The sequence below is a fragment of the Lepidochelys kempii genome, chromosome 1 (genome assembly GCF_965140265.1).
Source record: "Lepidochelys kempii isolate rLepKem1 chromosome 1, rLepKem1.hap2, whole genome shotgun sequence".
In the NCBI taxonomy this organism is placed as follows: Eukaryota; Metazoa; Chordata; order Testudines; family Cheloniidae; genus Lepidochelys; species Lepidochelys kempii.
In genome coordinates this window covers 165,743,033-166,319,748 of record NC_133256.1, presented here as the reverse complement: position 1 = coordinate 166,319,748, position 576,716 = coordinate 165,743,033, and the positions used below count along the sequence as shown (strand labels likewise).

Here is a 576,716-nt window from a genome sequence, read left to right as displayed (position 1 = left end):
CTCAGCATCCTCTTGGTACCAAACATGTAAATATATCAAAAGAAGCTCTCTTCTTACAGTGAAATACTCTTCTCAGTCCGCACAGCAGTATTACATTTTAATACTCCTCTCCCCTTAAATAGACAGACCTCCAATTAACTTCTTGTAGGAAGAGCAGAATATAGCGATTGAATGCTACCATGGGGATCTGAACGGAGGACTCTGGCCTTTATTTGAATTGCTTTAACTTATATTTGGGCAGAACTCACAGTGTGCTCCTGCTGGATAAACACAATAGAAAGCGCAATCCATTCTTACCACCTAGGCAAGTGGTAATACTGAACTAACTGCTCCTTTTTGCAATGCTGTATATCGGATTAAAAGTCCCTCTTGACCCCATGACATGCAACACCCCATCCCCTTTAAAAATGCAGAACTGAAGTCAAAACAGAAAGAAAACGTACAAAGCTGATTCCTCTTCTTCATCACCATAAGATTTGAGATCCTCATCATCAAATTTAGGCAACTCGGGCATTAACCTGTGGAGTTGAGAGAACCAGTTTTCATTTTTACTGCCTACAATATTTATGTCGTATATCAAGAAAAGCATTAAACTGTTGGCAATGTATTTATTAAAAATAGTGCAATGTCTATAAGACACACATCCAAAACTGGTTGCTTAAATTACAGGTGCCAGAAGGCACACAGTCTTGCTCAGTTTTTCCCTTTATTCATCTTTATTTTAGGAGGACTCAGAAGTCCTAACATCTATACTTCTGAACAAGCCTATCATCAGCCTTTACAGACCTTTGAGGGCACTCTAAATGAGAGGCATAAGCTGCTATGGAGCCTATGTTTCAGGTCATATGTACCTTATAAATTGCATGAAAGGTAGTCAAGTATATGTACCAAATTTCAGGCACTAGGGCTGTCCAAAGAAAGTTCAGAAGAATCTTGAGAATAAGGAAGAATTATTCCCCACTTTCCTCATACACAAATGTCTGAAGAGTTTTGGCTCAAACGCTTGAGTAAAATTTACCTTCAGGCAGAGACCAACCCAGGAAAATTTCAGCTCAACAGACAAAAGTTTTGGAAAGCTATGAATATCTCAAAACACAGGGCTAGACTGAAAACACTTAGGCAACCCTGGATTGTAGTAATATTGATACTATACTTAAAGCACATACACAATTCTGTCAGAAAATCAAATTACATTTGCATGTTCCTTAAAAACGAAAGTTTTTCCTTTATGTTAATACATTAGGCTAAAATTAAAACAGTTCTAAAATTACTCAGTATTTACACTGAATATATGTATATCAAAGTTCACTACATGTGCATAAATTACCACTTAGTGGTTTTTCCAAATGGAAAACTATTTCACTAGTCTCCTCACATTTCAAAATGCAAAATTCTACAGAGTTTAAAAACAGAGAGGAAAAGATCGCTGGTTGATTCCTTACTTATATAGCATGTGGTAGACAGTGATTTGTACAGGTCTAGCTCTGAATAGCAGCAATGGAGATAATGTGTTTAACAAAGTCTGTAGGTTATCTGGGAGGTTTGTTTTCTGGCCAGCAACAAACTTGGCTGGCAGTTTGTGGTTCAACAATTGGTCCTTTGAAATGTATGTTAGAACTTCACCTAAGGACTTCAGGATAGAGTTCTGAAAGGATTTTTCAGATGCATCTTTGCTTTCCCCTGTTCGTAATGGAGAAAAACAGAAAATTACATTTGTAGCTCAGTTTGTTATGGTTACAACTGAGTTCAATCACAGACAACCACTTATCTAAATTATCCAAGACTAAATATTTTTAAAAATCCACATGCAATTTTATATCCCTTAAATATTTTTCACCGATTGTTGCTCGTCCATTATGAGTTAGTTAAATACTGTCTAACAACTATATGAATAGAGCACTCAATATAATAAAGTCAAACCTAGTCTGTCAGCTATTCTACTTAAAAATACCTCTACTCAGGTCACTTGTCCTATCAAGCTACTACCCTGCTTGTCATTGCCATATACTTGCCTGTGACTTTTACCAACAACGTTAACAGCAAGTTGTGAATGCCTTCACAAAAGAATTCCTTCCATTCACTGATCAGGTTCATAGGAAGATTTTTGATAGCCTCAGGAGTTGCTGCCTGGAAGTAAGCACTAAGGGCGGAAGCCAAGTCACAGCTGACACAGGCAAAAATTTGCACAAGTGGAACATGATAAAGCGAATGGTTTTCCCTTGTTGTCTGGAAAAAAAATGGCAGTAATTTCTTAGTCCTCACTCTGCTTTAAGACAGTCGTGTTATACTATATTTATACAGAGTTATATATCACTGCAGAATTTGTAGTTCATCAAGTGCTTTGAGATGTTTGATGGAAAAGCAAGTATTAGTTACCGCTACATATACTATATGAGAATCAGTAAATAAGACAAATCTGCGCTCACGCCACTTCAGAGCTCCTTGTATTTGACCTCACAAGGTTATTAAAAAACTTCTGCTGGATCCCAATGAAAGTAAATAAAATACAGTACAGGTGAGTCGCATCATACACGCATTTAACTTACGCGAATTCAACTATACGCGCTCAGCAAAAAAAAAAAGAAAAACACCAAGATACCTGTAAATAGCGCGGACAATTCCGCCCACCTTTCCACTCAATGAGCGTATGCCTTGGAGTCAGCGAGAGATGGGAGACGTGAATCTGCTGTTTCCACAGTCGGTCTCAGTTCCCGTGTGCCTCTCATAGTGTGAGCATCTCACCACGCTGAGTGTGATTCTAGTGTTTAAAGATACATATTTTTCGTACAACATGGCCCCTAAATGCAAGCCAACTACTTCATCTGGTGCTCAGCCGAAGAAACAGCAATCTGTTCCAACGCGGGAGGGAAAACTGGCTACGTTGGACTTATTGAGAGACAGTAAGTCGGTTTCCAATGTGGCACGTAAATATGGCCACAACGAATCTAGCATCCGTGCCATCAAGATTCGGGAGAGAGAAATTCGTCAAGCCGTGGCATCAAGTGCTCCAATAACTGCTAAGGTGACGAGCCAGGTGCATGATAAGACTTTAGTGAAGCCTGAAAAGGCATTAAACTTATGGCTGGAAGACATGAACCGTTAACATGTGCCTATCGATGGCAACACGTTGCAAGAAAAGGCTCTTAGCCTCTACGTGCTGTTCAAACCTCCTGCCAAAGAGGGACAGCCTTCTGATGAGAAGGAATTCAAAGCCAGCCAAGGTTGGCTTAACAGTTTTAGGAACTGCTTCAACCTCAAAAATGTGCAGACTACTAGTGAAGCTGCATCTGCCAATGAAGAGGCAGCAAAAGCCTACCCCGAACAATTAAAGAAAATCATAGAAGAAAAGGGCTATCTCCCGGAACAAGTTTTTAATGCTGACGAGACTGGGCTCTTCTGGAAAAAAATGCCCAACCACACTTGCATTTCGAAATCAGAAAGACAAGCCGCTGGTTTCAAAGCAGCTAAAGACTGTGTGACTGTGTTGTTTTGTGACAATGCGGCCGGGCATTTAGTAAAGCCGGGCTTGCTCTACAGGGCTGCAAATCCCCGTGCCCTAAAAGGCAAGAACAAAAATCTCCTGCCTGTGTTCTGGCAATCAAATAAAAAGGCTTGGGTGACGGCAGCATTATTTCTGGATTGGTTCCACAAGTGTTTCATTCCGGAGGTCAAGCGGTGCCTCAAAGAGAAAGGACTTGACTTTAAAGTGTTGCTGATCGTAGACAATGCTCCTGGCCACCCTGCAGCACTCCGGTTTGCGCATAACGACGCTGAAGTTGTCTTTCTCCCCCCCAATACCACCTCCAACCTCTTGACCAAGGCGTGATTCGCTGTTTCAAGGCCACGTACACAAGGCTTACGTTCTCACGGATACGTAGCGCTATGGATGCTGATCCCAATCTTAATGTGATGGAGTGTTGGAAGTCCTTCAACATTGCCGATTGCATCGCTTATATTAAACAGGCAATGGGTGCAATCAAGCCTGAAACAGTCAACGCATGTTGGCGAAATCTATGGAAAGAATGTGTGAATGATTTTAAGGGTTTCCCGACCATTGACAAAGAAGTGAAACGCGTTGTTCAGGTGGCCAGGCAAGTGAGTGGTGATGGCTTTGTCGACATCCTTGAGGAAGAAATTGAAGAATTAATTGAGAGCCACAGAGAAACATTGACTGACGAAGAGTTAGAGGAACTGATAAAATCGTCTACAGAAGACGAAGATGACGACGACGAACAGGAAGAGCCAGCAAGTTGGAATCTTCATAAATTTGCTAAAGTGTTCCAAGCAGCGAAACACTTGAATGATTTAATTTCTGAATACAATCCCTCTATGGAACTAAGCCTTAAAATAACATGTAGTATTACGGACGATTTGAGACCGTATCAAGAAATGTTTGAGCAGCTCAAGAGACAACAGTGACAGTTGCCGATCACCATGTTTTTCAAGGAAAAACAACCAGCAGCAGATGAGCCTACGCAAACTTCTTGAGCTGAACCAGAGCCCACCACTTCGTCTACGACTCGCTCTCCGTAACCCTAGCTCTCCGTCACCTCCATCTCCTGGATCGACATCAAGCCCTGATGACCCCCTGTAATTATAATTTTACACTACTGTATATTTTCCATATGTACTCTTTATTATATACTGTATATTACTGTATACATTATACATATTACTGTACAGGGTTGTATGCACAGTATACTGCATGGGCAATTTAAGGAATTTTCAAGGGTAATTTTGACTATACACGATTTTTGCCTTACGCGCTGACTTTAGAACCTAACCACCGCGTAAGATGCGACTCCACTGTAACTTTCCCCAGCTCTTATCAAGGTTTAGAATAATGGATTGTTTCCATTTTTACAGAACCCTTTTACATAATGATAGGCAGAAACTGCCACCAAGTGGATTCAAATAGTAATGTGTGTATTTGCAACACTAAACCTTACATGGCCAAGCAGGCCAGAACCATAGTTTGAAAAGCACCCCCGTTCCCTCCCTAATATAAAAACTTCATAAGCTTCATTCATTAAATCATTTCCACATTGTGGAAAACTTACGTTCAACCAGAAATTACTAAAATGGTGCTCATTCCCTTGGACAAAAATCAATCCCTTTCCTCAAATTGGGCTCCTGCTTTTATTTTAGTGTCAAGATCCACAAAAAGTACTATAACTAACTATAGAAAATCCTCTAAAATGACACGTCTATATAGGAAGTCCACAAATGTAGCTGCTACTATGTTTTGGGCTACTGTCTTTAAATTAACATCCATCCTTCCATTTTGTAATGATACTGGTGAAAAACGAATGTGTTTCTAGCCAAGGTAGATGATGCAACTACCTGTATAATATTATGTAAAGCACTTCCACACCCTTCAGATGAAAGCTGCTATAAGAACATACAGAGAAAGGTATTAAGGCTTAAATATCTGTTCGTTTGCCTCCTTATTTTAAATACAGAAAAAAACTAGTCGAGTGTCAAATTAATAGGTCTTGAATGTCATCTATTCTGAGAGTCCTATTTCAGGGTGCAATATACTGTTTAGCGATGATGCTTATCATTTTACCTCTAACCAAGCCAGCATGGAGCACATTACGAAGTCCCACTCATCGTCCATCAGTGGAAACGTGGAATATTTTAGCAACAGAGGAAAGTAACGGATCATCTCTATATTGAAACCAAGCAACTGAGGCGTTGCTTCTTTAAGATTGCTGCAACAGAAGTACAGAAGTTAAAACCCATACTCATTAATGCAGAGGAATAAAATATTTCTGTTCTAGCCTTAGTGTTTCCTCTTAGGCCAAATTCATATTCTATACTGGAATCTGCATAAGTGCTTAAAATACCCTTGCTTTCTTTGAAGTTAGTTCCTATGTAAACTAATAAGTCTATATGACAGGAACAAGATAAACCAACATGCAAACAAACAAGAAGTTCTGTGATTCTAGAAAGGCCACCAACTGCACATTATACTATCTATTTGCTCAAATAATAACCTAAAGTAAATCAGTAAATTTAGTAATTAAAACTACAGTTTGCCTTATACTCCAGGTCACAATTCAACATGGGTATACAAGATTTAATGATTTCCTGTAGCCAATAAAATATATGAATGAATCACACAGAGTTTAGTTTCAAGTGTGAGCACCTGGGTGTGCAAATCTCACAAGTTAATGCACAAATTGATACACAAACACCTACAACGACTGCCTACTTTAAATGCATAATGCAGGCACAATGAAATTCTCTTGCCAGTTTGTCCCCATTTCATTACATCATTACACAGATCTCTTCAGTAAACCCAAGATGGATGAACTTCAGACAAATGAAAGTATTTCTTCTCTGCATGTTAAGTCTTTGCTCAGATTTTCAGGCCCAGATTTCTAAAATACAGGTGCCTGAAATTCACCTCCCAAGTCTTTAGGTGTCTAAATAAGTGATCTGATCTTCAAAGTGCACGGTATTCAGAAACTGCTGGATGCGTAACACCTTTTGAAAATCCATCTATTTATTTAGGTTCTTCATCAAGGATGTAACCCCCAATCCTGAAAAGACATATGCATGTCCTTAACTTCAAGTATCCTAGTACTCTTACTGAACGGGAACTTTCAAAAATAGATTTTTATTTTTAAACTCTTTGTCCCTCTAAATAGGCTGTTTTAAAATACATAGTAAGAATTGGCTATGTTAAGTTATAGCAGAGTTACCCACCAGCTGAAAAGGAAGCTGTCCTCATTATCATTTCTCCATGACATGATTATTTTTAGTATTCCAGGCAGTAGCTCTCGACAATCAATGCTTCCACTATGTAAGCAGGAGTTTAAAATGGCAAGATATCCAAAAGCTCCTACAATACATGTAAAAAAGCACATAGAACACATTGAATGCTCTTGAATATATTCATGTATTTATTAACAAGACAACACCACCATAGGAAAGGAAAAATGCATATCCAATTACTACTTTACTTACATATACAAACATACAAAAATTTATTCTGGACAATATTTAGATCTCTCTTATTCTTTCAGGAGCTAATCCACTGTTATTACAACTAAATGCTCTGGTAAGTTTACACAGTTAATAATAAAAGTGATTCAAAAATGCAAACTCAGGTTCTAACACCACATTTATCCTTTGCAGCACAAAACAAAAAGAGTAATAGGTTAAACTATACATTTAATGAGATAATTAGGAAAAGAAAATATTACAATATGCAGAGTTAGCATAGCTCAAGGAAACTTGACACTCATGTTAACTGTGAACCCTTATTACTGCATTAATGTATTTTTTTAAATTTCCATTTTAAAAGAAAGAAGAAAATATGCATTTATACCTCCTGGAGAGCAGATACATTTTTTACAAACACCATACCAATGACGTGAGCATTCCATTAACTGCACCCTTTATATGTGCATGTCACCTCACACAAGATCTGGTGCTGTATTTACAAGAACTTTACCAGCTCTTTCATGAAGTAAGTAGAGTACAGAGTCAATGGGGAACTCATTCCTTGACTAAAGTTTAGAACACTGGGCACACATTCCTTGGCCAGGACCCACTGGCGAAATAGGATGGGGGAGAATGGGTCATGTGGACCAGAGGAGCTGACTGGGAATCTATTCTCCTCAATCACAGAGGACTGTGCCGAAGAGATACATGGGGATCTCCTATACAACCAGGGAATAGTCTGAGGACCCACTCCATTGTTATCTACGTAAAATTTCCCAGGTCAGGCCCTGGTGGCCAAAATACAGTCTCAGAAGCAAAGACAGAGAGCCCAGAAAATTTTAACTGAATGTATAACCCAAGGATAATATAGTCAAATACACACTAGTTGTGGGGAAAATAAAGAATCTGATGGGGCAGGAAAATTCAAGATTTTGATCAACTGTTCCCCCTTAACCAGTGTTTAAAAATTCATACTTACAAAGCCTTTACAATATGTCTATTTGCAAGTGCTCACCTGAAGATACAACACAGTTTTGCCCAAATGGTCATGAATTTGTTTTAACAATGCTAAGATTTTCAAATTCAGCAAGAGATATACTCCTCACTGAGGAATAGTGACATGACAAGTTTTTATGTAGCTTCGTCAATAAGAGCATGGCCAAAAATGAATGAAAACAAGGAAGAAGAGGGAGGAAGAGTGTTTTGTTTTTTATTTTAACTACACCATATTCAAACACCTGAAAGGATTTTGCTTATACTTTCCCACACAATTCTACTTTGGGCAGAAATCCAACTATAAAAAGTTTAGGCTCAAAAGCAGTGGTTCTCAAAATAGGGCCGCCACAGGTTCGGCTGATCACTGCTCCCACTGGCCGCGGTTCGCCACTCTAGGCCAATGAGGGCTGCAGGAAGGGTGGCCAGCACATCCCTCGGCCCCCGCCGCTTCCCGCAGCCCCCATTAGCCTGGAGCAGCGAACCGCGGCTAGTGGGAGCCACGATCGGCCGAACCAGTGGACGCGGAAGGTAAACTTAGCGGCCCGGCCCGCTAGGGGCTTTCCCTGAACAAGCGGCAGCCCTAGTTTGAGAACCACTGCTCAAAAGGGTAATTTTTCAGGAAGTTACACATTTTCAAAAGTGACATAGGGCACTTAGGAGTCTAAGTCACATTAATTCCCACTGCAACACTGAGCAGTGCTATGCCTAAATACCATAAAAATCTGGACCTGGGTCATTTGCCTCCCATTCTGGATGGGCCACGTGGGTAATAGTTATATATATGAGAACAGTCCTTAATAGTTTATAAAACCGTTGGTACAACATGTAATCAGAAGACATAATAAGCTGACAACTGAAGATAATGCATTTTCATTCCACTAACAACACTTTGTTTGTAGTAAACAGTTGCCTTATCAAATAGTCTATGAAGCATTACTACGAAGAAATTAATTACGTCATCCCACCTTAAATTAATAAACCAAACTGGCTGAAGAGTGTATAGTTATATTACTGACCATCAGTACCGACGAGGTCGGTTTGCATACATGCCATAAGTTTAGCAGTACACTGGATAACTAGTTCTTCCTTTTCTTCTTCAGGTAAAAATGGAGACAGGCTCTGAACTGTATGCAAGTTGCCTTCTGATAATGGGAAAAACCTGTTCATGTAAATGAGATGCCAAGAATGAAACGGGGAAACAAAAATCATTTTTATTATATGAAAATGTAAATTGGCTCCTGGGAATCATGGATCAAAGAAAGATTATTTCATATTCTGCTTCTTTCAGGCCATTTATATAAGTAAATTGCATTTCTTTTACACTGCATATATAAATGATAAATAGTACCCATTCTACATATTTCATTCATCAGAACCAGTAGCAACACAGTATCATCAACAACATTAACTCACAACTACAAGGAATTATGAATTGTAGTATTAGAATACCCTTCTGTCATCATATAAAGTTGTTTTATTTCACTGGATGCAATATTCTTTGTATGGATCAATCTAACCATGGCTAAGGCCCAAAGTCTTCCACACTCTTTTGATCTACAGAAGAAAAAGGAAAAAAAGAACTATTTAATTTACATGTAGATTGTATACACGCACCCTACATATGTGACCATATCAAGGAAAAGACCTTAACGAAAGAAGTCAGAATGAAATCACATCAGTAAAAGCGATCTCTGTAATAGATCACATCAATAAAAGTAATAATCTCTGTAGTGCAAATGCCAAAGCCAGAATAAATCAGGAATGTTATATTTCATCAAGTATTTTCTAAATCTGTACCTACCTGTTAAATAATATCTGCAGAAGGTTGGTGGTATTACCAAATGCACTTAAGTCCTCATATGTAATACTGATTACTTGAAGCATGTTGAGAAATTCAAGGAGGAGACAAGGAGGATCATCAAGTTCTTCAATCCACTGCAATGAGTACAGCAGTTCTGCAACTAATCAAACCAACAAAAGTATCGGTTTTAAAATAAGCCTGGTGTATGCGGGGAGCCTCCACTTACATTTCCATGTATCTTGGTAACTCAACACAAAACAGCTTACATTCACACATAACTTCAGGTGCTCAGAGGAATGAGCTGGCACCAAGACTTATGTACTTTGGGGTTAACAATAGGTAATAATACATGATTAATTTAAGCTATTCTAGATGCTTAGGCACTATTAAAATGAAGAAAAAAAAAAAAAGCATGGAAAGGACTCTAGTTAGTGACTCCTCTTCTACACCTTCGTATTATCTTACTCTTCTTGGCTCTAATTTTCCTGGCTGCTGCTCCTAAAGTAGGCAGTCAAGACCGAATTTCAGATAGTAACCCCAGTCTGAAGTTAAAACCAGTTCTTGAATTAGTGTGTTTGTTTCTTCTTCGTCCTCTTATAAAGGACCATACTGAGAAGTTACATGTCTCTTCAATAGCAGCAGCAGAACAACATGGAGTGGCATCACTACTTCATAAAATGCACAACATCCATGGTCAGATCTGATTTAAGAACATGAAAATAATTAAGCCACTTCACAAGTAAAAGTGACTGAACAAGAGGGAGGTACGGATAGAGTGATGAGGAAAAGAAAAATGATTGCAATAACGTCTCCAATCTCATGCCTAACACTCAAAACGTACCAATACGCTATCATGGATACATTGCATGTATGCTCACCATGCAACAGGCAGTGTTTTGGGATAGCCGGTATTTTGACAAAGAACTATTTTTACCTCAGTGTATGCTAAGAGGTTAGTTGAGAGAGTATGAATACAAGAAAAAAATGTAAAACAAGAAGGGTTCTAGATATATAAACACCACACTAAAAGATACTTGTGGACTTAAAGCAGGATCAGAGCAACAACTGTAAAAGATACAGGATAAAGAAATAATGTCAGTTAGCTATATTCCAAACCTTTCATTAATAACTGCTTCCACCAATTGATACAATCTGGTTTACAACTACTATATAAAATCAACTGCTCTTTAGTTTTACCATTCTTACTTACTTATCTTCTCAATTTTCTTCCTTTCTGCATCGTGGTTTTCAAACACCACCCCGTGTTCCTGTATAAGTAGTGCCATTTTACTTAACAACGCTGCAGTGCACAGATGGTTTGGAAGTTTAGTTGTTTTGCATAGCTTAACCTCTGTTCCTGAATGCTCACAGTTCACGCTCAGTCTTCCTTCCAAAAGAGGCTTGTGTAACCACTGTAACGAACACAAGAAAGGAGCTGTCCACAATTACTTGCAACTTTTACAGAATAATATAAAGACTTAGGCATTTGTAAAAAAGAAAAGGAGGACTTGTGGCACCTTAGAGAATAATCAATTTATTTGAGCATAAGCTTTTGTGAGCTACAGCTCACTTCATCGGATGCATTTATGTAACTTTTCAGATTCAAAATTACTTACAATGTCACTTAAAGTTCCCACACTGAGATTCCCACGTGTTCATAACAATAGCCCGTAAAGGTACCCTAACTGGAGAACTATTCCCAACACAGGTCTAACTGCTGTAGCAAGGTTATTGGTAAGGGATTTCTAATTTAAATTTAAAGTCCTTTTCTGTCTAATTTCAATCATATTGCCAACCAAATTAAAAAGACACTTGTAACTTCAAAATTGCATTTATGTCTGAAAATTGTATACACAGTATAGTTGCAAGTAATACTATGAGTATTATACCCAGACAGTAGTTAAGGAAAAATAGATTTATGTTTTTTTCAGTTTACTCTGCCTATTTGACAGCACTTTGAGGACAGTAAGTTTCACTGTTTTCTCTCTATAGCCACTAAATCAGTTGAAAAGACTATAAACAGCAGCAGAGGAACAACACAAGTCTTATAAAAGGATTATTTTTACACAGGATTTACTTTTAAGAGGTCACTATCAGAAACTGCATTTTTTAACCCAGTAAATTGCAAAGTAAAGCAAGTTGACAATGTCCTTTAAACAGTATTTTATGTAGAATCCAAAAGCAGGGGAGTTTTTATATTTGCAAATTTTGTATAGCATCATTAGGGATACAACAGCCTAAATGTTCTGTGCATATATGGCCCTCATACGCATGCACATACCCCTACCTTCCCCTCCAATATGGAAAGGGACTCATCCACCTCTGCTGCTTTCTCATCTGGACCTTGAACTACAAGCTTCTGAGCACTTTGGCCTTGTTCCAGCTCAGCACTTAAACATGTGCTTAATTGTAAATATTCACTGACTTCGATGGGACTATTCCTATATGTACAGATAAGCATGTGCGTAAGTGTTGTGCTGGATCATGGCCAGAGTAGCACAGCACCACGCAGCATTTTGCCCCTGGACCTCACAAAGTTGAGGAGGTAGAAACTAGACAGGCAACAGAAAGAGAGGCATACTTCACATCATTTCCAACCACACTGCTCCAGAGATTAAGCAGGAAAGATTACAGAGAAAGCAGCCCAGGTTGTACATATAGCAGCTATTTCACTGTGCAGTAGCTTTCAGACTGCAGTCGTTTTCATACCTCAGTGGGTAGAGATTCTCGCAACTTTTCCCATTCAGAGCTGTTTGGAGTAATACATCCAAAATAAGCTTCTAGAAGACAACCAGACAGTTCACCAGCTTCCAGTAGCTTAGTCAACAAATCATTAACTGCAGAGATCAAAACCTGAAGGCTGAAAAAGTGGAAAAAAAATTCTTCCTGAGAAATTAAGCACAATCATGTGACAACAAGATAAGACATTTCACATCAGTACCAGGCCACATCAATGGCTTTTCACTTTGCATTTTAGGTCATGCTCTTACCTCACAGACAGAATAATAAACATTTTCATTATTTAGGACTTACGTATAGGCAGATGCTGTAAAAGCATTAGTTTTGAATTGATTATTTCATATTTTAATATCCCAAAACCAACAGATATGCAGTAAACATAGTTACCTTTTAACATCCAAAGAGGAAAACTGAATTTGATTCCTGACCCACAATGCAGATTTATGCAAGAAGGTGCTCTGTTTCTGCATATAGCCAACCTCATGCACAAGTGAATTGAGGCCAGACAACCAAGTGTGCTTTAGTTTATTGACAAGTAAATCTAAACACAAAAAATAAAGTAATTAAAACATGAACTGCAGAATTACAAACTGCATAATGGTGGGCACATTCACTACATCACTGCTCTGTTAACATGTGAAGTAGTGTTTCTCAAACTTTTTAGGTTGGTAACCAATTATTTGAAGTCAAAAATGTGCAGGACCCTCTTACATTTACTATAAAAGTAAGTAAAACATGTATATAATTATCACACACACACCTTGAAAAGTCAAGCATACAAAAGTTGTTAGGAAATGTCAGAATTAAGGATGCCTGAGCAACCTTAATTTGGCCATCTTGTGCATATGTATTATGATATCGTTTTTAATTACATGGAATCATAGAAATGTAGGCCTGGAAGAGACTTGAAGAGGCCATCAAGTCCAGCCCCCTGCACTGAGGCAGGGCCAAGTAAACATGGACTATCCCTGTTGGTGTTTGCTCCCAGTGTATTTGAAGAACCTCTTCTTATTGCCTCTTATGTCCCTTGCTAGGTATAACTCACTTTGTGCTTTAGCCTTTCCTATTTTGTCCCTACATGTTTATGCTACTCTTCTGTATTCCTTCTTAGCAATTTGTCCAGATTTCTACTTTTTGTAAAATTCTTTTTTGATTTTCAGGTCATTAAAGAGCTCCTGATGCAGCCATACTGGCCACTTCCTAGTCTTCCTATTGGGATAGTTGGCAGTTTGTGTGTTTAATATGGTCTCCTTGAGAAACTGCCAGCTCTCCTGAACTCCTTTATCTCTTAGATTTTCTTCCCATGGGATGTTACCTACCAGTTCTTTGACTTTGTTAAAGTCTGCTTTTTTAAAGTCCATTATTCTTATTCTGCAGCTCTCACTCCTTCCTTTCCCTAGGATCGTTTTCATGATCACTTTCACCCAAACTGCCATCCAACCAGGGGCGCTGGAACAATCTGTATAGTGGGGGTGCTGAGAGCCACTGAACCAAACTGTAACACCCTGTATATGATGGAAACCACTTCAAGACAGGGGGTGCGGCAGCACCCCCCACACGCTAGTTCCAGTACTACGCATCCAACAGTTTCATAACCAATTCAGAATTAAGTATAAAACAGCTGTCCACCTGGTTACTTCCTCCACTTTCTGAAACAAAAAGTTGTCCCCAAATCACTCAAAGAACTTATTGGACATTTTGTGTTTTGCCATTTTATTTTTCCAACAGATGTCTGGTAGTTCAAGTCCCTCATGACCACATACTATTTTTCCCCACAGGACCCCAGCCTTAGTCAGTGCACAGAATGGATGGTGCTCACTTAATGAGCAGCCACTCACTATTTTATTTTCTCCTCATTGTTCACTTGTGATCCCCGGCCTTATTTACTGCACATATGGTGCTCTTTACTATATCATCAGAGTGTTTCACAAATACTAATGCATTTATTTTTACAACACCCCAGTGAGATAAGGGTGTAGCATTATATTCATTTTACAGACGGGGAACTAAAGCACAGAGAGATTAAGGTAAAAAGTATTCATTAAATTTGAGATGCACAAAATCTGATTTTTCAGAGTACAAAGAATTATACAGCAATGTTCAAAGCACAGCTCTCATTGACTTCAGTTGCAACTGTGAATGTTTAGCAAATCAGACCCTAGTTCTCGGCGAATCAGACACTGGAGTCTCAAACCAAGCATACAGGGAAAAAAAAACACACTGCTACACCAAACTTTAAAAAACAAACAAAAAAACCCCAAAAAACACAGGTGGTCATGATGCGACTTGATTAGCATCACATAGGAACTCTGTTGCAGATGCAGGGACAGACTCCAATTCTCCAGGACAACATTCAACTGCCTTAACCATGAGACCCCTCCTTCTTCTTCCTGCAATCCCTTCCTTCATTTATTCCACACCTTCCAACTTCTTCAACAAATAAAGCAGGGGTCCCACAGGCAACATCTCCTTCAATACGCAACCATTGTCATTCTCAGTAACAATTCATAGTCATTCTATGACTATCTGTTGTCATCATGGACCAGGAAAAGAAAGCAAAAATGAGTCTATAGCCTGGGGATTAGGGCACTCACCAGAGAGGAAGGAGATCCAAGTTCAAAGTCCTGGCTCTAATGACTAATTATTTATTAAAAAGTAGAACAGCTTCATGAGAAGAGAATGAGAAAGCCCCATATCAAAATATCCTATAGACCAGTAGCTAGGGCACTCCCCTGCAATGTGGGAGACCCAAATCCCGCCTTCTCATCAGGCAGAAGGGAGAACTGAATTCAGGTTTCCCATATCCTAAGTGATTGCCTTGACCAATGGGCCACAGTGTAAAAGGGAAGTACCACCACCAGCACCTGTTCTTGAATCCTTTCCTTTTGTCAAAATGTCTGAAAGTCTAAATAAAGTTTTTCAGGTCAAAACAAAATGTTTCAACATTACCAAAATGTTATGACTTCTTCAGTTTGGTCAAAACTATTTGGCAAATTAGAGAATAGTTTTGGTCAACCAGAAACTGCAAGTATTCATCTGAAAAATGTTGCACAGCTCTAGCTATCACTGAACAATTGAGAAACATTGATCCTGCTTTATGTGAATATTACTTGGAGTTATGGGGGGTTTTTTGCATAAAATCTTAAATTTCTGGAGGTGGCTTTTCTCTACTACTGCCATGAAGATCAATCTTTAATACAAACCAACACTAAACACACATGCAAATATAATCAGAAAAATAAATGTTCCAAAGTCAGATTTTTAGTTTGCAAAGTAATTCTTGCATTGGGTTACCTGGCAAGTGCGTAGCGTCCTGGCTCTGAGCACACAGTTGGAAAATAGTGAACAACAAGTCTTCGGAAGATGTCATCAGTAAGCACCCTTTAACTGAGCTGAAAAAGTTAGATGCTACATCACATATGAACGATACTGATGGTTCAGTATTTCCAGCTTCAGAAAGATCCTTAGCTTTTGAAAGAGCTGCTTGAAGTTTATCAATAATTCTTTCAACATAAATTTCACCAATCAAGGACTCTATTAAAAAAAAAAAAGAGAGACTTTATGATTACTCTGTGACAAGTAAGATCCTACGGAAGCCATCAGATGCTATAAACAGTGTCTGCCTGCTTTTCCAGATTCACTAATCTTGAAAGCAAGATCAAGGGGAGAGCCTGCTTTAATTTGTGCTAAAGCTTGATTCATTTCACTCTGGTCAAAGATGTCCTCGCTCTTCAACACCTGATGGAACACACCCAACATATTCTTGGTAGTTTGTTACACAGGCACTCTGCACAAAATCATAGAGTATCAGGGTTGGAAGGGACCTCAGGATGGTATACGTCCAGTAATACCTCCAGTCCCATAGCCATCCACTGAAATGCCTGACCCTGACTCATGATAAGGCAAACATTCAATCCTGGAGCACCGCATTAGGTCATTTAAACCGACAAATCTGTCTGACTACTTTTCTGGAGTGGCGAGCAAGTTTCCCGCACCTTCCTCTGGGACCCAACAGCAAAACACAATAGTATTATGAAGATCTATCTATTCTACAGTATGCATTCATCTTACTGGTGCATCTCTTAGGAAATTATGAACCACTTCTTGGGCACCAAAAAGAATTCAGCCTTCAAATAAACTAGGAAACATTACTGCAAGCATTTTAATAAATACCAGCAAGCTAAACAAAATGATAGCATTATAAATACATTGACTTTAAAATTGGGTAACACAGCAGAATATGAAACTCATTAATACCGAGGTGTATGTGACACTTGCCACACAAGAGAAGCAAAAGGTGGAACAGGTAGTTACTCACAAAGGTGTACCCTACATCTCTCAGTGTATGTGCCCCAAATAAGTAGATTTAGGACTTATAAATTGTTTCTGTTGTCTGAGGTCAGAGGGCTCTGATGTGGATCCATAACCCTTCTGATTTGACACTACTTTTTGAACAGTAAACTTCAGATTGTATGGTCTATTCCGCAGTTGATCATTTAGTAAAACCAATCTTTGCACTGAAGAATTATACAATTAGAGAACAGGAAAATCTAAAAAGAAAGAAGATTAACACTAATCCTGTCAACAGGTGCATGGAAATGGAAGGATATCCAGTCACTATTCCAGGTTAGTTTTAATGAAATTAAAAGGACATAGTATACTAGCTCAGGTAAATATAAACAGAGAAGCAGCTAGAGGTTACAAAATGTGATAGGGTGAAAAACCTCAAGAAGTTCTTTTTCTTTTTTTCCGAGTAGCAATTCACCTACCATTTTTAACATGCTGTGATAATACCAAGCTCAGGAGGGTCCACCTTTCTGAACAGTACAATTCCGATGAGGCTGTTGTGGCTTTCAAACCCTTATAGCACAGATCATCTGCTAGTATTACGAGCTTCTCCCCTAGTACATCGCCTTTCAGCCACCCAGAGACTAATGAATGTTTCACTGAGTCCGAGCATGCCTGAATTACAAGACAATAACTATTTTTGCAAGGTTAATAACTTTAAGGGTATAGGATTAGTATGTATTAGCCTTTATACATTAATGCCAAGTTATAATGTCAGTGTTTTTTCAGAAACTAATGCCAAGTTATATACTGGGGGAAAATTCTGCTAGGTGATGAGCCAATTATTATTATAAATAATAAAAAAGAAAAAATAGGAAGGAATTTTGAAGTGTGAGGCATCCATAAGTGAGGAGGGATGACATTGATACTGGGCATCACAAGATCTGGGTTCAGTTCCCAGCTCTGCTACCAACTTCACATATCACTTCAGGCAAGACACAAATTCCTCTGTGCTTCTGTTCCCTATCTGTAAAAATGGGGATAATAATACTTTACTTCACAGGCATGTTGCAAGAATAAATGTATTAATGTTTGTGAGTTGCTCAGATAATATGGCAATAAACACTATACAAATGCCTATAAAGTAAAATAACTTGGTCCTAATTAGTCAGTATTTCTGGGGTTTCCAAATAGTGGTTGAATTTACACATCATTCTTTCTAAAGTATATATGCACAGTGTTATCCTGTTTTGTAGAGACTAAATGGTTCAGGGGAATGGAAATCTGTATAACATCATGCCACACAACTGACCACATTAGAGATTCTTATCTATGAATGAAAAAGGAGCCCGTCTATATCAGAGATGAGATATACTGAAGATGGAAGTTTACAATACAGGCAATGCAGTGCCTCTATCAGTGGTTTTCAAACTTTTTGTATTGATGACCCTTTTCACACAGCAAGCCTCTGAGTGTGACCCCCCCCACGCCCATATAAATTAAAAACAGGAAGAAGGGGGTAATTTAATTTTATGGGGGCTCAGGGCCGTCAGCAACCCCAGTTTGAGAACCCCTGAAGGAAGTGCTTCAGTTTCTAATGCTATCTACCATGGGCTTGTGAGAGAGGTGCTATATTTAAGTTATAAAAAAACAGCACTGTTTCAAATTTAATTATTACTAGATTTTCAAACTACGAAAATCAGACTAGTTTGTAGTCTACTCCAGTTTACCTATCACTTAAAGATTGGAAAGTATCCAAAAGTATGCATGCAAAATAAGAATAAAATTCCCAAAGAAGATACCTTTTGAATTACTTGTAGGAAAATACTCCATTTCAGATCCATCTAGTGGAAAAACAAATAAATAAAAATATAGTTAATAAAACATATTCCATTAGGAAAACAAAGCTTAATGCAATCTCTATTTATTGTCTAATTTTAATTTCTGAAAAGGATGTGTAGAAGTTGTCAAGCCTTAGTAGCGAGCAAAGATTAACCCATAATTATGACTATTTAGCAGCCAATAATCAATGAAAGAAATTATAATTGCCCAATTCCACAGCAACCTAAGTTTTCCCCATCAACTAGATCAAAATGGGTAGAAGTCACTGTGGTTAAGAGAAAAGGAGTACTTGTGGCACCTTAGAGACTAACCAATTTATTTGAGCATGAGCTTTTGTGAGCTACAGCTCACTTCATCGGATGCATGCCGATGAAGTGAGCTGTAGCTCACGAAAGCTCATGCTCAAATAAATTGGTTAGTCTCTAAGGTGCCACAAGTACTCCTTTTCTTTTTGCGAATACAGACTAACACGGCGGTTACTCTGAAACCTGTGGTTAAGAGAAAAGCTACAGGTTAATACTATAAATCATATTGTATGAAGAAAAAAGGTGGTAATTTAGGAACAAAAATCTAAAGATGTATTCATTATTTTCAGTACAGTATATTTATATCAAGTGAGAGGGATAAGCATATCAATGTCATAACACCTTTCCTAGTATTCGAATTCCAAACTCTCTTAATTCCATCTTCCCTTTGTCAGATTTATCCAAAACAAATATGTTACTCTGAGTCAGAATACATTTTCCAGATCCAAAATCACTATTATTCTCATTCTCTGTTGTAGCCCACAGGATAGTCATTATATAAATTCTTCTATTTGCAAAGTAAAAAAGGAAGTCTTACCTTAGTTAAGTCATCAAGAATATTTTTTCTTTCTGTATTATTGTTACAACACCTAAGGACACTATACAAAATATCAACCAGAAAATCTGTCTCTTTCCTCCAGTCTTCTTTCAACCAAGCTATTAAATTCTGATGCAGAAACTGTACTGATGGATTTTCATGCTGAAGTTTTACATCTTCCTGGGATTCAGTCTGAGCAGCATTCACACCATTTTCCTGCTCTAGCAGCACTTGAAAAACTCTGCTAGAAGGGAAGGAGTTGAGCAGAGCAGAGAGAAACTTTAAGTGCCGATCAGACTTTTGTTCACTGATATACACAATACTCAGTTCAGCGAGGATACAGACTAAATCTTCTAAAGGTTCTTTCCTTAGAAACAAAATATGTGGTGGATCAGTCAGTATTTCAGATTCACCATTATTTGTCACTTCAGCAGACTTCCCATTCTCTGTGTTTCTTTCAGATTCATTCTCATCTGTAAATCTGATCTTTATGGTTCTTCTTTTGCTTGGTTTCACAGAGCTCTCTGGGCTCTGCAGAATTTGTAGCATACAGGATATAGCAACCAAAGATTTCTCATCAGCATCTGCTGCATCAACATGGAGTACGTACATTTTTGAGAGACTGTCCCAGAAATTAGACAAGAGTCTCCGGAAAGTTACAGCTGTGCCATCATCATTTAAGATTTCTGTCTTTGTTTCCCAGGAGCTCAATATTTCTGCTATTTGGTAAAACAATGGACCAATTTGTAACCTGGTCTCTTTAAGCACAGCTTCAATGAGAGGAACTAGCTACAAACAGAAATGCAAGAAAGTTTTAGTAACTAAATATTTACACAACTGGACAACAGTTTTAATATTAACAATCTCAGGAAGCTCTGCAAAATAAAGTGTTTAACATCTATTAAATATCAATTTAACAGCAATCCTGAAAACAGAATTGGCAAAACGTCTAACCCACCCAACCTACCCTGATATTCTATGATTCTATTAAACATTTACAGACCCCTATCCATTACATTTATACTTTATTGTTAAAGACATTGGGGTTTCAGTCAAAAATTCTGCACTCTGTCAGGTTTGGTTTTATGGGAAGGAGGATATAGAAACACAGCTAAAAGTTATTTTTTCTTAACTTCTCTGGGATTTTTTTTTTATTGGTGAATACATTTGCATTGACGTGTTTCACAATTTTGTTCAAGTTAAAATTGTGAAATTGCAAAACCAAGAACAAGAACTTTTAAAATATTTACATAATATATACCTGATCACATATAAGCATCTGCTGAATTTGTTTTTGTTCATCTTCTTCACCTAAATTCTGTAGCATGGCAAATCGTAAACATTCCATAAATGCAGATATGATTGCAGAACACTCTGAATGGCTAGCTATGGTTCGCTCACTTGACAACCTAAATACATGTAAATCAGGAGACATAAAAAGAAATAGTCATTGTTCTTTGATTACAATCTGATTACCATGCTTTAATGTAATACCGTAGGTGCTGTTCATTTGAGGAAAAAGGGATAAGAAAATCTATAAGTGACCTCAAAATAAAAATTCAGGAAAACAAGTTCTACATAAATCAGAACTAGAAACGTTGGCATTTAAGCATGGCTTTTTAGCCTAGTTTACTTATTCATAAAAATACAATTAAGGATTAAACACATTTGTGGCTTAACAGAAAAATGCAGCCTCTACAATTTAAACTGAATCTAAAGTTTTAAATGCACCCAATATAGTGCCACTTTTTAAACTTATGCTTTGTGTGTGCAGTCTTGAAGAGAGAAAGGGACAAGGGATCACAGCAGGAAGAAGAAGACAGGCAGACAGCGTACAGAATTCAGTTTCTGATATTTACATATTTTAAAATGCTTTAAGTAACGTAACCTTCTTTCCATTTGGTTCCAAACATAAATAATTTATTATAATAAATATTTAATCTAATGTCATGAATTTGTGGCTCATACCCTTGAATTATTGAGCTGAAAAAAGTTCTGTAAAAGTCCAGCTTTGGTTCTGTAATGCCATGAGGTACCTTGCTAATCAATGGCAAGAGATTAGGATATATAACAGTAGCGAGACCTCGTCCGCCCTCTCGAAGTACTATCCATAGCTTTGGCAGAACTCCTTTTTTGGCATTTACATGACTCCAACAGTCCTATAGAAAGAAATAATTATAGGAATAAATTAAACCAGACTCAGTTGGTTTGGAAGACCTCTCAGGTGGGTCATCTAGTCTAGTTCCCTACGCTGCAGTAAGAGCAAGCTATCACCAAATCTAAATTGCCATGAGTATTTTTAAAACTCATTTTCTCTCTAAACATTTCCATTTAAATTAGTGAATTTTAAGGTTTAGGAGACTTCAGAACAAAATCTTGTTTTACCACAGCAGAGATCTTCTGGGTAATAAACTTAAATCAAGAAGGTTTTGTCTTCAGTTATCTTTTGACCCATTATACTGCTTTGTAAAATAGCTTTCTATAATATATTGCTACTTTTATGACAGTCCCAGGTTTAACCCATCACCCCCAAAAAACAGGTGTTAGGTTTCATAAAGAGTCACTACAGTTATAAATATTAGTATTTTGCATTGAGTTTTAAATTATGAACTGTGACAAATCAACTATAAGTATATTTTTTTATTAAACCAACTTCCTATCGGTAACAAAGACAAGTTTTCAAGTTAAACAGAGCTCTTCTTCAGGTCTGGGAAACTTATTCAGGGCTAGACTTCATGTACAGTGCTGCATCTGCACTGCTGTGGTGCTTCAGTGAAGACGTTCCTATGCCAATGGAAGAGCATCTCCTGATGGCATAGTTAATCCACCTTCCCAAGAAGCAGTAACTACTTTGACGGGAGAAGCTGTCCTACTGACATATCGCTGTCTACACAAGGGGTTATGTCTACCCCTGAGTGATGTAGTTATACCGATACAGGTCTGTAGTGTAGACCTGGCCTCAGAGTGTCACAGCTAAATACAAGGTGGAAAAGACTGTTTAGCATTAGTTAATGCACATTTCAATGGACATTCAAGGTGAAGTGGCCCATAACACCCTTCCAGTCATAGGGAGGAAAGGGAGGGAGGGAGTGGGAGGTAGCTGAGGGGGAAGGTGGGTTGTTAGTTGGTTATAGATTGTTTAATAAGGCCTAAATCCAGTGTCTCTATTCAGACCATACTTGCGATGATGAGTTTGGAGAGGTTGGAAGGTTGTTTGAAGGCCAGAAGAAGTAGATCACATCATGGAATGAGCCACTCAGATACCCTGAGAGAACCTGTTTCAGTACAGAAATAAAACCCCCTCCAACTGCACACACCTAGTTATCACCTACCACCCTCATTGAAACCCATAGAGGGTATCATCAAACAACTACAACCCATACTTTCCTGAATCCCCTCTTCTGGCTTTCAAACAAGCCCCCAACCTCTCCAAGCTCGTTATCAGAAGCAAGCTCCCCACAGACCAGGACACACCAACTCAAAGCGGCACTAGAACCTGCCAGAACAACAGATGCAAAATCTGCAGACATATCTCCATTCTTACAATGATCAACACCCCACACAACACAACTTTAAAGATACATGGGTCCTACATATGGCTATCACAATATCGGTGTACCTCATCCAGTTCACTAAATGCTCCAATAGCAAATATGTGGGTGAAACCAGACAGTCACTACACTCTCAAATGAGCTCACACAGGAAAATGATAAAAGACAAAAAAAACCCACATCATCCGTGGGTGAACACTTTTCACAAAGCGATCACTCTAAATCTGACCTCTCAGTCCTCATCCTCACAAGAAACCTACACTACACTTTCAAAAGACAAGCCTGGGATCTTAAATTCATAATTTTGCTAGACACCAAAAATCATGGACTGAATAAACTGTATGTATGGCTTATTAAAGCAATCTATAACCCACTAACAATTACCCGCAGTTGCTTCCCCCCCACCTTCCTTCTCCCATCGGTGTAGTAGTATCTTCACTGAAGTGTAGACCTGCCCTGAGTAAGTTTCCCAAACCTGAAGAAGAGCTCTGTGTAAGCTCAAAAGCTTGTCTCTCTCACCAACAGAAGTTGGTCCAATAAAAGATATTACCTCGCCCACCTTGACTCTCGAATAACTTGGGACCAAAACAGTTACAACAACACTGCTTATAAGTTAAATTTTGTATGAAAGCCAAAAGGCACAAAAAAATATTCTAGGGGGAAAAAAACATTGTCAAAGTTACATTTATTATATGAACTGATAATGTATGAAGTAAACAGAAGGCTGATTTTCATACATGATTATAGGTCATGCCAACAATTACAAGATACATCCAACACCAGTTACAAAAAGGACACTATGGAATCACTAAACGAAATTCTGGCCCCACTGAAGTCAATGAAAAATTTCCACTGACTTCAGCGAAACCAGGATTTTATCTGAAGAGTTGAGTGGCTACAGTATCAGGCTCTAACTAAACAGTGACTAGAGACCAACTTGGACATCATTTTTTATAAATTCTAATAAATAATTCAATAGAGAAATATTTGTATTTTTAAAAGCTATTTTATGTACTTGTGAAGTTCTTAAATGTCACAACTTCAGTTTAATTACATGCTAAATTCCTGTCTGCTTTTCAGAGATAATGGACATACACAATTTTTATTTACTTTTAGTGGAGCTGTGAGTGCGGAGTACCTCTGAAAATCAGGCCCTTATAGTGGAGGGAGGGGAGGAGGAAGGGTTGTTTGCAGTAGTAAGGGGTTCACAATGGTTACTTTATGTTAAACTGATATCTTCTGCTTAACCCCAAACCGAGGGCACTGGTATGATGTGAAAGATTAAGTCTGACATATTTGAACAGACCACTAGCCTCTGACTTTTAAAGAAAAGAAGTTCTCATTTAGTTTCCTGCATTACCTCAATGGTAACAAGGACGTAAAGCACAGATTCCCAAAGAGCTGGACACACCACTGCATCACTGTCATCAATACTGAGAAGAACTGCGGGACAAACTCTTGGTCCTTCAACTTTCATTGATTCAGGAAGGAGCTGACAGAAAGTAGAAACTAACTCAAAAAAAGCGGAGCGAACCTAAAGTAAGCCACAAAAACAAAATATTTCAGTAAACCATGGATTACAATATTTATTCACTACTACAAATCAAAAGTCTAATTTCCCCATGCTTGTTAATTACATACTTTGATTTACTTTAAAAAGAAATGGTATATGAACACAAGCATGTCTGAAATACATTTGATTTAGCACACACAAAAATCAAAACAACAGATTTTCAGTTAGTGCACAGAGCTGTAACAGATTTTTAAAAACAGGGAAATTATGTGACAAAAGTTTTTTAAGAGATCATATACTGGAAGAGAAGATTATATATTTTTTAAAAGTACAACATTATGCAGAATGCTTATCTTCGTTTTATGGAGTACCTTTTATCCACAAGCATCCCAAAATGCTTTGACAGACTAAACGAATATTTTATGCAACACTGAAATGTAATGCTGTAGTTGTTCTGCACTGATAAACACAAACAACAATTCTTGGCAGAATGAAGGTCAATCCAATAATTTAGAAAATTACCTGCCTAAATGTATCCATAAGTTTATGGAGCTTGCTTCTTTAACAAGAATTTTAAAGGGCTGTATTTCAGCCACAAATTCCAAATAAGCAGATGCCTACCTCAAAGGAACAAATTGGAGGAGATTACTCAGACGCTTGTTTGCCTATAGCAGGGTCAATATGTCTTGTGATTGGAAGACTCTTTTAAACACAGCTGGACAAGGCACCCGGTTCTTTCTTTCTTCCACAATATTTGGGATGGCTTAGTGCCCTAAGTTTTCAAGTGTTGCTTTTGTAGAAAAAGCCTATAAAAATAAAGATAGTATAAAAAGGTTCAGATACCTGAGGTATGCTGTGCTTGCCATATTTCCAAAATTTGTTCTGAGATTGAAGGGGTATTAGCTTTTCTTCCAGGGAATGAGTCTCATTCTTTGGCAACATGCAAAGCAACTTCTTTAAGGCTAACAAGGAACATGTCAGAATTCGAAAGTATTTGGCTTCCCTTTCTTCCTCCGGTACAGTTCTCAGGTAAAAAACAAAAACAAGTTTAACGCATTAATTGAAAACTAGTAGAATGTGTATATTCTTTAATGAGCTTCTCATACGATTTTGAAAAGAAAATCCTAGGATTCATCCTAGAGATTGTAGCTATGTGTATTTAACTACACTGAACTTTCCATAAGGCGTGCGTGTGTTAAACAATAAAAACGTTTACACTGCAAAATTCTAGCTAAAACAGTATTTTCAGAAGTTCATTTTCCCCCTCTTTTGTTGTCTCCTCCAGTTCCTAATGCCCTGTGTCAAGCAATTCTGCCCTCCAGCTACTCAATGATACACATAAATCAGACAGAAAGAATTACTAGACAATGGGTACAATTTTCAGAAATGAATTAGGAATTTTGATGCCTAAGTCTCATTGTAAGTCAACAGAATTTAGATTCTTAAGTTTGTAGGTGCTTCTGAAAATTTTAGCCAACACTATCATCATTGCTGCTGCCTGGCTTTGTTCCCCACCACAACACAGGGTTAAGCGTGCTGCTAGCCCAAAAGCACAGTTCCAGCAAGATTCCCAAGCACAGTTGCCACCCATGGTAGCATACTGAAATACAGGCTGTTGTGGCAGCTAGCTGTACAGGCTTGATGTGAAGAATAGAAAAAGGCACTTCCCTAGAAAAAATAGTATTTTCTATAGAACTGCATAAGGCATAATATGTCGTCAATAAAATTTACTTTTTATTTTCTGCAAAAATCTACTGTTTGTTCCCTTGTGAAATACATTTTACATTTACTGAAATTAACAAAATACAATTTTTGAAAGAAAAAACTTTTAAACTATAAATTTTGAAGTAGAAAAACATACTGTGGGTCACTGAGTGTATCAGGTGTTTCTTTCAGAAGGTGGTCTTGCAGCATCTAGACAAAATACAGAAAAACTTATTTTTTCATATGTGAAAGTTAACCACGAGCTGTAAGTTAGTCACATGAGAGTAAGCACTAAATAATGAAGCTTCAACACCCCTCTGATGCAGGCAGGTAGTTATTAGGCACATTTTACAAATGAGGAAACAAAAGTAAAGACAGTTGAATTGACCAATCCAGGTCATAGGAGACAATGGCAGAGCCAGGGTCAGAACTTTGGTTTCCTGACTCCTGGTCCCATGATCCGATCACTGCTAGACCATACAGCCACTGTTCTGACAGAGAGTAGTCTCATATAAAAAAACATTAAAAAATTCCATATCAGGGCTTTATAATAACAACCATCAATCTTGTAATCTAATTCTTCCCTACTTCAAATGGCTCTGCTCCAGACATAGATTTCCTAACGTAGATACATCTTGCACAGCACAAGGTTCAACCATGCTTTCAGAAATTGGTCGAGTCTACTACTGCAGTTAAACCAGTTCAACTGAATATTTTGCCAGCATCTGTTATCAGTGACAGGTAAGTGCTGTTTGGAACCTACATGGTGACTGAGCATCATCTGCTGTGCATATGGAAATGCAAAGCAAAGAAATTAGTTCCTATACATCCACATAGCTCTACAGACCCATGCAGCCTTAGTGTGTATGAAAAATTAAGGGAGATATTGGGGAATGTATCCTCATCTCAATCTCCATTAGCGTTAATAGGAGTTTCAGTTGGAAGAGACTATACCTTTCTGAATGCAAATGCAAAGAATGCATGAGTTAACATTTGCAAGAAAAAAAACCTTCTCTCTTCATTAACAGATGACAACAACTTGCATAAAGCTTTAAAGACATAGTATTTATTCTCTAAACTCACGTTCAGAATTTCTTCTTTACAAAATGCTAAGGCTTCAGGTTGTTTACTTGAAGGGAAAGCTGTCTCAAATGCCACTTTAGCTGCCGATGCTGCAGGGGAGTAAGTATCACACTGAGCAATAAGCCAGTATCCCATGATACTTTTTAAATAAGGAGCCAAGTGTTTCTTTACTTTAAGAATAAGTTGCTCAAAAGCTTGCTGTGTTGCTTCTCGAACACGGCGGTCATGATCCTGTTTTAAAATAAAGATTTTTTAAAAGAAACACATTTTCTGATACCAAGAATACCAAAGCACAAATTCTTTTGCTCTGCTATCAAGTCCCAACTTCCCCCACTCAAAACAATAAGTTGTCTGTATTCAATTGTATGGTTTCAAATTAAGTCATTATACCCCAAACCTAAAGGCTTATATTCACTAATCCCCCATCCTTGTCATCAATGAAACAATATTAGTCATAAACAATGCAAAACATTTCAGTTAATAATGTCTAGAAGTAAAGTCTTAAGAACTAATAATTGATTTGGGGTGTATATCTTCTAACTTTTAGGATTAATTGTTAATCGTGCAAGTAATCCTGTTGATTCAGTGACTTTAATGGGACCAGTAGCTTGAATACAGATTGCAGAATCCAATCTTCATCACAGGAATGCCCTTCAATTTCTTAAATAACCTTTCTATATTAACAGTATTGTCATCAAAGAGAGTGGGGATGGAAAATAGAGGAATCATATCTTAAAGCAACCTTGAATCATATATGACAGGATAAGTTAGTTTGAGTATTTCTGTGATTTTTTTAGATGCTGGAATACAGACAAGAGACACAAACTACTTTTAGTATAGTTTTGTTCAGAGCGTATTTGTCTTTTTAGTTTAACCACCAACGCTATATTACACTTTGCTTAGAACAGTTATATTGATTAAAGATGTTAGAGGTGTTAGTTACACCTCCATAAGTGTACAGGGCTACACACCTTCCCAAAGGTTGAAGAGTATCCTAAAGATTACAAATATTTTGATGTAATATGAATACCTTGGAACCCCTAAATGCAGACTATAGACCAATTATTTATCCTATCTCATAGAACTGTGGATGTTCTCATTGACTACATAGGCATGTATGTGGACAAAGAGCTTTCTTATGCTGAAACCTGAAGCTGAAAAACCTGGATAATGCTCATTAAATGTGCTAGTGATTGAAAGCTTCTATCCATAGGGCAGGCACAGCACAGGCAAGAGCAATGAAAGCTTCCCCACATTGCCCTGATGATACATCCCAAGTGCACTTAGGACCAAGTGCTTTTCTCCAAGTTCTAACAGTTTTTTTTTTTCTTTAAACTAGCCAACCCACAAAAATATACAATTAGGTGTATCGATCTAATTGCCTTGTGGATTACCACAGAAACTGCCCAGAGCAATTTTATTTGTTGTTTTACTTCTGTCATAACCTAAGTCCTTTAATACTTACAAGTGAGATTTTACAGTAAATTCTTGGCCAGTAAGGAAGAACACCTTTAACAACTTCTGATTCTCTTTCCTTACACATCGCCCCAAACTCCTGCATAGCCTAAAATCAAAATACCAACAGTGTGGGATTAGAAAAATTGCAGGTGAAAGTATATCTTGAAATTTACTAAATTTACCAACTACTGCCTGGTACTGTAATTCTCATGAAACTAGAAATTGGTTCACTTCTTGCAATTGGGTCGAAACACACTAGTTAAGTGGAGTTACTCTTGTAAATTCCCAGTAGGATCAGAACCAGGTGACAGACATTTCTAAAGGTCTTCCAATACATCTTAAAACTGCATACAATCAAAATCAAGCTTTTGAGGCATACAAAAAGTATTTCAAAGATGCTAAACAAATTACAGTATATGCTATGGAATTTGCTAGTGTGAAAGTAAAATTGACTATTTTGGTAGATTCCTTTCTAGCACTTTACACAAAAATATTCCTCTTCCCAAGAAAAATATCAAAAGAACCCTTGCACAAGTGAATATTAGAAATGTCTCATACATACTTTTGTTACATCTAATTTTGTCACCATTTTTTTTTTTTAGATTCTATGGCTTAAACCATGATCTCATTGAAGTCAATGGGAGTTTTACCAATAATTTCTGTGGAAGCAGGATTTCACCCTATAAACCTTCAAGTTATATTTCTCTTAAAGGATATTTAAAAAGTAAACTAAGGGAAATAGGATACACATACTTTTAATTTTGTTATGACATCTCTTTTGGAGAGTTTTCGCAGCACCATTCGAAAATCAGCATCTACAAGGCTGTCTATTTCTTCTGCTCCTTGGACTGCCGGTACATATCCTAGATCACTCTGAGATGTTCCAAAGCCAATAAACCCAGGCACTGTTCCACGTTCCTTGGCAAGGAGCTCTGCAGCTCTGCCACTGCTGGAGGGCTGATATAAACAAGAGAGAGAAGTCAATTAATTATTCATATCCTTTTAAACCATTGTATTTCTTACTGAAATGCTGGTTTTTGAAACGATTTTCATGCACAACCTAAATCATCACACTTGAAGAAATGAGCCTGCAGGTTTGCGTCTTATAATTGATCTGCTGCTCCAAGGGAAAAATTTCACATTATATGCCTTATCATTAAGAAATTGAACCAGGACTTTAAGTAGAGAAATCTGAAATGGTAACTTTATTTTTCAACCTTAGGATCAATATTTTCATTAATTTTCACAATATAAAATTAATCCAAAGAGCAAAAAACCCCAAATATTAAGACCATTCCAAAAGGAAAATAACTGAGCGTACTTTACCCATTAAACTTTGTTCATTAAGATGTTTACTTACAGTAGGACTGCAACAGTACAGCAAACTTGATAAGAGAACATTTACTCCCCCCCACAAAAAACATTTGGTTTGCAGTTTGCTAACTTCCCTTTCTCCTTGCTACTGGGTATTATTTATACAGCTCCCAAAAAAAGTGTTAAATCTTTTAGAGAAAAAATAAAATAAAATACCACAGTCTCTGCCCTGAAGATTTTATCAGCAACAAACACAAAGGTGACCAGAGAAGATTTAAGGGAATGGAGCAGACAGGGTACATAACAACGTCACATGACTTGTTGCATTATTATTGAAAATTATTGCTTTTCTTTTGTTTAGCTTCTCCTCTAACTTGTTCCAGTGAAGTTAATCCTGTGCTTATTTTAATCAATGCCTCACACTTCTTTAAGGCCCGGAGAACAGATGTTCCAAAAAGATTGATGCTTTGAGGTGTTCCATAGCAGATCTATGAGTTCCAAAGTAGGACTGCCCAACGATTAAAAAAATTAATTGCGGTTAATCACGAGATTAAAAAATATAATTGTGATCAATTGCAGTTTTAGTTGCTCTGTTAAACAATAACAGAATACCATTTATTTAAATATTTTAGACGTTTTCTACATTTTCAGATATATTGATTTTACTTAAAACACAGAATACAAAATGTACAGTACTCACTTTATAGTATTATTTTTTATTATAAATATTTGTACTGTAAAAAAATAAAAGAAATAGTATTTTTCAATCACCTGATATAAGTACTGTAGTGCAATCTATCATGAAAGAGCACCTTAAAAATGTAGATTTTTTTTGTTGTTACATAACTGCACTTCAAAACAATGTAAAACTTTGGGGCCTACAAGTCCACTCAGTCCTACTTTTTGTTCAGCCAACCACTAAGACAAACAAGTTTGTTTACATTTACAGGAGATAATGCTGCCCGCTTCTTATGTACAATGTCACCTGTAAGTGAGAATAGGTGTTTGCATAGCACGGTTGTAGCCGATATTGCAAGGTATTTACATGCCATATATGCTACACATTCATATGTCCCTTCATGCTTCAGCCACCATTCCAGAAGACACGCTCCCACACTGACGATGGGTTCTGCTCGATAACGATCCAAAACAGTGTGGACTGACGCATGTTATTTTCATCATCTGAGTCAGATGCCACTAGCAGAAGGTTGATTTTCTTTTTCGGTGATTCCAGTTCTGTACTTTCTGCATCAAAGCGTTGCTCTTTTAAGACTTCTGACAGCATGGTCCACACCTCATCCCTGTCAGATTTTGGAAGCACTTCAGATTCTTAAACCTTGCGCTGAGTGCTGTAATTATCTTTAGAAATCTCACATTGGTACCTTCTTTGCGTTTTGTCATATCTACAGTGAAAGTGTTCTTAAATCAAACAATGTGCGCTGGGTTGTCATCGAAAACTGCTAGAACACGAAATATAAGGCAGAATGTGGTAAAACCACAGAGCAGGAGACATATAATTCTCCCCCAAGGAGGGCAGTCACAAATTTAATTAATGCTTTTTTTTTTTTTTTAACAAGGGTCTTCAGTGTGCACTGTACACTTTGTATTCTGTGTTGTAACTGAAATCAATATATTTTAAAATGTAGAAAAACATCCAAAAATATTTATAATAAATTTCAGTTGGTATTCTATTATTAACAGTGCAATTAAAACTGTGATGAATCACAATTTTTTTAATCGAGTTAGTTTATTTTGAGTTAATTGCTTGAGTTAACTGCAAATAATTAACAGCCCAAGTTCCAAAGTTTTAACAAAAGTGTAACTAATATCAGTTAACTTTCACAAGTTGTTGGTGTTTTCTTTAAAAAAAATAAAAATAAAAATAAAACAACAATAGAAATTTTGTGATCATTAGGCATAAAATTACTACAAACTTGGGGGCTAAGCTACACTTGATGTGGCCACCATAACTTTGAATTAAGTAATTTCTGTGAATTTAAAATCTGCCATAATGATGCGTTTCCCAGCATTCCTTTGCCTTCCCTAATATAAACACATAGCAATGTGTACATATTAAAAAAAAAAACAACCCTACCCAAACTAAACACTACACTGCACACACAATTCTTACCCTGGGAAGAGAATGAACAAACCACACATGACAGATGTCACATCACTTCTGGATTGCACTCAGGTTCAGATCCACAGAGGTATTTAGGTAAAGCCCAGTGCGGATACAAAATTTGTATCTGCATCCGATCCGTAAATACAGTATGTGGATATCCGCAGATTTGCAGTGCTCTAGATATAAAATTTGGATCTGCATCCATGCACGATCCACAGACATGGTTCATGGATATCTGCAGATTCGTGGGGCTCTATATCTAGGCTCCACCCTACCTTCCACTGAAATCAGTGAAGGTGAAATCACTGAAATCACTGAATCACAGTGAAATCACTGAAATCAGTGGAAGGTAGGAAACTAAATACCTCTGTTGATCTTGGCCTCAGATACCATGCTGATGTGGCAATAGAAGAGCCTATACAAAACAGAAGCTGAAAACTAGTACATTTAAAATAAATTAAGTGTAATTACAGGTACTACATTCGTTCAAGACCCATGCCAATTTGTCATCACATCTTTCTATTCTTAAAAGACGTCTCTTCCCCACAGCTGTCTGAAAGGCCTACACAAGCAACAGAGGAAATGAGGTCATGAGCCTACAGATGTTTATGCACATACTTAACTAAGCATGTGACTAACCCCAATGAAAAGTCACTATGCTATACCAGGCAATCATGCTAGTCCTGCCAATTCTACTAGCAGACAAGAATCCGCCTATGGAGATGATAGACGCCTGAAGGCAGTGCTGTATTTCAGGATGGTCACATTGCCTTCTGAGTCTCTGCAAGCTGCATCCCCAATTTAAATATAAAAGGGTTTTCAACCTGCTCCATTTTACACCAGCTGGCTGCAGGTCATAGTCCCCAAGTGAATCAACAACAAAGTGAGAACAGGCATACAAATTTGGTTAGCCAATTATTTCCTTGTGGATGATAAACAGACTTTTGAACAGTGATTCTCAACAGAAGGCCCCTGGGTCACTTGCGGCCCAATCAGCAACCAGATGTGGCCCATGTGACATCCTCAGGGCCATACAGGTAGTATATATATTGTGTGGAGACAGGGCCCATATAACAGAGAGAGAGAGAGCTGCATATCCAGCCCAAAATGGTAACCAAGCTGAGAACCACCACTTTAGAGTATGGCCTGTGAACCCCTGTGTTAAATTTCAGATTAGGGCCATAAGGGCCCCCTGATCTCCGGGCCCCCTGATCTCCCGGCCCCCTACCACAGTCCACAGAATGCCACCCACCGACTCCTGCAGGGGAGGGAATTATTCCCTTCCGCACGGAAGCAAGTACTACTGCTCTTTAGCCCGGCCTACACGAGGCATTTGTGCGGCTGCAGCCACGCCGGCTAAGGAGATGGGTTTTGTTTTTTTTTTGCAACACTGGCCTCTGACCAAAAAGATGCGGCTGCCCCAGCACAGAAGTGTTGTTGTCAGTCCGGTTTATTTCACTGGGGGTAAGGGATACGACCGACACCCAGAACGGCACTTCTTTGCCCACAACACGGTGCATCGCCACCGGCCGGGTTTGCCACTGGCGAACCTTCCCTAGCGCAGCCCTGACCCTGGCAGCTCCGACTGGGCTCGCTACACCGGTTAGGAAGGTCTCCGGCCTCAGGCGAGCCCCCTGCTCTTCTCTGCCCAAGGCCGATCCCCCCCGTCGGGCAGACCCCGGGCCCAGCGTCACCCCCAGGCACGCATCCCCCACGGCTGTGGGGCCGGGACCCCAGCGGGAGGGCACCGCCGCTTTCCCCCCAGGCCTCCCCCGCCGCACAGGCCGGGGACGGGGCCAGTCACCCCGCTGCTGCTGGGGGCTGGGAGCGGCCTGGACCCCCGCCCCCGCCCAAAGGGGAGCAGCGGCCTCCCCCTGCGCGCTCCTGGAGAAGCCGCCGCCCGGCCCGGGCGGACTCACCCGCACGTTGCCCTTGGTTCGCTGCTTGTTCTTCCCCCCCATGGCGGCGGCGGCGGCGGCGGCGCAGCAAGACGCGGCCGGAGACGGACCCGCAGAGAGCCGGCCCAGGCGGGGGCGGCGCTTGCAGGCCGGGGAGCCTCCCCCAGCGCGGAGCAGGGTGGGGACCGTGCCATGGGGGGGGAGGAGTCCCCTGCCCGCACCGCCCCCCCTCACCCCCATAGCCCGTGAGACACCCCCTGCTTTCCCGGCCACAACAACGCCCCCCCATCATCATCATCAACTGGCTTAAAAATCATATGAGTTTTTTTAAACGAATAATAAATGTGAGGTTTTTATGTTCCCTCTGGATTTCATGCCTCGGGTACACTGGGTGCACGTTTTTGCTTTTGTCCTTAATAATGGGACCAGGGATAGAAATATTTTCTTATTTATTGTAAAGAAAGTTGAGATTCTCATGAAATCACTTGATTCCAGGAGCCGGGTCTTGAAGAAAAAACAACACATGCCCCAAGATTTGGTAATATTGCTTTTCACAGATCTAGGATTTCCTTCACCAACATTGCACCTTCCCCAGCTGGCATGCAAGGTCCAGGATGCTGGCTGGTTTCCACTAAGCCAGAGATGGCAGCTTGTCCATGATGCTGCTGTGTGTGGACAGACACAGCAGACTCCCATATCCCTCACACTTCATTAAACTGCATACTTTACAATCGACTATTTGACCTTCAATACCTTTAAGCCTTCATATTTTGGCTTGATCCAAAACCCACTGAAATTAATGAAAGTTATTCAATTTACTTAAATGGCCCAATTATTACACTTTCATTTAAATGGCAACCAGAGAGAAATCTGAAAGTACATACAGTAAAGCTTCCTAAAGAGTCATGACTTAGCCTTTCAGATGATAAATGCATGAAAGTACTTAAAACAGGAGTATGCACAAACATGTACATTTTGATGTACTTGGAATGCTTTTTTTCAAAAACAAGACAGCTTGATATGATGTTCCTTAAAAATAGTTACAAACATCTATATTAGAATGATTGTAGCCGTCAGATAAATGGGAAATGAACATTTTTAGTAATTGCTGCTGTATCTTTGTGATAATTACATTAACACAGTTCCAAACTGAAATATCTTTTTAAATCATAGCTTCTACTAATATTTTTGAAAATACTGTAATTCCCTAGTACACTTTGGATAACTTTACTAATCTTAAGTAAATCCATTCTAGTACAATTAAAGACGAACACTTTAGCAGGGTTTGAAAGAGGAAACAGAATTGTGTTGTGAGCTGAAATCAAATATGCACCACAAAAGCTCTCTCACCACTTTTTGCCTACGTAAGAGATTTGAATGTCAAGATTATTACTGAATTCAGCCGCTAATATATTAATCGCCACCATCCATGACACTCAGTGTGTGCTACTTATTAAATGTACACAACTTTCAAAGTCCTTTACAATGTAGAATACTTGCTTTAAGGAAAATAATAAAGAGTTCAATCTTTTCTTATGAATTCATGTATATAAATTTATTGAAATCTGACATAAAATTATACAGTCTGATCCTGCAAATTCTCTCTCATGTGAGTACTTCTTAATCATAAGATTTCTATTTAAGTCGGTGGGAGTAATTATATAAAAAAGGGTTTGCAAACTGTAAACTTTTGGGGGGGGGGGGGTGACATGAATATAAAGGGAAGGGTAAACACCTTTAAATCCCTCCTGGCCAGAGGAAAAACCCTTTCACCTGTAAAAGGTTAAGAAGCTAAGATAACCTCGCTGGCACCTGACCAAAATGACCAATGAGGAAACAAGATACTTTCAAAGCTGGAGGGGGGCGGAAACAAAGGGTTCTCTCTGTCTGTGTGTTGCTTTTGCTGGGACTAGAGCAGGAATGCAGGTCAGATCTCCTGTAAAGAGTTAATAAGCAATCTAGTTAGATATGCATTAGATTCTGTTTTGTTTAAATGGCTGATAAAATAAGTTGTGCTGAAAGGAATGTATATTCCTGTTTTTGTGTCTTTTTGTAACTTAATGTTTTGCCTAAAGGGATTCTCTGTGTTTTGAATCTGATTACCCTGTAAGGTATTTACCATCCTGATTTTACAGGGGTGATTCTTTTACTTTTTCTTTAATTAAAATTCTTCTTTTAAGAACCTGATTGCATTTTCATTGTTCTTAAGATCCAAGTGTTTGGGTCTGTGTTCACCTACGCAAATTGGTGAGGATTTTTATCAAGCCTTCGCCAGGAAAGGGGGTGTAGGGTTTGGGGGGGATTTTGGAGGGAAAGACGTTTCCAAGTGGACTCTTTCCCTGTTATATTTGTTAGACTCTTGGTGGTGGCAGCCATAAGGTAAAATAATTTGTACCTTGGGAAAGTTTAACCTAAGCTGGTAAAAATAAGCTTAAGAGGTTTTTCATGCAGGTCCCCACATCTGTACCCTAGAGTTCAGAGTGGGGGAAGGAACCTTGACAGGGGGCAAGGACCATCTTTTTGTTATGTGTTTGTATGTGGCTAGCTCAATGGGGCACCAATCCTGATCAAAGCTTTTAAACACTACTAAAATAGAAATAATAATAGAATTCAACTAATCAATTATAAACTTGTTAGAGCAACCAGTGTGTCTTACCTGTGGGCCCCACATTGCAAATCTTTTTTTCCTTATGTGAGAAGTCCTTATTCATGTGACTAGTCCCACTGGCGTCAATAAAACTACTTGACGTATGAGTAAGGCTTTGGAGGATCTACCCCTATCTTTATAAAGCACCATGTTCAACTGAAAGTATTATAAGCAGAAAATATTAAAAAAATGTTTTGGAATCAAAACATCTGCTGGTAGTGTTTGTAAACACAATGTTCAATTATGTAAAAGACAACATTTCTTTCCAGAGATGCCTGCTTAAAATAACTGTAATCACTGGAAAATCACACACCCATGTTTGGATCTTTTTTTACTATATTACATAGATATAATCAACTTCTCCAAAGTGAAGTTTTAATCATTCAGATTATAAATAGTATACAGCATCTCTCAAAAAGTTGTCTTTGTAATTAGCATAATTATATATCTTTCCCTTTAAAATATGTTAAAGCATTTGTCATAAATATAAAGGGAAGGGTAAACCCCTTTGAAATCCCTCCTGGCCAGGGGAAAGCTCCTCTCACCTGTAAAGAGTTAAGAAGCTAAAGGTAACCTTGCTGGCACCTGACCAAAATGACCAATGAGGAGACAAGATACTTTCAAAAGCTGGGAGGAGGGAGAGAAACAAAGGGTCTGTGTCTGTCTGTAGTCCTCTTGGCCGGGGATAGACCAGGAATGGAGCCTTAGAACTTTTAGTAAGTAATCTAGCTAGGTATGTGTTAGATTATGATTTCTTTAAATGGCTGAGAAAAGAATTGTGCTGAATAGAATAACTATTTCTGTCTATGTATCTTTTTTGTAACTTAAGGTTTTGCCTAGAGGGGTTCTCTATGTTTTTGAATCTAATTACCCTGTAAGATATCTCCCATCCTGATTTTACAGGGGGGATTTCTTTATTTCTATTTACTTCTATTTTTTATTAAAAGTCGTCTTGTAAAACACTGAATGCTTTTTCATTGTTCTCAGATCCAAGGGTTTGGGTCTGTGGTCACCTATGCAAATTGGTGAGGCTTTTTATCCAACATTTCCCAGGAAAGGGGGGGTGCAAGTGTTGGGAGGATTGTTCATTGTTCTTAAGATCCAAGGGTCTGGGTCTGTAGTCACCTAGGCAAATTGGTGAGGCTTTTTACCAAACCTTGTCCAGGAAGTGGGGTGCAAGGTTTTGGGAAGTATTTTGGGGGGAAGGACGCGTCCAAACAGCTCTTCCCCAGTAACCAGTATTAGTTTGGTGGTGGTAGCAGCCAGTCCAAGGATAACGGGTGTAATATTTTGTACCTTGGGGAAGTTTTGACCTAAGCTGGTAAAGATAAGCTTAGGAGGTTTTTCATGCAGGTCCCCACATCTGTACCCTAGAGTTCAGAGTGGGGGAGGAACCTTGACAGCATTGATGTAGTCATTTTCACGAGCATTATTTAAAAATATTCGTTTTCATGGAAAACTGAATTCATCTTATAAAGCAGAAGTATCCATTTCTCTCCCTGATCAACTATTTCAGAGGGGAAAAGAATAATTTACCCAAGACTGTCACATAATTTTTCAAGTACATAGATTGGATCCTTGCTGATCTAACATCCTTCAACTCCAAAGTACATCTGAAAAACATCAGCACACCCCTTTTCATCTAAAAAATGATACAGCTGCCCCAGATCCATATGCTTTCCTCTGATACCAGGCGCATCAAATACTTTTTCTTCAAAAGATGAGAATTTTCTTTGTTTCTGCATCTCAGCATGTGACCCATCCAGAGAAATATCCTCTCTGTGGCGAATTAAAATTCTCCGCCATGTTAATCTTCTGATTCTGAAAACAATGAGGGAAATATGCATCGATAAAATGTAGCATGTTTTTTTGAAGCAGGTATTATGAAAGAAGGAAAATCGACAAATTTCAATTGTGTAGATATCTGGTATACACATTACAGTTCATTAGCCAATCAGTCAAACATACCTGCAAACATTCCTAGAACCAGAGCATTGTTTCTTTACACCCATATCTGCCAGATGATCAAAGGCACTTAGTCTTATACCTCACAGAGCAGTCAATAAAGTTGGGATTTAAATATAACTGCACACTTCCACCTTGTCTGTGCTAGAAATTTTCTTACCCTTTTTCTTTATTACTAAATGGGCAGAGCTGAACCAGGTCTATGCTACACAAGAATACAAATAATAAAAGCAATATAAAAAATTGGCAAAGAGAACCCCTTGCTGGCTAATTTATGGCCCTGATGTCCATAAGAAGTGGCAGAAGGTGGGAGGTGTAAATGTATTGTGATAAAATATTTACTTTTCATAGACAAGATGTTGATTTTACCAGTACTATGAGTTGCCCATCTTCTGCCAAATGTACAGAACCACAACATAACAAGCACAATATTCTAACTACCAATGTTACTTAAAAACAGAATATAGTACATAAAAAGCAAACCTTGACCAGAATTCTTCACAAGCACTCTGTGGGCCTTCTACACAAACAACACCTGGTTTCCCAGGCATGCTAAACCCCGACAGAGCGAGCTCCTTAGACCAATCAACAATATTCTTTCTTTTATGCTTGTTGTAGATGTGATGACTATAGATCCATAATCTAGTGAAAATGACATCTTCTGACTGCATAGTCCTTAATGTCGTCTCTGAGGAAGATGAAAGCTCCTTATCGACATAAGCAGCTGCATGATCTTTAACCCATTCTCTTGCATTTAATATACAGACCTCACCACTGCAGTTTCTCTTCAAGTATGTTTTTAGATCTGTGTTCAGATTAATCTGCTGTGATCGGCTTAATGATGGTGACCTAAGGAAAAAATATTAACACGTTTTGTTAGCATATCTTTTTCAAAAGGTAGGAAAATCAAAATTTCTAAAAACTCTATTATGTTGTTAGTTTAGAATTGGTGTATAATATTGCTCTACAAAAGCATTTTGTTTGGCTAAAACATTTAAGTTAATATTTCCTAAGAAAATCCCATTTTAGTCTTTAAGGACTAACTGCAGATTTAATATATAGCACTATAGATCTGTAAATTTCAAACAGGGAAAGCCCAGATGAGAATTTATGATGGTCACTGCAGTAGTGTTCTGAGATATACAATGTAACAGAAACAAACAAAAATACTAAAAGAGAAATAATGCAGGTCAGTGAGTAACAATATTCTGCCACACAGAAGGATGAGATTTATTAAACAACCTTTCACTTCTTAGGTTAGAACCGACTGGAAGCATTGTCACGATGGACTATGGCCCAGATCCTCAAAGGTAATTAGGCACCTAACTTCCACTGAAATATCTTTGGGACTCTGAGCCTATGTTCCTTACTTGGGCAATGGTCCTGTAAAATGATCCACACAGGAAGACCACCACTGTGTCCACATGGAGCCACACTAATTTCACTGTACTGGGAGCTAGCACTCCTATGTTCTATTCTCAGCTCTGTCACTCACCTGCTGCATGACCCTGAGCAAGCCACTTCACCACTTTGCACCTCTGTTTCCCTTTCCACCCTTTGTCTGTTTTGTTTATTTAGACTGTGTGCTCTTTGGGGCTGTCTCTTGCTATTATGTTTGTACTGATCTAGTGAATTTTAGCTTTTAGTTCCCTGTCTAGTAATTTCTGACAGTACCTGACAGTAATTTCTGGTAGAACAGCTGGGTAGTTAAACGGTAAAGCACAGAATAAAGAAAGCATTACCTAAAAAGAAAAAAAAAAAAAAAAAGCATTAAAATCTGATCTGAAATGTCTTTTTTTTTTCTTTTCTTTCAAAAATATGGCTACATTACCATAGTGGCATCAGCAACCTCTTGCTTTACATTCAGTGTAAACTGAACTTTTGAAGATGGGATCTCTGAAGTCTTATTATCAATATACTGTTTTAGTTCTGCTACAGCCAGCTGGTCAGTCACAACAAACTCATCTTCATCAGGAAACATACTAGAAAGTAGGTCTAACTCAGAAAGTTGTACTTCAGCTTCTTCCAAGTTAGTCATTTTGGCCATGTTTTAGCTGTTTCCTAAATAAAGAAATTAGGAAAAAATGAAAAGACACAATTCTAATAGATGTAAGCACAAGTGTAAGGCCCAATCGTGCAACTCTTACGTAATATTAATTCATATAATTCCACCAAAATCAATGGGATTGCTCATAAGAGCTGGTCAGCTAAGGGTTTGCAGGATGGGGCCAATATAGAAATGATGGCTGAAATCTTGGCCCTATTTAAATCAATGGGAACACTCACGACATCCCATTGATTTCAATAGGGCCAGGATTTCACCCTGTGTTTCAAACTCAAATGTTTTTAGATTACACAGTGTGATATGTTTTGAATTCCATCATTTGTGTTGTTTTGGTATTTGCAGTGCTGGATAAGGCTGTTGGGGACACTGGGGCATGGCCACTAGGTAACTCGAGGGGATGGAAGACCACGAGTGTCGATGAAGCCCCCTCGCACTAGGCCCAGGTGTCCTTGGCCCCCCCTCCTGCCTGGAGGCACTCGCAGCAGCTCTGCGTACTAGGCCCAAGTGTCCTTGGCCCCCCCGCCTGGAGGCACACACAGCAGTTATACTGAGAATCTGCAACAATCTGTTGCAGAGTCAGACTGCCTGAAACTAAGCAAGGCCAAACAGGGCAGATATGGAAGAACAATGCTGAATAAAGCAGCTTTATGTATAGTTTAACAAATGATACAGAGAACCAGGGAACAGCTGGGAACTGGATTGGCTGGTATATGGATACTTGGGGCAGCTTGCTATTGGATAAGTATGCTGGGAAAAAGGATGTATAAAAGCCTGTGTAATTTCCTGCTCTGTGTACAGGATTTGAGATTCAAATCTCCCTGTACCTTTTTGAAGCTTCAAATAAACTTTTCTGCTTCTCCACCCCGTTGTGATTATTGGGTGTAGCACACCGGGTAACGAACCACCCAAGCTGTTGTTCAGCCTCTTGGCACTGGGTGCCGGCAACAAGGCTATGCTTACAGGTCTGTCCTTCCAACAACATGTGGAGAAACTAGGCATATAGTGCCAATTTAAGCATCAAAGTGCAATTATGGTCAGAAAAGTGATGGTAGAAATGGTACATTCTTGCTCATTGGAACTGCTCACTGTGCATTCAAAGACATATTTACTGTAGTGACAAACTCTTCTACATTTTGCTAATATTAGCCTGCAGAGCCAATATAGACGTGGGAAACTGTGATGAATTTTACTAAGCCTTACATCTCAACCAAATGGTTAACTAAATTCTAATTAGAGAAATTTTTACAAGTGATGATACATGAGCCAAAAGAATCTCTCTGGCCCTTCAGACCCCACAGTGGGGTTTCCAGCACTGACAGTTGTTACAATAAGCACTCCTATCCTTAGGGGAGGACCCATTCTAGAAAGAGGAACAAATTACATTTTTTAATTTCAAAACACACAAAGTCTAAAAAGTAGAGCTAGTCTATGCTAAATCCACAGCAAATTTCCCACTAATAATAGAGATTTGCACAAAGATCAAGGTTTGAGTATGGTACTAATAACTTTTTAGGCCTCTGTCCTGCAAATACACACGCAAAGGCTTAACTTTGTGCACTCTTGAGTAGTCCTGTTGACTTCAGGGGCACTACCAACAGTGTGTAAAGTTAAGCATGTCCATAAGATTTTTGTAGGGCCTGAGCCTGAGTAAACAAGTGTTGAATCAGCAGTGTTAGCTGTGTCAGTCCCCGGCTATTAAAGAGACAAGGTGGGCAAGATCATATCTTTTATCGGCCCAAACGTCTGTTGGTGAAAGAAACAAGCTTTCTGAGCGACACAGAGCTCTGCTTCAGGTCTGGTAAAGGTTTCAGAGTCGCGGCCGTGTTAGTCTGTATCCGCAAAAAGAAAAGGAGGACTTGTGGCACCTTAGAGACTAACCAATTTATTTGAGCATAAGCGTTGGTGAGCTACAGCTCCTTTCATCGGATACGCCCAGCCTCACACAAGGGGGAACCGATTGCTGAGCATAAGTCGTCGGAGCGTCTTGCAGGTGCCAATGGGCCACGCTCCCGCGAATGGTCCCTTCGCTTTAGCAAGACGCTCTCACAACTCCGCTTGCTGAGCCGCCGGTCCCACCGCGCGTGGAGCGGCCAGGGGCTGCCGGGCGCCCCTGCCCCAGACCGGAAGAAGGGGCCGGTGTAAGCTCAGCTCCCACCGACCGCAGCCGCGGGCCCAGGGAGAGGCGTTACCTCCCCGCACCGCTGCGGGGGCCTGGGCGCAGGCGCTTTGGCCGGCGGGGGGGGGGGACGGGGGACGACACAGGGGCAGAAACGGTTCCCCTGAATGATTTGAAAATCTGAGCTTTAAATCACCACGCTGGGCCCGGGATCGGCCCGGCCCGGCCCGGCCCCGCTTGGGCAGCTCGCAGCGCTACAGCGCCCCACGCAGCCGCTCCCTGCCCAGCACGGGCCCGCAACTTACCGCCCCGGCCGTGGGCTGGGAGGGAACACAGCCACTGCGCCATCGCGCCTGCGCTGCGACTCTTGCCCTTCCTGATTCGCGGTCTCTCGCCGACCGACCGACCGACCTCAACTCCCCTCCAGTTTCCCACTATGCAACGCACCGGAAGTGATAAAGAGCCGTTGCCTCTCGTCCTGGGCCAAGTCACGCTCACAGCTCAGCTGCTGGAAGAGGGCGGAAGCCGTAAAACTACGCCGAGCCGGAAATAGGTGCCGTAAAACATCGCGCTTCACGACACTGGCAGGTGAGGGGCTTAGGCTCAGCGAGTTTCCCTGGATTCCACCACGTTATTTACCCTCCCTTATTCCCCCCCACCTGTCTCCGAGTCACTTACTCTCCTAGCCTGAGGCGCCTCGTGTCCGCTCCCGGCCCAGCTCTTGCGCGGCTGGGACGGGGCTGTGGGGCTTTCCCACTGGTTCTGGTGCCCGTCCGTAACGTGTCGGAGGCGGGCTCAGGAGAGGCTGACTAGCCAATCGGAGCCAGCGGGCTGCCCCCCAGTTGCCGGGCGAGCTAGGGTGCGCGGCACTCCAGGCTTGGGTTAGTGTGAGAGGAGGGGCCGGCTGCCGTGGCTGCCTCGCTGGGGGCAGCAGCTGGAAGACTCGGTGCTCGTCGCTCCACGTGGGCGGGTAAGTAGCCCTGTGCGCCCGCTCCCTGGGGCGGGGCGGGGAAGGGGGGCAGCTGCAGCAGCCTTATCCCGGGGCCCTTGGGGCTGGGAGCTGGAATGGCAGGGGGCGCTGGAACAATTTGAATAGTGGGGGTGCTGAGGGCCATTGAACCAAACTGTGAACCCTGTATATGAGGGAAACCACGTCAAGCCAGGGGGTGCAGCAGCTCCAGCACCTATGGCAGCGAGGTCTCCTTGTGCTGAGAGCGCGCCTGGGGGAGGCTCAGGGTCCCTGGGCAGATGTGGACCAAATAACACGTGTTGTGCTGTGTGACGCTCACTCTGCATGGAGGGGGGAGGGGGGAGGGGGGGTGTAGCCCAAGGGGCTACATCTCCTGTGGCGGCATGGCGGTGGTGGTGGGAGAAGTGGCTCGAGATAGAGAGGTTGCATACCTGGTACGGTGGGCACCACTGACGCTGGACATCTGCCACTTGCTGGTACCCAAGTCTGCGTAGGGTAGAAATGCAGTACTTTGGTTTAGCTAAAGGTTGACAATTGCAACTTTATTTTTGAGTGTGCAACTAATTCCTTTTCCAGATCTATAATTTATTTAGTCTGAACTTTCAGTGTGTTAAATTTGCCACACCCTCTAAAGTGCTACTTTATATTTCACATACATGAATGTAGTATATCTTTACATTCGTTACCTCCTGGGTAAACTTGTCCTTTTAAGAATGTGGTGGGAATTCGTTTTTGTGTCAAAGGTCGGATATCTGACCTTTCTTTGGGGGATCCCCTCTGAATTCAGCTACTCTTGTCCTTTTTCTGTTTATATACGTCCAACCATACATACAGTACCTGATTTTTGTTGTTGTTATTTAAGACAAGCATAAATGCAGAGTTTGCTTAAGGCTCTGTCATGAAGTTAGAGACTGATGCCTCTCTAGGTCCTTTTCTAAGGGTATACTCAAACAGTTGTTCCAAATTGCATTATTTACTAGATAGTTGTATGAATACAAAAACTGAAATCTCCCAGAATTGAAGAGACATTGATGCCAGAAGAAATCTGAATCTCCAGTATATTGTCAAATGCTGTTAGAATAACAATTTATTTAATGTTGCTGAGCAAGTCATTTAAAAAAAAGAAGGCATTTCCAATAAATCAAAAGTAGAGAGTTCATTAAATAAGTAACTTCAGTATTTAAATGTGATAAAGCTGCTAATATGACAGTTGCCTCCTAAAACTTTTGTGGCCTAAAACATTAAGGTGAGCCATAAAAGGTGTAGGGGAATTTTGCTGACATTTGAGACCCCACTCTTACGAATTGAAGACCTCTGTGCCCTTGTGGAGTCCCATACATCTCAGGGTCAGATCAGGTTGCAGAAGTGGGGTCAAAATGTGCATTAGCTGTAATGTACAGAAATATTATGAATTCATGTGCCCTTGAAATTCAGTTAATTTAAAACTAGTTAATTTGTTAGATTGCTGCTACCTTTTGTATAACCTCCTACAAGCAGAATCAAAATCTAGTTTTGAATTTAATGTTTTGGTTTTTTTCCCCCCATTAGGTGATTGTTCTGTGTAAGGAAAACTACAAAGCAGTAATATGGGAAAGAGGCGAACAAAGGGAAAAAATACACAGGCTGATGATGAGTCTCAGGATATTTTGGGTATGTTTCATAACAAAAAATTTTTCAGAGAAGTCTGAAGTACTGTGGAAGAAATGTTTCATTGTCTTCAAAGTGAGGAGCATTGAAAACCCATTAATAATCAGAAGGCATTTACAGTAGTCACTTTTACTACTTTGAATGTTTAATTGTAAAGAATGAGTTTATCCAGCTGAAACTTAGTCCTTCAGAAAGCCTCAGTATTGCTTCTCAAACTTGGTAGGAAATCTACAAAATATCAAAGATTCAATATTTACTGTCATATAGGTCCAATCCTGAAAACCTCTTCTCAGTAGTCATTTCAATTCACATGGAAATGCCCCGGAATCCCATGAGACATTCATGGTATAAAAGGCCTGCAGAGCCAGGCCCTGTATGTGTAATGGCAAGTACACATTCTTTTTCCTTTTTTTTTTTCTTTTCTGGGTGGATCGGTATGTTAACAGGAAAAGGGTATGAATTAAAATGCACAATTATAAACACGTATGACAATTATAAATGCGTTTCAGAAAAATTATTATTCCTTGTAATAGCAGCATCTTACTCCATCTGGCTTTGAAGGTCAATGCTGCCTCAGTTTCCTCACTGCCATCTGTCTTCCATGAACTTACAGGCTACCATAACACTTTTTGACCTTTGGTCAAAAGTCTGCCCCTCTTTCAGAGTAAAATGAAGTTCTGAACAAAATGAGCATAATCCTTCCTTTCAGCTTCATTACAGGATCCCAGCCCTGCTTCAAAGGTCTGTTTTCTCCAAGCTGTAGCTTTTCTTTTTGTATACTCTTCCACCAGCCTCCAAACCTGTTTCTATTTGGCTCTTAGGAAAATCTTAAAATGCATTGCTTCAGTTTACTGACTCACAGGTTATGCATAAACAGTGAATTGTAACCTCTTTGTACATAAATTAAACCTCTTGACATGTAAAAGGCAAAACCAACAGCTTCTCTTCACTCAAAGCCTAGAAATAACCAAGTCTAGAAATAAAAAAATCAAAATCAAACTCAAACAATATCCCTCTCACTAGCAAATACTAGCACTCAGCATATACGTATACAGCACTTAAGTATATTAAATCCTGCATCACTGTGGTGGGATGAAGTAGATCGGGGTAGTCAGTTGGATCGCAGGCCAAATCTGGGTTGCTAGATGCTTTTGAACTGACCCCAAAATCTTTTTATTTACTTATTATAATTACTGTTGTTTGATTATACCTGGACCAAGAAATTTGGACCTTGACAAAAAATAATTGACTACCTCTGGATTAGATGACCTCTTTTGTTCCCCTCCAGTGCTGCATTTCTATGGTTCTATGACAATATCGATTCTTCCTATTAAAGCCTGGGTAAATAGATGGACTTCAGACTGTGCCCAAAAAGCCAAGAGATGCAAGTTATTTCAGGCAAACATGGAAAGTGGCCCCTCATGAAGAATAAACTGCAGGCAACTCCCTCTTTTAAACTGAAAGACCCATCATCTCATGCCACTGACTGTAGCTCTGGCAATATGGCATAGGCAGTCTGTCAAGTCGTTACGAATTTATAGATCAAAACCAATACCTTATACTTCATTTGGAATCTAACGGACAAACAGTGAAGATCCTGTTGCCTTATGCTTCTGCTGAGAGAAGCCTCTAAGGTTACATCTACACTTAAAACACTGCAGCAGTCATACTCACTACAGCAACAGGATCGGTTCTTCCACTGCTGTAAGTAATCTACCTCCCCAAGAGGCAGTACCTAGGTCAAAGGAAGAATTCTTCTGTCGACCAAGTGCTGTCTACACTGGAGATTAGGTTGGCATAGCTGTCTCTCAACTGTGTGGATTTTTCTTCACTCCCCTGAGAAACATAGCTGTGCCAATGTAAATTTCCAGTGTAGACCAGTCCATAGTGGCTAACATTCTGCATCGGCTTCAGTTTCTGGGTGGATTTAAGATGTAACTCTACGTAGATAATGTGGCAAAAATAATAATATCCTGCACAACTCTTACTTAATTGAATTTACTGACTTTAGGATCCATTGTATTAAAAATCAAATTTTGTCATTGTGAGATTGAGTGCAACTTCATATGTGCTAATGTAATTCCTCCAGTTATTAGCCCTTTGACACAACCCCCCTGGAGAGGCGCGCATATATTAGCTCAAACTGGATTTTCCAGGGACCAACAGACAAAGAAAGGATTTTTGGGTAAATAGCCTGGTTTTAAACTGGCTCAGTGCTTTCTTCCTGATGCAGCAAACAGACAGGACCCCTGGTCCCTGGAAGGCCCCAACCCTTAGGGTAGGATTGGAAGGACTTGGACTATTGAGAGCCCATGAGACTGGGTGCTAGTTTTGAACTGGGGCTGTTACGAACTTGTGATCCCTTTGTGGGGGTTTGAAGGACTGCTTCTGCCAGATCACATGTTAGTTGTCATGATCTCTGGAAAGTTTATTAGCATGCATGCACATTCTTTTATTGTTTTAATATGCTTTCTCTGTAATGCTTTCACCCAAAGAACAAATAAGCTTGCGTAGAAAGAGTTGTGTGGAAAATTATAATTGTAGCAATTACACTCTGTATCGTCTCTGAGAAGAGAAGCTAAGCAGGTCTGCTTAGGCAGCCTGACTTTGCTGGTGAATTCACAGTATAATCAGGAAACTGTGCAGCCTGGAAATATCTTGGTCAGGAGGCAGAGAGACACATGTCTCCACCCAAGAGAGGTGATGGCCAGGGGAGCGGGAAGCCTGAGAGTGGGTACCTTTGTTGAACCACTGAGGGGAAATACAGATGCAGCTGCCTTGAATTGTGACAGAGCACAATTCAGTTATCTAGTCTTGAAATGACAAAGGCATAGATTATGGTGGCTAGGTCTGTATCCAGAAGAAGTTTGACAGTCTTATTCAGTAATGCTATTTGGTCATATTTGAGCAAGAGCTGACAGTCCAACAATATCTCCAGATTGCGAACTCTTGTAATGAAGGATGGACATGCACTCTTTGTCAAATCTTTGCCACAGCTTCCAGTTACTTCCCCTAACCTGCCATTGTCTTCTTAACTATGAAAAGGCCACTTGAGCTCGTGGGCCTGTCACCTTTTTTATGACATCTAGAAGTCTGTGTCCATACTGACTACTTGGCAAAAATGTGACTGTTCCTCATTTTATCTCTGTACTTTCTGTTTCATAGAACCTGCTTGCAAGCACATTCGCAAGGGATTGGAACAAGGCCATTTGAAAAAGGCATTGCTGAATGTGGAGTGGAACATTTGTCAGGACTGCAAGACGGACAATAAGAGACAAGATAAATCTGAAGAGGAAGCTGATGAAAGCCCTTCAATATGGTTATGTCTAAAATGTGGCCATAGGGTATTTCTCTTTTTTTTTAAATACCCTTCAATGTTGCATAATGCAGTTAAGAAAGAGAGCGTCCAATTAACCCTCTAAATTTTCATTTACTGTTAAACTTGTAGCCAGATGTGGTGCTACACAAATGATTTAATATAGTTCAATCTGGCAAAAAGTGTCTGCTCTGAATTGCTACTAAAAGTATCTAGAAGCTTGGCACAAAGGCATTTAGCAGACTTACGGACCAGACTCCATCATGATGACTTCCACTTCTTGAAAATACAGACTATTTTGCTTGTAATAATATTTAATATTTCTATTAATATTTCTATTGCAGGAGCTTATATGTAGTAGTAATATGGGTTACTTCATTTAGAATCATGTACGCCTAATAGTTTTTTTCATTTTTTAGGACTTAAAGTTGGGATTTTCAAAAGCACCTAAGGAAATTATGTGTCCAAATCCCTTACTATTTGATAATTATCCTTTATTCAACTAGTACCTTTTGTCTGTAGACATAAACTTAAGGACGTATTCATACTAATTATTTTATTTGCTTAGCTAATTGTTAGCTATTTATTAAAAATTTGTTTATAGTCTGAATTTTTTTTTTTTTTTCCACTTGATAGTCCATTGGGTTTTGTGACACTTCTGGTTATCAATGTTATAGGGCTGTGGCAGAAATTCTCAAGAGCAACATGCTTTAAAGCATTATACAACACCAAGATCAGAACCCCATTGTTTGGTTCTCAGTTTGGACAACTGGAGTGTGTGGTGAGTTTGTCAGGCAACAGTTATAAGTCATAACTGGAAGAAAATAAAAACTGGGGTGTGATTTATTTGTGTTTTGTTTGTAGACTTCTCAAAATAATACACTGAAACTTTCAGGATATTTCCATACAAAAAAACTTTTTACTTAGAGTTATGGTTGCTGAAATAATTAATAAAATCTTTTACTACAGTGTTACCGTAAGACTGACCCTGACCAGTTAGTTAATATTGTTAACATTTAATACATTCACTTAATAATAATATTGAAATGTGAACAGGTTCATGTTAACATCCCACATCAACCTTAATGCTGTCACTCAAGAAATGCACTCTTTCAGTCTGAACATTACTAATATACATATATCTTAGGCTACGTAACATAATTAGTGATAAATGTTAAATCTTTCAGTCTTGTTAGAAATTAAGGTTTTAGTGGTCATACTGTAATTGTGCTTTTTAGATAAAGTTGCTGTGGTGATTTATACAATGACTAACTCTTAAGTGAAATATTTAGTGTGTAAATTTCCTTCTTTTAAAAGATATTCTAAATTGTGTGACACAAATATTGCACCTAGTTTATAAAAAAAAGAATTATTACATCAGGCTTTCTGGTGTAAAAACAACTGACTTCATGAAGAATTTAAAACTGATTGGTGTGATACAGTATTTCACTGGAAAGTGGATGTTTAAAACTAAAAGCCAAACATAGTTCTTCAAATCTCTTGGTGTGATTAATATACAAAGGAGATGCTAAAATCTTAGATTAATCTCTTGTACAGTATAAAAAGAACTTTGCAATCGCTCTCCTCCATTCAAAACTTTTTAGCTGATATAGAGACAGTGAAGAGGATGGTACCTGTTTAAGTTTTTGTCATGTGTTGCCCATTAAAATGGTGATTGTGAGCCTTTTTAAAAATTTACCAAGTTTCCAAAACAGTTGACAAAAAAATAGATTCCTAAGTAGGTTAGATGAAAGATTGGTTATATATAGATGTTCTTTCCGTGCTTTGTATTGAGGATCCTAGTGGGTTAGAAAAAAAAGCTTCATTATAAACGTCCTCTGCTCCCAAAAACGGGAGTCAATCCATACTTCCTTGTAATCCTGAAATCTGCTAAATGCATTTGTGCCTAACACTTTAAAAATAAGTGTACTTTATATATCCTCATTTATATGATGTTTCAGTATGTCAAAGCAGGTCTGTTTGGTTACATATGTTAGTGCAAGTCTATACCATGTAACAGGACAGGTGGTTCCTCAAAGTCAGAGTTGAGGTAGATTGACAGGACAGTATGGGGAAGGTTGCATTGTTCTCCCAATGCTGTATCTGCTCTGTGGATAAATAGAATATTTCCATCTAACAGTGTGGCTATTCTCAGCAAAATTACATGAAACACAGTGCAGTGATCTAGTGGTATACTTATTTGGTTTTTGTTCTCATAGAAATAAACACACAACTGTATCAGCAATAAAAAAAGGCAAATAAAACTAAACATTAACGGGATAAGCAGAATACACTTGTTCATGTCTTATTCAGACTAAATATAACAAAATAAATGTTTGGATAGAATAAACTTCAACTTTTATACTTGTATCCACTAATATTTGTAATCATTTCCTTTGGGGCCTGATCCTTTATTTTCTTTATTCAGGCAGAACTCCCACTGAATTTGAGTTTTGCATGAGTAAGGACTGCAGGATGGCCTAAAGTCAACATAGAATCATAGAATATCAGTGTTGGAAGGGACCTCAGGAGGTCATCTAGTCCAACCCCCTGCTCAAAGCAGGACCAATCCCCAGTTTTTGCCCCAGATCCCTAAATGGCCCCCTCAAGGATTGAACTCACAATTTAGCAGGCCAATGCTCAAACCACTGAGTTATCCCTCCCCCAGTTAGGGTTTATATGATCCCCACCTCCCATATCCCTGCACTCTTTTTCTTTAATGAAGGTAAATTGGTATAAAAAATTGTTATAAAATTATAGCATTTACAGATGTGTATAATGGAGTAGTTCAGAAATGACCTAGATGTTGTGATTTGATGTCATATAAATATAATTTATTTTTTTTTATTGCACTCCTTTGGCTTCTTTTTGGGAGAAAGGTGCTACTTGTGTGATAATGAAGTCCCATATAATAGTTCAAATCGATTGGGCCAATTCGTGGATTGTGTTAGAAAACAAGCTTGTGTTGACACACCAAGTACAGGTAAGTATGTGTAAGCTATATAGTACACTGAAAGCGCCTTGAGTCCAGCAGACATGGCTGTAAATCAAGACAATACAATATTAATTGTGGGGTTTAGATGTTAGGAAATGGGGTCATGATTTCACCTAATGTTTCTAAACCTTTTCAAAAGGAAAATATGGGAACAGAAAAAATTCTTTATGGAATCAGAATCTTGTTCTTAGAGTATGTGTTATGTAGATTCCACTCTAGGGGCACAAGATGCATATGAGATGAGATTGTGAAAAGTAGCATCCGTGCCTGTGTTGTGCATGTCCCCATGGGGGACCTCTCTGAGGCCATAAAGGGCAAGGTGGCTGCAACTATATCTCAGTTCTCTTTTATTTCCCATAGCAGCAAGGAATGTCTGCACCCTGTCCCTTAGTGGAATTTTCCCCTCCTTGCAATTTTTCTCTAGGTAGAGCAATTTCCCAGCAAATTCTCCCTCTTTTTTATATTTAGTTTTATTATTTTTTAAAACTTAACTTCTCAGCACTTTGCACCACTACCTTAATCTAAATAGACAGATTCAAAGCTGACCCTCCTTATGCAGTATTCTACAGAGAGAAGGTGATGTTGAGATCTCATCCCAAGTTTACTCCCAAAGTTATCAGATTTCCATTTTAAGTGGAAATCTATTAATGTCCCTGTTTTCTTTCCAAAACCCCATTCTCCTTCAGGGGATAAGAATCTTTACACCTTGGATGTTCTAGGTTCTTGCTATATTATCTTGATAGGCCAAAGCCCTTTGGACAGTCTCCCTGTCTTTGTTGCCATAAGCAGCACTTCTAAGGGGCAAGCCATTTCTTCCCAGCCAGTATCTCAATAGGTTGATATGCACTAGGTAATCTATCACATGCTGCTACACCCCTTCCACCAAATATCAAAGCTCATTCTACTAGAGCACAGGCTACCTCCTCTGCATGCTTTACATGGATCCCCACTGAAGTCTGCAAGGAAGCTACGCCGAGTAATCTCACTGCTGTATTAAATACTATACCTTTGACCTGGCCACGAGATCAGACACCAAATTTGGAAGGCCACTGTTTAGTTATTGGCAATTAGGACTCCAGAATGGGGCACTGCTTATTGGCCACCTAGAGTGGAATCCGCAAAGAGTCCTACTCAAAGAAGAAAAAGCCATTAATTGCCTTATAGTAACTGGTTCTTCTAGATGTCATCCTTCTATTCATATTTGTTCAGAGTCCTCTTTACCTGAGATTTTGAATTAGCGGGGGAACTGAGAGATGGTTGTGGCTGCTCTGCCCTTTATGTCCATGGCTGGGGGATGGGGAGGCACAAAGACATTGCTATTCTAATTTCATGCAAGGAGCATGCACATCTAAAATGGGATGACAGCATCTCTAAGAACCAAGTACTATAAGGTAAATAACCATTTTTTCTAGGTGAGTATGACTGAATACAACTTTCTCTGAATTAGTAATGCTAATCCATTTCTTAGCAGACAAGTTATCGTCACAAGTGGCAGTTTTAGCAGAAAAACTGAGGATTCAGTGAGATTCGCTGAACTCCACTTTCACCTCTAAAAGTGGTTCCTACAGATCAGAAATGAAGTATGTTGCCTGGGCCATATTTTATCTGTCCTGTGAACTATGTGGCTAAAACCATAACTGAAGTGTTCCTATTAATGTAGTTGCTTTGTTTCAAATTACATTTGTAGCCCTAGTCCACACTAGTTAAGATTTAAATTCCACCTCTCTTCACTTTGCTGGGCAGACAGATGAGACAAATAACCTTTCCAATAGGTGAGGAACAGACAGGTAGCTCCACTGACTTCTGGGACAGACATCCTTAATGGTGATTATTGATGTATAAAAATTATTGCTAAGAAACAAGGCTAACATTTGTGCAGCATGATCTCAGATGCTGTAGTGGTGGGTACTGTAGAAAATGCTACGGTAGAATGACTTTTGACTCCACAGATATGGAATTTCCAAGAACACATTAAATTTCAAGGTGCATGTCTGTTAAATGACAGTATTCAACAGATGATTATATTAAACACCACAGTTAGTCTTGTTAAATTATGTTAGGTTTTGAAGTCACTTCTTGCACAGCATTGAAATGTAATATTTGAAATGTGATTCTTGAATGGCATGGGTTTAAAATTTAACCCTTGTAGTTTTCTACTGCTGTCTTTAAAGGTGGAGCATTTTTCCAGGTCCACAAAATATTTGAATGTTTCCAACTCACCCCAAGTATCTAACATTTTTCTTTTTTGTATTTCAGTGTCAAAAGATCAAGAAAACAAAGAATTTGAAAATAAAAAAGTAGAAAAAGAAAACCAAAATGAGCAGGAGAAGGAAAACAACGAGGGCGTGATCAAAGAAGACAATTCTTCAAATATCAGTGCAGCAGTGACTGTGAAAGGACTTAGTAACTTGGGGAATACATGTTTCTTTAATGCTGTTATGCAGGTACACTAAATATTGTTACAACCACTTCAGATTCAGATTTTTAATGTTGTATTGTAGTAGCCCCAAAAGGACCTAAAATAGGTCAGGGCCTAATGTAGTAGATGCTGTACAGGCATGCAGACATGATCCCTTCCCGAAAGAACTTGCAGTCTAATTGGAGACCAAACAGAACAAGTCAGTTGTAGAGGAGAAAAAATGAAGGGTTTGGGGAGGGGAAACAGAGGATGATGGTTAATGAAAGCAAGATCACATAGGTACTTAGGTTGATGAAAGAAGATCACATAGGTACTGTGGACATCAGGTATAGGAGATTTAAGAATTTAAGAATTTTCAAATTATAAGTCTACTTTTCTCTTAAATCTCCGATACCTGATGTCTACAGTACCTAGCCATCATTTATAGGCAGCGCAGCAGAAATGGGTCTTGAGGGAAAGGTGATATTCCTGTTCCACATGGAAGCAAGTGGTCATTTGTGGGAGAAGCAGACAAATTGACATTCAAGGCTGGTCATGTGTAGTGGTTGGGAGAGAAGAACAACACAATAAGAGCAAATAACTGAAGGGGAACAGCTGCAGAGTTGTGAATGGTCCTCATGGTGAGTATTAGAAGCCTGAATTTGATAATGGTGAATAGGAAGCCAAAATAAGGGCACAGAAAGGTGGGTATGTGACCAGAACAACCTCTTGAATGGACTGGGGGGAGGGTCGGGGGGGTGTAATGTGTGTCAGTGAGGTCAGAAAGGAGGTAGCAGTAGTAATGAAAGATGAGGGCCTGAACTAGGGTTCTAGAAGTGTAACAATAACTTAGCTGCTCTGATATAGTGGTTTTTATTAGCATATCTCAAAGTGCCTTTCAAAGGGAAGTAAGCATTACTATCCCCATTTTATAACTGGGCCACAGATGCAAAGAGACTTACCCAAGGTCATTCAGCGGGCCAGTGACAGCGAGGACTAAAACCCAGGTTCTCTTGTGTCCCAGTCCAGTGCTCTAGCCACTAAGCTATAGTGCCTTGTTCACTAGCCCACATTTGGAACTGTTATGAAGTGGCAGGATTTAGATACTGTCTGGATGTGGGAGGCAAGAGAGGCAGGAGTCAAATATGCCCCCCAGTTTACACACCTCGGTGACAAACAGAACGATGGTGGTGGTAGGACGAGGAGAGCTGGGCAGGAAGTTTTAGCCATATGAAGTTAAAATGATTGATGATAAATCTTGGAGGAGATATGCAGAAACACGTTGGGAGTGGAAAGGCAGACTTGTGAGTGACCGGTACAAACTGTTTGCTGTGTTATATTTATTACACTATAATGACTCATCTGTTTTGCCTATAATATGAACTATAGACTAAGTCAGGGTATAGAGATTAAGGAAATAACTGAAAATGGTTAGTGCTAACTCTTTCAAATGTTAAATGTTTTAAACAAAAAGTTATTAATTAATATTCTTTAACTTTAGAGTTCAGTGAAAATAACCCCACTTTCTCAAACTTCCTACAGTTGTATCTAATGTGGTAGTTTGCACTCAACTTCTAGGTGTTGAAAAATAATGTTGTAACCACTACATTACTCACTTTTTTTAATTGCATGAGTAGTTGACTTTTCCTAATTACCAGACGTTAAGTTGATTTTTTTTGATCTCTTATAGAATTTATCACAGACACCACTTCTGAGAGACCTGTTGAAGGAGGTTAAAATGCCTGGAACAACAGTTAACATTGAGCCATTGGAATTTTCAACAGTATGTATGCTGCAATTTATAAAGTAATTTTTTAGGTGCATTAAAAAAACAGTCAGTTGTTTTTTGGGGTTTTGAAGAAATTTTAGGGAAAAACCTAAGTCCTGGCTCCATTAAAGTCAGTGGGAGTTTTGCAATTGAATTCAGTGGAGTCAGGAGTTCACCCAAGATGTACAGTTAAGTAGCAGATTTAATATGCTGAATATTGTAAATTCATAGAAGTATTCCCATTACATTAAAAAAATTATTCATGTAACTTTGGCATCAGTGAGGTCTGGTCAGATGCCACTTTCAATGAAATTTTAAAATTTGGAAAGGAAGGATAACCGCTGCCCTTTGATGTGATCCTGCTATTCCTTCAGCCTGGGGACTCGGGAGCTTACACATTTTTGAAAATTTAAATGAAAGCTAAGGAAATCTCCGGACACTTAACATTGAGGGTATTTTGGGGTTATTTTGTGCATTGTAAAACAAGAACAAACACAAAAATGTTGTTGTTTAAAAATAAATCAAAGAAACCCAGAACATTCACAGTTGAAATTAAACAATACATTATCCTTAGTGAGCTGAGTCTAAGACTACTGTGTAATGAGGAAATTCTGCCTTATGTTTCAACCATTTCTGCCTTATGTTAACTTATTCCCTGTAGTTTCATTTAGAAAATCAGAGAATTAGGCTTTTTCTAAATGTTTTATAATGGATCATATTTCAGGAAGTTAAAACAAGTGTTCAATTTTTATAATATTGAACTAATTTCAAATGACTCCATAACTCTGACTGAATTAAGAATGCAAAACAAAACTTGATTTTTGTTTTTGTTTAAAAAGGAACCTATGGTGATAAAGCTTGAGCAGCCTGGGCCCCTTACATTAGCTATGTGTCAGTTCCTTTCAGAGATGCAAGAGACTAAAAAGGGAACTGTCACTCCTAAAGAACTCTTTGCTCAGATTTGTAAAAAGTGAGTATCTGCACATAATGCATTATAATAATGACTGAAAGAATTAATGGAAACATTGGATTATGTAGTAGTAGGGCAGTTTTTACTATTAACAAAAAACGTTTTCATTTACTTCTCACCGTGCATGTCTCAGCAGAGGTTCAGATGGTATTTATAAACTTTTCAAAGACATTGGTGTAGACTAAAATAGAAATGAGTTAAAGTGAAATGAAAAATCATATAAAATGAGACTTTCTACCCTCTCAGCTTCATATTTTTCAGAAGTTTCCATATACATACAGGTATCTGTTTCATCAGCTCTTGAGACTTGTTTCTGTCTTCTGTGGACAAGTTGAAAATAATTCACATTTTAATTTTATATATATTATATCATTCTCATTCTGTTTAAACAGAGCAATACGGTTTAAAGGTTACCAGGAGCAAGACAGTCAGGAATTGCTTCGTTATTTACTGGATGGGATGAGAGCAGAAGAGATCCAAGTAAGTACTTATTTCATTGTAGTATATAACAGTGTGGGTGTTCAACAAAGTGCTAAAATCAGTATACTTAAACAAAGTAAGCTTTTTCTTAATGTCTTTTATTATTGTTAGGTGTATTGTAAACAGAGCTAACTGTTTTAAGTTTTAGCCCTTTTCGTTAGGTCTGCAAGGAATTTTTAGAGTACATCCCAGCTAATACTGAACTGATTTGTCCACATTGTCATTTGCATGATTGTGGGATCAACATTAGGATTATTGAGGAGGGCTAGTTAGAGGATTTCTTTATCCTCTCTCTTCCCAAACAATCATCCATAAAAGGAAGCTATTTAGGGAGTCCAGCTGCTTGTACTTGGGTCTGGCCACAGAGGGGAAAACAAGTCGATAAATATTGTTCTCTAGATAAAACTGTGGTCTTGAAGGAGTGCATTCTGGTGAATCTTGGGTTATTTTCTATCTTTTGATGATGATGTACTAATAGAATCAAGAGTACTAAACAGTGGGCCCAGTTCTGCCCATGTTGAAAGCAATGGGCTAATATTAACGTAACAAGAAGTTGAAATAGGTGTCTGAAGTCCCTCATAAATGTACATATTAATAAATTGCTGGCCTCATATTACTGTAAAAGCACCTTTAAAAGCAATTGGTTTGGAAGGTGGGTGGTTGTCTACAAGAGTTTTATAAAACAAATATTTTGTTTTAGTAGGGTGAGGGATCCTTCTGGAGGTTTTATGGTTTGTTTGCGTCAGGGCTTAGTTGGGAGACTGTTTCTTCCTTGGACTTCCTACTAAATACATTAACTGAAACACCTGGCAATGGCTTTAAAAAAAGCCCAAATGTGGGACATATTTCATGTTTCTGCAGAGTGCAGTCTTGTTACTTTCCTAGTATGGTTATAGTTTATTAATCTGAATTATTTTTAATTGGTGAATATGGAATTCTGTCCAACTGAAATGCTTAACTGAACACACATTTAGGAAACAATGTTTAATAAAGTCTTATGATGGAATATTTATTTACTCTAACTTTCAGCGAGTAAGTGTTGGAATATTTAAGGCATTGAATGACTCTGACCAAAAAAATGAAGAGCTAAAAAAGAAAATTAAAGGTAAAAGAACAATTAAAAATTATTTTCGATAACTGAAACCTGGACAGTGCATTCATTACTCATGCATTTTTAAAATATTTTCAAATGCAATTTAGTTGCATGATTTAGAATACATTTTCTAAATTAATATATTTTCTAGAGTATCAGGTCTAAAAATTTTATGCTCATCCTCCTCATTCAAAGATGCAGCTGAGAAATGTTATAAAGATGCTGATTTAAATTAAACAATTTAAAACTATTTTTCTAATAGCCTCGATCCTCCTCTCTTTCTCCATACCTTCGTGCCACCGCGTTTCCCCCCCCCCCCCCCAAAATCTGTGAAGCTTATTTTTTTCTCTAGGAAAACAAACACAAAGCACAACAAATGCAAACCATAGACTTTACACTGCATCCTCCCTGTTTAGACACAGCTTAACATCAAACCAAAGCGGTCAGTAATGTACAGGTGAAGTTATTGTATATGACTTATATATTTGAATGAATTCTCTGATTTTCAGAGTATGAAAAGAAAAAGGCAATACCAACCTTTGTGGACAGACTCTTTGGTGGAGAATTAACTAGTACAATCATGTGTGAGGAGTGCAGAACGGTATGTAGATGGTCTGCTTGGTATAGTCTAAAACACTGTGTATAAGACTTGTGCACAGAAGAAACAAGTAGTAATATATATAGAAATAAGATGTATTAGATGGGAATTTCTGAAATGAAGAAAACTTGGCAGCAGGAGCTGCAGGTTTCTCAAAAGGTAAAAATTTGATAGAAATAACTGTTCACCTGTACTGCAAATCTCATCTGTACTCTCAGGACTTGATGGGGGGGATGAGAACTGAATGCTTGGAGAGGATTGTGTGGAATTTTCTCTTCTGAAAAACTGCAGGGATCTTGAGTTACGAGATTTAGTAGGGATGCTGGTTTTGGTTCATGGTTTTCCTGTTTTGTAAATGTAAATTTTATGACTGTTTATATTTGTATGTGCAAGTAAGAGCATGCATTGGGTGCAATCCCAGAAACAGGCAAAAGAGAAGGGAAATAAATGGCAAAGATGCTACATTCAAAAAAATCTAAGCCAGGACATTTTTTTTTTGTTTTTTGAGTGCCTAAAGTTAAGAGCTTAAGTCCATAGATAGGCATATAAATAAATGACCACACTTCAAGAAATGATGAACCCTTCTCTCCTGCCCCCATTACATCAATAGGGGAGTGCTAGCTTCTAATTTATGTTTAGACTTGTAAGAAAAACAAAGTTTCTCTAATGATATTAAGTAAAATCTGTTTGCTTAAGGTGTCCTTGGTCCACGAGTCTTTCCTTGATTTGTCACTGCCTGTGTTAGATGATCAGGTAAGAATAAGAGGTTTGGGTTTTTTTATATTCTGTTTTGGTGTGCAGTTCTGTTCGTTGGATCTTAGAGAGGACATTTTTAAAAATAAATAATCGCAAAAGGTGATTATCTTCAATAATCTTACCTAATAAAGTTGCACAATAAAATGATAGAGAATGACAATGCATTTCCTTAAGGTAAGCCCTATAGGTTCTGGATACACAAGCCCTCTTTGAAGATTATCTGATGGTTGGAAATGCTACTGTAGACAGGGCATTAGTGATTTTACTGCCTTGTCAGCTAATCTTCCTATCATTAGTTAGTGTCTTGGTCAGAGAAAAGATCTGCTACACTGAAAGGTTTGCTGACTTGTAAAGAACGTTACCTCAGGTAAGCATTTAGGTATTCTTCAGCGTCATGAGTCTAAAATTTAAATAGATCTCATGAAATATATCTCTGATATAGCTCAGATGACTCTTCAGATATTAAGTTCCTGTCTATTTACTGCATTGGGAACAGTAATGGAGGCTTCCTATCTAATGCTGATATTCAGAGCCTTTTCAAATATTCTCAAGGTGAAGAGACATATGGTTCGAGCAGCTAATGTGTAAATGCATTTATTTAACTGATCAATCTAAAAAATATTTGAACTGTTTTAGATTTATATCTGTTTCATTTTTGCCATCAGCACACACATTATCTCCTTTCATCTTTAATATTTGTATTTAATACATGTAAGTAGTACTACAGGAAAAAAAACAAAATTACTAAGGGAAGAAACTTAAAATATATATATATTTCATCCAAAGGGTGCTTGGATAAAATGCTCCTGCATTGAACTGGCCTTTTTTCATATTAATAAAAGCAACTAGAGGGCCTGATCCTGCAAACACTTACTACCTATTTATTGAAGTCATTCTAAACTATCTAAAATATTTCTTTTGTGGATTCAGTGAGATTCATATCAGTAAACCTGAACGTTAAGTTCCATCTTTAACTGTTTATGGCTTGGTTCTGGCACCCTGACTCTCAGTGAGTAGTATTGTACTCAGCAAGCATAGATTTCGGTGGGATTGCTTGTGGAGTAAGGTACTACTCAGTAAGCGTAAGAGCAGCGGAATCAGGCTCTTAGAGTGTGTGTGTGTGTGTGTGTGTAAATGTTTTGTTACAATACCTAAAAAGTCATCAGCTTAATTTGAAAATTCTCAATAATATGCCAATTTCTTTGCAATTTTATTTTGGGATGTTGTTTTTTTTTTCTTTTCAAAATAACATAATTGATATTAAATTAAATCTTTAATCTGAAGTCTTTGTCTTTGAAACTATGATGGTGGCACCATGTTTGTTTGTTTGGTGGTTTTGATTTTTAGAGTGTTAAGAAAAGTTCAAATGAGAAAAATGTTAAAAAGATGAAGGAAAAGGAGGATGAAGATGGTGAAGAGGATAAAGACAGTGACAGTTATATGAAGGAAAGGGGTGATAATCCTGGTGTAAGTAAGCACCTGCAGAAGAAAGCAAAGAAACAGGCCAAAAAGCAAGCCAAGGTTGGTTATGATGCAAAAATAAATATTAGGCACTTTCACACTAGGCTTAAGATAAAATGCTAGACATTTTGTTTAGTCCACTTTTATGTGTAGGATGATCATTTTCAAGGGAACAACTAACAATTTCTCCCCACTCAAGTGCAAATATCTTATTTTACCTGTTGTGAAGTTGTATATATTTTCTGTTGCCTGCTTTCCTAATACAACACTAGTTAATATTCCCAGAACTGCTGAACTAGTTAGTCATATGTTGCCTGACTAAAACAGCATTAACATACATCAGAAGGCTTTTCACTGATCAGTAACAGCACTTAGATGGTTCTGAAGGAATATAGGCAAGAAAAACATTTTGGGGACATAAAAGAAATTCAGATTTACCCAGGAAGGGTATTCTAATTGGAAGTGTGGGGGGGGACTGCATCTGATTAGTTGAGTGAGAGTGATACTGGCCATAATCCTTTTGAGTTGATGCTTTCTAATTTTTATGATTGCTAAATTAGATCATTCCCTCTTTAAATGGCAATTCCTGTTGCTTAAAGTATTGAGGTATTTCCTAAATAAATGGTGCATAGCAGATAAAAATACTGCAACTTTTTCTCTGCTTTTATACAATATTGTACAGTACACTGCATATTTTTATTTGTAGAACCAGCGTCGGCAGCAAAAAATTCAAGGAAAGGTGCTTCAGATAACCAATGTATGTTCTGTGGAACAGCCTGAAGAAAATGTGAAGGAAGATAAAGAAACAAAGGAAGAAATAAACTCTGATGTCACTGACCTGAAGAAAGAGGAAGAATCTTCCAGTCAGTGTGAAGAACTTTGCATAAATCAGAAAGATTTAAATAATCAAGAGACCACTACAGATGTACATAGTGCCCATGAAAGTATAGAAAATCCAGAACAAGAATATGAAGATAATGAAACCAATATGGATGTTGCTATGAAAGGCTTAGTTTCTACTACTGAATGTATTAGTGAACTTGACAATCTATCTGTTAAAGAAGATGATCATGGGGAAGAGGAAGAACTTGCTACTAATTTAGAAAAATTACACTTAGATGTTGTTACTGACTCTGATATGGATATCTTGGATGACCTTCATATGGCTGAGTTAAAGACATATGAGGTGGTGAATGAGGACCCAGAAACTGCATTTTGTACTCTTGCAAACAGGGAAGACCTAAACATAGAAGAAGGTTCAATCCTTCATTGTTTATATCAGTTCACTCGTAATGAGAAACTCAGTGAGATCAATAAATTGCTCTGTGATGTATGTACACAAAGACGTTATGGACCAAAGACTAGTGGAAAAAGTATGCCAATTAAGTTTTACTTACGAACTAGAAAACCAACTCTGAATCTGTCCATATCTGCTATCTTCATTCTCTTTGTTTTTAAACAGGTTTGCATGGGTAGTTTCTCTTGGATCTATTGATACCCAGTATTTACGGGCCAGACTGAACCCCTTTCTCCTATTAGTGAGCGCTTACTCATGAGTAGCCCCATGGTCTTCAATGGAACTACTTGTAAGTTACCACCAGTGTAGAGCAAGGGGGCTCACAGTCTGGCTCTATAGTAGGATGGAACATGAAACAATTTTTTTAACTCTTTAAATGTAAACTTTTAGTTACTGTAGCACATAAGCCATAGGAGGAAAACATGCAGAAATTTGCCCAACAGATTAACAAAAGCACCATTCAGCATGTAATTCTGTAGAAGTCCTAGAAATTAGTGTTAAAACTCACCCTATTCAAGCTGCTGATGTGGTGATTTGATATACACTAGTTAATTTCTTGAACTAGGACCATCATGAAGATGGCAGCTTATAAACCTTTATAATTTTGAAGGGAAATCATCAGTGTCTTAAACATATTATAATGATGGATGACATAAATTGTTTCCAGTCCTAGTACGTGATTTCACTCACTTTCATATTAGAAAAATTTTAGATGTTAAGTTATTGCATTATTCTTGACTATCTAACCAATGGTGCTTTCTCTTTCCTTTAGGTGAGAAGAAGCACGTTTACACTAATGCCAAAAAGCAAATGTTAATTTCTCTTGCTCCTCCAATTTTAACACTTCACTTAAAGAGATTTCAACAGGTATTGTTAACTGGTTAACTCTTGTATTTTAAAATTGTATATAGTAATAACCCATGGAAGTTAAAGGATCTTGACTTCCCTATAAATTTGTTCCATTAACTACTATTCTTTCTATAACTTTAGAAGTAATTTGAGAAATCTTCCTGATGCATTCATTCCTGCTACTCTTGCTGACTGTAATAGTTCTTAGAACTCTTGAGTTCTTTTAGCAAAAAGACATTTATTAAAACAACTTACCTACCAGGAATGCAAAATTAAGAAATACAGACAAAAATAAATTGACTCACGCTGAAAAACAAACTCACTAAATATGGAGAAGGATGATCTGCAACAGAGATTCACTCCAAGAAATACATAAATAGAAAGCAGTACAGCTAAAAGACATCTAAGTGCTGGTTGCGGGCAGTAAATTAGATACAAGCTTGCAATTTTTGAAGGGTGAGAATATACAGAGCTTTCAGTTTAGGGCTCTTCAGTATCAGAAAAACAGCAATAAACTAGAGAGAAATAAGGGGGAAATGAATATCAGAAAGGATTGACTGAAAAGTTTAAAATTATTAATTACATAATGCACCCTGGCCAAACAATCAAGAAGGGATATAACTGTCTAAGTAGCTGAAACTCCAGGGAGTGAGGAATTGTGTAAGATGATCCAGTGGGATACATTTGTGATTAAATTAAAGGAAGGAAGCTGGGGAAGCTTTTCTTTATATTCAACAATAGTACCTATTGAGCTGTAGAATAGCATTTGAATGGAAGTGATTGAAGGCTCATCACTTGAGACTTTTAAAACCAGGCTGGAGAATATAGTATAAACAACCATTCTGCATTGTCTTTAGCAATGGATCAGAGGGGTCCTCCAACCAGAACTTTGAAAAGTATACTTTTCTTATAACTGTACTGCTATTGTCATTGATGCCAAGACATGCTAAATCTGTAAATTAAACAGCCATGTAGCCCTATGCTCCAGAGAAATGTGTAGAGAAACCATAAACAGAAGGAAATTTGGAACATGGCCATAAAGAACTGAAAAGCATTACTGTCGGATGTAATAGTTTGTCTTTCCTCTTCCCTACCCCCCAACTTTGTTTTCCATCCAAAGGTTGGTTGTGCTCTAAAATGAATCTTTTAAGTCTTTTTGGAATTTTTTTAAATAACTAAACTTGTAACCTTTTAAGAACAAACATGTATCACCTGTTTATATATGTGAAGATTTAAAGCCCTGTTTGTGTTTCTTCATTTCTATCTTATTTCTAGGCGGGATTTAATCTACGAAAAGTTAACAAACACATAAAGTTTCCAGAAGTGATAGACTTGGCTCCTTTCTGTGCAACTAAATGCAAGGCAAGTAAAAAAATCCTTTAATTCTTTTTCAGATAGTTGGACCAGTCAACCCATAGGCGCCGACTCTGTGGATGCTCCAGGGGGAAATATTAGAGGGTGCTTCACACCCACCAACAGCCAAGTTCCTCCCACCTCCACCCCCTCCTTGCCGCCTCTTCCTCCCCTGAGTGTGCTGAGTCCCCGCTCCTCCCCCTCTCCCTCCCTCCCAGTACTTCCTGCTCGCCGCCAAGCAGCTGTTTGACGGTGCCTAGGACTTTCCAGGAGGGAGGGGGAAGAGTGGGAACGTGGTGCGCTCACGGGAGGAGGTGGAGAAGAGGCAGGGCATGGGTGGGGACTTGGGGGAATGGGGGCGGGAAGGCAGCGGGGCTGGGGTGGGAAAAGGCAGGGTGGGGCAGGGACTTTAGGGAACGGGTGGAATGGGGTGGGGTGAGGGCGGTGCAGGGACAGGGCCAGAGGTGGTGCACGGGTGGGGGAGTACCCACTGGGCAGAGGGGAAGTCGGTGCCTATGGGTCAACCCTTACAGCAAGAGATGTTTGTTTTTTGAAAACTGTTTTGGTATGTTCTCAAAACAGTCAGCCATTAATCAGAATCTCCACATACCATATCTCAGAACTTCACTGACCACATCATATGGCAATATATGATAGACTATATGTAAGTACAATTAAGCTCTGCTGTAGCATACTTCAAATTTTAAACATTGGTCATATCCATTGTCATTAACACATTGCTTCTATACTGACAAGCAGAATCAGAACTGACTTAGTACAGAACAATGGAATCAGAGCAGACTGGTGTGAAAGGCTGACATTTCAGCTAGCTTAGCTCTCATTATCTTACTACACTGATACTATAACAAAATTGTCACTTCACAGAACATTGCTGAAGGGAATACAAGAGTATTGTACTCTCTCTATGGGGTGGTTGAACATAGTGGCACAATGAGGTCTGGACACTATACTGCCTATGCCAAGATGAGAACTGTGAGAAACCATCTTTCTGATCTTGTCCTCTGTGGAGAAATTCCCCAAGGTAAGCGTCACCGGTATTTTTACAACAGTCCAATCTTAAATGGAATTTCTCTAACTGGTGGTAACCTGTGACATTTCTGCTTCAGCACTACTTTTAAGATTTTTTTTTTTTTTTTTTAACAGCTTTAGAAGCTGAATCAGCGGGACAGTGGTTTCACATCAGTGATACCCATGTGCAACCCGTGGCTGTATCTAAAGTGCTGAAGTCACAAGCTTATCTCCTGTTCTACGAACGACTGCTATAACTAACCTGGGATGCATTCCTCACACAATACTTTATGGTTTTTAAATATCTTAAAATAAAGAAATGTTAAATCAGAGAAAAATAACGTCTAAATCATGTTCAATTAGACTTAAAACTGTCTACCACAGAAATCTCATGTTTCCTAGAAATACTGGCAGATGAAATATTAATTTATACTTTTCTAATAGTTCCATTGCTTTTAAATAAAAAGCTATTTTGTCTTTTTCCATAACATAACTTCAGGTCTGAACCATTTATTTGACTGCTATGAACAATTACTTCTGGCAATGAACACATTTCTCATATTAATTGTTTTGAGTGGTGTTTGACTCTCCAGAAACTTTCCTGCATTTAATTCTTTAAGACACTGCTAGAATTTTTTAAAAGGGCCTCATTAACTAACTGCATGTAGCTATTTATATTCTAGAATGTTGGGGTATAGAACAAAACTCCTCTTTGTAGGGACAAGTTGGGTTAGGTAATAGGTTATTGGACCAACTTCTGTTGGTGAAAGGCAAGCTTTCAAGCCACACAGAACTCTTCTTCAGAGCATATGGTACCCTACCTTGCCAGGTCTCTTACAGTGTGTGCCAACTACTCATGCTGAACTATTTCTTCCACCTTGCATTTTGCTGTGACTCTGGGACAAAGGTGGGCAAACTTTTTTGGCCTGAGGGCCACACTAGAGTTGCGAAACTGTCTGGAGGGCCAGATAGGGAAGGCTGTGCCTCCCCAAACAGCCTGGCCCCTGCCCCATCTGCCCCCTCCCACTTCCTACCGCCTGACTGCCCCCCTCAGAACCCTCGACCCATCCAACCCCCCCTGCTACTTGTCCCCTGAGCGACCCCCCCCCCCCGTGCCTATCCAACCCCACCCTGTTCCACATCCCCTGACCCACCCGCACCTCCGCCCCCTGACAGACCCCTTTGGGACTCCCACACCTACCATGCAGCTTAAAGCAGCAAGAACTTGCAGCCCCTCCGCCACAGCGCGGGCGGCACAGCGAGTTGAGGCTGTGGGGAAGAGGGGACAGGGAGGAGCTGGGGACTCGAGAGCCAGGCATGATGGTCCCATGGGCCATAGTTTGCCCACCTCTGCTCTGGGAGTACTTTTCCCAGACCTGAAGAAGAGCTCTGGGTGGCTCAGAAGCTTGTCTCCCTCACCAACAGAAGTTGGTCCAATAAAAGATATTGCCTGACTCACCTTGTTTCTCTAATGTGTTGGGTCTGAGATGGGTACAAGTACGCTGCATAATCTTCATAAAGGCAGTTTGCATGGTCAAGCTGTACCTTAAAACTCAGACTTTTTTTTATTAGGATAGAATCTACTGCTTATAGAATATCACTTCTCACTTCGACTGTGGATCGTATACTGTTCAGAAAAACTGGTCAAGCTAATTTAGTAATAATGCAATGGATAAACTTTAATCTCAGCTCAGGTTTGAATGAACAAAAATTTTTGTCATCTATTCACTCTATAGTGGATTCTGTAAAATGTGTTCACTTGACTTTTATCTGATGTCAGTTACTATTGATAGCAGTCTGAGCCTGAAGATGGAATGGACATAGAACTGAACTTTGCAATGTTCAGCAGAGCACAGCATCAAAGGAGCTAAGGAGCAGAAAAGGATTAAATATCTACTGTAAATGTTCTGAGATCAGCATCCTAGTGTGCCAGGTGTGGTACAAATATATTGTAAGTAGATAGTACCTATGCCGAGAATCTAGACAGGGTGTGAGGGGAAATACAGGCACAGAAAAGTGAAGGTCACACAACAGGCTTGTAATTGGGCAGGGAATATAATAAAGGGTTAACTCCCAAGCCAATGCCCTACACGTTTAACTAGGATACCTTATTGACTACAGCAGTGTGGGCCAAAAGCTTGTACGCTTCCTTGACACTTGAGTATATAGATGCTCTTTTGGATAGATCACAGAATAGGGGCTATGGCCCTATTGTTTGACCTATTCACCCCTCAAGTTTTTCAAACAAAGAGCAATGTGTGGAAAAAGTGTTGTTGAGATTTTATGTACCACAACCATGTACCTTAATTTCTTAATAGATTTGTATACAGAGCAAGTAGGGTTAGGGTCTGCCTTCTTCAGTAGAGAATGCAGAAAGACTACTAGGCCTGTACCACAGAAATACTTAACATGAAGCCTTGATTGTGTCTTTCTAGGGAAGAGAGCCTTTTCATTTTAAGAGGAAGGTTCTTGGCCAGCTACCTCATATAATATCTCCACCCCTGTATATGTTCAGTTTCATAGCAAAATTAATGTGAAAGTTAAAGGTAGTCAGCCCATATCTAAAATTAACAGCAAGTAAAACAACCAGCACAAAAACACATTGCTTGTCTGGCTATGCTGAAAGGAGGACAGGAGCCATTTGATTGGGTTTAATTAGGCTGCAACTTTATTATTAGAGGACTGGGACTACCTGGCAGATAACAATGTACAGTGCAGGTAACCCCATGTTTATTCCATAATTACCCAGGAGGCTTTCACCAGCTCCCTCCAGCAAATCCATTACTGGGCCCTTGCCATACCTGGGGTTGGAGGGCTTCCACCAGGTCCTGCCACCCAGGGCTGGATTACAATTATGAGGGGGCCTAAGGCTAATGGGAGAGAGGGGAAGGGTCTAAGTACAAATTACATATTGCAAAAAATCATGAAGTCAAACATTTATCTACATACATATTTAATTTTATATAAAATTCACTATTTATATAAAATTAAATATGTAACAAGTTTGTTCTACTCTGGCTGCACTCAATTCTTTAAACAGATACTTCTGAGTCAGAGGTAGCATGAGGGATGCTACGCTGTCCTTCTCTTAGGCCTCCTTCCTCCTAGGTAGTGGAGTGCTCATCTGTATGGGGATGAACACTGCAACATTCCCCATCCTGCTCACCTCTTTCAGGCTTGTGCTTCTACCCCAGCTCTCTGGATGGCACAGTACAAAGCTGAGCCCTACAGCGGTTTCCCCTAAGCTGTGGCCTCTACACCATCTCACTCTGCCTGCAGTCTGGGAGGCAGCCAACCAGCTAGCTTTTATGTAAAAAAAAAAAAAAAACCACTCGGGTGTAAAATCCACTGCAGTAGAGGAAGTAGTAGTGGGAAAATTACATTGGGTGGCATTGTAGTTTAGGCTGTCTTGCTCTGAAAAGTGTCTCCCAGTGTTGCACTGGCTGAGGACAATGAATTACTGTTTTCAAATTGAAAACAAGTATTACTTGGGGGATAATACCCAGTTTGTGTAGTTAATCTCTGGTGATTCACCACATCAGGCCATTCTGTCACCAAGCTCTTCCACAATTAGAATCACAGAATTGGAAGGGACCTTGAGAGGTCATCTAATCTGGTCCCCTGTACTCATGGCAGGACTAAGTATTATCTGTTCTGGAATGTGTGATCAGTAGCTCTGACATGAGATTTTTTTTTTAAGCATGAGTTCTGTATGCACCAGCCCCCCAGGGTGTGCATTTGTTTGTTTTAAGCTTTCTGTAAGAAATAGGTAACTGCTAGAAGTGACCGATCTTTAGCTGGTTGCCCAGTCATAATATTTAGCACTTCTGTATGAGGTTGACTCTTCAAAATTGCTATACAAACATTGAACAAACTTAATTTAAAGCCTTTCAGCTTTTGAATGACCAGGAGCTAACAAAACAGATCTATTCCCTGTTGTGTTCTGTGCCCCACACACACACAAAAAGGCTTCATTGAACATCAGCATCTTTAAAAGAATCATTAAGGATCTTTCAAAAGAACAGTCCAACCAAAGCTGCTATAGTGACACCCTTGTTATGTCTGTTGTTTAAGGCTGGGGTAGAATGAAGGGAGAGCTTCCTGTTTTGTTTGCATGTGTAAATCAAGCAGACCTTTGTTTTCCTTAAAGTGCTCAGAGTTTAGGGGAAGAAAGTGAATAAGATTCTGCTTATACCAAGTGTGAAAAAGCAGAAGGAACCAAAATCTATTCTTGTGCAAAAATGTTCTCCCTGAAGTCTATAAGGCTACACAGGTGTAACTCTCAGCAGGAATTGGCCTGTGTTCTCATTCCCTTCTTAAATCACTCACATTACACACTTACCCAACATTTTCCACTTGGGAAAGAAGTTAGTGTGAGTTGGGGCAGAAAAATGAGGACTAACTTCAGGTTTATTTAGCTTTAAGTTTCTGGAATGAAACCAGATGCAAGGTACTTTTATGATGGATTGAACTGCTAGAGAATCAGCAAATGGATAGAACCTGCCTTTAGCCTATTCAGCCAGTCTATCACAGCCTGCTAAGAAGTGAATTTAAAATCCTTGAGGGAGAGAGGATAGAGAAACCAACAACACTGTGTTGTGCATCATAAATCTGAAGCCCCTCAGTGGCAGGTACTATAAAAGTTGAAATACTGGTATCCAGAATGGGATGTTGGTTTTTCCTACAAATGTGTGAGAATTCATTCCTTATACATGGGAGGGGCAATACTTCTGGCTGGAGCTGGATAGTGTGGGTGCAGGTTCAGTGTAAGTTTCCCACCCTGCCACTCTGGTACTGCCTCTTTCCCCCATCGGCACTCACTAGTTGTCCAGAAACAGGACTCAGCACACATAGACAACTGGGACAGGCACTAGGACCCAGGAGGCAGCATCCTGGAGCTGCCTGCCAGCCTCAGCCCAGGAGGGGGAGCTTCTTCCCTAACAGCTAAGCAGAGCTCTGGAGAAATGGGGCAGGGTAATGCCTGCTCACACCATGCCTGCAGCTGGCACAGGTTCCTGTGATAACTAGATTTTTAGTGTCCAGTCATGAGTTTTAACTGCAAAAAGGAGTACTTGTGGCACCTTAGACACTAACCAATTTATTTGAGCATAAGCTTTCGTGAGCTACAGCTCACTTCATCGGATGCATTCAGTGGAAAATACACTGAATGCATCTGATGAAGTGAGCTGTAGCTCACAAAAGCTTATGCTCAAATAAATTGGTTAGTCTCTAAGGTACCACAAGTACTCCTTTTTGTGAATACAGACTAACACGGCTGCTACTCTGAAACCTGAGTTTTAACCAGATACCTGGCAGTGTGTCCCTGCAGCGTAGGGAGAGGCAGACAGGAGGGAGCAGAAGCAGCAGGCTGCCAACTGCGCTCCAAGTCCCAGGGAGCTGCTTTGACTTTCCTGCTGGCAGGAGCACTCCTGCCAGGCTGCAGGAGCAAGCTCATTCCCCCTCACCTGGTTGCAGCCCCTGCCTGACCAGTAGGGCCTGGGAGTTACAGTTCACAAGCTGTGGTATTTTTTTGACAGAAAAGATGTAGAACACATTTTGCAAAAGTGTATTTATCTCCCCCCTACCCCCAGAATTGGTCTAAAGAAGTCTGGGAAAAGGGGCTATAAGAACACTTCCCTTGTGTTTTGCTTCAACTGTTCAGCCTCCTAATTTTTATAAGCAAAAACAGCCAACCTTGTGAAAAGTTGCAAATACAGTCCATCATAGAGTCAATTTCATGTTGACCAGCAAATGTCTATATAGTATTCTGTATTATGGCAGAGTCATGTTGCAAAAGATCATTCCTACATACTAAGAAATGTAAAGGTTTTCACTGAAAAAACAGGTGGCCTCAAGTGAAGCTGTGGCTCTTAAGACTGTAGTGAAGGAGACTTTCACAAGACCTGAGACCAACCAATGTTTCCATTAAATATTTTTACAGTTTTCATAGAAGTAATAAAATTCCACCATATTTGCATCCTAAACACAGAAGGATGGAAGCCACCTTGAGCAAAATTATTTTTAATCTCTAAAATGAAATGTAAAAGTGAAATGAAAGTACTAATTTTTAAAGCTTAGTTTTAAGAATCAATGTTACTTGTAACAATCTATTAAAAAAAGATAAGTGACAACCTGGGGAATTACAGACCAGTCAGCTTCAGTACCTGGAAAGATAATGGAGCAAATAACCAGTTTGTAAACACCTAGAAGATAATTAGTTGTTAAGTAACAGTTAATATGAATTTGTCAAGAACAAATCGTATCACACCAACCTAACAGCTGTCTTTGACAGGGTTACAAGCCTTGTGGTTTGTGGGGGCAGGAGAAGGAAGAGAGCAGTAGATGTGATATTTTGACTTTAGTAAGGCTTTTGATACTGTCCCAATGATCTCAAACTAGGGAAATAACCTAGTTAGAGCTACTATAACTGTTGGAAAACCATTCTCAGGAGTAATCATCAGTGGCTCACAGTTAATCTGGAAGGGATATGGCATAGGGTCCTGTAGGGATCAGTCCTAGGTCCAGTTCTGTTCAGTATCTTCATAAATTATTTAGATTATCACATAGAGAGTACACTTAAAGTTTGCAGATGATACCAACCTAGGAGAGGATGCAAGTGTTTTAGAGGATAGAATTACAATTCAAAATGATCTGGACAGAATGAAGTAAACAGAATGAAATTTGATGAGGACAAATGCAAAGTATTCCATTTAGGAAGGAACAATCAACTGCACACATACAAAATGGGAAATGAATACCTATGAAGAAATACAGCAGAAAAGGATATCTAGGGGTTATAGTGGATCACAAGCTCAATATGAGTCAACTGTAACACTACTGCTAAAAAAATCAAACATCATTCTGGGATGTATTAGTGTTGTGAGCAAGACACGAGAAGTAATTCTTCCACTCTACGCAGATAAGGCCTCAGCTGGAATCCAGTTCTGGGTGCCACAGTTCAGGAAAGATGTGGACAAATTGGAAAAAGTGCAGAGGAGAGCAACAAAAATTATTAAAGGTCTAGAAAATATGACCTATGAGGAAAGACTGAAAAACTGGGGTTGTTTAGTCTGGAGACAAGAAGACTGAGGGGGGACATAAGTTTCGAGTACATAAAAGGTTGTTACAGGGAGGAAGATGAAAAATTGTTCAACCTAAGGATAGGGCAATGGGCTTAAATTGCAGCAAGGGAGGTTTAAATTGGACATTAGGAAAAAGTTCCTGTCAGGGCGTTAAGAGCTGGAACAAATTATCTAGGGAGGTGGTGGGTTTTTATCATTGGAGATTTTTAAGAACCGGTGTGACAAACACCTGTCAGAAATGGTCTAGTTATTACTTAGTCCTGCCCTGAGTGCAGGTGACTGGACTAGAAAACCTAGGGAGGCCCCTTCTAGTTCTACACTTATGATTCTATGACATGGGTAAAGTGGTACACGTTTAACTATAATTTCCCCAAACTGTGATTAGAGAATCATTGTTAATCATGTTTAGGGTTTTTTTCATATAAAGGGAAACAGACACTATAGAGAAATTCAAAACAACTTGTTCCTTTAATCAATATAGATAATTAACACTCAAAAGTCTAACAGGACAAGTTAACAAATTGAGTCTTTTTATATTGCAAGTTCATTTATTGAAATAGTAGCGGTACTGTACTCTTTACTGGATACAGTTTCATAACTTAAGGTGAGGGAGAAAACGTGTCAGGCCCCAACAGGAGTATTACAAGATGCATACAATCCTAGTTCACTCAAAGTACAGTGAAGGTGTTCATTCGCTTTGGTCATCATCCCAATCTTTCTTTCCTGATGGAGGTTTGGGCCCACCAGCTGGTTTTGCCATGATGATCTTGAGGAAAAAATAATTAGGTTAGATAACACTCACTTTGGATTTTTCCCTTCTATAGCTTGAGACATGCAGTTTGAGCAGCAACCACTAAACTCATGCAGATCTGTTACTTTTGTACATTTTAACAGACAAGCTTTTGCCATTGGGTGTGTCCCGTATTTCTGCAAATATACTGAAAGTTGGCACATTAAAAGATGCTGTTTTCCCCAATACCATTTCAGTATTCCCTCAGAAACCTTTTTTAAAAGGGAGAGGGGGATTCAAGATGTACACTTTCACATCAAAAAAGATATGTTTAATATCTAGCTAGTTTGTGAGATAGTGACTGGGTTACTGAACACATGCAATATATTACAGGAAGTTTTTAAAGATAATCTGTAATGCACAAAATCTGAATAAACTGAAAATCTATTTTAAATCCCTGACATCAGGATTTCCAAGCACAAGCAGACTTCCAAAAATGCCGGCTACACTTCTCTAAAGTAGCACCGCACAATTTAGTTTCAGTAAATAAGATGAATTAACTACAGCACAGCAATCTGCCACAAATTGTATTTCAAACAGGTTGTTAAAAAGGTGAAACTGCTCACACACATGCCCTTGAAAGCCAACAATACATATTAGTTCTGTGTTGAGTGTGGATACATTCATGCAACAGATGTCTCTCTCAACTCAATATAACAAGCGCCACCAGATCTTACAGCTTGCTATTTTTCAGGTTCATCTTTCTACAGAAGTTTTACATACATCATACACATTTCTGCTAAAGTTCCATAAAATACCAAGTCATTAAACTATCCAGAAAAGCCTTCAGCGCATTCCTTCCATTTTATTGTACAAGATGGATTTAAAATATAGATGTGGAAGCTTTTCTTTTTTGAAATACATACATTTTCTTTGAGACAGTTACACACTCATACCTGTGAAATTAAGAGCTACCAACTGTGGGTCAGGTTGTAAATCCAACATGTATGGATCTCAGTGATACAGCACCTTGCCTCACCTTTCCAAGATTTGAATCTAGCAATATGGTCAGCAATAATGTATCTTGGTTTCACAAAAATAAACGGACTTAAGGTTATCAGTTTACTTTTTATAACATGTATTCCTGACATGTACAAAGATGTCTCAAGTTAACTCCGAAGTTTGAAATCACTATCTCCCAAAGTCATTTCTTCAACTCACCTGATCTACTCTGAGCACAGTCACTGCAGCATTTGTAGCCAGCTTAATACCCCAGTGTTTTCCAAGATATGTGTCTAATACACCAGTTTCCAACATATCCTTCACAGCTGCAGCTTCAGCCTGTCAGAAAAAAATATGAACATTTTCAAAGTTTTATAGCACCAGATTTTCCTACCTTATTTCAAACTGTTCTACCTTTGTAATCCTGAACACCAACAGCCACACCCACCAAATGGTAACAAATGACACTTCCCTGATTTTATCCCCTTTCCTCCAAATAAAACATTCATTTGAGCAATGTGAACTGAATCCTAAGTGGTATTATCCGAGGTTTCTTCCCCAAAACAGAGCTCTTGTTCAAGAACATATTCTCGCTTCTCACCTATACTACTACATGCACAATGGTTGTAACTAGTTTGCTGAAGAACAAAACATCCATTCTCATGGTAGACTAAACTGTTCATCTAGCTTACTGATTAATATACTGCTCCAATTACTTTAAAGCTGAAGACCTAAAATCTAGAACATAATTTATATCCCTAGGCATTTTATGTGGAGTATTCTGTTGCACAGAACGAAGTATTTTGGCAGGCATAATGTATGATGCCATTTACCTCAATATCAAATCCAACATTTTTGTTGCCTTCTTGGTGCACTGCATAAAGTTTGGAGAGAACTTCATTGGCCTTTACTCCAGAATTTTCTGCTAGTGCTCGAGGAATGGCTTCAAATGCCTCAGCAAATTTCTTGATAGCATACTGGTCAAGCCCAGGACATGTCTAAAGCAAAGTTTGAAAACTGTTTAATATTTTAAAGGAAAAGAAATGGATGAAGTAAGAGGAAAACACATTATTTACCTCTCCATAAGATGCGATCTGCTTGGCCAACTCAATCTCTGTTGCACCACCACCAGGAACAAGACGTTTATCCTGTGAACAAAACCCCAAAAGATACATAATTATAAACGCAAAGTGGTTTGAGGTAGTTTTATTTTAAAGTAACCGGATTAGATTTTTAGTTTCTAGAACTAATTTCTGCCTTCATAAACAGATATTTTTCTTGGTAAAATATTACACAAGTGCAGAAATGGCACCAACTTCAAAAAGTGAGGCATTTTATTAGTATGGTTAAAGGTAAATATCTAGCATCTATTATTTCCAAATGTCTTTGGGAAAAGTTCATTACTTTACTAACAATGAAATGGAAGTGGTAAGAGTAAATTTGTTTCTATCTCAACTGACAACATGACTTGTTGGGAAAAATAGGAAAGACACTGTATATTAATACTGCTCCTCAGCTGATCATCTGTTCTGGGAAGTCATTATGGAAGAGGCAGAATAAGAACTGCAAGGGACTCAGACTTGGACTCAAACTGTGGCAAAGTTGAAAGCTTAACATCTGACAGATTGTTTCCAAAAGCTTCATGTTTTCTACATAGTTCTTCAGCCCGTATTCACACTGAGGATTCTCCATCTTATTTTAAAATCAGTATCTTAATTGCAGTTTAAAGACAAAACTTTTGTAACAGACTAAGTTGTCCTAATTTATTAACTAAATATTTTTGTATGGTATTTAAGCATATTTAACATCCTCATCACCAATGATAGATACCAAGATCCAGATTTGCTGCTGCTCTCAGTTTCCAATGAGGATGGCAGGAGGTTGGGGAAACGGTCCACAGAGTGCCACCTATGAGTCACTGATTCTCTGGCCAGGGTGGAGTTTAGCTCTGCCAGCTTGTATTGGTCTCAGACAGATCATCTCGTCACTGAAGATAGACTAAGCACAGTACATTCTGGCCACAACCCATCTCCTAACTCCAGGGCTGAACAAGTGGCATAGGAATCAGTTACACACCCGCTCTTTGCCCACTGGAGATTTCCCCCATGCTAAGAAGATGCAAGTAGTTTCCGCATTCCAAGCAACAGAAGGGAGCAAAGCATGCCAAAAAGTCTTCGCACAAATATCTTGGTCTACAGCTCTGTTTTAACAGAGAAGTATATTCATTTTACTCACCCTAGTGAGTACTTTGAAAGTATTAACACCATCATCTATAGCTCTCTCAATGTCATCCATTAGATTGTCTGTAGATCCACGGATTACTATGGTAGAAATGGCACCATCTTCCTTTTCTGTTAAGAAAAGACAGACTTAATTCTCTAGAAGAAAAGGAGGACTTGTGGCACCTTAGAGACTAACCAATTTATTAGAGCATAAGCTTTCGTGAGCTACAGCTCACTTCCTCAGATGCATATCGTGGAAACTGCAGCAGGCTTTATATATACACAGAGAATATGAAACAATACCTATTCCCACCCCACTGTCCTGCTGGTAATAGCTTATCTAAAGTGATTTCCAGCACAAATCCAGGTTTTCTCACCCTCCACCCCCCCACACAAATTCACTCTCCTGCTGGTGATAGCCCATCCAAAGTGACAACTCTTTACACAATGTGCATGACAATCAAGCTGGGCTATTTCCTGCATAATGAAGAGCATTATGAACAGCAGGACAGTGGGGTGGGAATAGGTATTGTTTCATATTCTCTGTGTATATATAAAGCCTGCTGCAGTTTCCACGATATGCATCTGAGGAAGTGAGCTGTAGCTCACGAAAGCTTATGCTCTAATAAATTGGTTAGTCTTTAAGGTGCCACAAGTCCTCCTTTTCTTTTTGCGAATACAGACTAACACGGCTGTTACTCTGAAACCTTAATTCTCTAGAAAACTTATTAAGATGTAGAACATTTATAAATAAGGTTCTAGTTGTGACATAGAACCATGATCTCCTATAAATAGAAACATACCATGCTTAAACACAACTACTTGTGTATCCCCAACCTCCGACAAATAAACACTGTCACAATGACCCATTTCTTCTAGTGTAGGTGGAATCTGGAAAAAGAAGCACAAGTCAGAAAAAGATTCTGTTCATACAAAATAAATAGCTCCACTGATTATACTCATTTGTAAATGGCATACCAATTTGGGAAGAGCGGTAGCGCCAAGAGTTTTACACAGTCTCCTAAGATCCCATTTTGAGTTCAATCTTTAAAAAAAAGAAAAAAAAAGAGTTCCTTTTAGTACCATGTTTCCAAGAACAATCTGAAGTTTACATTAGTTTGCATGGAAAAATAAAGGTTTCCTCCATAATTTGGCAGTTTTATGTAATATTATCAGAATTAGTTTAGTGGTATCCACTACAACACTACCATGGCATCAACCCCTCCAGTGCATTTCTGCAGTTGCTACTCTATGGTTCAGGAATCAGTGCTAATATTAGAGAAATTGAAGAAGTAATGCTTTATTTTTAAGCACTGTTCACTTGGAATCATTTTTTCTTTTTAACTAACACTTTGAAAGTTTAGCTATTAATCCTCAACATCTTTGTGATAGAAGAATAGCTATTATCTCTATTTTACTAATGGGGAAAATGAAGTTTAATAAGTTTAATGCTCAAGGCTACTAGGCCAACATCTGGTCTGCTGTACTGGACCATGTTTCATCACGAATAACCTCATGGGATCAAAATGCTGTTTCTCTGAACACGTTACAACTCTTTAGTTAGTTTCAGTTTGAAGTGTCACTGATTCTGTTTTGTAAACAGAAGAGTACCTTTTACATGCACAAGACTTTTCTGAGAGGATCAAAATATGAAAATTTAACACTAGCTGTTAGGTCTTTTTCATGGGGCTGTCCTGTACTTAATAATTATACCTATATTCAAAAATGTTCACTCATTTTTATACAGTGAAATTTAGTGCCCATGGAAGATGCTAATCAACAGTCCTGGGGCAGAGTTCTTCCATTTATGCACTATCTGTATTGTTTATACTTCCACACACCACTGCGCCATCATGTCTCTACTATGACTTGGGGAACCACCATTGTGATAGCCCTACCTCTATGCCCATTTCACCACTTTACTAAAATCACTAATGTGTCTTTTTAGAATATCTGATTTTGTTGACTGGAAAATTATTTTCAAATAATGAATAACTACAATATACAGACAATGCAACCATTATACCAAAACTCCAGATTTTGCAAGGAGCAATCCATTGTCAGGAAACCCCAAGCTATGTTTGGTAACAGACACACCCTAATTGTAACTAACTTAACGGACACTCAATTTCACCCTCTATTGGAGGAAAAATAATCATCCACATTAGGTAAGAATGTTTACATTACATATACCTTTGTATTCTGAGGACTTTGAGGAGAAAACAGCAAGTATGGTATGTATGGGTATTGACATTTAAAATACTTGTACCATGTTAATCCTTACCTGACTAACATAAGATTGTATTTATTGGCATAATGAAGTGCCATGTCTGCCACTTTGCCACCTGTTACTACAACATTTGCACCAGCATCAGCAATTGCCTTGACTTGCAGATCCATTAGATTTTCTTCTCCCTTGCTGAACTTCTTAAGTTCTTCAGCATTTTTTATCAGTACAGTGCCCTATCAAAAGGAAACATTTTTCAGTTTACAAAACACATGCATATTGTGCCTAGAGCTTTTACATGAGACTTTGACAAACCAAAATGAACTTGTCCTCCTCCTATTCACCACTTCAACTCATGCTACTTTATCACTATTCATCAAGTAAAAGATTAAGTGAAACATGTCAGATACTAAATTGCAGGTCAGCAAGGTTCAGCTCTGGACCACCAGGAGAGAAATTTCACAGCTGAAGATCCTATCTCAGGAATGCCTTAGTTTCTCATCCAGAGTAAAGATACAGCAACTGTTCATCTCTGTCCCTGTAGCTGCTCAAGTGTCAAGACAGTGCTTCCAAAAATAGAATACTAATCATACAGAATTTTACATACACACAAACCATCCTGGCTGCCAGTTTACTGTTAAGAGTTCATTGTGATTTATGGAGAATAAGGTGTAATATCCACCACATGGCTAGCACCAAGTGAGCAGCCACATTCTGTACCAGCAGAAGCTTCTAGATGGTCTTCCAGGGTAGCTCCAGAACACATCATACTAGTTTACTCTAGATGTCAAGTAGACTTGTATCACTCTGGCAAGAGGAAAGTCACAACCATCCTACCCAGACACAGGTGGAAAGATGTTTCCAGCTACCACTGTTATCTTTAAAATCTAAGGAAGGCTTTATGGAGGCAAAGAAATAGTAATGTCCCATTCTGAACAAAAAGATAGATTGCCGTCATCCACATGCTCATGTCAGTGCAGTCTAAACCATTTACTTTTTCTGACAGCCTTACATTGGACAGAAGGGTGTGATGAATAACACCACTTTGCACACCTGACATGAGTCCCCAGGGAAGCTATAACTTTGCCCAACACTATCCTCTAGGACTTTTCAAAAGAAAAGAATTGTGTCACTGCAATGCAGCTCCACTCACCCCTACCAGAGTTTATAACTTTTCAAGTAATTTTGTCAACCACCACGATGTAATATAGATATCTGCAATTAAGTCAGTTAATTAATTTGCAATTAAATCAAAGGTCATATTAAACAACCGAGTAGAGCAAAACTACTGTGTGTTGGGTACACAAGAATATCTTGAGCCTTAAACTCCATTTGGACTCAAATTATATTTGTATGCTAACATTTTGTGTTTTACGTTATCTGTCAGTGGTCTCAGGAAAAGTTTGAAAATGCATCTGCTCAAAGAAACACTTCATATTAAAGTTAGAGAAAAATATGGTTTAGACAGCTACGATAGAAAACCCTGAACTTCATTTTAACATAGAAGCTCAAGTCCCTTATTAAACAAAGTTGTCACCATCATCAATTGTCAAGGATATTTAAAGTTAACATTAATCTGAGAATAATACAGAGCAAGTACTAGACATGTACATAAATTGCTATGGGACTTCTTTAGGGCACCTACATACCTTAGTTTCAGTTATCATACCATCAAAAGGACAGGAATACACAGCTATTTTGGCATCTTTGACAGAAGTAACATCTCCTTCAGTTTCTTTTTTAAAAACCATACCATGAAGGACTGAAGAGGCAGACACACCAGAGCCCTAAAGAGAATAAAGGGGACAGATAAAGATCACATTTTAGTACACCAATCCACCACAATCAAGCTACACTTGCTCTTTCAAAAAAAGAAAGTCTCACGCCTGAACATGCTTAGACATGTTTCTATTCCAGGATAAGGAAAAACACTATGCTAATTTAGGAATACTAAATATTCTTCTCTAGAAATACACAGTTGAAGCTTTATTCCATGGCAGTAACAATTAGAAATGTATAGTGATCCGTTTTTCTGCTCCCAGTCAGGGAGAAGGATTAGCAAGAAAGAAGTTGATGGGAAGCACAAGTTTAGCCCATCCTGTCATCCTTACTGAGGTCTAATATCCCACTGACCAAGTAAGAGCAACAGGATCAGGCCCGTAACATTCTGCATCCTCCCCCACCCCAGTTTGAACATCTGGGTTGCATTTTAATTGAAGGTACGATTACTGAAAAACATATTGGTTGAGCTTTTAGCTCATGAAGCTGATTTGTTTAACAGCCAAATACTTAAAGAGTTCTGCCCCTCAAGTCTACAGGCGATTCAGCTCTAAGCCAAGTACTGCACAGAAAATATCTTGAAACTAGGAATACCAGAGTTTAGTAAAAATAATGTAATTGAATGTGCGATAACAATGTATCTACATTACTGAAGCCATGTCTCAATCTATCAAAAATAAAGACAATCTTAAAGGCAAGGCTAGGCTAGGGTGAAGGACAACAGAAATGTAACATTTTATGATCCAAATGTTAGCTATTTTCATGAGAGTTATCTAATACAGTAACAGGAATACCAGAACTTATTCCTCGGGGCATGCTTCACAAGCACAGAATTAATGTCTCCTACAGATATTTCTCCGCCCCCACAAAATATTTGATTCTGACAGGGAGGCAAAGGGAAGCCATGAGAGGGGTCATGCTGCAATTATACCTTTTGCCCACCAGGGGCTGATGTGGTGCCAGAAGAGAGGGCAGCCAGCTACAGAGAGGTTGGAGGCAGTGGCTGCCTTCCTCAAACTGCCATGTCTGGAGGACCAGGTTAGGAGGCACACGATATGGGGGGAACGAACATAGTGGGGCACATGGGGCTGCTGGGGAGTCACAAACTGGGGTTCAGAAGGGCTAGTGAGGGTACAGGAGTTAGTGGGGTAACAACATTAAGCCAAGGGCTGAATGGGAGTGAGGACAGGGCCACATGGGGACATGTGCAGATATGCCTGGCTGAATGAGGAGTGGGCATGCAGGGACAGATGTGCCTGACTGAAAGGGAGAGTCAGTGTCTGCATGGGGGATGCTCCTCAACACCCCACCCCCCAAAAACAAACAAAAAAACCCAACCTGTTCCATACTTCTCCCACCCACGCCCAACAACCTTCCAGGTTCACTCCCAAGTCTCCTTCCCAGCAATTACTTCCCTCCTGCTCAGCTCCTCCTTTGTCCGACTCCCCCAAGCTTTTGCACTGCTTTTGAGTGTGCAGCAAATGTGTTTCTGAACTGTAGTTTAAATGAATTATTACTCAGAGTTCCATACTTAATAGGCCTAGAAATATCTGTCAAAAAACATTTCCGGAATCTTTTTTGTTGTCTGTATTGTTACAGACATAATTGCTGACAAGTATTGTGAAATAAATTACCAAAATAATTGAAACTGGCATGATTATATTGTGTTATTTTGATTAATAAAATATGTAGAATTTTGAAGAATTTTAAAATATTGCGCACAGAATTTAATTTTTTCTCGCAGAATTCCCTCAGGAGTAAGAATTACTCATGCTTTAGTGAAAAAAATTCATAGCTTACCAAAATTTTGCATACTCTGATGCTGTCAACATTGAAATGACCAGAATTAGGAAGAATAGATACTGTTTGAGAAAAGAAACATGTATTATATAATTTAAGTGCAAAGTACAAATGTGACACTAGAAAATCATATGCATCGTATATATAGAAAATACTGTATTAATAAGATGTTTAGTTTCAAAAGCCTTTAAACAAATAAAGAGATCAAGAAATGAACTGCCAAATTTTACATTAGCAGGAAACAGTTACCCTCCTCGATGATCAGTTACAGATAAGCATAGGTAGTGTAACGCTGAGAAAGCGGAACTCTTCACTATGAAGTAGCAGTATTTGGCACAGCAAGAGAACACAAATCAGTGAAGCCAGCAGGCCAAGTTTAGCCTGTGCCCACTTACTCCGAGGCTGAATTTGGCTCAAAGTATTTTGAGGAAAAATTCGCACTATTGATGAGAGTTGTATTCTTAAGCTCTAAAAGATGGGGAGCTCTATATAACAAAACACACCAACATCACATTAGATTAAGTCATGCATTTACGAGCATGAGTGCAACTGCAAAGATGAAAACAGATTTTCATCCTGAAAATGTATGGCTTACTAGAAAGTCATATGGACTAATCATAGCTCAGCCACAATGAGCATGAAAAGAATTCAGTGGGTAAGAGGAAAAGAAATACCATCTCCCTCTCTCCCTTTCCCCCAAAGGCATGAGACCTAATATATTCAGCTCATTTAGCCTGATACATGAATAGCTAGCAGTGCCTTTCACCTATGATGTGAGCACTTGAATAACAGAACAAAGATTAAAAACAAGCCTGCATTCAGTTTAGATACATACAAGATGCAAACTTGTTTACTTACCACATGCCTGAGCAATAAGCTTTGCTAGAAAGATTTCATTGCCATATTGTTTACTCATTACTGAGGTGTGCAGCAAAGACGCCACTTCTTCAACATCATGCAGATTCTTTGCAGAACAGCATACTAAGTCAGGAAGAATTTCTAGGGCTTTCTTGCAGGCTTTTTCATAACCTTCTATCACCTGTAATGCAAATGACAAAGTTCACTGACATTCTAACCTCCTCCACCTAACTGTACATTCATGTTCACTATGTTGCCTCCTGAAAGAGTCTGAAAGTATCATGTGCCAGCAATGCCAATGTACATTGGCCAAACTGGACAGTCTCTATGCAAAAGAATAAATGGACACACATCTGACATCAGGAATCATAACCAGTAGGAGAACACTTCAACCTCTCTGGCGACTCAGTAAAAGATTTAAGGGTGGCAATTTTGCAACAAAAAAGCTTCAAAAACAGACTCTAATGAGAAACTGCGGAGCTTGAATTAATATGCAAACTAGATACCATTACCTTGGGTTTGAACAGAGACTGCGAATGGCTGGGTCATTACACATATGGAATCTATTTCCCTATGTTAAGTATCCTCACACCTTCTTGTTAACTGTCTAAATGGGCCATCTTGATTATCACTACAAAAGTTTTTTTCTCCTGCTGATAATAGCTCATCTTAATTAGTCTCTTACAGTTTGTATGGCAACTTCCACCTTTTCTCTGTATGTGTATATACATATCTTCTTACTATATGTTCCATTCTATGCATCCAATGAAGTGGGCTGTAGCCCACGAAAGCTTATGCTCTAATAAATGTGTTAGTCTCTAAGGTGCCACAAGTACTCCTTTTCTTTTTAAGGTATCAATGCATACATTATGTATATACTGTCATTTGCAAGTTGACTAAAGGGAGCAGCCAAAAGGGATGGAGATCAGCACGCAATACATTGCAAATATTCAAGATTACAGATGTGATTAAGTAATACATAACCCAAGATCACTGATTAATCCATATTAGTTATCATCTACCAATGTTCATGCAGCATGAATATTAAATTAACTACATGCCTCTGAAATGGAAAGTCCCATCCTCAAAAGTTCCTCTGCTAGCTCAAGAAGGGTGCCAGCAAAAACAAGGACAAAGTTTGTTCCATCTCCAACTTCTTGCTCTTGCATATGGGAAGCCATTACAATCATTTTTGCAGCAGGGTGTTGGACCTGTTAAAGGAGTTAGACATATTAATTTAACTGTTAATATCCCAGTTAGTCAAATTTAAAAGTATATAGCCCTAAAGTTCTTTGTATGTATCAAATATAAGCTTCTTTTTGGTTAAAAATCTGATCTAAAGTTAATCAGGATTATAAACTAGATGGGGAAAAAGCAAGCTAAACAGTAATATTTTACTACGTTTGGCAAATTACACAATAAGCAGGAGTGTAACATATGAAAATTGCAAGACTCTGGAATACTGCTGTAGGGTTAAGACACTTAATAGAAAAAAGGCACTTCCTTTCTTCCCCACTTCTAATGGACAACTGCATTATTTTTATGGGATACCAGTGTAGCACATGTAGATTACCTTATCTTGACAACGTCAGTTGAACATCTAAACTTCAAGCAATACTGAGTTTTGTTTATGCATATATAAACAGTTGATCAGCTCTAAGCTATACTTTGCAATCTGCACAAAAATGGCAGCTCTTCCCCCTTCAAATAAACAATTTAATAGCAAAGTGCTTTATCTATTCTTGGATACTTTTATAGCTACAATTATGGTGTCTAAGCCATGATGACATGCAAGATTGATTATAATAAGCAATTAAGACTCCTGTATTTTAGCACTCTACTGAAATTTTACAGTACTGAAAATATTGGAAAAACAAAGAAATCTAACCATGCATGTAAATATAGATTAAGAAATATCAAATTAAAAAAGTAGTAAATACTTTTTCTTAAACATTTTTGCTTTGTGTTCACTTGCTAATTTTAGAATTCAATCATTTATAATGGTCCCTTATTTAAAGTAAATTAGGAAAGTTCTATAGCAGTGATACTCAGACTTCAGTGGTTCAGGAGCTAAATTAGCAATCAACATCACCCAAAAGAGCCATAGTAGTGTGAATTCATTGTTTCATTTACTATTTCTATATATTATTCTCACAGCAAAATGACTGATCAAGTATTATTATTTTATCAACTACAATTGGTTAATAACATAGTAAAATATCCTGATTGGTTAATAATTAAACCAGTGTTTTAATATCACGTGCTGCAAAGAGCCACGGGAGACACACTGAAGAGCCACTTGCGGCTCAGGAACCTCAGTGTGAGTATTACTATTCAATAGTATACACACAACATTATTCATTGGTTGACAGAGGCATCACACAATTGAGTTTCTATTTAACTGATGCAGTAAATGACATGTCATGTCAGCTTCTGCACAATTCTATCAACTTTCTCATTGCAGGGTAATGTCACATATCCCCAACATCCCTAAAACCAAAAGTGAGAATTCTAGCAGGTAGAGAAACATGTGAAAGTTGGCAGCAACAAGAAATTAACGTTGCACTTATTTCTTTTGAACAAGAGTCTTCCACACAAGATATCAGCAATTATAGTCCATGTCTCTAATTCCTAAACTCTACTCCTATTTTGAGGAGGAAGAGAAGCAAATACCAATAATGATATTCAATAATCCAAGTGTCTTTGTAGCAGGGCCTGTCACTACTGGAGCTCTGAAAAGCCCTTCTATTTTTTTTTCTGTTGTGTGTATATTTGCTACACTCCTCTCAGGGTCCAATTATGAATTAGATTATTTAGAAACTGTAGCCCTGATCCTACGAACTTACTCTTATTAATAAAATTGAGTAAAAGTCTTAGATGTTGAAATAAACTTTAGCTAGTTGGGTGCAAGTAAAAATCTTTTAACACGAAAAAGCACTTACCTCCAACTCCCTTAAGATAGTTGCAGCATCGTTTGTCATGAAAAGCTTCTCAAGATGATTGATAACCATTTTGTTCATTCCTAAATGATAAAGAACTTATCAATTCTTATTTTACACAACTGTAAATACTTTACAGTTTGAATTGGTGTTATTTGGTTAATTCCTCTAATCTCATGCAATCGATGGACTATTTTTGCTATAAATATTTATAACAAAGCAGTTTACCATAATCAGTTTCCTCTGTAAAGAAGTGGTCTGGGATATTCTGACCTTCACAATTTTTAGCCCTATAAACATTTGTAAATTTGGATTGAGGAACCTGTAAGACCTCTTCTGAAAAGTTCTGGAGTTACATTAAGGGGATACTATTAAACAAAATTAGTTTTTTGTAATCCTATTCTTACATAATTTAAGATAACTAACAAAAATGTACCAGCACAATATATTTTTCTTTAGTTTTCCAATTTACTTTGTGCATTTGATAGTGCAGTGTGTAGTCAGTTTAATCATATCCCCTACACAATGTTTCTTCACCTTCTGTGGATCTTACACATAACAGAAAATGGGACCAAAAAAAAATTAAATTAGAACAATGATGATAATTCCACAAAAACAGACTTGAGGACTCAGAGGCAGATATGGTACATTAAACTTTTTTAAAAAAATTGACCAGACTGAAAATGTTCCTTTATTGAAATCATGTGACTAAAGACATTTATGACCGAAGTTTTACCATAAACAATGGAATGGTCATTCTTCAAGAAAAACAAATATAGCTTCTTTGTACATAAATATTACAATAAACAGTATAAAATTAGAGAAGGTTACCATTTGGTCCAAGAGCTGTACGGGTGGTTTGGGCAAGCTCCTTACATGCCTGTATGTTCCTAAATACAGCTTCTTCTAATCCTGAAAAATGCTACCCAAAAAAAAAAAAAAAAAAGTTTATTGCTTAGAATCAGAGGTTCTAACAAAAAATTCTGGAAGAATTACAGTCACTTGTCATTTGACAGCCTGGATGGCTTCACTAAAGTCAATACCAAAACTTCCAATGAGTTATTTTGGAGGGAAATCCTGTTTACACAAAAGTTTAAACAAAAATCCAATCCTACTATTTCAAAAACAGTGACAAAGAAGCTAACATACACTGGCTCTCAACTGCAGAGTTTAGCAATTAAAGCGAATTTATGAATATGAAAGAGGAAAGTTCGGTCAACACACAACAGATTGAACCCCATAAGCCTGTCCAAGTAAATCAGGGACTTCTGGTGAGGTTATTGGCTTATGGGGAGCCTGACAAATGTCCTCCACACCTACTTTCCTGCGAAAAATGTATGCACCGTCATTCCCATCAAGAGCATACCCCCAAAGTTATACCATTTTCACCGCTCCCACATTAGTAAGTCAACTATGCTCCACAAAATAAAAACAATTTCAAACTCCTTCCCACATACATTCGTTTGTAAATTCAGAGCTCCTTCTATCAGTTAATAAATCAGGTCTCCTCTCACACACACCTCTGCAAAGCTCATCTGGGTGCCCTCTAAAAGTCCCAGAGAAAGGTCTGCTTACCAAGCTCTCTCACAACTTCAGGAAAGGTAGAAGCAGCTCCAGCTGTTCTGTTCCTCTGTCCCTTCTTGTTAAAGGAGAACCAGCATCTGTGCCATTTTGCTTCCCCTGTTCTCCTCTCTACAAGAGTTCAGCAGCTCCTGCAACTATTCCCTACCTCCAACTACTCTCTTGTGAATAAAGAAAAGCAGAAAGTTCCCTAAGCAGTTTGTGTCTCCCATTCTCCATCCCATTAAGTAGCAGTGCTTAGAAACCTCTGTTGCTTTCTTCTCCCTTCCAGAGAAGGAGTCAGCAATTACCTAGTCCCTCTCTGTCCATTTGTTTGAGCAAAGTTTCCATTCTCCTAGGCAGGTTTGTCAACTCCTGCCAAAATACATGTTAAAAATATTAATTCAATGTTGAGTGTAGCACTGTACTAAGTACTTTGCTTCTCTGGAATCTTTTTTATACGGTATAGTAAGAATAGACTAACATAAGGGCATTCATTGGTACCAAGAGTGAGTTATTTATTAGTATTTGCATTCCACAGCTGTAGCTTGTTTGTGCTAAACACTGTGTGGATATATATCAAAACAATTCCTTGCCCAAACAGCTTGCAATATAGAAAGCCAAGCAACCTACACAAGGGGAGGGATCAGAATCAATAAAAATAAGAGTTGTGGTTGAAGGGCCTAACAGCTGCTCAAATTACCCACTGTCAGTTGCCTAGTGCTTTGGGGGACATTATTGTTAATACTTCCATAGATTCCAAGGCCAGGAAGGACTGCTGTGATCTAGTCTGACCCGTATATTACAGGCCATTGAATTTCCCCACAATAATTCCAAAATCATATCTTTTAGAAAAACATCCAAACTTGATTTAAAAATGGCCAGTGATGGAAAAGTAAGGATTGGAACAATTATTCTCACCACTAAAAATGTACATCTTTCAATCTGAATTTGCTTAGTTTCAATTTCCAGCCATTGGATCATTTTATATCTTTCACTGCTAACGTGAGGAGCCCATTATTAAATATTTGTTCTCCATGTAAGTGCTTTTAGACTGTAATCAAGTCAGTCCCTCACGTTCCCTTTGTTATGCGAAAGAAATGAAACTCTTTGAACCTATCACGATAAGGCGTATTTTTCTAATCCTTAAATCCTTCTTGGCTCTTCTGTGAATCCTCTCCAATTTGTCAACATCCTTCTTGATTTATGGGCACCAGGACGGGGCACAGGATTCCAGCAGCAGTCCCGCCGGGGCCCAATGCAGAGAGCTACAGTAACCGCACCGCTCCTACTCAAGCCTCCCCTGTTGGCGCATCCCAAGATTGCGGCGGCTCTTTTGCTCACAGCATCGCCCTGGGAGCTCCCATTCACCTGCTTAGCCACCACCAGGCACAACTGTTTCCAGTCACTGCTCTCCACAGTTCTTTCCAGTGGGACTCAAGGAGGGCGGGGGCGGGACGGGACGAGGAGGGGGTGACGCCATTAGGGACCAGGGGGAAGAAGAGGCCAGGGCACCTATAGGTCCAGATCGGCGCCTATAGGTCCAGACCCCCCCAAGCAACGGGGGCCTCGAGCCCAGACCAGGGTAAAACCGGCAGGTGTAAAGGGGAGATTCGCTGCAGCCTGGACCCCGCAGCCGGCTCGGCCCCGCCCAACCCCTTCCCGGGTTGCAGCTGCGGACCCCGCCGGCGGCCAGGCGCGAACCCGCCGTGGAGCGGGACACGCGGGGGCGGGGGGGGGGGGGCGGAAGAGCTGCCCCGAGTCCGCTTCTCGCGGCCGGAGCCCCCCGCTCCCCACCAGGCCGAGGGGGAGGGGCGACGCGACAGTCGCAGGCCCCGCCCCCCTCAGCGCGTGGAGCCGCAGGGTCCAGCCCGGGCTGCGCTTCTGGAAGCTTCTCCGGCCCGGCCCCGGCGGCGCGCGGGAACCCCAGGCCCAGTCCCGCTCTCACCTTCACGCCTTCCTTCAGCATCTGGGCGAAGCCCGGGGCCTTGGGCACGTGGAGCGCCATGTCCGCTCAGAGCAGCGAGGCCGGCCGCGCGCTGCGTTGCACGAGCTGAACCACGGGAGAATGGAGGGAGCCTGCGCGCGCAACACACAAGCTCCTCCCCTGGCACGCAGGCGCAGAGGGGAACCGCCGCGCCAGGCTGGGGCGGGCTCCCTGCTCCCTCCCAGGGAGAAGCGAATGATTCCTAGAGCACATCGATCGATCGGAGGGCGGGCGGTGGCTGGTTCGTGGACGCGGGGGAGGAGGTGGCGTCCCTGGGGCAGTGGAGGGGGGCGAGTTGCGCGCGCCCTCAGCTGCCGCCCTGCGCCTTCCCCCAACGGCCGGACTGCGCTGCCTCGCCTCGCTCTGCCGGCGCGAGACCGGGCTTCGCCCCTCTGCCTGCGCCGCCCGCCTGTGCGGCGTCTCAAACCGGGTCCCTCTACGCGCCCTGGTGAGCCCCCGTGTGTCCGCACACACGCTAGGCTGAGTGCGGGCAGCAGGCCCTCAGGGCCCAGAGCCTGGCACCCTGCTGGGCGGGGCGAGGATAGGTCAGCAGACCCTGAGTCCCGATGTGACTCAGGCCCCAAGCCCTGTCAGTTTGCAGTGTGGACACGGGTCAAGCCGCAGCTCCCGGGCGGAAGCTCTGTGGCGGGCACTTCGCTGCCATAGCACGGCTGTGGGTGCCGGGCCAGCAACTGTAAACCCAGGTCTGCAGTGTAGTGTGGATCCTCAAGTGGGGGGGAGGGATCGCTCAGTGGTTTGAGCATTGGCCTGCTAAACCCAGGGTGGTGAGTTCAATCCTTGAGGGGGCCATTGGGGATTGGTCCTGCTTTGAGCAGGGGGTTGGACTAGATGACCTCTTGATGTCTCTTCCAACCCTGATATTCTAGGATTCTAAGTGTGGGTTTGGAAACTCCACGACCACAAGTCCAGGTCCTGCAGACCCAGGTTTGCAACACAGGCAGTGTAGGCATGCGTGCTGTGCCCAGGGATTCAGTTACTTGGCTCAGTGTTCCCAGAGAAGAGGCCCTTCTCCCGTTTAGTGATGTGGGAGGAAGAGCAGGGTGTTTGCATCCCAGCTGTTTGTGACACCCTTTCCCCCAGGCTGAAACCCCAGAGTATGCACTGTGAGTGTCGACTGTGGTGCATCATCAGTAAGACTAAGTTTTAGTCACGGGTATTAGGAAAATTCATGGACAGGTCACAGGCAGTAAACAAAAATTCATGGCCTGTGACCTGTCTATGACTTTTACTAAAAATACCAGTGAATAAAGCTTGGGGTAGGGAGGGCTGCCCGGGACCCCCACTGGCGGGGCCAGCAGGCTCTCTACCTGGCTTTGCACCTTCCCCCCATCAGCAGTAGAGTTTGGGTGTGGCATGGGGTTGGGGGACGGGACGGGGTGAGGCAGGTTCTGGGCAGCGCTTACCTGGGGGGGGCTCCCTGTAAGCAGCAAGATCCCCCTCGCTCAGCTGTTAGGTGAAGGGATGGCCAGGCAGCTCTGCACACTGGCTCTGCGTGCAGGCACCACCCCCCAATGGAAGCTGCGAAGTCAGCACTCTGGGCAGAGGCAGTGCACAGAACTGCCTAGCCACACCTCCACCTAGCAGCTTAGAAGGGGGATGTCACTGCTTCTGGGGAGCCCCCAGGTAAGCGCTGCCCAGAGCTTGCCTTACCTCAACTTGTGCCCCAACCCGCTGCCCCCTCCCACACCCAAACTCTGCTGCGAGGGATGGGCATGGTGACCCGGGACTGCCCCAGCAGCAGCTGGTGCGCCTGGCTAAGGGGCTGCCTGAGCTGCCCATGAGTCAGGCGCACCGGCCGCTGCAGAAATCACGGAAAGTCATGGAATCCGTGATCTCCATGACAAACCTGCAGCCTTAATCATCACCATCAAGGCAAATCCAAAAGGGACCTAGCTTGCTTGCAAATCCAGCACCACCCAGATCAATGTTGAAGATGTATGGCTTACTAGAATGCCATTTGGACTTGATGATCTGGCAGGGTGTTCAGTCTGTGCTCTGGTCTATACTTCAGATGTAGGTGGACGTGGTGTTATGGTGCTCAGTGGTGTGAAAAAGACACAACCCTCAGCAATTTAGTTATGTTGACCTAATCCCCAGTGTCGACTCAGCTAGGTCAGTAGAAGAATGCTTCCATTGACCTAGCCAGTGTCACTCAGGTTCCTACAGAGACTGAAAAGCATCTTCTGTCACCGTAAACTGCAGCTAACGATGGGGCTATGCCATTATAGCTATGGCGCTATACTGCTCTTAGCATAGACTTTGCCTATATCTGTGATCTCACCACTGAAGCTTTTGGTGACCATGTGATCGCCAACTGTGTAGAGGCCTTCCATGATAAATGTCCTTCATAATACACAAAAGTTGTGCAGAGAAAAAGGAGGATGCATTCAAATAATAACAATAATCAGTCTAGATTCAGGGGTTAGGATAGGATGACCAGACAGTAAGTGTGAAAAATCGAGATGGGGGTGGGGGATAATAGGAGCCTATATAAGAAAAAGACCCCAAAATCGGGACTGTCCCTATAAAATCAGGACATCAGGACCCTAGGTTAGGAAGCCTTTACAGATTGTAAGCCTTAACTTCTTAGTCCTTTGCTTCTCTAAATTAATTTGTTAGTGGTTATATAAATGAGTTTAGCTTCATTCTGTAACCAAATTCTTTCTGCACAGCTTTTGTAAATTTGTTATTTTAATAACTGAATTAAACTAAATGGTTTACGCCTCACTTCATGATGGTGCAGCATGTGTACTTTAGGGTTTCCACTGGTGTGTAACTAAATCTGTTTATTCTAATCTTACATCTATTTAGTTACGCCAGTGCAAATTTTCTTAACATAGACAAGCTCTAAGTAAGGGTTGTACAATCTAGTTCTCTGTTAGCAAATTTTTAATGTTACAGTTCACTTTCTCAAAATTGTACTTGTCTCCTCTATTTCCCATTTTCTTTTAAAAAGTGTCATTTCTAATCCCCCACCCCATGTACAGAGATTGCATGTGGCCATGAAATTAGGAATTGATTCTTCTTCAGTGCACATGCATAACTTCCAGCAGCACTAAGAAAAGTAGTCTGGTGCTGTGCGTAGTACCTGTAACATGAGTTGTGAGAACTAAGTTCTGTTACTGGTTCTAACTGCTTTAAATTAATTTTGTAAAACTGATTGGATTTCAAGTCAAAGTGTTGGTCCCTTCAAAATCTTCAGTCTCATTAACTGAGAGGCATATTGTTTAGTACTTACTGGTTCACACCTCATTTGTTCTACTGGCAGAAAAAAATACCCTAATAGGAAGAGCAAATAAACTGCTTTTAATACAGTCACTTAAACAACCTCAAGAGGGTGCACTTACCTTAATTTTATGTCTTTCATAATTTAACGGACTTGTGTGTTTTTACACCACCATGTAATACAATAGAAAAGAGAAGTAAGAACTATGCTACAAAGCGAAACTGGCAACAAACCACTTCAATTAATGTTTTTTAAAAATGCCTTTCCTCCATAAGTCTACAAATCAGTTAGGAAAATTTGCCAGCGGGCAAGCTTTGTTATGTTATATAGTCAAGGTCTCCAGGAGTATGAAGCCTCATGAACAATTATGTATTCTTTGTATTCAGTGCCAATTCTAATAACACAATGCATGAACTAGCTTCATGTTAGAGGAGAAGGACGAGCGAGTGTTGGGTGCTAGCTTGGTAATTGGAAGAAGTGGGCTCAGTTACCTGCCCTATCACAGATTTCCTGTGTGAGCTACAGCAAGTCATTAGTATACACTGAAAAGTTTTGCAGCTTTAACTACACATATAATTAAAATGGCCAACTCCCCCTTCTCTCTCCCTCCAGCATGATTGCAGTTATACCAGTATAAAAGTGCTTATGCCAGTATAGCTTATTCTAAAGAGGCATGTGAGTTTCCATTATATAAAGCTCTTTGTAGCATATTTGTAGCTTGCTTTATTGGATGTCAAATAATTTAATAATAGTTAATTAATTATATGTAGGGCTGCTTGTCTATCACGGAGGTGACAGATTCCATGACTTTCTGCGACCTCCGTGACTTCTGCAGAGGACAGTGTGGCTGGCTGCAGGGCAGCCCAAGCAGCTGGCTCTGGGCCAGCCCCACCACCCGCTGCTAGAGCGGCCTTGGGGACAGCCACACCAGCCGCTGGTCTGGCGGCCCCCAGTAGTGGTCCCGGGTGGTCAGAGCAGATGTGCCCTAGGCAGTGCTCCCCAGGTGGCTGGCCAGAGTAGCCGCAGTCCGCGGCCCTGGTCAGTGGTCCCTGTACAGACGGAGCAGCTGCGGCCCTGGGTAGTGGTCCCTGTCTGGCCGGAGCAGCTGCAGTCCACAGTCCCGGGCAGTGGTTCACAGCCGGCCGGAGCAGCCGTGGTCCGCAGCCCTCCTCAGTGGTTCCTGGCCAGAGCAGCTGCAGTCCACAGCCCTGGGCAGCGGTCCCCGGCCGACCGGAGCAGCCGCAGCCCCTGGCAGCGGTCCCTGGCCAGCTGGAGCTGCCGCAGTCCACTGGCCCCTGGCAGCTGTTGTCGCTGGCCCCGGGCCTCCTCCCCAGTAGCACCTCCTCCCCAGTTCCCTCCAGCAGCACCCTCCCCCACCCCGGGATGCCACCACAGGTCACGGCAGTGAATTTTTGTTTATTGCCCATAACCTGTTCATGACTTTTACTAAAAATACCCGTGACTAAATCGTCGCCTTAATTATATGAGCTTCAGTGATGTTATCTGCAGCCCTTCTCTTTCTGAGTTCCCATTTCATAGCTGCGCTGGGTACTTATGTTTATTGGTAGCACCTGAATTCAGACATAATGTAGCCAATGTGTTTTTGTATTACAAAATAAAGACCCTGAGCCTGATCTCAGTTATACTGGTTTTTGCTCTGTTTTAATTCCCGTCACTTCAGTAGATTCATTCCTGATTTTCACTGAGATGAATGAGAACAGAATCAGGCCTATTTAAGAAAAGAAACCTTTAACTTTCCATTAAAAGTACAAAAAACACTCTGTCTCAATGGAGGACTTCTACTCACTCCTCCCTCAAGCTGTCTCTGAAGCACGCACAGTGCCTGTAACAAGCAAAAATCTTTGCTGAGGAACTGAATCAAGGATTTTTGCATGGCATTATGGAATGGTAGCCTTGCAAGCATTGAGCCAGTCAGAAAGCGACATTCCCTAATTAAATCTACAGTAATTAAAATGTCATTAGTTAATTAATTAGGCAAATGATTACAAATACTGAATGTAATTTGTGGAATGTTGAAACTGGACTAAGAATCAAACTCAAGTCATGTAGGCCACCAATAACCATCAGATGGTAACAACTTTAGATCATCACTGACTTGAATCAGCAACCTAGGCGTGAAAGGCTGTGTATCCTCTACCTAACCCCTTGAACAATCTGATTTGTCCCAATTCAGATGTCTTATTAAATGCAGGTTTTATTTGGAGAGGAAAAATTAGCAAGTGTTTGTATCCATTCACAATGCTTTAGATAAATAAATAATGTGGGTGGTTTTTTATTAGAGTATTAGTCAAATGCATCCAATAAATTTGTTCTAAGCACAAATTAAAAAAAAAAAGATTTAAAATGGCTTTGATGCTAGACCACTTTAAAATCATATAAAATATTAGTAAAAAGACCTTTGGTCCTGTTCAGTCAAGAATGGGTATTAAATATTTGTTCAGGGCTGGATGTCTAGTCTTGACTTTGACTTGGCCTTGATCTTTATTTAGCTAATCAGCTACTCAGTTTATATTCTGCAGGGACATTGGCCATACTAGAGGACCATCCAAAGGTCAGAGAGTTGTCTCTTGGCAGTTGACTGCTCCTTCACCAGCCAAAATCTATTACTGCACAAATGGAAATCCCCAGTTCATCTGCAAACACATGTTTCATCAAATTTCGGGATGGCAAAATTTTAACAAAGATGCAAAGAATAGTGTGTAAAAAAGTAGCTTCATTTCCAGTTGCCTATCCAGTACCAGGAGTCTTCAGCTGGAAAATGGAAAGTTAAAAAAAAATTTTGATGAAATTATAAATATAAAATTGAAACTATACTTTGCCAAGGGGCTTCCGACTTTGGCCAATGAAGGGCTCCAGTGGCAATTTGCCAGGGGCCTGAGGGCTATACCTCATTTTTATAAAGCTATGCAGAGTTCATCCTCCCTCATGTGAAACACAGTGGTGTTGGACCACAAAGAGTATGGGGCTGAGTATGGAATGAGAACTATAATCTCAATTAGTAGTAGTAGTAGTATTTACATTAAAGTAGTTTCTAGAGGTACCAGCCAGGTTCAGGACACATTTTGCGAGATTCCACATATACACATAGTAAGACAGTCCCAGACCTAAAAAAGTTACACAGACTAGACAAGACAGACAAAGGATGGAAGGGGAAACAGGCACAGAGAGGAAGTGACTCTCTATGTGGCATTTTCATCTTATAGATCAAGCCACAAGATAACTCTGTGATCCCCACTTTAGCCTTCCACTTCTTCGTAGCAAATGAAATGTTTACTACAGTTTTTGTAATTTTCTAGCGCCATGAGTAGGAAGATTCACCTGGAAAGGAATGACTACATCTCCTCCAGGTCTTGCAAACTGGTGGGCTCCATTTTGCCTGTGAAAGAGTTCCAGAACCAGATGAGACCCAGAGAACCAACATGAGACATGGTACGAGGAGCCACGGTAAGTGCATTCTCTGGTGAAGAGAACACTGGTGTAGAAACTAAAGCTTCCAGGCTGCTGTTTTGACATATCACTCCTTTTTGGAGATAGAAAGGCTTTTTAAGGATCTGTGAGATGTCTTGATAACCAGAGGGTCAAAACTGTGAAAAGAGTTCAATGAGCTTCAGGCTGTATTTAATACAGAACTGAAGTGCTAGAACAGGACAATAGTCTGGGAAATGAATGACTGAGACTACTGCAGCTAACTGTACTAGATCCCAGTTATGGAGATCAAAATAATAAAAATAATTGCAATCCACAATTTCCGGAAAGAAGCTACTACTGCTGACATGAGTTTCTCTTGGTGGTGATGATGCTGAAGGAAAGAACTTTAGTGGAGGTGCAAGATCCTGAGAGAAGACCACCGATTCTGTTGGTGGGCAGCTGGGACATGCAGGTATGTAATCTTGTAAATCTAGATAGTTCCCCAGCATGTTGGCCAGGATGCCCATGCAGCCTGATGCAATCTGGAACCTCCAAGGAAGACATAAGTCTTATAATTTCAGGGTGCGGATAGAAGAGTTTCCTAGTGTTATATATTCTTTTTTTTTTTTTTTTTGCCACCCCTTAACTTGAAAGAGTTTGGCCAAGCATCTCCCTACCGGTCGTCTTCTTGTATTGTCCTCTTTCCTATTGTGTGATAGTTGGGAGAGTTAACTTTGGAATTCTTAATTATGTGTGATCTGAACCTGTGGTATGAAGATTCCACAGAGGTCCTGATCCAAAGCCCACTGAATGGGAATCTATTGACTTCAGTAGTCTTTGGATTAGGCCCAAAGTCTGTAAAGTCTTCACCTCCCTGGTGCCAGCATGGTTGAGGAACATTGGTGTGGCCATGGGAATTTCCCTGTATTTCACTGATCCCTGGTTGCCATATCAGCCCCTTAGGGCTGCCAGCAGCTAGCAGACTGGCCCAACAGTTGGCGGTGGATCAGAGAAATGTAAAGGCCACCTTTTCACCTCCCATTTCTTAACTATTGTACACTCCTTGGCTGGAACTGAGGATCTTGACCTTTGAATTTATATAGTGTCTTTCATACAAGATTCTCAAAACATTTAAAAAATGTTAATGAATGGAGTCTCACAACACTTCAGTACAGTGGGAAGAATTCTTATTCCATTTTACAATGGGAAAATTGAGGCACATATATCTGAAGTGGCTCACTGAAAGTCACAGAGTGAACCTGTGGCAAAGCCAGAAATAGAACCCAAGGTTTAGTCCTAGTGCTGTGTTCTGTGCACGAGACTATGCTCCCTCCCTCAACCTGGTTCACAGAGCACATTACTTACTATACTCTCTCAAAAAAGCTCAGTATCTAAAACTGTAGTGTTGTTACATATTGTTTTCTTAGTGGCTTCATTTTAATCACTCGTGTGTACATATTCCTTTAAACATAAAATAGTAGGCTGAGAAAAATAATGTACTGTTGTATATATTTATATAGAAAGACAACTGCTATGGAAAGCTGCTGAAGTTACACTTAAGCAAGGCAAAAACAATACATGCGCATATACAAAAGGAACAGGCAGAAATCATTTTATAAAAAAAAAATTTTTAAACAGTAAAATGTCACATTACTGTTTAAAGCCAATAAGACAGTAATAGATTAGGAAATCAGTGATCTAATATATACTTAACAGTAACAGATTCTTTTCATAATGCCCATAGAATCAGTATTCATTCATTAATGTTTGTACTGTGCTGTGAATATGCAAAGAGCTATATAAGTACTGCATTATATTTATTACACTCAGATGTGAAATAATGAACTATGTCTTTTCTTAGTAATGGTTTTACATTCAGCAGAATGAAAGGGTTAAATGAAAATTAACCAGATTAGTAAAGAAAAATGTACTGTATGCAGAATTTCCAAGGTACCATTTCACTTGCAATAGACAGGATCTGAAGGTGACAGCCTTGTTTCAGAAAACAAGTAGTCAGCACCAACTCAGCAATGTTAGCAGTTCTCCATGTTGGATATGAGCCAGATTTAATTTGGGCCCTGTGTATAAACGTTTGGGTGCCTGAAACAGCGTCCAACCAGGGAAGATGTCCCTGTCTTTTTGCTTATAAAGGGATATTAGGCACAGCTTCTGCTTGTCATCAATATTATTTATCTTATCAACTCTGAGTACCAGCTGCTTCTCATCTTTTATGGAAGAATAGATTTCAGATATGGCCACACTGAGTCACCTCTCTTCTGCTTTGTTTTGAAACCACAGTAAGAAACAATACATGTCTGAATACTGATTGCATACTTAATTATCCTGATCCTGAGTCATCCTGTTGACTATATTTGGAACAGGATTAGGCCCTGAATAGTATTCACAACAGATTTTCCATTAGTAAGCTTCCAGTGTGTGGAAATTGTCAGTGTGATCATATCAAAACTGAATATGGTTTACTTCTGATAGCCTAAGCACTGTTACTGTACCTGTTATGTCTGCTAACTTGTCACCAGACAATGGAATGGGTTTGACCAATTAGCAGATTTGGTGTTTAGACTTGTTTTGTGCTAAGACCCAAACAGCAATTGTAAAACCAAACACTAGTACTTTTGAGGTCAATTGACTTCATCAGGACTTGTGTTTGATCCATTGTGCACAGGCAGGAAGTCTGTCAGGTGAGCCAAATGAAAGACCTTCTCTGACCAAGTCAGTAGGAGCTATGTGGGCTCTGTCACAGCTGGAAGTTGCTATTTGTGTATTGTACAGAACTTTAATATTCTTTGCAACTGTTGAAGCTCCCATGCTGTCAGGTGATGGGGTCAAGGTACACAGTGGACGGCATAGTTTCTCAACTAGGGGGTGATGACCATACAGCTAGATGGAAGAGGGGGTTCCGAAACCATGGGATGGGAATTAGAAGCTGTTTTTGTATTATAACATGGAGTCATGATTAAGGCTAAGATTTTGTCACCGATATTTTTAGTAAAAGTCAGGGACAGGTAATGGGCAATAAAGAAAAATTCACGGAAGCTGTGACCTGTCCCTGACTTTTACTAAAAATATCGGTGACAAAATGGGAATCTGTGGGTCCACACACTGCCTGTAGCTGCACAGCAGCTAGGAGCTCCGGGGACCTCTACCGCGAGTTGTGTGTTGGGGCTCCAGGGTCCTCTGCTGCCTGCAGCAGATGGGGGCTCCGGGGACCCCTGCTGCCCGCAGCTCTGGGGGTCCCTCTGTTGGTTGGGAGCTCGGGGGTTCCCTTGCTGCCTGTGGTGGCTGGGAGCTGCAGGGTACCCTCACCACCTGCGGCGGCTTGGAGCTCCAGGAGCCACCAGAGGTGGCGGGGATACCCCTCAGGTCTCTGCCCCCACAGACGGCGGGGGAGCCTGCAGCTCCCGACCGCCACAGGCTGAAATTATGGAGGTCACTGGAAGTCATGGATTTCGTGACTTCCATGACCTCCGTGACTACATTGTAGCCTTAGTCATGATATGGAAAAATTTTAGAACCACTGATATAGGGCTTTATAGGAAAATAAGTTTCAATAACCAAAAGGAAGAACTACAGAAAGTCAGCTGAATACTACTAACCAGATCCTGGGTTCAGCTGAACTGCAGGGTGAATGTATGGGCTAAACTAGCATAAAGCTCATGTTTTTACTGCTCAGATTCAGGGCTGCTGCATGGCCTTAATGCTAGAACAGTTTGAGTTCAGTGGGGTTGCACAAGTTTAACTGATTGATTCTGTAAATGAAACATAGTAATGAAGTCTGTGGATAACGCACAAGAGTAGTAGACTCCAGTGCACTATTTTCATAGTTGTTTTTGCTCTGCAGTGCTAACAGGAGTAAAAAGCAGTAAAATCTTATTTCAGTTATATCAGCAGGTTTGACTAAATCCAAGTACAGATCAGATCTGTTGCCATTATTGTAGTCACTTTTCAAAATAGAACTTCACTTTAAGGAAACATCGTTATATACAAGCTCACTTTTTATGCTAGATTTCTTCAATACAGAGACACATTCTGCACACTTTTCAGAAACTTTAAACCAGAAATAGTAATTAGAAAAACATCAGTAAATGATTTCAGAAGCTTTGCATTGAGATAATAGTCAAACACATAATTTGTTAAAAGAGCTTGGGAGAAAGAACCTCATTGGGAAATGTTGCCAGAGACACGGCAGAGAATATGTCAAAGGACACAAACTATATCATATAACACCAGGCATAAACTGCTACAGCTCTAATTTATGCTGTGAACATTTTATACATCTCTACAATTTACAAAGTCAGCAGATGTCTCAGTAAATACACTATAAGCCCAAAACAGGCAATTTAAGAAATAAAATTTCAGTAGAGGCACTGTCTTCAGGTACAGAGTTGAGAGATATGGCTACATATGAGGTTTGGAGGAGGACAACTGACCTTATTTCTCTCTCTGATCTGTTAACCTGGGAAAGGTCATCAAGGATGGTTACAGTGTACCATAGGGCCAGGCCCCAAGTAGTTTGGTGGTAGCACAATGTGCTACTATGTGAGGGATCAAAGTTCAGAACGTAGACTTATCCCTTGCTTCCAATGACAGAAGAGGCTGGGAGTGTTCTAGACGCAACACAGCTGAGCCCTCAAGGGAAGGAAAAGGTGTTTAATGTTGTTCCTGAGCAGCACTTTTATATTAATCCAGGAGAACTATTCACAGGCTACCTCTTTCCTGGTTCACTGTGATGTGACGCCTTTATGAGGGATGAATTAAGAGGGGAAAAATGGAAGTGAGCATAGAGGACCCATCTTCCTCAAATTAATGTATTTTAGGACCACTATTCACAAGATGACGACTGCAGTAAGGATCTGTTGCATTTCCGTTATAGACTATTTTCAGTGTGGTAATTTCTTAACAATTGTGTCTGGGCTGAAATCTTTGCAAAAAAACAAGATCTAAGCCAAGGAAGAGTAACAACAATTATTTTTTATCAATCAGAAAAAAGTGGCTTGGCAGTTCTTCGGTTGTAAATAAATAAATAGGAATCTATATATTATACTGTTGCTTTTGAACACTGTCAACCAAATTCCCCCTTTTCCACTCTCCGCCATATACATTACACAATTTTAGGCTATCCTAGACTTACCAAGTGTCATTTATACCTTCTTATACCTAAATTTTACTCTCTGTACTAGGTGGGGCAGGTCAAAAATGGAAGTTCTTTTCCATTTAAAAATTTTAAAAAATTTCTTTTAAAAAAAAATTTCCTGAAATTTTCTGACTTTTCCCAATAACATTATTCAAAACCAATAATTTTGGATTTTTCCACTGGAAAAAAGGGAGGGGGAGAAGAGAAGCTGTGAGAAAAAACAAAAGCCAAGAAGTTTTCATTTTAATTTGAATCCATCTATGTTATTTTGTTTAATTGAAAATTGGAAAATTTCAAATGATACAAAAAATTTGCCAAAAAAAATGTATAATTTGAAAAGACATTTTTGTCAAAAATGTCAACTATCCATAGTAATGAGACTGAATTTAGAGGTTATGGGGCTAGAATAGTGTTTGCAGCAGAAAGAGCAGCTGATGGGAGGTTGTACTTTAAAACAGGCGATGGCCTATTTTTCCTGCTTTTGGATACTTGTGTAATTTACATCTTACTCCCTTATACCTACTTACACCCAATTACCAACATGTAATTTACTACACTTTACATATTACCTCAGAATTTTCCCCTTTGTTTTAAAAATTCACTTTTTTAAGCATGAAACTTTGCAGTTGAATAGTCTGCATTGTGGCTTAATCCCAGCAGTGAGGGGATTTTGCATCATGCATGTATTTTAATAACACAATGGTGTGGAGTTAGAGTTCAGGCTGCAACACTATCCCTATCTTTCCCTGTATGTATACTTCCGTCACACATTTCTTAGAATTTCAGGGTTTATGTGCATGTGAGAATTATGTTCAGATTGGTTTAGGAGCTCAGGTTGTGGTCAAGTTTGGCTCAGTCAGGGCACGATTAAAGATGAATGAGTGAGGGTCTGTGACTCTGCTGGAAACTGAGGTCAATACTGAAACAGAGACCTGAATTTTTCTGGGAGAATAAAAAGAGTCATAGGAATCTAAGAGGAAATTCACTGAGGGGAGATTTTGAAAAGAAAGCTTTTTTATTTTCATTTTTTGTTTCCTAGGTTTGTTTATTGAGCATCATCAGTGTGCTTGGCACTGTATGGAGCAAAGAGGGGACATAGGTTGTAAGGTCTTTGAGTGCAGACCCTAAGTAGACAAACAAGCAATATAAAACAATACATACATACAGTGACCCACGTCCTGAGGGGATAGAGGCATCACAGCATGGTTCAAGGTGCTGATATATTTTACCATAGAGGGCAAGACCATCATGATATGCTGCCAAGTATCTTAAAAGTTTTTCAGCCTATGAGATTTCACTATACAACATGACTAGTTTGAATTAAGTATATAGGTTGTGAAGTGTTTAATATGATGGGTCAAATTCATCCCTGCTGTAATTCCTGTTGACTTTGGTGGAGTTATACAAGAGAGTAATCCAACCCAAGATGTCAAGGGAAAAACCCTCAAAAATAGGGCTAAAATTTCTGGAAGTAATAGCTACTTTGGTGTGCTTGAGATGTTTCCATATAAATCCAAAAGCAGGAACTGAAAGTATATTCACAGATAGGGAACGTCAGCATGGGATCTTGATTGAAACATGGTAGAAAAGTGAGTATTAGTAAATAATAAATAATTATTGACGATTATATAATATTTTTCATGCAAAATTTCCCAAAGCACACCTGTGATTATTGAAAATCTGCAATTGGGGAGAAAAGTAGGGACATGCTTTTTAATTCCACTGAAATACCTTGGATACGGAGAACTTTTTGAGGGGACAGCTTGGAAAAATAGCAAATTTATTGCTTAAAAATAAATACTGTGACTGTACATTTTAAGTAGGGACAGTAGGCATGAAGCGTTCTGACAGTCTGATCCATAAATTACATACGTAGCAGTCATTTTCACCCATTCATGACACTTACATTTGGGATGGAAAATGGCAGCCATTTATTAGTGCAGAGCTATAACTTAGAACAGCGTCATTTAGGACAGGAAGTGAAGAGTATTTTAATCAACTGAAATGCAAGGGACATTTTGGAAGGCAGAATGTATCTGCCTGATTGGAATTTAGCCAAGTCATGATGATAACCGGCCATTTTGAGGAACTGAAGTGTAAAAAGAGGAACAGATATTCATGTGCTTTATGATACAAAAGGAGCAATCATAATAAAGGAAGAAAGCAATACAATTCAGAATAAACTAGATAGTTTAGGAACCTGCAGTTCAGTATAGAGAAAATATGAAATAAAAATGAAGGATTGGGGAATGTTATCTGTGGAAAATACTGTCAAACAGTACATGGTGCTTAAGAGCAATAAGACCAAAGACCTATTCAGGGATACATAAATGAAGTTATTGAATTGGAGGTAATTTGGAAGATTATAACATGGATGCTAGAAAGCTGTTAAGCCATTGTGAAATCATAGAATCATAGAATATCAGGATTGGAAGGGACCCCAGAAGGTCATCTAGTCCAACCCCCTGCTCGAAGCAGGACCAATTCCCAGTTAAATCATCCCAGCCAGGGCTTTGTCAAGCCTGACCTTAAAAACCTCTAAGGAAGGAGATTCTACCACCTCCCTAGGTAACGCATTCCAGTGTTTCACCACCCTCTTAGTGAAAAAGTTTTTCCTAATATCCAATCTAAACCTCCCCCACTGCAACTTGAGACCATTACTCCTCGTTCTGTCATCTGCTACCATTGAGAACAGTCTAGAGCCATCCTCTTTGGAACCCCCTTTCACGTAGTTGAAAGCAGCTATCAAATCCCCCCTCATTCTTCTCTTCTGCAGGCTAAACAATCCCAGCTCCCTCAGCCTCTCCTCATAAGTCATGTGTTTTAGACCCCTAATCATTTTTGTTGCCCTTCGCTGGACTCTTTCCAATTTATCCACATCCTTCTTGTAGTGTGGGGCCCAAAACTGGACACAGTACTCCAGATGAGGCCTCACCAATGTCGAATAGAGGGGAACGATCACATCCCTCGATCTGCTCGCTATGCCCCTACTTATACATCCCAAAATGCCATTGTCCTTCTTGGCAACAAGGGCACACTGCTGACTCATATCCAGCTTCTCGTCCACTGTCACCCCTAGGTCCTTTTCCGCAGAACTGCTGCCTAGCCATTCGGTCCCTAGTCTGTAGCGGTGCATTGGATTCTTCCATCCTAAGTGCAGGACCCTGCATTTATCCTTATCCTTATTGAACCTCATCAGATTTCTTTTGGCCCAATCCTCCAATTTGTCTAGGTCCTTCTGTATCCTATCCCTCCCCTCCAGCGTATCTACCACTCCTCCCAGTTTAGTATCATCCGCAAATTTGCTGAGAGTGCAATCCACACCATCCTCCAGATCACTTATGAAGATATTGAACAAAACCAGCCCCAGGACCGACCCTTGTAAATGTAAGGACAAGCAGAAATACCTACAAACTGGAGAAGGGCTCTGCATATGGGAAACGATATCCAGACTTCTTGCTACGGAGAGAAGTTACTATACTGGATAAACAAAACAGATTAGCCATGAGAATAATTGGTGTAAGTAGGGTTTGTTTGTTTGTTTGTTTGTTTGTTTGTTTGTTAAAGAAATACTTTATTGGAAGCAAAACTGCTAACTGAGGCGGGCTGGCTTTCTTCTGTTTTGCATTTTTCTTATGTTATTGTGTTGAAGAACGAAAGGCATGTCTTCACTAGCAACGTTAAAGTGTTGGCTGTGGCAGCACTGCCGTGGCAACACTTTAATGTGGCTGTTTAGTCGCGGCATAGCGCTGCGAGAGAGAGCGCTCCCAGTGCTATAAAAAACCCCACCTCCATGGGGGGAATAGCTACCAGCGCTGGTGCACTGTCTGCACTGCCACTTTAGTGCACTGAAACTTGCAGCGCTCGGGGAGGGGGGGTTTCCCACACCCCGGAGCCAGAAAGTTGCAGTGCTGTAAAGTGCCAGCGTAGACAAGCCCTAAATGAGCTCTCTATTCTGCTGATCCTGGTAGTTCTAAGATAATACAGGATAATGATGATGCATAATTGGAATCACAGCCAATTCTGAAACAATGAAACTGGAGCACATGTTTTAAGTGTGTCATAAATGTTCTTTTATTGCAAAAAACCCTTAGAGAGTATACAAAATTATTGGTAAGGTTTATTTAGCCGTTCTACAACCGTGCCAGTTAGAACAAGGACCATCACCAAAGTGAAAACAAAGGTACTCTTAGGACACCCAAGTTTGAAGTTTTTGGTCATTTTACAGACATTCTGAGTGACATTTGTGTATTTTAAAGGTGTAGGATTTGTGTAAAGAAAGTGTAACAATGTTTTTGGGCATTAGGTCAACTTTACTCCACTTTGCTGACTCATACATTCAAGCTTTGTAAACAATTTTTGTTTGCAAATTACGACCTGCAAAGTTTAATTTTTAGCAAATGAATATTTAAAATAGATCATTTACCCCATTTTATAACTCAGAAACAGCGTAACATGTATTTGTAAAAAGGCTGGGATTTTGTGCACCACATTGTGTTAGTTTGTAACTACTGAAAATTGTGATTTATAATTGAAATGCCAATACTTAGCCATGATGACACAAGCAATCTTAATATAATAAGCAGCACTATATTATGAAGTTCACAGATTCGGGAAATGATGGGCCTTATTCACTGCTGCATTACTCTATTTTTATGCAGGTATCACTCCACTGATTGGTGTAAAACTGGAATGATGCAATGAGGAGTCAATCCCATGTGTGTAGCTTAATGGTTACTTTCTATATTTCTATATTTAGCTGAGTTTGAAGAATTTTAGTGCTGCATAACAGAGAAGTTGATAATATAAGCTGTAACTGGGCACAGTGTGGATACTCTTCCCTGCTCCCTCCCTGGCAGATCTGGTAGTGAACCTCATCCCTCACTTACAATGCAACCCTCTTTTAATGCAGTCCTGCATCTCTCCTGAGTACAAACTTACGCTTTATTGCATAGTGCTTCTTCTGAAATGGACAAACGTGCAGACAGTGAGGACTAAGTAAAGGGTATTTGCACTTGAAATAATGGAACACAAATGCAATTTCATAGCAAAAGCAGTATTATCCCTAATTACACTGCTTATAGTGTCAGAAAGCATGAATTTTGTCTTTAATATACAGGAAGTTCATTTGGGGACATAAGGTTTTCTTCTTTCCAGAATTTTGAACCTTTGTACAAAATTAAGGCTTCAAGAATTGAAAGCTGTTTCATCATAAGTGTATCAGGATCTGCTCCCCTGTCAGTGCTTGCATGCAAATGTAAGCCCTGATGCTCCAAAAGAGCCCGACTGCGCAGAGTTCTGTTGAGTTCAGTGGGGCTCTGCACAGGCATGGAGATCCACCTACACAGAGCTCCTTGCAGAATCAGGGCATTACACATTATTAATGGGTACTTTCCTACCCATTTCAGGTACTTAGAGGCAAATCTTACTTTCCATCTCCATGCAGACACAGAAGACCCCAGTTGCACCAGCACTGCTGTGATACCATTATAATCCCCCACCCAAGAGAGGCAGGATTTGGGGAGCATACACAGAGGCTGTACAACACCGGCACACTACAGAACATGGTTTATAACCAAGTTTATTTTGAAAGATTTAGCAACTCTTAAAAAATTACTACACAGGTTTAGCTCAGAGATTTTATTGTGTTGCTATAATACTTGCTTAATGAGCACAGGAACAAAATCACTTGTAAGTCAAAAACTGGACATTCATTTAAACGTTTAAGTCAAAAGTGGGAAGGGAAATCAAGTTGATGAACCAACCCCTAGGCAGAAATTAAACAAAGGGAACTTTCTGAAAAAAAAAAAAAAAAGAAGTGATGACTACATGACTACCTGCCATATTTGTGAACTGTTTCTTTCAAAATGGTCCCAAACCTACATTGTGCTGAGAAACTTCAACTCTTGTGGTCTTCAAGGGTTTTGGTTTGCATCTTTGATATAATGAACTTCTAAAATGTGTCCTCTAAGGGGCAGCATTGGGGAGCAGATATATTTCGATAAACATTATTTATATACGTGGTTCAGTGCGGTGTGTTTAAAGAACCTATTGTAAGTAATGGAATATGAGTGCTCAAAAGATGGACGTTTTGTGTCAAATCATGAGTTTTCTAAGTGTAACTGTATGTATATTTGAGGATCATAATTGCTGAGCTGTAGTCAACGTTATTAGAAATTGTTCAGCTAAAACTCTAAAAGCATGGAAACCTGTGAATGTGGGATGTCTGAAAGCACATAGGAAACCTGCTTTTTGTTGGCCTACCTAACTGGCACTGCCACCTTGGGTTACTTTTCTCCAAGAAGCATCAAGATAAGTCATTTTCAGGAATAACATTACATTTTGCACCAACACTAATTAACTAATGCTGAGAGGTCATTCCTGAAAATACCTTTTTAGGGATTTAGGGATCCCTACACTTTTTAGGCCATGTCTACACTAGCAATCTCACAGTGCCACAGCTGTACCGATGCAGCTGTGCCGCTGTAAAATCGTTTGTGTAGCCACTCTATGCCGATGAAAGAGAGCTTTCCTGTTAGCATAATTAAACCACTTCCAATGAGCGGTGGTAGCTATGTTGGCAGAAGAGCCTCTCCCGCTTACATAGTGCTGTCCACACTGGCGCTTCTGTTGGTGTAACTTATGTTGCTTAGAGGGATGTTTTTTTCATACCTCTGAGCGACATTAGCACTTTTGTCAGTATAACTTATGTAGACATAGCCTAGAAACATTGCTGCCTATCATGACATAATATGGCATCACTCTGGGGTTCTGTGTACCTGCCGGTTAGTCTTGTGTATTTATTTTTTTATATATATAGCTATGTACTTTCTAGTATTTTATTAATGCTGCTCTGTTACCTATTGACTTCACAACTTTTATAATGTTCTTTTAATATTTTTTAAATGTTACAAATATGTACCTATCTCTAATGTACCAATCGCTTTGTGGTATCTAGGTGCCAAATACAAGAACTTTAAGCTGCTGTATTCTTGGGCTGTCTTTTCTGTTCTGCCCTTGATGGGTTATATAGTCCATAAGTTGTTTTTTGCTGGGGGTAGGGAGAGTGCGGATATTTATAGAAAAGGGAAAAGGATGGCTGGACTGATATCATAGAATATCAGGGTTGGAAGGGACCTCAGGAGGTCATCTAGTCCAAACCCCTGCTCAAAGCAGGACCGATCCCCGACTAAATCATCCCAGTCAGGGTTTTGTCGAGCCTGACCTTAAAAACTTCTAGGGAAGGAGATTCATCACCTCCCTAGGTAACGCATTCCAGTGTTTCACCACCCTCGTAGTGAAAAAGTTTTTCCAATATCCAACCTAAATCTCCCCCACCGTAACTTGAGACCATTACTCCTTGTTCTGTCATCTGCTACCACTGAGAACAGTCTAGAGCCATCCTCTTTGGAACCCCCTTTCACGTAGTTGAAAGCAGCTATCAAATCCCCCCTCATTCTTCTCTTCTGAAGACTAAACATCCCCAGTTCCCTCAGCCTCGCCTCATAAGTCATGTGTTCCAGTCCCCTAATCATTTTTGTTGCCCTCTGCTGGACTCTTTCCAATTTTTCCACATCCTTCTTGTAGTGTGGGGCCCAAAACTGGACATACTACTCCAGATGAGGCCTCACCAATGTCGAATAGAGGGGAACGATCACGTCCCTCGATCTGCTGGCAGTGCCCCTACTTATACATCCCAAAATGCCATTGTCCTTCTTGGCAACAAGGGCACACTGCTGACTCATATTCGACTTCTCGTCCACTGTAACCCCTAGGACCTTTTCTGCAGAACTGCTGCCGAGCCATTTGGTCCCTAATCTGTAGCGGTGCATTGGATTCTTCCATCCTAAGTGCAGGACTCTGCACTTGTCCTTGTTGAACCTCATCAGATTTCTTTTGGCCCAATCCTCCAATTTGTCTAGGTCCCTCTGTATCCTATCCCTACCCTCCAGCGTATCTACCACTCCTTCCAGTTTAGTGTCATCTGCAAACTTGCTGAGGGTGCAATCTACACCATCCTCCAGATCATTTATGAAGATATTGAACAAAACCGGCCCCAGGACTGACCCCTGGGGCACGCCACTTGATACCGGCTGCCAACTAGACATGGAGCCATTGATCACTACCCGTTGAGCCCGACAATCTAGCCAGCTTTCTATCCACCTTATAGTCCATTCATCCAGCCCATATTTCTTTAACTTGCTGGCAAGAATACTGTGGGAGACCGTGTCAAAAGCTTTGCTAAAGTCAAGGAACAACATGTCCACTGCTTTCCCTTCATCCACAGAGCCAGTTATCTCGTCATAGAAGGCAATTAGATTAGGCAGGCATGACTTGCCCGTGGTGAATCCATGCTGACTGTTCCTGATCACTTTCCTCTCCTCTAAGTGCTTCAGAATTGATTCCTTGAGGACCTGCTCCATGATTTTTCCAGGGACTGAGGTGAGGCTGACTGGCCTGTAGTTCCCAGGATCTTCCTCCTTCCCTTTTTTAAAGATGGGCACTACATTATCCTTTTTCCAGTCATCTGGGACCTCCCCCAATCGCCATGAGTTTTCAAAGATAATAGCCAATGGCTCTGCAATCACATCCGCCAACTCCTTTAGTACTCTCGGATGCAACGCATCCGGCCCCATGGACTTGTGCTCGTCCAGCTTTTCTAAATAGTCCCGAACCACTTCTTTCTCCACAGAGGGCTGGGTCACCTTCTCCCCATGTTGTGCTGCCCAGTGCAGCAGTCTGTGAGCTGACCTTGTTAGTGAAGACAGAGGCAAAAAAAGCATTGAGTACATTAGCTTTTTCCACATCCTCTGTCACTAGGTTGCCTCCCTCATTCAGTAAGGGGCCCACACTTTCCTTGACTTTCTTCTTGTTGCTAACATACCTGAAGAAACCCTTCTTGTTACTCTTAACATCTCTTGCTAGCTGCAAATCCAGGTGTGATTTGGCCTTCCTGATTTCACTCCTGCAAGCCCGAGCAGTATTTTTATACTCATCCCTGGTCATTTGTCCAATCTTCCACTTCTTGTAAGCTTCTTTTTTGTATTTAAGAGCAGCAAGGATTTCACTGTTAAGCCAAGCTGGTCGCCTGCCATATTTACTATTCTTTCTACACATCGGGATGGTTTGTCCCTGTAACCTCAATAAGGATTCTTTAAAATACAGCCAGCTCTCCTGGACTCCTTTCCCCCTCATGTTATTCTCCCAGGGAATCTTGCCCATCAGTTCCCTGAGGGAGTCAAAGTCTGCTTTTCTGAAGTCCAGGGTCTGTATTCTGCTGCTCTCCTTTCTTCCTTGTGTTAGGATCCTGAACTCGACCGTTTCATGGTCACTGCCTCCCAGGTTCCCATCCACTTTTGCTTCCCCTACTAATTCTTCCCGGTTTGTGAGCAGCAGGTCAAGAAGAGCTCTGCCCCTAGTTGGTTCCTCCAGCACTTGCACCAGGAAATTGTCCCCTACATTTTCCAAAAACTTCCTGGATTGCCTGTGCACCGCTGTATTGCTCTCCCAGCAGATATCAGGGTGATTGAAGTCTCCCATGAGAACCAGGGCCTGCGATCTAGTAACTTCTGCGAGTTGCCGGAAGAAAGCCTCGTCCACCTCATCCCCCTGGTCTGGTGGTCTATAGTAGACTCCCACCACGACACCACAACATTGCTCACACTTCTAAACTTAATCCAGAGACTCTCAGGTTTTTCTGCAGTTTCATACTTGAGCTCTGAGCAGTTGTACTGCTCCCTTACATACAGTGCAACTCCCCCACCTTTTCTGCCCTTAATGTCCTTCCTGAATAGTTTATATCCATCCATGACAGTACTCCAGTCATGTGAGTTATCCCACCAAGTCTCTGTTATTTCAATCACATCATAATTCCTTGACTGTGCCAGGACTTCCAGTTTTCCCTGCTTGTTTCCCAGGCTTCGTGCATTTGTATATAGGCACTTGAGGTAATCTGCTGATCGTTCCTCTTTCTCAGTATGAGGCAGGGGCCCTCCCCTCTCATGCACTCCTGCTCGTGCCTCCTCCTGGTATCCCACTTCCCCACTTACCTCAGGGTTTTGGTCTTCTATAAACTGTGTTTTTTGAAAACAAACTTCTGCAAATAGATTAGTCTTGCATTTGCCTACCGTACACTTTCCCCTCTACAGTTCTGACTGGTGCCACTGCAGATGCAGCTGCAGTAGTGGTAACAACAGTGGCAGTTCTTATGAAAAGTAGGACACTGGCTGCTGCTGCTCGGCTTTTTACCTTTGTGTCCTAGGAATGCTTATTTCTTCCTGACAGCAGGGAAGCTTAGTGACAGCATTTTCTGTTTAAGATTTTGAGTGTTTATTTGTAAGTACACACTTGCTTGTTATCAGCATAATGCTGATAATTGAGTCTGTAATATCCAATTAAATCAGTGCAGTTACTCGACGTGTCACCTGAGAACAGAAATTATTTCTCTGAGTTTGTTTAGATGACTACCAAGATTTATTGACCCAATGCTGAGAGTTAAATATGGTGAAGCTCAGATCCATATTTAGCTAAGGGACACCAGAGCATGCCGTAAGGGACCTTTGGGCCGAGCTTCCTTTGTGATCCAGGGACCTCTTGATCCCAGTTGGCAGAGGACACAGGGGCGCATAGGATTACAGGGGTCTGCTGGGTCTGATCTCGACATAATAGTTGTCAAAGGGTATCATGTAACATCTCCAATGAAAGCCTGTGTCACACTAGTCAGCATAATCACTGTGAAATGTGTGAACAGATAGTATGTAAGGAGTTATGTATCTATACTGAAAATTATGCTCTTAAAGTCTATGAGTTGGGGTTGGAAGATGATAAAATTTCTTTTGGACAGTTGACACTTATTTATCTATCTGGCTGTATGTAAATTGAGTATTCTGTACTTCACTATGAATTCCTATTTACACTCTGAGCAAAATGCTAATCAAGTGATTGCAAAGTCTCCAGGGGAGAATCTAGATAGGAAAAAACAAGCAGCGGGAGTTACTCTGTTTACAAGTGAATGATTGGAACTACATCTGGGGTTCATAGGTACATGCAGGTATCCTTCCCTGAGGGGACAAGCTGCCAGGTGGCTTGTCTTATGAATGGAGGCTCACAGGCGATCTGGCAGTTTGATGCTGGGAGAGAAATTCTGGGGGCGCTAATCTTTATGAGACAGGGGAATGTCTTGTTAGTTAAGTTTAGGCTCTAGAAAGCATGTTATGATTTTATTTTACATGTAACCCTTTGTTTCCATTAATTCTACTTGCATCTTCTCAAAACTCTGTTCTTTATTCAGTAAACTTTTACTTGTTTTCACTGTAAACAACTCCGACTGCTGTGTGTTCAAGAGAGTGGTGATCCTGAGACGAAACTGGTAAGCCAGAGTGTACTGGTCCTTTGGGAGCAGTGATCTGTGAATTCTATGATAGTCCAGTGGAACTGGGGCTGGATACTGCAGGGGGATACTCAGAGTCCTTAGGGATAGAGTGTGCCTAATGCTTGCCTGCAAAGGGTCAGTGGAGCCTGCGGAGGCTGAGAGGGGAGTGCTTGTGTTGCCTGTGGCTGGTGGAGTCAAGGAGCTGACTCCTGACAGGTACAGACAAGGCTTCCTCATGCCAAGGGCAGGTGGTAGTGAGATGCCTCACAACTCTGGTATACCTGAGAAGCATCAAACTTTCCCCCTGCTACCATCTCTATACTAGGCTCCCAAGGGAATCTCTATTGATATCCCAGGGGGCTTCCAGGGGAAACAAAGGCCCATGTGGGTCACATGCCATAGAGAGAAATAGAGCTTCTGGAGAGCCCATCCTGGAGCCCCAGGCCAGCTCCTTCTTTGACAGGCCCCGAAAGGGCCCGTGAGGGAGAGGGGAGACAATAAACCCAGGCTCTTTGAGGAAACGGAGGTCACCATCAATTCAATATTTTCAGAGCCATCTCTGAGCCCAGTTTGGCTCCCTGTCCTGAAGCAGGATTATTAGGGAAAAGTTCCCAAAGGGGACATAAACAGAGCTGATTTTATTTATTTATTTCCTGCGCCCACCTTCATGGAGTGCAACACAGTGGATAATCCTTAGCACCTCATTCCCCTGCTCACCTTCAGAGTATATAGCATGGCAGATCAATGCAGAAAAGACCAGGCCAACAGATGTGTGCTTCAGTGAACCAGAGTTTTTGTGAGACCTATCCAGTAATTCCTGTTCTCCCCTCCACATCTCACCATGTCACATCCATCGGCAGAGATCGAGATCCCATTGTATATTGTCTGCTTCTTCAACTAGTGAGTGCAGAGAATGGTGGTAGTGGAGGGGAGTGGGTGGCATAAAGCCAGCTACGCTGATGATATGCCAGCTGATGATTTTCCTGCGATAGGGAAATTCTCCACAGCTCCTTCATGTTGGTTTACGGTCCCTTTGCACAACTCCAGGTTGAAGATCTGTACCTAAATCTTTAGTCACCCGAACATGGCTTTTATATAAACGTAATTTTACTGATCTATACGTATATTCATTTCACATTGAGCACTGACAGCATGTGCAACACCTTAAAAGTCAATGACGTTGTACAGGTTGTAAACAGAAAACTTAGTTCTGAATGTTTTTATCAGAGGGATCTGGGACACCTTTTGTTATAGCCATAAATTTCTTAAAGTTAAATTGCAAAGCTAAAATAAAAAATGATGTAAGCACCAAGGTATGTGCTAAATGCCCAGCTAAGGTGCTAAGGGCATACAGCACAGAAATAATTAGTTTAACTTGCTTATAATGGATTGCATGGGACTAACTGTATCAGTGAGATCACAGAATGATGCATTCTGGAATTTCTTCAGTGAACTAGAAAAGGATTAACTGATGGCAAAACAATGGATTTCTAAAATAGCAAGCTTAAATTTATTCAGTGTTTGTCCCCACATCTTGGGAAATGGGGGGATCTTGGAAGAGGGGAAGGAGATTTGCCAAAATTTCTGGGTATATCTCAGTTTTCCTGTAAATTTGGTTGGTATTTTTCTTCTGTAGAAATGTCCACTGAATTTTTTTCCCCTACAAATGCAACTACAATTTTTTTAAATCTGAAAGAGAAAAATATCAACTCAAAAAGGTTTTACATGCTCAAACCACCACCTCCTACTGCACATTCCCTGCAGTGCAATGTTTTAGACCTTGTATTTTATATATTCAGAGGAACTCCCAATAGAACATTTGCCTGAGAATGGAGTGCAGGATCAGGCAAAAAATGCATTCATGAAATATTTTTATTTGGCCAAATTCTGTGCCAACTCACACCCTGGGCAATTCCATTGGCTTCAGTGATTCAGCCATGTGATGTGTAGTTAAAGAATCTGTCTTGTTGCCATTTGCTCCTCCTTCAGAACTCAGTCATGTGGGGTATAGAGCATCCTTAACTTCCATCAACCTCCGTGAGAGTCAAGGGTGCTCTGCACTTTCCAGGATTGGACCCTTAAACAGTTTTTGCTGTAAAAAAAAACAAGTTAACTTCTGTGTGTATTCTGTGTTGTGTTCTTTTCAGATGAAACAGTGAAATGAAAATTTCACTTCATTCACTGTTAGGAAAAGCATGTTTTTCAACATCTCCTTTGAACATCATCCATGCGTTAGAATATTTTAAAGTGTATTTTTAAATAGTGACTGGCAACCTCTGAAACACCATTTCAGCTTGAATGAGGTCATATGCTACCAAAATACTGTTCATATTAGGAAACTCACATGAATTGAAAGTAGCACAGCTATAAAAGGGAAGGCAACAGGTGTTTTGTTAGATAGCAAATACTGATCATTCTACTGCTCTTTATACATGTGTAAAATAATTGATACTTCATATTTTAAAAAATTACAAACTTGTACCAGATATCAATAAGCTGCAGTGTTTCTAATTTAAGGTATGATTACTTTAAAATCTTTTGATGACTAAAACATGATATCCTGTGTGTCACTCTTCTAGAGGAGTTCAGGTTTCATAATGTGATATGGGATCAAAAGAATTTTGCTTGGGTACCAAACATCTGATGACTAAGAGCAGGCTGGCAGGAAAACAGGGTACAGCACCACTACTGTGCTTCTACAGGAAAAACCGGAGGGATTATCAGCATTCTGAACTTTTCATAGAGATTAGTGTAAAGTGTATATTCAGCCTGTTATGAATAAGTATTTACTGTGCTGCACCAGATCGTGGAGTAGTTTTCCTGAGTGCAGTGGGACTGCTCACAGGAATAAGAGCTATAGGATTGGGCCACTAGAGTCTGTTCCCAAGTTTTACAGTGCCTTAATAGGAATTTGAGCATGTAACCTAATTTCACTAAGACTCAGTTTTCCTTTTTTGTAAAGTGATTTTGAGAACTTCATATGAAAGGTGCTATATGAGTGCATGTTATTGCTTGATTTCAGTTTTAACTGAATTTTTTATAATATTACATCCCCAAAAGTAAACAGGTTAAAAATAATTACAGAATGATAGTAATTATTCAACCTAATATTTCAGATACAGTGCTGTATATGTAAAATGTCTTAATGTTAAAGTTTGAAGGATAGGGTCTCAGAGGAATCAGGGAAAACTCCTCTTAAAATGTGAACTCAAACATTTGAAAATATATCTAAAAATCTAGTTTGTTTATGAGTTCTTTAGATGGACAGTCACATGACCACCAAGTCAGGATCAATGCAGTCACAGAAGTCCATGTCATTGTGTGCTTGGTTTTAGTGGGACTACTCACATGAGTAAGGGACTGCAAGATAAAGCCCTGGATTCTTGACTCCCAGTGTTGTACTGTCAGACTACACTGTCATCCGCATAGTACATACAGCAGTAGTTCCAGAGGACTACTTATATATAAAGCACTGAAATTTAAATGTGATACAAGGTTTTTTGGTTTGTATAGTTTCTGTGTCCCAAAGGGTGACTTGCTGCCCTGCATGGTACTAAACTGACTGAAAGCGATGGGCGAGAATTGTTTTACGTTTTGGGAGTTAAGCACTGTTAAGACTGTCTTCTTTTGAAATGTGTGAAGAGTAATATGGGATTTCATCAGAAACACTGATATATAATAAATGGAGAATATGATATAACATGCTTATAATAGATAGAAAATACCAAAATATTATGTATTGAATTTGGAAATACATGTACTATTTACACTGTGATCTGGTAGTTGTGCACTGTCAGTCAACAGTTTTGAAAAGTCATCCATGTGTCATTCATGTGTCAGTGTTTCTGCCTCATCTTGGGCATGCCAGATAGATTGCATGTGTATGACCTATGTTAGTGAGTGATTAAGAATCTTGCTGTCTTGGTTAGTGAAGGTAAGTCTTGTTGGTGCTTAAATACCAAGGTTTTGTGCATCTTAGAGATACCTTACATAGGGCCTGTTCTTCACTGCATTGCACCTTGTGAGTTCATTCAGACCTCTGCCAACTAGGTGTAAATACTATCTATCTGATTTATTTTACATTCACTTTCAATGGGTGCAAGTAACTACACACAATACAAAGCAGGAGAGAATCAGGCCCTATGAAAGAAATCCTGGCATTGAAGTCCATGGGAGTTTCACAATAGATTTCAGTGGGGCCAGGATTTCATCCTATGTCTGTAAACCAAGTACATCCTTTAAAAATAATTAGTCCTCTAGTTGGAGAAAGAATCCCTCATTGAGATCAATATTACGTGGTGGTGCTATTTTATAGCGAAATTTCAGTAGCAATAGTGGTTGTGAATAAAGCTAAATCTTCCTCCAAAATGAGATAAATAGAGATTATTATAAATATCTTTTCAGAAGTATATTTACAGCTAAGAAAGAAAGATGAGCTCACGGATGAGTGTAGAAGTCAGGGGCATGTTCATGCTTTGAAATCATTGACTGGATTCCCCTGGCCAGATTCTTGTTCCTGCTGTGGTGGCACAGTGAATCTAGGAAGAAGGCTTAATCAGCTATCAGGGGAATCCCTAGGTAATGTAGAGCCTGCGTGGTGCTTCCACACCACCTCCTCCAGCCCGCAGCACAGGTGCCTTTCCTGGAGGAAGGGAAGTGTAAGCAGAGTGTCTCTGTGCTCCAGTTATCTCCAGGTATGGACCAGCCCCTTGGGTCACAGGCAGCTAGATTGGAGCAGCCAAAGGGTAGCTTTGATTTATGCTGGGACTGGATCAGTTCCTGGCCAATACTAGGTTGTGGGGGGAGACAGAAAGTTGATTTAATGCTATCTTTGCAGCTCCCCCTGCTTCTGCATCTAGTACCCCTCAGATGAACCAGAGAATCTGGCCCCACATGTGCTGTACTTGAGACATTCCAGAATACAGGCATTTGGGATAACCTGTCAAATTAAATTTATTGTTTTTTTTAAATATTTTGAAGGTAGGGAAACTAACTTTTTTTTTAAGTGTTGTTGTAGCTATGTTGGTCCGTGGTCCCAGGATATCAGAGAGACAAGGTGAGGTAATATCTTTTATTGGACCAACTGCTGTTTGTGAAAGAGACAAGCTTTTCTTAATTAAAAAAAACGCAGTATAATGATAGGCTCAGCGGATATATTGTCAGTCAATCTCCTGTCCTATAGTATCCTTTGCACTTTCAAGGATCCTGATTATCCAGACGAATACATACAACCAGTAGGGTGTTTAAGCTTTGCTTGTTGTAATTGCATCAGTCTGGACAACTGCTTCTTTTTTTCATGGCATTTCCAGATTCAGTTACTAATTACCCTGCTTGTAGTTACAAAACTGACAGGCAGTGTCAGAAATAGCAGCAGAATCTACAAGCTGTTAGTTTTAAGTCAGTTGCAATTTCAATTCCTGTCCAAAATATTTGTAAATAAATCTGTCTTTAGAATGTACTTATAATGAAGACTATACAAGACCCTAACATACTACTAAAATTAATCCATTGTCTCTTTAATATAATAATTCTATCATCTGTTGTTAGACAGTCTGTTATTAGACACTTTACCAAAGCCATTACAAACCTAGCCTAAAACACCAAGCCTCATCCTCATTGTTAGCTTTGATAGTTGCCTCTATCATATAATAGTTTGCATGTGGCCTGTCCAAGTTGGCAATGTCACCCCAAGCTGATTCGAGCCACAGACATTTTTGCTGACTGGAGTCATGCTATCTTTGCCAGTTTGCTGGAATAGACACAGACACTGATTGGGTCATGCTGAAAACATTCCTGTCCTGTGAAGCAAGTCTGTTTGTATTTTAGGTTTGCCAGGACTAATGAATTAAAAATCTTGAACTCTCCAGTTTGCTGCTTAATAATGCCTCTGTCAGAAAGATTTTTTTCCCTCTGAAGCATGACAACATCATAAATCTCGTTGTTGGAAAGGAAAGGAAGGGAGAGTGGAATTGCGAAAAAAAAGCGGAAAAGGGTGGTCTTGTGGGACAGCAAAGCCTATGGGAAGTGCAGGTAGCAGCATGTTGCCTTAACAGCTGTCTCAGCTTCTCAGACTCTGTCAGTTTGTTGCGATGTAGCAGGTGCAGCCTTTTCTTTTATTGAATCTTTACTCCATAAAGGCAACGACAAGCCAAGGCAGTGGCTGGCCCTGGATTATACAAGTGCAGACTCTCCACTAAGTGAGGTAAGGCAACAGGTGTGAAAACTGAACTAAACTGATAGAGCTGTAACACACTTAATCTGAGTTCTGCTACAGATTTTTATAAAGAAACAACAGCCTGTTCCATAGACAGTCCTCATGAATATGGAACTGCTTTCTGGGATCCTTTTAAACACCTCATTATACTCAAAGTTGCCCACTCCCATATCCTTCTATCTACAGAATGATCATCCTTTTTTTTTGTGTGAGGAAAATAAGTGGGAAGTTTGTACGCAGTTGATCTGTTTCATTTCCCTCAGCCGAGGGGACGTGCATCATCCTATTTACAAACAGAGAACTGAAATGAGAGTTTCCCTGCCTTCTTGTTTTCTTTATTTTCTTTTTGATGATGGAGACCATTGAGGAGTCTGCTGAAGATCTGGTGAAGAAATAATCTTTAATTCATAAAACGAGATAACTGGCTCATGTACAGTGTGTATATAGATAGGATTTTCTTTTCGTAAATTAGAACAAAATGAAAAAGTCTCTTGTGTAATATTAAAAACATTAGTTATTGAAGGGAGTATTTATTTTTGCCCTCAGATCGGTGGCTAAATACTGGTAATTTGTAAACATTGTAGACCACACAGTGTGTGAATGGGGCAAGACCACTGATTTACTTCAGACAATGCTCAGTTATGGTAAGCTTAAGGATTCCAACAAAAGACATCCTATCATATTTGTTGTTAAAATGGTATTAACTTCCATGAATGTTTTTTCTCATTTCTTAGTCTGTGATATTAAACATGAAGCATCTTATTGTGTAGAAAACCTGTCTGATGATGGTTAACAGATGTGGTGCATGTGTGATACAATATGTAATTATGAACAGTCTTGTTTTCAAAGCTGTGCGAATTTGTCTCTCTCTTTTGTTCTAGGTTTGTTTGAGAGTGGTGGGGGGGGGTATGTTATGATAAATAATTTTGGTTTTGCAATTTTTTTTTTTTAAAAAACAACAACAACAAAAAACCATGCAAGGTCTCAAATACTTTTCACAAAGAGACCATGGAAGAGGGCAATCATTACTCTAGAAAAAGTTACTACATAAACAGACCCCCCCAGACATTTTGTCTGTTTAAATGACTTTTGTGGTCTCTCTTCCAATTGATGCTGGTTGGGTGTGTGTGTGCTCTTTTGATTAGTAATAATAGGGGAAGATGTGGTTATTCATGAGAATCCTCCAAATATTAATATGAAAAGAGGCTGCCAGCTCCAAAATAAGGACTTTAGAATAATTGTTCTTTTTTTAAAAGAAAATCTAAGCACTGTAAAACATCCACTATTTGATCAGAGTTCACGTCAATGGATTATTGTGTAACATTGCCATAGAGTAACAGTATCCCTCTGCCGGCTAAATGCTCAGACAGACAAAACAAATAAAAAATAAATGTTGAAGTCAGTGGGCCAAACTTATGCTTGGTGCTACTCTACTGCCTGCGAAGGATTAATGCTAGGGATGAATTTGCCTCGTTTTGTGCATCATCAAGCAAGACCTTTATCTTGTAATGATGTTCTCTTGTACTGATTTTATGTGATGCGCTAATAATTAAACATAACATCAAATGGGGTAATGCAATTTTAGTGCAGAAAAATGAACATTGCTTTCTCAAGTGTAACAGAAAAGCTGCAATGTGATTGGCTAAGAGAACTGTTGTTTCCCTTTCCATCAATTAAACCCCACATTGTCTACAGAAGTATAGCACAGCTTTTAGCAATTTTGCTATAGTTTACTGAATAATTTGATTTCCAATTTTCTATGCATGTTTTACACTTGTGTTTATTTTTTTAAATGTTATTCTTGTAGTAATCCGCCAAGGTTATATAGGTGCAATGCACTGCTGGGTAATGTTTGAAGTTTGCTTAGTTCTCTTACCTCCTCCTTCCCCCCCGCCCCCCCCCCATGCTACAATGATTTGTGCCTGGGCAGATCTTTCACCATGTAAGATCCATTAACTTCATTTAGGCTCCATACAAAGACTTGGCTCATTGCAGGATTGGGGTCTTAGTGTATAGTTTGTGAATGTAATTACAGCAGCTTTATATGATATATATGAGTTTAAGTTGGACTTCAAATATTTAATAGACTCTGGGAAAAAAACTTTTACTGGAAAGTCTAAATATACATAATGTAACTATAAGTGTCATAAGCCTAGACATGCTTTAAGCTTATCCTGTCTAAGTTGATAGCAACTGAAGACCTTAATATTTGATGGCTGTTTGGTGTTCTATGTGAAATGAATTGGGAGTTTTGGGCTGTTTCATAGTGAAGAGGGATCCACCCCATTAAAACCGCCATTTGGAGTTGGCAGACTCAGAAGAAAGGCCACAGGCTGAATTAGACCCTGATCCTGCAACTGACTTCCTCTAGGCAGACCCTTAACATCTGCAAGGAATCCCACTGAAGGGTCAGTACCAAGCTTTGGAGAATTAACAATCTTCTGACTCTTAAATGTGTGACTGTCTAGGTCAAGGCTGAAATATGCTGACAGGACAATGTGGGGAAATTTGCTTTGTCATTGCCTTTACCTGGACTGTGGATAAATCAAGGAATTTAGTCTCTATCACTGAATTTCACTTTAAAAAATTTGTAAAAGAAAAATCAAATGTAGCCCTGTGCATGTCACCTTAAATTTGCTTTATTAGAGTAAAAAATGCAAAAAGTGCAGCTATAAATGTGTGCAAATCACTAAGTGAGGATATAATGGCTTCATATGATCTGTAATGTATGCAATATTTATATAATTGCAGCTGGAACACGCAGATAAACGCGTAGGCTCAAGTGCCCACATGATCACCACAGCAAGAGTACCTGCTGATAAGCCAGTCCGAATTGCCTTCAGTCTAAATGACTCCCCAGGTACAGTTCAATTTTATGGAATAAATCAAAATGAAACATTTCTAGATTTTTTATGTTCTTGATAGTATTTATATTACCAAATGAAGTTCAATGTCATGGATGGACTTTTTCCACATATGTGAATGATTAGTTTTCCTGTCTGGTAACTACAATATTGTTAGTGGAAACTAACAGTTGATTAAAATCACTTGTCCAACAGCCTAGATACTGTAAAACTAAGATTTATTTCAAGATAATGTGTAATAAACACAAAACTGTGACTGAATTACTAATATATTTGCATATAAACTGAAAAAGTGTGCTAAAACTCCTAGGCAACATTTTTAAAATTTTGTTATTTTATTTTGATGGGGGGGGGCAAAGCTGGCATCTAAGCAAAGGACAGAACAAAAATACACTTTCCATAGGCAGAAAGGTTGAAAAATACCAACAGAGTGCCCAGCTTGAGGAAAGGATTCAGGAAACAGGCACTCAGTTCCCCAATAAAGTAGTACAAATTCCATTACCGTTTGTCCTGTAAGCTAATGTTGACTGAGCGTTAACGTCCCCAACGTAACCTGTGCATATGTGAACCCTTGGATTAGGTTCACATTATTGACTGTACCTTAATTTTTGAAAATGCCCAGAGAGCTATTGATAGTCACTTTCTGAAAGTCAGAATGAAATAAAGTAAACCAGCAACAGTGACGCAAATGGCAGCATCACAAAGAAGGAAGCTAGCTCTGCTGCCAGTACTAGGGGAGAGCCTGGAGGCAAGGCAGAGGTGTATACAGAGCCTGAAACGCACAGGGTTTCAGTTATCGTTACTTGTGAACCCACTTCCCATGCATGTTTGTAGATTACCCATGCTACAGTACTATCTGTCTCCCTTTCACGATATGGATGGTGTAGCTCAGCTTCTGCTCTCAGAAGTCACAGATCTTTTCAGGTAAGTTATTCTATTCTGTGCATTCTTACACAAGAGAGTAATATATATATATTCACACAGCATTCAGGAAACGGAGCATTAGTATTCCTACAACAGCCTTAACTCTGCTCAGCGATTTTGTTTTTCATTCTTTGTATTCTTATTTTCTCTGTAGACTCTTTAGTGTCAAACTGCTTTTGTGTATGCTTTTACACACAGGACCACATTCAGACCTGGTATAAGTAGATATAAGACCACAGACTTAAGTGGAATGGCATCCACTTATGCCGCATTTGAATTGTATCACGGAGCAGAGTATAGGCTGTTATAGGAATAATAATGCTCTGTTTCCTGAATGCTGTGTGAATACAATCTCAACTTCAATGTTACATTCATGAAATTTTTGTCATCTTTCTTTTTTCTTTCATAATATTTTAAAAAATATATTAAAATAATCTTCCTGTATTTATTACTACTTAATATTACAGTAGCCCACAAAGCCCAATCCACATCACAGCCCTGAAGGGACGTATAATTATGAATGGTAACATAGTTCATATACTAAAAACTTTATGAAGAGAAGTGACATATAAAAGTTGGGAGAAGAAGGATACAATCGGGGGGGGGGTACATGCTTATATATGCCTTATTTTGTAAATTATAATTACCGGTATATTATAATATATAAAGAAAGTACCAACTATCCCCATCTGCCCATTAAGCTATCTTTAACAATCTGATTTCTTGTAAGCATCACTGCAAAGGTAGGTCCTGAAGAGAGAGATTTTAAGGAGGGGAGGGGAGTGTACTTATGAATCATGGAAGAATCAGTTGCTTGTATGAGGAGCTGAAAATTAGGCAAAGAAGGCTTGTACAATGGGCAGAGCAGAGGAGATAGAAGGGCAATGTGATAAGGGATAAGAGAAGGCAGTAGCGAGGGACAAGGTTGTGAAGGGCATGGAAGGTCAAAATTCAGTAATGTCACAAGTTGTTCCCTTCTCTCACCCTGTCTCCTCTGGCCTGCCAATAATTCCAGCCTCTCTGTTAAAATTTGTAGGAAGGTTCAGAACTATGGAAAGGTGATCATTCTCTATTAAATTCTATGGGACTTCCTCATTGCCCATATTATCTGGCTCTCAGCATACATGTGTTATTGCAGCAAGTGATCCAGACCGTCTGTGAAGATAGGAGAGAGTAAATAGAAACCAGTAGATTAAGGACAATATTTCACACTGAATTGCAACCCCCCTGGGCTACTCAGAGGTATAAATCGGCATCGTATTTGACCACATCAGGAGAATTCAGCACCTGATGTTAATGGAAAGCCTTAATGGAGATATCAATGTCAAATGTATTCAAACAAGGCAAAGGAAAAATCACTCCAAGTCTCAGGTTTTACAGAAAGCCACATTGAAATGATCCTAGTTCAATCAAGCAACTGAAATGTCTTTTTTTAAAGACACTGCAAAAAAACACCCAAATAAATCTGCTGATACAATGTGTCTCTATCACCTTTATCCATTTTAAATTCAGAATCTTTTTTCTTCTTTTCACCTTTTTATATTCCTCTTATCCTTTTTTCGTTTGAGGAGAGTTGCTTTTCTCAATTCAGGAAGGAGTTCTGTGTTTCAGCTCTGACAGCATCTTGAGAGATTTAGTATTGTGATGGTATGTAAAAACCTCACCCGGAGCGAGATGGTGAGGGAATTAAACTCATTTAATTTTTCTTCTTAGTTGTTGTCTTATTTGCCAATCATGGTGGCTGGTGTGATACCCCGCAAGGCTGAATTATCCTACCACAATAGTGCAGTGAGGAATTTACAACATAACCAGATATAAAAGGGGAAAAGGAGTGTTTTTCTCCTGGATGATGATTATCTCACTGGTTAAAACTGCAACAAAGTACTGGGTCTGAAAACAAAGACTGTTAACAACTCAAGAAAAGGAAGTTATTTAGTGTTATTGATCTACAAGAAGGGATATGGCTTATGTTATCCATACCAAAAATTGTTTTACTATGTTCAAAGGTTGGCTCTTTTAGTGTCTGACAATGACCACAAAAACAATTAAAACCGGGCCAGTCTTGTGCTGTATTTTTATTGTGATTGTGGGGTGACCAGGTCCTTAAAAGTCTTGAGGGCAGTCTGACCAACTGCTAACAGTGATGCTATATAAAAATACAATTTTATTGTATATCACTTAATCCTGTATATATAGGTATCTATATTTGACACTTTTACTCAAGTTCATTAAGCTGGCACTAGACATAAATTCTCTCAGGGCTTGTCAGAGTTGTAGCAGTTTAGCTTAAGGTGTGATTTAAAACATTGAATTAAATCAGCACAGAAGGCTGAGTGGACAAGCTTATTTCAATTTTGCTTAAATTGATGTCGGAATAGATTTAAATTAAACCAAATAAACTGCCCTTAAGCCAAAATAAGGGCACATCAACATTTAAAACAATACAGCGGCACAACTGCACTGATGCAACTACGCAACTATAGCGCTTTAATGAAGACACTCTATGCTGATGGGAGAGAGCTATCCCATCAATTTAGTTACTCCACCTCCCTGAGAGGTGGTAGCTATGTTGGCAGGAGCTTTCCTGCTGACATAGCACTGTCTAAAAGGCGGGGATGTTAGGTCGGCCTAACTATGTTGCTCAGGGGTGTGGATTTTTCATGTTAGACCGATATAGGTCTGTAGTGTAGACCAGACCCAAGAGTGTCTACACAGGTCTTTGCACCAGTTTAACTAAACCAATTTAATTAAACTAACTAAAGTTTGTGTATAGACAAGGTCTCAATCAAAACCAGAATGAGAGTCCAAGGTTAATCTTGGTTTTTTTTAGGTGTTAGGGCTAAGTGGTTAGAAGTAGGGGCTTTATCCTAATAGGACATGATGGGCATGCCTGTCATTTGTAGGTGTACCTTATCTCGTTTTGTAGGTAAAATACACAGCTTCACATGCCTAAGGAGAGTTTGAATCCAGCTATAAAATACTGGCAGTGGAATTGGGTGTTACCTAATTGTTGAATACATGCATTTTTTTCTAATTGTCAGTCATTTATTTCACTTGAAGTCAGTCTGCTGCTAATAACCACCTCCCCTGAAAATTTACTGGTAAAAATGTATGTGCTTTCTTTTAATGACATTGTTGGGGGAGGGGAATAATACAATATTTGGATGTACATGAAATTACTTCTTTTGACAACTTTCTTTACATCCCCAACCATTTTAATCCAGTCCTCCTAATGTGGTCATGGGGATCCCTTGCTTTTTGTTTTATGTGGCCACATAAACCAATAACTGTGTTTTACAGTAGATGCTTCCTCAGCAGCTCCTTCAAATCCCTCCTCCATCTCACTTTTATCATAATGCCTGCAGCTGAAAATGGATAGGTAAAGGACCAGTGGGGATTGCTAATATATAAAATATATGCCCAAAGTTTACAAAAAAGGGTACCTAAAAGTTAGGCTTGAAAACCACACTTAGGGTTATCTACACTTAAAACTCTATAGCCCCACAACCACAGCTGTTACAGCTGTGCCACTGTAGAACTTCAGTGTGGACACCCAAGAGGTGGTAGCTAGGTCAATGGAAGATTTTTTCTGTTGAGCTAGTGCTGTCTACATGGGGAATTAGATCAACTTAACTATGCTGCTCAGGGGTATGCATTTTTCACAGCGTTGACCAACAAAGTTAAACCTAATTTTCTAGTGTAGATCACGCCTTACGCTCAACGGAAGTGGCCTGGTTTTTCAGAGATAATGAGCATCTTTAGCACCCAATTAGTTCAGTGACAACTGTGGTGCTCTATCCCTCTGAAAATCAGGACTCCCTTATCTTGGGGCCTAGGTACGGATCTATGAGCCTAATCATGGGCTCTCATACTTAAAAATGTTGGCCTATACCTTAAAATAATTTGGAACCATCAAGTTGTGCAATCAGCTAGTTTAACCATGTAAAATCATAGTAAATGGCTCCTGCACTATGCTTTTCATCCCTTGGTTTTAAAGTGCATTGTAATCTTATTTTCACAGTGTTATTATTATTATTTATTTGTATTGTGGTAGCACGTAGGAGCCATAGTCATTGACAGGACCCCTTTGTGGTAGGCGCTGTACAAACACAGAACAAAAAGACAGTCCCTGCCCTAAAGAGCTTATAACTGAAGAATGAGACAACAGACTACGTGTGGATACAGCAAATAGGAAGGAATAAGGAAAGAATAACACAATACTGATTATTATTTGTACCCTCACCTCTGTCCTTCCTAGTGTTTACCATGCTCACTTGTTGAGTTTTGTCTTAAGTTAGAATATGTCTACACAGCAACTAGACTCTGCATATACGATTACAGCATCCCTGCCGCAAGGAGCTAACAATCTAAAGCAGAAGAGGGCAAACTACTGCCCGCGGGCCACATCCGGCCCACGGGACTGTCCTGCCTGGCCTCTGAGCTCCTGGTCCAGGAGGCTAGCCCCCGGCCCCTTCCCCCCCACCCCCCTGCAAGTATGCCGCCGCACGGGCAGTGCTCTAGGCAGCGGGGCTGCCTGCTCATGTAGGACAGCGCGGCAGTGTGTCTGGCTCCAGCTGGGCGGCGTGGCAGCCAGACATGCTGCTCTGAGCGGCATGGTAAGGGGCCGGGGCCTGGGAGTTGGATAAGAGGCAGGGGTAGACAGGGGGCGGTTGGATGGGGTGGAGGTTGAGGGGTGCAGTCGGGACAGGGAGCAGGGGGTTAGATAAGGAGTGGGGTCCCGGGAGGGGGCGGTCAGGAGACAAGAAGCAGGGGGGGTTGGATAGGGGGTGGAGTTCTGGGGGCGGTTACGGGAGGGGGCGGTCAGGGGACAAGGAGCAGGGAGGGTTGGATGGGTCAGGGGCTTTGAGGGGGGCAGTCAGGGGGTGGAAAGTGGGAGGGGGCAGATAGGGGGCAGAGGCCAGGTTGTTTGGGGAGGCACAGTCTCCCCTACCTGGCCCTCCATACAGTTTCACGCCCCAATGTGGCCCTCAGGCCAAAAAGTTTGCCCACCCCAATCTAAAGATATATCTACACAGCAAAGAAAAACCCATGGCTGGCCCACTCGGACTTGAGGGGGTCAAGCTGCAGGGGTGTTACATTATTGAGTAGGCCTCTGGGCTCAGGCTGGCGCCTGGGCTTTAGGACCCTATGAGGTGGGAGGGTCCTAGAGCTCTAGTGCCAGGCCGAGCCTGGAAGTCTACACAGCAGTGAAACAGCCCTGAAGCCTGAGCCCCAGGAGCCTGAGTCAGCTGGCACGTGCCAGCTGTGGATTCTTCTTTGCTGTGTAGACATATCCTTAGACTCTTAGCTCCTTGGGGCAGGGGTGCTGTAATCCTGTATGTTTGTACAGTGCCTACCAGAATGGGTCCCTGATCCTAATTGGGAACTTTAGTACAAATAATAAATTCATGATTTTAACATGTGTGGGTTTCAAAGTGCATACATTTTCTATTTAGAGGCTCATATAAAAATAATAATAATAATATCCCTGATTAATCCTTAAAACCATGTTCTGTTATTGGTAGACAGTAATGTCATTTTTCTGAGGATTTCACAGGAATTTATGAGAAAGGCCCTTAAGGGGCATGAGAGTGAGAGTCCCCCACGGAACATCCTTTAGCTTAGGAGAAAGTATGCTGAGCAGGAAGCTCATGGGTGCTGTTAATATTTTTGTGAAGTCCATAACACTTATTATTAAACAAGCCCCTCATATTCCTATCCTCAGGGCAGGCAATCATTTTCCCCCTATCCTTTTACAAGTAAGGTAACTGAGAGGCTGCACAAGGTCATTTCAGGCATAACTGGGAATAGAACCCACGGCTCTCATATGATAGAGCCAAGACTCATTCATTTAGCCACAGTGCCTTTTAGCAAGCAGTGTCTGTACTTGTCTGCCTGTAAACACTGCTCTGGCCTCTAGAGACTGCCCTCTCAGAGCCAGGATTAGAAACCAGGAATCCTGAGACATAACATTCCACTGCTGTCTTACAAATAGTTGTGTAGCGCACTGGCAAAGTGTGTGTTGTATCCTTCTTTAAAGGCTGATCCACATACAGGAAAGATGTCTGCTTATGTCACCTATATGTGGATCAGCCCTTAAAGAAAGATACAACACACACTTTGCCAGTGTGCTGCGCAACTATTTGTAAGACAGCAGTGGAACGTTGTGTATTCTACTCCCAGACAATGGTAAAAAGACTGCCATCAACTTTAGTGGGAGTTGGACTGGGAACTTAAACTGCGATTTTCAAAGGAATCTAATGGAGTTAGGCTTCAATTGAAATTCACTAGGAGTTGGGTGCCTAGCTCCCTTTAGGCTCCTTTGAAAATCCCAGTCTTAAACTGGGTCAGTGGGTGGGGGGTGGTGCTGGTTTTTTTTATCTTGCTTTAGTCTATAAGTATGTGTATGAATTTCTGAATTCAAGAAAATTCCTGCCACTTAAATTCTTAGTTTATCTAGTGTATAACACTAGATAAAGAAATTGATTTAAAGATGTTTTAAACTAATGTGACTAAAAAAAACCCTTGCAGCTGTTGAGTAGATGCTAAGGCAGGCCCATTATAAAATGTACTATGGTATGCTATAATGGTTAAGATACCAATAAGTTCTATTTTTAGTACCATTGACTCAGTCACCTTGTGTTCAGAAAATAAGCAGTGAACATCTGCTTATTGAAAGGATTTCCTCTGAAATTATTTCTTTTTAAAGTTCATCCTTTTAAAATTTATTTAGGGAATTTGTTTTATTTTTTTATTTGCTGCTTCTATTGACTACACTGCAGTTCGTAGTGTAACATTTCTAATCATTTGAAACAGTCAAAAATTCAAAAAGAAGATATATTTAAAATCTTGTGCACGTGAAAAATAACAGCAATTCCTGCTTTACATGTTCTTGATTTCTTTTGAAAATTAAAATCATGAGGGGTGTTTCTTACTGCTACTGGTACAGTATGTTGTACTGCTGGAATTGTCAAATGTCAGTTTAACTGCTCTCCACAACTCTGATCCAATATTGCTGTCAAAATGTTTTACAACTACTAGTCCAAATGTTGTAGAGCAGTTGTACTACTGGTCTGGCTGAGTCATATTTCTTCTTTCAGTTTGGCTATGCAGCATGATTTGTCTTTCTTCTTTTAGAATATTTGTCTATTTTTAAAATTTGCACAAAAAGGCAACAGCAACTTAAACGTAAACACTGGCACATTGATGTGAAGTAACTTTATGCAATTAAAAAATTTAAATGTCTTGCAGGAGAAACCTTGTGGGTAGGTGGTGGGAAGATGTTTTTAATAATATTGCAAACTGAGCCTCAGAATATTAATACTAGATTTTGGTATCTATGGACTCTCTATTTGGTTTACTTGTGTTGTTGCCCTCTTCTCCACTTCATTTTTCCTTGGTATAGCCCTCACTTTTGTTTGTTTGTTTGCACCATGTCCAGTGTGCAATACAGTATGATTCATGGCAAGGCCAGCTCATTGCCCTGGACACCAACTCTATATTAGTTAAAGCAAGGCTTTGACTGTATATTAGCCAATATATACTCTGTATACTTGGCCTGGAACAAGGTTGTTTATTTTCCCTATTCCCCGCCACAGTCACTGCACTCCATGACCACTGATAGTACGATACAGAGGTGCAGAATATCTGGCAAGATACTCTGTGTGAGCAGACCTCTGCATCTCCACAAAGCCCTATTGATTCAGTGAGGCTGTGTGGGCACACAGAGGTCTGACAGCAAAAAGCAGCTTACAAGATCCTGCCTCAGCAGTTTTCTACTGCGTAAACAACCGTGGTTTAATTGTGACATTGCATACAACAGACTCTGAAAGCTAGCTAATAATAAAGATCTGTAACCTGCAGCAAGATACAGAAACAACAGTGAAATCCAATGCAAAACTGTTCGTGTGACAGTGACTATGAGTAATTAATATTCCCACAGGAGTATGATTCACATTTCTATTCTCAGTCCAGTTCCTAGTGAGCACCACAAAATGGGCATGACTGGCACTCAGTCACACCTGGTTGGCAGCCTATGTTAAAGAGCCCTTGATTTGAATGAGCATAATGAATAAATTAACTTCATCCCTGCAGGTGGATCCTTCCAGGTCAGAGTAAAGACACATAAGTAATGTGATATGGAGAAGCTTGCACTGCTGCTGTCTGTGCTGTATCATTCCTCTCTAGCTACACAAAGAATCTGTGGTGTGTTCCATGGGCATTACACTTACTACAGGGGGGAAACTGTTTCTCATATTGTTATTTTAGCCCTAGTAAACCACAGCAGAAAAGTCATTTTCAAGACTGTTTAGAAGTCATACTTACAATTGGGCCCAACCCTGCAATGTTCTGAGTACCCCCTAGCAGGTGATGAACTCTCTTTAGGATATGTCTAAACTGGCAGAGTTACATCACCGGCAGTTACATCACCGCTCAGAGAGCGCTGAAGGGAAACCGCTGTTGTGTGTTCACACTATCAGCTGCCTGCGCAATAGCTTGTTCACACTTGTGGCACTTTCAGCGGTATTTGGAGCGATGCATTCTGGGCAGCTATCCCACACAGCATCTTTTCCTTTTCTGCCGCTAAGAGCTTCGTGAAAAGGCGAAGGGGGTCGCAGGGCATCCTGGGTCCTGTCCCAGTGCCCCGTGATGCCTTGCTTCGCATCCCAGCAATCCCTGTGCTTCCGTCCTCATTTGATGCCATGTTTTAATGGTTTGTATACTGCACGCTCTGCCTCTTTGGTCTTCAGGAATGGATCCCGCACTGTTGACCAATATGCCTCTCGCTCTCACTAACACGTCACGAGTGGCAGTGGAGTTATTCCTTAAACTACAAAGGCAAGAGGAGTTTGAGATTGATCTCGCCACATGTAGTAGCTATGACACGAGATTTCTTGTGGCATTCACGGAGGTGCTCACCACAGTGGAACGCCGCTTTTGGGCTCAGGAAACAAGTATTGAGTTGTGGGATCATATCATCATCTACATCTGGGATGATGAGCAGTGGCTGCAGAAATTTCGCATGAGGAAAGCCACATTTATGGGACTGTGTGATGAGCTTGCCCCAGCTCTGTGGCGCAAGGACACGAGAATGAGAGCTGCCCTGTCACTGAAGAAGCACGTGGCGATTGCACTGTGGAAGCTGGCTACTCCAGACTGCCACCGATCGGTCGCTAACCAGTTCAGAGTGGGAAAGTCAACCATTGGACTCGTGTTGATGGAAGTGTGCAGAGCCATTAATCGCATCCTGCTGTGAAAGACCGCGACTCTGAGCAATGTGCATGATATTGTAGATGACTTTGCACAAATGGGCTTCCCTAACTGCAGAGGGGCGATAGATGGCATGCATATTCCAATTCTGGCACCAGACCACCTAGCCACTGAGTACATTAATTGGAAGGGGTATTTCTCTATAGTTCTCCAGGCATTTGTGGCTCACCGTGGGCGTTTCACAGACATTAACACAGGCTGGTCTGGAAAGGTGCATGACACACACATCTTTTGGAACACTGGCCTGTTCAGGAAGCTGCAAGCAGGGACTTTCTTCCCGGACCAGAAGATCACCTTAGGGGAAGTTGAAATGTCCATTGTGATCCTGGGAGAACCTCCCTACCCTTAATGCCGTGGCTTATGAAGCCATACATGGGGAACCTTGACAGCAGCAAGGAGCAGCTCAACAACAGGCTGAGCAAGTGCAGAATGACTGTTGAGCGTGCTTTTGGCCATTTAAAGGCCCGCTAGCTCTGCCTATATGGGAGGCTGGACCTGGCTGATGACACTATTCCTATGCTTATAGCTGCATGCTGTACGCTCCATAATATTTGTGAAGGGAAAGGTGAAAGCTTCACTCAGGGCTGGACCACTGAGGCTCAGCGCCTGGAGGCTGAATTTGAACAACCAGGGACAGGGGCCATAAGGATCAGGGATGCCTTGAGGCAGCAATTTGAAGCTGAAAGCCACTAATATTTGTTGCCATGCTCAGGAGTGCAGTGCTTGTAATGCTAGGAGGTGATTGTGATTGGTGCAGACGATGCACTATGAAGGTTTAAGAAAATTGCCTGTTGCTTTGCAGGCTCTCTTTGCTTTCAATTAATGGAATAAAGATTTCTTTCAAACCAAAACAATTCTTTTATTAAAAAACAACAACCGGAGGAGAGAGACAAACAAAAAAACACATCAGCCCTGTGGGGGGTGGAGGATAGGGGAAGGAAGGGTCCCATGAGGAGGTGGGGTCCCAGGGACGTTAAAGATTTGTGTATGTCCAGGTATCATATGCAGCCTTGTCCTTTGGAGTACAGTGCAGCGGGTACTGTACTTCAGGAGGGCTAAACTGCAGAGGGATGGGTGTTGAGTGCAGTGGGTACTGGGAGTCCGCCATGCTGGACTGTGACGGGGGGGAGGGGGGGAGTGGAATGCTGTGGGTACAGACTGGGGCCAGGAGGTTGATAAGAGTGTGGTGGTGTCTAGGGGGCGCATGGGAAAGAGTTTTGTGACAGCGGCTGCAGGGGAGGGCGGGCACGGAGCTGCTTGGTTTGCAGAGCTAGTAGCGCCTGGAGCATGTCCACTTGGCGCTCCATAACGTTTAAGGGCCACTCCGTGGCTTCATTCTGGCGCGCTGCATTCTCCTTTCGGTGCCTCTTCTTGCTGTCCCGCCACTCCTTCAATTCCTGTTTCTCGGCCGCGGAGTGCATCATGACATCACGCAGAAAGTCCTCTTTAGTTCTTCGTGGCCACTTACTAATTCTGCGCAGCAGTTCAGCCAGTGATAACGAAGAGGGAGGCTGGGCTCCCAAGGTCGTATCTGGGAAGCCAAAATGCAACATTTTACAGAAGCAGTATTGTTTGCAACACACAGACCACTGATGTAAAACCACTATTCACATACCTGTCATTAACTGGCTGACCCCAGGAAAGCACACATGAGCCACAAGACCCCCAAAATGGTGAGTAACCGCAGGGGCAGTGGAAATCAGTGTTCCGGGACCATACTTTACACTGGGCATTTGACTTTTGGGGAGAGCCAGCACTATGGGGGGGCCCTATAATCATTACTGTCCCCACATTTTCCACAGGCTGTGTTCATTATGGAAGATAACTCGCTGTAGAGGGTGAGCAGGGAATCAAGGGAGGGTCTTCTCCAATACTGCGGCTTCCGCCCTGGCCCTTCTGTGGCTCACCTGTTTGCAGCAATGGTTCCTGGCCCCACAGTGATGGCAGAGTGGCATGGGAAAGTTACTCTTAATGGGACAAGAAACAAAGCAGCTCTGCCAAAGAACCTGGGGCAGTGGATTGCCCAGTATCTCCACGAGAGTTTCCTGGAGATCTCTGAGGCAGATTCCTGTGAAGTGAGGGAGTCAATCAACACTCTGTTCCGCTGTTCAGGCTAGACGTGCAGTGGTATGCGCATCATGCAGACCCAAGACTGCTTTCTGCAACCCTCCTGCCCCCAACAACTTGCTTCAGCGATTCCCAAAATCGAAGCCACTTACCAGGGGGCTCCTCTCCTGTTTGTGCTTTGCCAAACTCCAACAGCTGTGACTGGCTAGCCTCCTCCAAGGTAAAGAAGAGCTCCTGACTACATGGCCTTCTGACCTCTGAGTCGTCCTCTGCCTCCCCCTCCACATCTTCGTCCAAGATTTCCTCCTCCTGTCTCCGTCCATTCTCGACTAGCCCGCGAGCAACCGAAGTATCCACAGGGGCCTTCGCAATGGAGGTGGCGTCACCACCGATTATCACATCCAGCTCTTTGTAGAACCAGCAGCTTGTGGGCGCAGCACCGGGGCGGCGGTTTGCCTCCCGTGCCTTGTGGTAAGCGTTTCACAGCTCCTTCACTTTGACCCTGCACTGCAGTGTGTCCCGGTCATGGCCCCTTTCTGTCATGCATCGTGAACTGTCTGTAGGTATCATAATTCCTACTGCTGGAGTGCAGCTAGGACTGGACAGCCTCCCCTCCCCAAATCTGATGAGGTCCAGCAGCTCGGCATTGCTCCAAGTGGGGGATCGCCTAGTGCGTGGAGCAGGCATGGCCACCTGGAAAGATGTGCTGAGACCACTTCACATGTCAGCGAGCAAACAGGAAGGGGACTTTCATAATTTCCAAGAAATTTAAGGGGCGGGGCTCACGGTTGGTCACCTGAGGGCAGGGCAGTAGAGTTGAACCCCATGACCAGAGAGGCGAGAACAGGCATTGTGGGACACCTCCCGGAGGCCAATTGCAGGGCTGTAAGCAACGAGGGTGTCTACACCGGCACCGTGGCGCTGTAGCCCCAGCACAGAAAGCTCTGCGCCTCTCGTCAGGGTAGGTTTTTTAAGTGCTGCAACTGCGCAGTTTCTGCGCGCTAAGTGGCTTGGCAGTGTCTACACTTTGGGAGTTATACCGCAGAAAGCTGCTTTCCTGCGCAGAAACTTGCCAGTGTAGACAAGGCCTCACTCTTTACTGAAGTCACGAGCTCATTGAAGGCATGGGTGTGTATGGCAGACACCTGAATTATTTGTTCTGTAATTGGGAAGCGGGGGATAGAAATTGTCTTGATGTTTTGATTGATTGATTAATTTACTGTGCTATAATACATTCTATAAGTGTGACTCTGTTTCAGGATTATTGTAACACAAAGTAAGGCTCCAGTCCTGCAGAGACTTAACTTTACACCCATGAGTAGTTCCACTAAGTTCAGTAGGACTACGCATTTGTATCAAGTTAAGTATGTGTGTAAGTCTTCGCAGGATCAGGACAGAAGGGACAACATACATGCCATACTATGTCAACTGAGCATGTGAAATGCCTTTATAGTAAGTGTTATCTTTCAAAATGTCTGTTTACATTTTAGATGATACTCCTCCTGAAAACACCTTTCCTTTGGCTTTTCCAGAACTAGAACAGCAACTTCAGGTAAACTTTGATTTTTATTTTTAACTGATTCTATACCATGTAGATTAGATTTTTAAAAAAACCCAACCGTGAAACAATATATTTGTGGTGCCATTGTTACCCGGGGTTCTTTCAACCCAAAGCTCTTGGTAACTTTTACTCTGTGCAAAGTGGTGTCAGGAAATAAATCAGGGGAGACACGGCTGTCCAACCGATAGATGGCTGGCACAAACAGGACAACACAAGAGTGCTTTCACTTAAAGCTAAACTTTACTTAGTCTCAAGCACTTGTACACATGTCTGCAACAGGTTAGTAAAACACCCCCAACCCTTGATAATTACCAAAGCTGAGTGTGGCTCTCGAGTGGCACAGCAACAGCCCGTCTGCTAGTGGGGAACACAAGATGCATCCAGTGGGAGAATCCAGTCCTGAAGAGTCCCCCTACCTCAAACTTTTCCCCTTTATTTATACATTAGTAATAGAATGACATGTCCCTTAAAGCAAACTTGTTAAGTAAGCAGTTTCAATGGTCAAGTGAGAGGTTCCTTCTGATTATCGATTAACCAGGTGTGGGTTTTTCCAATGTTTGCAGCCTTGAGGCCCCAAGAGACATTCCTGGGGCACATCCTGCTCTTCTAAGATGCATATATCAGCAACTTCAACACAATTCTTATCAGGAAGAACATGGGCTCAAGCTGCCCTTTCTGTGGCACCCTTCCCCTCCTGCCTTGGTTAAGCTAAGCCTGCTGACATGGCTAATTTACAGCCTACTGACTTGGCTGCTTTTAGCAATAAGCCGTAGTGGTTTCAGGCACTTTACTGGTTTGCCAAAGTCTCCCCGTACACCATAGTTAAGTTACTGTGAGTGTTTCAGTGGTGTACATCTGAGCTCTAAAAATTTAATGGGACTTCACATCTGCACAGAGAGAGAAACCATAGCAACAAGGAGATTGGTTTGAATTTTCAACCCAGTGCAGGGAAATTTAGCCATTGTGGCTGTTCCGATGGTTTTTTTTATTTATTTACAAATTATTTGTGTGCAAACCGTAGCAGGGCCCATCCTGCTGCCATTGGAGTGAATAGGAATGTCGCTACTTATTTCAATGGGAGAGGGATTGCGCAGATACTTTGTAAAATGGTTTAAAGCCTATATCCAGTCCAAGATAGGCTCCAGGCAAGATATTTCACTGAGGCTACAAAGCATTCAGTGAAGCTGTGGCAAGATAGGGCTGGTATACAAAGGTTTTTCTTACATTTCTCCCCTAAGCTTAATCTTAGGCCATTCTGGACCCAGGTCAGTCTCCAGCATAAATTAGAGCAGGGGTTCTTTCTTTTTCTTTCTGAGGTCCCTCCCAATATGCTATTGAAAACTCCATGTCCCACCAGTGCCACAACAACTGTTTTTCTGCATATAAAAGCCAGGGCCAGCGTTAGTAGGTAGCAAGCAGGGCAATTGCCTGGGTCCGATGCTACAGGGGGCCTCGCAAAGCTAAATTGCTCAGACTTTGGCTTCCACCCTGGGTGGCGGGGCTCTGGGCTTCCGCCTTCAGCCCCATGCAGTGGGGCTTCGGCTGTCTGCCCTGGGCCCCAGCAAGTCTAATGCTGGTCCTGCTTGGCAGACCCCCCTGAAACCTGCTTGTGGCCCTGCCCTGGACTCCTGCTTGAGAACCACTGAATTAGAGTATCCTGAAGGTTACTCTAATTTATGCTGTTTGGTCAACAGCCCTGTCATAAATATAAAGGGAAGGGTAACCACCTTTCTGTATACTATATATATAGTGCTATATATATAGTGCTATACTATATACTATAGTGCTATAAAATCCCTCCTGGCCAGCTGCAAAACCCTTTCACCTGTAAAGGGTTAAGAAGCTAAGGTAGCCTCGCTGGCACCTGACCCAAAATGACCAATGAGGGGACAAAATACTTTCAAATCTGGAGGGCGGGGGGGAACAAAGGGTTCTGTCTGTCTGTGTGATGCTTTTACTGGGAACAGATCAGGAATGTAAGCCTTGCAACTCCTGTAAAGTTAGTAAGTAATCTAGCTAGAAAATGCGTTAGATTTTCTTTTGTTTAATGGCTTGTAAAATAAGCTGTGCTGGAGGGAATGTATATTCCTGTTTTTGTGTCTTTTGGTAACTTAAGGTTTTGCCTAGAGGGATTCTCTATGTTTTGAATCTGATTACCCTGTAAGGTATTTACTATCCTGATTTTACAAAGGTGATTCTTTTACCTCTTCTTTAATGAAAATTCTTCTTTTAAGAACCTGATTGATTTTTCATTGTTCTTAAGATCCAAGGGTTTGGGTCTGTGTTCACCTGTACCAATTGGAAAGGATTATTATCAAGCCTTCCCCAGGAAAGGGGGTGTAGGGCTTGGGGGGATATTTTGCGGGAAGACGTCTCCAAGTGGTCTCTTTCCCTGTTCTTTGTTTAAAACGCTCGGTGGTGGCAGCATACTGTTCAAGGACAAGGCAAAGTTTGTATCTTGGGAAAGTTTTTAACCTAAGCTGGTAAGAATAAGCTTAGGGGGTCTTTCATGCAGGTCCCCACATCTGTACCTTAGAATTCAGAGTGGGGAAGGAACCTTGACAAGCCCCCACTATGTCAGTGATCACAAGGATGTTAACACCTCTGCCATGTTCCCTTTGTCTCAGCCACACTTTCGACATATGAGCTGCTACACTGTTGGGGGAATCCTCCTGTCGCCTGCTAAGATGCCTTTAGGGCCGTAGTTTGTGATGCAAGCATAACAGAAAGTAGCCCAACTCACCACAGAATCGGACCATTTCTGTTGGTCCATGGAAACTTGGAGGTTTAGCAGGCAAAGAGCTGGCTCCCTATTCCTGGGGTCAGTGCCCCTCCACAGTAGCTGCAGAATGATGACAGTTTCACTTTTGATGGCTGCTTCAGATCATATCTTTCCCAGGAACACTCAAGCTCATGTAAATGACAGCAGGTATCCTCTGACATTTAAATGCAAAGGCGGGTGCTTTCCTCATGTAAACTGGGAAATATTTTCAAAGGAGCTATGTGGTCCAATGATGTTTCTTTATCTGTCTTCTGTCAGCTAAGGAGATGATGCCGGGGGCCACTGGTCTGGAGAAACCTCATTTTCTGTCCTTCCCACTACTCACCAAAAAGATGACAGGGGAAGGGATGGAGGATAATGGTGGCTGTCCAGAATACAGAGAACAGGGGTGGGCCTGTGGGATTTGTAGGAAAGGTAAAATGAATGGGCCCAGAATACAGAATTCTGGTGTAAAGTTTTGTGGGGTGTATGATGGTATGTTAGCCTTTCTTCAGTCTGCTGATCTTCCTGCTGTCTCAGAAGGCTGTGGATATTTTCTGCAGCAAATAGCCCTAATTTGAGTGAGCCAGTAGTTTTGAATGTCTAGGGCACTGAATGATAGTCAGGAAACCTGGGTGCTATTCCCAGTTCTGCAGTGACTTCCTATGTGACCCTGGACAAGTCACTTCACCTCTCTGTGCATCTGTTTATCCTTTGTAAAATGGAAATAGTGATGTTTACTTTTCTATGTAAAACACACTGAGATCTCTGGATGAAGAGTGCTATGTATGACTATCTTTGCTGCTTGTGATATTTATAAACAAAGTTACCCAGATAATCTGTTATTGCTACTTTACATCCAAAGTGACTATTTTTTTAATTTAAAAAAAAATTGTTTGCGGTGTTGTAGTACCTGTGTTGGTCCCAGGATGTGAGAGAGAAAGAGAGAGAGAGAGAGAGGGTGGATGAGGTCATATTTTTTTATTGGATCAAATTCTGCAGGTGAAAGAGACAAAAACACGCTATGTCCCATGGGTGAACAGTTTTCACAAAACGATCATATCTGACCTCTCAGTCCTCATCTGCAAAGAAAACCTGCACAACACCTTCAAAAGATGAGCTTGGAAACTTAAATTCATAAATTCACCAGGTCCCCTCACCACAGGTGACACCTCGTCCTGGCCACTCTGGGAATTACCTCTTTCCCAGTCCAGAGTCCCCTTCTGCTACTCGCTGCACACCTTGCTGCACTCTCTCGTGCTTTCTGCGACTCAAGATGCTCCTTCTTCGTGACTTGGCCCTCCAGCCAGGTCCCTATGCATGCTTCCCCCTTCCGAGGTATCAAAGTCAGTTCCTTACTAGCAGTCTTAGTCAGCCTTCTCATTCACTGCCCCGATGGTGCTACTTCCACAGTGGCTGGCAGGGGAACCTGGGGCCACCCTCTAGTCTGGATTCCAGCTCAGGACCCTCTAGTCAGCAGCCCAGGTTTGCACCATCCTGAACCTTGCTGCCTTTTTGCCTGAGCCTTTCGTACTCTTTCTGGCTCTGATGCCCCCTCCCCTCCCCCAGGTTTGCCAGCCCAATCTCTTTCCTCTCAGATAGTAACTGCAAGCTAATTTCTATAGCCCCAAACACACACCCCTTCTCCCAGGGAGTGACTACAGACTACTTCCCTGCAGCCTCTCTCTGCTATCAGCTCTCTGGCTTTGTAGAGCCCCATTCCTGTTCCTACACAGATGATCTTCCCTTAATTAGGGCTTTCCCCTTGGCCTTAGTTCCCCCCAGTTTGCAGAGTAATTAATTGGCCCCTCTGGTCTACATTAACCCTTTCAGGGCAAGTGTGGAGAACACACCTTATCACACTCTGCTAGACACTAAAAATCATGGACTCAGTGAAGACACTGGATTTATGGCTGATTACAAGGATCTGTAACCCACTAACCTTCCTTTGTCATATGACTGCAGAGGTGTTAACTGCCCATTTCACCTTGCAACATGTTAACTGTTTATACTTAACAGTAGGTTCCACCTTGTATTTACCTAAGACATTTTGAGTACCTCTCCTAGATCTGAAGAACAGCTCTGTGTAAGCTCAAAAACTTGTCTCTTTCACCAACAGAAGTTGGTCCAATAAAAGATATTACCTCACCCACCTTGTGTCTCTTTTTTTTTTATTAAGACTTTTACTACCCACTTTTAGTACATATAATACACTCTAAATGTATACTTTCACAATAGACTGAAACTGCTCCTCTAGAAGCATTTAAGTCTTTTGGATAAATAATAGCCTTTTACAAAATATTCTAAATACACTGTGGAAAAACTCTACAGGGAGCCCTCTTGGTCTGTTGAGTCCATAACTTTTTTTTTTTTTAAAGAACTGCCTAAGTTTTCCTTCTCCCTCAAGATCTCAGGATGCCATAGCCAGTCCAAAGCAACCATCAAAGGCTTTGGGTCAGATAGTGTTCTTTTTATTATCTTTCAGGGACATTTTTGTAATATCAGGGAAGTATACATTATGATGAGTGTCTGGCTGATTCTATCAGATTAATTAATGTTGGTACTTCATTCTTAGGCCACAATCCTTCAAACACTTACACACATGCTGAAATTTATACACGTAAGTAATCATGTTGAGTTAATGGGCAAGTGCTCAAGTGACTGCCAGATTGGGCCCTAAACTCAGACTTTTGTGCTGTGTTTAAATTTAACAGTGAATTCAGCCTTGAGTTTCCTTGCTATTGTCAGTTCGTTTCACAACTGTAGTGTAAATGAAATGTTTTTTATATTTAATATCTTAAACTTTATTTGTATCTACTGTAAACTAGCTAGGCAATTTGATTTTGATTTTTCTCTGAATCCAAAATGCTAAGTCAATTGTAGCACAACAGTGAGAAATCCTTTTACTTAAGTATGCTTGTGTGTATCTTCACAGTAAAAATACCAATATTTCAGGCTACAAGGCTTTCCTCATGGTGTCAGGTTTAAAGGCAGACACTGATATTTTATTAAGAGAAACAAAGTATACATGTAAGTGCAAGGTAAATGGATATACAATGGTTGATACTCAGTTTTTCTTAAAACGTAACTTGCCAATTGTGAGCTCTCAAACTCCTAGAGGAGGAATTTGAAACTTGTAATATCAAAGAGCACAAATGACTGGAATCCTTGGGGTGGGATTTTCAAAGCCACAGAAATAATTTGGGTATTCAGTAAGTGACTGAAAATCTCAGCCTTATAGTTTAGTGCTTTTAATCCAGAATCCTGGACAGCAGCCTACAGACCAAATATCAAGCAGTGTGCTACTCTCTTCTCTGTGGGATGAGTGGTCTTTCTCTCTAGATGTAAGAGCCCCAAAGAGATACTGGCAACCTTGAAATGGATCATTCCACCTCCACTCATCACTACCCAGATCCCACCGCCACCCACCCTCTGTGCACTTGTTTGTGGGAGGACCCTGCAGAACTGATCTTGGTACTCCACAGAAGGTGTGCACGTCCCATTGAGCTGTGGAGCTTTGTCAGTCCATTCTAAGCAGAGATTCTGCAGAGGTGAAGCTCCAGATCCAGAATAGATATTTCTAGATGACTAACTGCAAATATTTAGTGCTTTATAGCCATTCTTACAACAGAGCACTTTTGATAATTGAAAGTTAAGTGCTTTTTCTGAAAAATGGAAATCTTCATTCCAGTATTCTGATCTACTTAGTGAAGTCACAGCAAGAACTTTGTTCTAAAAATACATTTCTGAAAGTTCCATTTTCCATTATTCTGCAATGGAAAAATTCCAAGGAGTATTATTTGCTTTGTATTAAACAAAACAAACTGCTACACAGCTCTGATGGGCTGCATCAAGAAGACATTATAGGTAGGCCACTAGGGCCCACTTGCCTCAGAAAGTTCAGTGTGTGCTGACTACACAGCAAGCTAAACCATCTAAGTAGAAAAGTTGAATCATTCTGACATATTACAATTAATGAAATAAATAAATCTGTATGCAGAAATTACCAGGCTGCTCAACTAAAGCAGAGTTGATGTAAATAAAGCTCCCTATTCTTCCACTTTCTTCAGCTTGCTGTCCTTGGCCCCAATTCAGCAAAACACTTAAGCATGTGCTAAGTACCATTGAAGTCAGGTGCTTCCTGAATAAGGATTGACTTAAGTACATGCTTAAGTGTTTATCTGAATCCGAGTCCTGGGTCCAGTCCTGTTTCCCTCACACTGGACTCATAGGAGAGAGGACATGCTTTCTGCATTTGGGAGTTTGCTGTGAAGAAGTAAAAACCTCTGTCCCTCCCCACAAAAACTGGTTCTTCTGAGGGGGCTTTCTTGATTAATAGTGCAATGAGAGGTGACTCCACTGCCTGAGATCCTATTTTTTGAACCAAAAGATATACACCATGTTTAGACATCTACTCAACACCTAATGCCTGAAATGGATATTTAGATTGCTAACTACAGATGAACGTGTCCAACTTTCGACACCCAAGTTATTGGGCCCTGTACTATGTTTCTCCAGTCTCTGCTCCTGATATGTTTTGCTCCATCTGTCTCCTCCTCTCTCAGTTATGCACTCCTGTTAGGTGTTCCTATTTTCCCCTGAATAGAGAAGAATGTAGTCATGGAAAATTGTTCTTATAAAAATAATGAAACTCCCTTCTACGGCCTTACATGAAATCATGAACTTGATTCTCAGCAGCACTGGTTTTATGCAGTATAACTCTGTTGAAATCAATAGAGTTAGATTAGCATAAAATTGATGTAACAGAAAGACTTGCCTCATTTATAAAGTCACAGGTAAATTTAAGTCAGATTTTATTGGGAAAGTAATGAGAATGTTCAATGCTATAAAAAGAGAAGTTAGTTATGTAAGAACAGAAGAATGGCCATACTAGGTCAGACCTGTGGTCCATTTAGCCTAGTATACTGTCTTCTGACAGTGGCCAGTGCCAGAGGCATCAGAGGGAACAAACAGAACAGCATAATTATCAAATGATCCATCCCCTGTTGTCCATTCCCAGTTTCTGGCACTTAGAGGTATAGGGATACCCAGAGCCTGGCGTTGCATCCTGACCATCTTGGCTAGTAACCATTGATGGACCTATCCTCCAGGAACTTACCTAATTCTTTTTTGAACTCAGTTATACTGTTGACCTTCACAACATCCCCTGGCAACAAGTTCCACGGGTTGACTGTGTGTTGTGTGAAGAAATACTTCCTTATGTTTGTTTTAAACCTGCTACCTATTAATATCATATGTTATGTGAAAGGGTAAATAACAGTTCCCTGTTCACTTTCTCCACACCATTCATGATTTTATAGACCTGTATCATATCCCCCATTAGTTGTCTCTTTTCTAAGGTGAACAATCACAGTCTTTTTAAATTCTCCTCATATGGAAGCTGTTCCATACCCCTAATCATTTTTGTTACCCTTCTCTGTACGTTTTTCATTTCTAATATATATTTTTGAGATAAGGTAACCAGAAATGCATGGCAGTATTTGAGGTGGGGATGTGCCACGGATTTATATAGTGGCATTATGATATTTTCTGTCTTGTTATCCATCCCTTTCCTAATGGTTCCTAATATTGTTAGCTGTTTTAACCGCTGAGGCACATTAAGCAGATGTTTTCAGAGAATTGTCCACAATTACTCCAATATCTCTCTTTACAGCTAATTTAGAACCCATCATTTTGTATATATACTTAGGATTATGTTTTCCACTGTGCATTACTTTGCACTTATCAACATTGAATTTCATGTGTCATTTTGTTGCCCAGTCATCCAGGTTTTGTGAGATTCCTTGGTATGTAACAGACAAAGTTAGTAGCCAATCCTGTCTGCTCTCAGCCTTTATAATGACACTTAAAATTGTAGTGACCATGAGTAGAGATGTACAAATTATTTTGCAAAGGTGTAAAAAGTACATTATAATTTTAAATATTCACTTAATTCTAAAAGTACCTTACTATCTTATATTTGCACTGAACAGTCCATGAACTTATCTATTTGTTCTGTAGTAATAACATTATAACTGTTATGTTGTTGTTCACATTTATAAGACATCCATACCAACAGTGTTGGGGCACCGTACTAGGACTAGAAAATAACCAACTCTCTCCAGAGGAGACCCAAAGTCTCTCCACTTCCTCCTGAGCTGCTTGCTTTGGAGGAATCAGAGCTTGGTAGTACAGTTTCTAGACCAATCATCTGACCCATCCTGTTACTTTAGAAGAAAATTAATTGATGGATTGGGTTGCACAGTGGAAGCTAGTTACTGCTTACCTGAGCATCAGTTTGGTACATAGTGGTTGCTGTTGTTACGGAGGTATGTTGCAGGGCATTGTGATCAACATGGCAAATGCACAAGAGGTCATTACTGGGCTTCCCAAACTATGCAGGATGTGTAGAGGGAACCCAAATATCTGTTCTGTCCTTCCACATCAAGCCCAGAGGTATATCTGACAAAAAGGGTTATCATGGTGATGCCAGCTTAATGGATCATAGAGTCTTTCCAGCAGAGGTAGACATACTTGCACTAGCTCTGATTGAGCTAGTGCAGGGGTAGGCAACCTATGGCACGCGTGCCAAAGGCGGCACGCAAGCTGATTTTTCAATGCCTCTCACACTGCCCAGGTCCTGGCCACCGGTCCAGGGGGCTCTGCATTTTAATTTAATTTTAAATGAAGCTTCTTAAACATTTTTAAAACCTTATTTACTTTACATGCAACAATAGTTTAGTTATATATTAAAGACTTATAGAAAGAGACCTTCTAAAAATGTTAAAATATATTACTGGCATGCAAAACCTTAAATTAGAGTGAATAAATGAAGACTAGGCACCCCACTTCTGAAAGGTTGCCGACCCCTGAGCTAGTGCACTAAATATAGTAGACGCTACAGTGGCGAGGGCGGCAGTACAGCTAGCCACCGCAAGTACGATCCCATTCAAGACCCTAGGTACTTAGCCCATCCTGCTGCAGCTACACTTCTATTTTTAGCATACTAGCTTGAACAGAGGTATATCTATCCAACCTGGAAACTACACCTCCAGCTCCAGTGTAGTCATATCCAGGGTAGCTGATCTCTATATGTGTACACAGGCAGGCCAGACACAGTGTATGATGCAAACATTTTTTATAAACTCCAGGCTTTTCAGGAGCGGACACGTCTGTGCTGCTGCTATCCAACAACATTTATATTAATGGAATCTTCATCCCCACATGTATTCTCGGTGAGCCTGTATATCCACTGCTGCCCTGAATTAAGAAGCTATATCTCAACTCACTGTTGTCAACTCTCGTGATTTTATCATGAGTCTCACAATATTTGGTGTTTTTCTTTAAGACCCAGCTCCTGGAGTTATGAGAAGCTCAGCTTTTTTTTTTTTTTATGCAAGTTTCTAGCCCTCATGGTTGCAGAGAAAAGCTTGAAAACATGACCTGAGTGCACCCTAAAGGCCCTCAAACAGAAGGTAAATAAAAAGAATCCAAAGTGTTTTCTTTATTATTATTATTAATCTCATGTTTTTCAGCCAACCTCATGATTTTTTAACACTTGGGTTTGGCAGTGCTACCAACTACCCAAACTAGGACAATTCAACTACAAACTTGGTGGGTGTATTATGGTGATGTATTATGGATTTGGCAGGTTAAGTGCAAAGGGGCAGGTGACAATGGCAAAGAATCACGGAAAGTTGCTTTCTTCAAACACTGAACAAGAATCTTCATTAGAATAAGAAAAACAGCATAATCCCAAAAGATTCTCTCTTCTTTGCTATGTAGCTTCTTCCTAGACTCTTCCTCCAGGCTATCCTGCCTGGCTTCCTGCTACACAGAAAGAAACAGTGCACATATCCTCACATAGAGGGACTGCTGACATGCAGTTACAGTACAGGGTCTCTGAATGTCTGCCTGTTGCGTTCTGTACAATGTTTGTGGGAGCCTGACCAAGTGTTCAATAAACTATGGAGGTTTTAGGCCTTGCCACAAATTAGGCACAGCTGGACAGACAAACATCATCACCTGAACCTGTGACTTTAGTCAGTGCTGCTAGTATTAGCTCGGTGAACCAAATGAGAGTTGCTGTGGGCACATATTTTGCCAGTGCAGGGGAATGAGGTTGGATGATGCTGAAATAAGAAGGATTAAATGTTGGCAACTGCTGCTATTAAATATAACCATGTTTCCTTTGGTGGTGGCTTTTTTGTTGTTTGCTTTTTTATCTTTTGTTGCAGATATGCTTTTATACATTAACTGTATGGCACAGTGAAATGATACTGTATTGAGAATAACCTAAAGTATGCCTGTTGGACTCAACACAAATCCTGTAAATCAAATTGATTAAGCATTCTAATATGCAGGCCAGACACAACCGGTGGCCAGTGCAACCTAACAAAACATTACCAAAAAAATGCACAGACTTTAAGGACAAGAAATGCATGTTCTGGGAATTCCCGTTCTCTTTTTCCCTGCTCTTTAGTAAGGTGGATTGCTGTGGAAATGCATTGCTGGGAGCCAACAGGACACTAATAATTATGTGTCATTGTTCTTTGAAGGTGAGATGGTATATGCTGAACCACTGCAGTAGCTTCTTTGAGATAATGGTGCTTGTGGCACTTTGCCCTTGCATTTGTTCTTTCAGGACTTGCCTCTGCAGACTCCTAGCTTGGTGGTGACGGATTTATTCCCTCATTAATTCTCTGTCCTCTTGCCTAAATCAAAAATACTTTCTCCTTTCTGCATGTAAACATTCTAGCAGAATCCCCTTGCCACACCCCTCTGCAGGTCAAGAAAGAGAATTTCTCTTGGTTTCCCATTTCCTTCCCCAGAGATAGCACTTGTGATACCAGATGCCCAGCACCTCTCCTGCCCTGTGATGGATTTGGTGCAGTAGTTGTCGGTCAGCTAGTGGGCTAACTAATCAGCCTGTGCACTAAAGTACACTCTCCAGCTACAGGATTCCAATCCTCCTTTCTTCAGAGGTTCTCTTTTATTTCTTCAAAATAACACAAGTTCTGTATATCAAACTATCCTTCCCTCCTCTTGACTCAGGTTCCTCCAGAAGATTCTGTTTACTCCCTCTGCAGGATCACACTCCACAGGCCATCTGTCTGGGAGTTAAGGCGAGTCTCCCTGCTTCTGCAGGCTATCTGCCTGAGCATCATACATAAACCAGGTTCTTTCCCCTGCCCCAGGGTCTCCTGCAAGAGCCTCTCCACTCTGTGTAGCTCTCTGGTTCAACTGAACTACTTGTAGGTTTTTTGTGAGGTCCAGGTGATCTTCAAGCTTTCACCTCATCCGTAGCCTCACAGCATCAGCTGGGAGGCAGCTGATTTATCACAGGAGGCTGGACCTAACTCTCTTTAAGGAGCCAGCCAGCCTACGACATGATCACTGAAATGAGAAAGTTAGCACATTAAGTAGTGGCACATCCAATCCTCAAAATACCAAGAAATATGATACAGTGTTGGTTTCAAATTCCAATTTCTTCTTATAAAGCACTTTGTTTGGGCGATTCTAAATTGTAAAGACACAAGACAACACTATCCCAAAAAGAAAGTGGGGAACAAAGTTTGGGGTGGGGGACAAATGGTGGAGTGTCATTCAAGGAGACTAACAAAAATTACTTATTGCAGACAAACAGGAGCCTTGACAGACCCTGAGGGCCCAGTAAGGGAAAGGAACGCCCCGTTCAAGAAAGTTTTAGACAAAACTGATGTTTGCTAATTCTTAGTCATGGATGATAGCTGAGAACACACTCTGAAGCTAGAGAGGCATAGTGAACATCTATGGGGATACCAGAAATTACCATTTTCACCAAATTTGATTGCCAAGTTAGAGCACTTAGAGATTATTCCAGAGGTCAGGGGGAAATTATGGCTCATATAAACTCTCTCTGCTAAATTGAACATTCTGGTTGGCAGCCAGGGAGTTGGACACAGCACTATACCTCCCGTTTTACCTGTGTTTGATAGAGATTAGTTTGCTAGCAAATAATGAGTCTGCCTGTACTTCATATAGAGCTAGTAGAATTATTTTTCATGAACTATGGAGAAACTTTTTGCAAATACCTTTCCCTGAAATTTCAAGTTCTCAAAAAATTTCAGTTATTCAGTAAGCTTGTAAAAAATAGAAAAAAGAAAAAGGTTTTGATGGAATTTCAGAAATTCTCAATCCACTTTAGTTGCATGCCAATTTAGTTTCATTAAATAAAAAAGGCAAAATGAAACGTGACTGCCCCTGGATAAAAGAAGATTGCTAAATAGTTCCCCTAGCCCAGCATGTGTATCAGCAAATACAATGTTGTGTACATGCTGCCCAATGTGTAGCTTATTGCAATAAAATTCTCTTGGTTTGACGTTGTCCATATTTCAGGGCACAGTGGCTAGATGCAAAGTATGGAAAACAAATAAAATAAAAAGTCAAACAGAAAAGGTACTCTTGGGAATAATGTTGTGTTGGGAGGGAGATGGAGGTGACAACAAGCCTTCTCTATCTTCTATGGAATCTCAGTTTCAGAAATTGTATATTTTCTCTCAAATGCAGCTTTAAAAATAAATCAAGCATTATTACTAACGGCTTTTCTAACTTAAGTCCTCAGATGGTCACAAAACGAGACCAAACTAGCTAGAGACATAAAGGGTAGCAAGAAAACATTCTACAAATACATTAGAAACAAGAGGAAGACCATGGACACGATAGGCCCGTTACTCAATGAGATGGGGAAAATAATAACAGAAAATGTGGAAATGTCAGAGGTGCCTAATGACTTTTGTTTCGGTTTTCACCAAGAAGGTTGGTGGTGATTGGACGTCTAACATAGTGAATGCCAGTGAAAATGAGGTAGGATCAGAAGAGGCTAAAATAGGGAAAGAACAAGTTAAAAATTACTTGGACAAATTAGATGTCTTCAAGTCACCAGGGCCTGATGAAATGCATCCTAGAATACTCAAGGAGCTGACTGAGGAGATATCTGAGCCATCAGCGATTAGACTGGAGAGATTCCAGAAGACTGGAAAAGGGCAGATATAGTGCCCATCTATAAAAAGGGAAATAAGAACGTAAGGAAATATGGACAACCCAGGGAATTACAGACCAGTCCTCTTAACTTCTGTACCTGGAAAGATAATGGAACAAATAAGTAAGCAATCAATTTGCAAACATCTAGACGATAAGGGGATAAGTAACAGTCAGCATGGATTTGTTAAAAACAAATCGTGTCAAACCAACCTGATAGCTTTCTTTGACAGGGTAACAAGCCTTGTGGATGCGGGGAAATGGTAGACGTGGCTTTAGTAAAGCTTCTGATACTGTCTTCCCTGACCTTCTCATAAACAAACTAGGGAAATGCAGCCTAGATGGAGCTACTATAAGGTGAGTGAAAAAAATGTTTGGAAAATCGTTCCCAGAGAGTAGTTATCAGTGATTCACAGTCATGCTGGAAGGGTATAATGAGTGGGGTCCCACATGGATCAGTTCTGGGTCTGGTTCTGTTCAATATCTTCATTGATGATTAAGGGCTTGTCTACACTGGCACTTTACAGCACTGCAACTTTCTCGCTCAGGGGTGTGAAAAAACACCCCCTGAGCGCTGCAAGTTTCAGAGCTGTAAAGTGCCAGTGTAGACAGTTCACCAGCACTGGGAGCCACACTCCCACTGGTGGCAGCTACCCCTCGTGGAGGTGGGTTTTTTTAGAGTGCTGGGAGAGCTCTCTCCCAGTGCTCTGCCGCGACTACACAAGCCATGTTAAAGCGCTGCTAAGCACTTTAACGTTTCCAGTGAAGACGTGCCATTAGATAACAGCATAGAGAGTACATTTATAAAGTTTGCGGATGATACCAAACTGGGAGGGGTAGCAAGTGCTTTGGAGGATAGAATTAAAATTCAAAATGATCTGGACAAACTGGAGAAATGGTCTGAAGCAAATAGGATGAAATTCGATATGGACAAATGCGAAGTACTCCGCTTAGGAAGAAACAATCAGTTGCCCACATACAAAATGGGAAGTGACTGCCTAGGAAGGAGTACTGCGGAAAGGGAGGTGGGGGTCATCGTGGACCACAAGCTAAATATGAGTCATAAAACTGTTGCAAAAAAAGCAAATATCCTTCTGGGATGTATTAGCAGGAGTGTTGTAAGCAAGACACGAGAAGTAAATCTTCCGCTCTACTCCGCGCTGATTAGGCCTCAACTGCAGTATTGTGTCCAGTGCTGGGCACTACATTTCAAGAAGGATGTGGACAAGTTGGAGAGAATGTAGAGAAGAGTGACAAAAATGATTAAAGGTCTAGAAAACATGACCTATGAGGGAAGATTGAAAAAAAAATGGGTTTGTTTAGTCTGGAAAAGAGAAGACTGAGAGGGGACACAATAACAGTTTTCAAGTATTGAAAAGGTGGTTACAAGGAGGAGGAAGAAAAAATGTTTTTCTTAATCTCTGAGGATAGGACAAGAAGCAATGCGCTTAAATTGCCGCAAGGGCGGTTTAGGTTGGACATTAGGAAAAACTTCCAAACTGTCAGGGTGGTTAAGCACTGGAATAAATTGCCTAGGGAGTTTGTGGAATCTCCATCATTGGAGATTTTAAGAGCAGGTTAGACAAATATCTGTCAAGAATGGTTTAGATAATACTTAGTCTTGCTACAAGTGCGGGGGACTGGACTAGATGACCTCTCGAGGTCCCTTCCAGTTCTATGATTCTATGGTGGACTCAGAGCTGCGCTGGCCCTAAATCATATTAGGCTTTCTGCAAACGTCAAAACATGAGCCTTCACACCTGGAACAAGAGACTCCACGGAAGGAGGGAATGGGCCCAAAGTCACAGGATCCAGAGCTTGCCACTTGGTTCTGAAGACTGAAAAAAAGTGTTACTTTTGTATTCTATTTTATTGTATCATAGACTGAGCATGGTTTTTGAAATGCTACAAGCTTAGGAAAGCTTGTTTACCGGGGGGGGAAGGTTTATACAGTTATTGTTCTTTTTAATTTCCATAGTGAAGAGTTCCTAGATGTTTGAGTTGGAAGGGACCTCTTGTGGTTGAGATGTGTGAACAATATGTTGTCTGATGAATTGTTTAGGATTTTTGCTAGGTTTTGTCTGTTAATGTATTTTGAGGGGGTTAACTTGTCATTTTAAGAAAAAAGCAACACTCTGGAGAGGAAACAATGAGGGAAGTAGGTATGAGAGTCAGCAACTGGTTCTAAGTGAGAAAGAGCTATGAATTCTCAAAATGACTAGATAATTTTTAGCTTTCTAAATGTGCGTTTTGAGTGGAAAGCTGTAATGTGGAAACTGAATGCTGCTTTAGTTTTTAAATTGGTGTAAACTGGGTAGATTTGAAGAAGCTAAACATTTTCCTTTAAGGATCATAGTTAACGGGCTTTCTCACTGAGTACTTTTAAAAGATTTTGTTGTGATAAACTTGTGTGCTGGTTACTCTGGTGACAGCAGAGATTGTGCTTTGGCTCACCCTTGCGCTCCTGGAATAGAACACTGCAACTTCTATATTTTTGTCTTGTTAAATTTACACTGATTATTTGGATGCCATTATTTGGCTCACCCACAGTAAAATATGATTAAAACCCCTTTCCCAGGAAACATCATCACTGCCACCCACCAATTTAAAAAATAGGAAACCTGATTGGATCCACTAAGTGCCAGATGGCTTTAAAGAAAATGGGGTGTATATACATGGGGTAGGCCCTTCCTCCACTGGATGCTCCGTTGCCTGTTGACCAGCTAGAGAGATGTGAGCTGACTGGCTCTTGCTTCCTACAATAATTTATTTAAACCCTGGCCTGGGATTTATCAGGCCTCTGATCCAATTTGTAGTTGAACTCAACCTGTCTCCCTATATTTATATAATTTAGGAATTGGGTTTTTTTAAGTTGCTGAGGGTCTGACTGATCACCTGTTTAAGGGGTCAGGAAGGAATGTTTCCAACTGGGGCCAAATTAGCTGAGACTAGTGGGTTTTTACACCTTCCTTATAGATGATGGAGAGACAGTTGGATTAAACAGGTATAAAATGTAGGAATTTAATGTGAGGAATTCTAAGAGTGTTAGTTCATCCCAATTTGCAGCAGGTGTGTCCAGATTAGAGATACAGGATTTCACTGGTGGACCCCAGGTCTATGGAATGAGGAATACTTGAAGTCATTGCAGACCGGGGTACCTCTTTGGTACCTTCTGTCCCCTTCATACTGGAGAAGTGTAGGGGATTCAGCAGAGCAAGATGAATCCTTGGGGCAGGCAGTGGAGAGTCTACCCTGAGTTATGAGCTTTATGATAGATGCCCTGTAAACCCAGCAATGGACCCTCCTGAAATGCCTGATATGAGATAGGGCAGATAGTGCCCCTCTCCTATGTTAAATTTTCATATAAATTGTGGCCTGCCATTTAAAATTGATCCCTGTTTCTGTCCTCTTGAGGCATGAAAAACTCCCTCTCTGGGGCTCTGACCTCACCTGAACTCAAAGCTGTTTTTTGAAAACAACTTGTTCACAACAGTATTATTATAAATGTCTTAATTTAAACCCTCAGAACTCATTTTGTATTGAAAATGAATGTTTGTACATCCAAATTTCTTAAAAACTACATACCACTTACAGTTAATTCAGATGGCCTGCATCACATCAACCATTTTTCGTCATTAAGGCACGTCTGAAAGAGACTCATTATTAGGTAAAAACACTTTTGTTCTTTCTCTGTAAGTAGATTTAATCAAAACTATGCTTTGTAACTTTAGCTACAGCAAAACATTTCCGAGTCAGAAAAAGAAATAACCCATGTACCAGTGCGCTGCCATTCCTGCCATAGTCACTGAAAGCATACTCCTCCCTAAATAGAAGAGTCCAAATAGAGCTATGAGGGGTAGAAATAGATTCACTTTTATTCCAGAGGGCAATTGGATGCTCCTTAGCAGGACGGTAGAAGAATTATTTTTAAGTGTTTCCTTTTGATTTAAACAGGTGGCTTGATCATGCTATGTGGAGTTCATGTGCAGTTGACTGATTCATGGCTACCAATTTAAAAATATTAAATTTCCTACAAGTATTATGGACAAAGTGTGAAGCTCATCTCTGATGTCTGAATTAAGTTGCATTTTTTAGAAGGAGCAATACCCATCAACCTCCACTTCCTCCAAATTATACTTTCAACACATTAGTTTTAATTCATGAGAGGAGTCCCAGGGTGGGGTATTTTTATTTGCTGTATGTACAATAGTGGATTTCCAAAGTTTACATTCTTCTTTTAAAAACAACTTGCTGTACTAATATAGCACTGCATAGAGTGAAGTCAGTGGCAAAACGCCCATTACTTTCAATGGTGGACGATTGGGTCCCTATTATCTGAATACTCTTAAAGAAGCATTTTCATTGTCCTCATAGTTTTGCACTTCTACAGCACCTTCCATCACAGGAACTCAAAACGCTTTACAAATATTAGTGAATTGAGCCTCATCTCACCCCTTAGGTAAGTACTGTCTGTTTCCTTTTTTGCAGTTCTGAAAACTGAGGGTATGTCTACACTACGGAATTAGGTTGAATTTATAGAAGTCGGTTTTATATATTCGAGTGTGTGTGTCCCCACAGAAAATGCTCTAAGTGCATTAAGTGCATTAACTCGGCGGAGTGCTTCCACAGTACCAAGGCTAGAGTCGACTTCCAGAGCGTTGCACTGTGGGTAGCTATTCCACAGTTCCCACAGTCTCCACTGCCCATTGGAATTCTGGGTTGAGATCCCAGTGCCTGATGGGGCTAAAACATTGTCGTGGGTGGTTCTGGGTACATATCGTCAGGCCCCCGTTCCCTCCCTCCCTCCGTGAAAGCAAGGGCAGACAATTGTTTCGCACCTTTTTTCCTGAGTTACCTGTGCGGACACCATACCACGGCAAGCATGGAGCCCGCTCAGGTAACCGTTACCATATGTCTCCTGGGTGCTGACAGACATAGTACTGCATTGCTACACAGTAGCAGCAACCCATTGCCTTCTGGCAGCAGACGGTGCAATATGACTGGTAGCCGTCATCGTCATGTCCGAGGCGCTCCTGGCCACGTTGGCCAGGAGCGCCTGGGCAAACGTGAGTGCAGGGACTAAATTTGGAGTGACTTGACCAGGTCATTCTCTTTAGTCCTGCAGTCAGTCCTATTGAACCATCTTATGGTGAGCAGGCAGGCGATACGGATTGCTAGCAGTCGTACTGTACCATCTTCTGCTGGGCAGCCATGAGATGTGGATGGCATGCAGTCCTTCTGCACAGTCTGCTGCCGCCCAGACACGTAAAAGATAGATGGAGTGAATCAAGAAATAGACCAGATTTGTTTTGTACTCATTTGCTTCCACCCCCCTCCCCCATCTAGGGGACTCATTCCTCTAGGTCACACTGCAGTCACTCACAGAGAAGGTGCAGTGAGGTAAATCTAGCCATGTATCAATCAGAGGACGGACTAACCTCCTTGTTCCAATAAGAACAATAACTTAGGTGCACCATTTCTTATTGGAACCCTCCGTGAAGTCCTGCCTGAAATACTCCTTGATGTAAAGCCACGCCCTTTGTTGATTTTAGCTCCCGAAGCCAACCCTGTAAGCCATGTCGTCAGTCTCCCCTCCCTCCGTCAGAGCAACGACAGACAATCGTTCCGCGCCTTTTTTCTGTGCGGACGTCATACCAAGGCAAGCATGGAGGCCGCTCAGCTCACTTTGGCAATTAGGAGCACATTAAACACCGCACGCATTATCCAGTAGTATATGCAGCACCAGAACCTGGCAAAGCGATACCAGGCAAGGAGGCGACGTCAGCGCGGTCACGTGAGTGATCAGGACATGGACACAGATTTCTCTGAAAGCATGGGCCCTGCCAATGCATGCATCATGGTGCTAATGGGGCAGGTTCATGCTGTGGAACGCCGATTCTGGGCTCGGGAAACAAGCACAGACTGGTGGGACCGCATAGTGTTGCAGGTCTGGGACGATTCCCAGTGGCTGCGAAACTTTCGCATTATTAAGGGCACTTTCATGGAACTTTGTGACTTGCTTTCCCCTGCCCTGAAGCGCATGAATACCAAAATGAGAGCAGCCCTCACAGCTGAGAAGCGAGTGACAATAGCCCTGTGGAAGCTTGCAACGCTAGACAGCTACCGGTCAGTCGGGAATCAATTTGGAGTGGGCAAATCTACTGGGGGGGCTGCTGTGATGCAAGTAGCCCACGCAATCAAAGATCTGCTGATTCAAGGGTAGTGACCCTGGGAAATGTGCAGGTCATAGTGGATGGCTTTGCTGCAATGGGATTCCCTAACTGTGGTGGGGCCATAGACGGAACCCATATCTCTATCTTGGCACCAGAGCACCAAGCCGGCGAGTACATAAACAGCAAGGGGTACTTTTCAATAGTGCTGCAAGCTCTGGTGGATCACAAGGGACGTCTCACCAACATCAACGTGGGATGGCCGGGAAAGATACATGATGCTCGCATCTTCAGGAACTCTGGTCTGTTTCAAAAGCTGCAGGAAGGGACTTTATTCCCAGACCAGAAAATAACTGTTGGGGACGTTGAAATGCCTATATGTATCCTTGGGGACCCAGCCTACCCCTTAATGCCATGGCTCATGAAGCCGTACACAGGCAGCCTGGACAGTAGTCAGGAGCTGTTCGACTATAGGCTGAGCAAGTGCAGAATGGTGGTAGAATGTGCATTTGGACGTTTAAAGGCGCGCTGGCGCAGTTTACTGACTCGCTTAGACCTCAGCGAAACCAATGTTCCCACTGTTATTACTGCTTGCTGTGTGCTCCACAATATCTGTGAGAGTAAGGGGGAGACGTTTATGGCGGGGTGGGAGGTTGAGGCAAATCGCCTGGCTGCTGGTTACGCGCAGCCAGACACCAGGGCGGTTAGAAGAGCACAGGAGGGCGCGGTACGCATCAGAGAAGTTTGAAAACCAGTTTCATGACTGGCCAGGCTACGGTGTGAAAGTTCTCTTTGTTTCTCCTTGATAAAACCCCCCGCCCTTTGGTTCACTCTACTTCCCTGCAAGCTAACCACCCTCCTCTCCTCCCTTTAATCATTGTTTGCAGAGGCAATAAAGTCATTGTTGCTTCACATTCATGCATTCTTTATTCATTCATCACACAAATAGGGGGACGACTACCAAGGTAGCCCAGGAGGGGTGGTGGAGGAGGGAAGGAAAATGCCACACAGCACTTTAAGCACAGCACTTTAAAAGTTTACAACTTTAAAATTTATTGAATGCCAGCCTTCTTTTTTTGGGGCAATCCTCTGTGGCGGAGTGGCTAGTTGGCCGGTGGCCCCCCCACCGCATTCTTGGGCGTCTGGGTGTGGAGGCTATGGAACTTGGGGAGAAGGGCGGTTGGTTACACAGGGGCTGTAGTGGCAGTCTGTGCTCCAGCTGCTTTTGCTGCAGCTCAACCATACACTGGAGCATACTGGTTTGGTCCTCCAGCAGCCTCAGCATTGAATCCTGCCGCCACATTTGAGCTTCAGCCCTGTCTTCAGCCCGCCACTTACTCTCTTCAGCCCGCCACCTCTCCTCCCGGTCGTTTTGTGCTTTCCTGCACTCTGACATTATTTGCCTCCACGCATTCGTCTGTGCTCTGTCAGTGTGGGAGGACAGCATGAGCTCGGAGAACATTTCATCGCGAGTGCGTTTTTTTTTTCTTTCTAAGCTTCACTAGCCTCTGGGAAGGAGAAGATCCTGTGATCATTGAAACACATGAGCTGGTGGAGAAAAAAAAAGGGACGGCGGTATTTAAAAAGACACGTTTTATAAAACAGTGGCAACAGTCTTTCAGGGTAAACCTTGCTGTTAACATTACATACATAGCACATGTGCTTTCGTTACAAGGTCACATTTTGCCTCCCCCCACCGCGTGGCTACCCCCTCAACCTTCCCCCCTCCCTGTGGCTAACAGCGGGGAACATTTCTGTTCAGCCGCAGGCAAACAGCTCAGCAGGAACGGGCTCCTCTGAATGTCCCCTGAAGAAAAGCACCCTATTTCAACCAGGAGACCATGAATGATATCTCACTCTCCTGAGGATAACACAGAGAGATAAAGAACGGATGTTGTTTGAACGCCAGCAAACATACACTGCAATGCTTTGTTGTACAATGATTCCCGAGTACGTGTTACTGGCCTGGAGTGGTAAAGTGTCCTACCATGAAGGACGCAATAAGGCTGCCCTCCCCAGAAACCTTTTGCAAAGGCTTTGGGAGTACATCCAGGAGAGCCGCAAATGCCAGGGCAAATTCATCCTTTCACATGCTTGCTTTTAAACCATGTATAGTATTTTAAAAGGTACACTCACCGGAGGTCCCTTCTCCGCCTGCCGGGTCCAGGAGGCAGCTTTGGGTGGGTTGGGGGAGTACTGGCTCCAGGGTCCATGGTGAGAAACAGTTCCTGGCTGTCGGGAAAACCGGTTTCTCCGCTTGCTTGCTGTGAGCTATCTACAACCTCATCATCATCATCATCATCTTCTTCGTCCCCAAAACCTGCTTCCGTGTTGCCTCCATCTCCATTGAAGGAGTCAAACAACACGGCTGGGGTAGTGGTGGCTGAACCCCCTAAAATGGCATGCAGCTCATCATAGAAGCGGCATGTTTGGGGCTCTGACCCGGAGCGGCCATTCGCCTCTCTGGTTTTCTGGTAGGCTTGCCTCAGCTCCTTAAGTTTCACGCGGCACTGCTTCGGATCCTTGTTATGGCCTCTGTCCTTCATGCCCTGGGAGATTTTCACAAAGGTTTTGGCATTTCGAAAACTGAAACGGAGTTCTGATAGCACGAATTCCTCTCCCCATACAGCGATCAGATCCCGTACCTCCCATTCGTCCATGCTGGAGCTCTTTTGCGATTCTGGGACTCCATCATGGTCACCTGTGCTGATGAGCTCTGCATGGTCACCTGCAGCTTGCCAAGCTGGCCAAACAGGAAATGAGATTCAAAAGTTCGCAGTTCTTTTCCTGTGTACATGGCCAATGCATCTGAGTTGAGAGTGCTGTCCAGATCGATCACAATGGAGCACTCTGGGATAGCTCCCGGAGGCCAATACCGTCGAATTGTGTCCACAGTACCCCAAATTCGACCCGGCAAGGCCAATTTAAGCGCTAATCCACTTGTCGGGGTGGAGTACAGAAATCGATTTTAAGAGGCCTTTAAGTCGAAATAAAGGGCTTCATCGTGTGGACGGGTGCAGGTTTACATCGATTTAACGCTGCTAAATTCGACCTAAAGTCCTAGTGTAGACCAGGGCTGAGACACAGAGAGATAGATTTGCCTAAGGTCACATCAAAGGCTGTGGCAGAGCTGGGATAGAGGCTGCTAGGTTTGAAATTCTGGCTTCCTGGAAGTAAATTGCAAAACTCGGCCCCAGATCTTCTGACTGACAGTCCTGTTCTTTAACTATAAGACCATGTTCCATAAAGTGGCATGCTGGGGCGGGGGGCGTTGAAGCATGTCTATGAAAACAAAACTATTTAGCCAATGGTTCCTCTGTGTACCTTTTCTAATCTTAGAGATGTTTGAATTAGAGCTCTTCCCACCCTCAAGTCAAATTAATTTTCTGCTTGGTTCTTCAGTGAAATTATAAATACTATGTTTTATATTGTGGTGTGGATATAACTGGTGCCCCAAATTTAGCATTATTACTTCACTGTATCTGACGAAAATGTTGTATAAGGGAGAATATCCTTCTTCTAATCCAGATTTCACTGATGGCTTGCAAAGGTGGCAAGGAAAATTATGAAAATACTTGAAAGGTTAAAAGGTTTATGTTTACATGTGACAGATGGGAAATAACAGTAATAACATTTGGTCTGGTCCTGCAGTCCTTGTAGTAAATAGATGTTTTCCCTAAATAAGGACTACAGGATTGGACCCACATCATAACTCAAATACTTCACTCAAATACTCAAATACTTAACTTAAATAGACAAGATTTTATTTCTAATGTTTCAGTCACATGCAGAAGCATTACATTATTTTTTTTCTTCTGTTTATGAAGCCTCTGCCTCCTTGCCATGACTCTACGGAATCTATGGAGGTGTTCAAACAGCACTGCCAAATAGCAGAAGAATATCATGAGGTCAAAAAGGAAATTGCACTGCTGGAAGAAAGAAAGTAAGTAACTTTTCTCCAAAGAAACCTAAATATTTACTTATACATTCAAAGGAAAAGAAGTGTAATTTACATAAAGAAAAACTTTCATAATTATTTTAAAATTACTACAGAACCACTCACATGGAATATGATTTCCAAGCTAGTGAAGGAAAAGTGGAAAATGCTGCCAGAAGTAGGTATTAAAGAAAAATGGTATTTTTGTTTGAGTAAACAATCTAAAAGCATAAAAGTTCGAGTGAGGAAGCTAACATTCAAGATCTTGATCCATAGAAACCCTTCATAATCTAGGCCAGAAGGTCTTTGTGACCCTATTCCCTTGCCTGGGAAAACTGCAATTGGACAGAGCAAGCCGTGTCTCTGCCCTAAGGTTTGGCCATGACCAGGATGAGAGCAGAACTTTAACTGTTCAGGGCTCTCAATTATGCAACTGTCCATTGAAGGACATCAACCAGAATCCCTTTATTGGCTGCTTTCAGGACACTGTATGGCCTTATTCACACAGGCTTGCACCAGTTTAAACTGGTGCAATCCCCTGCATAGACACCCTTATTTCAGTGTTAGGACTGATTTAGTTCTGTGTAGCTTAAATTTGTTTTTAATGAACTTTAGTTAAACCTCTGCAAAGACGGTGGGGACCCTCTGATTTGTAATTTAAAATCATACCTTAAATTAAACTATTGCAACCTTGCATGTAGACAAGCCTTCTGGAAGACCCATTTATTATGGCAGATCTACCTTTGATCATTTTTTTGGTCCCTCTCTGTCCAGTTGTTTTGTGTTGCGTTTCCTGACTCCTCTTCTTTTTCTGTTTTCTTTAGCCTGGTGAGGTGGTTTGCCTCAGTTACATTACGTTTATTCTCTTGCCTGGCCTTTCTGATCCAGTTGATGGTTTGTTCTCATTGGCTCCATCTTTTTTATAGTAATGGTTTGCATTGACTTTATGGCATGGTGCTCAGTTGTTGATCACCACAATTATATAAACAGATTAAACAAAACATTTTTATGCTAATTGGATTCTTCCAAGGTGTAGTTAATGTTGACAACCAGAATGATTCATCATTTTCAGTGAAGAGTGAAAGAGTGAGAATAATTCAGTTGAAAAGAATACTCTAATAGATCCTAAATCTACTATACTTTCCATTTCTGTTCTATGGTATTTGGGTTTTATTTTAACAAAAGGCCAGCCATCCCACAGAAAAAGCCCTTTTTGTTGTAGCTGTGTTTCACTAAGCCTTAGATTGGGGTGGAGTGACAGATAAAAAGCTAATTCAAGAGATACATCCTTCAACAAACCATTAATTGTGACGCTATGGGACTTTGGATTTTTCTCAGTGCAACAAAAGCATAATTTTCTGCCTCAGATATCCCAACTCAGGATATTCCTTTTGAGGTTATGTAAGAAGGTGATGTCTGAGCAGAGATCCAACTGTAAAAAATGTTAAGATTTTAAGCCCCAGACCTGCAAGTGGGTCCAGATGGGTGAACACACCTGTCCTTCAGGCAGAATCCCACTGAAGTCAGTTAGAGCCTGTAAGGATGCAGGTATCTGCCAGCAAAGGGGCAATCACAGGTCTGGCGCCTCAGTTATTACCTGAACAAACTTCCTACTAGCAGGGATTTTTCTATTAATTCCAATGATTTTTGCAGCGATTTCTTATTTTTTCCTCCTGCATTAAGCCATACAGATATTTTATTGTGTGACAGATATGACTGCTAGCTGAGGCCAGCTGAGAGAGCTATGATATTAAGGATACATTCCAGAATGTGGTTTTTAATGTACTGTTAGAGCCCATAGTTTGATCTTTAAGAATTGTTTTCAGAACAAATTATAATTTCTGTTTTGAGACAAATTGGTTTTTGTGCCTGGCTGAGGTAGGGACTGTTTGGCATTAGTAGTTGGTCAGGATGTACCACCAATGTCAGTATATTGAAAGTATATGTTGGGTAGGAAAAGCCATATTCTTTGTACTAAAGGTGGAGAATGGACCAAATGGCATGGAAAATCCAACAAATCTTGCCATGATTTAAAAGATTATTGAATTTGGGATCCTAAAACTGTAACAGACAGATTTTTAAAACTGACCACCTAAGTTGCACAAGCATAACCTGCCAAATACAAATATGCGTGTGTAAAATAAATGTCTGCATGTCCAAATGTATGGTTGTGTGTGCAAATTTGGATATATGCATTTACTGGGATTTGGGCCACCAGTTGTGAAGGTTTGGTCCAGAAGTTGAATGGAACCGATTTATTGTGAGTAGATCTAAAACAAGGAAAAGAATTCAAAATTAAAATTAATAACATAATATGTAACTGCTAACAATGTATTTTTGTAACTTTAGCTGGGAAGAAATTGAGACTATTTATCTGTTCCACCTCAGATATTAGTCAGTCCAAAATTTTCAAACTTGTCTAAACTTAGTTGTTCACACTTGTCTAAACTTAGTTGTCTAAAGTCAGTTACATAAATCCATATTTAGCACCCAAATTATTTCAGTGGGAGCCATTGATGCTTGGCACCTCTGAAAATCCAAGTCAAATATTTTTATATCAAATTATGGATTTAAGTGCCTAACTTTAGGTACCCAGGTTTAAAAAGGCAGCCTTATTTTTTTAACTTTTTTTTTTTTTTTTTACAGAAAGCTGAGATTAATGTTTTATTACAAGTGATACATACCTGAATGAGCTACACACATTTTCAAGCAAAACACACTTGAGACTTTTAGATTTTTCCTTAATAAAAATCTTTTAAAAATAGTTTACTGCATATGATAGAATGAAATTTGTCTTTTGGGTGCAGAGTTATGTATATACAGATACTATGACAATAGGCACATAAAATATGTTTAGTTCTGGAGAATGCCAAATGCATACACAAAAGTATATCCAAGCAAGAGTGTCTATGTAATTTCTTTCTGGACTATTGTTATAAGCCTTCTAATGATATACATGATACCTAGATACCATGGTGGCGGGTGCCTGGACAGATAAGGATGGTGCCTGGACAGATAAGGATGGTGCCTGGACAGATAAGGATGTCAGTCCAGCACCTTTTACCAGCTCTCAATTCATTTAATCTAAAAAAGAAGAAGGAGAAAAAGATTTTTGACCTGTTGACTAATTTTTTGGATAGTACAATACTGTTCTAGACAGAAACAGTTTGAAAGTTACAGGGAACAAGATATAAGTGGGGGTATTTGCTGAAATTTAATAGACAAGAGTGGATCACACAGGCTGGGATGAAATGGGATATTAAATATTCCATAAATTAGAAGAAAGGGATGTTTTGTCTCTTCTAAAAAGAAGTGGGCTGGAGTGAAAAATCTGTCCGAATGACAGAAGTTCAAAAATGGAGTCTTTTCTGAGCTTTCTGAAACTTCACCAATGTAGGGACTACTGCAGATGTCCCAAGTTTACTACAAAATATTATCAAATTTTAACCTACATTTATGGAAATGTAGATTCATAATAGTGTAATATGCCAGGCAAATACAATCCTTGCTTATAAATATTGAATACAGTGAACTGATAAATACATAAATGATTTCTCCCTTTTATTTTGAACAAATAGTAACTTGTGCAATATTCTTCTTCCACTCAGTTCACATTTTCACTGAAAGTAAAGAGATCTTATGTTAGATGGCTACCCTGCCAACATTCTTAACTTCCTCTCCACAGATTAGCTTACCTGTGGAATGCAGAGGTCAAACACTACCTGGCAACACATACTGCCAGGAAGCCTGATGATACAAAACTCTGTGTTCAAAATATTGAACAAGATGATATCTGCTCTAAACAGAATACTCCGCATTGTTACTTCTAAGAAAATATCCGCAGACCAGTAAAGATCATATGGTAAATTAGCGCCATTGCACAGATCAGAATTTATCAAGGAGGGAATTTAATCACAATCATAAGCATAAATAGATGTCAGTTTGAATAACTACAGCTGAAAAGGGTTATTTTATAAAATGCTTTCTTCATAACTTTGTTTACATACCAAAGTGACTGATGCCTTACAAATATGGAAGATAAATAATGTGTAATTTGTCTCTCTTGTCTTCTCCTCTTTCCAAGTACCTAGAGCAAATGCAGGGCAGTTAACAATCTTGGTTTTCACTTTTGTCCTGCATGCTAGCCTACCAGCCAGTGCTAAGAAGTTAGCACCAGCTGGTGTGTCTCTTTTGGCCTCCTCTGTTGCTTTAGGGGCCCTCTCCTGGCGGCCTTCTCTTCCTGCCATCAGAGCCTCTGCCTTTGCAATGTGCTGTTCACTACAGAATGCAGAGGGAGGCAGGAACACAAAGCTATAAAGGGAAGTGGTGAATTGGATTAAAACTAACTGCTGTACTCCACAGCAGGAGCCTTTTAGACCCCATTTTCTTTGTGGGTGGGGCAGATAGTAAGAGCACAAACCATGGTACGTGTGGGAGCAATCAACGCAGTTACCTCATGAGGAAGAGGGAATGAGAGAGATGGATAGGATGAGGGGAATCAAAAAATGAGAATTATGGGGTAAAGCAAAGGACAAGACTGGGACGAGACATTCTGTAAATGGGCACAATTCTGACTTCATTTGAATTCTGCCCATTTACACCAGCAGAGAATTTGTTCTGATATGTAGGACAAGGGACAAATTCAACCTGAAATGGAAGAAGAGATAGAAAAGGAAGAAAGAGGTGTGGAGGCAAGAATATACCACACTTAGATCAGTGAATGTAATTTAATTTATGTTCCTGTAACTTATTATATTTCCACGACAGATGTGTTAGATCTCTAATTTTGTGTGAAAGGGATAGGATGGCTGGTTATTTTGGGCACTTACTATATTACTATTACTAGCTAATGACCGTGGATTATGCAGTTAAATATTAGAGTTGTCTTGGTTGCTAGCTACATTTTGTATTATTAGCTCTGGCCAGTTTTATCTTTTTCCTCCCCCAAACAATTCTAACATATGTCTGGAGTAAATGTGGTCTAGGATTGTTCCTTTTCTATGCCATGGATACCTTTTCACTTCCTTTCCTCTATGTGTATTGTAGTAGACCCCTAGTTGAGGGTATGTTTATGCCCTGACTTACACGTTAGTTCACTCTCTCTTTTTCTACCACCCCACTGCACCCCTGTCCCCACCAAAGAAAAAGAAAAAAGGCTCCCTGGTTACACAAACCTTTCATGTGGTACAAGCATTCAGATGAACCAGAGATGGGGGATTTCCATGCTTCTATTAGTGTTCATCCTCATCGCTGCTAAACCACCCTTGACATAGATGGCTTATTACCGGCACATTAAGAGACTTCAGAGAAGCAATACTTAACAACTATTTCAAAAACAGTTTGCCTGGGGAACATAGGAATTCCCATATTGGATCAGTTTAGTAGTCCATGTAATCCAGTTTTCTGGCCAGGACCGGCTGCTTCAGAGGAAGAAACTCTGCAAGCAGGTATTTATGGGATAATCTGTCCTTAGGGAAAGTTTCCTTCTAATTTCCCATAGTTAGAGGAGGGTGTATGTGCCAAAGTATCCAGGTTTATATCCCTCCCACAGATCTTGATTATTTTTTTTAAAAAATTGCTATTATAAATTCTGGATATTCTTAGTAGCCATGTGAGGATTTGCCTACACTGCAATAAAACACCTGCACCTGGCCCGTGTCAGCTGACTCAGGCTCGGGCTGCAGGGCTCTGAAATTGCAGTGTAGTCATTTGGGCTGGATTCCAAGTTCTGGGACCCACCCCCTGATGTGGGGTCCTGGAGTTCGGGCTCCAGCCCCAACCTTAATATCTACACTGCAATTTTATAGTCCCGCAGCCCAAGCCTGAGGCAGCTGACACAGGTCAGCTGCAGGTGGTATATTGTAGTGTGGACATACTCTAAATGTCTGCTCCTCTTAGTCTCAGTGATGACAGTGTGTTGCACAGGCTAACTTTGTGTTGTGTGTTACTGTTTTTTTTTTTTAAGTCTGTTTTCTTTGATTAGTTTTGCATGTCACCTTTCAATTTCGTTTAACGTTTTCTTATCCTTGTAATACAAGAGGGGGAGAATAGAAGCCCTTGAATTATCTTCTCTATGCTGTTCTTTAATTTGTATGCTTTTATCATGGCCCCACTTATTCATCCCCTTTAAGATAGAGTCCCAAACTTTTCACTCTTTCCTCATAAGAGAGTTTTCCTGCCCCTAATCATCTCTGAACACCTTCGTACTTCAGTCTCCTTTTTAAAATGGGGTGACCAGTACTGCAGTGTTTCAGATGAGGCCACACTATTGATTTATAGAATGGCAATATAATTTTCATATTAATTTCCATCCTGTTCCTTATGCATCCTAACATCTTGTTTGCTTTCTTTGACAGCTGTTGCACATTGAGCAGAGGACTTCATTGATACCTGTGAAAGTTCCTAAAAATGCTGTGTAACACAAACCCACCAACCTCTTATTCTGCAGATTGCTCAGTTTACCCACTGTAGGCCTTATTCTCCCCTGACTTGTACCTTGTGTAGTTATTTGCACTTGTGCAAAAAGGTTGTAAAACACTACCATATCAGAGTGGTACACTGGCTTCATTTAATCCCAAAAGACATTTCAACTTGTCCTGCCACGCTGGTCAGTGCTCAGATGTGCTAGGACTACACAGCTGAAGCATGCTGTAAGTGGCACGACCACAGGCTCTGTCTTTATATCTTAAAAACCAGATGGTTACTGGTCCTTGTTCGAATATTCTCCCCAAGCAGGAGCCAGCTCATTACAATCCCTGCACTCTCCTAGTTCCACCTGAGATGAGAACATGGGCAGTGTCCCCACCTTCCCCCCCAAACTGCAAGCCTCAGGCTGGTGCAGAATTTGCCCCTCATGTGTGACCCTGTTGGCCTGACTGGAGCTGCCCCCTTCTGGCCCCCCCTCCCCAAAATATAGAAATCAAACTACGCCTATGGGTCAGAGCAGCCCCAAAATGTTGAATGAGGAGGGGTAGGGCTGCGGCCCAGCCAGCAGACATGCATGCTACATCTTCTTAAGGGGTGGCACATGCCCCTGTAAATCACATATCCAGAGGCATCATCCTTCCTCATTCTCACACAGGAGTGGGGGGCAAGGAGCGGCTATGCACCGCTCCCATGAAGGGGCAATGCCTACAAGGTACATTCCACTCTAGTATATGTTGGTTTTTTATTTGTTCTAAATGAGCTAGCAGAATTTGCTTATATTTATTATTTATTCAGAATGAGTGAAATAAAAAGGCACCTCTGCTCGCCACAAAAAGAGCCTGTACTGTGCAACAGCAGGGGTGGTGAAAATCATTTCATTGAGGCTCTGCCAGTTTCTTTAATTTGTCTTTTTGCTACTGTAAGACTTGCATTTCATTACATTTTTACCATGTAAACCATGCTTTTCACAGAAAAAACAAAGTGAATATCGAAAAAGGACATTACAGATTCCCTCATAGCCTCAAGTGTCTTAGTAACTTGTTAGAAAATGCTTTATCAATTATGTTAATTTTTAACCACAGTGTAGCTGCTAAAAGAAAACACAGATTACAGAATGCTAGCACTGTTTATTAAGCATCCATAACTAAGGCTAGATGGTGCAAGAGCTTATTGTGGTATCCTTCAAACTCTGAAAGCTTAGTTCAAATCCAGGGTTAGGTCATAAGCAAAAATTAGTAAGTGGTCTCAGCCTTTTGTGGGCATTGTAAACCACACCATTCATAACATTTAGCAGTTCCCTGGTATTCTAATCTTAGGCCTTTGTAACAGGCTGATAGTGTTTGCCTGAAACATTACCCCACTCTGTTAACAGGTGTTGATACTGACAATAAAAGAATAAGTAAGTTCTGCTGACTCAGAGGCAGGCGATACTTAATACTACCTGAATATAAGAGAGGTGCAATTGGCTTTCTAGGAAAGAGGATCTAAGGTGTGGGCTGAGCAGTGAGGGAAGGAGCATTAGACACAAACTGTTTGTGGAGAATTTTTGAGGTGATCTTGATTATCTGGGTTTTTTTATTACTTATTATTTAATAAAGCCAAACCCAGGAAGGGGTTATACTCTATGGGCTCTGTCTGTATAGCAAGTTGGGAAAAGTACTTGCTCAAAGTCTCTTTTGATCCAGGTTTTGCAAGTCAGGATTGATATTCATTTACAGATTTGTACAAGTTTCTATAGTGTCCGCCTACACTGCCCCTGGCTTGAGTCCAGCTAAGTATTGTTGGTGTCTGACTTTCATGAGTACTAATATTTTTCTCCTAAAATTTGTCATGGATTTAAAAGCCTTTACCTTTAAAAGCTGTGCTGAAAAGCAGTGATTTAAGATTCTGGTTACTGATTGCTTACTTTATTCTATCTCTGTTTCATGTAACTGCATAAGTATAAGAAAAGTAATTAAGAATAAATCTGAAGTAATTTACCTGCAACATTCATAAGTTAGGAAGTGGTAGCCTGAAAAAGCTCAAGCCTTCAGTCCAGCATTGCACCCAATGGAATAAGAGGGAAGACATTCTGAGGAAGACCTCAGCTGGCCCCAATGATGAAAATCCTGGAAAGGAAGTTTCATGTAACTAAATTATTAATACAGTTAAATTAATACAAACTGATTCCTCTTCAATGGATTGCATAACCCATACAATTTTTTAGCTACTACTCATTTGCACTTGATCTTGCAGTCCTTAGGCAGGCAAAATTCCTGTTGATAGCAGCCTAGTAAGAAATGTTCTCTTCAACTTAATAGGATAAGAAAAGAGGAAAGAATCAATCAGTAGCATTCTGCTTTTTAACAAAGAATATGATCTGGTTAGCAAGGAGAAGTTATTCCATATTAGGCTATAAGATTTTCCTGTATGAATAAATTGAGGTACCTTAAAAGGATGCTGAGGGCGTAGAACAAAGAGAAAGAAGACAGTGGCCCCAGATAAGGGCATGGAGTACAGATTTGAAAGACAGTGGGCAAAGTTGTCAGCTTTGATGATCCTACAAGTTGCAGGCATTGTTTTGCCCAGACTGGGAGCTAATTGCTCACAGGGCTATAAATGCTTAAAAAGTTACTTAATCTGTGGGAAGCAGGATGATGAAAAGGACAAGGCAACTTTTAAAGTAAACTCTTCCTGAAGCCAGGGGTTGAACTGGTTGGTGAGTTAAGGGAACGGACTATGCCAGCCAGCCCCTAGTTGGACTTGGAATGTGTCTTAGACCATGTCTGCACTACAGAGTTAAGTCGATTTAAGTTACATCAACGATCATAAACTGCTGTAATTACATCACTTGTGCATGTTCACACAACGCTCTTTCTGTCAGCGGAGCATGTCCACAGTTGGTGCTCTAGCACAGAGAGAGAGCAGTGCACTGTGGATAGCTATCTCACTGTGCAAATTGCCAACTTCTCCCATTCCCAGGAAGTTCTGGGAATGGATCACAGTGCATCATAGGGGCAGGATTACCGCCCCATGATGCAGTTTTCTCTGTTCCATGATTCCAAGGACTTCTCACTGCATTTCACGCCATTTTTCAACTTCACCTGCCTGAAAGCATGGATCCTTGATTGATCACCTGGCTTGTGATAAGCTTTATGAACAAAAAGAGGCTGATCCTGCAGTATTTCATGAGCTGCAACTCTGAACAGGAATCTGTGGTGCCTGCCCTGTTGTGTACCATGGAAAGAAACAATTCAAAATTGACGTGTGTGGGTTTTTTTTAATCTATTTCCTTTGGTTAGTTTTGAATGTCACCTTTCAATTTCACCTCTCCATGCCACAGGACAAGCCTGTTGCCTGTTCCACATCATCCTCCAACTTGACCTCCTCGTCCACCACTTAGTCCTTGGGAATGACTCCACTGGCTGCAGCCTCTAGTCCCCCCAGAATATCCATGGGGTTCTTGGTGGTGGAGGTGGGGTTGCCACCAAGTATGGCGTGCAGCTCCTTGTTGAAGTGGCATGTTTTTGGTGCCGCACCAGGGTGACGGTTGGCCTCCCTTGATTTCTGGTACATCTGCCTCAGCTCCTTGATCTTAGCATGGCACTGCTGTGTACCCCTTCTCATCCATGCCACAAGCAATCTGCTCATAGGTGTCAAAGTTCCTATGTCTGGATTGGAGCTGCAACTGCACAGCCTCCTCTTCCCACAGACCCAACCAATCCAGCAACTCTTGTGTGCTCCAGATGGGAGCATGTTTGCTGCGGAAAGCCAGCATGATCAGCTGGGAAGATGTAATGTGAGCTGTCCATGCCGAGCAAACAGGAAGTGGAATTTCAAAAATTTCCAGGGCTTTAAAGGGGGAGGGGTGCATGCCTGTGTACCTGGCTGCAGGGCAGCACAGTGGAAACTGCTTATCAAAGTGGTCATGATGGGCATTGTGGGACACCACCTGGAGTCCCCTTAGGGCAACATAAGCAAGCACAGTGTCTACACTGACACTGTGTCACTCTAACTTTGTCTCAAAAAGCTGTGCCACTCATCAAGGTGGTTTTATTATGTCTGTGTAGCAGTAGAAGAATTAAATCGGCAGGGGGAGAATTGTTGTGTGTACACGCCCACTGTTTTGTCAATGAAACTTGCCTTTTGTCAACACAACTGTGTAGTGTAGACAAGGCCTTAGTAATGTCATACAGTAGAATCTTATAACTTTACATACAATGTTTCCATACATATTTTACCAGGACAATAATGATCAGCAAATTATGAGTTTTCAAATGATACTTCACAGGATATACTGTGTACAAAATTTATCATAGCCCTGTGAGCTATAAAAGGGATGAACATTGGGGTACAGCCCATCACACCTCCCCCTTACAAAGCTGAAGGAGGGTTAGCCACTGGCTAACCCAGAGGCAGTTGGTCAGGGCCCTCTTTCCTGGACAGGGCACCTGCTGCCATGTTGTCTTTTCCTTTTATGTGCTCAATTTCCATATCAAATTCCTGAAGTAAGAGGCTCCAGTGTAGAAGCGTGGAATTTGAGCCTTTAGGTTTGTTTAGCCTAATCAATGGCTAATGATCTGTTAAGACCCTGAATTTTCAATTGAACAGAGTAGTTGATTAATTGCCCACGCTATAGCATAGCATTCCTCTTCTGTGACAGACTAATTCTATTCAGTTGGTGTAAATTTTTTGCTTAAGAAAGCAATTGCATGGTTCATGTTATTCTCCCCTGTTTGCATCATCACAGAACCCAGACCAATGTCTGATGCATCTGTACACAGTTTAAACATTTTGTCAAAATCAGGGCTAGCCAGAAAGAGACTTTTCAGACCAAATGTTCTTTACCTTATCAAATCCTTCCTGGCATGCTTTCATGCAAACGACTTTGTTTAGCTTGGTCTTTTTACATAAATCTGTAATGGCAGAGACAATGTCACTGGACCCCCACACAAACCGTCTGTAGTAGTTTACCAGACCTACGAAAGATCGGACTTATTTTTTGGTTTGGGATACATGCCAATTTACAATAGCTTCAACTTTCAAAGCATAGGGATGTTTGACCTCCCCCTGCCCAGTGTCCCAAATAAGGAACTCTGGCAACTTCAGTTTTACAGAGGCTTTTATAGTTAGGCCTGCCTCTTTGACTTTTGACAGCACAGTTCCAAGTGTTCTTCGTGATCAGCCCAAGTGTTGCTAAATACTGCAACGTCATCCACGCATGCTCTTGCAAAGTTCTGTAAACCATTTAACACTTGGTTTAACAGCCTCTGGAAGGTGGCTCCAGCATTAATTAAACCAACTGGTAACATTATAGAGTCTTATATCAGTGATGAAAGCAGATTTTTTTCTGTGCATCCTCATCCAAAGGGTTCTGCCAATAACTTTGAGTTAAATCAAAAGAATTGAGATATTTATCATTGCTTAAAATGTCCAGTATATCATCAATTCTAGGTATGGGATATACATCTGGTACTGCAACAGCATTAAAAGTTTTCTGTAATCAATACAAAACCTTACAGTGTTGTCTTTCCTAGGGACCAAGACCACAGGTGATGCTCAAAAGCGTACCCTGGGTAATGGCACATACATACTTCAACTTTTATCTTCCTGTTTTCTTAATCCTCAGAAAGGAGCTGATTGCCAGGCTGGAACAGGCAGAAAAGGAGAGCATGGATGCTGCTCAGCTGGCTAAGGAGTATGCAGAACTGACAGAGGAGAATCGGACATTGAAACTGGCTCAGATGCAGTGTGCAGAGCAACTGGAAAAGCTTAGAATACAATACCAAAAGAGACAGGGCTCTTCATAACTCTCAACTAACCAATAAGAGGCAGTCAAATCCAGTATTTGTTCTGTGCTGGCCAAGAGGTTTTAAAAAAAGGTTCTGTTGTAACACTTCACTAGAAATACAGAATATATAAAAGTCTATATTTGATTTAATGCTTGCCAGCCGGTAGCTTAATATAATGGATATTTTATCCATTATATAATGGATATTTTATTTCAAGTAAGATAATTGAAGCTAATCTAGCCCCATTATATGTTCTAGTAGATCAGGTTTCTTTTCTAAAGATATTTCTTCCAATTTAAGAAGTTATGGACACACTACAAACTGATATAAATAGTCTCTATGTTGGGAGTTGGACCATACTAAGACATACAGCAGGGGCAGTGTTAATATATGGAACACTGGAACACACTCATGTGCTTCTATTTTAGTTTAGTTTTCTTTTTTGTTTTTATTTTTTTCATGCCTAAAATGTTTGGAAATTGTCCTAAATCTAATCTGGCTCTGGCTCAAGATTATGCTCCAGGTATCTGGCATGTTGATAATGTCAATTTTAGGTTGTTTTATAAAGTCTAAAAGATTGTACTTTTTTTAAAAAAAGTACTTTCATTAAAATAGCACTAACCAATCATTTTCATCAAAGAATTATATTGCTAGCAATCATTTTCAAGTTATTAAATTGTGAAGAAATAGATAAAGTTTTCTTTCCACTGCCGTATACTTGGCTAGAAATTCTTTTCTTTTTAAAATTCATTTGTACTTTTCGGCATGCAAGAAATGGAAAAGTAATGTATGGACACTACAGTGGTGAATAAATAAGACTTTATGGTTGTTAATGGAGAATACTTCAGTAAAAGTACCATATATTTTGTTTTTATTTTGTAGACTGTTTTGGAACAGAAATGACTGTGGGTAGGTACTAAACAGTTCAGTGATATATGAATAACTGAGAGTTAAAATGTCTGTTTTTCCTTGTTCTACTTATCACTGTATTTTCCTAAATCAATTGAAAATCCTTTGTTATACTTCCATTTCTATTCATACAGTATTTTTTTCATTAAAAGTGGATATACAAAAAAGCTATTTTGTGCCCGTCATTTCCTTAATCTTCCCCATATTTTAAACTCCGCTCAACTGGAAGTATGTTACATTTTTGTGAGGTTAGAATTAAATACACAAAAATTAAGGTTACACTTTTAAAATTAAAAATGTTAGGAATTGCAAAAGGTAAGATATTCACAGTAACTTTAACTTTGACCCCATTGTTCTTGTAGGACCCAACATTTATACTAAATTAACCTAGGCAACTCTCACTGAAGTTATTTAGCACCAAATTTTACCCCAGCTGGTGCAGCACAGAGGCCTAAAGGAGCCCAAGGTGCCTCCTTACATCTCTCTGCTGGAAAAACAACATCAGGTAGCAGCACAGACATGAAAGTAGGTTCCATAGGGCTGCTGCTTACTTCCTCATGGAATATAGGGACAGGACGGGGTGAGGAACAGGCAGAATCTCAGCTCCAATCTCCCCAGCACATGGGGCAGCATGTCTTGTACTGGTCTACACCTGGGGCAGTTTACTCTCTACCCAGAGCAGCAGGAAAACAAGAAGGGGAACTGTGTCTGAGTCACAATCTTTTTTCCTGGGATGCTTAAAGGGCATGTAATAATGTGCTGCCCTTATTTAGGGAAGATCATTATCTCACAGTGTAGTCCTTGTGTGTACAAATTTGAAAGCAAAACTGGATCCATAAATTAAACAGCATAATGAATAATACAAAATACTTAAGATATGGCATTGCGGGCAAGGTAAGAACTTTGAGACCAATTCTGTGCTGACATACACTGTGTGCAATCTTGTTGTCTTCAGTGGGTTTGCACTGAATGCATGACAAATACTGTAAATTCTCTGTATCCTCCCTATGGTACTAGAGTACTGTGGTCTCGCCACCTGAGATAAATCTGGAATTCTTTGGATAAGGTTTTTATTCAAAGCCCATTGACATCAATGGAAACTCCCTTTGACTTCAGTTAATTTGGGATTTTTGATTCCACTGATCCAGTCTTTTTCCATTTAGCCAAATTTCTTTCCTTTATATTCTTAATTATAATGCACAATCAAAAATAGCTCACTTTTAATTTACATATATGTACTAACATGAACACACATGTTTTTGAGAATAGCAGCTCAAAGACATTTCATCACCCACAAAGTGAGTAAAACCAAAATGGAGGTAGCTGAAAAAGAAAAAAATAAGAAAATACCAAATAAGAAAAAGAGAAGAAAAACTAAATGATCTGACAAGTGAACAAAATTAGATCCACTGAACTTTGCAAATCCATTTGTAGGAAAATGAAGCTGTAGAAAACTGAGGATAACCAAGAGGCTACTCACAGTGTGTAAAGTATGATTCAGTCAGATTAGCCTTCTGAAAAGAAACTTTGTTTGTTTTTCTACCAATGGGTATTTTTTTAAAATATTAAAGCATGAAATAATAAACTTTTACATATTCAGAGTAACTATGTAGTCTTCTCACCTTGGGTTTTTCTTAAAGCAAAACACTGCTAAATGATTTAATACCAATTACATTTTTTATGAAAAGATTTGCTCATGATTTGTGCTCTTTTCCTCTACAGTTTAGAGGTTTATGACTGAACTATTCTGCTAAAAAAAACTCCATTCTAAATGTAATACTATATAGAAAAGAAGATTTTAGGCAATTATATTAAAGGTGATTTTATATTGTATTTCATCTCAGAAATTTTGAATGCCAGGTTCTGTCTTTCTGAGTGTACATACCCAGCTGCCACTGAGACCTTAAACTTTATGAACTTTGCCTACCTCTAACAATTGCAGTTTTCATATGGAAATAGGGTAGAGTGATCTAATTTTGGCACCAATGCAGCAGGGGTCTTTTTTAGTGGATCCCAATAGGTTATTCAGTCTAAAGATATCAAACATATCAGTGCAGTGACATAAATGCAGTTATTTCAGGTCAGGTCACTAGGGAATGGTGGGAGAAGAAAAATGTTTTTAAAAAATCTATGTTTTTCTTTTCCAATTACTATTTACTCACTTCTTTACAAACATACCTAATGCTGAACAAGCTTACTTAAGTATTCCAGTTAGCAAGGATATGACTCATGCAGTCCTGAAACTGCCAAATGCTTGGGTGATTTTATATATTGAAAAAAAAAAAAAAAAAAGCTGGAAAAGAAGAAGCTGCAATCTTTCAGAATTGTTTCCTTTTCCTGGCATGTTACTGTTCCAGCTCTCTTGTGAGTTTATGATCTTCGGAAAATTCTTAGAATTGATGCTTTTAAAAATTTGGCTTATTACAGGCTATTTCTTAATGAAAGATGAAGATTGTTCATGGTAGTTACAAACAGGCATAGGTAAGACAGATATGTTCTTTCCCATACAGTTGTGCTGTGGTGCCGTGGCATAAACCTTTATGTTAATATCACATCAGCCATGGAACCCAGTTTGAGCATGGAGCTGACCTATCTGAGGTATTGGTGTAAGGTAAGTGCATTTTTTAAAAATCATATATACTACATGTTTTTCAAGTAGTAAAACAGTTTTATACATTAACAAGATGTCAATGTTGTTTGTTGCTGAAGCTGTGCAAATAGTTAAAATAGCATAATTACTAGATCCTACATATTAGAGAGACAAAGTGGGTGAGCACAGGTGCCGACTTTCGAATGTGCTGGGGGTGCCGATTTTCGAATGTGCTCAACCCCTGGCCCTGCCCCAGGCCCAGGCCCTGCCCCCGCTCCACCCCTTCCTCCAAGGCCCTGCCCCCATTCCAGCCCCAAAGCACCCACGGAGTTGACGCCTATGTGGGTGAGGTAATATCTTTTATTGGACCAACTTCTGTTGGTGAGAGTGACAAGCTTTCACTCTGCACAGAGCTCGAAACCTTGTCTCTCTCACTAACAGAAGTTGGTCCAATAAAAAGATATGACCTCGCCCACCTTGTCTCTTTAATATCCTGGGACAGACATGGCTACAACAACACTGCATACAGATCCTACCTATGGCACTTTGGTTTCACACTCCAGTGGGGCTCTCATTGATTTTATGTTATCAGAGTAGTGGAGTTAGGGAAATCATGGCAGAGTGGGAGCCGATTGTCAAAGTGGGACTGGACATTGTGCTTGTTCTCTGAGAAGTGACTATTTAAATGGCATTGTGAGATTTCACATTTGTTTCAGTGGCTCCTGCTCAATGTTGTTCACTTTGCTACTAAAAAGTTGAGGGTGCGGGTTTCTAACTGTCCACTCTGCAACTTATTTAAGGCAAGCTGGTTTTTGGTTGTTTGTTTATTTCCTGGTTTGCATTTCATCACCAGTAATAAAGCTTCTATGGTGCAAATTCTGCCCTGTTATACTTGGGTAAGTCTGTTGTAACTGCAGTAGCCAAACCTAACCAGACTTGTATGAAGTCTTCAAATTCCTCTGCTCCATCCACCATAGAATCACATCCACAGAGTGGGATTTGACCCATAGAAATGCAAAATTATACATTTGACACCATATGTAGCCTTCTTCTCACTAACAAATGATCATCACTTGGGATATGCTTTTCAAAGACTTCAGTTAAAAAGTCCTAGAAGAGTCTTGTATCCTAACCCCTTTAGAGCAATGGTACAGGAAATCTTGAGAGCATTTTGTATGTAACATTTATCTGGAGAACATACTATTAAAAAAATTTAAATGTGGATACTCCTCTGCAGCATGCAATGATAGAAACATTTGCTGAAAGAGTGTATTCTTCCCTAAAGAAAATTAGCCAGAATCAGCCAGATGCAAAACAGAATTCTTTTAATCAAATTCTAGACCGTGTTGCTAGCATTGTTTATTATTAAGGTTGTCCAACACTTCCCAATATAAGAGCCAGTTATCAGTTGCTTCTAACTTTGCCAAACTTTCTGTTTGGGCTGGAACTTTCCATCCCAGGTGTCAGCCTCAGGTTGATATTTAGTTTTGAAATTTTCAGCCAAAATAGTTCAGTTGTTTTTGAGACTGAGGGTAGGCAAAAACACGTTTTTTGCCTGTGTTAGATAACCTTTGATAACCTTTGAACAGCTCTAGCACCCCCATGCTTTGGCACAGAGCCATTGAAATTTGGTGTGGAGGGCAGTGGTTATGGATGTACCTTTTGCTGCCTCCATGAAAATCCACCCCAATTTGGCCAAGTTATAAGCCTCTGAAAAATCAGTTTGCACATGCTCAGTAGAAGCTTTTTAGATTTTAACAGCTAAAATCTCCTTAGATTCCATGCAAAGAACATGCTGCTAGGGATGACCAGACTGTGCGTGCACCATCCCCACAGCGTGACTGAGCCTGTTGCTTCCACTACAGGTTTACAATATGTTATATATTAAAATATATATTATCCCCTGCTATTGTGTCCTGCAAAACCCCAACATCTTCAGCTCATCACCTGTCATGTACTTCTGTATCAGACATGGACTGGTCACAGAGTTTCCTTCTGTTCTGAGCAAGATAAACACCAGATGTGTTTATCATAAGATCCTTTAATACTCCGACAGGTATGGCTGATGCTTGTTTAAATAAGGTATTTTACACACAGTGCTTCTTAGTGGCTGAACAGTATAATACAGGTTAGCATTCCATTCCATTTTCCCCATTAAGTACTACATTCGTACCATTTACACTATCACACTGGCTTTGAAGTTCTGTACCTATCAGTCTAAGTATCTCTGAATCATACTGGTTTTCTAAGTACACAACCTAAATGTGTAACAACTTGGTCATCTGGCTGTCCATTAGTTTCAACGAGTGGCTGTGGTTGGTTTGGAATCCTTGAGTCATCATCTTCTTGTTCTGCATCTGCCTTCTGTAGAGTTTGCTCATTTGATTGTTCTTCCTGAGGAACAAACTGTACATGTCAATGGTTTCTGTTGAACTCTCCACTGTCAGTCTCAATCACATATGATTTGGGTGCTTAATTCTTTTTTCTTTATGACAACTGGAGTTGTCCATCCTTTTCCTCCATCCAATTTGACACATAATCACCAGGTTCTGGACCTGGCAGTTCTCTGCCTGAGTGAAATACGTTGTAAAAGTGTTCATCAGCTCCTTTAGCCTTTTTATCCGATTTGGCTACTCTCTTCATGTCTCGCCACTTTGGAAATAGGTTATTTTCCTAAGATGGAACAGTGGTTTGACATTGTCTTCTCATGAGGAGTTGTGCTGGACTATATCTAGTAGTTGCTATTGGTGTCTATCTTAACTCAGAAGAGCAAGGAATAGATCTTCCTGCTGTAGGATTTTCTTGGCTGGCTGTACAGCTCTCTCAGCCTCTTCATTCACTTGTGGGTATGTGGGCTGCTAGTAATATTATCAAAATGATATTTTGTTCAGAAGGATTTAAATTCTGCTGCAGCGAATTGTGGTCCATTGTACATCCCTAGCTGTTCTGGAATACTGAAGTGAGCAAAAGTGCACTTCAGTTTTTCAATAATATTGCGACATGTTATGTCTTTCAAGTACTTTATTTCTATATACCTGGAAAAATAGTCTACAAAGATCAGATAAGGATGTCCTCTGAATTCACATATATCTGAAACTAGTCTCTGTCAAGGTCTGTGCGGTAGAGGTATTGTTATTAAATGTGTTGTATTGGTCCGTTAGTTCTGCAATGTTCACTTGCAGATACTTTATTCTTTATGTCCCTTGCTGATGCCCGGCCACCATACTGGTTGGCCCATTCTTAGTGTTTAGTTAATCCTCTATGTCCTTCATGGATGAGGTTTAGGATTTCTCCTCTCCTTTCGTTTGGAATTACAATGCCATTGCCTTTAATTGTGAGTCTATTTGACTCATTTAATTGTCCATTCACTGCAAAGTAGTCTCTTGTCACTTCCTTAGTGTCCTTTAGATACTTGGGTCAGCCACCTCTAATGTAGTTGAATTCTTCCCTGCCTCCAACTGTGTTTACTGTAACTGCTGCTATGATCCAGTTTTGACTTTTATGGATGCGCATCAGGAAGAAGATACTGAATCCCCCTTCAATGTTTATTTAATTGTAAATATTTGCTTATAACAGAAGGGAAGTAAACAAGTGGTATAATTCCCAAGGCGTTATAATTGCAAATTGGTGGGGAAGTAGTCTATACAATGGTGAATGGGAGGGAGATGTCCATTAGGCAGTCTCTCTATTAAGATATGGAAGAATCTAGTAACTCTTGTGGTATGTTTCAGAGTGGTAGCCGTGTTAGTCTGTATCAGCAAAAACAACGAGGAATCCTTGTGACTCCTTAAAGACTAACAAATTTATTTGGGTATAAGCTTTCATGGGCTAGAACCTACTTCATCAGATGCATGGAGTGTAAAATACAGTAGCAGGTATAAATACACAGCACGTGAACAGATGGGAGTTGCCTTTACCAAGTAGGTCAGTCTAACGAGACAATTCAATTAGCAGTAGGTTACCAAGGGAGGAAAAATTACTTTTGAAGTGGTAATGAGAGTGGCCCATTTCAAACAGTTGACAAGAAGATGTGAGTAACAGGAGGGGGAAATTAGGTTTTGTAACGACCCAACCACTCCCAGTCTTTATTCAGACCTAATTTGATGTTGTCCAGTTTGCAAATTAATTCCAGTTCTGCAGTTTCACGTTGTAGTCTGTTTTCTGAAGCTTTTTGTTGAAGATTTGCTACTTTTAGGTCTGTTATTGAGTGACCGGGGAGACTGAAGTGTTCTTCTACCAGTTTTTGAATGTTATAATTCCTGATGTCAGATGTGTGTCCATTTATTCTTTTGCGTAGAGACTGTCCGGTTTGGCCAATGTACATGGCAGAGGGGCATTGAAAGCATATATCGCATTAGTAGATGTGCAGGTGAATGAGCCCCTGATGGTGTGGCTGATGGGGACTGGAACTCTATAAATATGCATATAGGTGCAGCAGTGGATTTAACACTGAAGCCTTATGTACTAGTTTTTGGTCAGATTTGCTAGACAATTTTCTTCAGCTGTTTCTTCTTGTCTGGTACAAAGGCAGGAAACGTAGAATAAAGCAAGGCAATAAACATCACTTATTCTACGAATCAAGACAGGGTGATGCCGTTGTCTCTATAGGGAAATGTCTGTGACACAACAGTTGCATCATTGTAGACTAGGAACTGTAATCTTGTGCAGTGAAATTGCTGAAAATACATTATTGATTATATACTATAATCAATGATTATCTAAATGTACTGAATGGACACTTCACCAATGTTGCTTTAAAGCATGTACATATTAAATAAGAATTATGCCCATAGGTTGAAGTGAGGCTTTTAATTTTTTACATTTATACTAAATGCTTTTCTAGTGAAATAAAATTTGACAAATAACCAGGAGAAAGTAATAAGTTGAGTTTAAAACTAACATTTTTCCCAAGAATCTGTAGACTTTCTTCTTTTAAAAAAATCCATAGTTTAGAATTAGGATTGGAATCCAAATAAAGTCATAATGATACAGATTAAACAAAACACACACCTCTATGGGCCAGTCCTGCACATCTTCAGTGGAAGAAAGTCCCTTGTATTTAATGGTTCCATGGGCAGGGAGGGGGATGACAGAATCAGATCCTTTACTTACAACTGAATTAAGGTGTGATACAAACTATAGCTATGAACTGCACAGAGACACAGCTCCTTTAACTAGAACTGTGAATATCACAAATACACACTGTAGGGCAGAGGTGGGCAAACTACAGCCCGTGGGACCCTCCTGCGTGTCCCCTGAGCTCCCAGCCAGGGAGGCTAGTCCCCGTCCTGTCCCCTGCTTTCCCCCATCCCGCGCAGCCTCAGCGTGCCACACCACCAGCGCTCTGGCCCACCGCTCCTGCTGGACAGCGCAGTGGCGTGGCTGCAAGTTCCTGCTGCTCTGAGCAGCATGGTAAGGGGCGGGGCACAGGGGTGTTGGATAAGGGGCAGGGGGCAGGGAGCAGGGGGCGGTAGGATGGGGCGAAGGTTATGGGGGGGCAGTCAGGGGACGGGGGGCGGTTGAATAGGCATGGGAGTCCCGGGCGGCCTGTCAAGGGGCGGGGGTGTGGATGGGGTCAGGGCAGTCAGGGGACAGGGAGTGGGGCAGGCTTGGATAGGGGGTGGGATCCCGGGGAGGTGGTTAGGGGCGGGGGGTCCCAGGAGGGAGCATTCAGAGGACAAGAAGCAGGGTGGGTGTTGGATGGGGCAGGGGTTTTTAGGGGGGCAGTCAGGGGCCGGGAAGTGGGAGGGAGCGGATGGGGAGGCAGGGAGGGATAGGCTGTTTGGGGAGGCACAGCCTTCCCTACCGAGCCCTCCATACAATTTCACAACCCCGATGTGGCCCTCGGGCCAAAAAGTTTGCCCACCCCTGCTCTATCCATTCTGAAGGTTTGTCAAAGCTGAAGTTCTCTGGGGCATTGAAGAGTGGCATGTTGATGGGATCCTGCAACCTTTATTGCTTTTTCGTTCTGTTTGCAACCTTTGTTGCTTTTCCTTCTGTGTCTGATCTTAGTTTACACCTGACACCATGTCACATACTTCTGTACCAGATATGGACTGGCCACAGAGCTTCCTTTTGAGCAAGATATGCACCAGATACATTCATCATAAGATCCTTTAATGCTCTGCCAGGTGTGGCTAAGGTTCATTTAAATAAGGTATTAGGTTTGGCTGAGGTTGGTTTAAATAAGGTATTTAGCACACAGTGCCACGTAGTGGCTGAACAGGATAATACAGTTTAGCATTCCATTACACTGCCCACATGCCCATTTGAGTTTTATGCCATCCCTCTATTTGGAACCCAGATAGCCCTCCTGTTCCCCCACCTCGCAGACTTGCTGCCCCGCAGCTCCATTTTGCAATGCCCCAGTCCTACCCACTATCCATTCCATTTATTCTTATTCTTACACAGTTGGCAATGGGCTTTGTTGCAAGGATAGTAGTGAAGAAACAGATTGACAGAGCCAGAAGAGTACCCAGAAGTCACCTACTACAGGACAGGCCCAACAAAGAAAAGAACAGCACGCCACTAGCCATCACCTTCAGCCCCCAAGTAAAACCTCTCCAGTGATCATCAAGGATCTACAACCTATCCTGAAAGACGACCCATCACTCTCACAGATCTTGGGAGACAGGCCAGTTCTTGCTTACAGACAGCCCCCCAATCTGAAGCAAATACTCACCGGCAACCACACACCACACAACAAAAACACTAACCCAGGAACATATCCTTTCAACAAAGCCCGTTGCCAACTTTGTCCACATATGTACTCAGGGGACACCATCATAGAGCCTAATCACATCAGCCACACTATCAGAGGCTCGTTCACCTGCACATCTACCAATGTGATATATGCGATCATATTCCAGCAATGCCCCTCTGCCATGTACATTGGCCAAACCAGACAGTCTCTATGTAAAAGAATAAATGGACACAAATCAGACGTCAGAAATTATAACATTCAAAAACCAGTCGGAGAACACTTCAATCTCTCTGGTCACTCTATTACAGACCTAAAAGTCGCAATTCTTCAACAAAAAAACTTCAAAAACAGACTTCTAAGAGACTGCTGAATTGGAATTAATTTGCAAACTGGATACCATTAAATTAGACTTGAATAAAGACAGGGAGTGGATGTGTCATTATACAAAGTAAAACTATTTCCCCATGTTTATTCCCCCCCCCCAACTGTTCCTCACACGTTCTTGTAAACTGCTGAAAATGGCCCACCTTGATTATCACTACAAAAGGTTTTTTTTCTCTCCTGCTGGTAATAGCTCACCTTACCCGATCACTCTGGTTACAGTGTGTATGGTAACACCCATTGTTTCATGTTCTCTATGTATATAAAATCTCCCCACTGTATTTTCCACTACATGAATCCGATGAAGTGAGCTGTGTTAGGGGGCTTATTCCTTCACCCGCTTCCTTCCCTGGTCCTTCTCGCATGAACAGAGAGCAACAATACCCGAAGTCCAAAGGTGCAAACAATTCGATGTTTATTGGGGTGAACTTCCAGCAAGCATGATTCCAATTTCCTTCCTTAGTGTCCTCCTTCCCAGCTCTGACACCACAGAGCCTTACACCTGTGTCCTTGTTCCCATTCCTGCCCTTAGCCAAACATGATTCCAGTTTTCTTCCTTACCCCCATTCCCTGTTCCCATTTCCCCCTTTAGCAAAACATGATTCCAATTTCCTTACCCACTTTCCCTGTTCCCGTCTCCCCCTTTAGAAAAACATGATTCCAATTTCCTTACCCACATTCCCTGTTCCCATTTTCCCCACACACACCCACCCACACACCCACCCACTCACTTCCTGATTGACTGCAGGCTATATAGTAAAACTTGAGTTCTGCTTTGCTATACCTTAACCAATCATTTTCCTGAAATTTAACTAACCAATCTTAACATATTGTAACATGATTATGTAACCAATTATATCCCACCACCTTAATTAGTTTACACCCAGCAAAATTAATTATACAGCAGACAGGAACAATCACAGAACCAGACAGAGATTATACAGACAAACAATAGCAAAGTGGGAACTATAATGACAAGACAATACAGAAGTGAGGATTTCACATCCCAGCTATTGATAAGTGAGTTCTTGCCAGACAGGATGCTATCAAACTTAGTTTCCTTTTACATTTTCTAGGCACTTCTCTTTCTCTGGAGGCGATAGGCATTATCAGGACAGGATTGTATTCCTAACAGCCCAATAGCACCTTCTTTCAATGTGACTAGTTTGGAATGTGAGGATGTGACTGTTCGCTTCCTAGCTTATGGCTGTCTGCTGCTTAGCCAAAGGCCTAAGCCTAAGCACAGGGCCTCAGACTGTCACAGTAAGAGAAGACCCTTACACCGGCAGACAGTGATTTTGATTCTTTCTTTTGTACCTCTATAACTAGCCAAGTGATAAGAATACACCTAAATTCTTAGAGTATAGGCCTTTACAGACAGGCCTGAATATCTATATCCTAACAAACTGTAGCTCACGAAAGCTTATGCTCAAATAAATGTGTTAGTCTCTAAGGTGCCACAAGTACTCCTTTTCTTTTTGCGGATAACACGGCTGCTACTCTGAAACCTGTAGATATAAAAAGCACCCAAGAGAAGCTACAAAGAATTAATAATATGTACTGGCCTCTGATACCCTTACTCATGATGAGTAGTCCCTTCCCCCATGAGTAGTTTTATTGACTTTAGTGGGATTATTTGTGGAATTCAACTGAGTAAATGTATCAAAATCTGGGCTATAGTGGTTTACATTTTCAAAGTATTGTACAAACATTAACTAAGAAGTGATTGTCACCCCCAGAAATTTTAACTAAATTTGACATTTAATATAATGCTGTAAGAACTAAAAATCATTGATAGTCTGTTGTACACAACAGCAGAGCCTGGATTCTGGTATATTATTTTTGCTAGCACATTTCAGTCCACATCATGACTCAGTGTTTTCATTCTTATATTTATAAAAAGAAAAGAAATGAGGTCTTTCTACTTTTCTCTCTGCACATGCTATCCTATGCTTAATGTTAAGTAATTACAGACTCTAAAGTACTAGAATTCAAGAGCACTCTAAAATATAGACAACATTCCAGCTACAGTACAAGTTTTCAAATTTTCAAGCTATCCAAAATGTTGATGCTTAGTTAGAACCTTTCTTAAACCAAACGAATTGTGTAGATTTTGTACATGCACATGATCTGAAATCCTTGTGTAAAGTTAATTTACACAGGATTATCCTTGCAAAATTCTGAAATACTTTTCAGTTGTATGACTAGAACACTGTTGCAAGAACAAGTGTGGGGGTGGGAAGTGCCTATAAATTCTTTCTTCAGCTTTTGTTTCAGTCTGGAATTCCCCTCTAAATGGTTTTTGTTTGCTCTCCACAATTGAAACCTGGATAATAGCCAGAACATTATATTCATAGTACTTAAATGAGAAGTCTGAAAAGGAAGAAGACATGACTAGGATTTTACTAAACGCAACGAGATGTTTTTATTAACTAGTAGTGACACTTGTAGGTCTGCTGAATTGTACTCTGCATTCATTAACTGTTTTAAAATGTGTGTGGTGTTCTTATCATCCTTCAATTTATATTGCAGAGACCTTTCATTTGACGCTTGATTGCCAGTGCTATGAAGTAAGGCCCATCCAAAGCAGAATTGTCACTGACATTTTTATCACAACAGGATGATATTTAAATCTGTCTAAAATGTATTCTGAAATCTGTATCACTATCAAAGTTAGTCAGGTTTGCCTGGTCTGCAAGGGCAAGAATTGCAAACCCTAGTGAAACTGATTTAGGCCCTGAATCAACACAGCATTTAAGGATTCAATCCTGAAATGTGATGAGCCCTCTGTTCCCAATATAACAAAGTACTTAAACACATGCTTAACTTTAAACCTGTGAGTGGTCCCAGTAAATTCCCAATAGGACTACTCAGAGCCTTAGGAGAACACTTCAATCTTCCTGGACATTCTATAACAGATTTAAAAGTAGCCCTACTTGAACAAAAAAACTTCAGAAACAGACTTCAAAGAGAAACTGCAGAACTAAAATTCATTTTCAAATTTAGCACCATTAATTTGGGCTTGAATAGGGACTGGGAGTGGCTGGTTCTCCACTTGTGAGGTAACTCCCTTCTCTTCATGTCAGTATATAATGCCTGCATCTCTAATTTTCACTACATGCATCTGATGAAGTGGTTTTTTACCCACAAAAGCTTATGCCCAAATAAATCTGTTAGTCTTTAAGGTGCCACCGGACTCCTTGTTGATTTTGTGGATACAGACTAACAGGGCTACCCCCCCAATACTCAGAGCCTTAGAGTGATATCCATGTGCTTGTTGGATCAAGGCTAGAATGCTCAACGTCTTAACTTTGAAAAATGGAAGAAGGAGAATCCGGGGAACTACAAACCGGTCAGCCTCACTTCAGTCCCTGTAAAAATCATGGAGTTAGGTCCTCAAGGAATCCATTTTGAAGCACTTGGAGGAGAGGAAGGTGATCAGGAACAGTCAAATGGACTCTCCAAGGGCAAGTCATGCCTGACCAACCTGATTGCCTTCTACGATGAGATAACTGGCTCTATGGATATGGGAAAAGCGGTGGATGTGATATATCTTGATTTTAGCAAAGCTTTTGATACAGTCTCCCACAGTATCCTTGCTAGCAAGTTAAAAAAGTATAGATTGGATGAATGGACTATAAGGTGGCTAGAAGCTGGCTAGATCATCTGGCTGAATGGGTAGTGATTAACGGCTCGATGTCTAGTTGGCAGCTGGTATCAAGCGGAGTGCCCCAGGGGTCTGTCCTGGGGCCAGTTTTGTTCAACATCTTAATTAATGATCTGGATGATGGGATGGATTGCACCCTCAGCAAGTTCGCAGATGACACTAAGCTGGGGGGAGAGGTAGATACGCTGGAGGGTAGGGATAGGGTCCAGAGTGACCTAGACAAATTGGAGGATTGGGCTGAAAGAAATCTGATGAGGTTCATCAAGGACAAGTGCAGAGTCCTGCACTTAGGACGGAAGAATCCCATGCACTGCTACAAGCTGGGGACCAACTGGCTAAGAGGCAGTTCTGCAGAAAAGGACCTGGGGATTAGAGTGGATGAGAAGCTGGATATGAGTCAATAGTGTGCTCTTGTTGTCAAGAAGGCTAACGGCATATTGGGCTGCATTAGTAGGAGCATTGCCAGCAGATCAAGGGAAGTGATTATTCCCCTCTGTTCGGCACTGGTGAGGCCAGTTTTGGGCCCCCCACTACAGAAGGGATGTGGACAAATTGGAGAGAGTCCAGCAGAGGGCAACAAAAATTATTAGGGGGCTGGAGCACATGACTTATGAGGAGAGGCTGAGGAAACTGGACTTATTTAGTCTGCAGAAGAGAAGAGTGAGGGGGGATTTGATAGCAGCCTTCAACTACCTGAAGAGGGGTTCCAAAGAGGATGAAGCTAGGCTGTTTAAAGTGGTGGCAGATGACAGGACAAGGAGCAATGGTCTCAAGTTGCAGTGGGGGAGGTCTAGGTTGGCTATTAGGAAAAACTATTTCACTAGGAGGGTGGTGAAGCACCGGAATGAGTTACCTAGGGAGGTGGTGGAATCTCCATCCTTAGAGCTTTTTAAGGCCCAGCTTGACAAAGCCCTGGGTGGGATGATTTAGTTGGGGTTAGTCTTGCTTTGAGCAGGGGGTTGGACTAGATGACCTCCTGAGTTCTCTTCCAACCCTAATCTTCTATGATTCTTCTATGATTCTATGAAGTCAGTTTGATTTAAGCATGTGCTTGGAATGCCTTCCATCTGAATTATCAGTAAATCAACAAAGTAGATAACAAACTATCTTGGTATGAGTGGCACTGTGGTTTTGGGAAGGCTCTTCATATTATAAAGGACATTGAGGTGTTTTAGCCTGAGCTGGGCCCAAACAACAAAATTCAATGATCTGACTCTGGTGTTGAGCCCTGTTCCAGTTTTAACTGCAAAAGAGCTCATGAAGATGATAGGTCTCTTTTTCCCCACTCTAAATAACTAAGAAAACATTCTCTCTGCTTGTTCTTCCAACAGTCATGTTGACTTTCCTATTAACTGTACTTGTCCATACCCACATGACCTATAGTCTATCAGCTTTTAGCACAGTGACTCTGAAAAGTTAGGATTGTTCTGGAAATTGGGGTTAAAATAGTAAGTAAACAGAGAAAAAATGTCAAAACCCTTAAAATGTATCTTTAAATTGATCTTGGAGTGTTAACTAAAGGATCAGCAGCAAAATACCTTGCAAGTAGTTTATAAATACTGGGCTTGATTCCCTTTTCCACAGAAAAAGGTAATGGAGGTGGCTGGGTGGAGGGGGAGGAAAATTCCATGAGTGGTTTCCTTGCCGAATTTCCTTCCAGTTCATCCAGTGAGGGCAGGGTTTGTTTCTTTTGAATCCCAAAATAAGAAGTAGGGACATCCCCAAGATCCATGTGAATCTTGGAGTGTCTGCTGAAGGCGCAGGACCACTTGTGTGGAAGCCCTGTTTGTCTCCTGCACTGGCTGCACATGCCCTATTGTTGTTCCAGCTCTCTGCAAGTGCTTTACTGCTTGGGCTTTCTGCACCCATGGCTGCCCAAATCCCCCACAACAGAGGGTTCCCTGGAACCAAAGGCTTATGCTAAGGAACTAATACAGTTTCAGGCTTTTTCAATTGAAACTTTAGAAGAAAGATTTGTAAAGGGATGTCAGGAAGGCCCAGGATCTCTCATAATAAATGCTGTTTAAGGACTTCATCCTCTAAGATACTAAACAGAAGGAAGAAGAGGAAGAGGGAAGAATCCTTTTGCAGAGGACATGCTGGTTATCTATCACTGCTTTCCTCTAGAGCACGAGCCAGCCAGACTAGGACACTCAGTGAGACACAGGATTTATACATTCTAATTACTAAACAAGGTAAGTGTGGAACATTTTTGGTATGAAAGTTGTCTCCCATACTTACTAATTCCAAGGTCCCTTGACACCAGTCAAGACATGATGGAATATAACCTCATGCCGCATGGCAATCGTATTAAAAATAACAATACTTAGGGTAATGTTTTCAAAAGAGCCTAAGCAATTTAGAAGCCTAAATCCCATTTTCAAGTCTGACTTAGGCCTGGTTTGCACATAAAATTTAGCTATGTTGGCTATGAGTGTGGGGAAAAAAATCACACCCCGAGCCAACATAGGTATGCTGGCAAACCCCCCAGCTTAGACACAACTATGATGACAAAAAAGTGCTTCTGTCAGTTTAGTTATTGTTGTTTGGGAGTCGGTGTAATGCTGGCAAAACTGCTTCTGCTGGCGTACACTGCAACTACACTAGGGGGCTCTCTGCTGAGACAACTATACTGGCCAAGGCTCCATAGCACAGACAAGCGCTTAGATATCTAAGCCCTGGTCTACACTAGGACGTTAGGTCGAATTTAGCAGCGTTAAATCGATGTAAACCTGCACCCGTCCACACAATGAAGCCCTTTATTTCGACTTAAAGGGCTCTTAAAATCGATTTCTTTACTCCACCCCTGACAAGTGGATTAGCGCTTAAATCGACTTTGCCAGCTCGAATTTGGGGTACTGTGGACACAATTCGATGGTATTGGCCTCCGGGAGCTATCCCAGAGTGCTCCATTATGACCGCTCTGGACAGCACTCTCAACTCAGATGCACTGGCCAGGTAGACAGGAAAAGAACCGCGAACTTTTGAATCTCATTTCCTGTTTGGCCAGCGTGGCAAGCTGCAGGTGACCATGCAGAGCTCATCAGCACAGGTGACCATGATGGAGTCCCAGAATCGCAAAAGAGCTCCAGCATGGACCGAACGGGAGGTATGGGATCTGATCGCTGTTTGGGGAGAGGAATCCGTGCTATCAGAACTCCGTTCCAGTTTTCGAAATGCCAAAACCTTTGTGAAAATCTCCCAGGGCATGAAGGACAGAGGCCATAACAGGGACCCGAAGCAGTGCCGCGTGAAACTGAAGGAGCTGAGGCAAGCCTACCAGAAAACCAGAGAGGCGAACAGCCGCTCTGGGTCAGAGCCCCAAACATGCCGCTTCTATGATGAGCTGCATTACATTTTAGGGGGTTCAGCCACCACTACCCCAGCCGTGTTGTTTGACTCCTTCAATGGAGATGGAGGCAATATGGAAGCAGGTTTTGGGGACGAAGAAGATGATGAGGAGGAGGAGGTTGTAGATAGCTCACAGCAAGCAAGCGGAGAAACCGGTTTTCCCGACAGCCAGGAACTGTTTCTCACCCTAGACCTGGAGCCAGTACTCCCCGAACCCACCCAAGGCTGCCTCCTGGACCCAGCAGGCGGAGAAGGGACCTCTGGTGAGTGTACCTTTTAAAATACTATACATGGTTTAAAAGCAAGCATGTGAAAGGATTACTTTGCCCTGGCATTTGCGGTTCTCCTAGATGTAGTCCTAAAGCCTTTGCAAAAGGTTTCTGGGGAGGGCAGCCTTATTGCGTCCTTCATGGTAGGACACTTTACCACTCCAGGCCAGTAACACGTACTCGGGAATCATTGTACAACAAAGCATTGCAGTGTATGTTTGCTGGCATTCAAACAACATCCGTTCTTTATCTCTCTGTGTTATCCTCAGGAGAGTGAGATATAATTCATGGTCACCTGGTTGAAATAGAGTGCTTTTCTTCAGGGGACACTCAGAGGAGCCCATTCCTGCTGGGCTGTTTGCCTGTGGCTAAACAGAAATGTTCCCCGCTGTTAGCCACAGGGAGGGGGGAAGGTTGAGGGGGTAGTCACGCGGTGGGAGGAGGCAAAATGCGACCTTGTAACGAAAGCACATGTGCTATGTATGTAATGTTAACAGCAAGGTTTACCCTGAAAGAGTGTAGCCACTGTTTTATAAAATTGTGTCTTTTTAAATACCGCTGTCCCTTTTTTTTTCTCCACCAGCTGCATGTGTTTCAATGATCACAGGATCTTCTCCTTCCCAGAGGCTAGTGAAGCTTAGAAAGAAAAAAAAATGCACTCGCGATGAAATGTTCTCCAAGCTCATGCTGTCCTCCCACACTGACAGAGCACAGACGAATGCGTGGAGGCAAATAATGTCAGAGTGCAGGAAAGCACAAAATGACCGGGAGGAGAGGTGGCGGGCTGAAGAGAGTAAGTGGCGGGCTGAAGACAGGGCTGAAGCTCAAATGTGGCGGCAGCGTGATGAGAGGAGGCAGGATTCAATGCTGAGTCTGCTGCAGGACCAAACCAGTATGCTCCAGTGTATGGTTGAGCTGCAGCAAAGGCAGCTGGAGCACAGACTGCCACTGCTGCCCCTCTGTAACCAACCGCCCTCCTCCCCAAGTTCCATAGCCTCCACACCCAGACGCCCAAGAACGCGGTGGGGGGGCCTCCGGCCAACCAGCCACTCCACCACAGAGGATTGCCCAAAAAAAAGAAGGCTGTCATTCAATAAATTTTAAAGTTGTAAACTTTTAAAGTGCTGTGCTTAAAGTGTTGTGTGGCATTTTCCTTCCCTCCTCCACCACTCCTCCTGGGCTACCTTGGTAGTCATCCCCCTATTTGTGTGATGAATGAATAAAGAATGCATGAATGTGAAGCAACAATGACTTTATTGCCTCTGCAAGCGGTGATTGAAGGGAGGAGAGGCGGGTGGTTAGCTTACAGGGAAGTAGAGTGAACCAAGGGGCGGGGGTTTCATCAAGGAGAAACAAACAGAACTTTCACACCGTAGCCTGGCCAGTCATGAAACTGGTTTTCAAAGCTTCTCTGATGCGTACCGCGCCCTCCTGTGTTCTTCTAACCGCCCTGGTGTCTGGCTGCGTGTAACCAGCAGCAAGGCGATTTGCCTCAACCTCCCACCCCGCCATAAACGTCTCCCCCTTACTCTCACAGATATTGTGGAGCACACAGCAAGCAGTAATAACTGTGGGAATATTGGTTTCGCTGAGGTTTAAGCGAGTCAGTAAACTGCGCCAGCGCGCCTTTAAACGTCCAAATGCACATTCTACCACCATTCTGCACTTGCTCAGCCTGTAGTCGAACAGCTCCTGACTACTGTCCAGGCTGCCTGTGTACGGCTTCATGAGCCATGGCATTAAGGGGTAGGCTGGGTCCCCAAGGATACATATAGGCATTTCAACATCCCCAACAGTTATTTTCTGGTCTGGGAATAAAGTCCCTTCCTGCAGCTTTTGAAACAGACCAGAGTTCCTGAAGATGCGAGCATCATGCACCTTTCCCGGCCATCCCACGTTGATGTTGGTGAAACGTCCCTTGTGATCCACCAGAGCTTGCAGCACTATCGAAAAGTACCCCTTGCCGTTTATGTACTCGGCGGCTTGGTGCTCCGGTGCCAAGATAGGGATATGGGTTCCGTCTATAGCCCCACCACAGTTAGGGAATCCCATTGCAGCAAAGCCATCCACTATGACCTGCACATTTCCCAGGGTCACTACCCTTGATATCAGCAGATCTTTGATTGTGTGAGCTACTTGCATAACAGCAGCCCCCACAGTAGATTTGCCCACTCCAAATTGATTCCCAACTGACCGGTAGCTGTCTGGCGTTGCAAGCTTCCACAGGGCTATCGCCACTCGCTTCTCAACTGTGAGGGCTGCTCTCATCTTGGTATTCATGTGCTTCAGGGCAGGGGAAAGCAAGTCACAAAGTTCCATGAAAGTGCCCTTACGCATGCGAAAGTTTCGCAGCCACTGGGAATCGTCCCAGACCTGCAACACTATGCGGTCCCACCAGTCTGTGCTTGTTTCCCGAGCCCAGAATCGGCGTTCCACAGCATGAACCTGCCCCATTAGCACCATCATGCATGCATTGGCAGGCCCATGCTTTCAGAGAAATCTGTGTCCATGTCCTGATCACTCACGTGACCGCGCTGACGTCGCCTCCTCGCCCGGTATCGCTTTGCCAGGTTCTGGTGCTGCATATACTGCTGGATAATGCGTGTGGTGTTTAATGTGCTCCTAATTGCCAAAGTGAGCTGAGCGGCCTCCATGCTTGCCTTGGTATGGCGTCCGCACAGAAAAAAGGCACGGAACGATTGTCTGCTGTTGCTCTGACGGAGGGAGGGGCGACTGACGACACGGCTTACAGGGTTGGCTTCAGGGAGCTAAAATCAACAAAGGGGGTGCCTGTACATCAAGGAGTATTTCAGGCAGGACTGCACGGAGGGTTCCAATAAGAAATGGTGCACCTAAGTTATCGTTCTTATTGGAACAAGGAGGTTAGCCTGGCCTCTGATTGATACATGGCTAGATTTACCTCGCTGCACCTTCTCTGTGAGTGACTGCAGTGTGATCTAGAGGAATGAGTCCCCTAGACAGGGGAGGGGGGGAAGCAAATGAGTACAAAACAAATCTGGTTTATTTCTTGTTCTGACCCACTCCATCTATCTTTTACATCTTTGGCTGGCAGCAGACGGTGCAGAAGGACTGCATGCCATCCACATCTCATGGCTGCTCGGCAGAAGATGGTACAGTACGACTGCTAGCCATCTTCATCTCTTGCCTGCCTGGCAGAAGATGGTACAATACGACTGCTAGCAATCCTCATCTCTTGCCTGCCTGGCAGAAGATGGTACAGTACGACTGCTAGCAGTCCGTATCGCCTGCCCGCTCACCATAAGACGGTTCAATAGGACTGACTGCAGGACTAAAGAGAATGACCTGGTCAGGTCACTCCAAATTTAGTCCCTGCGCCCATGTCTGCCCAGGCGCTCCCAGCAGACGTGGCCAGGAGCACCTCGGACACGACGAGGACGACTACCAGTCGTATTGCACCGTCTGCTGCCAGAAGGCAATGGGTTGCTGCTACTGTGCAGCAAAGCCGTACCGCGTCTGCCAGCACCCAGGAGACATAGGGTGACGGTTACCTGAGCGGGCTCCATGCTTGCCGTGGTATGGCGTCTGCACAGGTAACTCAGGAAAAAAGGCGCGAAATGATTGTCTGCCCTTGCTTTCACGGAGGGAGGGAGGGAACGGGGGCCTGACGATACGTACCCAGAACCACCCGCGACAATGTTTTAGCCCCATCAGAGTGCTCCATTGTGACTGCTCTGGACAGCACTCTCAGATGCCCGATTGTTTGCCGTTGCTCTGACGCCGGGACCGGCGCTTACAGGGTTGGCTTCAGGGAGCTAAAATCAACAAAGCGGGTGGCTTTACATCAAGGAGTATTTCAGGCAGGACTGCACGGAGGGTTCCAATAAGAAATGGTGCACCTAAGTTTTTGTCCTTATTGGAACAAGAAGGTTAGCCTGGCCTCTGATTGATACATGGCTAGATTTACCTCGCTGCACCTTCTCTGTGAGTGACTGCAGTGTGATCTAGAAGAATGAGTCCCCTAGACAGGAGAGGGGGGGGAAGCAAATGAGTACAAAACAAATCTGGTCTATTTCTTGTTTTGACCCACTCCATCTATCTTTTACATCTTTGGCTGGCAGCAGACGGTGCAGAAGGACTGCATGCCATCCACATCTCATGGCTGCTCGGCAGAAGACGGTACAGTACGACTGCTAGCAGTCTATATCGCCTGCCCACTCACCATAAGACGGTTCAATAGGACTGACTGCAGGACTAAAGAGAATGACCTGGTCAAGTCACTCCAAATTTAGTCCCTGCGCCCATGTCTGCCCAGGCGCTCCTGATCGACCTCACAGAGGTGACCAGGAGCACCTCGGACATGACGATGACGGCTACCAGTCGTACTGTACCGTCTGCTGCCACAAGGCAAGGGGTTGCTGCTACTGTGTAGCAATGCCGTACCGCGTCTGCCAGCACCCAGGAGACATAGGGTGACGGTTACCTGAGCGGGCTCCATGCTTGCAGTGGTATGGCGTCTGCACAGGTAACTCAGGAAAAAAGGCGCGAAACGATTGTCTGCCCTTGCTTTCACGGAGGGAGGGAGGGAACGGGGGCCTGACGATATGTACCCAGAACCACCCGCGACAATGTTTTAGCCCCATCAGGCATTGGGATCTCAACCCAGAATTCCAATGGGCAGTGGAGACTGCGGGAACTGTGGGATAGCTACCCACAGTGCAACGCTCTGGAAGTCGACTCTAGCCTTGGTACTGTGGAAGCACTCCGCCGAGTTAATGCACTTAATGCACTTAGAGCATTTTCTGTGGGGACACACACACTCGAATATATAAAACCGATTTCTAAAAAAACAACTTCTATAAATTCGACCTTATTCCATAGTGTAGACATACCCTAAGGGCCTAAGTCCCATTGACTTTGAATGAGACTTGCAATAAGTGCTATGTCACTTTTGAAAATGGGACTTAGGCTTCTAAGTAATTTAAGCACTTTTGAAAATTTTACTGTTGATTCTCACATAGTGCTTTTTATCCATAGATCTCAATGCACTTTACAAAGGAAGGTATGTATCATTATCCCCATTTACAGATGGGAAACTGAGGTATAAAGCAGTGATGTGACCTGCCCAAGCACACGCAGCAGGTCAGCGGCAGAGGCATGAATAGAATATAGGTCTCCTGGCACCCCAACAAGTGCCCATCGACTTGATTCCCTGCATACTATTTCTCTTTTTATTATAGGTGAGATTGGTAACACCACATGTTATTAAGGTTGTCTGACAATTCCGATTATAAGACCCTTTCTCAGTTGCTTATAACTTTGTCAAACTTGAACTTTTGGGGTAAAATGTTCCATCCTGGTTGTCTGCCTCAAGCTGAATTTATAAGGATACGTTCTGTTAAATCTGTTCTGCAGTTTCTCAGAGTGAGGCTACAGAAAAATATATATTGTTTGGCAATGTTAAAAAAAAATCTATGGCAACCTTTTCTTTGAGAAGCTGTAGCACTCCTAGTTTGGAGTAGGGACTTGAAATTTGGCAGTGATGTGGACTATGTATCAGGGATGTGCTTTTTGCCATCCTCATGAAAATCTGACCAACTTCGGCCAAGTTACAAGCCTTTGAAAAATCTCACTTGACACATACTCAGTAAAGACTTCTTAGAGTTTAGCAGCTAAAATCTCTGAAGATTCCATCCTCACTGAGCATGCACCATTGCCTCGCAGCTCCTGCATGTGATCTGCTATTCCCACACAGCAGTTGAACATGCTCCATCCCCTCATAGCTCCTACACGTGACTGGCCTGCATGTGTGCCATCCCTCTCAGAGTGACTGAGCACACTGCATTCCTGGGTTAGAGTGGCAAAGCTGGCTCTTCCCATAATTTGCAGCTCCCAGCTGCTCAGGGCCAGGTGCTGGAACTGGGAGTAGGGAGCCTCCATCTTCTGGGCTCTCAGTGCCTCCCTGATGGCACACAAGCAGAGTGGAGGAGGAAGCCGTCCAATTCCAATGCAAAGGGCACAAGAGCCATACTGAGGGGAGAGAAAGAAGTAGATTGGGACAGAAAGTCTGGTGAGACAAGGACTTTGGTAGGGGGCAGGAAAAGAGAAACTGTGACTGGAAGTTGTGGGGAGACAGACTGGGACTGATTGGACAAGGAGACTGGGACTGAGATCTGAGGTGGGGAAAAGAGAGCCTGTGACTGAGTGGACAAGGAGACTGGGAGTTGGGGAAGGGGAAGGAGGTTGGTACTGGTTCAGCAAGGAGACTGGGAGCTGGTGACGGGAAATGGGAGCCAGTTTGTAGGGGGAGGAGGGGAAGACAACATTTAAATTGGACAAGGAGCTGGAGGAAGAAGGGGAGATTGGGACTGGAAACCAGTGGCAAGGAAATAGGCCTAGCGGGAGAGAGGAGATGGATCTAATGAGGAGCTGGGATGAAAGGGGAGAATTGTGAATGACTGGAAAAAGAGACTGCAACAGGGAGCCGGGGGTGGACAGGGCAGGAAATAGGAGCATGAGCATGGGCGCCAGGTGAACCGCAGGCTTGGGGAGGCTACTCCGCAGCTGACCCATCCCTTCTGCCCCAGGCCCCACTCCTCCCCTCCCACCCTCCTTCCCCCTCAGAGCTCAGAGACCCCCACCCCACCAGTCCCAGGCTGCCTGAGCACCCATCCCCCCAACCCCAGAGCGCCAGGTGGGCAGGCAGCACGAGCACCGGCTCCGACCTCCCAGAGTCCCTGGTTGTAGGCCAGCCCCCAGTAGCCCCAGGTGCCGGATCCTTTCCAAAAGGGTAGGGGGCGGGGAATGCCTGAGGTGAAAGAAGACCTCTCGCAGAAGCAGCTCTCCCCAACCCAGCTCTAGCTGGTGGAGGGGAGCGGGAGCCTCAGAGCCGCAGCTGGGCGGGCAGCTGTAGGGAGCCACGGCAGACCCTCTACCTGCCCTGGGCGGTGGGCCCAAGCAGCCCCCAGCCTGTGTCCCCACCTCTCAGGCTCCCCGCCCAGCTGCGGAAGGAGGAGGGTCTGCAACTCCGTGGCTCCTCAGAGCTGCCCACGCGGCTCTTACCATGGCTGGGCTGTGGCTCTGAGCCCCTCCCCCTGGCCAGAGCCAGAGCCAGAGCCAGGTCGGGGAGAGCTGCAGAGGCAGCTGTGGGGAGCTGGCATGGAGTTGCAGACCCTCCTCTTGCCCCAGGTGGCCGGGGAGCCCAGGGGGCAGGGACACGGGCCAGAGGCTGCTCTCAGCTCCCCCGCACCATGGGCAGGTGGAGGGTCCACCGCAGCTCCCCACAGCTGCCTGGGCTCCACGCTGGCCCAGCCGGAGGTGGGGCCGCTTGGGGAAGAGGAGGGGAAGGGGGCGGGATCCGCCCTGGTGAAAAGTGGTTGGGCCAGGCTCTGGTTCTGGCGCCACTGGCCTGGGGCCCCGGCCACATGGGAAGGAAGAGCCACACCCACAGAAGAGTGCGGTGGGAAGCAGGAGGGAGGTTGGGGTGCATTGTGGGTGGGGACACGCTGGCAGTTTGTGTAGGCTTAGCCTTCCCCTGCCTTTGATACCTGCCGCCCATGAGCATGAGGGGAAACAACAGGAAGCTGGAGAGAGGGTAGAGACAGATCAGATGAGGACCTGGGAGGGGAAAACTGACCGGGGGCATGGAGCAGGGACGACAGGGACTGGCTGAGCAAGGAGACTGGTGGGGAGAGACGGGGAGAGTGGGGAGAGACGGGGCCTCAGACGGAGAGCCTGGAAGGGTTGACAAGGACTGATTGGGCACGTAAACTAGGACTGTCTAGTAAAAATAGTGTACCATCATGTAATTAAAAACAGTATCATAATGCAAATGCACAAGGGAATTGAATTAAGGTTGCACTAACCTTTGAGTGCTTGACGATGAAATCTTAATGTGGTCTCAAGTAGGTTTTTTTGAGTGTATTTGTTTCTAACTATGAATAGAAATTACCATAAAAACCGAAATATGGCCCTGATCCTATCTGGTGCAGAGTGATCTCAACTCCCAGTGACTTTAATAGGAGATAGGAACAACTGACCTAAATTCTTTATCTGTGAACAGATAGTTTTTTACCCATGTACAGACAAATTTTGAAAATATTGAAATAATCAACACTTAGTCCATCAAATCGCTAATAGAAATTCTTATGATATGAAATTGTTCTTTTTAAAAGCAAATAAATAAACACAAAAACCTGCCTTTAAACCTTAGAAGAACATGCAGAACTTTCCCCTGACTTGCTTTATCGTCCCCTCACTAGTCATTGAATGCTGACCAAAACTGAACTATTTTTAGCTTTAAAAGAATGTTCTTTATTCAGGAGTATTAAAACACGTGCTAAGGAAAGAGAAGCAATTTAAGTGGAGTGGTTTTATAAATACACTAAATATGCAGTGAGCTTAGACCTACAGTGATATGTGCTGCTGAACAAACAAAATGCCTATTTTAGTATGATCTTAAGCATTTGGAGCTTTTTGTCTAATGACATGCTTTCCTCTTTAAAGAATAGGTATTACTTAATATATGTCTGAAGTAAGAAAAGGTTTAATGAAATTGTTAAGTCTTAAAATAGTGCTCAAGTACAGCTGCAATTGTGAGACACTTTTTTAAAATTTATTTTTTTAATGGAAGCTTCCGGTAAATACCACATTAATTGAAGTAGCAAAGCCAACCAAAGGGAAGGGAGAAAAGAAGAGAGAAACACTCTCTGTATTATGTAAGCATTGTGGCTATGATTCATTGAAGTAGAATTTTCAAAAGCACCTAGAGATTTTGGGTGCCCAGCTTGAGGGAGCTTAATGGGGCCTGATAATCGAGGCTGGGTGCTCAACACTTTATAAAGTTAGTACAAATTAGTACTCAGTAGGGTTGCCAACTTTCTGATTGCAGAAAACGGAACATCCTGAAGGCCCCGCCCCTGCCCCACCTCTTCTCTGAGGCCCCACCCCTGATCACTCCATCACTTGCTTATTTTCACCGGGCTGGGGCAGGGGGTTGGGGTGCAGGAAGGGGTGAGGGCTCCGGCTGGGGGTGCGGACTCTGGGGTGGGGCCAAGGATGAGGGTTTTGGAGTGCAGGAGGGGGCTCTGGGCTGGGGCAGGGGGCTGAGGTGTGGAAGGGGGCTCTGGGCTGGGAGTGCAGTTTCCAGGCTGGGGCCAGAAATGAGGGGTTCAGGATTTGGGAGGAAGCTCTGGGCTGGGGCAGGCGGTTGGGATGGGGGGAGGGGGGGGTCCAGCTGGGGTTGTGGGCTCTGGGCTGGGGCTGGGGATGAGGGGTTTGGGGTACAGGAGGGGGCACTGGGCTGGGGTGTGGGGTTGAGGGCTTCAGAGTGTGGGAGGGAGCTCTGGGCTTGGTCAGGGGGTTTGGGAGTGGGAGGGAGTTTGGGTGCTGGAGGGAACTCCGGGCTGGAGCCGAGGGGTTCACAGTGAGGCTCAGGACTGGGGCAGGGAGTTTGGATGTGGGAGGGAGCTCAGGGCAGGGGAAAGGGGTTGGGGTAAGGGAGGAGCGGGCTCTGGGGGGTGCTTACCTCAGGCAGCTCCCAGGAAGCGGCAACATGTCCCTCTGTCTCCTCGGTGCAGGGACAAACAGGGCCGGGGGCTCTGCCAGTTCCTGGCCAATGGGAGCTGCAGAGCCAAAGGTCAGGGAGGCACCTGCACCATGGGCAGAAGCAGCATGCAGAGCCCCCCTGGCCACACCTATGCCTAGAAGGAAGAAGGACATACCAGCCGCTTCTGAGAGCCGTGAGGAACCAGCCGCTGCAGCTAACCGGACTTTTAGCAGTCCATCAGCTGTGCTGACTGGAGCTGCCAGGGTCCCTTTTCGACCAGAACGCCCAGTCAAAAACCGGACGCCTGGCAACCCTAGTACTCAGTTTTGAAAACCTAGGCCTTAGAATTTATATTGAAGTAGGCCCCAAAGACCCCGGTGTTGCTCCATTGGACTAAGTGTTGTACAAACACATAGTCATAGACCTTTCGCTGAAGAACTTGGAACCTTGAAATACAAAACCTAGACAAAGTCTGGGGAAAGGGATGAAACAAAGGGATCAGAGAGATTATGCACACAGCTTGTATATCCATTTCTTTTTCTACTTCTTATGAAGGCAAGGGGGTGGTTGAGAGGTAATGGCAGCAGAAGTGAATATACAGGAGCAAGGGAGTGGTGGAAAAGGAAGGAGGGGAATGGAAGGAAGTGGGATGGTGATAAGGGGAGATAAGAAGAGGAGGGAGGAAACGAAGGATGGAAAAGTGAGGCTGCCAGCAGAAGAATTGTAAACGACAGAGGTGGGAGGAGACTAAGGCAACAAACCAGTCAGCAGACAGAAAACGTCCAGAGTTCAAACTGTAAAAAGTAGTCTGCTGCTGACCCTGCCATCCAGCAATATCCTCTGGATGAGCTTGCGGCCGCCCTGCTGCTGCTCAGGCAGTCCTTGTTCTTCCCAAAGGCTGGCTTCACCCAAGAGGAGGTCCTGCTTTGTGTTGTCCCTCCCTTGTGGCTGAAGGGCAGGGAAGTGATTTACTGCCCTGGAGTGGGTGGGTGTCTTTAGAGGAATTTCCCCTCACTGGAATCTAGGTCCAGGAGAGCAGGGAACTCTGTTTGTCTTCCCTGCCCCAGAGCGGCTGCTCTCAGCTGTTGCTAAGGAAAGTTACTAGTGCTCAGAGGGTCTGGCTTACACCCAGTGGTGAGCTGGAGCCGGTTCGCACCGGTTCACTAGAACGGTTGTTAAATTTAGAAGCCCTTTTAGAACCGGTTGTTCCGTGAGGGACAACCGGTTCTAAAAGGGCTTCTAAATTTAACTGGCCAAAAGTTAGGCGCTGACTCCATGGGTGTTCCAGCCCTGAAGCTCCCAAGGGGAAAATTTGGTGTGTGCAGAGCACACACCCCCGGCCCCAGCTCACCTCACCTCCTCTCCGCCTCCTCCCCTGAATGCGCTGCCCCGCTCTGCTTCTCCGCCCCCCCAGGCTTCCCGCGAATCAGCTGTCCACGTGGGAAGCCAGGGCAGGCTGAGATGCAAGCTGCAGCTTTCCGCTCAGGCCCAGGGAGGCAGAGCGGAAGTGAGCTCGGGGGAGGGGCGGGGGGCAAAGGAGGGCCGCCCGCACCACAGCAGGTAACCCATGTGGGGGGGAGTGCGCAGGGGAACCGCTCCCCGCCCCAGGTCACCTCCGCCTCCCTGGGCCTGCACCCACCAGTTTTTCCTGTGGGTACTCCAGCCCCAAAGCACCCAGGGAGTCAGCACCTAAGGCACCACTTTTGATGTAATCAGTGGGGGAGCAGCTGCTCCCCCTGCTCCCCCCCTAGCTACGCTCCCCCGCCCCTAGGAGCCAGAGGGATCTGCCGGATGCTTCCTGGGAGCTGCCCCAGGTAAGAACCGCCAGGACTCCCCACCTCGCCCCCCAGCAGGTGCCTCTGCCTCTTAGGGGTGGGATGGGCACCCACTACGGTGGCCCACGGACCCTCCTGCCCGGTTCTGGGGGCAGTCAGGGGACAGGGAAGGGGGGTGGATGGGGCAGGGGTCCTGGGGGGGCATCAAGGAACACGGGGGGGTTGGATGGGGCAGGAGTCCCGGGGGCAGGAGTCCCAGGGGGCTGGGATGGGCAATGACCCCCTCATGGGGTGAGGAGGGAACCCGTTGTTAAGATTTTTGCAGCTCATCACTGCTTACACCCCAGAGGTCCTGCTCTGTTTCCTTTATTCCATGTGGTTGGGGAGAGGTAGCAAGGGCACCGGGGTGCAGTCTTCTAGCTAGTCACAGAAGGAAATGAGCACAGCTTGTCATCATGGCTTTTGAGCATCAACAAAATGAGGAGTCCAAAAGAAATCCAAGTCTACAAACCAACCTAACATTCTGAGGGATCAACAGTGGGAGGTCCTAGAGCAGGCAAATTCTTTGACATGCTTCTCTCTTCTTGCTGATATTGCCTTTCTTGCCTTAGGTTTAGCTTTAGCCAATTGTTTTTCATGCAGGTGCTGATCTCAGCTAGGCAAGCAGAAAGCTGTTAGATGGTGCTATTTACATTCAGTGTAGAGGAGTTGCAGAACTGGGTATTATCTGTATATTATCTGTATATGGTTGGCATTTCAGTCTGTGTTGTCTCACTAACTCTCCTGATGGTTTCATGTAGATGTTGAATGAGGAAAGAGGATTGAGATTTGTAGGATTCTGCTGGTGAAGATTTAAGAGATAGAACAGTTGCTCATAACATCCTCTGGGTTTGGTCTGGACATGAGCCATTTCAGGGTGTTTCTGTTCACCCTGCAGCTTCTCAGAGGCAGGATGGGAGTATTTGGTGAACAGCAGTATCAAATGCCAGAGATAGGTCCAAAGGAATGCATAAGTATTTACTTAGTCTGTAGACAGTAGGGAGATCATCCACCAATGCAACAACTGCTGTCCTTGTACTGCTCCCTGGCCAGAAGTCTGACAGATAGGACTCCAGGACTCTGGCAGCTAACAGGTGGTTGAGACTGTTTTGTGCTTGCTTGGAAGGACTTGGATATTATTGAGTATTTCCTATCTAACAATTCTTACACATATAATATGGCCCAATCCTTCAAACAAGTCATGTTTAGTCATTCATAGGTCCCTACTGACTTTCAGGTGTGGGCCCTTAACTTAGACAGAAGATAGTTTACATTTTACAAGATTTTGGGAAGAACTTATATAAAAAAACCAACTAAATATTAATTCCCTGTGACAGTCCTTGTGGGCTCCAGTGGGGAACCTCTTGGGCCAGTTCTACCGGGATAGGGAGGGTGTATGCGTGGGTGGGTAAATAATCTCTGTTGTCATAGAAGAATTGTTCAGTTGTGTGGAGCCATTATAGTAACTCCCAAACACACACAGAGCCCTCCCACCATGTAGGGTATGTGGCCAGGGCCCCTCTGTTTCTGGTTGATCACAGCTTCTGAAATAATTCCTGAGGTCTATTGGAAGTCTGTGCCCCCCGCACTTTGGACTTTCCCTCAGATCACTTCAGCTGGCCTGGATAATCTAGCCAGTTTACTATTAGTTACCACATAGTTTACTGACTCCATCTGACTTTTTCCTGATGCTGTTGCTCATTTTTATTGGCATTATATTAAATATTCTGTGGATTTATTTCCAATTTTATCTGTCTTTATGCTTAATTGTTTCTTGAAGGTTTGTGTTTGTTTCATCTGTTCATGTAATTGCTGTATGAACTGGTGATCCATTTTGGAAAATGCAGATACATTAAAATGCAGTATTGCTTATGAAATCTCTTATGATGGAGTCACTGAGAAATCAAGAACAATTTGATCTAACTGTGGCTATTTTGCTCTTTTCACTGTTTTCTTAATTAATTGAACCATTTAATCTGACTTTTTCTAGTAGCGCTTCAACCTTCAACTTGGTTTCCAGATTTCTTTTTGGTCTATTGATTTTTCTGATTTATTCCATTAAAGGCCAGATTTCCTCCTTCACTGTAATATTTGCCCCAAGGTCTTGCCTGCCTATACATAGTTATCTCGTTTCAGATAAATCTCAGTTCCCTAATGTCTATAGTCTGTTATACTTGCTCATCTAAGGACAACCTTTTAGTCAATAGGTCTGTAGTACTATCCTGGATTCGATAAAGTAAATAGTTTTATATTGTTCTTGAGGGCTGTATATTTTTGTTTGAAATATTATGTACAGCATGTGAGTAGGCTCAATTTGATCCAGCCCAGTTCTAAAATTGGTAATTGACTGTTGTAGATGGTTTTTGCACAGTGAATTAAACCATCAGTTAAAGATTTGAGTTCTAGAAAGTATGCACATTGGTAAAAATAGAATCCTTGTATCTGCTGTATTCATACTGACTAGAAATGTGTGGGGTAAGCTCTGGATCTAGAAAAAAATTGCTACTCTGCTGACAGCTGATGAAAAGAGGAACTTCTGGATATGGGTGAGTACTGTTTTGATATCTATTGTACCTCGGAAACTTCTGCAATAAACGCCTTTTATTAAGGAAATCCAACTAAGTGCTTTGTGACACTTCAATACGTAAAAGGCTCTTTGATTAGGCTTTATGCTGTCAGATTGTAATAATACTTTATTAGTCAGCTGAATTTTTGTGTGCTCTCAAATGACATAATTTGTATCTCTTCTCCTGTGTGAATGAAAAGCACTTCTAAGAGTCCAGTATAAGCTAATAAGAGTAATACAACAATACCTTTTGTCGTTATTGTATCTTTCAGAGAACAGCTTCCTTAGATCAATGGTTAGAGCACTCTTCTGAGATGTGGGAGACCCTTGTTCAAATCCTTTCTCTCACCTGTGGCAGAGAAGGAGAGAACTGAACCTGGGTCTCCCACATCCAGGCAAGTGCGCTAATCACTGGGCTAAAAGTTTTAAGGTGGGTAGCAACAGCACCAACACTTCCTCATCTGGCTGTTTTCCATGGAGTGAGGCAGCCACCTAAGCCATTCTCACAAGGTACGTCTACACTACAAAATTATGTTCACCTAAATTACGTCGACATACAGTCATTGCAGTAATTCAATCGCTTTTGCATGTCCATGCTATGCTCCTTTTATTGGCGGTGTGCACCAATTGCACCAATTTAATTGTCAGAGTGGGGCATTTGGGACGGCTTTGGGAAGCCACCAACAGTTGATGAAAGCAATACAGCGTCTACACTGACACTGCGTCGACCTAGCTATGTCGACCTAAATACTAGCCCTGGTGACTTAATGCAGTTTACATCGACCTAATTCTGTAAGTGTCTACACTAAAATGTCACTCCTATTGACGTAACTATGCCGACTTAATAACTCCACCTCCGCGAGAGGCATAGCACTTAGGTGGACATAGTTAGGTCGATACACTGTCAGTGTAGACACTGCGTTGCTTACAGCGACAGTGGCTGGCTTTCAGAAGCTGTCCCACAATACCCCATACTGACAGTTAAATTGGTGCAAGTGCTCCTGGTGAGGACGCACACTGCCGACACAAGGAGTGTAGTGTGGATGTGCAAAAGCGATTGGCTTTCTGCAGTGGCTGCATGTTGATGTAACTTAGGTCGACATAATTTTGTAGTATAGACATTGTTGAAGCTGATTGTGGTGTCCAGGCAGTTGATGCTAGTGTGGGAGAGTTCCAGAGAGATTTTAGTGGATGGGTGGTGGTTGTTGAAGTTGTGGCAGAAATCTATGAGGGAGTTTAAGCCGTCTGTCCAGAGGATGAAAATATCATTGATGTATCTCAGGTATATTATTGGTTTCATGGTATATTTGACCAGAAATTCTTCTTCAAGGTGGCCCAAGAAGAGGTTGGAATACTGGGGAGCCATCCCAATACCCATGGCTGTTCCCATGGTTTGGGGAAAGTGTTTGTTGCTGAATGTAAAATTGCTATGGGTGAGGATGAAATATTTGAGTTTAGTGATGTGTTTGGGGTGGATATCTGAGAGTTGTCCATTGCCTTATAAATATTTGAGGCAGGCAGATATACCATCTTTGTGAGGGATGTTGGTGAATAGGGAAGTGACATCCATCATGGCAAACATGTTGTTCTGAGGGAGGTTATGAATATTGCAGAGTCTGTGGAGGAAGTCAGTTGTGTCCTGGAGGAAGCTGGCCCTTTGTGTGGTGAGTGATTTGAGGATGGTTTGTATGAGTATTCCTTCAGGAAGAATGATGTGGCCAGATATGCTGGGACTGTCTGGGTCTTGTGTGCCGGGAGCAGCAGCACTGGTCTCTTCATAGCTTAGTCCTCCAAATAAGTCACATTAAAGTTCTCCTTCCCACCCCACCCTTCTGGGGTATCACAAGTCCTTTGAGGTAAACTGTCCCAGGCAGTCCACTGCTCACTGCCTGGTCTGTGCCACTCCCCCAGTGGCTGGTAGTGGAACCTGGGCCCGCCCTCTACACCGAGTTCCCGTCCAGAGACCCTCAACCCAGCAGCTCTGGGCTTTTATTCTCCCGGCCCTCACTGCTCCTTCCATGGACTGCTTCCCGCTCTGTCCTTGCAGGTTCCTGCTCTTCCCCCTTTGTATCAGGGAGTGAAACTGCCGGTTTTCCTCCTCCAACCTGCCAACTTCCTCTCTTTGTAGATCCTGCCAAGCTCCTTCCCCTAACTGGATTTCATCTGTAATTAGACCCTAGCACTCCCTAGGTTTCCTCCAGGTGCAGCCTAAGGTTAATTGGCCTCATTTACCTCTTCAGGCATTTTGTGGAGTGGACACCCCACCACAGCCTTGTTAACATAGTCATCACAGTTGAGGACTACGATGGCATGCACTTTATCTGCTGGTTTGATCACTATCTGGTGGTTAGATTTCAGGGACTGTATGGCTGTCCTCCAGGTGGTGGAGAGATTCTGGTGGATGAGATGTTTGTTAAGGATTTTGCAGACAGACAATCTTTTTTCCTGAAGTAATCAGTGTAGTGATCAAGAGTGTGGTTTCGTCTGCTCTGTGGTATCCAGACAGATGATTCTTTTTTCTTATGATTGTTGGTGGGGATGTGGTAATTGTGAGTAGTGTTGTCACTGTTGTGAAAGGATTCTTTAAGGCAGAGATGGTGGAAGAATTTTTCTAGTTCTCCATGTTAGGATGGGATCCGGTTCTGTGGTGGGGCAGAATATCAGTCCCTTAGAGAATAAAGATAATTCAGTTCCAGTGCGAGGCAGTCTTGATAAACTGGTGATGATTGGGTGTCATGTAGCATCCATGTGGTGGATACTGGAGATGGTGTTCTGTGGGTCATTGAGTAGTTGTAGTTGATTCCACTTTTTATTTTTGTGTTGGATCCCTGTCATCAGTTTTTTTTATAGTTGTTTTGGATTTCTTGCATGATTTCCAGGTAACTTTCCTTGTTTTTTTCCTTCAATGTGTGAGAGCATGTGATGATTTCTTGTCTGAGATGGTCTCTTCTGGAGTATATGAGGTGCAGTAAGTGGTCCTCAGTTTCTTTGAAGTCCATCTGCAATTGTTCGACATATTTGGAGTATACTGGAAGCACTTAAACTGCCTGACTCTATGTGGCTGGTTCGTGTTCATGGATTACTAAGCAGAGATAGGTGCCTCCCTACAGCCAGATTTAGGCACCTATCTCCATGACAGGGGAAGGGCTTAACACCTCTTCCCCCCAATCATCAGCATCTCCCATTGTCTAGCTTAAGCATCTCCCTGCCTAGCATGTCTTTTGTTCTCATTCTGCCCTGGTCTACACTAGGACTTTAGGTCGAATTTAGCAGCGTTAAATCGATGTAAACCTGCACCCGTCCACACAATGAAGCCCTTTATTTCGACTTAAAGGGCTCTTAAAATCGATTTCCTTACTCCACCCCTGACAAGTGGATTAGCGCTTAAATCGACGTTGCCGGCTCGAATTTGGGGTACTGTGGGCACAATTCGATGGTATTGGCCTCCAGGAGCTATCCCAGAGTGCTCCATTCTCACCGCTCTGGACAGCACTCTCAACTCAGATGCACTGGCCAGGTAGACAGGAAAAGAACCGCGAACTTTTGAATCTCATTTCCTGTTTGGCCAGCGTGGCAAGCTGCAGGTGACCATGCAGAGCTCATCAGCACAGGTGACCATGATGGAGTCCCAGAATTGCAAAAGAGCTCCAGCATGGACCGAACGGGAGGTACGGGATCTGATCGCTGTTTGGGGAGAGGAATCCGTGCTATCAGAACTCCGTTCCAGTTTTCGAAATGCCAAAACCTTTGTGAAAATCTCCCAGGGCATGAAGGACAGAGGCCATAACAGGGACCCGAAGCAGTGCCGCGTGAAACTGAAGGAGCTGAGGCAAGCCTACCAGAAAACCAGAGAGGCGAACAGCCACTCTGGGTCAGAGCCCCAAACATGCCGCTTCTATGATGAGCTGCATGCCGTTTTAGGGGGTTCAGCCACCACTACCCCAGCCGTGTTGTTTGACTCCTTCAATGGAGATGGAGGCAATATGGAAGCAGGTTTTGGGGACGAAGAAGATGATGATGAGGAGGAGGTTGTAGATAGCTCACAGCAAGCAAGCGGAGAAACCGGTTTTCCCGACAGCCAGGAACTGTTTCTCACCCTAGACCTGGAGCCAGTACTCCCCGAACCCACCCAAGGCTGCCTCCTGGACCCAGCAGGCGGAGAAGGGACCTCTGGTGAGTGTACCTTTTAAAATACTATACATGGTTTAAAAGCAAGCACGTGAAAGGATTACTTTGCCCTGGCATTTGCGGTTCTCCTAGATGTAGTCCTAAAGCCTTTGCAAAAGGTTTCTGGGGAGGGCAGCCTTATTGTGTCCTTCATGGTAGGACACTTTACCACTCCAGGCCAGTAACACGTACTCGGGAATCATTGTAGAACAAAGCATTGCAGTGTATGTTTGCTGGCGTTCAAACAACATCCGTTCTTTATCTCTCTGTGTTATCCTCAGGAGAGTGAGATATAATTCATGGTCACCTGGTTGAAACAGAGTGCTTTTCTTCAGGGGACACTCAGAGGAGCCCATTCCTGCTGGGCTGTTTGCCTGTGGCTAAACAGAAATGTTCCCCGCTGTTAGCCACAGGGAGGGGGGAAGGTTGAGGGGGTAGTCACGCGGTGGGAGGAGGCAAAATGCGACCTTGTAACGAAAGCACATGTGCTATGTATGTAATGTTAACAGCAAGGTTTACCCTGAAAGAGTGTAGCCACTGTTTTATAAAATGTGTCTTTTTAAATACCGCTGTCCCTTTTTTTTTCTCCACCAGCTGCATGTGTTTCAATGATCACAGGATCTTCTCCTTCCCAGAGGCTAGTGAAGCTTAGAAAGAAAAAAAAACGCACTCGCGATGAAATGTTCTCCGAGCTCATGCTGTCCTCCCACACTGACAGAGCACAGACGAATGTGTGGAGGCAAATAATGTCAGAGTGCAGGAAAGCACAAAATGACCGGGAGGAGAGGTGCAGGGCTGAAGAGAGTAAGTGGCAGGCTGAAGACGGGGCTGAAGCTCAAATGTGGCGGCAGCGTGATGAGAGGAGGCAGGATTCAATGCTGAGTCTGCTGCAGGACCAAACCAGTATGCTCCAGTGTATGGTTGAGCTGCAGCAAAGGCAGCTGGAGCACAGACTGCCACTGCTGCCCCTCTGTAACCAACCGCCCTCCTCCCCAAGTTCCATAGCCTCCACACCCAGACGCCCAAGAACGCGGTGGGGGAGCCTCCGGCCAACCAGCCACTCCACCAGAGGATTGCCCGAAAAAAGAAGGCTGTCATTCAATAAATTTTAAAGTTGTAAACTTTTAAAGTGCTGTGCTTAAAGTGCTGTGTGGCATTTTCCTTCCCTCCTCCCTCCTGGGCTACCTTGGTAGTCATCCCCCTATTTGTGTGATGAATGAATAAAGAATGCATGAATGTGAAGCAACAATGACTTTATTGCCTCTGCAAGCGGTGATTGAAGGGAGGAGGGGCGGGTAGTTAGCTTACAGGGAAGTAGAGTGAACCAAGGGGTGGGGGGTTTCATCAAGGAGAAACAAACAGAACTTTCACACCGTAGCCTGGCCAGTCGTGAAACTGGTTTTCAAAGCTTCTCTGATGCGTACCGCGCCCTCCTGTGCTCTTCTAACTGCCCTGGTGTCTGGCTGCGCCATGGCATTAAGGGGTAGGCTGGGTCCCCAAGGATACATATAGGCATTTCAACATCCCCAACAGTTATTTTCTGGTCTGGGAATAAAGTCCCTTCCTGCAGCTTTTGAAACAGACCAGAGTTCCTGAAGATGCGAGCATCATGCACCTTTCCCGGCCATCCCACGTTGATGTTGGTGAAACGTCCCTTGTGATCCACCAGAGCTTGCAGCACTATCGAAAAGTACCCCTTGCGGTTTATGTACTCGGCGGCTTGGTGCTCCGGTGCCAAGATAGGGATATGGGTTCCGTCTATAGCCCCACCACAGTTAGGGAATCCCATTGTAGCAAAGCCATCCACTATGACCTGCACATTTCCCAGGGTCACTACCCTTGATATCAGCAGATCTTTGATTGCGTGGGCTACTTGCATCACAGCAGCCCCCACAGTAGATTTGCCCACTCCAAATTGATTCCCAACTGACCGGTAGCTGTCTGGCGTTGCAAGCTTCCACAGGGCTATCGCCACTCGCTTCTCAACTGTATGGGCTGCTCTCATCTTGGTATTCATGCGCCTCAGGGCAGGGGAAAGCAAGTCACAAAGTTCCATGAAAGTGCCCTTACGCATGCGAAAGTTTCGCAGCCACTGGGAATCGTCCCAGACCTGCAACACTATGCGGTCCCACCAGTCTGTGCTTGTTTCCCGAGCCCAGAATCGGCATTCCACAGCATGAACCTGCCCCATTAGCACCATCATGCATGCATTGGCAGGGCCATGCTTTCAGAGAAATCTGTGTCCGTGTCCTGATCACTCACGTGACCGTGCTGACGTCGCCTCCTCGCCCGGTATCGCTTTGCCAGGTTCTGGTGCTGCATATACTGCTGGATAATGCGTGTGGTGTTTAATGTGCTCCTAATTGCCAAAGTGAGCTGAGCGGCCTCCATGCTTGCCTTGGTATGGCGTCCGCACAGAAAAAAGGCGCGGAACGATTGTCTGCCGTTGCTCTGACGGAGGGAGGGGCGACTGACGACACGGCTTACAGGGTTGGCTTCAGGGAGCTAAAATCAACAAAGGGGGTGCCTGTACATCAAGGAGTATTTCAGGCAGGACTGCACGGAGGGTTCCAATAAGAAATGGTGCACCTAAGTTATCGTTCTTATTGGAACAAGGAGGTTAGCCTGGCCTCTGATTGATACATGGCTAGATTTACCTCGCTGCACCTTCTCTGTGAGTGACTGCAGTGTGACCTAGAGAAATGAGTCCCCTAGACAGGGGAGGAGGCAAATGAGTACAAAACAAATCTGGTCTATTTCTTGTTTTGACCCACTCCATCTATCTTTTACATCTTTGGCTGGCAGCAGACGGTGCAGAAGGACTGCATGCCATCCACATCTCATGGCTGCTCGGCAGAAGATGGTACAGTACGACTGCTAGCAGTCCGTATCGCCTGCCCGCTCACCATAAGACGGTTCAATAGGACTGACTGCAGGACTAAAGAGAATGACCTGGTCAAGTCACTCCAAATTTAGTCCCTGCGCCCATGTCTGCCCAGGCGCTCCTAGCCGACGTGGCCAGGAGCACCTCGGACGTGACGATGACGGCTACCAGTCGTACTGTACCGTCTGTTGCCACAAGGCAAGGAGTTGCTGCTACTGTGTAGCAATGCCGTACCACGTCTGCCAGCACCCAGGAGACATAGGGTGACGGTTACCTGAGTGGGCTCCATGCTTGCCGTGGTATGGCGTCTGCACAGGTAACTCAGGAAAAAAAGCGCGAAATGATTGTCTGCCATTGCCTTCACGGAGGGAGGGAGGGAGGGAGGGAACGGGGGCCTGACGATATGTACCCAGAACCACCCGCAACAATGTTTTAGCCCCATCAGGCATTGGGATCTCAACCCAGAATTCCAATGGGCAGCGGAGACTGCGGGAACTGTGGGATAGCTACCCACAGTGCAACGCTCTGGAAGTCGACTCTAGCCTCGGTACTGTGGAAGCGCTCCGCCGAGTTAATGCACTTAATGCACTTAGAGCATTTTCTGTGGGGACACACACACTTGAATATATAAAACCGATTTCTAAAAAACCGACTTCTATAAATTCGACCTTATTCCGTAGTGTAGACATACCCTCTGAGTTGTTTGTCTATCCCCATTCATTGTTTAGGAACCTAGGTGCCTAACTCAGCCTTTGTGGATTGTAGTATTGTTTCTATGATTTTCTAGGTGCCTAAAAGTTAGGTGCCAGGATGCTTAAAGTTGCAATGCCTAAGTCCCACTCCTATTGTACACACCGTTTGACATCTTTACAATCATGTTACCTGATCATCAGCTCACACAGTTGTAAAGCTGTTAAACCGTGTCCATGCTAGGTGCTAACTGGTGTTTCAAAGCATATTAGTTACCTTGACTTTTAAAAAACACATTTTTCATAATCTACACAAGGTTTAAGTGTCTATTTTTATGAAGACAAAAGTTAAAGAACAATGCATGCAAACAAAATTTAAGTTTTGATTAATTTGCCAGACTACTTGGGAATAGGGCACATAGGGCATTTGGAGTTTAACTCCTGTCATGAAGTTAATCAGAAACAACTCCATGTGTAGACAAGCCCTTAATACTGGATATGATTAAATTAAAATTGATGCTTTAACTTTTCAAAATTAAAAATTAGTGACTGTCTTTGGTGTTAGGTTAGAAAGGGCATAGGCATCATTTCCATACTTAGGATGAAATTCATGTCACTGAATAAAACACAGATAAAATAGTGGCATCCTACTCCTCTGTACCACTTGTTTAGATAGTTAAGACTACTGAATTCACATGGGGACAATAAGCTATTCCACAATATTAGTTGCTCTTTAAACACACTGTATCTTATTTCAGAATAATTTTCAGACATTCTTTGGCCGCTACCTAGGTTTATTCTTGGTCCACCCCAATGTCATTCTTCACATCAGCCTCTGCAGAGCCTCCTACGGTGCACAGAGGATGTGAAGGGCCCATAGGATAGCTGGCTTGCTTGCAGGTTTCTCTGTGGAGACCTAGCACAGGCCTTAAGTAATGAAAAAATGCTCTTCTGGCCCACTGGATTGTGAATTTAACCATAATTATTATTTTTTATTAGAGTCAACAGGGCACAAGCAGATCCCCACTGTACATTGTGCTGTACCAGCACATTGAGGTTGAGTCCCTTCGTCAGAGTTCATAATTAAAATCATTGACTTTAATGGAACTGTGTCAATTTACTACACCTGTGAAGTTGTTCCAGTTTGCACCAGCAAATAATGCAACCCAATATTTAGATTCTCTGCATAGATCCTTTTGGTCATTTCCCCTACTTTAGCTCACTGAATCTTATCTGTCCTCATCAGGAGATGGTGGTATGGCAATATACAAATCCTTATTCTTTATTTAGGTTAAAATATACATCTATGGAGTGTGATTATGAACATGAATGAAACATTGAAATTAAATGTCGTTTTCCATTTAGTATTTATAGATGTCTTAGTTTATTCAAAGAAAATATTTGACTTCATAAATGTGCTATTGCTTTTAACAAAAAATGTTAGATTTAAGGTGAATTTCTCTATTCTTAAATGTATTAATAGTGTAAAATCTAGTCTAGAGTTGAACTGCACCAACTGCACCACTCACAGTAATTGGACAAAGCTGATGTTTCAAAACCAGAAAGTACCTGGAAAACACAACTGACTCTCCAGTCAGCATTTTTTTTGTGCTGCATCATTTCCACGGAATTGGCAAATAATGAAAAACCACATGCAAGTCTTTTGTGTCCTTACACAAATAAGTTTTAGTTGGTACTGGTTTAACTAAATCAGAAGCTTCCTTTTCTTGTAAAAGAAATTCTATAAAAGTTTATCCTGGTTCAAAAGTTTTAATCGGATCTGGCAGCATTTCCCACTGCATGTAATAGTAAATCTCTCTGTCAAAATGGTAAAAACTTTCAGAGCAATAGAAACATTGTAAGCAGGACCACCATACATTTTATTTATAACCTTATTTGTTTGTGAGCACCATAAAAGTTGCTGCTAGTTTCTTGTCAGTGCAAACGTAGGACTCAATCCAGTAAACGCTCATATGCTTGACTTGAGTAGTCTCAACAGAGCTGCAGGCTTTAGGTCTGGGGCCAGAGCTGAATATAATTGATTGACATTTCAAACTACATTTACATGAAAGTTTATAGTTTGGTTGATAAGGTGAATCAAATCTGAATGATTGTTGAATATCTCATGTATGTGGCTAGAAGGAAAAAATTAATTTCTCAAAGATAATTACTCAGAGCAGCCATAATGAAACTGATACATTTCCATCGTACTTTTAACAGGATTTTCCTCTGAAAACTGATTGCAGTTTTTTGGTTTGAAAGATCAGTGTTTTTTAAACTTTTCATATGACACATTTTGCTGTATCACTTTAGACTTCTTAGTCATACTGCGTTACTGATGAATCCACAAAGCAGTATTAAAATAACTTAAGATGGCTACAATCCACTATATATTTTACAATATTTAAACATAGTGGGACACATTATTAAACAGGTTTTTAAGAGTTTGCTCATTCCGAGTTTACGTAGTCCCATTAAAATCAATTTAAATGGACTAGTCATGTTCTCAAAGTTAGGAGCATGCTTTGCTGGATCAGGGCCACATACAAATACCCATCTTACTCTTTCTATTGGGGGCATTCAGCACAACACCCCATCGTTAGTTGTTATTTTAAATTTATCAGATCATCTTTAACTTTTTAAATTAATATTTAAATTCCTGCTAAGAATCCCATGTAGTCAACTGAATTGTTTGCTCATTTTCATTGTTGAATCTTCTTTCATGTATTACTTTGCTCCAGCAAACTTTTTCAAAGTTGTTTCTGTGTTGTCCATTTTTTACGTATGCCTTACTATTTATTATGTTGGTCTCCACAGTAATTACTGTCCATTTGCATGTAATTTCTTATATGTTGTTAATATCTGGTTTACTGAGAATCCTGATTCACTAGCAAAAACATACATGTTGCAGTTTGTTGTGATTACTTGATCTAATATTGTATTAATTCTTTTTTAGTACAGTTCACTGTCAGACTTTAGTAGCTGTGCACTTTTTGCTTCTTTTTTACTTGTCTAAAAAGGACTTCTAATGTAATATATGGTCTCATCATGCCATATAATCCCTTGTAGAATATTGTCATGAATTACCCCATATGCTACAATATGTTCATGCACAAATTTTCTAAAGAGTTATGTGACAAGTGTTAACAGTGAATGTTGTTTTTCTTTGCAGTTATTATCAGCAGGAGAAAAAAACTTTTGTAGTGATAATCAAGATGGCCCATTTAGACAGTTGACAAGAAGGTGTTAGGATACTTAACATAGGGAAATAGATTCAATATGTGTAATGATCCAGCCACTCCCAGTCTCTATTCAAATCCAAGTTAATGGTATCTAGTTTGCATATTATCCTGCTGATAATAGCTCATCTTAATTAATTAGCCTTTTACAGTTTGTATGGCAACGTCCACCTTCTCTGTATGTGTATATATCTATCTATCTTCTTACTATATGTTCCATTCTGTGCATCTGATGAAGTGGGCTGTAGCCCACGAAAGCTTATGCTCTAATAAATTTGTTAGTCTCTCTAAGGTGCCACAAGTACTCCTGTTCTTTTTACTTTGTATAGTTTGACATGTGATGTTGACAATTTGTGTTTTAATAGTTATAAAGCTTTAACTTTTTGAATCTCAACATCGGCTGTCATTAAATAATTATTCTCACCCCGTATAATTTCTTGCAGCTGTAAAAATTTAAATTGATAAAAATAGAAAAAAGCTGAAAAATAAACATCAATATTATCTGTCAAAATTATAAAAAAATAAAAATCAAATTCTGCGAAGCCTGGTTCTAAGGGAGGTCCACCTCCCCACTAGCTGTTTTGTTTCCAGCCCTGCACACAACTTAGGTAGCCATATGCCTATTTTCCCTGGCTCAACAATCACAAGCAGAGCTAGGCACCTACCTGCAGCCTGGACTTAAGCATCCATCTCCATTAGAGAGGCAGGGCTTGGAACACTTACCTGACCTAAGCCCCTGCCAAGCGTACAGGCTTTTCTCTGGATCAAAGTCTAACGGCCTGTCTATCTCCATTCATTGTATAGGGAGCCTAGGCACCCAGGTCTGGCTTTGTGGACTCAGTTTTGTTCCTGTGATTTTCTAGGTGTCTAAAAGTTGCCATGACACTTAATGTTCCAATGCCTAAATTCCTTTGTGAGTCACCCCCACAGTTGAGAATTTGATTGGGTTAATTAGTGCCTGGACCTGAGTAGCCTCATTTATGGGGCATGCAATTCTACATTTTGGAGAAGAGACAGACACAGAATTAATTTTTGCTGCACAAAGAAAACTAGGTACTTGTGGTTTGTGTTACTGGGTTAGAGCAACAAAGAGGGGGAGAATCAAGGACTCCCTCTTTTATAAAGTAAATGAGTAATCTCAGAAAAGGATTATAGATACTGAAAAAAGGAAATAAAATAGAGTTAAGGTGAGGAATAATCCAATTCTCTTTTTGGCAATTTACCTTGTGACCAATAGAGAAAAAGTAAGTTATAATAAGAACCACTGGTCGTTAAAATTGGAGCTATGCCAAAATATTTGAAAATAAGTCCTACTTGTTTACATTGTTTATTTTGTGTTAGCTCTACAACAAAAGTAGACTGGATATCAATTGATGGTAGCTTATCCACTACAAACAAAAAAGTTGGGTTTATTTTTATTGAAATGTTGATGTTATGCCACATGGTATAGAATCGTATCTTGTTTTTTGTCATCAGGTCCACCAGAAGCGAAGTCTCCAAATGTAAAAGCAACTTGACTCTTTACCTGTTGCACTGATATATTTAAAATGATCTTCAAAATGAGCTGTGTGTGTAAATCTTGCAAATAGTTTACTACCCAACACCTTTAAAATTAATCCTCTCCTCAGGCATTAGACTTCAAAGCAGCACAAGCTCAAAAAGCTAGTGTTGTATTTCTTAAGTGCGAGTCAAACAGTTCAGATGTGCTAGAATGTAGATTCATTTCCATGGTTTCTTTCAAAGTGCCATAAGTGTTTGTCCTCAAATGCCAGACAACTTTATTAGTCTCTTGCATCATTTGATGAATATTTTTGTTGTTCATATGTCTGTCTCAGTTGCATCTGACATCTGTAATGGTTATGATCAGAACACATTCCATTCCTTTTTCCTTTCTTCATGATGACTCAACAGCCTCCTCCTTTCTTGAGAGTATGACTACAATTCTTAAGGAATCATTTAAATCTATTGTATATGCTGTAAGGTTTTATTAATCTATCTCTGTGTGTATCTGAGAAACTATTCTTATACCATTTTCAATGCCTTTTCCCAGGGCTTTTATTTTTAATTTTATATATATAAACCATATATATAAACTATAATTTTGACCGCTGAACTGGTTAGTTCATGTCAATAGTGGACACTAATTGTTTTATAACATTTTTTTAAGTCTTGTCCAGCAAACACAATATTGTTTTTGTTTATTTAACTGTTTCTTTTGGTTTTATAAATGTAAAGTATTTATCTTGTGATTAATACTACACTTTTTGAGTGTGAACTAAAGACTTTTATAATAACAAACCATAAAAAATACATGTAGTTATGGAGGCAAATGGTACCACACATGTCCCCACTGAAGGACAGCTACAGAGTAGAATTCTTTCTTTCTTTCTTTCTTTCTTTCTTTCTTTCTTTCTTTCTTTCTTTCTTTCTTTCACAAAGTATGTGACATAAGAGAGTCCACCTGAGATTTTAAAAAAAACTTCTTTTTAAGAGTTTATCACACTAAAAGACAAGAAACCAGATCCTCATCCTGTACATATTGGCATAGTGCCATTGACTTTAGTGGAACTATACAAATTTACAGAGGTTGAGAAACTGGCCCTTTAAATATACAAAATATAGTAGTAGCTACTTGGTAGCAAGATTGAAAGGTAGAAAATGTAAACGAAGTGGGTTTTTTTTCCAAGTTTAATCATTTGTATATTTATATGCTGTCCATTAAATGAACTAGTGGTTGGGAATATTGGTAAACAGCATGCCTCACCAATAGATATTCCAATTTCAACTAGAGCTCAGGCAAGTTAAATATGTTAGAATCTGACTACTCTTACTTACATCTTTTATACCACTGTAGCTTAAATGTTATTGGAATTACTCCAGATTTACACTGATGTAAGAAAGAAGAGACTCAGGTCTTTAGAGATTTTACTGTGGTTATTCTGAGCCTGGCTCCATGTAGGAGCACACAGTTAGAATCTGGATCTGTTGTAACTTTCCTCTGGAGAATTTATTAACTAAATTTCTGTGGTTTGTTGTTCCTGTGTACAACAAAGGAAACAGGAGCAGGCAAAGATACGTTTTAAGCCATCTTTGCAACACCCTTATTTTGGGCTATGCCAGAAGCATAGAACAACTAAGATCAGTCAAAGGGCTGTAAATTGTGCTGAGTTGCAAAGGCCCTCTGTGAGCCATTACACCAGCACAGACTAAGCAGAGCACAGTGCAATCCAGCCACATCTCCTCTCTCCCCAGCCTAGTCTGGCACATCTGCTGCACTGGAGGCAGGAAATGGAGCTCTATATCAGTTGTCAGCTCTATATAAGTTGGAGAAACAAGGATATTGTGTGAGGGTCATGTAAACCCCCTTCTATGCTTCTGCATTACAAATCAGTAAATGGGTCATTAGTTTTTGTTTAGCTTTTTCATTTATTCTGAAAACTCTTAATGAGCATTAATTTCAGTTCATGCATTATTAAGCCTGTTGAAACCACAGCATTACTCATCTATAGGAAGGTCTGCTTCCCTATTTTCAGTTTAACTCCCAGATCTCCTTTTTGGTAGTTTCATTTCTCTTTTTTAGGAAAAAAAATTGGACTATTATTTTTTTCCTTTCAAGCAGTGCCTAATTCAATAAAGACAGTATTAGGTTCTTCAGTGTGGTCATGTATGAGAAACAGGGTATTACAACATATTTTAATTCTGTCTTGAGTTGTTTAGGAAGTCAGCATTGCTAAAGGTGATGCACTGAAAACAGTAGCCAGGAATCTCTTCCTAGTTCACATGGGGCAATATTTTGCATACCAAGTTTCAATCCAGAGTAAAAGTTCTTTTTGTTTTGATTTCCTTTTTCCCTCCACCCTCCCACTAAAAAGTCATAAGGGAAAATCCATAAAACTTGTAACAGACCCTTATATTTTATGCCCTCTTTGTCTTATACTTCTGCAATAGTTTTCTCCTTGTCATTCTTAATTTGCAAATATGAACATTTCAGATTTTCAACCTGCTCCTGCAACAGAATTTTTCCAGTTAAACAGTTCCCCTAAAGCTACTTGCCTCATATCTGGATTTAAGCAAATTGAGAGTTATGACAACTACCAATATCCATGGAAGTAGGTGGGAACATGAGAACCATAATCATGCCATAAATGAAGAGCTGCTCTATAAATTGAGATTCAGAATAGAAAGCTGTTGCCACTAAAAGCATCAGTAACTGTCAGCCAAATTTCAAGCAAGAACACAAAATTCTGGTGTCATTAAATTAACATTAGCAAATTGCTGTCCTTGTTTTCATCTTCTATTGGGGAGATCTTTATGCCAGCTAAACCAGAAATGATGCATGTTATTTTGTAGAAAAACGTCGATGATTCCTACGAGATGCATTAGACAACTAAAAAGACAGTATACTCTCATTTCACGTACACTCTCTTTTTAAAGAGCTTGAAAGCAGACACAGAGCCATCCACTGGAAGATAATGTAAATTATTCTCCATCAAAATTAAAAGTTTCAGAATTTTGTCCTCATAATCTTCATATGCATGCTAGTGAAACCGGGCAACCCCTCTCCATGATGTCTGATCCTGGTTAATCCTAAATGCAATTTAAAGGTTTTTGGGTATTTCTCATGTAAATAGGGTGACCAGATAGCAAGTGGGAAAAATCAGGACAGGGGTGAGGGGTAATAGGCACCTATATAAGAAAAAACTCCGAATATCAGGACTGTCCCTATAAAATCGGGACATCTGATCACCCTACATGTAAAGATATAGCTGCCTTTGATAACCATATAGCCCTTGATAAAATTGTACTTGATTAAAACAGAAGAGTTTTGCGATTATTAACACTTATGAAAATAGGTAATTATTATCCCTATGTTACAGATGGACAAACAGAGGTTAAATTATTTAGCAAAGTCATGGGGACAGATTCATCCCTGATTTTAGTGCTTTTACACCAGGGATGAATTTGGCTGAGGAAGGAAAGCCAGGAACTGAGTCCAGAGCTCTGGGCTCCATGATCTGTGATTTAACCAGAAAACAATCCTTCTTCTTAATGGAAGTGTTTTTTCTTAGCTTAAAGGCATCATAATTCCTTCTGAGAACAAATGCTTAAGAGCAAAAAATTAAAAATGAATTATGAGAAATAGACAATATAACTATACAAAAAATTCCACAGCCACAAACTAAGATCTAAATTTGTTGTTATTGTTGTTGATAAACGTCATTGAATTCTGTGTCTCCCACCCAATCATATATTTGACATCATCCTTGTTTTCTTTGTACTTTTTCAGTACCCCCTTTGGTGATTTTGTATCTTCCCTTGTTCTCTTATCTGCAGAGTTGCAGAAGCGAAGCTGTTCCTTAAATGGTCTTTTGTACAATAGCAACTTACAAGTATATACTTCTGCATATTGTAGGACATTGGAAGGGAAAATGTTGCTTGACATTGGAAGGGAAAATGTTGCTTGACCAAATTTTATTTTGTACAACTAATATGATAAAGAATGTTTCATATATTAATCTTACCTTGATTTTGTGTTGCAAAATTGTCAGTTACAAGAGATATGATTGCTGTTCAGAAATATTAACGCATGTTAAATGAGTATAGAACCATTAAGTTGTTTTAGGAATACTGGATCATGTTACAACACAGCAAACTGAAAGGAGCATTGTTTTGGGGGGATGTTTAAAGTTTGTGTGCCAGGTCTACAGCAAGTGTTACAATGGAAACTCTGCTAACTTACACTAGCTGAGGATCTGGCCTACAGTGTTAATGTCTATCTTTAATACAGCTGCTGATGGGTGGCTGGAGTTTTACAGTAATCAAATGTTTTCTTGAAGCTTTTTTTCCATGCATGTGTACAACTCTGAAATTTAGTGGTCTAACTTCCCAGGTTCTGGAAGAAATGAGGCCCCTGGACATGGAGTGAGCCATCCACAAATGCCACTTGGAACATACATGGATGCTCTGTGGTAAGGCACAGCTGCAACCAGTGCTTCAACCTGCCATTTTGAACAGAACTGGAGGTGTCTGAATAAAAAGAGAACAAGAGGACTATTAATATCAAACACCTTACAAAAGCAAAACCAACAAGAGATAGAGAAGTGATCCAAGGCAAAGTGAGGCCTAACTCTGCCTTAAACAAACAAACAAAAAAAACAATCTCAGAAGAACAGTCTCCCCCTATTTCAATGTGTTGATTTAAACTGACCAGTTAGGGGAAAAGAATAGATAAAAATCAGGAACTCCATGAGACTTTTCCCTGGGTTCTATCAGATTTAAGTTGGTATAATGACTACTGAAGAGTAGCCATCAGCTGAGGAGCTCCTTCACTTGAAAAAGGAAATGTTTTGGTGCACAAGGTGCTGCTTAGCCCACTGTGCAGTCTGAATGTACTGATCACTGCGGTGCATCAGGATCTCTCAAACCTCTTAGTTTTGGGGATTTCTGCCTGGGTTTGCACTGCAAGAAAAAGATGCAAGAGTATGAATCCAGTTAACATGGTATCTTTAAAAAAAGAATGTTAGAACATGCATGAATAAAAACACAAATTCAAAAATAGTTAAAAAATATTTCTGCAGTACTCCCTTTACAGTACTCCAGGAGCATAAAATGGGAAGTACAGCCGGTAAAGGGATTTCCGGTGTAACATAATGCTGGCAGAAGGGCCCTACATCACCTTCTTGCACAGTCCTGCAAGGAGGCAGCAGATGACATCAGGGTGAGGAGCACTCTGCTCAGTGGCTATTTTGGGTTGCACAGCAGACCCCAGGTCTGCTCCAAATTGCTTTGGGAGCTGGGGACGCCTCTAGCTGAGGCCAGATTTTGGAAGCAGTAAGCCACTTTTTACCTCACTCTCCATGTGGGCTCGACCTGTAAGGCACAGCATAAATCTGATCCCTGGTTCATAGACTCACAGGCAAGGTATACACTAAACAAATTTGCAAATATAGCTATACTGGTAAACCTTCCTAGTGTAGATGCAGCTCATACCAGCAAAAAAGTGCTGGGGTAATTTATAGCAGTTTGGTGAGCAAAATAAATCATACTGGCAAAAGCTCTTTTATACCAGTGTAACTGCATCTACACAAGGGCTGTTGCTGGTATAGAAATGTTACCAAAAAATCACACCGCCAACCAACATTACTATACTAACAAGGTTCTAGTGTAGACCTTGCCATAGACTTTAAGGCCAGAAGGGACCAGGGACCCCTACAACCCTGTAGTCTGAGCTCCTGCATAATACCTAAGAACCTAACTTAATAATTTCTGCAATAAGCCCATAACTTCTGGTGTCTACAACCCTAAAATTGTTCTAGAAATTCTAGAATGTGTTGCTGGAGGGGATGGAGCAGCCACTGCAGAACCCAGGATTGAGCTTGGGAGCAGGGAACAGGACCCAAAGGAACTGCAATAGACCTAGAACAGGCTGGGATCCCTGGGACTGTCCTTTCCAGTCTGGAGCCAGCTGTTTCCCCTGTTCCCCCACCAGCCAAGTTTCAGTACCTCCTCTCACTCCCTCTCCTCTCCCTTCACCCCTCCCATTCACAGGGAGCTTCTTCCTCTCCCCAGTATGGGCTGAGAAGTCTTCAGAAAGGAAATCTGGGAATAGGCAAGTTCTGTGGAAAAGGCTTGGCCTGGATTTTTTTGTCATTTTGAGTTCCTTTTGTGAATAAAACCAACCTACAGGAGGTGGATAAGTTTGAACCTCATTACAACTATAATGAACTGTTTAAAAGCAAGGTGGAAGAAATTCGTGTTGTGGTTTTGCCTTCTGTTTAAAACGTGAACTCATGTATAAGGTGATGGCTTCCCCTCTGTTCTTCTGATGGGTACATATGGACTAGGGATCCACTTGTACTGAAATTAGACACTCGTGTGTGCCTCAACTGTACCCTTCTCCAAGATCGGTAAAAGTGTGGTAAACTCTTGCAGAATTGGTAATTTTAGCTCCTGGAGTTATGCAATTATATGAGAATCTCAGTTTTCATTAAATAAAAATGGATGGTTCTAGCCCTCCTGATTGCAAGGAAAAGCTTGAAGAAGCACATCCTATCAGCTCTAAAAACCTAAGGCAAATCAAAACAAGTCCATTTAAATATCATGACTTCTGAATAGAGCTGGTTGGAACATTTTCAGCAAAATGTTTCACAGAGACATATGAGTTTCAAAGAAGGGGACGCAGCAAGGGAGAGATTCAGGATATGTCTACAAGTGCTACAGTAGCATAGCTGCAGCTACATTGCTGAAGCACTGTAGTGTTGACACTTACTACAGCAACAGAAGGGATTTTTCTATCAATGTAGGTAATCCCCCCCGAGGCAGAAGCTATGTTGATGGAAGAATTCTGGTATAAACCAGTTCTTACTGGCTTGCTTGTATGGGGGTTAGGGCACCAGGGAGGAAGACAAAGGTTCAAATCCCAGAGTGATTTGGGATGAAACCCTCTGCCACACATACCCACACACTTCCCAAATTGAAAAGTTCAGGTTTTGATCTGAAGAGAGTCCTGGTAATAATGGGGGACTCTAACCATGCAGATGTTTGTTGGAACAGTAATATGGCAAAACACAACATTTCCAGTAAGTTCTTGGAATGTATTGGGGACAACTTTTTGTTTCAGAAAGTGGCAGCAGTAACCAGGGGACCAGCCATTTTAGACTTGAATCTCAGCAACAGAGAAGAATTGGTTGTAAATTTTAAGGTGGTAGGCAATTTTGGTGAAAGTGACCATTAAATGATAGTTTTCATGATTCTAAGGAAAGGAAGGAATGTGAACAACAGAATAAGGACAATTGACTTCGAAAAAGCAGTCTAACAAATTCAGAGAACTGGTATGTAAGGTCCCATGGGAAGAAAAATCTAACAGATAAAGGAGTTAAGGAGACCAGGCAGTTTGTCAAGGAGACAACAGTAAAGGCACAACTAAACAAACTATCCTAATGCAAAGGAAACATAAGAAGAATAGGAAGAGGTCAATATGGCTCTATCAGGAGCTCTTTTAAATCAAAAAGGAATCCTATAAACTGTGGAAACATGGATAAATTGCTAAGCAGGAGGACAAAAGGATAGCACAGGCATGTGGAGACAAAATCAGAAAGACCACAGCACAAAATGAATTACACCTAGCAAGAAACATAAAGAGCAATAAGAAGTTCTTTAAATACATTAGGAGCAAGAGAGAGACAAAGAAAAGTGTATGTTCTCTACTTATCAGGGAAGGGAAGCTAATAACTGATGATATAAAAAACGCCGAGGTGTTTAATGCCTATTTTGCTTCAGTTTTCACTGAAAAGGTTAACGGTGACCAGATACTTAACACAATTAGTATTAACAAAAAAGGGAAAGGAATGCAAGCCAAAATAAGGAAAGAACGGTTAAAGAATATTTAGATAAGTTGGATGTATTCAAGTTGTCAAGTCCTGATGAAATTCACCCTAGGGGTACTTGAGGAACTGGCTGAAGCAATCTTGGAACCATTAACAATTATCTTTGAGAACTCGTGACAATTATCTTTGAGAACTATCTTTGAGGACAGGTCAGGTCCCAGAGGACAGAAGGGCAAAAATAGTCACCCATCTTTAAAAGGGGAACAAGAAGGACCTGGGGATCAGACAGCCTAAATTTGATATCTGGGAAGATACAGGAGCAATTTATTAAACAATCAATTTGTAAGCATCTAGATTACACAGGATTATAAGGCATAGCCAGCACAGATTTGTCAAAAACAAATCATGTCAAACCAACCTAAATTTCCATCTTTAACTGGGTTGCTGGTTTAGTGTCTTGCAGGGAAGCAATAGATATATCTTAATTTTAGTAAGGCACAGTCCCATAAAATATTCTCATGAGCAAACTAGGGAAATATGGTCTAAATGAAAGTATTATAAAATGGGTGCATAACTGGTTGAAAGACTGTACTTAAGGAGTCATTATCAATGGTCTGCTGTCAAACTGGGAGGCAGCAGCTAGTGGGATCCTGGAAAGCTCAGTCTTGAGTCTGGTACTATTCAATATTTTTATTAAAAAAAGAAAAGGAGTACTTGTGGCACCTTAGAGACTAACAAATTTATTTGAGCATAAGCTTTCGTGAGCTACAGCTCACTTCATCGGATGCATTCAGTGGAAAATACAGTGGGGAGAGTTATATACACAGAGAACATGAAACAATGGGTGTTACCATACAGACTGTAAGGAGAGTGATCACTTAAGATGAGCTAATACCAGAGTAGAGAATATGCTTATAAAAGTTGTAGAGGACACAAAGCTGTGTGGGGTGAAAGCACTTTGGAAGACAGAATTAGAATTCAAAGCAACCTTGACAAATAGGAGAATTGGTCTGAATAAAAGATTAAATTCAATAAAGACAAGTGCAAAGTATTTCACTTAGGATGAAAAAACCAAACGCACAATTGCAAAATAGAGAATAACTAGTAATACCGCTGAAAAGAATCTAGGGATAATAGTGGATCATAAATTGAATAAGAGTCAACAATATCTTGTAGTTGCAAAAAAGGCTAACATAAATTCTGGGATCTATTAACAGGTGTGTTGTATGTAAGGCAAGGGAAGTAATAGTCCCACTCTACTTGGCACTAGTGAGGCTTCAGCTGGAGTTCTGTGTTCAGTTCTGAGCACACTTTAGGAAAAATGTGGACCAACTGGAGAGTATCCAGGAGAGCAACAAAAATGATAAAAGGTTTAGAAAACTTAACCTATGAGGAAGGGTTGAAAGAACTGGGCATGTAGTCGAGAGAAAGAAGACCAAGGAGGGACCTAATCATCTTCAAATATATTTAGGGCTGTTATAAAGGGGACTGTGATCAATTGTTCTCCATATTCACTGAAGGTGGGCTTAATCTTCAGCAAGGGATATTTAGGTTAGATATTAGGAAAAACTTTCTAATTATAAGGATAGTTAAGCTCTGAAAAAAGCATTGGAGGGTAATTGTGGAAGCCCTATTTTTAAGAACAGGTTGGATAACCACCTGTCAGGAAGGGTCTAGATTTACTTGGTCCTGCCTCAGTGCAAGGGGCTGAAGTTGGGGACCTCTCAAGGTCGCTTCCAGCCCTACATTTCTATGATTTCAACACGATTTTATTTCCTCAAAACTACTGAAAAGCTTGTGGGGTTTTGTCTGTTTCAATGTGAAACAAAACCAAATTTCAAGTTGCCATGCAAGAGAATTGTTGCCCTCTGCCTGGGGCTGGGGAGGATGGTGCCACCCTGACCCCTCTGAGGTACAGCAATGCCGGAATGAACCAACCCACAAAACTGGCCAGCTGACAACGTGTACTGGGCCCCTTTTCAGGTTTCCCAGAACAGTTACCCCACAAAAGGGACACGCCTGGGAAAATCAGGACAGGCGGCACTGGCAACCCGACACTGTTGGGTGGGGGGTCCACGCGTGGGTAAGCAGGGGGCTGTGCCAGCTCTCCAGGGTGACGGGCACAGAGAGCCATGAGGCCTTGGATGGGGCAGTGGCTTTAGGAGAGCGGCGCGTGGCGCTGAACCCTGGATTTGACACCCCCTGAGACAGCCCCAGGCCCCGCCCCTCCCCCAGGGCTCGCTGCTCCCCCACCATGCCCCGGTCCGGGGGGCGGGAAGCCGAACGTTCCAAAGCCCAACGGCCACGCTCGCGCCTCCCGGAGGCCCAGCCGCCCCAGCGCAGAAGGAAGGCGAAGGTGTTGTTCTCGACGCGCAAGCGCGCTGGAGCCGACGTAGGCGTCAGAGCGTCAACCGGGCCCGCTGCGTCCAATCAGCGGGCGGCGAATGGGGGGGTGGAGGAGGAAGGCTGGAGAATGTTGTTGCGAGTCACCTGATTCTTATCGCCGCGGGTTGGGGCAGCCTAGTCAGGCACTCAGGAGGAAGCCCCTGTCCGGCCGGCCGAGGGTGACGGGCCTTGCGGAGACCGGCGTCGGGCGGCAGAAGAGCAGGGTGGGGGGTGCTGCGGCGAGCCAGCTGCGGCGCGCCCGGGGGTGGCCGCGGAGGAGGTTGGTGCTGCTGCTGGGCTCGCGCAGGGGCAGTGAGCGCCGGTGCCCCACGCGCGCGCGCGGAGGCGGGTGGGGGCGGCGGTCACTCGCTGGGTGCGGGGCGGGTGACCCCCGTGCGCGCGGGGCGGGGCAGGCGGGAGCGCGCGCTGTGGCTCGGGGACCCCAGGTCACGCCGCCCTGCGCAGCGCTTTGAGATCCGCTGGGGGCGGCCCCAGCCGGCTTCCCCTGCCTGCCCGCGGGCAGAATCCGCGCCCCTGCTCGCTGGGGCTGGAGGGGAGCTGGGCGGGCAGAGCGGAGGTGGGAGGGACCGTGTCTTCCCCTGGCACCCAGGCAGAGCTGCGGGCCGGGCGCCGGGACAGCCGCCCCAGCGCTGGCCTGCTCTGCCTGTGGCTGCCCCGAACAGGGGTTGCCCCGGGCAGGTAAGGCGGGGGGGGGGCGGTGGAACCGTTTGGGGCCGAGCTGTTGCTTGTTAGCTGGGCGGAATGGGCTGCTCTGCGCAGCCGTCGGGGCCCGTCCCGGGAAAGGTAAATAGAAGCCGCCCCCTCTTCCCCGCCCCCACGGCACCGTGTCTTCAGGCTTTCCCGCTGAACTCGGGCAGATCCCAGCCGCTGGCTTTGGCGCGGTCAGCACGCTGCTTGCTCTCTCGCAGCATCTGGCATCTAATTATTCATCTTCTCCCTTCTGCGTGTCCGCACGCCTGTGTGCTCCAGGCACATCATACGCCCCCAAACGCTTGGGAATGTCCGTCCTCTTTAAAACGAAGGAGCCCCTCAATGTTGCTAATTTGGGATCAACTATTTGGTTTTGATGGTAAAATATCTTATACAAATCCTAAATCTGAACACTACAGTATCTGTCATCAATTGTAGTGGCCCGGGAGGATTCATTTTAGACTTTCCTGGGGAGATGTACATTTTATCTGTACTGTGAGATGCCTATGATATGAAGGGCAATGTAAAATAAAATTGAAAACTAGAATTATGGAGGAATCATCACCAATTTCACTGTTAAATTAGCATTTAGAGGACATGTATTGGCATTTTTCACACCATAATATTGTAGTAATTTCAAATTAATACGGAACGTTAACACCTGCCATTATAAAACTAGGAAATACCAGTGACCCTATAGTTATATCCCTTCTGAACTGAAGACATAGCTGGGTAAGCATAAGCCAGGATGATAACTTTCATGTATAACATTTTTGCTGCTGCTGCAGATTTTATCAGTATATACTAGTATATTTTATTTGCATAAGGAAATTCAGTTTGAACTGCTACTCAGCTATTCCCTTCCTCAAGTTCCATCTAGTACTGTATTAGTTGCTACCTCTGACTACTTGTGATATTACTCTGTTCCTTTCTTGAAGGAGCTTATGTTATTTCATGTGATTCCACTTTAGGCTTTTTTAATTGTATAAGCCTCATTTGTGAAGTCAGGCTAACTTTTCTGCTTACTTCTTCTTTGCTTCTGTTCCTGCCTTTGCCAAACCACATGATAGTATTTAAACACTGAAATTTTCAAAAGGAGACTAAAGGAGGTAGGTGCCCAAATCCCACTGAATTTTAATGAAACTCTGTGGAACCCTGAGTCCAAACATCCCCAAACTTAGGGAAAGCTTAGGTTTGCATCTCAACATTGTGGCAAATTACCACATTTAATTAAGCTGGGATTTAGAACAGGAACAGTAGGTACTTTTCTCATCTTGGTCAGCTTCACAAATCATTGAAAAGAAAAAAAAACATATCTCGTTTACATCCAGATTATTTGAAAAATGCTACTTTTAGCCCTGCAAGGTGAGCCCCAGCAGCTGGAGTCAACTCACCCAGGCGCTGCAACTCAGTACAATGGATTTCTTTGCAGCGTACGCATACCCTAAGTGATTTTGCTCCCCTGAACTCTGAAGTAATGCTGTAGTTGTCTGTTCAAAATCATTGCTGTAGTCAAAAACAAACATGGGTATGAATTAAGTGTTCTAAGGGAATTTCAATATAAATTTTCATGCTTTTGTGGGTTTGTCAATCTTAATGTTGTTTTAAACTGTGTGTGTTTAAATTTCTAGGCTCCAATCCTGCAAACCGTTGTGTATGTAAGTAATTTTACTGAATTCATTGGGACTAGTCATGTATTTGAGTGTTTGCAAGATTGGGGACCTAGGTAATACATTGTCTGATGCTAAACAGTTTCAGGTGTTTCATAAGGGGGTTTTTAGGCTATGTCAATTTGGTTTTAGTATAAAGTATCAGAAGTTGCTTGTGGCTATTGGGGTCAGCATGTGGTAGATTGTTGCCCTTATCATTTGCTGCTGTTGGAATCACCCAATGTAAAAACTGTCCTCACATTTTATTACCCAGTCTAACATGACACCACCATTGTGGGTGTGAAAGGGGTATTTTCATACATGCATGATAGGATCGAGTCCCAAGTAATCTTATTCCAAAATTAGTGAAATTATAATCTGAGAAATATAGATCAAATAGGTAGAATTCTTCTTTCCTGTTATGTAAATTTGGGAAATTTATGTTCACATAAGCCCCCCCCACACACACACACTTTTTGGTACACCCTGCACCAACCTGTCCCAATGTGTGGGGCATGCTAGCTAGGAGTGTGTATGGACAGGCCTCTTAGTTGTTTACGAGAATTTTAGTTTCATTGCTTGGTTTTTTTAATCTGTAGCTGTTGGGCCACCTTGTTTACATTAGCCTCATTAGCACTACAAAAGTGATTTCCACCCCTTCTTGTCAACTGTTGAGAATAGTCCACTTCCACCTTAATTGAATTGGCTCATTAGCACTCACCCCCCTGTGTATTTATACCTCTCTACTGTATGTTCCACTCCATGCATCTGATGAAGTGGGTTTTAGCTCACGAAAGCTTATGCCCAAATAAATGTGTTAGTCTCTAAGGTGCCACAAGGACTCCTCGTTGGTTTTGGGCCTGTATTTGCTGCCAGTTACTGCAAGTTTTGGCCACACATGATTACCCTTAACTCAGGTGCTCTGGTGTGTTTAACTTGAGTTGATTGGCTGAGGAGGGGAGAATAGGCTAAAACTTGAATGATGGCAACTTGTCAGCTGTTAGTTTGCATCCACCGTACAGAGTGTGTTAACACCACTGAAGTGCTGGTAGTCCTCCAGTGCCTTCCTCATCTCCCACCCTGTGCCCAGAAAACACCGACAAGAAAAAATTGATAGTGGCCCAATTTACGACAGCACTAAGAACCATGGGATGTGCCCCCAGAAATCTAGTGCCCCACACAAATGAGTGCGCTGCCACTGTGGATACAACTTTAATATTGTTTTACATTGTGACCACTCACTCCATCTAGGCTAAGGCCTCATCTTCATTAGGAAAAGGCTTGTTCTGAATGCATGTTAGGTGACACAAAGTAGTTTTTAGTTTTCATGTGAGTTAGCAGGCCACGGTTCCGTGGGAGAACCTAGGGTTTACTTCAACCAGCTAACTTGTGTGACTATGACAAATTGCTTTGTTTTCACTAGGATTTTACCTTGTGTTAGGTTTCAGAGTAGCAGCCATGTTAGTCTGTATCCGCAAAAAGAAAAGGGAGTACTTGTGGCACCTTAGAGACTAATCAATTTATTTGAGCATAAGCTTTGGTGAGCTACAGTTGTATCCGATGAAGTGAGCTGTAGCTCACGAAAGCTTATGCTCAAATAAATTGGTTAGTCTCTAAGGTGCCACAAGTATTCCTTACCTTGTGTTAGTTACTGCATGTTAGCTGACATGAGTTAACATTACCCCTTTTGCTAGGGAATACACACCCAACTTGCCATGAGTAACTTGAGCACAGATAACTTGAATAATCTCTATGAAGACATACCCTAGGGGAAGCTTAGGCTATCACGTGGCCTGCTAACATGTCTTCGTATATTAGTTGGCATCTTGTTGAGTATTGACATCTTTTCAGTCATGTTAAGACAACACAATTGAAAACCAGACCTGTTTTCCTTTTCCATGGGGTCGTTTCTTTATGAGCAGATCTTGGATGGTATATCCATATATATGTGTATTTACCTGTGTTAGGTACATAGGTCACAATATCTGAGAGCTTTTCAAACATTAATGACTCTTTTCCACACAGCCCTCATATGAGGTAGGAAAGTTTCATCCATATTTTCTATGTGGAGACTGAGGTACAGAGAGACTGACTTGCCTGAGGTCGCACATGGAGTCTGGGTGGCTAAGCTGCAAATTGAAGCCAAGTCTTCAGAGTAGCTGTCCTGTGCCTAACCACAAGGCTATCTTCCCTTCCCTATGTCCTGCACATTCTAGTCAAATTTATTTATACCTTTGTCCTCACTGAGGTGAAATCTTCAAAATTTTACTTTTAAACTTTTTATTCCGTCTACTTTCTGAAAACTTATTTCAGTTTTGCAAATGTTTATTTGAAAAGCTTTTTCAACTGGGCACGGTTAGATTTTTTGATCAAATATTTTAAAATTGTTTCTCGAATGTAACTGCTTCTGTTAAATCCTTCAGGATGATTCTTGGCTCTGTCTCAGATTAGTAAGTAATATATAAGAGTTCTGCACAGTTAGTTCTGTTTTATTAAATGCGTTTTATTCACCTGTGTATGTACTCAAGCAGCTTCCCCAGTACTAATCAACTAACAAAATCCTTAGGGCTGTGTTTAAAGCCATTGTATGTCATTTTCCATACTTAAAAAATGTTAAAGAATTAAGAAATTCTTGAATTAAGAAATGAAATGATTTAAATCTAAAATATATGAAACAATTCACATTTTTAGGAGGGAATGAGTTTGCAAAGCTTCTAGGTCATGAGGGGAAAGGTGAAGGATTTTACCTTTTAAATAAAGCAGGAGCTGACAGTAAACTCTCCTAAATTTTTACACACATTTTCTGGTTCACTATTTAAGAATATTTCTTTTCTCTAACCCTGGGAGTGTTCATAAATGTGAATTTTTATCTTGGAACTTGTCTTTTATCTTGGAACTTGTGAGACGACACTTTGAGTGTAAAGTAATGGTGTCTGAAGATGGGTAGAGGTTTAGAAGACCCAACCGTATGACCATGTGACCTGCTTCATGGATTTAACATAAGTCATGTTACAACAATTTCACTCTTACACTAAATTGACTTATTGTGGTCCATTCCAATTCTCTTTTAGAAAGTCAAACTGTTGCAGTGCTTTATGTTCTTCTTGAAATGTGGGCTATGCCCACAATACGTATCTCTATAATTGCACTGTTTTTCACAAGAATTTCTTTTGAATGCTATTGGGGTGAGAATTTGTGGTGGATGGAAGGTAGGAGTGGGGACTTCTAAATCCCATGCCCAACCTTAAAAATGTTTAAAATTGAAACTACTACCCAGAAAAGTTTAATAAGGCTATTACTGACTCTGACCCAAACAGTGAATGTTGGGTAATGAATCAAACATGCTCTAAGATAAGGAAGAATTAGGTTGAGTCATGGAAACAGTTTCTAGCTTTAGAATATTCTACTTTAGTGTAGCTCTAGTGTAGGGGAAATAATATGTGAACTGCATTATTCATTGCTGAAAACTTACCTGATTTTAGTGTTTTTTCTTAAAGCTCCAGCTTCCAGAGTCTTACCACTTACTCTTAGCTCACATAACTTCCAAGAAAACCTGGACAAGGTGAACCCTAAAAGTTTTAAAAAACCAAAACAAAACAGAAGGCAAACCAAAACAATTGTAAGTCTGTTTTCAAAATCTCATGGATTTTTTTAAGACAAAAAAAAAATGGTTTTGCTGGCCCCTGACTATTTAATTTGGATTCAGCAAAGCTCAAAATAATACTGTGATAAGAATCATGGGTCGGCATAGGGACATACTAGATGACCTAATAAGCTCTTAATTATATTGAAAGTATAATGTTAGTATTGTGCCAGATGTTTTGACTAGTGACTTAAAGAATACACTTTTGTTCTTAATTTATGAGTGAGGTAACTGCTTCTTTTGCTTTATGTTGGGAAATAAAATTAATACTATCTTAATTTCTTTGTTTAAAAATCATCCTGGTTCCTTTAAAAATGTTTGCAAAGTAAAGATGAACAAAAACAGATAGAATGCTTGTTCATGCCTTGTCAGCATAACATAATGAATCAGCAACTCTTAACTACTGCAAGCATTCATCTGAAACATAACTCTGTATCCATAAAAGGAGAGAGAGTTGGGGGAAGGGGCATAGATATAAACTGTTGTTTAAAATCTACTGCTAACGTCTTGCTGAACTGCCAAGTGGCCACACTGGTTCTCTGAATAGTAGTAAATACCTTTAGTTCTTTTCATCTATAGATTTCAAAGCTTCTTTTTAAAAAAAAAATAAAAGTCTAAGTATCATTCCTCTTTTGCGGATGAGGAAATTGAGGGAGGTACAGTGACTTTCTTAAGGTTGAATAGCAGCTCAATGTCCGAGTCAAAAATGGGAACCCAGATTTCTTGTCTCCTGATCTAGTGCCCTATCTGATGACCACATTGTCCTCTAACTATTTAAGAACTTAAAACTTTTTATTAAGGCACACACATTACATGCACAGTGATGCAGACCACCTTTGTCTGTATTAGCAGCTACTAATGGCTTCAAGTCCCACACTCTGTCTATCCAAGTGATAAATGACAGCTTCACTGTCTTTGTGGCACAGTGGACAACTTAAACTGCTTCAAGACCTCTAAATCAGATCAGATTGCAGTTACTAGAGAGTCATTCTGTCTTAGTTATGCAGTTCATGCAGAGTTCCTGAAGAGGTTAACTGCACATAATGTTCAGAAGGTGAGACTTGCTTATCACAAAAGATTAATATCCCAAATGTGGTACTAATTGAAATGGAGAATTGTCACCATGTTCTACACAAATTGTGAAATAAAAGTCTCATGCTTGCTGTGTTGCAAAGTTCTGCAGGTGGGAGGATGGAGCTTGTCTTAAGGGGGAAATGTCTGTTGGCCCCAGATTTAGAAGTAAAGGAAAACATGCATACAGAGTTAGCTGACTGGTGGAAAACACACCTGTAACTGATACCTGAGTCTGAGAATGGTGGATCAGATCTTCCTCCATTTGGGGACCTCAGAAGTGTGTTTATTTACCATTTGGTTAAACAAGAAGCTGCTCTTGGTGCCAAGAAAACATTGTTCTGGCAAGTTGAGCCATCTCCATACATTGGTGAAGGAAGCTTGCATGTGCTTTCCCTGCTAGTTCCTGTGAAGATAGTAAGTGTCCTGGTTAGAGCTGGGAAAGTTGATGAAATGTCTAGAGGTATCATACTAATCCTATACTAGTAAAGACAAAATAGTCTGTTGGAGTTGGTATTACCTAAGGCAGGGGTTCTCAAACTGGGGGTTGGGACCCCATACGGTGTCATAAGGTTATTATGGGGGAGGGTGTGTCAGCCTTCACCCCAAACCCTGCTTTGCCTCCAGCATTTATAATGGTGTTAAATATATAAGTGTTTTTAATTTATAAGGGGGGGATCGCACTCAGAGGCTTGCTATGTGAAAGGTGTTGCCAGTACAAAAGTTTGAGAACCACTGAGCTAAGGTCTCAGACTACTTGGCAACCTAGACCTAAATTCTATGGCAAGATTCCAGTGTTCTGAAAGACTGGTGCAGTACATGGGAAATTCTGCAGCTGCTTCATTTAAACTATAAAAAGTAGCTTTTTAATATTTAAGTAAATTAAATAAAGGAACCCATAGTCTCTCATGTCTATTATGGTAGTATATGAAATTGATCTTATGATTTCTCTATACTTCTGGTGTTTGTGTCAAAGCTTTTTTTATATGGACAACACAAATGGAGAAGCTGGAGGTGCTGGCAGTTGAATAGAGGGCAGTTTGGAGGTGTGGGAGGCAGTTAAGGATTGTGGGGTAAGCACACTTGTTGGATGTTTCTATTAAAATGTCCAGCAGTGAAATAGTGAACAGCAGTGACATTTGAACTGTCTTTTTTTAGGTTAGAAACTTACATAATAACATGTATCATTCAGACCTCTTGCCTGTTGTGTTTCAGGTTGTCTGTAGACTCTAGTATTGCACCAGATCAGTACATGCTAACAATTTCAGGGCTTTCTTTGCTGCCATAAGAGCTAGAAAGTTTTTTCTGAGGCACAACTCTTTACTGAGAAATTGATTTAATACTAAATTGAGCCGTTGTAGAGTACACAAGGCTCAGGTTTTTTTTTTTAAAAAAAAAAAGATGATCAGAATGAGTTTGATCATATCACTACAACACCACCTTTTCTAATCCAGTATAATTCTCTGATTCATGAGAACTGAATCACGGTGTCTCAAGTTCTGATTTCTTGAGATGCTCTGCTAGGAAGACTTGATGTAGAAAGGGTATTTTTGCTATGAAGAGACTGACAGAGATCCTTTAAAATACCTCATACAGAATATTTCTGGACTCTTGTATTTGTTTGAGGCTTGCTTTGAAACTGACTTGCTTTATACTCATTTACTAGTTATCTTTCCCTATAATGAATATGGTAAAGTAGTTTCTCTGCACCTTCTTGTCAGGTTCAGATGGATGTATTTCCCCCCACCATAAAATTTACATCTTGCGTAAAATTTTAAACTGATGAATTATTTGTTTTAATAAGAATACCAGAAACACACAATTCTTCTACAGATCATAGGATTTTTCTACCCTGAAAAATGACTAGAGGTGGCTGTTGTTGTTGTTGTGGTTTTGTTTTTTTTTTAATCCACCTTCTTACTCAGATCCTTCCATTGTATGTATTTGGCAATATCTATTTACCTTAGAAAGAGAAATTATTGTGTGTTGCTTTTTACTTATGTTGACAGTGCAGTGCCAACACTGTTAAAATAGTGTGCATTCTTGTGTATCCTTATAGAGAGATTTACTCAGTTCAAGTTACACTTGTACAGATCCACTGAAAGCATTGGGATTGCACAGAAGTCACTGAGATCTAATTTACTCTGCAGAATCTTTATGCTGGTGGTGACAAACAAGAAAGAAACAACCAAGCTGGACTTTGAGAACGTGAGATAATCTTGTAAGGCTGGTGGTTAAGACGGAAAATATTTTTACTTGCAAGCTAAATATTTTGATCTGGAAATCCATGAAAGAAAACATGGACCTCAGATTAATATTTTCTCACTTTTCAGAGTAGAATTGCACTTAAAGGAACCAAAAATATTTTTGATACTTGTAGTGGAATATCAAAATATGTTGGGGAGGTGAAATAAAGTATGTACACAGGACCATATTTCCCAAAAAATGTACAACTTTAAAGTTATGTAAAATTTGTGGCCTAAGGGCCTTTGATACTGTTATAGCACTGAAGACAGTGTTTCATTTTATAACTCGGACATGATGGAAGTTTCATATTAATTTAGTAGTGAGTTGTCACACTGCATCTGTTTTTTTTTATTTGGGCGGAGGGGAAGGGCATGTTTATCTCATAGGGAAATTTTTTGCTGACCTAACTGTAAAAGTGTCGCAAGGGAATACCTGCATATTCTGTTTCTTCTTATCTGGTGCATTTGGCCACTTAATCTGGTGTAAATTATTTTAATTGGCTATGTGTTAATTTTACAGTAATATGTTGATATTTGAGGTTCTCTTACAAGTTATCAGCTGCCTAATTTCTAGTGTTTCTTACTCAAGTATTAGTTTTAAAATAAGCTGCTAGCTTTTTATTCTTTGAAGGGGCAATGTGATTTGGACTTTAAAAGTTCACTTTTGAAATAATGAAATAAACTGTCAGCGCTGACCATTCTGTTTGGCTGCTGTTTGTGCTTTGCTTGCTCATTTATGGATTGTTGCGGGGGACACGTCTAAGACTGTCACGAAGTAGAAAAACTTAATAACCCTATGTATTTCTCTTAAGAGACAGATACACCATAAATATCAAAATTAAAAAAAGGTTTGCTTTGTTTTCCCTGAAGAAGACTAAACCTAGCAACTCATATGTGCACTAGTGCCTGCTAACTCACTACCTTTTAAAAGTCTACTGTGGAGCTGGTTATGCTCCCCAGATGATCCCTTTTCAGGGAAGGGCAATTCTTAAATATCCTTGGCTACTAAACCAAGATATAATCCTAACATCTCTTCTGAAAACTGCCATCTTTGGGTCTAGCATATGAGAGAGAATATGGTGGGTCTGCAGGTGCATGTGCGGACATGAGGACATGGTAGTACAGCTATATGGTCTCTAATCGTGTGTGTGAGCCCCAACATTAGAGAAGAATAGATGATTTATTAGACGGACATTTAAAGCCTGTGCTGAGGGAAGCACCCTAATTTCTCAGTTAAAAAAACCACAATAAGATAGCCATCCTTTTGATCTTTGTCTTTACTTCTCTAAACTATGCTTTATCTGTGTATTGTGTTTTGACAGTTTTTTTTTTTTCCATGAGCATTTGTGGTGCTGTACTTTTTTTCCCTTTTGTTTCTTATATGCCATTATTTAGACTTGACGAGGAAGCATTTCATTAACTACAGCAATTTTAAAAGAAATGAAACTGTCCTTTCCTGAAAACTTTGAAATACGATGTGCAATTTCCTGTATTGTATGCATCTAAAATATTTCAAAATCTGGATTTCATGCTTAAAAATAATTTAAAAAATGGAAATAAGAACTTACTTTATTTTGAGTTCTTTAAAGGAGTAGCTTGTCAGTAGCAAATTAAAAAATCAGTTAGATAAAAAGTGCTTATTTAAAATTTTGATTTGAAGGCACCTGAATTGTTTAAACAAACTAACACGAACTGAAGGGACCAAACTTAAACATTGTGATAGAAGCAGTGCTGGCAGCTCACTGCTGACTTTAAACATATAAGTGGGGAGAGGTTTGAAATCATCTTACGTGTAGTTTAGTCATTGGGTGGAGACTATCCTTTTCTGCGTATGCGTAATAGGCTTTTTGGTCCTCTAGTATGCAGAAGGGAATATTTTAACTGGACTAAATAGATCTTGGAATGGATTCATATCTAGAAAAACCTTGGTTTTGATTTCTGGTGTATATATTGTCTCATTCTTGGTTACGTTTGGTGAAGCAGGCAGAGTGAGTGCATAAGGATTTCATTTGGGAGGGTGGAAAAAGCAATTTAAAAAACTGCTTTATAACTTATGCTGTATGTATCTACTCTACCATCTTCTATAGACACAACTAGCTTTGCGTGAGCTTTCATCCTAGCAATGAAATCTTATCCGTTTTCAGTTTTGCATTTCACTTTTTTTTTTTAGTTTGCCATCGTATTCCTAGTTCCTTGCTGTGCCTTTGTGACCTTTGGGTACTGTATACAAGGAAATTACTTGAATACTGTGAGACACCCACCATTTGTATCTCTGCACTACAATATCTGGAATCAATGGGATGAGTTAAGAACATAGACGCATGGAATCCTAATTTACTTTATTTGCTTTTCACTCTTAATGATGCGTACATTTTGGTGTGGTATGACTCTTCAGGTAGAATGGAATTTATTGATTAACTAAATTATTTATTAATTAAATTATATATTTTAAATTAATTAAATTTAATTAAATTATATATTTCTAAGCCCCTTCATTTTCAGTTTAAACCAATTTTTACTGAAAAATTTCTGGATTTTACAAAAAGTATTGAGTTTTTTCCAATTTTTGCCTTAGGTTTGTATCATTCAAATATATAAAAAATAACTAGTTTTATTCAGAAAATACATTACATGAGATACTATGTATTATGATAATACATTAATCTGTGTGTATATGAAAAGCTGCCTGTTGAAGTAAGGCTATGTATTAGTCTAGAAGATGTACATAATAAACAAACAGGCATGCATGCAAGCGCCAAAGTGTGTGTGCATCTGAACGTACTGATGAATCTCATGCTGACCGCGTACACATTTCAAGCTGTTAGCAGATGATGTTTAAAGATTTGACACACTAAAATGGAAAGAAAACAGAAATCTGTATCAGAATATGTTTCAGAACACAAGAAAGTATTCGAAAGTTTAAAAAGAAACAAAATAGGAAAAAAGGATGAAGTTGAGGGTGTGTGCTGCAAATGGTGTCGCCCAGTTATTAAATATAAATATAGGCTAATAGTTAAGTCTATAACAGTAAGCCGGTTATTCAAATGAGAAGTTTTATTTGGGGATTAGAGATGTATTGTTTTCTTTAACTCAGAGGTGGCATTGTGTTTTGAGTTCTGTTTTAGTTCTTCAGCAAACCACACTGATGAATGGAATTAGCGCATTAATCTACTGCATACTGTCCCCCTGTATTTCCATCCACCAAAATAAACCTCGATATTTACCCAGAAAAATTAATAATTTTTTGCGCTTATTTTCACCTGTTTTTGTTGTGATGGTAATAAACACTGATAAATTACTGGGAAAAAATAAAATAAAAACTGGAAACAAGGGGACCTATGTATTTAACAATTCCTATGCAAACTGTTGCATATAATTAGTAGTTAATTTACATGTTTTTTTATCTGAAATAATGTGTGTTTTTAAAATCTCAAATGTTACTTTGAGGTCTTTCTCACATTTAAAAAAAAAAAAGACTGCTCAGGCTTTACAGCCATGCTGTGGCTGTATATTCGTGGAAAACCTGACATGAAAACTTCTACTCTTTTTTAATTTTTTGTTTTTATGCAGTTTTTGCTATTTTTCCCAGTTGATGTACAATAGAACCTCAGGAACACCTCAGGAATGGAGGTTGTTCGTATCTCTGAAACGTTCATAACTCTGAACAAAATATTATGGTGGTTCATCCAAAAGTTTACAACTGAGCATTGGCTTTATACAACTTTGAAACTTTACTAATCAGAAGAAAAATGCGTAAGAATCTTAATTTAAATGAAATAAGCACAGAAACAATTTTCTTACCTCATCATTTTTTTAAACTTTCCCTTTATTTTGTTAGTAGTTTACGTTTAACACAGTGCTGTACTGTGTTTGCTTTTTTTGGGTCTCTGCTGTTGCCTGATTGCATACTTCCAGTTCCAAATGAGGTGTGTGGTTGGCTAGTGAGTTCGTAACTCTAGTGTTCATAACTCTGAGGCTCTACTGTATTATTAAAAATCCTCACTTTTTATCAAGGCAGGGTTGGTGTCACAAAGTTGGTCTTCACAATGTAAAATAATAGGCTACATAGCTGTAAAATCAGCCCTGCAGAAGATTTTCCAGCCAAACAACATCAGCATCAAGAGTATGAATCTGTCCCTCATTCTACCCCATTTACCTCAGTGAGTAATTTCACTGTCTAAATGGGGGGCCTGTGATAGATATTCAGTTGAGGTGATATACCCTTCCAGCTGTGGAAAAAATTTCCAGCCAACTATTCTGGACGCTGTGCTCAACTTTACCTCCTTTTCTTCAGAAGCTGTTTGCTTCTACAAGACCTCAATAAGTTCATGGAGGATAGGTCCCTCAGTGGCTATTAGCCAGGATGGGAGGGATGGTGTCCCTAGCCTCTGTTTGCCAGGAGCTGGGAATGGGCGACAGGGAATGGATCACTTGATTACCTGTTCTTTCATTCTCTGTGAAGCACGTGGCATTGGCCACTGTCGGAAGACAGGATACTAGGATAGATGAACCTTTGGTCTGACCCTGTATGGCTGTTCTTATGTTCTCAAGATCCAATTTTATGGGGGCTTGTTTTAAAGGGACTTGTGGCTTTTCCTTTAATGTTAAGTGTAGTGCAGGGGAGTTTCTGGTTCTCGTTATTGGTGTCATTGATACCTCACTGATGTTGGTGACTGTTTAAAAATAGCGAGCATAATTTCTGTATTTTTCATTGATAGGTTGTCTGGATTAGTTTTTGGGGTATGAAGGGAGAATCTCCCACTAGAACACTAACACTGTACTGAGTGCTAACAGACTGGGTTGTGGCATTTTTACCAGTATTAGTACTATTACCCCCTTCCTAACCCAACCCAAAAAAACCAAAAACCCCTAGTGTTGACAAAACCATACAGACTTCTTATAGGATCCCCCAGTGGAAAAATACAACTCTGGCTGACATTAGGCTATGAAGGTAGATTAAAGTATCTTAACTTTATGGGTGTATCTGCACTAAGAAAATTCTCTAGCAGCCGTGCAACCAACACTGTAAGCTGCAGGGTAGATTGAATGCAGGATTTTCTACCGCAGTTAAATGACAGTGACCTTGTGTACATTATAATACTCAGATGTGTTTGAACACAGTTGTCAAGATTAGATTTAAGTGACACTCTTGCCCATAATGCAGCTGTCTGGACAAATTGTGTTCAGCCTTGTCAGCTAAATGTGACATACTCTGGCCCCAGCATCTTTTAATTGCGGTTAGCTGACACTTGCTGAATATAGATTGTCATGGTCTACAAAAAACTGGGCAGCCTGGTATCAACCAACTTGCCTTTACAACTTTATTCAACCATGACCGTCTGTGTTCCATCAGGAGTCTGTCTCTAAAGAAGGTGGGGATGTACAAATATAGCATAGAGATAGGACTGGAGAATGTGAGTGAACTTGGTCTGTGCTAGATGCTGGAAGAGAGCAGATAACAAGGGGTGGAGAGGCTAGGATGTCTGCTATCTTTGTTTTCCTTGGGTACTCTCCTCTTCTCCACACACGTTCTCTCCTGAGAGTTTAGGAATATCTGTAGGAAAATGGAGTGCATGAGCTCTTCTATGAGTCATAAAGTTGTGTTTTAAATCATGTATTCATGTACTCCCTTAAATAGTGATTTACTGATAATCTGAAGCTTTTCCACCAACCAGAATCTCTCAGCCTAGTGGGAATACTAACATTATCAGTCATGTCAGTCTAAACAAATTTTGGCATCAAGGCCATATTTTGGAAACTATCGTTCTTACTCTTGTAGTTCCCTCCTCTTCCTTCCCATTAGGGATGGAGGGGTGACACTTCTACTAAATGATGTCAGGTGACATCAATATAACAATGGGTAATGAAAGAATGTGTTGGTGTTTTTTGGTTTGTTGAAACTGCATGTTCAAACATATGAACTTGCGCATATTGGGAGACGTGCTGTTTTTGTTGTACAGAGCCTTTGCTCATCCAACACAGACAGACAAATTAGAGGAAGAGAGAGTGATCATGCAATGTGGGGAAATGAGACAGCAGTGATAAATAGGTGTAGAAGAAAAGAACACATGCAAACTAAGTGAGGTGGGAAGAAAATAGTGTGAAGGAAAGGACAGAAGTAGAGAGATCAGCTGGGAAGTGGAAAGGAAAGTTAGTTACCTTGATTGGTTTGGTAGATTAGTTGTAGAGGGAACTGGGTCCATCTTTTCTAGAGAGAGGAATAGTCATTACAGTGCACGCTTGCCATGTCAGGTTTGAAACACCTATTTCAATCTCTAGGTATCTTACGAACCTTGCCAATGCAATGACAAAATTACAAGTAATTGTCCGTATACCAACCCCCAAGATTATAAAAACAAACAATAGCTCTTACCATTGCCACTATTGCTGGGTATCCCTCAATCCATCATATAGATCAAATACTAGACAACGTGTGTTTCTGGTATTACTCCATAGCAGCATATGAAGTTAAGGATGAATTTTGCCAGTTGACTTAAAAAGAATGCTCTTTTAATGTTAGGCATTTTGAACAATTGAATAAAAATTAGGGCTGCCTATTAATCACAGTTAACTCATGTGATCAACTCAAAAAAAATTAACTGTGATTTAAAAAATAATTCTTGATTAATTGCACTGTTAATAGAATACCATTTAAAATTATTAAATGTTTTTGGATGTTTTTCTGCATATTCAAATATATTGATTTCTATTACAACACCGAATACAAAGTGTACAGTGCTCACTTTATATTTTTATTTTTTATTAAAAATATTTGCACTGTACAAATGATAAAAGAAATACTATTTTTCAGTTCATCTCATACAAGTACTGTAGTACAATCTCTTTATCATGAAAGTGTAAACTTACAAATGTAAGGGTTTTTTGTTTGTTTTTACATAACTGCACTCAAAAACAAAACAATGTAAAACGTTAGAGCCTACAAGTCCATTCAGTCCTACTTCTTGTTCAGCCAATCGCTAAGACAAGTCCGTTTAGATTTACGGGAGATACTGCTGACTGCTTCTTTACAATGTCACCTGAAAATAAGAACAGGCATTTGCATAGCATGTTTGTAGCCAGGGTTGTAGGTATTTAGGTGCCAGATATGCTAAACATTCATATGCCCCTTCGTGCTTCGACCACCATTCCAGGGGACATGCTTGATGATGCTTGTTTTTAAAAAAAAAAAAAAAAAAGTGTTTGAACTCCTTGTGGGAGAATTGTATGTCTCCTGTTCTGTTTTACCCACATTCTGCCATGTATTTCATGTTATAGCAGTCTTGGATGATCCCCCAGCATGTGTTCATTTTAAAGAACGCTTTCATGCAGATTTGACAAAATGCAAAGAAGTACCAGTGTGAGGTTTCTAAGGCTAGATACAGCACTCAACCCAAGGTTTAAGAATCTGAACTGCCTTCCAAAATCTGAGAGGGACGAGGTGTGGAGAATGCTTTCAGAAGTCGTAAAAGAGCAACACTCCGATACGGAAACTGCAGAACCTGAATCACCAAAAAAGAAAATCAACCTTCTGCTGGTGGCATATGACTCAGATGATGAAAATGAATATGCGTCGCTCCGCTCTGCTTTGGATCATTATCAAGCAGAACCAGTCATCAGAATGGACACATCTTCTGGAATAGTGGTTGAAGCATGAAGGGATATATGGATCTTTATCGCATCTGGCATGTAAATATCTTGCAATGCCAGCTACAACAGTGCCATGCGAATGCCTGTTCTCGCTTTCAGGTGACATAAAAAAGACATGGGAAGCATTATCTCCTGCAGATTGTAACCAAACTTGTCTGTCTGAGCAATTGGCTGAAGTAGGACTGAGTGGACCTGTAGGTTGTAAAGTTTTTCTTTATTTTATTTTTGAATGCAGTTTTTTTTGTACATAATTCTACATTTGTAAGTTCAACTTTCATTATAAAGAGATTGCACTACAGTACTTGTATTAGGTTGTAATAAAAAATAACTATAAAATGACCACTGTACACTTTGTATTCTGTGTTCTAATTGAAATCAATATATTTGAAAATTTAAAAAACATCCAAAAAATTTTCAATAAATGGTATTCTATTGTTTAACAGTGTGATTAATTGTGATTAATTTTTTTAATTGCACAATTGCGATTAATTTTTTTAATCGCTTGACAGCCCTAAGAAAAATGTTGCTATTTTCCAAGGCCATGTGAAAAAAAGTTTAAAAACGTCATGTTTAGTGACGTCATGTATGTAGTAATAATGTATGTATGCAAATTTTTTTAAGTGAAACTGCTTTGTGACTTCCGAGGGACCATCTCTGGGCTTCAAATAGTAGCTCCGTTTCCATGGCTTTTCAACTTTTTTTCCAGGTGCCTCTTTTGAGACTGCCAATGAGGAAGCTTGTTTCTAGTGTCTATGATGCAGGCGCTTTCTCCCTGAAAATGCAAGCATGTTCCACATAGGCCACCAAGCAGCCATGCAAACCAACTAACTAGTCGCAAAATGTTGCATATCTTATTTCCATTTTTTTTATTGTGGGATCACTTGAGCTATTGAGTCATTATTGCTGTATTTAAGTAGCATATTGTAGGATTTCTCTGAATTTGTTTTCTCTTCATAGAAGAACGTAGAGTGTACACCACATTTAAACAAACAAAAGCAGCTTATGTAGTATCTTGATGAACTTTGATCTAGAGCCTCTATACTTGTTCCTTTCAATTTCTGTAGTGCTGCAGTCAGGAAAAGATCTTTAAATACAGATACTTATTTCATGTCATAGAGTTTCATGGTAAATTTGTCACTTTTAATCAACATGCATCTCCAAAAACAATTGTGTTCATTTTTCAAGTGTTTTCAAATGTATTTTTCCTCCATGAGTAATAGGAGCAGGAGTTATTTTTAAAAATCATATAATGAAACATGAGCTTACTAAAGAATGTATTTAGAAACTTGCTTAAAAATAAGTATCTAAACTATGTTGTGTTTGCATTTTGTTTAGCTTAGAATCTGTATACTTAAACAGTGACCTTATTTTTCTTAAGGGTGCAATATGTGTAACTTAAATTGTCCCCTCTTGTGAGTCATAGTATTCTTATCCCTGAATTCCTATCAGATACTTACGTACTCTGTAAATTTTCACGTTTCTTTTCAGGTTTGAAGAATAGAAGAATGCTTTCCACTGAGAATAGCACTAACACTGCTGATACACGATGCCTTTAAGCGAGAAGAATAGTGTGGTTTTTGCATATGAGTCTTCGGTACACAGTACCAATGTTCTACTCCGTCTCAATGATCAGAGAAAGCAAGATTTTCTTTGTGATGTTACTATCCTAGTGGAAGATCAGCGATTTCGGGCTCATCGGTCTGTGCTTGCAGCTTGCAGCAGCTATCTTCTTTCAAGAATTGTGGGACAGTTGGATGCTGATCTTCTCATCACTTTACCAGAAGAGGTGAGTGGCACTAATTGGCATACTTCTGTACATCACCATACTTATGTTTCTACACCATTACATTAAATTATGCTATACAATAGGCTGGTGTTAACTTTAAGTAACTAATAATCTTAAGTGGTTTAGGAACTGGGAAACTATTTGGTGAACAAACCTCTGCTTCAGAATTGTCATTTATCAGGCATTCAGTGTAAGGATGTGGGGGACACTCAAATGAGAATGAATATGAGCTATTTAACATCAAATTATGTCTTTAAAAAGCTGTAAATGAAATTAATATTGCTTGCTTGCAGGATTGTAGCTTCTGTTTGAAAAATATTTTGTGCAGCACAGAAGTTACATTCTCATGTTCCCCAAGCTTGTGTGGGCTTCAAATGCTGCTGATTGTAGATCACTGTGCTTTGTGTGTGAGAAGGGAATACTTTGGATTATTGGAATACATTATATTATTCACCATTTCAGTTCGTATATGCAGTGTGCTTTGTTAGCACTCAACAAATCAGGTCACTAGTTAGATTTAATTATTTGCCACTAATGCATATATGTTTGGGATTTGAAGATAAGAAGGTTGACATCCTCTTTCCCCTTTTGGTTTTACAAGTGTTTGAAGCTAAGTTAGTGTGCTGATTATAAACAGTGCCACGTGCAAACTGTCTTGTACACTGTCTTCAGAGCATGCTCCAAAATAGTTAGAAACGTCACAAGATGTTTCAGGATTCCTCTAAAATCTATATCACCATGTGTTTGGAACACTCTGCAGCATACCGTTATGATTGTTTTAAAATAGTCGTCCCAATCACATTGTAGAGTATAATAGAACCTGATTTTATTCGCTGTCAGGGTCCGCCACCTTTAAGTTGAGTAGTACTTTACTCTGCAAGTAGTTCCTTTGATTTCAGTGAATCTGTTCGTGGCATAAGTTAGTACTAAACATGAAGGGTTCGTAGAAGGAAGCGGAATCTCTCCCTAAACCTTTATGGAAGTAAGAGTATGAGATTGGCGTTAAAACTGAAGAGAACAAATTTCTTGGACTCTTTTGGGGGGTATTCAGTGAGTATTGTATTGCTCTGTGAGATGATTCAGATCCCTAGCAGAAATAGGGCTTGTAGTAATAGGGTGTGGAGCTTTCAGAAATCGACCTGATTCCAGTGAGTCATTAAACTAAGAGTAATTTGTCAGTTTGCTATCTGTTCAGACAGAAATCAAATTTCCTTTTAATGGGAGGAACTGGGGATGGAGGGTGTACCCTGTACTAAAGGAGTAAATAACCAGTTATGACCAAATTACTATTATTGACTGATATCAGAATCCGTAACACATTAGACTGTGAATGAATAATGGTGGCTGCATTTAAAAAGGAGTGTGTTAGATGTCAGGAGTATAGTGACTTTGCCAGTAAATTATCCTGGAGTACCTTGCGTTTTGAAAGGAAACCTGAAAATATAATCCTGCTTTTGCATCTGTTTACTGCTCTTCAGTGAACAGTGATACTTTAATCTTTGAGGAATAGTAATATACTGGAATTTATCAATTTCTTTAACACTGTGAAGTAGAACGCTACTATAAAAGGGTCACAATAAAATCCTGTCATATCAAAGATGGATTTTTAAGGGAAGTTGGCTAGATATAAGTGTTGGTTAATTTCTTTTTAAGGAAAACGACCTTCTCTCCTCTCCTCATTTCTGCTCACCATTTCCCCACAGGACTGGATCTGTTTGTTCATTAATTCCTGTTTGACGTGACCGAGCAGGGAATGTTCCTGTGATAGGAGCCCCCATTTGCTGTCTTAAGCCCAGGTAGACCAGACGCCAAATCTTTGTCAGCAAACAGTTGTAGGACCAGGATAAGTAGCTCGCATGTCATTGGGCAGGGAAGATTTGAGTCCGTTTCATATTGACCTCTTATATAAGAGTGACAAGACTGTGGTTTGTGTCAAGTGTCAGCCTTACAAGAAATGGGCCATACTAACATGTTTGTTCTTTCTTCTTTTTTTAAAAAAAAAAAAAAAAAAAACCAAACAGGTGACACTTAAAGGATTTGCTCCTTTGCTTCAGTTTGCATATACTGCCAAACTTATTTTAAATAAAGACAATGTGTCTGAAGTTTGCAAGTGTGCAAAATTTTTGGGAGTACATAACATTGAAGAATCTTGCTTCCAGTTTCTCAAATTCAAGTTTTTGGACTGTAAAGCAGACCAGCAGGAATGCCCTAGAAAGAAATGTTGTACCTCACGCTGTGAGAAAGCAAACGTTAACGTTGCCCTTGTGGATGATGGGGGCCTAGAAATAGATGACGAAGTGGAGGAATTGTTGGAAACCGGATACACTGCAACTCCTAATTCAAAGCTCAGCAAAGGTGAAGAAAATGCAAAAGTATCTCCTCATCTCCAAGATAATACCAATCAAACATGCGATCCTGCATATTTAGAAAAAGATAATGTTTCTGGCTTGTTTTCCCTATGCCCAAAATATAGGAAGTTCCAGAAAGCTTTTGGGAGTGACAAAGTCCATACTGCAGAGATTGGTTCCAGTATTAAAGATGATCAGGTAACATCAGCTACATCCATTCATCAGAGTGAATCATTTAATGATGCCATACGAAAAGCTCAGGAGTGCACAGCTGTGCAGCTGGTCTCACAATGTGAAGAGACTCAGGTAGAAATGGAAGAGGGGGAGAAAGAAGAGGAATTGAAGAGAGAATCTGTGTCTCAGAGTATCTCATATCCTATGGAGAAAACAGATGTTGCTTCTTTTCCCCAAAATTTTTCTGTTGCACCTCATGAACTTTATTCTGCACCTTTTCTAAATGCATATGAGCAATACAGCAACTTGAATTTCAGTAGTATGCAAAACACAGTTGTAGCTGAAAAAACTGTGACAGGTACTGTAGTTAGGAATGATAAACCAGTCAGTGAAAATCAAGATGATTCGCTTTTGAAGTCTGATTTGTGCACTCGAGAAGACATAAGCATTACATCAACTAGTGACCGAAGCAGTGTGGAGAGAGAGGTAGCTGAACACCTAGCAAAAGGTTTCTGGAGTGATATTTACAATACAGAGACTGCTTGTCAAATGCGTTTGTCACCTGCAACAGCAAAAGAATGCTCAGAACCAGTATATTCAGGAAAAAAGTCAGAATGCCCATGGTTAGGTATCAGTCTCAGTGAGAGCCCTGAACCTTGTTCTCAAAGAACTTTTACAACTCTGAACTCTGTCAACTGCCCATTTATAAGTAATCTTGGTACTGAAGTATGCTCAAACAGCCCAGAGATAAATAGTGGAGATTATATCCAGGAACCACAACAAGAACAATGTCCATATACTTGTGTGATAAGTTTGGGAGAAGACTCTGAAACTGACACTGAGGGAGACAGTGAGTCATGTTCAGCAAGAGAACAGGAATGTGAGGTGAGGACATTCTGGCTATATTTTTGTTTCCATACATCTGTATGCTCTGTTCTGAAATCTAATTCTAGACCCTCTTAGTTCCAGACAGTTTTCTTGCTTGGTTTCAAAACACTAGGGGGAAAGTACCATTTTATTTCTCCGTCTAAAATAGTCAAAAAATCTGTTGGGAATACAGCTAGTAATTTTAAATAATTAGGTTGTTAAAGGAGGTTTATTGAAATTCATAATGTCTCTGAAGTGTGTGGAAATGTGCAAGATGAGAGGAGACATGTCGGTTATAGAGCTAATTGCATAATTTTCCTAAGGAAAAATTTTCTATCAAATATACAGTTTAGTTAAAATTGAATATTTTGCGTGAACATGTTTGGTTTTGACAAAATTTTCAATGGGGAAAAAACTGAAATGACTTTTCCATCTGTTTGATATTGAATTGTTTTGACTTAAATACATTTTAAAATATACTGTAAGTGTCAAAATGATTAAGTATTGCCAGAACAAAATGTTTCATATTAAAAACTTTTTGGAATTTTCATTCCACTGGAAACTTTGAAGTCTTGGATTTTGTTGCAATCTGGCGGCAAATATTTTTTTAGAAGGGCGGTGGGGATTGTGGTTTTTGACAAGCTGTACTCTGTATAATTCCAGACTACTTTTATATTGTGCATGTTTCTGCTGCTTTGGTTATATATTATCTGTCTTCAACTGCAGAAATTGCTTAATGCTTGTTTTTGTGATGAAGTGAAGCACTCCTGTTTTTCCTGTTCTGTTCTCCCCATCCCTCTCAATGCATTGTTTTTTTGTTCATATGGTAAACTTTTACGTTCAGCTGAATGTCGTAAGTAATCAATTTCCACAGACTATGTAGAAAAAATGGAAATTTATATGATTTTTAGAAATTCTAAAGTTACAATATGATGCTGTCATATAGAACTCTAAAGAAGTGTTTTACCTTTCAGGATTTAAGAACTGATTCAGCCCTCCCAATATAAGCAGTGCACAACTTGCATTGAAAGTAAGGGGGAAGCTACACTAGCTAACTCCAGTGCTGAATGTGTCCTATTCCTTAAATTCATGGAATGGTAAATGGCATTATTGTCTGGAGCAGCATTCCATCCGCTTCTTTAGTGTTAATGATGTCTCTGGTGGTAGTAGTAGAAACCCGTTGAAAGACTCCCTCCCTGCATTCAGTTCTTTAGGTGAAAGTAAGCTGATATTATTGTTGACATTTTTATTTTTAAGTCTGCATATATTCTCTTTATTGCTTACTTTAAAATATAAATATTGCATTTGAAAAATGAAGATGGCTTTCAGCATGAACCAAGCATTGGTGACAGGCCTTATAATGTTGGTATGTGTGCATATTTGTGGCATCTGCTGTCCCCAAAGGTCAAGCATGCATAGTGTGGGGGAGGCTCAATTCTATATATAATAATAGAAAGTGTTAAGCAACCTAAATACAGGAGTTGCAACCAGTTACCCTTACAATAGAAACAATTTTATACACATTTATAGATGTAAAATATATATGCAATATTATATATTGCTAATGATTTAGGGTGAAATTCAGACTATGCTGGGGGACGCCTCTAGAAGCTCTTAACTCAGGATTTCTCAACCTGTGGTTTGGGACCCAAAATTGGGTTGCCAAAATGTTTCAAAGGGTTGCGTGGTAGCTCCTATGGCTCCCGTCCCCCAGGGCTGGCTGGGCACTCAGATTTGGCCTAGCCATGATGACAGGGAGTCTAAGTCGGCCAAATTTGAGTGAGTGGCACTGCAACCTCATGAGCCAGGTCACAATTCCACAACTCCAGTTTGGTCCAGTCAGGTGGGTGTGGCCAAACCTGAGCAGCACTGCAACGCTGGAGGTTGCAACACTGAGAGCCAAGCCTAGCTAGCCCCACAGCATAGGAGATGCCACTGTGGGCCCATGGCGGGGCAGGACCCAACCCCATGGGGGGCCTTGACCCCCAGACTATTTACTGGGTTGTGACAGGACATAAACATTTACAAATGGGTACTGAGCCCAAAAAGGTTGAGAATCGTTGCACTAACTGATACCTGACATGTTGTGATCCACTGCACAGAAGTAAATTTTACTCTTAATTAATATTTTTTTGGAAAACCTGAGATTAAATGTGCAAAATCTTTGGATTACATCTACTGGATTCTATCAAGATATCTGTCTGAAATCCCGGGATTTTATCTATGTGACTGTGCAAACGTGATGACATTGCTTTTGCGCCTCTGGTTAATATTGGTGTTCTAGTTCTGCTCATGTTCTTCCAATGAAGTTGCTTTTTGTAAGTGTTTTATTAATTTCGAGAAACCTGTCCAGTTTAGCTAATTTTAATTTTGCTTGTATCAGTTTCCTCCTTGGTTCAAAACTATATTTTATATTTTAGGTAAAACTGCCATTTAATTCACAAAGGATCATTTCACTTTCTAGAAATGACTTTCAGTCATTTCTGAAAATGCACAAATTGACTCCTGAACAGCTGGATTGTATTCATGATATCCGAAGACGAAGTAAAAATAGAATTGCTGCACAGCGCTGTCGTAAGAGAAAACTTGACTGCATACAGAATCTTGAATCTGAAATTGAAAAACTGGTATGTATAGAAAATTCCTTAATGAGATCTGACTCATCCCTCAAATTAGGTTTTGTTTTTTTGGGTCAGACAGCTTGGTCAAATGTGGAGTAAGTGTGATTTTAGCTGCCTAATGTTAGGCACTCAACTTTGAAAATTTTGTTCACATACAGCACTTTCCTACAGTAATTTAATGTTGCTGTACTGATGCTATATTAAATAAAATATTAGGCACTCTATAGATCAAAACAGGGTATATTGTCTTTAAAATTACAGGTCTAAATAGACACTATGTAGCTGGGTAGCACCAAAACCGAAAGCCTTGTTGGTACTGTAACTTTTGTTTGGATTTGTAATTCATATTTTCTGTAATCTGTTTTAATGTTTCTTTGGGAGGGGTAGAAACTGTTTATAGGCTTCCTTGAAGAAGCATGTTTATTTAAAAGATTTAAAAAATCAAACTACAGAATGACTTTTTTTTTTCTTTTGTCCCATGACTCCACAGACAAGGACTTATGTATTCCCATGTAGTTAGTTACTTCCTGAAACAGTGATTCGCAGTCTGTGTAATGAAGTTGCTGAGAATTTTTATATGGAATAATTTGTAAGTTGTGATACTCCTTACTTTAGCTAGTTTTTTTTTTGGTCCCCTGGGGGGTCTGCTCTCACACCATAAAGATCAGCTAACAGCACATGTCTAGGCTCCACTGTGTCAACTGACATCCCAACCTTGAGTAGCACACAGCTTGGACATATACTGTGAGTTGAGCTTTGTGGTGTGAGAGCCGACACTTAGCTTGGGCTGGAGAGATGCTTCTTGAGTTTTGTATGTCATAAACATGAGCTTCCCTTGTAGTAAGCAGTATTTAAGACTACTGGAGGAGCAAGAGAGGTAAGGTGGGTCTCAAAACAGTGAGCAGCTTCTTATCTGCAGTAGTAAGTTGCAGTAACAAGTTAGTGTTTGTTTCCTATAAATCCATTGTAGTAGTCTGATGGCCTCAGATTAAGTACTGATGTAGGAGGCCACTATTAGATCAGTGCATGGCTGCTCTGCTCCCTTCCCAGGACAAATAAACATTCTACTCTTGTCAACTTGGAAAAAACTGTGTAGGGTGATAGGCTTGTTCTTTTCCCTTCAGTTCTGACTTCAAATTGAAAAAGTAATAGATATTTTTCAGTTTCACTTGCCATATCTTGAAAAAGATAGACTAAAAGGAAAAGGCCATTGAAACTTTAATGTTCATATAAATATTTAAATTAAGCCCTAATGTAGACTAATTTTACAATAAGCAAGCAGTGTTTGCCTGAAATATCCCCACCTTTTTAGCTGGTTGACCTTAGGCAGGTGACCTGTTACCCTATTAAATATAAGGGAGATAAGAGAGAATCCAGAGTGTGGACTTTGAATTGTTTGAGGGAGGAATGCTGGTAGCAGCCAAACCTGGAAAGAAGTTTTGAGGTGATTGTTGTAACCTAAATGATCTGTTAATCAAGCCAAATCTCAGAAAGATGCTGAACTTGGCCTACATGTTCTGTGTTTGTTAGAATAATTTAGGAAAGGCAGCCACTCACAAAATACTTGATATGTCTGGCAAAGCAGGCACTGAATATTTGCCATAATGTCACTGCAAGTCAATATAGAGCTAATAGCGTACACAGCTAGTGTTTGCTTCTGTAAATGGACTTAATCTTACTCAAGGACATATCTATTACACAGTGTTTTTGTAAAATAGCATTGTATTTACTTGAAATACCTTAAGCAGAAGAAACAAATGTAAACTAAACTATATACAAAACTGATTGGATGCTTTTACTAACTTTCTTACCCAGATATAATAAAATCTGAACTGAGAGTAGATGTTTGGTCTCTTTTCAGTTGCCCATATATTTTCCTCTTAAAGGGTAATGTTGATTTAATGCAGTAATTGCATTTAAGCATAGGAGACCTAAAGTTCTCGCAGCAAGAAAATCAATGTGAGTACAACTTATCTTCATTTCCTCATGTTTCAGTTTTGTTTCTTTGAATAGTGTCCATATGGGTGCTCCCCTTCAGGTGCTGGTGAATCCCACCTGGCCTTGATCAGAGATTTCTGGTAGCAGTACTCATTCGGACTGCACATGCACCAACATGTTGTCATGCCTTTCACCAAGGGTATATAGGGCTGTACAGGCAAACCACCCTCAGTTTCTTCTTAATTACCTCTGACTGAGATGGAGTGTCAGCATGCCTGCTTCACTATTGATAAGCTTATTATTATTTTTCTCATCCTTCACCTAATTCCTTGGTAGCTAAGATGTAAATGAACATGACAGATGGCAGCATGCTAAACTGAACACTTACAACAAAGATAAAAAACTCCTTGATCTTTTTGGCTGTAAGGCTTGCTCATCTGTGACCCTACAGTTCAGGATCACAAATTATCAAGCCATTATTGCAAAATATGATCGTATCAGTCATTCAACATTCACGTCATTCATTGAACATCTTCCAGCAGAATATTGTGATCACTTCCAGGCCAGCATAGCCAAGGGTCAGCTTATGCGCAGTTCACTTCGTCTATGCTGTCATGATGCATCTACCATCTTGGCTTCAACTCTCTGGATTTCCTAGGGTGGTCCAGAATACTGTTGAAGATCTCTCCTTCGATGGACTGAAGCTCTTCTCTGAGACAACTGATGACTTGCCATACATGTTGAAAGATTCGGAGATCTGTACATCTGCAAACAAATGAAGATTTAGCAAATGCAGTGATCCCACCCTGCCCAACTTTAGGAGTTCTGCAGATGTGCCAAGCCTCCTAGGAAGAGGCTGGGCTTCATAAGAGACCACCCACTACATCTGCTTTGGCCACTCAACTATCTTCATCACTGAAATGTCAATTTGATGGACTAGTCTACACTCTGGAACAGTGCTGTTTTTTGATCCTTCAGTTATGCCAGTTTACCTGCTTTCCTTCCTTTGGTAACAGTCTCTCTTGATTTTAACCAGCATAGGACGGGATTACATCAAACAAACTGGAGTTGGAGATTATAACATCCGATTACTCCATCTAGAGTACATCTATCACTCAACCCACCCCCTTTCCCTATCCCTTCTCAGGGACCCCTTGCACAAATACTTGCTGAGACAAGAAATCATCTCCCTCCTTTGGTTAGGAGTGATAGAACCAGTTCTACCTCAGCACAGGTGAAGGGTATTTTATGGTCCTAAAAATAATGAGGGATGCGGGAGTGGAGACTGCTAAACATTTTTGTCAAGGCATAAAAGTTCAGGATGGTGATTCTGGCAGCTCTGATTCCATCAGAGGATTGGTTTTCAGCCCTCAACCTCCAGGACACCTATTTCCCTATTGCAGTTCATCCATCTCACAAGAGATTCCTTTGATTTATAATGGGTCAAGACCCTTTCCAGCATCAGATTCTTCCTTTCAGTCTTTCCTTGGCTCCAAGGGTATTCTCCAAGGTGTTGGAAGTTATCACTGCCTACCTTCCTCAGCTGGAGACAATAGCTTTTCCATATCTTGTTGATTGACTGATCAAAGGCTGATCTTACAATGAAGTTTTCAGCACTGTCCCTGTTTCTCAGGTTAGCTCAGCATCCAGCTCAACATCAAAGTCCACTTTGGCACCAGTACTAAAAGGTTAGCGTTCATAAGAGCTTCCTTAAATGCTGTAACAATCAGACAGGAACAGGTTCATGACTCTCTCAAATCTAGTGGAAGAGATTCAAATAAGCCCAGAGACATCCACAAGCAATTGTATTCAGTTACTGGGACACGTGGCAGCTTGTGCCTTGTGACACAGCGTGTCAGATTATATCTCCACCACTTCCAGGGGTGGACCAGAACAATTTATACTCCAGACAGATCAGTCTAGACAGACTGGTGTTGGTCCCTCAAAAAGATGGGACTCCCTCAGTTGGTGGAAGGATCCCCACAACATCTGTGTAGGTGTTTCGTTGGTTCAGCATCCTCCAATCATTACCATAACAGATGAGTCTTCTCGGATGGGAAGCACACTTGGAGATGCACAGCATTCAGAGCAGGTAGTCAACACAAGGAGCTCATTTACACATCAACCTCCTGGAGCTGAAGGCGGTCAGGAATGGTTGCTTATATTTTCTGCCATTAATCAAGAGCACATCCATCAAAATCATGACAGGCATTGTAGTCTGCATATTGTACATCAACCAGCAAAGAGGGGGAGCAGAGATTTTGTTCTGGATCGCGGTCTATATCCACTACCGCTATGAGCTAGCAAAAGTGCCACCACTAATAGTCAAGGCGCACTCAGCTAGAGGGCAAGCATCATCAGCGGCCTTCCTGACTCGGGTGCCAATCCAAGAGATCTGTAGAGCTGCTACCTGGTCATCCGTCCGCACGTTAATGTCCCATTATGCACTTACCCAACAGACGGGGGACAATGTTGGCTTTGGCAGAGCAGTGCTGCATGCTGCAAGACCATGAACTCTGAGCCCACCTCCACTGACACTACTTGTGAGTCACCTAGAATGGAATCGATACGAGCAAGCACTCGAAGAAAAAATGATTACCTACCTTTTGTAACTGTTATTCTTCGAGATGTGTTGCCTCATGTCCATTCCATAACAGCCCTCCTGTCTGCCCCTCTGTCGGAGTTGCTGGCAAGAAGGAATTGAGAGGGCGTAGGGCTGGTGAAGCCTGATATACTGACTCATGAGCGTGGCACTCATGGGGGCGCTCAACGGATACCGCTAAAGCAAAAATCTTTGATCGTGCATGGGCATGTGCACACCTAGAATGGAATGGAATGGACATGAGCAACACATCTCAAAGAACAAGAGTTGCGAAAAGGTAGGTAACCATTTTTTATTGCATTTGCCAGAAAAGTAGGGGAAATAGGGATGTTAACAGGGGACACCCTCCCTTTGTTACAGTATTCTTCAAAGACAAAGTATCGTTACAACCACATGTGAAATGTTTACCTCCAAGCTATTGTCTGAATTTCATCTCAACCAGGTTATCCATCTCCTGTCTTTTTTTTCCCCCAAAGCCACTTACGAAAGGCAGAGTCCTGACTAGTCTTACCTTGGATGTCAGGAGGGCGTTAGCCTTCTGTGACAGGTTGGATCACAGAAACCCCCAACCGATGTGCCAAGACTACTTCTGCCCCTGCCTTCCCTGCCAGCTTGGGACTCCAGAACTCTGCCTGGCTGTGCCAGACATGCTTGCCGGCCACAAATACAGACCCAGGTCTGAACAACGTCCCACAAACTGCAAGCTTAACTGAGAGCAGCTTACAGAAGTATGCCTGTCTTTAACACTCAGATTCCAACTCCCAATGGGATCCAAACCCCAAATAAATCCATTTTACCTTGTATAAAGCTGATTCAAGGTAAACTCATAAGTTGCTCGCCCTCTACAACGCTGATAGAGATGCACAGCTGTTTGCCCCCCCCCCAGTATTAATACATACCCTGGGTTAATTAATAAGTAAAAAGTGATTTTATTAAAGAAAGAAGGTTGGATTTAAGTGATTCCAAGTAGTAACAGACAGAACAAAGTGAATTGTCAAGCACAATAAAATAAAACATGCAAGTCTGAGTCTAGTACAATAATAAAACTGAATCCAGATAAAATCCTCACCCAGTAAACTTCCTTTTACAGACTAGTCTCCTTCTAGTCTGGGTCCAGCAATCACTCACACCCCCTGTAGTTACTGTCCTTTGTTCCAGTTTCTTTCAGGTATCCTTGTGGGTGGAGAGGCTCTCTTTAGCCAGCTGAAGACAAAATGGAGGGGTCTCCCAGGGGTTTAATAGACTTTTTCTTGTGGGTGGAGACCCCCTCCTCTCTCCTATGCAAAGTCCATCTACAAAATGGAGTTTTGGAGTCACCTGGGCAGTCACATGTCCATGCATGACTGAGTTCCTTACCAGCCAGGCCACATTCCTGGAAAAGCCCAGATGTGGATTGGTGTCTCCAAGTTCATTGTTGGCTTAAGGGTTTCTTGATAGGGCACTTACTGAGAATAATCTTTTCTCATGAAGCTGACCAACTGCTTCACTAAAACCTTAGAATCAAACAAGTATGCAGCCAATATTCATAACTTCAAATACAAAAATGATACATGCATACAAATAGGATTAATAGATTCAGTAGATCATAACTTTTACCGAGATATGTTACATGGCATATGTAGTAGCATAAAACACATTCTAATTATGTCATATATACGTTCATAAGCATGTTTCCATAAAAATGCCTTCTATTGTCACACCTTCTGTTTGGACAGAACCAAATCATTCAGAAAGTCTTCTAGATTGTTTGTCTCTACTTCTGAAAGGTCTGTAGGGTTTGCAATGTCCAGAGGCTTTCAAGGTGGATTTCTAGTTGTTATTTATCAATCTTCCAGTTTATACAACCTCTTCTTATGGTGTTGGCCCATTCCACAAGGCCTCTCTCTACTTCTGTCATTACTCAAATGTGTTCCTGTTCTGGAGATTTGCAAAGCTGCACCTTCATCTTCAGTACATACCTTTTCCAAACTTTGTGATAGTTCATTCTTCTAAATCAGATGCATCCCTTGGAAATAGTCTTGTCTTTACTCATGGATTTGGCTCTGAAGCTCCCTCCTCCAGTTGTGAGGACTGCTCGATAGTCACCTGAATTTGAGTATGCATAGGGACACTACTCAAAGGAATAGTTACTCAGCTTGTGCAGTAACTGCAGTTGCTCGAGATGAGTCCCTATGGGTGCTCCTCTACCCATGTCCTTCCCCTTTAAGAGTTTCTTCGGTGGGACTTTGTGATGGAGAAGGAAGTTAGGGTAGCTCACCCTCAAATGTAGGGTACATGCTCAGGCCAAACAGGTACTGCTACCAGAAATCTTTGTTCAAGGTCGCCCAGGGCACTTGCACACCTGAAGTGCAGCTCCCATAAGGGGACACATCTGGAACTCTATTACTATACAAGATGAATAAACTCTCCTTATGACCCCCCTTTTTTTTTAATCTTTTAAACATACTGAAAAAAACTAACTCCATCATGACAAATATTGACACCCCTATAGGTCACCAGCAGGGTTGGAACCTTTAAATCCACTGCACAGACCTCTCCTATTTGAATTAAGGAAGTAACTGATCGCAGTATTAGGTTGTCATCCTCTGTGTAAACCAGCAGTAGAGGAGATTGAGACACATGCACTTTGTCAAAGGGTTTCATAGATATTTGCTAAAAGCAGAGTAATGATGAGTCTTGGAAATCTTGAGTTTCATTCCAGATGCTGAAGGGGAGTATTCTGTAGTGGTCACACTCTTCTGCATCATCCCCTCCAACATAACACTTTCCCAGTCCTGTATCTTCTCCACCCCTTATCCCAATTTGTTCCTTCGCCTTCCCACCCACAGTCCAGCTCTTGTCTGTGTTCAAGTCAGGCACATTCCTTTTCTGTGCTGCCTCGGTGGCACAAGTAGAAGGTTCATTAAGAGCAAAGGCCAATCTCCCTGCTTTCAGTTTCAGTGCCTGTTCTGTAGCTTCTGGGAGCTGTAGTTTCAGGGAAAGTCCTGCTGAGACCTTGTAACTCTGGGCTGGAGTCTGGCACTGTATTATGCAATGGGAGTTAAGTCCTGACTAGATTTCTTTATTACTGACGAGAAGGTCCATTGTCTCCAGCTCTGCTTCAGGGTCAGATGTAACCCGTCGTCACTGGCAATTTCTCCTTTCTTGGATTGGAATTAGGAGTTCCTCTGGGTTCCCCCTGCCTCCACTGGTTCAGGAGATCTATCTGCAGGTCAGTCAGTATGGAGTCAGCAAGTTAAAACTGCCAAGGCCTGGTCAGGGCTATTATCTTCAAAACCCCTATGTCTGTTTGCCCCACTTTCCAATTTGCTGAATCTTTTGTCTTCAGGTGGGGGTAAAACAATCCATCTGAGCCTCAATATTCTCAGGTTGACATCTTAACTACTTGATTGCCAAAATGCTTGATGAGAACAAATTCTTCAGAAGTCTGGTGGCTGCTACTGAAAAATAGGAACTTTTTGACTAAATTAATCTCTTGCTTTGAACATTATCTATTGACACTTTGAACTCTACCAGGCTATATGGGTTGTGATTTCAGCTTCCATCCTCCTACTTGGGACAACAGTCCTGACTCATTTTATAATCAAGTTTTGTGAAAGTTGCTCCATGTTCCACTGGGGGCATTGCATGAAGTACTGGCCCAGCCAGCAAAGCAAAGCAAAGGAAATTAAATTTCTTCTAAGCGATGTGCTTTGCTATGTTGTGGGTACCGTGGGGCAGATGTATTTGTTTAGCTGCCCTTGGGATTTTCCCCTCTGTGTGTGTGTGTGTTTTTGCTTTGGGGTCAGTCTTGTGTTGCAGAGCTCCTGGAACCTCTGGTCTGCTGTCTTTCAAGGTGGTATCTGTACCATGTGTGACAGATGTGAGATCTTGGAAGCATGGATACTTCACAAACCTGTTATACTGTGATGGCCCAACATGGCCAAGGGATTAGGCATAAACTTTTGAATCTATAAATGTGGTGTGTGTCTTTTGTGAACTGGGGATTGTATTGTAGCTTTATGGAGAGGTTTCAGAGTAACAGCCGTGTTAGTCTGTATTCGCAAAAAGAAAAGGAGGACTTGTGGCACCTTAGAGACTAACAGTCTCTAAGGTGCCACAAGTCCTCCTTTTCTTTATGGAGAGGGTTACTGTGCTATCCCCCAGGAACTAAAATCAGTTGTGGGGGTTTAACAGCAGATCCCAGGACAGGTAAACCACTCCAGAGAAGTATAAATACCTGGGGTGGAATTACATATATGGATTCAGACTGGGTTCAAGAGGTCCAGGAGATGAAGAAAGGACTTTTTGTAGGAACAGTCTTTCTAACCCGGCTGTATGGCCCTGGTTTTGATCCAGAAGCTGACATGAGATTGTAACTTAGAGGACAAAACCACTTTGGAAGGATTGGAACCTGCCAGGGTCTCCATGTGGAAGATGGGTGACACCTGCTAAGCTTAGTATGTATGTAGATTGCTTATTTTATTATATGTTATCTCTGCAATTAACTGTGAAAGCTGGCTCATCACAGGCTTTGACAATGTCTCCCATTAAGAGAGCGAGCCGTAGGTGCTGAAAAAAGGACGGAACTGCTGGGATAGTCGTAGTGAATTTCAGGAAGAATGCAAACCTAAATCCCTTGTCTGGAGGAAGAGGGATGTGGATCCTCACCTATGGAGAGGGGATGGCTGAGGTCTGAGACCTAAAGCGGGTAGAGGTGCAGTTAACCTCAGATGTGCAATATTATACCGCTGTGAAAGAGGGCATTCTTCATACCCATAGCTACAGCTCACAGAGTTTGGAGATGGCCAATTCTCTATAATATTGTAGACTGTGTGGGAAATGTGACATGGTTGGTGTCCTCATCCCCAGTTCCATTTTGCGCGGGCTAGCCTGTGTGTTTTCCCCAACACTTGCCAGTGTAGCATTCAGCTAATACAATGATAGCATCCATTGTATGCCTTCATGCTGTCTCTTTCACAGAATTTGCAAAACTCTTCTTGAAAACTCTGTTTGTAGTTTGAAGTAAAAATTTTGTTCCTTGCTGAAGTATGATCTGGGAGAAGGGAAGTGAAATTGCAGTTATTTCATGTCCTGCAGTCCTAACCTAAAGTATATTTTGGTAGTCTTGCCATCCTTACTCACGTAGAACTCCTCAGCCACCTTCCAAGGGGGGCTTATACCGTTAGCTAATCTCCAACCAGTGGGCATATGCAGAGGCCATGCGAATAAGAGGATGCTTTCCAGTAACTGTACTTGAGGAATGGTGCCTCTGTATATTCATGCTCCCAACCCACTTTCCTCATTTTGGTCTTGGGCTAAGGTTTCCAAAATTAGGGAAGGAACTGAGATGTGGTTGGGGCCACCACCTCTTGTACGCTTGGAATTCTGCAGGAAAGGAAAGGGTGAGTATTCCCAGCAGACTTTTATCTCCAGAAGATTCTGCTGCTCAATACCAGGAGATGCCAGTTCCACAAGTTTGAATATGGGGATGTGACACTCTGAGCAGTAATTACTGGCAGGTAACCTCAAAATTAATTGGTATTTTTATGTTGGTAATTAAAACTAGTGCTGCTAATTTGGAAGAGCTCCTTCTAACTTAGTTAAAATATTAGTTATATCCAATAATTAGTATTCACTGTAGATAGAAAAATACCTTAACTGGAAATATTTTTGGGAGATATAGGATTTAGTACTAAGTAACAGTCCACATCAGTTTACCAATACAATATGCAACTAAGTGCCTCAGCATACACAAGATGTGTGTATATTGATTGACTTCAGAAAGGAAGCAGCAGCTCCTGCCAGCCTTGCTTCCCTCTGTTAACTAGTGGAAGTGGGGCAGCAAAACACTGTTACTGATTAGCTGACGTGGGAAGGACTGGCAGCACCTGCTTCCCTGCAAAGTACCACTAAAGAGTTCATCAGTTTTTTTCAGGGAGATAGTAGTGAAGGATGCTGTTTGAAGCTCTGTTGCAAAAGGAAAGCTTGGAGGAAAGGAGAGAATATGGAAGTAAAACTTTAAAAATATTTAAATTGTTTATGAACGAAGGAGTCAATGTAGCATATGAGCTGGTGGATAAACAGGGTATGTAGTCTAGGTTTTTTTTGTTTTTTGGAGAGAAATTCATTTGTTTAAAGCTGCATCAACCGATTATATTGCACCACTAAGTCTTACGCTTGTTTAATCTACATAGCCCCCTGCCTCTAGCCTAGTCCATCTCTACCATCTGGAGAATTCCAGGTTAATCACAACTTGATTTTACTGCCACCTGCTTCATTTAACTTGCTTTTTCCTACTTCTCCACTCTTTCTTCTTATCCTCCTCTGTGTCCTCCCCTCATCCTAATTGTCCCATCAGTCAGTCCTTGCCATCTCCATGTCCGTTTCTTGAGCCTCTCCTACCCTGGTAGCCTCCACTTCCACCATCCATCTTAAAAGCCCGTAAACAGTCACAATTTAGTACAAAATGAACAAAAACCCCACAAGCATTGTTAAATTATCTGAGCCCTCCATACCATATGAATATGTACGTAGCTTGAATAAGTGCATTTTCTTTGAGTGCTTGCACATGTTCATTCCACTTTGTGTGTGAGCACAAGTGCACTGAAACCAGAGATTTTTTTCCCACACTGGAACTTGTTGGGGTTGTGCATGTGCCCACTACGCTCTGCTGGGCGAAGGTATCAAGGGTCACAGAGCCCTAAACACCAGTGCTCCCCCTAATTCTTTCTCACTGCCTGTTGTCAGCATTCAGAGCATGTTTGAGCTAGTTATGCTCTTTCCCAATTTCTCTTTAGAGAAAGTTTTTCTAAATGTTGTAGTAGTAGTACATAGGTAGTTTTAGCATAGTTCTAATTAACGGTACATTTAAAAAAAAATTGTTGCGTTTCCTTCTAGCTTTAAGCTCAGTACTGGGGCATGCTTAAATTCCCAGGATTTTTCTGCTATTCTTGCTGTAACAAATCTATGCCAATCAGCGATCCCCACTCTCACTGTTTAAAGTGTTTGGGAGAAGGGTACGTGAGGCACAAGTGCCCTATCTGTAGGTAGGTTAAGACGAGGATTGAGAAGTTCAGCTTTGACATTTCTTGGTGGAAGCAACTTTGCATGCACGCACATCCAGAATCCTGCTGCTCAGTACATGGAGGTTGACTCTACTGATCTAAGAGCGTACGACTACGCTCAGTGGCATCTCCTCATTGCCATTGTCTATCTCCAGTACTTCACATGCAGCAGAAATAGAGTACTTAGATCTCTTTTAGCTAGAAGAAGCCCTCTTCATCTTCAAGGGCTAGATGATCAACAGAATCACACAAGAAGAAAACCAGTACTAAGGTTTAGAGCTAAGCCAGCTCCAGCTAGGTGCTCCCTAATATTCCATTTGTAGTTTAGCAATGTAGAGCCATTGACTCCAGCATACAACGTGTTACTGTCGAGACTGCTTCCATTTCCAGTCTTTCTATGATATCGACTTCACCTACGATGCATCTTATGCCCTTGGTACTGATGACTCCTGAAGCATACATGGCAACCAGGACCACTTTTCCCTGTCTGTGCTAGACTCACCATTGATGCAGGATGAAGTTCAGGTACCAATTATTCCTGCTACACAAGCTCTGGTACTGGGGATCTCTTCAACATTTACTTATTCAGCACCATTAGAGACAGAGCACTTGGTGCCATAGTGACCAGAAGCTCTTAACAGAGCAGATGTACAATACCTTCAGCAGGACCGCTGTCCAGTGTTGCATCACATTGGCCCTCAGATTATGCTTACCCTTCAAAGTTAAGGGTGGATTCTTACCTTTGGGGATCCCATCACAGAAGGCCATATGCTTCTTCTTATTTATCCTTGGTCTCAGCACCCTCATTTGTGTAATAGCAGGTCCTAGGAGGGGATACTTTGTGGCTTGGCCCAAGTACCATATCATGTACAGCAGTGGCCCTTTTGGAATCTTTTGTGGTTCCTCCAGACTCTGTGCCGTATGTCTGTTACCATGAAGGCAATGTTCTCTACCCAGTACTGATCCAAATACCCACCAAGCAGATGATCTATTTCTCCAGTGCCTGCTTCTTTTGGTACAGCACTTCAGCAGATGGCAGAACAGGTGGACTCTATAGTGCCCCCATTAAACAGTTCCTCATCATTCCCCAATGATGCCACTGTCTCTGAATCATCTTTTCCAGTTCCAGACATTCATAAGATGTATTAGAAACTTAAGAAAAACATAGCCATCTCTGTTGGAGATACAGGGTCTGCTCAAGTGACTTTACCTGTTAATGAGGTTGTGTTGGAACCTACCAAAATCCTTTTGGCAATCCAACCCCTCCCTCCCTTGTCTGACACTTATTGTCGAAAGGACCGAAGAGGTTCCAAGTTTGTTCCCAGAGATAGGAGTACTTTTATTTGTACCCAGCCACAGGATCTTTGGTAACAATGGCCATGCATAAAAAGGTGAGACAAGGATGATCTAAATCTACTCCCAAAGACAGATTCAAAGAAACTGGATTAGTTTGGGGGAGAGGTTTTATTCATTATCGAGATTACAATTTAGAATTTCAAATCAAGCTCTATGACATCCTCAAACTGTTATGTAATCCAATTTAGACCTAAAGTTGCTAGATAATGCTAAAGAGGACTACAGAGCTCTTGTTAGTGAGGGTAGTAAGAAGTTCATCAATGCACTTTGATCAGTCCTCTTTCGAAGAGGTTTGCTGCATAACCATGCAGAGTGCGCATGTGCTGTCCCAAAATTATTGCTGTGGGAGAAAGATCTGCTTTGCCGTGCTAGTGTGCACACGTGACCTGTGTAACACATCTCAAAGAATACCAGAAACTGAACAGGTTTGTAATAATTTTATCTTCTACAATAACCCTTGTCTTCCCTTCAGTCTCCCAGTTTTTGTAAATTCACTCTTGCATTATATATGTAATTACTTTGTAAGCTCTTCAGAGCAGGAACATTCTTTTTTGTGTCTGTCTGACAACCTATTATGCTTATGGATGATCAGTGAATAAATACAATAACCCAAATGTTCAACTGGCATCCTCACTTAATATACTATTTCAGCAGTGTATTTTCTGTACTTAAGTACAGCAACAGAAATAGTACCAGTCTCCTCCTGTCCATTATTACTTCATCCTCTGTTTAAGTTCTCCACAGTTGTTACACCATTCCAGACAGTATTTTGAAACTGTATTGACTGACAGTTTGTCAGAGAGGATATTTTGGTTAGGATTACAGAGTGCTCTGCTTTATCCACCTACGCTCACTACATATTTTCCCCAGTTCCATTTGCACAACAGTCACAAAGGCTATAGAAGTCACCAGCCCTGAAAAGGGAAGTGGCAACGAAGAAGACATACATTCCCCAATTCAGAAACATTTACTTACACAAAGTGGAAGGAGAGGTACAATACCACAGAGGTACACAATATGGTGTGAAATCTGGATTTAAACTTATCTCTTGGAATACTGGCCTCAGTGAGAGTATAGTGTCTGGTATTAAATGTTTAATTTGTTAACATAACTACTTTGGTAGATCACTCCATTTAGCAATTTTATTGATCCTGTAGTAATTGCCTTAAACATGGTATCTTAATTACATGACCATAGTGATGACTAATTTTGGCATGCATATGCAATATGTTAAATAAGAATTAGCTTTTTTCACTTGTAGGTTCTGTTTTTCAAGTAAAACCTTAATTTTTCTGCTGTCAAGTTTTGAGATCTTTAAACACTTGTATAAGAATAAATTAAAATTAGTGCTGCCTCACAAATAGCATTTGAGGAATCACTAAGGTGATGGCATAAATTGTACAAGGGTGGAATTCTTCATTTGCAAGGCTTTTTTCATAGTTCAGTCTCCACATGACCACTATTCAGAACTTCTGTAGAGGAATTTGATTATAGATAGAATTGTGCAAAATAGTTCCGATGAAATATGACCTCAGAACTTCATTGTTTGGACTGATCTAAAAGATTAAATTCTAAAAGCCTGAAAAATGTTTTTCAGAAAATGTGAAATTATTTGAGAATGGACGTCTTTCACACATTGTCCTGGGATCACTTTTGAAACTTTAGCATTTTGTTCAGGTGAAAATAGTTTTTATTTAAATGTAAAAAGGTGGAGTTTTGCAAAGTTCAAATCAAAATCAGCTCTTTGCAAAAAAGCTACACTTGAGTCTGTTGCTTTTTATCATCACTTTAACATGTTATCTTTTTTCCAAGAAAAACAAAATACACATCTATTGGATTCAATATTTGTTTCAGCTTTGGTGAAGAGTAAAACTATACTTTTGATTTCAGAGCACTAAAATGTACAGAGTCAATAACCATGTGTCTCTTTGCAGCAAAATGAAAAGGCGAGCTTGCTAAAGGAGCGAGATCACATTTTGTCAACGTTGGGAGAGACAAAGCAGAATCTGACTGGACTTTGCCAGAAAGTATGTAAGGAAGCGGCATTGAGTCGTGAGCAAATACAGATACTTGCGAAGTATTCCACCTTGGATTGTCCACTTTCACTTTTAATTTCTGAGAGAGAACGAACGGCTCTTGATGGCAAGCCTGTGATCCCATTGTGTATAGAATTACCAAGTGGGCTTTCAGGTGCTGTGTCGGCCAGTGAACAGAGTTCTTGCTATCCATGTGTAAGAGGCACATCTGATACCACTTATAATCAAGTGCAGGAACTCTGTCCAATTTCTATGAAAACATCGGAGAAAACTTTACTTGTGGAACAATGTGGACAGAGTGGTGGTATCACAGATTTCTGTCAGCAGATGACTGACAAATGCACTACAGATGAATAAATCTGTTTTGTGATTGCCAACCTCAAACTTATGGGATTTAAAGTAAGGGTTTTAGCATTATTATAAAATGCCTTAAGTGAAGGGAAAGGCAAAACTTTATATTTTGCAAGTGCATTAACTAGTATCTGTCCATCTACATTACTCAGCAGATCTTTGGCTTTATTTTATGTAATTTCGGGGCATAATATTTTACATCACTCTAAGAAATGCGTCCATCTCTAAAAGCTTGTACGAGCGCTCAGCCCTTTAGTGCAAATAAATGGGATTACTTATAGTTGGATTAGGATACCAGCATCATGATGACTAGTGGAGTACTAGAACTACTTTCCTGATTTTGTGGCATCTCGACCCCAGATACTTTCAAAAATCTATTCTTGTTGTACAATGACTTGCTAGCAGATGATCTTATGCTTCCCTGTAAAATGTCTCATATGAGGGTCAGAAAACAAAGTATTTTGAAAGACTAGGATGGCTTATAAATGTTACAGTCATTGGGACCAGTGAGGATGTGTTTGAAAATAACTTTTAATCAGGTTACCTTTATGGGTAAACATAACTTTCAGTGCATTTTCAATGGCTTGTACTTTAATTCTAACCTTTTACAAGTATAAAAAGAAAATGAGCCAGTTGGGTTTTGTTCATTACTTATTTTGTAAAGAATAAACCCAATCTTTAAAATAAGACAAATGGGGGGAGGGGAGGAATAATCCCTGCTGTAGGGTTTTTTTGTTTCGCCTTGTGTTAGAGGCAAATTGCATACAAATATTCCCTCATTGCTTAGCTGCTGTTCTGATACCAGACATTTTAAGTACCGAACCTCACAATAGAAAAAAATTCACTTTGCTGGTTTACATAACAAAACATAGAAGAATCTTGTACAAGCCAATGGAATTCATTTTCTACCTCAGTGTACATTAACCTTTTTATGTTGGTGTGCATGTATGGAAGGTCATCTTTTGCTCCAATTGCGACTGTAAATATTGGCTTTGCAGGTTTATCTTATTTTATGGTGAGACAGAATTTTTGCCTCCAGGATACTAAAACATAACCCTTTCTGATAAGGTGCTTGATTTAAGCTCTCTCTATATAGGTAATTTAGCATTAATAAGATTTATATTATAAAAGTGTATTATGAACCATTGGCCAAATATAAAAGAGTTGACAAATCTCAACAGTACTTCTAATAACCATATGTAATACAAGTAAATACACTACCTCATATCCAGGTGATTTCAAGTTCATTCAGATCTATAGTGATAGATTTGTTTTTTCAAGACGAATTTTTTAGTGTTGCATAGCATTGTGATATGCAAGTTTAAAATAACTGAACTTTAGAAAAAAGTACTACTCCAATACAACTTGATGATGTGGGTTCTACTGGTTGTGGGTATCTTTTCCCTTCAGATTATTGAGAGGAGACTTTTTAAATGACTAGCATTTATATTTTGTGACTTTATAATGTATTTACTTATGAAGATCACGTGATGTCTTCTCCAGCAACCCACTAGCCCTCTTATCCCAATGCCCCATGATTAGTCAGTTTTGCCACCACATTTTTCTACTTACATTAACAACTTAGGGCCCTTTATATAACATTCTAAAGTAGGTCATATTCTAAAATGGCATAATACAATGAATTGAGACTAAATCATGGGTTTGCAACTTCATAGTCACATTTTTATCAATAGGAATGATCTATTTTTTAAAGCCATTTGGTTGGGCTATCTGGGGCTGGCCAGGGTCTTGCGAATATCTAGTGGGCCAAAACGACAACTGTTGGGACTGGGGGTCAGCAGTGACCACCACTTAAGTCCTAAGGCTAGAATAGCCACCACAGAGGTGTTGTGCTACATTGCTGCCACCTGTTCATAGGTTGGCGTCTGAATTCTATCCCACAAACCCTCAGGATTCCCAGTGCAAAACCAACAGCTCTGGTTTTGTGTGTAGTATGGTGAAATTCATCCTGTGTGCTTAAACTTCAACATTTTCTAATACCAGCCTGGTTTGAAAAGTTTGAGGTAGTTCATTGCCTAACCAGCTGCATCTAAATACATTTTTGATTATTTAATACAATAGACCTACAGGTTGCATGTGGACTTCTATAGGCTACATCATCAACTTGCTAAAGTTAAGAATGAATGGCAATTTTATGATATAGGATTCTCAGGTAAATATTGTTTCAGTTGAAATACTCAATTTTGAACTTGTAAAAATACTTTAAGGCATGTTTAAAAATACCTTTTAAATTTGTTGGGCAAGATATTGTAAAGCCTTATCAGTAAAATGGCATACAGCGTGTAAAAAAGTGAAATAATTACAACTGATTTTGTATCTTTCATAATCCAATATTTTCTAAAAATACAATAAAAGCCAATGTCCTTTCTAAAAAGGCTTCCATTTTATGTACATCTCTTGCAGTGCGAAGCTAATGTTTACTGTTACATTACTCATTTATTTAGTACTACTAAAATTGATCTCTGGAAACAGTAGCATCATTATTTATACAGTTTACAAACTCCTGAATAATACAATAGCAAATATTACGGAATTGGAATAAAGTTCCCAAAAGTTTGATATTCATTGTGTCCTGTGTTTTGAGGGTTTCCTGTGGACTTTTTAAAATAAGTTATGAATTTTGCTATTTGTTGGGGGTGGAGGGAGGAAAAAAGATGACTATCCTTAACATGTTGAAGAAATTCATTGTTCTTCTTTGAGTGCTGTCCCTGTGGGTGCTCCACTCTAGGTGTCTGTGTGTCTCGGTGCTGTTGATTGGAGATTTTCTGTAGCAGTGCCTGGTCAGGACACAGGCACTCAGTTGGTATCTCCCATCTCGTTGGAATCTTCCTGAGGGCCTGTATCCCGCACCCCCCTCAGTTACTTCTCAACCGTCTCTTCCCTAAAGATCTGCAGACCAAAGTGGAGGACCTCCCCTATGATAAAGACAAACTGTTTTCCAAAAAAAACACCAAACTACTTCACTCTATGAAAGATTTTAGAGCAACACTGCACGCCCTGGGTATTCACCCATTTTTTCCCAGGAGACAACGATACCAACCTTACCAAAGACCATGCACACAACAACATTTTCGGCCTCAACCCAAACCATATGACAAATAGGAATCGCTCTAGACCCCCTAAGCGCAGACAAAAATCAAGCTTAAGCAACCACCTCCCACTCATCTGGGAATAAACAATTTTCAAACGTTGGTCAAGAGTTTGTGCGACCACTCCTTGATTCCACAGCCTACTTACCCATTTGGCCACTGCCTCCAGAGTTTCAAACGTGCCCGGCAGCGTATTACACAGGATCGCTGGGTCCTCGAAATAGTTCAGTCCGGTTACTCTATCCCATTCATATCCTATTCTCCTACCCTTCCCCATCGCTCTTCAGGGACCCCTCTCACGAGCACCTACTTCGTGTAGAAGTGGCTCACCTTCTCCAGCTAGGTGCAGTGGAACCTGTGCCACCGCAACATTGAGGGAAAGGATTCTTCTCCCATTACTTCCTGACCCAGAAAAAGATCGGGGGATGGAGGCCTATATTAGATCTATGCCGACTGAACAAATTCTTGAGGATACAAAAATTCTAGATGGTCATACCGGGCACAATAATTCCTGCACTGGATCAAGGGGACTGGTTCACAGCCCTCAACCTACAGGACGCTTATTTTCATATATCAATTCATCCAGCTCACAGATGCTTCCTACAATTCACAGTCAGTCACGACCATTTTCAATACAGTTCTTCCTTTTGCCTCTCCTCAGCGCCAAGAGTGTTTTCCAAAACTCTAGCCATGGTCGTGGCTCACCTCCACAAACATGGAATCACGCTTTTCCCCTACCTGGACGATTGCCTCAAAGGCAACTCCTATGGTGAGACGCTTCAAGCTACCTGTTCGGCCATCTCCCTCTTTCACAGCCTAGGCCTCCAAATAAACATCCAAAAATCCACTCTGACACCTACACAACAGATTGAGTTCATCAGAGCTCATCTCGACTCAATCCAGAGCAGGGCCTCGTTCCCATATCACAGATTCCTCACTTATCATGTAGCTCATATGCACGTGCTCTATTTGTCCCAGGACACAGGCAAGAATCTGTCTACAGCTCCTTGGTCACATGGCAGCCACCACCTTCATGGTCCAGTATGCCAAGCTACACATGAGATGTCTTCAGGGCTGGCTCAATTCCAATTTCAAACCCAACAGACACACCTTAGGGACACTGCTAGCTCCTCCTCCCAATGTTCTAGCTTCCCTACATTGGTGGACAAGACCAGAAAACCACTGCACGGGGGTTTCCTTCCAGCAACGATCCCCAATGCTCATGCTCACCACGGACGCTTCCCTAATCAGTTGAGGAGTGCATCTAGGGGGACGCAGGGGACAAGGCCAGTGGTCTGCATCAGAGACGCACCTACCCATAATTCGCTCAGAGCAGTGAAGCAAAAATGCCTGCACTTTATGAGGGGAAGAAAGAACAAATCTTTTCGGGTCTTAACAGTCAACATAGCATGTATGTACTACATCAACAGACAAGAGGGAGCCCGATCACATTCCCTTTGCGTGGAAGCCATCTGACTATGGAATTGGTGCATACAACATCAAATACAAATCGTCGCTTCCTACCTACCAGGCTGCCACAACACTACTGCCGGCGCACTCGGCAGACACTTCTCAACAGAACATGAATGGGAACTGCATCCCACAATACTTCATCTCTTCTCCCTCTGGGGCACCCAGTCAGTAGAGCTCTTTGCCACATCCCAGAATCGAAAATGTCAGCAGTTTTGCTCCAGAGCGGGACTCGGGACTGCATCCCTAGGAGACGCGTTCCTCATCCCGTGGAACAACTCTCTCCTCTATGCCTTCCCACCAATCCCTCTGCTACACAGGGTTCTTTGGAAGATCGTAGACGAGGCCCGGGCCATCCTTATTGCCCCGGCTTGGCCGAGACAGACTTGGTATCCTTACCTACTCCGCATGTCCTCCCGTCATCCATGGGCTCTCCCAAACAGGCCAGATCTCCTTTCCCAGGACAACGGACTGGTTCTTCAACCCCAGCTCCACCTGACAGCCTGGTTCCTTCATGGTTCCAAACCCATGAACTAGCCTGTTCCGAGCAAGTCCAATACGTCCTTCTGCACAGTAGAAAAGACTCCACTCATAAAACTTATCTGCAGAAGTGGAAGCGTTTTGTCCTCTGGTGCTCACGTAATCACCTAACGCCCAATACGGTGACCTTCCCTAACATTCTAGACTACCTCCTGAGACTAAAACAGGACGGACTTTCACTCAGCTCCATCAAAGTACACCTGGCGGTGCTTACCACCTTCCACGACCAGTTAGAAGGTTATTCACTCTTTACTCTACCCCACCATAAAATGATTTCTCGCAGGCCTGCAAAATCTCTATCCTAAAATTTACCTAACGGCAGCTACATGGAATCTTAACCTCCATTCAAGCCTTTGGCTACCTCCTCTCTTCTCCATATGTCCATGAAGGTAGCTTTCTTAGTTGCAATAACATCAGCAAGGAGAGTAGGTGAAATAAGCACCCTGATGGCCCATCCTCCCTACACAATCTTCTCCAAAGACAAAGTCAGTCTGAGACCACATCCTAAATTTCTCCCTAAGGTGGTATCCACCTTCCACCTTAACCAACCGATATACTTACCTACTTTTTATCCCAAACCTCACAAGACTCCACACGAAGCATCCCTACATACTCTCTATGTCAGGCGAGCAATTGCCTTTTACTTAGATAGGACTAAGCCATTTCGTAAATCTCCACAACTTTGTCTCCATCACCGAAAGATTGAAAGGTACTGCTATCTCTAAACAACATCTGTTCAAGTGGATCTCTGACTGCATCAGATCCTCTTAACGTATTCAAAATATTCAGCTGCCCAAAGGCATTAGAACTCATTCCACTCGAGCTGTCTCAACATCCGTTGCCTTCCTACATAACGTACCCATTTCTGACATCTTTAGAGCGGCTACATGGTCATCTGAACACGTTTGCCAAACACTGTGCTATCACACAAGATACCATGGCAGACACCACACTAGGCCATACAGTACTCTCTACAGTACTCACTGCCGCATCTCCAAAGTCCCACCGACCATAGTGGGTACTGCTACACTTTCACCTAGAGTGGAGCACCCACAGGGACAGCACTTGAAGAAGAAGGGGAAGTTACTCACTTTGCAGTAACTGAAGGTCTTAGAGATGTGTCCCTGTGGGTGCTCCACTCCCCATCCTCCTCCCCTCTACTTTGATGTACTAGTATAATCACTCCACGGCAGAGAAGGAACTGAGGGGGGTGCGGGATGCAGGCGCTCAGGAAGATTCTAACGAGACAGGAGATACCAACTGAGCGCCTGTGACCCGACCAGGCACTGCTACTGAAAATCTCCGATCAACGCAATGCAATTTGAACAGTGGAATATAAGTTTACACTCACACTTCAAAATGTAAGTAAGAATACTTCGAGTGCTTGTTCAGGTCTATTCCATTTTAGGTGTGAGCACACCCACGTGTGCAACCGGAGTTTTTTGCCTAAGTGATATCCATAGGGTCAGATGTAGTGTCCCCTTGAGTGCCACACCCATGTACTAATATATAGGCACCACTGACCCTACCCCCTCTTTTCTTTCTTACTGCCCGTAACGGTTGGTCGGAGTGCCTTGTCTTACAATCGCAAGAGCATTAGCGGTTCTTCAATAGCCCATTGTGTTTTTCTTTGTATATAGTTTAGCCTTTAAGTTAAGCATTTGGTAGTTAGTCCTGGCTGCGCCTTCACCCTGGAGCGGGGTATGCCGCCCCCTCTCCCGGCTTCAAACCATGCTTGTCCTGCAGTAGGCCACTGCCTATTAGTAACTTTCATGACAGTTGTCTGAAGTGCTTGAGGGAGGCCCAGAGGAAGGACAAGTGCAGAAATCTGTAAGAACTTTTGCTCTAGAACCCAAAAGGAGCAGGATAGCCGCTTGAGGGTCCTCCTCGTGGATGCTGCGCTTCATCCTGTGTCAGAGCCTTCCCGCTCAGATCCCACGGTGAGCATCTTGGCATCTGTGCAGAGCACGTCGCCAGCACCGTTCCCCTCGCTGATGCAAAAGAAAAGGAGCCCTCCAGCACTGGAAGGGAAAGGGACCTCTGTCAAAGGACCTACATCAGGCCCTGTGTCCAACCTGGGGCTTCGTAGGAGTACTGCTGAGGTCAGAACCCCCAGCCTGGCCAGGGATCTGCCTCTGACTCCCAGGAGCATCAGGAGACCACAGCTTCTCCTAGGGCCCTCATTGCCCAAAGCAGCCCCAGTGGCTAAAGAACAAGCAGGCCATCCAACACTGTGCCAGGTGCCGGACTTGGCTAAGGCCCCAACACCTAAGGGCAAGCTGGTCATCAGACTGCCTCACAGGGCAGTGGAGCACCCTCAGTCCCTGGACTGCAGGTGTAGATCCCAGTCTCCAAGGCCTGGGACCCTGGCATCACATTCCTGGTCTCCAGTCAGAAGACTGAGGTCCCCGATGCAGCGCTCTCCCACCACGAGACCTGGGACACTAGAGTCAAGGCACCTGTCCCCATACCGCCAGTCCCAGCAAGCTTCTTACCAAAGATTTGCCACCACACAAGTCACCCTCTGCCAGATGGTCTCCCAGTTGTCGTTGTCATCGTCATCTCCAGAACAAAGCCCTCCTGACGACGTCAAGGAGCACCAGGCCCTCCTTAAGAAGGTGGCTACCAACTTGAACTTAAAGTGAGGAAGTTAGAGGAATCCAATGCTCTCTTTAACATTATGTCTTCCTCCACCCTGGCCTGGGTCGTGCTGCCCATCCACCCAGGGGTCCTTAAGATTGCCAAATCACTGTGGCAAACCTCATCTTTGACTCTGCCTACTACTTTTCCGCCTTCTTAAAAGTATTACATCCATACAAAAGGATTAGAATATCTGTATACACACCTTCCAGCGGCGTCACTGGTTATGTCTGCTGTTAATGAAAGGGAGAGGCAGGGCCAAGTCAGTGGCACACCAAAAAACAAAGACTCTGAGACTGGACTTATTTGGCAAAAAGATTTATTCGATGGCAAGCCTGCAATTTTGGGTGTCTAACCACCAGGCCCTGTTAGGCAGGTACAATTTTAACCTTTGAGACTCCCTTAACAAATTTAAGGAAGCCTTCCCGCAGGAGCAAGCTCAGAATTTCACCTTTTTGGTGGACGAAGGCACAGCAGTGGCAAGGTGGGCCCTTCAGATGGCCTGGGACATCGCTGAGTCAGCGGACAGGGTGGTCGCCCCTGCAGGGGACATGAGGCACAGCTCCTGGTTGCAGTCCTCTGGGTTGTTCCAGGAGATGCAGGCCACTATTCAGGACCTCCCATTTGAAGTGATGGGGCTCTTCTCTGAGCTCATGGACTTGACACTCCATGGCCTTAGACTCCTGTGTACCCTCCGCTCCTTGGACCTCCATACTCTTCAGCAGGCCAGGAAGCCATTCCACCCCCCTGCCTCCTCAGTCTCCACAGTCTAGGTCCTGGGGGACTCCCTGGCTGGGCACCTACAGGAGGAAGAATAGAGATACGGTCCAAGCGGCAACACCCGTTGTCGTCTTCGTCTGCTCAGCCTGGGCCTTCCAAAAGCCAAGGAGGCCAGAAGTTGGGTGCGCTCGAGGACAACGCCCCAGTTACCTCCCAGGATCCACCCTCCCATTCTTTCCTCAACTGCCTTTGTCTCTTCTGGTTGACCTAGTCTTTGCTGACCTTGGACAGTTGGGTGCTCAAGTTACTCTCTGCAGTTCGTGGCCAACCTCTCCTTCCCAACCCCCTTTCCCCATCACTCTTCAGGGACCCCTCTCACGAACAACTCCTCATCCAAGAGTTTGAGAACCTCCTGCACCTTGGGACGGTGGAGGAGGTCCCTCAAGACATGAAAAGAAAGGGGTTCTACTCCTGCTACTTCCTGATCCCGAAAGCAAAAGGGGGCCTCAGACCTATCTTGGACCTGTCATCTCAACAAGTCTCTCAAGAAGTTGGAGGCCAGGAGGACCTTGCAAAACTTCATCATCCCCTCCCTGGATCCGGGAGACTAGTACACTGCCCTCGACTTGAAGGACGCAAATTTCCATTTTTCTGTGGTACAGGTGCTTCCTTTGTGTTATGCTAGGCCAACCCCATTTCCAGTGCATGGCATTGCCACTAGGTCTCTCTGCAGCCCCTAGAGTGTTCACTAAGTGCATAGTACCACTGGCCACTTACCTGAGGCGCTGAGGTGTTCAAATTTACACCTACCTCGACAACTGGCTAATGAAGGGTCAGTCCCAGGAGCAGGTGCGGCAGCATCTTGATCTGCTTTGTTACACCTGTCGCAACCTGGGGCTGTTAATGAGAAAGTCGACGTTAAGTCTAGTGCAACACAGAATTCATTCAAGCAGTCCTCTACTTTAGTCAGGCCAGAGCCTTCCTCCCCGAGGCTTGGATCCAAGCTATGGCGGACCTCATCTCATGCATACAACCTCTCACCACCGCTTACATGTGCCTGCAATTATTGGGCCATATGGAAGCTTGCACTCATGTGGTCTGACATGTGTGGCTCCATCTTAGGCCCCTGCAGGCATGGCTGGCATCTGTCTTCATACCTAACAGACTCAGCATGGACCGGGTAGTCTGTCCGGGACTACTGTCATCACTCACTTGGTTGCAGAATCCTGCCTTGGTGTTGGGGGAAGTTCCTTTTGCAGCTCTGTGCCCCTCGGTGACCATAGTCTCTGATGCTTCGGACCTGGGGTGGGGAGCCCACCTGGGCGATCTCAGCATGCAAGGCTGTTGGTCAAGTTATGATTGTTCCCTACATATCAATGTCAGGGAGTTCAGAGTGGTTTGCCTGACCCTCCAAGCCGTCCTACCTCACATAAAAAGCGGAGTGGTCCAGGTCCTGACGGACAATACAACAGCTACGTTCTATATCAACAAGCAAGGTGGAGCCAGATCATCTGCCCTTTGCCAAGAAGCGCTCAGGCTCTGGGACTTCTGTGTACAACACAGCATCCATCTCGTAGCTGCACCTCTCACTGGGGCCAGGAACACTTTTTGGCAGATCGCCTCAGCAGGACCTTCTCATCTCACCAGTGGTCCCTTCATCCAGAAGTGGTCAGCATCAGCGTGCAACTGTGACAGAATTACTTGAACACAAGGTCCCTTAAACAAACAAGTTGAGGCGCTAATGTCATAAGTGGTGGTAGGAGTAAACTAAAAACCAATATCGGATCCAGAATTTTTATGGAATTAAAGTACAATCCATTATCGCTCTAGCAATACAGACCACCCACAGGCAAAGCTGAGGCCTTTGATTTACTTTGGAATCATGTGATATAATTTTTTTAAAAGGCTTGGTATAACAAATGGACTCTAGCTAATTCTGATGTTTGTTAAAACTGTAGCAAAACATACTGATTAATGGGCAAAATAAATTATTCAATTTCCCAGCAGGTTATCTAGTGGAATATTAAATTAGTGGTACTTCAAATATTGCAAATTCTATAAAATGTTGTAACTTCTAGGTTCTTTTTTGGGACTACATCAAATATGCAACTTTTCATTTTGTATTGCATTTGTAATAATTTTTCCTTCCTTAAACATTAAATGCAGTCTGTTATGAAAAATTAGATGCCCCACAGTGTGTAGATGTGACTTGCGCAATTCTAGTTAAAGGATCTGTGTCTTTGTGCAGTTCATAGCTATAGTTTGTATCACACCTTAATTCAGTTGTTAGTAAAGGATCTGATTCTGTCATCCCCCTCCCTGCCCATGGAACCATTAAATGTAAGGGGACTTTCTTCTACTGAAGATGTGCAGGACTGGCCCACAGAGGTATGTGCTTTGTTTAATCTGTATCATGACTTCATTGGGATTGTAATCCTAATTCTAAACTGTGGATTCTTTAAAGGAAAAAAGACTACAGATTCTTGGGGGGAAAAAGTCAGTTATAAACTCAATTTATTACTTTCTCCTGGTTATTTGTCAAATTTATTTCACTAGAAAAGCATTTAGTATAAACGTAAAAAATTAAAAGCCTCACTTCAACCTATGGGCATAATTCTTATTTAATATATAAATGCTTTAAAGCAACATTGGTGAAGTGTCCATTCAGTATATTTAAATATAATCAGTGTATTTTCAGCAATTTAAAATTTCACTGGAAAAGATTTTTCAGTTCCATCTGTAATGATTCAACTGTTGTCACAGACATTTCCCTCTAGAGACAACTGCATCACCCTGTCTTGATTCCTAGAATACGTGATGTTTATTGCCTTGCTTTATTCTAGATGCTTCCTGCCTTTGTACCAGACAAAAAGAAACACCTGAAGAAAATTGTCTAGCAAACCTGACCAAAAACTAGTACATAAAATAAGGCTTCAGTGTTAAACGCACTGATGTATCTATATGCATATTTATAGAGTTCCATTCCCCATAATACATGAGTTACTAGATTCTTCCATATCGTGAGAGACTGCCTAATGGACATGTCCCTCCCATTCACCATTGGATAGACTACTTCCCCTCCTATTTGCAATTATAACACTGGAAATTGCACCACTTGTTTACTTCCCTTCATTATAAGCAAATATTTACAATTAATAAACATTGAACGGGGATTCAGTATCTTCTTCCTGATCATCCATAAAAGTCAAAACTGGATCATAGCAGCAATTACAGTAAACACAGTTGGAGGCAGGGAGGAATTCAGTCTAAGAAAATCCCATTGATCATGATGAGTAAAAACTCAGGGTATGTCTACACTACGAAATTAGTAAAATTACGATTTTATAGAAGTCTATTTTTAGAAATTGATTTTATACAGCCGATTGCATATGTTCACAAAGCTCATTAAGTCGGCGGAGTGCCTCCTCACTACCGTGGCTAGCATCGACTTATGGAGCAGTGCACTGTGGGTAGCTATCCCACATTTCCCGCAGTCTCTGCCGTCCTTTGGAATTCTGGGTTAAGCTCCCAGTGTCTGATGGGGCAAAAACATTTTTGCGGGTGGTTTTGGGTACACGTCGTCAGTCGCCCCTCCCTCCATGAAAGCAACAGCAGACAACTGTTTCATGCCTTTTTTCCGTGCAGACGCCATACCATGACAAGCACTGAGCCCGCTCAGCTCACCGTCACCGTGGCTGTTGTGTCCTGGGTGCTGCTGTCAGCAGACGGTGCAGTAGGTCTGCTAACCGTTGTCATCCACCGCTTCTGCTGCAACTCTGCTCTCCTGCAGACACCATACCATGGCAAGCATGGAGTCCGAGCTCACCGTCACCGCTGTTGTTGTGAGCATTGGTAAACACCTCGCACATTATTCTGGAGTATATGCAGAACCAGGCTAAGAGACACCAGCATGAGGAGGATTTTGATGAGGACATGGACACAGACATTCCTGAAAGCATGGGCTCTGGCAATTGAGACATCATGGCGGCAGTGGGGCTGGTTGATAAAGTGGAATACCAATTCTGGGCCCGGCAAACAAGCACAGACTGGTGGGACCGCATAGTGTTGTGGGTATGGGATGATTCATAGTGGCCGTGAAACTTTCACATGCGTAAGGCCACTTTCCTGGAACTCTGAGTTGCTTTCCCCCGCCCTGAAGCACAGGAATACCAAGATGAAAGCTGCCCTAACAGTTGAGAAGTGAGTGGTGATAGCCCTATAGAAGCTTGCAATGCCTGACTGGAACCGGTCAGTCAGGAATCAGTTTGGAGTGGGCAAGTCTACTGTGGGGGCTGCTGTGATCCAAGTAGCCAATGCAATCATTGACGTTCTGCTATCAAGAGTAGTGACTCTGGGAAATGTGCAGGTCATAGTGGATGGCTTTGCTGCAAAGGGGTTCCCTAACTGTGGTGGGGCGATAGATGGAATGTACTGGTTGGCAAGGTGGGGATATGCATAAACTGCAAGGGGTACTTCTCAATGGTGCTGTAAGCACTGGTGGATCACAAGGGACGTTTCACCAACATTAATGTGGGATGGCTGGGAAAGGTGCATGACGCTTGCATATTTAGGAACTCCGGGTTGTTCAAACAACTGCAAGAAGGGACTTACTTCCTAGACCACAAAATTACCATTGGGAATGTTGAAATGTCAATAGTTATCCTTGGGGACCTAGCCTACCCATTGCTCCCATGGCTCATGCTGCCTTACTCAGGCAGCCTGGACACTAGTAAGGAGCAGTTCAACTATAGGCTGAGCAAGTGCAGAATGGTGGTAGAATGTGCCTTTGGACGTTTAAAAGCTCGTTGGCGCTGTTTGCTGACTAGGTTAGACCTCAGCACAAGCAACATTCCCAAAAACATTGTTTTTGCTGCTTGCTGTGTGCTGCTTGCTCTCCCCCGCCCCGCGTTCTTGGGCATCTGGGTGAGGAGAATATGGAATTTGGGAAGGAGGTCAGGCAGTTATACAATGGATGCAGCAGGGGTCTGTGCTCCTGGTGGCTTTCCTACAGCTCCACTAGACACTTCATCATGTCAGTTTGCTCCCCCATTAGCCTCAGCATCACCTCCTGCCTCTGCTCTTCACACTCACTTAATGCTTTCCTGGCCTAACACTGAATGCCTCCATGTATTAAGCTATGCCCTATCAGTGTGGGAAGACTGCTTGGAAAACATGTCATTGTGAATGCGTTGTTTTTTTTCTACTTCTAATCTGCGATAACCTCAGGGATGGAGATGATAGGAGGACCAGAGCAACATTTGCACCTGGGGAGGGGGAGATAAAAAGGGACAGTAAAATTTAAGATGATACATTTCTGAGAACAAAAGGGAGACTTTCACAGTGAATCAGGCAATTCACAGCAGATAGCACATGTGCTTTAGGTACAAGGTCACATTTTGCCTTTTATATTGAGTGCCTGCCGGTATGGTGACACATCACACATGGCTGGGCAGCAGAATTCAGTTTCCAGGGAGCTATGGTAAGGCACAGGGTAAGCAGGGTTGGCTTCTTACACATAATATGTGGGAATGGTTTCAAACTGCACCCCCATCCTTTCCCATAGCAAGCAACAATTTATCACATTTAAAAGGAGGGGTTGTGGTTTTTGGGTGGATATGCAGCAGACACCTTCCCCCACCCCACCGCATAGCTATCCTCTGGGATGAGCCCTTCACCCCTACCGCATGGCTATTCTCTGGGATAATCCCTTTTAGCCAAGCACAAACAGCCCAGTGTGAATGGGGTAAATCAAACATTAAAACACTATTGTTTTTAAACTCTGTACTGTTGTTACAAATGTGCACTCATCAGAGCTGCTTTCTCTGGCTTCAGGGTCGGGGATCCCGCCTTCAGAGGATATTGAGTCCAGCGTGATGAAAAGGTCCTGGCTGCCGGGGAGAATGGATTCACCGCTTGCCTGCTGCGCATTCTCCTTCTCCTCATCCACAAAATATTCCTCCCTGTTGCGTGAGACTGTCCCCTTGCAGGTGTCCACAGACAGTGGTGTGGTAGTGGTAGGGTCCCCCCCACTAGAATGCCATGTAGCTGATCATAGAAGCAGCCTGTATGGGGGTGTGACCCGGAGTGCCCGTTTGCCTCCTTTGTCTTTTGGTAGGCTTGCCTGAGCTCTTTAACTTTCATGCAGCACTGCTGTGTGTCCCTGCTGTAGCCTCTCTCCAACATGTCCTGTGCGATTTTGGCATATATATAATATAAGCACATCTTTTGGTCAGCATTCAGCCTGCACAGATACTTCTCCCCATACAGCAGTCAGATCCAGTGTCTCCCCTTCGGTCCATGCTGGAGCTTGTTCGCGAATCTGGGACTGCATGGTCACCTCTGCTGCTGAGCTCGCCACGCTGGATGTTGGGAAACAAGGGATGTTGTGGAAATGAAAAGCCTTACTTAATATTTTACATTTCAGGTGCTCTAGCTGGTTTTCCTTTTCCTGTATCTTTAATAAAGATATTATTTATTGATATTTTTATTGATGTTTTCCATGGGACTAAGCAGCCTTAGGGGTGTGTCTGTGGGGATGGGGCGAGGGGAAGAGGTGTCACACCATCACCACCGTTTTGTGAATCTGCTCAGCAGTTTATTTAAGCTTGAAGTAGACTCTCCATTTTCTTTTTTAAACTATAGATGGCAGCACACTACTACACACTAACTTATAGCTGAGCAGAGAATTCATTTATAAAATTAGCAAATAAAGTTTTCTTAAAAAAAAAAGTCAATCACATTTATTCATATACAGTCAAGTGATTTCAGCCTGCAGCCTCTGCTTCCATAAAATTAGATTTAACACTTTTAAACATAGCTTGTTCTGTTCAGCAGATTAGTAATACATCTGAAGCATTCAGAAGACTCATGTTATTGCCATTTTAGTCAACTGGCAATTTCTAAAAGCTTAGACTACCCTTTTAATTGTTTTTAGAAGCCACCTGCAATTTTTAGGACTATTAAAGGTAGAAAAAAACAAAGTACATAATTAGGTAAAAACACAGGGGAATAACTTATAATGTACTGCAGTTTGTGTATACTGCACATCTCTGCTTAAAATTGGATAGAAAGTATGTTAAAAGCTTTTCTTAGGTCCCAATCAGACTACTCACATGCTTAAAGTGAAACAGATGCTTACGTGCTTTGCTGGATGAGAGCCTTAAAGTCCATATAAGAATGGAAATATCACACAGTTTGAAAATCAAACAAGAAACTTCCAAACATTCTTAGGCTTGATCCTATTCTCATCTACACCATGGTAACATTGCTTGTAGTTTAGAAATTTGTGATCATGCTAGTGTACACATACAACACAGTGATGTGCGAAACAGGCTTTTAAAGCCCCTTGCTAAAATTCCACCAAGAAAGGGAAGGGAGGGCGACTTTACCTCCTTCCAGGATACTGCTAAATAATCTTTGCCAAAGATGACTTATCTTTGTTCTTCAGAAGCAGATCCAGAAGACCAAATATATCATCTTTTGGAATGTGCTAGGTTACATCATGGGGCAGGTATTTTAAAAACCAAGGCCTTGGAGAAGAGATTACCACTTCTCATATTACATAAATTGAGTACTCTGCTATACTCTCCATATATGCCAGCAATGAAGTATAAACAAAGTGCAGATGAATAGAAACTTTGTCAGGTGATTTTTGCCTCCATCCTTAGTTATTGAAGGTCCCCATGGTTACTCCCTCTTTAGTTATGAAGATAAACCATTTTTGTTTAAACAAGAAAACAGATCTTCCTATCCCTCCCTCATATGCTTGGGGAAGTTGTACATTTTTCCCTATTCTCTTGTTGTTTGTTTTTTACTGTAGGATTAATGCATTCTCCTGCCCCAAACTCAATGTGATTACACCTCTTAACAAGCATTGCAGTATATGGGGTTAATCACAGACTTAAAGGAGACCATTTAGGGGGACCCTCTTGTTAAAACAGCAGCAGCAGCACATTGCTGAAATAATGTGTATGCCTTTGAATCTGAAAGAAGCAATGAACTCTGAGTCTGGCACCACAGTCTTGCATTTTCTAAATTCAAATGATTGATACTAAACTGTGGGTTTTTTAAACAGAAGCCAGAGTAAAGTTAATAATTGAGGCTTCATTAGACACAATGTGATAAATTCTGTGAAGCAGAGCTTTGGGCTCATTATAAATGCTTCATTAATTGCAAATGAAGTGGGAGGGGATACAAATGTTCCACTGGTATCAGATGAGCCTTTCTAATTATTTGGGGCATTCAGTGATTTGAAACCAAGTCCTAGATATATGGGAAATTCTTTAGCTATTAGGATATTTATCTTCAAGGACAGATCCTACTTTTTAATATAGTAATTTCTTTGGCTACAAAATGTTTTCATGAAAATGCCACCAGACCTTAATCCACATTAAGCAGTAAGGCCCCAATTCAGGAAAACATCCTTATGCAGGAAGCACTTAAGCTGATGCTTTACTTCAAGCATGTGCATGAGTTCCAGTGAAGTCAAGCTTAAAGTTAAATTGTGCTTAATCCTGCTACCATTGAAGTCAGTGACATTGCTCCTGTTGAGTTCAGTGGTGCAGGATCAAGCCCCAAGCTGCATTTTTCCCAACAAGTGTTTTCACCAGGTATTTTTTTTCCTTTAAAAAAAAAAGTTTGAACAATTTAAAAGAAATAAATTATTTCCAATCTTAAAATGAGCCCACAAAATGTTTATTACTAGGTTATAAAACTCTGAAAATAGGGGCTTATAACTGTAACCCTGATGGAAGAAAGTAATAAAACAATCCAGATATACTGCTTGTCTATTGTTTTGGGGGTAAGACCTAGGGCCTGACCCTACAAATATTCCTCATGTTGGAACACAGATGACCTGTGCCTGCTGGTAATGGGGGGCAGAGTGAGGGCAGCCACCTTCAGCATGCTCAGTCCATTTGAGCATGCTCAGTACAAGCCAAGCAACAAATGGGGGAAGGAGGGAACAAGACCCCACATGCCACCCCATGTGTTGCCCCTGTGTTGGAATATACCATAACTTCATGCTCCATTTCCCCCCTCAAAAAAACCCCAAAACCAAAATAAACTCAAACTTCTGATTAATAATCACTTGAGGCACTTCTAACTACAGCCAGCTGGGAGGGGAGAGGACATTCTGTCTTCCCCCCATGATTGCCTCCTTTGCACCAACCTCTTTTTTCCTTTTATAACTCTGCCCAGATCAGCTATACAATAGGAATCAGGTAACCCCTTACACGCTGGAGCACTTTTATACCATGTCACAATCATACTTACATGTTAGCAGGATCAGTGCCTTTGTTCGCCATGGATGCTGGGAAGGGGGGAGATTTTCATAAAATGACCTGCTCTGTTTCACTCCAACCCACCCAATACTGAGTGAGACCCTTCAGGGAATTCTTAAGCATTTGGCTTTTTTTTCCCCCAACATCTCCTTTAAACTATTAATGGCAGCTATTAATTAAAGGGCTGTGAACTGAGTCATGACCCCCTATGTTGTAAAATTATTACTTTGGCATCTTTTGATTGAAAAAGCCACTTTAGCCCTAGCCACTAAACTGGAAGGATGCAAAATATTGGTTTTAATATATATGCTTTTAGCATAGGGTTGCCAACTTTCTAATTGCACAAAACTGAACACCCATGCACTGCCCCTTTTCTGAGGCCCTTCCACCTTCCTCTGTCGCTCACTCTCCCTCACCGTCACTCATTTTCACTGGACTGGGCTAGGCAGGGGGTTGGGGTGTGGGGGGAGTGAGGGCTCCAGCTAGGGTTGTGTGCTCTGGGGTAGGGCCAGAAATGAGGGGTTCAGGGTGTGGGAGGGGGCTCTGGGCTGGGGCAGGGAGTTGGGGTGCAGGGGGGGTGTAGTCTCCTGCTGGGGGTGCAGGCTCAGGTGGGGGCCAGGGATCAGGGGTTTGGGGTGCAAGAGGGGGCTCCAGGCTGGGGTAGGAGATTGGGGTGCAAGAGGGGGTGTGGGCTCTAGGAGGGGTCTCAGGGCCGGGCTAGGGGGTTCCAACCTGGGGCAGGGGGTTGAGGTGCAGGGTCTGGGAGGGAATTAGGGTACATGAGGGGGTTCTGACCTGTGGTGGGGGTTCTGGCCAGGTAGTGCTTACCTTGGCAGCACAGCGGGGCTAAAGCAGGCTCCCTGGCTCCTTGCTGCTCCTGGAAGCAGCCGCCATGTCTGGCCCCTGGGCAGAGGTACAGTCAGGCGCCTCTGCATGGTGCACTCTGTCTGCAGGCACCAGCCCTGCAGCTCCCATTGGCCACAGTTCTCAGCCAATCAGAGCTGTAGAGACGGTGCTGGGGGTGGGCCAGTATGTGGAGCTTCCTTGATCGTCCCTGCACCTAGAGGCCTCAGGGACATGCCGGCCACTTCCAGGAGCTGTACAGAGCCAGGGCAGGCAGGGAGCCTGCCTTAGCCCTGCTGTGCCACCAACTGGACTTCTAACAGTCAGGTTAGTAGTGCTGACTGGAGTCACCAGGGTCACTTTTCAACTGGGCATTCCAGTGGAAAACCAGACCCCTAGCAACCCTATCTTATGAAGTGATAATTTTACAGCCAGCATCTTGACCAACACCAGGGATTGAATGGTGGAGGGGTCACTTAAATAGGTAAGGCTCTGCTGTTTGAGCTCAAGAGCCAGGTTCTGTAGCAATGGGCTTGTGATGGGATGGATTGCCCACATTAGCCCTGCAAGAGCTGAATTAGGCCAGGTGGACCTAATCAGCTCATTAGGCTGCAAGCAGGGGGCTCCTTAGGCTAGGTGGAGGCAACTGATTGGGAACAGGCTCACCTGTGCAGGAAAAAGCAGGGCCTGTATAAAGCCAGGTAGCTGGCTATAGAAAGGAGGCTACTACTATGAAAGACTGTGGGGACTTCCTGCATGGAGGAAGTTAGCTACTGATAAACCCAGTAGGAGTGGGAACTAGGTATGCAGGAACAAGCCCAGTAGCAAGCAGTAGGAGGGTAGAGGGACTGTGGCTCCTTATTATAGAGTTCCTAGGCTGGAGCAAAGTGTAGAGGATAGACCTGGGTTCCCCTAGTGGTCACTGGGGAATGGCAAGGACAATAGAGGTGCCAGCCAGATAATATTTCTGGAAAGACTGTGAATTCCCTGGAAGAAGAGGACTTTGGTAACCTAGCCAGAGGGCCAACCTAAAAAGAAGTTGCAGATCTAGAAGTGAGTGGGGCAGCAGAGTGAGACAAGATGGGAGAAGAAAAATACCACAGAGAGAGTGCAAGCTGGCAGGGCTAATCCCCAGAGTGGCGAGAAGGAGGTGCTGCTTGTGGTGAGTAGACCATGTGATATGTGGTGGAGAATGGGCAAATGATCACCCCTGACATGAGGGAAGGTCGAGAGACACTAGAAGCACTTTATAAGGCAGTGACCCTGATACAAGGGGAATAGGAAAGACTATAGGAGAGTTACAGCTGTGGGGGATGAAGACACCTGAAAAGGGAATGCCCCTACTGGGATGGGGGAGAGATGCTTTACTTGGCTAGCTGAAAGTAAACAGAGCCCCAAAGAATCTGTCCTGTGGGGAGAACAGGAAAAGGAGGGGTGTGTTTTGCTTGTGGTCAGCAGGGGCACCTATGGAAGGGATGCCTGTATATGAGCTGTGAGGGGAAGATTAGCCCAGGGAAAGAATTTGCTTTAGGTGCTTGGAGGCTGGCTATATAAAAAGGTATTACCCTCTTAAGAGAGGGCCTAGTAGCAAAGGGGAAGGCAAGGATCCCAATGACACAGTGAAAAGAGGCTCAAAGATAAATGGATTAGGACAGAGAGGGCCCAGCTGGAAATAGGCATGACTCCAGAGCTGAAGCAGGCTACTGTAGAACCCAAACACTGGCTGAAAAGTGTAAAGATGCGATGGAGGAACAGGACGGGCTGTGGCTCATGGTCAGGGACCTAAAACAAGAAAAGGATGACCTGAGCGTCCAGGTGTGGCAGGTGCAGGGTAGGTAATTTAGAGAATACCTGCTCACCCCAGGTTGTGGTCTTGAAGGTGTGTGATCGGGTGCACTCCCTATACTAGCCCTGCAAGAGCTTAATTGGGCCAGGTGGGCCCAATCATCTAAATTGACTGCAAGCAGGGGGAACTTAGGCTATGAGAAGGCCACTGATTGGGAACAGGGTCACCTGTGCAGGAACAAGCAGAGCCTGTATAAAGCTAAGCAGCTAGCTACAGAAAGGGGGATTTTGTTGCTGGGAAAGGCTGCAGGGAAGGAAGCTGAACTCACCCCCTTGAGTGGGGAGGAGTTGGAGGCTAGCAAACCTGAGGGAAGCTAGATGTGTAGGAAGAAGCCCTGGGAAACAGCAGCAAGAGGTGGGACTGTGGCTGCTTGTTATAGGGTCCCTGAGCTGGAACGAGTGTAGAGGGCAGGCCTGGGTTCCCCTACCAGCCTCTGGGAAGTGACGTGGATATTGGAGGTGCTAGCCAGCAGGTCTGGAAAGACTGAATTCCCTGCAAGGAGAGGACTTTGGTCCAGAGGACCAAGCCACAGAGAGGAAGCTGCAGACCTGGAAGTGAGCGTGGCAGCAGAGCAAGACAACGCTGGAGGGAGAGCGTAAGCTGGCAAAGCTAATCCTCGGGGTGGCCAGTAGGAAGTGCCCCACCCTGTGAGTGGGTCCTGTGATAGGGCTCTAACACACTTGGCCCATCTGTAGATCTGGCATGGGGGGGGGGGGCGCACATGAGTAGTGCCCTACCAAATTCACAGCCAATTTTGGTCAATTTCATGGTCCTAGGATTTTTTAAATGATACATTTAATTATTTCAGCTATTTAAATCTGAAACTTCATGGTGTTGTAACTGTAGGGGTCCTGACCCAAAAGAGGTGGGGTGGGGGGAGGAGAGTTTCAAGGTTTGTGCGTGTGTGTGTGTCGGGGGGGAGGGGTGCAGTACTGCTACCCTTGCTTCTGCACTGCTAATGGTGGTGGTGCTGCTCTCAGAGCTGGGTGGCTGGAGAGCAGCGGCTGCTGACCTGGAGCCCAGCTCTGAAGACCGAGCTGCTGCCAGCAGCAGTGCAGAAGTAAGGATGGCTTGGTGTGGCATTGTCACCCTTACTTCTGCGCTTCTGCTACTGCTGGGGCGCTGCCTTCAGAGCTGGGCATTTGACCAACAGCCACTGCTCTTTGGCTGACCAGCTCTGAAGGCAGCACAGAATTAGGGGTAAATGCTGTAAAATCAGCAGTGTCAGATCAAGGAGTTAAATAAAAACACACTCCTCATTGAGAATAAAAACAGTAAAGGTCTATGTACAAATGCTGTTATGTTCACAGCCTACAAACAAAAGTTTGTTTAAAAACAAAACATACTCTTGCTGGCAGGGTGAAATGTAGCACTACTTTATTTCTTTTCATTCAGAATGAAAAGAAAAAGACCAAAACCAGAGAGAGACAAAGTAGGCTGCTCTCTAAAATAGTCACAGCTCAATCTGCCTTGCTCTAGGATGGCTGCCAAATGACTTCTGCTAGGTCTAAATAATACACTTTCTATAGAGCCCCATGTCTGCAAACAGAACCAGGACCACCCCCAAAAATTAAAAGCATAAGCTACAGGGTTGTTCTGTACCCTTGTTTGCCATAACTGTCACCCATACAGACAAGGGTTCAATGCTAGGGGTTTAATGGTGGCAAGAAAACTTTGTCATGACTTCACTTGACTCAGCATCAATGTTATAGTGGATGTCTTGGATCAGTGCACTGCCTTGTGCGTTTGACTCTGAGCAATTTCCAGGCATGTCAGGAGGAGCAAAACCTGCAAGGATGTAGAGGCGGTTGATGTGGGTAGACTTAAGGCAATTTGTAGTATAGTGGCAGGCAGTGTTAAATACAAGGTCTAGCTTCTTTGTGTGAAGGGATTATGCCCATACTGCACAGGCATATTTAGCAGAGGAGTAGCAAAATGCCAGTTCTGTTGATCAGAGTGGATGGGTCTGCACCCCACTTCAATGTAACCAGCTTGCTGAGGAATGTTTTGTGTGCTAATCTTGGCTTTAGTTTTCTCAATGTAGGCTCTAAAGGAGAGTGTTTGTTTGAGAATAACACTGGGGTATTCAGGATTTAAGAGCGCATTTGCCCTCTCAGTTTTTGAGACTGAATGCACTGACTTGTCTTTGGATTTGCATGCACTTGGTTGGCTGCATAGTACTTGTCTCAGGTATTAAGTGCATTCATCAGGGTATTCTCTAATATGTCAAACTTCTTGTGCTGTATGGTGATGCACAGATTTTCTGCGTAGATAAAGCATCTTGTGTTGAGGGCAGCTTGGCTGGTTATTTGTGTAGCACCTACATTACCTAACTGCGAAGGTGTACCTTTGAGAGGCCATTCTTCTATTTGCTACAAAAGTTAACGAAGAATCTCCTCCTCCTCTCCCTTATGGTCCATATTAGCTTTGATGTCTTTTCATTACCATTAGTACCTTGGCAAAGAGCCCACAATAATTATTGGTCTCTCAACTGCCTATGCTATAGCCAAACACCAATCCCATAATCAATCCCTTTTTATATCCATCTTTGTGTCAAATTCAGAAGCTGTCCAGTGCATGACTGACCCAAGCGAAAGCTAACCTGTTCACTGATAAGTGGTTCAATAACTGGTGTCAGGCAATATAACAGTACCTGTTCAAACAATTTTAAAATATCTCACAGGAATGAGAGGTTGACAGTGTTTTGAGTCAGATGTTTCCTTACCAGGCTTCAAAGGGGCCTTACCTCGGCTTGTTGCCAGATTTTTGCACCTTGAGCTGGATGAGACAGGTATTTGACATGATCAGCAGCCACTTACATGTGTGTGGGCTGACATTTTTTAATCTCAGTTCAGATGTCCTCAGTTCAGATGCTTTCCCTGTTTTCAGGGCATTGATACTGGTATCTCCCTTCTCCATGGAGGAATTGGTTGCAAGATCTAGATTACTGGATGTTTCCGGGCGTATTTGCCAAAGTGACCAGTTGATAATGGTCTGCTTAATCTTCCTATTGAATAGCATTTGATGGGCAATTTGGTCAGCAGAAATGTTGAAATGATGGCTTATCTTTGCATTGTTGGTCTATCTACATTTTACTGTCATGGGTCATATCCATGGATTCTGTCACGCTCTGCCAGATTTTACACAATCTTAAGCTATTTCTGACAGGTGTTCACCAGCAACCACTGTCTCATCTCCAAAGAGGTCATCTTGGAATTTTTGCCTGCATGCCTCATACAGTATGGCTGACTGGTGTGTTAGCCCAGGGGTATGTTGTTTTTGACATCCATGAAGTGTTTCTCCTAGCAGATAGACGTACAGCTTTGCAATGTGGCTGTAGTTTTCAGGTATCAGGTCAATAGGACTGACAGCTAGGTCAAGATCTTTGGAGAATTCTGATCAATTGGTTCTCTTGAAGTTGAAGCAATGCCTGAATGACACAATGACGGCAGCATTTACCTCCATTCTAAAAGGGTGGCATTGCAATCTTGGAACTGGGTCTAGCACAAATGTTCTACCCTTTGTCAGCGCTATGCTAGGTCACATCTGTAGGTCAGGATTATACCCACGCTTCCACCAGCCACAGTTAAAAGAACAAGGTAGCTTTGGGTCATGAGTCAGGCTCGGAGGCCCACATCTCAACCAAGTTTCCATCATCCTTGTTCTCTGTTGAAATTGCCCATCATGATGCATTGCACATCTTGTTGTACAGACAGGTCTATCAAATTAAAAAGTATCTCTGGTGGGTTGTAGGTGGATGTTTTGGACTTCTTGTAGAGCTCAATGATAAGCTCTAGATGACTTTCTTCCATTTTATAGGCGGATGTAATCTTGATGCAGGGCTTAACAGGAGCCTTCATGTGGCAGCCCCCTGTCAGCCTTAAAGGCTGTAAAATCTGCTAAAACCTTGAACTACCACTTCCCCACTAGGTAATAGTGACTACAGTATAATTTAGGTTCAATATCTAAGGAGTAGGTAGGGGACCAAAAAGTGACTGTGTCACTAAATTTTAGAAGGGGAGATTTCAGTGACATGAGAAAGTTGGTCAAAAAGGCCCTAAGTAAAAAGTAATGACAGTAAAATTCTTAAAGGTAGTATGGATGTGACTTAAAGAACCCAAATTATAATTCCCTTGCTGAACATAAAGGGAAGTAGGGACAATGTGTAACCCAATATGGCTAAATGGCAAGGCTCCAGAGGCTATTTGAGCCAAACAAATACTTCACTTTTTTGAAATCTGATCCTAGTGAAGCCAATAAACAGGAGCATAAATTTACAGCAGGCAGAATGTAAGAAGGAAATTAGAAGGGCCAAAATGGAACAAATAGCTCACGGTTTAAAAAAGCCAAGTGATTCTTTACAGCAGAATCGGGGAGCCTGCAAAGTAATGGTGACATTAATGAAACTGAAAGGTAGGAAATACTTTTTCACACAATATGTAATTAAACGGTGGAACTCACTGAGACCAAGAATTTAACACAATTCAGAAAGGGACTGGACATTTTATATGGGTATGAAGAGCATCATTAATTATGCTAACTCTGGATGACACTGTTGAAGGGATATGAAATGTCACTTCAGGGTTTAAACCTCCAACTATAGGTCAGGATGAGCCCTAATGGGAGGAGGGGCCCACTTACACCCATCTGCCTACTGCTGGGTTTTTACATCTGTGTAACTCATGTGGTACAGGGGTGGGGGTCCCGGAAGGTGGTGGTCAGATGGGTTGAGGGTTCTGAGGGGGGCGGGAAGTGGGAGGGGGCAGATAAGGGGCAGGGGCTAAGCTGTCTGGAGAGGCACAGCCTTCCCTACCCCGCCTTCCATACAGTTTTGCAACCCCGATGTGGCCACAGGTCAAAAAGTTTGCCCACCCCTGATGTAGATGGTAGGTTCTTCAGGGCAGGGATTGTCTCTTACTACCTGTTTGCACAATGTTTCACAATAGGGCTGTGATCCCAGCTGTGGTGTCAATGGCAGTACTGGAATAAGTGTGAATTAGAGCATTCATATGCACTTTACAAATATTAATAGGATTTACACATCACCTCTGTATGGTGGGTAACTAGCATTTCCCCAGTTTTACAGTTGGGGAAATAAAATGGATTAAGTAATTTGCCTAAAACAACAAAGGGAGTTACTATCTGAGCATTAGGGTGCAGAAGTCCATCGTTATAACCCCAAGCTTAGTCCTCCAGATCATCCTGTCTCTCATGCTATTTGAGAAGTCCTCAAAGTCCCTGTTTCTCCTTTACTCTTTTCCCTTCTTCCTTCTCCTCTCCCCCTCATAATAAAAGTGAAGGGGAAAGGGGGACGAATAGTGAAGCATACACAATGAAGGCAGTGAGTGATAGAGAGTGGACAATAATGAATGTAAATAGTGAAGTATGAGACAAAAAAGGGAAGAAGTGAAAAAGGAAGTGCTGAAAGGAAAGAGTGGGGGGGGGGTGGTGGAGGGGGAATACTACTACTGGGTTTTAAATTTGAGCTCATTCCATACACACGAAAAAGATAGAGAACATTGATCCTACTTGGTTTGGAGAATGAGAAAAGCCAGGTTGCAAATAACAGCCTTTCTTAGAATAATTGAACCAGGACTGGACAATTCAGCCAACCAAACATGCTGCCTTCCCATTCCTCACTAGACTGACACTGTATATCCTCCTCCTACATGTCTCCTAGAATGATCTAGACAACAGAACACCTTTTTAAGCCAGCTATCAGGTCAGACATTGGCTACTGAAACTGTTCATAGCAGGAGTCCTATTACCCGATCCTCCACCTCAGTAAAAGGAGAAATGTCAAGTTTATAACTCATTATCCCCTTCTGATGTCACCTGGTGTGACAAGGGTCCCGGGATGTGCTGAGATTGCTCAATTAAGGCAAACTGCAAAGAACTGGACAATCACCAAAACAGGTGGTTATTCTAATATTTAGATTTGCCAAGTCAGCAACAAAACAGCTTCTACAATAGGGGTCTCAAAGTCCCTCCTGAGAACCTCCCCACTGCAGCTCACAGAGGAGAGACGCAGGCATGGTTCAGGCAATTTCTGTGGTAGGTGCCACCTCCTGCAGCTCCCATTGGCTGGGGGAGAGGGACAGAGATACAATCACTAGTTGCTGGGCACAGTCGGCCATGGAGGCAGCATCATTAGTTGCCGGGCAGAGTCAGCTGTGGAGGCAGTGTCACTTTTTCCCCACAATGAATATAAACAAGTCAAAATACCCAACACAACTATCTGATGCCCACCTTGCTGCAATCCTGACTGTTTCAACCGCTCAGTCACTGAGGCCAAACCTCAACCAGCTGACAACTGGAGCGTTGCCAGGTGTCTGGCAATTACTAAAAACGCTCTGGCAGGCGAAGAATAATTGTATAAAATTGTATGACTTTATTATTTCTAAGAAATTTGAAATAAAAAATACAATATAAATGTTTTCTTTGCTGAACACCATCCTCAGTGACATGAGGATCTGAGGACTCGCACTGGCCCTAAAATAAATTGAGTTTGAGACCCCTGTTCTACAATAACTTCTTACTCATTACCCAGAAGCCAGAAATTCAGTTCCCTTAAAGCAACCCAGCCTTGAGTTCCCCCACCAGACAGTCAAATCAAATATGATGAAGATTACTGAAAATCTTGTTCATCATATAAAAAGTTCTTCCAATCCCACAGGATTGAACACATTACCCCCCCAGGTCAATAAATATCTCTGATCTTGCCCAAATACACGCTTACAGCCAATTCTTATTAAGTAAACTAAGTTTTTGTTTTTTTTTTAAAAGAGCATATTTGTTAAAAGCTCATGCTACATACAGCTATGAATAAAGTCTTTAAGTTAGTTTCATAGTAGAGATGGTGAGCTCTAGAGTTGCAAAGAGTCCTTTCCATAATCAGTTCATCAGCTTATAGTTCAATAGTGGGGTGATCCAGAATGGAACTGGAGACCTCAGTCTTGAAACTCAAACTTCCCCTGATGAAGTTTAAGCAGATCTGAAATAACAGGATCAGAGCCCAACACTTCTTTCTATAGTTCTCTGGCAGGCCATCAATAGCCTCTTGACAGCAGGCATGCCTTGGGTGAAGAATAGTGGCTTTGAAGTAACATCCTTTTTCCTAAGGACCACTGATGATTAGCTGCATAGATTAACAAAAGGCAACTTCCCATCTCCCACCATTTACAGGTAGTTTACCACAAACTTCAAAGAGAAATAGTCAATAATATTACTACATTCACAGTTTATCTGAACATTAACGTCTTTTGATCACTGACTTAACAGAATATAGTGACAGGAACTGTCTGGTTACGTTGTTAACCTCGTACAAGATATACATAACATAGACTACTACAATCATCATTGTTTTTCCAATTCTTTAACGATGTAAGTCTACATCTCAAATCTCTGGACTATCTAACATGGCTTTGCTAGCTAATTATAAGGAAGAGCTCTAATTACCATTTAAATACTATCATAATTTGTCTTTAAAGGTAGAATTTGGGTCCTTTAGCCTTCAAGTTGCTTAACCTTTTCTGGATCAGTGTAACACCCGGCTTACAGCATGAGCTGTGTCGGGCTGGGCTGGGCTGGCCTGGCAAACAAGCTCCTCCTCCTTTTTAAAAATGGCCTCTGCCAAGCTTGTACTCTAAGCGTAGATTCTCCAGGCCACATTTCCTGTACATGCTCATAGAGTCCAGAGTTTCTTACAACACTGTTTCTGCTATGGAGCAGCAACAAAGGTGCTCAGCATAGGTCAGTTGTAGGCTGCAGCCAAAGAGTAGGAAGTTTTGTTACCTTATTTCAGTACATGGTTTGCTCTTAATAAAGGGGTTATCTTGAAACCAGTCTGCTAATCAGTAACATGCTATAAAGCTGTTCCAGGGGCAGAGAAATCTAAGCCATCTGCTACTCTACCATGTGTGACCTCCCTTTCATAGATAGAAAAATAAATTACAACAATCTTCAGTGAAGGCAACTGGCCTCTGGCTAAGCTTAGAGATAGTTACGTGCAACTGTGTGATTCTATATTGGGGAGATCTTGCTCATATCGCACAAGATTGTTTGTTAAAAGAAAGTTTCTTAATCCTGAGCTATCTTCCTCAAGGGAGGGAGTAGGATCTCTTCTAAATCCTTGGATTACGTGAATGACCTTCAAGCTTACAAATGTACTCACAATGCCAAAATGGCAGAAACTATACAAGAGAAATTCCTTTTATTTGCTAAGATTTTTCCCTTCCTGTTTATTTGCCAGGCTATATTTAAAATGCCTTAAATATTGAGTGTGGCGGGGTTAATTTGTAGCCCTTTAAAAACCACTTGTTTTAAACCATCCAGTTGCTTATGTTTCTGAAAGAAACAATCCAGATATTTAAGAATGTTTGGCTACTGTATTAGTAGAGCTAAAATTAAATTTGGAAATAACATCTAAGAACTCTGCTGTAGAACTTTTTAATATATATTATTTATCCTTGTCCCTTTTTTACAATCTTTGAAAAGCAAGCAATTTGGGAAGTTATAAGCCCTGATGATAAAGATGTAGAGTAAAATATTTACTTAACTATGAAAGATAATTCAAAATCAATTGTGCAATCAAGACTGTTCTCCTGATATGTCTAATGGAGTGCCTTTGTGAGGCTGCTGATTGCTAGCTATTGATATACTGGAGTTCCTTTTGTTTCGGTTACAAAATATGAAATTTGAGTCTTGTGTCTGTCATGTACAAGGCAACATAACACTTTAAGATTTAAATACAAGACAGGGAACATCTCTTCATATGGAGTAAATGAAGGTCACATGCTAAAGGTGGTAACCTTCACCTTTATTCTGACCCTCCCTTGGCTTAATGAATGCCCAATAAGTGTCTACTTTCAAAAGAGCAACCCATCTGGGGATGACTTAAATACTCAAGACCTATAAGCCTTGCCCATAGTACAACATCACAGATGGAACTTACTGGAGTACTCTTAAAGTGGTGGGGGAATCATGCCAACAGGAGCAGGAGAAGGGTAAGATGAAGCACTATAATAGTTGAGAAGATGATCTAGTGGTTTGGGTGCTAGCTTGGGACTTAGGTGACCCAGGTTCAAATCTCCACTCCACCCTAGACTTGGGTGACTATGGGCAAGTCCCTTAGTCTGTGCTTTGGTTCCCCGTATGTAAAATGGAAAGACTGAGAAAGATATCATATGCTTCATGGTCTCTTATTCAGATAATGAGAAAGCTTAAATATGGTTTTTATTGTTTTGCCTACAGGCCCCAATTGCACTAAGCCAGTAAGAGTTCCTGCCCAAAACAACTTGCAATATAAATAGATAAGACAGACAAAGGAAGTATTATCCTAGCATGGTTTCATCTTGATTTAAATGAGCAAATAGGAACATTTTTTATTTAAATAATTTTAACTGTTTTGCATTTGGCCTTCTTTGTTTGTTTTTTTTCATTAGAGAGGTTGGTTCTCATGGGTTAGTAACCATTAAAACATGTTGCTTTGCAACTAAGAATAACCTTTACATTAAATGTTGGTGCTGCTTTTTGCAAACCAGGAGGATACGCTATATCTCTACGCATTTTTAAGGAATTACATAGATTCTTAATTTTTACCTTTTTGTATTAGGCTAGAAAATGGGGAATAATTGATTTCTTATATACTAGATCAGCACTCCCAAATTGTGGAGAGCACCTCCTGAGGGGTTATGAGGCACATGCGGGAGGGTGCACAGCAGGGCCTGGACCAGTCCCAACAAAGGATGGAGAGGAAGCGCCACGCTTCCAGTCCCGCTCTGCCTTCAGGCCTAGGCCCGTCTCCATGGGGAGGGCAACATGTGCATTCCCAGCTCCACCTTCAGCCCAAGCTCTGCTGCTGAGGAAGATTTGGCTGTGCAGTAATGGAGGGGGTGGGTGCGGACAGATTCCATTAACAGTAAGGGGAGGAGGCGCAACTGGAAATGTTTGTATACTAGATGATTGATCTTTTACTTGTGTTTTATTTCAAGCTCTATTTGGATGGGAATTCAAATGCAATTAAAATGCACAAAGCCCCATAGCATTTTAAAGTTTTTTAATCAAATAAATAAAATTACCTTAAATGTGCAGGATATATAAACAAAAATATCAAAGTTTATCAAAAACACATTGTATTTAAAACTAACTTTATGAAACAAAGGAAGTATGATCTGTGTTTAGTGAATTGAACTGATTATTTATTGTCACCATGTCCTTCAAGATTTTAGAACCAGTAGATCTCATCCTCTCAACTAACTTTTGCTCATACTTTGTAAGAGGACAATAAGGTTTCCTGCTAGTCCAACTTCCTATTTTCTAACTTTGAATGAACTAATCGTTGAACTGCACTAGTTAAATAAACTGAAATGAAGAAAATATTCTCTCTGCACCTGGAGAAGAGGTTACTGCTGTCAAAAGCTGGTTGAGCACTTCAACAAACTCTGGTTACAGGTGCTTACCTAGTGCCTCCCACCAGTTTAGTGATTTGGTTTTCTTCAAAACATGGGCAGTGAACATGTACTTGAAATTATATATATTAGTTTAGACCTTAACATAAGTTGTCATAATTGCAAATTTAATTTTAAATAGGTTTATTTTTTAATTTTAAAAAATCATTGATTTTATCCACTCTGTATTATTCCCTCTTTGCCATCTGTAAAGTGTGGTGAAGGGACATTAAGTGACTTGTCTACGGTCGCATAGGGAGTCTGTGGCACACCTGGGAATAAAACCCTGGCTCCTAATTAATTGTTCTGTTCACTCGACCATGTAGAATCACTAAAATATTTCTATCCTAGCAGGGAGTTTTAAAAAATGCTCACTTGTCAGATTCCCTCCCTCCTGTAGTATTTTATTTTTTATTTCAGTGATTAAAATTTCTTTGCCATGCACAAAGTATTTTGTTAACTAGCCTAGGTCTAGCATGCTCTGAGTCTTTATGAACATTTTTAATGTCTATCTAGACTTAGGCTGTGGATGTCTTTGATTTTGGGGGCAATGGAATTTGGACACAACTGTTTCTCTTTAATGAGAGGTCTTTCTAAAATGGAACTTTTTCCCCATAAAGTTATCAATCCTCTTTAAAAATACACTCCCTGCCTCTGTGGATTTTAATTCCTTACTGAGCAGACACAGTGAGATTCTCCTACGGGAGAATCTGAACATTTAACATGCACTTTCACTTTTCCATAATCCCTTCCACAGTTTAAAAATGAGTCTTCCTCTTGATAGCACTGTGTGAATGAGAAGGGAAGAAGGAAGCAAGCAGCTGTGTACCAAAGGCAGGTCAGGGGCCTCTAATCTTCTATTTTCTATATACAAGATTAAAGATCTGCTTTGAGTTTTGATTAAGAATCCGAAGTTAAAAGATTAAATACCAGCAAGCCAAATTAAAGAGGTTTAAATCCAATCTCAGAATTCATCAACGTACTAAATTTTTAAGCTGTCATTACAACACTGGATTAGTGCAAAGCTTCCCTGAACCCTGATTTGATGTTCTCTGGTCCACAGTGTTACTCTTCCTAGAGTATATGCTCTTGGCACAAAACCAGCTATTGTCTTGTATTCAAGCTCATTTCACCTAGAATTTTTTTTAATATATACACCCATGGCCTGATTGATCTAGGAATGCTGCATATTTTTTGTGACCTGCATCTTGTACACAAGAAACAATGTGCTGTTCTGTATTATGCATTGTCACAAAATGTATTAAAGCTTAGTAAACTTGGCTATTTTAGAAAAAGTTCTCCTTAGTCATTCTGGTAATGATGCACAATATTCCCATGAGTTCCAGTTGTAAATACTTCCTTTCTGCATTCTAAGCTGCCTATTCCAAAGCTATATGTTACAGGAGCTTGGCTGAGGTGAGGTTAATATGGTCATCAGGCATAAGAAAATGAACTTGCCACTTCTTTATTAAAGTCTATAATTGATATACAGACCTCCATGGTGACTGAAATCTCAGTTTAAATGAATGAAAAGCTCAACATATTTTTTTCCAGTTATCTTCTAATGCAAATTCCTATTATAATAAATTATACGAAATACAGCAAACTGTTTAGTACACATGCTGTAAAACACTGAGAAAATGTCCCCTTGGTTTGCTCATTCCTTTAACATTTTGGGTCTGTCCATTGCAGGGTACTTCTAGTATTTAGGCTGTCGCAATTACACCAGCATTAACATTATGCTTTCCTGGATTACAACCACAAAAGATCACTTAAATGCTGTACTAATCAATATTTTAATTTGCTGTTACAGCCTCTGACAGAACTGTGATGTTAAATGAGCCATCGAAAAATGTTCATCCAGAGACAACCTGTACTTGCCAAATGTGGGGGGTGGGGCGAAAGAATGGTAGAGTGAGGGCAGTGGCTTCAGCAGATGTTACTAAGCATGCTCAGTACAAGCCAAGCAGCTACTTGGGGGGGGGGGGGAGGGGGAAGAAGTATGAGGGGTCACATGACCCCCAAACACACACATTGCCTCTGCATAAGTCTTAGACTGGATTTTTGTAATATTAAAATTTTTTTTTCAAAGACATAAATGTAATATTGTATCAGGCATTATTCTATGTATTTTCTCCAAATAGCAGGTTAACATCAAAGACATGCCAATGTACTGTTCAGAAATAATGCAGTTAATTCACTTTTCAGGTGCTTTATCAAATGCAAAAATATATTAAGGGTTTATTCTCCATGGCCCATCTCCTCTTTCTGCTTGATCTTGGGCAGGGTCAGGGTCTAAATTGGGCAAAACTCTTAACTTTAACCTGGGATTTCACTGCTGGAGCTGAAATCTAAGAGCAGAGCTGTTTTTAGCTGACTATCTTCACACATGGCTGGCTATGAGGATTTACAGGGTTAGAAGCCGGATCTATAGGTCTCTGAGCAACTGGGACATCTATGCTGCCCCTCCGAAGGTCTGGCAGAGCAGGCATCAGCCTTGTGGGGCCAGGCACCACTGGATGTCCCACCCACAGAAGCCCTGACTGTTAGAACCTACCATGTCCCTGATTGGCCCAGGCACACTCCCTTGGACTTTAAATAACCATCCTTGACCTGCTGCTAAGACAGACCTTGCCTTGTTCTTGTTTCTTTCATCTTTGCCTTGTTCCTGGTCCCTGTTTCTTTGCTTTGTTCCAGCCCTGACCCAACCTTGCCCCTGCCTTTTCTGACTGTCAGTTCTGGTTCTTGTTTGACCTTTGGCTCAGGCATTTGATCTCTGACTCTCGTTCTGACCCTTATCTCTGGTATTCAGTTTCTGATTCTGAGCCTTGGTTCCATTTCCTGGATTCTGATGCCTGGTCTGACCGCTAGTCATTGACCACCTACACCCTGGTTCCTCTCGCTGGCTTTCTCATCCATGCTGGGGAGAGGTTCTGGAAACACAGACCTTTCCAGACCTGCTACAAGGAAGGGGCCAGTCTCCTCCTCCCTATACTCTTGGTCTTCTAGGACATAGGTTACCAAACTCAAAATACCTAGATAAATATCTGTGACTCACCTGCATCTGTAAAATGGGATTACACTGTCCTGATGAGTTAGTCTGTGCCCCATACAGCTTACATTCTATCTCTTAGTATATGTATGTACAACACCTAGCATAATGGGTTACTGATCTCAGTTGGGTCTCTAGGTGTTGCTGTATTATAAATAACTATTAATAATAATTTAGGTTGCCTGCACCAACTGATTTAGCAGAAATGCATTTCTGCAGAGGGTTTGCCTAATCTCATCGTGTAAGATTGTTTGCATTTTTACAAGAGAGCATTAAATCTGTAAACTGAAATGATATAAAACTTCAATTGAATTTATTTTGTTCGTTTTTTGCTTTAATCTTTCTAATGACTTTAGCGGCTAAAATTAATGATCATAAAGATGCACTAAGATCACATCCCTTTTCCCCTGTAAAAAGCCTAAGTGAATGAATGTTGCATGGAGGCTTCAATGAGGCTACTGTAGCTTCAAGATTGTTACCCATATGTGTGCACAGAGGGGTGGGTATGAATTGTCCCCTTGGAATTGATAGGCCTTTTTAAAAAAAGTCTAAGACCAGATGGCTCCAGAGATTGGCATTAGTATATCCCAAGACTTGTTACTTTGAATCCTACCCACTGGTGGACTTTCAACAGTATACATGAAATAATTTGGTCTTCAGTCTGAGTAGTGAACGTGTGGTGTGTGCACTATCCGAGAGGACAATGACCAGACATTCAGAGACTGAACTACCTTCCTGCCCTTGGATGTGAACTCTCCAGAAGGGAGTTGAGGCACAACAGCCTGGCTGTGTATAGGAGCTTGGAGCATCCTTCCCCCAGAGTGTCTAGAATCTTGCTTTTTCCTCACTTTCAATTTGGCTGCTACTTAAAGCCAGCTTGGCCGGGGGGGAAGGGGGTCTGTAATTTTCACTTGCCTCCCAAGTCAAATGCCACTTTACTCCATGATTCTTCATAGGGGTTCTTGATCTCTCTCTGTATGAGAGTGTCTTTAATGTGAAGCATTTTAACACAGTCACTTCCCTTTTTGATACTATACAGTTGTCTTTACTTTGTATCCTAAAGAAATATTCTTCAGAATCATGCTTCCTTCTAGGATCCTGGTCCCAGAGGAAATGTCAATTTTTTTCTTTGTGATCTTCCCACAAAGTGGCTCAATATTCACTCAAGATTTTTTCAAACAACAAAAAAAATTCAGATTGACGAGGTTCTCTGAGAGAATGTTGTACCTACTCTTTGATTTTAAAGATGTAAAAAATTGATTTACATTGTTGCCATCCTGATACTGGCAGTTTAGTACTCTTCTATCTTCTTGAAGTTCTGTTGTTAATGGCTTCATTTATGTATATCTGAGTTGCAGAGAGAAAAGGAAATCTCTCCTAGTGAACTGGCTCCCAGGAAGAATGTGTTTGTGTAACTTGTTTATTCAATATAGATAAATGCATTAATGCCATCTTAAGGTTGAGATTTGAAACTGACAATACCCATACAATTAAAAAGTTAAAGCATTCACACTAGCTTAGCTCTCTCCCCTTGTGCACACATCATAAGGACACCTGGCCAAATTCATGTCTGGGGTAAATGGGCATAGATCTATGGAAGTTGTGCCTATTTGAGTCACCTTGTGAATTCAGCCACATAGTCTTAACATGTGAGATTGTAAATAGTCATAGATTCCTAGGCCAGAAGGAACTATTTGAGATCCTCTAGTCCAGTGGTTTTCAAAGCCAGTCCACCACTTGTTCAGGGAAAGCCCCTGGCAGGCTGGACCGGTTTGTTTACCTGCCGCATCCACAGGTTCGGCTGATCGCGGCTCCCACTGGCCACGTTTCGCCGCTCCAGGCCAATGGGGGCTGCAGGAAGGGCGGCCAGCAGGTCCCTTGGCCCGCGCTGCTTCCTGCAGCCCCCACTGGCCTGCAGGAAGCAGGCCTGTGATATAGAGGAGTTCAGAACTTCCCCAAAATAATTCCTAGAGCATCTCTTTCAGAAAAACATCCAGTCTTGGTTTAAAAATCCATGGAGAGGCCACCATGACACTCTTACCCCAGTGTCATGCTGGAAGTTCATGGTCAGCTTATCATACACTATGACCCCCAAATCTTTTTAGGAATCACTGCTTTCCAGGATAGAATCCCCCATCCTGTAAGTATGGCCTACATTCTTTGTTCCTAGATGTATGTTTACATTTAGCCATATTAAAACATATATTTTTTGCTTTGTGCCTAGCTTACAAAGCAATCTTATCAATGACCTGTCCTCTTCATTATTTACCACTCCCCTAATTTTTGTGTCATCCGCAAACTTTATCAGGGATGACTTTTTCTTCCAGATCATTGATAAAAATATCAAATAGGGTAGGACCAAGAACTGATCCCTGTGGGACCCAACTGGAAAAAGCCACTCAATAATTCCCCATTTACCATTACAATAAGACCTATCAGTCCGCTAGCCTCTGATCCATTTAATGTGTGCCATGCTAATTTGATATCATTCTGTTTTTAATCAAAATGCCATGCAGCAACAATGCTTTACAGAGGTCAAGGTATATTACATCAACACCATTACCCTTGTCAACAAAATTTGTAATCTAATTTTTTAAAGAATAGTTAGCTTGACAGGATCTATTTTCCATAAACCCTTGTTGATTGCTATTAATTATATCGCCCTCTGTGACTGGTTCCCCAGTATGCAACCTGGAACTCGGGTACTGCTGAGCCCTCTGGCATACCAACCTGGGCTTCCTCTCACACTGAAATGTGACAAGCTATAAACCTGTCCAGGTCCTGCACTAAGTCACATAAATGCTTTTGCCAGTCACCCATGAACCAACAATAGAGAGGCTCCAGCCAATTCCCTGCAGCTCCCTGGCCTAGGAACCCAGAGCTGTACCATCTTGCCCTTGTTAAAGCCTGGCCAGTGTAAGGTTATTACCCAATCCACAACTTCTACAAAGGAAGGTGGATATGCACCAGCTCTTGTAATCTGAGCAAATTTCCCAAGCACTTCAACCAAAATGCCTTGTTTTAGGTAAAATATAAAACATTTATTAACTACAGAAAGATATTAAGTGATTATAAGTAAGAAGTGTCCAGATCAAAGTTGGTTACCTGAGAAATAAAAGTAAAATAACAATTTGAGTTCTATAAACTAGACAGGATTTGAATCAAGCATTCTCACCCTAACAGATAATACAAGCAGGTTACATATTCTCCATACACAGGCTGGGACACTTCTTTAGCCTGGGACCACCTCCCCAGTTCAGTCTTTGTTCTCCAGGTGTGTTTCCAGGTATTGAATGTGGGGGGAGAGAGGCCGAATGATGTCACTTCCTCTCTTTTATAGTTTCTTCCAGCTTGCTGGAAAGATCCTTTTACTATGATGTGAGACAAGCAGTCTCCATTGTCTACATGCTATCTCTGAGAAGTCTCCATTGTATATGGTTTCTGGGTTAGACCTTGGAAGTGCGGATTCCTTTAATGGGCCATCAGCAGCTTCTGGCTGCTCTGTTATTGTACCTGAAAGCCTGGTTGTGGATGTTCCCAATCTCACTACATATTTCAGTAACGCACACATAGCAAAACTTCATAACTTTCCCTACAATGATAGCACATACAATCCAACAGGAGATTAACGTTCAACAGATTAAGATTTTTCACTTTTTGTGAAATTGGCCCTTTTAAAGCACCAATAGTATAAATTACTGGTCTGGACTTTATTCTATTTGCATATTATAAAATTGATCGTCATGATCACTTGCACCTAAGATACCATTAACTTTTAGTTCCATAATCAGTTCTTCTTTATGTGTCAAGCTGAGGTCTAATATAGAATTCCCTTATATTGGATGTTCATCAAATGGTTACTTTAGCAAGACACTGTAGCTTCATTGTGTGAGTGTAGAAATATTTCACATGCTAACTTGTAGCAAATCTAATGATCTCAGAAAACTGGTGTATGATGTAGGCAGGGCCTGGTTTTGAAGGATGGGGAGCTAAGGGTGAGGCTACTCCTTGAGTTGAACAATTTTTATGTCAAGTGAAGCCCAGGCCTGAATGGCTATCAGCAGCAATTGATTATAAGCGATCATGCTATCATGGTGAATTCTGCAGAGATGCCTATACATCTAATAGCAAAATGGGGTGGATTATAGTAGCATCGTGATGCTGAAGGAGGGTATGGATCAGCGTTCATCTTGCACTCTGCATCGGTACCTGGATCAAGCTGGGGAAACTAATGATCCAACTGGTGGACCAAATTAGGTGATGAATCCTGGTTACATGCCGCCTGAGGCACATATGGTAAGAAGATGATGCTGAAAAGCAAGGCCCTGAATCAAAAAGTAGCTTCTGCAAATTGACTATCATCTTCTCTAGGGCAGTGGTCCCCAAACTTTTTACCTAATGGCCCCCCTTACCCCCTGTTCATGCCTCCCTACCTCCTGGAGCCAGGGCAGGAGTGGGCCCATGGCTCCAGGAGGGGGTGGACACAGATGGGGTAAGGGGGCCAAGGCTGGGGGCAGGAGCAGGCCCCAGCTGTGCCCCCAAATGTTCCTCTGTGACCCCCTAGGGAAACGTACCCCACAGATTGGGGACCTCTGCTCTAGGGTCTTGTACAGTCTAGACTCTCTTCCTTAATTTCCCACTGATGCTACTGCTGGGTTGGGACCACTAAGAAGACATTGACCAAGAGTCTCAAGTGATTAGGGATTTTTGAGTGCCCAGGTTGGCACCCTCCCCCACAACAGGTTGCCTCCTAGTCCTTAGTGGTGGACCCGAAGGACTCTTCATTTGGATCTCTGTTTTACCACTTTAAAATTTACAAGGTACCCTAAGCTGTTGTGTAACATGTCCTGTAGAGTGGTCTATGGGATCCACACACCATTCTCCAATCTTCTGAGACAAAGCACCACTCTCTTTTTAATTCCACTCACTTCACTGAAATTGGAATTTCACCCACTGTCTCACATTGCAGAAGAAACAGGAGGGTCAGGAGGGTATCCTGCTTCCTAGATTCCTGCCATCATCTTACACCCCAAAGATGATAGTAATAACAGGTGATGGGGAATTGAGGGAGGGGACCCAAGACCCATTACAGACTGCTGGCCTAGCGGTTGTTCCCCAAGAGGCTTCAAACAAACATCCAGGGTTCTGGCTATTTTTTCCAACGTGTGTGTGTGTGCATGAAATCCAAATGATTGGGAGTGAAATTAAGAGGTAGATGAGTTCTTGAATGTCCCCCTTTCATTTTGACTACATCTGGTTAACCATTATTACCTAGTAAGACCATCATGTTTTGGAGTGATCGTACAGTCCTGAGATGACTTTCAAAGTCAATACAAAGCCTTTACTGTGTCAATATAAGGAAATGGAAGTTTTCTATGGCTTCTTCTGCATGGGATGGAGAGAAGCTCAGATAGCTCAAAACTGTTTTATACTAATACCTTGTCCTTGTGTGGCAAAGAATTTCAGCTGATTACTGTAAAAGAAGGCAAATAGTCAGGGGATCCAAGAGAAAACTGCAGGCAGAAGCTAATTGACATAGAATACAATAAATGGACTGGTTATTGCTGAGCTTCACTAGTTTTTCGAGGCTTTTATTCCTCCCTTTGATGAAGAATGGGTATACAATGATGTAGCAAACCCTACTTTCATTATAACATGATTATTTCGGCTGTAAAGGTACCATATATTGTGTTATGACTCTGGCATGATGTTAAAAGGTTATTTCTCCCTCTTAATGATGTGGTTTGTTGTGAGCAACACATCATCATTAAAGGAGGCATCATCCAAAGATATCTGTAGTTGCAGGGCTTAGTCATGAGGTGTTGCAAGGCAGCTTTCACTCAGGTTATCATCTTTCAGAATCAAGCCCTGAGTGAACAGCTACAGGTGCTATTTAGTGGTGAGACCACTTCCTATATCGGTAATGCCACATGTAGTCAATGGGTTCTTCATAGATTTTTAAGGCCACAAGGGAGCGTTAGGTCATCTAGGATGACCTCCTATATAACACAAGCCATAGGACTTCATCTGGTTACTCTTGTATTGAGCCTAGTGACTTGTGTTTGGCTAAAGCATATCTTCCATAAAGGCATTCGGCCTTGATTTGAAGTCTTCAAGAGCAGGCGAATCCACCACTTCCTTGATACAATCATTGGAATAAATTATCATAGAAATGTCAGGTTTGATATACCGAATCAGACTATTGGTCCAGAGTCCAGTGTTGGTACTCCAGAGAGGGACTGAAATCAGCATATTTCTCAATACAATCCAACTTTTTAATGTATTCTAAAAACTAGTCAGTGGCAGAGATGATAACGGAGCTCAGAACCTCCTGGCTCTATGTTAATTTTTCAAGTCCATGGAGACAGGTTTTTTTTTGGGAGGGGGAGGGGAGGAGTACATTTTAGAAGAAGCCCAATCACTTTTAGAACAGCTCAGTTGACAGGCATTTAGATACAGTTTGCTGTCTGTGCCGTCATGAGCAGCAAGCACATTCACGTTGAACTGTGAAGCTTCAACAGGAATGGAATTTTCGGCTGTGCATGCACAGCCTTGCGTTTTCTGACTGCAGAAAGAATTCTAATTTCTTTCACAATTTTTGCCAAAGTTAGCCAAGTAAATAAACTTCCCATGTAAATAGACCTGAGCAGTAATGTCTCAAAGGTTAGTTTTTGTTAATTGAGGTATCAGCACTAAATCACAGTTGGGTTATGAATGTTTGTTTACAGTGGCTAAAATGTATAATCTACCCATTGTAAAAAAAGATGTTTGTTTCCTGCACATCTATGCACACAACTTGAAAATGTGGAAGAAATCCTGTTCCAACTTTCCATAAAATCACTTTTGGACAGAGATCAAGTGTGGAAAACTTCAGCACAAAAGGCACATGTTTGGAAAGTTCTGAGTGTCTCAAGTCAGAGTTAGAATGAAAACTCTCTTGCTACTTTGACTATAGCAGTGGTAATCATGACAGTTACAAATATTGTTTAACTGAACCCATCTGATCTGCATGTACCGAGGGCACAGGAGTGCATGTCAATTAGTCGTATAATAAGCGATAATAGGTTTTAACCTTCAGATAAATGAAAGACCTTCAACAGAGAACTTAATATTGATTTAAAATCTTCATTTTGTATTTTTTAAAATAACTAACATTGTAAATCTCTATCCAGTGACACTGATTGATCAGCAATCTCAAATGGTGTCTATGGGATGCTGTCATCTTCAACTTGCCATTCATAATATGAAGTAATTTATCTTTACAGTCTTTAGGCATTTATGATTCACTGTTTGTTTGAAACTGCATTTTGAGTTTTTTCCAGTTAAACTAAATGACTAGACTATTTCCTTCCTTCATCCCACTTTTAACTGTTGCTGTTTAATTAACCATCACCTGCTGCTGTTCAGTGGATGTTTGTTTATGGCTAGACAAATGTCAGTTATAAGCTGTGGCATAAATTCTTTTGATAGGGAATAGTCTATTTGTCAACTGCTGAACCTGTAAATAGAAGTTGCCTTAAAATCAGTTTTTCAGATGACGTGTTGGGAAGAGGCAGTTTCTTAATTTTTTTTAATTGTTCCTCTAAATGAAGTATACAGTTTTCACTGGATGTGAAACATTAATCCCAAACTGAAACCATATGTGACAGAAGAAATCCATATAATCCTCTCTCTAGTACTTTACCAAGAGGTTTAGCTCCCTGGAAATGCAGCTCACATTTGCATTTGTCAGCTTTTTATTTTTCCCTTTTTTAAGCCTACAGTAAAACTTAAGTCTAATATTTTGACCAGCAAAAGAGGAAAAATAGATAGGGATATGCAGTGCTCTCTCTTCCAGGGCCTGAATTCAACTCCTCTGTAGTCCTTTAATACCTGTAAAATAGAGAGGCTTGATTTATTTTTTTCCTGAAGTGCTGTGGGAGTGCAGCACCTTTGAAAATTGGACCATAAATATTTAATAAATCGCTTTCCCATGGTAACCTTCATTTTAATGGGATACGTTTTAATGTAGGCTTGAGCAACAAATACCTGGTTTCACATTTATGGGCATGTGACACACTGGATTGTAAATGAACATATTGAGATACCAATGTGGTTTAGACATTCTAATATCTTTCTTTTTCATGGGGGAAGAGAGTGGATGGTTTTCACAGGGACTGGCTTGTTCAGGGGATTGATTGCGACCTAGATGAAAGGGTTTGTATTACACAAATTCTAACTAAGACTTGGACTCAGTTCAGTTTCCTAGCAATGAAAAGTCCATGTTACAAAACCAATATCACAGTTGACTGCCTTATTGGAAGGCTCAGCAACTAGAGAAAAGGATTTAATGGTTCTGAAAACTGAAAGGTTTTACCTTTCTGAGGATCAATAGACTTCTCTTTGCAGGCAGTCCTGGCCTCCTTCTCTAGACATTTTAAATGACCTAGATTGTGCCTCCAAAACCAAGAAGCCCGTTTAAGGTCAAGCTGTAAATTGGGCTCAAAGTGCAGTTCTACCCTGAAAAATATGTTCGTAAACTTGCACTTTCTTATTCAATGAATCTGTCCTCTGTGTAAATGTAGATGTGCTTATTTCACTGATTAAAATATATATTTTTCACTCCTGTTAGCCTATAAGAATCTGAAAAGCTTTTGGAGCATGAGCAAGATTCTGTTCTGGCATGCATGTCATTCAAAGTGTGACTGACTAAATTGTAGCTTCAAGCTGAACAGAGGTTCTCACTTCAGTTGCACCGTAACTGCACGCACAGTGCAATACACTTCTGCTAGGTCAGTGTTGGTATGGCTATAGCTCAAGTGGGAGAGAACATAGGTCAGATTTTAGGTTGAGTTTGCTGTGCTGGCAGTTAGGGAAAAAAGGGAAAATACAATTTGCTTAATTTACAAGTAACAAGATGCTGTCTGAAAGTCACTGATATTCCAAACATGGGCTCCCACAATGCCTTTTTTCTTGGAGTCACTTGTTGTTGAAGTAGAGCCGCACTTTTTAAAATAGGATTTATCCCCTTTCATTTAGGAATGAAGGCAACTACCGTACCTCCTTAGGTCTTGAATCTGTAATGTAATATGTTTCATAGACCTAAGAAACATATATACCAAAATAATATATCTGAATCAAAACCTGTTTCTGCTCTAAAGCATACTCCATTCAATCCGTTGTTTTCCTAAACTAATGTGCTGTATATTTTACTAACATGTATCGTAGGTACAGTAAATGATTCGTTAAACTAATCTTGTGGATCCAGTCTTCCTACTTTGACTCTCTAATTCTTTGCATGACCACGTCCATTTCTGGGGCATGTGGGGCCCAAATATCTATTTCAAGTACTAGGTGCTGCATATGCCTAGGAAGAGAGATTCTCTACACCAAAGGAGCTTCACATCCTGACCAGAACTCAGCGCTTAAGTTGGAAGGAAACAGGTGCTAGGGCTAAAGCTGGGTGACTGGAGAGCGGCGGCTGCTGGCCGGGAGCCCAGCTCCTCAGGCAGAGCCGCTGCCAGCAGCGGCACAGAAGTCGGGATGGCCTGGCGTGGTGTGGTACTGCCACCCTTACTTCAAAGCGCTGCCTTGAGTGCTAGGTGGCCAGAGTGGTGGCTGCTTTCCAGGAGCCCAGAGGTGCAGGGGCTATGAACTGCCGAGCCCCAAAGTGCTGGGACTGAGCCCCGGCACAAATGAAGCACGGCCTGAACTTGATGGGACCCAACTTACAAATATCTGAGTCAGGATGGGTAGTCTCTGATTACTTCCTCCTGTCTGTGGGGCAGTGGGGCGACTGTGTGTCCAGCTCCTGCTGGCTGCTGCCACCTCACTGTGCTGAAGAGTGTACCGATGAGTTTGGGTAGGTTGTGGGCTACTTAGGTCTGGGTGGAACTTAAAAATAAGGCCCAGGCAGACCTCTACCCTGAAGAACTTACAGTTTAAGTAAACAGGAATGAGAGAGGGTAGGAGAAGGGGATGATGATGATACCCTCTACCTTTCAGCTGGGAAACTGAGACACAGAGAATGTGATTTGCCCAAGGTGTCTCAGTCAGTGGCAGAGCTGGGAATGAGTCAGATCTCCTGCGTCCCACTCCAGTGCCTTAACCAAGCTATCATCTGTTTTTCCTCCTCAAGTGGTAGATTCAAATCTCACAGGCCTGAAGGACCCAGGTTATAGTCCTGGCTTCTTCAGTGTGTTGCTGATTTATCTTGTAATAGAGTTTATGGTCTGGAACTTACAGATTCATTAGCTGACCGTTTGGCTTTATTTTTTTCGGTAATTGTAATTCGTTCAGGCCACTGTTACTCAACCTTTTTGTGCTGGTGACCCCATTTGGACTAAAAAAAACCTGTGATTCCCCCTCTCTTCCTCCCCCCTCCCCCCACTGTAAGCATTGGCCCAGGCTTCAGCCCCCATAGCAGGGCTGAAGCGTGTAACTTAGCTTCACAGGGCCTCTGTGGTGTGGGTGCCAAGGCAATTGCCTTGCTTTTCATCCCCTAATGTTGGCCCTGCACTTGCAACCCCCTCATAATCTGTCCTGTGGCCCTCAGGGGTTCACAGCCCCCAGGTTGAGAAACACTGGTTCTGGTTCTCCCATACTACCTATTGATAACTGGGAGGAACTAGTTGTTTCTTGTGAGATCTTTTCTGTTGTAAGAGGTATAGTATCTTCCCATAAACTTTTTTACTGTGCATTCTGAATTGTGAGGCAGCCTTCTTTGTGTTAGTTGTGAAATATAAGGTAGATGTGATTGACAAAATTTGAGTAGCATGGGCTTTGGACATGCTCTGTTAACAATTGAGAAATAACATGAGGTCACATTCACACTAGTGGATCTAGGATATGTCTTTGGGATAGGGATTGGTATACAAAATGTACATTGCTAAAGAAACCAAACAAGCTATCTTTTAATATAAGACGCTAATTTTTAAAGATTTTTAAACTAACCTTGGAAAAGTTTAAAGGCACATGATGGAGTCTTCACCACACACTCTGGTAGACGAGGGTTAATGAGGCTGAGAAGGAGCCACTTAACTGCACAGGTGAGGGGAGTTAGGTGGCCTAAGTAACCCTGGATAATGATGATGGAGCCCAGATCAGAAGGAACAGGTGGGGCTAGTATAAGGCCAGGAGCAGAAGAGGGCTGCAGTAAGGGAGCCTGTAACCACTCTCTGGACATTAGAGAGGGAAGGAAGGAAGCAAGCCTAGGGGGAGAGGGTGAAAAGGGTTAGGAAAACAGCAGCGAGGTTTAAGATTAGAGGGTTCTTGAGCTGGAACCTAGAGTAGGGGGTAAGCCCAGGTTCCCCGGCAGCTAGTGGGGAAGTGGCACAGCCTGTTCAGTGAATGGGAAGACTGCCTGAGACAGTTTGCATGGAAGGATTTGATACCCCAGCCAAGTTGTGAAGGGAGAGCACCCTGAATGGCAGAGAGAGGCGGCAGAGCATGTGAATGAGTGACAAAAGGGGGCACTGGCCCTGGAAGGAGCTAATTCCCCAGAGCAGCCAGGAGGCAGCACCCGAGTGCTGAGTGTACCCTGTGACAGGACAGCTGTCATCTCTGAGCTGTTCTTTGTGTATGTCTCTAAGTGGAGCGGGATGTGTGTGATGTTTTGGGGTTTTCCAAGGATGGTAAGGGGTTTGGTCACCATTTGCCTTGTAACCCTAGGTGCCTTGTGGCTGGGCAGCTTTGGTCAGTGCTCTGACCCCATCAGTCTGCCAGAAGCCTACAAGCGTCACCCAGACTTTTTCCAACTTGGTTACTCCTTGCAGGCCGAGCTTAGGACCCTTCCAGCCCCAAATTTGCCCCAGAATTGTCCTTCTGCAGGAACCAGTCCCTCTCAGTGGACCCTCACAGAGAGAGCCTTGGGTTTGCTGCCTTTACAGAAACAGTAAAACAGTCCAGCCTGTTAGCTTTCTGGAAGCACACACCTCACTGAACTTACCCAGCACTGATGATTGATAATGAAAGCAAAACAAGTTTATTAACAAAAGAGCTTGTATTAAGTGACGCCAAGTACAAGCAGGAAAGGTAAAAACAGTTACAAGCAAACAAAAGTGAAAACACTCATCTAAAAGATGAAAACTTAATCTAGCAAAATGGTTTCTCACCCACAGTCTCCTTTCCAGTCTTTTACTGGCCAGGACCAATCACAGAGATCAATCGCTTGGTTTCTTTGCCTCCTAAAATGAAGGATAAAGATGGAGTCTCTCTCTGTTCCTTATATCCCCAAATCCAGTCCTGCAGCTTGCACTGCTATAGCTACATGATCTTGTTAGCACGCTAGCATGACTGTCTCTCGAGCCAGGAATCGCCTCCCCAGCTCCAAGTGTAGCATACAACTAAATGTTTGCAGACTAGGAGTATTACAGTAGCAAAGGTTCCAGCTGTACTAAGCACTGTACAAACACAGTTTCTCTCTCCTCCAAAGAGTTTGCTAGCTAAATAGACATCACAAAGGGTGGGAGGGAAAACAGGTCCAGAGAGATAAAATGACTTCTCCACAGTGCTGCAAGTAGATTTTAATTCTTACCCGTATGCACAGGTGACTCATGGGAGGAACACAAAGGGGGGCACCAGCTAAGTAGGGGGCACGTGACCCCTCATGTAACTCCCCCCCACCCTGCCCACAGCCCAGGGTCCCCACGCTCTCCCCATCCCCTCTTCCTCTCCCGTTACCTAGGGGAGGGGGGATGACTCTGTCCTCCCACTGCGCCGGATGCTGATTTCTGAACCTCAGGGCTCTTTCTCCCTGAAAGGAGAAGAACGTGAGGCCGCCCAGCGGCCCCACGCCGGCAGTTCCTCCAGGGTGATTGTACCACCCCCAGCCCTGTCCTCCGGCAGGCCTGTACAGACCCCGGACAGGAGACGCAGCTGTGTAGAAGGGCTGGGGATGGGATGGGGGAGCGGGACAGCTGTGCTGGAGGAGCTGCTGGCATGGGGCTGCCCAGTGGCCCCACATTCTGTTCCTTTTGCCACTGCAGTTCCCGGGAGAGCCCTGCGGTTCTGAAATGTATCTTTTTAGTACAGTATACCGGCAATAAACATCTTAATGGTATGGCATACTTGACCGTACCTGCTTACTTGCACCACTGCTTATCCAAGATCATGCAGCAGCTCAGCTACAGAGCTGAGAATAGGACCCAGGTCTCCTGACTCTGTCAGGTCTACCCACTAGACCACAACAATAGTCACCGAGATATAGGTCAGCCCAAAGAAGACTGTTGCTGTTGTTCAATTATATTTTTCTTGGGCAAAAAACCATTTGAAACCAACAAAGAAGGATTAGCTCTAGACATTTAAGTTCTTGGTAATGGCTTGTAGCCATCCTAAAGCCCATAGCCTTGACCTGGGTGAAGGGTTCCGTGTTGCTGTCATGTTTGGAAACTTTGACCAATGAATCTAACTTCAGTATGAACAAGATGCATAATGAAGAATGTAAATATCTTAGACTGCCACTAGGTGACAGCACACTTATGAATGTGTTTTATGTCATAATGAAAGCAAAAGGCACTTCCTCCTCTGATATATTCCACCCTGACTGCAGTCCATGTATCTAATCTGTCAGACTGTTCAAAGTTCTGAGCAGTGATCTCCTTCTGATAACATTTCCAGTTGTTGGAAATTACGATTTTTCATGAAGGATTTTGTTGTCCGCATAGCTGCTGGTATATCTTCATGTGACAATAGAATAGTGCGATCCTTAGCATTTCCCACAAATAACAATTCAGAGGTCACATAGCAATGTATGGCACTTACTTTTGCCACTCCAAACTGATCTTTGCAAGGATGTCTTTTCTTTTGTGGCTTTTTGTGTGCACCCATTTGCAAACTTTTAGTCACAACTTGCAAGAGGGCATAACTGTGTTTTCCTTGTCAACTGATGTAATTTAATGAGCACGTTGAAACTGATCTTTTGCCAGGATTGTAATGATTTCTTTGGAGACCAAATCCTGAACTCCTTACTCAACTTGTAACCCGTACACACAGGTGACTCATGGGAGGAACACAAAGGGGAGCGGGAGATGTCATATAGACAAAATAGAGACTAACCCATGTGAAGACCACGTCCTCTGTATTCAGTACATAATATTGCACAATTTTTTCCAGAGAAAATAAATGTTCCTCATTGCATCAGATTAAACACTATTACAATGGGTGCTATTATTCATATATTGCCTATGTAGGGAATGAAACCAGTTTCTTTGTATCTTACTATTGTAAGAAGGAAAATACATAGTCCAAAGAAAGAAACCAGTCCTTTATTGCAGTAACATAGCTGTGTCGGACAAAATATCAAGTCAATTGTAATCCATATTTACCATTCATCAACTAGGAGTGTTCTTTAAGAGGGATCAGATTACTTCTTACCTCGTCCTATTTAAACGAATGGGTCTGCTTGGGCTACTCAGCCCCCCCCCCCAACCAAAAACAAAAACAAACCACAACAACCCTGTAACCAGTCTCAGAGCCTGGGTCAATTAACTCGGGCTCAGGTTCCAGGGCTAAAAATAGCTGTGTAGATAGCCTGGGCTTCAGCCCCAGCCTGGACGAGACCTAGCGAGGGGGGAGCATGTCAGAGCCCAGGCTCCAGCCCCAGCCCAAATGTATGAGCCCGAGTCAGTCGACATGGGCTCTGAGACTTGCTGCTGCTGCAAGGTGTGTGTGTGTGGGGGGGGAGGGAACGTTCTGGTTTTGCCCTGTTAGCGCAGCCTAGGGTGCTACTGGGTGTAAATAAGGGTGACGACACCTGGTTTTCAGCCATCATATGCTTCTCAGGTTGTTCATAGAATCATCACGCTAAATTAAATGAAAACTCTAACAGATACAATAGAAGAAATGTCTACATGCAGAATTTCATATCCTTTTTAACACACCGATTTGTCTTGATTTATGTGAACTGGACTGAGCCTTTGAGACTCTTTAGTTCTTGACCCTGCTGCAGACATCCTGCATGACCTTGAGCAAACTGACTCCCTCTTTGCCTGGTTCTCTTGGTGATGATGAAACCTTTCTCTCTACCTTTGTCTATCTTGTCCAATTAGACTATAAGCTCAGTCTAGAGGATAGGGACTGCTTGCTCACCATGTTCACTTAAAGTGCCTAGCCTAATGGGGCCCAATTTCAGCTGAGGCCTTAGGTTGTTCTTAAATGTAATACTTGTACAAATAGTAATAATAAATTAGGACTGGGTGAACCAGTTTGAATAAAACAGCAAATGACACCTATCTCTGCTCCAAACTTTGTGTTGAATTTGTCCAAAATTTGGATAACTATTTCAATAAAGAATTACTTTTTAGTTCTGCTTTTCCTGTATGGAGTGGAGGCCATACTCAGAAGTGCTAAATTACTGAGGTGGTGGTTTTTTTTTTTTTTTTTTTAAATCTGGCCAGGATCTGATACTAGACATCTTGTAAGGGAGCTTGTTTCATGAAATTTGCAGACCAGTTTTGCAAACTTCAAGATGTTTTAGATGGTTTGGATAAGCATCTAAGCTACCAAGCTCTGAGGTTTGCTGATCACTATAATGCTCTATTTGTTATTTTAAGAGCAGGCTTTGGACTTTCCTGAGTCATTTGCTGGCTTGTAAAACCATGCTCTTTTTTGTCCTAGTTTTGCTTGTCTGTTTGTGTTAATATTGCTGCAAACCCCACAATTGTGGCATCTACAACCCCCCTATTTGTTTTTGCTTAGCAGTATTTTACATGATAGTACTGCTGACTTGTTTGGTTTTTTTTAGCTGCTTGCTACTGTGTATTCAAAGGTCAATTGCACGCGTGCGCATATATACTATATAAACGTGAAGATTACTTTGTCATGTACAAACACTTCCTACTGCATGTATACTTGGTTTTATTCTGAAACCTGTTGTCAGCAAATATTTCTGGTGAAATTCCTTCTCTTAGGGGGAAAGGTAGCTGAAAAACTTCAATCTCTGTTGTACTCTGTTACAAAAGCATTCTGAGGCTTACTTGCCTCTTGCTCTGTGCTCCTAGCAATCTTACTGTAGTGGATTTCAGTCCTGAGGGGCTTGAGCCTTCTCCCACTGATCTCAGTGGGTTGCTATTAATTTCATCAGTGGGTGTGGCAACAGCCCCCAAATTCATCTTCTTTTTTTAAAGTTTAAGTTTCCATGAAAAGCCACACTGACTTTTTCTTCCTGAAAGAGAACTTGTTCCCTAGATAATTTTACAGGAGGTCTCAAAGGAATGAAAACAGTTAAGACACCTCAAATACCACATATAATATTGTGCTATTAAAAAAAACTTTGTTTAACAAGCATATGAAAGGTCCCATTGAAAGGAAAATCCTGATGCAGCCTTCAACTACTGAGCTGCTATCGACATTAAAAAAAAAAAATCTGTAGAAGTTTAAAGATCACTGTGAAAAACACACAGTAAAATGAGGCAGGTATATAGTAACTGAATGCTGAAACTCTAGACAGATGTCTAAATGATAGCAAAAATCTCCACTGCATAGAAAAGACATGGTTTGAGCATGCAGAATTTTCCTCTGGTGAGGAATGCTTCGTCTCGCTAATACTCATGCGGAAGTAAATGGAACTCCTGAAGTAAGGATTACAGACATGGGTCAAAATGAATCAACAAAAACACATACAAATCCAGGATAGAATAACCTCTCGCTTGTAGCCAAGGGAGCCTGTCATGGCTATACTTACCCAAATGGTATGGCTGTGAGTCACCATACCATCCTGCCGAGAATGGATAGTCCTCATCTGCTTTTTCAGATGGTGGCTCATCACCTGTAGTTCAGTTAGGAAACAGTACCAGGGAAGTTAAAGTAATAAACTCAAAATGCCTATATCTAGGTTTCACAGACAAACCACATGTCACAAATATCAGTTTGATATTACCTACCCAGGGGGTGGATTTCATAACCAACTATAGAAAGGCCAGTGTTTTGGGTTTTTTTAATCATTTCAAAAATTGAATAAATGTTTGTCACTTATAATTAAACATGACACACACCTCGCTGTTCCTTTGGATCTGGACCCATGACTTTTTTTTAATTAACATTTTGAAATATCACAGCAGTGCTGGTGATGCCAAAACTCATACCTGCAAAATCCACTAAAATCTTTCTGAGGAGCTCAGGGATGAGGAATGTAGCAAACAATAGACCACAGAGCTCTCAGGTGAGACAATGAGCACAGCAACCATTTTAACGCTACTTTTACATAAATGTAAGTTTTTTGTCATGGACATTTTTAGTGTAAATCATGGACAGGTCACGGGAAATAAAAATAAATATATATTTTTTTACCTGTTCCTGACTTTCACTAAAAATATCCCTGACAAAAGGGGTAGGTGGGTTCAGCACCCACTTCTGCTGGGGCTCCCGGGTCCTCTACTGATGTGGTGCGTGGGAGCTCCGGGGTCCCCCTGCCCCTGGGGCTGGGCTGCTGCGGATTCCCCTCACCCTGGGCAGCTGGTAGCTGCGGCTGGGCAGCCATGTGGAGTCCCTGCTGCAGCTGGGCAGATGCAGGGGGTCTGCTGACCATGGCTGGGCAGCTTCAGGGTTCCTCCACCAGGCTAGGGCCTGGGAGCTGCAAGGGTGGGGCTGCCTGGGAGCTCCAGTTCCAGGGCAGAAAATGTCACCGAGCACAATGGAAGTCACGGATTCCGTGACCTCCATGACATAATCATAGCCTTACTTATACATAATATTTAAGAGGTCTTAACTGTTTTCATTCTTTTGAGACTTCCTGTCAAATTATCTAGGGAGCAAGTTCTGTTTCAGAAAGGTGAATAGTCAGTGTGGCTTTTCATGAAAGTTGGTGTGAAAAGTCCACACTTTAATTACATGTGGACATATTTTAAAATTATTGGCCATTCATTGCGTAAATTACTCAACAAACATTAAGTTCACCAGCTGTAATTCGTGTGCAAAACTACAAGGAAACAGTTAGCCCCAACTGTGTTCATAATGTCTTCATGGAAAGGCATTTAATACACTTTACTTGTTCACTGTAGACGGGGCTTCTCTTTGCTATAAGCCATAGCAGTATAAACTGCATTTCTGATAAATCTAACGTTGACTATAATTGCTAACATGGCTTCATCCCTTTTATAAGAGCAATATTTCAGTGCTCTAACCCAGTTCCCCCATAGATCCACAAGTTCTGTGATTTTTTTTTTTGAGGGGGCTGGGAGAGGTGGGGAAGCCAGTTGGGATGGACCCTTAACATTTGTTTTTAGAGTAATGACCACAACTTCTCGCTGTGGAGCCTTTTCTACTTTTCTTTGTATGCAAAGTGGCATGTTCCCAGCAGGTGTTCTCAAATATTTTTTTTCCCCCATAACATGGACTGCCTCCTATTATTGAGATCTTGTAGCCAACCTCCCCTTCAAATCATATTGAGATCAGCAATTGTACTGGCTGACCCCTTTTCTCCTTCCCCTCAGCATATGTTGAGCTCCCTTCTCCTCAATTCTCTAACTAATCAATTTCTCTTGATTCATTCCTCTCAAAATCAATTCTCTTTGCAATCAATTCCCCTCACCTCCGGATATATATAACTTCCCTTCTTTCCCTGCTCCCCTTTCCTACAGTCCAAATCACTTCTCTTCAAACTGCCTCCCACCATCCTTTGCCCCTTCAGGCTCAGCCCCCTTCAGGATCCAGGCTTCTCCATGTCCAGTTATTTCCTTCTTCCCACCAACCCTTTTGGGGTCTGTCTTCCTCCTCCTTGCCCTTCAGGGCCCCTGCTCCTTGGCTACTTCACTGACCCAGCTTTCTTTCTTTGCTGCTATTCCCCCTGAAGTAATTCCTTGGACAGGTAGTGCCTTCTGATGAGAGTGAACTCATTCTGGCTCCAGTGACGACTCCTTGTGCCAGTATCCATCATGGCAACAGTTCCAAAGTGTAAAAACTGCAACACCCTCAGAGGGAGGCAGCACAGGTCTGTTTTGTGGGGAGGGGCTCTAGGGAGAGTGTGCAAAAGAATATTTGAGCAACTGAAGGGGATGAGGAAGTGGGGAGAAGAGAGGGAAAATATTGCACTTATTTCTCGTTACCCAATCCCCTCCATACCACTTCTCCCCCACACACTCTAATTTAGGGATCTGATTGAGGAGGGGCTGACCTGGGGACTGAGAGGGTGCTATCTGTAGCCTCTGGGTCACTGAGATTGCTGCAGCACTGGGACGATTGCAGGCTTAATTGAAATCAGGTCACTGGTTTCCATTGAGAATTACTGACCCTTGGGTAGTGATTGTTGGGCTAATGAGGCAATTGGCTCACTAATTGGGGAAGCTGGGAGGAGGAGCCTAGGAGAGGGGAGAGAGACACACAACTCATGCCTGGCCCCTTGCTCCAGACTGGCTCTTTAGAAAACTATTTCCTGAAGACCCAGAACACATGCTTCCCTACAGAGCCTTCAAGCAGTATCAGGAAACTTCTTACAGTTACGATAGCTTGTAATTTTAACACAATTTTCAATACTCCGCACACTCCTCCTGTTTGTTCTCAGTTTAAATTCGGGCCTGATCCCACAGATTGCTGTGCTTGCATGCCACCAGTTCTTGCAGGATTGGGGTCTAAGGTTGTAGGGTGTTCTGGGCAGGAAATCTGTCTATACTGTATTTGTATTCTAAAGCACCGTACATATTTGCAGTGCTGTAAGTTAAGTGTTGCACTATTATACAGTATGTATATCTGAATTAAATTCTCTCAGAAATGGGTATGGACATTGACTGTGTACAGCCATAAGCTATTTGGCTTTCTATGCTAATTCAGTGGTGCCCTACTAATGAACCATCTTCTTGTGAATATAAGTGATGCAGCCACTTTATATCAGACACCATAAGCACACATACTCCTTTGAGAACATCTGATAAAATACACTAGAAGATGCAGCACTGATCCTGTTCTGCTCTCCTAGGATAAATGGAGATCATGTGGCTCTTTGACACTGTGTCTGTTATGCACCTGAAATGCTTGTTAATGGCCCCGTAATGCATGTGGTCTTGCTTAAATGACGGTTGACTGACTTAAAAATCCATTTCTTGACTCAAGTCTACCATCTGTCTCTTATAATTACATGAAGTGATTTTAACTTTCAAATCTGTCATCAGCTTCGTCCTCTTCTAGATATTCTATGGAAAAGCTTAAAATGTCCCATCTGGACAGTTTGCACTAGGTGGAAACAATTTATGTACCAGTGACCAGACTATTCATCCTCTTACTTGTTGCATTTTAATCATATGGATATGCTTTGGGTAACAGTCATTGAACTTCTATCGAACCCTAGCATAGGGCATGGAGTGTGGTTCAGGTCACTAATAGTTCTGATCTTGCCAATCAAGTCTACTAATACAAACAAAAAGCCTATTCAACAGAACTGCTCTCTACCCTAATCAGACACAATTGTTTAAAACCTCTGTATCTAGCTCAGAAGCTTTTCCAGACCTTTCAGTCTTCATTACTAGAGGTGGGACTGTGTGGACGTTTTTATTTTTAATTTTAAAAAGTCAGTGAATATGTTGATGCTTTGGTGATTAACTGCATGAAGAGAATAAAGCTCAGATCTTTATTCAGATGGTCACATTCTCTCAACACAAATCATGATTTTCTGACTCTTTATCAACTGCTCAAAATTCTGTGCTAATTACAGGCCATTTTCTGCCACCCTAATTCATGGTGAGTTGTACTGGTCCTTATATGACTAAGCTGTCAAACAGGCACAGGTAATCTAAAAGCAACATTCAATGTGTGTTTTTTTTATTATTATTTTACTGGTATGGTAGCCATCATTAGGTGGCACTGTTAGTCTTCCAAGGCCTTTTTATTTTTTTTAGTGTGCAGGTAATTTTTGACGGTTGAGAAGACCTGTGGTGGTGGGGGGTTGTTAATTTTTTGCAGCTAAAGCTTCATGCAAGACTTTGGTGAAGAGGAATGGTGGGGGTGGGGGGAAGAATGGTATCCTACTAGAGTCAATGTGTGAGGCAGAGCTGCTCTCTAGAATAAGACATTGGTGCTAGGCTGAGTTGCCTGGAACAGGGAATAGTCCTGCAAGGTGTTTGACCATCTCGTGTCAAGATGGGTGTCACAGCACCCCTAAAAACACAGTGTCATAAATATAAAGGGAAGGGTAAACACCTTTAAATCCCTCCTGGCCAGAGGAAAAACCCTTTCACCTGTAAAGGATTAAGAAGCGAGGATAACCGCGCTGGCACCTGACCAAAATGACCAATGAGGAAACAAGATACTTTCAAAGCTGGAGGTGGGGGGAGAAACAAAGGCTCTCTTGGTCTGTGTGTTGCTTTTGCCGGGACCAGAGCAGGAATGCAGGTCAGAACTCCTGTAAAGCGCTAATAAGCAATCTAGTTAGATATGAGTTAGATTCTGTTTTGTTTAAATGGCTGATAAAATAAGTTGTGCTGAATGGAATGGATATTCCTGTTTTTGTGTCTTTTTGTAACTTAAGGTTTTGCCTAGAGGGATTCTCTATGTTTTGAATCTGATTACCCTGTAAGGTATTTACAATCCTGATTACAGAGGTGATTCTTTTACTTTTTCTTCAATTAAAATTCTTCTTCTAAGAACCTGATTGCTTTTTCATTGTTCTTAAGATCCAAGGGTTTGGGTCTGTGTTCACTTATGCAAATTGGTGAGGATTTTTAGCAAGCCTTCCACAGGAAAGGGGGTGTAGGGTTTGGGAGGGGGAAAGAAGTTTCCAAGCAGGCTCTTTCCCTGTTAAATATTTGTTAGATGCTTGGTGGTGGCAGCAATAAAGTCCAGGGGCAAAAGGTAAAATAGTTTGTACCTTGGGGAAGTTTTAACCTAAGCTGGTAAAAATAAGCTAAGGGATTTTTCATACAGGTCCCCACATCTGTACCCTAGAGTTCAGAGTAGGGAAGGAACCTTGACATGCAGTTTCACATGTCAGTGTGTTATGGAAGTTGGGGGTGGGAATAACACTGAATTTTGGTACTTTGGAATTTTTTTAAAAATAAAATAAGTTATGCCAGTTTAAACTCCAGACATCTTACTCTCTGACGAATGAATCACTACTTTTGCCAATACATAGGTAGTCATTCTTGTACATCTTAAATGACATTGGTGACAAACTCGCATTGTAATATTTCTTTGGAAAGTAAGGATCTCCTGTTGGAGCCCAGGTGACTTGATTGCCTGAGATGGAAAACCATGGGTCCGTTTGGAAACACATGGTGGTAGTCTTCTAAGCTTCTCTCAAAACCTAGCCCCACCCCCATTTGCAAAATCAAACTGAGATGCTAATTACAGTAAAATAAACACCATAATTGTAGTATCGGGGTATCTAAAGGGCTCTTCCTCCCCGACTAGCTAGGGTTGCAGGGGGCTGTAGTTTGAGAGAGAGCCTGGGGAATGGGATTTGAGGCAGGTGCTGCTGTTTGAGAGGGCTCTAGCTACATTAGTGTTTTGGTTTTTTTTACCATGTGGTCTGGCTTTCATTCCTTTAGATACCCCGATACTACAATATTGACTATAATGATGAATCACTTCCATTTGTTTGCCTTGGATAGCTTTCCAGTGAGGCACTGATCACCAGACCCATTTTGTCTTAGTTTATTTGAGTTGATGGAACCCCAGGATACGATGTTATGGTTGTAGGAGAAACAAAGACCCGGCAAAGCAAGGGAGGGAAAAAACGGGGATGTCCTCATTACATAGCGCTGGGTGAACATAAAAAGCTGGGGGTTGACATAACTTTATTTGGACTTTCAAAAGACTTTTGACAAAATCACCACAAGAAGACACTAAAGTAGCTTAAATGGTGATGGTGTGAGAGACAAAATCATGGTGTGGATCAGAAATTGACTGAGACAGAAAAAAAGGAGTGGGAATAAATAGTCAACTTTCATCAGAAGGTTAATAACAGGGTGCCACAAAGTTCTGTATTAATAAAGGTGGTGTAATTAATGATCTTGGAAAATGGAGGAAGGTGGCCAAATATGTAGATGACACAACATTATTTAGATTCTTCAAGACCAGAGAAGACTGTGAGGAACCTAAGAGGAATAAAACCAAGTGAGGTGAATGGATAACATGATGGTAGATGAGTCAATGCTGACAAGTGCAAAATAATGCACATTGAGAAGAAAAACTTGAATTACTCACACATATTACTGGGTTTTAAGTAAACTGTATCAGTTCAGGCCAAAGACCCAGGCATCATCCTGGGCAGTTTGGTGAGGACTTCAGCTTAATGTGCAGCGGCAGTCTGAAAAAGTAAGCATAATGGAATGGAGAATAAAGTGAAAAATATAATTCTAGAAATGTCAGGCTGGAAGGACCTAAGAGGTCATCTACTCCATTTCCCCCCAGTGCTGAGGCAGGATGAGGTATACTGGATCGGTGTTTCCAAAACAGTCGCTGGAAGGTTGTCCTGTGGGGCCGGGGAGGTCTCTGGGAGAGGAGCTGGAGAGCAAACCTGCTCCACGCTCACCCCACAGTTGCAGCTCCTGTCCCACAGGGTGGGATTCTGCTCCCCACTCTGTGCTTTGTGACTTTGTACATGGACTTAGGTTTGGTGTGGATGCCAATTTACAGTGGATGAGGATGATGGAGGGGCAGCTGGGCCAAATGTGAGTGGCGCTGCAACCCCACGTGACAGGTTGCAATGTCCAGAGAAGGGAGGTGGGCCCAGCCCCACAGGACAGGAGCCCTGCTGCGGAGTGAGTGCAGGGTGGGCTTGCTCTCAAAACCCTGCCTCTCCTCTCCGCCAGCCGGGATATGGGTTGTGGTACTAGGGCAGAGGGTGCTGCTATGGTTGGCCAGTATCCGCTTGGGAGAGTAAGGAGGAAGAAGATGCTACCCTATGATTTTGGGCTCCCCCACAAATTTGGACAATGGCTAGCTTGCAAAAAACCCCAGACGGAATGCAATTGGTGGGTCATATTACTAAACAGTTTAGGAACTACTGCTCTAGGCCATCCCTGACAGGGGTTTGTCTAACCTGTTCTTAAAAACCTCCAATGACAGGGATTCCACAAGCTCCCCAGGTAACCTGTTCCAGTGCTTAACTATCATCTGTACAGTTAGAACGTTTTCCTAATGTCCAGCCTAAATTTCCCGAGCTGTAACCTACACTGATTACTTCTTTTCCTAGCCTTGGTGGACTTGGAGAACAATTAATCACTGTCCTGTTTATAAAAACCTTTTACATATAAGTCTTCAAATGTCCACCTTTTCTTCCTCCCCTCCCTGCTCAGTCTCCTCTAAAGTAAACATGCCCAGTTCTTTCAACCTTTCCAAAACGGGTTTGCCTAAGCAACTGAACCGTAGGATGTTGGTCTGCGTTGATCCTGAGCTCTGAACTTCTGGGGCGCTCTTGTCTCTGGTATTATGTGCATTTTTGTGATGTTGAGGATAGGGTTTTGTTTCTGCAGTGTTGTCTGTGCACTGCTCTGCCCATATGGTTGAGCTCCTTGCAGCCTGATTCCCCACATTCCATGTTTTCCTGGTGTTCCTTCTGTAACAATGCCTCCAGGGAACCCTGGGCCTGTGATTCCTGTTCCATTGATCATGCTACATCTTCTCTATTTTACAAATATTTTAATATAACATTAAAACACATAATTGATGCCCCGACCCCCACCCTGTCACTTTGACCAGGGGTTGCTAGCACACAGCTGATTTGGAGTCTCTCCATCTACCACAGACTCAGCTGATTACACAGTCTTTGAGATAGTTTGGTCTCCTCAACACGCAACCACACAGGGGGAAAGATCACTCCCAATCAGCTGTTTGAGTCTAGCAAATGGTCTCTGTAGAGTCTCCTCCCTCACTGAGGGGTTGGCCTCTGGTTCTGTCTCCCCATTCCATGGTGGTCTCTGTAAGATTTATCTGGGAGGTACGTCTGCTGTGTCATAAGTGCCTCTTGTTCTTTCAGATCATTTATCCCTCTTACATAGTCCCCTCACGTGACCCAGGTGCCATGGCACCCTTTGCAATACTAGTCCACTCCTTCTGGTGTGTCTCTGAAAACTGGTTCCTCTCAGAAATGCCTTTCTCCTCCTGGACTGGTAAGTCCTTTGCTGACCTGTCGTGCTTTCTTGGATTCTGGTTGCAACAGGTCTCCCCTCATTAGTAGCAGGGTTTGGTCCTTTGTCCCATCAGTGCCTGCACTGAGCTGTTTTGGCATCCCTGGGGTAGGGTATTCATTTTAACAAGGGGACTGAACCACAAAAAACAGCCTTGTATAATAGTCTGGTTTTTGTAGCTGATTCCACCTTACCATTACTCTGTGGGCATGCTGGGAAGGAGGCGTGGTGGTCAAACTCCCATTTGTATGCAAATTCCTTAAATTCTGCTGAGGCAAGTTAGGGTCTGTTGATAAATTCTGTATCCGGAATGCCATATCTTGCAAAGTGGGCCTTCAGTATGCAAATTACTGACTTGCTTCTTGTATCAGGCAGGGCATCAACCTCCCAGAAATTTGAATAGTAGCCCACTGTAATCAAGTACTGTTTTTTCCTTGAAGATAAGTAAGTCCACTCCCATCTTTGCCTGGGGTCGAGTGGGCAGCTCATGTGGTAAGTCTCTTTACGCTGGTGGTTATCATGTGACTGGCATGTGCTGCACTTTTCTATCAAGGAGTGGACTTGTGTAGTCATTCCTGACCAGTGAACACACTCGAGCTGGTCGATGTGCAGGTTTGAAGCATGTATTTTTGCATGACCTCCCTGCGTAATGAGATTGGAACAGCTCTTTGTCCTCGAAATAAGATTTCATCCTGCACAAACAGCTCATCTTTAATTTGAAAATAAGGTTCTGTTCCTACTGGTACTTGTTTGTCTTCTGTCCACCCTGCTACTATAACTCTCTTGACTGCCTAGAGTGGGATGTCCTTCTCTGTAACCTCATGGATTTCCATCCACTTTGCTGTTGAAACTGGGAAATTGAATCCATCAACGTGTAGCTCTATGTCCTGATTCCCTTCCCCCAACTTGCTGATGCTGGGTGTGTGTATCACGTCAACATGTGCTGCAATCTCTTTGGAATACTAAGAAGGGGCTTTACCATGATTGTCTCCGGGGATTTGTCGTTGATTGCGCTATGACTGGGTGGATGTGACGTATTGATGCACTCCAAACACCACAGCCAGAAGCTCTTTTTCTATGAGGGGAAACCCCTCGTCAGTCTCTGCTGCAAAAGCAATTGGCTGCTTCTCTAAAAGAGCTGCACCCAGTCCTGTCTCCAGTGCATCACATGGGAGTGTCATTGGTTTTCCTGGCTAAAAGTACTTCAGGACAGGGGCATCTGTTATCCTTTTTGTTTCAGCGTGTCAAATGCTTGCTATTGGGGACCTGCCCAGTCCAACTCCACAAGACAAGATGTTAGTTGGTATATGGTTCCACTTTGCAGCCAGGCGTGGACAGAACTTGGACAGAATTTCATTCCTATGAAGCACTGTACCCTTTCATATCCATTAGAGCTGGCATGTCTGTGACAGTCTTAATCTTCTTGATATGCTTTCAATCCCTCTGTTGTGAGCAGATGTCCAATATATGTCACTTCATGCTGTTTGAGGCATTTTTTTTTCTGGGCTGAGTTTTATTCTTGTCCCTGCATTACTGTAGAAAAGCTTGTAGTTTTCTGTCATGGTCTTGTTCAACTTCTATATCATTAGTCTCTTGACATACAATGAGATCTGCAATTATTTTCACTCCATGCAGTCTTTCTAGTGCTTTGTTGAATCTTCTTTAGTACACATCTGAGACTGGGTTTAGGCCCTGGGCATGCACAGCCATCTATAGTGACCAAATGGTGTTGCAAAGATTGTTAGCCTGCTGGACTCTTTATCCAGGCTCATGGGCCAAAACCTGTTCTTCACATCAGACCATGACATCTTGCCAAACTCCCCAGAGTTTAACAATTGTGGGCAGTGGATAATGGCATTTTTTAATGCCCAGTTCAGTGGCTCTGGGTTTATGCAGATGAGTAACTTTTCTGATGGCTTCTCTAACATCACTAGACTGCTTACCCAGACTGTGCTGGCCTCCACAGGTGCTGTGATACCCCTTCTCTGCAGACTTTTGAGCTTCTTGCATACTGGATTATGTCTTACCAGTGGAATTTTCCTTTGTGGTAAGCCACACAAGTCCCACTGCAGGATCTATTTCCAGTTGCAGCTTTCTTTTGAGGTACCCATTGCCCTTGAAAACATCCCCCGTGTGCTTTTAAAATTGTTTACATTGTCCATAGACTCCACCTTTTTTTTTTAAACTTCTTGCATTGAAGCTATAACATTCTGATATACCCTGATCAGATGCCTCTGTTCTCCAAGAAACATCTCTGTGGTGCTCCCCATCCACCACCACAAACTTCAGTTAGTATTGTCCCAATGCAGCCTGTAGGAAAATATGCTCTCTTTAATGGGTGTATTAGAGTCCAATTCATTCAGAGGAATCGCATTACAGGAGGCCCTGCTATCTAGCTGAATTGCTGAAATAGCTCATGGAATTTCCCTACTGTTGATTGCATGGAGGCTGGCATTGTCCCTGATTGCTTTCTTGTCCTCATAGCCTGAACCTGATATGCATTTGGACTAAGGGAGAGAGTCATCATCAGATAATCAATAGAAATATAGGGCTGGAAGGGACTCAAGAAGTCAAGTCCAGCCCCCTGCACTGAGGTAGGACCTAGTAAACCTAGACCATCCCTGACAGGTGTTTGTTCAATCTGTTATTTAAAATGTCCATTGACCAGGATTCCACAACCTCCCTTGGAAGCCTATTCCAGAGCTTAACTACCCTTTATAGTGAAAAAGTCTTTCCTAATATCCAACCTAAATCTGACCTGCCATTCCCCCTCTTGTACAAGCTGACTGAATCTTTGAGAGCTTTTTCTGCTCTTACACACACACACACACACCACTTCCCTCCCCCCCGCACACACACTCCCTGCAATGCTGTCCTTTACCTACTCGTGCTGTCTCCCACAGTAAATGCCTCTCGCTATGGGTATGAAATCCTGGCCACTCCTTTTGTGTTTTCTCACAGCATGTGCTTCTAGCGGTGGTATGCTTTCTAAGGCTTTCATCCTTTCTCTTTAGGCTTCCACTGCACATCCCATGGCTAAGCATCTGTCTGTCTAATGTGAGATCACCTTCCCGGAGCAGCCACTCTTGCAGGTGATGACCCCATGTGCCACAGATTCCCTGGTTCAGGACAGGATAGCCAAAGTGCCCCAAATTGCATGTACTAAGCAGTGTACATGAGACAGTAACACAGGGGTCCATCCTCAGCCCTTCAGATCAGTCTAATGAAAAACCTGTGTCACTCCAGTTTTATTCTGCTTTGGAGAGCATTTGGTCTCCAGGGCTCCTAAGAGTGCTGTGAGGCAGTGGTGCAGACCTCTCTGCCTTTTTCCCCAATAAGGTAAAATAATGGTTTTTTACTTTCTTGCCGTTTGTCATCCTGCTGCACAGCCAGGTCTGTGACTATATCTTGGTCTTTTCCTTCCACTGGGTCCCTCACTGTCTAGGTTTGCTTCTGCAAAATTCCAGGCTCCGGGGGGCTTGATCAGACTGAGTTCCACGGCTCACGTTGGCTGCTGTTCAGAGAGCTCACAGCCCTGTCCCTGTCCCCTGGCTTCGTTAGCAAAGAGTGAGGTGCAGGTTACATTGAACAAATGCAACCTTATAAAACCCTGCACACTGCTCTGTCCATGTGGCTGAGCTGTTTCTAAACTAACTCCCTGCCTTCCCTGTTTTTTCTGGTATCCTGTCAATAACAGCCCTCGGCCCTCCAGGAACATGGTACCTTGGACTCCAGTTCCACTTATGATACAAGCAGGAGTTCAGAGTTTGGCATGCGCTGAAGAAATTCATTCTGTGAGCTTTGAACCGCTTAACTTCTATGTGATAGACAGAAAAATAGTTGTTTACATTGCAAAATACGGATTTTCCTTTCTAGAGGAAATATTGCGAGTGAAACTGAGATGTAAAGCACTGCGTAGTGCTATAATTGGGTGCAGGGGGTCATAGCAGCAATTGCTAATGTGTTATTCATTTATACTCTTCCATTGTCAGCATTTACAATATGTTGGCTGTCATGCAAAGCAAACAAAATTGCATACCAAAACTGGAAGCCAATAAAAGACTTACTACCCTGCTTGTTAAAAACAGCTGAGTTTGTCTTTAGACTATTGTTCGGTGAGATATATCATCCAGAGCTTTTTCTTTTCGACAAATTTGCTGCATTTTCTATTTGGAAGGTGTTTGTCTTTCAGAGGTGAGGAAAACTCATCAGCAGAGACACATATTTTTCTTGGTTAGGCTGCAGGTAGCGTCTGTAGCCGTGGCTTACAAGAAAGTGAACCCAATTCAAATGCACATGATTCTTGGTGTTTTCTTTTTCCGCTCTTGCCTCTGCCACCCGCCGCTTCCCAGTAAAATGTTTTTCCTGCAATGCAGTGTACTATGCATGCATTCTATACGATACTATGGCTTTCCTGTTGAAAACATTTAGCAATCTACTCAACACCTAAAATAAACAGAAGGCACAGCTTTTACAGCTACACATTTAGGATGCAGCCCCTCGCTCCACCTCCTCTTCCCCGCCAATGAAAGAGCCCCATCTCTGAGTTCTATACTGACCACTAATCTGAAGGAATGTGTAATCTGATTGAATGAAATAGATTACAGGGATTTGTTAGGTTAATAAAATGCTAGATTAACAGTACTGCAGCACTGTGATTAGGGAGATTAATCACTAAAAACATAGTTCTTTTGGATGTAAAGTCTCTCTCTTAATTTAGAACAAAAGTTGTAGTCTATAGAAAATGATTATTCTAGCAATTAGTAAACTGAAAACATTCTGGCCTTCTGAAAAGCAATTGATGTTAAAGGTAATTTTGTCAAAATATTACTTGATGTTTAATTTTTAAAGTAGCCAATTTTCCTGCCACACCTCTGATATTTAGGGTCACATCTTTAAAAGATCTCTTTCAATGGAGGATGCAATGAACACTAGAACATCCAGTGTATGGATCATAAATTTGGCATGAGACAGCTGCCATTATGTAAGGAAGCAGCAAGTGGCTGCAAAGGTCATCCTCCATCTTGGGTGCAGGGTCCTGGACTGGCTGGGGCAGAGCTGGTAGTGGCTGGCTGAAAGTGACGGCAGTCTCTCCTTGCTGTGCTAAGAAATGGTCTTTAGATTAGAATAACAATTGTTTAATAAAAGCTACAGCCTTCTTGAAGAATATAAGATGTTATCTCTTGGCATGTAACTGGCTAAAAAGAGTGTGCTCTAAACAAATCCTTGTCCAGGCTGAGTTGAGTGTATAAGGAGACCAAATGAAAAATTAATGAAATGTTAAAATTCTTTCTATCTAAATAAACTGAGATAACATACATGATTTTTTAAAAAAATAATGTGGTTGTGTCCCATTTGAAAAAGGAAAAGAACTTCTTCAGGTGGGGGTTGAGTCATCTGGTGACACAGTAGTTCTGAACTGAAAGAGAAATATTAATATCTCACTGAAACCTGCAATGAATGTGTAGTGGGGCCGCTGCCCCACTCCAAGGTAAAAGGGTTTAAGAGCAGCTGAGGGAGGCTAGCGAGGTAGTTGGCCCTAGGTGTGGCTGGCTTAATCAGGCCACATCTGGCCTGGGTAAAAGGGCTGTGGGGCCAGGAGACAGAAAAGTTTCACTCTAGCCCTGGAGTGGGAAGGGCTAGCTGCCTGGGAGCAAGGTACCTGAAGCAGAGCAGTGCTTGATGGGGGAAAAGGGCAAGAGGAGCTGGGGAGCAATAAGCAACTCCCCAGGCTGAGGCCTTGTGCAAGGCCTAACGAGGTACTGGGGCTGCAGCGGTGTAGCCTGGGGATAGGCAGAGGCAGCTGGTCCAACCTCCTTGCCAGTGATGAGTGGCCATTACACTCCAGTCTGCCCCAGGGAAAGGGGGCTAGATAATGACTGGCAGTAGCCACTGAGGCAAGGTGGGCTTAAAGGGCTGGGGGTTCCCCTGGGAGGGGAGACTCAGAGTGTGTGGGTATTGCTGGGGTAGAACCCCGAAGTAAAGGGACACGGGGGCCTGAGGCAGATGAGACACTGGCCAGCAGAGGGCGCTCCGAGGCTGGAAAGGAGCGAATTCCTAGATGACCAGCAGGAGGTGCCGCACTGGTGAGTCCTGACCTCGCTATGGAGAGTTTTGGGAGGTGCTTGTGTATGCAACAAGTTCCCTTTGGAGTGCTCAACAGTAAGACAATCAAAAGGAAATATAGGGCCGTGTATGGATAGCGTCCACAGGCACCATCTGTATCAGGGACACAGTCAGAAGAATTAAACATGACAGGCTCTACAGAAGTTGAAAATAGATTAGAATAAAGTATAATTAATTTAAATTCAGAGATCTTATTTACAGGAAAAATCTGATGTATCTGTATCAAAATAATAGGCTGACAGAATGTGATGGCAAATTGAAGTGGACAACTTCTTGAATTCTGTGCTTGTGCAGTGTCTTCCTTTAATTTTACTTTTTCTCTTGCTTTTCCCCTGCTTTAGGAGAGTTAGTTTTGCCAGGAACAGGCAGGAGGTTACACAGGGAACCTCTTTTCTAAAGTAAAGTGTTTTGGGGTAAGAAGGGTTTTGAGTCTTTTTTAATTTATTTATTTTGCTTTCTCATGATGCCAAAAAGTGGAAAAGGAGCGAGGAAACAAAGGGTCACATTTTTGTAGGCCTTTCCCTGGTGAGATTGTTGAAAGCACGTTGGCAGGTCTCTATTAAAATAAGCTTTAAACAATCTTAATAGGCATCTATCTGCACCTTTAGGTGCTTAAATATCTCTGAAAATGGAAATGCTGATGGACACTTCTGGAGTCAGATTCTGACCACATGTTGGCTCTTGGGGTGCACTGGAAAAATGTTTGGAAGCATTTTCGAATATTTTTACAACTCATCTTATTTGCAACATGGCTTGCAGTTGCACAGAGTTAGCTGAAACCATGCTATAGACTTGCAAGGGGTGGCCCACAGCACCTAGAACAATTATAAACAACACAGTGGTGCAAGTTTGCTAACTATGTCTGTGTAGAAAAACTGATATCAAGAAAAGGCCTGGCTGTATTAAGCTTTACAGCAGTTTTTGAATATAGGTGTGTGACGAAGTGGGGGAGATTCCTGGTTTCCTTGTTTCTTATGGGTTTTTTCCCCTTGGTTTTCCTATGGTTTACATGCAGAGGGAGTGGGACTCTGTTTCTCTGGGGGTTACCAGTTTAACAAGGTGATGAGAGAGGGAGTTCGTTGTTCCAGAGGACTGGTGAGGGAATGTGGGACCCTAGCCAATGGCCTGGTGACCCGGAGGCCCAACTCGGGAGTCATAGCCAGTTCTGGCCGGTGGGGAAACAATGGGCTGCGAGGACCCCCAGTTCCAGCTAGAGGACCCTGTTTATGACCCTGTTTACGTGGAGAGAAGACAATGGACAGGGGAGGGAGGAGGAGGGAGCTTGGGGCTGGTGATGTCAGATGCCAAGCTGGGAAGCAGCAGGGCTCTGGGCTGGAGAGGGAGTGGGCAGAGCCCACCTGGATGCGGGAGAGATTTGAATGTGCTGTGCTGAGGGAGGCCAGGCCTGAGGCCCTGAGAGTTTCCTGTGCTGTGTTCAACGCTCAATAAACCCTCCTGTTTTACGCTGGCTGAGTGTCACTCTGGTCTAGAGAACAGGGTGGCATCATCCCCTTTGGGGAGTGGAGGCCCTGGTGGTCCAGAGCAAGTGGACTCCCTGAGGGAGAGACAGGTGTGTTAAGGCTCAGAGAGGTGTGGCTCCAGGAGATGGAGGGGCTTAACCCCTGAGAGAGAATGGACCCCCCGGGAAAAGGACAGTCCCACTGAAAGGGGCATCCCCCAATGGACTGCACAGGGCCAAGAGTGGTCACAATCTGTGAGTCCGTGACAAGCTGTAGCTAGCAAACTCTGCTACCTAGTTTGGGCAGAACCTTAAAGAGAAGCTAAATTGTCAGCTAACAATTAATCAAGTAATTTGGATTATTTACCTCACTTAACAGCAACTCACCAGGCCGGATCTTATTGGCCAGTAAAAGGAAGTAGAGGGCAGACTTGATAACCTTGTAAATGCCCCATACCTGTTCTCTTACAGTGCTCAGCAGGATCCTTGTTCTTAGTGCGTTCCTGGTCTTCAGTGATTCTCCTTTTGTAAGCTCTTCAAGGTGAAGATTCCTGCCTGCTTAAATATTTAGGGGCTATTAATAACAAAAGACCCGCATACATAGCAGATGCTCAAATGCACTTTTGGATGGAGGCATTAGAGACACAGAACTGTCGCTGCAGGCTTTAGTCACATGTTTGGCTGCTTAAGTGTTGTATACCTGTGGCTTTTGGCAGAGTGCTTGTTTGGGAAACGGCCATGTTCAGAACTAGTCTTGTTTCTCTTGGTTCTCACCCCCTTTTTTAAAATTAGACCAGATTGTATCATTTAGGTACAAGCCTGCATTGGGATGGGGCACAGCTGCTCTGCCCTACCTCTGGGGAGATATTTCTCCCAGATTTCCCTCTAAGTCCCTGGTATGCAGTGGGAACTCACCCACCACCCCAGCATGTTCTTCCTTTTCCAGCAACCCAATTGCATAGGCTGATGTGGACAGGGACAGAGCCATGATCCAACATGTGTAATTACCCAACACAAACTTCTCGCTGTTCCATCGATAGCCTATTCATTGTGGTCACAGGGCTCATTTATTCTCCTTTCTAGTTCGTCTCTCCAGCTTTATTTATTTGGTTGCACCGCTGCAGTGCAGCCTCCTCCATACCCCTCATTGCCTCTTTTAAGGTGGCTAGTACACCTTGAGGTGCTAGCAAGCAACAATCCCTATACTCGGATCACTGCAGAGACTGCAGTTGTGCTTGCCCTCTGCATGGAAGACCTGTTGTGGCCTGCTCCATCTTTGCACACCACACAAGGACAAGCACATTCTGTCCCTTGATGGACATGTCCTGCTCACTGTAAGTGAGCAGGACAACAGTAGACCCTTAATGGCCTGCTGTTGCCCCTTTTGAGGGTTTTAGTCAGATTCTCTGCCAGAAGCAGGAAAACAGCTACTCGAGGTGCAGATGAGGATTCTCCCAATAGAGGGGAAACCTTGGGTTTAGCTACTTCTGTGCCACTTTCATTCCCACTCCCATATAGGGATGAGTCAGGGGTATGCTGAGCCAGCAGAGGGTGGGACTGAATACACCACTATTGGTAAATTGTATAACCAGTTGCTTGACCACACTTTGGTTCATCATGAAGTATACTTGAGACTAAGTAATCAATATCAGTCAAGTTGATTGCTAAAAGTCAATGATAATCTAGTACAGGCAAAAAGTTTCAATATGATACTGGTTTCTGGGGAGCCGTCTGGCGCAATGTTGTTAAATTCACCTTACTCAAAAGGTGTGCTTCCAAAGTTACACAGTTCTGCTAGGAGTATTTATAGGATTTTATAAGTTACAAAACTCTTTACACATCACTAAAATCCAACCCACCAGTTCACCCTTAGCTTGTTGTCATCTTTATTTTGAATGCTAGCGTTCTAGGTACTAGTCTGTGAAGGTACCTCCCCAGCTTGCACCAGGGCAGAGCATTAATGTATTTTACCTTCAACAAGTTTCCTATTTTTCTAATGCCAAAGCTGACTTCAGCTTTACAAAGTGTTCTGGGATACTTAGCATAAATGAACAGGATTACAAAAAGACATAGGCCAATTCAGGCCATGTAACTGCTTGAAAGATATATGCAATATGTTCCATTGATACTGTATGCTTAATTCATATTAATATATGTGGTGTGACTGAGTAATACATGTTTCTATTGTGATATATATTAGCCTAGCATATATTGGTCAACACAGCCATCTACCTTATTCCCAGCCAGTGCAGTACTCCTTTTTGGAAGTGCTGTAGCCAGCTTCATTAACAGCATCCCATAGGCTGCTATAAATAATACCTGTACTGTTCCTGCCCTCAGCTGCCCCAAGATTGGAATAGCCAGAAAGGTAACTTAAAGCCACCTTTCAACCACCACTTTCTTTAGCTGCACCCAGTGTAAAGTCATGCAGTTGCAAATCTGGCCCACTGACTAGTGAAAAACAAAAAAGCCAGATTTCCTGAAATGGTTAATGAGTGGAGTGCCTCAATATTTGGGTGTTCAGCTTGAGATACCTTTCAAGGGGTCTGATTTTCAGAAGGCAGCTGCTCAGCACTTTCTGAAAAATCAGGTTAATTTAAGGTTTTCTCAGCTCCCAGAACGACTCGCCGTTTCTGAAAATCTTGGCTGAAGACCTTATATTACTGGGTAAAGAAACACAGGTGTGTAATACATAATGTCTAAAAATTAAAAATATCTTTTTAAATGTCACTTTAGCCTGAACCACCAGAGAAATGCGGAGGGCTGGTAAATATTTTTGCAGTGGAGCAGCACAGTTAATTTAGTCCAGGTGTTTCTGTAATTATGAATCATTAGGAAAATACATAGTATAGCACTTGGTGGTGGCTGGCACCTGTGTGCTCTGGTTGGGTTTTTGAGAGTGCTCTGTGGCTTGGTATGAAACTTGTGGGCATGCTGCCTGCCTCAAGAGCTGACCATTCCCCCTCCCCGCCCACCTCCTTAGCGATAGCCGTGTGAATAACTGGTTCAGTTCACCGGAAGTTCCAAAAATTGAAAAAACAAAAAACTTGTTTCAGGCTGAATTAAAACAATTTTTGTTGTTGAAATTTTTGGCAAATCAAAAAATATTTGTTTTTAATTATTCTGGGTTGAACTAAAGCTGTTTTAACAATTGAAATGTCTCCATTTTGATTTTGAAAATTAAAGGAAATCGTGAAACTAAAAGCTGTTTTGAACCAAAATAAAGTTTTTTTTAAAAAGCATTTCAGTTCAACCATGTTGAAATTAAATACCTGATTTATTTTGGGGAGGAGGTGGATTTTTTTTTTTCAAGGCTTTTGGGCTAGAACAATTTGCAAAACTGACACACATTCACAAAATGTCTGTGTTGTCCAATCTGCATTTTTTTTGCTCTGTGTGTGTGTGGGGGGTGTGTGTGTGTGTGTGGCTTATGAAAAATATTTTGCCCAGCTCTACTTATCATGTTTACTCTGTATTTCTTTGGCCATGTCTACTTTATCACTTATGTTGGCAAAACTTGTTGCTCACGGGTGTGGGTGGTGAGCGACAGAAGTTTCGCTGGCATAAGTGATAATGTGCACAGCTACCGTCACTTATGGAGGCGGTTTATTAGGTCAATGGGAGAGCTCTTTCCCGTCTGCACAGAGCGGCTACACGAGCAATCTTACAGTGGCGCAGCTGCATCGGCACTTGTGATCTTACACTGGCTCAGCTGAATCGATGTGGCCTTTGTCTCCACAGCATTAAAAGGGATTGTACACGCTAGTTTTAGCAGGGTGAAATTGGGGCACTGTCTGTGTGCAAAAGGTTATACGTTCTCCTGACAGGTAACTGTCCACATGCTCCGCACAGTTTGGGCGCCCAAAGCACTGTTGTGTATCGGTTTGTTTTGTATATAGCTCATTCTTAAGCATTCTAGAGAGATTCTGAAATCAGCACTTTGTTAACTTTCGCTTTGGATATTAAACAAAGGGCTGTATGGCGGTGCCAGCTGCTCCTGACGAACTCGCCACTCTGGAGGGTGGTGAACATTACGGAAGGCATACAGTTGATGGACAACATTTTTAGGTGGCTAGCTAGTTTTCTCCCTCTCCTTCCCCTCCCTAAGCCTCCCACTATAAACATTCCCTTTGAAACAAATGGGTTAATTCAGTATTACAGACCTGTAGCACTTCAACAGCAGAGCTACCAAAAATGGAACAATGCTAAGTGGGCTCCCAAGAAAAATTCAAAGGGAGATTCTGTGTTTCGTTTGAAATGCCCTCTTTGTCATGCTCAGCCCCCTCTTTCAAAGCACCTATAATGTCCTTCAAAACACTAACAGCCTCTCCACCCCAGTCTGTTGTGACTGGGTCAACATATGCTGGAGTTTGGCCTAACAGCCCACTCCTACCAGCTGCTCCTCTGTCCAGGTGGCCTGACCATGTATGCAGATGAGCAAGCAGCTTGAAAGGAATTGCCATCTACTTTCCCTTTGGAAGGTTCCTTCAGTGGGGTCAGAGATATGGCACTTCCCCCTCCTCTCTGCTCTGTTCTTTGCTGTATTCAGGTGCTTTTCTTTGATCTCTTTTTCAGACCAACCAGAGACTGAAGGAGAGGCAGCTAGTGGAGTTTGACTTTTTTGTGTCTCTGACTTGTCTGGTAAGACCTCCATGGGCTAGCTGGCCCCCAAACACTACTGCTGGGTGTAAATCCTGCCCTATATATGTTATGTAGAGAGTACCCAGTTCAGCAGTACCCATTATTAGCTGAGCCAATAGAGGATTTCAGGCTCTCTGCAACTCTAGTCCCAAATGAGACAATTTGGTTGTGTTGGAAATTTCAACGTGGCCAAATCAGCAGCATACTAGCCTTCCAGACTCCAGTTGTGCTGAGCTTCATTCAGTCATTTGATGATTACTTTGTGTCACCAACCCAGAAGAGTCCTGTGCTATATGAGCCCATCCTCAGAGCAGAGGGATGTGAGTTCTCCAAACATTTGCCTTCAACCCTTTAATCTGAACTATTTTGACTTTGCTCCTCCTAATCAGTGGTATTTAGAACTACAAGGGGGAAGCTGAGAATCTGATCGTATTAATCATATAACTTCTATTTCAAAGGTAGTGGTGTTACAGATGGAAGTGGGGACAGGCTAACAGAAGCATAATTTTAGCTTCAAATGGAAATTCTATTTGATACATATCAGCAAGCAAAAAATGTACATCTTTTCAAACTGATCAGCTAGTCAGAAATTCCCTGTCATTTTAGGGCTGCAGGTGACGGTAGCTAAATAGTAGTAATTCTGATCATTGAGGAATCCTGACTACTGCCAGTCTCACAATTAAGGGACAAGTATACCAATCAATAAATGGCACATGGGATTACAGATTTATAGCTCTCCTGTAAAATGCAGTCCCCTGACAAAGGGCTTAAAAGATGTTAAACTGATCCTCTGTCCAAAAGGAACTCCTGAACTTCGCTTTGACGCTTTTTATTTCAGTTGACAACTCTTAAAGTTCAGTATAAGAAATAGCAATGATAAAGCAGACTGCTATAAAGAAAAATATACATTTTCCTTCCTTGTGAGTGCTGGAAAGTTTCTTCCTTAGACTGTATGCTGATGTAACTGATGTATGCTGATGGGGAGGGTGGCTGGGATGAAGGGGGAAGACTGAAAAGGTGAATTGGAGTCTTTGTTAGAGGGAGTTATTTGTACTAAAAAGACATGGGGCAACTGAACAGAGTGTCAGTCATAGCTTTGTTCTTTTGGTTTGATTTTTGGAAAGAGTGATTGGCTAGACTTGTTTTCATTTATATATGGCTTGTATTGTGGTAGTACCCAGACACCCCAATTACAGGTCTATTGAGCTAGGCTCTGTACACAATAAAAACCAGAGATCTTTATATATAGTATGATATTTTGTACTTTCTACAGAGTCTTTCTTCCAGGCATCTCAGTTGTTATATGTTAATTAAACCTTATAATACCCCCCCCTGCGGTGGTGTGCAATTGTATAGAGATACAGACGCTGCTGGAATGAAACACTTTAGCAGTTTAACAGCACCCATCAATGCTGTATTTCTCTGTTATAAACAATTAGAGTATATGCATCTAATAAGAACATTTGCTTTCCTGACAGATAATCTTTCAGTTAACTTAATTTGCATAATGTTCTGCCATTCAAGAAAAAATCACTATTTGCTGGGACGTTAGTTTTGACCTTTTCATAATAATATTTGTTGTTGTGAGTTTGTAGATAGACACATTGTTATCTCTCAGGACAATGCATGTTCTCCCTCTTTGGGTTTGTGGGTGTCATTTTTGGAGTTAATGAAAATGGTTCTTCCATTGCTACGACTTTGTTTATAATAGTCAATGGCGTAAAACAACCAGTGTTGTTTTTGACATATGTCTATAAAGATACACTAGTGTTATATTAATGCTCAAGGTAAATGAACAGATACATTGTATACTACATTGCATAGTATATATGCAGATATTAAAAACTAAAATACACTTGTGTGTGTGAAAAGTAAGCAGCCTAACTAGTAACTTCTGAAGTGGGCAGAAGTTAAGGCCCTGATTCAGCAAAGCATTTAGGCATGTGCTTAAGTCTCAATGGGATTTAAATGTGCATGTTGCTTAATCAGAGCTTTAACTAACTGGAATTCTACAAAATATTGGAGAGAACTAAAGGAAAAGTCTTGGCACCCTTACACCTTTATTCTGCTTGGGCTCAAGGCCATAGGCATGCCTAAAGCTGCTGCATGTTACAGAAGTGGACGCAGAGATGTAGGCTTGGGATCAGAGGGAAGGATGGTAGTGAAATGCTAGTGAAGAGAATCCTAGCCATTCAGAGAGAGAAACCAGAAACTAGTGTGAAAGTTTGTGTGAAACTAGAGAAACTATGACCAGATCAGAGGGGCCTAGCTGATGGGAGCACCCACAAGCAGATGGGGAGTGAGATTAAGGGGGAGCCAGGGCTCTCTAGCTTCAATTCTGCAGCTGCAAATGAATAATTCATTGTGTGCAATTATGCTATGAGATAGAGAACAAAGTCATAGTGGGCAAAGACTGTGACTAGCAGTAACTCCACCCTGAGCTTGAACTTGGGGAGAAGAACATACCTGATGGTAAATGTTCCAGACTCATAGGTCTAACCCATCTTCAGGTAATTAACAGTGACAGACAAGGAAGACCTAGGTAAGAAGTGTGTGGCCATAAAAGGCTCGGCAAATTGTAGGGTTCAGGGAATCTGGAGTTACAAGAGGAGTACAGTTTCCATGTCAGTTCAGTCTCTGTGGGGAAGGGGAGTCTCATGAGCAGAGCTGGATTTCCAGTTAGGCCCAGCAGGCATGTGCCTAGGGCACAGCATTCTAGGGGCACCTAAAAATTCAACATTTGCTGTTCCCGGGTCCCAGCAGGGGGTGAGGCCGGCTGAGAGGGAAAGGGCGTCACGCAGCCCTGCTGGAGCTTTCCTACCAGCAGGGAAGGCGAAGCAGACCCCTGTGGCAGGGGAAGAGCTCAGCAGTCAAACGCAGGGGGCCCTGCCAGGCAAGGAGGTCCTGGGGGAGCTGCTCCTAGGCAGGCCCCGTTCCTGCTCCAGCCTGGCTGATGGCGGCACGCCTGAGGAGCCAGAGTGACCCTGACCAGCCCTGCCGTACTGCCGGCTCGCTCAGCCTGGTGGATGCAGTCACCTCTAGGCGGGGTCAGTGAGTGTGGCCAGGGGGGTAGGGCGTGGAGAGTGGGTCTTGCTGCGGGGGGGGGGTGCTGGGGAGTGGAGGGGGGGAGGTTTGTTTGTTTGGGGCGCTGGGCAGTTGTGGTGGTGGTGGGGCACCTAAAAGTTAAAATTGGCGGGGTACCCCTGACGCCCACGGCAGTTTGGAGTTCCAAGCTGCTGTGGGTGCCACCCCCCACTTCCCTCGCAGCTCCTGTCTGCTGCGGCTGGCAGGGAGAGCTCAGAGCTGGGGCCCCCACAGCTGCCCATCCACTGGGGGCGCCTAGGGGCACGCAAGGTGTAGATCCGGCCCTGCTCATGAGAGTGCAAGTTCTGTATTCCATGAGCACTCTATTTCCCTCCTTGTTCTCTACTGAAAAATGCATTTTGTACCCTCCCTCTAACTAGTTCAAAAATGGGGCGGGGGAAATCATTCTGTATGTCACCTGGAATAGACTGTACAGCAAAAACTGGTTTTGTGGCTTCATATTATACATCATTCCAATCCACTGGTTTCTAAGAGATCTGACTGAAACGGCATTGGCTTGAGTGCTTGAAGCATCGCATTAAGAAACCATCCATAAAGGGATGGAACAGGAAAGATAATTCTGTGCTGTAACATACACATCCCTTCCAGATACTCTAAAGGAAAGAACAATGGTCCATAACTTTATGAAATCATACTGATACACTACTTACTATACAGTAAGTATAGTACATTAGGCAGCCATCAGAACTTGTCATAAAAACTTCCTGACATGTTACTGCAGCAGCAGTCAAAAAAGCTAGCAGTGTTAGGAACCATTAGGAAAGGGATTGATAGTAAGACAGAAAATATGTGATATATAAATCCATGGTACGCCCACATCTTGAATGCTGGCTGCAGTTCTGGTTGCCCCATCTCAAAAAAGATATATTAGAACTGGAAATAGTACAGAGAAGGGCAACAAATAACTAGGGCTATGAAACATATGAGGAGAGATTTAAAAGACTGGGACTGTTCAGTTTAGAAAAGAGACTGAGGAAGAGGCCTTAAGATAGAGGTCTATAAAATCACGGACGATGTGAAAAAAGTAAACAAGGAAGTAGAATTTATCCCTTCACATAACACATGAACAAGGGGTCATCCAATGAAATTACTAGGCAGCAGGTTTAAAACAAAAACCAGAAGTGCTTCTTCAGACAACACACAGTCAACCTGTGGAACTCGTTGCCAGGGGATGTCGTGAAGGCCAAAAGGATAATTTGGTTCAAAAAAGAATTAGATAATTCATGGAGGATAGGTCCATCAATGGCTATTAGCCAAGATGGTCAGGATGCAACCCCATGCTCTGGGTGTTCTTAAACATCTGACTGCTAGAAGCTGGGACTGGATGACAGGAGATGGACCATTTAATAATTGCCCTATTCTGTTCATTCCCTCTGAAGCAACTGGCATTGGCCACTGTTGGAAGACAGGCAAATGGGCTAGATGGACCATTGGTCTGATCTAACATGGCCATTCTTATGTTCTTTAGTTTTCATAAACTGAAGTTGTACTTAAGAAATTTTAAAATCTAATTTGCATTTCCCTTGTTCTTTTACAGTCTTTCATTTGATACATAATTCAATTTGGACACTGAAAAGTTTTTTTTTCTTCTTACACATTGGCATCTTGCTGCAAACACAGAAGGGAATGGTTAAATTAAAACCTCTGATCTTTTTGTTTTTGTTTCTATTAAAACATTAATAGAAATGTATGCAACTTTTAAAAAAAGAGAACCTATAACTGTGTAACTAGTAAGCCTAGGCTACCAATCATATCCATTTTAAAGTAAGTGGTCCAGTATCACAAGTCTCAACACTTTGAACGTATTAATTTCAAATATCTGAAGGTTATGGTTGTCAGTGTGACCATGTCAAAGACACAAATCACAACCTGCAAGGACCTCGGAATCCTAATGGTATACAAAATAGTCTATTGCAACATTAAATCAAAGAATGAATGAAGAATGAAGGCTCTTTGTAACACTCCCCGTGAGCATTCTGGGGGTGGCGACTGTTTTTAATACACTTCTTCATACAACACCTGATCCTTGATTGGCGCCCTTTGTCGCTACTGTGGAACATGATACACACCAAGTTTTTCCAAAAGTGAGGAATAAATTCTTGGTGTCCAATCTGAATCACTTTAAAAGTGATCTGATTTTCAGGGAGTGGTTGCTTAGAACTTTCTGAAGATAAGGCATCTCAAGGTCAGCATCTAAAATCAGTAGTCGCTATTTTGAATCTGGACCATAATAATTAATAGCATTCACACAACTCTAGTAGAGGCACTTATTCATTTCAAGGCTCAGGCTCCTCTGCTTCCTTCATGTTGCTCCTAGCTATGCAAGTTAGTGTAAAAGATCCCATGGGGGAAGGGGAGGAAGATTACAGGCACTTCTCCAGCCCACCTCTATGTATCTATTTCGCCTATCTCAGCAATTTGCAGAGGAAGTGGACATGACCAGAAGCCCAAGGTGAGTAGCAGCAGGGGGTATGCTTCCCCATGAGAATGTCAAAGAACGGCTGTAGACCTTAGCGCTCCACTGAAGCAGCCATAGCTCTCCTGCGTGTTTTCTGACTCCCCCTTCAGAGAGGGTAGAGAACATGACCACGAGCTGTGACAGATGGCTGTGTCCTGATTCTCTGCTGCTTTGGGCTCATATGGCTAGCAGAGGATCAAAGGGGAGGTGGGGATTGCTACACAGCTGACTGGGGATCCATGGATTTCAGACCTGTGGCAATTTTGCTAGCGTCACACCCTGTGATTGCCCCTCATTCCCACTCACGAATCAGGTCATAGAAGGGAAATATGTCCATTCGGTGGCAAACTTTTTGAAAAAGAACTTCACACAGGCCTCTTTACTGCCACCTCTCTTTATGTAACTTACCCATGCAATGTTTTCCAGGTGGGTGGTGGCTCATTATACAGTAAAACTATAACCTATTTATGATCAGTACAATATCAGCCTGGGAGGCTTTAAAGCTGATATTGATTGGCTTATTTTTCAGTCATATGAAAATTATCAAAAAAGTGTTTTTCTGGTCTGTGACCTGTTCCCTGAGAAGGGGTAGCTTTTGGAGGCAATAAATAAAACTGGTTTTGTATGTGTTACACACCCAAACAGTTGAAATTTTGGGGTGATTTGGCTGAATTTTTTGCTTTTGTTTCAGGGTTTGTATGAAACCAAAACTGGAAAGTGAAAGATGCAAAGTGTGTGTACTGAAACACAAAGTTAATCAAACTCTGTTTGATTGAAAGGCTGAGTGTTACATAACTCAGGAGTTTTTTGTTCTTTTCCTGGGATATTGCACATTTGAAAGCCAAGTTGTCGCCTCTGCTGAGCATCCATAGGAGCTTCATGCATGTATGCCAGGGCAGAATGTCCCTTAAATTTCAAACTGCAGGGCCATCAAGAACTGTGGCTTTACAGGATATTGTGATATATGTTAAGAGACTTCACTTGGGGCCTGATACGTGGTTGTCAAATGAGTCACATTTACACTGGAGATGAAGGAAAGCATTCCAGATGTGGGGCTCTCAGTCATGGCTCTCTTGTGGCTAAGATGAATTGGAGAGGGGAGTGAAGTTTCTTGGAAGCTTCAAAGACTTAATACTTTTATCAGCACTGGGGGGGGGGGGGGGGGGTGCTTGGAATTGGTGATTGGCATGACACAAGAACCTAGTTAGGTTACAGGGAAGCATCCCTGCACAGCTGTCTCAAGCTCTGTCCCCAGCTGTTCCTTGCTTTGCCAGGAGGTAGAGTCATGGCTCCACAATTGCTCCATCCAGGAGCCACCAACAATAGTGCACTCTGCAGCTCCCTGCAGCCATTATTACACTCATAACTGCTTGTGCTTTCAACCTACTGAAAATATTTTTTCCTTTCAACAGAATCTTGGAACTAAACTCCTGGGGATAAAACCCTGTGAACAAGTGAATTAATCACAGGGACAATGCACTAGAATAAATATGAATATACTTCATGCTACTGAAGTTCAAAGGAACTAAGGAAAAATTTCTGCTATTGAACATGTCACTGCCCTTCTTCCTAACTAAGAGGCTAAAAAGAGGTAGTATTCCATGACAGACTATTGTTTGCTTAATTATAGGGTCTTTTAAGTGGTGCCCCCCGTCACTCTTATAGCAAGTAGCGATAACCCAGAAAATCAGCACAGTTCTATTTTCTAGCAGATGTAGTTTAGCTTTGATATTTTTGTGGTCCATTTTATAATATGAACAGTCTATTGTTCGCTGTAATTTCTAAGGGGGAAGCATTATAAATTAGGAATTTCTTTGGTACCACAAGCCAGAGGGATAATGCAGTGTACCAATGGCTGTGCTGCTAACTCTCTCAACTTTTTCAGGAGGTTTGTAATATTTGGTATCTTTTCTTAAAGCCCTGGCCTTAAGAAAAGACAGAGAATCTCAGCTTTCATTTAAAAAAAAAAAATTCCTAGCCCTCCTGGTTGCAGAGAAAAGCTTGAAAATATGATCCTTAATAGGTCAACAACAGGAAGGCAAATAAAAAGAACCTTTCATTTTTTAATAAAATCATTTTCAAGCCACTCAGTTTTGTAGAGCCTGACTCATGATTTTTAGATGCTTGTGATTGTCAGTACTGCAATTTTTATAAAAAGAAAATAAGATTACATTATGATGAGTAAGAAAGTGACAAGAAAAATGTAGGACATTTGGATTATTGGAAAAAAAAACAACCCTGTATCTTTATTTAGAAAGCACATACAGCAATGTATGGGAAGGGAACAGAGATGCAAAACAGGTCAGCATAGAAATGCCTTTCAAAAGATATGGTGAGACGCTTTTCCGATTAGTCTTATATCCATCTATGTGAGCATTTAAACTGCTATTACCTTTCCTAGATAAAAAGAAACCACACACAATTTCTGAAGAACAAGCTAAATGTCTATTTTCAGAAATTCCTCCATAGTCAATTTTGTAGGCAGCAAAGTTTTTTTGTTTTTTATTCCTGATGTTTTCCAAGAGGTTTTTTTTCTTGTTTATGCCATGGTTTCTTTCCTCAGTGTCCGCCTCTGATGACAAGTAAGGATACTTGTGAATGATCTCCCTTTAGTTCTTGACCTTTTCTTTAACTTCTTCTGATGCTTGAGTGAAATTCCGAGCTCCTCCATTATAGCATTGAAAGAAAGACACTAGAGAAATGTGGGAAAAGTGTTTAATGTTCAATGAACATAAATTCCAAACTTAAATTCCGCAAAACTTTAGCGTTTAGGTTTCTATAAACACAGGCTTTAAGGCCTGATTCATGGACTTCATGAGTTCTGGGAGTCTCTTAATTGAATTAAACAGTCTGTGGAGTAGGGCCATATTGCACAGTGGATGGGATTTTCAAAAGCTCTGGGCACTGACCCAATCCTGCTCTCTTTGAAATTTAATTTAACATTTATTTCAATGGGAGCAGAATTAGGCCACTGCTGTGCGGTTTTGAAAATCCTATCCAAACACATTTATGTCTTCCACCGTGCCTTTAGATTATGAAACTTACCTTTCCTCTGAAAACCGTACTCCTGTTAGTCTTAAAACACGCTAGTGCTAAAGAGAACAAATACAACTTCTTTTGACGATTATTTGATTTCTGCCCCCACACCCAGCCATGAAATTAATGACTCTCTAAATAAAACATTTTCCAATGCTCTTTCTACAGAGAAATAGAGAAAAACACTTTTAAAACATTGTGTGTCCAGGAAAGGAGAAATTATATTCGAGTGAAATAGTTGGAAAATTGCAAGATGGTTTAGAAAGTGGAATGCCATTTGGCTACTGGATTCATGAAGATATGTTTGGGGGGGGGGAGGGGGAAATAACATAAAACTGACTGCTAAAATAACTCCACGTGGTATAAAAATGTATAGAGCTTCAAATGGAAAGAGTGGTGATGTACAGTTAATGTACTGATTTAAAAAAAATCAGGTGATAAGTGTGATTAAAATGTACTTATTTTTTACCACCTCCCCAGCACCCAGCCTGCTAATCCATCCCTTATTTTTAACATTCCAGACCCCTCTGAGGAGTTTTAAGAGATCCTTTTTTAAACAGCCCATAGAAATGTTTCCTATATCCCAAACATGGATTTTCCCCTAAAAGTACGCTGCTGGAAGATAGGCTCTATTAGTCCTTGACCAGTAACAAGTCCATTCTAATATGTCAAAGCCCTGCAGAGATAAATATGAAATATTTATTCTAGGAGAAAGGGAGAAATCCAAGCTTTCCTACCAGCTTCTAGTTCCCAAGAAAGACTTTACTATGTGAAGTATGGCATTATGTTTAGGGCTGTCAATTAATTGCAGTTAGCTCACGCGATTAATCACAGTTTTAATCACGCTGTAAAACAGTAGAATACTAATTGAAATCTATTTAATATTTTTGGATGTTTTTCTACATTTGCAAACATTGATTTCAATTACAACACAAAATACAAAGTGCACAGTGGTCACTTTATAATATTTTTATTACAAATATTTGCACTAAAAGGATTAACAAAATAGTATTTAACAAAAATATTTAATTTCAGTTGGTATTCTATTGGATAACAGTGTGATTAAAACTGCAATTAATTTTTTTAATCGTTTGACAGCCCTATTTATGTTAGATGTTAACTCAGGCAGAAAAGTGATTTACTCAAGGCTGTGGAGGGAATCCTTTTCAGAGCAGGGATTAGAACTTCAGAATTATAGACTTCTAGTACCATGTTTTGTCCCTTTCTCTGAGTAGTGCCTGGCCTTGATTCTGCAAGCTGATGTGCACACAGCTCCAGTCAGAGATTGGGGCATTACTATTAGTGTTTCTTCAGTGTAGATACATATATTGTATGGACTCTATACAATGTGGTATATATTGTGGTGTAGCTGGTCAGAGTTTATTTGAGCAATATGTTGCACACAGACCTAGTATGACCCTAGATTATTTAATATACACTTTCTTTGAGAGGCTTCATTTTTGTTTGTCTTATGAAACACTGAATGCCTTAAGCATATAATAATTAAATGGTTATTAACTCATGACTGACTTAAAATGTAATTGACATGGGCAAGAAAATCCTTCTTCAAATTAGTTTCTGGTAGATCAGCCCTTTGTAATAGTCAGGACTTCACTGGTGTAATTATCATTTTAAACAGAGCTTTTGGTGACACAATTTAGGAACTTCTGGTGCTAAGCATTAGTTTGAACCAGTGATATCTGATAGACCTCTGGGCCCTCTGGTAGTAGTTGCTGAAGCAGGTGTCATTCTGCTGTTGAAGTTACTTTTAAATTGAATGAGCAAAGCCTTTTCAGAGAATGTCACCACTGATTTCCCCAGCTGATAAAAATATATGCACCAACCCACTGGCTCTATTGCGTGGTTACTCCCTTGACATTAATTGTAATTGGATTTTTTTTTTAAATCTAGATTTTTGGAATGAGCCAAGAATTCCATGGTGAATGAGCAAGGGAATATATCAATCACTAGACTATCTACTTTTTATATAACTGTAATGCAGTGTCTGATACTAATCCATGTTCGGGGTGCGTGTGTGTTTATAGATGTGGATTTCTGCAAGATGTGCATAGGGATAAGTCCTATAGTCGGAACAACATCTTCTATTGGCATGTTAATGTTTACATCTAGGTTTTTCCCAAACTGATTCAGATTATCCAGATCATATTGCACTCATTACATTGTTTATCATGTGATATCAAGAAACTTAATTCCATGAACATGTCATATTTATGCAGAGATGTTTGACACATCATTGATAGGTTGGTACTTGAAGTTTTAAACATTTGGATACCTGTTGAATAAACTACATGGACCTGTTCTAGCTCCTAAAAAGCTTTGAGTTTAAATGACCCTCAGTCTGTTCTATTTGTAAACTTTGTCTTTTTATTTTTAGTAACAATCGATGCGGTTTATCCAAGTCTGTCTGTGTATGTTCAGAGCTTGTATTTCCGAAGTAAATTTCTGCCATCTTGTTCATTATTAAACCTTTTACTTTATCGCCAGTTTCAAGAGTTATTGGTTTAAAAGTCTGTTGATGGTCTTGGTTTTAAATTTGGTGTTATCTATAAACAGTTTATCATATTTACAAGAAGTACATATTGAGGCCCTGGCTTAATCCCAAATGTCTTTGTCCCGCAGAAAATATCCGTAGCCGTACAGCATACAGATTTTGGCTGACCCATTCAGAAAAGAGGTTAATCAGCCAAAAGCAAACACACACTGGAATCTGCTGTTGTATACAGTTTGGGAAAGGGGAAGGAGGAAAGCAACTTCCTGACTCCTACGCACCACAGCTCTCAATGTTGTATCTATTGGAACCATAAAAGTTGTTGTTGCCCTTGGGTTGGATTTAAATCGGTCTTGGGAGAATTAACCAGCTACAAAACCTGTTTTGGTTTTACAGAGTCTTATAATAAAGAAGTGAACATAGAAATAAGACTGGGAACCTGGACTGGTCCTTTTACAATAAAATTCAAAGGGACTCTTGACAAGGTTTGTAGACTCCAACTTTGATCTATGGCAGATTTGTGTCTGTCTGCAAAGTCCTGCCACCTTTTAGAAAACAGAGTGGAGGAGGTGGTGGGCCTCTACAAATGGTTTTAAAAGACCTTGAGATGAGGGGCTCTGTACTGCCTCTCCTTTCTCCCTCCCCATTCCCATGCACTTTAGGATGTTCTGAAGTGCAACTGGAGAAGGTTCCTTGAACTTTCAGTTTTCTAATAAACAATTTATCAGAAGAACGTCATACAAAATCCCCTATGAGCCCCATGAAACCTATCCCAAAGTACTGTTTATCTTCAAACATGTACATAGATTACACTTCACTGCTTCTAAAGTGACCTAGGCCCCGTAACCACATGAAGCACTTAAAATTGCTCTCTTTCTAGTTTGTCACACAAAGTGGAGATGAGGAAGCAGGACAGATGTTCAAAAATCAGAATTGCCCTGAACTTTTTAGATAAGGAGACAAAACTGCGTCAGCACTACAGAGCAACTGTAAGCCAAGCCAGCATGCATGTGACAGAGGAAAAAATGGTGGTAAGGAAATGCATTCGATTATCAAGCTGCTAAAGAATCTTTATGAAAAAGTAATGTATATGAAATATCATAGCATTCTTTTAAAAGGGCATCGTACAGTTAAAATTCCATTTAAAATTGCCTTCTGTGTTTTACCTCTTCCTGAGGTATTCAACTGAAATTTTTTTTAAGAGCTTTAAAAATTGTTCTAATGCTGTTAACTCCTTGGAGTTGGTTGAGGGTGAACATTGAAGACAGACCCGTAAATTTCACTTTTGCTTATAGTCCGCTTCACTTGCTGGTTCTGTTGGGATGCTGCAGTGTTTGGCTTGCAAACACTGCATGGGAATGTTATTCCTTTAAAATATGTTGGTTGAGGCCAAATTAGACCAGGGAATTGGTCTCTTCATTGTATAACAGGCATAGCAGCAGATCCATCACCTGCTCAGGTTTCCCAAATCTTTCCTCCACTCCTATCTCGCAACAGTGAAAATTGTGTTAGACTTTGGGGTAGCTACCTACCTGGGCAGGGATTTTTTTTAAAGTAATATAGACTAGATTGAGGAAAACTGGGAACTGTAATTCTTGACTCAATATGCCATACATGAACCTTTGAAGCCAGTCTGCCTGTGGTGTCAATCTATTCAGAAGACTTTATAGTGAACTTCATACATACATAAGGAGAAATACCTCAATCTAGAGGTGCTGTGTTACACTTGAAAATTATGAAAATTCACTGATAGGACAAATTTATCCTGGCAGAATATATAACAGGAATCCATCTTATAGTTCAGTAACAGAGAAAGATGATCAGAATCCGGATTTCCCTTCTGTGGGCCACAGTAGCCATGTTTTTATAGTTACACATAGATGGAACAGAGGCAAATTCTTAATATTGGAAAAAAAGTACTTTGCCTTGTGTCTAGTATACTGGAGGAAAATGTTTCAAAGTAGTTATTTCTTGTGAAAATATCACTGCTGTAGTGAATTCAAAGTCTGCTTCAGTACTCCGCCACTAAGAGCTAATTATACAAATTAGACCAGCAGGCAAGCTATTCTAAACTGTGCATCAGATTTTTAGAAAGCCTGGTTCTGCACTGAAAGTGACTATAAAAATGGGTATTTTGTGTTTGTTTTTCCCAATTTTCAGTTGGTAAGAAAAACGATGGTTTCTCTGATTGCCAGCCCCACAAACCAATTGAAGGCTAATAGGGTAACTGAGGGTAAAATCTGACCTGCATATCTTTCAAAACTGGTGTAAATGCATGAGAAGGACTGAGCTCCTATTGATTTTTGAAGCAGAGGGTGAAGTTGCAGATCTAACAGTTTGGGGAAGAATCCTTCTTGAAAATTTGACATAGATATTACTGAGAAATGATAAACATGGGATACGCTCATCCCATGCTATTTGTATGCAGCCACTTCTCCGAGTAAAATTCAACTTCAGAGACGTGAAAGCTTTTATAAATTATTTCTGTTATCTCTACCAGTTCCACACCTTTTTGGTTTGTACCACACTTGCTCTGAGTACACAGATTTGTTTATACAACTTACAAAACGTTCAAGTCATGCATGAAAGGACTCTAAATGTCTCCTAATGCTTACTACTAATTTTAGAGACTGTCGTCTGCATGTTTTCGAGTTGCCTTTTAGATAATTTATAATCTGAAACAAGCGACCTGTTCCTCATAATAATAAGCAAGTTAACCATGTTGTAGAAAAGTGTAATTGCAGCGCGTTTTGAAACCTTTGCAGAATATGTTCAAAAGGGCATGGCAAATATGTAAAACATAATTATCTGGTTACGTAAGGATAGTCTTTGGACATAGTCCTCTTAACACAAACATATTAAATAAAGAGAACACTTCCGGTTTGATACATTACAGCATTCATTTTTAAAATATGGTTGTAGTGCCTAGAACTCCCAATCATAGACCAGGACCCCGTTGTGCTAGGCATTGTGCAAACACAGAAAGAAAAGATGGTTGCTGCCCCAAAGATCTTACAATCTGTGTGGACAAAACATTTAAGAACTTGATCATCAATTGGTTCAGTTTGTTGATCTGCCACAGACTTCCTGTGTGACCTCGGATGAGCCATTTAATCCCTCTAGGCCTTAGCTTTCCATCTGTAGAGGGTGATGTTTTTGTCTCTCCACCCTTAGTCTGTTTGTTTGTTTGTTTTTTTAATGTGGAATGCAAGCTGTTTAGGCCAGGGACTCTCTATAAGGGCATGTCTACACTTACCTCCGGAGCGATCGATCAGCAGAGGTCGATTTATGGCGTCTAGTGAAGACATGATAAATAGACCGCCGAGCACTCTCCCGTCGACTCCGATACTCCACCAGAGCGAGAAGCGCAGGCGAAGTCGACAGGGGAGCATCAGAAGTTGACCCACCACAGTGAAGACACCGCGGTAGTAGCTCTAAGTACATCGACTTCAGCTACGTTATTCACGTAGTTGAAGTTGCATAACTTAAATCGATTTTCCCCCCCACCCCACGCTCCAGTGTAGACCAGGCCTAAGTGTAGGCACAAGGGAGCCCTGAACTCTAGTCACGAACATAATGCAAATAAATATAACCATTTAGGATCAAGTCCTTTGGCTTTGATAAGTGCAATGACTAAAATTACTAAATGCCCTTAACTTCCATTAACCTCACTAGGAGTTGAGTGCACAGCTCCTCTCTGGAGGCACTCAGCACCTGGCAGGATCAGGTACCTTCGCTACAAATGTACTTTCTTTTAGAGCTCAAGTGATCGTCCCATTTTTCACATGAACAGATGCTGGTATAATTTTTGAATGGCAGGTTTTTTTAACACATCTTTATGGCTAGATCTGAAATTCCATTTAAAAACAAGATAATTGTTTCATCATGGTCCCCAGAGGCAAGCTAAATCTACTATGCTGTTTGGCACAGTCAGACGACAAGTAAGGAGCACTGTTGTTAAGACTGGCTCTTTTTTCGATGGCCTCTCTCAAAGATGTGACGGTGCTCTAAAAACTGAACAAAACAAAGGCACTTCACACCGAATGTCCATCCAAAGTTCAGTAGAGATTAAGGAACTGGTGAATGGGAAACTGAGGGGGACAATGATTAGGATAATAAGCATATTAGTCATTGTCCTTCTCCTCTGAGAGCTCAGAGGAGCTGGATTTGATTGGCTTTAAAGTTCTTTCTCCAGTGGGGAAATCACATGCTTAAATGCTTTGTTGAATTGGGACTAGAGTGCCTAATTCTCTCACTTGTGATTAGATCTTGGTTTGTAAGTGCACAAATTTTGCCAAGACTTATGGATCAAAGCTCTGGGGGTCTTAGCCAACAAATTTTGTCACCAGGTGAAGTGTTAACTATTGTGAGTAATTCCATCACAACCAGGATAACTTCTTCCAGGGTCTTGAGTGGGACGGACACAAACTGACATTGCTTATATTGTAAAGGGTACTTTCTTGGTCATAAAAACAGATGGATTTTAAGATCCAATAGAAGAACTAGGGAAACCACTAAGATTATTAAAAGGGTAAATAAAATTGGCCAATAGACAATAATGCAAAATGGAAACAAAATGACCAGAACTCCTGTCACTGTACATAGAAGACCATGTTTTCTTGTCTCAGTATTCAGGTCAGACAGAAAGCAGATAGAAGAAATCAGAACAGGGCTGAGCTGGAGTGTGTTAAGGGAGACTAGAGCATCTGGAGCACTTCACCTACTTAGTGGGCAGAAGTCAATCAGCAAGAAGCATTTAATTGCAATAGAGCTCAGACATGGTCCCTCCAAAAAAGGGATCATTAACTTGCTACATCTTGTGTTGCAAGGGTAAACTGCAGTGTACAAAGAAACCATACCAATAGATAAAAAAAACTCCAGTATCAGTAGCAGACAAAGATGATCAATACCAATGAGTTGTAATGGTCAGGACACTGTACCAAAGAGACAGTTGGGGAGTGATGTGTGGGAGATGAAATCAGTGAAATTACGGGCTCAGCTGGGGTATAATCAGATCTGGATAAAAAGTAACTGGGCTTATTTAGAATAAAGGGAAGTTTATCATGGTTCATGCATTATTCTGATCCAGATTTATATAAATATATATCTAAAACTACAGTTACAATAGTATTTCAGCACAGCTATTCAGATGAACTTCCTACACACAACTTTGTAGTAACTTGTATATTTATTATGCAAAACAAATGCCAAGGGTTTACACTTCAACATGATTTGATATCCTGATTGGTGCTTATACCATGAAAGAATCCTGTCTTATAATAAGTACAGTATGTCTGATCCTCCTTTCAGTTACACAGATGAACACCAAAATTAAATCTATGCCATTACACTGATGTAAAACCTGTGTATACAAGAAGAAAACTAGGTGTTCTATGAGGATGTATTCACTGAATAATTTTTTTAAATGTTAATGATTACTGGCTTAAAACCTAAGTGTGATTTTGTGGTACAATAGTACAAGCTGCTTGGAGGTGTTGTATAATGAATTTTAAATGGATGAATTAAAATTAAATATTTGACACTGGGAACACAGTGCTGTCAGCTAAAAATCACTGGCTCCTTTGCCACGAATGGGCCTTTCAGAGAGTTAATGGAATCCTGCAGATTGTTGATTTGTGAGGTTTCTAAATAACTGCATGGGCTTCTTGCTAAATGTTCTGCAGAGACTAAAGACTGAGTTCCTGCAAATTGCACTGCATGGGAAAGAAGGTAAATACATTTTTCTTACCTGAAAATGCTGAACTACCCAAAGGAATGACAAGAGGATTATGCTCTATAGAGAGAGATAGAGACTAACACTGTTTTAAAATCTATTTTTTATTCTATGATATGCACGGAACTGCTCAAATTCTCAGGACCCTGGAGATCCATCTGCTACAGTAGCTGAGCTTTAAGGCTATTAATATGTGAGGCAATATTTTGATCACTGTCATGTACACTCTTTAAGATGAATGCTTTCCATTGGACACACCTTTTTCCTTTACTATTATACAGTGTGAATTGAGGGTTGTGTTCGAATCCCTCGCTCCTCTCGGATTAATTTGCCACAGTCTAACTCCGTAGATAAGGTGGTTCCAGAGGTGGAGTTGGATGGATGGGTTTGCTTACATTGTAGTCCATAAAAGAAACAAAAGGCCTTGCATGCAGGAAAAAAAATGGAGAAAAAATAAGTGAAATAACAAAAAATATGAAAATGAGAGCTCTAAATTAAAGATAGTATTATGGAAACAGAAAAAGTCACAGATCATATGCAATTTATAGTCATAATGAAACTCTCTGTAATCTTTTTATACAATCATTTCCCACAGATTCTGTGATAGTAATACGTGATATCGCCACTTTAATGCAGTTGAAGATGTTCATTATGATGAGACAGGCTACCCTCTATTGAATGTTGCTGTGATATAGTAGCAGGATTTTCACATAAACTGAACTTGTCACATCAGATTCACACTGGTACTCACCCAAATTATAAAGAAGTGAATTAATAAATTAAAATTGGGATACAATTTTTGGCCTATTAATTATGATTCCAAAAATATTGTCCTACACTCTTATCCCATTATCATTTGTCCTACAAACTTTAATCAACTGCATTACCTTTGCTTTTTTATACAAAAAAGGTTTTATCCATTATTCTATTTCTATCTGAGTCAAGAGCTGGAGAAACCCTCTTTTCATTGTGTGTTTTTGAAACTGGTAATTAAGATTTTAAAACTTATAAGAAAATTAACAGTATATACAAAGTACATCAGTTCTCTTGGATTTATGCCTAAAATACCAAATGTTTGGCTTACTAAAGCCTTGATCCTACAAATCGCTGCACGTAGTAGACCTCTGTGTCCATATGCAGCACCATTGACTTTAGTGTGCATCTGCTCGGGTGCAGGGATCTGCCTGTATGGAACAGTTTAAAGTATTTTAGGCCTCGATCCTGTAATAAGCCTATCCCTGTACCATGATGGCCAAACTAATGTAACGCCACTGATATTATTATTGGCTCTAACTGATCCACTGGATGCATCTAAGCACCATACAGATAAATAAAGCCATGGTGCCTGCATCCAATCCGATCCCAAGCCAAGTCCCATTGAAGTGAAATGGGGGCTGAGCAGGCCCTGGGGATTCACCTACAAAGAGGAGATGGCAGAATTGGGGTCTCAGTAGAGAAGTGACAAGGGAACACATAGGGACAAAGTAGGACAGCAACTATACTCTAGTTGGAGAATGGCAATGGTAATTTTGTCTCTATAAGGAGACCTGGTAGAGCAGAACAAAATATTTAGTATTTGTTGCAGGATCTGGGGGTGTGCTTAGTGGTGGTACTCTCATCTCATTTTTTCTTAAACATACTTGGTGCGTGCTAGGTTCTATAATGAAAACAGAATAGCATTTCCTCAAACATTGCAACATCCATGCATTGGTTTACATCCATTATTTTCTTGGGTTTTTATATTACTCATTACCCGTCAATGGAGTTACTCCAGGCATCACTTTTACACCAGAGCCTACCGTTCTGTGACTCCCATCTCTTTCTATCAAGGCTCCCCACTTTATGGCCTGCCCTTCCCCGTGGAACATGCAGACACCTGGCTTTGAAGGAATGCTTTAGAGTGAGCGAGAACTGCGTTGGTGGAGACAGACCAGTAGATTGAGGCCGTTACCAAAGGGATGATGCTGAAGCTATAGAGAGAGCTGCAGTTTTCTGTTTTTATTCCTTTCCAAGTCCATTGGTTTGAAGTATTAAGACCAAGCAACAACTGTTTGAGAAATTAACTACGCTTGAAATTTCTGCACAGTCATACTAAACAATGCTAATTGGATGGAGTGTGAGGTACTTCCCTCTTCTCATTTAATAAATGTATGTGGCTTTAATGCCAGAAATGCGTGGCAGAGGTTCAACCACACAAGAGCCTGAATAGACTCTTAATGGTACAGCCTCCTATGCCTTGGCAACCCCAGGCTCTAAAAAACAAACCAGAAATGAGCTGGCAATAGACAACTCACCTGTTCAACATCGCTGTTTTTCCTGGATTTATATATAAATTCTCCAATGGCTACGAACACTGAAAGAACAAGTCCAGCAGCAAGCACTATAAAGATGCCCCCAATATTCTCAACCCCCAGAGCACTGGCCTCTTTGCTGTCCTCCTCAGGGCACCCGTTGCCCCGCCACCACTTTTCTTTCATCATGTGCAGTTTCCCCTCTTCCTGTAGCTGGAGAATGGCAATGGTAATTTTGTCTCTATAAGGAGACCCTGTGGAGCAAGAACAAACCATTTAGTATTTGTTGCATGGTTGGGGTGGAGGATGCGCATTTGAGACAAAAGTGCACCCTTCTAACAGTACAAATTATTCCTGATAGAGTATAACCAAAACAGTTCTGTGCATGACTGACTGACTGCTCGTGTTTGGATTGCTCCCTCATTCTAATAGGGGGATAGCATTAGCTAGTGAAATTTGCATTGGTGACTGACAGAGGGATCTTTAAGTCTTGCTATTCATTTGGGACTGCTTTGGGATTTCTGTGGATGCCTACAATGGACTTTGGCTAAACCCCTGCATTGCAGCAGATTTTTCCCTACATTCCTTTCTATGTCTGACTATTTCACATTCTCCTAGACTCTCTACTTTTACATCTATTCCATTTACTTCCATTTTTTTTACCACTGTATTTAAAACTGAGCACAATCTAAGAAAACACACCGTGACTTAAATAAGTTCGGGCCTCAGTTATACTTTTGCATCCTTATTTATGCCAATTGTGCTGGATGGTTATGAGAGCTGAAACTGGCCTTGTATTTTCTTTGCATTCTGCAAAGTTTTGCCAACACGTAGGTACAGATAGCAAAGTACGTGAGGCTTTTCTTTCTCTTATTTATTGCTTTCCCTCCACCGACATTTGACTGGTAATCATGTAACGATGCAGAGTGGATGAGTATGCACGATGCCTGGCAAGCAAGGGGTTAAAGCCATGCTGCCGTTTTCCCCCCGCCCCCTTGCTTCCCCACCCCAGCCAGAACAAAGTAGCAATGGAGCAATTAAGCTTAATAGACCAGGGGGAGCTAGTAATGTGGACAGGACTAATTAGCAGCAAGCACAAAATTCCCCAAAGGGCAAGGATTACAAAGTAGCCGCAGGGAGAGAGAGTTGGAAGAAAGTATGGGAAGGTAGTGTGAAACCAGAGGCATATGTGGACTAACTTCCTACCACGTCTGGACTTTCAGCCATAATAAGCTTTGCCTCCTAGGCTGGTCTATGCTACAGCTTATGTTGACCTAACTATGGCAGTGTCTACAGGTAAGTTTCACTCCTGCTGACCTAACTGCCCTGCTATGCTGACTTAATAACTCCACCTCCCTGAGTGGTGTAGAGTTGAGGTTGGTGCAGTGTCATTGCAGACACTGCATTGCTTATGTCGACTGTTTGCTGGCTTTCAGGAGCCTTCCCACGCTGACAATATAACTGATACAAATGCTCCTGGTGAGGGGGGACACCACTGATGGAAGGAGCAAAGTGTAGAGATGCACAAGTGATATAATTACGGTGGTGGCTGTGTGCCAACATATGCTAGGCCAACTTAGTTTTGTAGTGTAGATATGGCCTTATAGTTAGAGATTGGAAGAACTCCAGTGTAGTCAGTCACTTCTTTCTGTGGCTAGCTGTCATACCTACCAACTTAGCAATTAGCAAGACAGCTGTCTAAGTAACAATTCCACAACTGTAATTTTAGCTGCAGACTAAGATGGCTGCAATTTCCAACCTGATCATTGTAAACAACATTGAGTTCTTTAAGGCAGGGACTGCAGGTCAGATTTTTTTATAGGTGTTCAGGGATGTAACGATAGGCATCTAGTGGAATTTCCAAAAGTGCCTGGATGTTTTGGAAAATCCCACTAGGAGCCTATCTACATCTTTAATACCTAAATACCTGAAAATCTGTCCCCATGTCTCCATTCTCTCTAACATGCCATGCAATCATATGGTGTTGTACACAAATGTTTTAAAATAATTGTGTATACAATAAGACACCCCCCGAGCTTTTTATTTCCTTTAGCCTACTATATTGTCTAGAGAAAGAATGTAAAAAAAATCCCAGTTCATTAATTTGCTGTGCCAAGCCTCGGATAGCTTTCAGAGTACAGTCTGTTGCCAGCAGCAGGATATGCTGATACTGCAGATGCCAAGAGATATCAGATTATGCAAAGTCTTTTTGGGTAATCAAAGATCAGCAGCCTTTGCTTTGGGTAGCCAGCAATGAAGGGAAAAATTATACCTTGTATAAGAATAACTTATTTTAATGAACATGCATTCTAGTTTAAAAAAAAAATACAAGAAAGTTAAAATATAGTTAGCAGTGTCGCCTGGAAAGCGAGTGCAACTGCCTAATCTTTAGGAGGGGTTCTGGTTCCTGCAACAGCTAGAGTTTGTTAGCCTGCAGGGTATACTGCAAGGCCCCTCTTCTCTCCCTCTGTTCCCGCCCCCACCATAAGGAGGTTGGTTGGTGTCGGGATTGTGTGGAATATCTATTCTTTGTTTCTGTTGCTGCGGGGTTATTTGATTCAATCTTGGGAGTAACAGAGACAGCTGTATTTATACTTATACTTCTAGAATTTTGCCAAGTGTGCCTAGGGCATTGGATTGGAACTTCTAAACTTATTATTGGAAAGTAGTATAAAGTCATATATCCATTCTGATACCTCTTTGTTCAATATTTAATTTATGGCCTTGGTGCTGTTAATAGAAGCCACCTCTCAGGTTGTTGAAATACAGCTACCCACTTGCTTAGCTACCTCCCAAATCACAGGTAATAGTTAGTATGAGAATTACTAGCACATGGGCACTAGCAGCATAGGGTTGCCATATGTCCGTATTTTCCTGGACATGTCCGGCTTTTTGATTCTTAAATCGCTGTCCAGGAGAAATTTTTAAATATCTAAAAATGTCTGGGATTTTGCCATTATTATTTTTCCCCAAAGAAGAGTTGATCATTCAAGAAAGAGAGTGAATGTTGATCACTCGAGAGTGCCCGCTTTTTCCCCCTAGTTCCTAGTGCTTGCGCTGCGAAACTGCTGTTTCAGGCGGCTGGGAGGGAGTGGGGAGGAGGAGGAATGCAGCATGCTCAGGGGAGGAGACGGGGCCGGGGCAGGGATTTGGGGAAGGGGTCCAATGGGGCAGAGAGGGGGTGGAGTTGGGGCGGGGACTTTGGGGAAGAGGATGTAATGGGGGTGGGGAAGGAGTTGGAATGGGGGCGGGGCTGGGGGCTAGGGGCTGCGAACAAATACCTCCCCACCCCGTGGAGTGTCCCCTTTTTTTGAAAGTTCAAATATGGTAACCCTATGGTAGCAGTAATTGTGAAATTTGTGCTTGTTTGATGCATGTAATGACATTTCTTCGTTCAACTATATTCCTTCTAAGATGCCCTTTAGCATATTTTTTTTTAAATATTACCTATGTCCTATGCACTAGTCCTCTCAGAATGCAGTAAGCAGATAAGTGCTAAGGAAAAACAACACTGTTGGCTGCTTTAGTTCAGAGCCAAATGCAAAACCCGTATCTTACACAGTCACTAAAAAACACTAATAGAAACAACACACTGAAGGTCCCCTATATCTGCCTCATTGTGCTAGGGAAGGAAGAAAGAGCATTGTCATTTTTTAAACTTATGGAGATTGCTCAGATGCTAAGGTGATCAGTAGAGCTGGTAGGAAAAAATTGTTGGAATGATTTTTCCAATGAAAAATGCCCTTTTTTTGGAAAACTGAAACTTTCACTGGAAACATTTATGTCTTCCCCCCCCCCCACCTCCCCCCAAATCAGTTTCCATCAGGAAAATCAAAATGACAGCTGTCTGCCTGTAATGGTCTTGTCAATTTCACTTTCTGAGTTGTCAAGGCAGAGCACCTTGAGCTGAAATGTCTACATTGTAAACAAACATCCCCTTAGCCTGAATCCCGCAAGTCCCCTGGGTTTTTAATTGCAGTATAGACATTCAGCTTGGCTGTCAGAGGGCCTGGCTCTTATAATTGGACAAGAACCTTTCAGCTGGGCAGCTGCAAACCTGGAAAATTTCACTTTGGTTCTTTTGAAATTGAATTTTTCTTGAAAATCTTTCCCATGAAATATTTCAGTTTTGATGTTTTATCCCTGAGTGAAATTTTTTTCAAAGATGCTAAATATTTCACAGTCATCTCTAGTGCTAAAAGCCCTGCATGTCCCCAGCTAGATATACAGATTATTTTTATTAAGAATTACATTTCTATCTTTTCCACTTGTCTGAGAACAACACAGTGTGTGATGCTGCACGCTGTAAGGCTTTATGGAAATATGCTTATGAATGTATATATGACATAACTGGAATATGTTTTATGCTACATATGCCATGTAACACATCTCTGTAAAGGTTACGATCTACTGAATCTATTCATCCTATTTGTATGCGTGTATCATTTTTGTATTTGAAGTTATGAATATTGGCTATGTACTGGTTTAATTTTAAGTAACCTTAGTAAGGAATTTGGGCAGCTTCTTTAGAAAGGAATGTGCAAGTTAAGTGCCCAATCAAGAAACACTTAATGGACAATGGATCTCAGAAGGCTCCAATCCACATAAGAAGTCTACTTGAGAACGTTCAAGGTAGCATGTGAACCATGGCTGCTACCTGTAAATTCTGAGTATGCATGGACATGTGACTTGCGCATGTGACTCCAAAACTCCATCTTGTAGCTGGAATTCTACACTGGGGGAGGGTGGGGTGTCCACCCACAAAAGAAAGTCTATTTAAACCCCTGGGAGACCCCTCCATTTTGTCTTCAGTTGGCTCAAGAGAGCCTCTCCACCCCCAAAGGATACCTGAAAGAAACTGAAACAAAGGACAGTTACTACAGGGGGTGTGAGTGATTGCTGGACCCAGACTAGAAGGAGACTGGTCTGTAAAAGGAAGCTTACTGGAACACCTCCGAGGGTGAGGTTTTATCTGTATTCAGTTTTCTTACTATATTAGGCATAGGCTTGCATATTTTTATTTTGTTTTGTTTGGTAATTTACTTTGTTCTGTCACTACTTCAAACCACTTAAATCCTACTTTCTGTATTTAATAAAATCACTTTTTACTTATTAATTAACCCAGAGTATGCATTAATACCTGCAGGGGAGGGCAAACAGCTGTGCATATCTCTCTATCAGTGTTATAGAAGGCGAACAATTTATGCGTTTACCCTATATAAGCTTTATACAGGGTAAAACAGATTTATTTGGGGGTTTGGACCCTATTGGGAGTTGGGTAACTGAGTGTTAAAAACAGGAAAACTTCTTGAGCTGCTTTCAGTTATGCTTGCAGTTTGTGAGATGTTGTTCAGACCTGGGTCTGTGTTTGTGGCTGGCAAGCGTGTCTGGCACAACCAGACCGGATTCTGGAGTCCCAAGTTGGCAGGGAAGGCAGGGGCAGAAGTAGTCTTGGCACATCAGTTGGCAGCCCCAAGGGGGTTTCTGTGATTCAACCCGTCACACTGTGATCATACTTGGCACATTCATAAGAATTTCTGAAGTGCATGGGCCTCACTTTGCACCTGTAAAGTGTAGGCATGTTTTTGCATTTGAATTCTGAGGATTGCACAAGGGGAGACTTGGCTAAATATTTGGTCCTAAAAACAATGAGAATCCAAAGTACATTTATCTTAGAAATAACATGATGGGATGGTCTTGGATACTGGGAGAAGACAACTGAGCCCATTTCCTTTGGGGATTCATGTGTGTTATGGGACTATCTTTGCAGCATACTTTGTCTAGGGCAAGTTTCAACTTTTAATTTTTAAAATGATTTATTTCAAGACACCTGGAGACTTGTAACATATATTCTATATATCCTTGAATCCTAACTGATCTTTCTAAAACAGCATATTTATCATACAAGAAACATCTTACAATATATTTCACAGCTGCATTTCCAGTGGATATATTCTCTGAGGATTACCATCTGTTCCAATTATCCTTCATTGTTTTTAGTTTAAAGCATGGCAGCTTTATAACTGCTATGAAATTCTTGCCATGTATTTATCTTTATTTTGGGATAGTTTAAATTTTTGGTTCATTCTTCTCAGCCAGAGAAGTTTGTTCTCACATAAGCAATGGAAAAATATTTTTACAATATCATCTCTATGGAATTCTGGCTAAGATGGGGCAGAGTTCAATATACTGGGGCAGGCTTTCTATCTCAGTGGCTCTCAAGCTTTCCAGACTACTGTACCCTTTTCAGGAGTCTGATTTGTCTTGCATATCCCCAAGTTACACCTCACTTAAAAACTACTTTCTTACAAAATCAGACATAAGACAAAATTGTCACAGAACACTATTACTGAAAAATTGCTTATTTTCATTTTTACCATATAATTATAAAATAAATCAACTGAATATAAATGTGCTTACGTTTCAGTATATAGGGCAGTATAAACAAGTCATTGTATGAAATTTTAGTTTGTACTGACTTTGCTAGTGCTTTTTACGTAGCCTATTTTAAAACTAGGCAAGTATCTAGATGGGTTGATGTACCCCTTGGAAGACCTCTATGTACCCCTAGGGGTATGTGTACTCCGGGTTGTTCTACCTCCCTCAAAGATGGCCATAGAAGAAATTGAAAGGCCAAAGTCTGTGAACAGTTACACCAATGTAAATCTGTAGCTAATTCCATTGAAGTCAGTGGAATTAGGCTGATGTAAACTGAGATGAGACATGGGTAGGGCGAGTGCATGACTGAGCAGCACAAATATATTAAACTAGAAAAAGAACTGGCTACACAATGTCCATTTGCAGAAGGACCCAATTTCTGTGGAAAAGATGCGATCTCTTTAAATATGTAAAATTGGCAAAGTACTGAAACATTCAGGGATAAGGCAAGCAAATCCACCGAAAAGGGAAGCTGCTTATTGGTGGAAGTGAGGCAGCTGGTTTTCAGAATGCACCCAAAGCATTGAGTCTCTTGTTGTAGGAATACAGTCTTGCAATGGCTTCTTATAGTCCCTACATAGTGCTCTGAAAATCATTGCAAACTTTGTAGGTTATTCTACTAAGATGCACGGGCAATGGTGCATAGGGTGCGATATCAATCCTGTCTCCTTTCATGCAGCTTTCCAAGGGGTGCATTTGTTGGAGATCACATTTACCTTGATTCTCTTCTAAAAAGAGGGCTCCTGGAGGAAATATGTAATCTGTCTTGCTAGCATGGTTTAATAACATGGGAGGGATGAGCAGAGGGTACCCCATCACCTGTGAACAGGACAAGAGCAGCAGGCCAACTGATTGCGTCTTGAAGGCACGGACTACACCTTAATTTTCCTGCTTGCTTACAAGCCACCCTCTTGCCCCTGCTGAGTAAAGTCATTGCTGTAGCTGGGGCAAGAGGGGAGATGTTGAATGAAAGAAGGACCCTGGGTGCTCAAAGGTTATAGAAAGCTCCTAAAGGGCATCCAGATTTAACTGCCCAGAACCTCTTGAGGACTGCTCATCATTAATTAATTATCTTTAATGCATCTTACCAATAGGAGTTCCCACGCCATAGCCTTTAGAATCAATGAGTCCACCGATCTGGGTGAGATTGCAGTTTCTCTGAGTCACGTATTCTATGTTGGTTGATTCCATCAGCAGGGCGTAGTCCGTTGTGAGCACCCGCTGGATTCCCTCATCATTGTTCTTCACCAGTGCGGTCTGCTGCCTGCTGCTCATGAATGCCCACATTTTTTCATATGTTGATATTTTGGATTTCTAAGGAAAGAAAGTGGATTCAGCAGAAATGTTAGTTTTCAAATTATGCTTGCAAAACATTCCTATGCTTAGCGTGAATGCTGTCAATAACACCTCTTGAATTGGGAGGGACAGAGAGAGGACTCTTTCAGTCTCTTTCCTCCCCCTCACATTTTTCACACTGTGCAGTGTGCTGTGATCATACTTGATCACATACATGATATAGTATGTGTCATATGTCATACAAGATATGTATGTGTCATACACCATGTGCTGTGAGTAGTTTCTTACTGCCTCCTATCCTACAGGTGCCAGCATTTCAGTGTTCACACATAGCCTGGGAGGAGCTGTGGGATCCTTTTGGATGAGTGGTGCTCTATAAATGTAAGATGTTATAATGGTCCCAGTGAATTAGTTAGCTGGGTTACATGTCATTAAGTGTTTGAGACTACTACATTATGGGACATTGTTTCCTCTTCGTTGGGCAGTAGTACCACACTGATCCAACGAAAGCTGATCAATAGGGTATTGGCTCTTTGCACGGGTGCCAGTAGTCTGTAAGTCGTGCACTCTACAGTGAAGCCCGAAACTGAACGAGAAGGAAGTGAAATCTTAAAAGCCCAAGATGCCCCGATACACTTGTGCTTCTGCTTCTGCTTCCCACCAAAATGAACGCAAAGGGCCTAATCCTGCTCTCACTGAAACCAATGAGCATTTTGCCACTGAGTTCAAAGGGAGCAGGTATGGGCCTTAATGTGCTGACACCGGGGCTTCGGATCATGCCATGTAGCATAGTGCCGTCTAAACAGTAACCCTAAAGAATATATTGTGCCCGGTCCCTGCTGGGGTGCTTGGGGGAGGGAGAGGAAGTACATAAGGAGTGTCCTTGATGCCCCTCACCTAAGAGCCAGGCACAATCCCAGGGAGCTCAAGGACTGTTCCTCTCTTAGCTCCCCTTGTGTGGGACAACGGAAAGGGAGGAACTGAACACAGCGGAGAGCAGCTTTCGCAATTCTTGAGAATCATAGAATATCAGGGTTGGAAGGGACCCCAGAAGGTCATCTAGTCCAACCCCCTGCTCGAAGCAGGACCAATTCCCAGTTAAATCATCCCAGCCAGGGCTTTGTCAAGCCTGACCTTAAAAACCTCTAAGGAAGGAGATTCTACCACCTCCCTAGGTAACGCATTCCAGTGTTTCACCACCCTCTTAGTGAAAAAGTTTTTCCTAATATCCAATCTAAACCTCCCCCACTGCAACTTGAGACCATTACTCCTCGTTCTGTCATCTGCTACCATTGAGAACAGTCTAGAACCATTCTCTCTGGAACCCTCTCTCAGGTAGTTGAAAGCAGCTATCAAATCCCCCCTCATTCTTCTCTTCTGCAGACTAAACAATCCCAGCTCCCTCAGCCTCTCCTCTCACTGTGCATTGAGGATGGTGCACAGTGCACACGCCCTTCTTCGCCTCAGGTGCTACAAAAGGTGTTATGCTGCCTTAAGCACAGCTCCCCCTGGAGCTCCCCAGGGGCACTGAGATGCTGCTCATATGCTCAATGTGCGCCTCTCTCTTGTCGCTACCATCTAACTTGAAGTATTTGCCCTCTGTTAACACTGCTTCTTTTTTTGTACTCAGTCATGCTATATTAAACACACATTTTTTGTTGTTACAAATTGAGGTTTGGTCTACAGGTTAGAGCACCATTATACATTGATTGTTCGTATTACCTGTATTTTGTCTTAACGCTTCACAGCTTTCCACCCATTTTACAGAAATGAAAAACTACTGCAACTGTACAGTCCAATCACACACTTGTACATGAATAGAAAAGTTGTTGCACTCATCGCTGCAGCTGAAATCAGTTTATTAATAGCATGTTTTAGCCAAAAATCAATATACCACCATGTTTGTGTCTCTGCTCTCTCTCCCCTTAATTCTCTAGAGCATTCCATCGCAGTTTAGGATAGTACTTCCTATATAGCCACTGGTGTTATGGATGTTTCCAGCTATTGGACATCTTTCTGTTCTATTTTTCATTCAGCCAGACATCCAGGCCGTAGTGCATCGTTTGACTAAGGCTACTCCATCAATGATGTAAATGAAAGTCTGTTCTCCATTTACAGAATGAGTAATTAATAAATTAGGTTTTATTTTCATTTTTTTTTTTTTTTCAATTTCAAACACTTCACAGCTTCCCAAGTAGCATTCTCCCTCTCGGCATATCAATGCAAGTGCTATTGGAAAAGGACTCATTCTCCTTTAGCCTGGTGCCTTTTCTGTTAATGAAATTTACAGAAAGGATCTAAGTGACTCTCTCTCTCTCTCTCTCTCTCTCTCTCTCTAATGAATCTGGAACAAGAAACACAATCCCTGCTCTGTTTCAGAGTAACAGCCGTGTTAGTCTGTATTCGCAAAAAGAAAAGGAGTACTTGTGGCACCTTAGAGACTAACCAATTTATTAGAGCATAAGCTTTCGTGAGCTACAGCTCACTTCAGCCTTTGTTTTAAAGTCTATTTTTTACAACAACCAAGAAGTACCTCTTTTAAAGTTTTTAAGACTAGGAAGCTAGCAGTAGAGTGGGTGCTGAGCTGTGGGTACAAGAAGAGTTGGGGTTTTGTTCCTGGTCTCTTCCTGGCACTGACCTGCTGCGTCACCTTGGGCAAGTTGCTTCACCATTTTGTGCCTCTGCTTCCCCTTCCCACCCTTTGTCTATCTAGATGTCACAAGCTGCTAGATATCTACCTCAGAGTCTCTACCTCAGTTTCTGTCTAGCATAATGTGGGTCCCAATCTTGGTTGAGGCATCTAGGGGCTACGGCAAGAGATGTAAGACATAATCTGGTTACCCACGTTGGTTATTGAGTGCTTGTGAGTACTGTATTGTCTCCCCACCCTAGTAGTAGTTAGGCTCCAGGTTGGTGTGGTTTTGAAAGGCTGGGGGAATGGAAAGGAAAAGTAAATGTATGGGGGTATGGTACTCCCTGTCGCCCGGTCTGTGGACATGGGCACTTCTATCTGCGGACTCAGGCTACACTGAAAATGGTTATTGTATTTATTTCTTGTGCTGGGTAACATGAGGACTCTGTTCCCAGTAAACTTAGCTGGCTCTTTATTAAGTGAGCTGCTCCAACGGCAATTTAACATTCTTAGCCAAGGGCACGCAGATTGGCTCCTTGGTGCTTCCTCCAAATTATTCCCTTCCTCCAGCTTGCTACAGTAGTAAAACCACATATCTCATTTCCTTCATCTGAATAGTCTTGATGTAACACTCTTCTGACCATGTCACAGGTCAGGATAACAACCTGTATTTCCACTCACTGGTCCAGCAGGCTTCCAGCTCCCCTCTGGTTGCCTCTCTTGAGTGGAGACCTGTCTCTCTCCCACTTCTGACTTGGGTATGGCCAGGCATTACAGTTCCCTGCATTTGCTGCATTGCTCGCAGCAGAGAGAGGCTTTGTCTTCAGAGATAATTAATAAGTGTAATTGCTATAGTTAAAAGTACCTCACAGTTCTTTCTATGCAACCCTATTTTATTTTGAAGGTAAAAAGTACTACAGTAGAAAATGTATTCTGGCAGGAACAGTTCTTCAAACCCACACCTAAGGGACTGGCTTGTGGTTACAAGCTCTCACATCTTCAACTCAGAATGAGCACCCAGCCTAATGGAGCCTCCATAGGCCCAGTCCTTCCCTCCTACCCTGAGGACTGGGGCTTTCTGTGAACCAGGGTCCTGTCTGTTTGCTGGATCAGGAAGAAAGCCCTAAGGCCGTTTAAAACCAGGCTATTTATCCAAAAAACCCTTTCTTGGTCTGTTGGCCCCTAGAGAATCTAGTTTGAACTACAGTAGTAAGTGCACACCTCTCCAGGGGGGTGGCTTCAGCGTTGATAGGAAGTGCATTAGCAACCCCCCCCCACTAGAGAAGGTGCCATATAATTCCACAAAAAACACATACACAACTGCCTTTTTAATACAGTGGACCCCCAAAAGTATTGACCCCAAATCAATAAGGTTTAACTTAATTCAATACATTTTATCTTAATTTCATAAGATTTGTGCAGGATATTGTCAGTCTGTCTCCTGACCATTTTTAGGATCATTGGGTAGAGTTAGTATGTTCTTATTAAACACTACTTTGCATGGCAGCTCATATTAGATATTGACTTTCTACTTGGTTGAGTATTAAACTTTTAAGCAAAATTTCTTTGACTCTGAAGTTTGGGGCTTAATATTTCTTCTAATTCTACTCTTAAGTTTGGTCAGTCAGAGGACAATGCTAAACTTTGAAGGTTAAATGGATCTGCTCAGTTTCTTCTCAGTTAGTACAAGCCATTTTTTACCCTAATTAGTAATATATTTTTGAAACTGATACACTTTATAGGGTAGTTTGAGACTGATATAGACCTACAGAGGTTATAGGAATAATGTATTCTGTATGCAGATGAGTTTGCGAAAGATATTGTAGCTTCCTGCTATGCAAATCCCACCCCCCCTCTTTTCTCTCTCCTGCCATGCCCCCTCACCCACACAGATTTCTCCACTAAGGATGACCTTCAAATTTCTGCTCTTCGGGTGCAGATGCAGGACTGACTGATTTCAATGGAGCTGTATATGCATAGCAGAAGGCAGGATTTTGCAAGCTTCAGAATGGGAGATTAAACATCAATTATTACAGATGAGCCAAAAAAAAAAGTGAGAAAACAGAACAAATTGATAGAATTACAAGAAGAGCTGGTTGCAAAACTTTGGGTGAGATCGGTTTTCATCAGAATTTGCTGACTTAGCAAAACTGAAGCATTTTGTGGAGACAGTTCTGATGGAACCCAAGCATGTTTCTACCCAGCTGCTGGGGAACCGGGTTTCCAAGGTCCACGGCCGCAGGGCAGGGTGCCTTTGAGGAGAATTTCAATTTTGTGGGGGTCCTACTTGGGACAAAATAGATTTTGAAACAGATCTTCCATGAAATGGAATGGCCTGTCTTTGCATGGGTCTAGCCGGGATAAATGCATGCATTTCTTAAAGCAACTATTATTCTAAAATATATTTTTTGAGAAATGTGTAGCGGCTTGGAGTTTCTATTGAAGCTAGTATAAGGTATTCAACACAGGAGTGGAAATATGCTCAGAAGTGTGTGTTTGTATTCTGTGTGTATTATAAACCAACAACTGGAATGTGAGTGGGCGTGGGACTGAATAAATTCAAACAGAGTTCCTAGACAAGTGATGTAAACATGTTTTCCCAACCTGCTTCTACTATATTCCCTATACACTGGATAGCTTCTAAAAATACCCCCTTCTTGGGGTTTCCTTTTACTGTTTTAAAGGAGTTATAAATGTAAGCTTGGGCTTTCTCTAAAGTCCAGCTGGTCCTAGGATTTCTTTCTGCAGGACCTTTCCACTTCTACCCCTCCTCCTACTTCTTTTTACTTTTAAGGAGTTATCTAGGTCTTACATTCCATAGATTAGAACTAATCAGCCCAATCTGGACTGACTGCTAAGGGGAGTCAAGAAAATGACTCTGCATCTCATGTAGGGCACGTGACACCCTGTCACCTATCTTTCATCACAAAGAGAGCCTGGAACAGTGGGTGTGCCCTAAAGTTTTCTACAGGTTTGAAAGCAGTGGTGAGCTGGAGCTGGTTCACACCAGTTCACTCGAACTGGTTGTTAAATTTTGAAGCCGGTTTAGAACCGGTTGTTAAAGGGGTGGGCAAACTCCAGCCCAGTGGCCACATCCGGCCCTCAGGACTGTCCTGTCCGGCCCACCTGAGCTCCCAGCTGGGGAGGCTCCCCTGGCTGAGAATCCCATTTTTAATTTTCACTCACCTGGCGGTGGTCCCGGTCTTTGGCAACACTTTGGCAGCGGGCCCTTTACTCGCTCTGGGTCTTCGGCGGCAGGTTCTTCAGTGCCGCCGAAGACCCAGAGCAACTGAAGGAACCAGTTCTTCAGATTTTGGCAGCTCATCACTGTTTGAAAGAGAGTGGTTCTCCTGGTATTTCCCATTTGAAACACAAGGAGTATCTTCCAAAAGAAAAGGAGTACTTGTGCCACCTTAGAGACTAACAAATGTATTCGAGCACAAGCTTTTGTGAGCTACAGTTCACTTCATCAGATACATTCAGTGGAAAATGGAAAATACAGTGGGGAGATTTATAGACATAGAGAACATGAAACCATACACACTGTAATGAGAGTGATCACTTAAGATAAGCTATTACCAGCAGGAGAGCGGGGGAGGATGACCTTTTGTAGGGATAATCAAGGTGGGCCATTTCCAGCAGTTGACAAGAACGTCTGAGGAACGGTGGGGGTGGGTTAGTCTCTAAGGTGCCACAAGTACTCCTTTTCTTTTTGCGAATACAGACTAACACGGCTGCTATTCCTCCAAAAGAGAATACACGTTTAAAGAATGCCCGCTGTATGCTCTTTTGTCCTTGCAACCTAGTAAGGGCTAAGCTCCTGAAGAGCTATGCTGCTGCTACAAGACCCAGACTCACTGCTGTGGTGACTACTGCTGCTGCATGCCTTGTTTCTATTTTGGTGGCCACAAGCGACCTCCCTAATCATCTCGGCATTTTCTGAAGGGCAGGAAACTCCCCAGGAAAACATACCAGGCTCGTGGGCAGGACATTTATCCACTTGGACTCTACTCCACTGATATTTGGGACTCCCTGAGTCCACTAAGGCCAATACCATCCCCCCACCCACCCACTGCCTTCTAGCCAGACTGGCCTGGAACAGAACCCTGGGCCTTGTGAACTCAAGACCACATCTCCTCCACAATCGCTTTCTGCAAAGGGACAGGACTTTTTCATATGTCCCCTCTGGAACTTCTACTGTGAGCCTAATCATCATTGATCTTCTACGGCTGCTCATGTCTGATCACTAGGAAACTCACAGCACTTACGTTCTCTTGAACTGAAAACCATTATCTTCCCACTTCACCATCATACATTTCTCTTAGACGTCCCCCACCTGTTACAGCAGCCATCTAGTACAGGGAGCTTGGCCCCCCTCCATCTGTTTTTCTTCCTATTATGAGTTTCCTAGGAACCTATTTTGAGGGACAAAGTCTTTCTTTTAACTGAGCAACTTGAACCTCATAACCTATTGGTTACCATAATATCCACTGTGCCCCATTCAGCTAATAGTATTGCAAGCTGGGAAACCATTTGAAGCCAGTAGACTGCAGTATCATCTTAGGGAGAAATATTTTTGATATTTAGATATCTCCTGTCCTATGAAAGTTTATTTAAAAAAATAAAATAGGAAGGCTTGCTCTTAAATTAAAAATATAACTGCCCTTTGTTTCTACTGTGGCTCTGAATTATTTTGCAATATCTGCTCTTTTGTGCGCCCATCGTAATTTATAGTAAACACAATCCTCTGAGGGCTCTCAACTCCCAGTGACATCCCTTGAGTTGAGAGCTGTCAGCACATTGCAGGGTCAGGCCTGAAATGATTTATTAGAAATATGGGGGAGGGAAATCACAGCATTTCTTTCTTCCTCCCCCAGAAGTAAGCCAGCTCTTCCCTGACTTTACATGGTAATGTATAGCTTATATATATAAAATTACAGCTGGGGCTGGTAGAACTGCCAATTAATCAGGTTGACTGACACTTGCCATTATAAGAACCTGTGCTTTAAACTTTGTCAGCATTTGACTGTTTGGCCTAAATTTCTCGTGCTCAGTGTCAGCCTCAGGACACTATTGCATTTGCTAAAGTGGCAGAGGTCTTTATGGTGGATCTAAAGGTTCCAATCCTGCTGATGACCCATGTGGGTGCCAATGTGATGCCACTTGATGGAACTTCTAATTTTTCAGTTAACTTTTTTAAAACCCTAGGAAATGACACACTAACAACTATATTAAAACGTCATTAAGGTTGCAAAGTCAAGCACTCAAAAGTTAGGAAATGCCAGAATTAAAACAGCCTGGGAAACCTTAATTCAGCACCCTTGTGCATGTGCATTATGACACACTCTTTAATTACATGATCACGTAACTCTTTTTTCCACAGCATCATTGCCTCAGTGAGTGCACAAAATGGGGTGAATCAAGGTTGCGTAGTTAAGGAGACTGTTTGTCCATAGGATTCCTGCTCCATTTGGTGCAGAAGTTGGAAGATGCATGGTGAATGGAGCAGGGAATTACAAGAGGAGGCTCTCATGGTTAAGGCAGTTGAATGCTGCCCTGGAGAGTTGGATTCTAGCCCTTTCTCTGCCCCAAAGGCCCAGATACACACAGGGATACGCTAAAAGACTTAGGAGTTTCAGTTGAACAGCTTCAACAGGAGAGATTGAGCCCACATCAGAATGTTTCATAGTTCAGTGGTTAGGGTAGTCTTCTGAGAGAGGGGGGAAATCTCTGTTCAGATCCTTTCTCCCCTATTTGGCAGGGAGGGAGGAATTGAACCTGGGTCTACAACATACCAGGGGAGTGTACTAACCACTAGGCTAAAAGTAATAAGGGGGACACGACCCCTTTCCCTCCCAAATTTTGTATAGGACTGATCTTGTAGGTAGCCTCTGCTCAGGCCGCACAGGTAGGGAGGAGATAGGGGGAGGAGCACTTATCTTCCCCCATTTTGTGGATCACTCCGGGCCTTAGACATCCAGATGCCTATTGTGAGGCACATGCCCAGAGGCAGAAATGAAGGCACCTAGGGAACTTTTACCCTGAAAACGTAGGCGCCAAGTGAGTATAGGTTTTGCGAGAGCTACAGTTTTGTGGTTAGCAGTGGAACTTAGGGGTTTAAGTACCTATATATCTTTGTGGATCTGGGCCATTGTTCCTATGTGATGCTAGGCAAGTCATTTAAACCAGCCTCTCGCAGCTGTATTCCTCATTTCTGGGTGCCTGGGTTGAGAGTCCAGGGTCTGATTTGCAGAAATGTTCAGTGGCATAACACACAGTAGGTTATAAATAATATATATCTTTGTATATATAACATTTAGACTGAAAGCACCTGGGGGACATGGATTTGTCTCTTCTCTGTCTGTAAAGTACAATGTACATCTCTGATGCTTTACAAATAATTACACACTAAAAAACTGCATTAACCTACTGTGTGTTATTTTGGGCAAGTCATTTTCTCTGTCTGTACTTCTGTTTCCCTTCCCACCCATTGTCTCTCTGGTCTGTTTAGGCTGTAAGCTCTTCAGGGCAGGGTCTGGCTCCTTGCTTTGTTTTTATACTGACCTAGCACAATGAAGCAGTGATCTCTTTAGCTCTTCTAAGAGGTACTGTATATAATTTATTAGTTGTATTGCATGTGTAGCAGTGATATAAATGTGAAATTGCATTTGTCCATGCACCTTTCACCACATTACCTTTACTCTTCCAACTAATTCAGGTCCATTCTCGCAGAAATTATTTCTAGCATTCATCTATTTGCATGTGTGTGTCTGTATATAATTGCAGACACACACAAGCATGGGTGCATTTTGTAGAACATTGATACCTAATTACCTGATTTGAAACCTCATTTAGATGTCTAAATGCTAAAAATAATTATATTAAAAAAATTGATCCATCTTTATTTGTGCCTGCAAAATTACACCCTCTTATTTGTGTCTAAAAAGCTAGTGCAAAACTGGAAGCTGCTTTGGGAAACTTGTTCTGATTTCACAATGCTTAGAGTATGCCTGTGATTTCCTCTGCTATAGAGCAGGAGCTACAATTGTGGAGTCCCTCTTTGCGCAGATTCATCTTTTAAGGCCCTGCATTGTGGTGACCTTTCTTGGCCAGAGAGAGGAAATTGGGCTAAGGAATTTTACTGGGGTCTTAAGTAGTAGCAAAAACTACTAACCAGCCTAATAGGTGTTCCTTATTAAAATAAGTGATACTGTAGTTACTTTGTGTTCTCGAGTTGTTTCCCAGCATATGTTAATAGAGATTTCAACTTGTCATTTCAAAAACTGATTAAATAATTAGGCTTTGAAAAAAGCATAGTTTATTCTCTTATTCAATAACACAGTCACCTCTCCACTCTAGATGGAAGTAAGCGGGGGCAACAAGAGAGGAATTTACCCTTAACTGCTAAAAGCAGGGTGGCCATGTAAGATGTAGCAAACTACTGCAGAATCTTTTTTGAAAATTACTAGTTTGGAGACATGATCCAAATATTTGAACTGCAATCCATTAACTTTCCTTTATTTGTATATAAGAATCTATCTTCATCTGAAGATAGTCTTGTGGTTAAGGTACTGTGCTGGGATTTGAGACATCTGGGTTAAATTCCCAGGTCTGCCACAGACCTTTTTAAAATAGTCACTTAAGATGTCAAACTGACAACAGCAGAAACTGAAATTGTTCATTCACAGAACATCTAGCTACACAGGTAGCATTTTTTCCACATGTTGCTTCACCACTGTGACTCATTCTCTTTGGAAGGACTTCTTCCTAAAGGCTAGTTAAAAGATGCTCAGATGCCATACTGAGGAGTAGGATATTAATACTTACCTAGGTACATTCAATCCTTGGATTTCCTGCTGGGTGTGCCAACAAAGCTGCTAACTGCCGTGGGATGTTTTTTGTACATTTTCCATATTTATAATTTGCTGGTATATGCATTGACATTTTAGGAGATCCACTCATTTTATATGTAATTAATGTTGATCATCAAAAGGAATTTAGTTATCTGCAGAAGCAATTGCACTAGAAAATGCTCTCTATTATTATTTATTAAACTTTAAATCTATATTCTTTTTATATCTTTTAAAAGCAAATGAACTATTATTTTGATTGACAGTTGTATTTTGCTAATGGCTACTTGATCTTGAAAAGCTATCTTAGCGAATTACTTGTTATAAACTTTGGGCCTAACAGCCCCCTTTTGAAGACTGAAGAATAGCTAGTGGTAGTGGGCCCTGATGGGACAAAACTGCAGATGTCCTCCTCGCAGAGTTTTCACTAAATTCTTTTGGCTAGGGCATGGGTTTGCCTTTCTCAAAAAGAGGAGGCAGTTGGGCCCCAGACTGTATAGATCTTGGGGGATTCACTAGAGGCATGGGGCTATTCCAGCAGAGACTTTGTGCCTATACATTGTTCCAGAGTCCTTTTTCCCTTCTTGTATTGGACCTGTTCTAGCGGGGACTTTCCAGATTGTAGCTGCCCCGGAGCCCTCCATTCTTAGGGAGCAGTGGGTGCCACGGTACTGAGGACCTTTCACTAAAGGTAGTACAGTGTCACACTGTAATCTATTTATGGCGGTTTCCTGCTGGTTGGCAGAAGGAAACATGCATATAACACAACCTTCCCCATCACTGAGGTGTAGATTCCTGGAGGACGTTCTGTGGATTAGGGATTTGTTATAACTGCTAAATTTTCCTGAACTAATGTTTTCAGAAATTCTCATTCTGTTCCACGTTTCAGAATCTATTAGTGAAAGGTTACAATTCTTACAGTGCAAACCCACTTGGCACCATCTTACCTTGAAGAAGGTCATTGTTGATCCGTCTCTAACAGCCCCATATTCTATCTTGGTTTGCTTTGCCAAATCATCTGCTGAATCGATGGGGGATTCCATTCTCTCAACTGTCAGGAAGGCAGCCAAATTGGCAGTGTAGGATGAGATTATGATTAAGGTGAAAAACCACCATATTCCTCCAACTATTCTGGTAGAAAGAGCTTTGGGCATCAGCTCTGATCCTGTTATAATATCATCAAAACAATCATATTAAAACATGTTGAAAGAAGTCTTTCTCTGGCAGTAGATTATTTTTAGGAGCATAATACATTTATGAACCACAGAATAATAAAAAAATCTACACAGTAATCTCGCATATGTACAGCTAACATTTATAATAACATACTTTGAAGGGGATGTATGCCATGATACCTAACACACACATGATTATCCATGGGTCTGAACACCAATTTGTCTTTGAGATAATGTCATCTTGGAGTTAACCTTTTAGACTCCTAGCCTATACTAATAATTTATCTGTATCTTAACTGCTTGTTACAAGTATTGTAATGAGGCTTTAAGCCTTAAGAACAACAATACAGTAGAACCTCAGAGTTTCTAACATCTCGGGAATGGAGGTTACTTGTAACTCCGAAATGTTTGTAACTCTGAACAAAACGTTATTGTTGGTCTTTCAAAAGTTTACAACTGAGCATTGACTTAATACAGCTTTGAAACTTCACTTTGCAGAAGAAAAATACTGCCTTCCCTTTATTTTGTTAGTAGTTTACATTTAACACAGTACTGTACTGTATTTAATTTGTCTTTGCTGCTGCCTGATTGCATACTTCTGGTTCCAAATGAGATGTGTGGTTGACCAGTCACTTTGTAACTCTGGTGTTCGTAACTCTGAGGTTCTACTGTATCCCATTCCCATTATTTCCTATTTAGAGGAAATGCTTAAAAAGATGGCTTTACCCTGTGTCTCTTATCTACACATCCAGGTATGTACGGTCCTGCAGCCCTCACTCAGACAAACAGTATCACTGCAGTCAATAGTGTTCCAGTAAAGTCACTGGGACTTACTCACGTGAATAAGGGCTGCAGGGGTCAAGACCTAAAATATGTCTTTTTATAAGCCTATACTTTGTTTTAAAGTTAAAGCAATTATACAGTCCCTTCTGGATCTCTACATGATGGTGCAATGTTGTGAATAATAAATTAATCCCAGTTTAAAGGACAGAATGATGACTGAAATGGCATTAGCACATCCGACTGCACATCTCACATCATGAGACTAGGAAAATAAATGGATAATTTGTATGTTTCATTTTACTTTTTAAGGTCATGTAATTGGCGCAGGAGGGTTGAATTTGATCCCAGCTGTGAAGCAAAGTACAGTAACTCCTCGCTTAACTTTGTCGTTATGTTCCTGAAAAATGCGACTTTAAGCAAAATGATGTTAAGCGAATCCAATTTCCCCATAAGAATTAATGTAAATAGGGGGGTTAGGTACCAGGGAAATTTTTTCACTAGACAAAAATCTATATATTTTTTAAATACACACACAGTATAAGTTTTAAACAAACAATTTAATACTGTACACATCAATGATGATTGTGAAGTTTAGTTGAGGTGGTGAAGTTAGAGGGTGGAGGAGGTGGGATATTTCCCAGGGAATGCCTTACTGCTAAATGAACTAGCATTCGGCTGAGCCCTCCAGGGTTAACACATTGTTGTTAATGTAGCCTCCCTCTACAAGGCAGCATGAATGGAGGGGAGGGGAGGGGAGACAGCATGGCAGACAGATGCGCATTGCCCCTTTAAGTATGCTGACACCATTCTAAGCACATTGCCTTTAAAAAGATCAGGAAGTTGAGATAGCAGCTGCGGCCAGCACGCTCCCTCCATCCTGAGCCCTATCCTGTCCCCACCCTGCTTTATATGGAGAAGGGGTAAGTGGAGGGCAGAAGTAGGGAGTAGGGGGACACCCTGACATGAGCCTCCCTCTGTCTTCCCCCCCCCCCCCCGCCCTCGGTCTCCTGCATAGCAAGTAGGAGGCTCCCAGGAGCAGCTCCAAGGCAGAGGGCAGGAGCCGCACATGGCAGTGGGGAGAGGGACAGCTGAACTGCCGGCAATTAATAGCTTGCTGGGCTGCTGCTGCACAGGGAACTTAGGGGAGCTGATAAGGGAGCTGCCGGTGCACCCTGGTTCCAAGCCCCCACCCGCTAGCTGCAACGGCCTTCTCTTCCTACAAGCTGTGGACAAAGCAGGTAACAGCCAAACAACGTTATAAGGGAGCATTGTACAACTTTAAACAAGCATGTTCCCTAATTGATCAGCAACGTTAACTGGGATGACTTTAAGTGAGGAGTTACTGTACTCCTAAACATTACAAGCCGAATTCTGCCCTGACTGACACAGTAAGCAACCTCACTGACTTCAGTGGATTGCCTGGGGTTTAAGGCCCAGATTCAGACATGCACTTGATTGTGTGCTTATAGTCAACTGACTTCAGTTTCACTTCAACAAAACACTTATGCACTATGCTTAACTCTGAATAAGGATGGACTTAAGCAAATGCTTAAGTGCTGGCTGAACTGGGGGTCTGCGTGTGTACAGAATTTGATTTAACTAATATTCATTGTTATTAGAGAAAGGTCCCTGTTGTTGAAGTGTTATGTCTTCTGAGCTACTTAATGATTTATGTGGGAACTTAAAATACATTCTGTGAAATGTCTGAAGGTTGAAATGTCTTGGAAGATTTTAACGTAAAAACTCTCTACAATTTGAGCAAAAACTGAAAGGGTAATAATCTTCCAAACCACAGGCAAACAGATTTAATTTAGCTTTTTATAAATATATGTACATCTCTTAAAGGTCAGAGCTAAGCATAGCCCAGGTCTCTGAGTACATTTATGTAGCTACCAAATTATGAGAGGTAACAGCAAAGCAGACTTCCTGCTGTATATAGCCTTTGTGTTGTCCTGATTTTAAACTAGGCCAACAGTCTAAAAGTAGAGGTTTCTATTTAATTTAGGGAATCTTAATGTGTCATTTCAAGAGCTGCGAATTCATCCAGATTTATGTTTAATTGTGCTTTTCTTGTTGCTTTATCAGGCTAGATTTTTTTAAATGTAGTGAAACATGGTTATTTACTCCTAAGGATGTATTTTTAAACTGTAGTTGACCTAGCAAATGTAAGAGCAGGCTGCTACGTATACTGATTCAGATCTTCATGGAGATGTCATTTCTAAAAGCCTAGTTAGTATAGGAATATAAAAGATGCAGTTAGACACTGTTACAATGCTTAGTTTTAATGTATAGCAATAGTAATAGCCAACTAAACTTCAGAGACCTTCGCTTGCCGTAAAAGCTGGTAGTGCAGCCTTATCATTAGAGGTCCATGATAATAGATGGAAGTGGAGAAACTCTTGGTTACTGTAGCTTTTTGGCAAAATAATAATACTCCAGTGGTTTTCTCTAGTGGCAAATTAGTTGTATAAATGAAACAGAAAATCTTTAATCTAATTAAACTAATACATTTTAACCTGCCACTGAGTATTACAAGATCAGTCCCCTGGCTTATAAGATGCTGAGCACCCTCCACTCTCACAAAAGTCAATAGGAGTTGAGTGGGGTTCAGCATATTGCAGGATCAGGCCTGTGATTTCTTTCAGTATTCACCATCTCTTGGAACCTGAGTCAACAAAGTGCGTAAGTACATGGTTTAGTTTCACTGATGTAATCTTGTGAGACTTAAGCTCTACCTTTAGAGGTAAGACTGTGCTTACACACTTCGTTGAATTCGGGCCTTAGCAGGTCACTTGAGCTTTTAAAAGTAATAGTTTCCCATACATTTTTTTAAAAATTAATTTGCTGACTATAATTAGAAGTATGCCATATTTGGATACCTTCAAAGACTAGAGGAAATATCTGGGTTGAGAACTTCAAGGGAATGGGGAAACATCTAAGTAAAATGTTACTAGCAAGATTCAGGGTCAGAGACAATACTTGCTGAAGTCTCTCTAGTGCTTTTTTATGGCAGACATGACAGCCAATCCTGATCCAGACTTTGCTCACGCTCTGTAGAAAAGAGAAAGTCTGATCATCACATTTTAAAATTTAAACAAACAAGTGGCTTCCAATAAAGCACAACAAGCAGCTTCTGTTAACAAGAAAGAGCATAACAATAGATGCAGAGGTTAACAACCATTCATCTCTTGTTCAAACTCTACATGTTACTGATGGTGCACTTACAGTCACACGTACCACAAGTTTGTACATGGAAACATTTGCTTTGCCTTACAAACGTTTTTGTAAAGCTTCTTGAAAGACAAGCAGAGTCTGGTTGGGGCTGACTGTCATGTACCCAAGGTAGTGGTAACTAGCAGACACTGCATCCCACAGTTTGCTGTGGATGATGGTAAACTCCAAAAAGGCAGGACATTAAAAACACAAAACCTTGGGGCACTCTCACACACAAGGCAGTCACAATTATATACACACACCTGCCTGATACTGTAAAACCTTAGTCTGTACTTCAGATACATTGGAAAAAAACAAAAGCACCTTATCTCCAATCTTTTTCAAAATAATTGTGGTGAGGTGTCCTATGAATATACCAATAAAACTATATGCATGTATTATCCTAGTTACAGTGTGAAATTTCTTCACTACCCTAAGAAAAATTCCTTCAGTATTATTATTAGTTTACTAAATCCAAATTGGTATTAATGCCTATGAAAATAAATTATACCTGAATGAATGTAGGTGTTCCTTTCTTAAATATTTGGGAATTTATTACCAGTGTATTGCTGTGACTTCCTCTATGTGTTGCTCTTTTTTCCCCCAAAAAATGTTTTCAGAGATGTTGAATGGACCCCCATATTGATACAATACAGCCCTTTAATGGGAAGCCTCAGTATACACACGCCATAAGCATAAGTGTTTTGTACATGTATCTGCTTGACTTCCCATATCAAGTGCACTTCGCTGCCCTTCATTGTCAAGCGAGTATCTGTGTGCAGTTTCCAAAATTCAGCAGCACCTGGGACTTGACTTGGTTAAATTCTAAGGCTGGCTGCATTTACAATAGGATGGGACTCAAACCTGCAGAAAAGCCAATAAAAATAGGTTTTCTTTTGGTTTTAAATAAGTTTGACAATTGCCAGCAAAACTTAATCTTTCGAAGAAATACCTTTTGACTGGCTGTTATAGTATGTGTTCCAGAATCGCGATGGCTATTATTGTCTCTATTGGGATGAAGCCTACATGAATAGAGATTTTTCCCATTTTTCCGTGTAGGGATTTTAGATTTATCATCGATAAAAATACCTTTGTAGTCATCTGACTATTATTTTATGTTTTGTCCACAGAAGCTCCCATATGAGACAGCCAACTTTATACTTTCTTGTATGTTTTTCCTTCTAATTTCTGCAGTTACCTTATTTTGTATTTAAGCAGGTGTCAGTTTCATTTCCCTTCCCCCTCTATCCCCGCTTCACTGTGTAATCTGCTTTTTCATTTCTGAGATCAGGTTTTATAATATATGTGGTAGCTACAGATGGTGGAGTTTACCAGCACAGAAGCCCTTGAGCAGACTGTGGGATGTGTGCAATAATGATGTGTGACCCGTGTACCTTGCTGCATGAGAGCTCCAACTCCAAACCAGAAACTATTTAGTAAAGTAAAATTGTTTTCCACCACATCTGAGTCAGGGTTGCACGGGTGGGGGTTATACCACTCATAGGGTGTAAACCTGTGGTAGTTAACAGAAACAGTCTGTAAACATCAGATAAAATACACACTTAGCCAGCAAACCTGCTAAAGAATACAGAAAATGAAAAGATTAATGAAGAAAATAACCCAAACTAAAGGATATACATGTGTCCTGCTACCGTATGCAAGCTGCAGAGCAGCACTGCAGTGCAGGGAGGAGCTTTCAGAGCTCTAGTTTTAGCATAAGCCCTACTTCATTAATCCTAATGCTCTTTGACTGTAATCCTCAAATATAAGAGTACTGTTTCTTTCAAAGTTCCCAGTCATTCCCCTAGCCACGCGATTGATGACCTGCAGAGAGGGGGATGCACTGATTCCATGTAGCTGCTCCCCGGCGAAGCATGAAAGAATAAGGGCGATCTAAAAACAGTGCCTTTGGAGTACTCTCTATAGAAAGAACTGGCATTGGGCATGACAAAAAAACCCCCCAAAACTATATTACATGACCTGTTGGTGTTAAGATATTAATTTTTGTGTCCCTCTCTTCAATAGTGAGGTTACAGCACTTTAATAATAAGTTAAATTATTATTTAATTTATACAACTACTTTGTGAGAGTAGTTTCAGTCCTTAAAAACCATAAGGGTATATATTCAGTATCATGTATAGAGAATTACGCATCCAGTTTCCCCTTAATGAGTGGAAGAATAGTGCTTAATTCCCGGTGAACCTTGCTGAAAATGCAAAATCTATACCCCCTTATGGTCTGCAAAACAGTTGGCAAAGTTACTTTAAAGATTGTTCCTCCCCATGGTACCCTGCCTGTTGCTTCTCAGCTCTGCAGGGCATATTAGGTGCATTCCTGCTGAAGTTTATGAATATAGCTTTAATTGACAATGTCATGCTAATACATTTTAATTACTGTTTCAGCAATATAACTAAGCTTTGAATTTATGCACTCTTGCAACCAGAGCACTACACTAAGCTGAAGTAATGAACACTGATAGTAAGGAACGTACTAATTGAAACAGTAGGTAGCTTAAGATGCCATTAACTAAACAATATCATCACCACTAGTACAATAGTTGTTAAACATAATTGCAAGAGGCAATATAAAGATTAAAGACAAAACATTTCTACATATGCCATTTAAAAAAACAAAAACAAAAAACCCCAAGCCATTACATTCCAGCAAGTTTTTCACTGTGCTAATAGAGTGAAAGCCACCTTTCTACAATCAATGAAATTGTTCTTAACTAGATTTGTGCACAAAGGGTGAAACTCATCCCTGTGCACCAGCTAACTTGCACATAAGCCATCAAAGTGCAAAGGCCTTCTGTTGGGCATTCACACACACTGAATTACAGTGTTGACATGTTAGTGTAAAGAGTGTAAAACGGTAATTGTGCCTGATCTTTTGCTGGGAGTCTTGCACTGCAAATTGAGCAGGGCTGGGCTCTTGCATTCTTTTAAGTAATAAACCTATTCTGTGGCTTAGACAAAAGTGTATCAACAACAGAAGGAATAAAATGGCAACTGCTAGAAAATAGCAATAAAATTCAGTCACCAGAACTGCTTCTGCCAGACCAGAAAGCTTTATTTTATTATATGACCTTTTGATTATTCAAGGAGCAAAAGTACCTACAGTACATATTTAAAAAAAATTTTTTTTGCTAGTATATCAGTGACTCATTCTCTTTTAGAATTAAATATCAGATTTACTTGTTATGCACCTTATTCTGTGCAAAGTACCATATGAAATGTCAATGCAATGAACAGAGGAGGGGCAGGTCAATTATTCTATTCCAGGACTTGGCTAACCTAGGAAATTTCTGTTAATATTTCCATTGTTGTTTCTACTGATTCATTTCCACCAGTTGGAGCAGTAGTGTAGACACAATGTTGGAGGTTGCTGGCAGTTAAGCAGTACCTCACGCAGGGTTTCTCTGAGCAAAGTTTGAGGACGCTGTGTCTATATCACTGATGGACGCCTATGTTAGCTCTTCCGCCATTGATGAAACAAAGGTGGCAACAGATAGAAATTTTAGCAGAATATTATTAGTGTAATCACAGCTAATGTGGAGAAGAAAAAATATTTTTATTCTTGGCACACAACAGAACAAAGTTAATCTGTCGCTCTTGGGCAGATTTAATATTAGCCCTGAATGAGATGACAATTTGTGCACAGTTAGAATTATTATTCATGGTACAGTGAGCTACTGCAAGAGCTTGTGGGAAATCATGACTAATTGTACGCAGTCTTGTGGCTGATATTAGATTAGCCGTCAGTGATGGATGAACTCTTTCTGTACCCAGGACCTACACTAATGAGTGGTCCCATGATCTTCTATGCACACTCTAAGCAGTTTAAAACACCACAACAATAAACCCCACAAATTGCCCCCCCCTCTGTCACTGTAGTCTGCCTTGGGCACAGGTGCTGAAACCAGCAAGCAGACAAAGTTTCACGTATATGAAAGAGTGCATTTGGACAGTGCGTCCACTTGAAAAGAAAGCTGTTCTGTGGCCGTAAAGAAATACACAACCACATCAAAAACTGACCTCTGTGGGGACTGCTCTTGTAAATAAGGGAGATCGCCAATTTAAAGAAATCATAATTCAGGATGGGGGGAACTCATGACAAGAACTACGTAACTCATCTCAGAGCTGTATAGGAAATTAGATACTGTGAATACACACCATCAGAATGAATAACATGGGGCTATTATAATGATGCTATTTCATTACATTTGGTCTTTCATTGTGGTCTCTGGAATCAAAAGATACAATTTTAATTGTTTCAAGAGTTTTACATTTACAAGAGTTTTGTAATAAATGTTTACATTGTATCTTTACTCTGAGATGAGGAATATTTAGAATTTCAACAATACAGCTTTATATATTATCCCATCGCTATTATATAAATGTTAGACCATGAAGAGTTACATGATTTGAAATGTGTTTTCTTGGAGTATCTACTCTAAATGCTCTTTTTCTTTCATTAGTGTGAATTATGTCATATTTTATATTCATACATAATAGAACTGGGGTAAAAGCTTTACAAGGTGTTAGCAGAAAAACAAATTGTTGGTAATGGAAAAACCAATAACCCAGACAAATATTTGTATGTATATTCCTAGGGAGGAGGAGGGAGGATTGGAAAATGTTCGAAAATAGTGATGAAAATTATAATTCCAAATAGTGGAAGAAGTAAAAATAAATATGACTTTTTAGAGTGTCTTAGTATTGTGGCAGAGCTCCAACCTTGTCCCTATGGGTCTCGTGCTTCCAGGCAGTTTATGCTTGCTTCAGAGGCTCACTGCAACCCTCCACATAGCCCTTCTCTCTCTCTCTCTCTAGGGCCAGGGATACAGTCTACTGAGCCCTTTTCATCATAAGCCAGCAATGGAGGTTGGTGAGAGAATTCCCACAGTCTCTGTTGCTCCTACGGCCTCATGCCAAAACAGTTTAGCCTCCAGTCCTGACAGGGGCCTGTTTTTCCCTCCCAGGAGCTGTTTCTGTAATGGTGGGTTGGGGGGAACCCGGGCCCACCCTCTACTCCAGGTTCTGGCCCAGGGACCCTAATGGATAGCAGCTGTTGGCAGCCAACCTTTCACTGCCAGAGTTGCTACTGGTCAGTCAGGGAACAGAAAACCATTAATCCAGTGGCCACTATATCTGCCTTCTGCTATTCTGCTGTATCTAACTGGCCTGGGTCTATCACAGTATGGATATCAAATGCCAACAGAAAAAAAAATTAATGTTTCAAATATGGCATCCAAGGGATGTTGAATTAATATTTTATATATAAAATATTGAAATTCCTAAGGAAGCGATACCTTGGAAAGTCTCATATGCAATGTAGATGCCTGATCCCACAAACCTTTATTCAAATGACTAACCCTTATTCATACTAGTAGTAGCATTGACGTTAATGTGTCTACTTATATATGAACTATTCATGTAAGAAAGGTATTGGAACATCAGACTCCAGAATTGCTAAGAAAGGAGTATTGCTAAACTCTGTCAATCAGATTTTCATATTTTTCTTTTTTAGTTTTTAAACACAATTTGTTGAACTTTTCATCAGTCAATTCCCCCTCCCCCCCATCCTAGTTTCTAAACTTGTTGTATTCTATTAGTAGTTCGCTCTTCTGTGGGTTAGGAGTTCATTGTTCGCAGAGGCCTTGATTCATGACAGCATCTGCTTAATTTTAAGCCCAGTTTAAGTCCTGCTGAAGTTAAACACATGCTCCACTGGGTCATAAGTGCCTTCCTGAATATGGCTCTCACTTGGGATGTGAGAGTACACTGTGCTTTGCACCTCCTGTGACAATTCACTTTAGAGAGAGGTATGGGAGCATCTTGCAGAGCCAAGCCCTTGGGTTTTCTGTTATGCTATCCTAAATTTTCAGAGTGAATTGATCTGAGCTGACTTCTACCCTTCAGCAACAAAGATTTTCAGATTCTCTCTTGGCTTTTAACTGTATGAACTGTTAGCTGAAAAGTGCAGCGCTTATAAAGGAGTAACTATATGCTGAAAAGCAGTTGTATGTAATATTTTCATTTCTATTAAGTAACTTATGACAAATTTTATCAATTTTATTTTTTCTCCCTTCAACTTGTAAGTAAAGAACAATCCCACCACACTATGAATATTTATTTTCATATAAAAATAATGCAAGGTAACCCCTCTGGGATGCAGTGTTTTTGGTACTGGATAAAATTCCTAGAATATCATTAAATTGTTATTAGTGGAGTGAGTATATGTTGTGTGACTAGTGCAACACACATATGATAAGAGGTAAGTAAAGAGGTTGTGTCTCTCACACAGTCTTTAAACTTACCTTGCAATTACAAAGAGTACACAACTGACTCCAAGGCAGGCTAAGAGGACATACATCCAAATATCAGGAGAAAGAGGGTTGAGAAAGGAGAAAACACCAGGATTTGTGCCATTGGGTTTCCGGTACAAAATACTGATCCCCAGCGTCATGAAGGGTTTTGAGAAGTCAATAACTTTCTCCCTTACGTAGGTGATAGTGAGAGGAGCAACCGCCAGATCGGCTTTCTGGGAACACAAATTGGAAAATATTCTCATTTTCTTTGCATTCAACAAGCATATTTTTATTCCTTCCATCTTTTCCCATGGGTATTAAACAAGCTAAAACAAACATGTCTAGTTTTGCCTAGGAGCTGAACTGTAACTGAGTGTAAAATAAAAATTCTTGGTTTCCTTATTAAAGGTCATTGTGGGCAGAAAAACTACTTCAGAAGAGCTATAGTAATTTGAGTATGACCGAAACAGTTTACATCAAGAAAGTGTGGCAAAACAGTGCATTATTAGGACATTACTGGAAGCAGAAGGGACATGTCTGAAATATCATTCGTGGGAAGAGAGCACCCCAAAAAAGTCAAACTTTCCCTTGTCTTTGCAGACACCGAGATCCTTTGATGCAACAATACGGGTACTTTTCCAATGGATAGGGTAGGGCAGGGCATGATTCGGGAATCCTGCATGGGGGCTCAGCACCGCTCATCAACTGCAGAGCCGTGAAGAGAGGAAGCTCCCTGCCTACTGTTGTGCAGGGGAGATTGGGTCTACTGCTATGGAGATGTAACTATCATTGCAGCAGAGTAGGGGCCCGGGTGCTGGGGAAACTACAGTAGTCTCAGGGATATCATAATAGCCATGGATCAGGTCTACAGCATGGGGGAATATATTTCTTCCCTCCTAGAACACCCCAGAACTGCAGACCCTAATTACTTGTCTTTGTTCAAGGGCTTTTCTGCTCTGTGAAAATGGCTAGTGCTCCTGCTAATGTAAAACACTTCATTTGACTTGGCTTCTGATAAACTATATTAGGTTAAAGTAGAATAAAGACAGAACAATTCAATCTTACGTGATCTATGAGCTCTTTGACCATCCCATTCCACTCTCCTTTGTCATTCTGGGCTCCATATTTACCATCAGAAACTAGTTTGACCTCATAGATGAAGCCTAAAATATTTGACAGTTCCTTCAACAAATCCAGGCAATATCCTTCAAATCTGTCATTTCCATACAAGGGCTTATCAGACTTTTTGTACATAACATAGGGATCTTCCTATAGAACAAACATACCAAACATGTAACAATAGAAATGAGGTACATTTCAGACAATCTCAGTTTATACATTACACAAATAGTTGGATGATTTACTACAGTTGTACAGGTGCAACTAATTTACCATGTCCATTAAAAGTTATCTTAGATATGTTAGTAAATTTCCCAAATCAATTAGCTATAAATGTACTGGGTCTGAGTTTCATGGGCTCTGAGGGCCTGTTACTCCCATTGGCTTTAATTAGAGTTGGTGCTCAGCCCCTCCAAAATCAGGCCCAAGATCTATATAATGTGCCATGTTAAGGGATGGGTAAGGATACCGCAGTAGTACAATAAATACTACATAAAGAATCATAAAAGAAACCTAAAAATTGACTTTCTAAATAAAACAAACCTTAAAAAGTATGAAATCATATAATGAAATCATATCATTGACTGGACAATATATTCATGGGAGAGAATAAAAAATAGCATAGACAGAGTGGTTTTGTGCACATAGTATTTCCTTTTCGGCTCTAGGCAAGGCAGGCTTCTGTAGTTTTAACCTAAAGTGCAGGGCTCCTGGCAGTGGAAAGTCAGCAGGGAGGAAGTTGTGGCACAAGGAATCTGCAACTTCCCCTTTTCCAGGGAACCTAGAACCAGCCAGCACAGCCCAAGTAGCAGCAGCACTGGCCAGGAAGACAGGGATCGGGGTGACTGGAGGGTACACAATTCAGCACATCCTCCCCACTGTAACTTCCATTCGACACTGGTGAGGATGTACCAGTATCTGTCTCTCCCCTCTGTACCATAAGCTGCTCTTCTCGTCCAACCTTGTTTGTAGTAAGAAGTCAGAACACGTACACGCTGACTATAAAAGTTAGGATTTGGGTGTGTGAAATTTTCTTGGTGGAAAGAAATACAGATTGTTTCTTCAAACTACAGAGATAAGCTAAACATAATTTGGAAATGTGATTACTCTGGTGTATAGATGGATAGTAGGCAGTTTGATTGTGTCTATCTGCAAATAGTATGCTGGGCTAGAAACATGGGGTGGTTTGTCAAATCATACGTTGGTACAGGGAACCACAAAAGATGAAGTGCAGCTTAGGCTGAAAAGGAAGGCTTCATATAAATATGTAAAACAATGGAAGCAATGTATGATCTATTCTACACCATGGATAATAATATTAACACTATGCAGCAGGACTTACCAAAATGGTAGTGACTATGAGTGTTCGGTTAGCCAGCGAATCGGTGATATTGGTAGATCTGTCTTTATTGCTGTCAGTCATATTAAGGCCACTGTTTGAGTTCCAAACCCCAATCTGCACAGAACAAAGTAGAGAAATGGCTGCTAAGCCTCAGGGATCACATTCAGTGAAATTATGTATAATTTTCCATAAATGTGCATTATAGTTCACAGTCCAAAAAAAGAACATTGATACTATACATCACTGTGATAGACTAAAACACCAGCAGTATGAAATGTTTCAGGAACAAACCGGTTGTAATTCTAAATAAGGGAACAACATCAAATGGTTGATTGTCATATTTAAATCATTAGGAACACTCTGCTCTTTCAAAAGCAGGTTGAAATGAATTAACCATAAGAGTATAAGGTATGTCAATATAGCTGTGCATTTGTCAATTTACTACAAAAGTGGAACGTGTTGACTTTTTTAGGAGGAAACAATGTCAAATGTCTATTTTCCTGAAATTGTTTCTTTTTGTAAATGGTAAAGTTGAAACATATGGCAAGACCTTTCCTTTCCAAGACAACAGATTAAAAGCTTGGATACATATGCTGAAACAGATTGATGGATGCACTGGCCTTTTACTTCTGCTCTGAACCTGCTGAAGGCACAGATGATTATTCCAGTCACTTCTTGACTACTGATATGACAGAACCATCAAGGTGATGCCATTTCACCTCTGATCAGTGTTTGTCAGTAAAGGCTAAAGGAGAATGTAGGTTTAGATTCCTTTCCAATCCCCACAATAAATAACTCCAGCATTTAGGGCTTGATCCAGAGCCCAATATAGGCAAGAGGGAGGCTTTCACTGATGTCAATGGATTTGGATCAGTATCTTTACAGTGGTGCAAATTACAAAAGTAAAGTTAATTTATTCAGATAAATATCAACTCTACATATATTCAAATTTAAATCTTAAGATTTTATTTCCAAATCCTTCTGGTATTAATATCTTTTAAAATGAAGTGGTATAGATTTGGAAATTGGGCAATAATAATTGACCCCCACACAAGTTTGCATGCGCAAGTTTTCCTCCTGAAAAAATATTGTGCCTCCAAATAGGCGTAATTAAAAATGCTACTTGCCTACTTTGCATAAGGCCCCAGTTCAGCAAAGTATCTAAGCACATGTCTAACTAAACACATGAGTAGTTCCATTCATTTCAATGGAGTTATACATGTGCCGAAAGTTAGACATGTGCTCAAGTACCTCACTGAGTAGGGGCCTAAATGCCAAGCAGTTCAAAACCTGTAGCCCAGTGGTTAGGGTACCCCCTAGGATGTAGGAGCACCCCCCCTCCCCCATTCAATTCTCCCCTCTCCTTGATGAGGAGAAGGGATTTGAACAGAAATCTGCCACCTCTCTGGTGAGTGACTTAGCCACTAGACTATGTGTGGGTCTCCCTCCACTTTAACATTCTCTCCCTACCACCAGATCAGGCCACCCAAGCAAGACACGCACTCCTCTGCCTATCTTTCCCGCAGTCTGTGGATTGCATTGGGGCTTAGGTGGGTGATTGGTGCCTCAGTGCCTACAATGGGGCTGCAGTGTGCATGCCTAGAGGCAGAAACGTAGGCACCTAGGGGATATTTACAGCAGAAATGTAGGTGCTAAATGAGTCTAGGTGCCTACAGAGTTAGGTGGCAGTTGAGCAGGAGTTTTGTGTATAGCAGAGGAGCCTAAAGCTGGGATTTAAGCTGGATTTAAAGCTGGGTGCTTAAATATGGGGTTTAGGCATGTAAGTACCTTTGTGGATCTGGGCCTATGTGCCCTCCATTTTTATTGGATTGAATTTGTCACTTCAACGGGAACTGACTTCAGTGGGGATGGAGGGCACTGAGCATTTCCAGGATTAGGCCCTGAAGTGACATCTGAGTACAGCAATTTGAAAATGGAGCTTTTCATTATCGATCTATTGTTAGACACTCGTGATGAAATGACACATGCAGAAGATGTTTAGAGAGTATTCAGTATCTTTCTATGCTATTAGAAAACTTGATGAATGAAGCATGATATGCCTTAGACCAAATTAATGCAAAAAAATGCACAAAAGCGAGCAGATTTCCTGTACCAACATTCCAGGCTTTTGAAAGGTTAGAAAAAGAATCTTGCAAAGTTAACTGTCAAACAACCGGAAATACAGAATCAAAATATCTGTTACTGAAGAACAATACATTTTACAAAGCTCACCACAGGTTTTACTTTAATTGCATGGAAAGATTTTCTTCTTAAGCTGAACTAATGAAATAGCATCCTCCACTGTGAGGAGCAAAATCAATACGAAAATGGTATATAAGCCATCTGCATTCAATTGCCAATTTAAATATGATCAATACCCATGTAATGATCCACACGCATTGATTTGTTAAAACAGTCTGGAATGACATCAGAAACATCATCTACCATCTTAGGTTAGACGAGTTAACCAATTTACCTTGAATTTAAAGAGACAGGGCCAGCTCAGAGTCTGGTCTGATATATATATTTTAAATTGAAAGTTTGTGAAAGGTACCAGATTGATGGCTTTGGGGACTGGCATACTCCATCCTCGGAACAACATGCTTCATCACACTGGTCTGCCAGTTCGTTTCAACTGTATCCTGGAGGGACCAGCTTTCAGTGCCTCCCTGCTGAGATTGCCAACAAGGCTGCCAGATCAGACCAAGACTGAAATTGCTGACTTGCCTCACATATTGTACACCTCCATCAGCTGTCAGATGGTCAGTCACTACTGACCAAGGTGGGATTCGTTGAGATTATAAACTGAGGCAGGGACTATCTTTCCTTGTCCAGAACCCAGCACAATGGGGCACTGCTCCTGATTGGGGTTTTGGGGATCGCTATTATATAAATATTACAATAACAATTAAATCATTCAAACTATATATGGCTGAAAGCCCACAGATCCCATTGTCAAATTCTTTAGCTAACCATTTCTCCTCCTAGGACATTTTTAATTGGGATAACATTGTTCATGATTCTTTCCCCTCCTCTTAAGACACACACATGCATGTCTTTTAGGTTTCTTTTGCTTCCAGAAGGAGATCAATTTGGGATTATTGATCTGAAAATTATTTATATACATGACGTGTTGGGTATTATCAATTTAGTTAATCTGAGGCCATGATAAATGGCTAGTTTCTCTTAATTTGTTCTGGGGCAATGCACATTAATCAAAAGCTATTCTGCTCAACCTTGCTGACTTCCTGACACACTGGTGTGCTTGAAATAGCTGGCAATGAGGAAGAGCAGAACGGTCATACAGAACATGGAATAGCACAGTCATAGTGTGTACAGAATACATCAAGATGGCCACTGTACATTAAAATTAAAGGAATGACACTGTAGGTCAGTCTTGATACTAACAATGAAAAAGGTCAGAAGGGCATTGGATGAATGAGGCCAAGGTATTACATAATTATGGTGAATCTGAAGGGGTTTATTGCAGTTTAGTGACAAATTCAAGACATATAATATGCCCTTCTCAATGAGTCAGTGTTCTGAACCAATTGTAATTTGGTTTAAATTAATTCAACTTAACATGAAATGCCTAGAGTCAAAAGCTAGATTGGTTCAATAAGCTTCTGTATGTCAGGTAGGATGATCTATTCACTAGTAATGAGGAAAACAGAATCTCTTGTGCCTTAGCCTGATTCACTGAAGATTAAAACAAGGTTATTAAGTATGTGTTTTATTAGATTTAAAAAAGAGTGCTATAGGACACTGTAAGCTACTCTAGTGTAGAGTGCCAAAAAATGGGGAAAAAATGGGGAAAAAAGTTTAACCTTTTTTCAAGATGTATGCAAAATATAATACTTATTATTTTACATAGCATTTTTTTATCTGTATAACCCAAGCACTTTACCAATGGTGGGTAAGAGATTATTATCCCGCTTGTATAGAGGTAGAGAACTAGACTCACAGAAGACTAAAGGCCTTATTATCAGAGGTGCTGAGCACCTGTAGTGTCCTTTGACTTCAGTTGGAGCTATGGGTGCTCAGCACTTCTGAGAATCAGGCCTTGTAAGTGACTTGCCTATGGCCACTCAGTGAGTTCACAGTAGCTCTGAGAATAAAACTTGGTTCTTCTGATTCCCAGTCTAGTGCCTTTTCTATTGGTCCAAGCATCCCCTATATGTTAAAAGGAAGCATGAGATGCCTGGAATAAGTTGGACAGTTTATAAACAAGCCTGCTTCCAGTTTACATGTGTTATTGAATGTCTGAATTGCCCATTAATTGTATGCCAGGAGCTAATGTAGTAGTCAAAACTTAAGTCAACGATACTAAAAAAGTCATTCATGGCACACACTTTGTGGGAGTGTCAATAAGCCACACATTTAGCACAGCACCCACCATTAATGCTGTTAAAGGCTAGACTAATACTTGAAACCCCATTTTAATGAGTAAGGTAGGGGAACAGCTGTGAAGGTGTCTTCTTTTCTTAATGCCTCCAACCTTCATTCGAAGGAGCAAGAAGGCTAACCCCTGAGCATTTAAAAAAATGTTATTAGGGAAAAGTATTTAATCCATCTGAGGTCTCTTTACAATTTGTAAGTACTAGAGTGCATATCCTAAATAGGAATGGAATTCATTCTATCACAGAAAAGTACACTCTGAGATAGCATATTGTCTCTAAACTGCAATCTGAGATCCATTTGTCAAAACCCAAAGGATGAGTTTTAAGACCCAACCTGAAGGTTTCTTGCATCACCTGTCTGTGTACAAACCTTCTTCCACACTTTATATAAATGCTTAGAAACCTCGCCAGCAGCCTTGGTAAAGAGAAAAATAAACAGAGTGCTTCATTAAAGATGAAAAGTGAAACCAGTTTAGAGAGCTGGATGCTAGTAGTTATGTCTCAATTAACTCATAGATAATTATTCAGAATCAAAATGCAAATCCACTGAGCCAAATATTTTAAGTGGGAGGAGAAACAAAGTTGTTTTTAGTTGACATTAAGCACTGATCTCTATAAATCAAGAACTCTAACTTTTTCATAATTTACACCTCCCATTTCCCCCCTTTCCTCTCTAGCTGGAGCACAGGGAGCCCTGTTGAGCACAGTTCCTTGGTGCACAAGGTGCATGAGCCCCTGAGTGGTGTTTGGTATCCTACCCTCTACACCGCACAGCAGAACTGTGCTGGTTCCAATAAATTCAGAGACTTCTGTATCCTTCATTTTTGCTAGCAGTAATTAGATCTAGCTGACAATATGATGCTTGAGATAACAGCAGTAGCTTTGTCTCTGTTGTTATAGATCAGAGCCTAAATGGAATCCTCTGGGATAAGGTGCTTTTTCTTACCCTTGTGTATTAAATAAGGAAAGAGAGGTAGGTTCTTTAGTATCTTCCCAATCTGCTAGCCTACAAATGTGGATTATTTGCTTTTGTTTTATTTAACAAAAAGAAGGCCCAGATAGGTGTCCAATCTGCATCCTCAGGACAACTGGTAAATGACAATATAAGGGAGACAAGACCTTTTCACACAGATTATTTCTGAAGTATAGCTTTGCAATTTACAGGACTCTCAAGCATGTCCTGATGAAATGTGATTTTGCTTGACCTTTGCTTGAGTGTAATACCAAATTCAGACACTTACCCCAAAGAACACTGTTTAATCTCAACAGAATAGACCACAACTAATTTCATTTTTCCTCAGTAGCATAACCATTTTAGTGAAACAATGAGTAATTAGGGATGGGGTGAAAATATAATTGATTGGCTCATATTCAATAATTAAACAATTTTTAGTATTTCAGCTCGTTTTGAAAATATTACTTGAATTCCTTACTGCCCGCCCCGCACCTCCTCAATACACACTTATTAAAAATTGCACAATAGATATATAACATGGCTAAACCTCTGGATGTTAAAAAAAATCACTTTCTTTAAAATACAGATGCTATTCTTTACAAGGCACACCGGCTTATTGTCTGATGGTAGAAGTTCGTTCAACTTGCTGACCATTAATTTTGTGGGGAGTTATAAGATTGAGATGACATTTAAACTTGATTTACAGGATGTGAATTGACACAGTGAGACATGGGAAGAGCAAAACCTCACAGGAAGAGCAAAAGAGAATATATTTTCACTTAAGATAATGACTGCAATTTCCAGATTCCTATTCAGTACCCTGATATATAAGATAATATGAATTGCAAAAGTCAAAAATCTTCTCAGTATCTGTGTAGGAGAATAAGGGAAGGGTGACCTGTCTCCTTCCCGCCCGACCCCAACACCTGCTGCCCTCTGGAAGGATCTAGGGAGGCAAGTTTTCTTTAACAAGAGCCCAAGAAACTTTAATGAAAGTTTGTCTCATCAACACACAGCCTTTTGGGCTTTCTGAGTGGGAGTGGGTCCCAAACAAACTTAAAAGGCAGCTTTTCCAATCACTCTCAGAGCCCCAAAATGTGTCCTAAGGCATGGCTCTTACTTCAAAGTCTGGATGGGTGAGGAAAAAAACGGGGTTCCTTAGCAGAGTATCTCTTATAATTTCTTATGAGGTGACTCACCCTGCATCTAGCTGTGCTACCCAAAGCTGACTCCTTTGCAGCTTCTCAGAGTCTTTGTCCCGTTCTCCGCCCCCTCCCCCCCAAAAATGCTTCAGCTCTCTTATAAGGAATCAACTGCTTGAGATTCCTTCCCTGCACTGGTGTCTCCGGTTAGCTCATTAGGAAGCCTGATCCAGACTTCAAGTCTCCTGCAGGACAGCTCTCTCACTCCCTCTCACTCCTTGGCTCTCTGCCTTTGAGTGGGTCTGTCGGAGCACTCACTGTGTGGCTTTCCATCTTCGTGCATCCCAGACAGAGAGTGCACGTACTGGTGGTTCTTGTCAGGATGATGGTCTATACGAAAATGAAAGGGCTGTAAGGTGAGGTACCAACGGTGACCTGGGCATCGTCTGGAGCCACTGGAGTCCCGTATGGTCAATGATGAGAAGAAGGTGGATCCCAAACAGATGATAGCGCAGGATTTTCTCCACACAGTGTATTGCTAGGCATTCCTTTGAGGATCGAATACCACATTTCATAGTCCAGGAGTTTCCTGCTCATATACAGAATAGGGTGTTCCTGGCCATGGAACTTCTGGGGCAGTACTGCTCCCAGGGCCCAGTATGAACATTCGTGTGTAAAATAAATTCTTTTGAAAAATCAGGGCTACACAATACAGGTTTGTTACAGAGAATCTCTTTTCTTTCTCTGAATACTGGGCACTCTGGGGGGACCAAGTGACCTGCTGAGAAGCTATTTCTTAATGAGATCATTGAGGGGAGCTTCTAATGAAGTCAGAGATCACATTTATCCGGTGGAAGTCTATGCAGAATCGAATGGTCCCATCTGCTTTAGGTACAAGGACCACATTGGACTAGACCAGGGCCTTCAATGTTTCAATTATGCTTAGCTTTAACATCTCCTGGACCTCCTGTATTGAGTGGGATTTTAACCCTTTCAGGATAGGTACATTTAGCAAGCCTGCTCCAGGCTTCAACTGGGTTTTATCTGAATGTGGTGGGAGCCTAGTGAGGTTTGTCTTGGAAATGGGTAAAGTACGTCCTAGTATGCCCACACCAGGTCTTTAATTGCCCTCTCTGGTCAGTGGACAACCCACTGCCAAGTGGGGTCCCTTTGACCCCTACCGCAACTGGTTCTGGGAGCTGGGGTCCTAAATCCTCATCTCTTTCTGGATGGATGAAGATATATTCTGCACCCTCCAAGGTCACAGCAGATTTACATGGTAAATCTTCTTTGGCCTTTGTCAGTCTGGGTAGTAAACCTTGTAATCAGCTGCCCAACACAGATGACCTCGTAGGGACCCTGAAATTTGGCTAGGAGTTCATTCTCTCAGCTGGGAAGAAATAGGAGGACTTGGTTGCCAGGCTGGAATACCCTCATCCTAGCTCCCTTATTATACTGCCAGGCCTGGCTCTACTGGGCCTGGAATAGGTTGGCCCTGGCAAAATGACCAAGGCACTCCAGCCTCTCTTTCATTTGTAGGCCATAGTGGAGTACATAAGTGGGTAGTCTGGGCTTCCCATGACTTCTCGACCAGATTTAAGATACTCAGGGTTGTCTTCCATTGAGAATTTCAAAAGGGGAAAAGACAGTAGATGCCTGTGGAACTTCTTGTGCCATAAATAAAAGGAACAGCAGCAATTGATCCCAGTCTCTGGTTTCTGTCCCAACGAACTTTCTTAGCATCAACTTAAGAGTCTGATTAAACCATTCGAGTAGGCCATTGGTCTGAGGATGGTAGGACCAAGATCCAGAGTCAAACCTTTAAGAGGAACAAGACCCCTGGATAATTTCTGAAGGAAGGCCTACCCGGAAAAGATCTGCAGTAGCTCCTGCATGAGGGTGAAAGCGATAGTGTTCTGCAAGAGAGCAGCCTCTGGTTACCTTATGGCATAGTTGATGAGTATGAAATAAATGTGACCCCACGCACTTTTCTCAAGGGGGCCAACCATGTCAATCTCCACCCTATACGAAGGGGTTGTTACGAGAAGGATGGATATTAAGGGAGCCCGGCCTCATTCCTTAGGGGCTACCTTCTGTCAATCTGGGCAGGACAACAAAAATCCACTACTTCCTAAAATATACTCAGCCAAAAGAATTGGGCCAGTAGTTTTCCAAATGTCTTTGCCTTACCCTCATGTCCAGTCATCAGGACAGAGTATGCTAGTCTCAACAGTTCTTGATGAGCTGGTTTGAGAACTAGGAGCTGGACCCTGGGCTCTTCCATGTGAGGTTGTTTCTTCACCCAGTCCAGAATTTCATTATGTAACTTGAAATGGGGAAATTGTTGGGTAACAGTGTTCTTTGGTGGCTTCCCCATTGATCACAGCTACCTTGTTGAAACATTCTTGGAGGGCCTGAACTTCATCCTGAGCAGTGATGAAGTCAAAAAGTATCGTCTAGTCTAAGGGCCTCTGACTCGCTTATGGGCAGAGTGTGATGGGGTTCTTTTGGGAGGTCAGTTGCAGGGGGTCCTCTTCTCGGAATGGATTCTCTATAGGCCCCAGTCCCAGCACAGGCTCAAGTCTTCCTGGGCCCTTGAGAGTTGCCTGGGGTAAGGAGCACTGAGTTTCTGTTCATGAGCATGGAGAGGTGTACGCTAATCGTGACCCAGGATTACAGGCCAGGGAAGGTGCTCCGCTACATCCACCTGGAGACACCCCATGTAGTCAGCAACTTGTAAGATAATAGGGACAGTCAGATAAGTGCACCTTTTCCACGTATGTAGAAGATTTGGACAGTTTGATTGGATTAGAAGGCTTTGGGCAGGAACAAATCTTGGTGCAGGAGCATTTGCCCAAAGCCAGAGTCCATCAGCCCACCTATGAGGTGTAGTCTAACTTGATGGGAACCAAGAAGGGTCTTTTGGCATTCCACTTTGGCAGGTTTGAGGTCTTGCCCTGTTGGCCAAAGTGACACCCTAGATAATCACTCTCCAGGAGAGGGTACTCTCACTGCATGTGTCCCAACTGCCCACATGATAACATATGATCACACCCTCTTGAAAGGTAGATGAAGTCCACTCTGGCGCCTGGAGGCTCAGAGCGCCCAGGAAGGAAGGGGCTCTGTCCATTGAGGGTGGCCAAATAGTGTGGGCACCTCCATGTTCCAGGGGTGCTGAAACCCAGTGCAGCTCCAATGACTCTTGAGGTACTATGGGGAAGCAGGAAGGGGTGGTGCTCCCAAGGCCTGAGGCCTCTGCCTCCAAAAAGTTTTCTGTCACCTCCATGGCTCCTGCAATGGTGCTGGGCGGAACCAAGGGACCCAGGCTTTTACTGCTACTGGGAGAATTTTTAAGTCCTATTCCAAAACAATGCTATCTATGACATTGCCCGTGGTCTTGGTTTCTGGGGTCAGCCAGCAAGTAGCCAAATCTCAGAGCTGTTGGGCAATGGCCCATGGGCTGCCTCCTTTTGGAAATGTTTCCTCTTGAAAATTCCTATGGTAGACCACTGGTGAGAATCCAAACCAATCCAATATGGCAGCCTTCAGGGTGGAGTAGGACTGGGCTTTTTCTCCACATAGGGCCCTGTAAGCAGTCTGGGCCCACCTGGTTAGATAAGGGGCAAGCTGGATGGCCCAGGAGTGCCTCTCATAGCCAGTGGTAGCCACCCACTCAAATGTTGGCAGGAAGATTTTGAGGTGGAGTTAGTCAGTTTGGTTAGGGTGGGCCCTGGGAAAGCCTCAGCAGAGAGCACCCTCATGGGAGTGCTCAGTGAACCTTGAATGAACAGTCTGGCCACCTTGGCTTGGAACTGCCAATTCCATTCCTTGTTTGGCCATCTGTGCCTTCTCCATGCACTGGTGGAGTGAGGGGGGGGGAGGAAAGGGCTAGTAAGGTCTGCTAGAACTGATGATTTCATTCCTTCTCTATGTTCTTGCTGCTATATTACTAATTGCAATATTTCCTTTCTGGCTTCTCTTGGGAGAGCGGAGATCAAGTCCCTGTTCAGGCACCAAATATAGGAGGGTGAGGGAGGGACAGGCTGTCTCTTTCCTCTAGCCCTACCACTTTTCCTCCCACAAGGACCTGGGAGGTGGTTTCCTTTCATAAGAGTACAAGAAACATTAATGAAAGATGGTTTCATCAACACGTGGCTCATTTGGACTCCTTTCGGGGGGGGGGAGGTCCCAAATAAACTTAAAAGGGAAATCCCCAATCACTGACAGAGTCCCAAAATTCTGCCTCAGGGCATGGCTTTTACCTCAGAGCCTGGGTGAGGAGGAAAAAAGTGGTTCCCTCACGAAGTCCCTCTTATAAGTCCTTATGAGGTAACTCGCTCCAAGTCCAGTTTGTAGCTGCTCTGGCCAAAGCTGACTCCCTAGCAGCCTCTCAGAGTCAGTCTTCCTCCTCTTCCCACTAAGAACTACTTAGCTCCCTTATAAGAAATCAGCTACCAGGTTTCTCTGGTTGGCTTATTTAGCTAGCCTGCTCCAGGCTTTAATCTTCTGCAGGGCAGCTTCCTCACCCCCTCTCACTCCTTTGCTCTCTCCCAATCTGTGTTTCAACTTTAACCCAAACAATTTAAAAAGTAGATTGAGCTTTTTTCAACTATAGGAAATGTAGGTGAAGAGGAATGGGCTTCAAGATGTCACTTCAAATTAGGTTTTCATCCTCATGGTGCATGAGGTCCACCTTTCAATAAGCACAGTCCCACTGACTGTACTATATGGCTCATAGTTTGAACACAGTTAGTTACCTTTTCTGTTCCTTCCTCCTTGAGACTAATAATGTCCAAATCAAAATCCTTTCTTAAGCCGTCTGTTTTGTTGAAGGTAATGCGCCCTGTCAAACCATCCCATCGTGCCTAGGGACAAATGAAAAAACACACTTCCATGTAATGTTTACCAACAATTATTCTAAAGCCATCAAAAATATTACACTTATTAGCCTACCAGATGGCTGTCCCCTTGCCGGGCCCATGGAAAGGGGTGGGGCCAAACCTGCTCCCCACTATACCCTGCCAAGCAGACTGAATGATTTGGAGAACATCACCAGGGGAGTTTTCCTATCCCTGAGCACTCCCCTCCCCCACCCCATGGGTTTTACTGTGGCACATTGTGATCTGGTCGTCAGCTGTGATCGTCTGTAAAATGTTGCTGAAGCCTCATTCCCTTCCTTGCCAGAATCTGTGGGGTTCATTAGCTGAACCAACTAACCATCCAAAGTTGCCAGAGTGCCCAAAAACAGCCTGATTTTGGTTTTCCTCTTTTAAAGTGACACTCACATCACCCCTGCCAAATCCACTCCAGGAGCCCGATGCACAAAATCTCAAATTTCACCTAGCGCTGGTAACTTGTGAAGGGCTTTCATCACTCATTGTTTGGACTGTTGAACAGATTGTGGGTTAATCTTGCCTAGAGCCAAGGGATTAGGATCCTAATGCCCTTAGACTCCTCTGAAAATCTCAGCCTAAATAACTTTGGTCAGCTCATTTTCTGGAGGACTACGTTTATAACTAATATACATGCAGCTTCAGTGGTCACTGAGGAAGTTTTTTTTTTTTTGAAAAACATGAGACAAATCTTATTTATAATTAAAATAATGCTCTTCAAATCGTGACCCCAATTCTGCTTCCATAGATGTCCATCGCACAACTCCCATTGACTTCAATGGAAGCAGGAGCAGGCTTTCTTGGAGGCTGGCAAAAAGCCCCGTGGTTTACTTAAGTGACACTCAAGTCTTTAATACAAGATTTAAATGGGGCATAGGTGGTGCATCAGAGTTTGCATAGACTCTCTGAATCAAGGTGCATTTTAACATAATTAAATAAAAATGCACCTTCACAATTTCCTTTAAGCTTTAATATCAGGGAAGAAATTAAATGGGGGCATTTGTTGTATATCACAGTATATTCAGCTAGGGTTATTGTATATAACAATGTATAGTAGATACAACCAAGGATTATTCTGAATTGTGGTTGTCAATTCTCTGTTCTAAAACAACCTCTAATGAAGTATAAGATTGCTACATCTTGTGTTCTTTCCCAATATAAACCAAATATTTGCACCTTTTAAAATTAGACCATATGCTATGTTGCCTGCGTATTTTGGTCCCACTGCTGAATATTATCAACTAGAGAGAAGGATTTGATGGATCTTAAACTGAAAACAATTTTTGTAATCTATTTTTAGAGACCCCCCCACATTAGATTAATTTCTTCAAAAGTACAAGGAAGATATACATTATGACATAGCTTCCACATATGTGCCAGAGTTATAATTCTTAAATTACAGGCTTTTCTGCTATACTTTTCTTTTTTGTTCTTCATTTGATTTATTTTAGGTGGCTTTTAAAAAAAGATGCATAATAAAATCAACAAATATAAATATAAATATAAAATCAGCAAATGTAACCACTTCTTGTTTTATCTGCACGTAGTTCTGAATCTTCAGGGATTAATCTCAGACACAGGTTTGCCATCACCATGTATATCAAACAAATCTGCTATGGTTAGAGCTTGTATCTAAATATTATGGAAATAGGGTGGGATTTTTGAAAGTGACTACGGAATTTAGGAGCACAAGCGGTCCATTCAGCAGGGCTTGTGTTCCTAAATCACGCAGGAGTGTATGAAAATCCCACGCATAAACAATTAAACATATTTTCTGACTATGCAGGTCATATTTTGATTCGGTGATGTAAGATACTAAAATATGCATATGAGAAGATACATGTTGATGCATTTTGTTTTATGAGACCAGTTTGTTCAATTTCTTCCTCTAACATGATCACCATCACTTAGTTGTTATGATGGATCTTGTCTAAATGATCTTTTTTTTTTACGTCAGTTTATTTGTAGACAGTGATTTGCCACAACAATTCACATTTGTTGTCACTGTATCATGTGCCTGACTCCTCCATTAAACGTATTATGGTCTTGAATAAAAGAATTATCAGTAAAATTTTCAAAAGTGACTTAGCAGCCTAAATCTCATTGAAAGTCAATGTGACTTGTGCTCCTAAGTGTCTAAATTACTTTTGAAAGGAGGATGTGGGATCCTAAATCATTTAGGTGCTTTTGAATGTCCATTTGTGTCTGCAAAGATACTGGAAGAATAAAAATGGGGTATTTGCAGACAGTCATATCATAACCTTTTTTTATGCCCTGAATGCCCTATGAAATTATAGAAAGCCTTCCTCAAAAACTGATGGCAGGATATGGGCCAAAGACTACCCACTTAAGTTCAAATCCTGGTCCTTCTGGAGTCAAATCTCCCACTGGCTTCAAGATATGCTCAGGAAGCCCTATGGCCTATGCTATACAGGAGGTTGTTTTTAGAAATGGTCAGACTAGATATCACAGTGGTCCCTTCTGGCATTATAAACTATGAATAAGACCAGAATTTGGCCCCTAAAGTGAACTATGTCAGTTCCAAGAAAGAATAGTCCATAATCACTTCTAGGGAATGATCAGGTAACTCAAGGATGTTGGCGCATAGTAGATATCACCTGGTCAGGCAAATGACGGAAAATCAGTTACACAGTTCTCAGATATAATTAACTAACAGAAATGAAGCAGAACTTTCAGTACAGTGAGAATTCACATAACTGTGTAACAGTGCAGCAAGATTTCATGCTTTTATATGCAAGATGTATAGCAATTTTGATGTTTCTAGTGTCATTCCATGTTAAATGTTACAAGGTCTAATAAAAGTGAATCAGAACCTAATCAGGTAATTCATCAAAAGAAATTGCTTTTTTACATTTTGTCTTTGCTTTTGACTCCAGTAGAAGTTAGGGAACAATTTAAAATGCTGATGTATATTATCTTCCACTTGATTTTGGCTGCTTTGAATATGGCTGTAGCTTAATTAAAAATAATTAAGTTCATTAACTTGTGTTTGCAGTGTCCTTCTCTTAAATCTCAAACGTAGGGGCTGCATCCGACAATAGTACCCTGGTCAAAAGAGGTCAGGAAATGAACTCCTACAACGCTTTTCATTCGGGGTCTTGTTGGCAGCAGTAGGACCATGCAGTGTTTAACAGAGGTTCACAATCAGATGCACTACTCTAAAATTATATTTTATCATGTGATTAATATTTTCATTTCTACTTTCTTTATATTTTTCAGTTCATCAACCGGAATCAATATTAAGCCTTAGTTCCATCCAAAGCCAATCAACAGATCAATAACAAAGTCAATAGTTTGAGTTGCAGTCAATTTTCAGTAGCTGACAACTTTAGAGTTCAAATCTTTGTACAACCGATGGGTTTAATGTTCTCTTGTGTTTCCAATAGACTTCATTTTTTTCAAACCTGAGTGTTAGCAAGGTACAACTAGAGCAAGTAATTATAACATGCAGTACATATAATACTCTTCGTGTCATGAGGAATTAATAAATATTTATCTTCAGGAGGAATCTGTCTAAATTCAAATATCAGTGTTACAAATCTACCCAGACAATCTTATGTTTAGACCATGCTCCACTACCATTGACATCAAAACATGAATCCTTTCTCAGGCAGCGTGAGGGGGCGTACAAACCCCACTCTGGAGAGGAAGGGGCATTGTAGGATGGCTCCTGAAAGCCAGTAACAGTTGAAATAAGCAATAGTGTCTACACTGACACTTTGTTGATCTAATTACATTGACCATGACTCTATGCTGCTCAGGGAGGTAGTGTTACTATATAGGCGTAGAGAGGCACTTACGCTGGCAGGAGCCAAATTTAAGTGAAGACACTTCCACGGCTAGGTCAACACAAGGCAGCTTACATTGACCTAACTGTGTAGTGTAGACCAGGCCTCAGAAAGAGGAATGCCCTGGGAGGAAGTCAAGCTGCCATAAGTCTGCCCCACTAGTTTTATTTTTATGATGTATTTATTTTGATTTATTTAAAATGTCTATCCAAAGTACTTCAGTTAGCTGCTTGCAGCGTTCTCTGTCGCTCACTGGTTATATCTAGATTTCAATCACTGGGGGTGAGTTAATCTAACTAGCCTGGGTCTCAGAGCAGTGAAGCCAGCATGAGCTGCACAAACCCTCTCAGAACTGTGCGTAACTATTCACAGGGCTGGCCTGTGCTAAAGCTGCTCTGGCTTCACTGTTCTAGGATCTAAGCTAGCTAGATTCAAGCTAGCTCAGGCACATTGGTTTGAACTGCAGTTACACTCAGTGATTGCCATCTAGACGTACTCTCTGTGAGACTAATATTACAATGACAGTCATCGGTAGTGGGGGGTTTTTAGATTTCAGAATCTCAGCTTCTTCAAAATGCCATAGCAATATAAAAATGTAATCAAGCAATCTTTACTTCTAAGATCTTAAATTATCCCCAGAATATTTACTGTGGGTTCTTCACAGAGAAACTATAACAGGGTTCAAAAAAGAACTAGATAAGTTCATGGAGCATAGGTCCATCAATGGCTATCAGCCAGGACAGGCAGAGATGGTATCCTTAGCCTCTGTTTGCCAGAAGCTGGGAATGGGCGACAGGGGATGGATCACTTGATGATGACCTGTTCTGTTCATTCCCTCTGGGGCACCTGGCATTGGCCACTGTTGGAAGACAGGATACTGGGCTAGATGGATCTTTGGTCTGACCCAGTATGACCATTCTTATGTTCTTATGAGAGACTTGATGTCTGTACATTCCCTCTTTTCTATTGATTTTTCCATGTTCTCCAATATTCTGTGTAACCTGACTTTTTCCTGGACCTGTCTGTTGGTTTTCCATTTGGCATCTAATCAAGCACTGCCTTTTCAATCTCAAGCTTCATCTCAACTATATCCAATATTTGAGGGTAATACACCAATAGGAAACACCGCAGGTCTCCATGATTTATCCATAGGTGGTGGTGGTTTGAGAAAAGCATGGGAGAGGAGGAAGAGTGATGTATGTGTGTGTGAAATATATAGAATACGTATGAATATTTGTGACTAAGTACTTGCAAAATGATTAAGGTCCAGGTTACCACAACCTTAAATTAATAGCTTTTAAAAATAACCAGCCCAAAGGATCACTAAATATGACCGCTGGCTGAACTGCTTGGTGTAAATGCTGCTTTAGAACTACACCCACTACAGAAAATTCATTCTCTTTGCCATGCATCATTGAGATGCTGCACAACATCAAGCTCAAACTCAGTTGTGTGCAAGGTCTTCTGACATTTTGCATCTGTCACAGGACAGTTGAATTATTATATAATATTAAAGCAGACCAAAGGGATGTTAAGCTGTATCTTGTGTGGAAATGTGAAATATATCTTTCGTTACAAATGCTAAATGACTTTGTCTCCCTTCTCCTCAGAAAGCCTTGCAGATATAACTAGGCATCTGCAAATTTATATAACTATAAATAGCACTGTTACTGACCTGAGAGAGTCACAAAGCTGACAATGAGCCACATTAAAAAAAACAATAGCCTCTACATTTTGCATAGTCAATTACTGTGCTTGCACGTACCGCTGGAATTTGAGCATTCAGGGCCGGATCTTAAGGCCATGGAAGTTAGTTGAAGCCTTTCTATTGACTTCAGTGGGTTTTGGATTAGGCCCTTAAACTGGCTATTTGGGCTCTCTCCATATTCCTTGTGTAAAATTACGGATGCAAATTCAGAGACTCGGTTGAGGCCTCCTTAGAAATGTGGAGCTTGAAATCCAGTTTTCCTGTAGACAGTGCACAGTTTTCTCTGTGTAATAGAAATATTGGAAAAGGTCCTCCCTGAAGATAATGGAATGGTGCTGATTAGCAACAACTGAAGATCTAGCCATTGCGTATGACTATATGCTTAAAATGAAGAGAACATTCATGGTCTAGTAGTTAGAGCAGAGACTAAAAGTTACGACGCCTTGGGATGAATTCCTGGCCCTATTGAAATAAATGGTACAACTTGTACTAACTTCAGTGGAGCCAAGATTTCAGCCCTGGATTCTAGTCCTAGTTTCCCCAGTGTTGTGGGGGTTTTTATTTTTGTTTTTATGGCATTTGGCAAGTTACTTAAATGTGACCTACAAAGAAAAAAGAATTGCCTTGTGCCCTCTTTTTACTTCTTTATGATGCACAGATATGCCCGAAAAGTTCTCATTTTCAAGGCTCAATTTTTTTCCTGTTTGTTTATTACATTTGAAATTTAGGTCTTGGCAACCTGTAAGACTGTGTGGTGATAGGAAGACTAATTAAATTATGACATCAAAGGTCTAGGGACTGAAATCCAAGCTATTCAGAGGAGATGGTATTTTTTGGTGAGACTGTTTGAAGTGGTTTTGCTTGGTTTGGTTTGTTAACTCCCCATTTTTCTTTAATGCCTAATGGAGAGTTTGAAGAAAGGACATCTTTGCTAAAGATTCTACTTTCCTCCCATCAGAGATCACCATACAGAGGCTCTGAGACCCTAACCAAATCAAGGGGGAAATAATAATTCCTAAGATTTCTAAAGTAAAAGAAAGCAAGCAAATAAAATCCACTTTTTAAAAAGTATCTTTCCACATTCCTAGGCATGTGCCAATTTTTTAAAATCCTCTGTAGGTCACCTTTACCTTCTCTTTGCCTCCTTTTCTGCATCCTGGATAGGGACAAAAATACCTACCTCACAGGTGTATTAGGAGGCTTTCTTAATTGTACGTAAAATGCTTTGAGTTCTTTGTGTGAAAAGTGTTCTAACAGCAAAGTATTGCTGCATTGCCAGACTATATTAAATAAAGGGTTTAAGTAGAGCTAGTTAGAAAACAGGAAAATATTTTTCCATTTCAGATTTGTCTTTGTTTTTATTAGAACTTCCTGCCTATACAAAATGGAAGGATGACCATTTACTCTGGCTTTGTTCAGGACCCTATTGTGCAAGGTGCAGTACAAATACAGAGGTAGACATGCTTGCTGCTCTGAAAAACTTGGAATGCTAAACTGGAAAACAGAATAAAATTCCAAGTTATGAGAATTAATGCACATTTAGGGAAGATATAAATTATGTTATCTGATTGGCAGTGATAGTTAGGAAGTTGATGAGAGCTGCTTTTCTCACTCTTAGCTTTTTGCTTACCTAACTTTTGCTTTTTGACTAGTACCATAGAGCTACTATTTGTCATCACAACACATTATTGAACAGATATTAGAATAAGCTCTTTATCAATTATATTACTACTCTCTTCAAATAGCATTTAGTGACCGTGCTGAGTAGTTCAGCAAGCCCAGTGAAAACAGTTGGAGTGGCTTCCATTGGATGTTAGGAAATCTGATCCTCTATATTTCTCAGACAAGACCAAAGTCTGGAATTTGATAATGCTTGCAATTTTATTTTGCTGTTTTTGGTTGATTGTAAAACAGTTATATGTAAAGCTATATAGAGTGTATTGTATTACGTATGTGATGGGCCCCAGTTTTTTTTTTTAACAACACCATGTTTTAGAAATGCTTCTCAAATATACTGTTGAATCACGTGTCTTTCGCATTTCTCATAAGGTTTTTATCAACTTCACAAAATGTGTACAGTTCAGGTATCTGAAAGATTAGGCAAACCTTGGTTTACTGTACTACACACATGGACAGGAAATACTATAGCTCACTTCTCCAAGACAAAACTTGCTAACACAGTATATAGCCAATTCCATTGTAAGCCATCTTGAGCAGTAATGAATAAGAGAAAGTTTGATCTTCCTTTGGTTTATTAGTCTGAAGTCAAAGTCCCTGGTTTTTTAGAATTGTAAAGAGATCCCTCACAGTTAACTGATGATATTGCTTTTGGTTAGAGTTGAAATTGTAATAGAAAAGCTGCTTAAAGTCTCTCATCAACTGAGTGATTCATACAATTAATCTTTTTACTAAAGTTGACATCTTGGGGGTTAAATAGCACAGTGGGTTAATACATTACCTTTCCTCTAGATAGGATCAAATCCAGCACAAGGAATAAGAGAAAAACCGTTTGATGGTGCTCTTTTATCTGCCCCACCCAAAACCCACCACATGTGGCAGCATCTTTACTTGGGAGAGGTCCAGGACTGAGAGGGTGTGAAGAATATCACTAATTAGGATTGAAGTGGGAAGGGAGAGTAATGTGGTGAAGCTTGTCTATATACACTGGCTCTGACCCCAATTACAAGACTCTTATTTTCATGAGCACCATGTTCACCTAGTTTTGAAAAAAAAAATGGAGAGCTAGTGAAAGAAAAGGAGGGGGGTGGATTTCTCATGAAAGCTGAAGTTCTTTGAACTGTTCAAGAACACTCATTTTCAGAGCAGTTTGGGCTAGATGGTGTGCAAGAGTAGTGAAGAAAAGTTTTGAGTGTGCCATTTCAGTGTGAAATTTGACAAAATGATCCCTAATTACTTGAGGGTGACAATTCAGGTGTCCTTGGTTCAAAGTCTGTGTGGTGAAAGGCCTTTGAAGATATTCTTGGATACGTCTTGAATGCTTAAATCAGACAGCTTAAATTTAGTTTCAAATAAAATACAAAGGGGAAGTGGATTCAGATTTGAGGGAGAAGCTTAATTTTGTAAGTTATTCTTCCCTCTAGGAACTAGGGTATTGTACGTTTTTCAATGACCATTACCAAAGTGACAAAGTGCAGCACAAAATATAAAAACGATCATTATTTATTTTATGGTACAGTACTATTGGTTAGTATTAACTGGTTTGAGACTGGGATTCCATTGTGTCTTATACACTGTATAAGTAGTACACTGTACCTGCTCCAAAGAGCTTATGATTCAAATAGAAATAAAGTACTCTTTATCCACATGTTACAGATGGGACTCAGACAGATTAAGTGACTTGCCGAAGGTCATACTGGAAGTCTGTGGCACAGTCAGAAGTTGAACCCAGACCTCATGAGTTCCAGTCCAGTGCCTTATCTGCAAGCCCATCCTTTCTCTCTGACCTATTGATTTATTAAAAATGGCTTATTCATCTGCTGAATAACAATAACTTTCAAACAAAGTTTAAACTGATTTTAAATGGTGCAAAGGTATTGTGCTGACCACCTTCAAAGGGATGAATTTCACTCCAGGTGAACAGACTCTGACAGTGGCAAATCAATCGTGTGTAGTTGGGAGTGTAATCTAGGTGAGGGATTTGCAGCAAGAACCCTCTGCCCCAAAATCTAGGGACTGGTAGAAAATGCTCCTCAGCTAGATTCAACCACATTTAAGAAGGCACTTGATCAAGAGCTTAAGTCCTGTTGACTTTTAAAGTTAAGCATTTATTTTAGAGCTTTCCTAAAATTGTTGCATCTGAAGAAGTGGGTTTTTTACCCACGAAAGCTTATGCCCAAATAAGTCCTTAAGGTGCCACCAGACTCCTCGTTGTTTTTGTGGATAAAGACTAACATGGCTACCACTCTGATTCCTGACTAGGGATATGCTTAAGTGCTTTCCCGACTAGAGATTAATTTAAGCCTGTGCTTACATTTAAGTATACACTTATGTATCCTTGACTTAAGTGCTTTCCTAAATGCAGTTGATTTAAACATGTGTTTAAGAGCACTTCCTTAATGGGGATGTCTTCCTGCATTGGGGTATGTAGGCTATTTTGCCAGTCCCATAAGGAAAAAATATCACACCTGAGCGTTTCTTGTCCCTTACCCTTGGCCCTGGGCACAATTTGTTGGTTGAACAAAAAACTCATAAGAGAATCTATAGTTTTGGCACAAATATTTTTAGTAAATTTCATGGCAAAGCTCAGGGGAAAAATGATAAATCACCAAATGTAGTTTTCACTACATCAGCATAAACAAGAGTATAATGGTGGTGCTGAGAGGTGAGGCCCAGGGCAGAGAGAGGAGAGTGGGCTGCAGGGTGAGCACACACCACACTCACCTCTCCAGTGGCAGCTCCTGTCCTGCATGGCTGGACCTGGCTCCCCCCTCTTGGTGTTTTGATCTGACACACAGGATTGCAGCACCGCCCAGGTTTGGCTCAGACACCCATTCATAGATCGAAACCGAGGAGCAGACAGGCCAAATCTGAGTGGTGCTGCAATCATATGTGCCAGCTTACAATGCCACATGGTCTGGGGCCTAACCAAATGTCTTTTTATACCCATTTCCAAGATTTCACAGACTTCATTCAAATCCATGACAATGCTGTGGTCCTTTTCATAAGTAACACTAAAACAAAGCACTTCTTCTGGCCTGCATGGGCTGAAGTCCCAGGGGCTTTCCCCTTGCCTTTTGGTCTCTGGAAGGAGGACACACCCTTCCCTTAAAGCCCCCGGTGGGCCAGTAGGTAGCCCCTAGGTTTTACCCTGTCACTGAATCAATGTATTTTAAAATATTTAATCATTTGTACAGTGCCTAGCACAATGCAGCCTGATCTTGGCTGGGTACAGTAAGCATTAGTGTAATACTAATAATGAATAAGAATTTTAGATTTTTAATTTAGTGTGGTGCTGAGAAACAAAATATTAAACTCCTTGAAATATATTACAAAACTGTGTTATAGTATTAGGTGGGGTTTTTTTTAGATAAACATGTCATTAAAGTGATGTGTATATAAAACAATATGGTTAATAGACATTATTTGCCTTGATCTTGTCTGGCTTTGTTGCACTCCTAGTAAAAGGCTCTGTATTGTGAAATCTTATCAATTGCTCCTCTTCACTGCTTAGGAAAGACAAATGTTGCAATTGGTCCAAGTCATGCAATGATTAGTGGAGCTTGCCATTCATCTACTAGTTAGGCTGTAAGCTCTAGGGGGATAATACACTACCCTATTTTATGTTATAAAACTGCATTCTTATACCCATCTTCCAGAACAGCCTCATTAGCTTTCTGGCTAGCAGAAAGTTCAGGTGACCAGACCTAAGTCCTCTAATTCGACAACGGGAGACATGGCTAATATGTTTTCCACCATGTCCACATATGGTTGTAATGCCTTTAAAGTACTAGACTAGTTTCTCTTTTAGTCCATGACTACAGACCTTCCAGGTCCAGTGGACGCACTTGAAGACGCTGACCTCTGTAGTGATGAAAGATCATGTCTAAGGAAAACATTTTTTTGTTCTCTTAGAAAATGTTACGTGCTCATCAGCTAAATGGTCTGGAAGTTCCACTCACTGTACGTGAAAGTTATATGCACATCACCCCCTATGGAGTGCTTTTGTATTTTTAGCCTCTTTCAAACTCCTTTTATCATTTCCATAATGAAAAATCGCCTCTTCCTTCTCTATCCAATACATGTGACTACACTGTGTGTCTGTTAATATTTTCAGTTTTCAGATTTAGTTTGTGTTCTACTAGTTGCCATCAAGGGAAGAATCTCCTGGAAATAGTTTTTTGTGATTTGAATCCATTAAACCAGACTGCTAGATATCCTGCCCTTCCCTCCTTGGCTTAGTCAGTCCAGCAGAAGTAGGCAAGAAACTTGATCTGGAAGTGTGCACTTCTTCAGATCACCAGTTCTGACCTTTTGTTCCTCTTAGGGCAGCTTCCAAAGCAACAGCCAGCTTGGAGATGTGTTCACATCACTTTTCCCAAAAGAAGAACAGAGTGATTGTGTGAATGTCAAACAGTGCAGAGGTCTGGCTCAGATCAGCACTCGAATGTTAATTGCTTATCTTAACTTTGTTGACACCCCGGGGCTGCAAAACTTGGCTAGAAATTTGGCAAGGTTGATTTCTCTCAAGATTTTCATTACTTCCTTCTTCTGAACCCAGCAGAGCCAGGACATCCATATGTACAAAAGACATTTTGTGTACAAAAGACATTGGGGGGCGGTGATAGCTCAGTGGTTTGAGCATTGGCCTGCTAAATCTAGGGTTGTGAGTTCAATTCTTGAGGGGGCCATTTGGGATCTGGGGCAAAAATTGGGGATTGGGGTCCTGCTTTAAGCAGGGGGTTGGGCTAGATGACCTCGTGAGGTCCCTTCCAACCCTGATATTCTATGATTTGTGGGCAGGGAAGTTCTTTGACTCTCAGAAAAACTTGATACAAGTTTAGGGTGAAGGTTGGGTTGGTTTTGGAGGAAAAGTCACTTATTTTGAGGAGGGCCTTGTATCTGTGAAATCCAGTGAAAAAGTGACTGGTAATTCCCACTCCTGTGCACACAGGTTTCCCCAACTTAATCAATCCATTGGGTGGGGGGCTTAGTCCCTCTTGGAAGTAAGTTGTTCTGTTGCTGAAGTTTTTCTGTTCTATTAATCATTTCTTCCCTGAGATGAGAATTCTTTGTACTCCTTCACCATTTGATACGAGCGACAGACATTCAGTTGCTTTCTATTAGCAACAAGAAAAACGGAGGGGGAGACATTTGAAAAAGCAGCTTGATGGCATTGGTGCTGCTCCAAGCAATTTATACTGAGGTGAGTCTCTGATCTTGACCATTTTTTCCCTGAGGAAGAGCTCTGGGTAAGCTCAAAAGCTTGTCTCTTTCACCCACAGAAGTTGGTCCAGTAAAAGATATTACCTCATCTCTCTCATATCCTGGGACCAACACAGTTACAACAACACTGCATACATTTTTTTCATGGCAGAACTGGAGATCCCTTTGGATCCTCCCCAGCCTCAGAGGCTTGTATTATCTGGATTTGGTGAGGGTTTGAGAGAGGTTATTTTTGGACAGTTACCAGGAAAGCTGGTTGAAAAATGCAGAGCATTTTTTGTGAAAGCTTTTACATTTTCCTTGAAAAAAATCTTCATCAATTTCAAATTTTTGAAAAAGATTGGCTGTGCTGTAAGCTGGCCACACAAGTGCAAAAAAACACTAACATTTTGAAAAACGTTGCCAAATATTTTCAGCCATCTCTAGCCACCACCTTTGGGAGTGGGGGAGTGAGTTTGGTATTGTTAGAATGTAGGCTAGATGGTCAGCCTCCATTCCAGTTTTGTAGAAGAAAAAAGCTTGTACCAATGGCAAATTTCCCAGTATATACTCAGACTGTGATTTGCAGGCATTGTCAAGCTGCTTCTCTAGGCTGGGATTTTCAGTGGGACTTAACCAGTCATCCACTGAATTTCTGGATCCCCTTACCACAGATTCTCTCTGGCCCTTCGTCACCTTTCCCAGATTCCTCCAAGACCTCTTCCCCCTGGTAGCTTTACCATTTCCCCTAATGTGGGCGGGAAGGGGGATGAGCCACCCGTGGTTGTGGGGAGCAGAGACGAGAATCTCTTTCCCCCCCTGCCTGTCAGGAGGCCAGGCCCTGGAACGTCCGCTCTCCCCTTCCTGCCTGTCAATGCAGCGGCTGGGAGGGAAATGGTATCTTTCTTGCACTCTGCTGCTGCCTGATTGCGTACCCCCATCAACAGCTGATCAGCAGCTGCGGGACAGGACCCAGAGGCAATAAGCAGTAGAGCTAGATTCCTGGACTTTTATACTGAGGTGAGTCACCTCACCAGTGGCTTCTTCCTGTTACTCCTTCACAGGGGGCTGGAAGTTAGGGGGAGGCACTGTTGTCCCCCTCTACCCTAGAGTTGGAGGGAAATGTTCTTTTTCTTCCTTCTTAGGCCAAGGATAGGCTGCTATTTATGGAGCAAGACTAATAATTTGCTTCTCTTCCTTGTATTAAGGAGAACTTATATTCCTCTCTATCTAACACAAACAGTTTATTATTTTTGTAAAGGAGAGACAAGGTAGGAAAACAGAAGACAAGTACACTCAGAGCCAGCATTTCTAGAATGTGAAAAACATCCATTTTATCCAACTGAGCAGCAAGCTGTGAATCACAATCATGCTTCTGAAGTGCAAATGCAAGCAAAAGATAAAGATCATTGCATTGTATAATCTCATCATGTTGGTACTGAGTCTAATTGCTGTCCTCCTGGGATTTTCAGGCTTGCATATGTCCATGGAGAGGTGGATACATTATTATTTATACTGTGGTAGCATCTGGAAGCCCAACTCAGGATCCCCATTTTGCTAGGGACTCTACGAACACAGGCAAAAAGACAGTCCCTGCTCCAAAGAGTTTACAATTCATCGATTCCCAAGCCAGAAGGGACCAGAATGATCTAGTCTAACTTCCTTTATAACACAGGCTAGAGATCGTCCCCCAAAATAATTCCTAGAGCACATCTTTTAGAAAAACATCCAATCTTGATTTTAAAATTGCCAGTCATGGAGAAGCCATCACAGCCCTTGGTAAGTGGTTCCAATGACTAATTACCCTCACTGTCAAAAATTTATATTTCCAGTCTGAATTTGTCTAGTTTCAACTTCCCACCACTGGATTGTGTTAGAACTTGTTCACTAGATTGAAGAGCTCATTATTAAATATTATGTTTCCCATATAGATACTTACAGACTGTAATGAAGTCACCCCTTAATCTTCTCTTTGTTAAGCTAAATAGACAGCTCCTTGTGTCTATCACTGTCACTATAAAGCATGTTTTCTAATCCTTTCATCATTCTTGTAGCTCTTCTCTGAGCCCGCTCCAGTTTATCTTGAATTGTGGGCACCAGAACTGGACACAATATTTTAGCAGCAGTTGCACAAATGCCAAATAGAGAGGTAAAATAACATCTCTACTCCTACTTGAGATTTCCCTTTTTAGGCATCCCAGGATACATTAATGCTTTTGGCCACAGCACCAAGCTGATTATCCACCACAACCCCCAAGTCTTTTTTAGAGTCACTACTTCCCAGGCTAGAGTCCCCCAATCTGTAAGTAATGGCCTACATATTGTTTGCTTGCGCCCTTCATCAAGGCATCCAGATCTCTCTGAATCAGTGATCTGTTCTCTTCATTATTTACCACTCCTCCAATTTTTATGTCACCTGCAAACTTGATCAGTGATTTTATGTTTTCTTCTTGATAAAAATGTTAAATAGCGTAGGGCCAAGAACCAATCCCTGAGGGATCCCACTGGAAACATACCCACTTGACAATGATTCCCCATTTACAATTTCATTTTGGGATCTATCAGTTAGCCAGTTTTTAATCTATTTAATGTGTGCTATAATAATTTTATATCATTCTAGTTTTGTTATCAAAATGTTGTGTGGTACCAAGTCAAACACTTTATGAAAGTCTATTACATCAATATGATTACTTTTATCGACCAAACTTGTAATCTCATTAAAAAAATCAAGTTAGTTTGATGGGATCTATTTTCCACAAACCTATGATTTGCATTAATTACATTACCCTCCTTTAATTCTATACAATGTAAGCACATTAGGAATTTAGTGAAATTCCGCCTTATTCATATATCTACAGTAGGATGAGTCGGAATCTACCAGTCTTCTTTGGATCCAGAAAGAACCTAGAATAAATTCTTCTAGGTTTTCCTGAAGTGAAACTAGTATGATGGGACTTAATACTACCAGACCTTTTTCTTTGTCGGTGGGTTAGAAAGATACCTGCAAAAAGAAGTCCAGGGACTTCTTTGGAGTCTGAGGAAAAAACCCTTTATTACTGTTACAGCCCACTTGTCTTAAATAAATCAGCCCAAAAATCAAAGAAATCCCTCTTCTAATCTCAGAGATAAGAAGGCTCTTGTGCTTGCAGGCATTCATTGTGTTTGGTCTAGACTTTTCTCAAAGGGAGTCCTGGGGCATATTTTGGGGGAAGAATTATTACAGATCTATTGAGCCTGAAGCTTGAAATAAATGCAATTATACTATAATAAATAATAATAATAATAATATAATATCAAAGTTGGTAGTCTCTGGAGTGACCCAGTGTAGCTGTATTGTTGATTTCTAGGGTCCTGAGTCTAAATAAGGAGATTGTTCAGTTCAGAAGAATCCTCAACAGATTTTTCTAATGATTTTTGAAATAATTTAGTGCCATCAGACTAGATTATTCCTTGATCTAGAGTTTGTATTTAAAGCTCTTAAACACAGATTTCTTCTAGCTAATAGTCCTTGAGGAAAATCTTGTTATAGAATGGGGTAAATGAAAGTTCAGGGTGTAAATGCTTCAAATTTCTTTTAATCTTTATTTGGAGGTTTCTGATTTGTAGAAGAGGGATTTCCTAAAGCCTCTCAAAAAGATGCAACACAAACAACAGCTAGGACTGTCACAACCTCCCATGTCATGTAGGATATTAGCCACTCCTTCTTTGTTATCACCTAGAGATTGATCTCTGGACCTTCAGAGCTAAAACTTGAAACTTGCCTTCCTTCCTCCCACTACCTTGCACTGGAAAACAGTAGCGGGCTTGTGAGAGACATTGTCTTCTGTGGGAGGAGATTTCCTGGCATGGAACCAAGAAGCAACTTTGTGCTGAAAAGCAGGCTATTGGTGATATGGACAGGCTGGGGCATGAAGGTCTCCTGCTTGGATAAGGATGGGCATGGAGGGGTCTGTCTTCTGTAGCTGGGAGTGGGAGGAATTGGAAAGTAGGGTGGTGTTGGTCAAACAGGTAGAGACAGAGAAAGAGGGGAACCAAATTAACTCAACCTTCTTTGCAGGGTCAGATTAACTCTCCTGTGGACCCAGGGCTATTAGATTTTGTGGCACGTCTCTGCAGGCCCTGGGGGAAAAGGGGCAGCAGGTCTGTGTGCGCTGCCCAAGCCTGCAAGCGCCACCCCATCTCTCCCATTGGCCGGGAACCATGGGAGAGGTGCTAGCAGCCGTCCGCTTCCAGGAGTGACATGGGGCTATGGCAGGCAGCCTGGAGATCGCTGCCTGTTATTTATTTTTGCGGGGCCCCCTATGCCAGGGCCCCCCTTGAGCCAGGGCCCTGGGCTGCAGCCCCTAAAGCCCCAGCCTTTATCTGGCCCTGCTTCTTTGGAATGTCTCCTCCTCCTCCTCTTTCTCTCCTTTTCTAATGTGCACACCACTATATCTAGGAGCTAGATACAAAAGTAATGGCCACATTATATATGCTAGAAAATTACTGAATTTCTCTCTTCAATTTAAGCAACCTTTTCCATAGAAATCGTGGTGACTGTTTACATCAGAAACGTTGCTAGCCATTATAATACTCGTCTTAGGGTGCCTACTTTGTGCCTCTGAAAATCTCCCCTTTTGGATCTGAAGGAATTATTTATTTTTATTTTTAGATCAATGAAATATTTTGCAGCACCTGCCCCATCCATAGGAATAAAGAGGTTTTTCTCTTACTGTTACTAGTTTTCAGCAAGAATGGAGCACACTGTGTTGGGGGGTGGGGTAGAAAAATCTATTGTATTTATCTATTTAGATTTTATTAGCTTAAGAGGATACTTTACTGATTTGCTGTTTCTTAACAAGTGGAGTCTGTTTCTGAAGTTTTTTTGTTCAAGTATAGCTACTTTCAAATCTGTTATAGAATGTCCAGGAAGATTGAAGTGTTCTCCTGGTATGTATGTTACCATTCCTAATGTCCGATTTGTGTCCATTTATTCTTTTATGTAGGGAGTGTCCAGTTTGGCCAATGTACATGGCAGAGGGGCATTGCTGGCACATGATGGCATATATAACATTAGTAGACGTGTAGGTGAATGAGCCCATGATGGTGTGGCTGATGTTGTTGGGTCCTCTGATGGTGTCGCTAGAAGAGATATGGGGTAGATATAGCTATACTTGAACTAGAAGTAGCCATACTTGAACAAAAAAACTTCAGAAACAGGCTTCAAAGAGAAACTGCAGAACTAAAATTCATTTGCAAATTTAACACCATTAATTTGGGCTTGAATAGGCACTGGGAGTGGCTGGCTCATTACAAAAGCAGCTGTGCCTCTCCTGGAATTGACCACCTCCTCATCAATTATTGGGAGTGGACTACATCCACCCTGATCGAATTGGCCCTGTCAACACTGGTTCTCCACTTGTGAGGTAACTCCCTTCTCTTCCTGGATCAGTATATAATGCATCGGTAATTTTCACTCCATGCATCTGAAGAAGTGTTTTTTTACCCGCGAAAGCTTATTCCCAAATGAATCTGTTAGTCTTTAAGGTGCCACCGGACTCCTTATCATATTAACACAGTAATTCATACTCACTCACGGCTTTTGGCTTTTTAGACAGGCATATATTCAGATTAACATAAATAAGGGGCCAAATTCTGTCCTCAGATATGCTGCTCATGAGGAAACCCATTCATGCACATCTGAGGAGAAGATGTGGCTCAAACTCTGATTTCCAACAGAATATTGATAGACTGAAAAATTTTTAATTTGCCCAGCTGCTGAGAGAAGCAGAAGTCCAGGTGCTCTACAGGTCAGAGGATTTCCACCTTTATTCTCTCCACTGATATGTCAGAACAAATTAAATTAATGAAAATCTTTACTGTGTCTAAAAGCAAAATTCAAATAAAGACATGGTGTTACCAAGGTGTATGCTAAATTTCGCCAACCATAGAACTTGTTGTTTTCCACCTTTGTCTGTACATCCTCTACTTCAATTGCAGGACAGGTATCTTGTCTTCATACCTGTCTATAAAATTGTTCAGACTGTTGGTACTATACAAATAATCAACAATTAAAACTAAACTGCACTTAGGAAAATAAAATGGACACAACTGTTATGCAGCTACTTGACTTTTTTTTACTGTGATTTGGCTTGCTCCCTAATTTGAACAATTCCCCTATCCTGGCTGTGCTTCCTAGTTCTTCGCATGAATTAGTGAGGTCCTAGTGTATTTACAATTTAATTTTAAACACCTGTTGTGTCCTCCTTTGTGAAATTGATTACTGCCTTAGTTCTTATCAATTCATTTTCATAATGTACTTTTTGGCTAGCCCAGAAAACATGAAGATAAGAGTCTTGAAGTGCATAAATCAGTGTTTTACTGACCCATGAAAGAAATTATCCATGAAACTATCAGTAATTAACTCACATATCTCATTCCCTGCAAGAAGCCAGCTCTCCATGATAAATGTGACCATAGAATTGCTTAACATATTAAACCCTGAACTGGATCTGCTGAGAGACTTCCACTGCTTTTGGTCAAAGTTTAAAGATGTTTTCAAAGCTTATGATCCAGGCTATTTATACTATGTGCTAAAAGTCCTCCAATGTGTGCAGCAGAGCACCATTGAATTATGAAACGGAATTAATTGATTACAAAGTCACTTTTCAGTTCCATTGTAAAAATGTACCGCAAAGTCAGACTATAACTACTACCTTATTTGAATTTAAGGTATAATGTCCTCTGCATGCAAACTTCCACCCAGTGAGAGTGCGGGACAACAAGCCCAGAAACACTTCAGAGACAAATGAATTAGAAGGTCTATGGAGTCTAAGGAACTGATTTACACTTAAAACTTACTTTGGCACAGCTATGCTGCCAATCCCGCCCCCAGCAACCCCCAGAGTAGACACAGCTGACAGAAGAGTGTTTTTATTGGCATAGCTAATGTCATTTGGAGAAGTGGTGGTGTTACACTGGCAGAACAACTCCTGTTGGCATATGCTGCATCTACATTAGGGGGCTCTGTTGAGGTAGGCTCAGTAGTGTAGATATAGCCTAAGATGAGGTTTGTGAGGATGGGAAGAGTGATGGTTGAAGCAACTCTTAGGCCTGACTTAGACGCTTAGGGCTTGTCTACATGGTGGGGTGATGCACTCTTTGGGTATGTGATTTTTAAACTATGCAGATGTGTTATGCATTAATTGGTCCATGTATCCTGCTGGTGCACTTTAGCATAGTGCTATTTGAAACAGTACTATATTAAAGCATACTAGGGATCCGTTAGTGTGCACCAGCAGGGTCTACACAGACCAATTAATGTGCAACTCATTCGTACAGTTTAGAAATCACACCCCAGAAGAATGCATTACCTTACTGTGTAGACAAGCCCTAGATTGAGATCAACAGTGTCTTAACAGAAGCTCCTGCTTTCTTCAAGTGAATATGTGGGAGAGGGAGATCACATTTTCTACAGACGTTTTTCTTGGAGCTAGTTTTCTGTCATGAATAGCTGCGGGAAGAGTAGAGCATGGGCAGGGAGCTGCTGTAGGGTTTCAAAGCTCTGCAGGGCTGCCTGCTCCACCTGTAAGACTCCCCTGATCTCACAAGTATTATGGCCCTTACTGCCACAGGCTGCCCCCTACAACAGCCTCACAGTCTCACCTTCTGCTCTCCTCTCTTACAGTCTCCGCAGGAGAGGACCTGCCATGCAGCAGTTTTAAACCCCACTGGAGTGAGGCACTTTGCTCAATGGAACTTCCAAATGCTGCAGGGCATCCACAGCCTCCTGCAAGCTCTTCGGGTCACTAAACGTAGTGTGGGCTTCTTTCTGCTACTGTACACCCCTTCTGCTACAGCTCCCCCCTTGGGGAGTCCTATGCAGTTCAAGAGGTGCTGCATGCCTCCTCTCCTCTTGCACTGTGAGTAAAGCTCATGGCAGTATCCTTACCCCTTCCCCATCAAATTTTTTAAATACGGTCCCTGGGCAGGGGTTGCTCTGGTCCTTACTTTATCCTTTTTAAAGGCAGAAGTTTGGAGGGAGGTACAGGAAATCTACAGAACTTCCCTTGTGGGGAAAACAGGAAAAAATAGGCAAGAAAAAGAGGGCAGGAAGGTAAAATGGTTGTCAGTACAGCAAAAGAGCAGAAGAACCAATGCTTTGGGAACCTGTGCAGCTGCATAATCGAATGATAGGTAGGGACCTACCTATGACAATCCTTGAAGGAAAGAGCCCTCAAAGATTCTGAGAAGCTTTCTGTATCTTGTCTATGTACCTTCATGTTCTGGCTGCAACTTGCTTCCAGAGAGATTCTTGATCTCAGTAACATGCCACATCATGCCAGCTACTGTATATTGTATCCCTCAGCCAGCCAGTTCTGTTCCACTTACACAAGTGCAACATGGGTATAGCTTTGATAGGAATTACAGCTCTCTGAATGAAGGCAGAATTAGGCTCCAAATGTGGGATGCGGGGAAAAGGAACGAACAACCACTTCTGACTGCTGCCTCCACGCAACCTTTCCTTTGCAGGAAGAAGAGTTCTGATTTTTACTAATGAGATTCTGTCAATGTTCCTTCACCACTCTGAACTCTAGGGTACAGATGTAGGGACTTGCATGAAAGACCCCCTAAGCTTATTCTTACCAGCTTAGGATAAAAACTTCCTCAAGGTACAAACTTTGCCTCGTCCTTGAACCCTATGCTGCCACCACCAAGCGTGTTAAACAAAGAACAGGGAAAGAGCCCACTTGGAGACGTCTTCCCCCCAAACTATCTCCCCATGCTCTACGCCCCCTTTCCTGGGGAAGGCTTGATAAAAATCCTCACCAATTTGCATAGGTGAACACAGACCCAAACCCTTGGATCTTAAGAACAATGAAAAAAGGAATCAGGATCTTAAAAGAAGAATTTTAATTAAAGAAAAAGTAAAAGAATCACCTCTGTAAAATCAGGATGGTAAATACCTTACAGGGTAATCAGATTCAAAACATAGAGAATCCCTCTAGGCAAAACCTTAAGTTACAAAAAGACACAAAAATAGAAATATACATTCCATTCAGCACAGCTTATTTACCAGCCATTTAAACAAAAAGAAATCTAACACATTTCTAGCTAGATTACTTACTAATTTAACAGAAGTTCTGAAGAGCGTTCCTGACCTGGTCCCAGCAAAAGCATCACACAGACAGACAGACCCTTTGTTCCCCCCCACCTCCAGCTTTGAAAGTATCTTGTCTCCTCATTGGTCATTTTGGTCAGGTGCCAGCGAGGTTATCTTAGCTTCTTAACCCTTTACACCCTTTTTACAGGTGAAAGGGTTTTGCCTCTGGCCAGGAGGGATTTTATAGCACTGTGGACAGAAAGGTGGTTACCCTTCCCTTTATATTTATGACAGATTCAATAATGTAAAATAAATTTGTGAGAGAGTAGAAGCACTTCACCCATTTGACAAGTGGGGAATCAGCCTGACAACGGTGGTCAAACAAGTGCAGAGCTATGGAATCTGCTTACAAAGGTTCACCCCAGTTTCTACAATGGTAGCACATGGTTCTTCCATAATTTGATTACTGCCTAGCGCAGTTTAGTGAATGATGAGTACCCCAACTCCATAATAAATATAAATCAAGAAAAAACCACGGGAAGTCGCATGGGAAACTTGATCGTGCCTGGAGTTTCTTGCTAATTTTTTAAGATGGGATAAAGTTGCCATTGAAATGCAGGCAGCAGCCTTGTGTTTGTAAACCAAAGCTCCTAAAGGAGGAAAACAAGATAGAAATGGATATTCTAACAATAGAAATCAGAACATACAATATGTTCCATAGTGGCATCCAGTGCAATAAAGAACAAAGAGAGGATTACACTGGCTGTAAGCAGATGGTGTACACTTGCCTCTTTTATCAGATTCATAAATCTGGGTCCAAAACGCCATGGCTTGTGTCTGTGGCACTGCAGGGAGCTGACAGTCATTTGGGAGGCACGCTGGGAGGCCACTGCTACCATGTAAACAGCATCATACATCAGAGCTGCTTCAGTCTGCATGAAAAACAGAAGGGGGTTCATTAATTTGCATCTTTCTTCCCCCTCCCCTTTTGTCATCTCAGAACGAACATCCTATTCTACTCATGAGAGATTAGGCTACTTCTTTTCTGCGACTCTCATGTGAGTCCAAAGTTAAAACAAGAGACAGGCCTTGTTTCTTATGCCTTGTGTTAATTTGTGCTACCAGGTATTGCTGAGCAAAATATTTAACAATCAGATGGAAGAGAAAGGAAGAGTGGTCTAGTGGTTAAGGCACAGGAATGAAGAGATTCGCATTTTATTCCTGTCTCTGCTGTAGATTTCCTGTGTGATACCGGGGAAGTCATTTGGGGTGGAATTTTCACAAGTGCATCAGGCAAGATTTTGAAAAGACTAAGTGATTTAGGAGCCTCAGTCTCATTTTCAGAAGTGCCTTGAAGTCTGATTTTTAAAGGTATTTGGGTGCCTAAAGATGCAGAGACTTGCCTTGTGAGATTTTCAAAAGTGCAGTCAATCCCACTAGTTACTTCTCTATTTTCAGGTGCCTAAATACCTTTAAAATCTGTACTTTAGGCACTTAGACTTTTAGGCTCCTAAGTCTCATTAAAAGTCTATAGGATTTAGGAGCTTAAGTGTTTAGTCACTTTTGAAAATGGGACTTTGGCATTTTTGAAAACTTTACCTGAAGTGTTACTGCAAGTCAATGGGACTTGTGTCACTGAGGAGTTTTTGACAATCCCACTCTTACTCTCGGCCTCAGTGATCCCTTTATATAAAAGGGGGATAATTTTTACTCACCTCACGGGGATGTTGTCAGAATTAATTCATTAATATGCTACATTATTTATTATAAATATACTGACTAATTCAGAAGTAAATTTGGGCCTAAGAAAAAGCTAATGACTTTGCAGATGAGAAACTGGACTCATTTATATGAACTACATAGCTAAACCATTTTTTATTCTTTTTCCCTGGTATTCCTTTGGGAAATTAACAGATCTGATTCTTTGTTTCATTTACCTAAGTAAATTATAATGGCATCAGTCTTTTCAGCACTGAAGGCTTTTGCTGGCAATCAAATGTGATCTGAATGTACTTGCTAATCTTAATATACTGCAGACGAGGAATCACTCCTAACACCCCTGGTCAGGCTCTGCACAAAACAAAGCTCCCACAATCAAAAATGTTATAAATGGCGAGATGCACTTCAGGAGACAATAGCAGCTGTACTGTGGGCCAAGTGTCTTTAAAAGTTCCAAACAGATCCTGTTGACTAAGATCCTAATCCAAAACCCCATGAAGTCAAGGGAAAGACTCTCGTTAACTTCAATAGACTTTGGATCAGGCTTGAAATTAGGCTGACTAGGGCAAATTCATCTAGGGTTTGACTCTATTTCACTGGAGTTACACTCAGGATGAATTGGGCCTAGAGAGTTTGAGGATTTCTGGTGGAAATGCTTCACAGCAGATCTCAGTTTTCATCACTATAGTGGTCAGACCGTACCATTACTTCAAAATAAGATGCATATATCGTTTGTCAATGGCAGCATTGTCTGTGTTGGCACTGTTGGGTATGGAGCTGGAAATGGTTGATCAAAGTTCACTGCTTTTATAATTGTTAATATTCATCCATCTTGCTGTGTGACATTGAGCCAGTCACTTTACCTCTCTGACTCTACTTCCCCTTGATCCTTTGTTCATTTCTCTATTTAATGCTCAATCATGTGGCTGCACTGAGGAATGAGAGGGCACCTTGCTTCACTACACGGGCCACCCATTCTGTAGGTAGCTGTGCAGGGGGAACAGAAACCTCTGTGGGATCACGACATCTCCCGCATTGTGCACGTGGTCAGGAGAGAGTGGAGAATGGCTCTGCGCTGGCCGGCCTAGCTGCCCAAGTGCACTGGGAGACGTATGCTGTGCCAGATATAGAGCTGCTACTTATCTACTGGAGCAACCAAGTGGCAGATTGTGACATAATCCCAATAATCACCCCAGGTACATTCCTGGAAATGCAATTTGAGTGGGGAAAGGCCGTACTGCTGTGAGGGTTGGTAAAATATGGCAATGGATTGTTGGTAAGAATCTGGTCCAGTGTTACAGCAATGCAAATCATCACCCTCTGATGGTAGTTGATGGCCTATGTGAAATAAGTTGGTTTGTTCTTCTTCAATTTTTAATTTTTTCAATGAAAAGGCCAAACATTGTGTTGGCATGGAGACTGCAACTGCTTTCTCACCACTAGTAGCCAGCACTGTTACACTATCCTGCCAGGGTAGTGCAAGCTTCAACTGCTGCTCGGGCTAAACCTGTTCTCTGGCTTGACAAATTAACTTAGTAGGCCTGTCAGCTGCCTGCCATTCACTTAAAAATACAACCACATGGAAAAGTCATAAAAACCAAATCGGGGTGTGCATTGCTTGGGTGTTATAGACATGGCTATGACCTCATGGACACTAATCAAAAAGTGACAGTTTTATGCAGGTTTCACAGTTCAAAAATGATTGTGATCATCACAAAATCATTTTACCAGCTGCTAGTCGATGTGGACTAGAATGAGCTGATATTTTGTAGAAAACATTACATTAAAAAAAAAAAGTCTACTCTGCATTCACAACAACAAACAGGAGTATATACAGACATTTCTGGTTGGCTAGGCTGAGATCTATGCATTTCCCAGAAGATCTCAAAGCATCTGTGTCGTTAAAGCCATTCCAGACCTTCTTGAGTAGCCTGAAGAGCAGAACACATCAGAAATTCTGTGTAGTGAACTGTCTTGAGTGTTTCCATGTAACGTTTGCCCTTAGTATGGGTTTTTCTACAAAAAAATGATAGCGTCCTACCTCTTCTACAATGGTTAGGTGAAATAGGGTAAATCAGGGGCAGAGATTCAGCCTTTGAATTTCTCATTATTTTGATTTTAATATTTTATTTAGATGATTGCACAGAAATCCAGGTATCTCATTGTGAGAATCTTTCCATTTTCCCCACACCATGCAAATGCCATTTTGTGAACTAGAAGGAACAAATCTTGCATTAATATTAGAAAGTTTAATCATTCTCCTGATAATGTGTAACTTGTCAACTCCTCACTGTCTAATGAATTACAGCAGTAATTGGCAATCCCTTGAGGCTGAGGATGATCTCTTTCACAGGTTATATGTTCCATGAGTCCTTGGAGGTGACTGAGGAATCCCATCCTTGGGCCACAGGCTTGTGGGCACACATTGCAGGTGGTGCTGGAAGACAGGGTTGGGCCTTCATTGCTGCGTGATAGTTGTCTTTCCTTTCTTACAGCAGTATTGTAGGTCTCTACCAAACTAAATAAATGAACTTGCTATGAATGTTTAAAGTAAGCACAGCTGATTAGTAACCTTGTCTGTTTATATTGTCTCAAGACATCTGAGCAAATTTGTACATATGGAAAAGGAAGGTTCTGCCTAATAAAAGAGGAGATCTAAACTCTGTCTTATACCCCAATCCTGCAATCAGATCTGTGTGGGTGAATGGCTCTGCCTGCACGTATCCTATTGCAGGACTGGGGCCTTACATTGTAAATTCCTAGGGGCAGAGACACTATCTACTCCATCTTGTATATTGCTGTAAGGACGCTATCAAAGAATTTTTTCAAATTTTTGCTGAAGATAGTTGATCTGGGAACTTCTGTGTAATGATTAGTGTGTTTCAAAATGACACCAGGAAACATTTTATAATAAAGTCTGGTTCCATACTGCGTCCCACATCATTCAATTCATGTTAAGAATGTTATCAGATGCTGGAAAACAATGCCAAAATCCAGAACCGTGTTCATCAGACTTAATCAATTCAATTGTTTCTATTTTTTCTTTTGATCCTTTGAAGGGGCACACTCCCCCCGCCCCCATTTCCAACAAGATGATACCTTTCACTTATCTCTAAATTACATCTTCAAAGCCAGAGTGCTGCTGTAGATGATCGGAATGGAGAAAGAAGGCACTTTTCCAATTTAAAAATGCTATTACCTGCCTACACATACAGTATCTTTCCTTGTAGATTACTAATACTATAGCACTCTGGAAGTTTTTATCACTTCTTATATTCATCAAATTCTGAACTTTCCTAGAGAAATGAGACTGCTGCAGTGCATTTGACAAGAGAGAGATAAATGATAAGTGCAAAGCACCTTGTCAGAGTGCTTTGTAACTCATCTATTCACGTGAGTGTCACTGGTTGTCACATGGCTAACTTCAGCATTGGTTAAAGGAACAAATTCACTACCATGGTCAAGAAAAGCAATAAATAAATAAATAATTTAAAAATGTGTCTTTACCTCTGTGGATTCTCTTCCAACATTTGGAAAATGGAGTAGGTGGAAAAGCAAATGGGAAACTTCTACATCTGCTTAAACTTGGTTAAACTTTCGACAGTGCACACTGAATTCTATCCTATATTCCTACTCATGTGACTATTCCCATTAACTATTTATGTAAGTAAGAGCGGCAGTAGTTGGCCCATAATTCTTGGGGAGATGTTGGACACTCAATTACACTTCAATTTTGTTTCTTAAGTGTCTTCCTTTGCTGTCCCTTGCTTTCTTCCCCTCTACTGATCCAGATAAATATGGGGAATTAAGAAAAAAAATCTGTGTTTATCCTTGGATTGGAAGAGAATTGGAAAGGCATCCATAGCCATCTGCTACAAGTCCATGCTGTGGATATTCACTTACTGTCATCATGCCATCCAGGAGGCCAGTTTCTGGTTTGGGCGGTGCCTGCAGTCGTTCCATCGACCACTTTTCAATAACTGATGTAACCTGTGGATTGTCAATGTTGAGCAGACGAAACCCCGTCATGTTTACTCCACTGTATCTGTAGGGTTCCAGATCTAACGCAAATAGATCCTAAATCATCATTCAAAAAACAAAAAACAAAACACACTTCCAAGATGCTGTATTATTTTTAGAGCAAACTAATTGTCTTGAAGTCTATACAGTTTTTTGTCATTTTCAATCAAACGCTCGTATATTTTTTTCCATTGTATCTCTTCCCTCCGCACTCCTGCAAACAATAGTGACAACATTTGTGAATAGACTTTTTTTTACAAATTTCATACCTGGTTTGTTGGAACATGAAGATCAGTTCCCCACAACAGCACTATTCTACAAGAAAGCTGCACTTCAATATCTGGTTTTGATTTATCAGTCCTCTCATAATGCTACAGCTATCACAAACCAACATGAAGAATTGGTTGTCCAAAATTAAGTATACTTCTCAATCCTGGGAATGAAGATTCCCGATGTGGAGAGTAATACAATTTTATGACTTGCGAACCCCATTTTTCCCCTGCCTTGCCAGCTACAGGTAACTTGCTGTCAATGTCTAATGTATGTGTCAGGCCAGTGCAGAGTAACTCCATGTGCATTAGACACTTGAAGTTTTCAGGGCAGGGAAAGAATGAGTATTGTAAGTGACATAATTCCATGATACTTTTCAAAACTAATGTTCTGCAATGAAAATGTGAGATGTGCTTGCTAGAGCTGGTTTGCATTTCAGAACAAAATCTTGCCGGTATCAGCAGACCAGTGAAGCAACAAATGATCAGGTCATGGCTGTGTACTGTTATCACCCTTAAAGTGTCAACATTTACAACATCACAGCAATTCCTTGCTCTGAGTGTAGGGGATATACAGCACTGCCTCAGATATTGTAGCATGCCAACTGTCTGGTAAGTGTTGACTTTTTAAAGTTGCATTTACTGATCTTTGACGAAGGAGGGAAGCCCACATCCAGTCTTAAAATGTGGTGTGTATTTTTGGGGAGATTAGAGTGAGTTGCGTGGGAAGTTTTTCAAGATCCTGTTTGAAGTTCTAAACCTTCAGGCAAGATGTGTATTTGGCATCCCGATGGAGTGACTTCAAGAGTCAGGATGGATTTCATTTCAACATAAATGTTTACGTGATACAAAGAAATAACTAAGTTTATCATAGGAAGTGGCATGCACCCGACACTGTAGGCTGTGTGCCACTAATCTGCATTCTCTCCTTTGCCTGCGGTTTAAAATGAAAATGGATCTCAATCTTAGATTTCAAAGAATAAATGTGTGATATATTTACTGAACATTCAAATATTCATATAATAAAAGAAATATGATGGCTCTTCTTCTGTAAGCCTGAAACATTCTTGCAGTTTCATGTTTTTGTTTCCTTATTAAATAAAACTTTTTTAGCCATAGGTTTTATTTGTCAAACACTTGGTGTCACAGAGCACACACCAGCCTAATCCACCACAGCTGCTGACCTGCTGCTGAAGGACCTTGACTATCTTCTAGTTGCAGCACAGCTGACAAACTCGGAGCAGAGGGAGTGGAAACAGAATAATGTTATAGGCCCTGATTCAGCAAAGTATGTTGGCATGTGCTTGACCCCCCATTAAGTTGGACCTAAACACATGCTTAAAGTCAGGCAGGTGCTCAAGTTCTTTCCTGAGTAAGGACTGATTTAAGCATGAGCTTAAAGGCTTTGCTGAATTGTGGCTTTAACACGGACTGTGCAGAATAAGAGATGGGGCTTCATCTAGAACATAAAAAGAAAAGGAGTACTTGTGGCACCTTAGAGACTAACAAATTTATTAGAGCATAAGCTTTTGTCAGCTACAGCTCACTTCACGAAAGCTTATGCTCTAATAAATTTCTTAGTCTCTAAGGTGCCACGAGTACTCCTTTTCTTTTTATGGATACAGACTAACATGGCTGCTACTCTGAAATCTAGAACATAGCAACTCAGCCCCAAATGGGGAAGTTTGGATTTGCTCCAAACTTGAATTTCTGGTCTCAGGCCCATATCAGTAATGGGCTAACTCAACACCCTATCCTAACACTCCCCTCCTCTGCCAAATCTGAACTTAATTATTTGGACTCATCTCTTCACACAGCACTTCGTCAAATGTGATTTTGTTAATGGACATTTCATTTTAATTATTTTTATGGAGCACAGTAAGAATTAGTGGGGGAAAGTGTAGGCCAGTGCTGCCAATTTTGACAGATTCTTCAGGACATCTCCACCACAAAATACTGGCTCTTGCAGTAATAATAATACTTAGTAATTTTCTCATGTTTTTCATCTGTAGTAGCAACACTCAAAACTTAGAGGGAGATGCAAGATTTCAGCTGTCTTCACTGAAATAGGAGAAACAATGTTATCAGCAAAACTCTCAGTATTTCTTACCAGTGTTGTAAAAAAGTAGTGATAATATTCGGTCATCATTCCCATGGAAAGAATCTGTTGAAAAAGAAAGTCAAAGGTGAAACTGATGTTCTAAATAAGAAACAGCCTGAGCTGACCTTGTAGTAGGGGCTTTTAGTGATTAAGGTTATTTCACTGTCTTTTGAAGAGCACAGGATGAACTTGGAACTATAGAATGCAGTTTACATTGACTACAATGAAAACTGCACTTTTCTTAAGAAGCAACATATGTGATTTTTGATTAAAACTAAAGATTTTCATTACCTCTCCTCAAGAAAGAGAACAAAGATTGAAAAAGTTTAGGGAAAGGAAAATAGGCTTGATATTTGGAATGTGGGGGTGGTGTTTAAAGAAGTGTGCTGCTGTTTAGTCTGGAATGGAGATGCCTCGGAGGGAATGTGATTGAGGCATACTAAATGAAGGGGAGAAAATACTGATTTGACATTCCTTAGAATGGGAGAAAAATACACTCAGTGAATGTGTATGGCAGTAAACTTGACAGACACAAGAAGAAATGATTCTTTAAATAACACACAGTCAACTTGCATTCAATTCTGCAGGAGGTCACCAAAGCAAATAGTGCAAAAAAAAAAAATGGATCTGGAGTAACTCTCCAAGCGCTAATACAGTCTGAAGCTATGCAAACGGCGACAGTGTTTCAGTGGTACTTAAGCTTTGTTTAAACACAAGCTGATTATCTTTGTGAGTTGAGGAAGGAATTCTTTTTCTGCCCATGTGATTAAATTGGTCAACTGGTTAGGGTACATTAGAGGGTGAACACCTTTGTTAGATGGAAATAAGGGAAAACAACATGAAGAATAAGGGACAACTCTTTATTTTAAGAGACTCGTTAGGGAAACACCATTTCTCTTAACATATCACAAGTTTTTTCTCTCAAGTGTACATTTCTACTGCCCCCAGCTGTACAATGCAATCATCATAAACTTCAATTTAATGTTTAAAATGGTACTTATTAGTTTTAGACATTTCAATACATCTTTGGTTTTTTTTTAATCAATTGACAAAACTCTTAACATGTACAAGTGAAATTAATTTTAATTTGAAGCTCTGCCTTAACAGAATCAATATTTAGGAGGTTTCTACAATCTCTCCAAATCCGTTTGCAAAAGGAAAATATTCTTTCCACTGCTGCATTTGAGGTACAAATGCATATAATAAATTCTTCCTAGTATTTCCTTACCTGTGTTTCAAGTGCAAAAACACAGGTCTGGGTTGGAGAACCTTCTGAACATTTAATATCATGTTTTAACAGGCTAAGTCTCAAACAAGAAGCCACATCCATGATTTTTATTTCAGGTGTGAAAATCAGTGCAGTCTTAGGACAATATAAAAGGAAAACTTTCTTTCCTTCTTTCACTTTGTGGTTAAGCTTTTGTTAAAAAGACTAGGTTTCTTCAAGCTGAATTCTACACCGAAAGCAAGGTTTAACGAACAGTGATATTGTTTAGTGTTGCTCTGCAAAGGTTTGATTCAACCTTTCCTTACTCATGTGGCAAATCAATGAAATAAAAGAGCCAAAGGGCATCCCATAAAATATCGGAGGGGTTCTCACCCTAGTGCATTACAGGAATGGGGGTAGGGCTATCCTTCCTTTGAGGTTTCAGGAATTGGCTGCTACTGCAGCTATGATACCAAACTAGTGCCTCTCCTAACCTGGAGAATTGGATCATATATAATTAAAACGTTAGTACTGGCACATGTGTAATGGGATGTTCCAAACTCTCAGTTCTATTACTTTTGCATTTATGTCCACATCCACCCACACAGTACAGTAAAGTGGCTCAAAAGTGCATTTTCTTCTCTAGGATTGTGTTGGGAGAACTAATTGTGACATGAGAGCTAGTTTCTTATCTACATCAACGTGGTAGCACAGGCTCAGAATAAACATTATTCAGACCTGCTCTCAGCAAGGCTAACATAAGTGGTATAAATATCATCTTTAGAATATTTATAATAAATGTTTGTATAGCTGTTTGGCATACCAGGGCTAATAACATTCTTTAACATGCCCAAATTCTCTTGTGTGGACAAGGCCTCTGTATACCAATTGTCTGCTTGTGCAATTCCTTGGTACAAATAGAAAAGAATCTGTACTCCTAAAATTGCTGGTAAATAATAAAAAGAGGTCAGCATGCATCCAAGATGGCTGATCCACTTCCAACTGCTAAAAATGAGCCAGAAGTTAAGTATTTCATTTAATCACTTCATTGAATTTATATTTCAGGAGAATTTTTTTTTATTTCTTATGCTAATTTATTACTTGTGAAAGGAGACAGATTGACAGTCCTGGAGACTGATGTTCTTTATATACCATATTTGTGTATGAGAGCAAAAAAATGCAAACTTTGCCATGACATCCTCCCAATGTGACCCAGTCTGACTCAGTTCTGGGCCTGAGGTAGTTTCCTCTCTATGCCCATTCAGTCCCTAGTGCTGTATTCCTTTATAAATCCTCTAACTCATTTGGTCCCCCACAAAAAGTCCACAATCTGTTTATTTTATTAAGTCAATATAAAAGCAAGAACATATACATTTTCAAAATTTACATATTTACATTAAAATTAATTATTATGTATGGCTTCAATTTAGCCTTGAGAGAGAAAAGCAAACCTGAGGCTTTGATGAACGCAGCATTCCCATTCCAGTGTCTAAAAGCAGAAGCGTGAGATGCAATCTGCATAAGACACTGAGGTCCATAAGATACTAAGACATTTAGGCCCAGATCCACGAAAGGACTTAGGCACTTGAATGAGAAGTTAGTTCAAAATGTAGGTGCCATTGAGATCCTCAAAACCCTGGCTTGGTTGCCACCTAACTCCGTAAACACCTAAAATCCTTTGGTGCCTAAATTTCCCCCTAGGCACCTAAGTTTCTGCCACTGGGCGTGTGCACAATGCCTCACTCTAGGTGCCCAGATGCCTGAGCCCCAGCAGGATCCTCAAACTGGGTGAGATAGATGCTGCCCTGTGTATCTGAACTGTGGGGCCCAATTTGGTGGGCATGCTCTGAGCACTCCTCCTGGATCAGGGCGCACACCAGGCCGGTGATAGTGCAACCGCCTCCTTTATAACTTTTAGCCCAGTGGTTGGAGCACTCATATGGGAGACCTTGGTTCAGTTCCCCTCTCTGTCTGGTGGGGAGAAAGGATCTGAACAGGATTTCCACCTTTCAGAGTGCTCTTGGGATGTTTTGAAGTGGGGCTCCCTCACTCTCTTATTGGAGCTGTTCCGCTTTGTATAAATAGTCATTGGAGCAGGGGGAATGGACCCTGGGCCTCCCATCTGAGTGCCCAATCACCAGGCTACGGAATCTCTCTCCGTGGCACAATTGCTATTTAAGCATTTATACAAAGTGCAACAGCTTGAATCTGAAAGATTGACAGGTACCCACATCTGAATATCCCATTGCTCAGTGGAGAGAGCGCTCTCCTGAGAGGTGAGAGACACCCGTTCACATTCTTTCTTCCCATCAGACAGAAGGGGGAAATAAATCCATGTCTCCCAGATCCGGGGTGAGTGCTCTAACTATTGGGCTAAAACTTATAAGATGAGAGATGTTGCTGCCTCTGGCATTTCTTGCAAAAAATAACTTAGATGCCTAGCTCCAGGAGAGGGCTCATGGCTGGATCTGAAGCAGAAGTAGACACCTCCCTCCAGCCTGCACTTATGCAGCAAACTCCCTGAGAGGGGTGTGGCTTAGAAGAGACCTCTGATTGGCATCTGCTATTGGGTAGCTTAAGTGGGGAGCCATCTAGCATACTAGCTTTTGTGGATGCCATTCTTTGGCACATAATTCTCTCCATACAATGTATAGGGAGCCTGGACTCAAGCTTTGTGGATTCCAGTGATTTTTCTATGCACCCAAAAGTTAGGTAGTGTGATGTTGAGCATTACAACACGTAAATATCTTTGTGAATCCAGATGTTAGAGGCAGAATGGAGAGAATAACCTAGCGAACAGTGAACCAGGAGATGATATGAGTAGGAAAATGCTACACTACACAAACCCTTAAAGTACAGTTCCATTCTGAAAAGTGGATCATCAGATCTTCCCCCTTTGTGTGTTCAGAATGATATTTGTGGACTAGCGTTACAAAAATAAGTTTTTATTGCTTTTTAGTCCTTTTAGCCTTGCAGAATCAAAACAACAAAGATGAGTGAGGTAGAATCTGTTCCTTGTCTGTTGATGCACAAGTTCTAGTCAGTTACACATGTGCAAACCCATTGACAGCAATAGTTTTCCACAGATGTCACTAATGGCTTAATTTGGCTTAAAGATATTTATCCCTGGTGATTATACACAAGAAGAAAAGAAACAGATTTGACTTTCAAGATCCCAAGTTGACACTGGAGCTAGAACAAGCATCATTTTACTTGTAAATTGATTCACATTTGAGTCATTAAGATAGAAGGAACATGGAACTCTAGAATGCCCTGTTAATGATATCACTTTTCATAGTAGAAATACACTTCATAAAAATATTAAATCCCATGTAATTTAATATGAACACCATTGGCAGTATATACAAATACCTACTAACTATAATGATTTCAAAAGTCAGTCTACAAAACTGCCTTGGATGACAAAGAGTAAATAAGTATTGAGATGGAAAGAGTGAGATCCAGTAGGAATTTTTATCTGCCAAAGTCTGCACCCCAGTCAAATAAGTCCACTGAAGTGAATGGAAAGACTCCCATTGAATTCAACAGGCTTAGAATCAGGTCTATAACAAAGGATATTAGGTGGACTACCCACAAACAAAGAATTGCAGTCAAGAAATGAAAAAAATAAAGCTTAATCAATTTAATACTTTTTGAATTTAAAAAAAAATGGCATTGCTTTTCAAAGTGAGAGAGTAAATATACATAAATAGCTGAAGTGAGAATTACAGAATGTCAGTTTGCAGTGTAACATGCTATACTTTCGTAATAATGAATGCGATTTTACCCTTGTTCTATTCAGATTTGGGCCCTATTGCTGCAATGAGCTCTACGCGGTCCGACCCCTCTGCTCATATGGTACTCACTAGGATCTAAATCTTAAGCAGTAATAATCATCACCCCTTGTAGTCATTAAAGATGATAAAACTCGGCAGTTCTATAGCACTTACATACCATAGTGATGTGTTATTAAAAAAAAACACCCTGAAATAGACAGCTAAATAGATGGTTTTCATCCACAATCTCAAAGCACTTTACAAAGCGAGTAAGCATTATTATCTCCATTTTATGGTTAAATTGGTTCCCAAGTGAACTTCCCAATAAAGGAGAGTGTACTATAATTACTTTTTGGTACCCTTTTTCAACAGTTGTATAGTAATCTTTGTTTGCAAGTAATTGGTTTCTGTAATAACTACTACGTTTTATTATTAAAGTGAATGTAGTCCTCGTGAATGGAGCCAATTTATTTCAGTCTTTATTTTCAGGACATATACAATCCAGAAAGCAGTCACTAAAGTTTTCTTATACCATAGCAGTTACTTATGTACTTCCCCTCTGAGCTGAAGGGACCACTTTTGAGGCAAGAGAGCTGTGTAGCCTTTATGTCAGTTCAGTCCTGAATTTCTCTGCAGAGATGGACAACTATTCATAATTATTTAGACTATACGGTCTTTTGGGCAGGGGACCATCTTTTTGTTCAGTGTTTGTACAAAACCTATCACAATGGGTCCTGGTCCCACTGGGACTCCTATATGTTACTATTGCTAATAATATGGTAGCACCCAAAGGCCCCAGTCACGTTTGGATCCCTTTGTACTAGATCTAATATTTACAGATAGGTAGACATGATCCTTGCCCCAAAGAGAAAGACAGAGCAAGTGACCATAACAAACAAGAGGAAAGACAGAGTTAATGGGAGCCATGAGTGTTATTGTGAGGGGTTAATATCTAGACATCCGCCCACAAGAAACTAGACTCAGATTGCTAATTTCTTTCATGTCCATCTCTGACCAACTATGCAATGAGTGATGAATTTGAATGAATACATTACAGATGAAAGACTCTGCACCCTCCTTGCTAATCCCCTGAGTCATCTAGTCCTGTATAAACCTATTATTTAGGTAAAATCCTTCTTAAGAGAAGGATCACTGGTCAGATATGAGAGATTACGTGTTGAATTTGCCAAGATTATTCTGTTGACCTTTGATGGCAGTACTTAAAATGTTAAATTAGTATGTTCTTCAGCTGGAAAACAGCGTTATGAGATGTAGGTAAATGTGGCCACGAAGAATAGATGAGGCTTTGCTGAATTATAGTTGCAATTGGCAGTAACATTAAATTGACAGAGTGTTGCAGAATCAAAATGACAACAAATTAATCCACTAATTTTAATGGATTCCCATTAACTTGAATTCTTATATCCCGGCTACATTTAGTGCACAGTTTCTTTAGACAATGTCAACGGAGGTTCTTATGAATGCACTGAGGTGCTGCTTAAGACTTTTATAATTAAGTGGGTGCCATGGGTGACCAGTTTTTCCAGAGGCCTTTTTTTTTAAAAACTACTTTTAATTTCTGTTGCTGGGGACTGGATGGTTTAAGAATTTGTAATGAAATAAAGATCCTTTCACCTCTAAATCACCACCCAGCCCTGATCACTGGTGAATGAAATTGTTACGTATTTGGTGTCTGTTTGATAGTGCACCTGAAATTAGTTTGGCCTTCTCTGTGTAGTTCCCAGGGGACACATGTGTACATCCCAAAAATCTCAACCACAACTAGCACTAATCAGTACCCTGTTTTGTAATCTCAGCAAAGTGTCCAATGACTCTGAGGGCCAAATCCAAAGACAATTGAAACCAATGGAAGGATTATCCTTGAATTCCACAGGCTTTGTTTCAGACCATGAATGTGCATGAAGACTGAACTCTCCTATCATTCACAAAGATAGTCCTTTCAGGTCAGGTTATAGGCACTCTTGGCATGATTCATCAGCAGCTTGCACCTTTTGTAGTTATTTAAATCAGTGCAAAGTGAGGGGTAAATTGCTACCAGATCTGAACTGCAACATTTCATGCCCACTTTGCACTATTGTAAAATAACTACACAAGGCACAGGGCAATGGCAAATCAACCTTACTGTCAAGTTGTATGGGGAAGCCTGGGCCATTAATCAAGTACTACCTGTTAATCAGGAACCTTTCATTAGAATAAATAAGCAAATTAATCATAAAAAATCCCTATTTTCTAGCAGTTTCATATAGTACTTTACTTATTAAAGGACAAAATCAAATGTCAGGAAATTTCAAAAACTTCTTGTGATATTTCTCTAAAAGAATGCTATAAAAATAAGCAGCAGAATTTCCCTACATTGCTGTGACATGTAAAGCACAGGGATGAAAACGTGGGCCCACTGAAATAACCCAAGGACTTTAAGCAATCCATGTGTAAATTTGCACTACTGCAAGCATAGCTCTTGAAACGTGTTGTAAACCTTGTTAAATTTTAATAGACAAAATATGTTTAGTAACTGGTTGTAGAGTGAATCAACACAGTGACTTCTCACCTCTGCACGCTTCCTTGGGCCTCATTACTGAGCACAAACATGGCGGTTTCATTGTACCACAGCTCCTAACAGATATTTAACCACCTTACAAAAGCACCTTATAATTTAGCACTGTCGGCAACCTCTGCACAAGATTGGGGGTGGGGGGAGACTTGAACTACCCAGACATTTCTGGAAAAACTGATATGGCAAAACACAAAATTTCCAATGAATTCTCGGAATATATTGGGGACAACTTTTCGTCCAGAAAGTGGAGGAAATAACAAGGGAGAGAGTAATTTTAGATTAGATTCTGATCACCAGGGAGGAAATGGTAGAGAAATTGAAGGTGGAAGGCAATTTGGGTGAAGGGGATCATGATGATTTCATTATTTTAAGGAAAGGAAGGAATTAGAGCAGCAGAATAAGGACAATGGACTTCAAAAAAGGAGACTTTAACAATCTCAGAGAACTGGTATGTAAGGTCCCATGGGAAAAAAAATCTAAGGGAAAAAGGAGCTCAGGAGAGCTCGCAGTTTCTCAAGGTTTCAATATTTAAGGCACAACTGCAAACTATCCTGATGTGAAGGAAGCATAGAAAGAGACCAATATGGCTCCATCCGCAGCTCTTTAGTGATCTGAAAATCAAAAAGGAATTCTACAAAAAGGAGAAATGAATAAATTGCTAAGGAGAAGTAGAAAAGAATAGAACAAACGTGGGAACAAAATCAGAAAGACTAAGGCACAAAACAAGTTACACCTAGCAAGGGACATAAAAGGCAATAAGAAGAGGTTCTTTAAATATATAAGGAGTGAGGAAAGAGGAAGGAAAGTGTAGATCTTCTATATAGCAGGGAAGGAGAGCTAATAATTGATGGCATCAAGAAGGCTGAGGTGCTTAATGTCTATTTTCCTTCAGTCTTCATTAAAAAGTTTAATGGTGACCAGATATATCACACAATTAATATTAAAAGCAAGAGGGAAGGAATGCAAGCCAAAATAAGGAAAGAACAAGTTGAAGAATATTTAGATCAGTTAGATATATTCAAGTCAGCAGGGCTTGATGAAATTCATCCTAGGGTACTTAAATAACTAGCTGAAGAAATTTCAGAACTGTTATCTCAGAACCACAGTTATCTTTGAGAACTTCTGGAGGATGGGTCAGGTCCCTGGAAAACTGGAGAAGGGCAAACCTATCTTTAAAAAAAGGGTAAAAAAGAAGACTGGAGACATATAGACCAGTCAGTGGTGTGTTTAATCTTGAGAAAAGAAGACTGAGGGAGGACCTGATAACAGTTTTCAAATATGTTAAGGGCTGTTACAAAAAGAATCATGTTCAGTTGTTCACTGAAGGTAGGACAAGAAGCAATGGGTTTAATCTGCAGCAAGGGAGATTTAAGTTAGATATTAGAAATTTTTTTTTACCTATGAGGGTAGTTGAGCTCTGGAAAAGGCTTCCAAGGGAGGTTGTGGAATCCCCGTCACTGGAAGTTTTTAAAAACAGGTTGGGCAAACACCTTTCAGGGATGGTCTAGTTTTATTTGGTCCTGCGTCAGCATAGGGGGCTGGACATGATGACTTCTCAAGGTCCCTTCCAACTCTACATTTCTATGATTTTATGATAGGGGTATGGTAAGTTAGGAATAAAATACATTGACAGAGCATTATCAATGCTTGCTTACATATTGCTTATTCATTGTCAGTGCTATTATTCAATTTCATGAGCGTTAAGTTACTCATTAATCAAATAATTAGATGCATTATCACCACTCTATTTCCCCAGGTTATAAAAATAAGCCTTATTAAATACATCTCACCCACATCCCCTCAATGCTAAATGTTCTTATGATAATATAGAATGAGAGAACCATACTATGTAAATCCAGAGTACAGTAACTCCACAGACTTAAATCAAGCTATTTTAGATTTACACTGGTGGAACTGAGTAACTCGACTGCAATCCGTGGAGTTTACCCTTTCCTGAATACACACTTAGCTATAATTGAGTGTAGAATTTGGCTCCAAATGTATATAAGTTTCGAGAAAATGCTATATTTTATAAAATACTTCAATTAGAAAATAACTCTAGTATCTAATTATTCCACTCTGTGCCGTCATACACATTGCTAAAACTTTGAACAAATACCTGTCCTTTTAAGTAAGTGGCCTAAGTGTCACTCTAACCTGCTGACCAGAGTGTGGTACTTGTTTCCCTGTGTGCTTGATCCACAGAGGATGAAAGTTGTACAGCCACCAGTTACAGTGCCTGGCTCTTTAACCCAAGCTGTGGAGGATAATGCTCTTAGTTCTGGAAGTCCCCGCTTCAGTCTCATGAGTGTCAACAAAGATGGTAGTTAACACAACATAAAGGATTTTTTTCAAATTAAGTATGTATAGCCTCATATCTCAAATTATAATTTAGCCTCTAGGAATCTGCCCAATCTCTCCCTGTCTCTGTGTCTGCTGGATGTAGAGACTCCTCAATGCACCCAGCATGCACAGCCACAGAAGGTGCTCACTCTTCCAGTGGGGTACTGTGCACATAGATACAGCTATCTGATGCTGGCTTATATTGTTTCCTAAACCAGCTCCATTCAAATGATATATGGCATTAAGGTACTTGTGAAAGACAGGGTGAGATGCACTGAGCATGCCCAGTGTTTTGGCTGATGGCTTAAACCCAGGGATAGGATTTTGCCCAGCTGACTGATCTAATTTAGCTAGAGAAAACATTTTAAAGGAGCCATGTGACCAGAAAAGGACGTCTTCCTGGTTGACTGTTTCTTTAAGTTCAGTAAGAGAGAAGGGGATCACAGATCTGAACATCTCTTCCCCTTGCTCCCAAGCCCAGATGGTGATCTGGAAGAAAAGAGCCCCACTTAATCATGGGAATTCCTCCAATAGGAGCGGGAGTAGGGCCAAAGCTACTTAGGGTATGTCTATACTGCAGTTGTGCCGCTGTAGTGCCATAGTGTAGACAGGTTTCAGAGTAACAGCCGTGTTAGTCTGTATTCGCAAAAAGAAAAGGAGTACTTGTGGCACCTTAGAGACTAACCAATTTATTTGAGCATGAGCTTTCGTTCTGCCACTGGTGTTAATCCACCTCTCACAGAGGCTCTGACTAGGTCAGCAGAAACATTCTTTCACTGACCTACTTGAGTCTACGCTGGGGTTTAGGTCAACCTAATTCCGGTGCTCAGGTTGCAAAACTGTTCACAGCCCTGAGCAACATAGCTAGGTCAGTCTAATTTTTAAGTGTATTCCAGGTCTTAGACAAGTGGGACCAGGCTTCCACCTACCAACCAGTGACTGGGGGATGAGTACTGAAATGGTAGAGTTTTTGATCTTAAAAATAATTAAAAGTTCTGAGTTTCATTTCTCTTTTCTCCCAACCTCCCTTCCTACTAGAGCCATATGGGGGGCTTAAAGCAACGGCTGCAGGCTGTTCTCCTCCCCCCCCACCCCCCAAGAAGATATGTCCTAGGATAGTGAGCAGCATTAAGGAGAAGCTGTCGAGCTCATTTTATATGCTCTCCCATGTTGCTAAGCACAGAGCTGGATTTTGTCCTTGTACCATGCAACAACCAGGCTTCAGGATTGGCTGATAGGCTGTGAAGCTGCCATGCTATATGTGGCTTATTGGGTCCTGTGCAATCATGAAGTCTGGAGAAACTGTGAGCTGGTTAAGGCCCCTAATAATTAGAGATACTTTAGCCATGGAAGGTTCTTTAAAATGGCATACACTACTTATTTTAATTAAATGTCTTTTCATATTTATCATAGTAGTTAGAGTGCTTACTACTGTGGCACATAGTTTTAGCACTCCTTTAAGAACTGAATTAGTTATTTTGCTGCTAGGACCACTACATAGCTGAAGTGACTATAGGAATCTTCATAAACCATTTTCTGGGTGTCCTAAATCTTATTAAAAATATAAGCAGATTCCATAAGCAATGTAATAACAAAAAAAGTGTGGTGGAAGAGATAATTTAAAATGAGTAGCTACAAAATCAGTCAGAGTTTGTCTAGCAGTAAAAGCTACATCAGAAGAGTAAATTGCAAGTTAATGTTAAAGACTTAACCTTAGCAGGTAAGCCATGACACAGAAAAAGAGGCAGTTATACCAGATATATCTGACCTCTTGTATGTCTCAAGACACAGAACTTCCCTAAAATTATTCCTGCTATATTTAACTTTAGAAGAGTTGGCCAATAAGTAAGGTTGGTCAAAAAATAAAATTCTGAAAAAATTCAAAATTTGTAAAGTTGTTTCCATTTCTCTGGGTTCAAAATTAAACACTATTTTTATATTTTAAACAAAGTTTCTCAAATTTTGACTTTATTTTAGTAAGTGAAAATTTAACCATTTCAGGTTTCAGAGTAGCAGCCGTGTTAGTCTGTATGCCCAAAAAGAAAAGGAGTACTTGTGGCACCTTAGAGACTAACAAATTTATTTGAACATAAGCTTTCGTGAGCTTTATTTATGCTCAAATAAATTTGTTAGTCTCTAAAGTGCCACAAGTACTCCTGTTCTTTTAACCATTTCAATAACTTTTTTGAGTAAAATGTCTTAGTTTTTTTTAAAAGTCAACAGTTTCAAAAAAAGATGATTTTTTATTACTTAACCTTTTTGTTTAAAAATTTCAACCAGTTCTATTAAAGAATACTGAGCTTTGTAGTATTTATATATCTACAAAATCAAAACTTTTCTCGCCCAAACACAGTCTTCTTTTCATAAAGCCCACTGTATACTTTTAATTTATTTTACATGCACATTAAAGATTTCATGTTTCTTTTAATAAAAGAATTTACCTGGATGTCCCCGGCCAAAATTTCAACTCCCTCAATATTATGTCAGTCTTTGTGAACTTTGCCAAAACCACATAGAGTTTAGAATCACCATTGGAACATAGCCATGGCAGAAGAATTAGTAAACTCTGCTCAAGTTCAGGAAGATTTCACACTCTGTTAATAGAATTTATAGACTCTTTGTCAGCAGAGTCACACAGGCCTTGCATGTTTGTATACTTCATCAGCCAAATCACTGGTTTAAAGAGAATTAGACTGAGATTTTCAAAAGGACATTAGGTGCTATTGGGTCTCTTTGAAAATGCCACACTATAGATGCAGTGTGTTTAGTTTGTAAGGTCTATCAGTTCAAAATTTAAGACAACATGAAGCTGTGGAGCATGTAAACTCAGTCAACTGAATTGCTTGGTTCAGGATGATCACAAAATCTGCTGACACAGGTGGTAAAATCTGTAAGCTCAATCAGCCAAATTGCTCCTGTTTCATAGATTCATAGATACCAAGGTCAGAAGGGACCGTTATGATCATCTAGTCTGACCTCCTGCACAACGCAGGCCACAGAACCCCACCCACCCACTCCTGCGAAAAACCTCTCACCTATGTCTGAGCTACTGAAGTCCTCAAATCGTGGTTTAAAGACTTCAAGGAGCAGAGAATCCTCCAGCTAGTGACCCATGCCCCATGCTACAGAGGAAGGCAAAAAACCCCCAGGGCCTCTTCCAATCTGCCCTGGAGGAAAATGCCTTCCCAACCCCAAATATGGCGATCAGCTAACCCTGAGCATATAGGCAAGATTCACCAGCCAGATACCCAGGAAAGAATTTTTTGTAGTAACTCAGATCCCACCCCATCTAACATCCCATCACAGGCCATTGGGCCTATTTACCATGAATATTTAAAGATCAATTAATTACCAAAATCATGTTATCCCATCATACCATCTCCTCCATAAACTTATTGAGTTTAATCTTAAAGCCAGATAGGTCTTTTGCCCCCACTGCTTCCCTTGGAAGGCTATTCCAAAACTTTACTCCTCTGATGGTTAGAAACCTTCGTCTAATTTCAAGTCTAAACTTCCCAATGACCAGTTTATATCCATTTGTTCTTGTGTCCACACTGGTACTGAGCTTAAATAATTCCTCTCCCTCTCCGGTATTTATCCCTCTGATATATTTATCGAGAGCAATCATATCTCCCCTCAACCTTCTTGTAGTTCGGCTAAACAAGCCAAGCTCCTTGAGTCTCCTTTCATAAGACAGGTTTTCCATTCCTCGGATCATCCTAGTAGCCCTTCTCTGTACCTGTGCCAGTTTGAATTCATCCTTCTTAAACATGGGAGACCAGAACTGCACACAGTATTCCAGGTGAGGTCTCACCAGTGCCTTGTATAACGGTACTAACACCTCCTTATCTCTACTGGAAATACCTCGCCTGATATATCCCAAGACTGCATTAGCTTTTTTCACGGCCATATCACATTGGCGGCTCATAGTCATCCTATGATCAACCAATACTCGAAGGTCCTTCTCCTCTTCCATTACTTCTAATTGATGCGTCCCCAGCTTATAACTAAAATTCTTGTTATTAATCCGTAAATGCATAACCTTACACTTCTCACTATTAAATTTCATCCTATTACTATTACTTCAGTTTACAAAGTCATCCAAATCTTCCTGTATGATATCCCAGTTCTTCTCTAAATTGGCAATACCTCCCAGCTTTGTATCATCTGCAAACTTTATTAGCACACTCCCGCTTTTTGTGCCGAGGTCAGTAATAAAAAGATTCAATAAGATTGGTCCCAAAACTGATCCCTGAGGAACTCCACCGGTAACCTCCCTCCAGCCTGACAGTTCACCTTTCAGTAGGACCCGCTATAGTCTCCCTGTTAACCAATTCCTTATCCACCTTTCAATTTTTATATTGATTCCCATCTTTTCCAATTTAACTAATAATTCCCCAAGTGGCATGGTATCAAACGCCTTACTGAAATCTAGGTAAATTAGATCCACTGTGTTTCCTTTATCTAAAAAATCTGTTACTTTCTCAAAGAAGGAGATCAGGTTGGTTTGGCACGATCTACCTTTTGTAAAACCATGTTGTATTTTGTCCCATTTACCATTGACTTCAATGTCCTTAACTACTTTCTCCTTCAAAATTTTTTCCAAGACCTTGCATACTACAGATGTCAAACTAACAGGCCTGTAGTTACCCGGATCATGTTTTTTTCCTTTCTTAAAAGTAGGAACTATGTTAGCAATTCTCCAGTCATACGGTACAACCTCTGAGTTTACAGATTCATTAAAAATTCTTGCTAATGGGCTTGCAATTTTGTGTGCCAATTCCTTTAATATTCTTGGATGAAGATTATATGGGCCCCCTGATTTAGTCCCATTAAGCTGTTTGAGTTTCGCTTCTACCTGTTCCAGGTTACAAACTCTTTTAGAGGAGTATTAGAGATAGAATAATAGAATATCAGGTTTGGAAGGGATCTCAGGAGGTCATCTAGTCCAACCCCCTGCTCAAAGCAGGACCAGTCCCCAGTTTTTGCCCCAGATCCCTAAATGGCCACCTTAAGGATTGAACTCACAACCCTGGGTTTAGCAGGCCAATGCTCAAATAACTGAGCTATCCCTCCCCCCTTTGTTGACTATGCTGACCTTTAGTTCATTGACTAACATATAATCATCTTTCCTCCACATCTAGAATTACAACAAAGTATCATCTTCATATCAGAAGAGAATATAATGCTCTGTATAGGGCAGGGGTGGCCAACCTGTGGCTCCGGAGCCACATGCGGCTCTTCAGAAGTTAATATGCGGCTCCTTGTACAGGCACCAACTCCGGGGCTAGAGCTACAGGCGCCAACTTTCCAATGTGCTGGTGGGTGCTCACTGCTCAACCCCTGGCTCTGCCACAGGCCCTGCCCCCACCCACCCTGTCCCACCCCCTCCTCCGAGCCTGCCATGCCCTCACCCTCGCCCCCACCCCTACCCCCACCCCAGAGCCTCCTGCAAGCCACGAAACAGCTGATCAGGAGGTGCGGGGAGGGAGAGGGAGGCGCTGATTGGCTGGGCTGCTGGTGGGCAGGAGATGCTGGGAGCGGGGGAGGGGGGCAGGGAATGATGGTGGGTTGCTGATGTATTACTGTGGCTCTTTGGCAATGCAGATTGGTAAATTCTGGCTCCTTCTCAGGCTCCGGTTGGCCACCCCTGGTATAGGGGGACTGACCCTGCAGAGTTCCAGTTGGAAATTATATCTAGTCAGCTGCTCTCTACCCCGCTTTTGCTCCGGAGAAAATTCCAAGCAACTACAGAAAAGGTACAGGCCACTAGCAGGGGTTAAAGAGTCACAATTATTTTCCATTCTTCCCAGATTTTGGGTCTGAGAAGGGACAGCTGTGATTCTGACCAGTCAGTCGGAACAGCTGGACCTTGTTAGGCTAATGAGGGACTATAAAAAGGCTCTTCTCAGCAGGTACCATGTTAAAAAAATGAGTGCTAGGGAACAGACTACTCAGAAAGGTAAGGGTGTCAGAGTTTGTTTAAATTAGTTGATTGATTTACCTGTTTATAGTGTGCTCGCTAACTATACAAGGAAGAAGTATGCCTCAACTATATTTTATTTATTTAAAATAAGCTAAAGGTATTTAGTCCACTCTAGGATAGGGAATTTTGTTGTTGTTTTTAAAAAAGGAGTGTGGGCTAAATAAACTATCCCTTTCTGCCCAGAGCCTCAGTGTGTACTTACTTATCCAGTGGGCCTACCTGTACTGTATATTCATGTGTTTCTGCACTTATCTGTTTTAAGGGCTTTATTTCTGATTTGTGTATTTTTAAAAGGGGAGTGTCAGCCATAAAACAACCTGTGATACAGTCAGACTCCTGATCCTGGGCTCAGAACCGTGCAGGAGCACCTTGCACCCGTCTGGAGACTCAGCGTAGTCAACAGTCACCACACTGCAGCATAGCTGCAATGGTGGTAGGGGGAACAAATGCTTTTCTTCTTACTTTCAGGCTGGCTGGGGAAGGGAAGTTAATCTCAAAGGAAGCAGTACGCCTTCCTCCCAATGTGGAACAGAGCTCTGCTCCATAGGTGCCACTCTCCCCTAGCAGGGGGAGCCAGAGGGCAAGGATGAGCTTCCTTCTGCCAACAGGCTGCCTCCCCAAAAGTTTGTACGATGCTGAGGGGAGAGAGACTTGGACTGGCACCACTTCCAGTAGACAGAGGAAAGGTACATCAGTGACAGGGGGAATCCAGTCTCTTGGGGACAGGAATCTTTAGTGTTTATTCCTGTCTGTATCTGTGGTGCTGTAGAAATACATAGTACATAACAATTTTTTTTTCTATGGTGCCATTTTCTTTCCCTCTTGTCTCCAGCTCAGAGTTGAAATTTGGCAAGTTGCAGCTACTGGGCCAAATTCTGACTGCTTACAGTAGTGTAAATCCAGAGTTATGTTGACTTCAGTGGAATTACTGCAGACTCATCCTGGTGTAACTCAGTTTAATTTGAGCCAATAGGTTTTATGGAGAGAACTACTTGATTTGAGCAAGTCACTGTGCATTTGGAAAATAAGGTTAAAAAAACTGAAACAGGACATATTAAAAATAATGAAACATTCCTTTCACGCCAGCAGAAACAAAATTGTAATTACAATTGCAAATCATCTTTGCTGTTGTGACCCAAATTCTCATCAGAAACATAGCACTGCACACCGCCAAAGTGCGTAAAACTCAGCTGAGCTCATATGAGTTGCCTGTACCAACGGTCTCTGATAACAGATCTCCAGCTTAATCTACATGAATGCAGTTTTATTGTTTCCCAGCAAATGAAAACCAAATGGCATTATATCTTTGAGAATGAGAAATGAGCACTATTGGGGGTTTTTTCCCCCCCTCTTACCTGTTTAAGGATTTCTGCTGCTGTTTCATGTGAGCAATCAAATATCACATAGAACTCCTTGCCTTTCTTCATCTCCTTGAGTAAAGGCCTGGCATCTTTATTCCCAGAGGGCAACTGACGGATTTTGATTTTAATGTTATATCTAGAAGGGGCTTTGATGAGCTCTTGCAGGCGAATTAGACCTAGAAAATGACAACCAATCATATAGTTGACTGTTCTGTGAAACGACTATTTATTGACACTTAATCTCTTATCATTCCCAATATATTTCAAGCTGCCACCTATCTAAAGGTTAAGCTATTAACTTCTCATTTGTCATCTTTCTTGCTGGTGTGGTTTATGAAGCTGTTTTCCCTTTGTGGGCATATTTACCTTGGAAACGTAAACACTACAAATAGAATTACATCTTAGGAAAAATTTAAACCTTTCTTCCCAGCCTCTAATCATAAACATCAATGTTAAACAAAGCAAACCTGGAATTGTAAACCTCTATTAAATGTTCCTTTATAACTTCAAAAGTGGGCAAATAAGAAAGCAATTTCAGGCAATAAGCATATCCACCATAGTTCACTTACAATCCAGTAGATTAGGATGAGTGGCACTTACCAATATTTATTATTTATAGGCATTTCTGTGGTGCTTATCACTCTAGTGCCAGAGTACCTTCCAATACCTTCGAAGTAGGGAATTATCATTCATTATATTTTTTGGAGAAAGTGAGGCATAGTGAAGTTAAGTGTCCTGTATAACATCGCACAGGAAGCGTGATGCAGTGAATATCTCCTGACACCCAGTTCTGTGCCTTAACCACAAGGCCATCCTGCTTCTCATACTATTAGACATGCCTAGCTTGATTTCCAGGGGCTTAAAAACTCAGGTCTTTTGATTTAGGACCAGACCTTCAGTTGGGTGTAAATCTGGACAGTTTAAGTGAAGCCAGCAGGGCTATGCTGATTCACCACAGTTGAGGATCTGCCCCCAACTATCTAAATGCAGTACACTGCTTGCTTACTAATAGGGTTGTCAAGCAATTAAAAAAAAATTAATCATGATGAATCAAGCTGTTAAACAATAATACAATACCATTTATTTAAATATTTTAGGATATTGTCTATATTGTAAGTATATTGATTTCAATTACAACACAGAATACAAAGTGTACAGAGCTCACTTTGTATTACAAATATTTACATTGTAAACATTTTTCAGTTCATTTAATAAAAGTACTATAGTGCAATCTCTTTATCATGAAAGTTGAACTTACAAATGTAGAATTATGTACAAAAAATGCATTCAAAAACAAAACCATGCAAAACTTTAGAGCCTACAAATCCACTCAGTTCACCCAGTTGCTCAGACAAATAAGTTTGTTTACATCTGCAGGAGATAGTGCTGCCTGCTTCTTGTTTACATCACCTGAAAGTGAGAACAGGCGTTCGCATGGTACTGTTGTAGCTGGCATTGCAAGATATTTACATGGCAGATGCACTAAAGATTCATATGTCCCTTCATGCTTCAGCCACCATTCCAGAGAACATGCATCCATGTTGATGATGGGTTCTGCTTGATAACAATCCAAAGCAGTGCAGACCGACACATGTTCATTTTCATCATCTGAGTCAGATGCCACCAGCAGAAGGTTGATTTTTCTTTTTTGGTGGTTCGGGTTCTGTATTTTCCGCATCAGAGTGTTGCTCTTTTAAGACTTCTGAAAGCATGCTCCACACCTCGTCCCTCTCAGATTTTGGATGGCACTTCAGATTCTTAAACCTCTGGTTGAGTGCTGTAGCTATCTTTAGAAATCTCACATTGGTACCTTCTTTGCGTTTTGTTAAATCTGTAGTGAAAGCGTTCTTAAAATGAACAACGTGTGCTGGATGATCAGCCAAGACTGCTATAACATGAAATATATGGCAGAATGCAGGTAAAACAGCAGGAGACACACAATTCTCCCCCCAAGGAGTTCAGTCACAAATTTAATTAACACATTTTTTTTAATGAGCATCATCAGCATGGAAGTATGTCTTCTGGAATGGTGGCTGAAGCATGAAGGGCATAAGAATTTTTAGCATATCTGGCATGTAAATACCTGGCTACAAAAGTGCCATGTGAACACCTTTTCTCACTTTTCAGGTGACATTGTAAATAAGAAGTAAGCAGCTTTATTTCCTGTAAACATAAACAAACTTGTTTGTCTTAACAATTGGCTGAATAACCAGTTGGACAGAGTGGGCTTGTAGGCTGTAAAGTTTTACATTGTTTTTTTGAGTTCAGTTATGTAAAAAATCTCCATTTGTAAGTTGCACTTTAATGATAAAGAGATTGCACTGGAGTATTTGTATTTTTCAATTCATCTCCTACTATTTTTTGTTTATAGGTGGGGTCTGCTGCTGAGAAAGGGTAGTCATGCCCTGGGAAGAGGATTCTTGGAGCTGGTACAGCCAGAAAGAGAAGGGGAGCCAGTGTAGCAAGAAGCAGTCCAGGGAAGGAGCAGTGAGGGTAGAGAGAGAGGAAGCCCAGAACTGCTGAGCTCAGTGTCCCTGGACTGGAATCTTGAGAAAAGGGTGGGTCTGGGCTCCCCTACCAATCACCAAGGGCATGGCATAGAGCTGAGGCAGTGAATGGGAAGACTGCCTAGGCCTGTACCCCAGAAGGGGAAACGCTGCAGCTGATCTACACTACTGCAGTAAATCAATCTAAGTTAAGCTACTTCAGTTACATGAATAACATAACTAGGGTTGCCAATTTTTTAATTGCACAAAACGGAATACCCTTGCCCCCTCCCCCTGCCCAGCCTCTTCTCTGAGGCTTCACCCTGCTCACTCCATCCCCCCCTCCCTCTGTCGCTCGCTCTGCCCCACCCTCACTCACTGACTCATTTTCACTGGGCTGGGGTAGGCAGCTGGGGTGTGGGAGGGGGTGAGGGCATCGGCTGCAAGTGCAGACTCTGGGGTGAAGGGTTTGGGGTGCAGGAGGAGACTCTGGGCTAGGGGTTGGGCCATGGGAGAGGGTTTGGGGCTTGGGCTCTGGAAGGGAGTTTGGGTATGGGAGAGGCCTCAGGACTGGGGCAGAGGGTTGGGGTACAGGAAGGGGTGTCGGGTGCAGGCTCTGGGAGGGAGTGGGTGTGTGGGTTCTGGGAGGGGGTTGGGGGTAGGGGTGTGGGCTGCAGGCTGTGCTTACCTTGGGTGGATCCCTGAAAGTGGTGGCATGTTTCTCCGCCTCCTAGGGGGAGGCGCAGCCAGGTGGCTCTGCATGCTGCCTCTGTCCACAGGTGCCACAGGGCACTTGGGGAAGGGGTAACACGCAGAGCCCCCACAGCTACCCCTTCACCTAGGAGCTGAGGGAGATGCCGCTGCTTCTGGGAAGCTGCACAGAGCCTCCGGCCAACACCGCACCAACCAGACTTTTAATGGCCCGGTCAGCGATGCTGACTGGAGCCACCAGGGTCCCTTTTCAACCAGGCGTTCCAGTTGAAAAACAGACACCTGGCAACCCTAAATGTAACTGAAGTTGACGTAGCTAGATCCACTTACTGTGGGGTTTGCACTGTGTCAATGGGAGACATTCTCCTGCCGACTTCCCTTAGCTTCTCGGGGAGGTGGTGTACACAAATAAATGGGAGAGTACTCTCTGACATAGCGTGTCTTCACCTGACCTGCAAAATCAACACTGCTACATCAATTGCAGCCGTGCCAATTTAGCGGGCAGTGTAGACATGCCCTGAGTGATCTAGGTGGAGGGCTAAGTCACAAAGGAGACACGGACAGTCTGGGAGTGACAATGGAACCGCAGAACAGAAGGAGAGACAGAGTAATGGTGTGCTAACCATGGCAGGGGCTGTCTACCTCAGGAGCTAATCCTCAGAGTGACCAGGAGAAGGCACCAGATCAGTGGTGACAGGTGCACCTAGGATTGCCACCTTTCCACTTGTGGGTAACCAGACCCCAGCGGCCCCACCCCTGAGGGGGTCTCTGCTTTGCCTCTTCACCCACCACCAGATAAAACCATTCCAGACATCAGGGCTTCTCAAATGACAACCAGACACACAAACTAAAACCTGGATTGTCTGGGTGAAAATGGGATGGGTGGTAACCTTAAGTCCCAGTGACAGGATAAATGGAATAAAAGCAAGAGATACCTACTAAGAAAAACTAACAAATAGTAATTATGAAAATGAACCCCTGAGCAGGCCAGTGGGAGGGGGCATATTTTATTTACTTTGTGTTTGACCCTACTTGGCTGAATAATCCTCTAGTATAAGTGCTGTACTAATACAAGGCAAACTACAAGATAAAGCATCACTTTTTCCTCTGATGTTAACTGATGATTGCTACATTGTATGGTGTTGGCTTTCACTCAAGAACTCACACTTATATTGGAACAAATGTCTTTTCCCCTGTTGTACTGGTTCTGTGCTTTTCGGGGGGGGTTAAGCATAAACAGTCAATATAACCATTATGAGTATTCAAATGGAAATCATTGTACACATGGTCAGAGACCACAGTCTGGCTTCCAGCCAACCTCCTCAATTCATTGTTATAAGAATGGAGCACAGGCTTCTGAAACTGACTAGCAAGCAGGGGAGTTTATGTAATTTGGCTGTAAACTTGTAGTTTGGCTGTCTCAAACATTCAAGTATTTTGTTGCAAACTGTGATGCTTCAGCCACTGGGACCAAAATGATTTTAACAAAGAAAAATGGAGATTCAGAAAACATTTCTGGTGCGTTGAGAGCTTCATACTGACAATAATATCCGAGCTCGAACATTCTTGCTTTGTTTAAATGTGTTCTGTAGCAACAGGAATTACACTACAGTTGTGAGTGAACTGTGGGAGCAAGAATGGGATTTGCTGGAGAAAATGACTCTGCATGGCAGGGGTGAAGGAAAAAGCCCAACTCCCTCAGAATGTACTGTGGAAAATGTAGGCTTGCACTGATGTGTGTGGTCTTTCTAATGTATTTCGTCCCTGACCTCCCCCACCCAGGTTCCTAGGAGCGGTAGCTAAGTATTCTGGGCCAAATGAAAGGGCAAGGTGCAGCTGCGGGGGAACAAAGAAATTGAAGAAGCACTTATGTCTGAAAAAAGAAAAGGAGTACTTGTGGCACCTTATAGACTAACAAATTTATTCCACTGAATGCATCTGATGAAGTGAGCTGTAGCTCACAAAAGCTTATGCTCAGATAAATTTGTCTCTAAGGTGCCACAAGTACTCCTTTTCTTTTTTCAGAGACAAATTTATCTGAGCATAAGCTTTTGTGAGCTACAGCTCACTTCATCAGATGCATTCAGTGGAATAAATTTGTTAGTCTATAAGGTGCCACAAGTACTCCTTTTCTTTTTGCAAATACAGACTAACACAGCTGCTACTCTGAAACCTGAATTATGTCTGAAAGCAGCTGCTATTTTAAGAACAGCCAAACCCCCACAAACGGTGACTGGAAGTAATCAATAGCAAAGAGAAATACCTTTAGAAAGAAAAGTGTGTGAGAAGTTACACTTCAATTTTTGAAGCTGAGATTTGAATGCCATCACAATTTGATGTTCTAGGTTTTGAGGTTGGGGGAGAAAGTGTATTAGCTGGGCATATGCAGCACTTAGAATTTCAGGCTCTGTTACTTTGGGTGGTAATATCTCAAAGCTCAATCTGCATTGGGAAAAATTTAACAAATTGGCAATCAAGGCTGGTGGAATGGAGCCAGGGTCTGTGGTTCTCTACGACATAAGAAATGATATGTAAGGTGCAGGTAGGTGATGAATACTGAAGGGGAAAAAAACGTGAAATGTGGTATATGCCTGACATGGAGTCAGTGGAAGGATGCAAAGAGGGGGTAATATCATAGTCAAAGCAAGGAGCCAGAAAAATGATTTTTGCAGCAACATTTTGAATGGATTTAGGTAGGAAAGATGGTGCTTGATAAGACAAGACAAGAAGAGGTTGTAGTGTCAAGATGTGAAATAATGAGGACCCAGAGGAGAATTTTTAGCTGTGTGGATGGAGAAAGGCTGTATCTTAAAGATATTGTGTGTAATTCCTAGGGATGGAAATTATACCCTGAACAGTTGCATTCTTAATTTCTTTCATGGATTCATATAGCCATTTATCAGAACACTTGAATAGTATTTTTTTTACCCCATGGCTATTAGAAATATAGTAGACCCTTTGCTGAAAACTGGAGGAATTAACTCACAATAGGGTTTTAATTCAAAAGTCAAAACAAATACTTCAGGAGTGTTGAGGAACAAGGCTCTGTATCTTGCACCTAAAATTCACTGAAGTTTGATACATGTTGATTGAACTCTGGAGTTTGGCATTCCATTCATAAGATGATGTTTGTATGTGTCTAACTGACTAAAAGGACTAACTGATTTTTTTTAATTAAAATTGTATTAGAATGTGAAAGTAGCAAGTGCTAAGCTGTAGTTACTGCTGAAGAGGCACTGTTTTTATAAACTCTTAGAGTGCCTAATTTTCTGAATAAATCACCTCTTGGCTGAAATTTCACACACTACTTCTTCGACCACCTGGTTTATGGTTGTTTGAACATGGGCAAATTATTTAATTAGATTTAAACAGTAAAAAAGAGAGAGAAAAGAGGAGATAAAGCTCATATAAAAAGCTTTAGGCACCCTGACAATTAATTAATCTTAGAGCAATATAACAATGATCCTCCAGGAGAATTAGCTGGAGAGGGCAAACTCAACCCACCAGCAGCATATAAATTAGTAAATGGTTAACAATGTAATGGTATGTATTATGGTGTGGGACTTCCTTCATTTACCTCCACCTCCAAAAAAATTGAGTTATTTGACCTCAACATTTTTCTAAAATCAAGTTTGTTTAAAAATTTCAAACATACCATAGCCTAATTCTTTATTGAGCAAATGTGCTGTGATATTTTTGAAAAGAATAAAGCTTTAGGAAATTTTATTTTATAAATATGTGGGTGCTAATGAGGCAAATGCATGCTATGTAGGGGTCTACTATAGACCACAAAATCAATAGGAGTAGGTGAATGTGAGCTATTTCTAGAACAAATAGCAGAAATATCCAGAACAAAAGAGCTGGTAGTAATGGGGGACTTTAACTACCTAGACATCAACTACAAAGACATCGTTTGAAAAGTAATTTGACAAAACACAAGTGTCTAAATTTTTGGAATCCATTGGGGACAGCCTCTTGTTTCAGAAGGTGGAGGAAGTAACCAGGGGAGAGCCATTTTAGAGGAGGAATTGGTTGCAAATCTGAAGGCAATTTGGGTGAAAGTGATCATAAATGATAAATTTCATCATTTCTATGGAAAGGAAGGCTTGTGGACAACAGAGTAAAGACAATAGACTTCAAAACAGATTTTCAGAAATTTATAGAACTGGTAGGTAAGGTCCCATGGGAAGAAAATCTAGGAGAACAAGAGTTCGGGAGAGCTAGCAGTTTCTGAGAGACAATATTGCCAGCAGAACAGCAAACGATCCCGATGCAAAGGAAAGATAGGAAGAAAAGTAAGACACCAATATGAGTCCATCAGGAGCTCTTTAATTACCTGAAAATCAAAAAGGAATGATACAGAAAGTGGAAACATGGACAAATTGCTAAGGATGAGTTCCGAATAATAACACAATCATGTAGGAACAAAATCAGAAAGGCGAAGATGCAAAATAAATTATACCTAATAAGGGACAAAAAGCATTATAAAGAGGTTTTTTTTAAATATATTAGGAACAAGAGAAAGATGAAGGAAAGTGCAGATCCACTACTTAGCAAGGAAGGAGAGCTAATAACAGATAACATCAAAAATACTGATTTTTCTATTTTCCTTCCATGCTCACTAAAAAGGTTAATAGTGACCAGGTACTTAACACAATAAATACTAATAAGAGGGGAAGGAATGCAACCCAGAGCAGCCCTAATGTTGTGCATGTATTCCAATAAGGCAAGCAGGATGACCCAGGTAACAATAGTCTGGTTAGCCTGGCATCAGTTCCAGGCAAAATAATGAAAAGGCTGATAAGGGATTCAATTGATAAAGAATTGAAGGATGGGACTATAATTAAAGCCAGTAAACTTGGTTTTATGGAGAATAGGTCTTGTCAAACAAACCAGATTTCTTTCTTTGAGGCAATTACAAGATTGGTTGATAAAGATAACTGTGTAGATATAATATACTTAAACTTTTGTGAAGTGTTTGACTTAGTATCGCATGACTGATTAAGAAATTAGCACTGTACAATATGAATAAAGCATTTGCTGAATGGATAAAGAACTGGCTACCTGACATTTCAACAAGCAGTTGTGGTTGAGGAATCATCATCAAATGGTGGTGTTTCTAGTGGGGTTCTTCCGGGATCAGTACTAGGCCCAATCCGGAAGTAAATATAAAATCGCTGCTGATGTAATTTGTGAATGATGATAAGATTGGGGGAATGATTGCTCAATCTGGATTACTTGGTTACCTGGGCCTACGCAAACAAATGCAAACACAAATTATGTACTCTGATCTACTTACTGAACTAATATCTTTAAGGTCCAGTTTTATCTAAAACATGTCATGATTGGTGCTTCAGACTAGGAGCCAGTTCCTCAGCTAGTGTAAAATAGCATAGCTCCATGGAAGAATATTTGAAGAGTTCTGACAAAGAAATAATTGGAGTGACAGTGTAGTAGGGCAATAGATTTGGAGTCAGGAGACCTGGGTTCTATTTCCAAGTCAGCCATTAAGTCGCATTGTGTTGCTGGGTAAATTACTTAATCACTCTGTGCCTCTGTTCCCCCTCCAACCCTTTGTCTTGTCCATTTGAAAGAATATAAGCTCTTCAAAGCAGGGACTTTATTGTGTGTTTGTACAGTATCTAGCACAATACTAGGTGCAACTGTAATATTAGTAAGACTAAAAGTGCAGGTAATGTACACTTAATTTCTAAGAAAAAATGAGGTTTGCTGTTTTCCTACAGTTTTAGTAAGTTTTTTTCTTTTTATAGTGTAGTAACTTAAAAAAAACCCCGAGCCAAGCAGTTCCTGCTCAGAATCCAAAGGTGGCGTCTTTTATTGATCATACTTGACTTGTTTGCTCTGCCGACTCCTATTTAATGTCATGATTGATTATTCATTTACATTGTAAATATCTCTGCAGATCAAATCTCTTTAACATTAATCATCTCTGGAATGTAAGTAAGCAACACTTCATGTTTTTAATGCTAATTGGGTAATATATTGCTAGACTGAAACATAAATTTACATTTCTATATCCATAAATATATTGACATCTTGTCTTGTGAATCCAACAAAACGTTGCTGAGCTACAATAACCTTCCTAAAAGAAAAGGAGTACTAGTGGCACCTTAGAGACTAACCTAACCTTAAAACTCCAGATGTGGCTAGCAAGGATTCTGTGGTCATAACATTTTTTGACATCTATTTTATGATATAAATGATCAGTTCTGAGCATCCCATTTAAGGGTTTTGTGGTCAATAGTAAGATACTTGGATTGTACAGAATAGGGGTGGATAAACAAGTATCAAAGGATCTATTTAGACACCATTTGAATTCCTGTATAGGGGTGTGAAAGCCCCCCTATCTTTCTATGTGAACTCAATAGACAATAGGAAAAGAAGAAAATTAAGTCGTATATGGTCAGCAGTGCAATACCACATTTGGGAGGGGAGAGTTGTGGCAGATGAATGATAGGAGTTTCAAAAGCGCTTAGTGTAGGCTGTGTCTTCACTGCAAAAAAGATAGGATTTTTTTTTTTTTAAAACTGGGATAACTAAATGTACATTAACTATCCCACTGTAACAATCCTAGTGGAAACAAAGCAGTGTGGTTTTACTGAGAGGTAAACTATAGAGGTGAAGTCAATGCTATACACCAACCTATAGCTGATCTCACCTAGTTTTACCTCACAATAAAAATACAGTGCTCTTTCTCCCTCCAACTCCCACTAGGATTTTACAGTGATAGCCAATGCTGGTTAGCTATCCTGCTATAAAAGCAATCCTTTCTGACCATGAAGACGAAACCTTAACATAACTCTGCCATTGATGTTGGAGTTAAGCTAACACAGAGCACTTTTTTTTTTAAATCCCACCCTAAAGTTGTAAGCTTAATACCTTGACCCCTGGGGTAGCAGGGATTGTGTTGCTAAAGACTCTACCCTCCTCTAGCTGTGTTATAAGAAGCAGCTCATATGAATTCCAGAGAGATACTGGATGTATCCAGTGTCCCTTGGGTGCTGGTAGTGGACTCAGCCCTGAATCATTTTCTTAGCCAAAGCTCTTAACTAATGTAACTGAGAGGTTTTTGACTGAATAAAGACTTTAAAATGGCATTACTTTCAACTGGCTGTTGGAAGCTGAGGCTATGCAACTTCAGCCTTGATTTTTATTTATTTATTTTATTTTTGCTTGCATTGAGAAGAGCATGTATGAGTGTGCGCTGCATTTGTCTAAAATGCAAGTGTGGTTTAGTTAGCTCAGTTCCACTGGCCTCTGCGTTGTGTTTGGAAGCATGTTAAAGAATCACCTTTGTGATTTTAAAGGTGTTGCCCTGAAATGTAATTTCATCTGAGTCTCTGGGCTGCCTTATGAAAAATGTGTCTGTATCCCTTTTTGCTTGGAGTTCCTATGTTTTGAGATCTGACAGTTTGAAAATTTCTATAAGCTGTAAATGGAATGTTGCACATAAACTTTTCCTGCAACAGGTGCAAAATTTTAAGTCTGTCTACACTGGTTTAGACTATGCCTGGTCAGAGGCAGATTAGGCGTTTGTGGGGCTCTGGGCCAGTGCAAGTTGGGGCCCCTCCCTACCACTTCTGCCTGCACCCACCCACTCTGCCCCCACCCCTGGTGTGTCTGCTGGGGAAATGGGGTCAGGGCAGAGTGGGTGGGTGCACAGCGGTGCCCATTTTTCCAGGGGCCTCCCAATTGGCCATGGTCCCAGGCACAGGCCCTGTTGGCCCAGTGGCTAATCTGCCACTGCTGACGATGATATTCAAACATTTCTTGTAAAGATGATTGTGGCATTGTTTCACTGGCTGATGTGCTAACAGGACCTTTTCTGAGAAATGTGGGTTAGAATGGTTCTGTAGGCTACCTGAGGAGATGCAGTTTGGTTAACACGATTCTCAGTAACTGAATCTTTTTCCACATTAGTGAGGGGAATGGCACTGGTTGAAATATGGTTGTTGCTATATCAGCATGGTTTTAGACTTTGCCAACCTGGGCACTAACATCTGCTACCATAGTCTGAATGAGTTGATAATCCATGTCCATTGCAAATCCAGTCTCTTTCAAATATTCAGAAATTCTTAAGGAGCATTCAGGGCAAATTCCTAGTCTTCCGCCACCTTTGGAAACACTTGACCATGTTCCCAGGAAGGCAAAAGTTTCTGCAAATCTCTTCCTTCACTGAACAAAAGGATATATGCTAGTGGTACTGATCTTCTAAAGAAAGAATAGTAAATATGGCAGGCGACCAGCTTGGCTTAACGGAGAAATCCTAGCGGATCTTAAACATAAAAAAGAAGCTTACAAGAAGTGGAAGGTTGGACATATGACCAGGGAAGAGTATAAAAATATTGCTCGGGCATGTAGGAATGAAATCAGGAGGGCCAAATCGCACCTGGAGCTGCAGCTAGCAAGAGATGTCAAGAGTAACAAGAAGGATTTCTTCAGGTATGTTGGCAACAAGAAGAAAGCCAAGGAAAGTGTGGGCCCCTTACTGAATGAGGGAGGCAACCTGGTGACAGAGGATGTGGAAAAAGCTAATGTGCTCAATGCTTTTTTTGCCTCTGTCTTCACTAACAAGGACAGCTTTTTTTGCCTCTGTCTTCACTAACAAGGACAGCTCCCAGACTGCTGCGCTGGGCATCACAACATGGGGAGTAGATGGCCAGCCCTCTGTGGAGAAAGAGGTGGTTAGGGACTACTTAGAAAAGCTGGACGTGCACAAGTCCATGGGGCCAGACGAGTTGCATCAGAGAGTGCTAAAGGAATTGGCGGCTGTGATTGCAGAGCCATTGGCCATTATCTTTGAAAACTCGTGGCGAACGGGGGAAGTCCCAGATGACTGGAAAAAGGCTAATGTAGTGCCCATCTTTAAAAAAGGGAAGAAGGAGGATTCTGGGAACTACAGGCCAGTCAGCCTCACCTCAGTCCCCAGAAAAATCATGGAGCAGGTCCTCAGAGAATCAATCCTGAAGCACTTACATGAGAGGAAAGTGATCAGGAACAGTCAGTATGGATTCACCAAGGGTAGGTCATGCCTGACTAATCTAATCGCCTTCTATGATTACTGGTTCTGTGGATGAAGGGAAAGCAGTGGATGTATTGTTTCTTGACTTTAGCAAAGCTTTTGATATGGTCTCCCACAGTATTCTTGTCAGCAAGTTAAAGAAGTATGGGCTGGATGAATGCACTATAAGGTGGGTAGAAAGTTGGCTAGATTGTCGGGCTCAACGGGTAGTGATCAATGGCTCCATGTCTAGTTGGCAGCCAGTGTCAAGTGGAGTGCCCCAGGGGTCAGTCCTGGGGCTGGTTTTGTTCAATATCTTCATAAATGATCTGGAGGATGGTGTAGATTGCACTCTCAGCAAATTTGTGGATGATACTAAACTGGGAGGAGTGGTAGTTACGCTAGAGGGCAGGGATAGGATACAGAGGGACCTAGACAAATTGGAGGATTGGGCCAGAAGAAATCTGATGAGGTTCAATAAGGATAAATGCAGGGTCCTGCACTTAGGACAGAAGAACCCAATGCACTGCTACAGACTAGGGACCGAATGGCTAGGCAGCAGTTCTGTGGAAAAGGACCTAGGGGTGACAGTGGATGAGAAGCTGGATATGAGTCAGCAGTGGGCCCTTGTTGCCAAGAAGGCCAGTGGCATTTTGGGATGTATAAGTAGGGGCATAGCCAGCAGATCGAGGGACGTGATCGTTCCCCTCTATTCAACATTGGTGAGGCCTCATCTGGAGTACTGTGTCCAGTTTTGGGCCCCACACTACAAGAAGGATGTGGATAAACTGGAGAGAGTCCAGCGAAGGGCAACAAAAATGATTAGGGGTCTTGAACACATGACTTATGAGGAGAGGCTGAGGGAACTGGGATTGTTTAGTCTGCAGAAGAGAAGAAACTCAGGGGGGATTTGATAGCTGCTTTCAACTACCTGAGAGGTGGTTCCAGAGAGGATGGTTCTAGACTATTCTCAGTGGTAGAAGAGGACAGGACAAGGAGTAATGGTCTCAAGTTGCAGTGGGGGAGGTTTAGGTTGGATATTAGGAAAAACTTTTTCACTAGGAGGGTGGTGAAACACTGGAATGCATTACCTAGGGAGGTGGTAGAATCTCCTTCCTTAGAAGTTTTTAAGGTCAGGCTTGACAAAGCCCTGGCTGGGATGATTTAATTGGGGATTGGTCCTGCTTCGAGCAGGGGGTTGGACTAGATGACCTCCTGAGGTCCCTTCGAACCCTGATATTCTATGGTATCCCAGTGTACAGCAATGAAAGTGTCATCCACGTACCACATTATGCACATGGGGAAGGGAACTTCACCACAAGAGGAATACATTCTTCTGAATTTCATTTCCAGGGGAGCAGCATCAGCAGCAACTGCAGAATGCACAGCCTGACTTTCAGATACTCACTCACTTGTTATCCAGGCTGGTGATTTCAGGGCACAATTTCAGGGGACACCGATATCATCCATGTTAAAATGGCTTCAATTTGAGTTACTCAACAGTAATCTTCTACATACAATTACTTCCAGGTCAGCTATGCATCAGTGCAATTCTCAACCTGACATTCATAGATTCCAAGGCCAGAAGGGATCACTGTGATCATCTAGTCTGACCTCCTGTGTAATGCAGGCCACAGAACTTCCCCAAAATAATTCCTAGAGCATACTCACACAAACTATTACTCAGCACAGCCTGTGGAGATTAGCTATTTGATTTTGTATTATTGTTCTCAGTGATGAAAAGCACAATGTCATTTTATAGCAGTGGTCAAACCATATTCTTTCTGTATGCAAAGCACCAGCTGGTACCGCAAGGGTGGTAGCACTTGAATGGGCAGCTCTGAATTCTGATAAAGTGAAAACTTGTAAAAGGGTGTCAAGTGATAAGTTTCTACACTACATCCTAGGAGAATTCTCCCATATGTGCTACATCCTACTACCTTCAGTTTTTATGAAACAAAATATCTTTATATATAATCATGCCCCAACGGTTACGTACCTGTACTGTCTTCATATACTACTGTCACTATTTTCCAGTTGTAATATAATACCAAATCCAAAATTGCCCTACTGATCGCTGCATAGTCTGGGTAGAGGTTGATATAAAATGTATCTTTGTTATCCACTGTAGGGTGCTTCCATCGGGTCTGTATATGCGGAACTTCAAGAGCATTGCAAATAGACTGCACTGCACTGACCGAGGAACTGTGGGAGGGACCAAACAGTGCAGCTACACCAAGCGCAAGCTGGTCACATGCTGTGAAAGAGAGGAAGGGGAGAAAAGAGCTGTAAATGATCTGCAAAGTCAGGTAACGTGCTGCATTTTTAGTTTTGGTTTTGTGGTACATTTTGTGTATTGAAAGGCGTGCTTTTGAGAATGGGTGACCGCGCTGCTCTCCAGTCCCCCAAGGCACCTGCATTAGAGATACTTTACATTGCACAGCTGATGAGCAGTATATCACAGAATCAACTCGCAGCAAATAAAAAATAAGATGACTGTTTCACTTCATTACCTTTCATCAGACTGAGCTGAAATGCCTCACTCAATGTGGTGTTATCCTGGAGAAACCTAGAGCTACACTGAAAACCTATATGTCAAATGAATGTCATATGAATTAAGTTTCATGGCAGAGTGACAATGGAGAGGTTGGCCAACTGCTATCAAAATGAGTTAGTTTGTTAATTTCAAGCCAAAGAGTTATAAAGAAGCAAGGGCATTGTGATTCGTGTTGTATATTTCTTGCTTTTTACTATTAAGGGTCAGGGACGTTATTTCCAATAAAAAGAGAAATGGAGATTCGCTGCACATTGGTATATTCATTTTTAAAATGTCAAGCAAATGTCTTCTAGCGATTAAGTAATTTAAATGCAAAATGATGTAATGCATATTCGATCCAGTCTTGCTCCCACTGGGGTCAATAGCAAAATTCCCATTGCAATTAATAAGAGCAGGCCCAAGCCAGTGATATCATAAGAAAAAAAATAAGATTGTTCTGGAAATCATATCAAAGCAGGATACCTTTACTCCAATCACCATAATGTATGCTATTTCTAGCGATAAACTAAAAAACCCCACACCCATGTTGCTCTACACCTCTCTGTTCCTCTCCTCTTTTCCTCAGGCTAATCATTCTAAAATGCAACAAAATTCACAGCTCTTGTGTATGTGATAGAAATCTAGCTGCAAATATTTCTAATCTTTATGGGTTGGGGTGAAACCATTCCATGTAGCCTGCAGTGATCTGATTCTTGTTTGTTGGAAATGTTGAATAACATAAAATAAACTGCAATTACTTGAAATGCTTAAAATTATCCAAACAAAGACAATGAGCTTGAGCTCTTCTCTGCTAATATTTAGCTCTATGATACTAGTCCAATGTGACAGAAAATCAAGCACTTCTTATTTTCTCAGCTTACAAATGAGCACTGTGTACGCACACCGCATGAAACATGGCTTTCCAAGGTTTAATTTGCAAGCCTTCTTAAAGGATTGTGGGTACTGATGTCTGTTAAAGCTTATTCCTTCACTCTCCCACTTCCCTGGTCCTTCTCGCATGAACAGAGAGCAACAATACCCAAAGTCCGAAGGTGCAAACAATTTGATGTTTATTGGGGTGATCTTCCAGCAAGCTTAAATCCAAGTTCCTTTTTCCTTATTTTCGAATCCCAACTTACTTCCTGTTTTTCCCTAATTTATATAGTAATATTCTTAGGTATACCTTAACCAATCATTCTACTTAAATGTACCTAACCAATCCTAACATATTGTAACATGATTACCTAACCAATTATATCCCACCACCTTAATTAGTTTACACCCAGCAAAATAAATTATACAGCAGACAAACAATCACAGAACCAGACAGAGACCATGCCAGTAAACAATAGCGAAGTGGGAACTATAATGACAAAACAATACAGAAGTGAGGATTTCACAACTACATCTATAAAGACATAAGGGTTTCCCAGCTGTCTATTGATAAGTGAGTTCTTACTAGACAGAAAACTATCAACCTAAATTTCCTTTTATATCTTCTAGGCTCTTCCCTTTCTCTGGAGGTGATATATCTGATCACCTTCCTAACAGCCCCATATTGACTAGTTTGGAATGTGAGGATGTGACCGTGCGCTTCCCAGCATATGACTGCCTCTGCTGCTCAGCCAAAGGCATTAGCCTAAGAACAGGGCCTCAGACTGTCACAGTGAGAGAAGGCCCTTACACAGATTCTTTCTTGTATACCTCCTATTACTAGCTAAACGATAAACATACACCTACATTCTTAAAGTATAGGCCTTTACAGGCAGGCCTGAATATCTATATCCTAACACTCCTAAAATCATAAAGATGCTGTCAATGTTTTATGAGGACAAAAAGTAAATGTTTTTATTTGATGTGGTTTGGAATATGAGTTTAATAGTAGTTCTCAGTAGCCACAAGGTAGGATCTTTTTATGGAATCTGAAATTCTGTCTGTTAAAACCTACCACGACCTATGTAGTATGCATGAGTCCAGAAATGATATTTGAAAGGCAAATTAACAAGAAAAACTACAGAGAACTATCTTATAAGGGAATTTTATAATTTTGTCTGAAGCAGCTCCCCGGTTTTCGTTTTGTTTTTGTTTTTAAGTTGAGTAATAAATTACACTGAGTGCTATGAGGCAAATATATAAATAACAAGGAGCAAGTCATTGTTCCTAACAAGACTCATGATGTGGGTCTGCATATCTAGTTCAGAAATCCTGAACTTGCCTTCTAGCAAACTTATTTTATGCATTTGCTTTTACAGTAACCCACATTATTTTAATGAATGAACTGCAAAGCACATCCTCAAGCCTTGGTGATTTATGGCTCTCTTTTCTAGTCTTGTTTCAATCAACTTTTGTGACCGTGTTTGAATTCAGGGAACGCAACTACTGTCTATGGACTCTTAGCATACTTAAGGATGTCTTTTAGAAATGAATGATTAGGCTGTGTCCAAGGAAACAAGTAACAGTCCCAGATGAGATTTTGACTTTTAGTCTGCACGTTAGATGAGGTGTCAGACACTTGTCATCTTTTCAGGGAAAATAAATGGATGAGAATATATATTTCTTACTTTTTCAAGCCCAATTTTTATAAATGGTTAGACTAGAGCAACCCATCTGCTGTTTCGCAAAGTGTTAACATTTCAGGATAACCTCTTCATTCACCCTGTTCTTAGTACCTTGGAATTAGTTTTGGTGTGAATTCTGTATATCAATGTATCTTAATTATGAGACATGACATCTCACTGTTCTCTTCTAACCTACTTTCATTTTCTTCAGAATTCTATGGTAAATCCATTTTTTTAAAGAGAATTGGGTTGGCCCTGCCATCTTCCATTTGGTGGTGTTAGCTTATCAAAGACTAGATAAGAGTAAAGTGTCTTCCAGCTTTAGCTCTTACCTCCCAATAATGCTATAGACTGAATTTTCCTGCTATACTTTGTCTCTAAATATCTGAGCTACCGCAAAAGCATAACACTGTACAGAACATACAAATTACAGAAGATTAAAATATTAAGATAATTACCTCGTCTTGAAGCTTCGAAACTATCAAAGATGTTAATTCTCTGGATGTCATAGGTTAATGTGGTATTAGGCATCAGTGTTCTGTTTCTGTTAATGTTGGTGACTGCAAACTTGAAAGCTAATTCTTCAACGTTAACAGGTTCATTTTCCACAGTTTCAAATATTCCTCCTGTAGAAGCAAGGAGATAAAGGAGAAGCATTATTCACTTCTTCATTCATCACTATACATGGAAGATAAAAGCACATTATGAGCAATAATAGCCTGAGTATTCAGCATTGTTAAACTAGGATTTTAAGACTAATGGATGTGGGGTCATTCATTTTATCCATGATATTACTGTAGAATAAATCCATATTCTACACACTATCTGTAGAGACATCTGTGAAAGATGCTGCACATGTTCTAGGTAAATATTTTTAAAGTAACATACTTTTGGATAAAAATTTCAAGGCATATAAGTGACATAGAGCCTAAATCATGAATAGTGTGGAAATAGAGAAGTGTTGTTTGCCCTTTCACACAATACAAAACACAGGGGTTACTCAATGAAATTAATAGGCAGCAGTTTTAATGTAAACAAGAGGCAGTACTTTTTTCACACAGTGCACAACTAACCTCTGGAACTCAATGCTCTGGATGTGGTGATGTCCAAAAGTATAAGTGGTTTCCAAAAAGAACTGGATAAGTTCATGGAGGATAGGTCCATCATGGCTATTAGTCAAGATGGTCAAGGACAGTCACATACTTGGGGTGACCCTAAACCTCTGACTGCCAGAAGCTGGAGTGGAAGGTGGGCAGATCACTTCATAATTGCTCTGTTCTGTATGCTCCTCCAGAAACTTTGTTATGGGCCACTGTCAGAACCAGGATACTGGGCAAGGTGGATCATGGTGTGACCAAGTATGGCAGCTCTTATGTCCAATTTTCAAAAGTGATTTTAAGTACTTTGAAAACGTTGCCCTTAGAACTTTACCCATTTCAGGCACAGCCGGGCATTGAGGGCATTAAGCAGAGATGAGCTACCTCAGTTAGACCTCTGGGGGGCATTGTGCCTTGTACAAGCATTATACCACCTGTTGCTCCTGCCGACCAGTGGAAAGGAGCGTGGGGTTATGATTCTACCTCCTCTGGAGAGGCTTGAGCTAGCAGCTGTGCTAACCTCATGGCATTTTGTTAATCAGGGGAGTGCAAGGACTGTAGTAAAGGTCAACCTTGGCACAGGAAGTTTGGGGAAGGCTCCTAACACAACTGTCCCCACTCCAGCCATATAGAGCAAGGTAAAATCTGGGTTGTCTTGTATCGGTTGCTTGGTTAGACCGTGCTATCATAAAGTTGCAAAATGATTTCTTTAATTCCTAGTTTTCAGATGCTTCAAATTTTCCAATAAAAACCCTACTTGGGCTGAAAGTTTCCAAGCTTAATCTCTGCCTGGAAGGTTTTTGGATTTTTTTGGTTAAAATTTGGGCAAACTCCCCCAGGCCCAGAGGACAAATAAACATTTTTCCTGTTTTGAAAGCTTATTGCTGGACTTTCACACAGAAATCCCCAAACAGCTGAACACTGAGACTTAGAATGCAAACGCTGTGGTTTTGTGAAGGAATTATGGCCATGACTATATTAAACCACAAACTTAGAAGTCTGGATACTTAAAATTAATAAGAGTCAGGAAGTATAAAAATCAAGGGCCCAAATTTTAGGCTGCCACCAAAAAGCACCCCGCACAGCTCAGGAGCAGGGACTGCAAAGATTGGATTTGTGCCCTTGCTTCTAGGCTAGCTGTGCACTAAGTCATTTGTGTAAATGGGAGCAGGTGAAAGCTGCTCTAAATTGTGCTCTTTAGGGATCTTGTATAGCTTTATTATGCTTAACTCCAAGGGTCTCAAATAGCAGCGAAGGATCAACAGGAACACCTTGGCCATGCCCTTGATACTGGTATAGCCAAGGTGGATTCTAGGCTACTGGAGGCTTGACTGTGCTGCTGGGCTGATCCGCCCGCAATCAGCAATAGCAGCTTGAGGGTCACGTTGCATCAGCACTACACCACAAAGCAGCTGCACCACCGTGCTGGATCCAGACCAAGGATCTTACAGCAACATGCACGTATGCTGTACATTTTGTGACCTCTTTAATATAAACAGAAATATATTAAGTTACTGGTAACCATTTAGCAAGAAAGGTAGGAAGGGAAGATGCTGCATGTATGCAATGTGAGTTAATGTTGCTATTGGAGCCTTAACTTTAACACTTCATGACTTGAAAAATTTTAACTCTCATATTAACATTGTATTAACACCATGGTGGGGCCACCCACATGAAGCCACTTGGAGGAATGGGGCCTTAATGGGAGCAAAACTGGCCCATTACTCGGGGATCATTTTATCCACTAGTGAAATGAAGCTGCTTCTGGGGTGAAAAATTCCAGCTGTTTGACAGCACACACAAATGCTGCACAACAATGAAGGATAAAGCATGCCACTATCATATTGAAACTGCAGGGAGAAATGTAAGTAGGTAAAATGCAGCTTCTGAAGTTGGACTTTGGTGACAAAACTAGAACTAATGTCCCTGTTCCTACAAAAAGTTCCAAAAGTGCTCAAGAAAAATGACACCTCCAGCAACACAGTGCCCACTAGCACTGTGCTGGAGAATTGGTTCAGCAGTTTCTCAAAGGGGCGAACACTACCTATTGAATAATCACCCACAATACTTCTTGCAGCATGTAGGCAGGTGGTTTTGGGGAAATGTCCCACCCAAATACTGACTCAACCCTTCTTAAACTTGTAAAATCTGATAGGATCATGGCTGCATGCCATTCCACATGGGCAACTATATTAGTTCCTAGGTTCTGTTCTGCTTCTGTTATATTTTCAGAGGCCAGAAAATAAAATCTGTGATCTGCTCCTGATTATACTGCTGACAACTGAAGTTAAGTCTTTCTGGAAACTTGAGGTGGGATTTCCAAGGAAGAGCCTTTTAAAGAGTAACAGGTGTGACTGTTTTGGTTTTTTGTTTGTTTTTTTTGAGGGGAACTGAACATTATAATGGAATGCCTTGGTGGTTCTCACAGGGAAGTTTAGGGGGAAGGAAGGCTAGTATGTATCAGGGTTCTCAGGTCTTTCTGATCTGGTGCTTAGACTTATGATTTGGGGTGACTGGAATATATACTAACCTCTAGAGACTTTTTTTATGCCAATAACACATTCAGGCTTTCTGGGAACACTGATTTGATGAATGTATAACACACAGCCATTTAAAAAAAAAAGCGCTCCTTTAAACAGCAGTCTCCAGGTTCAGTACTTGATTTAGCAAGTATAATTTATTCCTTTTTAGTGCAAGGCACTAGAGAATATTCTGGATTTCTCAGTTAAATATTTTCCCATTTCCCCCTTGTGAAATTTTATATTTTCTATTCATCAGACTATATTCAGCTAATGTACTGCAATCTCTTGCAGTTTTGATGTCACCAATATAGGTTTAGTATAGTCATTAGCTGACAATCAGGAAAGGGAAATACACAGTGGAATTAAGACCTGCTTTGCATTTTAACTCAACAGTAAAAGCACTAGAAGCTATCAAAAGAAAACAAGATGGCAATGTTACCTATTTCGATAGCTACTCCTTTAAATATGTAGTTTATATTACCTCTCTAATCCATATAAAATAGCGTAATTGCTTGAGATGTGATATCTTAAATTATGTACTGCAGGGTTAACTCTGACTGCACAAAATTGTTTCAGGTCCTAGAGTTCTTATTGATAATGAACAACAGCATTGCCAACCAGTTTACCATTCTGTTGGTTAACCACAATTTACCTTCCTTCCTCTCATCAGCTGACTATTTCTCCTCTTCCAACATATACAAACATTGACTAAACCTACTCCCAAACAGAGATAATTCTGTGCTAAAGCAAGTCAGGGTCTGTCTATATAGTATGCCATCCTCTTTTTCTTGCCGTTTGGTTTCTTTAAACTATTATGATCTTAGCAAAACATCTCTCTCTTGCTTGCTAAATATTTTATGCTTCTATAACTTTAGTTTCCTGAAATAGTTTAAATGGTTTGATCTCTCTGATTTTGGGTGCTTCACACACCACATGCACATTTGTAAATGCATGCATCTTCCCACTCCGATGCAGAAGAACCCAAGAGCGATCCACTGGAACATTTACATCATCATTATTCTGGCCCAATCATTTGCAATCTACGTACCTATTTAAAAGGCCCTAATCCTCAATGAGATTCATGTGGGCAGATCCCTATGCCTGCACACAGCCCTCTTGATTTCCATGCAGGAGCAGGGCATCTACTGATACTACTCTCATGACTACATTGAGGTCCATATGGGGAAAACGAGAAATATTTAAGTTAATCTGTATTTAGGACAACACTTTTTCAGATGTTATCGGTCACCTTCTAAATACACTCAGAAAAATTGAAAAGAGAAATTAAGATTAATAGTTAATATATTTCGCAGTAGTCATTTATACTTAAAGCAGAATTTTACATCGAACTTTTTTGGTCTCCAAATAAGAAGTGTCCACAAAAGCTGCAAGCTGATCGATTGTTTGTTTGTTTTTTTTTTAAGGGGAAAAAATGCACACCCTAAAAATGTTACTGAAAAGGACAGAATCCTCATTAGAATATCATTGCAAAGCAGTCTCAATGGGAATTGTATATGCATTGTTGTACTCTAAAAATGTACTCTGAAAGTATTTCTAAAAGCCTGCTGGCTATAGCTTAAATACTGCTGTATTTTAGAGGGATATGCTAAAGTGCCCCTCTAGTCCATATTCTAGATATGTCTTGTCTACACTAACGGTGTTAAAGTATTTTTGAAAATGGCTTATACCATATACATACCAGTGCATTTATTGGTGTGTGAGGTACTCTGGGTATGCCTGCAAGCATTTGTTTTGGATATGCAATCGATATGTACATGTATCTGTACATGCATCTTCAGTTCAACTAAACACCCTGCTTCATAATCAGATGTGCAGCCACCAAATGCTGGATGCTTTTTCATTGGAAACTGGCCTGAGACCACTAAATAGATTATTTTCAGAGGCCAACAAGCAGCTATCTGATTGTTCATAGTTGTTTAGAACAAGATGCCACCACCCTTCTTCATGCTGAATAATGTCTGTATTTGAATATATTCCTGTTAATCATACAAATAAAAGGGATTATTCGCAGAGTAAGGTGCTGCTCAGTGTGAGTAAGAGTGGTAGAATCTACTCTTGTGCGAACAACTTCGGATCCCTACCGACCTGGGTTTGGTTCTAGCCAGTGACCTAAATGTGAAAAGGGTTATATCAGACCATAAATCCTTCATCAGGCATCTTTAAAAATGATAGTGAATAAAATTTATCCTATTGTATTTTTAATATTTCTGAAGAAATTTAACAAATTAATCCACTAAATTCACCTTCCTATATTTAGTAAATACCTCACTATCATGTATGTTTGTAGGGTGACCAGATGTCCAGATTTTTTTTATAGTCCAGTCAGTCCTGATAGACAGTCCTGATTTTTTGGGCCTTTTTCTTATATAAGCTCCTATTACCCCTCCCCCACCCCCTGTCCCAATTTTTCACATTTGCTATCTGATCACCCTAGTTTGTTGTGAGCTCCAAACTAGAAGAGAAACAGAAGTTTAAGTGATAAACTGGTTCTTTATCATACTTATCAGATGTTGCAATTAAATACAAGTGAAGATTGTACAACATTTTAAAAATGAATTAACCAGAGGGCTCTACAAGAAAAAAAGTGATACACTAGATATAAACAATGCTCCTGAAATGACGCAGTTGAACACCAACCATGGAGGAGACTTTCGGAAGGGGCTGATGTTTGTTTCAAGTTCTTTGGAAGATCTCCCATTGTCCCCCATCCTTTGACCTAGATCTAAGACACCTTTTCTGTTACTCTAATCCTCAGCCGCACCAGGGGATGAACTATTGTAACCTAGAGCAGCGTAAGGGCTGCTCTAAAGTCCATGGATTAGAACAGTACCCTGGGAGCTATTTCATGAGCCACTGAACACTGGAACACACTGTAATCGTGCTCTTTCCTTTCATGCCCCCGTCATGCTTGGTATGGAGGGACACAGGTGATGTAGAAACAGATGTAGCAGCCTTATGTCACCTGGTCCCTTTATATCTGGGGAATCCCAGCTGCACTGAGATGACAGCTGTCCCTCTGCTTTGCACTGCTGGATCAGTGTGAAATGGATGGGTGCAGGATCTGGTCCCACATCTTTTGTGTGCACGCGTGTACACACACACACACAATTTGTGGATGGATGTGGGAAACCATCTCCTTTCACCATTTTCACTGAGAGACTATGGGCAAAGGGCTAAAGAAAGACATTTAGGGTATGTCTACAATAAGAAATTATTTTGAAGTTCTATTTGAATTTTCAGAAGCTATTTTATATATTTGGTCTTGTGTCCACACTAAAGCACATGAATTCGGCGGATTGCGGCCACAGTACCAAGGCTAGCATCGAATGTGAGAGCGGTGCATTGTGGGTAGCTATCCCACAGTCCCCACTGCCCATAGGAATTCTGGGTTAAGCTCCCAGTGTATGATGGGGCAAAAACATTCTTGCGGGTGTTTCTGGGTGTGTATCGTCAGAAAGCTATGGCAGACAATCGTTTCGTGACTTTTTGGCGTGCAGATGCCATACTGCTTTCAGCAGATGGTGCACCGCTGCTCTCCTGCTACTATGAATCCACCTCTCCAACTCAACTTTGCTCAGCCATCGTGAACTGAGCAGCACAGCTTCCACCGCCAACTCTGCTCTCCCGCTATTGCCACGCTTCCAAGCTTCTCCATGTAGTCTGTCCTGGGCTCCCACCTCCATGAAAGCCACAGAAGACAACAATTTTCAGCCTTTGTTCAGCTACCGTGAAACAAACAGCACAGCTTCTGCTGCCTTCTTCTACATTTTGCGCCCTTTTTCCAGGATTACCCATGCAGGCACCATAGCCATGGAGCCCGATCAGATCTCCACTGCAGTTTTGACCATTGTAAATACCTCATGCGTTATCAGCAATACGTGCAGTACCTGCAAAACCGGGCAAGGAAGGGACGACAGTGCGATTACTGTACTGATGACATGGACACAGACGGCATGGCATGTGGCGATTGGGAGATCATGGTGCTGTTGGGCCAGGTTCAGGCCGTGGAACACCGATTCTGGGCCCAGGAAACAAGCACAGACTGGTGGGACAGCATAGTGTTGCAGGTATGGGATGATTCCCAGTGGCTGAGAAACTTCCGTATGCGTAGGGCCACTTTCATGGAACTTTGACTTGCTGTCCCCTGCGCTGAAGTGCAAAGATGCCAAAATGAGAGCAGCCCTCACAGTTGAGAAGTGAGTGGCCATAGCCTTGTGGAAGCTAGCAACGCCCAACAGCTACCAGTCAGTCGGGAATCAGTTTGGAGTGGGGACATCTACTGCGGGGGCTGCTGTGCTGCAAGTAGCCAATGCAATCATTGACCAGCTGGTATCAAGCGTAGGGTAGTGATTTTTGGAAATGTGCAGACCATTGTGGATGGCTTTAATGCACTGGGCTTCCCTAACTGCGGTGGGGCTATAGATGGAACACATATCCCTATCTTGGCCCCTGAACACCAGGGCAGCCAGTACGTAAACTGCAAGGGGTACTTTTCCATGGTGCTGCAAGCACTGGTGGATCACAAGGGACGTTTCACTGACATCAACGTGGGATGGCCAGGAAAGGTGCATGATGCTTGCATCTTCAGGAACTCTGGTCTGTTTGAACAGCTGCAGGAAGGAACTTACTTCCCAGACCAGAAAATTACTGTTGGGGATGTTGAAATGCCTATAGTTATCCTTGGGGACCCAGCCTATCCCTTAATGCCATGAAGCCGTACACAGGCACCCTGGACAGTAGTAAGGAGCAATTCAACTAATAGACTGAGCAAGTGCAGAATGGTGGTAGAATGTGCGTTTGGATGTTTGAAAGCGCGCTGGTGCAGTTTACTGACTCGGTTAGATCTCAGCACAACGACTATTCCAATTGTAATTGCTGCTTGTTGTGTGCTCCACAATATCTGTGAGAGTAAGGGGGCAGCCAGTTTCGCATAGCCAGACAACAGGGCAATTAGAGTGCAGCAGGGCGCACTCCACATCAGAGAAGCTTTGAAAGCCAACTTCATGACTGGCCAGGGTACGGTGTGAGAGTTGTTTGTTTCTCTTAAAGTTACCCGCCGTGTGTATGTGAAAGGAAATAAAGTCACAATTGTTTAAAAACTGTTCTTTATTATTTGTTGCACAAAACATTGAGAGAAATCCAGAAGCTAGATGGGGGTAGGGGGGTATTGGATTAGAGGGGTGGAGGAGGAAAGGACAAGTCCAGAAACCAAATCAAAATTTAGGATATGCCAGATTTCTGCTGCTTGTGCAATCCTCTGGGGTTGACTGTGTGGGTCCCCATAGCCTCCCCACCCCCCATGCGTTCTTGGGTGTCTGGGTGAGGAGGCTATGGAAATTGGGGAGGAGGGAGGACAGTTATTCAGAGGCTGCAGTGGCAGTCTGTGGTCTTGTTGCCTTTCCCGCATTAGATCCACCATACAGCAGAGCAAGTCAGTTTGCTCCCCCATGAGCTTGACATAGCATCCTGCCCGCTCTCATCATGTGCACCCCTCTCTTTGTATTCATGTAATGCTTTAGGCGACTCAACAATTGTTTGCCTCCACGCATTCAGCTGGGCCCTAGCAGTAGGGGAGAACTGCATGAGCTTGGCAAACATGTCATCCCGAGTTCATTTTTTCCGCCTTCTAATCTGGACCAGCCTCTGGGATGGAGTAGATGGGGGCCGCATTGAAACATTTGCACCTGCTGCAGGAGGAGAAAAAGGGAGGGTTGTGTTTTAAAAGATAAATTTTAGAGAATAAAGGGGACACTGTTTCTCAGTGAAACAGGCAATTCATAGTACATAGCACATGTTCTTTCTGTACAAGGTCTCATTTTGCCTCTTATACTGAAGTGCCTGCCACTTTGGTGTGAGTACGTGATCACATGTGGCCAGGCAACAGAATTCAGCTTGCAGGCAGCCTGTGGACTCTCTGGGATGATAGTTACACACACCCACAGCAGGGTTACAGTGAGACTGTGAGCAGGGATGAGCCCTTTAAACTAAATGTGAACAGCCCAGCGCAGCTAGGTTTCCCCCCACTGCGTGGCTCCCATCAAGCTCTCACTCACCAGAAGTGCCTTCTCCAGAGTCATCATCCAGGAGCATGCTTTGGGAGTAGGGGGAGGCTATTGGCTCTAGTGTTAAGAATAGTTCCTGGCTAGGGGAGAAAACAGATTCCCCACTTGCCGCCTGTGCACTGTCGTCGTCCTCTTCGTCCTCCAAAAACTCATCCTCCTCGCTCTGTGCTACTCCCCCTTGTAGGTGTCCACGGACAGTGGTGGGGTAGTGGTGTCATCACCCCCCCCCCCCATAATTGCATGCAGCTCACGGTAGAAGCGGCATGTATGGGGCTGTAACCCAGAGCGCCCGTTCACCTCCCTAGCTTTTTGGTACGCTTGCCTGAGCTCCTTGATTTTTGTACGACACTATTCTGTGTCCTTGGAGTAGCCTTTTTCTGACTTGGCCCTGGAGACTTTAGTGTACGTATTTGTGTTCCTTTATTTGGAACGTAGTTCTGCCATAACAGATTCGTCTCCCCAACATGCAATGAGATCCAGTACCTCCAGTTCGGACCATGCTGGAGCTCGGTCTGTGAATCCGGGACTGCGTGGTCACCTGTGATGGTGGACTGTGCTGATGGTCACCTGTGCTGTTGGTGACCAAACAGGAAATTCAAAAGTTCCCGGGCTTTTACTGCCTACCTGGCTAGTGCATCGGCGTTCAGAGTGTTGTCCAGAGTGGTCACAAGGGAGCATTCCAGGATAGCTCCTGGAGGCCAATATTGTCGAATTGTGTCCACAGTACCTGTAACCCGGAACTGCCATCGCGATTTTTAGCACTACTCCACTTGCCGAGGTGGAGTACAGAAATCTGAGTAAAGAGCCCTTTAAATCAAAAAAACTGGTTTGGTCGTGTGGATGGAACCAGTTTTATTTCAAGGTAACTCGGCTAATTCTGAAATAACTGAGTACTGTAGACGAGGCCTTAGAGTCAGGTGTATTAAAATATTCCTCAGCAGTGAATAAAAGGGAAATGGTGGCTAATTGGCAAGGGTAGTTCTGACAGTGACGAGAGCACTAGCCAGATGAGTGACTGATGTTCAAAGAGGAGGAGGAAGGGAATCCAAGTTGAACTGACTAATATGACAAGGCATCAACCTCCTGCATCCTTTGAAAGAAAAAATCGACAGGAAGTAAAATGTCAAAACCATAAAAGCACACTTCAGTGGGCACTCCTAAAAATGTTACAAAAGTCTTTCTAACCAGATAAATCTGTCATCACTTAAAGATGCTGTCAAGGACTAAGACTCAGAAGTCATTACTAGATCACGTCTTTTCCCCCACCTATTCTTAAAATGCTTCACTCCAAGGTGCTCAAGAGTGCTAATGGGACAGAGCTTTTGACTCCTTTGACCTGATATAAATTCAACCCTAATCAGTAGCAGCAAAAGTTGTTGCTCTTTTATGAAAGGTATTATTGTCTGCCCAGTTCCCAGGAAGAGTTCTCAATGTCACACAAACATCATCATATGTAGCAGTCTTAGCACTATGGCCAAGATTGAATAGGCATGATGGAAACTGATCCTCAAAGGTGTCTGTGCATGTTGGAGCCAAAGCATCTGGGCAGGGCAGAGGGGCAAGTTTGGACTTCTACTGCCTGAGATTCTACCCTGTCCTGTGGCTCAACGGGGGATGTCAGTTTTCAGTGGTATCAATCTGACATTTTTCAAGCCATAAATTAACTTACAAAGTTTTTTTCAAAGCTATACCCCTTCCCCACTTGCAGAGAGATTTCTGTGGACTTTCCTTCCTAATCTTATATCCAGCTAGCAAATGTAAGGGACAACCTGACTAGTCACTGAAACCCTCTTAAACCATCTCTTACTCTCTATTATAGCCCCCTAGAAAGCAAGCCAAACTGAAGCAGTCACCCAGTAATCTAACCTGCAAATCACAGGTGTTAAAATGCATCTGCTTCATGAAGACAAATCTATACCACGCTCTGACTCTTCAAAACAGGACTGACGCACGAACGCATCTGTTTTTGTTTTGCTTTTTATAGTCCGTGCCCCTTTGTGAGTACCCTGCAGGAAAGCCAGCCTGAAAGCACAGTGTTTATTGCACAGTACACAGACAAAATAAATAGTAACTGGGATGGTTTTCAGCACCAAGCTCTGCTCTAGCATGCTACTGCATTCATTGGCTTCAGTGCATGTACTCCAGATTTTGCAACAAAACCTATTGGATGCTTCCCAACTACAACTCACTCCAATTAACCAAAGAGTACTACAACATATACATGACTGCCCTTTCTCTTTTGTGATCAGTTGCAGGTCTCCTTGCGGCACTAGTCTTTCCAGAAAATGTCCAGCAAGGATTGGGTTATAATAGGGTCCACTGAATTTCTCTCCAATATTTTTAATAGATTTTCTCTAGTAAACTCTGCTCTCTCCTACTATGTCAACAGTACTTACAGGATGCATGCCAGCAAAAGGGAAGTCTTTTAGCATTACTGTGGAACTAAAGGAAAACAATATTGCCAACTATAAGTGTTTAAAAAATCATAAGTCAGGACCACAAAACCCATGAGATTGGCTTAAATCTTGATGATTTAAAAATAACACAGGAGTTCTTTTTAATTGCCTTCTGGTTTGTGAACCCATATAGTGTATTCATGTGACATTTTCAAGCTTTTCTCCACAACCATGAGGCCTAGCAACTTAGCTTTCATTTAAAAGAAATAATGAGATTCTCATATTCACATGACTCCAGGAGCCAGGGCTATAAAAGAACACTAGAGGCTGTGGGACTTGGAACAGTGGGAAGAATTTAAGTGACAATCCAAATACATTTGTGTTTTTTAAACCCTCTGCATTTTCAAAAGTTTCATACTCAGTCTGGGATTCACATATTAAAACCCCTGTATTTGAAAATGCTCACCAAGCTGTACTTAAAACCCCTAAAAATGAAAAACCAGGGCATAAGCAGAATGGTAGACAAGAAGTACAGCTGTAATGAAGTGTCCCAATACTCACAAATTCTCCTTTTTCAGCTTAATATTCTTCATGTAGGCTGACATTTTCAAAAGCACTTAGGAGAACATGTTCCAATGAGAATCACTCCTACATCACTTAGGCCCCAAAGGGTATGGCTACTCTGCAATAAAACACCTATGGCTGACCTGTGTCCTCTGACTCCAGCTGAGGGGCTATAAAAGTGTAGTTTATTTGCTTGGGCTTGGGCTCCAGTCTGAGCCAGGACATCTACAGTGCAGTTTCATAGCCCGAATCAGCTGAGACCAGTCGCACATGGTTTTACTGCAGTGTAGACATACCTGATGTCACTTAGGGCCAGACTTTTAAAGGCGTGTATAAAATGCAAATAGGTGTCCAGTGGGGTTTTTGAAAGTTCTGAGGCACGTATTGCCCATTGAATTAAATAGGAATTTGGTGTCTAGGCTCTCTTGAGCATCCCATCTATAGGTGCTAATGGTCTGATTTTTTCAGTCAATGATAATTTGTGGGTGCTCAGCACCACTGAACATGTTGCCACAAGTTTCTATGGTCATTGAGATACAGGTGTTTAAAGCATAATAATTGCAGGGATATGGCAATGTCTATTGGAAGAGCTGGCAGCAGATAACAGGAGCTGTTGCTGTAATAGAGGTAATGCAGGAATCTAACTGAGCCAGGTTAGCCATCATTCTATCTTCTGCTTTCCAGACATAATGCATGGCAGAAGTCCCTGACGATGACAACCTCCACTGGGGGAACAGGCAATCACAGTGCACAACAGCTGCAGCCTCATTTAAAGATGTGTGGGGCAGAGAATATGTCTGGGACTGGGACAGTGCCAAAAAGGTCCTTGCTGGGCAGACAGGACAAGCAGACACTCCACTAAGTCGATTTCTTTCCAGACAACTTCCCACTTGTGTAGTTACCACAGAATCCTGTTTGGGAATGAAAGCTGCAGTCTCTGTTGGGGATGTCTACTCTGCTATCGGGAGATGTGATTGCAGAATGTGTAGATACACCTGTCAAGGCTCCTTCCCCCCTCTGAACTCTAGGGTACAGATGTGGGGACCTGCATGAAAAACCCCTTAAGCTTATTTTTACCAGCTTAGGTTAAAACTTCCCCAAGGTACAAACTATTTTACCTTTTGTCCCTGGACTTTTTTGCTGCCACCATCAAGCGTCTAACAGATATAACAGGGAAAAAGCCCGCTTGGAAACGTCTTATGCCCCCAAGGCCTACACCCCCTTTCCTGAGGAAGGCTTGATAAAAATCCTCACCAATTTGCATAGGTGAACACAGACCCAAACCCTTGGATCTTAAGAACAATGAAAAAGCAATCAGGTTCTTAGAAGAAGAATTTTAATTAAAGAAAAGTAAAAGAATCACCTCTGTAAAATCAGGATGATAAATACCTTACAGGGTAATCAGATTCAAAACATAGAGAATCTCTATAGGCTAAACCTTAAGTTACAAAAAGACACAAAAACAGGAATATACATTCCATTCAGCACAACTTATTTTATGAGCCATTTAAACAAAACAGAATCTAACGCATATCTAACTAGATTGCTTACTGACTTTTTACAGGAGTTCTGACCTGAATTCCTGCTCTGGTCCCGACAAAAAACACAGAGAGAGAACCCTTTGTTTCCCCCTGCTCCAGCTTTGTCTCCTCATTGGTCATTTTGGTCAGGTGCCAGCGAGGTTGTCTTAGCTTCTTAACCCTTTACAGGTGAAAGGGTTTTTCTTCTGGCCAGGACGGATTTAAAGGTGTTTACCCTTCCTTTTATATTTATGACAACACCCAAGCTAGCTTTGATGGAGCTAGCTTGCTAAAAATAGCAGTGTGATCACAGTGGCTATCTCAGTCAAAACTGGCTGGGGATGCCTATATGTGCAGTCTGACTGCAGCATAGACATACCCTTACTGGAAAACCCATAAAGGGCAGAAATGTTTCCCATGCCTGTCCTTCATAGGAAAAAGATTTTCTGAAGCACTGATATTTTAATGGGAAAAAATCAAGTGAGATTTATTATTTGAACAGACAATTTAATTGTACCTGTGTTTTTAATGTTTTGGTACGTTGCCTTACATATGATTACTCTAGAAATTGGCTCACATTTCACTTAGACATGACCTGAAGAAACTCTACAGTATATAAAGAACTGGCTCATAATAAGAGCCATTAACTGCTCTACACCTGTAATAACCATAGTTGCACTTACAAAGCCAAATTCAGACTTGGTATAAGTGGGTGTGTCTCCGTTGGTTTCAATGATTAATGATTTTTAGTACCCTGTGCTTTTTATGACCACTTGTGGATGTGCATTTAGGCCTTGATCCTGCACCATTGAGGGCTGTGGGAACTTCGCTGTTAACCTCACTGGCCACAGGATCAGACCCATAGTGCTTTGGCATCCTGAATTCAGACTTTGATTTGTTTGTAGTCAACTCTCATAGGGACTCAACCTTCATTTTTTTCATGCAACCTATTTAGTGTTTGTTTATACAGTATTGGAACACTGGTTGAAACTGCATTTCAAATTCAGACCTAGTGGAAATAGGTGTGTCTCATTTGACTTCACTGGAGTTGTACTCACTTAAACCAGGTCTGAATATATCCCCTAGTGAACAATCACTGTTTAAAGGTCCAGTTGAAGTATGCAAAAGAGGAAAAGGATCTTGGTACAAAAGTGATAAAACACTACACCATCCAAAATATTCTGTTTGTAAATCAAGTCCAGGATTTTTATAGATCTCTGCATACTAACAAGGGACTGCACTCAAGCAGGTTTCATTCTGCTCTTCTAAAGAATGGAAAATGGTATTTTTTTTAAATGTTCATGCTTATTAAGATATGAAGATATACCTTTTCCAGTGGGATCTTTTTGAATTAAGCTTGCAAGTTTGGACATATTTCCCAAAGGCTCAATTGGCATGGTTCATGTTCCAGAATATCCAAATTAATGAACTCTTTTAAAGGTTGGCTGACTTGATTTACTTAACTTTTCCCTGAAGTGGCAGTGCCTACCACATGTCGAATCATTTTAGAAGTGCAAAATCTGTGAGTGACTGGAAGTTTAAAAAGGGACCGCCTTGCTACGTACGCTTTCAATTATTTTCTGGTGGTGAGATCAAGCAAGCAGAAATTGAAAATGTGGCGTAGTGTGTATCTTATTCACATGGTTTTGTATTCTACCTCCACCACAGCTGGGTGTGTATTTTGAAGGCACACTTGTTTGGATTCGGGGAGGGAAGGAAGACAAAGGAGGAATTTGGCCCAGTTATCAAGTTACACAGATAGGCCAAGATTTTGTCTGGCTATTATGTACTCATGCAATGTGAAGAGAGAAAGGACTGAGCAGATTTGCAGTGCCTGTGCTAAGGGGATTATTACTGAGATGTTGTCCCCAGAAGCAACTTGCCTTGAAAGAGCACTGGGAGATTAAACAGCAGCCATGGTGCCCAGTTCTCCAGCACGTTCATACTCACTCGCCAGCCATGCAGGGTAGGAGTGATATGCTGCACCCCTTAAATGGGAGTAGCAGACTTAACTCCACCCACCAGAACCATGGAGTTGCTATGAGTAACAGCACAAATTTAATTAGTTTTTTTCAAACTACCACAATGACTCCATTGGCAATGCTATTTTGTTACCCTGTTACCTTGCAGCAGCATTGGAAGTAACTCCTTATCAAAATTATGGGCTAGATCAGGGGTGGGCAAAATACGGCTCATAAGCTGGATCCGGCCTGTCTAACATTTCCTTCCAGCCCGCCAGGCTTTTTGGCTGCCCCCCTTGCGATCTCCAGGCTGCTAAAAGTCCCACAATGCAGCGGGGCACTCAGGCAGGCTGCCTGCCTGCCATGGCCCCACACCGCTCCCGGAAGTGGCCGGCTGCTGCTGGCATGTCTCTGCATGCCCATAGAGTGGGGGGAGGGAGGGAAGGCAGCTCAGCACATGGAGATCCACTGCTGTCCTCCCCTCAAGGGGCACATAGAGATGTGCCAGCAGCAGCCGCTTCCGGGAGTGGTGTGGGGCCATGGCAGGCAGCCTGCCTGAGCCCTGTTGCACTGCTGGCTGGAAGCCTCCTGTGGAAAGTGTCTCCCATCCAGAGCCTGCACCTCGCACCTTGTCACAACCTCAGAAGGCAGATCAGTACTGCATGTTGCTAATGCTGTTGCAAGGATCGCAAAGCATTTTGGGGTGGGTCAAAAGTGTGAGTGGGGAGTGGAACAGTCTTTTGCAGAATGCAAGAGGCCAAAGGGGGAAGGAGAAAGAGAGCAGAGAATGGGTTAGCTCAACACTGCAGCTAGCAAGCTCAGTCCAATGATAAGATGCTGGCCCCAGTCCACGGTCATGGCGCTAGACAAGAAGTTTATCTCTCTCCCAGCCACAGCAAGCCATGAGAAAACCAGGGCTGCAGAGATGGAAAACACAGGCAAGATGACGAGGCGGGGAGCAGAGCTTCACATCCCTGCAGCTGTTGTGTTCTGGGAAAGCAAAGAAGATCACAGAAAGCCGGTTTGGACTGGCACAAAGAGCACCAGGAACAGAGGTCATGGAATGGAACACCCCAAAGGAGCCCAGGACTTAAAACCCTCCTAAGAGCTGGAGCAATTCAGAGATTGGCAGCGAACCTGGACGACCTGTGCGCACAGGACAGAACTCCTGTCCACCCGTCCCCCTCTTCTTCTTATGTTACACCCAGGCCTGGCCAGCTTTGGGTCGTGCAGGTGTGAGTATGAAAGTGGGATAGCGCTTGGGGCGCTAACACTTTCTTCCTTCCTCTGAGTGACGTGGGGACCACCCATCACTCTCCGCTCTTGTTTTATCAATAAAGCTTTAAAATTCAGACACTTGGTATATTTCGTCATCTTCCCCCCACAAACAATCCTGCGGCTTCAACCTGATCACCTGACGCCATATTGGTAACAGAAATCTGTCACAACCTCACTCCCTGCCCCAAGTCAGAACCTACTCCTGCACCCAAACTTTCCTGACAAACCTGATTGCCTTCTGTGATGAGATAACTGGCTCTGTGGATATGGGGAAAGTGGTGGGTGTGGTATATCTTGACTTTAGCAAAGCTTTTGATACTTTTTTGCATGGCCTTTTCATAAACAAACTAGGAAAATACAACCTAGATGGAGCTACTATAAGATGAGTGCATAACTGATTTGAAAACTATTCCCAGAGAGTAGTTATCAGTGGTTCACAGTCAAGCTGGAAGTGCACATCGCGTGGGGTCCCACAGGGATCAGTTCTGGGTTCAGTTCTGTTCAATATCTTCATTAATGATTTAAATAATGGCATAGAGAGTACACTTAAAGTTTGCATATGATACCAAGATGGGAGGAGTTGCAAGTGCTTTGGAGAATAGTATTAAAATTCAAAATGATCTTAACAAACTGGAGAAATGGTCAAAATGATCTTGACAAAGTGGAGAAACTGTAATAGGATGAAATTGAAGAAGGACGAATCCTAAGTACTCCACTTAGGAAAGAATAATCAGTTGCACACATAGAAAATGGGAAATGACTGGCTAGGAAGGAGTACAGCAGAAAGGGATGTGAGGGTCATAGTAGATCACAAGCTAAATGAGTCAATAGTATAACACTGTTACCAAAAAAAGTAAACCTCATTCTGGGATGTATTAGCAGGAGTGTTATAAACAAGACATGAGAAGTGATTCTTCTATTCTACTCTGCACTGCTAAGGCCTCAACTGGATTATTGTGTCCAGTTCTGGGTGCCACATTTCAGTAAAGATGTGAACAAACTGAGATAGTCCAGTGAAGTGCAACAAAAGTGATTAAAGGTCTAGAAAACATGATCTGTGAAGGAAGACTGGGGGAAAAAATGGGTGTGTTTAGTCTGGAGAAGAGGAGACTGAGGGGGGACGTAACAGTTTTCGAGTACATAAAAGGTTGTTACAAGGAGGAGGGAGAAAAATTATTCTTTTTAGTCTCTGAGGATAGGACAAGAAGCAATGGGTTTAAATTGCAGAAAGGGTGTTTTAGGTTGGACATTAGGAAAAAATTCCTAACTCACAGGGTAGTTAAGCACTGGAATAAATTGCCTAGAGAGACTGAGGAATCTCTGTCATTGGAGACTTTTAAGAGCAGGGTAGACAAACCCTTGTCAGGAATGGTCTAGATAATATTTAGTCCTGCCTTGAGTACGGGGAACTGGACTAGAAGACCTTTCTAGGTCCCTTCCAGACCTATGATTCTATAACTATGCGAATGTACATTACCATGTTCCTTTATTATGTATGATAATAGTCCATTAAAGATCTTGTACATTCCAAAAATAATTAATATAGTATGTGCAGCCACTAGATCTACAGAAAGAATGAAGGTACATAATTTTTGGTAGAATAAAGCCAAGAGGTTGTATTGGGACTGGAAAGCAGCTGTACAATTCTATATTCAGGGGAAATTATGAAGAAAGCAGATAACTCATAACTGAGCTTCAGCCTGCTTCAGGACCAGCCTTTTCATTATGCTGTTATCCCCCCAAAAAGTAGGTTTTTACATACCCTACAATGTTCTTTGAAGTCTTTGCTGTTCAACAACCAACATTTTTAAAGAATAAATATCTTGGTTTCCTCTTTAAAAAATTACATTTTTTTTTGCTTGAGTGCCCATTTGTTATCTGTAAGGCGCTTAGAAACATAAGGTTTTTATTAAAGCTGCAGAAATCTGAGCTTATCCTGTAAAAGCATGGATAAACCCAGATCACTGATTTTTCACATAGTACATCCTTTCCAAAAGGAAAGAAAGAGGGAAGAAAAATAATTCTGTACATTTTCAATTGTACCTAACTGTTGTTCTTCTCATTGAAATCCACCCATAATAATTCCTTTAATTGCAGTGACATTTATTGATAAGGAGATTATCAACTCAGGTTTCTCTGATGGTGAACTTCCAGGAGTCAGCTGCTTGCAGGTTGCAACAGAGGTTTCAGCCTTTGTGATCACGAGGGACTGTATGCACTCTTTCTATTTTCATGCAGGGAGAAAAAAAAATCCCAGTGTGGTTGGATCAAGGATTTTAACTTTAAGGAGACACAGATTACACTAGCTTGTGACATTCTGACGACTATCAGATCATGTTATTGCATAAAAGCAAAAAAAATCAATAGCAGCTGACAAGATTAAACTTGTTTGCTTTGTGAGTTTCAACGAGGGACCCTCACACTGGAGAAAACCTTTATAAAATAATTTGGCTAAAAATTTAAATTACTTTGCCAATAATTTTCAGTGTGTCCTCTAGATTCCATGGAATTGCCAGGACGTTTGATTCACTGAACCTACAAAAGTGCTTAGATACATGTTGACCCACAAGCACAGGAGCATCCGTGTAGAGGCCCATGTTCTCTGTACAGCTCCCATAACTCTCTCCTTCCTTAGAAGTCATGTATTATTCCCTCAGTCCCGGCAACTGAATCAAAAATCCTTCTGTCGGTGGTGGTTCTGCAGACCATAGGGGAAATTATTGCTTGATCTGAGGAGCAGTGGATTTCTGCTTGGAAATCCTGTCATCCTCTGTTGGAACAATGCTGCATCTTGACACCTTCCTTTTTACTCCACCCACTGGTTCTGCAGAGACACAATCCCAGAGAGGGGTCTCTGCAGGATATCGGGCCGGGGAGGACAAGTAGTGGAGCCAGCTGCTTCCGCCCTCCCCCACTGTCACCACCACCAGAGGTTTGGCCCCAAACTTGTTGTATATTGCTGCTCTTTCTTGTGCTTGGCTGAGGATTGGGAATGACCCAGTATTATTTTAAATACTGCTATTTCTGCATTTGAGAGAGCTGAGCCAAGCTGTACTTTAGGACTGATCTGACTAAAATGGTGGTGGCTCTTCTTGTAGGGGAAGAGACATTTTGGTTTTTTAGATAAAAGTAGAATTCAGTCCTGGGAGGACATAGCTTACTGAAGTATAGCGAGTTTCAGCACCCCCTGTGTAATACCACTGTTGTTAAGAGTGTAATCAATCTGTGTAAAGTGCCTTGAGGTCCTCTGATGACATACTGCCTAGTGTCTGAACAAAGAATGTGTTCCTACTGCTGTGTTAACAAGAACTGCTCAGAAGAGCTCCTCTCTACTCCTGCATGGAGAGACCAAACTTACGCATGGTTGAGTCTGCCACAGTGTGACAAGCAGACCTAAAGACTTGTGAAAAGAGTGACAGAGTCCAAGAGAGCGCTACAAGCAACCAGAACAATTTCTGCTTTTTTTAACAATGCTTTGTGATTTCAAGTGAATAACAAAGTCAGGAAGTTGAAAAGGTCAATACGAGACACTTTTCATTATTGACATCACATTTCAGACCTTATAGGCCAGAAGAACAAAAATAAATTTGTGGATTTAAACTGAGAAGATATGAAAACGAAACTTACAAGTGGAACAAAACCAAAAAATAAACAAATCACCCTGTTTTCCATTATAAAATTTCTTTGGCCCCACAGGTATTTCAGTGGGATAGAGGTAAATACAGAAACAAATGTGACCCCAGAACTCCAAACAAGCCTCTAGGGATTAAGTTCCTGTAATGAAAGCCTCCAATTTCAGTTCGTAAAACACCTGTAAGCTTAAACAAATAGATTTTGCCCAGGTTTACCTATTATCCATGGAGATATTTTTACTTTTGTGTTGATGGATCAATATATGCATTTTCTATTAGCAATAATGGAGTTCCATCCTTGAATATTCATACATCAAAATGAGCACATGCTACAAAATGAAAATTTGTTTCTTAATTATGATTTATATAACATCATCAGTACAGTAGGTGCTTTACAGGCAAGCAAGGAGACAGACTCCCAGCCTTGGAAAGCATATCATTTAAGCAGGCAAACCTGAGGTTTCACTTTTAATGGTGGAGGTTGCAGATTTTGCAACTGATGTATGCTTACAATAAGTAGGTTTCATCAACACATGCACATTGAATTCCAATATTTCTTTATAATAATGTGGCTGGCTCTTGTTAAAGACATTTAGGTGCCTGCAATTTGTAACTTTCTTGGTAATTACCAATCTGGAACATTTCTGTTCCAGAATCCACTGAGGGCCGTTTGTATCTCGAAATATCTATTCATGTCTTCATTAGTGAATACTAAAGTAACAAGGGCAAACAGACTGCATCTGCACCTAATCACGACTTCATATAAAGTGTTATACTATGCAAGTTTAATAAAACTTCTGCAATGGGAACCCAAACTGAAGTTGTTATGGGAGCACTGCTTTGTGAGACAGTTGGTTTCTTTACTAAAGAACCTCTGATAATCTTCAAGAGACTGTGTTCTCACCCCTGTGATTTAAAACTACCAGCTCACACAGGAAATAGAGGCTTCTCAGCAGTGTCAGACCATCTATAGAAGATCATATATACTGTAATTCCTGTGCATAATGGGCCTAATAAAGGGGGATATGGAAGCCTTAACTCTGAATTGTCTTGCTTTAGTAGGAACAATCAATGTTATATCATTATAATATACGTTTTAATATTTAATATCCCTAAAGATCCTTTTAAACAGAACTTTGTTTCTTAATTTCATTTTTACATTTCTTTGTGACCTTTTATAGGTTTCAATTGAGGTCATCCTCAAAAGGTTTAAAAACTACCTGATAGGTAAACTCTGGTGCTATGTAGGAAAAAGACTCAATCTTACAGTTTATAAAATTCTCTACGCCTATTCAGAAGTAAGTCCCAACCTAACTCTGCACTATACATAAATAATAAATGCGTTTTTCACGCACAGCCAGTCACAAATTGGGTCTTGCTAGTTCGGGGGCTAATTGAAAGAGCAAAATGCTGGATTCAATGTATGAGCTTAATAAAAGAGAAATAATAGTTAGATCTGGTGTTTTTAAATAGTTTTTCCTCCAGAAGGTATTAGTGTTAGGTTTGTGTCTATCATTTGGAAATTAATTGTTTTTTTTTATTTAATGCTAGAAATCAATCATGGTTGTAAGCAAAACTTATAAAACTTCTCCAGAAGAGTAATCTCTGATCCAGATGATGTAACATTCTTGCATTTTTACACATCCATTGGGCATATTAATGATCCTTGTGCAAATATGTAAAGAATATGTGAAATTTCCATTTTTGAAAAGGTACGACCCATTTAGACAATACCCTGTCCCCAAAATGTATCATTAGATCATAGCTCAGTAGAAGGAAAAGACCTATTTGGCTATCTAATCCATCATGCTGCTCCTGCAGGACTATTCTCTACAATACTTTTTTTTCCAGCTTAATATTAAACATCCCAGGAAATGTGACTAAGTAAAATTAAAGTGGATTCTTTTCATTGACATCACTGGACTTTGGATCAGGTACAAAATGCATCAGAACAGTGATTCCAGGCTATGGCTGCAGTATGCAGGGTGTCTCCACATGTCTAGTTTTAAGCATCTGAGTAGCTTCAGAGGGAGTAAGACCCAGATACTCAACGGTATTTAGGCACTTAGCTCCCATTGATTTTAAATGGTATATAAGCACCTAAATACCTTTTGAGCAGGGATTCTCAGACTCTTGTACTGGTGGTCCCTTTCACATACCAAGCCTCTGAGTGCGACCCCCCCCTTATACATTAAAAACACTTTATGTATTTAACACCATTATAAATGCTGGAGGCAAAGCAGGGTTTGGGGTGGAGGCTGACAGCTTGCGACCACCCATGTAATAACCTTGCGACCCTCTGAGGAGTCCCAATCCCCAGTATGGGAACCCCTGCCTTGGGCCCAAGTGACTTCAGCAGGACTACTTATGTGCTTTAAGCTAAGCATGTTTAAATACCTTGCTGAATTGGGGCCTGATTTCTTGCAATATTTTATTCAAAAGTGGAAATTTGGCGATAAGAGAAAGTATCTGAATTCGTGAGTATTTTACAATTGTGTTGGTCACTTACTCCTAAATTGCTAAGCCAATTTAAATGCTTTTTAAAAAATGAAAATAGTATTACAGTTGAAAAGTTGTATGCAACATTTGTCTGCTGTAATTTGAGTCTCTGAGATATTAACTTGCCCCTCAAAAGTGATTCAAAATGTAAAAGGTGAAGCTACCAGATATAGCTATAATGTAGCACTATTTGACTTGTAACTTCATTGTCAGAAACTTAATTTAAATGTCCATAAAACCATCTTACTACAAAGAAGAAACTGTGATAGCTTATAATTAATATAGTGCATAAAATATGCCTCACAATCCATTACATAGCTGTAATTTCGACATACAACCAACCAGGAGAGCAACACATGAGTTTCAAATAAAATTACAATTTTTGTGACAGCCCAATAGAGCATATATATTTTTTGTTTTTGCACTACGTGTTTCTCTTCTCCCTCCCGTAAGCAAAATTATAGTGTAAATTTGACATTTCCAAGTTTGAGATGGCTTCTCTGCGGTTTCGGAGGAGATACGTGCGGTCTAATCCAAAGTCCACTGGAGTCAGTGGAATTCTTTCCCTTGACATCAATGATCAGGCCCTTAGATGTTAGTGTTAGATGTCTTCTGGAAAGTTCAGAGAGGATTATAATTAGAATTAAGACTGTTTTCGGTCTTTCACTGGTATTGAAACTGAAGAACTAAAAGGAAATATGTAAGTAGCTTGCTTTCCCCCACACAGTTAGAACCATGTTTATTCAGTTGCATCCAGAGCCCTCAATGCTTGGGTTTGGGGGAGTATTTGGCTCAAAAGGTGCCATCCTGATCCTATTGAAGTTAATGGAAATTTTGCTATTTACTTCCATCAAACTAAGATTGAGTCCTATGTGCACATTCTTTAATATAGTCCAATTGGTTTTGGTAATTTGAGGAATACATTTGAAAGGGGCAGTATATTTGCGCTTAAATCATGGCTATTGGGTATGCAGAGAAATTTATTTATTTTTTTTAGAATTTTTAATTACTCTAAACACAGTGCACACTGTTGGAAAAGACTGCAAAGAGTTTAAAGCAGTTCTTGCAGTCTTCTAAGTAATTAGTGAACATTTTAACATTGCCTGGACTCCTAGTTACCAAATGCATACATGGACAAACTGGTAAGGTCTGCATGGTTAAAAAATGGCTGTTTAAATATTTGATTTAATAGTGTAGATATTCCAAATGAGCTGCTTTGGTTTATTTTGTTGATTTATCTACTTATAAGTCTTGCTTTTCTTTGTACATATGATAGTTATTTTACAGGCATAGGGCCCAATACTGATCTCTCGTCAGTTTTCCAACATTGTAACTCCATTTACTACTTAGAAGCAGTTAGTCCTGATTTACAGCAGTTTTAATGGGAGGAGACTCAGGCTCATTGTGTGTTTTCTTAAGCAAAAACAAACCAACACATATTGGAACAGAAAATGCAGAAATCTTAGAAAAGAGAGTTGATTATTTCTGCCATTATCTAAAAGCAGGGGCTTCACAATCCTAGTAAGGGTTCTTGAGTGGTTGGTGACCTTGCTGGAGGTTGTCAGGAATGAACAAACCTCCTGAGACTTGTGAGGAAAGGAAGGCTTGAGGTGCTCATGTAATAATGCAGAGTTTCATATGAAAGTCCCCTATAGACATGAAACAAATATGTCAATGGCTGTTTATCTAAACAAGGCCTATGTGGCCAGGTGTTTTATTCTTTAAAAATATTTAGTTTTAAAAATCATAAACCTCATTCATATCCAGACTGGATGCCTTTCTGGAAGATATGCTTTCATCAGACACAAGTCATTGGGCTCAATACAGGTGTGACGGGGCGAAATGTTTTGGTCTGTGTTATACAGGAGGTCAGATAAGATGATCTGATAGTCCCTTCTGGCCTTAAACTCTTTGCATCTGGGAATAAGGTAGTCAATCGTATTAGAATATCACACAGGAAGTTGTATTATAATAGATGAAAATAAAGCTTTATACCAATACTATGCATATTAAAATGAATTGTGTAATAGAATTTATGCACACTTGTGGTTTTCATTTGGCAACAAAGTTAAACATATTCATGTATGTTTTTTGTGTGATACTGACTATTGAAACATGGTCAAATTAATGACCACAGTACATTTTCTATATAAATAAAGCACATGTAGAAGACACTTTTAGTGATTATAGCTCTGTGTGACATACACTTAATGATTTAGATTGGCTCCTGTGGAGAAGGATTTAATCTAAGGCATTTACGGCGTTGGGCTCAAATTATTTGTATTAGTTGATGGAATCTTATATTTCACCCTGCAGCTTATGTTCAAATGGGGATCCTTTCCTGTGTACATTCCATTTGTCTCTTGAGGGCTCTAAACTGGGAGCTTTTGCCAGATTTTCTCTACTCAGATGCAGCCCTCCATACGTGGTGTGTAACCAATTTACAGTGCAGTCACCTGTCACTTTTAAATTAGCTTTAAAAGCCATTTAAAAATTAGCGGATAAGATTCATAATTCATTTTTTTTTATTTGTATGCTTTGGCTAACGTTTTCAACCCCCTCTTTTCCCCCAAAGAGGGCTAGACGCCCAGTTCTAATTCAAATTGCGGGGCATCCAAATCACTTAGGACCATTGAAAATCTCAGCCTTTATATCCACTGTCTCATCAATGGCAGATTAAGGATTGATTCAGGGGTCCCAGGAGAAGATAGTAAAGAATGGACCTGTGGATCGAAGAGAGGCTCATAAGTCTACCACCGAAATCTGGCAGCTACTGTTGTTCAGCTGTCTCCCCAATGACTTCCAGTCCTAGGCATGGATCCACCATTCATCTTTTACTATGTATTGTGACTTTGTCCCCCATCTTAATAAACTACACCAAGCAACATTTTTCATCTACACCCCAAAAGTAAAGTTTTACTCGCAGCTGCACGTGTATGTCACTTGTTGAAGCAAATGGGAGTTGTGCATAGTTTTAATTGAAGTGAGTTGGGTGTGCACTGTATGGCCCTGATGCAAAATGCACGGACATTGATGGAAAGGTTCCTATTGACTTAAGCAGCCTTTGGATCAGGCTCTGCACACTCCTGGGACCTGGGATCAGGCTCTATGCACTCACTGTTCCTGAGAATCTACTGAGTCTTTGTGACTCCTATTAATCGTAATGAGAGTTAAATTCAAATATAAAGAAGGGAATGCAGAGCCTAAGCTAGAGCAAATAATCAAAATGAATGTGTCATTTCCCCCAGCACATCGGCAGCTGTCTTAGAAATGATTGAGGGCAGCTGAGGCGTTGTTTTCATTTTACTCCAAAATTGGGTGGCTGATGAACCTATTTAGACTCATCAGTTGGATGTTTATCCTATTTTGGCTCATTTGATAGGAATGAACCTCCTAAGGCTGGGGTGAGGGAGGAGATAACTGATTGATCCTGGAAGATTTATTCTAAGGATCGTGAGGGATGAATGCTGTGGGACCCTGCTTGAACATCCTGTGGCAAAGTGGCAGGGAGCAGGGGGAACACCAATAACCTGATAATGCTTGTGTGTGCAGCGGAGAAAGAGGTGTGTCAGGAGGCTTATTATGGCCAATCAAAGCTTGAAGGAGGTGGACTTTGCCTCCGCATCCCCAAAGAGCTTCCTAGGGTTCTTAGCATGGTAGTGGAGGGCCTAGCTGTGCCCTGAGGAAAATCAAAACCCCAAAGTGCCATATGTGACTATAATCAAATAGTGACCATCAAACCTAGAACACTTGACTGTAAATCACACATTGTTTGTGCCAGCTGTAGCTGTATCCTACTATTCGCACGCCACAGAGGCAAACTAGTTTGCCAATGTCTGATTAGCATACTGCTACAATACTTACATGGTTACAGGACCAGCTGTAATTTGGACAAATTTTAGTCCCTCTTGAGTGCACTCCTTTTGGCGACAGGTTTCTCTACCGTCACCCCCGCTGGGTGGAACCGTGGAGTTCTACCAATCTTAGTCTGGATCTCTGGGCTGCACCCCTTCTTTATGAACCATATTAAACACAACGCTCCTGACTGATCATCAAGTGGGTGTGTTTCTAGTGGGGTCCCAGAGGGATCGGCTCTTGTCCCTAAGCTATTTAATATTTTTATCAATGACCTGGAAGAAAATATAAAATCATCACTGATCAAATTTGCAGATGACACAAAAATTGGAGGAGTGGTAAATATTGAAGACAAGTCACTACTACAAGGTATTTGGATTGCTTAGTAAACTGGGAGCAAACAAATAGTATGTATTTTTAATATGGCTAAATGTAAACCTATACATCTAAGAATAGAGAACGTAGGCCATACTTAGAGGATGGGGGGAACTCAATCTTGGAAAGCAGTGACTCTGAAAAGGATTTGGAGGTGGGGGTGAATAATCAACTGAATGGGAGCATCTAGTGCGACACTATGGCCAAAAGAGCTAATGCCATCCTGGGATGCATAAACAAGAGAATCTCAAGTAGGAGTAGAGAGGTTATTTTACCTCTGTAATTGGCACTAGTGTGACCACTGCTGGAATACTTTGCCCAGCTCTGGTGCTCAGAATTCAAGAAGGATGTTGATAAATTGTAGAGAATTCAGAGAAGATCCTCTAGAATGATGAAAGATTTAGAAAACATGCCTTATAGTGACAGACTCAAGGAGTTCAATCTATTTAGCTTAACAAAGAGAAGGTGAGTGGGGTGATTTGATTAGTCTGTAAGTACCTATGTGTGGTGGTAATGGACTTTTCAATCTAACAGACAAAGCTGTAACACAGTCCAATGGCTGTAAATAGAAGGTAGACAAATTCAGACTGAAAATAAGGCATATTTTTTTTATAGTGAGAGTAATTAAACCTCGGAAGAACTTACCAAGGGTCGGGGTGGATTCTACATCACTGACAAACTTTAATATCAAGATTGCCTATTTTTCTAAGAGATTTTTCCAGGAATTATTTGGGGAAAGTTCTATGACCAGTGTTATAGGTGAGGTCACACACTAGATGATCACAATGATCCTTCTGGCCTTGGAACTGATGAACTGTTTGGCACCTGTACATACTTTTCCTCTGGGAGCCTGTGACAGGCACTGATTAAAATGACTCCAAAATGGCTTCTCAAAGCTAGGCATTATTTATTCACGGCAACGTAAAGAGCAAAGGGTAGAAACAATAAAGGCCTATATGCATATTTCCTCTTACCTAAACCTCAATCTTTTGTTGTCAGCGTTAGTAAATTCCTTTCAGTCCACTTACCTTCATATCTGGAGTAAATGAAGGTGCTTCAACATGGTGGATCTGACTGACTCTATTAGAAATTCACTGTTGCTGCTGACACCCTTTTCTCTCCCCCTTTCTGCCTAGGACAGCATCATTATGGTTTTAGTATCCCCTTTGATCCTAGGTTCTGCTTGGGAAGAATAAACTTTGCCAACTTATTGGAAACCAGGCTGGTTGTTTCTCCCCATTTAATGGCTTCCCCATTTTTTTCCCACAAGGACCCTGGGCGTTCTCTGATAGTACCCTATCTTTGCCATTGTTTCATTCCCTGTTGGTTTCTTCCTTATGGCCTCCTTTGATTTAATTCTATACAGCCAGGCAAGATAATATCACACCGATAAACAGAGGTGCATATGATATTTATAGAAAATAGATATTTCCCTGATTCGCCACGCATACAAAAAGTAATTATTCCTGTTCCTTATTGAGGGTGAAACTTACCCCTGTGCAAAGGGCCACCACAAGCAGGGCTGGCTCCAGCTTTTTTGCCGCCCCAAGCGGCGAAGGAAAAAAAAACAACCACCAAGCCTGGTTGAGCTGCTGCCGAAGTGCCGCCGAAGATGAAGAGAGGGACTGCAGGGCCTGCCGCCAAAGACCCGGACGTGCCGCCCCGATGACGGACAGAGTGCCGCCCCTTTCTATTGGCCGCCCCAGGCATCTGCTTCCTTCGCTGGTGCCTGGAGCCAGCTCTGACCACAAGGCCTGTGCGTCACTTAACCTTCAAGTCCCTGAAAAAGCTCTACATGGCACCAGGAATGGTTTGACGATAATGAAATCAAAAAGTTTCTCAAGGAAAAGAATTGTGTGTGTTTTGTCTTGGCAAAGTGAGACACAATCAACATAAAAGACAGATTAAAGTATCAGCAAGCCATGGCGCAAAGATGGCTTTGTGTTCTACAGAATAACTGGCAGGAAGAGAGAGCAGAAGAAATACATCATTATACTAATCCTAAGAATGCAACACTGTTCCATAACTCCCTGAAGGCCATTTATGGCTCATCCAAAGTGGCATCAGCTCCACTAAAGACTTCAGCTGATTCTAGCTTAATCAAGGACAAGAGAGATATCTCTGAAAGATGATGCAGCACTTTACTGAGCTACTCAATCATCCCTCTGCTGGCAACCTATAGATGCTAGAGGAACTAACCCAGCACCCTGTACATGAAGAAATCACACTACTGTTGAGTGCAAAAAGCTATCAAAACCAATGCAGCCAGATAAATCATCAGGCAAAGGTAGCATACTAGCTGAAATATTTAAACTTGAAGGTGATCAAACTGTCAGTTCTCTCTATATGAAATTATTTAGGCTATCTGGGAAACTCAGAACATTCCTCAGGATTTCAAAGATGCAATCATAGTTATACACACAGGCAACAAATCTGACTGTGGTATCACCCTGCTATCTGTACATGGTAAAATCCTTACTTGTATTTTGCTCAGTCAGCTTGTCAATACAAGCTTCTACCAGAGGCTCAATGTGGATTTAAATCAGGTTGGAGAGTCACCGACGTGATTCGCATTGTGAGGCAGATTCAGGAAAAATGCATTGAACAAAACATGGCACTGTATGCTGTCTTCACTGATCTAAAAGAAGGATTCAGCAATGAGCAGAAATGGTCTCTGGATAATTCTAGAAAAGTTTGGGTGCCTCACCAAATTCATTAACATCATATGTCAATTCCACAAGAACATGTCTGTTCAAGTACACTCAGAAGGTGGCCTCTCTAACCCATTCCCCATATCTACTGGGGTGAAACAAGGCTGTGTGCTGGTACTAATTTTTTCTGGTATATTCTTTACATATGTGAGTTATGCAGCTGACAACCCTCAAAAGGTACAGAACTGATGGGGAAAAAAATTCAGTCTCAAAGGCATGTGAAGCCATTTTTGCAGATGACTGTGCTCCTACTTCAGTCATAATGAAAGTGACCTACAGCTTATCCTTCACAGGCTCTCAGAGGCAACTAAACAGTTTGGACTCAATGTCAGCATGGAAAAAACTGAAGTTCTCTTCCAACCAGCTCTATCAACACTACCACTAAGCCAAATACCAATGGAACAAAACTAAAGAACATCAATCGCTTTACATAGCTTGGCAGTACTCCCTCAAGTGCCAGGTCCCTGGGTTGAGAAATATCAAACAAAATATGAAAGGCAAGCCATGCTTTCAGAAGACTTTGCCATATACTGAACCAGCATCTCATCAAATTGTCAATAAAACTGGTGATATACAATGCAACAGTGATAGCACCCCTTTTATGCCGGTGTGAATCATGGACAGTTTACCACAGACACATCAAGCAACTTGAAAAATTTCACATGTGCTGTGTTCACTCTAGTCTGAAGGGTCACTGGCAAGACAGAGTCAAACATCATCCCTGAGAGAGTAAAAACAACCAGGATCAAGGCGATGATTATCAATGCTCGGCTTAGATGGACAGGTCACGTTATCAGAATGAGTGATGATAGACTCTTGAAGTAAGTCGTTAGTGGCAAGCTGAAACTCAGGAAGGGCAAACGATGTAAATGCTTCAAAGACACCTTTGAGCAGAAACTCAACTCATGAGACATAAATATTGATCATTTTGAAGATGCTGCCAAGAATAGACCTGAATAGAGAGCAACTATCAATAAAGGCTGTAAACACATTGAGAAAGACAGATGCAATGAACTGGTTGAAAAAAGGGCCATATCCCAAGTCTTCAGTGGGAGCCTACACTTTCCTATGTGACATCTGCTTGTGATGTTGCTTCTTGCAAATTTGGCTATACAGCCACAAGCGAGAACATGAGATGCTGTGATGTCATTGTTGGGTATGACGGACAGCTATCATGCCATGAAGTGTGTCCCACAGAAGCCCTCTCCCCAGTTGTAGAGTAAATGCAAAACCAGTCAATTCCTCAGTGATAAAAATGAGTAACTCAAACATAGTCTCAAATAATGAGTCCTTGTGAGGTCCTATGAAGTGCTAGGTGCCACTATTGGATCCTGGGAGGCAAGTTTTTATAATGCACAAGGTGCTCAGTTCTTTACAGTCCTGTAAAGAGGTTAACGGGTGATTTGATTACCATCTATAAGTACCTACATATGGAACAAATATTTAATAATTTGCTCTTCAGTCTAGCAGCAAAAGGTATAATATGATCAAATGCCTAGAAGTTAAAGCTAGACAAATTCAGACCGGAAATGAGCATACATTTTTTACGGTGAGAGTAATTAACCACTGGAGCAGTTTACCTAGGGTCATGGTGGATCCTCCATCACTAACCATTTTTAAATCAAGATTGGATAGTTTCTAAAAGAGATGCTTTAGGCCTTATTTTGGGGAAATTCTATGGCCTGTATTATATACTACAAGTGAAAATATCATATGTGCTTATTTTTAATAAGTTTATAAAAATGCATATGTGTTAAGGGACCTGATCCAAAGCCCATTGGTGTGCAGGATTTGTTATATCTAAAATATCTGTCCTGGATGGTTTAGACCCAACAAATCCTGCATCTTGACAGGGGGTTAGACTAGATGACCCTTACGGTCCCTTCTATGATTCTAATGATTTCATGATTCTAGGGGTAAATGGGAGTCTATTGACGTCAGTGGATTTTGGATTAGGCCCTGTGTGTAGACCTTGGGTTCCCAGCAAGCTGCTCGTGCAGCCTTCAGTGTTGTAACGCTCATTTGCCCCTGCTGTACAGATTCTTCTCCATTCAGTCTATGAAATAGAGAAATAATGTGTAGTTCTGGGATTAATGAGTGAATTGCAATATTTAGTAAGGAAATAAATATTGCAATTTGATGTCTGTGAAGGACCAATTGTCTATACATATCAAAGTTCAGTTAAAGTACAAAATCTCATTATCTCTTTGCAGAGTACATAGTCCATATTCATATAAGAACACAATAGATTATTTAAAGGTAGAAATGTATTTGAACCAATAATCCTGGATCCAAACTTTATATTTTTGGAATAGGCCAAACCAGAATTCTGGATATGAAACTTTGGGGGCTTGAATATCTGGATCTGACCTTCTCTATATTTACACTTCTGATTTGGGCCAATATGGAAATTCAAGCTGCAAACTCAGATCTGAATCTGGAAGATCAGGGGGCTGACATGATTTGGTTTGCACTCATTTCTCCTTAAAAGTAATTTCTCATTCTTTCATTTTCCTTCTAAAATTTCAAATGTATTGTCATGCAAAGGATGCAACAGGCATAGATTTGCTGTGTCAGGAATTTAACTGCTTTGATTGTCCTTTCCAATAACACACTTGTTTTTCATGTTCATAGGATCTAATTTCTTTCTAATCTCTGCTGTCATATGGTTAATCTTGCCAGAAATAATACTGGTTGATCTTGACAGGATTTCAACATGCAGTTTCATCCTCCCAAGAAATCATTTCTTAAATTTGTCCTGCCTGAACTCTAAACAGATGGGTTTTTGTGTGTGTGTGTTCTGGCAAGAATTTTGTCTTGACAGAAATTCAGCCATGTATGTTGTTCCTGAAGTAGAAAAAGTGAAGGTGGAAATTCTAGAAGATGGTAACAATTGTAGCATTAAGCATTTAAATTTTTATTTTTATTTGAGAACACCTCAAAGCTACTGCTCTGCATTTCTGCTGTCCAAGCTTCACTTTCATCCAAGAATGTGATGATTCACGAAAAACAAAGGAGGGGGTAAATAGAAGAAAATCCATCCAAGAAGGAAGGAAATTGAAATCCTATATGAGAAAGAGGAGGAGAAACCCTTATCTCCTTTGCATCTGTCTTTATACTTTTCTATTGTTTTCCATTTTGATCTGGCCATTTGCTTTCTAAGAACACAACTGGACTTAAAAAGTATATATTTTTAATTAATTTTGTTTGGTGTGTAAAAAGGTGTGTACCGTTCTGAGTAGTAAACATGAGGTCCAGATGGAAAGCATTCAAGAATTTTGAAGAAATTTTAAGAATGAAGTGGCTGAGCAGCTAACAAAGTATGCAGTCTCATTAAAATAGTTTACTATTCCAGACAACTGCAGGATATCAAATGTTCTATTTATTTTATATAGGTGCTAGGGAAGAGTACAGTCCAGTAACCCTGACGAGTGCCAGGAAAATTGATCAATAGGATAATTCAAATTATTGAGTTGAATAACATCTGGATTAAAATGTTATACATCTTCTGCAAAGGAAAATCATGCCTCTCTAATTTGCAAGAATTTTTGTGTATGTCAGTAGTGGATAAAGGAGAACCAGATGATATTTATTTGACCTTCAGAAGGCTTTAGACAAAGGTCCTCCAAAAAGGCTATTACAGAAGCTAAGCAGTTGTGAATGTAATGTTGTGTCAAAGATTAGAAACTAGCAAAGAGGCAGGAAACAGAAAAGGAATAGACAGTCAGTTTTTTCAAAATTCTAAATGTCCAACAGAAGGGTGCTTCAGGGCTCTGTGCTGAGACTAGTGTTTGTATATTAATCAGTGACCTGCTAAAGGAATGAGCAGCAAGGTAACAAAATTTGCCGATGACAGAACATTCTGTTTGGGCAGGTTATTCTCCAATTGTCTACAATTGGATTTACTGAATCATCCTCTGCAGCATCTGATGTTGGCCGTATTAGAGACAAGATATTGAGCTCAGTGGACTGCTGCTCCTATCCAACATTGCAACTCCTATATTCCTATTCTGTGCAATTGACTTTGAGGGGAAATACTTCTCTCCGTTAGTTTTAGCTGTGGCTGCTCTCTTCCCAGAAGTAAAATGTAAAGACCCAAGTTTGCTTTCAGGATTTCAAGGGCTTACTTAAAAGCCCATTTGGTATCTTTTGAGTATACAAAGAAACCAGAATCTATGGTCAGTGTTACCGTCTAGGGCTGGATTCTGTGCTTAGTTACCTAGGAGCAATTCTTTTTAACTTCAGTGAGAATTGCTCCCAGGTAACAGATCCCTAGTGTAGAGTATACTCTACTTAGCAAGAAATCCACTTAATTATGATGTATCTCAGAGAAACAATTTAAGCCTAGTGATACTTCATGACTGCTGGTTAATGGAGACAGTAATTCCACTTAATGGAGATGCTTCGGGTGGTTTAGTAATCTTTTATGTTTCAGTCTGGTGCTAGTTCTGCCTGTTTGTACTTCTGACAGCTTTGATTTTGTCCTTTGCTGCTGTAAATGCAGAAGGCATATGAAGTGTTTCACCCCACTGCTTGTTCTTTGCTGTTAGTTTGCTGCTTCATCAGATACGTATACCGGACCAATATATAGTATGTTTCACACTTGTCCTTGTTGCTGACAGTGGGCAGGTTCAGGCTCATTCCCTGTTTTAGTGCAAACAATGCCTCCTCACACCTGTCTATATCTGCGTTAACATGATAGGTGTGCTGCCACTCTGGAGCATTAAAATGGTGCCTTTTTAAACTCAGAATTTCTATTGCTGTTCACTGAGGCACCCCAATTAAAAGGATTCCACTAAATTCAGACGTATATTTTAATAATCTGAATATCAGTTGTTGATAATATCAATGGTTGTCATTTACACTTAGACAAACTGTTACATAACAATTTGGCAGCACCAAGGCCCAGATTTTTTGCTATTCCCAGTATCTTCTGGGCACAGTTGGAGGAAGGTGAGGGTACAAAGGAACCAGTTGCAGTTCCCTAATTCTCAGCCCTGTTTTACACCAGCCTCTAATTTATGTCAGCTGGCTATGACCCTGAAGGTGTTGTCCGCCAGACCTAGGTGCAAAGGGAACAGAGTATGGGCAAGAATATGGCCCCAGATATAGAGATTTAGAGAAGACAAAAATGTATTATTTATCTCTTTTTCCTTTCAGATATAAATGGGACAGAGGTGTCTCTGCTCAAGAGTTACTCCTGTTGTTATATTATCATGTTACTATTCCTCCAACAGTGAACAACTCATTCTAAAAGCCCTCTGTGGAGCCCACAGGTTTGAACAGGTACATCTCATCTCTAGCTAGGATGCTGATGTGAGAAAACAAGTTTATTATTACCTAACCTGGCAAATACTGTGGTTCAGCTGTTAAAGTTTTAGTGCATTCGTGCATAGCCTCAGAATGGCCAGTTCCCCCTTCTAAGGTGCTTTCTACAAAAATGGAATAAATCTCTTTTCTGAAAGCCCCCTGTGATGCTTGTAAATGTTTTAGCATTGAGGCTGTACGTGTCCTACAAAATTGTGTCAAAATTAATTTCCTGTTGCTGTGTCAGGGAAGGAATCTTGCCATATGCCCCATACGTAAAACTAAACAAGTTTAGGAAAAGGTAACTAGGATTTTACCTGTTTTGGCTTTACATTTGTTAAAGCAAAATCTTCTCTTCTCATGAAAAGGGAAGCATTGGTGCAAACATGAATGAATTCAGTGCTTCATTTTTTGTAAAAATATAGGTGTGAATTTTATCTGAAAGATTCAAGGATACTCTCCTGACACTATCTGGATTAATGCACATGGAGACAAGACAGACAAAATGTAGCATATAAAAATAAGCTTGGATAATACTTTATTGTAGTTGCATGTTATGAGTGAAATCCTGGCCCCACTGAAAACAATGTCAATTTTGCCATTGACTTCAGTGGAACAAGAATTTCACCAAGTTTCTGCAGTTTGTATTCTGACGCTCTGATCCTACAAAGACTTGTGTGTTTAAATTCACGCACAAGAGTAATGGAACCATTAACATACTTAAAGTTAAGCATGTGTATAAATCTTTGTTGGATGAATGGAAAATATTTGAATCCCTGCACCAGGTAGCTACATTCCAAACCAGTAGATACCCAGTTTTTGCCTGTAGACCACAAAAGTGCATATCAATCAGCTTTGTCTTATAGATAGAAAAAAAGACACCTATCCCTCCTTCAGGTCAGTGCCTGGGGAATGCTGTGGAGAGTAGTGGAAATAATAGCTTGGCTTTAAAATTTAGAGTTCAAAAAATTAGACTTTACTGTAAATCTCACTGAAGAGATTATACTTTCTAGTGATTTGAGATTAGGGAAAGGATTGATAAAGTTGAAGAAAACAGTAATTTCATTCCACACAAAAAAAGAGTGGAAGAGGGACAAAAGATGCTTGAAGTTACTGTACAGTATCAAGAGAAGGGTAGCAAATGCACCAGAAGAAGAAAGTGATAGGCATGTTGGGCGAAATGGAGTCAAATTCAGTTCTTGTCTGATATGTATGTGCAATTCCATTCACTTGAATGGAGCTCCACTGGCCTACACCATGGCTAAGTTTGGCCCAGTCTGTCTTTTGATCCTGATTCTATCTGGAATGGGATTTAGGGGGATCTAAATCTATTTATTTTGTTAAACCGCAGCAAAGCTTCAACTGGTACAAGCAAAAGCCTTTCTTTGCAATGATGCACATCTTCAATTTTTTTCAGTGATCAAAGGGCCCCCATCTTGGTTCTGCAAAGTACGGAATTTATGTAATTAAAATAAGTGGCGGCTTTAACAGAAATGTACAATTAACCACTGTTTTTTGGTTTTGGAAGAGTAGAACTCTGAGAAAGTATCTGTAATTTTGTATTTAGTGTTTTGAGATGGCTGGTGTGGCTAAGAGGACATCCTCGCTACTAAACACGGAGTATCACTAACTGGTTATATGGCACTTTCTGTGTAAGGATCTCAAGTTCTCAACACAATTAATTTAGCCTCAAAGTACCCTAATGGCCTTTTTTAAACAAGGATTTTTCTTTAGATTTCCAACCTTTTCATCACCACCAGTGCAATAGCAGCAATGGCAGCACTGATAGAGGCCACTGGCCTGGCTTTGTACAGTGTCACGTAGGCCTGCTCTGATGGCAGGGTAATTAAAATACATCTGCTCCATCTACAGTACTGCTTCCACCATTGCTACTGCCAGTGGAACTGCATCACTGGTAATGGACAAGGTCCAATCTGAGGGAAAAAGATAGTGCAGACACAGGTTGAGGTAGGTAAATATTATCCCCGCTGTACAAACTAGAAAACTGAGCTACACAGGGAGCTTAAGGGCCTGTTTGGTCAAAGTGTCAGTTTAATTACAACACAAACAGGAGACACTTGGATCTAGAAAATAAGATGTTTCAATCTGTACTAAACAGCACATACCCTTAATGTTTTTTAATTAAAATAAAATGAGCATATTTGACTACTATATTATGTCATAATGTTATATATGTCGCATGATGTCCTGTTACACACGTCCATTACTGACATCATGAAATAATGTACAGTTAATTAAAAAAATGAAAAAACATAAAATAGATTCTGAAACAAATTTCATTTTGAAATGAAAATCTGAAATTCTTCTGAAATGGAATTTCTATTTTGCAGAAAGTTTAAAAAAATGTATTTTAGTTCCCATTTGATCTGATTTTCTGCAAAATTGAAATTCCAAGCTTTGACCAGCTCTAATCAGCATGGCCTATTCTTTGCTTAGACTTCCTATTGAATACAAAAGGAAGGTCACTTGAGAGACTAGAAGAGGTAACTTAATTTTTCTGCCGCAAGTTATCCTCTAGGTCAGTGGTTCTCAAAGCCGGTCCGCCGCTTGTTCAGGGAAAGTCCCTGGTGAGCTGGACCAGTTTGTTTACCTGCTGCGTCCACAGGTTCGGCCGATCGCAGCTCCGACTGGCCGTGGTTTGCCGCTCCAGGCCAATGGGAGCTGCGGGAAGCGGCGCGGGCCGAGGGCCGTACTGGTCACCCTTCCTGCAGCCCCCATTGGCCTGGAGCAGCGAACCACGGCCAGTGGGATCCACGATCGGCTGAACCTGCGGACGCGGCAGGTAAACAAACCGGTCCGGTGCTCCAGGGGCTTTCCCTGAACAAGCGGCGGACTGGCTTTGAGAACCACTGCTCTAGGTCTCAGAGGGTTTGTCTACACAGCAAAGAAAAACCCATGGCTGGCCCGTACTAGCTGATTCAGGCTTAGGCTGAAGGGCAGCTTCATTGCTGTGTAGGCTTCTGGGCTTTATCTGGAGCCCAGGCTGGGACCTTTCCACCCTGCAGGGTCCTAGAGCCTGGGCTCCAGCCTCAGCCCAGACATGTACACAGCAATGAAACAGCCCCATGAGCTCGAGTCAGCTGGCACAGGCCTGCTGTGGGTTCTTCTTTGCTGCGTAGACATATCCAGAATGTCTCTGATTTGTGTTTATAAAAAGCTTTAAGTTAGGCCTACACTACAAGCTAAAGGTGTGATTCCCGGCATGTGTGGACATATCCATGCTAGATCTCATCTGAGAGAGCATACTAAAAAGAGTAGTGTAGCCACAATTGCAGCGGAGATATGGGCTGGCCGTCCTGAGTACACACCCATGTGGATGTGGTGGGTACATTCCAGAGGTGAAGCCAGCCTCTCAGAGCACAAAGAAGTCTACTGTTGGTGAAGAAGATAGCAGGACAGTTTCTTCCTCCACTATCCCAGGTTGCTCTAACATCAGGAGTGAATTTTTAAAATTTCTCAGGTGTTGACAGAATGGGGACTTGTGAAGAGGGGAAAATTCTCAACAAGCAGTGTGGGGAGCATGCAGAGGCCGGGGGTCACTGTGTCGAGGAAATCGAGGAGGGGATCATGGATAAGGGGATATTTTTGATAGGATTTAAATGTGCTTGAAAAACTTTAAAAGAATACAAATGAATTATTAAAATAATTTGGGTTTGTAGGAGGGGCCAAGCACTAAGAATGTTTAGGTAACAGGGCAATTGGAGATAATTCAGACCATGTTAAAAAAAAATGGAATACCCATGGAATTAACATAACCACTGGGATCATTTTGCTCGTTTGCTACGTTGTATCCATTTTCCCTACTCTTCATCAGTTTTTCATCATAGTGTGTAAGCTTTCCACAATAGAGACTGTGTCTGTCTAAATCTCTGTGCTGTGCCCAGAACATGGAAAGTGCTAGTAAAATATAAATATCAGAGAAGCTACATTGTTCTTTATTCAGATCTAAGAGCGCTCTAAGCTTTCTGGGACAAGAGAGAGTCTGGCACATTGGGGCACTGGTTCATGACTGGGGCTTGTAGATGCTTGTGCAGTGCAAATAATGCCTGTGAGACAAATTCTCTGTTGGTGTAAACTGATGTATTGATTTCATCAGGTGAAAATTTGGCCGTGCATTCCAACAATGCTTCATATTACACATGAAACTAACATTAAAAAAGAAAAAAAGCACTTCTTCATGTTGGCTAAACAGTCTTGTTTAATTCATATTGCTTGGTGGTGAGGGTTGGATTTCAGCTTCATGGAAAACTTTTCAGCCTTGCTGCTTTGTGCTTAAAAGGTCTTTCCCAATGTATTTTGTGACCGAATAATCACAGGACTTTTTCTCCTCCTTTACTACTTTCTCTCTTTTCTTCTTGATCCTTCTCATATGCCTTTAGTTTTATTCACTTGAATGGAACAATTTCGCTCTACTATAGCCAGTGCTGTTATGCTCATCTCCAGTCACTTATACGCTATCATGATTCTCAAGACTTGATCTGACATGATAACCTCTTTCCAACGTGGTTCTTATTTTCTTTTATAGACCATTTTCTGAGGTTTTTCCTCAGTAAATCCAGGACACTTAATGCCAAAGTAAGAACTGACTTTTAAGTAGACATAGATTTTGATGTTAGTTCCTGCATTTCATAAAGAGGCTTTCTTGGCCAATGCTTGTCTTGAGGATACTTTATAAATTACGATCTAGGTCTGAGAAATTGATATTGTTTCTTGGTGAAAGATACAGTTTTCAGAAAAGCTTGTTAGCTTTGTCTCCTTTTTTATTTAAACCCAGAAAATAACGTCCCTTGCATTGTTCAGTCTTGGCAATAATTAATTGCAAGACTTTTGTGTGCAGACTCATACATCTTGTACAGTATTTCCCTTGAGTTCTGCCTGTCAAGAAAACAGTCGTTCTTTTTTAAATGCTGAAATGCCTGAGACATGTACTGCCCTTGCACCACATGCTCAGCTCCCACAGATACCACTGGGGGTTCTGTAGGTGGGCTGAGGGCAATGTGTGCTCTTCAGTGTTCAGATTACAGACTGCCGCAGTTGATTGGTAATGTTAACTGTACTCTGAAATCACTGTCTTAGAGAAAATGGTGATTCTACAAACAAAAAGTTAACATAATTCAAGGAAAGAAATAAGAGATGGGAGAAGAGACCCTAGGAAGAGTCCAGAAGTGGCAAAGGTGTATCACTTCCCAGTGTGTTGAGACACATAGTGGGTGAAAAATAATCCTTTAGAACCACTGAGTTGGTAGTTGCAGGTGCTCATTGTGTATCCTATAATGCTTTTTCCATTAACTACTAGAAATTCCTTCTAATGTAGTTATAATTAGTTCCGATAAAATGAAGGTGTGTTAAGAGAGCCAGGAAGTAAGTGTGTGTGTGTGTGTGTGTGTCTCCTCACTGTGTTATGTAATGTTGAAATAAAAATAATTCTGTTGTTAAATACAAGCATTCTGTGCCTTCCTAAGAATAACACTGTCCCTGCTGGCATGCAAGGAGACTAGGAGCATGGACCCCATTCCATACAGATAGCTCTCCTTTGGTCTGGTCACTATTGCTAGCATCCATTGTGCTCCTCATTGCTTGCTGTCAAACATGGCTATCTTCTTTGTGGGTGCACTAGCAGGAAGGGGCTCCTAGTGCAACTGTTCAGGGAAACTCTTATTTTTCCCTTTAGTGCTTGCACTACTCTCAAAATACTGCATATAAAGATCCCCAGCCTTAGATTAATCAAGCACATTATAGTAACTTTTCAAGGCCCTTTGATCACATCCTACTCAGAGGTATACATAAAAAGAACAGGAGTACTTGTGGCACCTTAGAGACTAACAAATTTATTAGAGCATAAGCTTTCGTGAGCTACAGCTCACTTCATCGGATGCATAGAATGGAACATATAGTAAGATATATATATACACACATACAGATAAGTTGGAAGTTACCATACAAACTGTGAGAGGCTTAGTTGAGCTATTAGCAGCAGTAGAAAAAAACTTTTGTAGTGATTATCAAGATGGCCCATTTAGACAGTTGACAAGAAGGTGTGAGGATACTTAACTTAAGAAAATAGTGAGCTCACAAAAGCTTATGCTCTAATAAATTTGTTAGTCTCTAAGGTGCCACAGGTACTCCTGTTCTTTTTGCGGATACAGACTAACACAGCTGCTACTCTGAGAGGTATACATGGTTCACTGCTCATTCTGCACTATATATTAGAAGCCCATCAATAGACATCACTTTCCTTTTCACTCTAGAGAGCACAGTTGCATATAGATATTGACAGTTATACAACCTCATAATTAAACACTTGTTGAAATTAGCTGGTAGCTGTCACTGCACCTTATGCATACTTACTCTCTGTTACTAATGGGCCATTTTATCTGAAATCCCACCATATAGGGCAGAATGACGAGCAATGATGGAACTTAAGCTGTGATCTGTTCTCAATGGGATCATTTTAGACACAAATCAGGAACTAACCTTTAATGTTCATGCATTTCATCCATTATTATGGCACTTAACTACTACGGATATCCAGTGTCAGAAAAAGCCCAGGGGATCTAATTCAGCCCTGATTATAAATAGGTACAGTTCTATTGGCCTCAGTGGAATTGAAGCTCTTTTATGCCTGAACTGAAATTGGTGCATAGTATCAAGGTTTAATCTGCCAAATTACAGATCGAAAATGTCTTAGATTTTATTCTATAGCACCATTTGCAAATTATCCAACCCTATTTTTAAGTTATTATGGTCCTGATTTTCAGAAATGGCCTCCAATACTGTTCCACAAATAACTGAGTGCAATTTATAGTAAATAATTGCACAAATGATGTCTATGTGCTATAAAATTTGCCTAGAATAGAGTAATTTGCATCTGAAAAATTGCTTCCACAAAATTGGAGAGTGAGTTGAAGCCCTCTTAAAAAATAGGAGCTAAAAGTAATTGTATGATTACTGTATATGTCAGGAAACGGCTACTATTACAGGAAAAAATGTTTAAAAACCTCCTTCAAATACATGTTCTTTTGTCTTCTGCACTGAGAAACTTATGGCTATCCTCTAAAATTGTCACAGTGGTGCCTACTGTGTATATGAGAAAAAAATCTTCCTTGTGATAATAGAAAAATAATTTATCTTGTTCAAATGTTTTGATTTATGCAGTACGCGATATGTTAAATGACAGAGGTGTACAGTCACAAAGATTAAATAGCTACCAGTAAATGAAAAGAAATAGCTATGAAAATAATGTGAAGTGTCAGGGATTTTTATTAGCCTTATTTTGCATTGTGCAGTGTGGATTTAGTGGTGCTTACATCTAAATATTATTGGTATTCTATCTGTGATTTACTGGAGGCCCAGTTCTACATTCTTTCCTCATGTTGAGAAATAGTGATATATGGTGATAGTCCCATTTATATCCGTGAGACAACATGTATGAGCAACTGAGCAAGGACTGAAGGACCCAGATAAGTTGTGAAATGGTATATAAGCTAATAAAACATTGGTTTATATCAACACAGTATGGCTCAAAGTTATTTCTACTTGCAATTGTAGAACGTTTTTTCTCTCCTCCTTCAGATGTGTAGAAAAGTTTAATTAGTCAGTTTATCCTAGTTCCACATAGCGCTCCATCTAGTTAGATTGTCACACATAATAAGCATGAATTTGCCAGTGGTGGTAGGAGAGCCATGGAATATATTAATCCCTCTGATAGTGGAATGAGTAACCCTTCCAGCCATACTAATGGGGTATTTTTTTAAAAAGGAAAACAAATCCAGTTTGAAGATGGCCCCCTATTATGATTTTCCCATTTGGACAAGTAGTAGTACTCTAGTTTGAGAGTAGCTTTAATAAAATTTATATACAGCATTGCATAATTTAAAATATATCAAACAAGTTCTAGGCTATGTGAAAAGGAGAATTCATTAGTCCAGGGTTGTTCACACTTCCTGTTCATTCTACCCCTCTGTGTGTCATGGGAGTGAGCAAAAGAAGCTTTCTTGGAGTGCTGGACTTATTGAGGCCATCTAAAGTGTGACTGAATCAGTAAACTAAAATATGGAGCTAATTTATTCATCCTTGCACCACAGCAGCCACAAAATCACTGTAGCTTGAGAACCGTGTGCGGTTATTCATTATCTGGAGAGAGAAGCACAATGTGATCTTCGTTGAAAAAAATCACTTCATCATTGAGATGAATGGATATGTAAATGCTGCATTGATAAAGTAGCAAGTGAATGTTCTCTGGCACACACTGAAGTTAAACATATATTCCCTTCAACAAGTAATGCAACATTTATTTCATATGAGGGAAAATTCCCTGCTGCAAACTTATCTTGAGCTTTGACGGCTCATGCTCACTGCTATCTGCATGCTACACATAGTGACTGAGAACCAGCATTACAGACTAACCTCTGATGTTAAGGATTTAATTTCCTATCTAACTTCCATTCCGAATGAAATCTGGCTCCTATCTTTCCTTATCTTTCAAATTAGACAAGTTTTTTATTTTTCCAGAGGGGTCTCTAGCTACCATCAGGACAAATCTCTTGGTAGATGACAAATAGTAGAGAATGTACCATAAAGGATTTCTTATGACGTGTTAGAGTATGGCTGGTTTAGTGGTTGGATCCTAACTCGCAGTCCCCCACGTCCTAAGAGGGACTTAGATCTCTGGTAATACTGCTCGCCATCTCTTCCATCAAGTTTTTCCGTGCTATGTCAATGAAGAGAAAACACTGGAGTGTACACAGTTTTGAAACCAGTGAGATGGTTTTAAACTGATTAAATATAAATCTATCCTTCCCCGTTATCTCCCCCCCGAAAAAGAGGAGAAGGGGTCCATGTTCCATGATTTGTTCAAAGTTAAAAAAAATTTCTAATGCAGCTAATTCTTCATTCTTTTGGCATCCAAAATTTCCACTGAAGTCAGTGGGAGTTTTGAGTGTGCCAATAATCCAAGACCAGTTCCTCAATGTTATACAGAAATGAAGTATGATAATTAGCAGTTCTTGAATCTGGCAATTTAAAAGTAAAGATAAAATCATACTTAGGAACAATGAAATGCAAATTAGAATAGCATTGAAGTATGCAAGCAATCAGCATGTTAGAGCATTGCTCCTGTGAAGTGCTAATTGAAGTTTGTGATTACAGAATATTCTGTAACCAATTACAGTTAGCCATGTCGTGTTGGAATATATGACCAAACTTATGCTCCTCTCTACTTCCATGAGTGAAAGAAAGGAAGTCTGCAGCTACAAGTCCTGTTTCTGGAGGTAGGAGGAATGCATGGGTTGCATGCTCCCTTCTTCCACACAAAGCCCCTTGGAGGGGCTGCACAGGCTTTGCAGGATCGGAGTGGGTGGACCAGGAGGTTGGCAGCACTCTGCCAGATTTGTCCCCATCCCTAACCCACAGGGCAAAGTGCACAGATTACTGCAGACCAAATCTGCAGTAACTTGTGTGGCTTCCCCTTTTTTGCTATGGATCCCCCTGTCCTGAGCCCAATTCCTGGTGGTTAGAGAAGTCCCTGGCAGCAGGACCCCTGCTGGAGAAATACCTTCAAGGGGGCACTGAGGGTGGGGTGGAAAAGTAGTGTAGAGGCAAAGGAGACTTTGGATAGGCAGCCATTGTTTCCCAGGCATGCCCCAAATTTGCCTGGAGCTTGGGGAATTTGCTGGATATGAGGTGGAGGCCCTGACCTCTTCTAGGGGAACACTATCTCCCTGATAGAAGAATTTCAAGGAAACTAGCAATTTGGAACTCGTTCAGTTTCCCTCTCTCATATGGGAACAACCTGCCTCGTTCTGGAAGACCCACATTTTTACCCCATCCAATTGTTTCTGTATGTTGTGTTATGTTTAATGTGCCTGTAACTTCCTCATTGTAGGCAGGCATCCTTGCAAAACCAGGATGCAGTACTGTCCTAAGTGCAGTGAATGGCAGAGCAGTGAGGTGAGGCACAGGTAGGTGCTTAACAGTTTGATGTTATTTCTGTGACTTCAGCCTTCCTCTGCAAAGGTCACGGAAATATCATAAATTGTTTGTTTTTTAAAAAGCCCCCCAAAAACTCATCACTTAATCTGCTGCTGTTTAATCTGTACTCCATGACTGATCTGCTACTCTAGTGATGGGGAAAGTGCACATCAAGCAAAACTGTGCAATATTAGTAAATAGCAAAATCCTAGAGAACAAAAGTTGAAGGAAAAGGGATGTTTTTGTTTTTCTAGCCGTAGTGCTGACTCTCCATTATTCAATTATAGCAAATCTATGTAATGCTGTTTTACAGAGTCTTAACCCAGCATAATGCAGTAATGACTCACTGTTGAATAGTTTCAGAGTAGCAGCCATGTTAGTCTGTATCTGCAAAAAGAACAGGAGTACTTGTGGCACCTTAGAGACTAACAAATTTATTTGAGCATAAGCTTTCGTGAGCTACAGCTCACTTCATTGAATGCATGCAGTGGAAAATACAGTAGGGGGATTTTATATACATAAAGAACATGAAACAATGGGTGTTGCCATACACACTGTTGAATGTTCTCCACTCTAAATGGTTTTGCTGATTATTTTTTCATAAACACAGTTCTTAGCCCCATTTTCACGGAGAGATTCCCTGTAATATTGAACTTCATGTTACTATTTATATTCTGGTTGTGCCTGCGAAGTCTCTGTCCAAACACATGGGGAGACACTGTTCCTATATCAAAGAACTTGCAATCTAATTAATGTGTGACTTGTTTATTATGGAACTTCACAGCAGTAAATAAAACACAAAACTTATCCTTAAATCAAGTTTTACCTTTTATTCATGAAAATATGGCAGAATATTTTATCTTTGCTGGAATGTATCAGCAATGAAAAATGCACACCTTTAAAAAGGTGCCAGTGGCCTCCTACTCTGGGATTTTAATTTGGATTACCATAGTCTGAATGAAAGCATTTATCTCCTCTGTCTAAAGCAATCTATTCTTTATTTATATGAATTTTGTTGGTAAGGCACAATACAGTAAACACTTTCTCAGTGTTACCAGATCTTGCAATTTTATCACAAGTAATCTGCCTTTGATCTCCACTGTGGACAGTCTTGGATTGACATAAAAAGTTATGGCCCACATGTGGTTTCAGGAAAGCAAAATCAGAGAGACGCTCTGTGACGTTGCACTCCATATGATTGTATGAAAATATGCTAATAAGTGTGAATATAATGCAACTGGACTATGCTTCATACAAAAGGTCTCTTGTAAAGTATCATTACAAAGCCTATAATCTACTGAGTGTGGTCATCCTATTTGTATAAATGTATCACTCTTGTATCTGAAACTAGAAATATGAAATATAACTCTCAGGTCCTATTATAATTATGCAAAGTGTGGGCCATTAATGGTGATTTGGAATCTTGATGGCTCCCATCAACTAGGACAATTGACTGTAGATGGCCCTGTTTTCTTACAAGCCTTCTTATGAATCAGGCTGGGAAGAATGAAGGCTTGGGGTCTCACAGGACCATGTGAGGACATGTCACCTGGTACTGAAATCTATCTTAAACCTTTGGCTTTTCCATTTAGAAGGAGGGGTGGGGACCCAAAGAGAAATAAGATTCCTGCCTTGTGCCAAAGCTATATAAGAGGGTGGAACAGAACAAAGGGGGCTGCAGTCATGAGAAATCCCCTAGCTACCACCTGAGCTGGAACAAGGTGTACCAGGTGAAAGGATTGGGCCCAGACTAGAAAGAGGCTAGTCTGTCAAAGAAGCTTATTGGAACATCTCTGAGGGTGAGACTTGCCTGCATTTAGTTTCCTACTGTATTAGGCTTAGACTTGTGTGTATTATTTTATTTTGTTTGGTAATTCACTTTGTTCTGTCTGTTATTACTTGGAACCACTTAAATCCTACTTTTTGTATTTAATAAAATCACTTTTTACTTATTAATTAACCTAGAGTATGTATTAATACCTGGGGGGGGGAACAGTTGTGCATATCTCTCTATCAGTGTTCTAGAGGGCAAACAATTTATGAGTTTACCCTGTATAAGCTTCATACAGGGTAAAACAGATTTATTTGGGGTTTGGACCCCACTGGGAACTGGGTATCTGAGTGCTGGAGACAGGAGCACTTCTTAAGCTGTTTTCAGTTAATCCTGCAGTTTGTGGGAGACATGGTTCAGATTTGGATCTGTGTTTGTAGAAGGCAAGCGTGTTTAGATCAAACAAGGCAAGGTACTGAAGTCCCAAGCTGGCAGGGAAAACGGGCTCAGAGGTAGTCCCAGCACATCAGGTGGCAGTTCCCAAAGGCGTTTCTGTGACCCAACCCATCACATGCTCATGGTGCTGGTGCTTAGCCTTGTGAAAGGTGCACTGTGAACCCACAGACCTTAAGTTCTAGTTCCAGCTCTTTGACTGACTGTTCTTAATATTTGTGTGCGCGTCACAAGCCTTATTATTAAATAAGATTTCATACTGCAGGGGAGGTAACTATAGTTTACTCATGTTACAGATAAGGTAACTGGGAGCTTGTACCTAGTCACTTGAGGCACAGTTGGGAATAGAGCCAAGTCTCTATTATCTGGCCATGCCAGAAGAAAGACAGGAGGCAATGGATATTGTTTAAATAGGTCACAACATTAGTCACTTAAAATATCTGTGCATACTCGGCAACAAATTGTACAGTGCAGTGAGGAAGGGGGTTAGCTCTCTGCTGTTTCAGAGCTAGGAACTCCAAACCTTCTTCCTCAGCTCTCTGAAAAAGAGCTAGGAAAAGGAGGGGTGTTAGCTCTCCACTCTATGAGATATAGAAGCCCCAAACTCCTCTTATTCAACTCTCAAGAGTTGCTTTCCTTCAAAGCCCTTTTATTGTTAACTGTATCCCTTCCATACTGAGTACTTGCACTGGACGTCTGGCACAAGTTTTACATAATAATTTGCACCATTATAGCTTAACTCTCTCGCCCTCCCCCCCTCCCCAAACACACATTCCACCCCACCAGGTCCCAGAGCAGCTTTGGGGTTGGCAAAATAAAAACCCCACCCTGCCTCTGCAAATGTGGCGGTGAGGGGAAAAAATTCTTCCCAGCCTCCTAAGGAAAAGGGCAACTAGTGTAATGCCCACAGCAGGTCAAGAGGGAACCTGCTCTTTTTGCCAAGTTCACAGGTGGGTGCTGCTAGGCTGATGCCAGTAAAGACGGCCTCTCCAGAGCTGCATGAGGTATAAATGCTCTTCCCGCTGACTAGAAGAGTGGGGATAATGCAGTGACCTTCCCCTGACCTGGCCTCAACTGCTTCCTGCCCTTCCTGTTCATCTCTGTGAACTTTGCCCCTTCTCCCCATTGTAAGAAGTTCTTAAAAGGCTAACACCCCTTTTCTTCCAGGTAGCCAGACAAAGACCACCCCCGCTTGCATGAAGGTTGCGTGTGCACAATATAAGTGTCTCATTCACTTTCTCTCAGTCTTTCAGAAGGCACATGGCCAATTCTGTGCTTTGGTGACCCATGCTAACACAATGTGACTCTGTCACCCTCTAGCAACTAGCTTACATAGCAATGTATGACTCTGCTACTGCTGTGATGCTACGGTATCTGATTACTTGGCTTAAATTGTAGAAGGCTCACACTTGTAAATCCACACAGCCCAGACTCTGTCCTTGAAGATGACCCAAACTGGAATGTTGGTACATTTCGCTATGTTGTGTGTAGCCAGTAAACCACAATCTGCTCCTACTGTCAGGAATTAAAAACAAGAATACTGTTGCTCAGTATTCCACTGCTGTGTAATGTATACTTGTGTAACATTATTGCAAATGTGTATGTGTTGTGTTCACCTGTATGAGATATGTATGTTTCCCTCCTCACTTACTCCTATAATTGAAGGAGAAGCAGGCTGTGCTTTGGATCTAAAGTTTGTGGGTTCAAGAACAGCTGATGATCCACTCTGGGGTGAAAAAACTGTGTGTGTGTGTGTGTGTAAAACATACATACACACACACACACACACACTAGAACAGGAATGAAGGTTGTTTGTAACTCTGAAATGTTCATAACTGAACAAAATGTATGGTTGTTCGTTCAAAAGTTTACAACTGAACATTGACTTAATATAGCTTTGAAACTTTACAATGGAGAAGAGAAATGCTGCTTTTAACCATCTTAATATAAATGAAACAAGCACAGAAACAGTTTCCTTACCTTGTCAAATCTTTTTTTTTCAACTTTTCCTTTCTTTTGTTAGTAGTTTACGTTTAACATAGCACTGTACTGTATGTGCTTTTTTTGGTCTCTGCTGCTGCCCAATTGCATACTTCTGATTCCAAATGAGGTGTGTGGTTGATCAGTCAGTTCATAACTCTGGTGTTCGTAATTCTGAGATTCTACTGTGTGTGTGTGTGTGTGTGAAGGGACCGTGGAGTGATTGGTGGAATGATTTTATATTGCAAAATATTGCATTAGAAGTGAATTTAATATTGTGTTAAAGAACAGTATGTGGCAGACAGTGTGTATGAGGCAGAGAGAATGTGTGGGGCTATAGAAGACTTGTCTGTGTAAGCTCTAAAAAGGTAAGAACTTGTTTTAATAACCTTATCTTTCCAGAAAGAAAGCCGTGTTCTGGAAGGTGTAATATTAGCATTTATGGGGACTGAATGCCTCAAAGAATAGCTAATGAGCTATAAAACATTTCAGCTGTAGGTCATGAGTTTGAATCCTGCCCAGCACTGCAAGGCTTGAAAGTTGTTTCCATCCAATGAAGTTTGGTAGCTTCTATATGAGATGAGTTTGGCAAGTGTCCAGCTCAGGGGTGACAAACCTTTTGGCCTGAGGGCCACCTATAGGTATGGAAATTGTATGGCGGGCCATGAATGCTCACAAAATTGGGGTTGGGCTTTGGGAGGGGGTGCAGACTCTGGGGTGGGGCCAGAAATGAGGTGTTCAGGGTGTGGGAGTGGGATCAGGGCTGGGGCAGGGGGTTGGGGTGCTGGAGGGAGTGCAGGCTTTGAGTGGCGCTTACCTCAAGCAGCTCTGAGAAGCAGCGGCATGTCCCCCCTCTGATTCCTATGCGGTGGTGCAACCAGGCAGCTCTGCATGCTTCCCGTCCACAGGCACCGCCCCTGCAGCTCCCAATGGCTGTGGTTGCTGGCCAATGGGAGCTGCAGAGCCGGCGCTTGGGGCAGAGGCAGTGCTCAGAGCCCCTGGCTGCCCCTATGCGTAGGAGCCAGAGGGGGGACATGCTGCTGCTTCTGAGAGCTGCACAGAGCCACGGCATGTATGGAGTGGGGCAAGCCCCAGACCATGCTCCCTGGAAGGAGCTCGAGGGCCAGATTAAAACGTCTGAAGGGCCGGATGTGGCCGGCCCGTCGTTTGCCCACCCTTGGTCCAGCTCCTACCTCACAAACTCAGCACTGTACTCTGTGGTAGGTTGTAAATTCTTCATCAAAGCAGGGACTTTCTCCTTCCGTGTGTTTGTATTTGATTTGCACAATGGGGCTCTGATCTTAGTGGGGACCTGGAGCAAGAATTCCTGCAGCAGAGGACAAAAATGCTTCACTGTAAATCTGTGAGAGTTGGCAAGTCTATAATTCTCTTTTTTACATGCATGAGGAGTGTGGGCAGGTGGAGTTCAAATATCAAAAGAAAGATTAAAAATAATGATTGAGACTTTTTTTAAATGTCATGGTTTAGGGCCAATCACGGTTTTTAGGGTTTGACTCATGATTTTAGAATTTTGGGGGATGACAATATTGTTTTCTATAAAATGTTTTAATATCAGGCCACAGTATTCAAAGGCCATTACTCCTAATACACTTTTTCAATGTGTACAGTAATTGCCATGAAGCCAGTGAATGCCATGAAACTGTAATTTTCTAATATATTACTCCTATGATTAACTCCCTTCCGGAACTTGATGCATGGCTCTCTTCTTTCTCTCCCACTGCCCTCTACCCTTATTCTGAAGAACTTCAGTGTCAATTACCCCCTGATTCCTTTCATGAACCTTACTTGATTGCTGGCTTTAGGCAGATTTGCCCCACTCGCCATTTCAGTCACGTTGTTGAACTTGGCGTTTTCCAGGCTGTGTTTTCTTTCTTTGACCCATCATTTTGTTCTCTTTCAGCATTCCTCACTCCTTTTTTCCCCACCTCTTTTTTTTCTCCTCTCCAATCCATTAATTTCTCTGACGTCTCTGCTGCTCCCAGGCCTCGGGCAAGCTCTGCGCACTGGTCAGTTACCAAGTTGCAGTCAAGAGAGGAGTAGTGGAGTTGGGTTCAAGCCGAGTCAGGGGCAGGCACCAGGTTGTAGACACCAGGCAAACAGCAGAGTTGGGGACAAACCAGCATCAGAAGCCAGAGTCTAGAGTCCACAGTAAAGCAATGCTTGGAGCAGAAGCAAACAGGCGGTTTGCACCATTGCTCAGACATTTCCTGTTCTGGCTTCCTGGTTTATATACTAGCATGAGCCAATGATGGCTATGTAGGCTGCCACTCGGGCCCTGCTGGGTGGTATTTTCTGCAGTGCCTAGCTTCACAGGTTCCTTCTGTAGAACCCTAGCCTAGGCTTCCAATGGCAACAAGAAAGCGTCAGCAGCCCACAGCCTCCTACTTTCTAGTCCTGCAGGTTCTTTATACTTTCTCTCTGTGCTGTTGTTCTGTTCTGTCAGCTTCATGGTCTCTTCCGGTTCCTTTACTTCCCTCCTACACCGCTGTCCCTCTAATCCACATCTTTCCTCCTCCTCCTCTGTTTCCTATCCCCACTCCTTGTCTCACGCTGCTGAGCACCAGGGGACAAAGTCCAGTGACAGTGTTCCCTTTCTCCACTTTAAACGTACCTTCTATTCTATCCTTTTCCTTTCTAAACCACTTTTCTCCCCTGTCAACACTTGCCCCACAAATGCTTGTCAGCACTGTAATACTCTCATTAAATTTTCTTCCCTTTTCATCTTCTTCTGCCCAGGATCATTTTTTATCTTCAAAATAAAATGGACACCCTCCAGCAAGAAAGCTTTGGTCCTCCCTACTCTCATCTGTCTTGTCCCTATTCAACCACGTTCTTCACCCCAGTTTCCAACTCAGGTCTTCCTTCTGTCTGTTTCTCACCCCCCCCCCATCTCCTGTCCTCTCTTTCTCATTCTTGACTTCTCTTTCCTTCATGTGGTCTCTATCCCTCTGCCTATCAGAATACTCTTGTATTCCTTAACTGGATAAATATCTTCCTTCAATCTCCACTCTTATTGTCCTAACTCTCTCCTCCCCTTTGTCACCAGAATCCTTGAGCATGCTCTCTGCTCCCACTTCCTTTCCTCTGCTGTGATAGCTGTATTTCAATGGTGGATGAATCCTTATAGCAGTCTGTAAAACACTTTTGGATGCTTGAGAATGGAAGATGATATATACATGTAAATATCTGAGTTTCCTTCCTTCCTTCCCTCTGGGTGGCTTCTATAAATATAGTTTAAATTTTGCCATCTATTGTTATGTTGAATAAGCATTGCTGGAAATTCTTAATTTTCTGGTAAACAGGTACTTTTCTGACAATGCTGATTCAGAACAGAAGTAGTAGCCAAAAGTCATCCGAGAGATTTAAAGGAGTGTATGTGGCCAAGAATTTAGAAGAGCCTAACAGATGAGATAAGCTTCAGTAGTTGGTTAAGCTGCAGTTTTGTTTCACATATCTTTCAATAATTGACTGTTGTTCTACTCTCCGTAGGTTGTTGTTTAATTTTCAGAGTGAAGAAGAGGCACATGCATTGATCTGGACACTCAGGTTAAAAATATGTCACCTAATAAAGGAATCTTTGTGCTTAACTAAAAAATGGCATACATCATGAGAAGTAGGGAATTAGAAGGTACCTGAAGGTGCAAGTATGTAGAGTGGATGGTATAGCACCAACACAACTGTAATTAAATCTCTGGTCCCGTAACACTGTTTATTCTGATGTTGCACTAACATGATCTGGCATAGCTGGTCATCAGAAACTAAATGAAAGCATTTGGGAACTCTTCCAGTGCTCCCCTGTACATTTGTTTTTTCTCAATTATCTATGACTTTCACACAAATGTAAGGGTTCTATAAAGGGAATACAGTCCCAACATCAAGAAATGTCCTTATTCAGAGATTGTATAGGTTTCTATTTTATTTTCAATCAATATGTTTTCTTTTTATTGTAAATACATTAATCCTTTTATATGTAACTGTAGCTTTGCCATTCCCCATGCTATGTTTAAATTAAATCTAGGGGGTTATATTAGACTATGAAAATATGATCCCTGCTGGAACTTGACTTTGGTGTAAAATGGCAATGTAACAGAATTTTAATCAACATTTTTTTAAAAATCAAGTTTTTTATAAGCTTGACTAGTGTACTAAAAATAGATTGAGATTTATTTTTCTTAGATTTTAAGGCCAGAAGGGACCATCATGATAATCTAGTCTGACTTCCTCCATAAAACATGTCACAGAATTTCAAGAAGAAATCATTTGAGCTACCAATACAAATTACTGGATTCTAAATTAACTTGTCATACTAATGAAGTTAGGGCTATGGTTACATGCTTTTTGGGTCTCTTCCTTAGTGGCTGTGTATGAAATTTGTAATACTCTTAACAAACCAAGGAAATTCCATGGCAAAAGGCTACATTAAGATGGAGTTAAGGTTTTGAATACATATCAGTAATTTAAGGGCAGAGTAAAGATTGTTTGGGTGCCTTAACTGTACATTTCCATACTTTAAATGTAAAAGAAATCTAAAGATATTAACCTTAACTCTGAATTTCCTGGGTTTGTAATGCTTGTTTGGGGATAATTATAAAATCCCTATAATGTGTTTACTCATAGGTTACTGATCAGTACAATCAACCTTAATTCCATTTTAATGTTGTTTTTCTGGGAATATGGAATATATTAAAGTGTGTATTCTGTACACTCATGATAAGTGACACAGAATGAGATGCAGAAGGTAAGTTTATTTGAAAGTCCAAGACTCAAATTGTTTATCAAAATAAGTTCCAAGGAAGCTTTTTTAAACTTTAAGGTTTGGGGGTGGAGGAGTTTACCCTTCATTCCATTTTACAAAGATAATGTGAGGTCATAGTTCCTATCTGCTCTCCGTCTGAAATATAACCTATCATTTTGAAAAATTTGCAGACAAAAGGGTGCTGTTGTGAAATATCAGATCCATTAGTCACTTAAAAACCTGGTTCCTCGTTTTCAAGTCGATTTAGCCTATAGCAATCTATACTGGAAAATTTGCTACTCAGTTTCTGGAAATTGTACAAAAACAGGGTTATCCTAATGTCCGTTGCTATTGTAGGTAACCATCCAGTAGAATTTTACACTTGAGTATCTGTATGTATATTGCTATTTACCAGTCATCTTGGCAGCAAATGTTTAACATGTGCTTTGATGTCTTTTGAGAACATACAACAGATTAATGTATTCTCCTTGCTATATAAAAGTGTAGAACCATTTCTAATTTATCAACAGTTTACTTAGTAAGGTGGCCACAATTAGATATTGATGTTATTTATAGCAACTGTCTACCAGATGAAGAATATTTTTTTGTTAATTCCTGTGTAGCATATATATATTTACACAAATAACTGTCATTCTGGCCTGTCATGTCAGTCCACATATGCCTCAGGAACAGCGTTTTCTTCTATATAACACCAAATGCTACTAAGCAAAATGAAAGGCCCAAGGAAAGGGAACCAAAATAAACTACATTAATGTAGTATTAATGAGTCTGACCCAAATCTAAGGTAAGGACAACATGTGGGTGTTGCATCGTATGTACAATATAATTACACATTATTGATGAGCTATGGAGCCTCTCACTTCTGGGTCACCCATTCAAATCCATTTCAAGTTATTAAACCAAAAGGCTGTGTCACCGATCGCAAGTTCAGGGGCCTATGTGAAATGAGTTGGTAGGTGTGACAGTTAAGTTCTGAGTGGATAGGTGTTGATATTACAAAACTGTTACCACCACGAGTGGCAGCCTTGTTTGGCAATGTCAGCAGAGTGTGCTGAGGAGTTTTCACTTACATGGCACCGTTTATATTTTGCACTGTGGAATAAATGGTTGTGGTAAAGGCCTTCAAGTTGTGTGTATTATGCAGTAGTAAATATAAACCCTAGTATTTTTGGAGGTTGATGTGGGAGGTCTGATTTTGTTAGTAATAATCTATGAATTGCCATTTGAGAAGCAAATAGTAGCTAATCTCTCCAGGAACCTGTCTCCAACACTGACCAATGATGAATGGTTCATAAAGCTCCTATAATGCAATTTGTAAAAACTTAATTCTGACCTTAATTGTACAGTAGTATACTGTCCTGCCCTATACTGTAGTACTCGCCAAAGTCAGTGGAGCTATGCCCAAATAATAATCTGTGGCAGCGAGTCTGATGGATACGTTGATAATGTGGTGGCTGAAAAAGAATTTCCCTTTTATCTATTTTAAATGAGTTGCCTCAGTAGTTCTGAATGCTCTCTTGTTCCTGGTTTTATGTGAAAGGGTAAACAGGAACCCCCGGGTGACCTCTATGCCAGTAATTATTTTATCCATTTTCCTCATATCAACTCTTACTTTTCTGCTGACCAAGCTTCTGTAAATAATCCGTAGCCAGATTCGCGCCAGCAGTGTAATGAGGTGGTGTTTGCACCATCTGTTCTCATGGCAGCAGCTGCACCACCTGACTGAGATTTATTCTTTCAGGAGATGGCAGGCACCAGTACCCCTGCTGTTCTTCCCCAGGGGTGCCACCTTGGGAGGGCAGCTTTATATTCCAGCCAGGGCTTCACTGCAGCCCTGCTTCCCAGGAGATACTGCCTTCTCCTGACCAACTCTTCGTCTCTTTTGAGTTTGTGACAAGCTGGCTCTGGGGCCGTCTGTGGAGCAAGGGTTGCAGGCAGCTTGCTATAGTGTGCTCATACTCCTGGCAGACTTTCTATTGCCAGGTGCCCAAAGGCGTGGTGTGAGTTTGGCACATCCTCTGTTTAATCTCTCCTCATACGGAAACTCCACAACTACCAGGCTTTCAGTCATTTTAATTTCCCTTTTCAGGATCATCTCTATTCCTGGTGTGTGTGTGTTATAGTCTTGCAACTAACAGTGCAATCCTTGTGAACAACCTGATTCATTTTAACAGGGCGTCTGATTTATAGTGCCCTTTGGTGCACAGAAAGGGATGAGTGCACAAGTTCTGCATGTGCACAGATCAGAAGTCTTTTGCAAATACAGCGTGTCCAGTAAAATACATTCTTTTCCCTGAACAATGATTCACTTTTTAAATGCACTTTCAAAAGTTACTTATCCAGTGAGACACACATCAAGTAATTATTCAGTTAAGCCTGACACCACTGTGACAAAAGTGTAGATTAAAACCAAATAAAACCTCAAAAATGAAGCCTCTTCAAATCCGACTTGAGACCAGAACGTATGTGTGTGTTTGTATTCTGTATATTTTGTTTTGCTGGATCCTCTTTTGCATTGATGCAGGGTAAGAGTAATGTTCTAAATAAACTGCTTCTACAGCTATCAAATGTATTGATTCAGTTCAGCATATGATCACCCACAAAAGCTGTTCATTGCTTCGTATACTCCTGCATCCCTTAATTATGGATGAATTAACAGCCAATCTTGTGGTGTTTATTAAACCACATTAATTTTATGTCCCAAAAATAGTAATGGGTGAATTCTACCTTTTTTTTTTCTTTTTTCTTTTAACAAACCAACAATAAAGGTTCATCCCCAAACCAAATTCAGTCTTCATTCAGGTCAAATAGGAACGTCACCTTCTTCCTCCCTTCAGCCTCCATCCTGACTGCCAGTGCTAGTGCATCTTTTCCCTGTCTAAGAAACACCATTACAGGGAACTTTCACCTCTCCATGACCTCTCCCTACTTTTAGGCAAGCACATTTTAAACAAATAAAGATTTGTAACTATTTAGCCTTCAGTGGTGCTTTCCTCTGAAATGATCTTCTCCTGTGGATTACCAGATAATGCACCTGGAGCTACATTCGTTTGCTCAGGCTTGTGGTTTATCTCAAAATAATTTCCCAGTAATCTTATATATACCATCTGGCTAAACATCCTGTTTAAGCATCAGCCGCTGAGAAGAGGCAGAAGCACTTCATTTCCCCAAACTATTGCTGAGGAGCTGAAGTAGTAATAACTGAATCTTTTTTTTTTCTCTTGTTGAAACCTATGTCAAGTAAGGTTCCTCATCCACATCTGAGGCATGGACACGCACTTGCTAAGGTAGATAAGCTGTGAAAATGGCTACTTTTTTCATCTCTCTGCGATCCTGTAGCCAATGTACAGGGAAGGTTATTTTTCCCGAGAGAAAACTGATACTACTTACTTACATTTGAGGGACTCACAAAAGGGAGCCTGCTCCTAAGAAAGGAGGGAGCTCCTCCTGGGTGACATTGTTTTCCCCCGTCCCATCAGTCCATGGATGCCCATTGACAGGCCCGCCGACGGCAATTCCGGGCCCCGGGGAAGAACTATCAATGGGCTCCCTAGGAAGGGATGGCTGAGGTTTGATTCATGCAGGGTGGGCTGGAGCCGGACCCCACGCTGCTGCTGACCCAGGGTGGCATCGCCACATGGGCATGGAGCCGGACCAAGTGCGGCGACTGGTGCATGCATGCACATGCTGCTCCCGTGCGGATGCGGTCCGCCTGACATTTGGGTGGTGCTGCGCTGCTGCTGCGCTGCTGGGCGTGCTCTTCTGGCACAGCCAGGGTTTCCCCCTGCCCACCCAGCTGCCTTCGCCACTGCTGGTACCACCCTGTGCGCACAGAACCATCCCTTGGGTACGGGGAATTGGAGCAACTGCCCCGGGCCCTGCGCTTTGGGAGGCCCCACGCTTTGATAAAATCGTGAGGAGGCAGGCGGGGAGGTGAGGCGGGTGGGTGAGCAGGGTGAGGGCTCAGTGGGGTGGTGAGCGGCAGGCAGGCGGGGGTAGTGAGGAGGAGCCCCCCCACTAGAACCTCCCCCTCCCTGTCCCCCCAGTGCCTCCTGCCCACCAGCACCTCCCCCTCCCACTCAGGGCCTAGCGCCTGCCGCGGATCAGATATTTTGCGGCGTCAGGAGGGGGTGGGGGAGGAGAGCAAGGGCACTGTGCACTCAGGGGAGTGGGCAGAATGGGGCAGGGAAGAGGCAGGGTGAGCGTGGGAAGAGATGGGGCGGGGGATGGGAAGAAGCAGGGTGGGGGTGGGACCTTGGGGAAAGGGGTGGAGTGGGGGCAGAGCCTGGGTAGAGCTGTGGGGAGCACCCCCCAGCAGATTAGAAACTAAGCACTGATGTCCCAGGCTCTTGCCCCCCGAGGGGTGGCCCTGTTACTGATAGGAACCCTGTAGCCTTCCTCGGCAATTTAAAATGGCCCGGGGCTCCTGGCCACCGCCAATGCAGCAGCAGCAGTGGCAGAGGCCAGGGCCCCCCCAGCCCTTTTAAATCGCCCGGGCCCATGGGCAATTGTCCCCTTCCCTTCTGTCCCCTCCGCCCCCCGCCCCGTTAGCGGGCGTGCCCATTGATGGGCACTGTGCAAAGTTTGGGACCCATGAAGATTCATGGGATAGGAGGGATACAAGTTGGGCAAGACAGGGGAGCCATCTAAGCTCCTAAGGATTGGCTTCCACCTTCCCTGGCCTCATCCCAACCTTCAGAGGACAAATTAGTAAAGCCTATGATTATTAACTTGTGCTGCGTTCTCCTAAACACTGTGGCTGGCTTCAGGGAGCATCCCCAGTCATTGGATCCCCAGCCATCCTCTCTAGGTGTCAGTAGAAACCACTGGGACCAGCTGGGAGAGGGAAGGCAAGAAAAAATGCTAGGAACTGACCCCCATGATTTCTTCTATGGGGAAGAAAAAAGGAAGAATTCATATGAAAATATGGTCATGTCTGGACTAGGAAAATAGGTTGTGTTTTAAAATGTATTAGCTAACACTAACATTTTAAGTAAAATGATTTCAAACAGGAGCTTGCATCTAGTGTGGACAGGGCTAGTTGAGTTTAAAAATGTGTCAACTGGTTGTGCTTAACCCTAGATTCTCCCCTAGTTTAGACATGGCCTCTGAGATTAAATTCAGTGTACAATGTTGGTTACTGCTTATGAAGGGGAGAATCAGGTAATAAACTAAGTTAATTGGAATACATCTGTATAAGTTTACCATCTCTTTCAAAGCAGGCAAGTGTACTCGTGAATATATGTAAGCAACTTTCCTATTTAAATGAATTCTTCCAAGATCTTATTAATTAATCTCCGGAACGCTGAAGGTTCATTTATTAATACAGAGAGCATCATGTTAAAATATGGTGATCCCTTCTGACATATTAAGCTGTTTTTAATTTGCTCTCATCATCTCCAGCCTCTCTAGTAGACATTAGATAATTCCAGGGTCCCAAACAAGCTAGAGTGATTTAGGTGGAAAACAAGGGAGTTATTAATCTTATGCAAATACCTGTTTAATTTTCAGAGGATCTTGGCACCATTACAAATGCTGTAAATCATGGACTATAAAGAGGAAAGATAATTTCTGGTTTGTTTAATTGATCTCTGTAACTTTTCTCCTGGCAGGTAAAGCTAGGTAACGGAATTTGCATGGTAACATCATTAGAAGTAGCAGTGTGACATTTGACTAATCCAGTCTATTGAGACTTAATATAAATACCTGACTTATGTTCTAGAAGAAAATTACTTCCTATTTCTCCTTCTGATTTCTAAATGTATTTATAAGTGTACCTAATGTTATGATGATTGACCATCAGTTGCTTCCTGTTTTTCTCCATAAGCCTTATGCATTCATTAGTGAACAAACTAGTAATCTGGTATAGAAAAGAATGCATTCTCCAGTAGTAATACTTAGTTTTCTCTAAGATTTGTAATTAAAGGAAGTTTTTGATCTTCATAATGCCTGAATATGAGTATAAGTGCCATATGCCGGGGAAGCTACTACAGCAATGTATAAAACATTCAATTTGTGAATACCTGAAGGATCGGGGGTAATGACTAGCAGCCAGCATGGATTTACCAAGAACAAATCATGCCAAACCAGCTTGATTTCCTTCTTTGACAGGGTAACTGGTTTGATCGATAGGGGGAATGTGGTGGACATAATATACATTGACTTCAGCAAGGCTTTTAACACAGTCCCACACGCCATTCTGATAAGTAAGCTGGAGAAATGCGGGCTCGGCAGAACTACCATTAAGTGAATACATAATTAGTTAAACAACTGCAAAGAGTAATTATTAATGGAATGATGTCAGATTGGAAGAAGTTCTCAAGTGGGGTTCCAGATGGATCTGTACTGGGCCTTGTGTTATTTAATATCTTTATTAATGACCTGAATGTAGGAATAGAGAGCATACTGATCAAGTCTGCAGATGACACAAAGCTTGGGGGGATAGAGGAGGATAGAACTTTGGAGAATAGAACTAAAATTCAGAGGTATCTTGATAAACTGGAGAACTGGGCTATAGATAATAGAGTCATAGAAGATTGGGGTTGGAAGAGACCTCAGGAGGTCATCTAGTCCAACCCCCTGCTCAAAGCAGGACCAACACCAACTAAATCATCTCAGCCAGGGCTTTGTCAATCTGGGCCTTAAAAACCTCTAAGGAGGGAGATTCCACCGCCTCCCTAGATAACCCATTCCAGTGCTTCTTCACCACCCTCCTAGTGAAATAGTGTTTCCTAATATCAGAGGTGAAAGTAAGCCGGTACACCCCAGTACCGGCAGCCGCTACCCCAGGGCTCAGGCAGCAGGGCTCAGGCAGGGATTTAAAGGGCTCGGGGCACTGGCAGCCGCTACCATAGTGGAGCCCAATGCCCTTTAAAGCTCTGCCAGAGCCCAGAGCCCCGGGGTAGCGGTGGCAGCCGGGAGTCCCCAGGGCTCCTCAGTGATTTAAAGGGCCTGGGGATTTAAGGTCACGCCTCTTCTGGTTGAGGCCACATCCCCTGCTCAGGACTCCCGCATACCAGTAGGTCCTTTAACTTACTTTCACTCCTGCCTAATATCCAACGAAGACCTCCCCAATAGCAACTTGAGGCCATTCTCGTTGTTCTGTCATCTGCCACCACTAAGAACAGCTGAACTTCGTCCTCTTTGGAACCCCCCTTCAGGTAGTTGAAGACTGCTATCAAATCCCCCCTTACTCTTCTCTTCTGCAGACTAAATAAGCCCAGTTCCCTCAGCCTCTCCTCATAAGTCATGTGCTCCAGCACCCTAATCATTTTCGTTGCCCTCCACGGGACTCTCTCCAATTTGTCCACATCCTTTCTGTAGTGGGGGGCACAAAATTGGACACAATAGTTCAGATGTGGCCTCACCAGTGCCGAATAGAGGGGAATAATCACTTCCCTCGATCTGCTGGCAATGCTCCTACTAATGCAGCCCAATATGCTGTTAGGCTTCTTGGCAACAAGGGCATGCTGCTGACTCATATCCAGTTTCTCATCCACTGTAATCCCCAGGTCCTTTTCTGCAGACCTGCTGCTTAGCCGGTCGGTCCCTAGCCTGTCGTGGTGCATGGGATTCTTCCGTCCTAAGTGCAGGACTCTACACTTGTCCTTGTTGCACCTCATCAGATTTCTTGAAAAAATGAAATTCAACAAAGATAAATGTAAGGTGCTACACTTAGGGAAGAATAACAGAATGGGCAAAAACTGGCTTGACAGCAGCACTGCTGAGAAGGATCTGGGAGTTGTGGTAGATCACAATCTCAAAATGAGTCAGCAATGCAATGCCGTTGCAAACAAAGCAAATGCAATTTTAGGTTGCATTAACAGTGGCATAGAATGCAGGTCATGGGAGATGATAGTACCACTCTACTCGGTGCTGGTTAGGCCTCAGCTGGAGTACTGTGTCCAGTTTTGGTCACTGCTGTATAGAAAAGATGTAGAGAAACTGGAAAGGATCCAGAGATGAGCGACAAAGATGATCAAAGGGATCAGGGCCGGCCCACAACATTTTGTCACCTGAGGAGGGGAGTTCAAATGATGCCCCCATGTCTCCTTGCTTGGGCCAAAACTTTGAAAGGCCTCAATTCTGCCTTCTTCCTGTTCTACTCCTCTCATGGTACTGCTCTGCTACCTACCCCAATAAAGGAGAACTAACAACTTAAAATGCCTTGTTCAAAGCCTCACTAGAAACTGATGCTGCATCACTGACCACCAAGTCCAATGAATAAGAGCTGCATGGAACAAAAAAAGCTTGAGGGTTTAACTTGGATCCGTGTCTGCATTCCTCTGTTCTTTCCTCTCATGTTGGCACTGTTATCATAACTCTGACCTCTCATGTCAGCTATCGCAATTCCCGTATCTTCCAGCTTTTTAAGAAGCACATTTGTCATACCAGCTCCTGTAGTACCATCAATGTCAATAAATTCTAGAAAATGCTCTTTGACAGTCACCATTGCAGGGACATTTTCACTAGGTTGTGTTGTTGTTACAAAATGCACCATTAAAGTCATTTGTTCCGTATGGCTGATGTCAGGTGTGCAGTCCAGAATAACAGAGTAATATTTTGCTGACTTCAGATCTGCCACAATCTTCTGCTTGACTTTTGTTGCCAGTAACTGTATGATCTTATTTTGAATTGTTTTTCCAAGGTAGTGGTGTGTGTACATTTCTTGGGTGATGACTCTTCTTAGATGTTCCTGGAGTACAGCATCAAACTCAGCCATCAGCTCCACAATTTTAAGGAAGTTTCCACTGTTTGGTGCATACAGCTGATCTGAAGTGCCACGCAGTGCTAGGTTTTGGGTAGCAAGCATTCTCACAATGGCAAAGAGCCTTTTCAGAACATTTTGCCAGTAAAGAGACTCTGATGCAATCTTCCCTTCATGCTGATCATCTATGGTGGCCTTTAACCTTAGTCTCATCTCAAGCTCTTTCCACCTATGGAATGCTCTCTGGTGATTTGCTGCCTTCTCATGGCATGCCAGATTTCTAGCCAGGTTTTTCCAGCCCTTTGTTCCTGTAAAACCCAGTGTGGCTGGAACATTAGACTGGAAGAGTTTGCAACAAAAACAGTATGCAGCATTCTGTTTTTCTGAGTACATAAGCCTTGGCCTCTCCCTTGTCATCATTAGAGATTTCATGCCAGTAATGTGTTGGATGGAAACTTCTATTTTCATTGTCTTTGGGAAACATTGTCTTTTTCACTTGCTATGGCCCATGCTGTACAAGGAAGTCCCTCAGGCTACTGCTCAAGTGGGTCCACAGTCCTGGATCATCTAGACTTAAGGAACTAAACTCAGCAGCAGCTGTTTCTTGCAGCTCCGCCACACTCTTCTCTGATCTACACTTTTCTTCAGGAATGAGCATGGTTACATCCATTTGAGATGGAGATATGGATGCTGCAGTAGCTGCCAGGTCACCTGCACTCTGACTAACTGGAAGATCAGGCATCTCCTCACCATTCACATCTTCACTGGGGCCGGAAGGCTCACTGTGAACATTTGTGTCTATGTATCTCAGGAGAGCTCCTTCCTGCTTAGGTAGAAAAGCTTCTTTTGCTTTCTTTCTTTTTCTGAATGCTGCCCCAGAGGGGCGTTTTCTTCTTTCACTTATGAGTGCTGTTCTGTGCCAGCTATAGTGGCTCTCAACACTCAGTTGAAGGGGACAAATAAGCAGGCTGGTAGCAGGGCCTGAGTGAGGGAAGATATCAGCATCTTAAAGGCCTAACTGGCACCTAATACTTCAGTTGACTGCCTGTTCTCCTCAAGTGGGTTCAGGGAAGCAGCAGGAAACAGGAAGCTCCCTGAGAAGCTGGTGTTAATCAGTCTAGGCTCCTGCGGGTGCTAGAGAGGTATATAAGAGGCTCCTCCTCCTCTCTCTCCCTGCAGCTCCTGCTGCTTTCTGTTATTCCCTCTCACCTTTTCTTCTGCCTGCCTGTTATGTCTCTTGTGCCCTCCTTCCTCCAGCACAGCACTCCACCATCTCTGTGCATCTAGAGCAGAGAGAATACATATGCACCAGCAGCAGACACAATTTTCTACACTCTGGGTCCTAGTGGCGCTCCCCCACAGTCTGGCACCTGAGGCAGCCCCCTCAGTTTGCCTCGTGGTAAGGTCAGCCCTGAAAGGGATGGAATGCAAGCCATATGAACAAAGGCTGAAAGAACTGCGTATATTTAGTTTGGAAAAGAGGATATTAAGTGGGGATATGATAATGGTCTTCAGATATTTAAAAGGCTGCCATAAGAAAGATGGAGAAAAATTTTTCTCTTTTGCCACAGAGGGCAGGACAGGAGGCAATGGATTCAAAGTACAGCAAGGCAGATTTAGATTAAATCTCAGGAAAAACTTCCTAACTGTAAGAACAGTAGGACAATGGAACAAACTAGGGAAGTCGTGGATGCTCCTTCACTAGAGCTTTTCAAAAAAGAGGTTGGATAGCCATCTGTCTTGGATGATTTAGACACAATAAATCCTGCATCTTGGCAGGGGAGGGGCTAGACTCTTGCGGTCCCTTCTAACCCAATGGTACTGTGCCTTTGTCACTTGCAGTCATGCTGCTTTATGGTATGATCTCATCACATCTCTAAAGCTATAGAGGTTAAGTTCTGGCCACCTTTTGGATGGAAGTTCTTTCAGGGAAAGCAAGCATGTGATGATTCAGTAAATGGTACTTTTTCCTCTGAATCAGTACTGAACCACTTACCCATAATGCTAGTTTTTCAATGAGACAAGAGGTTCTTCTGTCCATTCAAGGTAATTTAAAAACCCCAGGTCACTTTTTCCTACGCACAGGAAAGCTAGCCCCAGGATCATGGCCATGTTCTAATTTGTTCTAATTTCTAAATCCCCCGGAGTTCCGCTTCGAGCTCACTTCCTGTCCTAAGCTGCTGTTTAGTGGTGGTGTGTGTTGTTAGAGCTGTCATATTCTACCACACTTTTTGCTGTAGCTCAGCATTGCACAGACATTTCTTTTTAGGAAATGCTTTGGGATAAAGAGTGCCTTATAAATGTAAGGTATGATGGTTAGGAGTGATTCAGTAGTACTTTGTAAAGTTTGGGTTATTTATGGGTATCTTTTTTGGTAACTCTGTAAAGAAAGAAATTGCATTTCTTGTTTTGTTTCTCTTGGCTATAATTACTGTAACTTCTATTTCTATCATAGTAATATCCAGTGAAATCACATCTATTTAATTTGATCATTTATGTTCCATTGCACTGATCAAAACAGACAATACCAGTAGATATTACAATTCATTAAACCTTGCTAATTAAGGCACCAAAATAAAGTAGTAGTTGTAAATACTGAATGTGCATTTCACCCTGCAATGTGTTATGAGACTGCTTTACAATGCAGTATTTCAAGTTAAAATTCAATTATTTTGATTTAATTTTTATCTACTCTTCTTGCAAGTGTGCAAAGTCTTATCTGCCAAAGTTGTGACAATTAATCTGACTTCCGTTTGTAATTCAAACCCATGTGAGGTATGTATTTTTATAGTTGGTATTTTTAAATGTGTTATTCCATAACAATGTCCACAGGAGTTTCACTTATATGAGTTGCATTTAAATACAATTTGCCAGGTATAGCAGGAATTGTATCCTTGTCTTTGCTGATTGTTCCAGTCTCAAAAGGCTACTAATACTGGCTCCATGATGGAGGAAAAATAAAATTTAAAAAAGCTTTTATAGTGCTGGTCCGAAGAGCTCAGATAAAATGATCCTCTGATTCTGTTTGTATGCGATCAATTGCCATATAGTGTTCAGATAACAAGTAGCCTGATTTGCCTCTGGGAAGAAGATATTCACCTTCCACAGACCCTACTGAGGGGGTACATCCCTCTTGAAATATGAAGCAACCTCTCGCTGTCAGTAATCTTAAGAGGTGCAGTGGCTGCATAAGCAATTTTTGTCCTACTTGCTGTACGTTATTATTTATGTAAACATTTATATTGCAGTAACACCTAGAAGCCAACCAGATTTGTGCACCATTTTGCTAGGCACTGTATGCACATGTAGAAAGTGACTGTCCCTGCCTCCAAATGCATACAAGCTAAAAGACAAGACATAACGGGTGAATGAGACAGACAAGGTGGGGGGTGGGAGGAGAGCCGTAACAAAAATGAACATTTATGCAAAATCCTTAGGTATTCTTCAGAGGAAGGTATGTTGCATTTATAAATTGTCATTAGTCAATAGAAAATTACAGGCAATGATTTCTGAGCTCTTCTGTCTTCTGTTGATAACTGTGTTTTAAAAAAAATTCAAATTCTGAGAATAGGTATGTTTGATAGAATTTAAATATGAATTGCTATTGGGATGCTGTCACAGGTAGGCTGGGTCCCTGACCCACTCAGAAGGACAGCTACCTGTGACATACTGCTCTAAGGAGAATGAGCCAGTCCAAATCCTTCATCTGTTACTCCTGAGAGAATTCTGCACCAAAAAATTTAAAATTCTGCAAAATTCTGCAAATTTTATTTGTCATGACAGTGGGGAGCACAGGCCACTGACGGCACAGAGGTAGGAGATCACCTTGTGCCCCCTCTCGCCCCAGACATGGACTCGGTGGTAAAGTTACCCCTGACCTTGCAAGTGCAAGGACCAGGACTGTCCCAAAAACACCACGGGGTCCTGCCCCTCTGTTCCAGGCACACTAAATATAGGCAGGCAGGCAGGCTCAGCCCAGCAGGATCCAAGTATGGAGGGGCTTAGTGTAGGGAGATCCAGGTGTGGTGTGATAGGGTTCTGTGTGGGGCAATCAGAGTGCAGGTGGCTTGGTGGGGGGTCTGGGTGTGAGGGAGATCTGGATGAACAAGGGCTCGTTGAGGTTGGGGTTTGGGTGCAGATACAATGGGACTCTCCAGGGGGGTCCAGGTGAAGGTGGTTGGGACTCAGAAGCGGGGGTCTGGGTATGAAGGTGGTTGGGGCTCAGCAGGGGAGGTCCAGGTGCTGGCTTGGTGGGGTTCAGTGGGGTGGGAGTCTGGGTGCGGGGGCTAGTCAGGGTGGTCCAGGTGCAGCGGGGTGGGGGTTTGAGTGTGGGGTGGTGGTCTGGGTGCAAGGGCGGTCTGGGTGCAGGGATATGGGGCTCGACTGGGTCTGGGTGCAGGGGGGCTCTGGATGCAGAGAGTGAGGCTTGTCAGGGTGTGGGTTTGGGTTCAGGGGAGTCAGTGGGGGGGGTTCTGGGTGTAGGGGTGGGGCTTGGCGGGGCAATCTAGGTATGAGGTGAGTCTGGATGAATGAGGGTTGGCAGATGGGGGAGCAGCTCCCTGTACAGTGACCCCTCCTCTTCATGGTTGAGAAGCGATGGGGGCAGGAAGCAGGGGAGGGAGGGCAAGGCACTTCCTGCAGCCAGAGAGGTCTCTGGGGGTGGGTCTGACCCAGCCCTGGCCACTCCTTGCATGGAAAGAGGAAGTCAGTCCAGCCAGGACTAGTCGCTGAGCCTGGCACAGGGTAGGAGCCACTGGTTGAGGTGTCCCCAGCCCCTCCCCTGCCCACCAGTGATTTACCACTCTGCTGGCTGTTCTGGGTGCCTGAAACAATACAGCCACACTGCTGGGGAGCGGTGCATGACCGCTCTTGTGGCTTCCCTTTGCTTCCCTGTCAGAAAGTCATTTTTCTGGGGGGGACATGAATTCTGTGCATGCGCAGTGGCACAGAATTCCCCCGGGAGTAAGCTTTGGTGGGTAAAAAACCCACTTCTTCTCCATGCATCTGAAGAAGTGGGGTTTTTACCCACCAAAACTTATGCCCAAATAAATCTGTTAGTCTTTAAGGTGCCACCGGACTCCTCGTTGTTTTTGTTAATATGTCTGTGACCCTCATTACTTAAATACAGAAAACTATTATTTAAAATAGTTTACACCTAAAATATGTACCAGAATGTCTGAAATATTCTTGAAATATTCAGCCTTCAGTGATCATTCTTGTGCTATGTAAGGTAAGACAATAACCATTTTAATATATAAAATAAAAAATATGCAGTGCTTGTGATAGGAGCTATCTTGGCATCCTGTGTGGTGGGCATTTTTATTCCAGAATAAGTGTCTCTTTCTGGTTTAGCTTATTCCACAATGGCGGTATAGTTCATAGGCGGTCTCCTCAAGTAAAGTTTGAGGGACATTAATGCAGGGTGAAGCTTGCACTTGCACTACTATATCTATTCTGCCCAAAGGAGCATGCAAGCTGAAGGTGAACAAATCCATGTTGTCTGAGACTGCCGTCACAAGAGTGCCAGTTAACGCCAGCTCTTGTGCATGGGGAATTTGTGATGTGGACTCTTCTCCCTTAGGTAAAATTCATGGACACCACCAAAATGGCTTTACACAGACTGTTGAACCACTTATCAGATGGTAACTGCTTTCAATCATGGCTGGCCTGGGTTTCATTTCAATGCAACCAGTGACAGAACTGAATGGCTCCATATCCCATTAGCCATCTCCTGAGGAAAGCCATCCCTTCCTAGATATACTTACAAAGATATTGTAGTGCCTCATTCCAGATACTGATTTGGCAGTCAGCTCTAGTACTTGATTTTAAGTGGTCTTCTATGGAAAACACACTAGTATCTCCTCTATCCATCTAGACTTAGTGGGTTTTTTAAAATTTAGTATTTTTCAGAATGCTCAATGAGCACTCCAGAGTTACCTACAAGAGTATTAATTATTGCTTTTTCTCACAGATTGTGATTAATAATGATCCAGTTGTTTAAATATCTTCTACACCAAATCTCATGCCTGATTTTGGCATAATCGTCAAAACTCAGAGACTGTATGCACAGATGCCTGGCTTTGCCTTTAATTTCTCCCAGAGTCTTTCTATCCAAAGAATCATATGAAACCACATGTCCCATTTGTTTCATATGGCCACACCCATGATTATAATCCTTTTTAGTCAAGTGCCTCTGGAAAACACATCCTTATTTTTCAAAGCCGCAGTGTAGTTGTCATTCGGGTTGACAGAGACTATGGCTTGTGCATTGGAACTTGGGTCAGTCACTCATTCTGGTTCATATGAGCAGGCAGGATGATGACCTATCAGGATACTGATTTCCTCCCATCTCATATTGGGATTTTTAATTTAAATTTATTTATAAAAGGTGGATTGAATTAGCTATTCACAAGTTCATTCAAAAGTCTGAGCAAGTTTACCTTCAAGTGGCAAGAAGGTAGGGTTTACACAGGGGACCTAGATGACAGGGTATTTGAATGGGATATAGCCTTTCATAGAATCATAGAATATCAGTGTTGGAAGGGACCTCAGGAGGTCATCTAGTCCAACCCCCTGCTCAAAGCAGGACCAATCCCCAGCTAAATCATCCCAGCCAGAGCTTTGTCAAGCCTGACCTTAAAAACCTCTAAATATTTCACTTCTAACTCACCAGTTCAAATCCATCCTAAGTCAATAGTGACTAAAAGTTGTTACCAACAGCTGATTGGTGACTGATTTGAAATTATTTTGAAGGTTTCAGTCTATATTCTGGCATCTGTTGTGCAAGTAGAGCTGTGGTGAATTCAGTTATTCTACTCTCACAATTAGTGGCTAAAGAAGAAATAAGAATTGGCAAGTTCCAGCAAGTGAACTCTTTACCTTTTCTGCTAACAAATAGTGTATAGTTTCTAAAAGATTCTGCAGAACAGCAGACAACATAAAATGTCCCTTTTATGACACAGTATGTAATGGGTCATCTTAATACGGCAGAATACAAAGAAAAAACATTTAGTACTCCGGTTCTTTTGATGTCTCCACAGCTACTAAAGGGAATTATACTTTTGCACTGCACTGTTGTTTTCATATTGTTCTCATTACATGTCATTTTAATGTTGATTTTTTCTGAGTTAGTCAAATTTGGAGTTATCCTTATCCTTTAATTTATGTATTCTATAATGCAGATTACCTATTCCCGCAACATGCATGATTACTTGTTAAAATTAAATGGAAAATTGAATGTATTCATAGCAGACAGAAAGGCATAAGTCCTTCCATCTCATGGATTGCATGGAGGACCATCAGTAAACCATTTGGAACTGAAAATGTTCATACTTAAAGGACTTACTTTTTCAGAGACATTTCTTACATTTGACAAATTAGGATAATTATCTTTATCATTATGAGAAGTTTCCCTTTCATGCATTTGTTAACAGAAAGATAGTTGCAAATGGAAAGCAGTAAAATGAAAGGAACTTTCATTATATATAAGAACAAATGTGTTTTAGCTCAGGTGAGGCTGACCAATTGAATATGATTAGTGAATGGAAACAGTGATGTTTCCTTTTTTTCAAGTTAAGCCAGTTGATTTTTCAGTGGTGAATGTGCTATAGTCTCCCCCCCCCATGCCCTCATATTCGAGATTGTATATCTTAATTGACAGAGCCTTTTCTTAAAACTAGGTCAATGTGCTTACAGATAAGTATCACTTTTTGTAACAGGAGTAGGTGAGTACTAACTCCAGTCACACTGAAAGGGTATAACCTGACTCAGGTTACACAGTGAGTAGGGCCAGGAAATAAAGACCCATCACTTACCAGCTCTTAGTAATGGATCTTACAGTATTCCAATAAATGAGAGCAGATGAAGTTAGAGATGAGTCTTAACAAAATCCTATGTCCATACATTGCTGAACTTTGAATTCAAATTTTATCAGTGTTCAGATCCAGCTTTGGACTCATCTCTAATTTTAATAACAAAAGTATGATCATATTGATTTGTATTACAATAGTGTTTAAAGATCCCAGCTAATGTTGTGTTTAGGTGTTACATAAACACTGTGTGAGCAACTGTCCTGTAGTAAAGAGCTTACAATCTAAACAGACGACAGAGATCGCATGAGAGGGCGTGCAGAGGGACAGCCAGGTGAAGAGATTTTTCCTAAAGTCAAAGAGCAGTCAGTAACAGGGCCTGGAATAGAACCTAGGTGTCCTGGGTCCCAGAGCAGTGTCTTATTCATTGGACTAGACTGTCTCTCATGTCACAGAAGCATATTCAGACGTTTTAAAAACTGACTCTCCTAATTCTGCATTGGTATATGATTACAGCTCCAGCAGTCTGAAGGATTTAGTGAGCATTTACATTCCAAAGACAAAGCAAGAAGTGCACTTTTTCAAAGGACACTGAAAGTGATGTGACATTCAGTTTGCTATGGGAATGTCAACATAATGTAAGAAAAAATAACTCATTTTAAAAAGTAAGATGTCTAAATTACCCTTAATTTCCCTCCAACTGTGACAAGTAATTTCTGGTGTTTACTTTTACTTAGCACTACTGAATAGCTCTTTAATTCAGCCTCTGAATAATTTGGCATGGTTTGCTGCAGGATGCATCACATTTCTTTAGAACAGAAGCATAAAAGAAATCACTAGAAAGCTAAAAGTGCCAGTAAGTAAGAGATTCATTTTACTGGAATCTCCAATTGACAGAAATACCTGAATTGCTTTAAAATGTGGCTCTACTTTAAACAGGCTTCATAAAAATGGCACTGTAGGTTCCATATTTATTTTGAGCCTCCGGTTCTATATCACATGTATTCAGTTTGGAAACATGATGTCCTGCAACTACATTGTTTGTTTTCAGAATATGCCCTCAGATAAGGGTGCAGACCCACTTTTGGGTAATGAGGTTATACATATGTCACTGGAAATAATAGGGTTGCAGAGGTGTAATTGTAGGGCATAATCTGGCCTACCAAATTATTACTGGTGATTCATGAACAATAAGAAAGTTCTCCTGTTGACTATCAGAACCTGGGATGAATTAGTGGGGTTGGACGTTAGAAAAAATGTTTTATTTTCATCTGAGTAAATCTGATATGGAATTGGTAAGGCACAATAAATACAGAATTCTACAATGACAGCTTTATTGACTTCACTTGAACTACATTGATTTACATCATCTGATAATCTGGCTTTACATGCTACAATTTATAAACACACTCAGGTGAATTTAGAATTTTATTGTTTTGCTGCAAGGTACTGAACATTCAGGCCCTGATCCAGCAAATTGCTTAAGCATATGTAGTGCTTTTGATCAGTGGGCCAGAGTGCTCAAGACCTCGCAGTTTCACGCTCATAATTCATTTACTACTATCAATGCCATGTTTTGTCCAAAAAAAACCCAAAACAAAACAAACAACCCTGATACAGAAGAAAATATCCCAAAAGATTTTCTTGGATGGTAATTTCTTGAGCAAGTAACAGAGCTGTGCCTTTCTCACTCTCTGCTTCAACAGCGTGACTGAACGGCATTTCACTCTGTCTAAATTATCGATTCTGCCACCCAAGCAGAAACACAATGAGCTGATGCAGATGAATTTCAACAGCCTTTGAGGACCTCTCTGCCATGGAATGCTGCCTGATAGAACTCAATACAGTGCACTGTCAGATATGAATTATGCATTGACGCTTCACTCCCACAGCATTATACCTTTCATTCTGCTGTGTCTGCACAGATAGAATTGATTCACACATCATACACTGTAACATTTATAATGGGGAAAGGCTAGAAACATTTTCTCAGTGAGAAAAAACACGAATAAGCATGCTTTCAGTATAACCTTATTAGTGGTTGGCCCCATAGTTCCTAATGGGGCATGAAATGTCTTCCAAAAAGCCTTTTGCTTTTATCAAAATATTCCCTGTTTAGGGAGTAATTCAAAAAGCATGTACTGGGGGCCTGATGCAAAACATCTACATGCATACAGTCTAGCAAGAGTGAGAAAGCACTTCATGAATACTGCATATCCTGCTTTCCAGAACAGTGTTCTATGACAGCTGTATGAGCTGTTCATGAGTATCATTTTAGACTTCTTGCAATAAAGAATTGCCTCAACTATGCAGTAAAAATCAGAACAGAAATGTTGAATATCAGGAATGACATTATAAGGCTGTAGTATAGTATTTTATTTTACAGCACCTATTCTTTTCTGAAAAATAACATGCTCATTTTTTGACTGAAGACGAGTGCATTTCTCAACCTCCTTCCCATCCTCACAGAAGAAGGGGTCCAAGTTGTTTCTCAGATACACATATCATCTGCATGTGATTTTAAGCAAGAATTAATCACCAGTTTTTTACATAAATGCAGCTTGATCTGAAAATATAGATAATGTAACAAAGAAGCGTGGATTGGAAAACATCCATTGCTATCTTCTTCCTACCTAAGGGAAAAACTAGCAGTTTCTTTATTAAGAGGCCAATCCATCATTGTATGAGAAATCATTCGTTAGTCTGAACAGCAATCCCGTCTCTTCTGTGAGCCTTACTTTTGCCCATTCATTCTGTTGCTGGGAGGAAACAAACTGACTCTTGAGATGGAATTAATAATATTCTGTATATCTGTCTGTAGGAGTGTTCATTGTCACAGAGAACAAATATGAGAAAAAGAAAGATTAAATTGTATTCCTGGAGTATTTTTAATGGAATCATGATAATGACTTAGACTCGTACCCAGGCCCTTTTTGGTTCCTCTTCTATATCAGAATAGCTACTTTTCATCTAACAATTGTAATGTTTAGTCTCTGGACAGGAGTAGGGTTTTTTTCAAGGTGGTCAAAACCATTTTTGAGTTATAAAGATGGAAAGACTTCAGTAGGTTTTGGATCAGCTTGAATGGTAAACTTCCCATTGCAATGTGTCAATTTTGATGAACTCTCATATAAGAAAAAATTAAAAGGAGCATTTTGATAAGGATGAAATGTTCTGTTTTGACATTTTCAGAATGGAATGTTTTGATGTTTCATTTTGAAATGACTTTGTGAAAGTAATGTTATACATTATAATTATTATAATGTCAAATGTCAAAATTTGAAAAATAAATGTTTCAGTTCTATTGAAACAGAATTTTGAAATTTTGTTTTGTGGTAAATTTCAAAATTATTTGCTTTTCTTCTGATCTGGAACAAAACAAATTTCAATATTGCAGAATTTCTGACAAATCAGCAATTTTGGTTCCCACTTAGCTCTATTTACATGTATATCTTTAAACTTACATGCTACAATTGATTTATTAATTTTTTCTGGTCCATCAGTTACTCCTGCTCAAACTGTACTGAACCCAGCCTCGTTTGTCTTTGCTCCCACCAACCTCTCTTGCTGTAATGCAACAAAGAGAGGGGTTCCATGATAACTACAATCCAAAGCAGAGATGTCCAACCACACTGCAGTCCAGTATTTACCAAGAGTTATGGTAGTGACCTGAACCAATCAGAAAACGCTATAGTATGTGTACAAGAAAGAATTTGATGGGAAGGGGTAATACACTGACTATACTGAACATTAAGCCCTTGATTCTCCATGCTGTCTGAGCTGCTTTCTGGCAGTGTAAAAGCACCTTTACAAATGGGTGTAAAGAGGGTATCCTCCAGGGCCACAATCATCATTTCAACACCAGAGCAAAAATGAACTAGAGCATTTAAAGAAGGCTTAAAGATGATTATGGATTCCTAGAATCTATAAGGGTCCTGTGTATCCCCAGAACCTGAACTCTAGAAAGATGCATGGTGAGTGGGGAGCTGTTTCCTCTAGCAAGTCTGAAGGTGGAACTGCATTACTGACTCAGGCCAAGTGAGTTACACCCTAAGACCCCAATTCTGGACAGCAATTAAGCCTCATTGGCTTCAATAGGATTTAAATACATGCTTAGGTGCTTTCTGAAATAAAGATCCTTTCCTGAATTGGGGCTTTAAAGGGGGTCAGGAATGGGAGAAGGAAGAGCCTGTTCTGAAAAGTCCATGAAATACAGAGGACTGAGGAGGGAGTTTTACAATGAGATGTATGTTAGTTACTCTTTAATTTCTTTGTTTCTTGATTATTTTTATCATCCCAAATTTCTCTGGATTGAATAGAATTACATCTGTCTTCAGGAATAAAAATACAAGATGCTCTTATGTATCCAAGTGCCCTTGTGTCTAATTTTCATGGGTTTTTTGCATGCATGTCCGTATTGAAAAGGGTCAGTTTGAATTCCTGCAATATTTCTTTCCAAAATTATATTCTAAATTCAAACTTTCTTCCACTAATTCACAAACTCCTTTTTTATTCCAAACTGATTTTGATGAATGATGCAAAATATCTTTGCTATTTGCTTTGCTCACTCCAGCATCCAGAGAAATCCCAGCTCCAATAAGCTTGGACTTCGTTGCTTTTTGTTATAGGACAAGAGATGTTAGTGGAGCACTTCCTGTGCCTGATTCTGCTCTGCCTTGCACTTGTGTAATCAGTAAGGGTATGTCCACAGTGCAATTGGAAGAGTGATTGCAGCACATGTAGACACACCCAAGCTAGCTTTAATCTAGCTAGCTCAGTTACTAATAGCAGTGAAGCTGGGGCAGCATTAGCATCCGTGCAGGCTAGCTGCCCAAGTAAGTACCCGCAGGCTTGTTCAGCCTGCACCAAAGCCCGCAATGCCATGGCTTCACTGCTACTGGCTAGCTAGACCAAAGGTAACTTGGGTACATCTTCATCTGCTGCAATAGCACTTCTGACTGCAGTGGTAGTGGTTTGGACCCATTTTGCCCAGGTGACTATATAAGATGCAAGACAGTGGAGAACAAGTCCCAGTGTCTTTTTTTTCATCCACATCACTCTGCTTTTCATGCACTATTCTGTCAGCTAAAGGAAATGTATTAATATCTTGAGTACTTAGTTCAGTGATTAGAACTTTATTAAATGTCACTTGGATACCAACAGACTGAACACAGTGGAATGGATAGCAACATGGTGAAGGGGAAAGTAACACAAATATCAGGACCAGCAGGACAGTGGGGTGGGAGGAGGTATTGGTTCATATTCTCTCTGTATATATAAAGTCTGCTGCAGTTTCCACGATATGCATCTGATGAAGTGAGCTGTAGCTCACGAAAGCTTATGCTCTAATAAATTGGTTAGTCTCTAAGGTGCCACAAGTACTCCTTTTCTTTTTGCGAATACAGACTAACACGGCTGTTACTCTGAAACCTACAAATATCAGGCAGGTGTGTGAAATGGGGCCAAAATATGAGAGATGGGCAAATAGATATCAGAGCAAGAGAGAGTCTGCATAAAGTATAAGAACATGCTTAGGTAGGGAAAGGAGAGAGAGACAACAAAAATAGGATGAAAGGAGAGCAGAATACAAAGTAGGAGGAAGGAAAGAGATGTAAACTCTTCCTTTCAAACTCTTCCACAAAACTTCTTGCCATGAAAGGACAACCTTATATCATGAGGGAGTAGTGGGTAATGGGTGAATGAGTGTAATTATGTTGTAAAAGTGGCTGGATGTCCCAAAGGAAAATTAATTCCTTAAAATGGGCTGTACCTTTAGAACAAAACTGGACACGTTGTCACCTAAAATATAGGATGTGCCAACTGTGCCATTATCCTGGTTTCTAGCTGAGTAAGCTGTCAGTTTCTGAGAGCTCTTTCTGAGTTTTCTTCTTTCTGAGTTTGTGACTGATAAAGAACCAGGACAAGGAAAAAATTGCCAAACTTAGTACCTTGTTCTTTGAGACAAACAGCAGTACACCAGGGTCTACAGCAGTGTTTCTCAACCACCGGTCCATGGACCGGCGCCAGTTCCTGAGATCTCCCTGACACAGTTTAGGAAGGCAGCAAGCCGGTCCCTGGTATCAAAATATTGAGAAACACTGATCTACAGTCATTGGTTAAAAGTGCATTAAGGAATGTTTCATTTATAAAATGCATTAATATTTTGGAGCAAGAAAACAACAAATAGATTATTGGTTATAAGACCGCATTCTATGTACATTCAAACCAGTTGGGTGTGACATGTCTTATGTAATTGCTTTCACAAGTAAGGCTATTTTCATAATCCAGAAGACCAGTCCTAGCCCAGCTGAAGACCAGTTTTCTCACAAATTTCATCATGATGCAGGTGAATTGAAATCCTGGCTGGGGGAACCCCCACATCCCACAGCAGCAGACGCTGTGCAGCTTCAAATGCAGCCACCAGCATACCCTTCCCCCATAGAAAGAATCCATGACTCTGTCACCAACTGCTATATGCCTTATGTGTATTGTCGTTTATTATTGTAGCACCTAGAGCCCCACCATACTAGGTGCTGTACAAATACAGAACAAAAAGATGAGTCCTGCCCCCTTGGGGCTTACAAACTAAGTATAAAACAAGAGACAAAAGATGATTATACACAGATGAAGTACACGTTAAACAATAAGACGGTATTGTTCAGCATGATAGGCAGTGCGCACCAGCAGCCAAACTGTTGTCAAGTGTTTTGTAGGAATCACTGTGTGGGTGTGGGTGTTTGTGCACGCACACATACATGTATATATCCCAATAACACTGCACTGCTACTGCAGTGTGCTGGCTGATTACTCTGGTGCTTTTGCTGGAGAATCATTTTAAAGGAATCATTCCTCCTTTGATGCCTTGGTATGTAGCCTCTCTGGAAAGGGTGATGGAGCACAGCAACCTGCAGAAATGCATGTGATCCAGCTGACAGCTTTGAATCAGTGCTGTCAGCTGGGGATGATGGGACCCATCAGGACCAAATTCATGCCTATGCCCAGGATTTGGCCCTTTTGATTTTAGAAGTCTCAGAAAATAGCTAATTCACCTCACGCCTTCTTATGGGAAATTCACCTCACTCAAAAAGCATAGGGAAGACCTCATGACAGGAGAGCTTCTCACCTGGTTGAGTCCATTGTGAGGTTCATTTGATGAATCACTCTAGTTCATTCTGTGTCTGAAAAGAAGTTACATCTGCTCAGAAAAATTCCAGACTCTCATGAAATGGTGATACAGGTTTTGTGTGTAAGGAAGAGAGGGAAAGCACAATAATACATTACTGTGAGCTTTTAGTGACGAATAATGCTACTTAGTCTCATAGCCAGGCGCAGAAAGGGAAAGCTTAGTTTTACGGTATTTGGATATAATTAGGCTGAAAAAAAATACAGTTGCAGAATTCTCAGCATTTTCATGATAAAGTATTTTACCAAATGACAAAAACAAGCAAAATTATGGTATTAGTGACAATATAGGTGGTTATTTTCTGTGCACTGCACCTATTTAATAACTAGGAATCTGCCATCTACAGGAGATAGCAGCCATTTTCTATTCTGGCCATGTGAAGTTTGTTACAGAGGAGAAGCACACTGTGTTCTCTCTGAGCCTTTACTTTTGTTCTTTCTTGGATTTTTGTTTTTGTTTTCCCTTATCGAAAAATAAAGGTAATCTAAACTGATCGCATACAGTTGCTTTTTGTAAGGAGAATATTAGAAAATAAATCCAGGCTGAATTTTAACATGCAGGTTCCCTCAATGGATAACATTCACCTTCCTCCACTCGTTACATGAAGCCAGTAGTAGTAGTAATAATTAATACGTAGCATTTAAAAATCTAGCTTTGCATGCATAGATTTTTGAAGTTCTTTACACAGGGGTTAAGTATCATTATCCCCATTTTACAGATGGGGAAACTGACTGAATGGGCTAATAATGAGCCCCTAATAAAAAGATTTTGTGTATGTGGAGATTTTGTAGGGGTTGTGATCTGTAGGAAGAGTGCTGCACAACTGCTGTTCTAGTCACTGAGCTGAAAAAGTGCTGGAAAAGCTCTTACATAGGGGACTGAGGTGCCATTGGGCTTCTTGTGGGGGAAGGGATCTGGATACACATGCTATATGCTCCCCTTTGTCTGTACCCAAATTTCTCCCTTGGTATGTTTCAGGAAGAAATGGGGTCAAATCCTTAGCTAGTGCAACTCCACTGTCTTCAGTGATGTGACATTAAGTTACAGCCCCTGAGGATCTAGCCAATAATATCTATCTCCTCATCCCAGCAGAATTGGTGGGCTTCCAATTTCATACCCAGAGAGGAGAAGAATGACTTTTTTTAAACTAACTTTTGTTCCAAGCTGCCTGAGCTCTGTGTCTGTTTAAGGGGGGGGGGGAACGACAGGAAGGGGGAATTAAATACGTAACACAATTTTTGTTCATTTCCCATTTTGTTCTGTCATTAAGACAAATACAAGCAAACAACACGCCTGCCTTCAAAGAATTAACCTGTAATTGCCCCTTATAGTAGCTCTCAGCTTGGTGCTTGTGGCATTTTTCATATTTTTATTAGAATAGGGGGAATAATGACTAAAATAGTTACTGAGGATATGCGGTACCTACTCCTTCATAAGGGTTCCACACTATAGAGCTTGACAAATGAACCCTGTCAAATTGGGTTTTCCTACAGACTTCCTTTGGTATCACTTCAACTCCTGAAGTTGATTTAGTCTCTATGAAAACACCTGCTCAGATCAGGGCTTCCCACAGATACTAGGACTTATTTTCTTAGTTTGTTTGGTTCAAGAGGAAGAAGATAGTTTTTGTGTTATGACAACATAACTATTCAAAGTACAATTCATTCTTGTGTAAATCAAGCATTTAACAAACCCCCTGCTCTTGTATGAAGATCAGATAAATTCCCCTGTAGACAGGCGTTTTGAATTTATGAAAAAACTGTCCAATATGTTAGAATGGCATGGGTTTTATGATCAACTCCCAAGCACATAAAAATGAAAAATATTCACATAGCAAGTGAATTTTTATAACCACACAGTCTTTAACATTTAGGCAGCTTGGCAATGTGTCAATTATTGACTCACCTCGGTTGCCATTTTTCAGCAAAAATCACCACTTGCCACCCCCCCACACACACCCTCTAAAACAGGCATAAATACTTATTTATGGCTACTGTATGGAGCTTTGTTAAAATATTTAACAAATAGTGTAATGCAAGAGTAGTTTGCTTTGCACGCTTTCTTAATCTTTATAGCCCTGTTCACATGGGGACAGAGCTGCCAAATTATTTTATTTGCTTCTAAAACTGTTGTAACAAACACGCTCAAGACTGGTATGACCTGGCTTTCTCCCCTTAATATCTTATATGCAAAATCTATTTTAACTCTTTGTATTTGACTTTTAGTGATCCGAACATTTCAATGAGTTTTCCTTTAAATAAATAAACAAATAAATGTCGACAGGCCATCCTGTGCTGCCATGCAACATGACAATAATAAATCAGTCCTTAAGGAAGTTTAAACTTTTCAAGGTCTGATTCAATGCCAGTTGAAGTCAATGGAAAGATTCCTTTTATGAGTATTGAATCAAGCCCATGATATGAGAAATATCTGGATGTTAAAATAATAATAATAAAAAAACCCCTGATGTCATTTTATGGGCATTCCAAAATTCTCATGCTTGATCAAAACAATTAATTCACATATACGGGTTCAAATCCTATTGAATTTAATGCTTATTCAGAGATTAAATCCTGGTTGCCAAACTCATTTAAGTCATCCTCTTCAAATCAATTAATGTGAAGTTCATGCCAATGCACAGCCAGGTACATCACATATGGGTGAAATTCATCCTTTGTGCACAGGTCATACACAAGAGACTATGCACCTCTTAAGTCTTCAAAATAGGGCTTAAGTTGCACTTAGGTCTTCTGTGGCACCTCTGCACAGAGGTGAATTTCAGAATCCAAACCTAGAAGTACCTGGGGCAAGGAGCTATAGAATGCCTAAAACGGCATCCCACAGCTGTCAGAGAGGGAAAGGGTCACTTTACCGAAGGAATGAGATGCATCCTCCACATGGAAGGCCCAAGTAAAAATCTCGAGGGCTCCTATAGGCTGAATGGGGCAAGCCACAATGGGTCAAATTTTCTGTTTGTCCATTCCAGTGCTCACTGCAGGAATGGAGTGGGAGGCAAAGGCAGCTTTGTGCCTTACACCCTCAGAGGTTGATCTAATTTATGCTCTACTGCAGCAGTCACCCCTAAGGGACCAACATCACAGCCAATAATAGCTAGCGTACAGTTCACTCCAGCCACATATTCCTTCTCTCCTGTTACTTACTCCTGGCACACCCTTTACTCCAGGGCTGGGGCAGGAGGATGATGAAGAACCATTGCAAAAGCTCCACACCACCCTGGCACCCGGTGTACTCCCCAAGCAGCATGCAGTGGCTGCAACTGCTTTACAATATTTCCAACCCCACCCCCTATTAGCCCATAGTGTAAAGGGTATGGAGTGGGCCTGGCATAGTTAGTGGCTTCCTTAAGGGTGTATGCTGGAAATTTGAAGACTAAAGTATTGTAAACAATATATTCTACCCTGTAATTAAATTCACATTTCCTGTCCGATTCTTAACCATTAATCTCACTATTGCTTATATCAGTTAATTTTTAAATCCGATTATTTAGTGACCATTTTAAGAATCAAATCAAATCTGTTCTGAGACTGTTACATATTTCTTCCTCACCTTACATTTACAATAAGTCTCCTGGTATTTTTTTTTTAAAGGGAAGAGGGTTATTTTAGATCTAGAGTCATTTCTCTTCAATTCATTGTTATTCTACCTTATAGTATTCTAATTAACCCAAGATTTTTTTAATACATTCTTTCTTTTCTTTGACCCTCATTTACCTCCTTCAGGACAAAAGCTTCTGAGAAATTGTGGTCTGTTGTTACAAGTTCCCATTATAACTTGCAAAGCTGAACAAAGTCTCAATCTTATCTACTAAATTAGTCTTGAGTCTCTGGAGGATCCTTTTCTTGGGACTTCAGCCCATCAGTGTTTTATACCAGCTGTACTTCCTGCTCATTCCTCTCTGCTGTTCTTCACTCTGTTCATCGTGACCCTCCTCCCTGTATGTTTGCTTTTCCAGTTGCTAGTTTTTTTTATCTAACTTTAACACAGCCAGTTTGCGATTTTTCATTCTTTTTTCCTCCTTCCTTTTCCACTGCTTTTGTCAGTGTTTCATTTTATATTCACATAACATCTTTGAGAGGATCAGTTGTTGGGATAGTATTGTTGATGGTTGTACTTCTACCCAAAGTTTGTCTGTACTTCCATTAGAAAGTATTTGTTTATAGGAGGTGAAAACATCTCCATAAAATTTCATCCGGCCTGAAGCATGGTATATGTGAGCAGTTCTAGAGTTTTTTTTAATTTTACAAGTTTGAAAACAACCTTGTAGAAAGTTAGTTGTGTCCAACTCTAGGGCTTGATCCTGCTGCCATTGAAATCCATGGCTAAACTCCTGTTAACTTCAGAGGGAGAAGAACAGGCCCCTGCTTTGCAATCTTATAAACTAAAAGCTTTCAATGTTACTTCTTGGAGTGCTTTTATCCAGCACACTGAAGAATTTTAAACTATTTTATTTCCTTCTCACACACATCTTTAAACTAATGGTTTTTGTAGGCTGTACATTCAGAGCTGAGCACTCCAGCTGAAGGTACCATTGTGGTGTGGTGTGTCTAGGGTGACCAGATGTCCCGATTTCATAGGGACAGTCCCAACATTTGGGGCTTTTTCTTATATAGAAGCCTATTAGCCCCACCCCGTGTCCTGATTTTTCACACTTGCTGTCTGGTCACCCTAGGTGTGTCTCTCTATGCATATGTGTGATTCTAACTTAATTTATCAGTCATTTGTTTTGGATGACGTACCTCACTCATTTGTGAGTAATGCAATCATTCCATGCTCATGACAATAAAACCTTCATAATATCCCCCCATGGTGCCCTGTCTTCTGTGGATATGTGTTCATATCTAAATATAGATTCACAACTAAATCTGTTTTTAAAAGTACAGAAAACAAAGTTTTGCCCTTTTCGTTATATACATCATGTTCATTTATGGGACATTGTGTAAAGACATGAAAGTCATGAATGAGGCTGCATATTGTAAAATGTCATAATTCAGTGTTTCTTGTTTGGGTATTGGTACAGCTGGTATTTATTGGGCTTTCACAGAAGGGTAAATGCCAAATGAAGCATTTGGTATGCAAACATAATGAGAGCCAAAAATCCAGTGTGGGGAAAGGAAAGGGAATGGTGAAGCATGCAATCCTATGGGGGCTTCTTCCAGAATTTCCTAGGGCTCTACTGAATTGTGGGTTGTTTGACAACAAGGGCATTACAATTTCTGTTGCCCATGGAGTGAAAAGTCTCTCATTCTGGAATGTTGCTGAATGACCACAGAATGGAAAAGCAGCTTAGAACCAAAAATGGTGTTGTCAAGCCTGTAGCTTTTTCACATGTTTTTGTTAATAAAAGGACAGAGAAGATGCTCGGTATAGCAATAACATGAGGATTGGGTTATTTTCCATGCAAAATGAAATATGTCCTATCTAGTCAGAGGCCATTTTTATTCAGTAAATATTATAATTAATTTCATGGTGATGGAATTATAAGAAATTAGCCAGTTAATGACGGCTAGGGGAAAGAACAGATGGGGATAGTGGACATTTTACCTGCTTATAATACAAAACATGAAAATGAATAGAGTTGATGCTATATCTCTTCACATGTCAGTTTTGATTGTAAGCTGTTAGGGAAACACACCAGTTTGTATAGCACCTAGCACAGCAGGGCCCAGATTTTGTAAGCCCCCTCTTGGTGTTACAGCAATGTAAATATTAAATTATTATTATTTTTTGTTCAAGTTCACTTTCTTCTGGTCCTGATTTCTTAAAAGATGACTTCCCCCTCATCCCCTGAGTGGAAAAGGTAAAAATGAATTGCATGGCTTATTTTAATGGATATGCAGTAGTGGATTTTTCCAGTATGTTTATATTCCTCAAGGTTGCTTCTTCAGTAAGATGTGCAAGTCCTTGCTCTAGGGAGAAAAGGAAATTATCAGCTGCTCAGCTCCCAGTACTGAACTATGATTTAAAAACAACAACAACAACAACAAAGGCGACTTAGCAGGTTCACTGAGTCTGTAAAATAAATAACTTTTTAAAAGGCACTTCCTCTCTGATGAGGCTGCTCAATCCTTTGGGAGTAGGCATGTAATCCATTGTCAAGATCCCAGGAGAACTGTTGTTCATCAGTATAAACCATTCCCCCTATCCCCTTGCTGAACAAAAAAAGCAAATCCAACTAGCTTTTCCTGAAGCAGCTTTCAATATTGTTTTTTAAATAACTGCTCTTCTCTCCCTGCAAACTGTGTTCTCAACAATGCTGCAGTTGCCCTGAACTCTTCACTGGTGAGGAAGAACCATGGGACAATTGCCAGTGTTCCTGGATCCATAGATAGGGATGGAACCTCTTGGCCACCTGTAAAGCCCACAGATGCAATTTCAGTGCCAGTGGCAACTTACTTTAATCAGTGGGTTGGCGCAGGTCATTATGAATATTTCGTTCCCCTGCAATAAAACACACCTTGACATATTTTCAAAAGCAGACTCCACTTTTGTATCTATCCCGTATATTGAGTGCACAAAACATGTAGATTCAAATGCTAAAATAGATCTATAGTTTTCAGAAGTGCTTAACATGGGCCTAACTCTGTCCCCATTGAAGTCAGTGGGAGATTTTCCCATTGACTTCAGTAGGAGCAGTTACATCAACAGTGAAGACTTTTTTGAAAATCCCATCCTAAATATGTGACTACGTGATTGTCCTACAAATTGGGGATATTATTTTTTTTTACAATAGTGCCCAGAGTCCCTATTCTAGATCAGAACATTTTTTCACAGCCCTGGGCGACGTAGCTGGGTCAATCTAATTTTTAAGTGCAGACCTGACCACTCTACATTCCAGAGATAGCCCTCTTCCTCATGTCATACATAGGGCCAGATTCTACTCCTGTGTAATTACACACAAGTATCTGTGACTTAAGCACATAACCAGTCCGTGAACTCAAAGAGCACTTAAGTAATTCTACATTCTCCCTCTTTATGCCTCTCTCTAAACCCCCATAGGATGGTTTAAATCACTGCATCTTTTACTTCAAAACCCAAATATGGCCACGGGGAAACAGCTTTTCCACACAAGGCCAGAGAGCACATCACTGTGACTATTATGACTTTGTGCAGAATAGACAGTGGAACATGAATGGTTTTATAAAACTGCCATTTTATAAAACCATTAAACTTAATAAAGTAAGGCAGTTTTAAGATGGGGAGAGGGGGAAACAAAATAAGAGATTCCATGAGAAAATCCTACACCTGATCTTTCTTTCTGTCTTTCTAATGGTGTTTCAACACCTTCACTTTACCCTTGGCCACTCTTAAATCTTTTTTTTTAATCCTCTAACATCCTTAATTGAGTCCTTGCTTTAAATGGTTAAACATCTTTCTTTGGCTTATAACTTGTATTTCTTATTATATGACCAAAAGCTTTCTACTGAATGGAACAAAGGATATAGAATTTTCTCAGATAAACAGGGTTTTGGATAAAAGGGGGAGTTGGAGTTTTCAGTGTAACTGATGTACCTGGGGACATAGCCCAATTTCAAATAAGATTGTTTTTTAAGTAAGATGGATGGCTGTACCTGAATGTTATATTTTTATCCTCATGGAAGTTGATGTTTACTACTGTAGAAAGACATTACAGGCTTATTATATGAGAAATGCTATGCTGTATTCTCTACAAGAAGATTCACCAAGGGAAATGGAGAAGGGTGCTAGAAAGAACACTGGCTACAAATAACAGAATACCACAGCAGGGTGTCAACGAAAAGAGCTTTGCTATGTGGAGCAGTCCCTAGGTTAGAAAGGAGAGACAGGATAGAACGATAGCTTCCAACTGTTGAGTCCACACAAAAGGAAATAAATTCACTTTCTTTGAGTTGTTTCTCACCTGTCTTCCTTGAAGGAAAATTACATATTGTTTAACTGCAACAAAATCTGAATCTGACAATGCTAAGGGGAACAAGGGCTGACTTGCTGCCCAGGCTCTCCCATTGGGGAAGGAATTGCTAAGAGGTAGAATTGAACCAAGACATAACGGAGCTAAAGAAAATGAGTGGAGTAGAGCTGGTTGTGCAGTCCTGTTTATCCTTTCTCATCATACAGGGAAAAGGAGATATTCAGTGAAATTGAAAGGAACCAAACTTGAAACTGATGAAAGCAAATACTGTTTAATACAAGAAATAATTAACCTGTGGAACTCATTGCCATGATGATATAAGAGCTCTGTGGGATTGAAAAGAGGATGAAACATTTATATAGATAATGAGAACATCTACAATTACATTGAATAAGAATAAATATATTCTAAGGGCTTCAAACCCTCATCCTTCAGAGATAAGCTAATCACTAGCTGATAAGAGGTTAGGAAGTAACTTCCTATATAAGCAGTCTTTCCATAATTAACTTCTGTGGTGTTTCTTGCACCTTCCTGTGAAGCTTCTGATCCTGGCCATTGGAGACTGGACTTAGTGGGTCACTACACCAATCCATTGGCAATTCCCATGTGCCAATGAAGCGTAAATGATTTTAGTGACTCCCTTACTTCATTTTCTGGGAAGCTCCCAGTTACACGGTAATACCTGCTGTGACTCTGTGGATTTACTTCTACAAGACTAATTATTTTTAGTTTGTTTCTGAATTCCCACTGACATCAATGGGAGTTTCATGCAAGGATCAAGGCTACTATATAGCCCCTAATCCTAATGATATAATTTCTCCCTTTCCCCCACCAAAATGATGCATAACAGGTGGATCAAGAAATGTTAAAAGCCTTCAATTCATACCCATTGATAAATGATCAGTCATAATCCTAACCACCAGCTCATAGACAGTACGGAAGAATTATTTTTTAAACACACAAACTATTGTATCTCATTTGATGATCAATTCTCTGTGTGGAATACAAATATTATCTGTGGTCTGCAGAGATTCAGCAGTGAGACGTAACGGCTCACTGGACTAGGCATAAAGCTTGTCTGGCACTCTGATGATTTGGTGGATAAATACTTGCTCCTGGGAAGGAATAAAACAATAGATCCTGACTCCAAAGGAAAGCCATTTCCTGTGATTTATACACTTATTGCACTGGATAAACACTAATGGCCATCGTGATTGCCCATTGTAAAGATCCTGTCATCCGAAGCAACCTGTCTTTTCCATTGGGGCCAACTGTGCTATCTGGTGCTAAATAATAAAGCTCTAGAAGGTGACTGCAAAAGTAACAGACTGTCAGTAGCAGTCAGAGCTGTCATTTGTTATATCACTGCCAGTTATTTGAAATTTTAAACTTATAAACAGGAAACCTGCTGCCTTTCTTTCACTTGGTCTTTTTTTTCCTGTCAGAACTATTGTCCATCTTACAGTCTTAACTAAAATCAAAAGCAAACCATAGTGAAAGATCAATGATAAACCCCCTATTAGCTGCTAATACACTCTGTTATGAAATGTTGTTTCAATTACTTTGTCAACATGCTAGCGTGACCTGCAGTTTGAGTTCACAGTCCAAAACCTGTACATGGCTTAGGGCATGCATTAATATGCCAAGGTGTGGGAAATATATTTTTGACTTAAATTACAGTTTTCACAATGAATTCTGTAAGCAGTTAAACATGTCGCGTAGTGAAAAGTACTTCAGCTTGTACAGAAAACATGCATAAATACAGTTCACAGATTAACATCAACCTGCCACTTCACTCTTATCTAGATGGGGGTGGGGCATTACATTTTTACTCTTTTATCCCATTTCTCTCTCTTTATCCTCTTTGTGTACCAGTGCATGTGAGCACAATGACAGGGGATGGGAAGAGTGTAGCAAAGAGCTCCTGTAGCAGAACCTTTGTCACTGAATCATCTCACAGTGATCAGCTTTATAGGGCAAGGCTGCTTGCTTCAGGTACAACATCCAGCCCAAAAGGATGAACATTGTGACAAGGAGAGTTTCAAGAGTGAGAGGGAGGCAAGTAAATGTGAAATGGACAAGGGCAGAAATTCTTGAGACTCTGAGGATGGGAGCCCCCCGCTATACCCTTTCCCTCAAAAAAGACAAAAAGGTATAAGGAACCTTCAGTGATAATGCTTTGCAATTATACAGCATCAGAGCTAACAACTACATAATGTATAGCACTGATCAATCTAACAAGATCAAAGCACTTTGCAAATATTACTTCATTAAGCCTTACAACACTGGTAAGGTGGGTAAGCATTGCTATACCCATTTTCTAGATGACTGACTTTAAGTTCACAGAGTCAGAGCAGTGCTGAGAAAAATACACACACGTGTTGACTCCCAGTCTCCTGCTTTAAACAGTAGATAGACTTGGCAAAATTCAATTTTTATTTTTTATAATTTCAATGGATAATGTTTCTTTATAAGCATTTTTTTCTATTTTTATCTAGTTAAATTTTCACAGTTTCACAAAATTATGCAGACAGCAGAGCAAGTCAGACAATAATTATTCAATGACAGTAGATGTCGATTTCAAAAAACGAAAGCTTTGTAACCATTAAAGCACAAATTGTCAACATCTGTGTCTCAAAATACACAAAGTAAATATCCGTAAATAAAACTCTTAAGTTCTCAAGCAGCATTTTCTTTACTTTGCCTATCTGTAAATTTTGAGTATTATTAATGGAAATATTTTTCACCAGTTCATGTGTGTACAGTGAAATCAATGTTTACCAACATTTATGGGTAAAAATCAATCCTTCCAAGCCTTATAATGGATCACAGAGTCTCCCTTACAATTCTTTCTGTTTTTCCTTCCATTCTTTTTTTAGATTCAAAAGCTAGATGTTTATGAAGATAAATGTGGAATATTCAAAGGAATCTCTTTTAGTGGGGTGAAAATGGGCCTCTTTGATTTTTGGGCTTTGCTTATTATCAGCAACATGGTACATTTTGAAATAGGAGTGCAAGATACAGATTACACTATTTTTATAATAATATACCATTTTGCTTCAAAATTTCCTGTGCTGCTTGAAATCTTAAAATGTTTGCTTGTAAAATGGAGCAAAAACTGTTACAGCAATGGACCTAACATTCCAGAAATTGGTATCAAAGCTTTTTCCGTTGACATTTGCCTGTGTCCAGATTGTATTCTCTCCTAGGCTAGACAGGCAGAAAGATATTGATGGCGCTAGCAATATGACTAGAAGAGAACTAGCATGAAGTCTTAATCCTCTCTTGCCCCACAAGGAACATATATCTCTTCAGATCCAATCTCTCCAGAAAGCCAGTGCTGTACTGTGAGGGCAGCTACAGTTCAATTTTGATTGCACATCTTCATTGAGCATTGGGGAGAACCTGGCATTTTGTCTACCTCTGATGTAAGCCAGCTTGTGGACCGACAGACATATTGTCACTTCAGACACATTGACCTTCATAAACTAAAATTCTCAAGTCCCTTTTTTCATTTACCTTTTCTCTCTTTGCACCTTTGCTCTTGATTTTTTTTTTTACAGTAAATTCCAGTATCTCTCAGAATAAATTCAGGATCAGTTTATCCAGAAAAAGGGATCTAGCAGTTCAATTAATTTTGTAGGTTTTCCATATTGGATAAAACAAAACATAAGGGACCAGATCTCTGCTGGAGTAAGTCAGAGTGGTTCTACTGAAGTCAGAGAAGCTGTGCTGATTTACATTAGCTCATGATCTGGCTCACAGTAGCTGTCTGTATTTAAAGATCAACAATCCACTTATGTTTTTAAAAAGTCATCATTAAGATGGAGAAATATATTTGAACGTCTCCATCGCTTTACTTCCATTCTTCTTCTTCTACAGCTCCCTCTAATGTTTTTCTCTTATACTTTCTCCACCTCCTCCAATATATACCATTCTCAAAGTCCCCATATTTCACACACACTCCCATTTCAGCAGGGCAGAGAGTGCTTCGTGCCGTAGCCCATCAATGCCACTCCAGTATGTCAGCCAGAGGTGCTTACTCCAGAATTGGTGCTGAGGATACTTCCTCCATTGCAGTCCCTTCCCCATATCAGGTAGGGCAGTGATGGACTGAACTCCTATCCCATTACATGTTCAAACATGCAGTATCCTAAGTCCTGTATAATCAGGCTCCACAGCACTGGGAGCCAACAAGAGATCTTAGTTGTGGCCACAGTAGATAATTTCAACCTTTTAATATACATGTCCTTGCAAAGAATGACCTCCTCTTTGGCTTTCAATTCAAAGAGTAGAAAGTTTTCAGGCTGTCTGTATCTCTCCAATGAACAGTGGATTTAGCAGGCACACAATATAAATGCCACAAATCTGATAAAAAGCTGGCACACAATTCTCCTACACCTGCACAGAAGCTGGCAGTTCAGTCCCACAGAAATCTGGGGTCATATATATTTGGCAAACTATGGGCTCTCTGCATCCATTCATGGCAGCAGGAGTTCTGTGTACTGGTAGAAGGTAGTATGGTATCCCAAAAGCTTACCTTATTTGGGTTCCTTTTGTCTGATTTTCATTTTACAATTTAAAAGTATCATGACAGAATATGTTTAAACACTATCTCCTTTTCAAGTTGTTTAATATAATAAAAGCAAAGTTATGATAAGATAGTGTTATTGTGTTCCCTATTTTTATCCCTATTGATTCTTTTATATCTTTCATGAATCATCCTATTGAAAATGTCATAGGTTTATGCCAGTCACAACAGGATAAGAAGAATTTAAAATGACATTTAACTGTATTATATTTAACTTAATTTAAGGTATTCCCTTGCTGAATCTAAGGGTCAGTGCTAAGCCCCACAAAAGTGGGGGAAAGAAGATCTTTCCTAACAGGATATTCTTCCTATATCATTACCGGCCTGTGTCACTATTTTGAATGATAGCATTAGTAATGCGTACATAAGTATACAATAATGCTATTTCTAGAACTTGTGGGTGGAGGGAGAAATCCTATCCTTTTTATTATTAAAGTCTGTTTGCAGCAGCATCAGTAGCTGAAGTGATTTGAATCTGTCAGCATCTGTTCTTATTATAAACCAGGGAATTTATGGCAGTGTTTTATGCATATAGCTTGTTTTTTTTTTAAAAAAAAAAACCCTAGCAAGCCCATTTTATTTGTAGAAAATCAGAAGCCTGAGAAAGCGGGAGCTAGGAGGAGGCTTTCCTCATTAATTTCCTCCAGCTAACAAATCTAGAATTTTAATGGTCTTTAATAATTTGGATGAATGGTATTAAATTAACTGGCTGTTGTCTTCAGTCAGAATAATACACTGGCCAGGTCCTCCGCTGGTGTAAATCTGTATCGTTCCATTAAAGTTAACAGCGCTGTGCCAGATTTACACCAGCGGAGGATCTGGCCTTTTCTGTTCTTATAGCCCTTATTATCCAAAGATGCCAAAGCACTTTACAGTGGTTAATTCATTTTCACAACATGGCTGTGAGATGATTCAAAATTCCCCCTTATTTATAGATCGAGGATGTGGCCACGGAGAGGCTTAAGGGACTGATTTTCAGAGATGGGTGTTCACCACTGCAAGTGTTCTGATATGTGAGGCAATATGTACGTGCCCACTTTGACAGCATTAGAAAAGCTTTGGCATGACTTTTCCAGAGGGAACATGGTCTATTAGTTAAAGAGAAAGATGGAGAATCAAAACTTCTGGTTCTGTACTCCCTTACTGTGAGACCTTACACAAATGATTGAAGACCTCATTTCAAAGAATGATTCCTGCAGTTATACATGCTGTGAATAGCTAGTGAAGTCTAGTGCCAGAACTACCTTACTGGGGATGCATGGTAAAGGTTAAAGGGCAAGAGTAAAGTACGTGATGTTTCTATTTCCTTTTTATTAACAGGGCTCAGAAGGTATCTTGCCATACTCTCTGCTAATGATGGATATGCCCAAACTGTGACTGACTGGTAGTGCTCTCTTAAATTACTGATAACGAACATAAGAACTGCACCTTATTTTATTATTGCATTGTTTATAAGTTGGGGAGGTTTGATTTGGTTTTGAATGCTATAGGTAGTAAAGGATGTAATGTGCTTTAAGTAGCTGTATGCTCTTTATTGGTCTGAACGTGCTTCCAATGAAGTCAATGACAAATTTCCATTTGATTGCAGTGGAGCAGAATCGGGTTCTAAATCTTTCCAGGGCGGTGAGCCTGCTTCTCTCCAAGCTAGCCCATGCCCAAAATGACAAAAGTGATTTTAGATATGATGTAGTATGGAGGTGCTTGCCAGCATTTCTGCACTTAAAACCTGTCAATGAGTCAAATATAAGCCTCTGTTTTTAGGGAGCTTCATGGCATGCAAGACTGACAGTCATCTTTTTTACATTTTGGCTCTTTTTAACGTCCAAGAGTGCAGAACAGAAATAGACAGTTGTGGCTATGGATATTTTACAGTTTGGCATCTTAAAAACATGTTGGATATTTTTAAATGAAATTTTGTTGCTCAGTAATTTTACAATATGGCCTAGCTCAACTGAGATGCCACGATATAAAAAAGCAGCAACTTTGCATGAGCACTTTTCATTAGACTTTCTTCCGTGCTCTTACAATTATGGGTCAAATTTACAATGAACAGATAATATTTTAAATACATATGGTATTTCAACATGAAATGTCATCAGTCATCATGAGTGCATTCTTTATGGATTGCAATAAAAACAGTACTCTCGTTGTAAATATCTATCTCAAAACCACAAAAGCAAGAAATTCTAGCATTAGCAAAACCAAGAGGCCAAATTCATCCCATATATATCTCCAGTGATGTCAATGAATAGGGCCTGCAGGGTTTGGCCAATACATGATAACTAAAGCCCTACTTGAATCGTGGGATGATTGTCAAATAATTGTGGCTGAGTTGCAGACAAGATGTGGAAAATCATGGAAAAGTAATAATGGACCTTTATTATTTGTGGTAATTTGGAAAAGCTGATGGGGTCCTGCTGGTGGTTGCCCAAGGCTGACAGCAGGAGCCCAGCGCTGACAGTGGGGGGTTGCACTGACAGCTGCCAGGGGTGTTTGGGGCTTCCACTGTCAGCCCCGTGCACGGCAGGGCTCCCACTGTCAAAATTGCGGTGGAAGCCTAACATTGTGGGATCCGCAGTTTCTACAATATCATGAATTAAGTAAGGCCTTAATGATAACAGAATTTGGTGTGTCTAGTCATTAGGGATCATTACTATGATCTTCTGGTACTATAGAAGAGTCTGTCTTCAACTTTGTAGCAACCCTAGGGCCTCTTTGGCCACAAAATGGATTGAAATTTTCTGTAAAAACATTAGCCCAAAATAAATATTCCTCTGGAGAATGCCACTGCTCTGACTAGAAGAAATCCTCCTTTTTGCTCTGCAAATATATGGTAGCACATGAACCATGCATCAGCTCAATATTCCACCTAAAAAACTCCAACCTTTACAACAGCAATTTAAAACCAGAGGAGAGAGAGAGAGCTCCTCACAATTGTCATAGAAATCCCTAAAAATTAGAAATCCCAATGTAATTTTTAAAGGAAAGAATATTTACCTGATTGTTTTCTTACTCGTTGTTTAGATCACGTTTTTGTAACCATGGTGGGGGTAGGATTGATGACACAAAATCAGTGTTTCCATGGGCTGTTTTAAATAATTAATTAATTGTAGTTATATTTTACTCTTGTTGAGTCTGCAACAGAAAAACCTGAGCAAGATTGGCATCAGTGGGACCATTGACAACAATGGGAGAAAGGTTGGGCACAAAATCTAGCTGCTCAAAAATAAGGTATGCATGTTTTACAGTGCATAAGAACAACTTTGATTATTGACTTTTAGCACTAAATTAGGCATATAAATGACCTCAAATAGGTGGTTGTCATATTAAATACTTTAAAATATAAAGAACAATTTTCCTTTTGTTCTCTCCCCATATTTATCTCCCTGTGAAAGGAGTCTCAATGAAATAAGAAAAACTGGATTCATTTCTGCCTATATAAAAAATTCTATGAAACGCCCTGAACAGTACTAAAGAGGTAATCTTTTTTAATTAAGTAATACACGGAACATTCCCATTTAAAGAACACAGCTACAGGGCATAATGCATGCAGTGGTTCAGTGATCTTATTATTAACAAATTCATGTTTCCTTTTTCATCTTATTTCATGCTAATTTCAACCCTTTTAAAAGGGATATTCTTGCAAATATCTTGGAATGTGAGTGACTGCAGGTATAGATAGAGAATCTGATGGAGGGGTATAAAGGTTTTATCATTGTGGGTGAGCCATGCAGGCCATCCCAAGGAGACACCAGTAAAACCTGAATGCCATACCATTCCATCATGTATTCTGTACATAGCACATGTGACAAAAAGTATTTTGATGAAATACTTCCAATGAAGTCAGCTTTAGCTCACGAAAGCTGATGCTCAAATAAATTTGTTAGTCTCTAAGGTGCCACAAGCCCTCCTTTTCTTTTTGCGGATACAGACTAACACGGCTGCTACTCTGAAACCAATTTTAGAAATGTTGCTTTTGAGCTATCTAAACAATTGTATTGTTTCCGAGTGCCTTAGTTACGATGGGTCAGATTTTCAAAAGAGCTCAGCTCCCAGTTAGACCCCCAATTAAGTGGCCAGATTTTCAAAAGCCAGTTTCAAATTCACATCACAAGTATTCAGACAAGAAACATTATTCAAAGAGTTGCACTCACCTCACCTGGTCACTTGCTATGCTTCTGTTCCCTATGTGTTGTCAGCACAGCTTGAATTTCAAATGGTGAATTTTGAATACTTGAGTTAATAACTCCTAGATAAAAGCCTGAGGGCCTGCTTCTCCTGTTGTTTACAGCAGTTTTACACAGGTGAAATGTTGTTGGCTTCAGTGGAGTTATTTCTGATTTACACCGGGGTAAGTGAAAGGAGAATCAGGCCTTCAATATCCCTACTTTATGGAGGTGGAGTGCAGAGAAGTTGAGTAGGTGAAGTTCACCAGTCCAGACTTATGACCAGGGTATCTCTGGGTCTGAATAGCAGCCACTGCCCCTCTGGCAGGTTGCCTGGCTCCATGCAATTACAGCTTCCTGGTCCTTCCTTTGGCCTGTCCCCCGCCAATCTGCACTGCGACCTTCCATGCTGGCCTATGTAAGCCCAATGCCATGGCATGAAGGAGGATGTGGACATCCCTGCATAACTGCTCATCTGGCTGACTCCTTTCATTGCCCCTGTGTGGACTTTTAGTGAGGAGGAGGGCCATGTGTTGGAAATCAGGGTTGGATTAAAGTTGCGGCCCCAGCTCCTGGAATCATGTGATTCTAGCAGATTCTCAATTGTTGTTTTTAAGTACGTTTCTAGCCCTCATGTTGGGGAAGAAAATGTGACCTGAGTATAACTGATGCAATGATGCCTGGCTGAGTCTGTAGCGTCTGGAGCAATAGCTCTGAGAGATGTGAAATGCCCCATGCATCTCAGTCGGGTACCAATGCCACAATGCCCTGCTTTTAGGGGCCCACCAACACCACTCCAGCAAAGGACTCTGTGTGTGGCAGTAGAAGAGTGCAGTGGGCTCAGCCCACCAATCTGAGCAGACACTTCCTCCAGCAACCAGGGTGTACCGGCAGGGGTGGGCGGGTGGCTGGCACCCACTCCTATCTCTTGGGGGTAAAGGGGAGACTCCTGCTGCTCCCCATGCGTCTCCTAAGAGAAGGGAGCTCTGCTGCCACTGGGGGTGAGAAAGGGCCACTTCTCCTGCCTATTCGAGAGAGAAGGGGGGTTCTGCTGCCACTCCGTGTGGGTGTGGGGCCATGGCATAAGTGTGTATCCATGAAGGGAGGGGCATGTGTTGTGGCATGCCTTGGATCTCAAATTGTCCTAAATCTGGCCCTGGCTAAAATGTATCCACATAAAATATCCATTTTATAATTTCAAACAAGCAATACGTGTAGTAATCCATAATCTTTTTGCAGACAGTTCATAAACCAGGGGGAAAGGCTAAATTCATTCCTTTAGATAAATGCAGTGCTGCTATTTGCAGTGAATGACACATTTAGACTTCTGGGACAAGAGATGGAAACAAATACACTGGGGTACTTGCTGTGGGGGTGCTTTGAAAAGAACAAACCTGAACATCATGCTCAAAGAGCCTGAGTGAGTCAAAAGTGGAGGGAATGGGCTTCAGCATTTGGCCACAGACAAAGGAGTTGGTATTTCCCTCCCAGATAGTGCTAAAAAAGGCACCTGAGGCCAGGTTAATTGACACACAACCTGAAGTGTGCTAGGTTTGGCTTCAATAATGGTCTTGCAGAAGCGAGACCATAGTGAAGCTTGCATCAGAATTTTCTTGCACGGAGTTTGTACTTCAGTCACACCTTTTTTCAGAGCCTCTTTTTGTAAACAAGGCATGGGGAATTAGAACCAATTCCAGCCACTTGTTAATATGTGTTTGGAATGATCTCCAGTGTATATTTGTGTGTGTGTGTGTGTGCGTAATGTTTGTACAGCATAGCAACTCACAAACATTTCTCTTGTTAAATGGCATGGCAATCATTTTTAATATATGTTTGCATATAGGAACAGCATAATTTAGTAATAATTCAATATACAGTATACAGGAGATCTGTGCTGATATTCATTCATTGGAGTTGTTTCTGCACATAGATGCTAGGGCACGTCACACATTCATTCTGTGTTTGGAGCTCTCACTGATGACAGTGCATGGGTTAATGGCAGCCAGTCATGGCCCCACATGAGTAATCTAGCACCTTAAATTAGGCAGAAATGTTTGGGCAACAAAGGATGCAATGAGCCACTCTGGTGCAGGACAGATTGTCCATTTCAAAGTGAACAATATGCATTCTTTAGGAGCTAGTATTCAAAAATATAATCTTCAGTCAGTTCAATGGAACAATTATATAATTCACAGCACCAGATAAAGCTAGAAGATGTAATATGAAATAGCTGAAGCAGTTCTTCTCTGTATATTAAAATGCACCTTGAGCAACAGAACCTTAACTTCCCTTAACATATGTATGTAGCAGATAAGTAAACAATTTGGACTTGATATGGACACTTTAAAGATAGCTATGGTTGGAAAGGCATCAGCTCACATTTAATGTTAGCTGCATTGCCCCACTGATGTGTTTTTTTGGGTTGTTTGGCACAGGAAAAAGAAAGCAACTATGGAAGAATTAAAAGCTTTTGTATACCAGTTGTTGGAGTAGAGATAATGAGAAGAAAGACATCATTTTAAAGGGAAGTTTTGGGAAGTGGGCTTGCCTGAGTCAGGTGCCAGTGAGCATAGGTAGGTTGAGCTGAACAACTCCATGTTCAGAGTAGAAGAGAGAGTGGAGCAGAGGAGCCAAGCATGGGATTTGCAAATGAGTCTGAGGTATTTAGGTGTGCAACTCTAATTGAATTATATTGGGATTTGGGTTCCTAACTCCCTTTGGCTCCTAGGAAAATCTCAGCCCAGGGCCTTAGTCAGATGAGTACAAAGAGGGTAATTCACATTCCTGCTCAAAGCCAATGTCACTGGGCTTCACATGGGGCATTATGTGTGAGGAGGAGGGAAGGGGTGGAATTAAGCACCACCTTTCCCAACTCATAGGTAGTCAGAGGACTGAAACTCAGCCCCTCTTCAGTTGCTACTCCAGCCTGTTTCAAGTCTTCCAGCATAGTCATAAATCCAATGCTCCCTCCCCCCCTCCCCGCCCCATGCTGGCTAGTCTGGAACCCACAACAACCTCTCACGCTTATTTGATCACTCCTGTAGCAGGGGGTTAAACAGCCCTGGAGAGCATTACATGTGCTCTCCACACCCCAGGTGAATTTCATCCTGAGAGAGATGAGCGTTGAAGTATTTCCAAATGGAAGATAAGTTAAAACAAAAAAACCTTCTACTTTTCCTTCCATTGCTTCTTGGCCATTAGCAGCCAAACAGCTGGAACTTGTACAAGAAAAAAACAAATGCAAATTTTTATAGCCTCACTCAAAAAAAGTCCATACTGGCTGATCATATATGATCTGCAAATGCTTTGCACTAGCAAAGGTAGAGCTGCCTATAAGTAAGGTTGCCCAACATTTCCCATTCCAAGATCCCTGTTTTCAGTTCCTCATAACTTTGTCAAACTGAAATTTTCCCTGCTTGGGCATGGTTTTGGTTTTTTTGTTTTTGTTTTTTTTAAAGATTGACCCAAAACAGTCCAGCCATTACCAAGAATCAGGTTTTTCCCATGTTCGGGGTGAAAAAGAAGTTCTTGCAACTGTTTTGTTAAGGAACTCTAACACCTCCATGCTTTGGAGCAGAAGCTTGTATTTAGGCAGGGTGGTGGCCTTTGCGTCCAGGATGCTCCTTTTGCTGTCTCTCTGAATATCTGCTCAAGTTTAGCCAAGTTATAAGCCTTCAAAAATCATAGTTTCTATATGCTCACTTGTTAGTGTTTGGCAGCTAAATTCTCTCACAATTCCATTCGCACTGAGCATGCTCCAGCTCAGTGTTGAAGGAGCTGAGCAGGATGTTCCCTGAAACTGCTACTCCTGCCTGCTGTAGCATTGAGAGCAGGGAGACTATTTCTTCTGTGCTTTCAGTGGTCTCCCAGCTGGTGTCCAGGCAATGTGATAGAGGAAACAGCCTAAATACAGAAGGGACAAGAACTGGACCTGGGCTGGAGACTGGGAATAGGAGCTGGCAGAGTGGGTGGGTGGGTAAGACTGGGCCAGTAAATCAGTGATGAGGAGCTGGGATGAGAAGCCAGGAGTGTGGAAGGGACAGGACTGAGACAAGGATAGGCTTGAGGGGATAGGGCAGAAGAAGGGATCAAGCTGTGGGAGGGAGGCAGAAGGGTCTGTGACCACTAGAGATACTCCTCTTCAGAACCTCTAATGGAACCCAAGTTTCCTGAGTCTCATTATTCCTCTACTGTCAGCAAATATCTATGAAATCCACTGGCAAAATATCTCTCCCTTCCCCTAGGTTAGCCCACACAGGGGATGACAATCTACTATTGCTAACAGCTCAAGTGGCAAAGGTCTATGCAGTGTACCTAACAATTCCAACCTTGCTGATGATCCATCTAGGTGTCAACATGATGCCCCATGATGGGATTTCTGGGTTTTTTCAATTTGCTTTTTTAAAAACCTAGAAAATTACATATAAAACCCCCTACATTAAAATAATGTTAAGTTTGGAAAGTCAAGCACTCAAAAGTTAGGAAGTGCCAGAGTTAAGTTTGCATCTGCAACCTTAATTCAGCCCTCTAGTGCATATGCGTTATGATACAGTCTTTAATGACATGATCACATACTACTTTCTCCATAGGACATTTCTGCCTTAGTGAGCACATTCTTTTACTGTAGTTTTGTCTGTGTAATATAAAGTGTAGGCTTGTGTTTGGGGGTTTAATTTAATATTAAAATAAATAATGTGGTGTTATAGAAATGTATGAACAAAGTAAGCCTGCTTAGCATGATCACTGATTTTTAAACACTATGAGTACTATACAATAGCAAGAGAAAATAGTGCAGTTGTGATTTAGTCATTTAGTGTTCCTTTTGTGTGTCAAGTGTTAGATATTCTATACCTGAGTTCTAATCAGCTATCTAAGATTATTATTATTTATAATTTGTTATGCTTATCTGAAGTCTTCCAAAATGAAGGCTAGTATTCACCAGCAAAAAAGCAAAATTATTTTATTCATACAATATAATTATATACCTCCAGCCTCCCACCCCCCTCCAGATTACAGGGAAGAATTCCCCAGTGGTTTATTGCTTCAAACTTTTTTTTTTAAGAAAGTGCTAACTTGCTGTACATGTAAGATGTCTAAATTTGTTCATGATGTGTTTTCACTCGTGGGTCAACCTGACCATGGTTGTCAATCTAGAGAATAGTATTGTAGTCTTTAAAAAAAAAAAAGCTGACCTATCTTTTAAATACGTTCCTATTGGACATGAACATCAAATAGAGTTATACCTAGGTTACACGGTTGCTGCAGCATCCTTGCCTGCTCCCTATGGCCTGCTACTATGAAGTTTTTTGGCATGACATACTCAAATGAGGAATGTCTTGAGAACATTCAGAGAAATACAGATTAAGTTGCACTTCCACTAATATAAAGTGATTACTTCATGTAAACTACTTTCCATGTTCCATCAAATCTGAGATTTCCATTCATAACTTTTATAGAAATGACCGATTTGGCTTGAAGCCCTTAAGACTTTTCAGTGTAGTGGAGGGTGGTTGGCGTTAAAAAAATTACTTTTGGTTCTTTTTTTTTTTGTTTTTTTGTTTTTGTTTTTTTTTTACTTGAAAGTATATTGGCTCAGCACCTCCCCAGGCTCCCTAGTGTTAGGGGGAATCCTCAACTGCCACTGTAAGGTAGGCGTTGGGTTTTTTTCAGTGCTTTTGTGCTGTTAACATTGGAGGCTGAGGAATGAGCCCACTGTTAGTAATCCAGATCTTCAGCCAATTTAGCACCAGGATCTGGGAGTAATTTTGGTTCTAAAACAAAAGCTCACATTTCTGTCTTTAAATTGTTTCATTAGACAAATAATATGTCTGACCTTTTGTAGCAATGATAATTAACACTTAGCGCTTTCACAGGTTTTAGGGAGCTGTACAAATATTCATCTGTTATAAATAGTTCAGTAAAGTGTCAAAGTTGTGACATAGTGGATAGAGCACTGGATTCAGACCCTGGAGACATGACTTCTATTCCCAGCTGTCACTGGCCTGCTGAATGACCTTGGGCAAGTCACTTTACCGCTTTGTACCTCAGTATCCCCATCTCTAAAATGGGGATAATGATACTTCCCTTGTAAAGTGCTTTGAGACATAGTGCCGCCTTCCTCATTTCCCCAGGGGTGCTTGAACCCTGCTCTGCCCCAGACCTCACCCCCAGTCAACCCCTTCCCCCAAGGCCCCACCCCTGCCTCGCCTCTTCCCACCCTGTTCCACCCCCTCCCCTGACTGTGCCCTGCCCTTGCTCTGCCCCCTACCTCCAAGGCCTCCTGCACACCGCTGAACAGCTAATCTGTGGCAGGCTGGAGGTGCTGGGAGAGAGGGGGAGAAGCTGGTGGTCTTGCCGGTGAGCAGGAGGTGCTGGGGTGGAGGGGGAAGAGCTGACTGGTGGGGCCGCCAGGGGGTGCTGAGCACCCACTTTTTTTTCCGTGAAAGCTCCACAGAGCACCCACAGAGTTGACGCCTATGCTTTGAGATGCACTGTTGTAAAGTGCTACATGAGAGCTAGGTATTACTATTATTAATCACAGTTCTTCCTTAATCACCATATTCCATGGACTTCTACTTCTTACAAGTTATGAGCATAAGGTATGCAGGGCTATCTACTTATAAAGCCTTGTGCTGTTATACCAAACCTGGATTTCAAAGAATCTACCTTCTTCCAAGGTTATCATGATTCATATTATGCTGTTCACTGCCTAATGTTTCTGTTGTACAATATGCAGGCCTTTAGCAGTGACACCAAATTACACTGTAGTTAACATTTTGTTAATATTTTCATTGGAGATGCTGGGTCGCTATTTTGAATAAAAATCCAAACCTGTCTCTGCAGTGACAAATTACCCTCATCCATCCCTGGTATTCTTTGATTCACTTTGCAGTGGCTGAGATCTTACTAGTACCTTCTCCTAACCCACATTATTGGAAGCCTTTGTTGGTGTGAAGTCAACACAACTGCACTGGGTGTAAACTGGCAAAGAATTTGGGCTGATTTCTCTGTCTACAAATGTTTAACACCAGTGATACTGATTGTCCCTTTGATGTCCCCAATGAGACTATTTCCTGGCCTCTGTGTGCCTTGATCCCTGATCGTGAGGGTCAAATCTCAGACATGAGATATGTAAGCATTAATGAAGTGAGGAAATATCAGCTGAAGAGACTGTAAATGCCCCAAGTCACTGCTAGATAACCACGCACTGCAGAAGCTATCAGAAAAAGAACCCAATATAGCTGAGCTAATGTGTCACGGGGGTGGGGGGAGGGGTCTTATGGGAGAAAAGGGGAGAAAAACAAATTGGAAAACTGGACAAAAAAATGTTTTTGGTTTCAAAAACCAAATAGTATATTGTATATGGAAGGCTGGCAAAATCACACTGATTTTAAGGGCTTGACAGTGCACCATTGCAGTCAGTGGGAGTTTTGACACTGATTTGAATGGGAGCAGGAACAGAGCCCCTAAGATAAATAGTAATATTTGTATCAGAACAGCTCCTTGAGCATGGTGGATGTGTGGAGTTTTGCTTCCATTTAGGTTTACTTCAGTGGAATTGTGAGTTTTATGCACATTCTCATATACCCATCTATACAACTAGGGCCAAATTCTGCTCCAGTGTTTTTCAATCTGTTCCATTTTGGGACCGCCACTCTCTCTAGTCAGGATCTAACTGAAACTTTTATAAATGTGAGAAGGAGAGGTTGGTTGCGACTTCCATTTTCAGAACCCAGGCACTGTGACATATGCACAGCTGCTCCCCTTGAAGTAAATAGAATTTGCCTGTGCCTATCTGACAGCAGAATTTGGACACAGTTACAATGTTAAGATAATGTTTAATACTTATTGTTTTGATTTTGGGGGTAATTTTAACGCTAAGGGACATAAAACATATAACTTGTACAAATAATTTTAAAATCCTGATGTAAACCAAACAAGGAAGGAAACTCAGAATTAAGGTTAGGAGTACTTGTGGCACCTTAGAGACTAACAAATTTATTTGAGCATAAGCTTTTGTGAATTAAGGTTCTCACTCTGTTATTAACTCACCTGCCTGTATTGCAGTGGAACATAAGTGATTCAGGTTTTCTCACTGTTTTGACACACTAATTTAATATCTAGGTGTAGGAGGTGCCTTAAAGATACTGTAGAGAGCAATTGTGCACTGGTTGGCAGGTAAGACGTCAAGACATCCTAATAGTGCTTTTCAATCTCTAACACATTTATTTGAGAATAAGCTTTCGTGGGCTGTAGCCCACGAAAGCTTATGCTGAAATAAATTTGTTAGTCTCTAAGGTGCCACAAGTACTCCCGTTCTTTTTGCGGATACAGACTAACACGGCTGTAACTCTGAAACCTTTCAATCTCTGGCACCTGGGATTCTGATGACAAATGTGCACAATTGGAACAGTGTGATTTTAACTCTGAATTGTGACTTGATTCAATAAAAGCATATAATATAGTTTTGAAAATAAGTTTTTGAATGTAAAGTTTTATTGGCTTCAGCACAGAGAGTGGTAATAGCAACATTCCCATTTTAAACCTCTCCCAAAATCATAAACTCATTATTGTAATCTAAAACCTAAAGTCAACAGAAAACTAGGACAAACTGGGCTTGCAGGTCACAGATCCAAAGCTCTGGAGTAAAACTAATCAGTTCTTGGATAGGATTTTTTTTTTTTTACTGCAGTACAATCTATGGTCCAGTCAGTCAAATCAAGCCTTTCTGAGAAAAGAAGATTAGAGGCAGTTGTTTAAAATACTTGGAGGGGTGGGGGGAGATTTAAGCTTTATTACTGACCAGGATGTACAAAATAGTTTGTAATGAAAAAAAAATATTGGGGTTGTACTCGCTGAGTGAATAGAAAACGTTAACTGAAGACAGGGCCATATGGAGCAGCTTACAGTTAACAGCAAGGACTGATGATGAGGCAAATGTCCTCTAAGTATGTGAAATTAGGAACTGTAAGTTTGTTATGAGATATATGCAGAAAGTAGGAAAAATTGGCTACATTAAAAGGCTATAAATAGGGCTGTAAGCATAAAAGGCTTATTCAGAGAAACTTAACATTTATTCATATGAGTTATTCCTTATGCAATAGCCTTACCACTGTGCATTCCAGATAATAATTGGCAAGAACTAGAGATGCAAATCTTCTCTCTGCCACAACTCGGTATAATTATTTTGTTTAAACAAAGCATATAGGGTGAAATCCTGACACGCCTCCTCGTCCCGGCAAAACTCCCATTGATTTCACTGGGACTGGGTGTTTACCCTGGGTCTTTTCTAAAGTCTGTAAGCTGGTGCACATTGGTAGACCCATAAACCTGTTTAAAGCCCACCTCACTTGAATGGGGCTCCATGCTAGTGCATGGGTCTGTCTGCATGGAGTTTGTTGCAGGATTGGGACCTACATATGTTTGAAATCATCACATGGTTTAGAACAAAATCACATTAGAAATGTGGCCAGAAATGAAGAGGAAAGGGTTAAATTTTTTTCAGGGTCCTGATAGAATTCCTTGGTGGTATTTCCATATTGTTTACCCATATTGTTTCTTTGAATGTTGGAAAAGATACCTACGTGAGGCTAAATGAAAGTAATAGTAAGAAGTCTCCAGATAGAACTCTGTTCCTATGTACAATATCTGTCTGATTAACAGTATCTTCATCTCATATCTTCTACATACTTTATTTCCCTTAATTTCTACACTGCTGGAAAAGTTCTAGTTTTGGTGTAATTTAGGCAAATTCATTTGTAGCCTCTAGTAATTTAATTGCCATGTTCTAGTCTCAGCATCTTCGCTTTCTTGTTCTCCACTGACTTTTTTGACAACTGCTCCAGTTACAAGAGCAATTTATCATCAATCTTATGCTGTTAATTGGGTCCTAAGTGGTTGGCTGCCTGTTGCATAATCTGACCAGCTCAGAAATGCCTAAATGCCACAGTGCTATAGACCATTTGAGAACTATCCTGTGTCTTTACTCTATGGCTAATTTCTTTTATGCTGGAGCAGACATTTAAAGCCTAAGTGTATTCTTACTACAACAAAGACACAAATTTCCCCTCTTTACATTTTCTTCAAATGTCAAGCTGATGTTTACACATTTTCAGCCATAATGAAATTCTAGCAACTGTACGCAGTCATTCAGCATATTTATTGAGATATCAGTCCTCACACAAATATAGAGTTAGTGTGCTGAGTGATCATCGTTGCTCAACCCTAGCAATGAATTCCAGAAATACAGTATTTCCAAGTAACTGATGTAAAACTAAGGCAAAAATAAATGTAGGGCTTGATTTTTGCCAGGTACTATTCAGTCTGAGTAAGGGTGCCCGATGACTGGAATTATGAAAGATTTCCCTTGTTTTCATACATTAAATACTTAGGGTCAGACCTTTAGCTGGTTGAATCAGCATAGCTCCATTGACTTCAACACAGAGATGCTGATTTACATCAGCGAAGGCTCTGGTACAGGGTTTTTAAATATTCCCCTGCAGCATCTGCAACCCAATATTGCAAGATTCTTCTAAGACATAAGAACCAGAAAATGAAAGTCTAGAAATCAGAGTAAAACTGGCTGGTCTGTTTTCATTGTCCAACATAAATAAAGAACAAAAAGTGAATGGCCAATGAGCTTTAACATATTTCTGCTTTAATTATTTGGACCCAATCATGCAAACCTTTACTCATTACAAGTGCTTTCACTGAGGTCAGCACATGCATTAACCTCAGGGGACCTCATTGCTTTTATTTGTGTGAGTAAAGGTTTGCAGGACTGTGTTCCTCAGACGTTAGATTTCCTTAATGGTCTCTCATTTATCTTTTAAATGTATTTTTAACAAACAGTATCCCTTCAAAGCTTGTAGACCAAATGTTTCACTGACTTACATGTTGTAGAACTCTACCAATTTCAGTGGGGGGGACCTGGGTTTCATTGCCATATAATTCAGCATTGTGTTTTCAAGCAATAATCTTTAAGAAATTATTTGTTACAAAGAGTTTACTGTTAAGTGTGTTAATAGATTACAGGGAATTATGGTAAGGTTAAATACTGAACTGTTGAGCATCTGGATTCTGAGGACCAAAAAGAAACTGATGTCTGATTTCTGTATAGATGTACAATACAATCCTACGAATTTATACTACTTTATCAAGTTTCATAATTTTGTTACTAAAGTCCATCTCAAAGCAGAGAGGTAGATATGATTTAATATTTATGTTGCAGCAGTGCCCAAAAATATGATAGGGACTTTCAAAATACACAGGAAGACACAGTCCTATTGAATAATCAATGTTATATTCATCTCATTGATGTTACAAGCAAAGCCTCTAATCAAGCAAATTACAAAAAAGGCATATTTGTGATAGTAGTCTTTTGCCAAGTTTCCTTTACTCCTTCCATGGTGCCAGTACAGTAATATCACATTAGAAAGACCTTATCTGTGGCACTAAGTAAGAAAATAAATATAAAAAAGGAAGATGTTTTCAAATCAACATTGAAAATTTTAACTTTTTATTTAAAACGTATTTCGTAAATTCGGTTGATTTGTGTGTATATGCGAGATTAAATCTCTCTGTCTGTCTGTCTGTCTGTCTCTGTTAAATAGAATGGAACAAAATCTGTTCTTCTTATGCATTGAATCAATAGGTGTTTTGCCCAGTTAGGGAACAAGTTATTTGTGGGATTTGACCCTATGTTTCAGAAATTATGATACCACTACAATAGTCCATACAAAAGTTACATGAAAATTGCAATTTGTCTGTTTCAGCACCTAAAATGTTTCATATGAAACCTAAAATATTATTCATTTACTTCTGAAGAGGTATTAATTTTAGAGATTAATTCCATGTTTCAGACAAGTATACATTTTAAAAGTATTTTTTGAAAATTTGACATACTTCCTTTTTAACGAACTTCATTGCTATATTAGTGACTTTTGAAGTTTCTCAGCCATTGTTTAATTTTAATCAGGAAAATGAGTTAAATTAATATATTTTTGTAATTTGTCATGTGAGAGTTCAACATAGCATTAAAGGATATTCTTATAACTTGGATTTATGAATGGTATCAATTAAGTATTGCTATGAAATGGTAAAGCTGTGAGTCCACTCGTAATGAACAAATAATTCTGTTTCACTCTTGGATTCCACTGTTTTGGGAGCTGTTCCGACACAGTTTAGTGCATGCTTGTTTTTTAATTTTGTTATTTCTTCCTTTTCTCATTTGAGCTTTACATTGGGCATGCTCATTTATTTTATACAAGTAGCATAGGATAGACTGAATGGGGTACAAAGGTTAGGTTGACAGTGAAAAAGTAGAAATCCTTTGCTTTTAAACCAGAAGTATTGGATTCATTAAATTTAACTGTACCTTTATATAATGCAGTTCAGTGTATGCGTGTAGATATAGATGTTATTGTCTGGGACTTTGACGTATGAACTTGCACAAAAGAAAAAGCTTTTAAAAATGTACCTGACAGGAATAGCCCAGAAATGCACTAGAATCTGAATGCTGTATTGTTTGAAACTGAGTGGAGTACTGTATTTCAAAATCTCTTGTTTATGGAGAGAGAATAAATCAAAATTTAATTATTAAATTATTTATATGTAATTATTTAGTTTTATTGGTTGTATTGAAATCCATTATTTGTCTTTTCTTGTTAAAAGTGTTAGGCAACATTTGAAAAGCAATAATTACCTAGATAGTGAGAAATATCTAGAATTTCTAAATGTCACATGTTCCTTCATGAGCTGCTTTCTCTAGTAATTAAATGTAAGCAGTAAAGTACACTAATTTGTTATATAAGCCAACAAAATCAAATAATCCAAAAGCACTCCAGCAGTGAAAAATGCAATTAAGCCACCAATGTATTCATTCAGATACAAAATACTGCACCATGGTATACCACTGTCTTCCTTTCCTTCATTAACTAGAACATGAATCAGAAAGTATGATGGCTTAATAGCATGTTTTTCACTGTTAGAAAGTATTTTATCTCAAAATGGAATTGAGGAGTCATCCACATCATTTCCATTTGTCACCTGTAAAAGTGATACATTCTACAGAGAAACTTGTTATGGTACATGGATGTGAAGGATTAATATTTATTATGCCATTTCTGTATAGGCAGACTAACTATACTAATCAAAATTTACACTTGTATAAAATTGAATATCTGCATTTAAAAACAATATAAGAATAGTTTTTCTCCTATTGTGTGTATTTGTATGTGTACTTGTTGCTGGGATTTAAAGTTTACTAAGTGTATACAGTACTTGTTGTTTATTTATATGGTGGTAGCATTCAAAGGGCCCAGTCAGGATTAGGATCCCATTGTTCTGGCTGTTGTACAAATGCATAGGAAACATGGCTTGATCTTGCAAGGAGCTGAACACTGTGGCCCTATCCAGCAAAGCACTTGAGCATATGCTTAACTTTAAGCTTGTGAGTAGTCCTATTTACTTCAATTGCTATTCATTTTAAAGTAAGTAAATTAAGCATATGCAGGATCAGGGCCAAAGTTAATATACTTCTGAAGCATAATGATGCTGTTTAGCATATTAATTTAACACATTAAAATATCTTTCTCTCTTTATTCAGGCCCATTTCCCATTGAAAACTGCAGAACCATGTCTTGAATTTACCAGCATATGTAAGTGTGATGATTGTTATTTCTTCTAAATTCTGCACACATATTTTCTGCACACACTGCAGTTTGTTATGCCAGTATTACACAGCTTCATTGCATTACAATGGTTAGTGTTTATACAGCAAAAATAGTCCATTTCACTTTCAGTTTATGCACAAAATAACTGAGTACGTATGGAATACAAAGAGTTACACTCTTTGGACATTACACTCAACTCCCGTTTGCCTTGAAGGAACTGCTCAGTATTTTGCCAGATTGGACCCCATATGTGGCCAGATTGGACCCCATGTGTGTGTATTTTGCCATTTTTGTTTTATTCAAGTTTATCAAAGTTAAACTCCTTTTCTCTATATGAGTATGAATAGTCCCCTTGACTTTAAGGTAACTACTCATGTGAGTAGTATGAAGCAGGTTAAGTGTTTGCAGGATCAAGCCCTCAGACAGCTGACTAATGGCAGGAATATTCCTTTGTGAATGTGTCTGTCCCTTGTTCCACACACCTTCCCCCCTCTTCATGCTAGACATAAATCAAATAGAAGAGAGAGAGTGCAAGGAAATGGAGGTGGGGGATTCCACCTTTATTTTTTCCCCACAGTTTCTGCCAGTCCCTAACTCTTTTGATACTTTGTATTCACTGTCTGACTTGAGTGACACAAGAAACCCACTGTAGGAAGAGGAGCTTCCTGTGAACTAAGCCTTGTTTCCATGGTGCAGAGTTTTCTATTTAAAAATAAATTCCTGTTTTCTGGGACTACATGTATGTACAGTGCTTGTGGTGTATTCACGCCAAGCAAAGGTTACATGGGGGCAGAGGAAGATAAGGATTTCTCCCCCACTCCTTCCCCACCCCACTCTTTCTCACATACACACACCCCATAACATTTACATTCTGCATGTTTTAGCTTTCAGCTCTTTGATTCTGAGCAAGAAAATCTCTTTACTTTTTGGCATGCATTTTAAGGTCACTGAATCATTTTTTGTTGTCTCCTTGGCATTGTAATGAATGACTAGACTTAAAAACTGTTGTGTTTGATTGGTTTTTTGTTCATATTAAATCCTCTGTCATTGTGCATTTTACCATTTTAAACACCCTGATGCCTGTTCGTTCTACCCGGTTGTTTGGTAGGTTTTGTCTTCTTGTTCCCATGGCTAGAGATCTCACTTGCTGTCAGTGGGGGGAGGGGGGCAACTTCCAGCCCACAGGGCCTCACTTTAGCCACTTTGGTTTAAGTCATTTAGGACTTCAATTAATTCTACAGCATTAGAGTTCCTGTCTTCCAAGTGGTTTATAAATGAAAAAGCCAGTTCAAAGGTTAACAGACAACACTGTGTAGGGATGCTAGTCTGCCTATTAAAGCCTCTGACCAGGAGCTGAATTTGAAAGCAAACTTGACTGGCTTTGAGACTTTCTAAGTGGAACTTTTTAGCGGTGAAACTCATCGCAACCCCCCACCCTCAGTACTCTGGGCACAGCCACCCTCCCTCTTTCTGGGACACCTCACTGGCATTTGAGAGCTCCTGGTATGATGGCAGCTGTGGCAGGAAGGAGGGAGAGGCTGGCAAGTGCTGATCCAAGGCAAAAGACAGGTAGAAGGAGAGAGACTGAGTGAGAAGCACCCTGGGGCACTCCAAACAAATGCACCAGCAAGGCAGGGCACAAGCCACAGTGTGTGCACTGCAGCCAGCCTTCAGCTCCGAGCAGTATGTGCCCTGTCACCTAAGAATGATGCTTGTTAAGTAGTTCAAGTTACAGCATGATAATCCGAAGCCCTTTCAATTAGTGTGTATAAGAAATAAATAAATATTATTTATGGGGTTTTTTTTAGAAAATTGATGTGCATATATATATATATACATATATATATATAAAATAAATTGATCTGCTTCTTGTATACATAATATTTGAAGGGGGTTAGGGCCATATTGTCATTTGAATGTACTGTACACAGTCCGTGTGTTCGATCCAAATGTGTGTGTGTTAATATTGATACAATCAATAAACCGCATACACATTTCTCACCACCCCTCACCCTAAGAGTTACCAGAGGGAGGGAAACACTGAGCCCTTCTTTACCCTCTTCTTTCCCCCCCCCCCCCCCATCGGCACTTACCGATCCTTAGCACTTGCTGGAAAGTCTGAGGGATGCCTATTAAAATGTAGAGAAGGAGAAATAAGAGTCCCCTGCTGGTATCCATAGCAGAGAGCTGGGGCTCACAGCGAAGGGTGCTCTCCATCTTCTTCACTCCTTTTTAATTCATGCTGAGCCTCTGCCAGTTCCTTGCGCTCACAAGCTGCTCCGAGTTAGGCTATATTTCCACCTCATTCTCTCTGTGTTTCTTGTTTGTTGTGCAAAGTGTTAGAAGTGTATGTTTCCTATGAGGTATTTAGACATGAATAGCTGTTGCTGCTCTTTTGGGTCCTGTTACACTTCTCTCTCTCTGTCTCTTTCTCTTAGCCCATCATTCCCCCTCCATCAGTTAGTTGCACGTTGCAAAAGGGTCTTCCCAGAGATTATGAATCGATGCTTCTGTTCTGTGTTGAGCTCCAGGCAGTGGAAAGTTGCCGCTCGAAATGGCTAGTGTGTCTTGCTCATTCGTCCTATAGTCAAGTACAAAGGTAGAAAAGAAAAGAAAGGAAGGGCAGGGAGAGAGGGGGAGAAGGGAGTTGTTGCAGAGGTTCCAGCACTAGTCTGATCTCCAGCAGATTAACTGGGATCTCAGCCACCTCTATCCCTCGCTCTCACACACACAGAAGTACTTTATGCTGCTGCTCTAGAGCTGATTGAATCTTTGCTTGCATCCTGATGATACAAGCAAATCTAATCTCCGTATTGGCTGGCACTGATGCTGTTCCTGGATATGATTAAAGCAGCACTGTCAACTTGAAACTGGTCAATTTGACCAAAGTGAAATAAAATCTCTTTTCTGGTGTCCACCTGCCCCTGAATTCTGCCTTGCAAAATACTCTGGTTTTTTGGACCATCTTGTCCTGCTCTGTTTTAAATGTTTTTCCTTCCCCCCCCCCCTTACTGTGTGAAAGACCCACAAACCCAGCACATCAGTGGGTGTGACACAGCAGGGGT

At 41.3% G+C, this 576,716-nt stretch overlaps 9 protein-coding genes across 46 annotated transcripts in view; 5 read left to right on the top strand and 4 right to left on the bottom strand.

Moving 5' to 3' along the window:
- The window catches only part of LTN1 (listerin E3 ubiquitin protein ligase 1), a 46,473-nt gene extending 12,209 nt beyond the window's left edge, over window positions 1–34,264 (bottom strand). For both annotated transcript variants that reach the window (XR_012161199.1, XM_073362945.1), the window contains exons 1-24: window positions 34,130–34,264; window positions 29,525–29,728; window positions 28,779–28,877; window positions 27,314–27,544; window positions 26,388–26,440; window positions 25,370–25,550; window positions 24,374–24,547; window positions 21,431–21,621; window positions 20,724–20,871; window positions 19,463–20,251; window positions 18,580–18,621; window positions 17,260–17,452; window positions 15,785–16,024; window positions 12,878–13,031; window positions 12,461–12,611; window positions 10,962–11,163; window positions 9,752–9,911; window positions 9,400–9,504; window positions 8,967–9,109; window positions 6,715–6,850; window positions 5,570–5,714; window positions 2,013–2,226; window positions 1,443–1,680; window positions 444–518 (exon numbers count right to left, since the gene is read on the bottom strand). Coding sequence is in view for 1 of the 2 variants with exons in the window: in XM_073362945.1 (XP_073219046.1) it covers window positions 444–518; window positions 1,443–1,680; window positions 2,013–2,226; window positions 5,570–5,714; window positions 6,715–6,850; window positions 8,967–9,109; window positions 9,400–9,504; window positions 9,752–9,911; window positions 10,962–11,163; window positions 12,461–12,611; window positions 12,878–13,031; window positions 15,785–16,024; window positions 17,260–17,452; window positions 18,580–18,621; window positions 19,463–20,251; window positions 20,724–20,871; window positions 21,431–21,621; window positions 24,374–24,547; window positions 25,370–25,550; window positions 26,388–26,440; window positions 27,314–27,544; window positions 28,779–28,877; window positions 29,525–29,728; window positions 34,130–34,171 (4,310 nt within the window). In the remaining variant the exon portion in view is untranslated. The remainder of the gene's footprint in view (window positions 1–443; window positions 519–1,442; window positions 1,681–2,012; window positions 2,227–5,569; window positions 5,715–6,714; window positions 6,851–8,966; window positions 9,110–9,399; window positions 9,505–9,751; window positions 9,912–10,961; window positions 11,164–12,460; window positions 12,612–12,877; window positions 13,032–15,784; window positions 16,025–17,259; window positions 17,453–18,579; window positions 18,622–19,462; window positions 20,252–20,723; window positions 20,872–21,430; window positions 21,622–24,373; window positions 24,548–25,369; window positions 25,551–26,387; window positions 26,441–27,313; window positions 27,545–28,778; window positions 28,878–29,524; window positions 29,729–34,129) is intronic.
- Window positions 34,265–34,540: 276 nt separating this feature from the next.
- Window positions 34,541–43,548, bottom strand: RWDD2B (RWD domain containing 2B). Of its 2 annotated transcripts, none has more exons than XM_073362930.1 (5): window positions 43,349–43,548; window positions 40,552–40,781; window positions 40,395–40,462; window positions 39,204–39,569; window positions 34,541–38,576 (listed from the first exon to the last, which is right to left on the bottom strand). In XM_073362930.1, the coding sequence occupies exons 2-5, from the start codon at window positions 40,765–40,767 to the stop codon at window positions 38,342–38,344; spliced, it is 885 nt and encodes a 294-aa protein (XP_073219031.1). In that variant the 5' UTR covers window positions 40,768–40,781; window positions 43,349–43,548; the 3' UTR covers window positions 34,541–38,341. The 2 variants fall into 2 exon arrangements, with proteins under 2 accessions (XP_073219031.1, XP_073219023.1); XM_073362922.1 differs by lacking the exon at window positions 43,349–43,548 and adding an exon at window positions 43,207–43,340.
- Window positions 42,796–66,625, top strand: USP16 (ubiquitin specific peptidase 16). 3 transcript variants are annotated; one of them, XM_073362901.1, is made up of 18 exons: window positions 42,796–43,489; window positions 45,420–45,521; window positions 48,684–48,862; window positions 49,512–49,615; window positions 51,714–51,817; window positions 54,086–54,273; window positions 55,918–56,010; window positions 56,835–56,965; window positions 57,358–57,445; window positions 58,475–58,550; window positions 59,048–59,139; window positions 59,833–59,889; window positions 61,240–61,413; window positions 62,060–62,726; window positions 63,423–63,517; window positions 64,775–64,861; window positions 65,738–65,894; window positions 66,017–66,621. In XM_073362901.1, the coding sequence occupies exons 2-18, from the start codon at window positions 45,458–45,460 to the stop codon at window positions 66,136–66,138; spliced, it is 2,478 nt and encodes an 825-aa protein (XP_073219002.1). In that variant the 5' UTR covers window positions 42,796–43,489; window positions 45,420–45,457; the 3' UTR covers window positions 66,139–66,621. The 3 variants fall into 3 exon arrangements, with proteins under 3 accessions (XP_073219002.1, XP_073218992.1, XP_073219012.1); XM_073362891.1 differs by lacking the exon at window positions 42,796–43,489 and adding an exon at window positions 43,705–43,871 and having other exon boundaries at window positions 66,017–66,620; XM_073362911.1 differs by lacking the exons at window positions 42,796–43,489; window positions 45,420–45,521; window positions 48,684–48,862; window positions 49,512–49,615; window positions 51,714–51,817 and adding an exon at window positions 51,830–53,409 and having other exon boundaries at window positions 66,017–66,625.
- Window positions 66,626–73,408: 6,783 nt separating this feature from the next.
- Window positions 73,409–90,202, bottom strand: CCT8 (chaperonin containing TCP1 subunit 8). The gene is made up of 15 exons (XM_073362835.1): window positions 90,029–90,202; window positions 87,352–87,442; window positions 86,524–86,603; window positions 84,643–84,792; window positions 83,582–83,762; window positions 82,724–82,785; window positions 80,794–80,931; window positions 79,202–79,380; window positions 77,896–77,962; window positions 77,721–77,808; window positions 76,931–77,046; window positions 75,772–75,843; window positions 75,529–75,693; window positions 74,915–75,034; window positions 73,409–73,729 (listed from the first exon to the last, which is right to left on the bottom strand). The coding sequence occupies exons 1-15, from the start codon at window positions 90,086–90,088 to the stop codon at window positions 73,652–73,654; spliced, it is 1,647 nt and encodes a 548-aa protein (XP_073218936.1). The 5' UTR covers window positions 90,089–90,202; the 3' UTR covers window positions 73,409–73,651.
- A 54-nt stretch (window positions 90,203–90,256) lies between these two features.
- On the top strand, window positions 90,257–173,726 carry MAP3K7CL (MAP3K7 C-terminal like). Of its 4 annotated transcripts, none has more exons than XM_073362869.1 (6): window positions 90,257–90,515; window positions 96,632–96,779; window positions 122,232–122,340; window positions 136,096–136,157; window positions 159,944–160,059; window positions 163,739–165,596. In XM_073362869.1, exons 2-6 carry the CDS (start codon window positions 96,762–96,764, stop codon window positions 163,881–163,883), a joined length of 450 nt encoding a protein of 149 aa, XP_073218970.1. In that variant the 5' UTR covers window positions 90,257–90,515; window positions 96,632–96,761; the 3' UTR covers window positions 163,884–165,596. The 4 variants fall into 4 exon arrangements, with proteins under 4 accessions (XP_073218970.1, XP_073218961.1, XP_073218950.1 ...); XM_073362860.1 differs by lacking the exon at window positions 163,739–165,596 and adding an exon at window positions 172,088–173,408 and having other exon boundaries at window positions 90,268–90,515; window positions 96,632–96,764; XM_073362849.1 differs by lacking the exon at window positions 163,739–165,596 and adding an exon at window positions 172,088–173,406 and having other exon boundaries at window positions 90,269–90,515.
- A 15,678-nt stretch (window positions 173,727–189,404) lies between these two features.
- On the top strand, window positions 189,405–191,283 carry LOC140905380 (uncharacterized). Its single transcript, XM_073328621.1, has 2 exons — window positions 189,405–190,114; window positions 190,704–191,283. Exons 1-2 carry the CDS (start codon window positions 189,532–189,534, stop codon window positions 191,222–191,224), a joined length of 1,104 nt encoding a protein of 367 aa, XP_073184722.1. The 5' UTR covers window positions 189,405–189,531; the 3' UTR covers window positions 191,225–191,283.
- Window positions 191,284–207,616: 16,333 nt separating this feature from the next.
- LOC140905436 (uncharacterized) lies at window positions 207,617–209,305 on the top strand. The gene is made up of 2 exons (XM_073328830.1): window positions 207,617–208,199; window positions 208,788–209,305. Exons 1-2 carry the CDS (start codon window positions 207,617–207,619, stop codon window positions 209,303–209,305), a joined length of 1,101 nt encoding a protein of 366 aa, XP_073184931.1.
- Window positions 209,306–226,798: 17,493 nt separating this feature from the next.
- Window positions 226,799–281,767, top strand: BACH1 (BTB domain and CNC homolog 1). 24 transcript variants are annotated; one of them, XM_073362700.1, is made up of 8 exons: window positions 226,800–226,996; window positions 229,059–229,081; window positions 232,574–232,695; window positions 235,850–236,011; window positions 245,172–245,469; window positions 247,491–248,876; window positions 251,279–251,485; window positions 266,356–281,767. In XM_073362700.1, exons 5-8 carry the CDS (start codon window positions 245,230–245,232, stop codon window positions 266,812–266,814), a joined length of 2,292 nt encoding a protein of 763 aa, XP_073218801.1. In that variant the 5' UTR covers window positions 226,800–226,996; window positions 229,059–229,081; window positions 232,574–232,695; window positions 235,850–236,011; window positions 245,172–245,229; the 3' UTR covers window positions 266,815–281,767. The 24 variants fall into 24 exon arrangements, 22 of the variants coding, with proteins under 22 accessions (XP_073218883.1, XP_073218801.1, XP_073218754.1 ...); XM_073362653.1 differs by having other exon boundaries at window positions 229,059–229,085; XM_073362685.1 differs by having other exon boundaries at window positions 229,059–229,085; window positions 232,559–232,695.
- Window positions 281,768–345,795: 64,028 nt separating this feature from the next.
- On the bottom strand, window positions 345,796–576,464 carry GRIK1 (glutamate ionotropic receptor kainate type subunit 1). 8 transcript variants are annotated; one of them, XM_073362544.1, is made up of 18 exons: window positions 575,745–576,457; window positions 465,305–465,472; window positions 461,752–462,009; window positions 447,528–447,709; window positions 430,295–430,348; window positions 427,799–427,972; window positions 422,965–423,108; window positions 400,561–400,668; window positions 394,077–394,121; window positions 389,307–389,420; window positions 387,911–388,114; window positions 386,855–387,078; window positions 381,930–382,048; window positions 376,312–376,529; window positions 364,675–364,900; window positions 357,152–357,402; window positions 355,116–355,280; window positions 346,184–346,270 (listed from the first exon to the last, which is right to left on the bottom strand). In XM_073362544.1, exons 1-17 carry the CDS (start codon window positions 575,866–575,868, stop codon window positions 355,131–355,133), a joined length of 2,763 nt encoding a protein of 920 aa, XP_073218645.1. In that variant the 5' UTR covers window positions 575,869–576,457; the 3' UTR covers window positions 346,184–346,270; window positions 355,116–355,130. The 8 variants fall into 8 exon arrangements, with proteins under 8 accessions (XP_073218634.1, XP_073218653.1, XP_073218674.1 ...); XM_073362533.1 differs by lacking the exon at window positions 355,116–355,280 and having other exon boundaries at window positions 345,796–346,270; window positions 575,745–576,446; XM_073362562.1 differs by lacking the exon at window positions 394,077–394,121.
- Window positions 576,465–576,716: the final 252 nt, after the last annotated feature.

What these genes read in the sequence shown, in the direction of transcription:
- USP16 (XM_073362901.1), top strand. Translation starts at nt 45,458, where the DNA reads ATGGGAAAGAGGCGAACAAAGGGAAAAAATACACAGGCTGATGATGAG. An exon ending in TGCCTGTGTTAGATGATCAG is followed by an intron (nt 59,890 to 61,239) that starts GTAAGAATAAGA and finishes TTTGATTTTTAG; the next exon opens with AGTGTTAAGAAAAGTTCAAA. An exon ending in ACCAAAGACTAGTGGAAAAA is followed by an intron (nt 62,727 to 63,422) that starts GTATGCCAATTA and finishes TCTTTCCTTTAG; the next exon opens with GTGAGAAGAAGCACGTTTAC.
- RWDD2B (XM_073362930.1), bottom strand. Translation starts at nt 40,767, where the DNA reads ATGGCCAAAATGACTAACTTGGAAGAAGCTGAAGTACAACTTTCTGAG. An exon ending in AGGTTGCTGATGCCACTATG is followed by an intron (nt 40,463 to 40,551) that starts GTAATGTAGCCA and finishes TTTTCTTTTTAG; the next exon opens with GTAATGCTTTCTTTATTCTG. An exon ending in CTACCAGAAATTACTGTCAG is followed by an intron (nt 39,570 to 40,394) that starts GTACTGTCAGAA and finishes TTTTTTCCTTAG; the next exon opens with GTCACCATCATTAAGCCGAT.
- LOC140905380 (XM_073328621.1), top strand. Translation starts at nt 189,532, where the DNA reads ATGCAGAGCTCATCAGCACAGGTGACCATGATGGAGTCCCAGAATCGC. An exon ending in AGGCGGAGAAGGGACCTCTG is followed by an intron (nt 190,115 to 190,703) that starts GTGAGTGTACCT and finishes TTTCTCCACCAG; the next exon opens with CTGCATGTGTTTCAATGATC.
- CCT8 (XM_073362835.1), bottom strand. Translation starts at nt 90,088, where the DNA reads ATGGCGCTCCACGTGCCCAAGGCCCCGGGCTTCGCCCAGATGCTGAAG. An exon ending in TGCTGAAGGAAGGCGTGAAG is followed by an intron (nt 87,443 to 90,028) that starts GTGAGAGCGGGA and finishes TTTTTTGGGTAG; the next exon opens with CATTTTTCAGGATTAGAAGA. An exon ending in CTTTCAAAGTACTCACTAGG is followed by an intron (nt 75,844 to 76,930) that starts GTGAGTAAAATG and finishes TTTTGTTCACAG; the next exon opens with GATAAACGTCTTGTTCCTGG.
- GRIK1 (XM_073362533.1), bottom strand. Translation starts at nt 575,868, where the DNA reads ATGGAGAGCACCCTTCGCTGTGAGCCCCAGCTCTCTGCTATGGATACC. An exon ending in AGGAGGAAGGAACAGAAAAG is followed by an intron (nt 394,122 to 400,560) that starts GTAACTAACTGT and finishes CTCTTTACCAAG; the next exon opens with GCTGCTGGCGAGGTTTCTAA. An exon ending in TCAAAGAGCTCATAGATCAC is followed by an intron (nt 387,079 to 387,910) that starts GTAAGATTGAAT and finishes TTGTGTTCCCAG; the next exon opens with AAAGCCGATCTGGCGGTTGC.
- LOC140905436 (XM_073328830.1), top strand. Translation starts at nt 207,617, where the DNA reads ATGCAGAGCTCATCAGCACAGGTGACCATGATGGAGTCCCAGAATTGC. An exon ending in AGGCGGAGAAGGGACCTCTG is followed by an intron (nt 208,200 to 208,787) that starts GTGAGTGTACCT and finishes TTTCTCCACCAG; the next exon opens with CTGCATGTGTTTCAATGATC.
- BACH1 (XM_073362782.1), top strand. Translation starts at nt 245,230, where the DNA reads ATGCCTTTAAGCGAGAAGAATAGTGTGGTTTTTGCATATGAGTCTTCG. An exon ending in TCATCACTTTACCAGAAGAG is followed by an intron (nt 245,470 to 247,490) that starts GTGAGTGGCACT and finishes AAAACCAAACAG; the next exon opens with GTGACACTTAAAGGATTTGC. An exon ending in AATCTGAAATTGAAAAACTG is followed by an intron (nt 251,486 to 266,355) that starts GTATGTATAGAA and finishes GTCTCTTTGCAG; the next exon opens with CAAAATGAAAAGGCGAGCTT.
- MAP3K7CL (XM_073362849.1), top strand. An exon ending in AACTAGAACAGCAACTTCAG is followed by an intron (nt 136,158 to 159,943) that starts GTAAACTTTGAT and finishes CTGTTTATGAAG; the next exon opens with CCTCTGCCTCCTTGCCATGA. An exon ending in GCACTGCTGGAAGAAAGAAA is followed by an intron (nt 160,060 to 172,087) that starts GTAAGTAACTTT and finishes CTTAATCCTCAG; the next exon opens with AAAGGAGCTGATTGCCAGGC.